This window comes from Ammospiza nelsoni, chromosome 4 (genome assembly GCF_027579445.1).
Source record: "Ammospiza nelsoni isolate bAmmNel1 chromosome 4, bAmmNel1.pri, whole genome shotgun sequence".
In the NCBI taxonomy this organism is placed as follows: domain Eukaryota; kingdom Metazoa; phylum Chordata; class Aves; order Passeriformes; family Passerellidae; genus Ammospiza; species Ammospiza nelsoni.
The window spans coordinates 17,008,745-17,496,844 of record NC_080636.1 but is presented as its reverse complement, the minus strand read 5'-3'; the positions used below and the strand labels follow the sequence as shown (position 1 = coordinate 17,496,844).

At 39.7% G+C, this 488,100-nt stretch overlaps 6 protein-coding genes and 1 long non-coding RNA gene across 8 annotated transcripts; 5 read left to right on the top strand and 2 right to left on the bottom strand.

The window, feature by feature from the left end:
• Window positions 1-959: 959 nt before the first annotated feature.
• C4H4orf50 (chromosome 4 C4orf50 homolog) lies at window positions 960-84,721 on the top strand. The gene is made up of 13 exons (XM_059470992.1): window positions 960-1,165; window positions 3,852-4,003; window positions 5,290-5,428; window positions 6,912-7,598; window positions 11,336-11,432; window positions 12,166-12,290; window positions 12,661-14,874; window positions 15,653-15,754; window positions 17,523-17,669; window positions 22,049-22,225; window positions 24,777-24,959; window positions 33,438-33,680; window positions 80,409-84,721. The coding sequence occupies exons 1-12, from the start codon at window positions 1,088-1,090 to the stop codon at window positions 33,645-33,647; spliced, it is 4,311 nt and encodes a 1,436-aa protein (XP_059326975.1). The 5' UTR covers window positions 960-1,087; the 3' UTR covers window positions 33,648-33,680; window positions 80,409-84,721.
• Window positions 84,722-88,911: 4,190 nt separating this feature from the next.
• CRMP1 (collapsin response mediator protein 1) lies at window positions 88,912-138,801 on the top strand. Of its 2 annotated transcripts, none has more exons than XM_059470833.1 (14): window positions 88,912-89,476; window positions 105,758-105,846; window positions 110,951-111,135; window positions 112,616-112,780; window positions 117,740-117,801; window positions 119,397-119,477; window positions 122,756-122,824; window positions 124,734-124,854; window positions 125,908-126,064; window positions 130,271-130,412; window positions 132,031-132,201; window positions 133,441-133,620; window positions 136,068-136,233; window positions 137,757-138,801. In XM_059470833.1, the coding sequence occupies exons 1-14, from the start codon at window positions 89,105-89,107 to the stop codon at window positions 137,846-137,848; spliced, it is 2,052 nt and encodes a 683-aa protein (XP_059326816.1). In that variant the 5' UTR covers window positions 88,912-89,104; the 3' UTR covers window positions 137,849-138,801. The 2 variants fall into 2 exon arrangements, with proteins under 2 accessions (XP_059326816.1, XP_059326818.1); XM_059470835.1 differs by lacking the exon at window positions 88,912-89,476 and adding an exon at window positions 91,836-92,134.
• A 5,386-nt stretch (window positions 138,802-144,187) lies between these two features.
• On the bottom strand, window positions 144,188-193,190 carry EVC (EvC ciliary complex subunit 1). Its single transcript, XM_059470164.1, has 21 exons — window positions 193,137-193,190; window positions 190,490-190,600; window positions 188,063-188,146; window positions 187,313-187,545; window positions 186,309-186,393; window positions 184,038-184,136; window positions 181,765-181,902; window positions 179,699-179,857; window positions 177,898-178,114; window positions 174,196-174,344; window positions 171,300-171,398; window positions 162,983-163,195; window positions 155,858-155,967; window positions 155,048-155,258; window positions 151,796-152,002; window positions 150,884-151,028; window positions 149,893-149,995; window positions 147,784-147,910; window positions 147,439-147,532; window positions 146,171-146,282; window positions 144,188-145,140 (listed from the first exon to the last, which is right to left on the bottom strand). The coding sequence occupies exons 1-21, from the start codon at window positions 193,188-193,190 to the stop codon at window positions 145,059-145,061; spliced, it is 2,832 nt and encodes a 943-aa protein (XP_059326147.1). The 3' UTR covers window positions 144,188-145,058.
• Window positions 193,191-193,994: 804 nt separating this feature from the next.
• On the top strand, window positions 193,995-254,715 carry EVC2 (EvC ciliary complex subunit 2). The gene is made up of 22 exons (XM_059471268.1): window positions 193,995-194,114; window positions 195,993-196,047; window positions 203,221-203,378; window positions 203,913-203,978; window positions 207,470-207,656; window positions 209,299-209,405; window positions 210,488-210,550; window positions 214,415-214,549; window positions 215,988-216,139; window positions 225,463-225,787; window positions 228,311-228,550; window positions 230,006-230,181; window positions 236,310-236,469; window positions 236,951-237,411; window positions 240,324-240,528; window positions 241,814-241,936; window positions 244,707-244,934; window positions 246,653-246,861; window positions 248,286-248,373; window positions 250,627-250,820; window positions 251,699-251,800; window positions 252,281-254,715. The coding sequence occupies exons 1-22, from the start codon at window positions 193,995-193,997 to the stop codon at window positions 252,624-252,626; spliced, it is 3,900 nt and encodes a 1,299-aa protein (XP_059327251.1). The 3' UTR covers window positions 252,627-254,715.
• A 17,233-nt stretch (window positions 254,716-271,948) lies between these two features.
• On the top strand, window positions 271,949-305,337 carry LOC132072579 (uncharacterized). Its single transcript, XR_009418350.1, has 4 exons — window positions 271,949-272,080; window positions 291,633-291,801; window positions 300,911-300,950; window positions 304,483-305,337. It is a non-coding gene; the product is annotated as an uncharacterized LOC132072579 (long non-coding RNA).
• STK32B (serine/threonine kinase 32B) lies at window positions 284,808-442,292 on the bottom strand. The gene is made up of 12 exons (XM_059470995.1): window positions 442,225-442,292; window positions 413,638-413,693; window positions 405,734-405,885; window positions 357,445-357,618; window positions 335,285-335,322; window positions 328,017-328,106; window positions 316,014-316,117; window positions 311,415-311,531; window positions 310,167-310,292; window positions 305,497-305,628; window positions 304,666-304,730; window positions 284,808-286,127 (listed from the first exon to the last, which is right to left on the bottom strand). Exons 1-12 carry the CDS (start codon window positions 442,274-442,276, stop codon window positions 285,989-285,991), a joined length of 1,245 nt encoding a protein of 414 aa, XP_059326978.1. The 5' UTR covers window positions 442,277-442,292; the 3' UTR covers window positions 284,808-285,988.
• Window positions 442,293-468,952: 26,660 nt separating this feature from the next.
• Window positions 468,953-471,702, top strand: CYTL1 (cytokine like 1). The gene is made up of 4 exons (XM_059470719.1): window positions 468,953-469,187; window positions 469,294-469,338; window positions 470,691-470,819; window positions 471,035-471,702. Exons 1-4 carry the CDS (start codon window positions 468,972-468,974, stop codon window positions 471,116-471,118), a joined length of 474 nt encoding a protein of 157 aa, XP_059326702.1. The 5' UTR covers window positions 468,953-468,971; the 3' UTR covers window positions 471,119-471,702.
• Window positions 471,703-488,100: the final 16,398 nt, after the last annotated feature.

Sequence of the window (488,100 nt, the reverse complement as noted above, 5' to 3'; positions counted from 1 at the left end):
GGAAATCATGGCATCCTCTCAGGTAAAATGAAAAAACATCATCATTAGCAAAAATGGCACAACCTCTACCAGCAGAGGTAGATAAACAGTCATTGACCACCTGAACTGCAAGAAAAATTTGGGGTGAAGCACACGCTGGAAAAAAAAGGAAGTTGCAAAGACCTTTTAAGAGAATGGTTAGAAAATGAAAAAATATTACTCTTTCAAAGAAGGAAAAGCAAATAAATGCTTCAGAACTGTAAAGGCAATATGAATAAATAGATAATTTTAATTATTTCTGAAGTGTTGAGGCAAGATGCAAACATTAAGAGCACAATATTAGAAGATAACTTTCTCCTCCATCACGTTTTCTTGAAAATCATATTTGTGAAACAAATCTACTCCCATAGACACACTGAACTCCAACATGAAGTAGCTGGTTACAATATAAAAAAATAAAAAAATAAAAAATAACACATCACATGAAGTGGAAATTATGATTGAGAAAGATAACATAAGGCAATGAACAACTATGAAGGACAGAGGAAACTGTTGAAGGTTCTGGAATCAGCCTCAGAAGCAGCCTGTTTTCTCAGATAATTATCAGGCTCTGAAGAGAAGTACTTTGCACAGAGAATCACTGGACAAGAGCATTTACCTACAGAAGGAGCTGAGACACTCCACAAGATTAATTCAGTCACATGCAGCAAATTGTGGCTGACGTCAGGGTTGGAATAACCCTGGTAGAAAGCACAATTTACCTTGGAAACAAGGATCATGCATAAGTCTGGAATCTCAGTCCCCAAAAGAATGTGTTGCTCACAATATATTGTTCAAAAGGAACAAGCATTTAGGGAATCTGTTTTCAAATAGAAATTTTTCATGTTTTAGTTATGGTTTTTAGCAGTGTGATGACAGAATGTGGGAAAATAAGGCCTTCACTGCAAGAGAGAGTCCTGGCATGACTCAAAAGCAAAGGACCACAACAGAGCTTAGATAATCAAACCTGGTGCCAGTGAAGGAACAAGGATTTTCTTGGCAAAGCAACACTTCTCATAGACACAGATTTGCTCATCTCTGTTTTGAATAAGGAACTGCAAGCACAAAGATGGGATGGTCAGAGCCCATGGCTGCCACGATAAGCGCGCTGCACGGACAGGAGAGGGTGTTCTTAAAGGCAGAGAAGGTATGAGCAGTTTCATTTCCTTACTTTGGTATGTGTTTTGTCATTACATTGTCATTTACATGTGACAGTTTTCTCAAGAAAACTGGCTGATTGAAAATTGACATTTTCCATTGCATTTATGATGTTTTTTTTCTGCATGGAACTAGCAGGATTTGTACTTTGGGAAAACAGATCATTACAGTCTTACTATCTGTTGTATATTGGTATTTACTGTAGAGCTGAGAATGGGTACAGTGTGTTAACAGGATGTTCAGGCTTTGGAGTAGGCTATCCAGGGAGGTATCACCATCCCTGGAAATGTTCAAAGGTGTGGCTGTGGCACTTGGGGACATGCTTTAATGCTGGACTTGGCACTGCTGTGTTGGTGGTTGGTCTTGGTGCTGTTAGAGATCTTTTCCAATCTTAGTGATTCTATTATTTGTGATTCAGTTCCATACAAGATGGACTGAATCACAGAATTTGGGCCTGATTTTCCCTTTTTGTGACACAGCTTTCAAATCATCTGTCCCAACTGTATAAGTGAAGAAGGAAACGGTAACTTTCTCATTGCTTGTGTCACTTGTAACAGCTTTTCTGGTTTCATGCTAGAGTTGCAAATGATATTTATTTGGCTTCCACTGTAAATTATTAATGAGAAAAGTAACAATGTTCAGTGTTATTATATGTGCCTTTTGCAGTGCTGTTCAGATATAACCATTGTCACAGAACAGGGTGTCTATTCAATTTACAAATAACAAGTAAAAACAAAATACTGATTTCTCAAGGAAGTCTAAATTGAAGACACTGTTCCATTTGGGAAATGATACCATCCAGGGGAGAGCCATAATTATGTTAACATGTCTCAGGGGTGCATGGTCTCTGGGAAGTGATGGGACTTGGTATCACAAAAAGTGTGAACTTTGTTGTCCACATGGATTTATTCTTTGATGTCTATCCATACTTGAAGCTTTTCAATATCATGTCTTCTTAAGAGGCTGAGGGGTGCCTGAGTTGTTTCAGTTCTACGTCCTTTTACAGCTGACACAAGGCCAGTGAGTTCATACAATTGACCAAAGTTACTCTATGTAACTTTGTTGACTGAACCTGTGAATAGCACATAACAAAACATCAAAACATGAGCTGATAAGAGAACTGGGTTTTTTATTCTTTTGAACTGATTTTGTGCCATTTTCTATTCATCAATATTAAAAGTTACTTTTATGTTCTTATTTGCACTGTAGATTCAGCATTTGTCCGCCAAAAAAAAAAATCCAAAAAAACCCAACAGTAATTGCATTATTTCCTTATAATAAATCCAAAATCTGGTTGAATTCCAGTAACAGATCCAATTCCATAGCAACACAAATGTAGCAAAATCATTTAATCATTTCACAGGCATTTCACAGGTGGCAGCTGGTTGAGGTTTAACCCAGCTGACAGCCAGCACCATGCAGCCTTGGTCCCTCCACACCCTCCCTCCACTGGTGGGGAGGAGAATCAGAAAGAAAAGGTAGATCTCTTGGGTTGAGAAACAATTTAATAACTGAGAAAAAATATTGCTATAATATTATGCTGATGCTAATAATTGTAATTATAAGGAGAAAGAGGAAGAATTTAACAGGACTCAAGCAAGTGTGCTTTGCATTACACCTGCTGACCAACAGCCTCCGAGTTCCTGGACAGCAATCCGTCCCTCCCTGGGTAATTCCCTTCAGTTTGTATAATGAAGCTCTGTGGTGTGGAATATCCCTTTGGACAGTTTGGACCAGCTGTCCCAGCTGTGCTCCCCCCAGCTCCTGGTGCAGCTCCTCACTGGCAGACAGGAGCCACTGAAGAGTCCTTGACACAGGGTGAGCACTGCTGAGCAGCAGCCAAAACATCAGAGTGTGATCAGCATTATTCTCATCCCAAATCCAAAACACAGCGCTGTGCCAGCTTCTAAGGAGAAAATTATCTCTGTCCCAGCAGAAACCAGGACACAGTTCTAAGACTAAACTTACTGAAGTGAGTTTCTGAAGAATTTTTAGACCTATGACTGAAAGAGGCAGAAGAAAAGAACCAACCTTAGTTTGCCTTCTCAAGCCCAAATTTGAAAGTTTCTTTCAGCTATGGTTTCATTACCTGTCAGAAGTGAAGTAGATACAAATAAAATACTGCATGCAGAATTCCAAAATACCAATTAAATAAACAGAATGTTTTCTCTGAAATAGTTATGGAATGCCTTTTGAATAGGAAATATTTTTTTTTAGTCTGCTGTCTTAAAACAATAATAATGTAATATATTTATCCAAAGTAAACACACTCAGTTTATGAACTCCCATGTTTAGTAGAAAATTATTCTCTTTTCAAAACTTTGATGACTAATTCCTTTATTAATTAGTCTAACTGAATCTTTTATGGGGATCTTGGGTTGTGAATGGCAACTCCCTTCACACATGCTAATAAGGCTAATGAAATGAGACTTTCTCATAAATAATAAATGTATTCAGAATCAAGAAGCACAGTTCATTTGATCATCAGAGGCTTAGACTCTGTTACTGCAGGCTTAGACTGTAGAACACTGAGAACCTAATTTGGGCTCTTTTTCATCATGAATCCTTCATCTGGAAGAGAACCAGAATTTTGTTACTGTATTAGAATGCCCAGTAATGAAGAATTTGCTATCCTGAATTTCAGTGTTAAAATTGCTACTCCCTTGGTTTTGCAGGAATTAGAAGAAGCAGGCACACCTGATGAAAAAGTAAACAGTGCTGGAGAAGAGAATTTGACTCTCAGAATAAAAGAGCTGGAAAAGTCAAGGGAAAAACTGAAAGGTGTTCTGGAGGACTGCGTGGAGTCAAATTCCATCCTGAGAAATAGGTAAATGGAAGAGGGGGGTTGCATTAAAATTTATTGTTATGTGACAAATGTACTCTTCACTTTGCCCTGTGTACTGGTTGTCAAATGATACATGCAGAACCAGCAGAAAGAAAGTCTTTCTCTGGTTTTAGTGTGTTGGAGAAGATTAATGTATATTTTGTATATCTGTCAGAATAGAAATGCAATAATAATTTTTTAAGAATTATTATTTAAGTAAGATTTACAGCATGGTCTAGCATATTTTTGCAAATAACCAGGCAGATTTCTCAGGATGTTTCATTCTTAAATATTTGTATGATGCAAATTCTGTTTGTCAAGTATATTTCTTTCCTTTTAAAATAAGATTTAATTTGGAATTTTGTGTTGTAAAAAAAGTCCCTTTTTTTAGAAAGCTTCATCTAATTAAGTGTGTCAATTATAAAACCATTACAGTAGATGAAGGTGCCATTATGCATTAGTTATACATTTGACTAGAATAATAAGGTTTTGATAGTCAGCACTGTTCTAAAGAATATAAAGGTTAAAAAGAATAGGAAATATAAATGACATTAAAACATTTATTTGTATAATTTTTAATTGCTTTGACTTCATCAAGGAACTCTGTCAGAAATATTTTAATAATGGGACTTTTTCCAAAATAATAATCTTTTAAAAAAGATTTTTATATCACACTTCATACCATTTGGCTAGCAACAGGCAAAGCAAACCTGTATTTTGTCAAAATCCATCTTTGTGGACAAAGACAATTATGCACTGTAGGGTTTGGTACCCACTGAAGGCATGTTACAAGTAAGATATTTTCACTTCAGCCCCCAAAACAGAGGTACTTGTAGGTTGCCTGTAATGTTAGCTTTGATGGGAAACATTTACTGGCATAAAAATTGAATTTCACTGACTGTGAACCTGCCAAAATCCTATGATCAGGTACATGCAGAGACTGAAGTGTTGTGGTTGTCTTTATGGTGAGTTGTTACTTCATATAGCATGGTAAACTCCATTGAACAAAAATCTTGTAAATCTTGTGTTTTCTTATGGTATTCTTATTAAGTCAGCAGAAAGGTACTCTTCAACAATTTTGACACTCTCCAGCCTAATGTGCAAACCCCAGTAGACGTGTTAAGAATTAAGTATTTGTTATATTAGTGATCAAAAATTTGTTACTATTTTATTTTTGTGAGAAAAATACAAAAAAAAAGATAAATTGATGCATTGCTTGTGACTGCTTATCCATCTGGAACCGTGCTGTGGTATTTACTTAGCAAAAATGTTCATTCTCACTATCACAGGATGAGAGAGCTGGAGCTGTCACACCAAACACTTCTTGTGAGGATTGATCAACTTTGTGTGAAGCTGGGCCAGGTTGAAAATGCCAATCTGCGCGTTAAAGGGAAACTGCAAAGCATTCAGGAGGACCTGATCCACTTGGTGAGGGGATGTTGTTTCAAATGACCTTGTTTATTTCCTCTTTGTGATAGTAATTTGTAAGTCAAGCTCATCTCCAATGACCTCTGTTTTAAAGAAATAAATGGTCTCAGCTCTTCTCTTTTGCTACAACCAAAGAGAAATCAGAAGAATTTTTGGATTTTTTTTTTTTTTTTGCCTCCCAGCCTTTTATTTCTCTGTTGTTTTTGACAGCGCTGCTGTTACTTCTCTAATTCAGGCCCTTGATCAAATTTATGCTCCCCCTTCTCACTTTCTCCCTAGGACCTGCTCAGTGTATTCCTTAGGTCAGACTTTATCTTCCTAGCCCCATACAACAGGCATTTTTACCTAGTTTGCTCATTCGATGGATTCATGAAAGTGGAGAATGAGTGAAAGGTTTTCAGGAACAGGCTTCAGTAAAACAATGTCTTTCAATTCTGTTTGTCATAAGATATCCTTTCATTTTATCAGCATTTTAGGTCAAAGATGAGTACTCTAACAGGACACCAGTATTATGTGGCAAGATTCACAAGAATGAGGAATAGTCTCTGCTTTTGTAATTAAAAGTGAAATGTATTTTTCAAGACTTGAGAAGCTTAGACATATATTCCCATCAAGAGTTAACAAACCAAAATATTAGTCCACATCTACCTGACTTTTCCTTCTGACCAGTGCTAGGAAAGTACTGATGATCAAAATGACTGATCTAAAGAAGTCCTTAAAAAAAACAAAGTCATTCCTTCATGTCTCTGTGCCTTCAGTCTTGCTTCAAAGTTGCTGCTGTGTCCCTGTGATTCTGGTGGCTCTTACTCTGCTCAAAGCTGGGGCAGTACTGGACTCATGAAAGCCTCTCCTGCCTTTAACTGGCATCTTTCACCTCCAAGTCTGTGTTCAAACACACTGCAGTGCAAAGGAAAATACCAAAGCCTTTCTCAATGTGTTTCAAAAGGCATCTATTCCTTTCTCCTTTTTCAGCAGTCTCATAAGCAGGAGCTGACAGGTGACAGGTACAGTGAAGAGCAGTGGGAAAATTCCTGGGCTCTGGAAAGTGTGTGTCCTGTTTTCTATAACAGAACCACAGCTCTACTCCCTGTAACACCCCAGTGCTACAGTACTGTCAGTGTTAAGGATCTGTTACTGTATAAATCAGAGCTGGATATATGAATTACAGTTCAAAGGTTTATTTTGGTTTAATATGTACTTTAGAACATTCAAAAATGTGTTTAAAAGGTTCTTGTATGTCATGTAATAGCAGATGTGGATGAGTTTGTTTTATTTGGTTCCTACTGAGATGTTTTGGTGATGGCTGAAATGACAAAGCAGGTTATTTTTGCTCTAAATCCAGCATTTTACTTCCTTGAAAAAATTCTACTTGTGTTATTCCTGAGCTTTCAGAAAACAAAGGCAGAATTATCACTAAATTAAGAAAAATTATAAGTAAACAGTTATTAACAGTTGTTAACTGTATATCTCACTGAAATGATAGGTTGAAAACCAAAAGAAGTCAGAGAAGAAGAACAAGGAAAAGTTGCGTTGGCTTCAGGAGCAGCTGAAGACAAAAGAGGATGAAATAAAAAGCCAGTCAGAATATTTTGAGCACTACAAACAAAGGCAGAGACAACAGATAGCAGTACTGAGGAAAAGGGACTGTTACCTTCAGGGTGAAGTATTTAGGCTGGAAAAGCAAGTCTTGGATCTTAATGCCCATATTGCTCTTTTGACATCCAAGTTAGGAGAGGGAATGGTGCAGCACCTCCAGCAGTCAGTGTTCAGTGGGACTCAGGGCTGTAAACACCCTGGCAGGGAAGAAATGGAATGGAAGGCTTGTATTGAAAATGTGGAGCATGATGTGAAAAGCTACCTTAAGGCATTTCAGCAAAACCTGAAGTTCTTGAGGGAAAAAGAAGAGAACACTAGCAGAGAACAGGCACACCTGCTGACTGAACTGCAGTGCTCTCAGAACACTGAAGACTTTCTCAGAACAAAATTGGAAGAATCTCACCATCAGATCTATAGCTTAAAATTATCTGAAATCAAACTACAGGAAAAAGTAGAAGAGCTTTTAGATGAAAACAGAACTTTAAAAGATCGAAGTACTATGAAGTTGAAAAAGAAGAAAGAAAAATACTCAGAACTTACAAGATTGGTGGATGGGGACAGCAGTGTTTACCTGGTAAGTCAACTGGTAAGTAAAAATAATGCAAAATGTAATTAGTTTTTATCTTTGTATCACCCTGGATTATACCTGTCATTAGAGGTACAGTCATGATGCAAGTGTGAGGCTTTATCCTGCCTGATTTTTTTTCTTCTTATTGTTTATCCATTAGTACTTCCCAGTGTCTCTTTCACACCCAGGAGAATCAGTAGCTGGAGCTTCATTGCATCTGAGCTTTTGCTAGGTGCTCATTGAGGACACTCAACAAACCTTTTTTTCTTAACCTTTGAAGTGCTGTGCTCACAGCAAAAGGTCTCAGTGTGAATGAGATTGGCACTAAAAGTCGAACCCAGAACTTCTGAGACTTGCCTTGTGGACACCCCTCAGTGGAGGAGGACACAAATGGTTGGATGAGTTTTTGCATGTTATTCATTATTGCCCAAATGCTGGAGCAAAAAGCACTCTTGACAATAAATGTTGTCTCTGAGATTTTCTGGATAATTATAAACAAGGGAAGATGGAAGCAGCGTTCATGACAAATGAGCTGAGCCCGTCAGTGGTTTGTGGCTCTGCAGCATTGTGATATGCCCTGAATACACTGAATGGGACTTGTTTGCTTTGAGCACTTTGCCCCAGCCCTGCATGGGAAAGCTCTGCTCGTGCTGTAATATGGCATTCAGCTTCTGCCAATTCATTTTGCTGACAAGGAACAATTATTTTCACAGCGTGGACTCAAACAAAGTTTTATTCTTCATGCACTGAGATGCAGGGTATTTTTATTGAGACTTTATTTAAAGTGAAATCAGCTATGCCTCACACTCATTCAGATTGTGACCTGATATTCCAGGACCTCTCCTGATTTTAACTGCAGCTAACTAGGAGGCAATGGGCATGAGCAAAACCATTTCATCTTGAAGGTCAGTCAGACTGTGAGTGCTTCCAGAACTGGGAGAAGCTAGAAAGGATCTTGTATCCATAAAGCTAGAGGAAATATGGACTTTTTTTTTTAACCTGTTAGTGACATGCACTTTTGCAGGCCTGGTGACTTTATCCCATCAGTGATTCTAGATCCCAAAGCAGTGAGCTCCAGGAGGTCTCTGTGAGAGAGTGGTGAGATCATCCTGCAGTAACCAGCAGCACGTCGTGTTGAGCTCAGGAGCTGCAGCATACCCCACATGTCTGTGGAGCTGCCCCAAGGTGGCAGAAAAACCAGCTGCTTACCATGACCCATTGCTATGATCGCTTTAACTGGTGTATTCACTTTTCCTTGGGAATGAAGAATACAGTTTAAAAATATTTTAAGATACTTTTTGAGGGACTTGCACTGAGTCATAAGCAGGTATAACAAACAAATGTACAATGAGGGTACTGCACAGCTAAAGTCAAGAAGAGTGAGGGCTTTCAGAGCCAGAGAAGAAGTAGTGAAGTATTACTATTGGTTTGATGAAATTGAGAAAAGGAGGAAAAAAATGAGTTATTTAAAGATGAGAAAGTGAGATACACAAAAGACTAATTGCCTGAGACCAATCCAGAAGTCTTCAAGAAACAGGATTCTTTCTATTTTGTACTCTAATAAAAACCTATTCTTTTTTCTTTACAGGAAGCTTTCTAATCATTTAGTTTTGAAATATTAATTTACATTTTTGGTGTCATAGGAGACTAGAGTCTCAGTTATCCAGTCTTTGGTATAAATGAAAAGGCCATAATTTGTGTTTACTTTACTCTGCTGCAGAGTGGATAGTGTTCTTTAAATACTGTGTATAGAATCAGCAGCATCAAATCCTGTGCCTTCTGCATTTCTGATTGTCTCTTCCTCCTCTTTTGGTACTACAAGTACACTTGCATTTTTCTAGTAGAAAATTACTTGACATAGCAAGGAAAAAAAAATCAGTATCTATGATAAAAGGAGGAGGGAGACATCTGGTGTTTTTCCTGTAAAACTGAAAAGGGTTTTCCCCCTTATCTGGAGTTTTACCAGCATATATTAAAATAGAATTTCTCAGTCTCAGCACCTCCATCTTGTAGTATTTAAGCCAAAATAGTTACAAGAAAAATCCTATTTGATCTCATCATACTCCATCAACAGTTATAAAAATGAGAAATTGTGTGCCATACAAGATCCAAGTAGACTGAGGACTGAGAGGTAAACTGCATCTCATGGTGGAGTGTAGTCTCCAGGTAAATCTTGTAGAAAAATTGAATTTCCAAACTTAGCATCCTATCTGCAGTATTCCAGTTGCAGTACCTGCCTGAATGAGAAATGATAAATGAACATGCACCAAAAAAAGCAGCTTGTTACCTGTGGCTGTGTGTTCACTTATCAGTTTCTACCTGTGAGCATTAGGGGGGTCTGTTGAAGGTGAGGGAAAAGTATGAAAAAACCAAGCAATGCATCTTTCTGCAGCTTCCACGTGGCAGCTGAGGTCTTGATTTCTCAGTGTGATGTTCTGCCACCTGAGCCTTGTGTCTTATTCATCATTTTGTGTAACCTCTTTTGACAGTATAAATCAAGTGTTGATATCTGTAAAGAAATAAACAAAAAGGTGCAGGAAAGGAATGATTGTGTTTCAGGGAATTGGCATTAGTTTCAAATGGGTTGCCCAGAGAGTTTTTAGATGCCCTGCCCCTGGGGGTGTTCAAGACCAAGCTGGATGGGGCCTGAGCAACCTGGTCTGGTGGAAGGTGTCCCTGTTCATGGCAGGGGGGTTGAAACTGGATGACCTTTTAGGTACCTTTCCACCCAAACCTTTCTATCAGTTGATATTACTAAGAAAATAAGGGAAGATATCTTGGAAGTGTTGTGGTTTCCACTTTAGTTGTGCCTCCCAGTCAAGATTTTTTGATAGAGCACAACAATGAGGCACCTGACTCGGGTTGAAATAAAAATGATTCTCACTGGTGGTCCTGTGGAAAATCAGCAGCCTTTTCTGACTCACTAGGAACTGAAGACTTGGAAGTCATTACCTTTCCCATCCATATGTAATTTTAAAATTGTAGCTCAGTGCAAAGGGCTCAGATTTATTTTCTGCTGGTGTTTGATGCAGGGTACTGCAGGAAGACAAAAGGGCCTGTGTTGGCGTGCTTTCTGTGGTGCAGCTGTTTTGGTTACTGTCTCAATGCTGTGTTTTGTTGAGACAGTCAAATCTGATTCTTCTGTTCACTGAAAATGAGCACAGTGCATGTGAAATGTGACCTGCTGTAATCAAGCAATAGGGGTATCTGCTTTGCATCAGGAAGCGTCAAAATTTTCAAATTCAGTCATAGACTCAACATAAATGTCAAGAACAGAATATGAAAGATGCAATTAAATTATCAATGGAAAAACAAAATTTTGTTCAGAATGGTTATTCCACTTGGATTCTTCCAACCTAGGAACAATTGTCTTTGTAGCTGGGCACTGAACTATTAGTCTTATTCCCTTCTTGATTGGACTTTCTTTTATCTTTGTTGATGACCATATAATTTAGTCACTGTTCCACCTGTGACCTGACATATTACATGCTTGTGCCTCAGATTTCCTTCCTTAATGCTTTGTAAAGTATGAAGGGAAAACTAAAGTAAAGTCTACAATTACAGCATTTACTGGAAAATGTTGAAATAAGAAAATCGTATGAAATAATAGCGGTTCTAAGGAAATAATTTGTCTTTTGAATGTAAAATAGCAAAGGAAATTTATTTGCCTATTTTTCATATCACAAACACCTGTATATGTATATAACCTGTGAGTTTTTTTCCTTCTCCCCCCCTTTTCCCAGGATGAAGTTCAGCATCTGAAATGGAGGGCAGTCTTGGATTCACTCAAAAGCAGAGCTACTCAAACTCCAGTTGTGCTGCTACATGATAAAGAGTCTGGTATGCAAAGAAATCTGACTTTTTGCTTTCATTTCTGTGCCATTTAAGTGAAAATTATTTCATTCATGGGGTGCGTATGACTTAAAAGGTGTAAACCCTTTAAAATCCTCCTAATCTGTAAACTGCATTTGGGGAAGGTGAAATGATAACTGTTTGCCACTATTTGGATATGAGCTTTCACAAGAAATCCTAGAACTTTCAAGAAACTACAGAGGTGAGGAGGTACTTTGTATGTCCTGGATGAAGTATAGTATTTGGGAATGCCATGCAGCAGACAGATTTGCTCTTCAGACCAAACAACATGAAAGCTCTTTTGTTGGCAGATTATATCAGGTAAATTCTACCAACATAAATTAATGGGAATTTTATAGCAAATTTTAGTGTATGTAAATCCACACCTGCACTGAGTAATTTTAACCTGTAAATTTAATCCCTAAGTTTTTACCTGCCCACTGTAATGAAATGTATTTTCTGTTCCTAAATGCTTTGGGAACTGGGAACTCTGAACCCTAAATACACCTTGGTTTAGACCTCAATATTTATGGGGTTTTTCTGAAGCTCATTTTCGTGTCTAACTTCGTGCTTCGTGCTCAGTGGTGATGAATGCTGCTGATAGAAAAGGTAATTTTGAGGATACTCACTAAAATATTTTTCTATTCAGAACATCTGCTCTGATGGTTTTGGGTAACTATCTGGGAGTGACATTATATTTACCTGTGCTTCACCATAACAGAAACACCAGCCTGTAATTGTGAGGGACTAAAGCAGATGGAGGAGCTTCCAGAAGACCTTGTACTAGTTTTGGAATGCAGTTCCAGTGCCTTTGTGAAAGTTGCTGGTGTAGCCGAGACTGAGCAGGTGAGAAGAAAAGTTACTGCTGTTCTTGCTATCTTTGTGCACTGGGAGCATGTGAAATTGGAGAGAAAATGAAGAGTTGGTGTATTTAAAGGTGAATATAAAAGTAGCTTTAGATTATAGCAACTACAGATGCTTTACAAGGTGAATACAGATGTGCACTAAGACAATGGTTGATTTACTCATACCTAATTTGTAACATTACACTCGTTGCAAGTCTTTAAATCATTTGAAAACCCTTTGTATGGAAATATTTTTTCTCATCAATCTGTAACCAAGTACTTTGTGGATCAAGGGAAAAACAAATTATGATTAGTAACAGACTGTAGCATATATTTTTCAACTTGAAACATTTCTCATTTGCTGTCATCAGGTCACCCTTGGACCACAGAGGGCAAATACTCTAAAGGACAGTTTGAGGTGTACCCCAAGTCATCATGCAGCAGGACTGCTTCCCCCTTGTTCTGAGAAGTTACCCAGTGATGAGACAAGTAAGGAAACCAAAGATGAAGAAACTTTTTTTCTCTTGAAGGAACACACCATAACTCCATCAGTGAAGGCATTCCCTGCTTCTGTGGTTGAAATCTTAATGAGGAAGAAGCTCCAACTGACTTTGTTTGAGCCTGGAAGATGTCACATAACAGCCTTCACTGCTGAAAAGAAAGTGAGGAATTTGAGTTTCTGTGAGACAAATACTAATCTTTGGTCTGATGGACTTTGCATTGTTGCAAAAGGAGGATTTTATGACAGAGCTACTGAATTTCTTCATGGGACATTGCCTTCCACTGTGGCTGAAATTTTCACAACATCTCTAGAAGAATGCAACGTGGAAAAACATTGGGGAAACAAGCAAATTCTGCCAGGAAGTGTGAGTGAGAAAAAATGTCTGGATAAAGATGTGGATGATGAAAAGTATCACCAAAAAGTCTTTACAGGGAGAGCTGAAAGAGAGGAAATACAGAATGATGAAGCCAAACATGAACAGGTGACCTGTGATCTTGAGCAAAGTTCTAAAGTTTCCTACAGAAATGAATTATTCAGTCCTGGGAAGCAAGGAGTGGAAGCCAGAGAGAGTCTACATAGCACACAGGGTGCCCAGAGTTTACCTATTGATTTCAAAGTCTTTCAAAAGTGTTTTGAAGGGAGTCCTGAACGAATGGAGAAAGAAGAAAATATTTCAGAAAACTGCATCCCTGATGTGAATAGTGAACATAATGGAGAAGACATGATTGAAATGGAAGAGAAAGGAAAGCAGGCTCAGAAACCAACTCACCAAACAAGCCCCTCCAGCAATATTGGCCTGAAAAAAAGGAAAGACCAGACCTTGAAACTCCATGAACCAGATAAGGATTTCTCATGTCAAAAAATAGCTGCTAAAAATGTGCAGCATGAATACTCTCACTTTTTTTTTTTATCAGATGAAGAGAGATATCTGCTAAACTTGCTGTTTCCTCTGCAAGAGAGGCCTGTGTGCTTAAGCAAACTATTCCAGCCAGGAAACAGTTTTTATAGGTGTTTCTGTCCTCTATCAACCTGGAAAGCTGGAAATGAATGTGATGTGAGAATGTCTGTACTGGAAAAAGCAGTGGCTGCGTGTTCTCAGAGGATATTTCTGCTGATGCAAGAGAATGAGAATTATGCCAAAAAAGTCAGTATGTTACAACAGGAGAAAGAAAGATATGCCCAGATGATGTGTGCCCTGGAAGAGGAGATGGATGCATATTTTCAATATGTTTTAGCAACAGATGAAGCTAACATCGTTTCATTCCAAAACTTACTTAATGAGAAAGAAATTGCTGGTGGATGTTATGATAACTTTACAGAAGAAAGCACCATGACCCCAGGAACATCTTCAGTTGCAACTTTTTCTAAGAATCTCTCGTATGCTGAAGAGAAAAACAGGAATTCTGAAAAAGACTCATGGACATTTGCTTCAAATAAACTTCATGGGAGTGTTCTATCCCTGAATGGAAGGAAAATGAGATACTTCCAGCTGCTTTCTTACCTGAAAGAAGAAAGAAGCAGGTGCTTCAAAGAAATGGCTAAATTATTACAAGACAAGGAGAGCTGTGTAGCAAAATATAATGAATTACTGCAAGAGAGAAAGAGAAATTTACAAAGAATAGCTCTTTCAGAAGGTGAAAAAGAAACTTTGTTGGCACAATTGTCAGAGATAAAGCGTGAGGAAGACAAATACAGGGCTTTAGTTTCAGAGCTCCGAGACTGCAAAACTAACTGTTATCAAACCATTTCTGACTTACAGGAGGAAAAATGTGTGCTGGAAAGAGAGATTGACAGAATCAAGCAAAAAACTTCAGAACAGCTCGGTGAACTTCAGAAAGCAAATGAGAACTTTATTTTAGAAAATAAAAATTTAAAAGAGTTAATGTCTTCTTTGGGTTTCACCTATGAAGAGCTGAGAAAAGAGAAAAGTATAGGAACAAACAAAAATATAGTAAAACTAAAAGAAGAAAGTCAACAAGCTGGTCTTAAGCCAAAGAAAGTTGAAACAGCATGTAGTGTGACACAAACCGAAGAACAGGGAGTTCTGGCTAAAGATGCTTCAGATTATTCCCCTGGCAAAAAGGTAAATAATAACAGTTAATAAGTAAGGTAAATAATAACAGTTAAATAAGAAATGTTATTGATCAGGATCTTCTGAAGAAAGGGAGATACAAATGTCATTTGGAGGGCAAAGCTGAGTGATGGAGGAAACTGTAACCTGTCACATGAGCTGAGGTGCTAAAGTTAACTTCGAAATAGAAGGCAAAATGCCAGAGAGGGTTTTTTTTTTTTGGAATGTTGTATTAGAGAAGGTTAAAGTGATACAGCAAGCTAGAAAGTTAAAATAATACTTAAAAGACTGCACTGTTCAGGCTTTTAAAAAATTATTTATGCCATTGCAAGAGTAAAAGCTTTTACAATAAGCTTTTATTCTACTACAAGTTCTAACAGAAGGTAACTTTTTATAATGGTGAAAATATCATGTTTTGGTGAAAATTTGCACATGATCATGTACTAATTTAATTTTTAATTTGGTCTAATTTTTTTTATTGTTTTGATGTATATGAAGCATATCTCTAAAGACAGGATCTTTACTTGTGGTAGATTTCTTATCGTTGTTTTTCCTCTGTAACCATGTATCTTACACCACAGTGAATTTCTGTGGAGATTATTATGTACTTATAAAGGCAGAATTACTACTTCACTTGAGAATAGTCAAGAGGAAAATATTTATATGCAATACCTTGATTTTATGCAATTTTTTGGTAGTAGTTTAAGAGGAAACCATCTATTGTTCTATGAAAGACTGAGTGCCATTTGGTACAGGTGAGAGGAGTCATCCTGTCTTTTTGTCTACCCAGGGCAGCATGTTTGAAAACTACAATATGATGAAAGAACAAGTCAGAAAGGTGGAAGAGCAACTAAAAATACAGCAAAAGGAATTAGAAAAATCAAAAAAAGAGGTAACCTACTCTGATGTACTTCTGAGGACCAAATTTGGTTTTTCTTGTGTTTACTTACATGGCTTTTTGCCAGGCTCTAACACTTTCACAAAACACGGAAGTCTCTGATCTAGAGAACCTAAATGTTCCTCTAATCTTTGAGTGATGAATGTCACAGTCACCCTCGGTTGGCCAGAACATCAGGTGAAGCTGCGTTCCTGCAGCACGCCGTGCCACAGGCTGGGTGCCCTGATAGAGGCACACACAACAACCTGCCCACTCTGGCACCTCTGGGCAGCTGCTGCCCTCCACATCACTGGGAATGAGGAGAAGGAGAAGGTAGAGGAAGCACTGAGGGTTACTGCAAACCTGAACTGAAAGCAGTTTTTGAGTGAGAAGCCAGATCACTGTCAGGGGTTTGCTGATCCAGAGGCATTGCCAGGTGTGCTGCCCCTTCTCCCACAGCTGTGTAGCCAACACCAAGTCCAGCAACACCTTCTTGGAGACTTCCAAATGTGGAAGGCTAGTTCTCTGTCTGTGCGAAGCAAATCTGCACTTTTGACACCATCCAAGGAAGCTTTCAGTGTTGTGCCTTTCCAAATGCACCAGATAGTCACATTTCTGTTTTTTATTAGTCAATCTCCACTCCATGCACATCTAAGCAGAATGTTTTGGTTTTGTGGCAGGAATACATTTATGGGGTTGTAACAGGCATCACTCACATGCCCTGTGGACAAACCATTGGCAGCAGCAGGTGTGTTGAGCGTGTAAAAGAAAAATAGCAATGAGGTTTTTGTGGTGGTTATATGAATTTATTGTCCTTTGAAAGCAGCTTTATAAGATTCCCAGCTTTCAAGTGAGGCAAGTAGAATGAAGGGATGGATTTAGATGACTGTTGGATGGTTAGACAAAGACTTCTGACCTTATATTTTGAACATAAAGAGACAGTTTTATTTTTATTTCTTTTGTAAAATCTGATTAACTTGGGTCATTCTAATCCTTTTGTGTGTTATAAGGAAGTTGTGTGTTAAAATACTTTCCTCAATTTACTTAAAATAATGTGAAACCTTTGCTTCCAGAAGGGAGAAAAAATGATATATCATACAAAGGAAAGAGCTTGCTGTCAGGCAACCAGCTGAGCTATTGAGGGGCTTTTTGGTGGTTTTTGGTTTAGGTTTACTTTTGTTTTCAAAACTACAGTTAATGTGTGTAAGTGGAATGAAGGCAGCCTAGAAAAAAATTAAAAGTTGAGTTTATGGAGGGCTTTTCTTTCCCCTTCTTTGCATTCTTCATTTTTGATATTTTTGTTTTGATTCTTATACTGAATTATTGTGCCAGCTACTAAGGAGAAAATTAACTCTGTCCCAGTTGAAACCAGGGCACATTCCTCAAGAAAACCTTTTCCCCCTGCCCAGCTAATAAAAAACTTGTTTTTACTTTGCTCTGAGGACTTTCAAAGATATAGTCTCTGAAATCATGTGTGCATACACCACAGCTTTTTTTAAACTTTATTCAGAATATTCATGGTAGCTTCATGTTTAGAAACAAATTTAAATAATATTTTTGACACAGCTCTAGTGAGATATTCTATAGGGCATACTTCTAGAGCTCCATTAATGTCTTATGATAAGATTGTAGTGTATTGTGTAAGTTCATTTATTTTAATGAATTTATAACAATTCAAAAGTTATGATGTAGAGAGCAGCCTCACATCCATGGTTTTAAGCTGGTATTGAGAAAGGATCCCATTGCTGGAATTATACTCAGGAATTTTTGTTCTTCCTGTTAGGCTCAGAAGTGGTACAGAGAGCTTGGTTTTGCTGAAACAAGGCATGAAGAAACCAAAACTCGTTTGAGGCAGGCTCTCTCAGAATTAGACCGCCTTAAACAAGAAGCTGGGGACAAAATGCAGGGAAAGCAGCACTGCAAATTAATGGTATGTATGTAAATGGCATGGAGGAAAGCATGGGCCTTGGGAGGAGGGTTCTGGCTGCAGAAATACCCATTTTTGGTGTTGGGAATAGATTTAAAGAGCCTCTCCAGGCACTGAAAACTTAAAAGAGAGCAGATGTTGTGCAAGGTAGACCATCTGTCTGCAGAGTAGCCCAGGTTCGGGGCTCTGCATGGGCAATGTGAACACCTCACTGTTTTGTCTAGGAGGGCTCTTGTTCTGCTCTCTTTAGCCAAAGTCATTTTCAGATGGCCTAAATGAAAGGTCTTGCAGGAGTCTGCAGTATTTTGCAGTATTTGGCCTTTCTGCCCTGATTTCAGGCCTTGTAGCCCTGATTGCTGGATTTGGGCAGGCAAAATGACACTCTGGACAGATGGTGTGGATTAAAGTCAGAGTCTTTAATGGAGGCATGTGGCCCAGATATGTGTCTCCAAAATCCAGGCAATCTTTCTATCTCACTGGAATGTGTTTATATCACAGAAATTCTGGGTTTACTGTAAATTAAACTTTTTTTAATTTTCAGGTGGTTCTCTGTCTTCATAGAGGTTTATGTTTTCCACCAAAATAAATTGTTTTACAGAAACATTGTTAATTACTGAATAATCTTCTGGAAGCAGCTTTTATAAAGACTTTTCAGCTAACCCTGTAATTATTTTTGCCCTCCTTAACTGGTGAGCTGCAAAGAGGAAATATTTCATTTCTACTAGGTGGAAAAGCACATTTGTAGCAATCTACAGACATTTGCAGATTTGTTTTGAACAGGTTGGATAGATATGGCTTTAGAAGAAAATAGAAACATTCTGGAAAGCATAAGGATTCTGAGATCAATTCAGTTGCCTAAATGTCACTGTTTATCCCAGTTAAAAGCCTTAGGGCATCCTGGCTGAAGGTGTAGGTAGCCAGGAAATCTTAGGCAGTTATTTCATGTTAGCTTGTACACCCTACATGGTACTATGGGCCGGTGTTTAGACAGCTGAATTCAGACTTTTAGATGAAAAATTTAAAATATTTTTCATGTCATTCTGATGTGTTGGCATGTAGCATCCTAATACAACAGAATCTATTTCAGGCAAGAAGAAATGCCCAAATTGTTTGAAAATAAAAAGAAATGTGTAACATGTTTTGTTTAAGCCAGCAGATAAGATTTTGGGTGCATTTTTGGGAAATGAAGCTTTAATCCTTTTTTTAGGGACCGTCTGGGGCAATTAGTGTTTATTATGTTGGTCAGTGAAGTAAGATGTTAATTATGACTCACATGGAAATAAAATTCATGGGCCTTGACAGAATATTTTTACACTGGAAAAAGAGCAGGTCAGCCTTGCACTATAGAACCCTGCTACTTTTAAATCCCTCCAACAACTTATGTTTTCAAATTAGCGTATATTGGTCAGTAGGATAGATTTATGCAATACTGTGATGCTGTTTAGGTCTGACTTCTTGTTGGCTGTCATGGTTTAGTGCCAAATTTTGTAATACAGGTGTCTCATTCCAGGGTCAAAGATGCAGTTCATGCACTCCACAGAACTGGGTATATCCTTCAGTTTTTGATGGCAGAACTAATTCTCTGCATAACTCAAGTCCATTATGTTTTAACCAAATAATATTTATTTTGTTGGCACAATTTAGCAAGTAGTCGAATAGAAAATAGACTAGTATATCTTAAGAAAGGTCAACTTTATTTCAATAATTCACCTTTAAAATAAACTTCTTAATATACACCAAGCTGTTGGTAGAGGGTTTGTGTGAGACCTTAAAATATAAGTTTGTCTCGATTAAAAAAAAAGACACTTTGTCAGAGAAAAGATCATTATCTACTTTTCTAGCATCATGTTCCTTCCTGAAGGCAGTTTTGTTGACTGGTGATCCAGTTTTTGTTTTCAGTTACTTTTCATCCTTGACCAAAACTCTTTTTCATTACTCAAAGTTACTAATAATCCGTTATACAGTAAATCACAGTAATTTATGCTTTTTCCTGTTCTAAACTTTATTTTTCTGGAACACCTCTTGCTGCAATGCCTGAAAGAGTGAAGATGTGAGCACTCTGAGCCTAGAACCCAAAGTGTTTGAAATATGCTGTGTTTTGAGTGTGTCTTGTAGAGCTTTTTGCATTTCTTATGTTCTCCAGCCCCTGCTGCCCAGGGATCCTACTTGTCACCTGAGATTCCATAAGGCTGTCATGGTATTATTCATTGCAAGTAAAAGAGAGATAAGATCATATCTTTGAAGCTTACTGCTAGGACTCTATTTCAGTGAAGTTGCTAACAGGTGAAATACATTTTAGCCTAGAAGCATTTGGGTGAGTTTTTCTGAGATGTTGAGGTGGTGCTGTGGTTGAATTTAAGAGAAATATGAGGGTGAGCAGGAAGGGGGCAGGGTAATGTTTACAGCTTTAAAAATTAATAGAAGAATTTTGCATGAAATGCAGACAATAAATAAGGCACAAGGCTTCCCCAGTGAACTCCTGATGACTGTCTGCAAAAAAGGCCTGTAGCAAAAAAGGTCATATTCCTTCTCATTTTCTCACTGAGTTTTCAGAAAAGCACAATTCACATAAGAAGAGGAAGATACTGGTTTTATTTTTAATGTTTAGGTACCAACTTCAAAAAGTAGTGATCTTGCCACGTTTTACAAGAATAAATGCTGTGTTTTAGGCTTAGTTATCCTTTGGTTGATTTCCAGTCCCAGCTGCCGCGTCCTTCATCCTTCTGGAGCTTGACTACATAACCCATGGTCACTGCAAATTGGGACATCTGACAGAGGGCTCATCATAAATCTTGTATGCCTCATTTGTGTGTGGGAACTACAGAAAACTGCTGGTGGTTCAGCCAAATGCAAAAGGAAAGAGGGAACTTCTCTCTGTCTCTAACCTCCACACAGTTGTTTTATTTCCCCACCTTTTTTTCCATAAAGCATCTTCAGTTAGGGAGCGTTTCCCTTTTGGCTTTAACATACTTTTAATGAGGGAGAGAAGATAAGGGAAATACCATGTCATGGACTCATCCTCAGGCTTTTGTCCCTTTTTAGCCCTGGTCTAATCCATGGTGATGTGTCCAGCTGTTCCTATTGTTCTCTTGACACAAGAGGGAGCCAAAAAGTTTGGTACAAGGCATCCAACCTGCTCCAGTGCTGTGCACAGAGGACTGGCTTCAGGAGGAGGAGCCCTGTGACAGTGACGTATTTCTGGTTTAATCTGTGTTGCACTGATGGGCTGCAATGGGATCTGCCAGCTCAGTTTGCTGTTCCCTGTGGAATGGTGCCTTCAGTGTGTTGTAGTCAGGGGTGCCAAAGCCATAAAGGCTGGGAAAATTTTACTGTGGTGTTGTGCATCAGGGCTGAGTACGAACTTCTCTCTCAGTTGTATCAATGTTTGTAACCATTAAAATCAAACCATCATTCTGTTTTGCCAGAAAGTGATACAGTTTTGCCACAGTATATCATGGGTCAGACTATCATTTTTAGCTTAATCTTTTAGACTTGCTTATATACTGATACTTACATTGTCAGAAATCTTGACCAGCTGTGTATCAACTCAGTATTTTCTTTTATTATATTTTAATAAATACATATAATAGCATAAGTGTTTTTCAGGATATTTCCTTCTCCTTCAGATTTGCCTCATTCTAAATCTATATGTTTCATCAGGCAGCGTCACTTGTAGGAGCTGACCTTATGATGCTGACCCTCAATCTAAAGCTCTCACTAATCCTTTCAATCTAAGTGCATGAAATCGGGGAGAAAAGAAATTTAAGGGTGGGGGAGGAGGAGTTAAATTCAGAAGCTTCTCTTTCCACTTGCTCTGTATCATGATTATTACATTTAATGTAACAAATTTTATTTTTAGAAATTTTTACTTAAGATCTAATTAGTTTATTAATGATCTTCCACAACAAATAAATATTTGGGAGAGGGGAATTATCTCTCTGAGATAAATATACATAGAAAAACAAGGGACATATTACTTCTTGTTGAAGCAGGAGACTGGGAACATCTGAGTTTTTTCCTTACTCGCTATGTGACCACAGATTGGTCACTTCATCTGTCTTTGCCCAGTTTCCCCATTTATTAAATCATTACAATACATATATTTACCTTGAAGAAATGTTGTAGAAGTCCATTTCTATACCTCTTCTCACAGGGCTCAAGTACTCTTTACATATAAAGAGTTTAAGATTAGTGCAAGAATATAAGTGTTAATATGTTCATGAAGTTTTGAGATTATGCATTTTTTAACAGCTTGCTTCTTTTTGATGTACAAGGTAAGTAGTTATATTGATTGGGAATTTTTGCGGTGGTATAAGACATGATTAAGAATATTTTTGTTGTTTTATACACCTAAATTGAAAAGCTGTGTATTTTCTCTCTAGCCTGTGCACACATTGAAGGATGCCCAGGAAAAAGAGGTGAATAAAATAGCCAGTAAGAGATTAGAGCAGCAAGTGTTGACTTTGAAAGCCCAGCTCAGGGACCAGGCTGCTTTACAAAATCAGTTTCATGACTTGCAGAATGAAGTGGAACTCCTTCAGGCTCAGCTACGTGAAAAGGTATAAAATTGTTCTCTTTGTGCTTAAATGTGAGCTTAGATGTCAGATTCTACATCTCTCTTTTCAAAGGGGAGAAACAAAATAGTCTTCTTTCCTGGGAATGAATCTGAGGATAGTTAAATGGTTTCCAGGCATATACAAGTACTCCTAACTTCAGAGAAATAGGGAAAAGATGTAAACTACCTAAGTGATCCATGTTATGGAAAAATGATAGATGATCATGAAAATTCAGTCTCTGCTCTGATTAATTCCCAGAGTGTAATGCAAGCACAATGATGCTGAAATTCTTTATAGAGCCACCTCCTTGGCTTAAATTGTCAGGATTTTTTAACATTCACAACTCTCTTTTTCCACTATATCAGATTATGAAACTCCAAGCTAATAGTAGAATTTTGATAGAGTTTTCCTAACTGTTATGGTTCATCTGCTGGGGTTGCACATAAAGAGTTTCAGTATTTTCAGAAAGGTGTGTGGTTTGGATTTTTGTCATAGTTATTCTGATGAGAAGCCCCATGTATTCACAAATGCACTGAGACAAGCAGTTTCTACATTTGTGCATTATTTTTCACCTGGCAAACCAGAGCAGGTACATTAAGATTTGCAAAGCTGCTGCCTTACAGTGTTACAGCAAAGCTGCTGCTGTAAGTGTGACTACAGCTACTGAACTCTTGGGTGGAAACAAATTCCTCCTAGGACTTCTTTCCCTTAGATTTTGTTTCTTATTGGGAACTATATTTTGGAATAGGATAATAGTTACAGTGTGAGCCAAATTGGAATTGCCCACCAGGCTCTGAAACAGCCACTAAATGGCATGTTCTCAATAGTGCTCTTTGTTCTTCATAGCCTGACACAACGAGTAGAACATGCTTCTACTCTGCAATACAAGAGATTATTGTCTTCTCCCTACTGGGAACAGGTTTCATTCTACTTTCTCCACAGTAAACCCATCTTTCTACAACTTTTGTTTCTGTTTTGTTGTTTTTTGTCTGTTTGTTTGGTGGTGGTAGCTCTGTTTTGTTTTTCCTAGCCTCATCCTGTGCTGTGGTTTGCTCTAAACCAGTCCTGTGAAGAGGGTTAGTGGCTTGTCCAGGCATGGGTTGGGGGAGGCCTCTTAGAAGAGCAGTGCTGGTAAAATGAAACTGTTGTGTAGTGTCACATCAGGTGGTAGGTGAGTAAAGGGTGAGATGTGCTTTCCATATAAATGGACAAATCTTAATTGTTCTCTTGCATCAGCAAGATGTGTTGCTGCCTGCCTCATCAAGAGTTTCCCCTGTCCTGCCTGCTCTGATTCCTCCCAAGCCCACAACTTATTAGCTGAGGACAATGTGACCTTTTTCAGCATAATTGATTTCTCATAAAGGAGGGTTTTTTAATGATGAATATAATATGCTTACTGTAAACTTTATAGAAATATAAATTGTCAGGCAAGATAAATGCAAAGGAGTCTGTACTTTATTGTCAAAAGTACTGTATTTATTCATAATGGTAATGGATTTTTTGTGGCAAGATACTGTGTTTTTTCTGCATAATCAGAAAGGAGGGTTACCATCAATAGATTTTAATCATAAGGTACAGACTAAGTAATCTGGCCCACCCTGCTTCACCTCCTAATAGAGACACGTATCATCTGTGTCAGAGTAAAAGGCTGTTGATGTTTCCTTCCAGAGTAGAATATACATGCAGAAAATCCTTCCTCTTTTCTCTAAGTTATAATATTGATAAGGAAAAGGAAAATTTTTCCCCAACGAATATTTTGGAAGATTCACAGAGTAAATATGAACCTGAGTGCATAATGAAGGATACCAAGTCTACTGTGATGCTGCTTTGATTAAATAACCTCACTGATCTAAGGCTCCATCTAAGAACATCCAAAAGCCTTTGATAATTTTTAGACTAATGCTAATGTAGGGCAGTGTTTGTATGCTGGAGCCTATTTGTGTGCAGCCAGTGCCTTGCACTGATTCATCCTGTTTGTGATACAGGGTCACACAGGTGTGCAAAGTGTACACCTCAGAGTCAGGTTAAAACACATATCAAAAAACCACTAGAGTATTTCAAAGTAATTTTTTAATAAATTGATGCAGGATATAATTCAACCTTTCAGGAGAAAGAGCTGCAGAAGAGCAAGTCTGAAGTGAAGTTGACATTAGCTCCTCTGAAGGTACTGTGTTTCCCTGAAGCCTGATTCAGGACCTGCACAGGGGAATCCCTTTGCTTACAGGCTCTGTGCCTTCTTCTACAACTGTCCCTGTTTTTCTGGGTGCTGCTGCCTTTTCCTTAGTGAGCAAGGGCTCACTGACATCATTGCAAGGTGACTTTCAGCCTCTCAAAAGGGGGACCTTGCACATGGAAAGGGAACATCTCTTTCCAGTTTATCTGTGCATATATATTGAAGCTGTGGAGGCATCTAATAATGTAGAGACATAGAAATATAGTCTGTAGCTTTGGGTCAAAATGTTAATTACAGATTAGACACAAAATGTAATCTTGCAGTCTCAGAAGGGAGTGAAATGACAGAGCCATGGGATGTTTGTGTGTTCATGCCACACAGGCTAAGCTGGCTTGCCTCACCCAAAAGTGCCAGGAAAGGAACAGCTTCATTAGGAGGATGCATGATGAATTCCACAGGCAAGGATTTATTAACTCTGCATTGGATGAAGAGATGAAGAGCCTGGTGAATGACATGACCCTGGCAGAGTACATGGTTGCTTTTACACCAATGTGTAATCAAGTGGTAAGTGCTCCTACTTCCTTGCAGTATCCTCATGTGTACACTATTGAATTAAGTGGTGGTTTTCAAAGTGTTTAGGGAGACTTAATGTGCAATTGTAAAACATATTTAATTGCTTAATGTAAGTATTGCTTCAGACAAATCATGGAGTTGGCCATTTTACTGTTGCTGTTGGCAGGGTCTAAATTTCAGGAGCTTAAAGCAAAGTGCATCAGTGTTCCATGCAAGAAACACTCCCCTGGTATTTTGACTAAGTATCTGATGGATAATGCAGCATGTATTACCCAATTACATTTTAAATATAAATTTTGCATTTCTTTTCTGCATAATGCATTGTTTCAGATTTCTGAAGAAGTCTGGGAAAAAAAGGTCAACTGTGAATATTTAAAGACTTAACTCAGTGAACATTTGTATTCAAAAGGGAGTTGGTCACTTGTGTTTCTCTGGCAAAGCAAAAGTGGGAAAGGAAGTTTCACACCTGGTTATATTCAATATTGTTATTAATATCTTGGATACTGGGAATAAACTTCCTAATTTTGGAGTTACACCTACTTGAGGACTTTCTTAAGGACAGGAATCTCAATCTGGCAACCTGAAAAAACAGGAATTCCCTTGCAGTACTTCAGTGCCCATCAAGAAGTTCTTTTTCCTTTTGATGTCTGTTTCGTGTTTTTTTTTTTAAAGCCTGTAAAAGTACCCAGACAATATTTGATAATGTTTGTGTCAAGTACACTTGAGTAGAATCTTTTTGGTTAAAAGTGGGATATGGGAAAGGAGTACTGTGTACTACACATTTGTATAATTTTGTGTGCTTGTCAAAACAACACACAGAATATTGGTTCATACTATATATTGTACTTCAGCTGACACAATGCACTGCAAAATGAATACATAAAAAGAATTTATCTTAATGACACTTGACATTTTCACCAGCAGAAGATGATCAAAATTGGCATATAGTATAGTAAATCCACAGGCTTATTTTTGTGATGATTTTGCACTTTTACACACCGAGTGGCATTCTGTATCGTGTTGATAGTGCTTATTCTTACAGTGTTACTATGTCTTGCAAGCTATCACTCAGTCCTGCTTGTTTTTGTAGCAAAAAGCAATTTAACTGCATGTTAAGGAGAAGGTGGATTGATTCCTGGCTGCAGGATGGGACAGGACTCTGAGTCTGGCTGTGTCTCCTTGAATATCTCAAGTGTGGGTCCAGCAGTGCCTCACCCAAGCTATGGCACTCATCTGTCAGAAGGGAGATAGTACTCCCCTGCCTTCAGGCTTTTCTCAGACACTGCTGTGATAGATAAGCATTAATAAAGCTTGCCAACGCAATAAATATCAAAATACTGTTCACACTCACACTGTCTCCCTAAATGTTCAATTACCACAAAACTTAGCAGGTTCAACTTCTAGGTTCAGCAAGAGAGAATTAGATTAAATATTTATTCTGATAGCCAGTGAACTTATCTGCAGCATAGAGCCCCACATTAAATCCCCTGCTTTGACAAATATTTAGCTGTCCATATTAAGTGGAGCACAAGCCCCTTCCATGGTGTCTAGCACTGCAGTGGCCCCTTAGGCTCAGGCCCAAATAGGATTCAAGCCTGGGGCTTTTGTCATGCGAGGAACAGACTGGCTCTTGCTGGGTGTGCTCACACTGACCTGAAGGCTCCTCTGGTCTGTGATAAATCCTTCCACATATGACAGGGGGAAACTTTCCTATCAAGGAAGAGTTGCGTGTTCTCATGAAAAATGTCTATTCTATCAGGTTTCCAATGGAAGACACTTTCAATGAAAAAATGTCCAAGTTTCACCACTACTAATTTAATGATGATTACAATAAAAATTAAAAAAAAAAAAAAGGAGAGAGACTGTTTCATATTCATGTGACACATTCCTTTGGTTTAAAAGATCTTGTACTGAATTCTGTGGACATATGTTTAAGTGAACTAACTTTTCATCTTGGAAATTTTATTTCTTGCTTTCAATTCTTATTCTCCCTGGACTTCACATCTAATATTCCAGAGCTATACCAAACACGCACTTACATAAAATTCCTTTGAAAGCTCATTCCTTCCTTCCCCTCAGTTTTTCACTCCTACAGCATTCATAATATTAGAATTCTACTATACAAAACCTGCTGGATTGCTGTTTTTTGGGGAGGTTTTTGTTTTATTTTCCTTCTTAAATTAAAGATTTGCAATTGTCTTTATTCATTACTGGACCCAGTAACAAGTGGAGCCCTGTCACACATTGGCAGCAAACCTCTGTGCCTTGACTTACTGATGAATTTCAGCTCAAAGTTTGCCCTGATGAATGAAGAACTGATCCAGAGCCTTTTGAAGGGAAAGAGGACTCTGTACTCAATTCAGGGCCTGACCTTTTGTACTTCAGTAAAAATCTTTGAGTCATGTTCTCAGAGAAAAAATTATTGGTTCATAGTTCTATCAAGAACTCTTTTTTTTTTTTTTTTTTTTTTGGTCTGTACATGAAATTGCAAGTGGAGGGGATAGAGCTGCTTCAGCTGGGTGCTGGGATGCCCCAGCTTTGGTGGGGCACTTATGGGCACAGTTACTCCTGCTCACAGACCAAGGTAAAATCCAGTTCTTTGCTCATTCAGGACATGATGGATGGTTAGTCATTTCCTTCTGTTTGCCAGAAGTATTTTCTCCCAAATTTTAATCCCAATTAAAATACTAAACCACAAAGATGGTATTATGCAAAGCCCACTGTCTTTGGAGCTTCTCTTCAGACTTTCAAGGCTCTGCTCTCAGACATGATAAATCCCTGTTGTCCCTGTGACTTTATTTTGCTGACTAACTCAAGACTTCCATCAGTTCAGTTCAACAGAGCTGCATAAATTTGAGGCTTGTCATTCTTAATTATTTTCACAGCTCAGTGTTACATTCAAATGTTTGTTAGTGAAAAATAAAATTTGCTTGAATCATGTAGTATCTCGTAATTTTGTTTGAGCGGTGCACTCTTCATTGAGGTCAGATACATGCTAGAGTATTATGTTCACACAAGACAGTTTTCCTTATCTTAATAAGTCACTGTAAAGAGGACTAGGTTTTGAATTACTTTCCCTCATGATAAAACTGTACACCATGAAGCTATTTATTTGTAATTTAGCTTAATTAAGCAATTTAGTATAATTTAATTTAATTTTAGTTGTTTTTTATCATCATAAACATATATGATTGCAAGGAAGGGGTTTTATTTCAATTCTTTTTCATCCAGCATCTATGTCACTTTGGTGAAAGCAAAAATTCTGCGTGGGATGGTGAATAAATGCTGACTCTCAGCTTTGAAAAAGATCATCTTTTGGGCAGGCATGGAAATGACAATGTATGTCTAATATGAACTTGAAATTTTTGGAGGCATGAAGAAGGTAATTTCTAAGGCTTTGTAATATATTCTCTCTTTAAAAGACTTGAAAAACCATTGCAGCCCATTGGAGTGGAGCGATAATAAATTTTGGCAATAGGAATATTTTAAAACCTTGTCTTGTTTTGTGTCTGGAAAACAAAAAGCATGTGGCTGAAGAGGACACATTGCTGGGACAAGGGCTGCCTCCAGCAGGTACATGGGGCACTGGGCACAGTGCCCTGGCTGGGAGTCACATCCCCAATGTCAGACACAAAATGTGTGTCCACGTTTGGCCTTTTGTCATGTCCCATTTTAATCACCTCCTTTTCAATGCTGATTTTTTTTTAATTGGAAGAACCTTGGCCTCATCTCTTTTTTCTTGCCTTTGTAGAATTAATTTGTGGACATTATTAACAGTTATTGTTTTTCTGCCTCTCCCAGTGAAGAGAGCACAGGATAGCATTCATCAACTGATCTTGGACATTCATGTTCACAAAACATCTAACAATAAAAGACTTGGCTTTGCTACAGCTGCTTTACTTGGGATGGTAAAAGTAGGAAGCAAGAGGAGATGTTCCAGATGAGTAATAGGACATGTGAAAGAGGAGGCTTGATTTTTTTCCTGAGTTTAGGTGTCTTCTTGCAGTTTAAGGGCCAGGATTTACCCGGTCTGGCTGGTTTGAACAGGAGGCAGTGTCCATGCTGCTTTTGGTGGATCAGAGAGCCACGCAGAGGAGCAAGTGAGCTTGGCTCCCCTTTCATGTGGACTCAGCCCAGCCACTACTGTTGTGCAATATTTAGGGCCTTTTCTCTCTCTTTTGGGCTAGGTGAGAAGAAAAAAGAGTATGTTTAATTCTTTCCTTCAAATGATTGAGCAAACTGCCTCTGTCTGGATGTCTGTAATGGAAAATGCTGCTCATCCAATTTCTCTTGTGCTGGAGCACTTTGACCTGATGATATATATTTTATATTTTCTTTCCATAGTGGATCTGAAACTATTGTGGCTGTTTGCCCTCATTTCTTGGGGCTGAAAGGGAATTTGTGCAAGGGATGTAGGGATAAATGGTAGTGCTTTTTAATGCTTTTCATGCAGTCATCTTAAACGTTATGGATGGAAAGCTCCAGGCAAGGAATGTGTCCAGTGCAGTGAATTGTTTTACAGAATAGGGATTAAATGCTCAGAACAGCATAGCTTAATTCTTCTTTCTGTCAAGGGATTTCTTCTGAGATATGTTTTGATAGAACAATGCTTTTTGTTTGTTTATTGGTTTGTATTTCTACTCATTATTTTGCAAGTTTTCAGTGAACTGTATTTGAAGATAATAGGCCTGAAATAAATTCTCTGATGTTTTCCTTAAAATGGTTTGTGTGTGGCTGTGAAGGCCAGAGGCTTTTCTGTCACTGAGGGTGAGATACATTTCCTATATGATGTCTGTACTTCTGACAGTCATCTGTGGTAGTTTATCTATTTATTTTCATAGTTAAACCAGAGAAAAACATCCTGCCAAGGAATTATGCTGCCCATTTTATGTACCTGCTTTAGATAAGTGCAGATGACTGAGCACTGACAGGCTGCCCAGAGAGGGAGTGGAGTCTCCCTCACTGGAGATCTTCAAGAACCATCTGGACACAATTCTGTGCCATGTGCTCTGGGATGGCCCTGCTTGAGCTGGGAGGGTGGGGCAGATGACCCCGTGTGGTCCCTTCCAGCCTGACCCATGCTGGGATTCTGGGATAAGGTCGGAAGAGCTGTGGAAGTTGGGCTCCAGTGGTGGTCAAGAGGGCCAGGGGGAGATAGACTTTGGTTTGATAAATACCACCCTCAGAAGGGAGAAAGAATTTAACTTTGGGCTTTCAGCCTTTTTGGGACAAGGCTGATCAAGAGCAAGGAATCTTTCAAGACCAAGTTTTCTTTGCAGAAAGGTTTTTTTTTTTACCTGACGTTACAAAAAACATGCCTTGAATCATTGGAATTGCAAGTGGATGAAGGAGTGGAATTAGTTATTTAGTAATTTTTTTTTAAAGAAGGGTGAACTCCATTGCTGAGAGATATGTTATTTTTGACTTTTAGAGAAATTATTACAAATACTGAGAGACATGAAATACAGGTTTAAAAAAGTTAGGGGCAGCCTGGCCTTTGCAATAAAATACCTGATAAAGCTGTTAAATAATTACATAAGTGGTTGTTTGGATAGAGAGGATGTCAAGAATTTGTGCTGGCTGAGGAGAAGGTTCTTACTCAAGGTTAGTGCCCTTTGAAAGTAAAATTTGGTTTAGCTGATAAGATTTAGATCTATTTCCTGACTGCATAATACAGATATTTTAGCAATTTTTTTTTGCTGCAGTTCATGGACAACAGCATGTGTTTCTCTAGAGCAGCACATGCCAGTACAGGAATAGCCATGACTAAAAAAAAAAAGCTTTAAAAACTAACCTTCCTTTATTTTCTGATAAATTATAGAATTTAGGTTATCATAAAATGTACAATTAAAAATATACAGATAAATTAAAAGATTTTCATCTTCTCTCTGACACCACTGTTTTATTTTTTTTTTTGTAGTGTTGGGGTAAGCTGATGTTTTTTGGTTTCAATAGTAATCCTTCCTAGAACTTGTCATTATGCAAGTTTACACTCTTCTCAGTTTGGTCAAATATCACAATATTTTCATTTCTTCCTAGGTAGGATATTTTGTGGAAAATTGAAAGGAAAGCAAAAAAAATATAGGAAAATAGAATAAATATAGTAAAAAAACAATAATAAAAAAGAAGCAACTGAAAAAGGACAAGTTAATGTCTGAGCATTGAGACAAAACACAGAACTTTTGCTTAGCTGCATCCTTAGTGCTATAGGAGATGTAAGCTTTAGTGCCAGTGTTATGACACAGCAGAGATGAGTCTTTTGAGAATCATACCAATTTTCCAATATAGTGCAGACTATACTGTGAAATCTTCATTAAGGGAGTAGCATCTTCACTCACTGGGGTTGCATTAACCCTGCTTTCTGCTGAGTGTCACTACTTTGGCAGCAGAAGAATTTGCTAATTCAAGAGGCAAAATGTTTGTGGGTTAAAGAGTTGAAGGAATGACCCTGCAAGGAGGTTATTTTTCTAGAAATGACTTGTGCCAGTGTCACAGCTTTCATTTGGTGTTGTGTTTTTTTCTGGCAGCTTTACCAACTCCCCTGCCTATGAGCAGATCAGTGATTTGCCTTTTCATGGGTCATTGAGCTCCAGAACTTGTTCTGCTCCTGCTCACTCTCATCTATCACCACAAATGCCTCTAACTGTGCTTCCTGTAGTGAGGAAATTCTCATCAAATATTTTTAGATCTGATATCTTCATGCCTCAAAACATTTCAGGGCTGACCTTTCATTGCTTTAAGCCAGCTGGCATTTTTTTGAGTGATGGGGAGAGATACTGCACTTGTAACCTTGGTTAGAAACCAAGGACTTCTGGAGCTGCCTTGGGCTCCTGTGTCTAGAGGGGAACGTCCAAATGTAAAGCTTTCATTTTCCAGCTGATCTATGCCTGCAAAGCTAGGACATGTTTGGGTATTCATGCCACCTTGCCTAAATAAATGCAATATCCAGATGGCATCACAGTCCCCCTCTGTAATCAGCATAGAGAAAACAAACATTTTAGGGAAGAGCAGCAATCTAAATTCTGTGCCCCAAACTGACCAATGTGAGTGTTCCTTCCATTCCTGATGTGCCTGCCTTGTTCCCTGGCCTGTTGTTCAGCCTGAAATCAAGGATCCAGGTGGGAGCTGCTGCTGGGCAGTGTCTCAGCTGGCCATATGTGCTTGTGTTGGGCACTTTAAGGGGACCAGTGGCCACAATTCATCAGAACTGGTTCCCTCTGCTCATGGTGGGGAGCCAAGAACAGGAGTGAAATGGCAACAACAAAAACACCATGTGTTCTTCTTTATGTCATAATAGAACTATATTTAGATGCAGAAACTTGTCAATATATGCTCATCTTTCTGTTGGGTCATTTCAGAGCAATCTTACACTGCTATTGCATTTCAGAGTCCTTTGATTTTTTTGGTTTTTTAATGGACACAAGTGATGTAGCTAAGACTCAGTAAAGATGCACAAAGCAAAACAATATATTATTTTAAGTAAAAATTGTATATTATTTTAAGTAAAAATGGTTTTTCTTTTAAGTAATTCTTCCTGACCTGGCATATATATGTATTGCATTTCTGGAGCTTTTGCAGGAGGCCTAATGGCAATGAGATGTTAATGCATAATGAGGTAAAATAATTTTAGAAAGAAATAAATAAATCTTCAAAAACTGAAAGGCTGAAATGACAAGGCTTGCAATCTCAAGAAACAATGCAACAGTGATATGGTAGGTATAATAAATTTGGCTTTGAATGATAAAATGTACTGCATTGTAGTAGTCATTGGTATTCAGGGAGATTTGCTTGCAACTGTTATGAAAATGTGCATAATTAAACTGCCATTTCTCTCTTAAATTTGTCTGCAGCTCAGTGACAATATTCTAAAAGGATAGTTTGCTCTGGTGTTAAAGTTGATTTGGATGTGAAATAATCAACTGAATTAATTATTTTATTTTTTGTTTTGAATAGTAGGGTCTGGATAAGAGTTCATGCAGTCAACTTCTAGAGACTGTTCAGCTTTACTTTTTTGAACATTCATAGGTAGACAAACCTAAATTAGTTGTGCAGTGTGGAGTGAAAAAATATGTTTGTAAAAGAATCCTGTTAGAAATTTTTAAATCCTTCAGGAGAACTGAGATAATTTTTAAAACTAGGTATTTTTTTCTAGTTTTAATCTATGTTTTCTTAATGGCCCAAGGCAAATTTTCAGCTGTAGCTAAAGCTTAGAGATCTTTTTTGTTTTGTTTTGAGGATGACTTGTTGAATATAGGATTCTTTATTTGAGAGGTGCAGGAATGCTCAACATCTGAAATAATTAGTATGTTATCTTTTCCCTTATTTTGCTGAATGTAGTTTATTTACAGGTAATTTCTGTGAATACTTCTTTTACTGAACTCATCCAAATGGCTTTCACTAATCCAAAACGAGCAGCATTGGAAAACTTAATCAGTCTTGAATTTGTTAAAATGCTATTTTCTCTTGCAGATGCTGCCTTCCTCCACAGATGTTTCACAGGCTAAGGGACAGCCAGAGGGTCGTGTGGCAGGTGCCAAAGGGAACAGGAGGATTGGGTCAGCATCTGGTGACTCTCAGCCAGGGATGGGTGGCCCCCACAGCTCTCCCCTCACCCCAAACCTGTGTGCTGGTTCTTCTGTCACAGTAGCAAGCCCAGAGAGGATCACAGCCTTGCACTGAGAGCTGAGAGAAAACCACCCCAAAAACTGCCAGGTCAGTAAAAGTTTTTTCACTGGTTTTAGTTCAGTGAAATCTCTTATTCTTGGCAGAAGATACAGATGTTTGAATGATTCCTTCCAGAGATGAACAGTTGATTGTTAGTTTAGACAAGCTGACAGTTTCATGTTTTTCATTATGCATTTCTTTCCCATTGTTTAAGAGGGGCACGGGGCTTACAAAAATAAAAGATTTTGATTTCATCATGGTGTATCTTACTCTATGTTATGATAATCTTTGCAAATTGTTGGATGTTTTAAAAAAAAGTTGTTATGTTGATCTTGTCCTACCTTTTTTCCCCTCCAATTCTTTTTTTTTTTTTTTTTTTTTTTTTAGTGATCCAAATATTCCTATGCCCTGAAGCTCTTTATAGTAATTTCCATTAACTGCAGGAATCCTGTTAAGAACAGAGCTGATCAATTGCAATTGCATTTGTGACAGTCTGCTGCTAAACTAAACACGCAAGAGATTTCAGCCTCTCCAAGACAACATAACCTCTCCATGCTTGTATGGGAACAAAAGTCAAATATGCAATTACTGCAGCCAGTTAGGTAGAGTAGTTAAAAATATTATTCCAGTGAATTTCCTTTATGATCTTGGATTAAAATAAATGCCATGAAACAATTAAAAGCATAGTTTTTGCTTTTGGCATTAATGAAAAGAACATGGAAGATACTGAGATTTTCTTTTAGTTAAGTAATTTATTATGCAATGAAATGGTGACTCAGAATTCTGATAATATGTTATCCTGATATAACAGAGGATATATGTAACAGTTCAAATCAAGTTTCCTGGTCCTTTTCTCTCTCCCACTCACACAGAAAAAAGACCAATGAAAATATGGCCACGAAAGAAAACTATTATGAACAGCAAAATGCAAGTAGCTCTTTGATTGATCTTCGTGAACTCAGAGGTTATTTTTTTTATATAAATCATATGAGCTTTAATTAAATCCCAATGAAAGAGGATATGGGCCTCTTGTACAATTATCTGGGAGGCCACAGTTGAAATCAGCCTCAGTGCATAGAGCATCCTGTTTCCATAAAAACATACAGCAGCACACTGGGACATGCAGAGTTCCTGTTCTCCTTCCCTCCTCAGATACCTCCAGCTGTCCCCTCCAGCTCAGACCCATGGGCTGTTCCCAGCCTGCCCTGATCCCTGGGGCAGCCCCTGGGCTCTGCTGCCAGGGATGAAGGATGCTGTGGTGCCCCTGGACCGTGCTGTGCTCTGGGCTGCGGAGGGGCGGGATCGGAACCCGATGATAAATTCTGGGCTTAGATAATGGGAAACCAGCCTGCAGGTGCGATTGCCCAGGGAGTGAAACACAAAAATGCCATTATGAATAAGGCATGGCTCTCTGGAGAAAAAACAGATGGCTCAACCTCAGCTACCACAGCAGAAAGCTATTTGCCAGACATGTTGTCAGCAAGTAATAAAGGTCGATATCCTATGGGGAGAAATCAGCTGCATGGGAAAGAATAAAACCTGCAGAAATAAAATAAGGTAAACATCTTAGCAATGGCATTTTCCCCATTGATACAAAAGTACAATTTTTTTTTTAAAATCACAGATATTTTACTAGTTAGCACGGCCTAGCAAGTAGTTTGAGATGACTGGAAAATATATGGAAAAGAGCTGTGATAGGTTTTATGATCAAAATTTCATAGAACATTTGAGATCACTGAAATACATGGATTTTTAATTAGCCAGGCCACCTCCTAATTTTCTTTTTACCTTTTGTTGGTGATTTGATTTTCTTTTAACCCAAACTGTGAAACAAATCTATTAAATCACTTTTACTTTTATGTATAACCTATTTCTTCAGTGTGCAGTGGCAAGTTCTAAAAGAATATCTCCCTTGTGTGACTGTTTCCTTTGGAATTTCAGGAAATGTAGTGTCATAGACTTCCTAGAAATTAATTTTACAAAAATTAGGGGGTAGATTTGCTGTGTTTCTTTACTACTGGGATATTTTTAAAAAAATTTCCTTTTTCTTTTTATAGGCCCAACTAGAGCAGGACATTCAGTGTACTGCTGTAGGAGCTAGTATCTGTAAAATAGCATCCTTCAATTGCTGCTTTTAAGTAAAAACTTGTAGCTTAGCTTGAGTAGCTTTACTGGTCGTGTCCACAGCCAGTTTCTTTAGGGCACTGTATGGGCATTGTGGGCACAGAAATATCTGAGTTTAGAGGATGGAGGATGCAGGCTGCACCCTGTGCTGCCAGACCCCTGCCACAGGGAGAAGTGTGTGGAGTGCCAGGCCAGCAGTGCTGGCGCTGCCAGGACAGCACTTCCTCACAGTGGCTCAGAATAGTTGTGGTCTGGGCTGCAGGAGCCTTGGGTGCATCCTGGCTGTGAAAAGGAGGAGGGAGCAGTGTGTCTGTGCAGGTGCAGGAGTGCACTGATGCTGGCTGGCTCTGGGAACTTTAACTGAGCATGATTGTAAATTCTGCAAAATACTGATTTATATTGCGATCTCCAGAGTTAACACGTTTGGAAAACATCCATTATTCCTACATCTTTTTCATTATTTTGTATTTTGCGTCACTTTTATTAGGAAAGGGCATTCACACACTGTAGTGCTTGTCACAGTTGCTGTGCTTTTCCTCTGCCTCCATTGATTACCCCAGCTGGTTCATAGTGTGTTACTACTTGTTTTTCAGGAGCCAGAAATAAAATGCCTTGTTTTGATGAAATATTAATGCCCACACTCACACTTTATTGTGGAAAGCTGCCTTCAGTTGCTCAGTAAGGTAGCAGTACAGCAGGAACTGAATTGCACTTCATCCAACCCAGCTTTAGAAAGCACACCCCAGATGCCAAAGGAAATAGTCCCTGCAAGTGATGCTGTTGAGTGCTGCCCAAGCAGGAGGTTCCAGTGAGATTCCAAAATGTGGGCTTTGCTTTTGTGTGTCTTTCACTTCTTCCTGATGCCTGGCCAGAACTTCTGAAGACAGATATACCTGCTATCCAGCCATCAGCTGCCTTGTCAAGTATTAAGATATTTTGATATGCAAAACCTCTTGTAAATATTGAACATGGTAACTGTTACATTGATAAAAGGATGCTTTAAGAATTAGCCACTGTGAGAACTTCTTGGAGCTTTATCTTGCTGACAGTGAAATACAGGGCCTGCCAGTTCAGTCTGAGGTCAGATCATAATGCATGAAGGGTGCTAATAATAAGGATATTAATAATAATATTCTGTGATACTATGATAATAAGTCTTTGTTACCCTAGTGAAGCAATCTACTTTGTTTGGGGCTATGGTGACTTTCCATGAAATTAAGCCTTTGTCAGTCCAATCTCTTTCTATCACAGATAAGTGTGGTTTATTTTAAGTGTTCAAGCTTCACTTTAAGCTAATTAGGTTATTTGGCCCCATTCTTCCTCCTGCTGGAACTAATAATTTCCTAAACAAGGGCTGCAGACACAGAGAAGAACAGACATTTGCAAGGATATTACCTGCATTGAAGCACAGTAATTCAAAATGGACTCAAGCAATTCATCCAGCAAATGGATTCTGTGCTGGCACTTTGCTGCTTTGCTTCACAAGTCACAGATTTCAGTTAAAATCCTGTAGCCCCTTGTGGTTTTAATTTTTTAAGACATCCATTCTTCCTACTACAAAGCATTGTTTAAAGATGTGCAGATACCACAGTTACCATTTGGCCAGCTGTTTCATCTGCTTTTCATTTCACTTAATTAAAAATGCAGAAGTTTGGACACTACATTGCAGGAATGGCAATAATTTAGCAGCAATCAGTTTGGAGAGCTGCATGCAGCAGCACTGGAAAAGGTGAGTCAGCTAAAGGTTTCCTCTTTTAAACCTCTGTCTTACTCAGTTTTTCCCACTACTGAATGGACAAATGAGAAGTGATGGTAAGATCATACCAAATAATTATGCACTATTTGATTTACAAGAAGATGAGAGGGTACATTGCACCATCAAACAAGGAACTTCGAATTATTTAAACATGGTCATTTATAGGAACCCGACCCAAAATGTGCAGTGTCAGAGCAGATGGTTCCTTTATTGGTGTCCTGCTGAGCTGAGGTCCTGTGGGAGTCTCAGCTTGCTCAGTGAGTTATACAGGATAATTAATTTTGGCCCTTATTCTGTGAACTATTTGCTGGGTTTTTTCTATATTGAGGGGGATCAGTAGCCATGTGCTTGCAGAGCAAATCTGAATTGGCCTGTGTTGAGCCACCTGTGCTCTGCTGTTTGCCATCCATGGACCTGCATGAGTGGAATGGCATTATCTGCACTGGGCTGGATGAGGAAGATACTTGGATGGAAGATGGATGACAGAATGCTGCCTATTGACTGGTGCTCACTGAGCCTGCTCCCCATTCAGACTCTTCCTTTCCCAAAGATATTGTTTGAAACAGTACAGGAAACAATTTTCTGGGATCAATAGTTAGTGTCAAATGAATGTTTATTAATATATACAGGCAATATTTGCCCATTTCTTTTTTCTAGATCTGAGTTACCTAATACTGAAATCTAAATATCTCTTTTAGCAACAAAGTTATATCTTTTGTCTCTAGTTTCAACAGAAGTATTATTTAGAAATAGAATTACATAGAAGTAGCAACCTGAAATAGTGCATGGTACTTTCTAAAGGCTGTGTGAGAGATAAACATAAAAAGGAAACTCATTGTGTAGCTGAGACTAAAAATCCACTGTGGTGTAGCCTGTACCCACATGGGGGAGGAATTGGAATCTGAGGATCAAAAACCACTGGAAAGAATAGCCTTTCTCCTGTAAGAGGTGAAAAAATCTCCATCACTTTCTTCCAACTCTGAATGAGCATTTTCCTGAAATTAAAGAAAACTAATAATCCTCCTGCAGTTGGCTTTAGCTGTTTTGCTCTTCACTGGTAGGTGAAGTCATAAACAGGGAATGTAATGCCAGTTTTTTATGTTCAAATGCAAAGAACACCTGGAATGACAGGTCATGCATATTTTAAAGAGTTCTCTTTAGTCAGTGCAATTCCTGTGTTAGACTACTTCTCTGATTTTTCAGGAAAATAGCATTCATGGTATTTTTTTTTAAATGGTAAGTTGCCCTGTATTTTGTCTGCACTCAGCTGTGCATGCAGTCTCACTTAACTAGAAAGAATTCATCCTGCAAGTTAAAAAGGTAAAGTTGCCCATTGCATTTTACAAATGTGTACAACAGAAATGGTTTGATCAGAATCAGTGGAAGGAACATGTTCTCCGTTCCTCTGTGAGAGCTGATATGCTGGAGAAGGCTGGGAAGTAGGGAAGATGACAAAACTCAATTTCTTTCAGGTGCCAGGATCCTAGGTTGTTCTGTATATTTAATTTTTGCAGAAGGGCTGCTCATGAAGCCTGCCACTCCCCATGTATTGCTTGCCTTGTGCTATGGGAAGCTTTCATTCCCATGGGAAATTTGGGAATCAGGTCTTATGTTCAGTCTGTGGTCACTCAGCTTCATCCTCAGGACTGGTATTTGTAGGAGTGAGAACAGAACCAAGTTGCCTATGATTAAATCCCTAAGAATCCCTCTTTATATTTTTTTTTCAGTAGCAATTCTGATTTGTGAGAGCACTATCTGGTACCTTCTCAGTAACAGCCTTTTCACTGAGCCTGTAAGCTGATGGATATTAAAGCCCCTAATTAAAACCAGATAATGCATGAAAGATTTCTACAGTGCAAACCTTTCTCTTAAGGCCTGACTAAACAAAAAGACCTCACATATCTCTTTGCCCAAAAGTATTCTCATCAGGTCAGGCACCTGGAAGCACTGACTTAGGTCCATCCTTCTCACAATGCCTGTTCTTGGGAATGAGGAGAACAACAAAGGCTGGGACAGAAAATCAGATATTTCAGAAAGAAGGGCCTATTACATTTAGCTAGGAATAGAGACTGTCAGCAGTCTATCTGGGTCTGATCATCCTATCAGTCAGGGTAATGGTGAACCATAGAACAATGTGTTGATTTACATATAAATGTGCATAAAATATTTATGTGCATATATATACACATATATATGTGTATAATTGCATGCAGTTTGGCATAAATAAATATGGTTTAAAATAATAGGGAGAAGTGATTTTCTGCAGATCATTTTTTTTTTTGGTGCTTTGTTTTCTCCTCTGTCTTGGGATTTGCAAGTATAAGTGTACAAGTAAGGACAAGGGTAGAGACTGATTTCTTTAATTCTTATTTTAAAGACTGAATTTAAACCTTAAATTTAAGGTTTAAATTCAGTCTTTAAAATAAGAATTAGCAGCTAGTAAGTGATTGAGTTTAAAAACACTTTGTTTTAAGAGAGAACTAAGACTATGCAGTGGCATTTCTTGTTGTACCTTGACTACACTGCAGATTAAAAATCCAGGTATGTATCAATCTGTCTTCCCAAATAAACTAGATTCCATGGGAAGGACACTCACTTTTGTGCTCCACATGCCAGCCTTAATGCAGCTGACATTGGGACCAGGCCAGCAGAGGACACTTTGTCTTACATCAGTTCAGCTCCCTGTTGTCTCTTTTGCTGAAAGAGAGGGAAAAAATAAGTGGTTGCATAAAATATTGTTAGCACAGTTTTGCTTTTATCTGCATAAACCATTGAGCCTTTCCTGGAGTGGGAGTGAGGCACCCCTAGGGAAAGTGTCACACTCCTGTGGTGAGAGCCAGACTGACTTGCACCCTTGTTAAAGGGCTCTTGGACTGTGGCCACTGTCATATTTAATGTAATGGAAACTATCTGCCGTTGGAAATCTTAATGTAGTATGGAACGTTCTTGAGAGAAAAAGCTATGACTTGAGAAGGAAGCAGGTCTTTAAAAAAAGAGAGAAAAAAGCAAAAGAAAGGAAAAAGAGCCAGAGGATCCTGTTACAGATGGTGGGTCAGGTTCAGCTGGGTGCAGGAGCAGCTCAGTTTCAGCCTGGTGGGCCAGAGCAGCTGTGAGCCTGGTTCCCAGGCACTGACACCGTGTGTTCAAGCCATTAGTGAGCCAGGTCAAATATCTAAGGCTGGAGAGTTCTTTTTTTCATGGGTTTCTCGGAGTATTTAATCAGTGATTACTCAGAAATTAAGATGCTACCTGTTCTGCCTAGCCTCTGGTTTTTGATTATGGTGTGAGAACATGGAGCAAAAGGGCATTTCAGTAAAGTATTGCTGGGAGTTTGTTTGTGTTGGACTTGTATTAATTGCAGTTGGGAAATTTGGAATTGGAAGTGCTGTGGCTTGTCAGTGGATGGCTGGCTGGCTGGCAAAGCCTCCTTGAAGGGGAAGCACCTGGAGCACATTGCTGGTTTTTATAATGTGGCTGCAAGGCTGAAAATTGAGAGTGACTCTTTCTCACCCTTACTGAAAGCTGCAGCTAAAAACGGGGGATGTGGCTGTCCCTTGCCCCCACCATCTGCTGAGTGCTGCCTCCCTGCTTTCCCTCTGTGGGCTGGGGACTGTCTCTCAGCAGTCACATCTCCATTTCCAGCTGGCTACAGACAGTCCCTTCTGGTAAATGGGCTTTAAAATCTCAGGGTGAGGTTGCCTAGCTGAAAGGTATTGATAATTTGTGACTGTTTGCACAGAGAGCTTTGCTTGGGGACACAATGCAGTTCTTGTCTCTCAGAGGAGCTGATTTGTAGGAGAAAGTGTACTCCATAATTTAGGTACTCCGTAGATAGCAAAGGACTGGGCCCTGCTTATCCCTGCCACCCTTACAATTTTATTTGCCTTTCCTGTGCTGGTTATAATCACCAATATGATGTGGGTCCTGAATTAACAGTTAATTAGACACCTTTTGTGGATGGTAGATCTTTTGCAAATGACTGTTTATGAATGAGCAGACAGGCTCATTTAAAGCACCAGAGCTTGGCAGAAATAAATAATAACTCTATATAGCTCCAGATGATCTGATGCCTCATCATTTTGCAAGGCAGAAGTATAATGTCTGTATCCTATGAGCATACATATCCTGGTGAGCACAACCAGAAACCAATTCTGTCACAATGAGCAGATGAGGAGCCACAGAAGGAGCTGTGCAGTAATTCTGGAGAGTTAGTGGTGGGTAGCAGGTGGCTGGCCCTGAGTGAGTGTTGGAGAGCATGTTGAAGGCCATGACCTCTTCAGGGTTTTGAAACCTAAGAAAGCAAGCTGCAGCTGGTGTGGACAGGAATCATGGTCTGTTACATGGACTGAATCAGGCTCATTCAGAAAGTACCTTGTGTGATGGTGCTCAGGAGAGCCAGAAAAAAGCACTACCTGCTAAGAAATAATGCGGATATCATTGTAGGACTCTGCTATAGGCTGCCTAGCCAGGCCAATGACACTGATAAATTGTTCTTTGAGCAACAAAGAGGTTCCTCTAAATCATAAGAAAGGCAACTAAGAAAGATGTTCTCCTTGATTTGCTGTTTGTTAACAGAAGGTCTTGAGTGAGGTGGAGGTTGGTGGCTGTCTTGGCCACAGCAGCCATTAAGGAGTTGAGTATAAAATCACTTGTTTTAAGCAGCAGGAATAGTGCAGCAAAACTTCAGTCCTGGACATAAGGAGAGCAGACTCCTGACTGCTCAGGGAACTAGTAAGGTTCCCTGAGAAAAAGCTTTTTCAGATGCTGGAGTCCATCTGTGCCTATCAGTTTTTAAGCAGCACCTCCTAAGGGCACAGGAGCATGCCATTCCTAAATGTCTCCAGTCTATCAGATGAGGCAGAAGGCTGTCTTGGGTGAGCAGGGATTTTCCTTTGGAGATAAAGCAAACAAAGGAGGATGTATGAGCAGTGGAAGCAAGATCAGGTGACATCCTCTGTACAGCTTTGGGCATCACAATATTAGAAAGAAATAAAGCAATTAGAGTGTCCAAAGGAGGGCAGTGGAGATGATGAAGGGCCTTGAGGGGAAGCTGTGCGAGGGGAGCAGCTGAGGTCTCTTGTTCTGTTGTTCTGTTCAGCCTGTAGGAGACTGAGCTTCTCTGTCAGGGGAAGAGGAGGGGCAGGCACGGATGTCTTTGTGGTGACAGTGACAGGAGCCAAGGGAATGGCCTGAAGTTGTGTCAGAGGAGGGTTAGGACTGCATGTCAGGAAAGGGTTTGTTATCCAGAATGGTTGGGCACTGGAACAGCTCCCCAGGGAAGGGGTCACAGCACCAGCCTGACAGAGCTCGAGGTACCTGGACAGTGCTCTCAGACATGTGGTGTGATTCTTGGAACTGTTCTGTGCTGGGCCAGGAGTTGGACTTCTGTGATCCTGCTGGGTCCCTTCCAATTCAAAATGTTGTGTAATTATGTGATTCTGTTATATCTGACATCTGCATCTTTCCCAGAACAACATTTCCTGTTGTCCCCTTAGAGATGACTCTGAGACTGCCATCTGCACTGACTTTTTATGTGGACAGACAATTGATTCAACCTTTCCTGGTCTTCTTTGGTGACAAGATTTCTTTATTAGGCTACAGAATTTAGCTCTTTATTGCTTACAGCTCAGCCAACACTGCAGACCCCCGAGCAGTGGTTGTCAGGTGTCTCTCTCCCTGGCAAGGATTTTGTTACCTACCATGTGTTTAAGAGCTAAACTGAAGTCATGCTCCAAGGAGTGGGATTCCTTGGGACATGTATAAGTCTAAGTTAGTCTCCTGGTGTCCCTGCCACCATGAAGAGAAATCATCTCTTGATCTACAGGATGGGATTCATCTCATCCTAATGTAGGTCTAAAATAGGCAAGATGATCTGCACTCTACAGGTGCCTTTTCAACTCACTGACTATAAAGATGAGTGGAATGGAGCTACCTCAGGTGTCAAAACTGCACTGCAGGAAAAAAGGGAGGTGATTCCCACCCAAGGTACTTCAGCAGTGAAGTGACCAAGGTCTCGTGGTGGTGACCTGGTTGTGCTTAGCAGGACAAAGACTTGCAGTCTTCCTCCTGAGTTCAAGGTGACTGCTCTGAACACCAGAGTAGTCTTCACAGAAAAGAAAAGGGACATTAATACTTGGGAACCTCTCTTTTGTGTTGTTCTATCTGTTCTGGTTTTGTTGTTTGGGGGTTATTTTATGTTCTGCCTGAGGACTTTTCCTCTGTACTTATGGCTTGGATTAGCTGTATAGTTTTGTCTTAATTTATAGTCCCAAACTCTGGATTCCCTGTAAAATGTTTAGGTACCAGTTTATGAATAGATTAAACAGGAAATGAAATGAGCATGTATACCTGAAGCCTTGTTGACCTGACAGATTCTCTCATGGCCCCAGGAGATCAGAAGCAGCATCCATCAAGTGAGGTATTGAGCATGTGCCAGGTGTAGTGCTGATGCTCAGGAGCTTTTGTATGGTAATAAGCCAGATTCATTGTTCTTTATATGTGAACAGTGCACTCCTCTGCACTTGTGCATGCTTCCTCTTGAGTAGTTTAAAAGAGGACAATGCAGAACAGACACAGCAGCTTATAAAACAATGTATTCAAGCATGGATTCAGCCTGAGCTGGGGGCAGTTCTCTGCAGTGGATTAGTGGCTGCAGCACTGCCATTCTCCTGGGAAATCAGCTAAGCACAAGTGTTTCCTACAGAGGGCTTCTGACCTCCTTTGTGTTGTTCTTCTTAATTTCTGTGTCCTAAGTAAGGTGATATTAAAGCTGTTCCTTGTTGGAATGCTTCCTTGGGAGCTTTGCAGAGCGAAGGAGGGAAGTGGTTTCTGCTGCTCCTGAATGAAAAGTGATTTCTCAGAGTCCTGCAGGTCCAGGGAAGATGACATGTCAGCTAAGAGGGAGTGCTGCTCTCTGCACTGGCAGACTGGATACTGGGGAAAGAATAATGCTATTGTCAAGACACATCTTTCACTTTAATAAACCATTTTGAAAAAAAGGCTTTGCTTCGATTTAATAGTGGTCCTTGGGGGGAAAAAAATCTAAACTCTAGCATGAAAGCAAACACTCCTTGTCTGTTTTGAAATAAACATACTGTCTTACTGTCTTCTGCAGTACTGGGCTGCCCTGTAAATTTTATAGATAAATAGGTTATGAGTAAGACAATTGCCTTAGCAGTATTATTAGAGCAATAACTTCTGTTGTGGATAAATCTGACCCTTTTAAAATGTAAAAACATTCCTATTTTATTATTCCAGCCTAGCTTTCCCCTTAGAAGAGGTTGTCCTGTCTGTAAGTTTTATTAGAGATGTCATGATATACAGCTTATTATGAATTACTACTTTTGAGCTCTCAGTTGAACAGAGGGTGTAGCAATACATTGTTATGCATGTCTCAGCTGCATACTCTGGAAGCTTAATACTGGGGGCTTCTTCCCACTTCAGAATGACTGTTTTGGGACTAATTTCCAAGTCACAGAATTGTACAAAATATCTGACACTGCTTGTTGAATTCCTCCTTGATTATCAGTACTCATGGAGCTGTGGGATCCTTTGTGCTTTTGGATTGCTGCACCTGAACCCAGTGCTATCTGTTAGTGACCACACCACTAAAAAATCAACTTCTAATTTATTGCCTAATTTATAGGCCCACTTGATTGATCTATGACACTGTTGAACTCGTGTTCAATGATTAATGTGAAATAAAAGGTAGTGTTACATGGCCCAGTTAGATTAGATTCTCTTGATCTGGTCCTGTCAGTCAGCCACAGCTGTTAAACATTTCATGTCCTCATATAAAACTGTACTTGTGCTGCTGTCGGTTTTCTGGCTAAAAGATCATATTATAATTAAATAACTACAGCTTATATAAGAGAATAGGGTAATTATCCATATATATAATCATAAATTAATGGGAGGACATGCACATAAAATGCTACAGATATTTTTCAAAGTCATAATAAAAAAATTAGGAGTTCAGATTTCATTGCCTTTCTTTGAGGTGGTAACAAATGCCGCTTTTGTCCTTGAAAATGCCCCCTAAAATATTGAATTTGATTATACATGCCCTACATAATCACTTAGGGTCAAAGATGAGTATTCTTTGTGATTTCTAAATTTAGACTTTATTCGGTGCAAATTTACAATTGAAGTATTTACCCTTTGGACAGTATAAGTGAAGGTAGCAGAAGAACCTCACTGTGGTTTCACTGGGACTTGGTGGCGTTCCCCTTTTTAAAACCTGGCAAGTGACAGGGCTGCTGAAGGGGCATTTCATCACCCTGGGCATCAGAAAGTGGCTTCAGATCCAACTGCTGCCAGGACAGTGTGGGTTTAATGGGAATTAAAAGATTCCACAGATCTTAAAGGAATGTTCTCATTAGGAAGGACACTTTTCTTCTCACCCTTCTTGTGTGTCAAGATCAATATCTCATCAGGGAAACCTTCAATACAGAGTATTTTGAACAAGCATACGATAAATAATACTCTTTTTACTATATTTGGGCTGCAGGAAAAATAATTTTCCTGGTGTAATGAGTGGTAAGTAGAACAAAGATCATTTGGGAATAAAATGTAGTTGTTTGATCCATTTGATAATTTCCATCTGGATGGCATTTGCTTCCCTTATAAGGGGAATGGGAGCTGCCTATTTCTAGGCAATCTGTTGAGTTTCTTTCACAGAAAAGGACAGTTTAGCTTTTCCTTCCATATGGACATATATTATTGCATTTACAAACATGTTGTTCATCTTTCTTTTTTTTTTTAGATCCTCTAAGAAGCCTTAATTCTTAGGTGGGCTGGGATGTGGGTCAAATATTCTTGGTTTCGTTTTTATTTTTCCCCAGAAATCAGTAAGAGAGGGGAAAGATTCCCATTATTCTGTATAGACAGGTACTAATTAATTTACTAAGCCAAAAGAAACCTTGCTAGTTGGAGCAGAAAGCAAGTTAGCTGTAATGGGGCTGGAATTATCATTGTTCCTCTGGGCCTGACCATGCTGGAGGAATGGAAGTCTGCAAACGTGACTCCAGGTTATTGTAGGATCCAAGTGATGAAATCTTGGTCATAAATTTAGCAAGTTCCACCTCAGGATTCTCCCTCTGGAACAGTGAAGTACCCTAAACATTGAGAGGATCATTATAATCATAATGTCATCTTGGCTAAGCAAAGAGAAACAGTTTTCTTAGTACAATGAGGTGACAAATGGTTAATGCTGTGGTTTTGCCACTGCCCTGGGACTACTGGATCTTGTGCATTTGTATAATTTTTTACTAGATTCGATAAGACTCATATATCAGAGGCAAAACTTCAGAGCTGCTTCTCTTCAGCACCCTGGGCAGGCAGACAGGTCTGTGCCTGCTGCCCTGGCTGAGCAAAATAATTCCAGCAGGAATTCCTCCCTCCCAAAATGTCCTGAGATACCCAAGTGCTGTAAGTACACAGGCATTGGTGCTTTTTCCTTGGAATATTTTTATTTGAAAATTGACTCTGTTCTCTGGATCATATTTTGTTTCGGACACATTAAGCATTTTCAACCTTTGGAAAAGTGTGGAAATCCCTTTCCAATATCCCTGCACATAAAAGCATGAAGGAACATTTGTAGTTTAAAAGGAAAACCCCATTTTCTTCATGAAAAGCCAATGTGAAGGGTTTTTTCCCTTTGCCAAACTCATGTGATGGAATCCTGCAGAAATGGGATATTGTGTGTGCCTGGAGCCAAGGAAAGGTGCAAAACTTAGGAAAAGGGTATGAATCAGTGCCTGGTGGTTTAGGCACTTCCTTCATCCTCTTCTTACTAGTAGGCCATGGATACTGTTTATTCTCTCTTTTTTGGTCTGCTGTGGCTGTGCCCAGACTGCTTGATTGCAGATTCATCCACAGAACAGTTCAGAGTTAAAACAGCCTTTTTTTGCTGCCACTGATAATCATATGCCACTATCAGCAAAATTGCCACCTGTAATCAGATCTGTAAGAGCACAGATGTCTTCCAAATGCACTGATTCAGTAGCAGAGCTGTGATTTTAGCAGCAATTGCTTCTTAGCATTTTGCACCTGGAATTTTAACTAATTTTCATATTTATTAAACAGCTGTAAATTGAGACTTCCAGCTTGCAGGTACTTGTGATCTAAGAAGTATGAGGATGATTACACTCCCATTTCAACAGAGGCTTCCCCTGATTCAGTTGAAGTTCAGTTAGGAGTTAGGGTCTGGTCCTCAGAGGATTTCAGTGCCTTGTCAGTCACATATTTAATTAGTGAGTTATGGCTTTTGGATTCCAATGCTTGCCTTTTTTTTTTTCCTTAATTTCCCTTGTCCTGTCTGGTTGTTGGTGACCTGAAAGAGAGCAAGCTCTGCCTGCTTATATGGTGAACTTGAAGTGGGTCCAGGCCATAACACTCATGTTTGGGATATGCAATCCAAAACACAGCTCCTAACTTCCAGAAAATTGGATTTTTTTCCATGTTCTGACCTTTAGCAATCTGCACCAGTGAGCAGAGCCATGTTCCAGGCAGCTGGTGGGAAGGCTCCTGCCTCTTTCACAGTCTGCATCTGATGTCTGAAGGGGGATCCTGCCAGGCCTCACCCACCAGTGTCCCAAAAACAAGGTTTTCCCACTGAGGCGATACAAATCTTCTCTCTGCTGAGAAGTTTAGAAATTTCTTGTGGTTGGAAACAAAGGATTAAGCTGGAAGGAAAGGATTCCATGCTGGCTTGGCTGTCTGTCTCCTTCAAGGGTGTTCATAACTGTTGTGTGCCAGGAGGTGATGGCAGAGAGTGTTGGTCAGGTTTGTGGTGACAGAGAGCCTCATTATTCATGGAGTCCACAAACCACAGTGAAATGATTAAGGATTTAAGGTTAGTGGGCTGGCTTGGGTAGAGGTTTCTTTCCTACTCATTTTAAAGGAGGTGAGGAGGGAGAGGAAAAAGATTTAAGAGAGGAAACAATGGTAACAAGAGTCTGTCCAGGAACAGAAGCGGAAGCTGGTGGAAAAAGAGATGAAGTTGTGTTGAGGCAGAAGCACTGAGAGATAAACAGGCAATGTGTCTTAGGAAGGACAAAATTTACATGTGAATCCTTATTTCTCAATTCTGATGGTTATGCTTTATAAATCATATAAATACCTAATTCCATAATTACACATTTAATTCTTCAATAAAGCATAGTTAAACCCAGAAACATTATGATTTCTGATGAGAATATGAACAGCTTCTTTCAGGGGTGGAAAGCTTTATATACTGCTAAATGACCTATATCAGAAAAAAGATAGGTACTGTCATTGCTTGTCTTTCTCCAAACTGGTGTTTGCATTAAGCATTTTCAAAAAAATAAGTGAAATAATATTCAGGGTGAATCCTAGTTCTGGATCGGATTCAGGGTGAATCCTAGTCCTGTTATATGTTGCTCATAGAATAATTAAAGGGAGAAAACCAAGTTTTTATTAGATTTCTTAGAGAGGCATTTGAGGAATAAAATGTCATGTGATGCATTAGGCTATTCTTCAAAATGGGGAGAACAGGAGGAAGAGTGGAGCCTCCTTCTGTTGCCCAGAGTTTCAAGAATTGATGGCTGATACAATAAATAGTAGACAGTAAATATTTTCATATGAAGTTCAGTCTCGCCATGCTGGAGGCATTTGTCCCTCCACAGCAAACGGCCAGAATTGGAAATCCTCAGGTGGGTTGGCTCAGATGGGAAAGCACGTGTGCCTGGCTGAGCCCAGGTGCTGAAGGACTTCTTGGGGGAGGGAGAGAGTGGGTCAGGATGAAGAAACAGATGTTGTCTAGGCTGGAATTCCCATTCATTTTGTTTGGTCACCTATGGAAACCCTATGACAATGTGTTTGCAGCTGAGAGCCTTGTCATTAGATCAGCTGTGACAAATGCAACTCCTGGTTTCCCATAGAGAGAGCTGATGGTGGTTACTTCCGTGTCATTTTCAGTTGCAGTTGTGGATTTCCTTTCTTTTTTTTTTTTCTGAAAGTGTCTTTAAATGAGGCAGAAGTAGTGTCTGGTTAGCTAACACAAGTTTAACAGCCAGCTGAAATTTCCTTCCTTTGCCAGAGCACTTTGAGCTCTCTTTGTGCACTCTAAGATTTTATCCAGACAGATCATGGCTTTTTCAGTCTCCTGCTGATGTGTGAGAGTTGGATCTGGCTAATACCTCCATCCTTAATGAGTTATTAAAGTGGGCATCATCATTAAAATTTATTTTAGCCCTATTCCAGACCTTTTAGTTATGAGACAGCAGTGGCTGCTGCTGCCAAAAGTGGTTTTGCTGTTGCTGAGTTGTGGCAGGACAGGGCTTGTGCCTATTGTGCCTGTGTGGTACCCCCACACCTGCTGGCACTGTGGCATGGACATCCTGTGAGCAAATAAGGACAGCATTCAAATTACTGTAGGGCATTATGTCCTAAAAACTGACTTCATTCTTACTTGCAAAGTTACCTCCTCATGGGTTTCATAGGCATACAGTAGAGCACAACTAGTGAAGTCAAATAGCCAGATTGTTGTGTTATTTCTTATGCTTAGAGAAAGGAAACTTGTTTGTGGATAGGATAGAAATATGTTTATTGTCAGAAAAGGAAGATCCATAAAAAATGAGCCAGCAGCTGAGAGTAGATACCTTGGGGAAGAGATGGGGGCAGACTGGTTCTCTCCAGGGCTTTCATCATTTTCTGCTCAAGAATTTCCTGGAGCAGAGTTGGTTTCTGTTTGTTCAGCAAACCTGAACAACTTAAAAATGGATTTTAAGTTGTCTCTTGAACCCATATAAACTTTTTCTCTTAGCAGTATTCCATGGAAAGGAGTCCCACCACTTAGTTACGTGTTAAAAACCACTTTGGTAGAAACTTGTTACCAGTCAGTGCATCCAGATCTTGTCATTCCTGGTTTCCTTCTCCACTTAGGTATAGTCTTACCCAAGAATCCATCTTCACTATAAAGTTTGCACAAGAATCTATCTAGCAAACAACATCTTAGCTCTCTCTTATCTTTTGGAATCAAATTTCCAAAGCCATTTCATGTCATATATAAGGTAAACATTTTTGAAAAGTCCTAAAACCTCTCTCTTCCAGAATTACAGTCTTTATTTTAAATGGAGCTTACTACTTTTTCTTTTTTTTTAAGGGAGAGTACTCACTGGGCCAATTCCAGACCACAGGAAAATTTTGGAGATATAACTAATACTGTAACCTGTGTTTCCTGTGATAGGAATGTAGAAGTCTGGGGTTGCTGAACTAAATTACAAAATAAACACTTTTTTCTTTTTTTTCTTTTTTTTCTTTTTTAATTCCATTTGATGTACTTGGCATTTCTCATGTTCTGTGTCCTGTACAGCTGCAAAATATTTTGCACTCTGGAAATCCTCAGTATCACATATTTTCTGTTACTACAGTCCAGGGCAAAGTAAACAGGAAAAAACAGAATGAGTCTTTTCTTGTCAACCCTTTTCAGCTGTGTATGCACAATAAACACCTCCAGACTTCCTCTTGCCTTTTCAGTTGCTACACATCCTGATAGAAGGATTTTAAAGACTTTTAAAACCAAATTCTTAATGTCATTAAGTCACATTTCTACCCCAAATTTTCACTTGTTCTACTGTTGAATATTAAGGAAGACAGCTTTTTCTGCTTGAGGTGTTGTGTTTCTCACATTCCTGCCTTGTGAATTTAGCTACTATTAATTTCATATATTGTCTTTTTAATTCCATCCTATTCTATTACACCTGCTTCTTTTAATTCACTATTTTGTCTGTTTAGTCCTCTTTTATTAAAGTAATTGTACCACCACATATTTTAATGCAAATTTTATGCAGACTGCCTAGCTAATGCTAAGGATAGGGACTGAGACGAGTAATGTTTTCCTAATCTCCAAAATTTATTGGAATTAATAAATTATTAATAGGGAATTAATTAATTAATAGGGAAAAATCACAGTGTTGATCAGGAGTGGTTGATACTAGAAAGCTGTGTCCCTGTTGAACCAAAGCATTTAAAGCATTTTCTGAAACTGCATTGTAACTGGAATGCTGTATTGGCCAGGGGGGTAACAATTGACTTAATAGCACCAGCTCAGATGAAATATTGTGCTGAACTGGGGACACTGTTAAATTGACTTTCCTCACTGAAACAAAAGCTCCAGAGCCTACTTTTACACTGTGTGAGTGATTGAAAAAGCTAATGGGAATACTCTTCTTGATGTATGATTTTTGTTTTCTCTCCAGAGATGTGTTTACCACTTGATTCCGTCTGTATTATTTAACAGTTTAGAGAGGCATCCTGATGTTCAATTCAGAGATGAGGATGAACTAGGATGTTGCAGTAACTTACAATGCAGAATGCCAGGTAGGCTCAACAAAAATGAACATTTAAAGTTCAATCTCAACAGCAAATAAGTTTTATTTAAATTTCATGCTTTTTTTTTTTTACATCGAGAAAACCCTCTATGCTAATTTTTAGGAGTGTTAAATTTCAAATAAGCACATTGATCTTGAAACACTCAATAAAGTCAATAGAACCATTTTTGGTGACAAAGGCACATCTGTCATTTTTTGCACAATGGTTACTGACATATAATCTATTGTGTTGCCTTACCAAAAAAAATAAAAAAAAATAAGGCCAGCAAACTAAGTAGAAATATATATCATAATAGTTTTAAAATAAACTATTTTAAATTGGTCTTAATGAAATTATTATATTTTTAGCTGAAATACCATGTTTATTTCCATATTTCCTATTCATTTTAGAAGTCTGTGTTTCTTGCTCTCACTGGTTCTGGTCCCTCACTTGGACTTGGCCAGGACTTGGGTTGTGCAATGTTGCTGAGTCAGCCAGTTTGTATAAACCATTTACCTGCCTCTCTGAGCTGTGTAAGGCTTGCTTTGATTGCATTCAAGATCCACACAGTCTTAACCTAACACACTTCACCATGCCCTTGAAATACAGCAGCTTTATCCTTTACTGAGGCACAGAGAGATTAAATCCAAAGCCATGCACAGTCTGTAGCAAAACAGGGTATCAAAATCTGGTCTAAATCCAAGGGCAGTGCACTAAGCAATGGATCCTTTTACATCAAGAAGGAAGAGCTGACACATTTTTACCCAAGACAAATAAATGTATGAAAATCTGAGATGTAATTTTAATGGGAGATTAATTTATGTATTAACTAAATACAGAAGAATTTCTGTCTGGAGAAAGGCGACTTGAGGGGATCTTGTCACTCTCTACACCTGCCTGAAAGGAGGTTGTAGCCAGGTGGGGGATGGCCTCTCCTCCTGGGTAACAAGTGACAAGAGAAAGGGAATGGCCTCAAAGTTGCACCAGAGGAGGTTTAGATTGGATATTAGGAAAAATTTCTACACGGAAAGGGTTGTCAAGGACATGCTGCTCTGGGAAGTGGTGGAGTAAGAAAGTATTTTAAAAATGTGTGGATGTGACACTTAGAAGCGTGGTTTGTTTGCTGGTGGACTTGGCAGTGCTGGGTTAAGAGTTGAACTTCATGATCCTAAAGGTCTTTTCCAACCTAAATGATTCTGTGATTCTGAATAGATACAGTGCTTGTGAATGGTGCTATGCTGATTCCCTGGGACATGCAGAAGTCCTATATTCATTAACAGACACAATAATTTGCATTGATCCAGCTACTGAAAGCTTGTGTGGGCTCAAAAGAGATACTTTTCTACAAAAATGAGAGTTCACAGTCTGTATTTTGATCCTTTGGTTGCCTGAACGCTTATATCACTGTTCATGGAGGAAATGTTACTGGATTCCTCATGAGATTCCAGACACTTACCTGCTGTTCCATCTTCCCCTTCCACAAATCAGAGTTTCCTCTCTTTCAGGGTTTCCTTTGCCTGCTCCATTATGCCCCTTCCACATTTCACTCCCTCTGGAGACCTGCAATGCTGTTAACCATTTTTCACAGCTCCTGCCAACTGGCAGGACAGGAGGCAATGGTTGCTGCAGCTCACTTGGCTCTCAGTATGTCCTCATTTTAACCACACATACAGGCAGACAAAGGATCACTTGACTCTCTTTTTGTTATGAAAATTTAAATTACTTTCCTATTTATTGTTGAAAATGCATTCTAATATCAATATAGAAATTTAATACATTCTCTCCTCTTTATACTATTTTGGTATAGATGCAGTATTAAGGGTACACAGGGTGTTTGGCTGCTGTTATCTCTAGTTTAAAATTATGTACTCTTTGCAATTCTTCAACATCTTCCTGTGCAATTAATTTTAAATATGTGTCTTTGCTGCCCTTGCCATTACTCTAAACACAGTCCACATGAGTGTAACATCACTACTCCTAGTCATCCTCTCATTTGGATTTATGCCAGTGTTATCTGAAAGGACTTGGAAACTTTCAAAGGGATGTTCTTTCCATCTTCTTATCAAGGCCTTGGTCCTGTGTCATTAATTATAATAGTAGTCCTATTTTCTTTATTGTTATACAATTATATGTGGTATTCATACAATAATTTCTGGGTTAAGATGTCAGTATAGATGTGCATTTAGGAACAGATCTTTAGGCTGTTTAAATTGTTTTTGTTCCAACAGACTAAGAGAGTAATTGAAGAATTTTTTTACTCACAGTTGCTATATGTTTGTATCTAATTTTTTGGTCAATGTTTATACTGTCAGTTAATGTCAGTTAAATTTCAGTTTCATGGCTGAAGCCCTTGCTCAGCACCAACTAAGAGTAGATTCTTTGAGCAGTCCTTTTGAAATCCACTGCTTCTTGATGATTAAGTTGCACTTTGCCATGCAAAGCTGAAATTAAATCCAAATTATCCAAATTAGCTGTATGGACTGAAGATGTCCACACCAACTTGAAAGAGAATTTGGATATATCTGCACAGTCCCAAGCAGGGGGGAGCTGGCATGAATTTGTGCAACTTCATTTATGCAGTGAACACTGGGTCAAGTTGGAGAGATTCCTTTGGCTTTCTGTAGCACAGGTACAGGCAGACCAAGCTAGTAGCTTCCTGTGAAAGCCTGGAAACATATCTTTTGTTTGAATTAGCCTGAGAATTACCTGAATGCTAAAGATGTTTAATTATTTAAAGATGCTTAAGCAAGTCAGTTACCTAAATATGTATGGGGGGAGGAGGGGAAGAAGAATAAAGACTTTAGGATTTGGCCTAATATACCTAGCCTGGCTTTTTCAATTTTTACATATATATTACTGCCTTTGTTTACATATATATTACTTACTTCATAGCCTTCCTGCAGTAATTGGTGGATGTGAATCAGAGGATAAGCTAGAAACCAGATATTAGAAAGCTTTAATAGGACCATTTCTAGTCAGCCATGTGAATACCACAGCTGTGCTAGGGTCAGAGGGACTGCTATGTTTGTCTCCAAGTCTGACAGAAGATATACTTGCCCTCGAGTCCATCTAATCAAATCATAATAAAGTAAGTGCTATGAAACATAGATCAACCTTTAATAACCAGCTACAGCTTCATGACTACCAAAGGTAGCAATCTCTCCTATATTAAATCATATAAACATGTGCTTTTCACATCCCCTTTTTAACTGTTTTTGTTTTCTGCTATGGTTGTACCAAGATGAGGAACTGAGGAAGTCTGCCATGAGTTCAGCAAGTGCTAATGTAACCCAAGTCTTTGCTGAAAGACATTATTTATTCTATTAATGTTTAATCTGGAGCAACCACTGACATGCATAATTTGCTAGAGATGGGTAAGCTGCTCCCTGAACACCTCTAATGCTCTCATGCTTTCTTCATTTTATAGAAGGAGTGTAAATAAATAAATGCCAAATACTGAACTGTGGAAAAAAGGTGAAACAAGCCAAGAGTACTTGGTATTGCACATAAATGTTCCTGTCTGTTTTTCTGAAATTCCTCTGGGTGCTCATCAGTGTCTCTGAGCTGGCTGGCTGCTCAGGGACTCTCCTGGCACACTGAGGTGGATTCCAGCACACAGAATGTGATGTGCTTTCTCAGACACACATTTTCTTCTGCTGGGATTTGTGGTTCCCTCCCCAGTGAGCCCCTGCAGACACCAAGTTACTCATCCTGAGCAGTGGGATGAGGCTCAGTGGGGTTGCCCTTGGTGGTATTGCTTCTGCTCAGCCCTATCCATCTTTTGTGGGCTCTGAATGCTGGGGCAGCTTCTGAGTCTGTTACAGCAGCTCTTTAAGAGCGCATCTGCAGTTATTACTCTAAGTATTTGAAGATTAGGTTAATTTCTCTGAGCTAGAGTTAACTCTGAATATTATTTGAAACAAATTCTTTGAAACAAAATATCTGTGCTGCTTTGCCTGTGTGTCCTTTATCCCAGATGTCTTAATCATCTGGAATTATTTGATTCAGTTTGTGATCTAAAAATGCTCATTTGACCCTTTGTTTCTCATGTCACCACCCTGCATCTGTCCTTGGAAATTCAGTACCTTCTTCCACTGCAGAGACTGGTTCCTTTCTCTGTCAGCTGTATGTGGGGGTGATACAAGTATGAGAAAAAGTAGGAAAAACTGTGTGGCTGTGTGACAAATGGGTTTATCTTGTCCCTTTGCCCCCAGTCCATCTGATCTCTGCTGCAGGGGTGTCTTCCAACACCCCACACCAGTGACCTAGGAGCTGCCAATAAAAATTACAACAGGCAAGATCATTTCTTTCTGTGCCATGTGAAATTCTCACAGATACTGATTGCTCCCCTGCAGGTGGTGTGAGGGGAGTAGGATTGTCTCAGGGGCTGTTAAATACAAGCATTTTTATGTCAAGGATATTATAGTGTTCTCTCCCACAGGAAAGAGAGAACTTTTTTCAATGCCATTAACACTTAGTTCCCTAAAAGATTGAAATCATAGACTTGAAACCATGATAATGTTTAGCATGAAATAACTAATTTAGTTTATAAACAATTTATTGACTTTTAGTGAGTTCTTTAGCAGAAGTCCAGATGTCAAAGCATAGTGCAGTGAAGTACTTTGCCAAAAATATATTCCAAAAAATTCTAAAGAAGATAATGAAATCTTTAAGTGGTAAAGAGTTAAGCAAAGCTGAATTACTTACAAGTGTTCTGACACTCTTTTGTTGCAGATTAAAAGAAAACTCAGTGCAATTCCTTTCTCATTTCATATACCACATATGACATACATACATACATATATATATATATATATATTATATATATGCGCTATGTAGCACACAAAGTACTGCAATCTCTGCTGCTGCAATCAAGTAAAACTCCTTTCAGGGTAAAGGATCAGTGCTCACTTACTAGCTTGGTCTAGCATTGTATCAGAAAAATTTTTGCAGTGAGTAGTATTGCTAAAAAGGCTGTACAAAACTAATTTATTTTGCCATTAACATTTCTTCTTTTTTCCAGGCTGCCTTAGAAAGCTCAGTCTCTGTGTCCGTTGCAAATCAGTGTTCAGACTGCTGGTGTTTCTGCCTTGCTGTCTGAGCAGACAAATGTCCAGTGCAGTTGTAGGAGAGCAGCCCCATGATTTGAAGTTGTTTTGCTCTGAAAAGCACCAGCCTGTCACCAGCTCCTGTAAGGCAGCAGTTTTGCTCTTCATGGGAAAGTTAATGCTAGTGTTTAACCCCACAACATCTCTGTGCTGAGCCCATGCTATTGTCTTTGTGTCAAAAACCTCTAATTTAAATATAGGCACATTCTAATACAGAGACACTTTTATGCCAGAGAACCCATAAAGGGTCAGTATTACATTAATTAATTGGTTATTCAGCAGAAATGCACAAATTATTTTACTGCCTTTTTTTTTTAACTGAAGCATCTATTTGTGATTGCTGAGTAGATATCATGTATCAGAGAAGAACAGAGTTTCATTTCCTCATTAAAGCCAAATTCCAAGTGACAGCAGATGGAGTAGGAGCTGGGATTAATTGTTAAGGAAAGTGAGAGCTGAGGGTGTTTTGTTTCAGTTTTAAGAATCAAACTTCCTGCCCTAGTTAACTCTGAGATACTTGGATTTGATACAGATTGATAAAGAGATTACTGTAGCTGAGATAAAGAGCAACCTCAGATCACCTGTTTAGGACCTGATTTTATTCACTGTAATATGAAAAAAATGTTAGTAAGAACACAGTGAAAGAGTACTCAGCTATGGCAAAGTTTGCTTGGAATTCAAAGTTTGGAGGATCTTCTGAAGCTTGGTTAAGAAAGTTAAAATTTCTCTTACTGAAGAAAGTAAGAGGCAGACTTATCTTGGTGAAGAGTGAAGAAAAATGCTGGCCTGGTAGAGAGAGTCTCTGATAAAAAAATTTAAATTAGATTTTCTATGGTAATCCATATGCAGGATTTAAAGGCAGGTTCCTGCACTGCATGAAGGAAAAGAGTTTCTCACCAAAACTGTGTTCTGCAAGGTGTGACAGCTGAGTTTGGGTTTGGTTGGGTGAGGCATGAGACAGTGCTGGCTGCCCAGAGGTTTCCCTGACATGAGCAGTTCTGTGCTGTACACATCCTAGAATGCAAGTGGAAATTATAAATTCCTGCTGTTTTGGGCCCCTGCATGCCCAGGCTGACCTCAGTAAGAAATTATAGTTGTTTAAATGCTGTTACTGGTTCAGCTTTAGACATGTTTTGTAGTGGTTTTAACAAACCACCAAGGCGGCCCTTCAGCACTGGAGCTGTGGCAGATCCTTCATCTTAAAATAATAAATATGATATTATAACACAAGTACTTAGGTCTAAAAGTGGCTTTTTAACCCAGATCAGAGTGACAAATGTTCATGTGTGAACATGCTTGGTGATGTTCCCTTTTTGCTGTTCTGTCAGTCCATTTCCCCAGGATATCCCTCCCACATCAGGTGTCCCTGCACAGTACATGTCCAAGGGAGGGCAGAGGCTGTGCTGTCCATTGCCACAAAAATGCAGTCACTCAGCCTCTTGGATGACAAAGACAACACAAATTTACTCATTTGAGATAAAACTTTGTTTGATTTGGGATTTTTTTTACATTTGAAATAAAAATTGGAAAATCTTGATTTCACACAATTTCTGGAAGAATTAGTCTTGATGACAGATATGAAAAAAGTAAAAGGAAATAATCTTGATCTAGACAAATGAGAGTATCTTCCTTGCTTATGCTGTATTTTAGTCAACGCAAAATAATTTTACTCTTTTAAATGACAAAGAAGTGATTCTTATGTGTTTATTGCCATACAGTAGATTCTGAATGTTTGCTGGTTTATTTTTAATTAATGCATGTAAAACTTAAATTGAAATTTTTCACACAAAATCTTTAGTCTCTGATTATATTCGATATCTTATTCAACAGATGGAAATTTAATATTCTTAAAACATCTTTAATTAAATTTAACAACCTACCTATTCTGACAGAGGTGTCTTTTGATCTACCTCTGGTAAAATGGAAAACTGCCTTGGAAATACCATAATGTAGTCATAGAAGACAAAGCTAGTGATGAAGAAAACTATAGTTGTCTTGGATAAAATCAAAAATTCTGTAACTGCTGATGGACACTACTTCCTTTTTTTTTTAATGAGAAGTATTTGACTCACATTCTAATCCTTAAATTGCACTCAGATTGCATGTGTTGGCCTGAGTGTTTACTTTACACTTTTGAAATTAATCCCCTGCTCATTCCCTCTGCTGCAGTATAGATAAAATAGTGCAGTAGCAAAACTAATTTCTTCTAAGTGACTCTGTACTGAAAAATGCTTTCCAGGTGCTGATGGTTTTCAGTTCATCAGACCAGACTAAAACTATTCCAAAATCAAGCCCCGAAACTTGTCCAGTGTGTCTACTGAGTCCTTTATCCCAGCTTTCTCTTCTCTGTGCTCCTATTGCATTTCATTAATTCCTAAGTTAGACAAAGAACAACATATTAATGGTAATTTTACATTTTTACTATGCTTTGGCTGTTTTTGTAGTCACTAAAGGTAACTTCAAACACCTCAGTAGGTCAGGCTATATGACAACAATCTTGTTTTCAATGCTCTATACCAAAATATTTTAAAATTGCCAAAGGAGAAAATTTCCTTTCTCCCAAATGTTTTTCACAAAACAGGAAAGAACTTTAAAAGCAGACATTTGCTAAGAAAAGAAAAACAACCAGAATTTCATAATCAGATACTTTTTATACAGTTGCAAACATATGGTCCTTGATGATCTTTGTGATAATAACACAATCTTGAAAAAGCTGTTGTAACTTAAATAAGTTTAAATAAAACTTATTTATAAGACAAATAAGTTTGTGTGCTTTTAGTAGCACAGAATAGCTCCTGTTCAAGTCAATAGTGAAATGCAGTTCAGTTAGGCAGGATCAAACCTGAAGGAATACACAATTTCCTTCTTACTTGTGATATTCTTCATAAAACATTCAATTTTCACCCTTTGTGCATAAGTAGAGGCTCCTGAGAGAGATCTTTGTTCCAGCATCAGGAGCACACTACACTGTCTCTGGTTCCTTTAATCTGGAGGTGACAAACAGGAGAAATTAATGGCTTCAATTTGGGCACACAGAGCCACATGGATTCTTTAACAAAGGCAGAACATGATTGCCTGGGATTTAAGAAAGAAAATATTGTCTTGATTCATGAGTATAAAATATACATTATTTTATAACTTCAGATATTTTTAACATCTCCACAGAGATGGGAATGCTCTGTACACTACAGTGCCTTATCAGCAAAACTGCTTAAGTGTAGGTTTAGGGAAATCTCATGAACTTCAATAGCAGAAGACAGTTCACTAAAGGTGTAGATAAATTGAGGGGTTGGGCAGGTGTTTAAACATTGGAGCAGTTGTTACATCATTGTTTATACAAGACAGTCAAGACATGGCCTGAGTGATTCCTCCAACCGTTTCCTAGAAGTCTGGGGGTAAGAAAACACCTGAACCAAATTTTCTTGTGCTTTTAATGCCAGATTAGACTCAAGAGTGACCTACAAAATCACCCTAAAATGTAGATGATGTCAACGTTGGTATTTGTTGGTGCTGATCCTGGTAGAAGGGAAAAAAATCCAGTTTTTGTACCACGAGGGGCTTTTACTAAGCATCTTTTTAGATGGATGTTTTGGATAAGATAGTTTAGGCCAGTTTTATCGGAAAGTTTTGAAACAAAAATACATTTAAAAATTTTCAGTCATGCCTTTGATATATCTATGTATATTTTTCCTTGTTTTTGTGTTGTTTTTCAAGACTACTTGACCCTTTTCTGCAAAAGATGAGAAAGACAGGCTAGGATTTTAAGGGAGGTTGCAGAAATGATGTTGATAGATTTTAATTGCTAGCCAGTGTGCTGTCCTCTTTGATAAAACCTTTTCTTAAGTCAATTAAAATAAAAGGCTTAGCACACAGGAGGGTGCAAAGAGGTGAGAAGAAATGATGTATGGTCATATTAGCTGGAGAGGTGTAATATTCATTTGCAAATACACAAGGGAATGCAATGATGATGGGACAAAAAATCTCCTCTCCTCTGTTATGCTGGGGGGATAGGAAGATTTTTCCTTGGTGGTTGGAAAATGCAGTTAAGACTTTTTGAAGATTAACTTGTGACGTGTGAGACTGAAACCATGAAACATTAGGTACCATTCAGGCCTCTGGGAAGGTGTGACACACTCAGCACTTTTATAAAACCAGGCCATTTAATTATAGCCGGGAGGTTAGGGAAGGTGAGTTTTAAAAATCTTAGCCAAAAGCCTTAAAATATCAAAGGGAAGTAAATGTAAAAGTTAGAAGTGTGAAGTTGACATATGGTGCAATGATTCTTGGGTTGGTGTCAATTATGCAGGTTGATTGGAATGAAATAGAACTCTAACAATACTGGGAAAGCAGGTGGATGGCCCCACTGTAATCAGCTTCTTCCCTCTGCAGCCTCAGCTGGATGTCTTTGAAATAAGTGTTTCTGTTGGAAAATGGCTGTGGACTGAAAAATTTTTACTGGATTTGTGAGGGCCTATCTTTCCTATTCTGTTTACAGACTGCAATTGAAACAATGAGAAAGAAAAGGCCAAATCCAGGAGACACAAAAGCTAAATCATCAACAGTAAGAAATCAAAGCTGGAAAACCCACAAAGCAACAAAAAAAAAAACCCCAAATGCAACTGACCATGTGATGATAGAGCTTTCCAGTCCCAGAATCCCTTAAACTTTCTGCCATGTGACACTCCAAGGCCATAACAGATTCTGCATTTTGTGTCAAGACTGCAGTGATGGAATATTCTTACCGTGGATTTAGTTCATCCCCACAGTTCTTCCACTGATGCTGGTGGAGGTTTTTATAGTGCATGGCTTTGGGGCACTGTACTTTGAAGCTCTGTTCCCCTCCTTCCTGAAAATAGAATAGTAATCCTGCTGCCTTTGGGAGAAGAAGTTGGCTCAGAGAAGAATTATATTAGCATGCAATATTAAAAAATATAAAAATAAAGAAGAAACTTGCTTGAGAGAGAACAGTGAACACTCCTTTGCTGTCTCATGGAGACATTTTGTGACTCTGTGGAAGATCACCACATGACTTGGATGCTGCTGAAGTCTCCCTTGAGGGCCACTGTTTTGTCTCTTTTGCTTGAATGATTACTTAGAATGAGAATTCTTTGCCTGTCCTGCACCTGAAGCAATTAAAACTGGATAGAACTACTCATGTTTTTCTGATCTGTGATCATGTGTGCCCTCTCAGGCAGTTTGTGCAGCATTAATGGATGAAACATTAAGAGTAAAACTTTATTTTTTGGCTGAAATTCTTACAGGAGCTAATCCTGTATTTTAATGAGAAACCAGAAAAAGAAAATAATTACCTCAGTTCCCCAGTACCTCCCTCCATGCCTAACCTTCATGTCACCATCCTGGTTGTGGGAGCAACTTTCATCCAGCCTTGGATTCAGGAGCAATGTCTTCTCTTGTCTACAGAAGAGCTCTCAAGGAGGCATCTAAATGTGTGTTGATCTCTTATAAACTTGTGGCAGACTGCTAGCAAGCAGATCCCTAGTTGAATGAAAGTCATTGACTTCAAAATAACCTATTAAATGCAGGAAAATAAAAAGCAAATTGAAGATTTCTCTGTGTTTAGTGTTGCATTAGCTGGATAACTTGTTCTGAATGTTCTTCTTTTTGAAATATTGTGGAGCTCTAATTCATCTACAAATCTGGTCAAGAACTCTAGTTTCTCCAAGATGCTAATAAATTGGCCAACCATAGTACAAAATATACATTAGTCTTAGGACCTCATGAAGAAGATTAATTGTGCACTAAACTGAAAACAGAAAATAAACAGCAAGTTTAAATAGTGTTGTCACAATATATTACATGGCATACTCTAGTATTTAGAGATAAGTGTTTGTGGAAAAGGAGAGGAAATAGGATAAATGTAACATCATGTGTAGAGTACATATGAATTTCATAGACTATTAATCTTTATTCTTTAGACTTCTATTTAAGCCTACAAATACATTAATCCAGGCATCAGCTCTTTGCTATCTTGATCATGCAGGTCACAGATGTTGCTATAGTAACCTTGCATTACCAATGCAAAGACAGTGAAGGATCTGGCTATCTAGATAAATAAAATTATTGAGGGATGCTTGCAACAGCATTCTGCTTAATGTAATGCTTAGCTCCATTGAATGAGCACTTGGTCCTGCATGGATTAGGGCCTTGCCTTGAGGAGTATGAGAAAGGCTGGCTCTTGAAGGCAATTTCCTGTGAAACAGGTCAGTAATTAGAGAGATGCTCTTCCCTGGGAAGGCCCAGGATTTGTGTCACAGCTGATGTTCATTTGTTCCAGTTGTCAGTCACATTGTCAGAAGCAGACTGCCATGGATCCTCGGTGTGGAACCTGCTCCCTGGATGCAGATGTTGTTTAGATGTTTTGAAAACCAAGAAAAGGTGTTTTCTGTGAAGCTGAAGTAAGTCCATGTTGTTGAATGCAGTTGTTGAAGACACAGCCCAGTGCTAGTGAGGACCAGACACTTTGTCTCTTACAGGAGAAACAACCTGATGACAGAGTGGTTTGTTACAGGCATCCTTAAATGCTAGTGCTGGTCTGTCATGGAGACTGTCTTGATGACAAAGGAATGAAGATTTTCAACTGAGAAGCAACAAAACTCTGAATCAGATTTGCCTCTGAATTGAATCTTTCTGATAGTTACTCTGTGGGCTTGAGCCCCCAAAGAAGCTTTGCAGTATTTTGGTACGTAGAGGACCCATGTGAGCTCTAAGGGGAGGAAAATCCTAACTTGTGTTCTTTCCTTGTAGAGTGAGGAAGCTCCCTGTGAGAGTTGTTTGCTTTTACCTTGCCTCTGAGTTTTCAGAGAGCACTTCCTTCTTGTAAGAAATTCTTGTAGGAAGTTTGAGACTGTTTTTGGGTTTTAGTTAAGTATGGCCACTGGGTTCAAAAGTAATGCAAGAATGTGGATAAATAGAGGCAATAGTGAGTGTAGACATGATGGAGTAATAATGATTACTCCATTTTCATTGGAAACCAAGCCTAAAAATACTCCTGTAGCCACAGCTCATCTGTGCTACCAATGGAATTTGCTGGCTAAGCCTGTAAAATACCACTTGAGCCTAAACCAGTGAAATAAGGGAAGAGTTAAAATTCTGGTCTCCTGTGAGCCTTTGTTCAGCCTTCAGTCCTACAAAGGAAACCTCTCATTGCTTTAGAGGGGTCCCAACTCTTTTCCTTTTTGTGTGGCCCTGAAAAGGCAGATCAGTTTTGCTGCTGGCTTTATTGAGACTGTCAGCCCGCTCCTGCCGAGAGGCTGCTGCTGGCCAGGCAGCTTTCTGCAGGGGAACAAGGGAAAGAAAGATTCTGCATCAGAAATTCCACTTGTGCTGCTCTCCTTGCCTCCTTCCCAGCACAAAGGTGCTTTTGTTTGTGCTCAAGAACGAACTAAAAAAGTTTGGCCGTGAAATGAGCTCTCCTCTGGAGAAAGGGGAAGGGGTGGAACATGTGGCATGCAGCCTGAGACACAAACTTGAGCCCACTCTCTCCTCCAGTCATGGGCTAGAGATGGCTGTTGTATTAGCTGGTTGTTGTGTTACTGCACACAGCTGCAGGGCAGCTCATGAGACAGCAGTTGCTGTTTTGAATCCTTGAAGAAGTAATTTAATAAGCTCAAATATTTTATTCTTATTCTACAATATAATTAGATAGGAGAAAACTTGACCAAAAAAAGCACTTCCTCCTTGTTGGTGGGACACAGGGAATATTTGGGTATTTTTAATTTGCTCACATGGGTATTTTTTTCAGTTCAGAGTATTTGCTGCTGCCAAAAGTGTGAGAGAAGAAAAGCACTTCCCCTGACACTCACTTAGGCTTCTCAAGGTGGGCATTACTTCAGTAGAATAATGTTAGACTCCTGGAAATAAAAATTCTCCCAGCAGTTCCCACTGGTGTACACCCCAGTGTACACTCTTACAGTGTATAGTGTATCAATCTCTGCTGATAAAATAGGTTCTGCCCCTGAAAAGATCTTTTCCATGTTGCTTGTGTAACCAAGGATTTGCAGGATTAGGGAAGTATCCACATTGTTTTTCCTCCTGTCAGAGACTAGGGAGTTTTTTGTGTATTAGTCTTACATAAATGCAGCCTTGCACCAAGCACTGCTGAGCACATTTCAGGGTTTAGGCTCCAGAGAGAAGAGGATAGATATGGCCCCTACATCCAAGGTATTTGGGCACTAAATCAGATGGGTAACTGAGTGTCTGACTCTGTGCCTAAATCCCTTAGCAATGATTGAGGAAGCTTGAAGGAATTTGTTTATTTCCTTTTCCTTCTGCAGAAGTGGGTGGTTTTACATATTTTGAAGTGAAGACAGAATGTGTAACCCTCCATAAGAAATGTTGGTGAAGTAAGGGTTCCTAGAAGTTGTCCACTGTCATTCTTTATGGGCTTGGTGCCCTTTCTCAGTCTCAGGTCTATGGAATTTACAGGATAATCAGCCACATAATCCCAATGACTTGGTATGTTCAAGCAAAGGTGTGGGATACAGAATGTCTGCATAATTAGCTGGGACAATTTACTTCTGGCTTTTTGGCTAAAAATGGCTCCGAGAGCTGACATTTGAACATGGTGTCCAATACTGCAAGTTAAATACTGGCTTGGGGATGACTGGAGAGAAATCACAGTCGTTTTGTTCCTCATTGTGCACAGATGTGAGAAACAGAAGGAGCTGTGGTCTGGGGAGCTGCTTTCCATCAGAGGAACATACCAGTTGGACTAGTTCATCCCAGGGCTGCTGCTGAATCTTCAAAAGACATCACATAAAAATCTATTTATAGTGGAGTGAGGAAGGGTGGGAAGAAATAAAGTGTGAACAAACCATTTATTTAAAAATTTGTTCATGCTTTCAGCGAAGTTCTGGTTTTCCCTGTGAGCTTGCCAGCATCCCTTAATTCATATTACTTAGAATAAAATGACTTCTGGGTGTAAGAAAGGTTTGAATTGTCTTTTCTGATCACTAAATAATGATTGCTTGGGGAGATAGGAAATGTAAATTGAAAATGAATGAGGTATAGCTGGTAATATGTTAGATGCATTATCTCCAACCTGAGACCTTCAGTAAAAAGAGAAGGTCATCTGTAATCATTAAAGAGCACTGCAGCAGGTACTTAACTTTTCCTCTTTTTTGAGTTGAATTTTCTCCTCATAACTACTGCAACACTCTTCTGTGGAAGCATGTGCCATGACTTCTTAGATTGCCTAAATTACATTCTTTTGTTGTAGTTTATGAGACAGACGATGCAGGGGATCTGTACTTTGCCAAATGACTGAACTTCAGTAGTTTTCTGGAAATGTGAGATTTTTCCCTTTGCTTTGTTTTTCTGAAAAATCTCACTATCTACAATTTGTATCTGAACAATTCAAACCATGAAAATATTATGCCTCATTTTTAAGTTCCTGGATTAGAACTGATTTTTACTTTTTTTCTAGATGTGTCTTTACAACTCCCCTTAAATTACACTGAGTCAGGCAGCAGGGTAGAAGGGGTACTAACTGGTCCCATAAAGTACCCCTTGTGCTTTGCTGAATGGCAGAGGATGTGTGTCTTAAACCTGAGCCTCATTTTTAACGTTTAGAAAACAGGGCAGGTATTACTGATGGTAACAGTGAATAATGTGGTGAATTCTGCTCATCTGGGGCAAGATTTACTGGACAAATGTGCTGGATGGAGAGGAGTATGGTCTGCCTCAAATTCCCCTCCAAATATTCCCAATGAGAGCAGCAAACCGAAAGCAGATGGAGACTTCTCTGTCCTGCTGAGGGGAAGTGGGAGTCATTCTAGTGGGTGTCCTTGTAAACCTCCTGGTCTGTCTTCCCATGGAGCAGGAGGGAATCTTTGAAGCCTTGTGTCTCCTGGGGCTGCAGCAGATTGGCACTTCTGAAGTTAGTGGCATTAACCATCCACCAGTGAAGTGCATAAGCAGCAGTGAGGTTTGCTATTTAATTGAACTCTGCTTTTCTAGCTGTTAATTATACTCCTTGTATGGTTTTTCATGTTTAGCTGTATCATTACGCTTAACAGAATGTTTGTTGTTACCTGCTGTGATCTTGAATAATTCACAGTATTAACATGCAATTAGGGACCATCATAAGTTCTCTCTGGAGAAAACCAAAAGTTGCTTTCCTAGTTTTGTGTATTTGAAGGTGAGGGGAAGGCAGGTTCTGGCTTCTGTGGTCCTTCATCAGAAAGAAAATTTTGAATCAGCCAATAAAACTAAAGTATGTATCTCAAGAGTATAGTATGCACAGTATATTTGAAATAGTTTTATGAAATTACTTGCCAAGCTGGAAATAACCCAAGTAAATCAGCCCTGGACCTCTGTAAACAGCAGTGGGTTGTACTTACAGTTAATTGTTTCCACAGATGTAGTCAATGACAACATTGTGTTTATCCTATGTGTTACTGCAGCTCTCATTTCATTTTGTTTCCTTTTCTTGATGGATGAGTTTCCGAATCTAAAAATAAAATCTTATTTTCCCATCATGGCAGGGATTTTCTTACATGGGTTTTGTGAGTTGCCCTAGAAACAAGAAAACACTGAAGTTAGGTCAGAAAAATAAGTGTCACGCCAGCCATTGTTGTTTTGGTTTCTTTGGTTCCATCATAATATTGGACAAATTATGTGGCTGAGAAGTCCAGCTGACAGTTGATGCTGGCAGGTGGCTTCTGAACAAAGATAGGTGTGGCATATTTCTTTTGATGAGAAGAAGGTCAGTGGGAATATTAGATGGTGAAAAGTGTTCCTCAGGCTGGCATGTGTTCTGGAGTCACTGCTCCCTGCCAATGTCTGTACTTCATTGCTGTCCCAAGTTTGCATTGACTTCATGTGGTCTGTATCAGCCAAGAACTTTCACAGTGCAAGGATAAATCTTTTTGGCTGTCTCCACAGGTAGCTATGAGATATTTTCTCATTTTTCCAAATGATGAAAACCCTGGTCCTCTGAAAGTGAAGCAGACCTGTTTAATGTTAATACAAAGGCCATTGCCAAAGGTTAACTGCCTTCTAAGTACCCAGATTGTTCCCTCTACTCACTACAAGTTCACAATCTGCTTAATATATGCACAGTCAGGGAGAAGCTGTAAATATAATGCTAAAAGCAGACGCTTGGAACTATTGCTCTTGCTTCTCTTCAGCTTATGCAACTGTTTGCAGGAGCTTGTTGCCAACACAACTGTTGTGTCCCAGTACTTTGGGCTTCATCTTCTAAGTCTCCTGAATATGCTGTTCCCATTACAATACTTTGAACAGATCCATGTGAGGAGGTTTTGCAAGGCCAAGTCATTAACTGAAAGCCACAAATACATCACCACCTGCTTAATTCATCAGTCTAGAACTGAGCTAGCTCATGAAGTTGTGCCAGCTGGAGTCCTGGCTAAAAAAAACCAAAACCCTGGTAACCAAACATTTTGACCCTCAGAAGCATAGACCTCAAACCCAGATAGGTCATTCCACCCTCTCCCCTTGCAAATGACTGAAGTTCATTCTTTCAGAGGTTTTCCAATGAGTCTTCCTGACCTTTCAACTGTACCTTTATGTCCACTGATAGCTGTTCTCATCTGTCTCTTCCATCTGCAACCACAGGCATCTCTCCCTGCAGACAGACCCAGAAAGTCTCTGACAATAAATAACATTCTTGCTCCACAAGCATTTAAGTCGATTGAAGGTGATGAGGTGATCTAGGAAATTGCTGCTCTCATAAATTCCAGTGTCTGTGCTCGAGGCATAGTGTAATCTCTGGTACTTGTCTGCCATTGTTGATCTCCAAGAACCCCTTATAAAATTATAGCCTAATGCTTTAACAAAGTGTAGGTGGGAAGGATACATTTTATGTAAATTTAGTCAGGAAGTCTTTGAAACTAATTGCTTAAAGTGAGTGGGGAAAGCTGATGGAGTGTGATAGACACACAGAATTTTTTTTCTGCTTTTAGAATAGACAGCGTTGATTAACTGGGCTCAGTATAGCACTGCATATATTAACTAAGCATCCAAGTGCTCATGGATGAGCCTGCTCTGTGCATGAACTAAACAGGCCATGCTCTGGATATTAATACAGAGGTGGATTTAGGGAGTTTTGGTGTTACACTTCTGCAGAGAAAACCATTGGTTTTGGTGAACTAGGTATTGAATTATTGACCTGGCCTAGTGCCAATTTTTTATTTGTAAAAATGGAATTAGACAAAAAACAAACAAAAAATCCAAACAAGCAAACAAAAAAAACAAGTATGAAGTAATATCTGCATAATACACTATTTCTTCTGAAAAGTCTCAGACTTGGGAGTAATGGGAGGGGAATTCTTCTTCACATATGCTCCTCAGCATCAGTACCCCTGAGAGGTGTCAAAGGCTTGTCTGTCAGTCAGCCTGCTGGTTTATGTGCCAAGTCCTATTTGTTCTTTCTGGTTTGTCCTTGTTAGATGTGCTGACTTGTCTGTGAGAACAGCCTCTGATCTTTCTTTAGGGTCATTCTGGACACATCCACCATTCTGCAGGAGATGGCTGCACTCCCTGTTCCTGGTAGATCACCTTTCATTGTAACCATATTTGCATCCTTATAGAAAGTCAGTGATTTCATTTCCACACTAGCTGGAGGCTAGAATTACAAGTTAGAGTTATGTGCTTGATCTAGATCTGGGATATGCATAGATGTCTACGTGTATTTGATAGCTGAATAAAGCACATCACTGTGCCTGCTGCAGCAGGGCAAAATTGCTGTTCTCAGGTATGTATGTATGTATGTATGAGTGTGTCATGGATCTGTGCATGCTTCCTCTCAGCATGAGAGCTGGGCACTTGCTGTTCCCTTGTGTATCTATCCCTGCAAGATACCTTGACCTAGTTTTAATGGAGAGAAGATTTTTACAACATCTGAGAGTGGATGGACTGTTCCATGCTGTGCTCTCTGGACATACATGTATGAATCCCTGACCACTTCCATGAACATTTCATTGGGGTGACTGGTGGATGTGTGACAAAATGGAAAAGGTCTAAGGAAAATGCAGAGCAAGAAGCAGCTGCAAGAATATTTGCTGGAGTGAACTCACAAGATAACAACTAAGTTTAAAAGATTATATTAAAATACAACTAATATGAATTAAATCAAAATACCTTATTTCCAGAAACAAAACTAACTTGAATAGATGAGCACTAGTGAATTAAAAAAAAATTTTAAAGCTTTATGAAAATGATCCAGTGTGTCTGTTTGGAAGCACTCTGTGGAGAACATGTAATGATTAGAGGTCTTTGGAAAAGCTGATCTTTGGACAAATGTGGTTTCTGTGGGTCTCCCTTAACAGGAAAAAAAAAAGATGGATGTGAGCCTTTGATGAGCAGTGCACAAGGTTAGGTAGCAGTCACAGCATATTCTGCCTTACTTATGTGGGACAGAGAGCCAGATGCATCATTGTTACATAAGCCTGCTGACCTGCATATAGAGCTTTGTGGTAATAGGAGTTTCAGAAAAATAAATCCTATCCAATTTAGTTTACACAAAGATAGAAAATCCAGGCATATTTACAATGGGAAACTCCACAAAACATGTTATTCCCTAAGGGGCTTGGTTTTTAAATTTAAATTGGGAGGGCTCAAATACTTGGGACAAAGAGGATAGGAGAGGACACAGTGAATATGATGCAAGATCAGTCTGCTGACTAATGCTACAGTCTGGATTTTTGGAGAATGGGACCACAAGTTGTGTTGTACACCAGCCATAACAGCCTATTATTCAAGTGGTGCAGCATGAAAAAAGTTAATGCCAATTTGCAGAGGATTTTGATGGATTTGTTTAATTTGATTGTATTCTGATTTGAAATGAAAATTAGTGGGTTTTTTCCATTCTTAGTGAATAAAATAGATTTTTTTTCTGTTGGAGGGGACCTATGACAATCACCTAGTCTGAAGGTACTGATATCTAGAACTAGAGACATGAGGCTCTGCGATCCCCAGCTTGAGGAATTCTGTCTGGATCCTCTGGCTGCCTAGGGTGCCAAGGAGTTACACATTTCCAGGGCTTCCAGGCTCTCTTCTTTCTGCCTGGTGAGCTAACAGAGAGCTGGCAGCCTTGGAGTTGATGGGCAGAGATACTCTGCTCTGAGTTTCTTGGCATCCTGCCTAATGAGATCTGTAGGGGAGCCAGCAGCTTAGGAACTCTGCAATCTCTGAGATAATCCTGGAGCAATAACTTCTTTCTAACTCCCACTCTCTGTCAACTTGTCAGGAATACACTTGAAGAGGACCTGGCAGGAAATTGAGTGTGATTTCTGCAGTGTCATCAAAGTCAAATGCACCATTAAAAATGTTTCTGACCACTTTTAGTAATCCAACACAGAAATCCTAATATGTCACCTGATTCTGGAGGTCCTGCAGCCCTTTGCTGTTGATATTGTGGTACAAAGCTCAGTGAGGCAGAATAGAGGACAAAGAAATAATTCCTTTATTCCAGTATCTTTGAAGTTGGGATGTGGGTCACCTGCAGCTCTTCACACAGCACCAGCCTGCCTGCAGTCAGATGGCCTACAAACCCCAGCTGTCCTGAAGGTATTGCAAGATGTGATTATTCCAGGAAGGCTCTTGACTGACATAGTGGCTAAAATGATGATGCTGGCAAAGTAGAAGAAATACATGTTGGTATCCTGTGTTTTTTCCTTTCTTCCCATGCTTGCTTTAGGATTGACCCAGAGGTTTGTGTCTGAGTAGAGATACTGGTCCAAACAGTGTGCACAGGAGAATTTTCTGGGCACACATGAGCCCCAAGCGTGTACTCAAAATTTAGTAGGTATTGCCAATGTGAGTTATAGCATCCTAAAGGTTGCTGTAATTTATATTTATAATCTGCAGCTACAGAGGGATGTTTCAGCAGCTGGGGAGCCCTGGAAGGTGAGCATCCTCTTGCTTTTCCTAGACATAGAGCTGGAGGATGATGGGCCCTGTGGCTCACTGTCATGACTGTGGCCCCTGCAGGGTGAATTAGTACTAATGATGCAATACAAAATTGCCCAAATGACAGAGAGAATCTGGGCCACTGTGTTCATCTTGTCTGATTTCCAAATTTTTCAGTGCTCAGGGGGACAGCATTATAACAAAGTTCGAATTCCTGCTATGTAGGTCATATGCTGCATGCTGAATCCTCCACCACAGGGATAAAGCTGGACCAGGGAAGCTTGATTTGCATCTGTAAATATCAATGGGAGTAGCAGATGTTTTTCTTTTACTGAATAATTTCCAGGAAGTTTAATTAGTGATAAAACCATCTAGGCTTTTGCTGTGGGTGATGCATTAAAATACGATGCAGTAACTGCAACTTAACTGCAATGTGTTGCAGTCATCAAACTCTGCAGTGTTTAGATTTCTGTGGCTGGGCTTGGTTCACTGATGGTCAGGAGGCTTTGGAAGTGACAAGTGGTGTGTCTGGCTCTGCCATGGAATGTTCAAAAGTACCATCACCCTCCTGATCCTGGAACCACAGCTGTGCATCCTCTGTGCCTGTCTGACAGGGCTGACACACGAATCTGCATGGGTTCATCTGGGAACAGAAAGGTTATGATTGCGCACAGACTTGTAATGATACTGCTTTGGTTATTATTTTAAAAAATTAAAATCTGACCTACTCTAGCAGTTATTCCGGCATTTTTCAGGACTTTATAAAGATCAGGGAAGGAAAACAAAGCAAAACAGTGAAGTTCAAATATTTGTGTCTTCCTATTTCGCTTTGGGGTGCAGAGCATCTAGAAATCCTCTTCTTCAGATGCTGCTTAATCTGCTCTGGATGCATATACATCATTATTCCCTGCATGGTTGGAGAGGCCAGGCTGTAAGATGAAAAATGCTTTGTTGAAATGTGAATTCACTTGCCTGTTTTTCTTAGGCTGATAGCAGCAAGGCAGACCTGCTGATCACTTCCTCCTATGACTGTGCATTTTAGGGGAAGATATATCTTTGTTACTGATGCAGCTCTGTTGTAGAAATTAAAAAAAAATGTGTCTAAGGAGGAGGCAATAACTCTGAAAGTGTCTTTGATGACTAAACATTATACTTTAAATATGCAGTGTTGCTGCTGATTTTTCCAGTCTCCTGTGAGTCATAAAATCTTGTCTCATATTGAGTGAGCTATTCTTAATGACCTTGACTTCAAAAAAAAAAAAGCCTGTGACTTCCCCTAAGTCAAATAATTTAAATTAATGGTTTTCTGTAGGATATTTGAAGTGCTTTTCAGATAATTAAAATTCCTGAAGGACAATGGGCAGGTCTGCATTTGCAGGCATCACTGGTGTCCCCAGGACAAAGCCCGTCTGGCCTAAAGGGTGCTGTGCCTTAGATGAATACAGCCCTCAGACTTGTGTGCAGTTTTACCATGCAGATGGAAGCAGAAGTGCCTGGGAGGCTCATCTAGGAAGGAGGCAGCATGTTCCAGAGACTGAAGGGCTCAAACAGCCTCCACTTCCAAGGGCCTTATTTTGTTCTGCTCACAATTTGTGCTCTTCAATCCCAGCAGGTTTTTCATATTACCATGGCTGTACTTAGAAGGTTCATGGCTGCTACCTATTGCAAATTTATCTGTTCCAGTGGTGTTCTACAGCTGCTCTGTGAGCATGACACTGCACACTGCCAGCAGATAGGAAAGGAGGCAGTTAATATGGTGCAAGATCAGTCTGCTGACTGATGCTACAGTCTGTATATTTGGGGAATGGGACCACAAGATGTGTTGTACACATCTTACCATGATGATTTCTATGTTAAGGGTGCCTCCCTGAGAAACTGAAAGGGGAAGAATGTGAAATTAACCAAGTTGAACACACTTTTATTGCATTTTTTTGCAGGGGAGGGAGGCTGTGGGACTTTTGTGGGTAAATCTGTCTCTTACATTTTCAGCACTGGAAGGAGCACTGTCTTTAACTGGGTGCATTACAGTACTAAAGCACACAGTGAATTATATTAAATTTGAAGTATTTGTTGTGGGTTGTTCCTGCTGTCTGTTATTGCAGGTAATTTCTTGATAATACTCACTTCTTTAACTTCAGCAAAACATGCACATGATGGAGGTTTTCTTAATTTTTAACTTGATAAGATAATCCTTCTGGAATTTGCTTTTTCATTGTACTGGGTTGCATTATTGTTGTGAGATGCTTTTCAAAAGCAATGTGCCTGATACACAGAAGGTACCACTCTGCCATCATATTTGGACATGTCACACTGTTACTGTCTCTGTAGTATGATGTTAGCTCATTTACATTAGCTTTTAAATCTGTTATGATTGTCTTAATGGGATAAATGTAAATAACATTAAGTTCATGTGCATAATTTACCACAAAAAACTCCTGCATTTAATAAATGCTCTTATGTTTACAAGGCTAATAAAGGCTTGGAGTTGTCTAAATGAGGCAGTGCCATTATAGGAAAATCAAATCAGCAAATGGAGTCCTGTGGAAGTTCCCTTGAATACAAAGGTGTTTTAATTGTTTCTTATTTTAAATTGGAATAAGGCCACTCTTTGATAAGGACTAGCAATTGATGAAGACTATCTTTAAAAAAAATCCAGATGGTTTTTCCTTTTTTATGTGTATGTTCCAACAATCTGTGATCAATCTTCAAGGTTTCCTAGTGTGTCATTTTAAATTGCTGAACTGCCTCATATCAGCACATTTCACCCTGAGCCTCTTGGCAGGCTAGCTATCCTTGGCTGCTTGTTGGGGATTTTGGGTTAGCAATTGATCTCAGAAGTGTGTGTATGTTACTGCTGTTACTGCCTGCAAAGTTGTGGAATATTTGATGAGTTGGAGGTTAGACATCAGGGATTTTCTGCAAGCATTTGTGTCTCAGAGCTGCAAAGGATTGCAGGGATATTGTTCTAGAATACATTTTTTGAAAGTGAATATATTATATATATATTGATAGGCCATTAACAGAAGATATTAACTCCCAGAATGACATTCAGCACAGCAGTGAGTTCAACTGTCCCTGCACATCTCTAAGATTCACATTTGCAGATCCTCTTCACTATGGTCACCCAACCTTAATTAAGACTCCTAAGTTGTTCTTCTCCAAGCAGTGTGAAAATGAGTCTGTGTGTGTTACATTTTTATTAAGAGCTCTGTAGCATTAAATAGCAGCACTGCTTGTATTGTTGTATATTGCCCATATTCTACTGTTGATGAAAATAATGCATTTTCCATAGAGTTGAGTAAGACAAGGCTCATTTATCATTCATGAATGCATTTTTCCAGAATTACACCATTAGTTTGATATGAAAGAAACTGACATAAAGCCAGAGAAATTACATTGAATGAGATCTATATATGTAACCTTTTCTAGTATTTTATACCTTTATTAAGCACAAGAATGTAGAAATACATAATACAATTTTCTAACAGAAGAGAACATAATTTATTTGGGGTTTTCAGTATTCATGGTTGGTTAGTTGGTTGTTGGGTTTTTTCCCCTTGGCTGCAATTCTTTTCCTCCGAGATATAGGCAAGCTCTGTTGGCCATTGGTTATGCTTGGGATCAATATGTCTTCATTGAGAGTTTAATGAGATTCACACCTCTTGAGCTGCAAAGTGAATCCATCAAATAGAAATGCATTTTAGAAGCAGCAATTTGTGAATGAGAAGACTGCACTGAATACTACTTGATCTTTTTTTTTTTTTATCAAGCACAGAAATCAAATGTTTTTGTAAAGACCATGCTCTTAGTTATATAGCATTTCTTTACCAAACAGCTGAGGCATCCCATGTGTATTATTGCAAAATGCAGCTTTCCAACCTTTCCTTTTTGTAATCACTTTCGTTTTTTATAGTTTTCCTATTTGCAAGTAATCAGTTTTTTTCTAAATGAAGATGTTTCTATTTTAAAGTAAGGTACCATAAAACACATATTAAACAATTTATGGTAGATAATTTCCTGTTAAAGTGTGTGCTTGCCACAGACACATTGATTTTCTGTAATTAATAGAAATTATAAAATGACTGGATTCTAATGATGATATAATTTAGATCAAGTAAAATATCTGTTCTTACATTATAATATATTAAAGAATAGCACAAGTCCTCTTGCCTGACATTTTCTTTCATTTTGCGACTATAGCTCCTACACAGTGATAGAAACCAGTGGTGCTTCAGTGGTTCTAAAGAAAGGATAATTTGTGACCCTTGCTAAGGGCAGAGGCACAGCACAGTACTTTTTTATATTTACAGCAGAAACTCTTTTTAGGTGTTGCATAGGATCCTCTTCAAATATTTTTTCACAAATAGCAAAAATATGGATTTCTTTGTTGGATAAAAAGAAAATTTATTATTTCCTCGAATTTTGCAGTTTATTTTACTTTAAATACCTCTAGTGCTGCAAACCAATGGAAATGTGGTGTTTCTGGCCCTGCACATCAGGGCTGAGGTATTGAGCAGCCACTGCTGATTTGAGATGTTTAATGCTGGGCTACACACTGGGGAAATGTCCCCAGTATGCATTGACTGATATTCTGAAGTCACACTTGGGCAGTTGGAAGTGCATGATGGTCCTCCACCCAAACGCAAACTTCAGATATCAGGCATTATTTGAACGTGTTTTTACAGTGGTATCACCATGTCTCATGTCTTCTTTCAGATGACCAAAATAAAATAACACCCTCCTTTTACTATTTCTGTCTTCTAAATGGAAGGAACTATTTAACTTCAAATTTTTTGTGTGCGTTCATTACAGGTGGGCTCAATGATCTGAAAAGTCTTTTCCAATCTAAATGAGCACAGACACTCTCTGAGATTTCAGGATTGTGTGTACAGTCCTGCAGCTCTTAGTGTTCTTCCTTCCAGATGTTGTTTGTATTTAAAGTCTCTATATTGGCTCGTTCATTTCTGACTTTGGTGCACACTCTGAAAGTTTTAGCAAAGCTTTTACTGCTGTACCTTCTTAATGGGAAGAAGATGACATCCATCCACCTTGTGCTCTGCAGAGGATGGAGACCATGGACCCTGGCAGGGGCACAGAGCTCTACTCTCCAGGCAGCTGAAGTGGAGGAGTCCAGCAGGATAGCTGTCTTTAGGAGATGGTCAGCACTAGTTTTCTTCCACCATCATGAGCTCTCTAAGATTCCTTAAAAATGATATTTTAGATACTTGAGGGAGCAGACTGCTTGTCCTGTGAGAAGAGACTAAGGGGTCTAGGCTGGTTCACCTGGGGAAGAGCCAGCTTTGAGAAACAGAATCACAGAGCAGAGAGAGCCAGACCCTTCACAGTGATGCATGGTGAGAGGGTGAGACACAGTGGGCACAAGATGAAACAAGAGAAGTTCAGACTGGACATAGGAAAAGCATTTCCCTCATGAGGACACCCCAGCAGTGGGACAGGCTGCCCAGGAAGGCTGTGCACTCCACCCCAGGAGTTATTCAACCTTTGATTAGGTAAACCCTGAGCAAACTGTTCTGACTTTGGAATGACTCTGCTCTGAGTAGGTTGATCTAAATCACCTTCTGAGGTTTGTCCTGTGGTCTTACAATTTCCTGACACTTAGCACAGGATGAACAAGTACAGATATGATGGATTGGGAGCAGCTAGAACAAAGAAATGCTGGTGCCTCCCAGAGGTGGTAAAAGGTTAGAGAACATCAAGTGAGTGCATGAATATGGATCACTGATCTTTGTTATGCTGGAAGTTATTTGGTCCTGGCTTAGAGAGTAGTGCACAGTCATCACTTTTATGTTTCAAGGTTTCCTTTGAGATTCCAGTGTCACAGAGGAATAAGTTTTGTTTAATGACCTTCTATATTAGCAGCTTTTTGTGTTGGTGACTAAAATTGATTTTGCTAGTGATGTGAAGGAGCACAAACCCAGCCTCTGCATCACTGCTCAACCGTGTGCTTTAGTCCTGCCAAAGAATAGGAGGCCAGCAAATTTCTGAGCATCAGAAATACCCATGCTAAAACTCTTAGGTACAGTATTGATAAATACTCAACTGGATTTTAATCTCTGTGATGCATGGTTAGAAACTGCACCTTTGTGCTTGAGCCCTGGAAATGCTTGGTCGATATTTTTCTTTGGTAAAGTAACATCATGAAGACCTTTCTTATTTTCCTCAAGCATTTCACAAGAGAGAATTTCTCCCTGACCAGAGTAATTACAAAACAATTCAGTAGTGGTTTATGTTCCACACTTCTTAGTTAGATAAGTGGTATGAAAAAAAAAGTATAAGAGAAGGGTGGAGGATAAATTTGTCAGAGAAATAAAACTGCAAGGAACAAAAGGTTTCATAAAGACTTCTTGTGGACAATGAAAGAAGGGGGTGGATAATTCACATAAGAAGGCACAAGGATAGACAAAGAGGATGAAAAGAACGAAAGAGAAAGTGAAGAGTCTGACAAAAGAGACTGAATAATTCGCAGCTAATGTTTTGAGGAAAATATAATAAAAATGGAAGGAAATATTATGCAAATAATGATTTTACATTTGTAAATTTTCTTAGTCTAGCACTGCATGTTTGACAAATATTCTTTGAACCCAGTTTTGGAAAATTAGAGAACTTAGTTCAAATTTAAATTGATGGATAACAAAAGTAATGATCACTAAAGTGCAAACAAATGTAAGTTCACTGAATTAATGAAGTTTGAAACAGATTTCCATTATTCTAGCCACACCAGTTTTCAGTGATAGTTTTTCAAGGATAGTTTTCCATTACAACTATCCCTGATACTTTAGGGACATTCTTCCTTTTGAACAATAAACTGACAACTGGTAACAGTGGGTAGCTCCTCTGCAACCAATTGAGGAACTAAAATTGCAACCTCTCTGTCTTCTAAAATAAAGTTAAATTTTAGGAGAATTTAGAGACTCACCCTCCTGATCCTCCCCAGAGCTTATGCACAGTGACAGGGTCACGGAAAAGAGACTTCATGTATGACTGGAAGAGACAGGGACGTGTTTCAGACTATCCCAAAATGCAAGGCCAGCTCTGCTGGTACTAAGTCATACTTCTCTTTGTAATGTTAGTTAGAAATTAAAAAGTACCTGATGTCCTGAAAAATCCTTGGAAGGTGTGGATAGCAAAGGCTGGAAGTGGGTTCTGTTGAGTGTTGTTTTGATTGCACTTAGGCTACAAAGACATTAATCAAAAAGAAGGTGATCTATGGAGACACTAGTAGTGTTCGCTTTCTTTGCCTGGAAATAAGAATGAACTGCAATGGATTTTCTTTGTTTGCAGTACAGCCTGGACTTTCCTAAATGATGCAAAGAGAAGGAATTCCAAACCAAATTTTGTTTGGATGCACCTACAGCAGAAGCAGAACTAATGTATGATGTCTTAGGAAGGCTGCAGAAACTTCTGGTGTTGTTTTGAATGAAAAGCAAGTCTGAATATTTACCAGTTTCTGATCCAGGATGGAGAGCTTAACTAGGGAGTATGCAAGGGCTCTAAATGCCTCTCATCACTCAGAATCATTGATGTCCTCCTGCCCAGCTGACACTCTCCTGGATCAGTGACTGACTCTTGCATATCTCACTGGTTTTATGTCCTACAATAATCAATCCAGCTGCTTCTCAAAAAATAATGTCTTCCCCTTTATTACTTTCCCTTGCTCCTCAGAATTTTTCTTCATTTCTGTTCTTCATGCTTGGAAAAATCTTTCCACCCTGAAGTATAAGCCATGAAGGCTCTTTTCTTTCCTGATTTTTAATTTTTCTCTTTTGAGGGGCATGTTGGTGACTGGGATGCATTTTAGTATTGACAGTTAATTACCAGCCATTTATTATAATAATAATTGCAATATAATATTTTTAACAAAATTTTCTATGCTATTATCATCTCCTGTACTCCTGATGTACTAATATGTGTGTTTCTACAGTACATATCAAATTTTAGCCAGAGTTAAGTTTGCAGGCAGTGCATCACTGGTGATGTTTAATAATGACAGCTTCACTGGAAATTGTAAAGCCTGAGAAAATGTTTTGTAGGCTTTGAAATTTAATATCTGAGGAAGGACACAAATGTTGATTATTTCTCTGAGAAGAGTCATAGAAACAGGACTTACTTGGAAAGTTGGATTTGTGATGGCTGTCATCCCATGAGTTGAACTTTATCCATGATACTTCTGTAGATTCCTGCCAAGTGGGTTATGGTTGGGAAGATGGCAGGGAATGTTTATTTCCATATTGATGAATGGAATTTTGTCTTGTGGACAAGAAGGACTAGCAAAACGGAAAGGCATGGAATGTGCTTTTCTCCTAATCAGTAAATCATGGGAGAATGTCTCAACATGTTTTGAACAGTTCAGTTTCTACAATATGCTGCCATTTTGCTGTATTTGTATGGAAGCACCTGGGCACACTGTTTCCCAAATGCTTTATTTTCACCTTGGATGAATAACACACACAATTCCCTAAATTGTGAAAATACAGATACTTACCTTATGTTTTTGTCTTTTTTTCCCTTCCTTTTCTATTTCTCCTCCTTCCTCTTGTCCAGGGAAGAATGTATCAGTCACACAGAAGAAGCAGTAGAGCTCTGAAGGATGCATAAAATGTGGTTTGTCCTGAAGGTGACTGCAGCTGCTCCGTTATGGGAAAAAGTGAGAAGTTGCCCTAAGTTGCCATCTGCACCATTTCAGCCACCTGCTGTAGTGGAAGCTGGCCATACACACCAGCCCAAAGTGTGGTTTGAATCTGAGTTTTGTTTTGTTTTCTTGGGATCTCAGCATTTGCATTTTAAAGCAATTACCAAGCACAATCTCCATCTTCATGGGTCTGCTTATGTGGATATGCAGTATCTTCAGCCTTGTGTGGCTTTGAGCATTCCTGAAAGAGCCTTTGATCTGAGTTGGGATGTTTAGTATATCTGAGAATGTGGTACTTGAGGGTACAAACTGTTTAGCAAATGAGACAGAATGGCATTTTTCACAAGGCTAAGTTGGAATTGGGAATGATCTTTGTGTGTGCTGAGAGGCACTTGGAACATCAAAGTGCTCTGTCCTGATACTCTGAGTATTTCAACCACATGAATAGACCACACTGAATTTAACTTTCAGATAAAACACTTGCAGGCACACATGCTTCTCCTGAAAGAGGCCCTTTTGTGCACTCTGGTTGGCAGCAGCACGTATGACACAAACACATTTTGCAGCCATGCTGCCCAATACAGATTACACACCACAACCCCCCACTCTTCACCTCTGGGAGCCCCTTGGGAAGGCAGGGAGATGTGAGTGCAGGCGCCAGACCTACACACCACAACCCCCACTATTCACCTCTGGGAGCCCTTTGGGAAGGCAGGGAGATGTGAGTGCAGGCACCAGAGCTGTGCCTGAGGAGTCCTGGGGATGCCTCCATCCGTTCTGTGACTAGAGGCACAGAGCACTATTGAGTCAGTGGCAATACTTGTGCTGACCTGAACGGCAGCAGCTGCTCTCAAACTCTTACATTGGGATGCACTTTCAGTTTTGAAAACTGTTTTATGTCTTGTATTTCTCTTTTGCTTTTTTAACATTGAGCTAGCTGCTAGGACGTGCTGTCTTTACAATGTGTAGTTGCCCAGTAATTACAGATATCCTCTGAAAAGAAGCAGAAGAATAAACCGTGGAATCCCAAATCATATTAATGTAATGTGCATTTCTAGATTACAATTAGTAACAAGATGATATGTTGTCATGGTAACATGTGAAGCTTAACTACAAGTTCCTAAAATAAAGCAATGACATATGTGTAGGTTTCTATCCATTTGCATACTATCCACATGAAAACATACATAATTTCTACAACACTCAGGCAATTAAACCCTACTTCTTTCTTCTGAATTAAGTGTTGAACTAAAATATCAGGCCTCTTTCCTAGTATTTATGCAAAATCTCCCACTGTCAATTATAAATGTTTATGATGAAGTCATCCATTTTGTAACATCTTAAGCTTTCTGCCTTTTGGTTTCATTTTAGAACAATTAGAGTAAGGAATGTAGAGCACTCTTCACTCTTTGTGGTTTGTACCACATTGCTCTTGAAATTCTACTGCCTCCTCATACAAAAATTGTCCAACCAATATAGGAAAAGTCTGCTTATTAATTACATTGATAGACCAGTGGATGTGTTTCATGTGGCCGAGGATTGGGAAGTAAAAGCCCAACTTTACCTCAAATCACTGGAAGAAAGCAGTAAACTTTTCATGTGAGATTGCTAGCTAAGACAGAAAGCCTAGATATTATTTTCTAGTTGCCTTACAGTGAGAAGTGTGTTGTCTACTTGTTAGTGAGTCTGAGTTTCTTTCACTAAGCAGAAGTTAACTTGTTTAACATGCTATCTATGGTAGAGTTACCAGGACATGCTTTACATGTATTGTCATTTCATGGTAAACCTTCAGAGAATGAAAAATTGGGCGCTTTTTTCTGATTGCTTTCTATGCACAACATTGTTTTGGCCAAATTCTTTAGTCAAAATTAAGATGCTGCTAAGTTCTATGAGTAAATGCAATCTCCTTCTGTCACCCTAATTAGACAAGATGGGCAATGTTACATGGAAAATATGGTTTCTTTGGCAGTTCACTTATTTATGTATACTTTACTGTACAGACCATTGGAGGATATTGAAAATAGAGATTACAGGTTGCTCCTTAAGTGACCTTTAAATCCCAAATTCTGTTCTTCACACCACTATGGTTGGCAAATGCTGCAAGTACAATGATTGACTCTGGCGTGATAATCACATTATATTCAGAATAATGCAGTTGCCGGGAAGTGTGTCACATACACAGCAGAGTTCCCAGGATAAGCTGCCTGCTAAAGCATGGCTGATGTTTGTCCTTGTGGCCTTTTGAGAAGTAGAAACTGATTTTTGTGTTTCATAAATCTACCTGTATTTCTCACTTGCAGATGAAGGTTTTTAATATTTGAATTTACTGTGGTTATGGGGTGGAGGGAGGGACATGTGCAGGCTGGGTTTTGCCACTAATCCTTTGGAAATCCTTTAGTGCCTTAAGGAGGCAGAGGGGTAACAGGCCCTAGGATTACAGAAACTTGTTCAAACCTCTTTCCTGCTTTAGAAGAATTCCTTTAAAATATATTGTGCCTTTGGCTCTAAATATATTTGCATTAGAAATCAGTAGCCATGGGATTATGGACAGGAATTTCTGCCCCTGTAGAAATGTTAGGAAAGAGAGTATACTATTTCTTGTATAGGATATAATCTAAAAATATAACTAACTTAAATTCTACAGTTGGGGTCCATACTAGGAAAGTTGCAAGTTGCAGTTAAAGGCAGGAAAAAAAAAGAGGGAAAAAAAAAAAAAAAGGAGAAAGTTTAAATATACTGGACTAAATGCTTGTGTCATTTACTGGCAAATTTCCACAGGGTTTCTTGGGACCAAGATTTCATGCTCGCTTCTCCTTGGCTTTAGAAATTCTCAGATGTGGTAGATATGTGGGTATCATGTTCTCTTTAATGTTGTAGGAGAGGAAAAGAGAGATTAGTAGTTTTGGACACCTGCCTTGATTTGGAGTTGCTGGGGTCTGTGGTATAAACTTCTGTTCACTATTGTTTCTCTGTAACGTGGACTCTTGCTTTGGGAATATGAATATGCAAATGTAAATTCCAATGTGAGAGGTTACTGTGCAGTGTGCCAACTGATGCCAAACAACTACATTTCTCTACTCTCTGAACTGTGGTCTTATTCAAAAAGAGGGAAAATGTAACTAACAGATGAAAGCCACTCCAGTGCCAAAAAAGCCTGCATGAGGCAATTCATGTACCACTCACTGATGGTCCTAAGCAGCTCTTAGGAAAAGCTGAATAAGCTTTTAACTCGTGAGTGAATTTTATCTTCTAGGAATTAAGAACAATTTATTGGTACAGAGCTAAATTAAAAAAAAAAAAGAAAAAAAAAAAAAGAAGGCCTGAAAATCAGACTGGTGGTGGTCTTCTGTTTTGCTCCCTGTGATGACAAGCAAGTTTAAAAGAATTTGTAAATAGTTAAAAGAAAATCATTATGTGGCTCACAGTATGTAAGACAAGGCCCAGCATGAAAAAGATTTTTATAGGTTATTTATAACTTTACACTTCTGTCTTTTGTTTGGAACTTGAAAAAGGAAACCATGTAAATTAAATAAGGAGTGAAGACTTACTGCACATATTTATTGACTGAAACAAAAGTATCTCCCCACCTCCTGAGGTATTTATGACTAATCTGGGATGAATAATGTACGGAGATCTTGCCTTTTGAGCTCTAGTGCTGTACAACTGTTTAACACTTTTGCACAGCCAACAGAGGAGTGGTAACCAGAAGTCATGAAGGGCAGTTGTTAGGGCCACAAATTTGGATTTGAAGAGGTACCAAAGAATGCACAAAAAAGCTGGGATTTATGTTGTGACACTTACTAAGCAGGTGTAGCAGTTAGACTGGGGAGGGAGGGGTGTTTGTAAATAAATGCAAAAAGTTTAAACTCTGACCCATGACCACCCTGTCACTGGGTGTCACATTAGTTCTGGCTATGTGAGAAGCTTCAATAGTATAAAAGAGGCCACTCATATTTTAACTGTTTCATTAAAGCCTTCTGGATAACTCTTCAGCAAAGATTTCCACTCTAAGACATTTGCCATTGATATCAACTGTACATATGTATTAATACTCAGTGTAACTAGGAGGATACAGAATTGTAATGAAGTCACAAAGTCTACTTGATGATCACAGATTTGTAACTCTCACAAATTATGTAAGATATGTTGACATTTTATCTTGTTAACAAGATGTATTTTTCTATGTTAGCTAAATGTATAATTTGTATAATTTTGTATATTAAATGTATGCATATTTTAAATTAAAAACATTATAATTTTATTATTTTAATTTTAAAATGGTGACAGAGCTTCTGAAATACAGTTTTATATACAACTGTATCCATGGGTAGCAACCCAGGAAGTCTCAGTTTTGAGGAAGGGGCCACCTGATCTTTTAACAGGGTAAGGAAATTGTTACACCCGAGCTCTTGCTCCTTTTGGTGGAGGAGCTGCCATTCAGCTTCTGCTGAGTTAGTGGAATTAATATGAGTTGGCAGAATACTATGGGCTGTATCACTGCTCATGGGTAACCTGAGCCATCCCCAGCTCGTAGCTGTGTTTTGGATTCAGTTCAAATCACCAATCCGTGGGATGGGGTTGTGTGGGGGGCGGAGGATCCTGCTGGCAGAGACACAGCAGTCCCACAGAGCACACAGGCTCTGTGACTTGGCAACTTCAGTCACTCCTCTGGAAGAAGGAGAACTCGTGTCTCTCACGTGCATTCCCTTTGGACTGTTTGTGCCTTTTTTGGTCCGATGATTCTGTTGTAAAATGCACAATAGCAAAAAATAGGTGCAAAATTGTGGTGGTGTTTGAGGGTCCCCAGGATTGAGGGAAGAGATGAGAATCTTGACTCCGTGTTTCAGAAGGCTGATTTATTATTTTATTATATATATTATATTAAAAGAAAATTATATACTAAAACTATACTAAAGAAAGAGAAAGGAGACATCAGAAGGCTAGCAAAGAACGAGTAATAAAATCTCATGACTGACTCAGAGAGTCTGACACAGCTGGCTGTGGTTGGCCATTCATTAAAAACAATTCACATGCTGGGTAAACAATTCTCCAAAGAGAAGCAAAACATGGAGAAGCTGATGCTTCCCAGCTTCTCAGGAGAAAAGATCCTGGCAAAGGGATTTTTCAGAAAATATGTCAGTGACACAAAATGTACATTTTACATTCTCTGAGGCCCTGCACCAGGGAAGTCCTGTTCTAGCTCATGATGTTCACGCTGTTGGAGGAAGAGCTCAGCTACAAACAAAGCCAAGGTATGTGACACCCTTCTTTTTGGGGTTTTATCCAGCAAGATGTTGTAGGATTTGCAGTGTGAAGCAGGTATGTCTCTAGGTTTGCTGCTATCACTCATCTAGTTTATTTGGAATAAAGGTCCCATAGAAGATGGTGCACTTTCAATCAAGTTCAGTCCTCTTTTCATCAAGCAATGTCAAAATAGGATGAGATGCACTGTCTGCAGAGAATATACCAAAGCAATATATTTCTGCAAAGCTGGATACTTGCTTTTAGGCAAACTCACTCAGGATGCCAGGGCATCAGGATGCATCTGAATCTGCTTCTGTAGCACCTTAAACTGCAATTTGATCTCTTACCTAACAAAGGAATGGCATGCATCTGGTGACTGAGAATAGTTTTTAGTAAACTAAGGGCTATGGTATGAAGAAAACACAAAACATTTAAAAGCAAAGACAGACTCTGGTGTTATTTTATGCTTATTTCTAGCTAGAAAGTTTAATGCTATTTTCTAAAGCATTGATCTGACATGTTCTCTGAGTCTTGTGATCTCCTTATGTATCAGAATTAATATGAATCTCCTGACTTAATACTTAAAAATAGCATTATTCTTTTTTTAATTATTATTATTTAAAAAATCTTGAGTGCTCTGGAAACCAGAACAGTGTTATCTAACTAGATCCCAAGTGTAAACAGAGTCCATCTTTCTTAGCTTTATAGATGATAAATAAAAATGCTCTTCTTTTAGCAGATGTATGCAATATGCAGCATATAAGACCTACTATGGGACCTTCAAAAGTTTTTATTCTGGAAAGTCAAATTAATCTCTTGATTACAAAGAAATAACTCATAAATTGAATATTTTTCCAATACTTGCAAAGACAGGCAAGTCACACATCACACTCCCTCCATGTACCACATTCCATATTTCACTAACTGACAGGGTTTGCTGTCCTGTGTAGGAAAAAATTGATTTTTTTTCCCCCAGCCTGATCAATAAATCTCAATGTTACCATCAGCTGCAAAAAAGCAATATTTGCCCATACAGGAGAAGACTTCAAGGAAGCAATGAAGCAATATCCTACAAGCTATAATTATTATTTTTCACATGCACCAGTGAAGCCTCTCTATGATATTAACGTGTTAATCTGGAAATTCGGTTTATAAAGTGAGCTGTAGAATCCTGGGTGATATATGCTCAGAAATGTCAGTTGACTAAAATCAGTGTGCTGATAAACAATAATAAAAGAAATGTTGACTATCTTACTAACCCCTCATGTGAACACCTATAGTGTTGAATGCACATGCAGCATTTAAAACAGCTGGTCCCACTGAATTATAAATGCAGAAAATACAGTTTTCCTTGGATGTATTTTGGCATTGCTCAGGTATGTCACATCACTGCTTTTTCACACAGTTTGCGTCCATGGGTTAATAAGAAAGATGATTATCTGGACTCATTTCTGATGAAATCCCAGGGACCTCTCTCTTTAACCTCCCACTTTTCCTGATTTGCAATTAGTTACTTGCAATTTTTCTCATGCTGGGACCACCAGGTATGCCCGGGGACCAAAGACAACAGTGCAGTGGGGCTGGGTTTGTATTCAAACATCACTTTGTACATGAGCAGTAAACAGGCCATGTGATTGATCCACTGCTTCAAACTTGCTTAGTCACATAATCAATCTCAGACCAGTTTGTTTCAATATATTATTTCAGAGCAACGGAAAATGTCCCTTATGTAACTACTGGCGTAGTCAAAGCCTGTGACAATTGCAGAGATTGTCAGCAGGTGCAGGAGAGGAGCGTCCAAGGACTTGGGAATTTGGTGGATGATCTCAGGCATCAAATCTCAGGATGTTTGTAAGGCAGGGCTGTAAGGACGGACTTCCTGAAGCGGGCTGTGCGGGGAGCTGAGGGGAGCACACTCTCCACTCCTCCTGCCCTTGCTTTTGGCAACTCGGATCCCTCCCAGTGAAACGAAGCCCTCCCTGGTTTGTCTCTTTCTGCCGAGGCCAAGTCAGGCAAGAACCATGCGGGCCCGGGAGCCTCCGGGGTGCTGAAGGGACAGCTCCGGGGGGCGAGCCGCGCTGCAGCCGCCCTGAGGGGGATCCGCGGGGACTCGCTCGGCTCCCCGCTTTCCTCGGGGCCCGGCGGACACTCAGGGGCCGCGGGCCGCACCCCCAGGCCCGCGGAGCCGGCTCCTCATGCCCGTGGCGGGGCCGGCGGCTCAGGCAGCGCTCGGCGCGATCACTTCCGTGTCAGGGCCGGCGGCGGCTGCCTGCAGCCCCCCGCCTGCAGCTCCTGCCTGTACCCCTGCCTGTAGCCTCCTGCCTACAGCCCCCTGCCTGTACCTCCGCCTGCAGCCCCGGCCCCCGCGGCGTGCGAAGGGGTCGGGCACCTCCGGGCCGCCGCAGCGGGGGAGCGGCAGCCGGGGGCGGCGGGGCGGAGCGGAGCCGCCACCACCCCCGCGGGCGCCAGCTGCTGCGGCAGGGACAGCGCCAGCCCCCTGCCCTGAGGCTGGTTCTGCTTCCCCTCAGTCTCCGGCCACCCCTCGCTCTTGTCCCCTGCGGCCGCAGACCGACCCCGAGCCGCGCCGGCCCGTCCCGGGGGCTGCTGCGGCCGCGCCCCCCGCCCCGCCCGGGCACCGCCGCAGCCTCTCCCGCGGAGGGGGGCGGGGGAATGTGAGCGAGCAAAGTGGGAGAAACTCCCTGCGGCTCGCCCGGGGGGGCTGGGGAGGTGCGGAGTTTTTCTCTTCTTTTTCTCTTTTTCTTTTCGCCTCCCTTTTATTCCACCCCGAAGCCGCGCAGCAGTGGTAACCGGCGCCCGCCCGCCCGCAGGGCAGGACCCCGTTGGCTCGGGCCGCGTGTGCATGCGGGCGGCGGGCTCCCTCCCTGCCTCCGCCCCCTGCCTCCCGCCCCCCGGATCATTCTATACCGGGGGAGCTGTGCACTGCGGTCCCTGCTCGGGAATCGCTGCTGCTCTTCCCATTCGTCAGGGGCTTTCCAATCACCTGCCTCTGCCACCCTCTCCGCTCCGCTCTTTGTACTTTATTTTCACGTGCTCTTTACTAACACGGCTATTTTTAAATCCCGCTCGGATTTATTTCTCTCTCTTTCTTTCTTTCTCTCTTATTTTCCTTTTTTTAATTTTTTCCTTTTTTAAATTTTTTTTCCGGGGGGGGGTGGGTGGGGGAGGGAGGTTAACGTTTGCAGGTCCCTAACGTTTGCAGAAGAGATCCCACCAGCCAACCCAGCTCCGCCACTGCTGCATCTATCCATTCATTTTTATGGTCTCTAACAGCCTATCCCGGTAGTGGAAGGTGCAAAGAAGTGGGAGGCAGGGAGAGAGAGAGAGAGAGATCCGGACAGCGAGAATGGCCGAGAGAAAGAGGAACTGGAATAAAGAAGATGACCTGCCTGTGTATCTAGCTAGGCCGGGCACGACAGCCCAGACACCGCGACAGAAATACGGGGGAATGTTCGCCTCCGTGGAGGGGGCCTATGAGAACAAAACCATCGACTTCGATGCCTACAGCGTGGGGAAGAAGGGGTCCCGGACCCCGCGGAGCGGCAGCCGGCACGACATGCTGGACGGAGGGGACAACTACAGCGAGACCGCCAGCGACATCAGCGAGATCTCCGGCTCCGTCATCAGCTCCCCGGGAGACCGGGAGGACAAGACCCCGGGCGTGGAGATCAAATACCCCACGGGGAAGGAGCTGCTGCAGGGCCAGGACAATGGACAGGTGAGCGGGGCCCGGGCTGGGGAGGTGGGAGCCGCCGCCCCCGCTCGCTGGGCGAGCCGAGCCGAGATTGCTGTGCCGAGCGGAGCCGAGCTGAGCCGTGCCGCAGAGCCCCGCTCGCCGGTGCAGGGGCTGGGGCCGCCTTCGCGGGGGAGTTTCGGCACGGCAGGTCGGGGAGACACGGCCCCCTCCTCCCGGGCACGCTGATGCTCTGGGAAGAGCCCGGCTGGTCCCCGAACTACCTCACTTGGCAGGGCTTAGCGGGGGCGGGAGAGAGCGACCCCAGAATCGTTTTCCTTTGTAAGCGATGGCGATGAGTTTTCTCCGTTTCCATTCCTGCCCGTGCCGGGGGCTGGAGGGCAGCTCGGGTCCCTCAGCGCCTCCGGCCGCCCCCGGAACAAAGCTGGGCCCGCTGCACTCCCGAACTCGCCGGGGAAACTCCGCGGAGCCTGTCCCAGGCACAGCTCCAGGATCTGCCCCGACCCCCCGCCCTGCCTCTGCCCCTGCTCCCCCCGGCTCCCTGTGCGCCTGCATTGTCTCTCCGGCAGGGAGCGCGGAAGGCGGGAGGATCGGCCCAAACCTCAGCCCTGGGCTCCCCTTCCCTGGCTCTGCAGCTGGACTCATATTGGTGGCTCAAGGAAGAAGTGAGCCGGGGGGCTGGCCGGCCCCTGACGGCTGTGCATCTCCATCTTAGCCCTGTCGGTGGCATGCAGGCTGGAGGCAGACCCGGGGGGATGGCTCTCATGGGATCCCGGGCTGTCATTGATTTCCCCTTAGAAAGAAATGCGGCCTTGCAGTGATGCTTCTGCATGGATACACCCTGTTCCTGAGTACCCAGCCTAGAGCCTCTGTGGCTTGTCCGCACTCTGCTCTTTCTACAGGCTGAACTGAGAGTTTCCATTCTCTTCACCCCTCTTCAATTTGAGCATGAATGGGGTGCTGGTTTGCTCTGGCCTAGAGATTGTGTGCAGGTGGCACATGGCCTCCCGTGCAGCCCAGGGGGTGTCTGCTGTGGTGGGACACTGCAGCGAGCAGGCAGGGCTTGGTGGGACACTGTGCCTGGGATGCTGCTGCTTTCTCTGCAACGACCCCAGGGTTGCCTTCAGAGGCTGCCAGCTGCAGTGCAGTCTTCTCTAGCTCACCTGAACTCCTGAGATTTTTGGTCAGGACCCTGGGGCAGTGGGAGGGCACAGCACACCTCATCTTCCAGCACATCCATGGTGCTGCACTCCCATTTTCCCTGCTCCCTAGTTCACCCTGGGACTCAGGATAGTGAGCACACACTGCACACTACCTCTCTGGATCCCACTGTGCTTGCAAAGTTGACCAAAGCGAGGTGAGGATGAGGCTTAGAGGTAAAGCAGGCAAGATTTGGCCACTGGCTTAGGAAGGTGTACTGTAAGCAGCAAATACATGTGACCCCTGTGCAGTGACACCCAGAGTTTTTTACAAATTTCAAACAATGATTTCTGGGCAGATGTGTTGGGGATGTGGCCTGGGTGCTCAGTGGCTTTTATCTATGTGTGTATCACAAGGATGGGTGTGCTAAGAGCCCCAGAGTTCCTGTCCTTGAGGGGATTAATTTGGGCACAGCTTTGCGGTGCCTTTTACCCTCAAGCACCATGGGTGTAGGGAGGCATTCTGTGAGACACAGAAAAGACAGAAGAATTTCAACTAACCATTTTACCTCTCCAGCAGCTGCTGATATAGCATCTGCCTGGCCTGCCTGGTTGTGTTATCCCCATGAGCTCCATGGGCACAGGACAGAGCAGGTGTGTGACAACTGGGCGGTGAGGAGGGCAGAGCATGACAGGGCTGTTGGGGTCAGAGATGCTGGTGAGCACAGAGCAGGCAGTGCCACCTGGGTCAGTGCCATCAGGGAGAGAGCAGGCAGGGTCATTGGGGCAGTGCGAGGCAATGCCATCAGGATCAGTGGTCTGGGGACAGCGCAGGGCAGTGCCATCAGGGTCAGTGCTATGGGGACAGCGCCGTGGGGACAGCGCAGAGCATTGCCATCAGACTTCACGCCGTGGGGACGGGCAGGCAGTGCCATTGCCATGTGCAGCACAGCAGGACCCACCGGCGGAGGTTTTATCCCCCGTCCCCACCCTGCGGCAGCCCACGCGTGGGATCCTGCCGGTGACCTCAGCGTGCGAGCGGGGCGGCGGCGGAGCTGGCGGGGCGGCGTTTCCCAGCGCCGGTGCGGAGGGAGGGAGGGAGCCTCCGGCTGGATTGATGGGCTGTGAAGGGGGGCCAGGCGGAGGGGTGGGGGACAGGAGGGAAGGAAACGCTTCCTGGGTTGCGCTGAGCGAATCCTGCTCCGACCTGCAGCCGGGAGGGCGCTGCTGCCGCCGGCAGAGGCAGCGCTCGCCGACCCCCCCCGGGAGCCGCGTCCCCGTTTGATTGCAGCCGGAAAAAAGGTGCCGGGTTTGCCGGGCTCCCCTTCCTCTGGGCGACGGAACTTCGCCCCCATTCCACCGCTGTGCCGGGTCGCCCCCGCCCCGCCCCATCACCCGACCGGGCTCCGCATTATTATTCGTCTCAGCACCGCCGGTGTTGTTCCGCTGGGCTCGGCTCGCTCCTCGGGTTCGTTGCGTGCTCCCGGCGCTAGGGAGAGCCGACATGTCTTACCAGGGCAAGAAGAGCATCCCGCACATTACGGTAAGCGGCCCCGGTAAGCGCTGCCCGCGCTCCTTTGTTCGCGGGGCGGGGAAGGGCGAGCGGCGGGAGCGCCGTGCCCGGGGCCGGGGCAGCCCCAGACTGCGGGGCCGGGGCTCCCCGGAGCGGCGGATGCGGGCGCCGCCGCCCGTCCTCCTCCCGCCGGAGCTCTGGGCGAGGACCGATTTCATTTGATTTTATTTTAGAATTTCATTATTACATTTTTATTTCATTTCTTTATTGTATTCTGCCTCCCCTTGCTCGCCCGCCGCCCAGCCGGGGCTCAGCGCTGTGTGCTCGCTCCAGCCCGGGGCGGGGAGGGAGGGAGGGCCGGCGGGGGGCTCGTCCCGGCGCTGCGGGGCCGGGGTCGGGGTACCGCCCTCCCGAGGAGCCGGGCCCGGGGAGGCTCGGCCGCCGGGCGAGGCAGAACAAAAGAGGGAGGGGACCACCGCAGCACAGCGTGCCCGTGCCACCGCCCCCCGCAGCGGGCAGGGGCAGCGCAGCCTCGACGGGGCACGGGCGGTGGGCAGGGGGAGGCTCGGGGTGCGGAGAAATGGGAGGTGGGCGAGCGTGGGCGTGGGGGGAAGCGTGGAAAATCAAAGAGCGCCATGATGCCAGCACCAACACCTCTGCGCGCTATTAATACACCAGGCGTGGTGGGAATCAGAAATCAAAGAGTTAATCATAACCGCCCTCTTCCTATCGGTGCCTGTCTCCCGCTAGATGCTTTTGTACCCGAGCAGCCAGAGCTACAATAGGGTGTGCTTTCCGTGCTAGAAAGAAAGGACTTGGGTTCTTTCATAGAGTATATGCTTTCCCTTAATATACACGATCGGGGGATATAGGGGCTGAGATGAAGAACAGGCAGAGCTGGCGGATAGGGGTGTGGTGGGCACAAGCACCCGGAGCTTGCTCACACGGCAGAGGTTTTCCCCAGCGCCGGTGTTGGTCTCCAGGTTGATGCTTTCCTCTTGGTGGACTGGATCAGTGGATGATGGGGTCACTGTTGCTGTGGCACCTGGGGCGGGGATGAGCGGGGAAGCTCCCAGGTTCCTTGGGTTCGTGGAGCTTTCCCTGGAAAGCTGGCACGGTGTGATGCGGGCAAGTTTCGGTGTCTGAAGGAGCGGTGCCGGTGGGTGTGGCACCTCCCCAGCAAACCCGGCGCTTATCGGCATTAGCGGAGCCAGTGTTACAAAGCTTGTAAGCTCCTCGCGGTTTTCTCCCTGTAATAAAACCAATAAAAGCATCCTTCCGTCAAAATATTTTCTCGGGAGAGAAGCAGCATCCTTCTAAAAGCTGAGTTTCATGATACCGAGGTGCCGCATTTATGCAGGTCTCAGCTATCAACAGGCTGCAGTGCCTGGTGGCCAGGGCTGAACCTGGGTGCTGCAGTGGCTTTTTGGGTGATGGCTCCTCTTGCCTCGTTCCTCAGTGCGTTGTGTGACTTACTCAGGGCATGGCTGGGTCGAGGGAGAAATCGGTTACCCTCTGGGTGAGTGTCAGGTGCTTTGTGTAGGGCTCAGTCTTCATTTGAAACTGGAGTGTAAAGGGTCACACCCATAGCTAGTTCTTTGCTCTCCATTTCGGAGTAGAATGAGAAACTGGAAGAATTATAAGTCTTTGCCTTAGAATCAACAGTTCCTTTTAATTTCATCACTTCTCACAGAATTTTTTTCTCTGTGCTGTGGAGAGGAATGCTGTGAAAAAGAAAGCCCAAACCTCAGCCTTTTCTCTTTGAAACTGGATGTGCTGAAGCTTCTATAAATGAATATTCATTAACATTACTGTTGAGTTTTGTGACCAAATCAAAGGCATAAATTAACATTAGTGAACTTGGCAGGCATCAGGGCTGGACTGTTTTTGGCTTTTTTACACTTCTGGCCGTTGTCCTCCAGCAAAGCAAGTCAGGCACTTTGTGTTAGACCTTGTACACACTGGCCGTCCCACAAGAACCCACAGGGTCTATCAGTGTGTCTCTTCTGAGGCCCCACTCCAGTGTGGTAAATTAGATGTTTCATCCGTCCACTAAGGAAATACATTGTAGCTTCAAGTCCTCTGGGCTCTAAGGAAATGTGACAGCTCTGTAGAAGTATGCAACAACAGTGATGATGAAATGTATAAAAATGTCATCTGTTACTGTTCTTAATATTTCCCCTACTCACATTTCTGCTCTTTGGAGCTACACTGGCTCCTGGGCTTATTGGAGAAGTGAGAAACTAATTTCTGATGGTGTCCTGGGTGCTGATACTTTGTGTGGATTTTCCAGTACCAAGTCTGTGTTGCTTGCATGGACCAGGAGCTGTCCTGAGCACACAACAGCAACACCCAGCAACAGCATCCAGCCACAGGCACTGCAGACAGCAGTTAGTACCTGGCCAAAACTTCCCTCTGGGATCAGGTCTGCAGCATCTGGAGCTGGGAAGGAGGAGGCAGCAGCTGGTTTCACCTCTGACTGGTGTGGAAGCAGATACCAATCTTGGGAAGACGACTCGGCGGTGTCCTGCCTGGGTTACTGCTCTTGGTGCACGTGGCCTTAACTTCCTCCTTGTGCTTGGTGTGACTGAGCCTTCTCTCCTGACTCCTTCCGACAGCAGGGCCTGGCTGGCAGCCCCTGCACCTCTTTCACCCAAAGCAGCTTTATTCCTGCTTGCCCTTCTGCCCCTGCTCATGGTACACTGTTGCACACAGCTCTCTTTGGCACTGGGCATCTCCCTGCTCTCATTTACCAATCTGCACTTTTTTTTTTTTTTTTTATTTCTGTCTTTTTTTTCCTTTCCATTTCAGCTTGTGAACATTCATGCTTCTTGCATTTTATCTAATTTGCGGCTGTCCTGCTGCCTGTTATGCATCCCGTGCAGCATCCAGGCTTGCTGTTAGTGGAGCAGCAGCACTGTGCCAGTGTAAGGTGCCATTCAGTTGTGAGTCAGACTGGAGAAACTGGGCCCTTTTGGGCAACTGCAGTGGGAGGGGAAGGACCTCTGTGTTTGAATCACCAGACCAGTCTGGGGATGTATAATAGAAATGCATTGAACCAGTAAGTGTAAGCACTTCAGTCATGTCTTCTGCACTGTGTTGAAGTCCTTGGCAGGTGGGTTTCAGACCCCTGGTTCAGGAGTGTTAGCTGGGATGGACCAGGGGATGGTGCATGATGTAAGGGTGGCCAAGAGTGCAGGAGCACTTTTCCCAGCCTTTATGGTATGGACAGCCACCACATCCATTGCTGAGGTGTTTTTCTGCATGAGGTGGCAATCTTTTGTGCTTTGGTTGTGCAGGATGTTCTCATGCACACCAGATTTTTCAGGATATACCCCCCAGCCCACTGCTTTTAACATCACTATGATACTTCTCTTGTGCAATTTATTACAGGGAATCAATGGAGATGATGACACAGAAATACCTATTACACATTATTTTGGCTTCTGTGTTTTGGTAGCAGTTGGCAATTTTCAAGCAAGGCCTGAGCTTAGATGAACTCAGAATTGTACCAGGGTTTAAAAAAGGCATGTGGCATGTTAAATGCCTGTGACAGGACGTGTTTGTTCCAGCAGCAACTGCACCCATTAAAACATAATCTGTGTGAGCTCAGTGAAGAGGAGGTGTGAACACAATTCCACTGAGCAAAGGCAGAATAGCTAGTCACCAAAGCAAATGCAAGGAGGCATTTGGGAGAGGAAAATGGTGCCCAAATCCCTTGGGAAAAAAAAAAAAGGGAATCATCTTTCTGGGTATGGTCCAAGGGCTGACATATGACTGGGGAAAACGCACTGCTGGTCCTGAGCTGACAGACTGTAAGGCACAGGGAGATAGAGAGCACAAAAATGTGGTGTTACAGAGGAAGGATCTCACTACTGAGCATAACAAGAAAAGAAAAGATCTGCCACTACATGAGGGAAAAAAAAAAACAGATGCAGAAAAATGGGGAGACAAGAAATTCAGAGGAGTGGGCAGAAAGAATAATTATAGTTGTTACATTTAGAATTGGTATGAAGAGAGATGAGAAGCAAGTAGGCTTCAGTTGAAGATGGCAGAATACTTTGAGAGAGAAAAAAATCCATTCATCAGGATTTCTGCTGTGTGACACACTGGTTCAGGATGGAAACTTTCTGTTTGGTCTGAACAAAGTGCTGGGATAATGTGTGGTGTTCTGATGTGAGACAGCAGCAGTGTGAGAGCTGCCAGCCAATTCATTTTGAACACCAGAGGGGACATACCCTACAGATGCAGGACATGGTGAGTACCTGGGATGGAGGACCAAAGTTCTTGTCTAGGTTTGGATCTATTCTGTATCTCCCCTGACTGTGGTTTTTTACCACTAACGTTTGTTTAACATAGCTGCATAAAAGCTACACTCAGATTGCTCTGTTACTTGCCAGAAGTGTTTGAAAAGCCTGCTGAGTGCTGGCCATGGGAACACTGCCTCATGTTAATATCTGCTCTTGGTGCAAGATTTTGGGTGATTTAGACAGCACTTTTTGTCCTGTTTTAAAACACCAAGGCCTGGGACTTCTGGATGCCTCCTTACTCTTGAACTCTTAATCCTCAAAATTACATGTTCCCATGTGTGTCTGTTTAACAGACTTGTCCCCTCTCAGTTTACTCATCTGTCAGTGAACATATAAGAATTCACATTGTGTAGTGGACTGGACTTCAGCCTGGCAGCTCTGGGGATGCTTTAGCTGCTTCACTGTAAGTTTTTGGACTTCGAACCACCATTTCCATGATTCTGTGACACATCTTTTCCTTTCTTTTTTTCTATAGGAGAAAAAGTGGCTACTTTTTCATATGTTAGTTCCATATGGTGACTTAAATTACATTCAGAGTAGGTCCTTCTGGGGACATTTCTATGGAGACTGAAACCTTTGGCACAGGGACAGAAGGAAGGGTTTGGGGCAGTGATTCCTTTAACTGCCACAGCAAGTTCATCAGTCAGTGCCCTCAGCATCATAGCTGGTGCCACCTCAGAGAACTGAGCTGTGCTTTGCTGGAAGCTGGGCAGGTTTGGAAAGGGGACAGTGGCTGTCTGGGAAGACATCTGATCCAGTGGGGTGCTTATCTGAGTCTTCTTGCAAGTGCTGAAGGCAACTGCTGCCAATGAACCACTTTTCTGATGAGAGATCAGGATCTGTTGTCTGCTTTGCTGCCATTTCTTTCAGAATCAAGAATTAGTTGAGTGGTAAAAGTGTGAAACTTCCATTTTCATTTGAAGGAGCCAGCAGAGACCACTGGCTTGTAAAGCACTTGGAAGTTAGTTGAGATAAACTTGGGGTTTGTACATATGAGTGAGATAAATGCTTTTGTATGTATGAGAAAGAGGGAATAGAGTTGAGGAGCAAAATAATTTGCAGGTTTCTAATCTTGCTACATGTGCAGATGTTGGCCTTGTCCCCTGAAGCAGAGATACTTTGGGATTATGTTTGCTTGTCAAAAGACAAAAGTTTTCATCTGTAGTGCATGTCCTAATGAGTTTTAAGATGTAAGGTATTGTTTATGAATAATAAATGTTCCTGCTGACTTCAGTGAAGTCTACACTCTGTAAAATCTCCTCTGTGTAATAGTGAGCACCCAGGTGGCTGGCTAGAGGAGGAGGCAGTGCTCAGAGGCTGTGGAAGGGAAATCAGGGCTGATAGCATGTGAGGTGAGGCAGCAAGCATCACACCTTGCTCTCACTGGCAGAAATAGTAGGTACACAACATGACAGCACAAAGTGTCTGAGTGCAAACAATAAACATGGCATCCACTGCATTTAGCTGATCATGAATTGTCATTGCTAACATCATCTTAAAGGCATTTTTTACTATTCTGTTTCCCTTGCATCCACCTGCTCTGTCAGAGAAGGGATTCCATATGGTCTTAGTTGCATTTTGACTGTGGTTGGTGCCAAGTCAGATATATCCCAGTAACCTGATGCAGGTTTCTGATTAGAATTAGATAAGACACATTTTCAGTTCATTTCTGCACATTTCTAGTGGCCTAGAGAAGTCAGCAATGATGTAAATGACTGTTATTTTCTTCCCAAGTTTAAGCTTTCCTATCAATGGCTTGCTGGGATTTTGAGATGCCCTTTAATTGACATAACCTGTGTGTAACCGAAGGGATGGGTATAGCAACATACAATGCAATGGTTTCAGCCCTCCAGCCCCTACTTAGATGAAACCCCTGCTGATGCCAATGAATATTGTCATCAATAAGATGTTTGTTGTGCTTCCCTTCTAAAAGCAAAGCAAAGATGACATTTTCAGTGAAGAAATCCCCATGGAGTTGGTAGCTGTAGGAGTAGCCCCTTTAGAGTGGGTGATTAAGCAATGAAACTGCTAGCTGAATAGGAAGCCAGGTCTCAAAAGGGGAAACAAAAGAACATCAGATCTCTTAAATGAATAAAGATGAATGAATACATTGGCTACAGACCAAAATACAGCACTATTACCATCAGCATAATCCTTCCTAAATTAATTGCCATATAGTAGAGTGCATCTGTTAAGAAAAGAACCTTAAAAGCAGGATTCTCCATTAGTGGCCTATCGGAAATGATGCCTCAAGGATGGAGTGTTTTACAAGGAATTCCCAAAGTTGATTCAGGGTTCACCCTAACTAAAAGCCACTTCCTATGGAGGGTAGTCTAGATGTGAATTTGAAAGGAGGGATACTGCTGATTAAAAGCAGATCTTTTATAAGCAGACAGTACTTCATGAAATCCCATTTACAGCTCTTTGATCCTTATGAAAGGATTTTAAGCAAACATTCCTCTAGGGAAAGATATCTTTCTTCTTTTGCCATTAAGTTTAAAAATGTTCCTTATTTGTAAGTACTTTGCCTAAAGTGAGGTAATTTAACTGTATTGTATCACAGCTGGGTCTGAATCTGAGCAGCTCTAACAAAAGACCACCAAATATATCCACACACACTCAAAAAAAAAAGTAAATCTCTTGTATATTGTGGGAAATAAATCTGCAAGAATGAATGCATGGAAGCACAGAGGAGCTCTGAGTGTCTCCTTCCACTGTTTGCCAGACGGGGTCTTCAGCCTTTGAGAAATGTATTCCATGCACATAGTCTTCTTGTGGAGATTTAGCTAATCATGGAGAGCACAAATATCAGCCTGTTTTTCTTGTACCTTTCCTCTGAACTGAATTCTGTGTCTTCTGTAACTCTCAGTGGACTCTTTAAAACCTTAGTAACAAGGAATTCTGCCTCTCAAATGCTAAAAAGTAATGTCTTGGCTGCAAGTGTGATAACATAGCTTAATGCCTTTTTATGTCTATTGCATTTGTTCTGATGTCTTTTAAACCACATGACATTATAGAGAACTAAAGTGCAGGTGGATTTAGAATTTAAACTGTTTTCAAATGGCTATTTAGCATAAAATCCTTAGTCATCTTCAGGGCTCTTGACTAATCTGGGTTTTAGAGAAAACAGCCATTGTTGCTCTGGAGATGTATAGACAATGTTATATTCTAGTAAGTCCTTACAATTACACAGAGGGTGAAATCACTGCTGAGTGTTTCCTCATCCTCTAAGTGTGGAAAATCTGCGTTTGAGTGTTTGCAAAGACTTTTTTGGTTGGCAAAAGCTGCAATGCAGCAATTGTAAAGGTCCAAACCAATGATTAAGCAGCACAGCACTTAGACCTGTATGCTGGATAAGTTATCTGAAGTTAATTGTATATAAATAGTAAAGCAAACTGTAAATAGTTAAAAATATATGGCTTACTTGATTTAGAGATGAAGATATAATAGGAAGATGTTCCATTTGTGGAAGAAAAGCAAAAATGTAATAGCATGTGTTGGAATTGCAGTCTGGAGAGATGCTGCTATTTGATGGAAACACTACTCTTGGAATTTGTTGGATTTTTCTTGTGTGGCTAGAATACATAATGGCTTTTTTTTTTAAACTCCATCTTGTATCACAGAAGTGTGGTTTTCTCTGAAAGGTTCCTGCAGATGCATTGCATAGGTATTGATGCTGTAGAGAAGTGTGTGGTTTCTATGACTTGTGCTGCATTGTATTTTGACACACTGCACCAATTTGAAATAATGTTTGGTAAATCTTATGGCAGTTTTATTTTTTCTGTTACTGTGTTTTAGAAGTCCCAAGAAGCAGATTTGAGAACTGCATGTCTAAAAGCTATTTGAATTTTGTTGTGTATTTTTAGATACCACTAGCTCTGAGGGGAGTGGGTGAATGGGAAAAGGCTAATTTTAAATTTCTTTGCAACTGTTCTTGCTCTAACATTTGGTTTGTAATTTCGAATAATCCACAGAAAAGCGATTTTCCACCCAAGGGAATTTGGTTTCATGTATATTTGCATGGAGCCATGGGGACCATGGCAGGGCTTAGGCTGGTGGTCTTGAAGCTTGGTCAGATGCTGCTCCTCTGTGCTGGCCTTTTGCCATCGGTGTGCATGAAAATGTGGACACGCTTCACAAGAGCTGAGCCAAGCTGATTCAAACCCCAGCAAAACAGGCAGTCAGTACAAAGTGTGCCAGTCACCAGCTTACAGATGTTTGGTGTTGCTCCTGCTCTAGTGGAAACAATGGTTGTGAGGGAGCGACAGCCGCCGCCTCCAGTCTGAGCAGGCAGCCCCTCCTCCTGCAGCAAGCGTTTGTGCCATCTCCTTCTGCCATGAAAATTGCTGTCATGTCACAGACTAAGCTCTGCAGCTTTGCTGCCAGGTTAAGCAGGAGAAGCTAGGCTGTGATTAGGAGGAGATCCCCGGGGAAGCAGCGTGCAGGGTTTGAGGGTGAAGGGCTGGGAGGAGCAGGAGTGGCTGTGTCACACTCAGCAGTGGGCTGAGCTGGCAGGTGCCAGAGCGCCTGTGAAATGGAGCTGCAGGGGACACAGCAGATGTGCATCGTGGCTCAGCTGGTGCTGTGTCATGGCCAGGCACACAACTCAGAGGCAAACAGCATTGCAGCAATGCAGTTGCATCATTGCAATAGTGATGGGTGGAGAAGAAACACCTTGGCTCCCACACCCAGCAGTGACTGCACAGCATGGTTTTATGGTGTGCTTTCTGCCCCTCCCTTGTCAATGAGAGCAGGGCTTTTTACCCCTTGCATCTTGGCATCCCATGAACTGTTCTAGGTAGTACTCCCTCTCTGTTTTGCCATGTTCCTGTTGTCTGTCCTTGGCAACCTGGAGGGAGGAGAGGGCCCCGGCAGCTTCTTTTGGCTTGCAGTGGGAAGAGGTGGGCTGGCAGCTTCTTGTGCCAGGCAGTGCACTGGAGACTTGGTGTGGAGCCCTTGGAGCTCAGCAGGCAGGGCACCAGTGCCTGAGGCACCTGTCAGCTGAACACAAAAGTGGCAGCCACCCTAGAAAGGCTGACAGTGCTGTCACCTCCTGAGCTGAGGGATGAGCCCATTGCTGTTTGCATTGTGAGAGCACCTGAGGCTCATTGACTGGCTGAGGGTACCTCTGGGAGCTGGGTGTTCTTCCTCATGGAGATTACAGCTGGGAAGGAGAAATACAGGCCAGCACTGCCAGGATTAGTTCAGGAACTTCAGGTCACTCCTCCCTTCCTTCGTTGCTTTCCTCAGGGCACTGCAGAGTGTGTCTCTCCTCCAGCCTGAAACAGGGAGAAGGGGACTCTGGTCCCTAGTTTACCTGGACATTTGTCACTTGGTAAGAAAATTGCGAGCAATCTGCCTGACAACATGCCCCTGGTAATTAATAAATAGCCCCTGGTCACACACAGCCTTCTGCATGCCCAAGAGGGCTAACCCACTTCACAGAGCCTGTGTGTGCCCAGATTTCTGTTCAGGATTTCCCTGCGGCAAGGACCAGTGACCTAAACCAGTGCAGGATCACCCAGGCTCCAGTGGCTGGCCCTGAAGCCTGTGCTTGGGCTGTAGCAGAGAATGAATACTGCAAGTGAACCAACCATTTGTATGAAATCTTGTTTCATGAAGAATACAACAAATTGCTTGTCAACATTAATCTGTATCTCCTTTCTAGTAATTTATTTTTGTGTAATTTTTCCAGCCTATTCATGGAAGTGCATCGCTGTGATCTGTGCATCCAGGCATTGGGTACTGCTGCTTTGGCTAAGGACGTGCCAGCCCTGATCTGGAGCAGGGTGTTTGAGGCAGCGCTGGTTTGCTTGGATACAGTGTGCTGCTGAGGTGTCCACAGGGCACAAAACCTCACCTGGGCTGCTGGTGCCCATCAACACCATCTGCCTCAAGGTGCTCTGCTTTGCAGCAGTCTGTAACGTGTCCTACACTTGGCAGATCAAGCTGGTTGGAGATGTTCCAACAGAACTCTTTTTCTTCTGAATTTGCTGCTATACTGGAATGGAAGCATGCTAGAGATGCTTCCACAGCTCTCAGATTCTGATGAGAGCTGGGCAAGGCTCCACAGCACTGTCCCCAATGGCTGCCTGGGGTTGTGTGGTTTTTGGCAGCCCAGTCTTGCATGACTTCCTATACCCAGCTAAGGGAACCTTAGCCTCAGGTGCAGGACTGCTCTTACAACAATTCTGAATTGTTTGTATTTTCTTCTGAGATGTAAAGAATCAAATTCTCCATGATGTGCAGGTTATTTATTCTCTACCAGAATTTCTTCCACCTTCCAAAATTCTGAACAAGGAGATGCTTTGTAGCTGAATTTTCAGTAATCCTTTATAGGATATGAGGCCTGATTTAATGGCTGACTCCATAATTGAGTTCTTTCTTAAGACTGAATTTGTATCTTTTTTAGATTAGCTTATTCTAATTCCTAATTTTGTTACTTACATATTTATAGCTATGTATAAAAACATTTAAAATCCTTATGTCTACAGTTATTTTTCTGGAGCTGCATTTCAGCTTTTAGTCTGTTTTATTTTCCTTGCCTGTTACATTTCTTTCTACTTATTATGCATCTTCTCCTGTTTTAAAAGAAATGAAATGTAGACTTTCTTGATGAGGGTGCAGATTTTTTCACTCCTTAGCCGTGACAGATGCAGTGCTCTGGGAAAACTGCCTGCCTCTATTAGTAAGCTTGTGCTTCTTGTAATTGGGCAGTATTAATGTTTAGGAAGGCAATTGAATGAGCTTAAAAAGAGCTCACAAGATGGTGGTCCCTGCAGGTCAGCAGGCAGCACAGTAAATCATCACAGTGAGGAGGTGCAACTGCCAGCACGTGGCAAAATAACTTATTATTATTCTGGCTGCTGATTCACAAGTCCTGCTGCAATTACAAGTGACAGTAGAGAGGCTGGGGAGAAAGCAGGGAGCCTGCTCTGGCAAATTCCAGATGGAGGACTTGCATTCATCTCCATTCTCTAATGAGAGGGTGACAAAGTCTGAGGCAGGTCCTGGGGACATATGTCATCATGGTTCTGTGCCTTGGTTACCCCCAACCCCCAAGGCTGCTGCTGCAGCACATGGAGAAGAGCTTCAGACCTGCTGTGTATGTACTCTTTTGTTGTGCACTGTATTTAAAATATCTTCCCCCACTTCTTCCTCTTTTAAAAGGAAGAAGTGGGGGAAGATATTCTTCTCCCTTTTTCCTTTTTCTAGAATGATACAGAGGGCTATAAAAGTTTTGAACCTGCAAAATTGTTCAAGTGCAAACTAAAAAGTAAATGTGCGCTGTGTAACGGAAATTACATTGTAACACCCCAACTCTGCCTTAGCGCTTTTTAATGAACAGTTTTTTTTAGAAATCTATTGGTTTTGTTGTCCTGGTTTTATAGATTAACAATATATCAACTTGTTTGCTTTCTAAAGTGGGAACTCAGGACATTCATAGTTTATATGCCTGAGTCATGCTGTAATTAAATCAGGAATTGAATCTGGACTGAGTAGTATAAAACATGGACAAACTGGAGATTCTGAGTTATTGTCTGGTGAGCCAAGGAAATAATTTATTTTAAATGGCTATTTTTATGTATGAATGGGAAAAAAAATGGTTCTGACTGCTTTAAGAGTTTTCCAGCATTCACAGTTGCTTGGCAAAATTCTTTCCAAAAGTGTTATGTACTTGTCATGGTTTAACCCTAGCTGGCAGCTCAGCCTCACACAACCAATTCTCCCCCACCCCACTGTGGGATAGGGGAGAGAACTGGAAGAGTAAAAGTGAAAAAACTCTTGGGTTGAGATGGAAACACTTTGATAATGGAAATAGAATAATCATAATAGTAATGATGATAATACAACTGGTAGGAAAATAAAAAAGATTAATAAAACCAAAGAAGGACAAGTGATGCACAATGCAATTGGTCACCAGCACCTATTGATGCCCAGCCAGTCCGGAGGCAGTGCTCCCCCAGTCATCCTCCCTCTCAATTTTTATTGCTGAGCATGATGGCATATGGTGTGGAACATCCCTTGGGTCACTTGGGGTCAGCTGTCCCAGCTATCCCCCCTCCCAATTCCTTGTGCTCACCCAGCCTCTTTCTTTCCTGGTGCTGAGCAGAGGAGACATTCACTCTCTAAACTCTGCACAGCAATAGCTAAAACATCCTTGTGCTGTCAGCACTGTTTCCAGCACAATTCCAAAGCAGCCCCATACAAGCTGCTGTGAGGAATATTAATTACCCCAGCTAAAGTCAGAGGAGCACTGGACTTGCCCTGTCTTTGGGTAGGTGGTAAGGGGCTGGCATTTCTAGTATGACCTCTTCAATGAGAGAGTTTAAGTACTGGTTCTCTGGAAAATGGTAAAATCTGTTTTCTATAAAATGTAGTTTTTGAGAACAGAATATAACCATTTGAATAGAGAAGAATATAAGCAGACAGTTGTTGTGAACAGTAACTCTTGCAGACTTGATATTTTGAACAGTCCTTCTTGGAAAAAAAAAGTCTTCTTCCTGGCACTTTAGAAAACACCAGGAGGTGGTGGGTCTTCGTGCTGTTTGTAGGATTTTTCAGGTGAACCAAACTTTGGGGGCTGCATTCTGTTCTCATGCATGGAGTGAGTGAGATATGACATGGGCAGTCTCAGCACAGAGTGCCCCAATTCATCAACAGCCTTTGCCCTGCAGAAATCACAAGTTGATTACAATGAATTCTTCATGCCCACTAGAAACTCTGTTCAGCTGTGTTCCACAGTACAGGAGCCACGAACTGCGGGCTGTGTCCCTTGGCTGCTGCTTGGGAGTTGCTCCTGCTGAGCTGGTGTTGAAGGAGCTTCCCTGGTGAGGAATTTCTAAGTGGAAGAGCTAAGCAGCCTCTTAGGACCTTGTGCCTCCCCATTCAATCAAAGCTTTGTTTCTTTTCCAGAGGTGCCAAGAGTGCCAAGTGAGCTCAGCTTGGCCATTGCAGTGTTGGGCAGTTTCTTCTGGGGGCTTCTCTTTCCCTTTTGGCCCTTGCGCAGTGAGGTGGTAAAAGGGGGTGTAGTGGCATTTCAGGTGTTTCTGTGTGCAGTGATTGCTGCTTTGAGCAAAATGAACTGTGATGATAATGTCTCATGTTCCAAAAGTCAGGAATAAACTGAAACCCTCCTGAAATAGGATGAAACTATCATGTCCACTGAAACTATCAATGAAACTATCCTGTCCACTGTCTGTGTATCCACAGGAACCCACCTTTATATAAGTAGTGTTTGATATTAATGGCTTTCTTTATAAATGAGCATATTTGTTATCATATATACGTTATTATGTTTATTTCTTTTGACAAACCTATATTTTCTATTTTTTTCCTCCAGAGTGACAGACTGCTCATTAAAGGTGGAAGAATTATCAATGATGACCACTCCTTCTATGCAGACCTGTACCTTGAAGATGGACTTATAAAGTTGGTTTTTATTAAATATTACTTTTTTTGCATGCATGTTAACATAGACTACTGTGATGTCTTGGTAGTGCTGACTTAAAATCTCTTGTGGGCAGGATCTCAGTGACCTCTAGATGTGAGACTGTAGTTGAGGAGTGTTTAATTATTAAATTCTATCATTTTATCTTTACTAAGATTAGATAAGTAGAAAATTTCTTTGCTGTAAATTGAAGATATTTGCTTTTCAAAAAGTTCAATCACATCACAGTTTCTTCTGAAACAGTTAAGGCAAGTAGGCACTCTCAAGAAATGAAGTAATGGTAAGGACAATGGAAACCTTTTGAGTCCATGAATGGCAGAAAGCTCTCAACAGCTTTTCTCCCTGTACCTAGTCAGTGCAAGTGCAGCCATGCTCTTCAGGATTGTAGGGCACAGAAATCTGAAATATGCCCCATGTTCCATGTGCAAATGAGGATCTGCTGTGTTTCAGTTGCCTGTTAATTAATGCTGAACCACAGTATGTTCTGTTCCTATAATGTTGTTATGCATTGTTACACAATTAGAAAGAAAGTCCTGATTTATCAGGCTATAAAATACAGGAACTGGGAAAGTAGTTGTTAGGTGAAAAACTTGAAATATGTGTTATTGATAGCCTGGGAAACTTTACCAGAGATGTCCATGTTCTCTGTAGGTCCTGCCTTGGCTTAGTGGAGATGAGGGTCTCTAAGGTTTGCAAAGTTATGTGGTGTATGAGCACTCTGATGTGCACAAGGATCAAAGCCTTTTTCATGGTTGCTAAACACTTTCACTAGTGACCTAAGAAACTTGGTCTCCAGTGGCTACAATTTGATGCACAGAAATATAATTATGGTTATCTGGTAAATAATTAATTGCCTACTTGTTTTCTTGTTTTCAGAGCTCCTTAAGAATGCAACATCAGATTAAAAGTCCAATTCTTTATATATCTGTGACTGCATATGTTATTATGATTCAGGTTATTAAAAGAGAAAAAAGTCTGAATACTTTCATCCGTGGACTGTGAAATTTTTTTTTTAATACTTTACCTTTCTATTTGTAGTGTTAATTGAAGTGGTAAAAGTGGAGAGGACACGAAATTTTGAACATGCATCTATTTTTAAAGCAACAGTTATCCAAGTTGTGCTCTCTTTGATGGGTGTTTTTGTTGAGGTTTTTCTGTGGTTTTGTTAGTTCAGATACAAATCTCCTATTAACACTTGTAAGCGTCAGAACTATTTAAATAACTAAATGCATGAGATGCTGAGAGCCTGAAACTGCTGAGTTTTTGGCTTTGATTCCAGAAATGCAATGGTAGTTAGTGGGCAGGTTAGCAATGCCAAGCTTTCACCTGCCCTTATTAAGTACATGGACTCCCTCTGAAATCCGAGTGTGGATCCCTACCTCCAGGAAGTATCTCAGCTGCCCAAGCTAATTAGGGTTAATGATGAATAGACAGGCAAGATCTTAATTTTTAAGAAGTATTTATCTTTGCCCAAGGAGGCAAGTTCTCTATTTAGCACCCTGAGTTATGCCTGATGCCCTAGATTTAGACAATCCAAGATTTTTCTTTGTAAAGTGTGCAAGAAGTCCTGCTCTGAAGTAATTTGTGAGGGCAGCCTGCTGTGAGATGGGGTTGGGTTCTTACTGTGTTCAGATGATAAATTTTGCAATCTAAGAAAGCTCTGGGTTTGTCTGATCTCCCAGCTTCTTCAGATGGAACTGCCCATTGTGTCTGAATATTTAACATCATTGTTAAATGTGGCTCAAGCTTGTTTGGAGCTGGACCTTAAAACTCAGTCATCTGCATTTCAGTTGATGCTACAACTTTCCAGCTGCAGATCCTGCTGATAACACAGAATTCTAACACAGAATGGAGCAGACACCAAACCACTCAGCCCAGAATAGGCAGTAGTGTCCTGGTTTTACCAGGCTATAAAAGATCTGGGTTATTTTTCTCACTCTGAAATGAAAAATGATTGGAAAAGAGAGGGTTGGGTTTCTCTTGCAGCCTACTGAAAAGATTTGGGTCTTTTAATGCAGATCATTCTGCATAGAGGAGAGCAGATGTAACCTTGAGTGTGTTTGAAGATCAGCTATAGTTTGGAGGATGGTCGATGTTTCTTCCTGCCAATCAATGCTCAAACTGGCTCCGTAGGTACAAGGAGCAGCAGTGCATGTGGATTTTTCCTACCTGAAACTTAAGCCCTGCACACTCAGATGGCAGCTGAGAGGCAGTTCTCCATTATCTAAATAGTATTTTAAATATTTGGTAATTTAAATTGACATATAAATAATGTATTTTGCCTACATCTTGCCTGCCTGGGTAATCACATGAGGAAGTGAGCCCTGTGCCAAGTGACAGGTCATGGTCTGGTGCTTGCTGCTCCATCCCTCCCAAGGGGAAGGGTTGGGTCCCTCTGGGCTGGAGGGACAAACAGTGGCAGGGTGGGGGACTGGGGGCATGGTCTCCAGAGCTGGGCAAGTGGTGAGTCAAGTTAGGGGGAACCTCAGATGCCTAAAAAAGGTCAGGGCTTGATAACTGCAGAAGCATCACCACAGAGTTCTGGGAGAGGTTTTCAGCTTCCTTGGATGAAGCTTAGGAAGAGCTGAAGCCTGCTGGTTTTTGTTGTGCTTTAATCAGCTCACGTACAACAGAATTTCCCAACTTGTTCGACTGAAAATGGCAGACAGCATCAGCTTCTTGTGGGTCTGAGTTTTCTGGTTGCTGACATATGAGGAAACCAGCTCAGTCATTTGTACAGTGTCTAGAATGCAGTTATCTGCCCAGTTGTATTTTTTCACCCACAAGTAATAGAACTCCATTCTTACTCACATGTCCTTTGCATTAATGAGTGAGCAATTCAGGAATCCTGTCACATTATCTCCTACTCTCTGTTCTACTTGGACAGAATAAAAATAACCTTGAGCAGTAGTGAAGATCAGACTTCTCCCAGCCTTAATCTTGATGCCAGGGCAATAGATGAGACAGGTTTCTGACAGAAGTGCAGCATCATCCACAAAGGCCGTTTGGTCCCATGTCACTTCAACATGGATGATTTCAGCTGAATAAGATGTTACTCAACCATACAATGAAAATAATGAGCATTGAGTCATCAAAAAACTTCAATATATAGGTAGCACACTTTCACTTTGTTAGGACATGTGTCTTCTTGAAGAGGAAATTGGTAGATACTGATTGTGGAAGAAAATAAAAATAAATTGCCTTTTCTGTGAAGGTTTTCACCTTCTTGGAAGGTGTGTTAGTACTTGAAGTGCAGTTGCTCCTTGGATGTACTCAAAGGAGATGGGTCATAGTTAATTTTTTTTTCCCAGTTCAATTTCTTAGCCACATAAATGCTCTACAAAGGTGGAGGGTTGTTCTGATTAAAATCCTGGGGATAGATTTGACTAACGAAATAGTGCAACACCATTGCTACACATGGATCTTCCTAATTTTATACAGGCATTGAATCTGCTCATGGGTGCAGTGCTTTATGGTATGCCTTTGTGAGGCACATTTTAAAACAGAGGAGCTGCTTGCAGCTGTTGTTTGTGCAATTGGATGTGCTGTGCAGCTGCTGGTGTTTGCATCCAGGTTGGTTCCCTGTTTGTCAGGGTGTTCTTCACACTGCACTGCACACAGGCTATGGCAGTGCTGCACATGTTGATGACTGTTAAGTGCCAGCTCTCATGAGTAAGCCCTCCTGGATTTGTTCAGTGCTGTGACCCCATCCTGGGATGCCCAAGAGGAGTTTGCCCGTGGAATGGCTGTGCTTCCCTCCAACCAGAGCCCAGGGCACTGCAGGAGATGAGTTGCTGGAGGTGACTTTTTTGCATAGCATATGAAACAAATTCTTGACCTCTTGGGGCTATTTATTAACTCTGCCAGTTTGGCCAGATTCCAATGTGAATAATTATCCTCCTTTTTTAATTTGTTCCCACTGGTTTTAATGAAGAGTTGTATTCACTTCTGGTTCTACCTTATCACAGTTGGCTGTTAATCAGTTGCTGTGTTTTGAACTGTAGGTGGGAGTTGCCTTTTAATATGAGGATACAGATTCAGCAGCTCAGATGTCTGAGGTATTTATTTAGCTGTGGATAAAAGCTATTTTATCCAGACAAAAGAAAATTAGGACCAAGGACTCTGTGTCTGTAATATAAGGTAAACTAAATGAACCTTAACTACCTTACAGTTATCTCTAAGCCCAAATATATTGTGGTGGAACAGTGCAGAGACATGGCTTCCACATAGACCCCTCTCCCTGTTTGGTGCCATGCAAAGTAGACAATAAATTCTAGTCTGGCTTTAAAAGTTAAAGTTTAATTTATTTGTAATTGAGTCCATGAATAATAAAAGTATTTTGATCATAAGTATCTGGAGTTTGATATTGGTATGGGGGACAGATTAATATTTTGAATAGTGAAAAAAAAATCCTGCTTTGAAGACCTGAAGGGAAAAATACAGCAGCAGCTAATTATAATTTTTCCACACAGTTATGCAGAATGTTTCACTGGCTTTTAACTTCAAGAGGAGGATGAAGAATATGGGACATGGTAGATTAAACATGTTTAGGTCTCTTAGATATGTATTTCTGTATCTTAGGTTATTTAGATTTCTTTTTAAGGATACATTTGCATTGCATGATGACAAAGTAATTATAAAATTTTCTGCCTTTTCCTTCTGCCATGTATTTTTACAATTCCAGCTTGCTCCTGTATTTGATCTATGTTTTCCTATTTTCATTTAAGAACCTAGTATACAAAACTGCAGCTCCCAAGAGAGCATTAAGTGTACATAATTTGAATTGTTTAAAGATAGAAATCATATAAAAATAATCAATTTTTAATGCTGGTGCATTACAGCTCCTTTATTGGCCACTAGAGCCATGCAAAGCAAACAGAGCTCATGGCTCAGTGAGTCAGCTCTCCTCTGCTTTGTTCTGCTGTGCTGGGCAGGGCAGAGGGAGCGTGTGCTTGAGCTTCACCTTGCCTTTGGGGACCCACCTCCTGCTGTATGGGCCCAGGCTCCCTCTCCCTACATGCCTCAAAGAGCTTGGTCCTCTGTGTTTGTTCCAGTAAAGTAATACTGGCTTTCCTTGCTGTGCAGGCAAATAGGAGAGAATCTGATTGTTCCTGGAGGAGTCAAGACCATAGAGGCTAATGGGCGCATGGTTATTCCTGGGGGAATAGATGTCAACACTTATCTACAGAAGCCCTACCAGGGGATGACTGCTGTTGATGACTTCTATCAAGGCACAAAAGCAGCACTAGCAGGGGGCACCACCATGATCAGTGAGTACCAGCAGAGCTGTCTCTGTGTGGGGATAGCTACCAGAGGCTTCATTCTAATTTTCTGAGATCTTCTGGAATGAATCTTCAAATTTCTGGGCACTGTGTTTGAGATCCATTCATCATTGTTAACCAGGGTTGGCCTGAAAATGAGCCTATCCTCAGAAAGAAATACAAGCATGTGGAATTGTCTCTTGGATTTTCCTCTGAAATACAGAACAAGCATTGAGGTATAATGCACGTAATCTTGGGATTTTTAGAAAGCAGTGTAGGTAGCGCTGTAAGTATATGGCACAGAAAATCTGCTGTTCCCACCTACTGCCATTTCAAGAGCTTTGGAAATAAGAAGATATGCTTATGTATGAACTTGGATTTGGCAGCAGGAATTCAGGAAGACCTTAACAGAGATGTCCCAGAAGAACATCTTTGTTGGTGAAAAGAAGAGGTGTTTCTAGTTGTTAAAGACCCTTCTTCTGTCTACAGATGGTGGGACAAGGTTTATCTCTTTCCTTCTGGCTGTGACTTGACTTTGGTTAGATGTTGTGAGGCAATTGTTCAGGTGCCATAAAGTGTCTTAGCTTCCTTGTGGAGTGGAGTTTCCCAGTGGAGTTTTATTCCCACTGAATTGGGATGTGGATTTTTTTTTATGGTGTTGCCTGTTACCCATATTCAGGCATCTGCTGAAAGACTCTTTGGCCATAGGCACAAAATGCACTGTTGTTCATTCCTTTAGTTATTAATTTTTTTCAGTCTGTGTTCTTCAGTTGAGTATTCCTGTGCAGAGTTAGGCTTGCAGATGGCATTGGTAAGCCCATCCTGGTTTGTTTTTGTACTAACTGGCCCTGCAGAGAGAAGTACCTATGCATAAATAGTCATGTCTTTGTGTCAGTGGGTGGTGTGGCACCATTAGAGGCAGAAAGGCTGAGGCAGGGGAGAGGCAGGGCATTCAATGGACTGCATAGTGTGACAGTGTTTGTGCTCAACGTCACCCCTGTTCAAACCTTTGGCTGTATTCCCAGTTTTGGCTGCTGAGAAAACATTGAACATCTGCACTGATGTGTTGATGGGGCAGAGTGGGCCAGTTCAGAGACTGTGAGGCACTGGTTAATTGTTGTGCTTACTGTGAAATACACAGAAATGGACATATCAGACAAGAGCTACACTGAAGGCCAGAACCTGGGGTCTCTTACAATACAGTAAGGGGAAAGACAAATGTTTCCTAAACTGTGAGGTGTTTGGGTCCCCCTTTGTGTGTCTATTGATGCTGCACCAAGCAGGTTGCCAGACTCATCTTTAGTATAGACTGTTCACAAAGTCTGCTGCACCTGGGGCAGCAGGACCTGGCTGACAGCCCAGAGTTACAGTCAGCACACAGACTGCCTCCAAGGCTGCTCCTCTGGCTGAGGTGCTGGAAGGCTGCTCACAGGGAAATCTGAACAGTGTGCCTACTGTCCTGCTAACACACACTCAATCTCTTTTTCAGTTGATCATGTGCTTCCAGAACCTGGAACTAGTTTACTGACCTCCTTTGAGAAGTGGCATGAGGCAGCTGATACCAAATCCTGTTGTGATTATGCTCTCCATGTGGACATCACCAGCTGGTATGATGGGATTCGAGAAGAGCTGGAAGTACTTGTGCAAGACAAAGGTTAGTGAGTGAAATGCAGTAATATTTTTTTGTTTTATCGAAATATCATATAAAGGTGAAATTTTGGAATATTTTAATGAATGCATAGGCACTAGCTGGCTAAGATTCTTCACTACCTTGAACTTGTATTTTCACTTGCTGCTGTGTAAAATAGACCTAAAACTTTGTGCATATATATGACTTTGTCCAGTACAGACATGGAACATTAAGATGCTTACATTGTCATAAAGAAATTTATCACTTTATCCTTGCTTGTATATGTGGAAATAGGCTCAGACATTGCATAGGTAGGGGGGTTTTTTTAAGGTTAAGACCAGTACTTAGGATAATCACCCCAGTCACCTTATATCCTCTATTTAATGAATAAGGAAAGTGAAACGTTTCAAAGCAGTGGTTCAGGTTTTAACTAGACTGAAAAATTTGATTCAGGTGCCTCCAATTAAATCCAAATATGAAGAGCACATGGGGCTGTGAAAATGTCACTACAGGCTAGATCTCATTTTGCAGCAGTGAATTGGAATAATTTACTTGCTGAGATTTGATTTTGTAAAATAAGACATGCCTGTATTTTTAGAAGATTCCAGTTAAAAAGAGATGCTAAAGTTAGGTATCTAATATTGAAAAAATGCCCTGATTTTCTCAAGTGCTTCTCTCTGCTGGCTTTCCCTGAAGTTACTAGTTACTAGAAGATGCCAAAATTTCAACGCTTGCAAAAAAAAAAAAAAAAAAGCTCACTTATTTAGGAATCTAAGACACTTCTATGGGTTTGACTGTGTTCAGTTAACAGGCCTACTATCCTGTGAGATGCTATAGGTTGCCTTACCTGGACTCCAGCTACCAATTCAGAATAGCACAGATGAGACCTCTCCTAAATGCATTTCCACACATGCAGGCTCAATGTGGCAGTCTCATATAAGGAGGGCACCTTTGTGGCACCAGATACCTCTGTGTGGGCAATGGAATCTAGCCTTCAGAAGATCCTAACTTAGATATTGTTCCTTGAAATTGTGCCTGACAGCTTGTATTTTCTTTTCAGAATCATATATTTTCACATATTTTTCATTTTCTACATTCCTTGAAAACATATGGATATTAATTGAAATATTTTCTGAAATAGAATGTGATTTCCATGGGCAAATCAGAATGACTCTTCTCTTGGGAAACCTAAGTGATGTGTATATGCAGCACCCTTTGCAATTTGTAGAGCTAGTGTTGACTTGGATGTGAAAAGTTCTCTTTATAGGGAAAGGTACTATCAAAGTAGAAAAAAAGCAAAATGCTATTTTTGAGTGTTGTTTGCTGAGATGCCGTGGAGGTGCAGTCACCTGGGGGAGTTTATTCCATGTCACAGGGTGCTAACAGTACATGTGTTGTATAACCAGATTTTAGGCAACAAAACACTTCCATCAGCAAAGCTGCACATAATTAGAGAAACTGCAGCTGGTCTTACATAGGTCTCTAGTATAGGGGATTTTTACAAGGTGATGACATCTGTCAACACAGGCTGTGCTAAATCTGTGCTGTTTCCCTGCTATCAGCATTAACATGAATCTGCTGCTGTGCTTTAGCTGACTGTGCTCTCAAGACAAGTATATTGTGCCTTGTTTCAAAGGTTGGATATTATTTTCCAGAGCTCCCTGACCACAGATGGCTCAGCACTCCCAAATTTGCCCAAGGGTTTACATTAAAAGCCTGGTGCAGACAGTTAGGTTAATAGTTTTCTCCAACTATTGAAATGTGAGTTTTCTATGTAAATCTGACCTGCCTTTGAGTCATCAGGGGAAACAGAAATCTGTTCATTGGTTCCTGAACTGAGATTTATGATGGAGCCTTGGTGGCCTCTTCGGTGGTGGGAGCATTAGGAGGTCACCTTTGTTCTCATGTATATCTCAGGCAGGCAGTGTGAGTTACATGTTGGAGACACAAGGTAAGGTTGAGTATGAACTCACAAGCACAATAGGAAATAATTCAGCATGGCAAGGCCTTTCAAATTAATGGGTAATATTTCCTGATAATTGGAAACATTTAAGCCAGCTGGTGCAAATAGACTTGATGTCAGTGGAGTGACCCTGGTTTTCATCAGCTGGAATCTGGATTGAATTGGTTCTTGGCTGATTGTGGGTGAGTGAGCTGAGTGACAGGGCTCAGCTCATTGTGTTTCAGAGCTGCATGTGCCTAATGCAATCAGCATGAGTAACAGGGGAGCTCAGAGAGTGGCTGTTGAGGTGCCTTGTCATGAGGTATAATTGAACAATTAATCAGTTTTAAATCAATACAATGCTAATTTAAGGAGACACAGCCTTTGGAAGTGCCTGAAGATTTTATAGAGCCAAATATTGATTATAAACACTCCAACTTGGATAATTTCAGCAGCTATTTTGGGATTGAGCTTCTTCAGTATATGCAAAGGAGCAGGAGCCTAAAATTGCTGACATGAGCCTCACTGGTTACTTTGACTTTGTCACTGTTCAGAAAGTTCAGGAGTACACTGTAGTCCTGCCTAAAATTTGGAGAGGATTCTGTTGAGTACTGGTGTGAGAGCAAATAGGACATTAACAAGAACGTAGTGTGTAACAGATGTGAAGTATTCAGGTCAATAGGCCACAGACCAGGGCTTTTGAAAAGCTGCATAATTCCAATGAGTAGGTCAAGGAGCCAGGCCAGGGCAAGGAGTCTAATCTTGGATACCTGTGTATGTAAATTTGTGTAATTTATCTTGGTATCTGGTGTAGGTGCTCTCTTTGCAAGGCAGGATTGTTCACACCCTCTCTCCTGTTAGCTGTAAAGGCAGCCCCTGAAATGCTCTCCTGCTGTGTGTGTGTCTGGTGGCAGCTGAGGGTGGGAATGTGTGTTTACATGGGAGAGCTCTGCTTCTGCCCTGTAGTAAGGAGCAGGCTCAAGATCCTATGGCAGGTTCCCTACTGGGCTCCCTTCTGCTTCCATTAATTTCAGGGAGAACATTAAACAGAGTGAGAGCAAAACTCAGTCATTTTATCAAGGTCAGAAGAGGGCCCAAGAAGATAGCAAGGCAATAAAAGAGAAAGGATGAGAATATATATTACTTGGGTCAGGGTATGTGTTTTCTCCCCCCAGCAGTCAGGGAAAGCTGCCTTACCTCCTGCAGGACTGTGATGCAATGAATGGTGGTGGATAAGGGAGAGCAATGGGTACCCCAGCCCTGGCTCCCAGAGAAATCCCTGTGAGGTGTCAGTCCTGTGCCATCACTGAGGCAGTCAGCTTGCCTTGGAGCAGGCCCAACATGTCCTCCTTGCTTTGTGTGGGCTCAGGCACCCCTGCAGGAAGGTGGCTCCTGGCTGCAGCTGACATCTGACACGTGGGGTGGGTTTTTGGGGAGAAAATTGAGCTTTGCTCTAAGGCAGGTGGGATGGGTGTGCTGGGCCTTGCTCCGGGCATGAGGCTGCAAGCATTGGCCCCAGGCAAGGCCCAGCCAAGCTTAGGTTTTAAAATAAGAATGTAATGAGTACTCTGAAATTGTAATGAGGAGTAGATGGAGGGATTACAGTTAGTAAAGGCTATATGTGTTTTCTGAACATGATAAATAGGAAATGGGAAAAAAGGATGGGTTTACAGGCTGACAGAGTTCCACCGTTCAGGCTGGATTTGCTCAGTGTGGAAGTCAGCAAGGAGGGGCCAGCTCCTGCTTTGTGTTTCTCTCTGAGCTGCCTGGACTTAGCAGGAGGACATAATGCCAGGCATCATTTCAGTGTTTTATCTTGCATGCATCCTGGGGTATTTTAGTCCTGTAATTGTAAATAAATGAATTCTGTGTGTGTGTGAGCAGTCATACCCTCTGCTTAAGGATGTATTTGTTAATTTTAGACTCAGGAAGAAGTTATATCTTCATCAGAGATATTTATTCATTTTATTCATTAATGTAGACAACATGAACAATAGGAATATTTTCTTCTTGCCCCAGGAAGCACAGTTTTCATCACAGCCATTTTGAAATGCAGCATACAGAGCTTAGGTAGCTTAGAATTTACTTTTTTTTTTAAGCTAGAAAACTATGATTCTGTTCCTTGGACCAAGCTGGGGATCTTGCCAGTAGACTAGAAAGTGATATGACACTTAATATGAATTCATATGTACAGAAATTATGAACAGAAGACATTTGTAAGTTGCATTCTTTAAGAATACAAAGCTGTGTAAATAACCAAATCTTTGAAATAAATAGCAACGCTTATGGGAATTTGAATACAGGAGGTTATTGACAACTGACACTCAACAGTAGCATTTCTTAGGGATTTCTGAAATTTGAAACTGTTGTCTTTCTTGGCTTTTTATGGCTGCCAGCATAAATCCTTCCTTCTTTGGAAGGCAGAAGAAGAGGTGTGGTGAGCTGCCTATAAAACTGGTTTCAGGCTTTGTTTCTACTCCTTCCCACTGTCTACCATCAGCTAAGCTAGGCACTTTGGAGTGTAAGGTCAAGAAAAAGCAAGCCTGTATGCCCATTCAGATACACATTTCCTACACCTTCTCAGCAGTTTGGGGGAACCTAACCAGAAGTTTTGTCTACCAAAAATCACAGTTTAGATCAAGCTGAAATATTTTCCTGAATAGCTAAGGAAACTGTAAAAGAAAAACACTGATTCACAGAACCTTACACAAGGTTTTTTAAACTTCACAAACTTTATATGCTTGCTTTAGCCACCATTGCTTGGCTACAAGCAATCCTCTTTGCAGTGGTGGCTGGGTTACTCCAGGGATGAACACAGGCTACCCACAGCATCCAAAAAATTCCCCCAGTGTAGAGGGCATCCAGGCTTCTAGTCCTAGCAGCTGTAATGCAGCTGTGAAGCCCTGCTTGATTTTTGGCAATCACTAGTGAAAAGCCTAGTCCAGACATACTCTATTACTTACTTTTCCTTAAGTTCTTGTTCAAATACAATGTAAGAATACGCTTACATGGCAACACCTTTGAATTTTGTCTTGGAACAGGTGTGAACTCTTTTCAAGTCTACATGGCCTACAAAGATCTCTACCAAATGTCCGACAGCCAGGTATTGCTCTGAATGCTTTTCTTTCCTGTGATCTGTCCTCTCTCTCCTCATCTCCCAACATTTGAGGAGTTGCTGAGGTTGAGTCCCAGAGAAACACTCTCACTGGCTTGATTGGCTCTGGGAGGAATGTGTAGAGGTGGTTTACTCTCTGGAGGGTCAGTTCTGAGCTATGCAGAACACCTGTATGTGTTTCCTCAAGTGTATGATATTCACCTTGTGTAGAGATCTTCTGGTGTCTCCCAACATTGCAGCCACTCAGCTCTGCTCAGGATTTCACTCATTTTATTTTGCAGTAACCTTTTGAGGACTCTAGGTCAGAGAGGGAGAAAAAGATGAAGCACTCAAGGCAGTGGCAGTTCTGAGGCTTCAAGAGTTTCTTGGTTGTGTAAGCAGCTAAATGGAGTTGCTCTTTGGGGGAGGTGGCCTTTCCTCATTAGGGCTGGAGATAACAATGAGCTTGTTTGTCCAGAGCTCATTACAGATTCCAGACTCTTCAGCTTTCCCATCCATACATATCAGGCCACTGTAAATGGACAATGGCATCTGTTAGTAATAATAATGTTTGCTTATTCAGTTGATAAAATGTTTCTTTCTTACTTATTCCCAGAGCTACTGCTCTTGGTCTCTTAAATAACTGTTGTTACACCTCCAATACATGTGGTTTTAATTGGAATTTTGGACATAATAATTTATAAATATTCTCTGACAGGCAGTGCCTATTAATTTCAACTCCCTGTTGGAATTGCCAAGAGGAATACATCAAAATGTTTAATGTGTGGCTGGACTAATGGCTGTTACCTTGTTTAAATGCCCATGTTGCAAGCTATAAATTGCAGGCCATTCAATGCTGCCTGAAGTGCCCTAGTGCAAAAGTAGACACTGAAGAACCTTTGTCCTCCATATTTAATCTGTGTTTGAAAACTGGGCTTCCAGTTACTGAAGTCTGGTTTAAAAAAGGGACATATAAGCTGAATAGCTTTTGGAAAGGAAACTGTCTCAGTAGATGTGTGCTCAGAAATTACCAGTAAAAGGATCAACTACTGCCCTTCTTTAGAGATGGCTGTTGAATCTTAGAAAGCAATTAAAACCAAGCATGCTCTAGAGAAAATGTTGCAACTTTTAATATCTGAATTAATGATGTTGCTGAAAGCTCAGCAATGATGGCTCTAAGAAGATGGTGCAAAATGCCTGCACTTCAGAAAAGAGATGTTTTAGCCTTACTAAAAGTGCCTATAGTACATGGCAATAATTCTATTTTACATTTGCTAAAGCTGCAGAACTACAGGGCTGCTAAACTTAGCCCTGCATGGGAGGGCAGGGGGAGGTGGCCCTGCAGTGCAGGGGCTGGGGCAAACTCTTGTCCCAGGGAAATCCAGCCCTGCTGTTAACCCTTTCTTGGTACAGCTGGTGTGTACAGGGGTGGGTACAGCACCAATCAGTGAAGCTCAGGTTCTGTGTAGAAAAGAGATAATTTGCTATTCACCAATATAATTACCAGCACAGAAGGTACAAAACTGAGGTGAAGAGAGAGGTCTGAGTGTTAAGTAATGTGTTTTCCTTATTCAGCAGTGTTTCCTTCTTTGTACTACTTGCAGCTTTATGAAGCCTTTACCTTTCTAAAGAGTCTTGGGGCTGTTATCCTGGTCCATGCTGAAAATGGAGACTTGATAGCTCAGGTGAGTGAACCATCGTTTTTGCTTCACTTTGTGAGATGATAGATATTAGAGAGGAGAAGTTAAATAGGCCAGTCAGAGAATGGGTAGGAAGAGGGGAACTTCCTGGAAAGAGCTTTAATTGAACCTGATGCCTTGCACACTGTTGGTATAAAGCTTGGGATAAGAGAATGGGAGTCCTTTTGCAATAATTGCCAGAGCATCCCTGAGATAGGGCAATGATCCAGGCAGCTCCTTGCCTTGGAGGAGCAAATGAGGACTAGATAAGGAGGGCAGAAGGAAGCAAGAAGATTTCTTCTGAATCCAGCAGATAGAAGTGAAGCAGAATAATGTAAAGCCTTGTTCAGAGATTTTGGGTACAAAAAGAGGATCTGAAAGAGTTATATTAAAGTCTTTTGCTGCAGCTATCAGCATAAGCAACACAGTGAGTTTGGAGCAGGTATTAAAGCTCACAGACCTATTTATTTTTGAGAATATTCTTATAAATCTCTGAAGTTTGAAAATAAGAACTACTGTGATCTTGTAGACATTTCAAAAATGTGTGTTTAAGTATAATCCATGCTCTTAGAAGATGCATCTCGGGATCAGGAAGCTGGGTTCAAGTTCAGAATGTTTCATTAGAGTGCCCTGCATCTCCAGTACAGTCCTTGCAGGTCGGTGCCGTGGGAGCTGCTGTCCTCCCACTGGGCTGTACCATGGCTCTGATCAGTGCCACAACACACTGAAACATGGAAAGAGGCAACCCAAGGACAGCAGCTGATGGTAGACCTCCCACTGGGCTTTCAGAGGCCAGGATCCCCCTCTGAAACAGAAGGGGCAGGTTTGGGTGGGTGTTGTTTTGATGCTGCATTGTGACAGATGAATCTTTGAAGGCTGTTGCAGAGATGTCTCACTGCCCTGATCTCCTACATGCGTCGAGCCCCTCTTAGGTCAGTGAGGCTCTGAGTGAGCCATCTTATTTATCTGCTGAGCTGCTTATCTGCTGGCTTATCTGCTAAGGACTGGGCTGCAGAGCTGACAAGGAAATTAGAGCAGCTAAAGCTGTCTTTGAGATCTGGACAAGGCAACCCACCTTGTCTCACATCTAAGGGAGAACGTCAAGGGAATGTTTGAGCTGTTGGGCAGTGTGTAAGAACTCTTGCCTTGGGTGTATTTTGTTTTTTCTTCTGGGGAAAAAGCACATCTCCATCTGCCTGATTAGAATTTACCCCCTTTGAGATCTGCCTTTCATTTTAACTTTGACCAGAATAACCACTGGGATCAAAAGTTACTAGTGAGGAGTCAGCAGGCACATACAGTGTGGTTGTGTCCTTCCCCCACTGAGACTAGGTGACAACCCTCATTTGAGTTAAAGAGAGGAAAAAGCTGATTTCTCATAGAGTTTAGCATGAATAAAAACTACTAAATACATAATTTATAGCTTTAATACAACATAAAATATCTAGTAGACTTAAAATGACTATTAATAAACATGATTAAGTCAATATTACTGTAGGAATGGCAAAATAAAACAAATCAAATGGCATCTCTGGTGTTTTGATACATTGCCCATTAAAATCAAGGCGCACTCATGGTATTGCATATTTCATAGAAATCTATTTCAGATTTCTATTTTTCTATTTCGTTTTTCTCTGATCAGCCTTAATATATGGCCATCAAATATGAACAACTAGGACAGAAAAATTACTAGGAAAAGAGGAAGTAGTAAATAAATGTAAGTTATGTTATACATCAATATATTTGTTCACCATTGCCATGTTTCATAAAATCAGTCTTTCTCTATGCTTTTATGTAGAAGAATTGTTTGGATAATGAAAACTTCCTGCACATAGGTTTTTAGGACTGTCCTGTGAAAATACAAATTTGATCTTGTGAAACAAATATTCTAGTGAATTATCTATATGATAGTTAATTAGCACTATCAAGTCCTCTTATAGGGGGTAATTTATCATATGATCTGATTTTATACTTCCTTCAAGATGCAAATCTGTCCTACTTTGGGTATCTATTCTGTGCCAATGTGCTATTTTTTCACATGGCTGTAACTTCATTTTATTGCTGTATTTTAATTATCTGAAGTCTTTAACTGGCACTGTTCAGAGTCAGTGCATTAATGATCCAGAGCAGCTGTTTTTAATAATACCTATGAAACCTTATGTTTTTCTAACCAAAATGTTCTTACACAGTCAGATTAATGCATTCCTGTTAATGCCTCTTCAGCCTTGATTGATTGCAGTGAAGGCTAAAGTATATATGAATGTTGACTTTTCCAGTTTTACCAGAGTATGTTGGTAATGTGTGAGCTTTTCACCTTCAGAGATCTGGGATCAGATATTTATTAGTTGACACATTCAAGTATGTTCAGTAACTTCATCCTGGTCTCTAGGGGACATTTCTCTGTGTCACAGAGCCATTACATCACTGAGCTGAGCTCATTAGAGCCCTGTGGGCAGGCCAGGTCAGGGCCAGAGGTCCAGTAGCAGCTCTGGTCCCACTTCTGCACCGCTGTCAGGCCTGGACCAACCTCAGATGAAAAGGGGTTGACAACCAGTTTTTGCAAAATGGGAAATAAATTCCAGTAACACTGCTTGGCCTTAATTTTATATTTAAAAAAATATTCTACTGCTATGAAGCAGGATAGTGCAGATTATGTTTTGACAAGCCCCCATTGATCCTGAGATGGGGTCTTTGATGAGAACACAGTGCCCTTGTAACTGGAGACCACTGTTCTGTTTCATAAAAGCATAATTTTAGTGATTCACTGTTAGGAAGAAAGTGTTACAGAAAATGAAAGTGTTGGCAATGCTGAAGGTTTAAGAAAGTGCTTTGTGCATTGCAACCACAGAGGAACTTGAGCAAGTAAATAGGGAATGGCAGGCTGTAAGTTCCCATAATTACCATTTAGTGTGTTGGTTGAAGCCCATTTCCTGGGCTGGTGTCGTGCTGTTAAGTAGGACTTCTGGGGGGCAGAGGAGGTTTCTGATGGTGCAGATCAATGGCTTGGGACACAAATATGCTCAATCACACAACAAAGAGCACTGCTGGCTGTGCTGGTGTGGCATGGGAGCAGTTCAGAGCCAGTGTTTTCAGTGTTCAGTGGGCTTTGCAGCTGCATTTACACTGCCACTGAAAGGGACAGTCAGACCATGTGGCTGCTCATCTCCCTGAGGATGAGGGGAGGAAAGGGACTGTCAGACCATGTGGCTGCTCATCTCCCTGAGGGTGCTGGGTGCACAGGTCTCATCCTGCAGCTGGGTCAGCATTTATCCCTTCCATTGCAGGAACAAAAGCGTATTCTGGAGATGGGAATCACTGGCCCTGAGGGACATGCCCTGAGCAGGCCAGAAGAGGTAAGGCCAGACATCTGCTTCTCCCTTTGCCTTTTCCAGAATTATTCAAAGTCTGAAAAGTCCAGGTCCTTTCAACTTGTTTATTTGCCTGAAAAGTACTTGCTGCAGCAGGTACATTCCATGAGTCCAGAGATGAGTGTGTACACTCCTTGTACACTCAGGAGTCTCACTCCTGCTGCCCTGGGCATGGATGTCCATGTATTTTTTTAAGTGTGACCTTTGTGTTTTGATTTGTGATGACAAAGAAAATGGGCTTATCAGGCTAAAAATCATCAGTGCTTGAGGGTTAATCCTCAAGAGTAACTGCATTTGTTAAAATGCTTTGGCTGAAAACCTCCTATGAGATGCATGTGCACATCTATACTGTGCATAGGCATACACCCACATATAGATCTGCTTTCATGCTGGCAGATATATTGGTGTCAGAAATGCAGGCTGTAGAGATGCAAATACATGAGAATGGAAAGTTGCTGTGAGGCAGCTTGTTTTAAGCAACCCCCTTATAATAAAATCTGAGCTCTGGTGTGGATCATCTCAGGCATCTGGAAAGGGTTTATTTAATGCCAAGGAAAATGTGGAGACATGAGAATGCCCCCTAAAGTACACAGCTCAGACTGTTAATGGGATGTGGAGGGCAGTAGTGGGAAGTGACTGCTTTCCTAGAAGACTAAAGAGACGATGTCCCTAGGGTTTGAGGCTGAACTTGAAGAGATTGTTGTGGTTTGCAGATCTTTATTTAACTTCTCCCCAAGGCAAAAGGAATCAGCTTAATTGGTCACATTCTTCTATTGAACTGTTTATGTACTTTTTCATTTTGCTGTTCAACTTCTACTAAAATTATTCTAAAATGACTGAGTTGTTTCCTTTTAATGAGAACAAGAGCCTAAGGAAAATCTGCATTTGCAGTTTCCAGAAAGGAATTTTGCTCAGCTCTAGTGCTGCAGTGCAGGGGCCATGCCTCCTTCCCTGCTCTCTAAAGGTGCATTTGGGGTTTCCAGAGCAAATGTTTTGATTCAAGTCCTAGGACAAGCTGAAGCAGTCTGATTTAAGTAAAAATATTTTACAAAACTGTAAAGGATTTTAAGCCATGTAGTTTTCGAAAGTCTAAGAAGCTCAACTTTTCTAGCAAAACTCTCACACAGAAATTTCTGTACCACCGAGTCACTATTTTCAGTTACAACAGAGTTTTTCGTATTAAAATGCCAATGCTGTGAGTCCATATGGGAAGGATCTGGTATAAAACTGATGGTTGGGGAAAGGAGTCTCCAGGGCTGCTGGGAAACACTGCTCCTCCATCTGAAGATGCTTTCTTTGTGTGCCTACGTCCCAGCTGGCTCCCTGGGAGGAGGTTGCTTTTATGCTTGCTGACAGAGGGGACTTACTGGGCACTGCTTCAAAGGCTTCTGTGGATTATGGGCTAAATTCAGTCCATAGTGCTGAAGTTGCTGTTTGAGAATTCTTTACGTTCACTGTCACCATTGTGTAAAGATTAGGGAAGGCTGCTGGGGGAGCTCAGAGGTTGTCTCCAAGCAGGAGCAAAGTTTTCTTGCTTTGTTCTCCTTTCAGCTGCAGGGTAGGAGTCTTAAACAGGAAGGTGGGAGGAAGGTAAGGAGGAGCTGCATCAGCTGCTTGGCCATGACCTTTTCTGGGGTGCAGGGAGCCAGGGAGCTGTGTTTGTGCTGGGGCAGCTGTACCCTGCTTATGAGTACAACCTGGCTGTGGTTACTGCTAGTGCCAAGTGTTTGGGGTTGGGTTAGCTCCCTCTTTCCTAGCACTGTCTCTATGGAAAAAGCAGAATCAACCCCTGAAGAGTTGTTGCTGAACAGTTAGAAATATGTCACAGTCCTTCAGCTGATTTTTTTCTTCAGACTGCATTTGCAGTTAACTTTTCCCTCCTTGTTTTGCTCAGCTTGAAGCAGAAGCAGTTTTCCGTGCCATCACAATTGCCAGTCGAATAAACTGCCCAGTGTACATCACCAAGGTGATGAGTAAGAGTGCAGCTGATATCATTGCACAGGCCAGGAAGAGAGGTAAGTGACTTCCTTTGCTTCCCTAAACTTTTTTTTTGTTGAATAGAAGCTCTGTGAAAAAACCTGTATGTCTTGACCCAAATGACAGGCTATAGGGAGAGATTATCAAAGAATGGCAGCACCATTCCAGACTAAATATTTGTGTCTGGGAAGGATGAGGGGAAATCTTTTTGTATTTTTAAGTTGAGACGCTCTTCCCACAAACTGCCCTCTCGATGACTGAATTGTAACTCTTCCCTATCCTGTTTTCCCTTTTACTTTTCCCTTAGACTGCTATATCTCTGTTGATGGGAAGGAGGTATTTTATTCCTAATGGCACATCCTCCATGCCAGTATTTCAGCTTTTCTGAGAGATGGCTTGGGCAGTGCCGCTGCTGTTAGAGATGCTTGGAGCTTGCTCCTGGCCTTGCTGCTGGGAGCTGAGCCCCCCTGATGGGTGCTGCAGGTCAGCCCTGCTTGCTGGGGCTGTGGTGGGATCCAGGTTACAAAGCACCCAAAAGGGCCTTGTGAGCTTGAAGGCAGCTGCTTCTGAAGCTGTGTTTGCAAGTCAGAACTGTTCTGCTGGTTGGGACTACAAAGCTTACTGAGCAATATGGAAAAGCCAAAGAGCAAATTATTGTCTTGATGTTTGTATTCTTGGAGACTTGGAGTGTGCTGCAGGGGACCATATGCTGCTGTCTGCTGGTGCTGTGCCCAACCTGGGAGTAGTAAAAAGGCATTTGCCTGCTGGAGTGATCCACCATCCAGTGCACTCCAAATTGGAACAACGTGCCTGTGATTAAAACAGTACAAATTAAAAGTGGGTCTGAACTGTCTCCTTCTGGATTAGAAAGAAAGATTTGTAAATAGGCTGATCAAAAGCATGTAGAGCTCAGAGAGACTCCTGGTTAATTTTTTATCATACAGACAAAGCCAGGGCTGTTTAATTTCTTGGGAGCTGTGCTAGCCATGTAGCAATGTGTGAATTATACATGGCTGCATGCAGCAAGCAGTGCCATGTGCTGAAGAGAGAGTGGTTGTACTGAGTTCCTGTCTATCCTTGCTTTCTCCAAGGTCCCCTTGTTTTTGGAGAGCCGATCACTGCCAGCTTGGGGACAGATGGGACACATTACTGGAGCAAAAACTGGGCCAAGGCTGCAGCTTTTGTGACCTCACCACCTCTGAGCCCTGACCCTACCACTCCAGATCACTTAAATTCGCTCTTAGCATGGTAAGACTTCCTTTTTTTTTTTTTTTAACAGGATGCTGGTGAGGCAAGTGCAAAAGCCATATGGCATGAAGCGTCTAGGGATCAGCCTGGTTTCCTTTAGAACAGTCTCACACATGCAACAGCAGAGAAAGGACATAGAAAACCTGGAATAGTTCTATCCTTTTGCTTAGGCTGCAGTCAAGTGAGCAGCCATGGACACTCCAGTTGCTGGTTGGCTTGATAGAGAGGCAATTGCTGGCTATTCAGGAGTTAATTATTTTTCTTTCTGCTTTTCAAGTGATTCCTAGCTGTAAAACTAGATTGTCAGGACTTCAAACTGACCTTCTCCCTAGTTTTCAGTTTTCTGTAGCTGAATTGTTTCTATATGATGGGATGGCATCCTAATTGTCCACCATAAGCAAAAGCCTGGTGGATACATCCCCATCTTTGAGACTGGACTCAGTTTTAAGCCCCAGTCATATTTGACAAGCACACCTCCAGAAATCAGGGCTGTTCCTGAATGCAGAGGTACCTAGAACCAAGAAAAATTTCTTAGGGCAATTTTTGTCAAAGCTGGTGCAGGGCTCTCAGCTGTGAGTTCTGAAAATTGGCTTGTCCTAACTAACTTGTGTGAGTGGCAGAGTTTGGGGAGTTTATCTCCTGCATATTAAAAAATTCTGACTTGGTAGTTTGCCTTCATCTGGGAAGGGACCAAAATAATAGAAATTTCTTTGTGTCCAGGCTTCTAATTTTAGCTTGCTTTGTGTCTTTATGGGCTCTGGGGTCCTCCAGCTGGAAGAAGGCAAAGATAAGTGGTACATGTAGAGCAGGAGTGTCAGGAGAAAGAGGCCAGAGTGAATTACAAAGAAGACTGGGGGGTTTGGGTGGAGACAGCTGGAGACTGAAGGCCATCTCTTGACAGGATAGGGATGTGAGCTGACTGCCTTCAGGTTGGCAGGGAGACTTTAATCACTAGGTAGGTGAAAGGAATGTGGACAGTAGAGGAAGAAGTGTCTTATATAGAAAAGAAGATAGCAATGCCTTGCCAGAAACCCAGACTGTAAAACCCATCTCTGAAAGTATTTCCTGCCTGTAGCCAACTGTGGGTCTTTAGCTTAAGCAAAAGACCATCTGCTCTGAAATGATATAGAAATTAACAGCTGAAGTCCCACCAGGACAGATTGCTAGGGCTGGAGTGAGGAACTCAACTCACCATTCACATCCTCATTTACCTTCATGTGGTGGCACCCAGCTAACCCAGCCTCCCTTTTCTGGGGTTTCCAATGCCCTAGACAGAGCAGTGAAATCTGAACCTTAAAAATGACCATCTTCAGAGCTGCCAGGGAGCTGGGTGGGCACACACATGTGACAGGAAGATGCCATCAGTCAGTGCCACGTCTCCCCTTGCACACGATGGGTCAGGCTCTGCTGCCCAGAGCCCACCCAGGCTTTAACTCAACTGCTCTAAAGATGCTGCAGTTGGCCTATGAGTAATGTGTGGCTCTGGTAAGAATTCACAGCAGTTCTCTTCTGACAGTCTGATGGCAAAAATGTTTTTTCCATAACTGAGATTCTTGTTCCAAAGAAAGACCCAGAAAAAAATTACTTTCGTGGTCTGATTCATCACTATCAGCACTGTAAAGGGTGAAGTTCAGTGTGTGTGGGTAAGGCTCTTAGCCAGCACGTGTAAATGTGTATCAAAATGTTTTACTCCTTACTCTGTTAGGGTGGCTATATATGCTTTCTAGGAGAGAGTCCCAAAATAAGAGTATGTGGGTCAAAGCAGATTAGCAAGAACATTTTTAGAATTGGAATACAATAATGACTTCTTAAAACTAACATCAGAAAGACAAACTGAGGACTTACAGAAGTTTTCATTATTCTGCATGCAAAAATGGCTTTTTTTTTTTTTTCCTAGTGGCTTAAAGTCCTAGATCTTAAATGACAGCAGCTTAGCCTGCTTTCAGTTTTAATACTTCAAATCCATACTGTGGAACTAAAAAGAAGTGTATACTGTATTGGTCTGCTCTGCATTCATGGGGAATTTTATGCAAGTATGATGGTAAAGACAGTATTTCATGTTTCTATTGCACTGTTGATTTGGATACCAATATTTTACATTCATTTTTAAATCCCTACAACATCCTTCCTTAACAACCATGCAGCATACTGCTTGTGCTCTTCTCCACAGAAAGCTGAATGATTTGATTTGTTGGTTTTCCACTGAAAAGCTGAATGTGTAAAACCCCATCATGTCTCATGGGATTTGCAGATTGAATTTCCCTCATGAGATTAGGTCCTTGTGTCATCTGTGGGCCATGCACTTGAGTTAGCTTTGATCTTGCATGGTGTGCTGCTGCATTACTGCAGCTGGGATGTGCCACCTCTTGTGAGCCAGAGATGTGAGATCTTGGTGCTACACAGATGATGTGACTTGCCATGAAAACCTTGTTTAAGGGGAAGAATTAGATGATCTGGCATTTATTTCATGATGACCCCTCCTGTCTCTCAGTTTTTTAGTTGCTGTAATGCTTATCCCCCATTTGACAGTAGAGTGTGTCCAGACAGTAACAGTGCTCATGGATTAACCAGGAATGGAAGGATCTCAAGTGACACACTTTAGTTTTGGAAGTCTTCTATTCATTTGACTGGGGAGTGCAGTTCATATCAATAATGTCTTTAAATGTCAGAGAAGAGGGAGTATGGAATTAAGAAAGCAAGCCCTTGTTATCTTTCAGGTGTAGGAATTTGTAGTGTGGTGTCAGAGGCACAGCGTGACCTCGGGGAAGTGGGCAGTGTCACAGGCCTGGCTGTGACAGTCAGGTTTTCATTGTTATATCAGTGTGTGGAAAGGAGAGATGCCACAGGAAGTTTTGCTGATTAGAGAAGCATCAGAAAGGAAGAAATGGCATTGCAACCTTCTGACTTTATTGTTGTGTTAAAATAAATGAATGTTTAACTGATGAAATTGGCTTAATCCTATGGCATAAAACCAGGCAGTCATTACAATCAGGAGCAGCTAAAGCACAGCAGCCTTTTCTGTACTGAATTCATGAGTTTGGCTTCTGCTAAAATCAGGATGGATGGCTTGTGAGTGTGGTGAAGAACTAGAAAAGAGGCCAAGGACTTTTCTCTCTGTCAGCAATCATTAGGGCTGGCAGCCTAGAAAATGGCATTAGAATTACTCACGTGTGATACTTTTTTCTTCTGTACTTGACTATTTGTTAGCTTGTTGGATCTAGATTTGTAGACCAGAATAATGCAGTTGTTTCAGAGCTGCAATTTACATTATCAGTTAAAGAAAAAGATGACGGGCTCTTGGGGACTTAAGGAGTGATAGAAGGGAAATCATAGTGAGTTCTAATGTGCTTGCCTCCTGTAAGTTTAATCAAGAGCTAAAAATAACACATTTCCTGTGGATATTGGAGAACCTTCTTTTTTGACTTTCTATTTTGGCAAGATTCTGCATATTGATTATGTTCTTCCTCCTTATTTCCAGGAGCAGCTGTGATCCACTTCTGCTCTCTGCCAAAAAAAAAAAAATTCTCTAGGCTGAAAAACCCAAGCTCTTAAATAAAAGCATTACAAATGGTAGCTCTTATTGCATTTTTCTCCATGCCTTTTTCTGTGTAAGACTCTTCAGTTAGATAAATCCAGCACATGTGTTTGACTTGACCTATGCCTTTTGTTGTTTAATTAGAAAACTACCTGATGAAAATATTTTTATTTTCTTGGTTCTGTTTTGGAATGTCAGATGAAAAGTATTCATGTAAGTTTTGCAAGAAAAATACACGTGTAGGAGAGAAATGCAGGGGAACACATTTGAAGCTCATGACTTTGTGCACTGTGAAATTTGCCATCATTTTTTAATGTGGTTTTGAATTAATTTATCTTGAGAGTGGCAGACATTTCATACAAGCTTCTGATCATTTCCTTAATCCTAGAGTAATCCTTTGTCCTGGTTAGAGGGCTTTTGCCTGATCTCTGTTGATAAGCAGCCTGGAGCTGGAGGGGGCTGTAATCCAGGAGTCCGGGGTGCTCCTGGGGGAAAGTGGAGATGTCCTGTGCCATTGTTGCTCTCAGTGATCTGTAGCCAGCACTGAAAGGCTGCTGGCATGATTTACAGCCTGTGCCTCTGGTGGCTTGAAAGGTCCATTGACAGCCTGCCCGAGACCAAGGTCACCTTGGTGATGCCTGGTCTAAACCTTCTGTGTGTTAACTCCGCAGTGGGGACCTGCAGGTGACGGGAAGTGGACATTGCCCCTATAGCACTGCCCAGAAAGCCATTGGAAAGGACAACTTCACTATGATTCCTGAAGGGGTCAATGGAATTGAGGAAAGGATGACTGTTGTCTGGGACAAGGCTGTAGTAAGTAATAACTCACTTTTATTGACTAAAAGGAAATTGAGTGTTGGCTGAATAATGAAAGCCAAGAGACTCTTGGCCATTGCTTAAGTGACTTTCTGCTATATTTCTGAGAATTCCCTGAGAGAATGCTACTGTGAGGTGAATTGCTTATTTCAAAAACCTCTTCCAGTTTTTTAAACTCAGGGCTATGTTTCACTTCTGACACTGCAATAGTTTTGTGTTTCATTAGACCTGAGGCTTCCCAGGCTCCATTGCTCTATTTTCCCTTAGTGTCAGAGCGGATGCTTCTGAGAGATGTGGTATCTGGAGCAATTTGAAGTGGACCTCATATAAATGTGATGAATGAATTGTTTGAATTCGGGAAGTGTCTCATCGTTTTTGAAAAATTACAAATGGATGGCAGCTGAGCCTGAGGCTAAATGATGAAATGCTTTGAAGGAGAGCATTGCACCTAATTCATACTGGCATACTTTGCAGGGGAGTGCCGGTATAAGTCAGGAATTTTTTGATGGTTCCATGGATTTCATGTATAATGATATTCTCCCTCTAGTGTCTGTCTCCATGTGCACACCCTGCATACTCACACACACTCACTGCATTGTGCTCAAATGCACATTGCGGGCTGGGAAGTGGCAGTATTTACAGTGCTGTGATGAGCACTTCTCCCAGACTCTATGTCATAACCACTTTATTCAGGGACAGCTGAATATAGTGACAGATACATTGGAAAAAATTGAGATTCCAAGCACAGAAGCAGCTTCAGATACCTGCCATGTAGGAGAAAAGTAGGGAAGCAAGCAAAGCACAGCCAGCTGCTGATATTTTCTTTTTTTACTCCCTCAGTGGGAAGGAACTGCAGGAAGGGCTGCAACATGGGATTTATAGGTGGTAGCATTCAATCCTGCACCACTACTTTACAAACCTTATATTTTACCAGGCAGGAAATAAGTGTTTATCTAATATTAAAAGGCTTGGCACTGTTGTTCTTCCTTAGAACATTGTTCTTGCTCATTGTCAGGGAAGACCCTAAAATACTCTACTGAGAAATCAAAATGCTGTTCTGTACAGTTGCAATTACCATCACTGACTGTATGCCAAGTTCTATTGGTGATGACATTTCTCCAGGCAAAGACTTTATAATTGGTTGTATTACTTAGATGTATAGATCTGATAATAATGGTAACAGAATGGACTTAATTTGCAAGAAGTGTTCCCAAAAGTGTTGGAATCTTGATCTTTTGTTATATCTCATAATACTCATATGAGTTTCTCTGATTTAAATTTGCTTAAATATTTAAATAGAAATTACTAGGACTAGCAACAAAACTCTTCAGCCTCAGTGTGTAGAGAAAGGGATCCCAGATAGCTGAGCACCTTGGTGGTATCATGTGCACTAAGGTTTCACTGGCTGTCCTTTGCGGTGCCTGGAGTAACACATGTATTTGAAACTTCAGTTAAAGAGCTGTACAGAAAGTCCTGTGTGATACAATCTCTGTTTCATGCAACATCACCACATCTATAAAGGGATGCCTTCCAATATCTCCCCAACCTTGCAGTACTCTGAATAGTAAATCCTTATTTCATAAGCATGTTTTGCTCAAATAATATTGTTTTTTAGGCCACAGGCAAGATGGATGAGAGCCAGTTTGTAGCTGTCACCAGCACCAATGCTGCCAAAATCTTTAATCTGTACCCAAGGAAAGGCCGGATTGCTGTAGGGTCCGATGCTGATGTTGTGATTTGGGACCCTGATAAGGTGAAGACTATAACAGCCAAAAGCCATAAATCGGTAAGGAGGAAATGAAAACCAGCAAGAAAAAAGAAATGTCACTGTTGTTTTTCAGCTGTTGACCTAAATCATGTGAACACCAATAGCACAGGATACACGGGGGGGGGGTAACTGCCTACTCATGTTCTGAAATGGGTAAATGTTTCAGGACATGAGAGTATTGAAGTCCTTTGTTGGAACCATTGTGATCAGGAAGGATTTATTTTCTCTCTGCATATACCCTTGCATGTTTATTTTTTGCATGCTTGTGGCAGACCTATAAACAGGTGTGAATCAGCAGCTCTGCAGCTGAGGTTAATAAGGGAGAATAAATTTAAAACCAGCTTAATTTTTTTTCTTACCTAAAAAGCACCTGAAATTATAAGTGGTATGATTAAATTAACAGTATTCTAAACTATGACAGATTATTAAATGTTTTGTTAGTACAGCTCTAATCAGCTTCAGGGATGGAATTTTCTGTTTAATGCCAGAGTTTTGCTGCATGTTTCTTTGCCCTCAGTGCAGAGAACCAGTGACTCACAGTTGCTTTCATTTTGACTCTGATAGGTTTTGTGTTGTGTATCCCAAAGTTGTTATCTTGCTGTTTGGTGCTTTGGCCCTTTGTATTGGGGAATTCTTCCAAAAGTTTTACTGAAAATCCAGTATTGCATTTTTATATTAAAAGACCAAAGCACATTAAAAGACCAAAGCATTTACAAACCCTTAAAAAGTAAATTTGGGTGATTCAGTTTCTGTCTCTCTGTCTTGGGATCTTTCTGTATTTTCAAGAAAATAATAACAACCTGCCCTGTCATTCCCATTTAGATTCAGACCTTCCTGGGCTTTTCTGGGCTTTTTCAGACAGAAACGTGTGCTGGCCTCTTTGAAATTTGCTTACACAGTAACAGGAGATGCACAGTGGGACCACGTCCTCTGGTTATCCAGCACCTGAATCACAATTTTCCTTCTTATTAGGGCAATCATTATTTTAAATGTTCTGGTTAGATAAAGCAAATTTTCCAAAACAGTGAAAATCCTTGCTGGAAAATGAAAAACTGGAAGGAAATGTCTCATCCAGGAAAGGTGGATCAGAAAGATCCTTTAAAATAATTTCATATCAAAATGCATTGCTTTTCCTTTATACAAAACAATTTTACACACTTTTAATGGCAGTTGTCTAAAACTATGACTACAAATGTACATATTCTAAGTTACTCATGGAAAGAGGACTTGGCAGTGAATATGTTGGTTGATCCTCAGGCCATCGAGTACAACATCTTTGAAGGAATGGAGTGCCATGGTGCCCCTCTTGTGGTCATAAGCCAAGGGAAGATTGTGTTTGAAGATGGAAATCTGCACGTCAATAAAGGCATGGGTCGCTTCATCCCTCGCAAACCTTTCCCTGAGTATCTGTACCAGCGCATCAAAATCAGGAATAAGGTAATGTCACATCCTATTGAACCCTCCTGGAAGCACTGTAGCATTTATTTTTAATATTGTAGTGCTATTATGAGTCCATATCAGGTGGACTGTATATGACTGGCTCAAAACTGGTTGCAATTGTGAACTTACCTAACTCAGTATTAACACTGTGAGCTTCAGCAGGTAGAAATATAATTACCAGCTGACAGAATTGCCTTATGTCCAGCAATGCCTTATTCCACCTCTTTGAAGAGAGGTGGAATAGTGATAGAATTACTTTCAGTTAAAAATTCAGGAAAAGAAAAAGATTTTTGTGAGGGAGGGTTAGGCAGAGTAAAAACGGAATTTTAAATTGCATACTGGACTGCTACACTGCAGAGAAGAAAAGCATGTCAGCCAGAGATTCTCATTATATTGGGCATTACTGAACTATTGTTAGTGCATTTGCTGAGCTGTGTATTAGCAGCATTAATGGCTCAGAAAACTTTCCTCTTTTGTTTAATAAAAAGTTTGGGAAATGACCAGGATTTCACCTCTGTGTCACCTCTGGTTTTGAATTATATCAATGCTTATCTGTTGAAAACCAATTGGCTGGACACCAGTTTGGAGTTTAGAAATTGCTCTTTGTCGCTGAGCAGGAAAGTCATTGTGTGAGCACAGGTAATGAGAAAAAATTGACTAAACCTTGTTTTTTCTTCAGCCAAGCATATACCACAGGCTGTGATACTGGCAGCTGAAATTAAGCCTACTAGCAGGTTGATAGCTTTGATCTTTCATCATTTATTATACAAATTATATCAAGCTGCAGAAGAAGGGTCTGCACTTCTTAGAAGAAAAGGCATTGTAAAAAGCAAATGCACCCACAAATTTTGCAAAATACCAATCAGTGTTGCATTTTTTTTACATTACCCATGCAGATGATACAGGTCTTCACATTCACTGCTTAAGGCTTCAGTGCCTGTGAGTGTGACATAAATTAGTGACAAAACCATCCAAAAAGTGAAACCAGCACTTCAGAAACAAATATCACAGATTAGTGTCTTGTAGCAGGAGTTTGAACAAAATTACCTGGGCTAGGTAACCTGTGTTTTGCCAGTGGGTCTAGATTTTGGGAGACCTTTGATCCTTGGGCAAGGTCCACAGACAAAGGGATTGATATTATTGCTCCTGCAGCTCCCTCTGCTGCCTGCCAAGAGGGAGAGCAGATTCATGCCCAAATTTCTTTTCCCACTAACAAATTTTATTCACTGGAAGTATTCAGAAGCACCCATTGATGGTTTTATCAGCTGCTGTATGAACATGTCCATGCACAACAGAGGAATATGGAAAAACTTTTCAAGCAAGGGACTGCAGAACTGAAGTGGCACAGGTTGGCAGTATAAACTTATCCCAGGAGCAGGGATAGCAGTATAAATTCATGCCTTTGTGGGTCCCTGGAAGATGGATTCATTGCTGTGATTGGCAGCTGCTCTCTTCTGGGCATTAGTCTGCAAGACAGTGGCTCTTCTGAGCCTGATGTCCCTGTCATCAAAAGCAAGGAAAATGCACTGATTGCTTTGAGAGCTGGATCAAACCCCTGTGAATAGTGTCTTTCTATACAGTATTTTAATTTCACTTTTAACCTGTTGGGGGAAATTCTGTGAAACTATAATCTTGTAAGACACAGAATTCTGATCTCTGATGAGCTTTGCATTCTGAATTCAGTGGCTTCAGGCTCTTTCTGAAAACTGGAACTGTTCTTATTAAAATATTATTTCCTAGGTTCCTATTATTTTAAGGCCAATGAAGTTTTTTTTGATTGTCTTTTCTAATATTCCTTGTAAGAAGCATACAGGGAAAAAATCTAGAGACCTCAAACTGAAATCAGAGCTCAAATAACAGATACTTTATTGGCAAATATTGTAAGCTACATCCCCTGCCACAGTCCACTGTACAATCGTTTTTCTAGTTGATGACAGGTAGCAGAAACTTTTGAAATTTAATTTAAAAATTGCCACTCCTTTTCAATGAGTTCTAATAAAGAGAATGAGATCTACAAAGGGGAGGAGCAGAGGAAATACAGGTAGGAGAGAAATTGCTGCAGTTATTGCTATAGTGGGTATCAGCTGTGCTACAACCCAAGTGTGACTTGGCAGCTGAATGGAGAGAGGTGATTGAGACTGATCTTATGTAAAATAAACAGGTCACACCTGTTCTTTTGAATCTCACTTCTCCCCTTTGATTTTGAAGGAAGCTTGGTAAGGAACTCTTTTGTCATTCATATATATAAATGGAGGGAGCAAGCTTTAAAATTTCCTTTATATATAAAGCAGACTGCACTTTGCTTTATATATAAAGTGTAGATGCATTGTAAATTCAGCCAGTGCAGAATATAGCTCTGTGCTCACTGCTCTCTTCCTACAGGATCAATAGGCAGCATCATCTGAGCATTCAGTGTCTGGATTTTTACTCTTCTCTTGTTTTAGGTGGGAGGACTGCAAGGAGTCTCCAGAGGAATGTATGATGGACCTGTGTATGAAATCCCAGCTACGCCAAAATATGCAACTCCTGCACCCTCAACTAAATCCTCCCCTGCCAAAAACCAGCCCCCACCAATCAGAAACCTCCATCAATCCAATTTCAGCTTATCAGGTAAGTCAGCCTGACTAATGGGAAACCATTTAAAGCTGTGAGTATGGATTACTGGTGATGAATTTCAATTACAATTACTTCTTTAGTCAAATGTAAAAGAACTGTATATAGTCATGTACATGCATATACTTACATATATATAAGTATATACATGTTTTTACTCATTCATTGCCTAGTGATATTTTACATATTGCCAAATATTCAAAATGTTTTCAATCTGAATTTTTTTCTGTGTCAGTCTTTCACTATTATTTGCCTGGCCCATTGCAATTAGATGAATTCTCTGGTGTGACTGAAGCCCCTTGGTGGTGTGCGCAGCTGATGGGACTTGGGTCTGATGCAACCTGTGAGTCTCAGACATCTCACAGGCTGCATCACCAGCAACTGCTAGACGTGGAAAACTCAACTGTTCTTGTCCATGGTCATAAACCACGTGCAGAAGTTGTTCATAAGCAGATTGGAGTATTTCTTATCCTCTGCTCTTGGTGCCCAAAACATTTTCCATGGTACATAGGAAACAGACTGGAAAATCATCCTTTGGGGTTGCTGGAAATAATTCTTGTTGTCTGAAGACAATTACAAGTATGTCAAATCCTTATTCTTCAAAAGTCTACAGCCCCAGTGGTGAATAATACATTCATATGATGTGAAAGTCACTGGATTTTCCCCTTGTGGGAGCTGATGGTAGAGTTTTCCTACTTTACAGATCCTCTCTTCAGAAACTAAATTAAACTTGTGTAAGAAAGTCCTAGGAGAGCAAATATTTTAAAAACCCTTCTAATGGGGTGAAGTATATTTTTGCCCATATACTTGGGGCCATGGTGAGCATATACAGATATCTATGAAGCTATACAATACAAAAACAAGTGCTTAGAAAGTTCACATCTTAGTAACAACCAATAATTGGGATTTTCATAAGCATCTGAAGCTGTGGTTTCACAGTGCAGTGCTGGATCTGGGTACTACCAAGGCATCTAGTGGTACAGATTTGATCGGGGTGATGCGAACAGAAAATTAAGCAGAAGTAGATTTTCATGATTTTTAAATGATCCCACACATTTATTGCATTGCCTTTAGGAAATGGAGTGTGATCAGGCAATATTTAGCCTGTCAGAAAGCTTGTTGTCCACTTAAGCTTAACCTTTCAGCATTTAAAATGCAGTATGACGTTTACATCAGCTCGGTGCCCGTTTCCTCTATGATTGCTAACATCAGATTTACTGAACTGTTGTCCCATGGACTCGGTAGTGACATATGTTCTAAGTCAGTGAGGCAGGTTTGAAAAGTCCCTTCAAGTCAGTGGAAAACAATTCTCCATGTAGGGTGAGCATTAGTCTGATCCTAAACATATAATTTCGTACTTCTCATTGAAGACAGAAATGTGCCTTGAAGATCTGTTCAGCACTTCAGGCTCAAGAGAAACTAGCTGATGGTGGTGTGAGGGAAGCACAGCCAGGTAAAACCTCACTACTGATGTTTTAATCCCTTTCATAGCTTTGTTTCCTCATTTTCTGTTGTTGCAGGAGCTCAGATTGATGACAACAACCCACGTCGTACCGGCCACCGCATCGTGGCACCTCCTGGTGGGCGCTCCAATATTACCAGTCTTGGCTGAGAAATGATGATGGACAGAAACACAAGGATGAAGGATCATGGGAATAATGTCCATTCCCTTCAGTATCTGTGTTATCGAGCCCACAGTTTTATTTGGTACTAACGGAAATAAAAAAACAAAATGTCTTTTTTTTTTTTTTTTCTTTTTTTTCTTTTTTTTTTTGTATAGAAAGAGGTGATAATAGTGTGGTGTGTTTGCTTGGAACTACTTGCCTCACAATTGTGCTTTCATGCCATAGTCACCTTAAAGCATGGTGCTTCCATTGCCCCTTTAGTGACTACAGGTTTTAGCTTTGTCTCGTAACTGAATGATGGTTCCTTTGCACCCTCTCGCTGTATTAGAGTAGTTAATGCATGTTACTGAGTTATTTATGCAAGTTGCATTCTGTGAGTGAGTCCCTTTAGAACACATTGCCAACAACTGACTAGACACAATGCCAAGATTAATGTCTGTATTTGAGAAACACCACCAAAAACACTAATGAAGGAAGAAAATGGCCATCTGGAAAGTAAGCAGTAGAGTAGTATAGGCAGCTTCTGTTTAATCTTTAATTTATTATAAACCCAAGAAGCACTTCTCTCAAGACACAGAAACTCACTGGGACACGTAATGACAAATGGTCTCTGTAGCACCTGTCTGTTCCCACTCGGTACATTCCAAGTCTGTGTCCTTCTTGTTTCCATTTCAGACAGAGCCATCAGTTTTACATACCAATGCCATTGCCACCCCTGCAGGGATTTCTCCACCTGGGCAGTAGTGCTCTCCTTCTGCATGAGATTTTTGGTACTTACAGATAATCCAAGTTGCTGTCGGATTTTTAAAGTTTTTTGTACAAATTTTTTCCTTTGTAATCACACGCATTTTTACTTACTCTACCGTATCAAGATCTACTAGTCGTGGTTCAATTTCTGAATTCAAAGCTTGTGAAATAAAGGAAATTAATTGATGGGTAAGCCTCTTGCTCTGTGCTGTGACTCAATGACTGAAAATTTGGAATGGAGGAACTCAAGAGAAATTGTCTTTCAGGTTGACATCATGCAAGAGAAGGAACCTCCTTAGATTACAAGGGTTGAGAAGTGTATAGGTCTGTATATGCATACTATAGCAAGATATAGTATGTCTTATTAAACAGGCTCACAGTAAAAATGTACTTATTAACAATTGCACTTACTATTGAGTAAAATGTACTTACTAACGGTTGGATTCAATCTTAGAGTGCTTTTCCAAGAGAAAGACTTAACGAGACTTAACAAGTCTTTTCACAGACTTAACAAGTCTGTGATTCTGTGACATTGCAGCTGCCTCAGTTTTACCAAAATGAGACACGAAATAACTTTCTGCCAAAGACCTTAGATCTACATTTTATTTGCCTAAAAAGGGGGCAATTCACTGCTATCATCTTCATCTTAGTACAGAACCAGTACCCAGTGCTGCACTTTGACCTAAGCTATATTTGACTTCATTGTGGTTTTCTCTGCTGACTGAGCTGTGTCCAGGCATGGCAGGAAAAGAACATGCTGCAGGTAAGGTGAGAGATGTGGACTTTAATTCTCTGAGAGTGAAGCAAATATTTCTCTTTGTCTTTCTGACTCTCTCACAAATTATGTAAAGAAACCTTGTTTTCTGTCACTTTGTGCTTGTGTGACAGTGTTACAGATGCTGTGGGAGGTGTGGGCTGCAGTGGAAGTGGGGTGCTGTAAGATTAGCAGGTCAACAAACCCCTCCCCTTGTGCTGCTTTGCCTTTAGCCACACTACAGAGCTGCACCAGGAGCACTCTTGCAGCCGTGGGGTGCCACTGGAGTGGTTTAACCAGCTGTGCTGCACCCACGGAGCACCCATCCATCCCAGCCATGCATCAGTCACTCGGGTTGGCACAGCTCCTGTGGGGCATGCCAACTGCACGTGAGCCATAGCAGTTTGGGAAGTAGCCCCCCTGAAGCCTGTCATTCTGAAACAGGTACACTGTCACCTCCAGCTTGCCTGGGAAAGGAACCACTACCCTGGAAAAATCTATTTCGTCAGCTTGGTCTGAAACCTGGCAGCAGAGCTGGTCTGAAGAGCCAGCTTTTCCTTTGGCTTTGAGCTGAACCAGTGCAGAAACATTGCAATTCAGTCTGCAGTGAACTGAATTGCTTGCTCCCAAAAAAAGGAAAATAAAGCTTTTCATGAACAATCCTTTCTGCAAAGAATTCAAATTCACATTTCATACTGCTTGGAGCATGCCCTCATCCTCAGGCTTTCTTGCTCATTTGGTGGTTCAGATATTTTACATTATATGAATTAAAATAAATTGCTCATTTGGTGGTTCAGGTTTTTTATAGGAAGTAAAATAACACTAGCAGAGAAGCCTGAGGACAGTGTACCTGGAATGACCTACAGCCTAGCAGGTAAGGCAGTCCTGAAATGCCAAGTCTCTATCTGCCTTGTCCTGTTCCAGCCCATTTGCTGTGAGTGTTGACAGCCAGCAACAGTTGTGTTGATGTAACCCTGACAGTGGAAATACAGCTGCTTTGTGAAGCTATGTGGCAAATCTGACAGTGTGAAAATTTCCAAACTGCTGTTACAATTTCCCTGTTGTATTTCATGCACGTTTTTGTGCAAGTAGCAATGGTTGCTCACCTCCAAATAAAAAATCCACTCAATGTATGAGGCTTGTCACACTTGAGGTAACAGAAATGATCATTGTGTAACTCATGTTTAGATTCCACTTTTCCTACCCACTTAACAGCATCTTAAACCAAAAGCCCTTTGCCTACAAGCTGGTCAAAGATTCACTGGTAACATGCATTTATTTTTTCACTGTGAAGTGTCTGTGAATAAATACGTGTGGGTGTTTTGAGAGGCATTTCATGGTTCGGTGCTCCTCTGTGAACAAGGCTGTGCCTGTCAGGTCAGTGTGCCTCTCCTGTGATGGCTCCAAGAAGAAGCAGCCTAATCCCTGCAGCCTGGCTGCTCCTGCCATGGCACTGCTGAGGGGCAGCCTGCAGGAAGCTGTGGATCCTGAGCTGCTCCTCAGCAGCTGAGGTGGAGGAGGCCTCACCTGGATGGTTCCTGTGATTCCACCAGAGAGATGGCACCTGCTGTTCCCCATGGATGGAAAACAAGGCAAGGGGTGCTTCTCTTACCTCCTGGAGTCTATCTCATAGCAATGTCTCTGCCCCTACATCACTCACGTGTCCTTAAGAAAATGAAACATGCATTAGCTGGTGCTCCTGAGTGCACGCTGCACAAGAAACTGCACTTGTGTTTGCTCCCTTGCAGGAACACCAGGCTGGGAGATGTGAACTTGGTGAGGAGCTGCTGTTATCTCAGCCACAGGTGGGAAGCAGTGCAGAGCTTTCAGGCTTTCTGAATAGTCAAACTTATAAAAATCTGCTGCAGGCTATGACCTTTCAATACCTGATACAGCTCTAACGATGTAAAGCTGCTCTTCCCTATTGCTTTTGCAATGGTCAGCTTAAAATTAGTCCCTATGACCAGCCTGGGAACTATCTTTGTTAAAAAAGTGATGTGGAAGGGAAGGCTGGATCCACAGATTGATTTCTGAGCATATGTTGGACCAGTTTGTCTTGTGCTACAGTTTGTCTGCTACCAGAGCAATGCAGTTACATGTTTAAATTCTAGTGTTCATAGCAAAGCCTGCTAATTATGATGCTAAGACTGTATGAAAACTGACAGCTGTCCCAGCCTTTGAGTGTTTCTCTTGGCAATATACTGGTCTTTGTCCTCAAGAACTAAGATCTCAGACTAGACCAGGTCAGATGACCATCTGCTCTGGGTCCCAGTAGCCAAAACCACAAGCTTGAAGGAGGTCAGAAGAGCAAGCATACAATGCTAATCCTCCTCTGAGTGCCTGCTTCATTTCCAGTGCTCTGTAAATTCTTGAGAAGCAGCAGCATCATGTACCTGTAGGTCTCAGTGAATTTGTCTGCCATGCATTTGCCAAGGTGTGTTTAAACCCATGTGAAATCCTGCCATTAATGCCTTCCTGGAGCCAGGAAATGCACAGCTTAATGCACAATGGCAGAGTGCTGATCTAGTCCTCTTGGCACCAGCTATTTCTTGCCATTTAGACCTAGCATGGTTCTCAAAGACCTCACATGGCAACAGCCTTACAGACCCAAGGGAAGAATTCACTAGTTTGCCGTGATTTCGTCTTCTTGACATAAACATTTGTCAAAGGAAAACTCTTTGGGGTAAGAAAAAATCTACAGACATATTCATCTATCAGTGTATCTAAATGTACAATGGCACTAATAGCACTGTAGGTGTTACATTTTTTAAAACTAAATATTAAAAATATCTCAAATCTGCATAATTAGAACATCATTCTGGAATAACAGTGATTTAATTCAAGTTGTATCTTAATCCTGCATAATTGTCAAGGAGCTCCACACTCAAAAAAAGAGTGTGTTTTTATTTCAGGCTCAATAGAACACTGGATTTTGCATTTTTTATATTTTGGGTCAGGAAGTGTCCATGAATACAGTGCTTACATCTGAGTTTTCACCTCCCTTAAAATATCAGGGATGTCTGAGTGCACCATGCTCTGTTCCTTATTACTTTCCCTCTGACTACTAAGCTACCAATCCTTGTTCATCTAGTCTTGGTAAAAAAAATAAATCTCACTCATCTAAACAAACCGACTTTAGGATCACGGTTGTGATGAACTTTCCACAAACTTTCCAGATAAATTTCAGTGATGGCAGTAAGGCTGTTGGGAGAGGGGTATATGGGAGATGGAATAATATTACCCTCCATGTTTAAAAATAGGAGGGAAAAGGCATGACATTTCCCCTAAATTTCTGCAGTGTTTTTGATATATACCTGTAAAGCATGATCAAACCTTCCAGAATAAAGAGAGGGTTCTCTATAGATTTACCCTATAAACTGACTGTTTTGAGCTGTGACTGGTGCCTAGGTATCCCATTTTCCCCTAGTCCGAGTCTATGATTCTCTAACTTAACATAAAAGTTCAACAATATTTACTACAAAGCGTCTGCTCTGAGTTTTGTTTGGCATTTTCTGCACTTGTTTCTTGGTCCAGTTAAACCCTTCTTGTCCAATATCTGCCTCACTGACAGACAGTGATGGCAAGTGTCACACTGTGCCCATCTGCACATAACATTGAACTTGGGGTATCCATGGGGAAACTCAAGGGGACTGAAGTCACTAACAGGGACAGGACCAGTGGGTGTTTTGACAGGAGATTGCCAATGTGACTGTGGAAGAGAAGAAAGGTCTGCAGAAACTCCCTCCCAGGAGAGCCAGACAGATGGAAGATTGGAAGGTGCCTGCACCCAGACCTGGAGGGACTGGCAGGGATGGCACCGAGCACAGGGACCCCCCTGGGGACTGGCAGGGATGGCACCGAGCACAGGGACCCCCCTGGGGACTGGCAGGGGTGGCACCGAGCACAGGGGACTGGCAGGGATGGCACCGAGCACAGAGACCCCCCTGGGGACTGGCAGGGGTGGCACCGAGCACAGGGGACTGGCAGGGATGGCACCGAGCACAGGGACCCCCCTGGGGACTGGCAGGGATGGCACCGAGCGCAGGGACATCCCTGGGGACTGGCAGGGATGGCACCGAGCGCAGGGGACTGGCAGGGATGGCACCGAGCGCAGGGACCCTCCCTGGTCCCTCCCGGAGCTCCCTGCCAGCCTGCTCCACCTGCGAGGGGCTGTGAGCACCGCGGGCTGCCCGGGAGAGGGCACTGCTGCCCCGCTTTTGGGACAATCCCGTCCCTAATTCAGAGAAAAAGCCGCTTCCAGCCGGGCTGGCCAAAGCACAGCACAGGGTAGATCCCACCTGGGTAACCAGGAACCCTCTCGAGTGATTCTGCTGCACCCTGAGTGTGGCAGGAGCTCTGCTGCCCTGAGGGGTTTGGAGCATCATCTGTACAGAGAGCACTCAGAGTGAAACATGTTCAAAAATCCTATGTGAATGCATTCATTCTGTTACCAAAGAAAACAAAACAAAACAAAAAACCCAAAAAAACCTCCCCCCACTCCAAAAAACCCCACCCAAAAAAATACCAACCAAAAAAGAACAAGCAGCAACTAAAATGTTAAAATCCAGACTGTGAGGGCAGAGAGATACCATAGAGCTGAAGTGCTGAAATACCAGAATCAAATGCTTGAAATGGTACAATTCACAAGTTTTTTTTACAGCTGAGATGAAAATGAACCATGTAACACACGTGTGTAACTGGCCTGGTGAACTCGTTTGTACAGCAGCACTTTTGTCTGAGGCAAACTGATGTAGGACTTTCCATCTTCCACCAAAGGACAACCTTTTCATTAGCAAAATATATGTTTATTTTTGAAAAGGCAGAATACTCCCACTTCGTGAAAGCTGTAGGATTGCTTAAATGGGGCAATTTATTACACAACACAGGTGCTCTGTACAGCCAGTAAGAATTCACTGCTTTGCATAACAAGAATTTCCCATAGGAAATGTAATGAGCATAACAAAGTACATTGGAAACAAAAGGGTGCACTTAAGGAAGAAGACTAGAAACTGAAGCATAAAAAGTAAAAGTTAACCAGCTTTCTCTCATTTCCTTTAAAAGTGACAATCTGAATTCTTAGACAAAGGCAGAGAAGTAGGTATATAAACATCTTTGTATAAATTTTAAAAAGCATACATAGGACTGGAAGCACAAAAATATAACAAAAGAGAGACCAAATGTCATCTTTTGATCTCTCAGTACCATCTGAAGCCTGTTTACATATTCTCTACATTTTATCTCCTTTCCTTAAGTCAAAGTAGCATTCACAAAAAAGAATGCTACTGTGTACCACATCTCAGGCTCAAAAGTAAACAGTGCATCACTCTTGTTATGAAACCTTACTGAGTCACACTGACCTGGGCCCAGTGTGCACCTGCTCTCCTACAGGTGCACGATCCTCAGGTTTATTCCAAGTCTAACACTCTCTCCCCAGCACATTACCCAAGCAGTCTCAAAGAGCTTGTATTAAAGACTTCCTTGTTCCCCCTTAGAAAAACCAAGAGGGAATGTTTTATTAACAGCTAAAGGAAGTTGGGATTGATTCTTGGTCTGCAGCTAAAAAAGATTTATGAGTTATTATTGATTTTCTTCATTGTTCCTCAGCAAAGCAGCTCAGTAAGTACCTAGAGCTGCTGAGATTCCCCAGAAGGATGCCTTGGTACACTGTGTTCAGACAGCTCAGACAAAAGCTTTTACTACCTGCTGCCTTTCTTTTTTAACATCTTTGAGTTTTTCCTTGGCTCAGTCTCCTCTTCATGTGAACTCTGTGGCATCTCTCTGAAAGAGTAAGTAAGAAAAAGAAAACAAAATTGCAGACAGTTTTTAAAACACTCTACTTTAAAACACTCTACTTCTCTCCTCAAGTAAATTAATTTTGGTAAAAGAAAGGCTCTTGCTATATAACTTCTGCAGTCACTGGTTTCAGTGCCTCTGCTGGGGCTGCCAAAGTTGCAAACCCATAAAGGTTCTTTTGTTGGCTCCCTGCTCCCTGCGCACGCATCCCTGGTCGGCTGTGGGAAAGGAGTGTGTGAAAAGGGCTGATGCCATCAGGGAAGGGAGCCATCTCCTGAAGTCAGTCCCAGGCTGAGGTCACTCAGGGGATAAATACTTTTCCCCAAAGGCCTGTGGCTCCTGAGAACCAACTGTTTGCTCTGCCTGTCAGCAGGATTTTCTCTGCTCAATATATCAAGCTGCAGCAACCAGCTGGCTGGTTTGATCTGCCTGTGCTAATCAGCTGGCACCTTTCAGGTTTGCAGCCACTTCTCCTCCAGTCAGCACCCCAGCACAAGCCAACTGAAACATCTATCAAGAAAATCATTGTTAGAGCTGCTACCCTCATCAGCCAAAGACTGGAGCTTGCCTTTGTTCCTGGAATAAAGGTGGAAGTTGAAAGCCTAAATACCACAGACCATATTTTGGTTGCTACATTTCAGCCTAGTTCCATTGAATTCACTTGTCTCTGCTGATTTATGCTGTCTGTGACTAAGGTTTAAATAAAACTAAATAAAGGAAATTTGGAAACAGTATTTCTCATTTCTCTACCTTTGATCAAAGCTATTTATAAAATACATAGCTGTACAGACAGGCAAATACAGATGAATTTCCGAAGTTTAAAAAAGATTATGAGGTAAAAAAGCTTAAGTACACGTGGAAAGTAAATATTAAGGAAAATCAGCCAATGCAGGCATTATGTTTTCAGTTTGATTGACATACCTCCTTAAAAAGTAGGTTTTGCAGTTTTTGTATTAAAAAAGGATTCTTTTATAAATAGCTTTTCACATACCATTATTTTTAGTCTGCAACATACCTGCATAAGCCAGAAGTTATTCCATAGGGTTCTTGAATATTTTCATGAGAATCATCTTTTTCTGCTGGTTCAGGTGACTGAAAGGTCTGTCTTTTGGAATTTGCTTTTACACCTGAATTGCCAAATGCAGTAGATTAAAAAAAAAAAAAAAAAAAAAAGACTCACAAATAGTAGAGCTTGTTAGGTTTTGATTAACCTGAAGCAAAAAGTTACACTAACTTTTCATCCATACCTATTATTATTCCAAGGAAATCAGTTCACTTTACATTAGCCCAGCATACAGCTTTTTTACCACTGGTTAGTTCTCACACAGCAGACTGTGAACTGCCAGATTTGCAGAACACTGAAGTGAGTTTCCATGTGGTGCAACAGTTGAAAGCCCTATCATATATTTTCTTAGCAAGTAACTGAAAATGGCTTTTTATTACCACCAAGTAGAAGAAAAGCCAGTTCATATTTTGAGTGATTTGAATCAGAACATGATGTTAAAAATTTGCCGCTTTGAGGGCCCTGACTGTTCAGTCACAGTGCCTACCAAGGCAAACAATTCTGCACACCTGAGAAACAACAGCTGGGGAGAAAGACTTCAAAAGTGTGCAGGGTGTGACCTGCTTTTCCCTTTCAGGCACCCATCCTGCCTTTCAGCATCCTTCAAATGCAACACCATATGTTTAGTTCTGATAATGACAGAAAGAGTGCACGGCTCAAAGGATGGCACTTGTACACTGAATCTGAAATGTGGACTAGGAAACATGACTGCTATTCTGAAAACTTGTCCCTAAGTATCTCTTGAAGAATGAATTAGTATCATTTGTCAAAACTACAGTAAATTCATAAAAATAGATCAAGCTTCCTGTTTTGAGTACATGTGTAGGAGGCAATTCTTCCATTCTTCCAGGACAATGAAATCTGGATGATTCAACTCTGCTGTTCTGCCATGGATTTAGCAATCGACTTGAACAGAGTTGTTTCTAAAGGACACGACAAAGACACGAAAAATGTTTTGGTTTCAGCAGGGCAAGGCCTCACCTGAGGGGACACAATGTAATCTACAGGTTAAAGGCTGCTCTGAAGTGAGGAAAGGTGACACTTGTTTGTGGCTGTGCTGCTGGAGAACTGGGTGACCTTGAAAGGTTCCATTACTTTTCTACATCCCAGTTAGGGAAATGGCACTGATGAAAAATCTCTCCTGAAACTCCAATGTGTTATACTGCAAAATTTGAGGAATTAAGTTGGGTTTTTTCTGAACAATTCAGGATAGTACCAACCTGCTGGCTTGCTCCTTTTGGAAGGCTTCTTCTTCACAGTCAGTGGAACTCGGGTCAGCACAGCCAACTCCCTCACAAAGTCCTGCTCTGCTTCCTGCATGCAAGGACAGAGCAGCAATCACTCAACACAACACAGCTCAGTTCTGTGTTATTTTATTACACGTGGCACTACAAAACAGGCACATCACTGCGGAAACACAGGAAACAATATGGGAAACTATCAGGGAAATGCTCCTACAAGACAGAGATGAATCTCAGCACTCATTCCAACTAGGGTAGCAAAGAGACCCCTACAATCTGTGCTGTGTTTCTCCATTGAATACTTAGATCCCTGAACCATTTTACCCTTAGCTGATTCTCCAGCTCAGCTCCCAGGTGGTGCAATCCCAGCAGCTTCTGTTTCAGACACTCCAGACGAATTTGCTGCTGCAGTTCAAACTGAGCCAAAATCTTGTTCTGCTGGAGCCCTATCCTGGTCAGAGAAATGTAAATGTAGAGATGTTGTTCAGTGCAAGGGAGGAATACAATCCTGTCTAAGTCTATTTAGAAGGTTTTGTAGAGAGAAAGGCTCATTAACAGTATTGGCCCAACCAACTTCTGCTGGGACAGGAAATTTTGGGGTAGATTTTTAGATTTACTTATTTTAGTAACCTGCCTTGGCTGTCTATAGAATACAAGGTCCTTCTGGAGGGTAGGAATTACAGGAGTTTGCAGTGTCCATGCCTGGATTTTGGGAACTGGAATTCAGCTCTAAAGTTGAAGCCTGCTTTCAAAACCACTGTATCTTTCTAGGATTAGTTTTACTGCCTGCTTCCCAAAGGGCCAAGGCAAACAATGTTCAAAGATCTGTTCAAAGATCAGGTGTGAGAACAAGGAATTAAGAATTAGGCATTTTATCCAGGCCTCTTCAGTACTGAGCCATCATCAGAACCAGACTGAGCCATCAACATGGTAATTGACAACTTGGGAATTAAAAGCATTAACTGCTGTATTCTTCACTTGTTTTACATTTCTGGTTAAAGATTATTATTATTATTACAGTACAACCTGAATGGCTGCAACTTTGCTGCATCTGTATATCTCCTGTTTTCTTGCCTGATCTACCTTAAAACAATGCTGCCAATCATCCATCAAATTCCTCAAGGAAGGAGGTGACACAAATCCTTTCTGACATTTACACTTAATGAAGTTGCTACTGTAATGCTCACTGCTTACAGAGGTTACCTTGCAACATTTGCTTTTTGAACTCACACTCCTAACCTCGCACCAAGGGCAAAAAGAAATAAAACAACAAAACAATGTCGAGTTTATAGGAATTGGACAAATTAATGTAAACTTTACATTTAATTTACAAAGCACTAGACCATAAAATAAATCATAATGGCAATAGGAAAATGGGTTTGATTACTGATTATTATGGTATCAGCTTAGATGCTGCATAGCTACATTCTTCAATTCCACATTTCTGCTTCTGGGAAGGCAAATTTTACTGTATTTTGTTTAAAGATACTAGAATAGATTACAGGAGAAAAAACAAATGAGAAAACAGCTGGAAAGTGAATTTGTATGTCACAATAAATGATAAATTTGATAATGAATAACTAACATCTTTTATGAAATCCTTTATTACATAAATCCATTTCTTTACTAACTCAAACAGGGATAAAAAAGTGGGCAATGATATCTTTCAGTTTAGAAGAAACAGAATGTCTGAAAAAAGATTTACCTCTTTACAATGCCTAAATTGAAGCTGTTGTATTTTGCTGAATAATAAACCAAGAGTAAAGACATAAAATGATTACAAAAATGTATAATGTACATGACAAGCCACAGACCTTTTTATGACAACTTATGCATTTTTATATGCAGTGCTTTTTGTCTGGACTTAATTTTCATTTAATCAGTAATTAATTAAATATTATTTTTATTTAACTAACATTTGAGAGATTCCACTCTAAATTTAGTGCAAGTAATCTTGATTTTCCAAGGCATTCACTGAAGCCTTCTTTCCACTTTGAGTATTTTTTGGGCTTCAAGCATTTTCTCCTCATTATGGTGTATGTTTTCTCCACAGCAAACTAACAAACACTTTTGATGTTCAAAGTAAAAAGTATGGAATGTAATGAATTACATTCAGCACTGGTTCCCATCCACATTTATGTTAAATTTCTTTTAAAATCTGGCATATGTTTTGGCATTGTATTTCATTCTCTCTTTTCAAACTGCCTAAGTATAGTTCTCCAATCTGTAACTAATGACCATCAAAAAGTTTATTTAATAAGAAAGTAATTCTCTGAGATCAAAGGGCAGACATCATTTGGCAATAGGTATTTCTTTTCCATCAAAGAGAAGTATAAAATGCAAACTCAAGACATTCATTCAGCTAGACATCCATGCAGATCTGCAATCACTCACAAAGTTTAAATGGACAGCAGTGCTGCTGCCTGGTCTAACCTTTGGTGGACCGTGGATGACACATTTAGGAGGCCTTTGGTGTGTTTTTCTTTCAATGCCAGTTCATTCTCTTTATTCTTCAGTCTGATCCTATCATTTCCTTCTGTTGAAATAGTTTTTGAAAAATTTTCTGCTCAAAATTAAAAACTGTGCATTGTGACAACCTTCATCACAAATTAATAATGATTCTAGGTAGCCTTTCCAAAGTTACTGCTCCTTAGGGATATCAAGTACTTCTTACACACTCTGCCACTGTGATCTGCTGCAAAGAGAATACTTTGTGCATCATTTAGCTGAGATAGGAATGTCATGGAATTCCTTTTTACTTACTTCTCCCACTAGGCTAACTGATTAACATGGAATTCGAAGCAGAAATTTTCTAAAAAGACCTTGATGCCTTAAGCAAGGACTGTATTACCTAAACAAAAAATGCATTATAGAGAAAACCCTCCACTCAGATGTGACTAATTCCTGGGTATGCCCAGCTTCACAAGATGTCCCCCAACTGACAGGAAACTACTCTGGTTACTTTTGCAAATGCTCACACTCTGTGACTGAGTGCTTATTTGCTGACCAGGCTCCTGACTCTGCCCCTGAACTGCCTGGCAGCAAGGCTTGGGCACATCTGACAGACAAGACCTTGAACTACCCTATTTAAATTAAACAGGAGGGAGATGGATGGGTTTGTAACAGATCAGGGTACAAAACCTTCATCTGGGGAGTGTCCAACCTTTTCTGAACACTGAGAGAGGCTGACAAGTACCTTTCCTTCCACCTGCACCATCAGGGAGCAGTTACTGAATGTACCCAGGGCTGGGCTGGCTGTGAGAGGGGAGGTACTCCCCACCTTTCCTCTTGTGACTCTGCCTGGCAGACTAAATTCAGATTTACTAGGCCAAGGGATGCCAGAAGAAGTAAAATCCTCTAACCTTACACTAAGCACAATTACTGGGAAGCAAAACTGTCTTAAAGTTGTCAGTACCATACAAACCTTGTAAGGATTTCAGATGTTGAAGCTTTTTTCCTTCATACTCTTCTGTGATTTTTCCTAATTGCTGGTAGTAGTTTTGCACCAGTCTACTGATATTATTGCTGGTCCCATATACACTTTCAACAGCAGATTCCACCAGTCTCTCCTGTATCACACAGTACAAGTCACAATTAATTTCCAAGCCCAAAAGTGTTTCGATCTGTTTAAAAAAAACCTTATACCTAATTTGGTATATGCACACAAAATTGTGAATTTAAAATGTGGCTTTAAAAATGGGGAAGACTGAGACACTGAAAACCATGCAACATTTCAACATGAAAAATTGCAGCAAAACCTTTCTAATCTCCATCTCCATCTGGGAAGTGGTCATTCCCCTATCCACTCAATCTCTACAGCCCATTTTAACAGTCAAGCCAATTGCCAGCAAAGCAAGCTAATCTATGTGTAGATCTGCTGTGAGCTTCCACTACAGAGAAAATCCAAATATTTACTTTGGAAAAAAATTATTGATCTATGATGTAAGTTTTAATTTTAATTTTATTTAATGATTTATCTTTGAATTAATATTAAGCTGGTAGAATGCAAACTATTAATTAGTCAAAAACCCTTTATCAATAGATAATCATCTCATTTTTTTCTTCTTTTTGTTATTCTCTGTCATTAAGAGTTGTGATAATTTTTTTCCTGTTCCAGTGTTTGACTTAAAACCTGTTTTGGCTGCTGTAGCAAATACTGTACTGCTACATAAACTAGCTTGCAAATACGTTGCAAATTATGCTCAGTTTAAACACAGCTCCTAAGGGTTTTCTGCTAATACTTCCAGGCATAGATTACTGCATACATTAAATTGCTTTCCATCTGTGCAAGGTAGCCCTTGTTTTGTTTGAAAATTGCTATTGACCATTTCCATACCTTGAAGTCCTGTTCATGATCTGAACTCTTTTTTCCAGCTTCCCCTCGGGCATACTGCAGCAGAGTCTGCCCAATCACCTGCTCCATGTGCTGCTGAAGAAACTGAAGAGCTTCCTGGATTTCTGTGACTAGCTGCTGGTGGAATTCTAAATTGATTTCTTGTGTTTCTTCCTCAAGCTTCTCCTCCTCTTCACGGATGTGGGACTCCTGGTAATCAGACAACAAGAGAGCACTGCCATTTAAATATGTTAACAATTGTAGTCAGCTTCACTTTGAAATAAAGTCCTGCACCCATTCAGAATGTTATAGTTTTAGTAATTATAATAACATAATTTACAGAGGAAGTTTGTACAGTCATTTAACACATTTGCCACTGATATGTACAGTTGTGGTATTTGCTGGGTCCCCAGGATGGAGGAGGAATTGAGAATCTGACTCTATGTTCTTAGAAGGCTAATTTATTATGATATATGATATGATACGATATGATATGATATGATACGATATGATATGATATAATGCTATACTAAAACCATACTAAAGAATAGAGAAAGGATCTTACAGAAGGCATAACAAGATATTAATTAAAAACTTGTGACTGACTCCTCTGAGTCTGGATGGTGATTGGTCATTAAGTAAAAACAATTCACATGTTGGCTAAATAATCTCCAAAGCACATTACAAAGCAGCAAACACAGGAGAAGCAAGGAGATAATATTGTTTTCATTTTTCTCGGAGGCTTCTCAGCTTCCCAAGAGAAAAATCCTGGGCAAAGTGATTTTTCAGCAAATATGACACTGACATTGAGTAAAACTGCATCCTGTCCTATTAGTCACTCCTAAGTGATGTATTCCCATGTATGTGAAACATCCTGAGTCCAGTAAGGGACAATAGTGGATGCCTTGACAAACTGCACAGGGGCAAGGCAAGGACAGTTATGCACCAGGAATGCATCCACAGCCTGCATGGTCTACCTGAGGAAAACTTGGTTTGCTGGTACTTAGGAGTACCAATACCCTTGGGAGTACCAATGGCCCTTGGGACAGGTCACAAAGGTGGGTAATAACACTTGAAAACCATTTGCACAACATCCTCTGCTGGTGAGTTCTAAAGTTTCTCCACATATTTCTTAATTTTGAACCTGCCATCTGGTAACTTTGCTAGGTGCTCTATTCTTTCATTAGAAATGTGAAAAATGGTTCTCTATTCACATATTTGATGCCAGTTTTAAAACCTATGATATTCCAGAAGACACCTATGTTTTAGGCTGAAGAGTTCAAGTCCTTTGAGGTCTTTGGACCATCCTTGCCTCCATTTTTGTGCATGAAAAGTGCCCACTTTTCATCTAAGCTCTCTTTAGTGAACAGTGGTATCTGCTTACCAGCATGGTCTGTTCTGTCATCCCTAAGTGTAGTACTCTGCCATAGATGGCCTAATATTCTGTTGCTGATGTCTTTCTTATATTTACACACTCAGTTAAGGCTAAATAACTTGAAAATATTCTGGAAGATGTGACAGTACCTATTTGATGCCTGCAAGTAGAAAAGGAACATTCATCTGTAGAAATATTCTTATTAATGCTTATTAATACTCTTATTAATGTTCTGACATGTTATACTTAGAGCTAAGACTTATATTTTTGAGGTTTCTGAGAAAGTTGGAATGTCATTAAAAACTGTTTCTCATTTTTTTAGAGACCTAATGTCCTGTGATTATGCCCAAGCTAGGATTCATTAGTCATTTTACATTCTACATGAAATCAATAGATAGACATGACATTGTCCACCAGTATAAAACTGGCCCAAGCAAAATTTAAGTTTGGGTAAAACAAAACAATATATCTAAGAATCTGGTTGAATGTCTGTAAATTAACCTCTTCCTGAGCTCCTTATAGACTGTTCCTGGTTTTGGAGGATGTTTGTAACATGTTTTTTCTCTCTTGACTTTTCCCAATTCCTATGCTCTACTTTTTCAGCAGCAAGAATCTAGCAAGTTTATTTTTAGACACTTCCTTGTGAGATGGGTTTTAGCTGGAATTTGAAAGAGGCTGTAATGGAGAGATGCCATAGGAACACTAATACCTGAGGACATTTCATTTTCATTAGGGAAGGTAGTGATTGCATCAATTAACATCTCCATGTGAGCTAAGTGAGAGGGAGTAACGGAAAGCAAGAGGAATGCAGTGATATACATTTGTATTTTATTATTTTATATTTTATTTCTTTTGAAAGTTAATGAGTTTCTCAGATTTTCAAACTTAAAAGAAACTGCTTCAATTGATATTTTTCAAATATGAAAACAGCAGGACACAGACTTTCCTTATTCTTCTTCCATGTGGAGATTGAGGGTTTGTATGATGCAAATTGAAATTAGAGGGGTACAGAATTTTACCTCTCAGCTAATTACACAGCAACAGCGTGGAGCACAGAGCTGCAAAGTGTTTGATGGGTTCAAGCCATATGTGCAGCAGCAGTGGGCTGGGCAGAGCTATCACTGACACCTGCTGGGAGGGTTGTCTGAAGTTGAAATATGAAATGTGGTATTGCTCTACATAAATATCCAATGCATGTAATTAAATAACCAACAACACTTAATAGATCAACACTAAAAACCAGTCACAAACAGATGTGAAAGTGACCTATGGGAACATCATGTCTAAAAATCTCTTAAACTTTCTTTTGTCTTCATGACCTACAGTAGCCAGATAATTTGGGAGGATTGGGAATGGATGCTGATCTTCTTATGGACAGAGAGAGAAAAAAATTATGAAAAATTATGACAGTATAGAAGAACTTGATTTGTGTGGTAGGAGTAAGAATTTCTCCTAATGCTCCAGTAAAAACTTCTCAAGTGCATATTACGATCCCCAGCAGAATTAGTAGGAGGCTCTCTTACCCTGAAGCAGTAGCTTTGCAGAAGTCCTTTATACATGCTGGCATCCTTGCCTTCATGCATTAGCATTTTCATATAAATAAATTGCCAAATAAGCTTGCTAGGACACTCAATAAAGTATAAGGGATTAAAATGTCTGCCCAAACTACAACAGGCATACTCAAAGACGTCCTATACCAGCAATGTGCACATTTTTGACAGAGAATACTTTTCTTTCTCATTGGAGCTTGAACTTTTTTTGTTGTTGCTTTTTTTTTTTTGGTTTTTTTTTGTAGTTTAGGTGTGCAGTGGCCACTTCTAATGCCAAATATCACAGCATGTGAGACCTCTGGAGATAACCCACCTGGACACTGTACCTACCACTGCCTTCTGCAGCTGCCACTGGTCCTCATCTTGGCACGGGGAGGATCCCTTCTGCAGGGTGTGCTGCTCTCTCAGCTCCTGAAGGGAGCTCTTCTTTCTGGCCAGCCGCATGCGCGCCAGGGCTGCCAGCCCAGCTCTCCGCAAGCTGAACCTGCTGAGCACTGAGCACAGCAGAAGTTGGTGCTTTTGCAAGATGTAGCTAACAGACCTGTAAAAAGGACCGTTAAAAATCCATCAGTGAAGCTGCTTGCACACCTGTGTTCAGCAAAGTCATTCCCTAAAGGTGGAAGAGTTATTCTTCACTCTGCGAAATGCCTTTTTGTACAAAGCATGCCTTGGAAAGCTGCTCAGGTGTAGAGAATGGGTACTGCTGTGTTACACTTCTAGTTCTGTCACACTGAAGTTAAATTAAAATGAAAACAGAAATAAAATAGCTAAATAACTATCTACATGTTACTGGAACAAACACTTAATATTGCAGCAAATGCAACTCCACCATGACGCAGAGAGTGCAGACAGAGGCTGGTTCAAGACTAGAAACCCCCCACAAACACAGCAGATACTCACAAAGCACACCAGTGACAAATCACATAAGACTATCTTTTCTAATTTCTAGGAGTCCTGATATGTCTACATTTTAAAATTTACTTTTGATACCCTGACAAAAAAACAAGACCAAATGGCTCTCTGTCTGAAGTGCTAATAATCCCTCAACACTGCTTTCCACAATGTAATGTACACAAGTTTTTATCTGGGCATGCAGCAGTGAAGTTTTACCCCACTGCTCATGGATGAAACTGTGCTTACTCATCACTGAGGCATCCTAGCCTGCTCACGACGCCTTGAATTATCTTCTCTTGTTTCTCAGACAGGTGCTTTTGCATCACAGCAGACAGAGCATATTCTCTTATCCAGAGCTAAAAGCAGAGAAAAGAATTACAAATATAAGATACTCTGATTTCAGCAGTCACTACATAAAGAAACAACTGTTTATTTTGCTAGAAAAATCATCCTTTGCTTTCAAAAACAAACTCATTCTGGATTAAAATCATTCTACTGTTTTTTTCCAATTATCAAAATCCTAAACAAAACTCACTGAAAATAAAAGCTTTGCACTGGTTTGGATCAGCCCTGAACTGTGTTTCCTACAGATTTTTTGGTTTCAGTTACAGAGGAACAAGAAAAAAATAACAATACAGCACAAAATACTGCATTGACTCTCATCAGCAGGTTTCAGCAGGCTTTTTATTTATTTTTTCTTTTCTCTAGTAGAGAATATAGTTTTTATTTTCACTGAAAAAAAATACAGGTATCATCTTCCATCACACTTCTGTCACAGTAAACAGTGCTAATAATTGGAAATGGAGATTAAGTGATTAGACAAGTATATGGACTGCAAGTTTACAGCTCCTTCACAGTGATATTTAGATTGAAGAATTTAATCTTCAAATGAATTTTGATGGATTTGCCATTAGACTGTAAACTTCCGGAGACATGGAGTTAAGATTTAGTTTAGTATGTTGCTGGTATTTAAGTCATAAACTGAAATATTTGCAAGGCTCCAACTCTTACTGTAAGATGAAGAGTGTAATTTACGCTACTGACAGATGAATAAAAGTACGTTACCTGATGATGTATTCAGAGACCCAAATTAAATATAATACCAAGGATGTCTGACAATTTCACTTTGTGTTCCAGCATCATTCAGAACACGAGGGACTAAATTTTCAATTATGGCAGACAGGCAGGTTTCACTAGATCAGTATGTCCAGCAAAGGATTAGATGTTGTCCTGGCTGCAGGAGGGGGTGAAGCTTAGTGCAGTGTGGGCACATCCAAGTTGTGATTCTATCCCACCCACATCATACACGTGGGAGTGGTTTTGGGGTGAAAATGAGCACACTCTTCAGAAGTGGGCACCATTTTGCCTCTCTCTAGAGAAGGAAGGTGTCAGCATCAGCCCCTGCAGATCCAGCCCCCACTGCACTCCTGCTCCCCCCTCCTGTTTTCTCCAGAATGCAGCTCCAGCACTTGGTGCTGAAAGGACAGCGGCACCAGTGCTCATAACTACTGGATATATACCTGAGTATTACACAAAACATCAGCAAATTGTACAACTGATACATCTGGAACAGCTATTTCTGTAAATTTTTTTTAACAGAGAGAGAGAGAGGCCAGCGGATCCTGACAATATTTTGTGTGTTTTCTGCATCTAAATATAACAACCATTTTACCTAGAAGTTCTGAGAGGTACTATTCAGTATAACAGCAAATAGCAGGGCTGAACTGACAGAGCCTGTGCAGAGGCTGCCATGGGGGAAGGACTGGTGGGACTGAACCCTAGTCCAGTTGAGAGGAGACCCATTGATAACAGCTGAGCTGAGGCTGGGCCAGCTGAGCTGAGCTGAGCTGAGCTGAAAGGAGGTGGCAGAATGGTTGGAAAATGGCAGTGACCTGCAGGACCAGCACAGCGGGAGAAACAGCAGCTCAGACACCTGTGCAGAAGGGAGCCCAGCAGAGCAGCAGCACAGCTGACTCAGGGGATTTATCTGTCACTGGTTTCCAGGCTGGGGGGTGTGGGAAATGTTAGCCATGGGAGTTCCCTTGCCATCCTGCCTTTGTTCCTGCTGACCATGTAGGTAGCGAGTGGGAATGGTCTCCATATCACCTTTGTCTGGGAAACCAAGTGGACACAACCTATAGGGAGCATCTGCCATCTGTTTTTTCCCAGTGGTGAACTCCTTTTTGCTGGGTAAAACCCCTTCTCTTTTTGTACACCTTTGCTATTAATATTGCTGTTGTTATTGTGAATTTCTTACTCCATGGCTTTGTGCTTTCAGTAAAGTGTTATCTCAACCCATACTTTCTGCTTTTGCCATTCCCTTAGTGAAACAGGCAGGGGAAGGGGAGTGGTTCATTTGCAGTTTAGTTTCCATCTGGTGCTAAAGCCAGCACAAATGTATAATTGCACAATTGTTAGTGTTAGAAATTAGGAGTGCTACTGGGCATCTCTGCTGGATATGAGTTTTTTCATTGAGAAGCAATGATCTGTGCAGGAGAGAGGCTTTCTCTGTGAGCACAGAATGAACTCCCCTGGGAAGTGCAGAGAACATCAGAAACTTTGTTTTGGCTTCAAAATAAAAATGTATTTCTTTCATGGCTAGTGCCTTCCCTGTGGAATACACAGTGACACAGCTAACTGACCTCTCTTCATGTAGAAAACCTTACCAAAACACATGTTCCTGAGCAGGATGCCTGACAAGGATGGGAGGGCAGGTAGTCAACAAGTGACAGATGGGAAGAGTGCAGCTGAGCATGAGTAGCACAGCCCCAAAGACTGCATGGCACTGGAGACCCACCAGGCTGCTCTTGGCAAGAGCCTCAGATGTACCTGTGTAGCCAGATCTCAACTGATCTGAGGCTAGGTGAGTCTGATAATCACAGAGCACAGCTGAGCACACTGTCTTCTCTGACTGCATGCTGCAAGCATCAAATTAAGGTCTATCAGGTCTTCAGGTATCATCATGACAGATGGCAAAGATGTGCTTGAAGTAATAATTGTTATCAGCATTTCCCTTTAGCAACTCTATAGATTTAGCTCCTAGGGTTTCACACCTCTCTGTACACACCTTGTAGATCCATTGTGTACTTTAATGTCTCTTTCAGCAGTTCAAAGAAAGTCTGAAAATGACCTTTTACTTTCCAGAAGTAATTTTATTTCCAATGAGAGGCTGGCTGTGGTTCAGCTGTGGGTTTCCATCATTTTTGGAGACCTGATTATTTACTGAGAAGTTGCTCTTGAAGGGCAAGTAAAACAGCATGAGGGTACATATCACCAAGAGACAGAATGCCTTCAGGAACTGATACTTGAATTGCAGTTGGAATGGTAAATGATATAATATTGCAGCCAAGAACTCAAAATATAGCAGCTCATTTGCTATCAAAATATATCCTATCCAAAAGTAAATCCTATCACTGTCAGTGATAACAATGCCAGTGCTTCTTGCAGTTGTTCTCTATTTCTGTTTACGAAGAAACAGCCTAGTTCTGTAGTAGTGAGGAGTTCCTTATAAAGAATAAGTCACCTTTTCCATTAAGACTGCATTTGAGGTAGTCCATATGTAGAATTTATAAAATGATTCTGCACCTCCCTGAGACCAATGGGAAACTGAGAATACAGCAGAAATTCCTCCAGCACACAGTTATTAAGCTGAACACTATAAGTACCTCAGTCATGTAAGTAGTAAGAGAACAAGAGGAAAGGAAGGGGAATCATTAGACATTTATGATGAGAGGATTAACAAGGAAGACTGAGAATTAGATAAATACTAAACCAGTGTTTTGTCTCAAAAAGACCATTAGGAAGATGATTAAGATAGAAAGGATCAGCTGGGATAAACAGGACATTGTATGTTTAATCGGAAACAACACCTAGGCAGCTCACAGGGATGGGGCTAGCAGAGCTGGGTATTTTCCACCTCCAAAATACAGGAACACCTCACACAGAGGCAGAAATGTGACAGCAAAGATTCTCTGGGAATGTTGAGGCAGCTGGCATATGGCTGAAAACCAGCAAAAGAGAAACTTTTTCAAAACTTCTTCAGGTCAGGTGTCACGGTCAGGCTTTGTGCTTGCACCCATACTCCACTGTTGGATCAAGTCAGCAGGCACATCTCCAAGCTTCCTGTTCTTGGGAACAGCCTCACTTTGCTCAGAGATAGGTTGGATGGAGGGGAAAAATCCATGCTGCTGCACAAACTTAGTGGCTCAGGCTCTCTGATCCCTGTATTCAACCAGAAAAAACAGTGACAAAAGTATGGTAATTGAGGGAGTAAAGCTTTAAGGAATGTCTGGCTTCTTGAAGTGTTATTCCAGTAGCTATGAAAAAATTAACCAGAGAAGTGATAAAATGCCCACCCTGTCAAAACTGGCAATCAGGGGACAGTTCAACTTTCTGGGTAACAAGCAAGGATTTGGGAATGGATGGAAATCTCATCCCATTTTTATTCTGTAGGCTTCCAAATATTTTGCTTCTCAGTCATAGGTGCATTACAAGATCTTCTGAAGCGCTGCTGAAGTTAAGTATTACTCTCTGGCAATAAAGGTGAGGAATATGCCTCTCCTTTCTGTTTTGACACCTTTAGCACAGATTATTCAGGGAATGAAAGGAAAGTGATTTCCCTGTCTCGGCCTGTAGATGGGGTGCGATGCACACTGACTGCCAAGTGAGTCAGCCTGGCGCAGGAGGCTGCTCCCTGGAACTGCTCTCTACAGAAATCATGAATTAGGGACTATGCGGGAAAATGCTTAAAATTTATTTTCACTAGTCATTTACTCCCATTTGCCTCACTCATATCCTCAAGCCTAGAAGGCAAAGCTGTATATGAAACTGATTTTTTTTCTTATCAGTTGTAAAGGTATTTCTTTTCACCCAAAGGACATCATATTCCAGACACGTATAAATGCTAGGAAAGATAATTTAAAAAAAGTGGTTCGAGTAAAAGGGAAAAATGTCTTTTAGAGCCACTTTGGAAAGCACACATAAATTTCCTAGTGAAAAGTTTTCTGGTGTTAAGACTGCCTGTAAAGCAGGTAACTGTAACTCCCAGCACAGCACATTTATCAAGAGGCAAATGAAAGACATATCTTCTGCTGCAAAATGCCTGACAACTTAAAAGGCCTAACAATATGACTGTGGATTTATGGATCTTTTGTCAAACCCAGAACTCTAACATCTATGGGCTCTCCCAAATGACATAATCATCTGGCACAAGTGTCCAATATCTCTTCTTAAGGTAGAAACCAAGTGTTCCTTTTTGTAGGATGCAAATGTCAGCTTATTGCTAAAATGTTCATGCTGCTGTTTTATAGTAGGAAAGGGACAAGAAATGCACATTGCATTTGAACACAATATAATGCATTATTATGTTTTTCAGACTCATGAAAATTTGCCAGCCTAGCTTTGGTGGAATAGTTATCTCCCTGCATGCTCTCTTTGGAGATAAAGCAGATTTTTTTCCAGTTCAAATCCCTTCCAAAAAGCCACAAGCATTAAGTTAAAAAAGGCACTTAGGCTCCTGCACAGAATATTGTCTCGCGGAATCCTAAGACGAATTTCTCACTATAAGAAACTCTTATCTCTTCTTGGAATTTATCCTGCAAATCACTTGTTCTTAGGACAGCTCTGTCTGTCACTTTTTGTATTGAATTTTTGTATTGAATAAAGCCCAGCTGCAGTGCTGATGACTCAGAGACCAATGGGAGAGCTCTGTCACTGCTAAGTTAATTCCTCTATAGCTCTATATCTCAGTAATTACTGTTAATGATGTCAGCAAACCCTTTATTATTTTAATTTTTTTTTCCCAGCTAGGAAGTCATCTCCTTTACATTATGCATGCTAGGGTACACAAAGTGAGGGAAAGTCAATTTAATAATTTAAACAAGCTGTGCTTGGGCATGACCAGAACACCTGAATTCACATACAATGAATCCACCACACAGTGCTGCCCAGAGACCTATTATCTAGCAGCTGAGTGCTGGAGTTGAACTAAAAAAATTGAGGTCAGGCATTGTTTCATTAATCACCGAAGCTACAGGTATGCCAAAATCAAACAGTAAATGCCAACCAACAGTTTTGGCACACCTGTACATATCAATGTAACTGAGCATGTGAGCAGACTCACTGCCATCAGTGGTTGCTCCCAAGCACAATTTAGTTTAGTTTGTTATATAGCCCTGTGACACCAAACCAGAAAAACAGAATTGTTTTTCAAAGTAGGTCAGTTAGAATAATGGAAATATTAAAAGATCAGCAAGGTGCATGTTGCATAACTCCAGATTAAGTAAAATATAGAAGAAAAAAAGAAAATGTCTCAATGTTTTCAATGAAAAATTTTACTTTTGTATCACCAAGGGTGTTTTTAAACCTACTGGTTAGAAACAACCCTACCAGATTTAGTAGGGAGCCCACAGTTTCCTGAATCACAGTGTTTTACAGCAGAATCCTAAATGTGAGTGGGTGAAAATGTTGAACACCTTAATGCAGTTTGCAATAATTAGGGCCTTGCTCAGTACCTCATTAACAATGTACTGGATTGTCTAGACGCTTTGCAGAATGAGGGCAAGGGAAAGTATGATTCTGCCAGTGTTAAAGAAAACTGCCAACCTTTTATTTAAGAACATCCAATTACTCTGTACGTTGCAGCACACACTTAACATTTAGGAAAGGACACACTTTTGAATAGAGGAGGTCTTTCTTTGACAAAGCTGTGTTAGAAGCAGTGTTAACAGTGACACAGGACTGCATGAATAACCTGAAGGCATATTTGAGCCCCAGTCTGATGCTAAAGACACCTGTCTCACCCTACCCTTGTTTTCTCCTCTGGTGTCAATGCCCCGTATGGTGGGCACACACACAGAGCAGGAAAGCTGAATGTGTGTTTTTCCACCTTTGCAGAGAGAGTAAGTTTATAAAAGGACATGTCATATGTTTCCAGTTATTACAGTATTAATACATAAAAATAAGTAAGAAATCTTTATAATTGCAAGGCTTTCTTGCCTGTAAACTGTATTTATATGTACCCTCTCCAAACAGACCCGGTGAAGCTTTTTTTGAAGTGTTTCTGTAGATGCCAAGAGCTGAGGACATCAGAGAGCAGGCTTGCCAGAAAGTGTTTATGTGCTGACAAAGCTGTCAAACACTGTGGACAGATGTTCAGTAATTACTCTCTGACTCCTCTATGCAAGCCTACATGCACAGCATACATATTCACTCCATGCTACAGATAAGACTGCTCCTCCTCAGCCTAGAGTTGTGTCTGGACCAGGCTATATAATTATACACTAAACACTTCCACAGATAAGTATCTTGATCATTTTTTCCTGTATCCCATTTTCAAGACACTGAGATCTCAAAGCATAACATGGATCTTACTTCTTTTTCTTGCAGTAGCTGCTCCTGGAAAAGCTTCCAGTGTCTCTGGCGGTGATTCTCCCATTTCTCCAGCTGAGGGACCAAATTCTCCTGCCATTCCTCCTTCAGAAGCTCACATTCTTTTACAGAGAGGCTGGTCACCACAGGAAGGGTCTGAAGAAATAGCTCTGTCACCAACTCTGTTAAAGCATGGGAAGCCTTAGAGTACAGCTCCTAAGAGAGGCACAGAGAGGACAGAGAGAAACAGGTGACAAAGTGAACCCTCAGCCCTTTGGAGCTGTTCCCCTGCATGTTCCACAATTGATGCCAGTGAGGGAACCATGTGAATACACTGGGCTGGTGTCCAAATCCTAGAGCTAAAATCCAATGCCCCTAAGGCTTGAGTTAAAAGGACCAGATTTTGTAAATGGAACAACAAAATGTTTTGGTTCAAGCTGCACAAGGCATTTAAAATGCAACAGTGGCAAGAGCACATGAGTCCCTGTGCCCTAATTGTTGCTCACATATGACTGCAGTAGAAAAGAATATCTTGTTTTACTATTGAGATGTGTTATAAAAACACCTATTTTGCAAGTGGCTGTGGAAACAATCTGGTGTAGCACAACACCTCGTAGGCACATTTTCTCAGGTGCTAATATGAAATGAATGAAGAAAGAGGGAAGAGTTAAAAAGGATGGTATGGATTTAGCTAGACAAAAGTGACATTAGCCATGTCAGTAGTTGGTACTTCAATGTATGACACTCTTTAATGCTTGAAGAATAGAATTAGTCAAATTCATCCTGATGCAGAATAGTTTCAAGCCTAGGAAAACTAACATCTTCTGGAGGTTTTAATGAAACCAGTCCCATATGAATAGTTTTAAGTTGCTGAGACTGTTTCACTCACAAGAAGTGTTGGGGTGATTTAGTCAGATGGCATCCAAGCTAAAAACTCAGCTCTAGTTTCACTGTCAAATGCACAGTGGTGACAGGAGCTGTGCTGGCAAACTAGGCCATTTGAGATCATTTCTGGGCAGGAGTGGGGACAGGTAGCTTTCCCAGCTGAAAAGGGAACAAAACCACACTGGAAAGTCACACAGGCACTGCAGTATTCCTGCAGGATGATGAGCTATTTCTATTTCATGTATATATGATGAGCAGTATTCCTGACCCTACCAGTCCAAGAAGCCTTACTGCCTAGCTGGGCTTGCTTTCATTGCAAACCAGTGTTAACCCTCTTGGAAACACAGATCTTTCTTTATTTTCTTTAAAATACTGATCATGTTTTTAAAACTCTCTGAAGGTTTCTTGTTAAAAGAACAAGTCAGGTCTTCTAGATGCTGCCTTCTTTTAAATACAGGTTGAATTACAGTTTCTTAGATGATCAAAATATAGAACCTCTCAACAGAAACGCAGAGATATTTATCTAGATGTGAAATATGCTTGTCTGCAGCTCACAGACAACAGAAGTTCTAGTGGAATTTTTTTCGGGGGAGGGCATATACTGCTATAATGTACTATTGTGTAAGAGCCCATTCCAACTGCTAGATATTGAATTATAAAATACAAAATACTAAAAAATAATAATAAAAAAGTGCAAGGACAAGAACTCAAGAAATAAAGACCAGAACTTAGGTTGAATATGAAATATAGTTCTGTGCCCCCATAATGATACATTTGGGGTTGATGTAATGTTTTCACAGCACCTTTATCTGTTCCATGTTTAGCTTTGTAAATATCCTTTGAACTGATTGATTTCTGAAAAATATTTTAATATTTCTAATTTATTGTAAAATATACAAGCTGTGCACTGAGTACTAAATTATTATTTTCCTCCTATGATCCCTCTAGGATGCTAATCATCATATTAATTAGCTCTTTCACAAACAATAAATAGCTTAACAGCTCCCTGCAGTAACCTCTTCTTATGGATAAAAGTGAGGCACAACACTAAAAAACATGCTCACTGCACCTTTGAAATGAGCTGTCTCAGCTCTTTCCACTCTCTTACCTGTTTAAAGAAGGAAGGATTTTCAGAATCCAGCTCCCACTGGCTTTCTTTAATCTCAAAGTATTCTAAATTCTTGCAAATTGGACTACAGCTTTTTGGAAATTATTGATGGATGTAAGTATGAGAATTACTAGTCAAAGACCCAACATAATATGTAACTTCTGATAATACTTTTCCCATTTCTAGTGATTGCTCACAATCTAGACATGACCACATCATTAGGGGAGCATTTGCTACACAGGTGTATCCTGTGCTGAAGGATTACTGCCCCTACTCCTTAATTATTATATTACAAGTTCCTATTACAACAAGAGGCATGATTTATACCATCTTAATAATCTGTGAAGTTGTAGGCCTGGCTTAATTTGCCAAAAGCAGTGCCAAATGATTTACTTGAATTCTCTCTTCTGCTGTTATTTTAAAATCCAAGACTCCAAGTTCTCAGGTTTAACATAAACTCAAAGATACTGCACTTCTAATCTAAATATCCCATACAACATTTAAAGAATAATGGCTCTATCTTTGTAATCTCTCCTCTGAGCTTTACCAGCCTTTCAGGACATATTAATTCTCCTGCCTTTACTGGGTGTTCAGTGATATAAGAATTTCTATTTGGTCTGAAACAGTTCAGAAGGAGTCTAGAGGAGTCTGTGGCATTTCTACTGCAGTAGATCAAAAGATCTCAGGCAGGGTGTTAAGGAATTCTATTCTCAAACAATGGCAGCTAAATCCCTTTTAAACATATTTTGCTGAGGAACTGAGCGTTTCCCTGGCACGCTCACAGCTCTGTGTTATTATTTGCTATGAAATATTTTGCACAGAACAAAAATATGGTATTTTGTTCCTTGTTGTCAATGACATTTTGTTCTGCCTGTACCCCTTGCACCTTCAAATTATACTGTAGGCTCACCTTTGGCACTACCACAGTGGGGACAGGGACTGAAGAAAAATGTGGTTAGGTCATGTTCCAACAGAATTACTTATCTATATCACCTCATTAATGACAAGCACATGGACATCAGAGCCCAGGCAGCCCTTTGCACGCCAGACCTAAGAGGACAGCATGCTGCACCCAGAGGCCACACCACAGGGACAACACAGTGGCCATGCTGTTTAATGCAGCACTTAAAAAATGTGGCAAAATGGCCTTTAAAAATTTGGGAGAGGAAATACTAAGTCTACATTTAGGAAAGATTGCAAATGTGATTGAATTCTACCCAGCGACTCAAGCTAACAAAATAGTTCAAAACTGTTTGTACTCTAAGGAATGTACTTGATTTCAAACTGCATGAAGTCTGTCTGTGAGCAGGGATGGCACACTATGTATTGCAAAAGTTATTTTCCACAGGAAAGAAAAGGAAAATCAGTACTGCTTCCAGGATCTTATTTTGGACTAGAGCCTCTACAAATATTTTTACAAGCTTCCTGATATGCCATCTCATGTTTTTAGAGTTTTGACTTGGTGAAATTTATTCAAATTGATTCTATTAATAGAATAGCTGATTGCAGTATTGAATGAACCTGTTTGTAGTACCTGGCAGTCAATCTCAAAGCTTTTCAAAAAATCCCCAGAGAAATACATCAAGCATAAAGAAATACCATGGGGTACACATAGAAATAAAATGGGCTTAGATTAGAATGCTGAGTGCATCTGTATTTTAAATAAGGCATTGAATATATAATTTTTTCAAAAACCAGGGGAAATAAATAGCTTATCAGATTTCACTCAAAGAACAATATTAATTCTCCCCCTTAAACCTAAAAGATTAAAAGGTTCCTACATATAGATGAGTAAATAGTGAAATTGTGAAGCAGGAAAATGTATTTAGAAAGGTTGGTTGTAGTTTCTTTTACATGCCAGCCACTGAAAACTATATATTATCTCAAAGAGGCAACTGCACAACTACTTGTTAACTTGTGATAGAACATTTTATTGAAGGAATCAAGTATCTGGTCAAAGCTGTGGACCACTGCTGCATGTGCCCCCAGAAGCTCAGGGGCTAGGACACTTGGTTAGGAGGTAAAAGATTCATCTCCCAAACCATATTGTGTCTTACAAGGGACAGAGATTTGTTACTCGGATCATACATCCCATAAATACATCAAAAATTCTGGGACACTGGACACACACACCACTGGCCACTAGAAGATACTTCACATCACTCAGAAGATACTGAGACTCAGTACAGTCTCAGAAGATACACCACTCAAAACAGGGAAAAGCTGATGCATGTACTTCTCTCTTCCTTGTGAAGAATTCTGAAAAGTCAATTGGACAATGAAAACTCTACCTGCTTTTAAGCATCCTAACATCAAAAAAGCACAGTGACATTGAGGTCATCCTTTGCACAAGTTAATAAAAAAGATCCACTGCTTGATTTCCACACATTTAAAATGGAGGTCTATTGAAATTTCAGTCTTGCCCCCTCACTGGTCTTTGATTTATTCAGGAGGCAGTTTCAATCTTCTCTTTTGGTACTCCTTTTTTAGAAATATGCCTTTGTGGGTAAGGTTATGTCCCTCATGAGATCTAACTATTAGCCAATTGTGAATCTGTATAGTGGTAGAATCCATTTTCTTATGCAGTAAGGCAAGAGGAAGACTTCAGAATGAAGGCTACCCCTATCAGATGCCTTGTATCAGCTTTGACTGAAGCAAACAAAACAAAACTAATAGTGCCCAAACCCAGTATCAGAATGGGCTCCCATGGTATGAGCTCAGAGATTTAATCTATCAGATGATCCTGTATTTTTGGAGTAAGTTACAGGGCAAAAATTTCAAAAGTGAGCTTTTGAGGTGGAGGTCTCTTGATAGGGATTTCCACCTGAGACAAACTGACTGATTCCCTCTAAAAAGATGCCAGCTCTTGGTACCCAAAAATGCAGTCCAGCATCCCCAACCATATCTCATATTAACAAAATTACATAAGGAAACTATTGAAAGAGTAAGTCTCTGAGAATCTCCGCTTTTTATCTTGTCAAAAATATTTTTTCTCCCTTTTATTAACAGCAGACAAAATCAAACCCTTTTCCTCAAAGTCACATTTATGTCTACTTATACAAAAAATATCTACTGCCTTGCTCATTGATAACACTCATGACTCAATAGCTTTTGGTCTAAATTTTTATGCATTTTATTCCCAAGCCAAATTAAATAACATTCTGGTGAATGGCTATCAGCAAAGGGGAATTATAAATGACAATAAATAGTGCTTTTATGGTTTTGAAATTAAGGCAGAAGAAAAAGACCTATCTTACCATGTACTATGTAATGGTTAATTACTAATACATTACTAGCTGTAAATTGATTTCCTTTGTGCAATCTGCATGTCTATTTTCTTAATAGTAGTGTTATCCCCCAACCTCTTCACTTCTCTTTTCCCTACTGAAATACACAGGTCGTTCACACAAAAACAACAACAACAGCCAAAAGAAAAAAGAGGGAAAATATTAAATGTTGGTGATTATCTGATATGTTAAACTTGAGACTGGATTGACATAGGGGGCAGGGAGTGGGGTGGGTGGTGTGTTATTGCTAACATGTAATGGAAAATTATGGTTAAAACAGCACAAAATCTCTTGCATACAGGATAACTGTGCAGATCCTGTTCATGAAAATATTAAACTGATCCATTCAATTATCTTTGCACAATTTTTCCTTCAGTTATGATATACTGCGATAATCAAAATCATTTCCCCTCATTCTTCAACACACATTTCAAAAACTAGTTATGGAACCTGTGTCTCGACACTGACTATTCACCTACAGCACACTCTTTTAATCCACTAGTGTGGCTGAAAAGTCCTACACTATCCTCCAAATGTAACTCATTCATTCACTCAGGCATCAACAGATTCCACTGACCTTGGTTAAATCATTTTAATTGATTTATTCATGCATACACAAAACAAACCTACTCAATTATTCTATGCAAACACACTCAGCTTCCAGATCATTGAATTTTTACATATTTATTCACCAATTTGGATAATTCTTCCATGTACTGTAGCACTACAGACTTCCCTAGTGCTAGGGGGTTATATAAATCTATCTTGATCTGTTTAAAGGGCGAAAAATGAAAAAATGGAAAAGGCATAGAAATTTGATAAGGGCTTAGAAGAGCACTGTGAGAACAAGCTAAGGATCTTCCACAAGGGAGTGGCACTTAGAGGTTAGTAGCGACTTTTCTTCTGTCCTGAGAGTATTCACTGGCTCCCCAGCCACATGGTGACCTCTTTCTTATATTTTAACATCACCTTTTTCATTGAGATCATGTTTCAGCTTCTCCATTTGCAAGGCAAATGACTGTCAGTTAAGCTTCAGGGAGTGCAGATCCAGTGGAAAGGCAACATCAGGCTTTGCAGTGTTTACACAAATGCCCAAACTAGCTGGTTCTACACAGGACTATGGTGCAAACCCAGTGGGGACATAGGTGTGTAGCACAGAGCTGACTGCTGCCATGTGAGGCTGGCTGGTACCCAAGCAATGAGAATTAGTTAATGCCTACTTATTCAACTCTACTTGAGCTGCAGCCACACAACTGCACTGGGGAGGATCCCAAATCCCTCTCATCTTCCCATCGCTGCCTTGCCTCTCCCAACAGCAGCAGCAGCTTCTTCCTATAACAAACCTGGAGCAAATAAGTGAAGAGGCAAAGTTCTGCTGCCCAGGGAAAGATTTGTGCTTGTACATGCTGCACTTCCTAAAACAGCAAGCCCACTTTTGCTTTTATGCCCCTGGTTATGGAAAACATGCAACCACTGCAATGCCCTTAGCTGCAGAAGTCAGCACAGCCCCATTTAACTTCAGTGGGGCTATGCCCATTTGTATTATCTCTTCTTCCTAGCTTATTAGGTATATTCAAATGCAGCCTCCTCTCTTAAAACAGTTCATAGGATCTGTATTTGGGGTTAAGGGGAGAAAGTGTAGTTACTCATTATATGAAATATCACAGTAAAAATGTTTTATTGCAGAAAAAAGAAAGTGGAATAAAGATTTGTGGATGCTCATTTAACAGATGCCAGTTGGATCACAGTATCTGCAGTTTTTCATGTCTGGCAGTGTTTGGGTCCAGTCATAGGAGAGCAGCTGTAATATGGAATATAATGGCCTAGAGCTCGGTGAACTGGCAGAGTTCAAGTTTGTGCAGTTCTCCTGGCAACCTGGCAATTCTAGAAAAACTTATTTTATCCAAACCTATTTTTCTTTAGTGGGAAAGAAAACTTAGCTTATTATTGAAAGAAATAAGATTTTCAGTCCTGTCTTAGTGTAACTAAAGTAGAGTACAAAATAAAGGAAAGCAATATAATTTCACAAATGAGGAGGAACTCTGTAAGATAAAACAAAAAAAATTGTTTAGTCTACAGACTTCACATGAATTGAGGAAGGGGATGGAGAAGTTAGTAACTATGGATCATGAACTGAGTACAGTAATATCAGCAAACATGTTGATTTTTCTTATATTACACAGCTTTGTACATTTATCTCCTCTGATTCACTGGCTTTATTTTTTTATCAAATGAATTTGAAAAAGTGCATGTGGACTACTGCTAACTGAGATTGTATGGTTATATTAGCTGTATGTGATAGGGACCACAAGTTTCCAGAATATCCCTATCTGGTCATAATTAATCATGACAAGGATCCTGTTGAGCTGAAAGTGATTAGTTCCAGCCTAATTAAGGGTCACTACTGACCATGGTTTTGAGCTTCACCAGACAGGTCATATTATCATATTTATTCTGCATAGACAGAAAATAATTAAAGATGATGCAAAAGCATGAAGCACCTGGAATTTTCCAAATCAGTAAGAAAAAGAAGCATAAAAATATTACTTACACCAAATATCTGAACCTATTTCAGGGAACTAACTAGAATTAAAAAAAAATTTCTGTGAGAAATGAATGAAAAGATTGTGTTTGGAGATGTAGTGAAGTTCACTTAGAACAGTATCATCCAGCAACAGTGCAGAAAAGATAATTATGACACATAAATGAAATCTCCCTCCCGTAGTAATGACATTGTATGCTCTCAACCCTACTGCAGCCTTGTCAGCCACCTGGGCAGCATGTTTTGGCAGACCATGCAGACATTTTCTGACTAATAAGAAGTTAGGAAACAGTGTTTTGGGAAGATAATGGAAAAGGTAAGCTAATATGGAAGACTGTCCTGACTCCATCTTCTGCTTTGTCAGCCTAGCCTTCTGGAGCTGTAATTCCTGGAGGTGATCCTTCCTGCAATTCCCCAATCTTACCCCAAGGCCTTTAGTGGGGTTAGGTAATCTTCAAAATTAATTTAGCAAATGACATTTATCATTAGAAGTGGCACCTTGTAGACATTAGCAACAGCCTCTGTGCTCTCACAGTCATCCTCCTCCTCCAGATTCCACAGTGCTTGCCTGTGTTTCTCCAGCAGCCCATGGTAAGCCTAAAAAGAAACACAGTAGGTGTATTTAAATAGCTGAAAAGATCTTAATAGTTTCCTTGTGATCCTTCCCTTTTCCTCCTTGATGTTCTTCCCACGTATCACTACAACAGTAATTGTTTACCTGGAACCGCAGCTCAGAGGGAAATGGAACTTGCCTTACCACCTTAATTTGAGCTTTTCCAGTCTTGAGTATAAAATTTCTTAGCCTCAGCAATATGGGGTTAAATAGTATGTAAATACTACTACAAAATATGTGAAATGATCTGACTTGAAACCTGCTTTCCAGTGTATGAATATCACTACATCATAGCCATTACTACAAGGTGCAGAACAGCCATCTGACGTCATCCTGAGACACCTGAGTGGCAGCTGTATCACACTGTGCAGGAATTTTGCACTGGGGTTGGTCACCATGTCCCATGGTGGTTCCTAAAAGGCTGATCTATGATTTGGCCCTGACTTAGTCCTTGGTCAGAGTTTTAAGAGAGAAGCAATTTTTTTCTTCATGTAAGGACGGTGACCGTGTTGGCAGGCTCATGGAAAATTATATTTCACAGACAGAGACTGCCTCAATCTATAGACTAATAAATAGCATTATACATAAATATTCCATATTTTGATTTAATCTGCCAAGTGCTCCCTATAACTCCCATGGTAAATATGTCTTTTTTCATTAGGTATGTCAATAGAGCTCTTCTAAAGAGGACCAAAGTGCCCATAAATGCTTCAGCATTCTTGTAGAGATAGACTTGAAAGTTCACACATTTCATGGAGTCACACTTTATGAAAGAAGTTGACCAATTAACTGCTATAACTTGTATTTCCACCATGGGTAGGCAGAGCCATTACTGATTACTGTAACTGACGCTTTATGGTTTGTGTTCTTCATTGATCATTCCTGTATTCTCTGCAGTAAAAGACAAAATTAAACTCCTTTTCCAACAGAAACATAGATGGAGAAAGAATGATATAGGAACTCTAACTTTTACTATATATCTCATTCTGTCATAAAAAAATCAGATTTGCAGCAACTCAATTGTTACCACCCTACTTGTGTTCAGAGCAATCTGATGTGAATGAAGCTTATTGCAAAATCCACCATCATAATCGGCAACCACTTAAAATTCAGCAGAAAGGTCAGTTAGTGGCAAGGCTGCTACCATGGTGGTGTGAGCCCTTGATGAGGTGAAGGGGGAGAGGAAAGAAGTGTTTTTGAGCTCTGGGCTCATGGTGAGGCTTTGCAACCAATTCCTTCACTGTTGGGATGGCTGTGAAATTATGAAACAAACTTAAAATAGCTCCTCAGAGCCAAATGGATTGTTCTCACAAAATAATTACTGGACTATTTAAGTTATTTTTAACTATTTAAGTCAAATCATGGGAGCTGCAGGTACAAATTTTTCTTTTTCTTTGAAGAGTTTCTGCACTTAAGACCCCATCTGTTCTGGGACAAAAGACTCTCCCACTGTGTAGCAGAAAGAATTACATTTCTGACTTTCTTAATTTGTACATAGGCATTTCATAATCCTAAAACTTAGCTGTGTTCTGTCCTGGAGCATGAAGTGCAAGCTGCCCCTCCCTGCTCAGCCTATCAGAAAGCTGTTGAGCATGCTTAGTTAAACTCTAGACTAATGATCTGCCCATCAGGTGTACAGAACAGAGCATCTCTTACAGAAAGCTGTGTGGCTCTACCTTTGTAGGGAAGAGGTCTTACAGCAAAATTTTTAAGCTTTGTTCAATGAATCTTGGATGTGTGCAAGAGTGTCCAATGATGTCTAAAAGGAAAATACATTCACAAGTGCACACTGGCTACAAAAATGTGTGACAGAATTATTTGTCTCAAGTTTGGTTTTATGTAAAGTCAAAGGTGTAAAAAATGCTCTACTTGTTTTGGAGTGGGGTGGTGCCAGGCAGGAGTGCATACAGAAATAGTAACTGCTTTATCCAAGTCATACAATATAATTAAAGAATATGGCCCCATGGTGCAAAATTGCAATGTTAAGACCAATAAATTCTGATAGATTGCTGCAGTTGGAATCTGGGTCTTCTCATACAATAATTTTATCTAAGTTATTAGATTTCATCAAAAGTTTAATGCTGCTGGATGTAACCACTTTCACCTTAAATTATTTATTTTCATGAAAATTGAGTATTGATTTTTTTTTTAATTCTTAATAACCTGGGTTTGCAATTCTCAGCAGTTACTTGAATTCTGCAGCTCTCAGCATTTACAGCTAAGAACTCTGATTTTGTATATTCATTTGGAACAATAACAACAAATCTCTATAGAAAATATGAGCACGAAAACATTACACTGGCCATTGTGTACCATATTAAATTATCAGCTGCAAACCTTCTCTAAGGCATCCTGCCAGAGATCATAATTAGTTTTTCCTCTACTTCCCTGAAATTTGGTAAATCTTTTGAGCCTCAGTAACCTCACTCATAGAAAAGCAATGAGATCAGTGCAGACTGTTTTCTTCTGTAATGCAGGCTAGGTACTTTCCTCCAGGTATTTCCTATCTTGAAGCAAACACACAGTAGAGCAAAGCAAAACATGTTTTCCAGGAAACATATAATTTTGCATTAACCCCATTGGCATTCTCTTCCAAAGCAACACCACCAACACTGCAGGAACAGCCATGGCAACAGGGGCTCTGACCCTGTTCACCTATGCTACCACACAGGATTCTCACAAGGACACAAAATTCCCAATTTTACAGAACTGGGAGAAATCTGCAATACATTTGGCTTTAAAAACTAACAGAACAGGGAAAATAAGCTTTTACTTGTTCACCTTGAGAAAATGATGAACATCTTCAGTAAGAAAAGTTTTGCTAAGGAGACTCCTTTGTTCAGCTTCCTGTCTGCGTTTGAACTCTTCCTTCTTCTTGGCACGGCACTCCAGGCGTTTCCAGATCAGCTCTTTACTTTGCTGCATGCACTCTGGAACATCAACCACAAACAATTAGGCACCACAACTCCACAGGGAGAAAGCAGCATCTGCTGCTGTCACACAACATAAGCTCGTGGAGATCTGTTAGTGAGTGAAATAGGCAAGTAATCACCATGCAAGATTTGAAATTTGCTTCTTACTCCGATAGCCTTTTTAGATGTGAACTTCTAAATTGTTACATGGCACTTAAATCTATCAGGTTTTTGGACTGCTACCATCCTGCACCCTCCCTTTCACTGGTGCTGCTGTTTATGCAAAGGCAGTGTGTTAGTCCAAGAAACAGATTGCCTCATGCAGCACCCCAAACCTCCCCCTCCTGCTTCAGGAAGGTCAGTAAGTGTCTCATTACCTAATTGAAGATATGCAAATGCTGCTGCAAGGACAGGGGCAGTAACATATGGTGGGGAGAAAAGGTCTAAAGCAGTGCTAGTTCAGATTAGTTTGAACTGGCATGCAGCCCATAAACACCAGACTTCTAAAGTGACTCATCCAAGAACCTGCAGTAAAAGTTGTCAAGGTCCCTCCAATTTTGTGCTACTAATGGGACCTATTTGGGACCAAATTCCTCCCCACTTCATTCCCCCTGTAGCTCCAAGTGATACATATATTAACAAGGCTATTTGCATCCTGGGTTGCTGAGTGCCATCACTGCTTTAAATGTTCTGCCACTTCATGTCTCATTGCCCGTCCACCTAAGAAAAATTTTACTAATTTCCCTCAGTTACCTTGCCCCAGAGCAGTACTTCACTCCTGACACAAGCAGCTAAAAGGGGATGCAAATGAACCTGTTACCTGTGGCTGCTGTGCTGCCACTACACCAAGCTGCTTTAACTACAAGAAATTATTTTGTAGAGAAACAAAAGGAGCACAGTACTGCAGCACCAGGAATGTTATTTATTCTCCATGCTAATTTATTGTGTTTATCCACAGGCTGATGATGCACTGACAGAACACTTGAAGGTGCACCAAAAGCCTGTAATGAAAATATCACTTAAATAAATGTAGCAGTGTTTTACTTTTAAACACTATTGATTCTTTAATACTTCCTTATTTTGCACCCTAGGAGCACAGTCTTGCTGGCTTTGTACTCTGTGAATTATAGGTACAGTTTAAATTTTGTATTTAGAAGCTCATAAGAAAGGTCAACATAAGGCTCTATTGGAATAAATGCTGCACTCCAGATAATTTTTTTTAAAGCACATTTCATTTCTATCTAAAACCAGGAGGTTGATAATGTTCTTCTGCACAGGCCATACCAGCTGTAATATGTAGCTATATATAACTATAAAAACCTACTTTGCATAAATTAAAGACCTTGACAGAGGTATTTTTGCTTAGGAAAAAGGGAAAATTGACAAAAAGAAGGAAAAAAATCATCCAGAGACAACCATTTATGCTTAAAGAATGTTGGTGGCTGAACCTATGTGAAAACTATGAACTAGGCACAGACAGTTTTAGAAACAAGTATCCATGAAAGAAACTATATCACAATATGCATGTATTTGTGAATATCAGCAAACTGTTCACACAGCTAGATGCTCTGAAAGAGGATCAAGTCTGCAGCACTTTCTGTGATTAAATAATTGGCTCAGTAGATGACAGGAGAGTGGTAGATATTGGCTACCCTGACTTCAGGCAGGTTTTCAATGCAGTCTCCTGACAGATCCTCACAGAGAAGAGGATGGATGAGCAGGAAGATGGACTGAAAACTTGCTCAAAGTCCACCTGGAAGCCAGCACTTACAGGGCTCAATACTGAATGCAATTCTGCTCAGTAGGTTCATTAATAACCTGGATGATGGAGCAGAGTGCAAATTTAGCAAGTCTGCAGAGGTCACAAAAAATGGGAGGAGTGGCTGATACACCACACATGCTTATACCTCCATCCACAGGGCACTTGTCAAGCTGGAGAAGTGGGCAGATGCAAATCTCCTGCAGTTTAACAATGGGAAATGAAAAGTGCTGCCCTTGGGGAGGAAAAACCCCAGGCACAAGCACATGATGGGGACTGTCCAGATGGAAAGCAGCTTGGCAGGAAAGGACCTGGGGTTCTGGTGGACACCAGGTTGAACATAAACCAGCAGCTAAAGGGAGGGGATCCTTTCCCTCCATTCAGCTCTGGCTAGGCCACACCTGGAGGGCTGTGTTGAGTTCTGCGCTCCACAGCCAAGTACAAGGGAGACATGGAGATCCTGAAGAGAATTCAACAAAGGGCCACAAGGGTGAATGGACTGGAGCATGTCCCCTATGAGACAAAGCTCAGAGAGCTGGGGCTGCTCAGCCTGGAGAAGAGAAGGCTCAGGGGGCATCTCAGCATATTAAGTATATAAACCTGAGTATAGAAACACCTGGAGAGTGGGTACAAAGAAGACAGAGCCATTCTTTTCTGTTGTGCCCAACAAAAGGACCAAAGACAGCTGCCAGAAACTGAAACTCAGGAGGTTCCTTTTACCATGAGGATGACTGAGCACTGGGACAGGTGGCCCAGGTGGAGTCTCCATTCTTGGAGAGAGAAACTGTCTGAACATGATCCTGGGCAACCAACAGCAGCTCAACCTGCTTAAGCAGACAGGGTGGACCATACAACCCACAGAAGTTCTTTCAACCTTAACCATTTTGGGATTCTGTGAATTTATAACCGTGAGATAAGGCACAAATTATCACCACTGGGCCCAAAGTGAGTGAACAGCACTGCAGCAAGAATGTACTGCAACAAGACTGCATTCATTCTGACTATTCAGTTCACTGAACTCTAAACCTAATGCCATTTTGCTATGACAATTTTCTTTAAATGCGTTCAAAAATAGCAGAAATGGTTCTGGAAATTGTGTTGGTTTTCATTATTTTCCTTCTGACTAAATGTTTACCATTATTTGCTGTGAGTGCTGAAGGGAGGCACTGAGCCCTGAAACAGCACCTATCAGAGAAGATAGGACTATATTTTTCAACACTGGGCGTTAGGTAACATACAAAATGGCACAGGGAGAACCTTAAATCAGTGGGTCAGTCAGCTGAGACTTTAATATGACTGTATACTTTTCAGATAGGCAATATGAAGAGGTGTGAAAGGAAGAGGAAATACTTCATTTTGGAAGTATTATAGTCTGATAAGAAAAGAGAGATTTATAGGAAGATCTTAAGCTTTAACACTATCTTTTCAGAAAAGTGATAGCACAACTGCTTTGTATATAGCACAACTGCTTCTGGCTTTACATGCTACCAAGGAATCCTAAGACAGTGTCTTATGTCATCCAGTATGACCAGCAATGCCAAGTGAATAGTAAATGGAGAAATATCACAAATTAATGGAATTAGATTATGTGAACTATGGAGTAAGTACCTAGTAATACCTGGAACAAGACATAAAAGGCCTGAAGTCAAAGTTCCCATTCCAAACATTCACCCTCCAGATAAAACTGATCCTGGTCAATTCATTAGTATCTTTGTAAAATAGAGAGGTATATACAGCTGAAGTTGCCCTTTTTTTTTACTCTTTAAAACATGAGAATTCATGTAAGTCACGAGCTCCAGTCTAGGTACTCACCATTACTGTAATGTGCCAGCTGTTCCCAGAAGGCCTTGTGCAGGTCTGTTAGAAGCTCTTCCTTTTGTCGGACTGAAAGATTGTTCTTTACAGTTAAGTGGTCCAGAATGTTTGACACAGTATTTAATCTGCCCTTACACTCTTCTGGTATAGAGGACTTCAGTGAATCAATCATTTTCACCATAAGCTCCCAGCTGAATAACCTTTCCTGAATGTCCTAAACCAAACATAAAGTCTTGCTTAGAAACCAAGATTGTATCTTTGGTTGTGCTTTCCTTTCATTGAACTATTGATTCCCAAATCACAAAGAAAACCACTGAGGCTTCTCAAAACCATGTGAATAACCATCTTCATGTACTTAAATACTTCTGAAAGTCTTGATCAGTGCAGGCTAGCAGTAGGTTTATTGCATGTGCAGTTGCAAGAGCTAATCTAAAATTATTGGTGCTTTTCATTACTTGCAGCTGTCAAGAAGACATTAAGTCTGGAAAAGATAATAACAGCTTTGCAGAAAAAAGTTAAATACTCAAGGAGGATAGATGGACAGAAGACAATATGGAAGTCCTGGACCTCTTTTCAAGATACTATATGGCACACCAGTAAAGGTTCTCATTTTGAAATGAGGACACATACCTGATTCAGATAATGCTGTGATTCCTTCAAATACACAGTCAGACAGAGTTCAATACATATACTAAAAATTACTATAATTGCCTACTGCCCAGCAGCTTTCATTGCACTATTAAAGAAGTAGCCCTAGATCACAGTAAGGAAAGATTTCCTGGGTGAAAGTGCAGCTGTTTTAAGCAATGCTGCAAGGTTAGAAAGAGTTTGACAATGCTGTACTAAGTTAACAGCTGGACTCGATCTCAGGGCTCTTTTCCAAACCAAATGATTCTATGATTCTCTGACTTACTGTAATTAATAGAGATGTACCTACAATGACCTCTGCAATGAGATTTGAGCATCATCAGTAGTGACTTCAGGCAGGAATATCTCCTGTATCTGTATCCAGATTATCTTATCTGCAGTTTTCCCATCTGAGGAACTTACTGTGCAGCAGCCCAGTTTGGGTCATGTGTGACAACCAGCAAAGGCTTTTTCATACCTGGCCAGCTCAGTCTACTGAGCTGCTCCAATGCAAAACAAACAAGCTAATAATTACTGCATCTGTTTATACACCAAATTACTAATAAATGCAGTGATTCCAATTGTATGTTAATCTATAAATTACATATAACTCTTTCAGCACATCCTGTGCAATAAACAAGGAAGGATCTGTTAAGATTTAACACAACATAAAGCACAGTGTGGGTGCATTTATGAACGCAGTTTTCCCTCTTCAGACCATATTCCTAAGAGCTGATAAGAATTTTCAATTCAAACTGAAGTCACTGAACACACAGAATCACCCTCAAATTTAAATTAGGATTTGTCAGTCAAAGTGAAATACATATTTTTAAAGAAAATGAAATTTTGTAATGCCCACAGCAACAATTCTCCATCCATTGGATCTTAAGCTCTCACTCCTGATTCACCATCTGCATTAATAATACTTTGTCCTTATGACTACCTAAATGGTATTCTGAGAGTTAGAACTCAAATACAGAGAGGTCACCCTCCTATGAATCTTCCTAAAGTGCAATGGAAGTTGAGCTCTCAGCAATAAAGCTCAAAGAGACAACTGGATTAAGCAGTCTACATCACTTCTGAGGCAGGACTGACAGACTCTGCACTGACATAATTCTTTCTGCTCATATTGACTAAATCTGTTTCAACTTTTATTTCTTTTTTACTTTACCATCGCCTGCAAGTCTTGAGATTCACTTAACAAGCTTTCTACTGCAATCATCTTCTCAGTCAGATCCATCATTATCTTTGTGGCTTTGGCACTTGAGCATTTTGATTGGTCCAAAAAATCCTGCTGGGCTTTGTCAGTCTGCTTCCAGAAGGCTTCCATCTGTGGAATATGAATCAAAAAACAACCCATGTTCCCTCATTAATCATCTGGTATTTCATTCCAGAAAGAGGCATACATATGAGTCTACTGAAAGACAAGTCACAGACAGCTCTCAGTATTAGTTATATTGAACAATTTGCAAAGATAAAGAGACTAATAGGTATTTTATATATATTAAAAATATACATAATATATTGGTGGTGGCACCTAACCCTTAGGTCAAACCTGACTATTTAAAATAACTGTAGTAATTCTTTTTAACTAGCTAAGAATTTGTTAATTCTCTACATATTGCATCTATAAGAGCCTATAATGTTCTTAGTATTGATGGTAAAAACCTAGAAGACAAACTGCATCCCTTTCATTCTGGGAAGTTTATTTAGCTGTAGGAACAGGTATTCTAGTCAAACAACATTTTTATTAAAAAAAAGAAAAACTGAAAATTATTACTGTTTTACACCATCAAAGCCTTTCACAGCTAGATGCTACATAAGCACTTTGCTGAATTAAATACTTTATGTCAGCACAGTGTATGTGCCAATTCTAATAGATTATTATATGGACAATCCCTAGTTTTAGGTTCTGATTCAATAAACATGACTGTGCACACTGTCAATATTCTGTGCTCTGTGGGATTACTCGTACACATGAAGGTAAAAAATGCATCCATCACCACAATTTCTATTAAGTACCCATGAATTCTGGGGGGAAAAACGTGATTATGGCATCTGTGAGTATGGCAAAAATCCCTTTATATTCTCAGAGGAAGACTGGATTAGTTCAAGGTACTGAGCTATACAAATCTGCATAGAGGGAAACTATTTTCAGTACAACGAAAAGCATCTGCAGACACAAGAGTGACAGAGCCACTGAAGGATGATCACTGCTGGTGAATAAATGCCTCATGTTCCTCAGCAAGGTTGCCAGCAATTATTTTTACATGACTAACGCTGGAAAACTCTAAACAAGCATTTTTCCTCTGAGCAAAGTTAAAGTACAAAAGAAAGTTGACACAGATGTTCCAATGTTACCAGGATTTCCACTATAAAGTGAAGGGCTCAGGGAAAGCAGAGAAAATTCCCAGTGAAGCACTTAAGCACCAGGCATTAAAAAATGTTAACTCCTGTATGAAATGGGCCCAAGGCTGAGGTGATGGGCTGTTTGGTCCAGGGCTGAAGTGCCACAGTCAATCAGCACAGGCAGCTCACAGAGCTGTCACTCTCTCATTTTCATCAGCAGTCAATTTGCTCAAACTTCAAAAACAGGAATGGGAAGAATATTACTCAGTTTACTGGAGAATAGGACATAGAATGTTCTTAACCTCCAGTTTTCTAGCCTGAATCTAGACTGACACAGTGAACCTACTTTAGAGAAAAAAAAAAACATATGCCTGCTATCAAATGGTATTTTCACATCAAAAAATGTAAATATATTCTCATGTGGAAAGCTGCTAAAAAAAAAGGCTTTGCTTTAGCAAATGCACAAAACATACTAAAACATTGCCCAGCAACTACAGTTTTAGTACTTCTTTCTGCTGGAAAAATATTGTAGGCTCTTATTACTCCCTTACTCAGTTACAGGGATTGACAAAAGCAAGGGGAGAGGATAACATTCCTAAAAGTCAGGCTATATATAGGCTTGAAATAAATGTTATCCTCAGACAAGCTCCAGAGGTTTCTCAGCTGATAAAACAGTAGTGTTTTACAAAAAGCATAAAAATGTTTTATTTATAAAAACATACTGACACCCAAAGGGAGCTGGAAATATTTTGCTGGGGCAAAGTAAAAATATTTTCAGGACACATATAAAATACTAACTGGGGACTACTCAACAAAACCATTGCACTAAAGAACTCCCCACAAAAGAATAACATTAAAATAAAATTTTAGAAAAAATTAGATAGTTACATTATCTATTACATGCTCGGAATATTCCCTTTCCCTCCTTTCCAGGTCTTCCAGAGTCTGGAACTCTGAGTTACGGGCTCCTGACATTTCAGTATTCTGGAGTCTAGAGTCAAGTTGTTTCTGTAATTCTTCAAAATCCTGGGGGAAAAAAAATTCAAGTGATTTCTTAAGCAGAAAAACAGACATAACTTCTAAATTTGGGAGTGAATCTGTATGGCAGTTCTGGCTCATGGCTAAGAAGCTGAACAGGAGTGTTCAGAAAGTTCTGTTCATGGTAATGCACGCTCTGTAGCAAGCAAGGATATCTCCAGATATATGGCAGCTCTGAAATAAACTTAATACAAATACATACATTTCCACTAGGATGGAAGTACAGTCAAGACCATAATCCATCTCTGCTGAATTCATTAGTAAACACTGCTTCAAGAGCTTTTATACTAATAATCCCTATAATCTATCTAGCAATATTTTTATTTTAATGCATGTGCCCCATCTTAAATGGCAGCTATGAGTGTACAGGCTGTGTTTAAAAGCTCAGGTAAGTATCCAGGTGATAATCAGATAGTGATTCCTGCAGAGTGCTGGATGAACACACATGGATGAACACACCTGTAATGCTCATAAGGGACAAATTATACATAATTACATGAGGATGCACATTTTTTCAGTCCTTTAGAAACCAGGGTGATTTGTTAAGAAAGCTGATGTTGCTGACTAGTCTGCTGCCATTGCCTAGTAAGCTGATAGTGAAAAGGGTGACTCTTGCTTCACTGCAACGTGCCTTACATAGCAAGCACTGACTTCTAACACCATCCACTTTTGGCTATCAATGCATTAGCTTGATACCTTTATGCCTTAAATAAATGTAAGTAGAGTTTGACAAGCTTCACTAACAATTTCATCAAAATCCCATGAATTTTTATGATGCAGAATTAAAAGTGGAAAAGGCTGTCTGCAATAAAACTTGCAACATCTCTTTTACATGGTGGTCATAACCAGCCTTTTTCCTTGCATGATATCTCCCCTCTAAGACTGTCAGGTTTACAAGATCTTCCTCTCCATCATATAGGACACAGAAAACCCATACTGGCCCTTAAACAACTGGACTTCTCTGGCAATTATTGCATCTAATTATTTGGATTTAGTCCTTGTCTTGCAGCATCTTAGGAGCATGAGGACACTGATGCCATCAAACTTCACTGAGGATTAGGTTCTATCAGGAAACATGCCTATTCTAGATCAGCTCTGTTTATAATTTGAAATCATTACCAGAAGACCACCAGTAAAAGGATTTTGCTCATCTAATCTCACTTTTCATCCAGTAAATACAATAAGCTTTAATACTAAACCTGAGGATTTAAGGCAGAAGAGTGCTTTAAGGCAAAATACCTTCTGATATAAATCACAGGGTACAACTACAGAAATTCTTATAGTAATTCACAGATTGTGAGACTGCACAACAACTAAAGCTTATGAGCTGATACACAAATGCCCAGATGGGAAATTCCATCTACATGTAAGAAAAGCATAATTGCTGCTTGATTAGGCTGCTCTCAGTTCAAACATTCAAGACTTGGACTGGCAGGGCACTGGATAACCTTACCTAAGACAAAGCTTCCTACAGAAGGCTGGGCCAATCTCAAGATAGGCTTCTCAATCCAGATTTTTCTGTGACTCTAAACTGGAAAGTAGAACCAATAGCTCTCCTATTTTCTATAGATTTGTAAAGCTTTTTGCTCCTTCTAATAACCTTGACAATAGTCCTGTGACTCTACCTGAAACACATTGACTGTCAATATATATCTTCCAGTTCAGAAGTGGCATACAGACTATGATCCAAGTACATGAAAGAAAAAAGCATGATGAGGAAAATAAGTATATTTTTCCCTGATGAAAGCCTTGAGCGTCATACTGCTACTTTATTTCCTGCTATTTTATTATCAGCAAGATACCTGGGACCAAACAAAGCCCCTGGTAATTAGAAATTATTAAATCTGAGTGAATAGGGTTCAAAATGTTCTGTTTAAATGGATTCAACTACAAAATAGTTTATCTTTAGCAGATTACGTAGATCACTTCATACAGCAACAAGGAGGAAAAGCATACAAGCTAATGTAGAAAATCAACTAACAAGGGAGTTTCTTTGCATTTTCTTCAGAAATTGATTACAATGACATGGCTGTTAAAAAGGAGTAGGTGAAATGGCCTGCTGTAGTAATAAAATTAACTCTTATTTTGTATGGTCTTAAGTACTAACCAACAAACCCACTTACATTTTCCTGATTTAAAAGGATCTTCTTCAACAAACCATCAGTAATCTTCTTTTTACGATGGAAGTCTGTGAGGTATATCTTGAAAATCTGAATAAACATCTGTTTAAAAGGAAGAAAACAACACCCAGGTTAAGTGTCTGTTCATCATTGTAAGGACATCTTTGTGATAACTTTTGCTGATTTAAATCAATCAGGGAGATTATAGCGAATCATAAGTGAAACAACAGATAAATTAACAGATTTATCACCAGCAATTCTCCAGTACTTCCACTGTAAAAATTCTCTGGTTTTGGCTCCAGTGGGATACTGGAAGATGGTGTTACACATAATCTCATATATCCTTGTAACCAGACAGACACATTTTAAACTATCCTTGACTGGATAAAATGCAGATCACTTGAAAATACAAAGCCCATTTTTCTAAAGTTTAATGAACCCCTAAACTGGAAGATATTAACTATTCAAAAGATACTAAAGACTCATTAATCTGACTTACACTGTAGTCAGCCACATAATACATCAAACATTTTTATATACGACACAAAAGAAACTATCTCAAGTTCTATCTAGCTTCTCTTGCAAGAAAATAACTTATTTTCCATTTGTGTGCCTTTTTTTAAACTGTAATACTAGTGTCTTCAAAAAGACATTTTAGATTTTTTAACACTGGGAAAACTTTTGCTTAACCTTTTCCCCTCTTCCCTCAATTAGAGTTTCAGTGTAAGGTTAATTCACTTCATTAGTAACTGCTGCAGCATTTTGCAGTGTGGAAATCAAAATACATGAAATTTAACAGCCACCTGCCTGTTCATTATAATCTTGAAAACAAGATGATGCAGAACTTCCCTGTGTAAAACATATAAAAACATAAATGCATACATATTTACATATAGAAACAGTTATTGAGGCTCATGTCAGGTGGGAAATCTGGGAAATATAATTAGAGCCCAATAGAAGAGGAAAACATATGGCAGTCATGTTTTGGATCTCACTTGCAAATGTTTTGGACCAAGATATCATATACAGTAAAAAGAAAAAAGAGGGTTCGGGAGAAGACTGATAGAAAAAGATGTATTTCCTTAGACTTCATGCCAAGAAAAACTGAAATCAGAGAAAGCAGAATGGGAAAGAAAGCAATTATTCTCAGACTGATTTATTTTTTCCCTGCTTTAGCCTCTGACAAAAATATAAAGCTATTTACATATTCAGCTAAAGGTCTAAGTCCTTTGTGGGTATTTCTAGCGGGCCACAAAGTATGTTAAGTGCTCATTTTCTCTGTGTTTCTGTGATTACATCACTATGTTGCTACTGACCTTCCTTAGAAATTGATTATTAACCTTGATATCAAATTCAACCTTCTATAATCAAGCTAAATTTCCTTCTGGAATCTGATCACAAGTTCCCTTTCTCATCTAACTAGATATGGATAATCCATCAGATGAGAAACTGCTTCCCAGGGTTACTTTCCTGTTTCCTCCTTTGGGTTGTGTAGAAATTTCTTCAGAAAATCCCACCCTTTGAAATATTCTCAGTGGATTTATTAAATTCTAACAGAAATTACCAATTTTGTTTAAACAAAGCTCAAGAAAAGAGTGGGGGAAAAAGTTATAGACTTTATGTCCAGATTTGTAGTTACCAGATTTGTAGCTAAACCTCAGTAGCAGTAATGGTGCTGATCATGGCTAGGCACCACAAACAATCATTACTGAATATCCCATAATATCCCAAAACCTTAATTGTATTTTATTTTTCTTTTCTTTTCCTTGTCAGTTTTGGATGCTGTGACTTGATGCAGGTAGTTACCTATGGTTTAAATGGTGCCTTAATCCTACAATTATAAAAATTCAGAACTATTGTACTTACCACAATGGTACTGATGGAGATGAACTGAATTTTCCATTTTATTCCAAAAGCTTTAAGTCTTTAGAGTCACAACACACAAACAAGCAAGTTTGTCCTTAAGACAAACTCACCTACTAAATAATTTATTACCTCTTCTTATGAGCCTCAAGTGCTGTATGTTAATCTCTGGAGTAATGTTTAAAACCAATTTTTTGTATTTGCTATATTGGTATTTCCCAGACCAGTATACTTCATCATATTTCACTTCCTTAGGAAGCTCATATATATGCAGAGTAGGAGGAAAGAAAAGTCAATAATGTGGAAAAGCAACTCAGCTGCACTATAGCCAGCTGTTTATGTTATTTCCTAAGCTAATATTCAACTAAGATGTTCAAAACAATGAGCTATAAATGAGATATCAGTACCTACCACATTTTTTTCTTTTCTGAGTTCAGTATCAAGAAGCATGAGATCTTGTAAAGTAAGACTGCAAAGGCAGAGCTTAACATCGAAACTAAAACAAAGATTAAAAATGCATTTATAGCAATCTAAATGACAGTTACACAAAAAGACAACATAATATGTTTCATTTAACCACTAGATCCTCCTAAAAAACACTTCCCCAAAAGAGAAGTAAAGTTACTTTATTTCTACATTGCCTCCTTTTTAAGAAAATATTTCTGTATGTAAAAGTAAACAAACATAGAGCTTTCAATAAAGTTGGCGCTGCAGTTTCCTCTAGAAAAAGACAAGGTGAACACAGGCATGAGTGGATTCAACCAGGGAAAGCAGGGCTCTAAATTGAAACAGCCATAGCAAGAGTGGATATTTTGTAAACATTCTTCATTGCTGGTATCTTTCCCAGTTCCTGGGACACAAACATGATTTTGTTACTCTTGCTAATGAGAGTGCAGACACATGTATTCGTCTAGGAGTACCTTGCCCTGGTGCAGCTGAAAGGAAATCAGAGCGTACAGTCCATTTCAATTAACTCTACCTGCTCATCAGCAGTGTCAGAGAGGAACTGTTCTCCCAGAGTAAGACATGAGTAGTTCCCATTAAAACAGAGAGAACAGAACACTGAGTGTTCTCAAGGCACCTGCAGTGTGAGATGTCATTGTACAGGGCACAGACCTCCATCCCCAGCACACGTGAAAGAGCATACGAGACATAACAAAGACATCTCCTTATCCTAACAGTGACACACCTTTTATGAGACAGCTTTTGGCCAGCTCCGACTCCCAAAATTTCACAAAGAACAGGATGACTTCCAACAACTTAATGTATTAATCTCCCAACAACGTTTTTAGAATTATAAGCAGATAATCCTGTCCTGATGTGGTGACTGTGTGCATTCATACCCAGCCTTTCACCTTTAGTGACTGTCCTAAAAACACAGGAATTGACCAAGCAAGGGCAGGTTTACTGCTTACCTCTCACATGTCAGCACTTCAGGGAAGCTGGCCACCTTTAGAAAGGCTCGGGCCTGAAACCTGTCATCACTTGTTGTGGAATGGATTGTTGTGGAGGAGCTGCAGTCCTCTTTGTCTCCCTGGCTCAGGGATCCCAGGCTGCCTGACATAGATGTTTCCACCACTTGATTAGGCAGAACTGCTTGTTTTGGATTCTCATGCAAAGATGGATTGGATGAGCCATCTGCCAGAGGCTACAAGTCAAAGGAAATTCACAAGGTCAATTAATATAACACAATAAGGAAATAAACATCACATCAATTTTCAGTGTTTACTTTTAGGGGAAAAATTAAACAGTATACACAGCAAAAGTGTTTCCATGTACATGAGAGGCTTTTGCATTGCCCAGGAAAGCATTCTTCTGTTGTAGTTAGCTGCTTGGTGCATGCTTTCTCTTTCCGATCCTTGTGGTGTTTTTCTTATGGCTCCTTAGACAGATCCAACTCCCATTAATGTTAAGGGGAAGACAAGCTCCCTTAAATACAGTGAAAATTGACTGGACCATGTAAAGATTGCAGGTTCCAGCAATGAAGGGTAGCTGAAAGCAGCTGACACTTTACAGAATAAGCCCTGAGTCAATGGACTATAAAAAAAGGAAAGGTCCCTATTAAGCAGATTGGCAGTAAATTTTCTTCCATTACTTGACTCTGCAATTTACTCTGACACAGAATGATTGCCATTAATTTTTACAAGTAGAATCTACAACCTTACCCTAAATTTCTGGTTGATGGGATAGATCACTTTTGCCTTTAATGCAAATGCTGCAATGTTACTGTTCAGAGGAGACTCACCTTCCTGTATGGAAAAGAACAGAAAATCATTTGAGAACAGCAGCAGATCTGGCAATTATTCACTTTAAGTATTGTGTGCTCCTTTTTGTTACACAACTTAAATGCTCCTATTAATAACTGTTTATTGATTGTCCCTGCTTTGGTGCAAGAAGTCTTCTCATAAGGCTCATTCCAAGCAGGAAAACTTAAAAAGGGAACTCTTGTCATTATCACTGCTACAAAATATTTCTAATTCTCCAGGAGAAAATAGGTAGTATCTGGTATTTGCAAGGTATTTTCATTTCGTGTCTTGTCACTACCTCCACACCATTAGCAACAGCTAAAGATTTTACAAATGAGACTAATAATAAAAACTACTGAAGGATAATAAACTCCACAGATATCATCATGGCCATAAATTCTGTCTTTCAATTTAAATAAAGAAACAATAAATTAAAAAAACATAGTCATTATTTTTTCCCAGGAAAAACTTCTATAATACAACCCTTACCCAAAATCTAGAGAAAATAACAACGTTTTTCCAAATAACTTTTAATAGATATTGAATTCTTTTCACACAATTTTCTGTATCACAATCTGACTTTCTGCTACTGCCTTTTTCTATATGCTGGAACAATGAGATCATAATTTTTTTGAGAGGTTAGGTATGGCATAATAAAAGTTTGGCTATAAATAGCAGATAATGTGTGTAAATCCAAGCACTAGGACTTCCTATTTTATCTCCTTTGGTTTTGTCATATGATAGACTGATTTGTCAAAACACAGGGTTTTTCATAAAGCTTTTTCTAGGAAATATCAAAGCACTAATAGAGTCTAAAAATGGAAATGGAAAGAGAAGAGCAAACTATGCAATTCACTGAACTTTTACCATTGCACTTTTTCATCTCCATTTATTTTCATTTTTTTGGGTTTACTGATAAAGTTTTCTGATAAAGTTGCCCTGGTGAGCAGTTCCAGCAGGGACAGGAGTGGACAGAGCTACTGCTCTGCAGTGACTGGAGGCAAAGCTGCAAAGCTGTATTGCAGAGTGCTAGAACTAACACATCCTGCTTCTCAGCAGGCATAAGTAACACACAATTATTATTAATACAGTAATTATGGTTTTATTGTAATGTTAAAAGTCTCAGAATGAAAATACCTGTTTTTCTGAAGTGCTCTAACCTAATTAAAAGCATTTTCCATTTATGCTTCTTCATAAAATGTCAATTTGATGCTAGTAACAGCAAAAGCCTCTGGAAATCAGAATAAATTAGTAGAAAAAAATACATATAATTTCAGTAGTTAGACAGACAGATGGGAGAAAGTCCCCTCAAATAACAAGGTTACCTCTTAATGTCTTATAAATGAGCCATGTTATGGAAATGGATAGAGTTGTGAATTATCACCTTTAAAAGACTGTGATCCCATTTCAAAAACACTGGCAACAAGCATGAAGATGCAAAATTGTGTAAGCTCTCCCACAACATTTACACTTCAAAAAATAACCTAATCCATGCTCTCTTTTAATATTCTACTTTAACTCAAGCCATGTGACCAAGCATGTTGTGTCACCACTCCTGATCACAAAGGTGAAATGAAGATTCATTACCTGTCAGGATTTAAACCAACAATTTCAATATTAACAATAACATTTTCTTGAAACCAGCTCTTGTTACAAGCTAAGCACTAGACTGGCTGGTTCTGACTGACATTTTACCCATGTATTTAATTTATGTATAATAGACTGAATGAGTCAGCTGAACTGCACGTATTTAAACGAGCAGGCTTAAATCACAATCTTTAGCTCCAGCAAGACCAGTCAAATCAGCTTTGGGTGAAAGATAGTGACTACACAGTAGGACTGATTCTCCATTTATTTTGGGATTATTAAAAAAAAAGTTAAGTTACTTGATGTTTCCATGGAGAGTGGGTTGTTAGTTTTATATTTCTACTTTTTTTCACAAATTCTCTAATTGTCTTTGAATCCCAGCTCACCACAGTGGTCTTTCAGCACTTACAAACTTTTTCTTATGTTAATAGTGTTAATTTATCCCATCAGCCTTTTGAAACTAAGGAAAACATAGAGATGAAAGCAAAGAAGTCTCTGTCCAAAAAGAACTCGGGATCTTGATTAAAATATCCAAAGAGTGCCCCGGGAGAAATGGAATTCATAAGGGGAATAAGTGCTCGAAATGGTTGCATTCATAAGCAGCAACCAACTCCCACTCTCCATCTTACACTTTTTCTGAACACTTTTAAAAGTCTCTCTCCAAATCCACTAAAATTGAGACAATTTGGAGCAGGCCCTGAACATGCTTACTGCTACATGCAGCAAAATGGAGATCCACCTGTAAGAGCAGAGCTTTACCTCCAGCACCATCTCCTCTTTTGCTGTATAGGGTTCTGCTTTACTTTTCGTGAGCGTGTGCTCTTTTTCATCAGCATTGAAGCTTTCCAGAAGTCTCTGAGAATCATCTTTCTGAAATTCCAAGAGAAAACATAAAATGTAACACTTGAGATCAGGCAGGTTAACTGGAAACATCTTCCATGGCAGCCTGGATACATTCATGTCTCCATCATGAGAATTATTCCAGTATTAGTTGAAAATTTTGGAAAAATACACTCTAAAAATGGATGAAAATGTTACATATTCAGAAAGGAATAATTAAAATTAATGAACTTTTAAATTTGCCATTCCAGGAGTAGAATTTTAATCTAAAAATGTTTTAAGAGGCCGTGAACCTGTCAAATCAATCCATCTGCTCTCAAAATGTCATACTACAGACTTGGTAGTCAACCTCATGGTCTGAGCTCAAACATCTCAATTACAGCAAGTTAAGTAAAATTGTCTATAATAACCAGCAATAAAGAGAATGCCAAGTATTATTTATCCCTGGCCACAAGACAAATTTCCTAAATGAAGCTTTATGTGTGTGGAAGTTCCTGCCAGGGAGAAGTAACTATCAGAAAATGTTCATCACCTTCCTTCCCCAAAAGCAGCCCATCACTTCACAAACACAAAAAGCCACAGGTAGGGACACAGATACTGTGGCAATGAAACCCCCTGCTACACATGATCTGCCCTACACACTACAGAGATCAGAAAACAACACTAATGTGCCTCCCTCCAAAGACAGCATTGCAAAGTTTGTTTTTTTTTTTAGTGAAGCAAAAGATAGCAGCCACACTACATGGATGACTTTTAAAATTCTTTTTCAGGTTTTCAATCCACTGACTACTTCTGGATGTAGACTAATGATACAGCTGCAGTGACTATGCATGTTGCCCTCTTATGGAAAGGTTCACCATAAATGATTTGGCCATTTGGTAGGTAAAGCAGTCCATTTGCCCAGAACACAGAGAACAGCCCAGCTTTGGAACACACTCAGTCCTGTATGACTTGCCTCTGACACCTCTCTGCATCTTAGATGGTGCAATAATTCAGATTATATTTTTGGGTTAGCCTTTTAGATGTGCTGAAGTGCAGACGCTGGTTCCTCAAAATCTACTGATGAGAAAAGAACAGCAAAAAATCTCCCTCAGCAATCTTGTAATTTACTTGTTACCACAGTAAAGAGCTCTTCTTAAAACTATCCCAGCGTATCCTATGTACAAACCAACAAATAAGAGAGTTATGCATCCTCCATGCATCCAAGTCCCACAGATTCAGGCTGTGATCTATAAAATAGTTGTAATTATTATAACTTAGGCTATAATTCGGGCTGAATGAGATTTACTGGGGCTGAGTGACAAATGTATTGGCTTACAGTGTGCTTAAAGATGCTTCAGGCTCCAGGTACTTGCCCTGCTAACACACTAAGGATAATTTAGCTGCGTGGGATGGAACATATACTCAGGAAAGCTATCCCTGCTTTTACTTTGGATACAGAAGGCTGCAATATGTGCAGTTCAGCACCTGCTTGCTCCATAGCATTGCTGGGGCAGATAGTGGGAAGGAGGAACAGCCTAAAGTTGTCCTGTTCAATTGGGGAAATCAGACCCACAGGATGCAACCTTCCCACCCTGCAATGTGCTCTGTATGCACCAGCAAGCAGTTTATTTTTCCTTCAAAAGAAATAACCCTTTTAGGGCAGCAGCATTATTTTTTTAGCATTTAAACATCTAAATGCATCTGAAGATCCAGACCAGGGAGAACTGACAGCTTCTATTCCCTATTGACATATATGGCATAAAGGATAAAAAGGAAAAAATTGCACATGACTACATTTGAGTTGGTAGTGGCAGTACAATAAAGATATACCCATTAAGGCATGGAAAATGAGGATTTGAATCAGAAGGGCTTGTACTTGCACAGGATGCATTGATCCAGCATTTGAAGTGCCTCCATTACTACACTAATGTCTGGCTTCAAACAGAACTTCAATCCTCCAACTTAAAAGCAGTTGGGAACTAGAGAGTTTGTCTCCTATGTCATGTTTAATGATGATCAACACCAGCAGATACACACATGCAGCAGAGCTGTTATAGCTGAGAAAAGGTATGGTAATAAACCAAGCTGGACCAGACCCTGCACCTGCAGGCTGGCAGAACTCTGCAGAACTCCAAATCCCACTGCTGTGCCAACACCAACCACTGCTACATCCTGTCAGTCCAGCATGGCCTGGGCCTAAGTGGGATGGGAGAATAAAGCATAAATCAATAACAATTCTCAGAAAATATATCTGCCTGGTAGATGGGTGCCTGCCTGGTTCAGTGAGTGCATGCTACACCTTCTACAATCTTTGAGTCCAAAGAAACATTATGAAATAGATAGGAACCACAGTACTTAAAAGAGAATAGCAAGTATGTTATTAACAAAATCGCACACTTTAGAAAACCATGTTAGTTTGGCATCAAGCAAACCATCAGCAGTGCTCATGGTCCTTTATTTCTTCAGGTATCTATGTGCATACTCTCAGTGCAAAGGTATTGCAGTGGGTTAGTACTAATACTCAGTGCTGTGTTGTAACATGAACTTTGGTAAAGTCTGTAAAATACTCTGGAAATAAAATTACTCGTTTATTTTCAATTATCTCACACAGCTTCTGCAAACTAGGTATATCTTCCATTATCCTCAAAAGCAACACTGCCTCGTACACGAAGCGACGGTTGCAAGAGGCAACTTGCAGGTCACAAATGTTAGAGATACAGGCAGGGGGACAACACTCAGAACACTTCAACACTTTCACCGGCCTCCTTTTAGAGTTAGTCCACTTCTTTCAGCAACTTTTAAAAGGAAGTAGTGAAATCTTTTCCAGCAGAGGCGTGGCAGGAATTACGGGGCTCTGCACCCACGCCCGCTGCAGCGCGCACCGCGCCGCGCCGCTCGCCCCGAGGCAGCCGCGGCTGTCCCGTGCAGCGGGCAAAGCCGTTCCCGGCTGTCCCGTGCAGCGGGCAAAGCCGGCAGGCGACTCCTCCCGGGCCCTCAAACCTCGGCAAACCCCTCCTGCTCCCCCGAGCCGTTCTCCCGCGCCCCGTCCCCGCCGGTCCCGCGTACCTCTCCGCCCCGGCGCGGCCCGAGCGCGCAGCGGCAGAGCAGGGCGGCGGCGGCGGCGCCCAGCAGCAGCCCCAGCAGCGCGGCGGGAGCCAGCAGCGCGGGCAGGGCCTGCAGCGAGTCCGCCCAGAACTGCAGCCCCACGGCCCGCAGGCAGCCCTCCACCGCCGCCATCGTACGGGCCCAGCCCGCGGCGAGGAGAGGGCCGGGCATGAGGGGAGGTCCCGCTGCTCGGGGGCCCTCTCCCCTCCGCCCTCGCCGCGGTGGGAGGAGACCGATGGCGGGTGGATGCAGCGGCTGAGGCCCGGCCTGATTCGGGGCAACGCCTGGAGAAATCTCCGCGGCGCCGTCCGCACCCCCGGAGGGTCCGCCCGCTGCCATGGGGTGGCCGCTGGCCGGGCTGCTGCTGGCGCTGCTCCCCTCCGCGCCCGCTCAGCCCCTCGCAGCGGGCACCGGGCGGGGCCCGGCCCGGCAGCCCTGCGCTCGGACGGCGGCTGGGGTAAGCGCGGTGCCCGCGGTGCGCGGCTGTGAGCGGCCCCCGGCGCGGCGGGACGGTGCCGGGCTCCGGGCAGGCCGCGGGACGGTGCCGCAGCCCCCGCGGCCGGGCCGTGCTCGGGAGCGGGACCCGGCCCGGCAGCGGCCGCTTCCCCGGCACTGCGGCTGGGAGAACGGCCCGGGAAGCTGCCGGGCACCGGCGTGGTGAGACAGACGACAGGTTCTGGACAGGGTCCTCAGTACGCTGGAGAGGGTCCAGCAGAGGGCCACGGAAGCGATGAGGGGTGTGGGACATCTCCGTTACGAGAAGCGATTAGCGGAGCTGGGCCTGCTTATTCTATAGAAGAGAAAACTGAGAGGGGATCTCGTTAATACATAGAAATATTTCAAAGGTGGGCGTCAAGAGGATGGTGCCAGACTCTTTTCAGTGATAGCCGGGGACAAGACAAGGAGCAGTGCCCATAAAGTAAAACACAAGGAGTTTCACCTCAACATGAAGAACTTCTTTTCATTGACGGTGGCAGAGCATTGGGACAGCTGCCCAAAGAGGTCTTGGAGTCTCCCTCTCTGGACACATTGCAGACCCACCTGGAGGTGTCCCTGTCACCTGCCTTGGCAGGGGATTGGGCTGGATGATCTCCAGAGTTCCCTTCCAACCCTAATGATGCTGTGTCTGTGCTTTGCTGTGCTTCTGAGCGGAGCCCCTTGGTGTTTATCTAGTCACAGCACCTCGGCTCTGTAGTGTCAGTCTCCAGTGAGGAGTGCAGTAGCTTTTAGGATGGAGCTTTTATGTTCATTCTTTCTCCTTATCTAGGTTTGTGTCTGTCAAGCCATCTCAAAATGTGTTGACATTGTTATCTTTTGCCCTTACTGTACAGTGGGGATTAGAGTGAGTTACAAGTGTAGTTTGTTGGTAGGATTACAGAAAGACTAATAAACAGGAAATAGTATTGCAGGAAAACAAACAAACAAAACCCTCCCAAACCCAGGACCTTCCCCAAAACCAACAAACAGCACACCAAATTACTTTACCAGAAGAACGCAATGAAGAAAATTGCCCCTAACATGCTGTGCTGTAACCGTGGTGTTGACATAAGTCAGTATTTAACATTACTCACATGCAGTGCTTGGTAGCAAACAGAAACAGTGAATGTGGCTGATGTCATGAGGCTGAGTTAGATCCCTGTTGATTACCCACATCCCTACCTCTCTATTAGCTCCTGCAAGGAAGAATCTTTGATAAACAAGAACTTGCTTGTATGACTACTACATCTTGATCAAAACACTGGGCAACAAAACTCCTTAAAAACATTGGTTTCTTCCACTGATGTTTTGAGCAGTGATTTCTATCGCAGTGTCTAGGCACAGGCAGGAGGCTGTCACAGATTGCCTTGCAAGCTGCAATTTTAGCATGTGGCCCCTTTGAAAGGCTCTGTGGAGTTCTCTGGAGGAAAAATGAGTGTAATGTCATTGGGCTTGATATCTCATATTGACACATTCCTGCTGCCTCCTAGTGATCAGATTTTCCTGTGTCCTCAAATAGGCCTGTGAAAAGGGCAAAGAAAGATTATTTAATGAAAGTAAACTAATAGCCAGCCCAGCTCCACTATTGTGCAGGGACTCATCCTGATAATATGGAGTGTAAGTAAAATTTGAGCCCCAAGTGTGCATATCCACACTGGGCAGCAGAGCCTCATACTGCTTATCAAGCTGTGGGAGAACTCTAGAGCCAAGCTGTGTCTCTTATAGTTAATTTTGGAGACACTCGAGGCTTTGTAGGATAGGCTTCTGTGTAATTGTGTAATTGAAGTATAAATTCAGCATAAAAGTTCAATAATAGATATTTATGAAAAGTGCTTTTATAATAATTGCTCTCTTCCAGGTTTTTGAACATAATCTGTGGCTTCAGAAAGAGATGGGATGCCTAGGAATGGCAGGTATGCAACTGTTTCCTCTCTCTTTTCAGCATTGTAGGGTCCCAGGACTCACAGGGCATGTGTGTGAAGGTGACTGGGGGCCTGGAACTGCACCCTGGTGGCCTGCTGACACCAGTGAGACTGTCAGTCTTGAGCTACAGGAGAGTGTTTGCACAGAAGTTAGGAACAAGGGTGCTTTAGGTTCCCTAAATGGCTCATCTAGAATGAAGCCCTTGTGAAGACGCTTCATTTCATACCCTGCTCTGAATCATTTTCAGGAGGAGCCCTTTTTCAGTATTAAACATAGTGCTATGGGGGAGCACCCTCTGATGTCCAGAGTTCCCAGGTTTGTGAAAAACCCAAACTACTTAAAGCTGATCAAGATGTTCAGAAGCTAGCTTAACCCTTGTGCATTTACCAGCAGTGTTGCAGTGCCTGTTCTTGAAGCTATTTTTATAGACCTCTGGAACTGCAATGGCTGGACCACTTTGTCCTGGACCAAAGACTGATTGTTAAAGACTGTTAGATGTTGTTGGTTAGAGACTGATAGATGTAGTGGGTTTAGAGGTACTGCTGGGATGCTGGTAAATCTTCACAGCAGATAACAAGTATTCTTGTCAGTGATCTCAGGTGTGGTCAGTGTCTCCAGTGGTAGTTGCCTAATCTAATTAAAACTTAGAGTAAGTCACTTTGAGCTTGGTGTAGCTGCATCTGAGGGCTGACTGCCACAGGCTCTTTATGTAAATTTGAGAAAAACACTGTTTCTCTGAGTCTCTTCTTTAATTTCTATGTATGTATTATAAATAGTGTTCTACTTCACCTGAGCATGGTAGAGATGAGTATATCCTGTAAGGTTAGGATGTCCTCATATAGCACATTAACAGGGTAACACTGGGTTAAATAAACATCTCCATCACTATGGTTCCCCAAGAGATTATTTCATGACATGTGTTTGCCTTGAAATTACATGCTTTGAAGCAGTTATCAAGTGAGATACCTCTAATTTCTCTGCCCTGTGCCATGGCTAATTCACAAATGAGTTTATTAATTTAAATATGAAAGCAAGTAATTCAGATTTGCTGAGCTTGTTTTTTCCCAGTGTTTATTCAATGTCATCTTTACTGTGTGCATCCTGCTTTGTGATGGATTGCAAATTATTCATGTAGCATCCACCAAGAGAGGAAATGAGTATGGTTTTATACTTAAGAAAAACCTTCTAGCCCTAAAAAAAAGGAGGATTTTGATATGCAGTATCATTTTGTTAATAGTTAAAACAGTGTGGCCAGCAGGATGAAGGAACTGGTATCCCTTTGAACTGGACACTGGGGAGGCTGCACCTCAAATCTTGTCTTCAGCCAGCAAGAAAGACATTAAAATACTGGTGTGTGTCTAGAGGAAGGCAACAAAGTTGGTGAAGGCTCTGGAGAATGAGTCTTAAGGGGAGCAGCTGGGGAAGCTGGGCTTGATGAACCTGGAGAGGAGCCTCGGGGGGGACCCTCTCACTTTCTGTGCTACCTGAAAGGGGGTTGTAGTGAAGTGGGGATCGGCCTCTTCTCTCAGGTAACAGGTGACAGGATGACACAAAACGGCCTCAGGTTGTGCCAGAGGAGATTTAGTTTGGATATTAGGAGAAATGCCTTCATGGGAAGGGTTACCAGGCATTGGAAAAGGCTGCCCAAGGAAGTGGTTGGGTCGCTGTGCCATACCTGGAGGCATTTAAAAGATGTGTGCTTTGAGACATGGTCTACTGGTGAACTTCACAGTGCTAGGTTTGCAATTGGACTTAATCTCAAGAGTAATTTCCAAACTCAATTATTGTGATTCTGTGAAATTCTGGCATTTTGTTAGTAGGTAAATATATATGTTAAGTGAGTGCTACATGCACTGAATTATATGCTTGATTTTATAACTGAAAACTGTCCCATTCTAGTAAATATAAATTTTTCATATATTTAAGACTTAAGATTTTAGTGATTTGCCTAATCAGAGTATTACACTCTTTAGGTTTTACTGAAGAAGTACTTGATGAAAGCTAAGAGATGCATAAAACCTTTGTCATTGAGACTGGCAGTGTGCTGAAGTGTGAAATGGTTTGTGATGGCACACTGATCTCAGTGTTTCTTTTGGAAGCTTTTTTGAGTTGTTTCTGCATAAGATGAGAAAAGACAACCCCAGAATATTCCTGTGACTGAGGAACACAGTGGATTTTTCAGAGCTATATTTTGAGTCTGCTCTGATTTATTCAAAACAGACCTGGAAAGTAGATTTGTTTTTTCTTGTTGATGCCCGTAGTTTCTTTGACATTGTAACAAGAAAAGCTAATGGCAACATTCAAAACTGAATACCATAAATTGCTACCTTTGCCTGTTCATTGTTGTGTGTAATTGAAAGGACTTCAAATTGGATCTTGTATCCTGGATGGTTTTCAAGACAGGGAGTAATTTAGAACAACAACAACAAAAATATAGCAAGTGAGTATATTTAACTCCTGTCTTACCCACTGAAATAAAGCAAAATTGTTCAAAGCTTTGCTGATAAATTTGTGGTGGGTAAGCAAGTGAGACTCTGGAATCTGAATTGAAATATTTAGCCCTTGAGAACCATAAATTAGAATTAATGTCTTAGTTAAATTGTTGGGCTTTTTTTCTCATTTTTAATTCTGAACTTGAAATTTCACAAACTTGTCAGTGTCTTTGCTTTCCTCCTGTAATTTGGCATTCTACTGCTTAGAATGGGCTGTAAAGGTATAGAAGCCTTAAGGACATACTGGAGTTTTTGATGTAAATATATTGTAGGATGATTTTGATTTTCTCTTATCCTATCTAATTGCTGTAGCCAGGAGTAACCTTCAGCTTAACTTCTGTCGTGATGTTGTGTGTGCAGTTCTAAAGGTGGGTGGTCGATGCCACTGACAAGTTCAGGACTCAGCCCCCTGAGTCCAGTGGTCAAGGCTTCTGCTGTGCCAGGTCCATGTCCTTACACAGAACTAATTTCAGAGTAAAGGACAGTGTGCTGTCCACAATCAGGGGAAAAAACCTTTTCTTACAACACCCATCCTTCTACCCCCAGCCTGTATGAACACAGATCCACTTTCATCACATTCTCTACACTGCAGGTGCCTTTTGTACAAGGTTGGATCCTCAGTATTTGCACTCCCTGAGCATCAAGTGAGTGCAGTGAGGGCTGGCAGTGGGTGCTCTCCTTCCTAAGTGTAGTGCCTGTGCCTTGAGTGGCAGCTGGAAGCCCCGAAGAGCCATATTGCCCAGAAGGCAATAGTGTACAGAGCTGGAGTGGCAAGTAGCAACCTAGGGAGAACAGCAAAGAAAATTGAACATTAAGTAGCAGAGGATGCTCTGATCAACTGTGCATTTGTTATTTCATATGGTGGTGGAATGCTCACGTGGGGAACTGAGTGAATCCTGTGGGAATGTGAGAGGTAAAATGTTACACCAGCATTCCAGCTGTTGCAGCTATATTAATATGTTTTTTGTGTTTTCATTTTGAAATTCAATTCAAGGTCTACCTAAGACAGGGTTCTGATCTATCCACTTATATTGGATTTATGTAGAATTAAATAATGGGAAAACGTTTTATTAATGTGCTAATTAAAAGTAAGATAAAATATTTAACAGCTTGATGATGCCTTGTAAAACAGGGGAATTTTTAATTAAAAAAAAAAAAAACAAAAAATTGTTCTTAAAGATTGTGATATTGTCTCACAGCTCAAAAGAAAGTGAAATTTCTGTCTTTCTTTGATGAACTGTTTGATTTGGCATCTTTGGAGATGTTTACAGGAAAGCCCCAGTTGAAGCCCCATGCTCTGGTAGTTTGCTTGCTGGGAAATGTTTTTGCCTGAGGCCCTGTAGTCAGGGAGTGCCTGGTGGCAGCCTGGCCAGCCCAGCTGAGAGGGGCTGCTTGGGGCAAAGCTGAAACTGTTCCCCCGCGTTGCAGAGATTTTCTTCCAAAAAGGGGTGGGAATAGTTGCCATTTAGAAACCAATGAAAATTATGACCTTGCAGCCTGATAATGGCTTTTCCGAAAACAGCCAGAAAATTATGAAGATTGAAGCTGTAGGAAGAAAAGAGTGGAAGGAACAAAGAGACCTCAGAGTCACTGTCAGCACTGGGATGCATCTCTGAAAGGGCAGTGTTGATGGCACCGTGGAAACAAATTGCACCTCTGAGCAGCTTCCAAAAGAAAGCCCAGTGCTTTTCAGTGAAAGGGTTCAGCAGTCAAATGTTAGTATTTTCCCAAGTCTGATTAATCTATTTGTTAAAAAAAAAACAACAAACGTTTCAGAACAGAAATCTAGAATGTATGTGAAGAAGACAGAATGTATTATGCCTGTACCACCATCCTTTCTCACATATTTAGAGTCTAGCTTTTCAAGCATCCAGCAGACATCTACAATCCTACATCTACAATAGGAACTTACCTGAAAAGAGACAGAAGGTGAATTGATAAATACAATTATGTTGGCTGATGTTGAATATGCAGCAAGTTATGTGGCAAAGCAGTTAAATTCTTGTAGATTAGCTGTTGCAGTGACAGTTAAATATCTGTGGATCAGAAAAAACTTATTTAATTGGCAGTCAATACTTGAAACAAGAATGCCACAGAAAAGTGCAGCTTTACTGACAGTGGATCTAGAGTATTGTAGAACAGACTATAATGTTAAAAATTAATAGGCAGGATGAGAAAAATTCTAGAGAAAAGCAGTGGCACAAGTTGCTGTATGGACATGCATCATACTGGGTGAATCTGTTTAAGCAAAACCTTCCACTGGGAATATACAAGTGGATTTGCAGAAACATCCCTGTCATCATCATCAATGTTGAGCTGCTTAACATAAAAAGTTCAACTACTTCAGCTACTGATGATGGAGCAGCTAAATAACATGCTGGAGACTTCTGCTGGGGATGGGGAACATTATCTTGGGATTGTAAGTGGTGGCAAAGCACGACTTGAAAACAGACTCATCTGTGTAATTAGTAATACAGAGATTCATTCCCAGTCAGGGAACATGATCAGTTAATTAAATTGCTTACTGTGGATTTGATACTCTTTAGAGGGAGAGTGTCAGGCTTTGCTGTCACATGTAGAGTGCAGCTGGGTGTGCTCATGGAAATGTTATACTACACAGGACACAAGGTCAAAAGATACCCTATGAAGCAATAGCACGCTTCTTATTGGCTGACGACCCTTATCCCAAATTCAGAAGTAAATGAACTGCAAAACAAGAAGCACCTTAAAGGTAGTAGCTGCTCAACAGAATTAATACATTTTTGTCACTTTGACTTACAAAGCCCTACAAAGAAGCTCATTCAGGGTTTCTGTTTATGGTAAAGGAAAGTTCCTGTAGTCAAGAAAACAAAAGGAGAATTGCTGCCCTCCTTCATAGGAATGGGGTGACAGTTGCATTAATATATGAGAGACACAGCATATATAAAATTAATCTTTTTCGGTGTGTGAATATATTTTTATGAAACTGCAAAGAGGCTTGATTCAGTAGTCAGAAACAGGTTTAAAACCACTGGAGGTGAGATACAATGTATTTGGATCTGCTGGGGAGTGTCATGGCTAGGTGAGCTCAAATTCATATCAAGCAGATTTGTACTGCACTGAAAATTCAGCACCGGTTTCATTCTGAGTGATTTGCAGCATTGCTTAGTCTTGAAATTGAAATAAGCCATGCATGACTGTCTTGAAAAAATTCCAACCCCAAAGATATGTGGACATTTGTTATAATTCTACATGTTCCTGTTCTCACCAAGTTTGCCATGTTGTTTTTAAAGTCCCCAAATTAGTCCAAATCTGTCACATTGTTTAACAGTGGTTTAAATACTTAAGTAAAACTTAGAGAAGTGAATTAAAACTGGTCATAAAATATAGACACCAACTTTCCCTGGCCAATATATTCACAATTTTGTTGAGTATACTCCCTTCCAAACAAACATTGGGAAGACAGGAAAACTTCCCAAGTGCTTGTCCACCTGGGTTTTGTAAGCAACAGGATTGCATCTCATTCATTCTGTTAACAGAATTATTTTTAGTGATTCGTGTGCATTGATGCTTTAAGGCTCCTTTTAAGGGTCCAGTTCTGAATGCTCTGTCCATGCTTTTCTATTTGCAACTAATTGTATTTCCCTATATTGTTCTTCTTATAGAGCAGTGGCTTTTCAGAAAAACTGCTGCTACTCATATTGGTGAGATTTTAGTGTCTTCAGCTTTTCATATTTTATTAATATGTAATAGGCTTTTTCATAGAAAAGTAATTTCAAAAAATTACTTGCCTTTTTAATGGGAGTTTTTGTTCATTTTAATGTATATTGCTGAAAATTAATTTAAAAATAAGTAATAAATGAGAATAATATTAAGCAAAAAATGAAAAAAATAACTTATTTGAACATAGGCAACCAGCTATCTTTTTAAATTTTCATAACATATTTCTCTTAATTCAGCAGCTTTACCTTTTGGCAATTTAACATATTAAATTATTTACTTTTAGTATAAGCTTATTTTATTAATGTCATATGTGCTTTACTCTCTTAGATCAAAGTGATATGATTTCAAAACTATGCCTGTTACTTTGTGTAATATCACTGACTAATCTTTCATAAAAATTTAAGAGTATAAGCTAGCATTTATATTGCTTATTACTAAATTTATGAGCATTTGATTTGATGGCACTTCAACTGAAATGTAACTGAGACCCATCTTCAGCTGAGAAGTATTTCAGTTCTGAATGTGTATTGGCAAGGTCAATGCTTAATTGGAAGACTGCATTTTTAAAGCAGAACACCTTTAGCACTGATGCCCCTCACACTGTGGATTATTTGAATTCTTTATGCTTTGCTGAAAGTTTGTGTTGAAAACATTAACAGTTGATTTATGGCTTAAACCTTTTAATTCATGCATTAAATACTTTACATTTAAAGGGCAGGAAGTTTTCTGTTGGGTATATGGGAGGAAAGAGTTTTCTTCTGACTCCTGCTGGGTTTTGCAGGACAAATCCCATCTCTGTTTCCTGGCTGGCCTCAGTCTCTGTTGCTTGTCGTGATTTTGAGTGCCTTGGGAGAGGCGCACGGAGCACTGGTGCCTGAGCCCTCTCCCTGGCTGGCCTCTGCACCAAGTGGCTGCCATGCAGGACCCAGCCTGAGCTCTGATGCTGGATGTTGCCTTGGTTTTCAGCAGTGCCCTTGCCTGAGGCCATTCAGGCCAGCAGAGCCCCTGCCCAGGTGCTGAGCTCGGCAGCCCCGGACAGCCCCTGGAGCCATTCGCTGTTCGCCCTGATCCCCTCCTGGACCAAGAAGGTGCTGTTCAAACGGGAGTCTGACCTCAGCCGCCTCCCGGTCAGTAGCAGATGCTTTGCCAGTTTCAGTGTTTGTCAGGGTTGTAGCAACTCTGTAAAACTGAATGTTGGGAATTTACTATCCAGTTAGTACATTTCTAGTTCTGTCTCAGATGATTGTGTTCATTTGACCTGACTTCAGCAGCATCAGATAGTTTTGGGATTTCCAAAGAATTCCTGTGACAGGTACAGCTGTGTGATTGCTGTGTAAATTCTGATGGAAACTTAGTAGTGAAAAGAAGCTGTATAGTCTGATGAACTTTGTGCATAGTGTGTTTTTTTTGTGAATCATGATAGTCAAAAGATGAATATATCAATAAGATTCTAATCTAATACTTGTGGGAATAAGTAGTTTTTACACATTTAGACTAGGAAAAAGATTAAACTGTTGGGATAACAAAACTCCTAAATTGGAAGCCAATTGGTACCTCTATATTTTTTTTTATTATTTATTTATTTACATAATTTAACTTGTTGCTGAAGTTTGTGAATTGTGTTTTCATACACTATGTAGATTTTTCCCCTTCTTCCTTAGCCTGAAGATGTGTCCAATATGTCAGTGTCTTCTGAATTTGGAATAACCCTTCAGAAATGTGGCATGGTAAGTTTTCTTACATTTCTCTTGTTGGTAGGAAGTTTGTGTCCAAATGATCTTTCAAAAGTGGGAACCTGATTGTGCCCATGCTGAGTTTTTGGCCATATGTGCATTTTGATGTTACAATGGTCCCACTCTCTGAGAGGCATTGTTTTTGCAATGTTGATTCAAAACAGAAGTCAGTGAAATCTCAGGCTTCAGGGCATTTTGGATTGTGGTAAAATGAAGTAAAAACCTGACTGTCAATTTCTAAAACTGCAAATGAGCAAACCCCAATAACTCCAGAGTAATCAGCCAAGAGACTGGGTAGAGATAGACAAATTTTACAAGATGAGATAAACCTTCTGAGATATTCCCCTAGCCCAGCCATTGGTGCCCTACCTGGGTCAAGTGTGGACTTTGAAGGATGAAGCCCTGACCCCTCTGTGGCCCATTGTGTGTTTGGGCATCCTAACACACAGTCATAACAAAGCTATTGTGTCATGTCTGAGTATTCAGTGGCACTCACCTGCAGCACAGTACTTCATGGAAAAAGGTTTCATTTGACTTGTGTAAATGCTTGTAAGGAGCAAAGATAAGGAAATTTTTTTTAACTTTCCATTTCATTTTTTTTCCCCTTTTTTATTTTCTCTTTCTTTGCACTTGATGAAGCAGGTATGAATTTTTATAATTACAGTCAGTTCATCTTAGCTGTCTCCTGGAGAGAGAGAGAGAACACATCCAACTTTAGGACCAATCTGAATTCAGCCCCTGAAATGGTGCCTGAGGGTAGAGGATTCAGTAACCAGTACAGAGGAGGTGACATTATAACCTTCACCAGATCAGCTGTGTAGAGAAGACTGAATATGCATCACATCTCATGGTGCTAATTACCTCTGATGTTGTTATTGAAATGGCAGCATATCATGATTAATGAGGCTGAGAAGTAAGCATTTCAGACATAGAAGTAGTAACAAAGAATCTTCTGCTTTTCTGTCTGTGCATCTCCAGTTTTTATGGCAAAGCCTCTCAGGAACAGGCCTTGAAACAGTCCCATCTCTTTTTTTCTGCTGTTTACAACAGCCTCACACAGGCTCATTAAAAGCTGCAAAATAACTGCTGTAGGAGATTAAAGGTAATGTGTTATAGATGCTGTCTTTATCAGAAAATACTTTTGTGGTGCTATTAGTTGTAAATTACTGAAAACTGTACAATTATATGTGATTGTCTTCCACCTGCAAATGCAGTTCACATTTAATTTTCCTTGGCTTACATTGTCTTCTGCTTCAGTCCTATTTTGAGTGAACAAATGCTTTCATGCTAAGAGACAGACTGGCCATATGGTGCTCTTCAGCTGTTTAAAATAGAGAAAAGTGCATTTTGCACATTTTCCTCCTCCTGCAATGAATCGCTCCTCAGAGCATGGAGGTGTCTCATGTTTGCTTCTTGGAATCAGAATCTTTCCAACATCTTGATGTAGAAATAGCCTTATTGAAACTGAAGTGTTTAAGTTTTACCAGTGCTTCCAGCACCCATTGTCTTCCTTCTTTCCAGAAATGTGTTTCTTCAAGAGCTTCATTCCATGGTATGATGTGAACTTTTCTGTAACAGTACTACACAGTGACAATAATCTTTAACAGAGCTGAAATAAATCTTTAAATTTAATTGATTGTCTTCTAACACTTTTACCTGGCTTGTTTCTTAATCTCCTAAGTCTTCGTGCATTGGAAGGCCTAATCTTTTTTCTCCTTTCTTTCCTGTTTCTAGTTGTTCTAACTTACTCCTAACAAGGATCCTCCATTCCTTTCAATTTCTGTGTCAGTTCCTTCCTCCTCTCTTTTCTCTTGTCGTGTCCATGCTCTTGCTGTGGTCTTTCATACCACTCTCCCAGGTACCTGAAGTGAACTGCCAAACCATACCTGTTGCTTGATTCTCATCTGCTGATTTCAGGGGAAAAAATCCAAATTTTTTCAACCCCTTTGCAATTGAGCTGAGGTCTGATTACCAGTCAAAAATAAGGAATGAAAAACATGGATTTAATATTAATGAGAAATGGGGTTTTGAGACTTTTTTCTTGTTTCATTTTGATTTTGCTTTTTAAAGCAGGTATCTAGACTTTGTGATTGCACATGAAATGTTGAAAGGCATCTTGGCTGCATCATGCCAGTTCAGAAACCAGGAGAGAGAAAATCTGACCAAAGCATATTTTTAATACTTGTTGATGTTAACTCTCAGAAGCTGGGGTGTAACTCATGATATACAAGCATATGATATCGGCAATGGTTTCCTCAGGAAGATAACTAATAATATATAATAATAATTTTTACACATACATTAATATATACATTTTTATACATTGCTTACAGCTTCTAGTACAATAAATAGTTGGGAATTTCATCCCTTAATTCCTAAAACTGTCATCTGGTTCTATGCTGAATTAGTAAGAAATGCAGAGATCAGTGCACAGTGAGACCATACCTGCATGTATTGAACCCTATGGATACCATGGACTCTGGATACCATGAAGTCTTTCACAATTCTTATTTTTAGAACTAATTTTTCATGAGGACTGCTTTATTATTTTATATTTGCGGGTGTCCGTATACAGTGTAGATGTTTCCTTCAAAGGAAGATCTAAAAAGAGAAAAGTTCGGCCTGAATCATAATTCTGTCAGTTAAAGGACTATTAATTTAGTGTCATTATTTAAACCTCATAAATCATCATGAATATACTATAGATCACCATAGTATTATAGATCCTATAAAGATTTAGACAATTCTAATTTAATATGAGTTACAGAGGAAGGCAGTTTGGGAGGTGAGAGGTCAATAAGCAACTCTGAATAATTTCATTTAGAGGGTATAATTTGCTCAATGAGACTTAAGGGCTTAGTGGAATAAATAAATCACATGAGTGCATGTTGCTAGAGATTGGTAATTAGTGTATGACCATCACTGCTAACTGGAAGCAGAGCCATGGACTCCCAAGTTCACTGGGGCTCCATCTGTCCTCATGTGAGAAGGGCAAGTCAAGACAGCCAGTGTCCTTCAGAGAATGGGGTTGCTGTGAAAGAAAGGAAAATAGAACCCAAAACTGCATGGAGAGAATTACTTTGCAGTGAAGAAGCTTGCAAAAAAACATCCTTGTGGTACAAAGGTAAAAATTTAAGAATTTTCCAAACTCTAGTTATAAAGTTGTGATCCAGTTTTGTGTTGTATGCAGTATCATGGGGATATTCAGAATTTGATTATGCTTCTGGTCCTGTATGAGCTGAGTTTCCACCTTCTGGCTTTCTGCCGCTGTCTCAAGCAACAGCTTGACATACCAAAGATTAAAATCTCACTGGGAATGTGAGATCAAACTGAGTGTAGTTTCATTTGCAGATCACTCAGAATACCTTCAAAAAATAAGTCTGCACAAATAATGAAGTTTTATTTGTAATCAAGGCTATGAATTTTACTGTTAAGATGTCCATACAGCTATCTTGCACCATTAATACTAATATTTCTAATTTCAGGTGGATGTTGAACATGACCCTCAAACTGCATACATTACACTTGTGATTAATAACACCAACACATTGCTCTCAACAAACATCACAGATCTTATCATCATGGACAACATCACTGGTCTACATGTTCAAAAAAACAGTGGGAATAAGACCACAAATGGCATACAGATTTACAGGAAAAGTTTCTTGCAAGGTAACAAAATCTGCAGTAAAATACCCCTCATAAAATATGTCAGAGTGCATCTGTTAAAATCACAGTATTTCTTTATGTATTTATTTATTTAATGAATTAATTACAGTGGTGTAAATTGTTTGATTATGAGTTAATACAGGTGAAAAAGTCTGGGAAAGGTTTTAGGCTGCAGTTTCCAATTCTGTCAGCTCACTGTTAGCTATTTTGACTCCCACCTTTGAACTGCTTCCAGTCTTCCAGGCACAGAACTGAGCCTCCTTTACTTTTTAAAAGTTGCCATCAAAAATGAAAGAGAGTCTTTCACAATTGTATGTGTTAATTTTGGGTATTTTTAAAAATTTCTGCAAAAGGCATTTTAATCATATTTTTGAGGCATTTTTAGACAAGTGTAGCAGCTCAACTTGCTCAGGTATTGAGGTGCATTGGAATTGTAAAAGGCCATACAAACTGGGAAGATGATTCACCAGAAATAAGGCAGCTCTTCTCAGTATGGGTTCTCTCCAAACTGAACAAATTATGAAGTCAAAGCAAGTAATAGAGAAATAAACCTCTTCCAGTTGTGAAGTCAGATTGTTCCTTTTCTAATTGGTAGCAGTTCAATCAGTGCACATGCATTAAATTTTCTCTTTCTTGATCTCTTCATCTCCATTTTCCTAATCACAAGCATGTTGAAAATTAGCAGCTTTCTTTAGGGAGTCACAGCATTTCTCCAGTTGCTTCAGAAGTGTTCACTGATTTCTCTTTATGATGGAAGTATCTCTGGTTATGATAGTTTTATGGTGAAAGATTTCCACGTAGAAAAGGAAAATAAATAGACCTGAGGCTGCTGTCTGGTTGCAATTGGATAGCCAGACTCCATTCCTGTTAACAGCAGTTTGAGCAGAGGTTGTAGGACTGGTCTTTTTGGAAATGGGAAGAAATTGATGGCTTTCTACAGAGATTTCCTGGAAACTATATATTATCCCTGAAAAAGAATAGAAAAATGGCTTTCATATCTGATAAGCCAAATTGGAGCTGCTAAATAATTTATTTATAATTACTGAATCTGGAGTTGAAACTAGATTTTCCAGACAAATCAGTGTGAAAAATACTGAAGTGGAAAAAACCCCAGCAGACTAGATTTCTGCATAGTTTGAAGTTTCGTCATGACTATATTAATGCTGAAGTCAGCCCATACCTTGCGTGTGTACCTTGTCATGCTCAATTTTGGCCATAATAATTTTTCCATACTTCAGTGCATTGTGAATGAAAATTCAGCTGAATTCTGTCATATTTCTCTTTGGTTTCAATAAGGAGAGAATCAACAAGTTAGTAGTTAAAATTTAGGCAGTCCATTTTGTAATAAAAATATTTTAAAATAACCTCATGTGACTTTTGGTATCAAAAATTAATGGTTTTGGGTAGGTCAGGGCATCATTTAATGCAGTTTCCAGATCCTGGGCTGAATTTGCTTGAATTCTTAAGAGGCAGCAGATATGAAGGATGTTGGTGAGCTCAGGTGGCCGTGAACTGTCTACTTTGGATGTGTGGCATCTGCTGTGACATAAAGGAGAAGCTCCAGTGCTGTTCCAAGCCTTCCCTAGGGATCTTTGAGAAATCTTCATGGAAGAAAGCAAATCTCTCCATATCCCTGTTTTAATAGGTGGAGAACACTTTGCAATCAACTACTCTGCACTTCTTGATTCAGAAGAAATGTGGCACGGCAGGGTCCTGACACTGCCTGCGAAGCTAACTTTCAGTTCATCACAGGTATTTTATTCACAATTTTATTCTGCTCCTCACAAGTTTTGTAAAAAAACTAGTCTCCAAGGTGGTTCTAGACTCCCTAAACAATGAAGCCATCATGTAATGAAATGAAACTCTTGGGCTCTCTGATTGTTTACTACGAATTTATAAATGCATTAATTATTCTTCATAGCTTAAGAAGTCCTAGATCTCCTTAAGTAAAGTATTTTTGTGTGTTGTCTTGTAGCCTTTCTTTATACTTTTCATATTTCTCTGCAGATTATTAATTTGCCCTGGAAATAAATGTCCCACAGACTTACATGTATATTGCTGAAGTCTCAGAGAGATTGAAAGTTTTGCCATATTTTTATAATAACTGAAAAAAAAAGTTGCAGCCATGGAAAAATCTCATTGGTCATAAGACACCTTTTAAAGAGTTTTCTGTGTCTGAAAGATTTTTCAGAGAAGCTGACAAATCTCCATCCTTGCTGACTTTGGAGAATTCTGTTGCATCAGGTTCTGAAACAACTGGTTCTAATGCTGGAATTAGCCTGGCTTTGAGTAGGAGACAGGACAAGTGGTTTCTGCCAAAGTAAAAATTTTCAGTTCTTAAATATGACTTGATGGTTTTTCTGTAGTTTTCATAATTACATGTAATTATAAACTGCAGTTATATTTTCATTTCAATTGCCTTTCTCCTTGGTTTTGGAGGAAAAGGTGTTCTGCGTGAATGGGAGTGGTGCTAGAGCGGTAGAGAGGAAAACTTTAAAAAACAGGGCATGGCATGGTAAAAGTAGAGATTTATGGAGACTGTGGCTCCTGTTCTGTACATTCTCAGCCAGCCCAGATGTTATAGGCAAAGAAAAATGTAATACTTTGTGCATTGGGATATGGGGGAGTGAATTCCACAGAGCAGCTGCTTCATGTCTTTTAGTGTTACCCCTAAGTACACTGCGTTTTCCTATCAGATTTATTTCAGCTTTAAGCTTAATGAGAAGTATAGCTAACCTTCTAAGGAGAAGCTTTTCTAGAGACTCTAGGCTGTTTGCCAGTGGATTCTGCTGCTTTTTTTTTTAATACAGGTAATTTTTTTGTATCTCTCTCAGAATAAAACACATCTTGTATCATTGACAGCATCACTTACCATAACAGAAGAAGAAAAGACCAAGGTAAATTCTATGATTTGATATTAGATTGACTCTCCTGCTGATACTTCTGCACAATCTAAAGTAAATCCTAGGAGCTAAGGATGTACATGTGTACTTGTGTCTCATCACTCAGCTATTGGCTAGTAATTACACACAGGTTCTGCCTTCTCAGATTTTGAGAAGAAAACAGGACTAAACATAAGGGGTCTTTTTTATTGTCTTAAACCAGCAATATTTAGTACAGAAAATCTAAAAATCCCATTATGCCATTATGCTTCTTGCCATGTTCTTTCATTTGAAGAATTGTCCAGGCATCGGAAACTGTGATGGGGATTATGCTCACCTGCTGCTGTGCCTAACCACCATGAGAAAACGGGTTTTTTTACAAAAGATTAAAAGTGTCCTCCACTTGTTGAGGAAAGGTTTCTGTATGATGCTGATACTCAAGCCTGACAAATAAAACTGTGGAAAGAGTGGCATAGTTTATGCTTACTTTCATTTTTTAACTAGTCATTCTTCCAATATGACTTTCTGTTCTTGGCTTTTGAAGTATTTCTGAAACATAGGTTTTAACAGGCCAAATAAACCTTCAAAATTACATTGATTGCAGCACTATTATTCTTTGAGATAGTTTTTTTATTAAAAAACTCTCTACTTCATCCATCAGTTTTATTGCTAGAGTAATCCCTTCCCCGAACTTGTTTCTCTCCCCCAGCCTCTCATTAATTTGACAGGCTGCTGTTGCAAGGGGTTGTTTTTAAAGAAGCTGTGGCTTGGTTGGCAAGAGTATTGGGATTATTTGTGTTCAGGCAGAAGCAAACAGTTTGTTTCACCACAGAACATTTTGCTGTAGCTGTGCATGTGGATAGGGCTTGCCTGAATAGGTCCTGAAGACTAGAGCACTCATTCCTTCCATGGACCTGTCCCATGAGTTTCTCTCTGCCTTTAGAATAAGCAATCTTTTGGGAGATTGGGCACAGGGGCCTCTTGTTCCAGTATTCTCTTCTGCTGGGATCTCTGCCTTCTCAGCTTTTATTATTGTAATAGATAACGTGTCCAGACCTGGCTTTCTTGTAACTGAAGATCAAGTGCCCATTCTGTTAAAATGAAAGCCATGATTAAACATGGTAGGAACTAAAACTATACATAAGCTAGAGAACTCATAGTCCCTGGGTAAAGATCTAGTAATATTTAAAAGGATTGGACATTTGTATAGCTAAGAATTACAAATGGACTTGCCATAAATCTATTTTTTGGAAACTCTTAGAGGTGTAAACCATGAGGCAGCTGACTGGGTTAGAAAAATAACCTCATGAATTTGTAAAATTCATGTAAAATTTGCTATGAATTGATTTGCAGCAGTTGCTAATGTCTAAAGCCAAGGCTGTAAGCTACATTGATCTCAACTGACCATGAAAATTTCTGCAAACTGTTATTATAATAAAGCCTTTTTACTGTGCTTGTTATTTTTTCCAATTTGAACTTGATATTGGACCTCAAAAAGTTCTTGTGAACTTTTCTGTAGGTCGGTAAAATTAGCTCAGCTGCATTTGAACTTAGTAAATCAACAGGCTTTGTAACTAAAACGTGTGGTAAAAGTGTGTGGAAAATACCATAAATTTTTAAAAAATAAAGCTTAGGAATTATTTAAAACATGATGTTTCACATGCATAATATTTGACTTTGGGCTGTGGCCAAGCATGAGGTGTTTTGGAATGAAACCAGTTTGTGCAAGAAAATTAGGATTAGCTGGAGAAGGTGTGATATATTTTATTTCATTCATATTGTCAGCTGTCATAAATGCTCTCCATCTCAGATTTATTTATTAAAAGTAATTATTTAAGCCTGTTCATGGATATGTTAAAGCCAAGGCACATATGTGACTAAGTGGGCAGTATTTGGGAATGACAAGTGAAGAATTAATTACATGGTCATGACAGTGTCATGCTACATTGGTCCCATCAGCTTTCACATGATTTGTTTGAACACTTAGATACTATGCTGTTCTTTAAAGTTTTACAAACCCTTTCTCTTCTGTGCCACTGGAAGAAAGTGCTTGCTTGCCTGGAACAAGGTAATTTTGTGGGTTATGAAAAAAATATGAGTATTGCTCATCTGAGTGTCCGTGCCACAGTGCTTCAGGGCCTGTCAGTACTTTGTGCCTCTGCCCTTGGCTGGGGGACTTTGATGCTGAATGGGACACTGGTGAAAAGGGAAGCTCTCCCATCTAAGCCTGTGGCATGGGAGAGATGATGGTAATTCCTTTACACTGATTTTCATGAGGCTTGCTTCTCTCAGCACCATGCAAAGCAGTGGGATCATATCAGTTCTTGGGCCTGTAATGCCTCTTCCCACTGCTGGGATGGCTTTAGAGGCTGGCTTCAGGAATGGCTTTTCAGGCCTGCTGATGTGTCTGTGGTTTGAAGGTCATTCTGCAGGGCCAACACTGGGCTTGACTTGAGCCAGGGCTCTGGCACCTCCCCTGCACCATCTGCTGTGGTGCTTTCAGATGGCATTAAAGCACCTGCTGTGTTCTGCTTGGACTGACAGCCCCCCAATGACATGGACTGTCCTTCCAGAGCCCATTTTCTTCAAATATGAAAGCACAGACCAAACTGCCTTCCCTCATGCAAACTGACTGTCCCACCATGGGTCTCACCTCTTAGGAAGCACAGTCATTCCAGAGCCAGTGCTTTTTCTTCACCAAAAGAAAAGCAGCTTCTTTCCAGCTTCACAAATCCATAGCCTCACCAGATCCTTGCTTTCTCCAGAAGCCTCAAGAGATCCTTAAATTTCACAGAGTGCATGGAAATTAGACAAATGCAAGTGGGTTCAGACAAAATGATGGAGTTTCAAAGCAGCTTTTTTTTCCTAAGTATTATCTGTGGCATCTCCTGTTCCCTGAAAGTGGAGGGATCTCAGTCAGAGTCCTGATGTGACAGAGGTGTCAAATTACAATAAATTATTTTCAAATTGTGGGCCATGTTTGAATATCATTTCCTATGCAGAATTACCATTGACTCTGTGGAATGCTGTCAGGTTTCTGTTCCAAGAAAAAAACAAACCCAGCTTACAAGCAGCATGTTAATTATTTACAGTTCCTAGCCCCAGCAGAATGATCAGTGGTGAAACATTATACCAATAGCTGTGCTATGTTTTTCATTGGAAGATCTCATAGAACTAAACAAACACTGAATTAACTTTTGCTATGTAGAGCATGAAGTAAAAATTAATTTTTAATGCAATTCAGTTTAAAGATTAAGTTAAGAGCTAAAGTGAAAGGTCTAAAAAGTTGTTTGTGGCTTATGGTTATGCCAGCTTTTTCTGACTCAGGCTAATGCAGAAGCTGCAAGGTTGCACACTGATTGGGTGGGTGTCAGTTGCATGTTTATTCTGAACTCATATTGGTACTTTCTCCCTATGGTTTTTCTCAGTTTCATTGAATCAATAAATGGCCATTAATTAAAGTAGCCAACATCTGACTGACTTTCCAGAGCCTGTGAGCAACATCAAATGCCAGAAATTTCAATGAGACTTCTTAGGAAAGTGGCAGCTTTGGAAAATAAGCTATTAAGTACAGGGCACCCAAAAGTCAAAGCAAAAAAATTTAGTCTGTGGGGTTCTCTTGCTTGAAATTCACAGGAATTTGGACAAGGTGAACATAGCAAACTGTGCTGACTTGGAAACCTATTGAAAATACACACTTCTTTGAAAATATTCATCAAAATGTAGTAAGAGCATAGAGCTGAGAATTCCTGAAGTTGTGTGAAGCCATTTAAAAATCATTTACAGTTTGCTTACAGTTACAGTGTTTGAATTACAGTTATGATCTGACCTTTTTACATATTAAAGATAGCATTTTAATAAATGATCTTTTAATTTCAGATTTTATACAGCCATGCCATCAGTGCTTCAGCATTCTTCATTGCTTTTTTCATTTCCCTTGTGTTGACATGTGCTGTCTTTTTCATCATTTACCGAACCCAAATATTAAAATGGAGTTTCTGTTGTAAAAACCAGGTGAGTTGTACTGTCTGTCAGGGTAGGTTATTTAATTTTTTTCACTGATCATATGTGATGATTTAACTTGCTAAGATTGTCTGAAGAGTTTTTGAAGATGAATAAGAAGCCACCAAGTGATGAATTTGGCTCACAGATAATGTAATCTCTACATCCTCTAAACTTCAGTGCAGTCAGGTTTAGAGGTGAGTGTAAGAATGATACCCAGATGAAAAAAAAACTGCTGTCAGTACCTGGATATTGGCTCTAGATCAGAGGGGGATTACCCTATGCCTTTTCATGTCTTTCCATATTTCTCTCTTCCTCCCCTCCATCCCTCAGAATAAGAAGCAGGATGTCTATGGGTTATAAGAAGTTGCCAAGGGAGTAGACAACTTAATTTGAACACAACAACTTTGGTGCAATTTTTTTCTGATTATCAGGAATAGGGATTTGAGTTTTGGTCTTAGTTTCTTCAATGTGCAATAATATATATCTTCAGTGATTAAGCAAAGCAGATAGGATTAAGAATGAAGTATTTTCATTGCTCTGTTCCATTTTTAAGTATTTCAGTATATATTGCACCAGAGAAAGAAAATACAGAATCCGATAGATATTAATCAAGTTGGTGCAATTCCAGCCATTCTTACTGTTATTTTTGTGTTTATGTAAAGTATAACAACTTCATTGGGAGGGAGCTAGAGACCTTAGTGAGACTATTGCAGTGATTGGAGCAGTCCTAAGAGAGGTGTGCTGAGAGCTTTGAACCCCTCATTTGCCAAAAGGGTGGTGATCTCTCATCCCTCTGGACTGACCAGAGTAGCTCACAAATCACTTACAGCCTTTCTGCTGTTGAAAATCACACCATCAGTAACTTTTATTTATTTTAGGTTTGAAAAATAAATCTCTTTAAATTAAAAGGATACAAAAGAAATAGTGATAATGAATTAGTAAAAAAGGTCCATCTTGGTCTAGCAGCAGATATTTATAGTGGGGTTTTTACACAATAGTGTTAGCCCTCAATCTGAAGTCTCTGTGAACTAAATCACTTCCATCATGGATAGGATTCATTTTTCCATCTTGTTCACCTAATAATACTGTAATGTTGCCATATGTAATTTGTATAGTGTGGCAATTTTTTTAATTACCTAGAAAGTTTGAAGTGGAAGACAACTTCCTAGATGACTTTCACAAGTGTTCTGTGTTCTTCATTTCTTAATCTGTATTCCAGATCAGATGTATACTAACAAAGATCAGTCTGAGACAAAAGTAGTATATTTGATTTCAGATACATATCTGATTGCACCTCTTTCTACTCTTTGCAGCTTTACAGTTTGATGATAAATAGAAACCTTCTCACCCAGAGGTAAACTGCAATAAAATTAGATCAGACACTCATTATACATTCTTTTATAATCTAAAGTTTGCTACTTTTTCTCCCTTTTTTTCTCTTTTGTAGGAGACACAGCCTGATCTAAGCCAAAATCACAAACTGGAGCCTTCTCAATTTAATTCAGGTGATCTCTTTAGTGAAGATATAATTATGAATGACCAAATCATTGATATTCTGTCCTTTGAAGAACCTGGGAACATGCATCAGGCTTTAGAAGAGTAAGAATTCACTGCCATTACATCACATTTATTATTTTATCATCAGCCAAACCTTTGAATATGTTTTGAGTATCTCCTCTTTATTGTTTTTTTTTATGGTGTTTGTTTACACATATTACTGAGCTACCTTAGGTTTTTGAACTATTTTAGACAATGATCTATGTGAAGGGAGAGCCATTATGTTTCATATTGATCCACTTGTAGAAGTCACACCATCTAGGCCTTAGACATGCAAGTTTTCCAATGCAAATGAACACCCTGCTTTGTCTCTCTGTGGTTCACTATGTGAAAGGAAACTTCTTGGTGTGCAAGAAAATACTGAAACCCAGTACTCTACTATTGCTTAACACATTCTGCTTTCAAAAGGGTGGCTTTTGTCCTAGAAAAGAGAGCCCCTGCTGAGTGCCAGCATTACTGTTCAGCAGTGTATTTTGAAAACAGCTGGATCAGAGTCTAAGGTGTGACAGTTTGTAGTGCTGCCAGAAAGATACCATGTACCTGTGATTGCTGGGACCACTTGCTAGAGCAAAGAAACACTCCTGCTACTGTTGAAAGGCTTTTTGACAGAAACATGCCACTGCTAAAGGTCATCTGTTCTTCAGCTGAGTTTTATAAAAAGGTCTTATGAGAGGATGAGCAAATGTTGTTTATGCAGTCTTATCATTACCTCCTGGTAAGGGAGGCTAAAGGCAGTAATATACAACTATAAAGTCCGTAGAAGCCAAAAAGTTACAGAACCATGGATGGAATTTTCTTTCTTGAAGGGTAACTAACAGCATTATTATTTTCTGCCTTTCCCTGTTAATTGGGAACTTATCTCTATAAATTGCACATAGGTGCTTGCTTTTATAACTGTATAGCAACTCAGGCTTTGAGAAGGCTTATCCTGAAAATAATTTTGTGACTGTTAAGAAGAACAGGATCAAAGATTTTTTTAAGCTCACTTCAGCATTAATTTATTTCAGGGATAGTTAGTATCTAGCTAGGTTGAAAAAATTGGCTGGACTATTTTCAGATACATTATGGATTAAAAAGGTAAATATTCTTGCAGACCTTTCTAAAGGTTTATTTTTATAATATTATTTATTTCTAAACCTATAAAACAGGTTTATTTCTAAACCTATAAAACAGGATTTGTCATCTTGTTTGAATATGTGTCTGGGGCTGAAGCTTTTTAATGTTTTTATAAAGTTAGTGCATATGTCTCTTGCTTCCTTTTCTTTCCTCAGTTTCTATTTTGTTTACCTCTAAAGAGGTAGAGCATTGCAGTGAATAAAGTAGATGCCCATTAGTCAACACTCACTAACCTGCTTTACCTTCTAAGCTATATTTTCCTTTTCCAGGGTGAGGATAGTAGATAGACCACAAAGGTGTCCACAGTCAGAGTGATTCCTGCTAATGAAAGATGATGGAAAGGGTGTTAGGTATTTTCAGCCAACCAACATCATCTTGCTTGTATGCTAGCTTGGTAATCCCTTCTGTGTGTTCTGGTGCAGGTATGTTTCATTTTTGTCTATGTGACACACATACAAGCTTGCCAGCATAATTGATAGCATCCTTTTCATTGTGCTCTCATGGTTGGAATTATTCTAGTCTTTCAGATACAAATGAGAAAAATACTCTGAAAAGTAAGAGCCACATGTTGTTTTATTCTTTGCAACATAAAGGTGTTCTGTCTTCTAAGAAGTGACAGTGCCAAATTGTTTAGGAGATACATCAGGAACATGTGTTCAGTATTTATGAACAGGGACAGCTTTGGAGTGTAGACAGTTTGCAGTGTCAGGAGGATTGGCTAGAGAACAAAACATACTTTTAATGTTTCATAAGGAAGCTTCTTGGTTACTCATTTTGTGAATTTTGTCTTAATAAGTCATATCCTTGATGTACATTATGCAGCAAAATAGCTTGGCTTTTATTCTCAGTAGGTTCCTTGCTGTGTGTGTTACTGAATATTGGTTTCTGGGCAGTGAGTACTAATGAGGGGAAGCTATATGACTTGGATATTTGACTGGCATACTAGAAGATCATGCTCAAAAATTTTGTGAGTCTCTTTTTCTGTATGACTTCAGGAGAATGTGAAGAAAGCTGAGCAATTTGGGTTTGTGTCCAGTGTGATGGAGCTTGACCATTCTCATAGTCTCAAAAGATACAAATGTGTTAAAGAGAACTTAATTTCTTTAAATGGCTTTTCACTACTACACCTTTTCTTTTAAATCTTCATTTTGTAAGCTGTGCTTCCTTGAGCTTGTCAAAGCTTTAGCTGAATATGTACCTGTTTGCTGGTACACACTACATACTGCCAATTGTTTTAGTAAATTAGTAAGTAATATGTGTATATTGTAGCTGATTTTTTCCTGTGGTAGAGGACACTGAGCCCAATGTACTAGAGAATAGGATCAAACTGTCTCCAAAAAGCCTTGATAGAAAAATAAAACCAATTTACCATGATCTTAGAAGTTCACTTTTTCTTTTAAAATCTAATTTTCTTGCTGAACACACCAGTTTGATTTGCTATGGAACAAATGTTCTATTTTTTTAAACCTTGAATTTAAATAGAAAGTAAGAATTAAGAATATTAAGGGATTGGAAGTGACCTTAGAGATCCTCTAGTCCCAGCCCCCCACCATAAGCAAGGACAACTCCCACCAGACCAGGTTGCTCAAGGGCTTATCCAGCCTGGCTTGGAACACTGCCAGGGATGGGGAATAAATTATCATAGCACCTAGACTTGACTATTCCTACACTGAAAATGGTGAGAAATAGTTGCATGGTTAGTACAAAAAAAATATGAGGAGCTAAATTTCTGGTTTTCATAACTTGGAAAGAATATAATTAAAAGTTTTAGAATTTTTGAAGGGAGAGCATATTCAGTATTCTCTTTTTGTGAAATGTGTACAATGCAGGAATAGAACTAAATAGTGATCATGTTGATATAAGATGCAGTGAATGCTCACGGTATGAACTCCAAACCCTGCATTTGTGGTTCTGTGTTATGAATGCTGCTAGAAACTTCACAAGTGTGTAAACCATACTTTTTTTTTTATCAGAAATCAACTGCTTAATATATTATTGGAGCCTGTAAGACTAGGGAGCTGAAGAAAACAAGTAATTTAAAATTGATGAATGCATATCTTTCTTCATCTTAAAAATGCCACTTTTCTTTGATGTTGGCTAACTATGAAGTGTTTAGAATTATGTGGGTCATTTCTGCTGTCTACCTGGAACAATTTATCTCATCCAGAAGAGAGTCTTAGAGTTATGCTATTCCTAATGCTTTATTCCATATTATTTTTAATAAAGATTGATATGTCCTACCATTTCTGTCATCTGAATACTCACCCTGTGTGGATAGATCAGAAGAATCTGAGGAAATCATAGCAGAGCTGGAAGCTCCTCAGGCATTCATGCATAATGCATATAGCAATAATATTTATTTATTATTTTTTTAGTATCCAGGCTGAAGTTGGTGTTTGTGAAATCAGTGGTGAAATGTGTGAATGACTTCAGCAGAAGCAGAATTGGAATCTTTCATACACTCTTTTTGTATAGTATCTTTTCTGAGCAAAAGAGTGAAATAACCATTTTCTGAACTGTGTTGCAGCAGCACTATTTATAGGTAGATGTATTTTTTAAATTGATTTTCTGAAGATCGCCAATTTGTCATATTTCTTATTTTCTGCAAGCAATGCAGAGGTTCTCAGTCTCTTAAATGCTGTATTTTAAAAATGTTTTCTAAACAGATAATTGTAAGAATTGAAATACTCTCTTTATATTGATGTGAAGAATTAAAGGAATTTGGTAGGTGAAACTGGTGCCAGAGCTAATTCTTAGACTTTCTATCAGGTTTTCATTAACCTTTGTTTTCTGAAGAGCTTCTGGTCTCTCAGCTCAATTTTTCATCTTTTTCTGTTTTTTATTTAGTTATTATTTCTTGGCTGTATATCAGGAACCCTGGTTTTGTTTTTGTCAGCATTCTGACCTCTGGAAAGCTAAACTTAACCTGTGACTCACCCATGTGAAATCATCCTTAGATAGTGCTCATGTACCTTTCTTAGCAATTTCATTTACTGCTCTGATGTTTGTGTTCTCTGTTAGGCTGCTGCAGGGGCTGTGCTGAGTTCACACTTGGCTGTGTAAGTGCTGCAGGACTGATGGATGAACTCCCCCAGTTCAGAGCTGGCAGCAGGCCAGTTCAGCTTCTGGTGTATGACAGAATATTCTTCAGACCTGTACTAACACAGCCTGGCAGCAGGCAGGGACCAGGGAAATGCAGCACATCCCACTGTGGCCCAGGAGTGCCAGAAGAATTTGGGTTTGGGCAGTCAGTAGCTGTGGGTGGGTGTTCAGACCTCATGCCATTGCCTCTGCTTCTACTTTAGTGCAGTTTGAGTCTCCTGCAGAGGTTTGTGCCCTGTTGTGCTGCAGCTCTGTAAATCCCAGCCCTAAATTGTTTACAGCCTCTGTTGAGCCTGGAGCCAGCAGAAGAACATGGAATGCAAAGGAAGGAAAAAGAAGGGAGGTGTTGAAGGGAGGAAGGTATGGGACTGCACAGAGGGGTCACATTGACATTCTTTAAAAAGCCACCAAGAAAACACAACAACAGACTAAAAACCAAAAGACAGCCCAGCTTACTGATACTGTATTACTAATCCCTCAATAAATGGATAATTTGTGAAACAGCACATCAACAGCTTTTGAAGACCACTAATGCCCATTACGCTCAAATTGGCTTTCTTTATTTACTGTGACTAAAGCCAGCACTGCAGGAACTGGTTTCTTTGTGATTCTTCTTGTCTGACTCTTTCTCCATCTTCACTCCTCTGAAGTGTGACAAGGCAACATAGCCCATAATGTCTGGATATTGTCCTCCCATTTCTTTCCTCATTGCAGCTGTCTCATCGTCACCCACTGTGCCCACGGGTACAGGACATGTGCTGCTCTGGCTGTAAGAGTGGATGCCACAGTGCTGGGGTGCTTGTCTGTCTGTCTGTCTGTCCTTCCCTCTTTCCTTTCTCCTCTCCATCCCGAGTTGGTCCAGCTGCTGTGCCTTAGGGCTCTGAGTCACTGCTGAAGTGGAAACAGTGGAGACAAAGTGTCCACAAATGTCTCTAAATTACTTAATTACATGCTTTTCAGGAGCCTTGTGTATTTGAAGCAGTACTTTTACAGAAACAGCTTCAACAGAGCTCCACTCTGCTCTGGATACTTTTGTAATACGTGTGCTACTAATTAGCTTCCATTGGCAGAGGAGAGATGAGCATTCTGAGAATGACGGGCTTTTCTGTTTTCATGAGAAAATGTCATCGAAGGGAAATTTGTTTAATGCTTCTCTTCCTTTTAGACTTCAGAAAGTTGCATTACAGTAGCTTCTTAACTTTATAAATTCAGAATTAGTTTTTAAAATGTGTTTGAAAGCCATTAATTATTTTTAGGGCTGTTAAATTCAGCAGCTGTAAGTTCTCCTATTCAAAAATTCTCTCTGTGATTTGAATAATAAGTAATTTGAATAATAAGACTTAAAGCCACAAATACATGGTCATTAATGAGAGGTTTCAATTTTTTGTAGTGTGTTGTGTTTTGGTCTGTCTTTTTTTGAATTAACTATATTTGGTTTCCTGACCTCAGCTGCTTTCCTGTATTCTTTCATTAGGTCTGTGGAGGACATCACTTTCTCAGGAATTCTCTCTACTTCTCTGTGTTTGGCGTCTGGGATTCTCCCCTTCCAGATCCCTCTAATAGATTTTTAAAACCTCTTTCTCTTCAAGTGAGTGAAAAAGCTTTGCACTTGCTGTTTGAAGTTTCATTTTCTATGTGTCAGTCCAGCTTTCCCTTCCCTGCCCTTTTGTGTTACCTGCTTTCTTACTGTTCTCATCCTTTCTCTGCATGCTTTGTCCAACAAAAGCTTTCAACTTTTTCATCAATAGGTTGCCATCAGCTACCCGTACTTCATTAGCTTTCATGTTTCTATGATGCTGAATATGCTCAGGAAGTGAGGCAAGACCTTTTAAACATGAATTACTGTAGCAAGCAGAGTGCAGAGCATTTAAAGCAAATTATTAAATGTACCTTGGCTGGAGGAGACCAAGTGTCAGCCTGGAATTTTTTTCCCTATGTGCGTGAAACGTTTAATCTGGTTGATTGTAAATATTGTTCTTCTGAGGGACTTGAATGAAACCAAATGAAAGCATTCAGTTTATTATATGTACAGGATTCCTGCTTTACTGACCATTGGTGTGAAGCAGCATGAAAGGGGTGCCCTCAGCCTCTCTGTTTTGAGTAAAGACCTTGAAGAAGGGTTTCTGATCTGTGTGATGAGCTTGCCTCATTTCTGCTGGCTGCTGTATGAAGCCCACAGACCAGAAGCAGGGCACATCAGATGAAGGGAGCCAGCCACAACCTTTCTTCAGCTGCCACTGCCAAAAGGTGATAGTGTGGGTGCTGTCTTCAAAGATGTGACCTGGGAGAGCTATGGCTTGTAATGATTTTTCTCTCTGCTGATACCCTTGGTTTGGTGGAACAGTTCGTAAATTTCCCTTCCATTGCCTTCTTCACCAGTGTGCTGTCAGGAAAATGAAGAGTGTGAGTTGCAGGTTAAATACACCTGAGATCCCCAGAGCCTCATTATTCACTTGCTGAGACAGCAGCAGCAGGTGATTATTACCATTGCTCCTCCTGCATTTTGCATCATGTGGAGTTACTGGGGTACTGTAGTTCTTGAGGGTGAAAAGGAGCATGGGAATCTTGCTGGAAATGGAATCAGGTTGAGTCTGTAATGACTTGCAGCAAGTAGGAAGAAGTGCTGTGGGAAGACTGAGGGAAAGAACAGGAAATGTTCTGATGGTGCTTCATTTTGGTTTTCGTTCTTGGTGTCACTGATGAAGAACAGTGGAAAAATAACAGGGAAGTGGGTGAGGAACAGCCTTAATCTTCTTTGAGGCATGTTTTAAAAAACTCCTGTATTTGTGATGAGGAATAAATGATGTGTTATGAACTATGTAACAATGTGGTAGAGCTGTGAAGTGTTACTTTCCAAGGAGATGTGAAGAATTCAGTCTTTCACATCTCAGTAAGAAAGGGTTAGAGGGTGCTGGGGCAGCCATCTATCATTGTATGCTTGAAGAACAGAAAAACAATGACTAAGCAACTTGTTGTTCCAGCAAACAAAGAGAGTTGAAAGTTGTAACTAATAAAATTCTGAGGATGAGGCATTCTTTGGAGAAATTACCTAGTGGAACAATTGATTAAAATGTTTAGTTCTTTGTTAGGGGATGCTTGAAAGCCAGGATGTTTCTCACAGAAGACAAATATGCTTCAATTAAATTAGAGCTGCTGAACTTAAAGCAGGAAGTAAAAAAGAAAAATAAATCTGGTGGCTTGGATTTTGCAGGCTAGTAATGAATTTGTGAATCTATGAAGGAAAGCCTCCTACAACTGCCTTACAGTCATTAGAGAAATAATATAGCAAAAAGCTCCCATTCTCTGATGCCTTGTTTTTGTTCAAGTGCATTTACACAACTGTTTTTTTCAAGTTGTCAAAAACAGCTTGATAATTGCTGGCTGCGTCAGCAGAAGTCCTGAGACTGTAAGCGAAATTACTTAAGAGAAAACACACATCCTGTTACCTTGATCCTGCCATCACTTGCCCTCTTTCCTGGAGCAAGAAGGACTCTGCCCAGGGATCAGTGCCCTGAGATACTTTACCGTGAGTGTAGATGAACGTTCCCCAAGAAAGCCATGTGCCTCCAGCTGCAGTGTCCATCTGTAGACAGGACAGAGAAGCTGGATGCTTGTGTTGCCCTGGGGATATTATAGCAAATATTAGCTCTTAGAGGATCTTCAGGTTACTGTGAGAAATGTTTCAGGCTCATGGTACTTCAATTGCAGGAATTTCTGTTCCTGTATATGAGGAAGGGGGGGTAAAATAGAGGAGGTTTAGCAGCTGCAGCCAACCAGCCAGCCTTGCAGCAGATTGCCATGATGAGGACAGCCATCACCAGTGTGTTTCTGTGGTGTGGAGGAAATTGCAACAGAAAATCAGTCTGTGGTAGATGATTACATTTCAAAGCCAGTCTCCCAAATACTCTTCAAGTATTTGAGTCATTGTAAGAAAACAATTCCACCCCATCAATTTCAGGATGGGGAGAATACATCTCTTGTGCTGTCAGGGAGGCAGTGATGGTATGTCAGTTGTTTACTTTTAATTAAACTTTACTTGCTTTCATAAAGAAAGGAAAGTTTGACCAAAATTCACAGTATTTCTAGATTTTCATATCTTCATTTATACAATTCTGAATGTAGTATCATTCCACTCTCTTGCAAGTCTTTCCAAGATCTTTGCTATGGATTTGAAATTTATTCTGAGATTTTTCTGCAGAAAAATTAGGCCAATAATTTAGTGTAAGCAAAAAAAATGAATGAGTTTAAGCCCCTAAAAGTATGTTTTTAGGTCACAAAGAAATTTGTGTATACGTGGTCCACACACAGAAGTATACAGTGTTGTGTATTCATGTAATTTGACATGCAGGAGCATCCACTGAATTTTCCAGTGTGAAATTGAGTTCAGGTGTAGAATTTAGAGTAGTTACATTGTATATGAAATTAGAATAATTATAATTCCAATTTAACTCTATAGATAAATGAGAATGTATTTATATGCAACATGATGTATTGCATTTTCTAAAAGTTCTTGTATTTCTATATGATTTTAATCTCTTTTCTAGAGCTCTATTAATGTTCATGAGAGACAGATACCAGCTATTTTATTTGTATTAGCATAAAATTGAAACTGTCCCTTCTTCCCTGCAGAGAAGGGAGTACACCAGCCAAGAATATGAAACAGTGATGTATCAATCTAGATGGGTCAGTGAGTTTAGAACTATTTTACAGTCAGTAAAATTTATAGTCTATTCAGGTGCCCATTTGATCTGCTTCCCAACAGAGATAGCAGGTTGGTTTTGTTCCTTTATTTTTTTTGGCGGGGAGGGTGTCAGACATTTCTATTGGCTTTTATCTGAGGGAATGTTTTGAGTATTAGTAAAGAAAAGGTTTTTCTTTTTCTGTCTGAAATGGAAGTGTGGACATACTTAATTAAAGTTGCTGTAGTAGAAGTTGACTCACCCTGTTGTTGAATGAATAATTACTATCATGATTAATAAACTCATATACTATGATATTCCTGCACATCTCTGACTGCCATTTCACTACCCAATATTGAATGAATCTAGATGCAATCTGGAGATTGAATGCTCTAGATACCAAGATCTTGTTTTCTGACAGAAATTTCCCATAATCTGTGGTTTCTAACAGTCCTGATTACTTTGCAGTTTGGAGGTTGCCAGCCTGACACGGGCAGATGCCGATCTGGAGGCCGGTCGAACACAGATCTGTAAGGAGGTGATTGCTATGATGTTGAAGAACATGGTCTTAAATCACAGCCTCTTTCCTCATGTGGAGAAGAAGATAAGTTCAGTTTTCAAAAAGCAGTTTCTTGCAATGGAGGAAGAGATTCAAGAGGAGTATGAAAGGAAGATGGTGGCTTTAACAGCTGAATGTAATCTGGAAACTAGGAAGACAATGGAGGCTCAATGCCAGAAAGCACGAGCTGCAAGTGAAGAGGCTGAGGAGTTAATGAAGAAAATTAATGAAAAGGTAAATCTGGTTTTAAGCCAAGATATTTTGCATCATAGGTAGTTTTATGGAGATGTTTTCTCTTTTAGGCTAGAACAGCTTAGTTGTCCTCCTAGAAGAGTAAAGATCTACAATTAAATGGGTTCAGAAATTCAGATATCATAATCAGGGTAGTTATTGAAAGAAATTGTGTTTAATTCACCAGAAAATGATTTTTTCTCAAGACAATCTATGACATCTGCAGACAAAGGGTTGTCATTACCCTTTTTGTTTTGGGGTTTTTTTATAATTACTTATATTATTGTAAAGTGGTGTACTTTTATTTACTGTATTTTATTGCAGCACTTTCTGAGATTTCAGACACTGAGGTAAATTTTGTGCATTCAGAGCAGAACAAACTCCATCATAAGCCTTACAGTCTAGGTAAAACGCTTCCAATATTTATGTTCTGTTTTTGAAGAAAATTAGAATATAAGCACAACCAAGGGCTGATTTCCCTCTGAAATGAGTGAAGGCAAGCAGAACAATCTGTATTATAGAGCGAGGAGTGGACTTTTCTTGGAAATAGCCTTTTTGTAATAAATAAATAACTGAAGTCAGAGTAAGATTCCTTATAATGCTCGTCTCCCATGTCTTTTTTTGAGTATATTGGATGTTTACAATAAAACTGATTTTTCCCCACCCTTTATTATTATTTTTAACAACTTCCTGTGGCTTGGAAGGATTCTGGTAAGTTTTGAATATTTCATCTCTGTAAGCTTAAAATGCCAAAATGCCCCAAGTTGTTGTTTCATATTTGTTAAGAGGGTGACTTGGTGGGAACAAATAGTACAGTTTGTTACTGGTGGGGCTTTGCTTCTGGATCACAAGTGGTATGTGCATATCACATACCCATAATTGTTTAGGTCATTTATGACAATTCATGATTAAAGTTTTGACATAAGAAGTTTTTTTTGCAGAGTGTGACCCATTAAATGTACTCCAGTATGCTGAGGCTCTCAGGAAGTACTTTGCTTTATCAGGCTGTGGCATAGATAAAATTATTGGCACAAGGCTAGTGAGCCAGTAGAATTTCTCTGAAATCCAATTTCAGGTGGATTTTAAATTGTGACTCTGTGGAACTTTCCATGCCTGTCCTGACCTAGCACCTAGAGGCGCTAGAAACACAAAAGGTGGGAAGGAAGAGATACTTGTGGGCACCTTCTTAAGGATGAGTTGAACTGTACTCTGCTGGAGGCTTTCTCCTTCAGTTGGACATAGAAGGAGCCTGCACCTCACTGAGATAAGTCCTGCCTTTGCAGAGAGAGGGCCCTGACTGAAACTCAGTGTATGAACTCACAGTAAATATACTTTCACAAAGTGGCTTTGATTTGTATGAAATGTATTGGTGTTGGGGCTGTCTGATTAGTACTGAAAATCCTGAATAGTAGGAATCAAGCAAGCAATTAAGGCTAGTCCAGTATCTGTCCTGATGCATTCACCATATCCTATCATTGCTGTTGACTTTTCTGTCTACAGAAGGACCTGGTTTTATATGTGCCCCAGTGCAGAAGGACATTCTGAGTGTGAGGGTTGCCTCAGCCCATTCTCCTGGGCAGCAGGTGTACTGACACCCAAGGGATGGCAGTGGGAAACAACTAGAGGATGAACCTCCTCCCCTTCTCAGCCAAGACATAGAATTTCCATTCCTTTTTGATTAATTATTTGCTGCCTGCAGTGTGTCTCTTGGGAAAGAGAAATGAAGTGCAGAGGGCAGTTCTCCTCAAGATAACTGGTATGAAATTTAGAACAAGACTGACATTGTGACTTTTAGGTAGCTCTGTTGGCATAAGAAGCATTCTTTGCTCTGTGGGACATGTATGTTTTGATTCTATAATGACTTTATGCCATCTGAGATTAAAACTATGAATATGTAAGTCTTACTAGAGAACTAAGAGGAAATATTTCTGGCAAGGAAGCTTTGAAAGTAATTGACATTTAATACTACTCCATGGTTTGTAAATGTAAATCTAAAGCAATGCACTTGGATTAATTTGTAGAAACTGATGGTTAAAGTAGGTCACCAATAATAAAAAACTTCTCGGGATTTTTAGTAGAACAGGGGTTTTTTTCTAATTTATGTTGTTTTTAAAATTATGCTTATTATTATTTAACTGGTATGTGTTATGAGTCTGAGTCTGTTTAATTTTAATAGGATTTCAGGATTGGTGAAACCTAAAAATTAATTTAATATATTATCTTTGTGTTGAATTTCATGGCATTTTATATAATTTATGTTTTATAAGACTTGTGAATTTTAAAAGGACTTTATTATGCCTTGGAAGTGATATCTGGATTAGAAACTGGCAGCTGTACAGCCCTGCCATCCAAACAGGTGAAAACTATACAAAGCGTACACTGATTCAATATTAGCCTTCACATAAACCTGAAATGACAGTGACTAAAGTATTTATAAAATTTATATGAGCTAGTAGCACTGATATTTTAAAATATGTTGAATTCTGAAAATCACTTCTGATGCATTTATTTCTTTCTTTTCTGCAGCCTGCTATAGAATGCAGAAGCCTTCTGGACAAACTTCACAGGCTGGAGCAGGACTGCCTGAAGAGGTTCCTTTTCGTAAAGCAAGAGGAATATTTTGCAAAGGCTTATAGAGAGCTGGCTGTTACCCAAAGAAAGGAGCTCCATACCATCTTTTTTACACAAATAATAAATGCCACTTCAAAGGGAGAACTGAAGGTGGAAGCAGCTAAAACATTAGTTGAAGGTTACTCTAAAGTACAGGTAATAGGATGATATCTATACTCCTAACCTAAAGACAGAATATAAACCTGCAGTAACTTTCGAGAATTGTTTCAGGATTAATGTTATCACTTTCATAACAAGCTTTTGTAGAAAGTATTTTAAAAAATTATAATGCATTCATTATGCACATCTAGACATCTACACAACTGTAATCTTGAGGTATATTCACATGTTCAAAATCCCCTAGGCACCAAGTGGTCTTATATACTTCAGAAGATGTACTGAGCTGCCCAGTCTAAATATGTACATTATTGAAATTGTGGTGTGTCTGAAGTACCATGATTATGTACTTAGAGAGGTTGAGTATCTCCAGGTTCTGTTATCAAGGGGTGCTGATGGAGAGTATGTTCAGGACTTAAGTTTTGCTTTCGTCTACATTTTAAACCTCTTGCAATAGAGTAGCTGAAGTTATTTCCTCATGGTTTGCTTTTTTTTGTTTTGTTGTTTTTACTCCATTTGTATTGAAAGTTAGTGCTCTGGATTACAAAAGTTCTGGGCATTTTTCTTCTGGCTGCTTCTTGAGGAAGAGTGTGATTGTTGTGGTCCTGTAGGTTGAGGGAGGAGGTTAAAAAACAGTATCTGAAAAGTAGGTGTCAGAGCATGTAGGCCCACTCCTAAAACCTGATGCACAACCTTGTATACAGGAGCTGCACATGGCCCACTGTCAGAGGGAGATGCAGCAAGCACTTTGTGCAGAAGATAGTTAAGCATCTAGATCAAAGAGGTAGAGCAAGTGAAAAAAGGTTTGACGGTTTTGGCTGCTCAGACATGGCTCAGGTAACGTGCAGACCTTGGCCATTTATGCTGGCAGAATGTCTGCTGTAAAGCACTGTGTGTCTAACTCTGGTCTCTGCCCACACCCATCTGTAGGTATTTAAACCCTTTCTGTTTGCCACTGTTGGAAGGGGGAACTTCTAAGCCAGCCTGTGTGCAGTGGGCTTGGCTTTCCCTATGCTGTACTCTACATACATGGAAGAGTTGGCTTTGAAGCCAACTTATAGACATTATCTTTGAAAATGTGACCCTTTATGTAATTATACAGTTCATTGTAAAGAACAGTTCTGCTAACACTGGCAGGGTTGCATGTGTATGTAATAGTATGTAGTAGTGAATATCTGATCAAATGGCCTGTTAACTCAGGGCACTTAGGACATGCACCAACTGTTCATGAAAGTACACACAGTATTGTAGTTATCAGGCCAAAAGCTTTGAACTTTTCTTTTTTTTTTTTTTTTTTGTTGTTGTTGAAATAACCATAGTAATTTGATGTGATCATTAGAGTTTAGTTGATACAAGCTTATTATTTTACACTTGTAGGAGTTTTTAAACTTTGCCCTATTAATGAACAAATCTGCTCTGACACTCACAGGTGTTAGCCAAAATTAGCGTTACATCTAATTAAATGTTCACATTTGTTCATATTCTTTCCTGTAGGGTGACATTGAAGAGCTAATGGATTTTTTGCAAGCTTGCAAGAAATATCATCTGAGTAAAAGGTTTTCTTACAGAGAATATCTTATAAGTAAGATACAGTCAAGGGATTCTCGTGTCTCTGCTCTTATAAATGCCACAGCAGCCCAGATACGGAGCCTCATTAACAAAACAGAAAGGTAAAGAACTCAGCTGTTTCCTTGTCAGCCATTTGACTACGTTATCTTACAGACAACAGACTCTTCAAAAGTCTTTTTTCTGTGTTACCTAGCAGGAAAGATGCATAAAATGTTATCTTTTAGTTAATTCTAAGGAAATATTTTGTAACTGATTGCCTTTGTTAGTTAAATCCCAGCAGGTGCTAAGGTGACATTTTGTTGTCTGTGTCCACTTTGTACAGCACAGAGAGGAATTGCTGGAAACATATGTAGTACCTGGTTGTAATTCTGAGTTCAGTGGGAACCAAACTCATCTAAGATTCTCAATGTCTTTATACATCCATTATTTGTGTAAATACTTGTCAGTCATGTGAAAACTCATGCCAGAGTCCATTGCAACATGTACTGGTGAAGACCATTTGTCTGCATGCTTTATACACAAATATCTGGATTTAATGGCAAAGAACAGTTTTGATTCACTTGTGATTGAATGTGTTTGAGGAGCTGGACATATAGTTTCTCCTTTTGAGCTGAAATTCTTGAATATTTTCTAAAGAAAATAGATGAAGTTTATAAATAATTTGGAGGATTTTGACTAGCAGAGAATACACCTGTTGCAGAAAATTAAGAGGTAGATGTCAGGGAAGTAAAAAGTAGACCTGGAAATGTACTGTTGTAATACACACATTTAATTTATTTGGGATATCATACCAGACCCAGGCAGACTGAGTACTCTGTGATGGGATACTCAGAATCAAGGTACAGAGGTAGAAATGGTGACCCAGCAGACACACAGAGATGTAGTTATTTAGAATTGTGTGGCTGTAAGGAGCACTGAGGGAGATATTGTGCTGCAACCCAGGGAACGGTGTTAGTTTGGCATATGGAGAGATTAGTGAGGAGCCTGCCAGGGCAGTAAAATATGTCAGTGTAATGATAAACAACCTAACACTGCTGCTGTTGGTCCTGTGCATGCAGCTTTATTTGTATATTTGAGATGTCTGTATTGATGTCAGTCACTGACAATATGTGAAATGTGCATTAAGAGAACTAGATGAACACTGGTCTTTCAGGTGTGTTTTTTTTCTTCCATAATGTCAATTTAATTTAAAAGTAATATAGTATTAGGAAGCAGGAAGTCTGTTCAAAGCTATCAAAGATTGCATCTGTTGATGTGACAAAATAATTTATCAGGGTGTTTAGGTATCTTTTCCTTGCTTTTCTTTTTGGTTGTCCTGTGTTCTGCCTCATTGGAATCATAAAATGCTAAGTTTATCTTGAATCACCCTGAGTTTAGCCCCCAGATTCATTGAGCAGAGAGCTTCTTCCAGTAGTCTTGCACTGTTTTGCTAAGGTCTGCAGCTGTGTGGCTCAAAGACAAAATGTCCTGGAATCAGAAATATAGATCAGACATGTCTTTCACAGAGAGTTCCCTTCCATCAGTTCATGCCTCTCTTTGGAATTGTATTATAAGGTCTGAGATGTTTTCTCTGGTGATTTGGTTATGTCAAAAGCCTTTGTGAGAACCTCACTATGTGACCATTGCAGTGAACAAATGGGACTTTTTGAGCTGGAAAAATCAGTTTCACCCATTGTTTAATGCCTGTTATTGCATTTACCAGTCACAAAACATCAGCTATTAAGCAGAAAGGAAAGGCATAGTGTTAGTTAATTATGGATCTCATCCCCAAAAATGAATTAAATGTATTAAATGTATTAAAAAACTTTCCAAAACCCCCCAAACTTCCAAAAGCAGCAAGTATTATTACCAAGATGAAAAATTAATTTTTCTAGCACTCTCCTATAAAACTTGCAGAGTATGTATTTGTTGGTTGTCTGTGGAGAAAGGACATGTGCCAATAGTTGGAGATATCATTTGGAGGGCAGCAATCCCATGTGGCTTTCTGGGCTTAGAACTAGTTATTTTCCTGTAACTTCCCACACCTGCTGCTGCAGTAATTCCTCTCAGACAAATGTTGGCTAAACTCTTATAATTCATTCTTTATCTGGTGTGATTATAAAACTCCAGAATGTAGTATCTCAGTTTATTTGCTACTGTTTTGTTGTCTACAGGTAAACTGGAATAGCCTAGTATAACTCACGAGAAATTCATAATTACATAAGATAGGCTTTTATTTCAGTTTCTAACTAGAAGGTGATTTTGAAAATGTTTACAAGTTGGAGCACTAAAATTTGAGCAGCAAGAGCAGTCAGGTCTAAACAGTACTTTAAATTTGTAACCATAGTATCCTTTTATTTTTCACTTTATGATTGAATCTGCTTGCTAAATATAGATACAGCTCTGTCTCAATCTATTTTGTCCAGCTTTATAACAGAGTACCTTAAACTTAGTGTTATAAATGGAATTCTAAAATAAAAAACTTAAATGGAGAAGAGAGAAAAGATATAGATTAGATATACCACAGATAGATGCAGTGATAAACCAGCAGGTAGATATTGAGGGGAGAAGTCTTTTTAAAATGAAGCTTGATTGGTATGTTTAAAATTTATCAAATAGCAAGGCAATTTCAAATTATTGTGAAAAGGATTCTGTGTGGCTAGAAATGAATGTTATAAAAAGAAAAATAAATCCAAACCTGTTCTAGGGAGGGCTGTGAAGATTTTAAATGAAATACAGCAGCCAGAGTTTTCATGTTGTATTTAAATAAAGTGTCCCATTTGTCTGGACTAGTATTTCAGTACTCAGTGTCATTTGAAAGTCAAGTGTCTGGACTGCAGTGCCAAAAAGCAGGAAAGGAGAATTTAAAATATAATCTGTAATTATCACCTATGTAGCCATCCCTCATGGATTTGAGGGATGGCTACATAGGCTCTTTATGTTTTTTCTTAAAGTGTAATGGGCAAAAGGGCAATACTTGAGGCAGTGTTTATCTTGGGTTGTTCTTGCTATCAACAGAGGTGCAAGGTTCTTGATGGTTTTAAACTATAATATTGGTAAAACACTGTGTTATTCTTTTGCCAGTATCTTCTTGTTCACAAGAAATGTCTTTTTTCTTCAGTCTCTTAAAAATTGAATTCAGTTCTTCTGACTCATTAGATACAAATGGTTGCAAACTTGTTCGTAAATTTCTCCCCAAAACTTAAATTTTTTAAGACCTCAAGGATTTCTTGTGTACTGTGTTTCTAAAATGGTCAAAAGATTAAAGCAAGCACCTTATGCTGGTCTCGTTCTTCTTAATAATCACTATTTATATGGACCTTGTCCATAGAAAGTAGTTTTCCAGCAATGTCTTGACTGGACATTTGTGGAAGTCAGCAGTAATCCATCAGTGTGAAGTTTTCTAATAATCTCTTAAAGCCTTTTCTGCTTGTAGCACTCTGCTATATAGGGGAGGCATTTATTGCCCTAAATTTTTAACATGAATTGTGTTCTGGACAACAGCAAGATGCCAATTCAGCAGGTGAAATCCTGATGTAGCTGGAGTAGCATGGGCAGAGCCATGCAGGCTGTCTCTCTGTGGTTTCTGTATGGTGATGTGACTCAGCCTCCATGTACATTCAGGCCTGTGCAGCTTTTCTGCTTCGTATCGATCTCGCTTTTGCTTTAGTGATGCTCCTGTTCCTCTTCTAGCTTTCATGAAACAATTTTCCTTTGCTGGGGTCCAGCATCCCAGAACATTGATTCCCTGTAACATCAAATACAAAGTCCTGCTTTTTACTTCAGTACTCTCTGTATTTGCTCCTTAATTTGTTGACTTTCATTCAATACAGAGGAGTCAAGGTCTCTCTCTGATTGACCTGTGATGCTGCTGCTGTCGGCTCCACACTTCACCTCTGTACTTTAAACATCCTTGGTATTATCACAGTATTCTCCTTCATTAAAATTCTCTTTGTTCAAAGATATGTACCTGCACATTTCTTCAGTGATTAAATTTCCACTATGCTGAGACCAGGCAGTTTTATCATACAGTCTATACTATCTCATTACCTTTCTTCACTCCTTTTGTTTTGCATTTCTATTTGGATTCCTTTGAGACATCTTTTATTCCTAATACTGTAATTGTTTTATATTGTATTTTTATGAAACCAGAAATGAAGGTGTCTTGCCAGGACTGAGCCTTTTAGGAGTTACCATAGCACCAATTAATATGAGTTGGCACATAAACAGACATAGAGCTTCTGTGATGGGATACTGCATCACCTGCAATTTTAGCTATGGACATACTGGATCTCTAAATAAACCAACTGAAACACTGTAGACCTTTTTTTTTAAATCCTAAAAATAGGTAGCTATATATCATCTTCCTATCATTCTGTGTTGCATGACTTTTCTTAAACTTTCATTTGCTGTGTGGTTCCAGCACATCTATCTTTTTCTTTTGCACACTCTTCAGTGCTCTGCACAGGGATTTTAATTGGCTGTAGCAAGCCTGGGTTTATTTCCTCAGTACAAAAAAAGATGAAGGTGTTAAAAATAATATCTTGGTTATTATCTTTCTGCACTTTCTCACCATAATTAATTACCTTTATTCACATATCTTTTGCCTTGGATTCAGTCAAAAAGGAGGTGGAGGACTTAGAGTTAGCAAAAAAACCTTGGTGCTTTTAGTGAGATTTTGACATAACACTCAATTTTAAGATTGATTAGTTTCAAGGCAGAAATTACCTGGCCAAGAATGATGCTTGGTGGATTACCCAAAAAATACTGAAAGGTATTTTAATCCTCTTTGCAGATTAAAGAAATGCAATAGATAGACTTTGAAAAAGCTCTGCAAAAGGAGGATCTGTTTTGTTGCCATAACTGTGATAAAGCACATCTGAGTTTCTATCCAGCATCTAAGTTATAGAGTGATGTTTCATGGCTTGCTCAGATAGTTGTGCATGCTTGAGCAGAAGATGGGGAGGTGTGAATTATGGGTTCTGGCAACCCTGGTTACAGTGCAGTGGGTGCAAATAAGCTAATTTGTTAATCTGCTTTATTTTGGCACTTATTTTGAGGATTTTGGTTGGAATTGAGTTGTCACAGTAGCAATAAATCCTAATAAACCAAAATAAGGTTCTCCTTTCTGGAGAAGGGCTTGCTTACCACATTTAGATACAACCTTAATTCAGGAATTGGGCCAGGTATTACACTGGAATGAAACCTTGAAAGCCTTGGATTCATCTGAGTCCTGACTGTAATCTTTGAGAAATGGGGACTGGATAGGTAAATTAGAAGGTATCTGTATAACATCCAATTTCAGGTCAGGAATTGGTGCTTTCAATTCAAAGTTTTGTGTTAACCTTACAACACCACATTTTGTAAGTCCACTGTGCTTAATAGAAATTATAACTCACAAATATCTAACAGCCTGGTCAGAATTAAGATGTTCTTTTACTCTTCTGTTGAATAAGAAAGATTTGGGGAACTTGCAGTGTAAGTGTAATAGCAGGTAAGTCCTGAAATTCAATTTGAGTTTGTGGAGGTGGAGATTTTTTTTAACTGTTGCAGCCACTGTTGAGATCTTGTTTTCTCTTTGACATTAAATACTGTAGCAACTGGAGGTAGACCATAGTGTTGAACTTCCACTTGAAAGCACTGTGGGCTTATGACTGACAATTTGCTGTTTCAGATAAGTGAATTTTGCTCTTATTTTGATTTTTTTATAATTCTTCTGATGTAAAATTAGTAGAAAGTGTGACTATAACTATTTTGTGGATATGATTGCTTTGTCTATTAAAAATAAGGTTTTTTTACTTGATTACATACTTTAAAGAGAGTTTTGTTTTAATAAGGAGAAGGAATTATAAAAAACATAAAATGGCATTTCAGGGGCATTAAATGAAAAAAATTAAATATGAATAATATATAAGGTTTAAAATTTGAATATCACATTACAAACTGATGTGTAATTGATTTTGCACTTGCCTGTCCTTCCCATCTGTCATTTCTGTCTATCCTTCCTGTCTATCCATCCTTCTTCTTGTTTCTTTTTATACATCTTCACAAACTGCCTCAATTCTGTGCTCATCTCTGAGATTGTCCTCTGATTATCCACTTCCTTGTTTGATTCTCCTGGGTATCACTGCTAAAGAAACAAAGATCATTCTTTGTGTCTATTTTGCTGAGCCTTTTATGGTGCTAATTGCCTCATATATCCTTTTGCTCTTAAGAATTTGGGATAACAGCCTTCAAACACTTATTACAGAGCGGGTCATCTACCTGAAAGTCATTTGGGAATCCTGCTGGACCGAGCTGAGGCTGAAATTAATTTTGTTAAACAGAAATTTGATCATGATTTAAAACAAGAAAAGCAGAAGCTTTGCCAGAAACTCATTACCAAGCGAAGGCAGGAAATGCTGCAAAAGGTAATTATTTTCCATGTTTTTATTTTCATAGGGCTTCTCATTAATTAGACACTGAATGACTTGAAAATAAGATGTAGTTCTTATAGCAGAGGTCAGCACTGCCAGGAGCATGGTTTAAAATAAGTGCCAGTTGGTTTTAACTGTGTACCATCATATTCTGTATTAGTCATGCAGATATTCATAGCTGTGAAACCACATGATGATGCATTTATTTAGATGTTAGCTCTTTTATCTAGCAACAGTCCATATTATCACAGCCTTTGTATCTAACAATAGTCAGAGTTATCACAGACCTCCTAGGTGCTCACAAAGCTGATCTGTTGAGGGCTAGGTGATCCTCTGGACACTGAAAAGCAGTTTCGAGAACATGAAAAAGAAAAAATATGAAATTTTGCATTGCTATGAAATTCATACTTGAGGAGCTAGAATTCAAAATGTTCTTTTTTCATAACTTTGTTCCTCCTTTTGGTAAATGAATCAGCAGAAAGAGCATCAGAAGGAGCAGCTGTCACTTGGAGACCCCTTCAAAACTACTGATGAGATCTCTCACTACCTGAGACACTGGAAAAATCTTCTGAGTGATCACACCATTGAATTTGAAGAACTTACTGAAAAGCTTGACAATGAGGCCAACGAAGAGCTGAAGGAGCTTCTATTTAGCCTAGCAGAGAAAGCCATTGAGGAGCTTAAACGTGTTCAGTGTGGAGTGGTTGTGCCAGAGCTGGTCAAGCTCAATGTGCCAAAGTTGTTCCTACTAGAAGTTGTGGAGGAGCACAAAAAAGAGATGGTGGTTAAACATGCACAGCTTGAAAGGGAAGAACATGACAAGAGCATGGCTGCTGAAGAGCTGCTTCAGCTCACCAGGCAGAAGCTAAGCCAAGAGCTGGAAACAGGCATCTCAGAACAAAAGAAAATAAGGAGCTGGGAACAGTCAATATTCATGCAAGTATCTCTCTGCACTCTTTTCTTAGTTACTATGGCAAGTAGAATAGAACTGTGAGTTTTCACACCTGTTCACTTGTTATTCCTAATGATAGTTCTCTGTTGGGCACTTAAGAATTGATTTTAAGTGCTCAGCCCATGCAGTACCAGTGGGTGAACGCTGCAGTGGAAATCCTAGGAAGCAGCAGTCTTGAAGCTAAAAATGTGAAATAAAGGTTTTATACTTCCATTCATTCCATGGGAGGTATCATTTAGACATCTTTCATTGTTATTCTCAGTCTGTTCTTTGAGTTCCCACACTTTGGAAATGCCAATTAGCATGTCAGACCTAATTGGCCCCAAGTCTAAGTTGAATATATTTCTTCTAGCCACAAGTCAAGCCTTACTCATCAGGTTTGGTTTAAGCTTTGGCACAAAGTACACAGTGCAGTATCTGCCTGTCCTGCTCATGGCTCCATGTGTCAGACTGGGCTGCTGTGGCCTGGGGACAGTGTGTCCCGGACAGGCGTCATGGCCCAGGCAGAGCTGCAGAGAGGAGTTCTGGCCCCTTGTTAGAAAGTGTTAGGGCCATTGCTGCCTGCTACAATGTGACCCTGGGGAGGTGGGAAAGCAGGGGGTGGCCTTGCCACAGCTGGGAGACCTTGCACAGGGAGAGCCCATGGCTGTGGCCAGGAGTGGTTGTGCCTCTCACAGTGGGCAGAAAGGTCCCTGAGAGATCAGGGGATGTTGGTGAGCATTTCTTGTTAGCTTTCAAGTACATTTATGTCTGGTTGTTTGATTGCCTGAATATTTCCAGTACTACATTTCCTATACAATGTCTATTTAATAAGAGACATTGTTAGAGACATGGGAACATGAAAAAATAAAATTGCAGCTTTAGGGGAAGCAGCTGGAACAGGCAAACCTATAATAAGGTGTGTGGCTCTGAAGAAAATGTACCAGGCATAAGAGATTGAACAGGGAGGGAGAAAAAAAAAAGAAAAAAAAAAGGCACTGGTACAAGTTTCTCCTTCATACCTCTTCTTTAAAGCAAAATAGATTTGTATGAGCAGTTTTATCCAGACAGAATAAGTTTTCCTGCCACATATTGTAAAACCATATAACAGGAGTATAAAAAGAAACTTTACCCATTGCATTTGCTTTGCTGAAGAAGAAAATTCCATTTTTTCCCATTGTTTTGGTTCTAATTTCAAGGGCTTTGTATTTTATTCAGCATTTTAAATACTTTTCTGTGAGTCATTTGTATGCATTTTCGAGCTTGTCTTAACTATCTCTCACTTACATTGCCAAGAGCAGACCTGCAGGAATATGGAGGTAGGTATGACCCAGCAGGACTTTACTGTTTCTATCTTAGTATTCCATAATAACTCCATTCCAACCTGCAGTGTGCCTGTCATATTTGTTAGATGCTATCATTATTTGTAGCAGCAGTAATCTGTTTGGGTTTTTTTTTCAGTAAAATGCAGGAAAATATATACAGAAAATGCAGCAAAAACTTTCCTACCAACAGCCCCTTAGAATCTGTCATGGTCATTTTGCAGTCCAGTGTCTGTCAGTTATGGTATTTTGATGACAGATGCCAGCTCTCATGTTTATGTTCTCATCTACTGTCTAGTTTGCAAAAAGCATTATTTTGAACGATACTTTTCATTTTTGTTGCTTATTAAAGAGACCATGGATTAGTCCAAAATATTTGTGAAGATTTTTAGTGCTTATAGTCCTTTTTAAATATAGACATATAGCAAAACTCTATTTGCTGTATTTAATTTCCTATCTTTCTCTATATATCTATGTATGCGGATTTATGGCATGGTTTTTCTTCCATGAGTCTAAGACAAGATGACAAATGGCTAAGTATGCTACAAATTATCTGGACTAGTTAGGAGTAGTCTTGTCTTAAAGTAAACAACTTTTTGAAAGGAAAAACCTCATGCATTAGAAGTTTTTAACTGTTCTTTGCTGATTCAGTAGAAAGAAAAAAGGATTTCTAAACTCAGATATTTTAGTGAATACCAGGCAGTATAGGCCTGGTATACATTAAATAAAAGTATCAGTACTAATGAAACATGCAGCATAATACTGTTTTCAATGAAAAGTCCTTTTTGAAAAACATGCTGTTCATATTTTTAATACAAACATTTTTGTGGAATAAAAGAGATTGCCAAACAAATAAAAGTATGTTATTTTTTGTGAAATATCCTTAAGGAAATAAGATACACAAGGTGAGAAAATGAGTGTAGTCTATGGTTAATGAAAACTTTGCATGCTTTATTTTTAAGTCAACTTCAGCTTGACCCAATGATCAGTTCCTTAGAGATCTGTGTTGAGAACCTTAATTCTGCAAAATGAGAACTTTGAGTAAATCAAATTATGCTTAAAATATATTGTGTTTTTCAAACTGCAAAGTGGCTTTTTACAATTGACAGCTGTAACCATTGTTATAAGTTGATCAAAGCAATGGCATATGCATTTATAATAGAGATTTTATTTTTTCTTTCTCAGTAGCTGTGGATGCTAAGTAGTGGGAAACAGCTCAGGTAGGCTTTATGGGAAGCTTTTATCTTGATTTCAGCTGATGCTCAGTGTATTGTCTGAAGAGGTGGAAGGATTCTATGCATAGGAAATGTACTAAAAATATTATTTATTTTTAAAATATTCAAAAGCTGTTTTCCTTTGAAAATGAAGTTTTACAGTCCAGGAAGCTCTTCTGTATGCAGAATTTAAGGTAACCTCAGGAGTATTTTTTACATGGTGAGCAGTTCATTGCTGTGTGTGGAATCACTAACTGATATATGAAATAGATCAAAAAAGGATTATTGCTCTGTGTAAAGTGTTTGCGTGCATGTCTCTTACATTTTATGCAATATTGCCTAAATCACTAAACAGCAAATGGCTCTTGTGTTTTTTAACAGGAAGCTTCTATGTTTACCTCTCTCACTCTCAGAAGAGGAGTTGCTTAGAATGAGGCAAGAGTTGCACTGCTGCTTCTCCCAGGTGGACAGCAGCTTGGCTTGGCCCAAGATAAGAGCAAGAACCTTGCTTCAGGCTTTTGAAGTGGAGCAGAGGGACACTGAGGTGCTGAAAGTTGAGCAGAATTTAGCAGTGACCAATGAACAGGTGAGAACAGTGTGGGATCAGCGTGGGGATGTGGAAGGGGATCCTGGGGTACCTGTGGCTGCTGGCATTGGCTGCAGATCTGGATCTGTAGCTTCTTCACAGGTACAACAGCAGTGTACACTTCTCCTGTCTGCATGGACCTGTGGGCTTGAAGATAATTGTTTGGGCAGCCGTTGGATAAATAGATGCTTTTCACATACACCTATGTATTTCTGTTGCTTTCATGAAAATTATGGGAATTTCTGAATAAGACCCTTCTACATTGTTTTGTCTGTTTACAAAATTAAAGTTCCTGAGTTAGATGGCCTTTCTTGGCAAGAAATTTGGAATGATTTATGTTTTCTGTTTGCAAAATATTTAAGTGTATGCAGACAGTTTGGTGTTATTTTCCAAAATCTAAATATGTGGAAGATGAGGCTTACTCAAAGTTAGAGAAATATTTCCAACAAGAAGTCTATCTGCCTATTGAATCTAGCCCTTTATAAAGAACCATGTGAGGGGTGTTTAATTCCTTCAGTAAAGTGTAAAAGCTCTGGAATTATAAATTGTTTTCAGTTCTTATAAAATATGGGAGCCAAAAATATTTCCTGTATTAGTTGTGTCTGATGCCATCGTAAAAAGGAGGACTTGCCCTTGCTTTGTTTTGGTTCAATTATGTTTTCTAAACATGTAAACTATGCTGGGTTAATTGAGCTAGGAATTAACCTAGTTCAAAGCCTTAATAGTTTCTAAAGTACTAAAGGAGAGAAATGACTTTGCAAAACCTTACAGTTGAACAGATGTTATCATTTCCCCAGGAGTGCATATACTTAGTTGGTATTCTTGTAAAGAAATAGAAAGGTCAAGAGTAATTTGATTACATGGAACGGTGCTTCTTAATATTATCATGGTTCATTTGTGATTCACAGACTGTGTGTTGAAAACAATGTAGATCTTAAATTAATATTCCTTGTTCATTTTTAACTGAGCTGAGGAGACAATGTATCAGTTAAAATCTTCTCTTATTATCACTGCTAAAGCTTGTTTAAAATCAAATTTATATGCTATGAGTTTTCATGGGAAGGATGAATATATAATTCTACTTAAAAGAATTTTTTTTTTAAATTCTAACTTTGTCTGAATGTCCAAAATGAATGTTCTGAATGAATAGGCAGCACCTTAATTTCAGATGTACTTTCTCAGTGAAAGTCATATTTTCCAAGTTTTTGATTATAAGTAATAATTTTAACATTAATATCTTCATATACCTCTTACAAATAAAGCATTTTTGCTCATCTTGTTACAGCAGCATTCTAAAATGGGAAAAACAGGATCCAGGAATAAACATAAGTTAGATATTCTGAAGAAATCTTTACAGGACAAAATTTTAATTTATGAAGACTCAGTGAAAGGTGAAAATTTGAATAGGGTAAGTACAATCTTTTCTGGACTGAAGCTGAAACCTAGATCTTTAGTAATTAAAGATTGACAGCATTCTATCAATGTGAATAAGAGCCAGAGAAAAAAGGTGTAAGGTATAGTGGCATGATGCATCTCCCTACTATTGCCTGCCTTTATCAAGGTGTTGCATTTCACACATAATAGTTTTTGCTTTGTTTTAATTTTTGCGTCTTAGTTACAGAACTCGTTTCATGTCTCACCCCTTTTTCTTCCAATGTTTCTGGGGCTTGGTGTGTGCAAGATTGCAAGGCTCCCCTAGATCCTGTGGTTTTCTAGGAAGGCTTTCAAAACATGGAAGGTGCTTCAATGCATGCTTCAGCTGAGCAGCATTTAGTTCCTGGACATCTGCTAATGCTGCTGGAAATACAGAAGTGGATTCCTAGATCCAGAAGCTTTTTGGATGGGGTCTGAGTTTATTTGTACAGAACTAATTGAAAGGAAGTCCTGATTCTGGTGGGTACCTTTTAAAAACACACAGCCCCAGTCTAAAGTTAATCCTTGAGAAATGAGTGGGGCCAATCTTAATATGGGATTTTGAAGGCTTTTTACTTCCCTGCTAGTAGACGTTCCAAGAGATCTTTCACATGTATATGATATGGATAATATTGGGCTTGCATGTCAGGAGGACATTGCAAGGACATTAAGTTTGTTAAACAAAGGTGGTACACAGCTGTAGAAACTATGCATGACAAGCAGCTGTCATTGGTAATTAAAATTAGTAGATAAAAAAATAGTTTCAAAAGTGATTGCAAGATCATTTTTTGTACCAACTGGGACAAAAAGCTGTTTTTATACCTATTTCTTAGCTTTTTATACCTCTGTCCTGAAAAATGAAAAATACTGGGTCAATGTGTTAATTCAGAAATAATTTCACTTTTATGTGAGACCAACACATCAAACACATTGTTTGATTTGGTTGCAGATGATAAAAGTGAATTTTTTATCTAGTCTAGCACCCAATCTTTGAAAGTGAGAGCAGGTGCTTGGGGAAGACTGCAACAAGAAGGCAAGTATGTTCTAGCACTGTTCACGAGTTTAATAACTGTGGTCTGAGAATGTTCTAATCCTTTAATAGAGGCATTAAAATTTTGACTTCAATACCTAATGCCCTGATATTCAAAATTTCGGTGGTTTTAGTACTCTTCCTTGCATGTACATCAGATTATGGGCTAAGCTTTAGAGGCAAAAAAGTACTGAATAGTTTAGTAAATATAAGGCAGCAAATGCTGTCTTACATTTTTATTAGAATCTTAATTTTAAAATTGGAAATTTAGCTTCTCTAAACCTCCTTGCTCCAGTTTTATATGCACCATCTGGCATAGCTGTTGTCATTCTAATTGTATGGCTGGTTTCAGAGCTGGCAAGAGTCAGAAAGAAACTGTGTGGCTGGGAGTAGATAGCAATACCAATTGAGTGATGCAGCATTTTGTTTGTTTAAGAGGAGTTCATTTGCTGTATAATGTTGAAGATGTCTCACCACCCTCATTGTAAAATACTGTGAATTATTTCTTCCTATTTTAAAATATTTATATTAATTGTATACTAATTTAAAGGATGCATTATGTTTAAAAGATTAAATATTTCTAACTATTCTAAAACACCAAGTAGTGGAGTTGGAGCTGTCAGGGTCGCATGTGCTTTCTCTATCTGTGTTTTTTCTCTCTTACAATCCAGCTCTCTGGGCCCAAGTGAATAGTGCAGGGGTAGAGAAAACAAACTAACTGGTAATTGTTTACTGTAGTCTTTTGAAGATTCAGCTACCTAAATGTTAGATACGCAGTGGAGCCATCAGTGTCTAACCTAGACATCCACGGTACATGTCAGTGGAAATCCATATTTTAGGATAGGAAACCTACTGAGAAGCGTGTTTTCTTTGAGTATGAAGGGAGCTTAGAGTGACAAGCTGAGATGGAAGCACCTGAAGAAGGTAATGGCAGCTGGCTGCTCTGGACATTGTCCCACAGGAGAACAGTCACAGTGCAGTGTCCTTGGCTCTCAGTGGCACAGCATGGAGAGCTCATCACTCACACACATTGGATCGTGTGCCTGCACATGCTGCACTTGCCTTTCACCCCTCAATAGTTCCTAGGGATGTTCCATCAAATGTGTGGCAGCAACACAGCTATTGAGTTAAATCACTTTGATTTTATGCTGTTTGATGTTGATCCAATCCAGTTCTAATCTTATTTGAAGTCTATTGCCAATAGACTTTTGATTTACAGTTTAACTCTGTTTTATATAAGAAGGTTTTTCATTATTTGCTCAAAGAATAGTTGAATGTCATCAGTCAGCATTAACTGACACTTGCCAATTTGAAACTAAATACAGTCTTTCTATAAGTTCCATGTTTTTTCCAAGCAAAAGGACATATTTTATCTTTCCATTTAACCATAGATTTATTTGTGTTTCTAGCTTTTAATTTTATTATAATAAAAATTATATTGATCCTCTGTTTTAGGTTAGTGTTTAATATTTCAGTTTTGACTACCTGAAAAGAAAGCCTGATCTCTTTAAAGTATTTGACTGTACTGTAATTTTTAATTTGGATTACAGTAAAAACTTGGAATTGAAGGTTAAAAGCAATTCTTGAAACAGTATATTGCATTATAAGATAACAGCACTGATGTCTTTGCTGTCATAATACTGCTTAATTACAGAGTACTAAAATCATAAGTGTGCATGTAAGAGTTTCTGTTAATCTATCTTTTGTGGTTTTGTTTTGTTTTGTTTTTTTTTAGATTAAGTATGAGTTGCAGCTTGAGAAAGAATGTCACCTGCGCAATCTGGAAAATAAACTTGGAGAGTACAGTGCTTCTTTAGCCTTTCAAAAGACTGTTAAAAAATCCAAAATGCTGGAGCTGTATACTGCTATCATAAATGTGCAAGCTTTTCTCTTTGAACAACTGAACACATCAAAAACCCTGTCAAAGCTGGAATGTATTCAAATTTTAGAAGCACATAATCCTGTAAGTAATGTAGTTGTTAAAATAAAAAATCCTGTTAGGAAACAGCCACTATTAGAGTATCTTTGATTAGCTGCTGTTTTGCAGCTTCTGGTTGTCCAGACTTTAATTTCTGTGAGTATGTGCACTTCACTGCATTCAGTAAAAGACATAAAGAGAAGGAGAACCAAGGAAGATTGTGTGTTATTATTTTTTATTTTGTTACAGTTGCATGCAGGCAGAAAGGGCAGTATTTCGGTGGCTACTTAGTATTTATTGATTGAAAGAAAGACAGTTTAGAAGTGATTTGGACTCATGACAGAAGAGTAAATTGTTGTGTCTGTCTTACAGAATTACTCCTGTTATAATGCTGTCCGTATGCTAAATCCATAACCACATGATATGCTTCAGTTGCCAAGTTTTTAGAGATTGCCTATACAGCCTCCTGCCTGTCTCACTCCAGGCACACTCATGCAGCTTAAATAGCAGAAAATCTAGGAAAAACCTCTTCCCTTCACCATATTTATTACATATTTGATATCTGCCAATTTTCTAATCCTTTTTTAATACTTCAGTGCTCCGTTTTCACAAGGACTTTTTTTTCTGCATCTGCTATTTGAAACCATCCAAGTGAGGCTTGGGGAGAGCACTGGAGTAGAACAAGCAAAATGGGTTTTTGAGAAAAACCTCTTTGCTAGAGGGCATCATTAGACAACTACTGCTGTGAAAATTCCTTGTTTAATTTTAATGTGGTCATCTCTAAAGAGTTTTTCAGAGAGTGACAGTTAGAATGCTTATATGCCTCCAGTTTTTCTTGAATTTGTATTAGAGCTGTAGGAAATAGTGAAAGTTGAATGTAGGAAGTGTATTTTTTGCCTTTTGTGCCTTAAGTGTGAGGGGGCTTTTCAGAGAAGTTGCTTTTACCTTCTCTGTTCTTGAGCAGGTGAAGAAAAAGATTGAAGAAGGGGCAGAATTTAGACCTAGAATAGCTAACACTGGGTTAAATACAGCTGGTGAGGCAGAGGGATGGATTAAAATTCAGCATTTTCTCCAAGGTACAGGTTAGGAAGTGGGGCTTTGAGATAGTAAGCAATGTAAAAGTTGAGGTAAGACAACAGTGACATTGGAAATAGGAATATGGAGCCTTCCTTCTGGTGTCTAGTTTGACTTTTTGATCAAAGTGAGATTTTTAGCATGGAGGATCCAGTCCCCTGAAGACTTTGGATTTTAACCTTTTGATTTTCTGAGCATTTTATTTTAACCCTGACTTTATCAGACTAATTATGAATTACTGTCTTTTAACTTAAATCCCTTTGATATTAGCTGTAAATTTGGTATAAATAAAATTAGTTAGTCTGAGTTTCTCAAGCTGTTTCAGTGGATTTATGCAGCTTACAAATGAATTTGAATGGTTCCTTAGTTTTGATCTCAGCCATGCTAACAGTCTAGTTGCTGGAGGTCCTCTCCAGTGGAAGGTTTCAGAGAGCATTGACTTTTAACACAATGAAAATTGAGTCATAGCTTTCCTCATTGTTCTGATATTCATAACGTGCCAGTCATGTTTACTGAAGCTGTGCAATGAATTGAAAAGTGTAATGACTGCAAGTGGCTGGGTAGAATAAGAAATGAATAAAGTAATATCAGAAAATCTGATACCATCATCTTTTTTCTTCACTCCAAATGAAATTCTTTCTTTCAAGTTAAATTATAACTTCTTATCATCATGCATTTTCAACCTCTAGGAGATTGAAGAACTTGAAAAGAAGCTGGAGTATGAGATGTTGCATAAGGAGTCAGTGCAGCAGCATCTAATGAGTAGGCAGAGGTGGATTCTGGATGGTTTGGGACTCTCAAATGAAGTTGTGGACACGAATGCAGAAAGACATGTGACAGTTCTGTTAAGACAGGCCATGAATAAATGTAAACAATTTATAAACCTGTACCAGCAATGGTAAGTTCTTTGGTCTCAGGTTTTACTATGTTACTGCAGTTCTTATGGACTCTGGAGAAGTAGCAGGAGGAATATTCTGCTCTACTGGAGAGGGACCATACATCTGTATTTGATCTCTGCCTTCTTGTACTGTGGCCCAGAGCACAACTGAGAAGTTGGGAATATTGAAATGAGAAACATGAAATAATAATAACTTAGTAGCATATAAATAGTGCTGTGTGTTGCATGGCAGTCACCATTTTTTTGACAGGGATAGTGGAAAAATAATGATACTCCTTAGCATTAAGGAGGAAAATCATTTTATTCCTATTGCTTTGTCTCCCAGGAAGATAGGGGGGGACTTCAGTGCAGCATGATCTGCTGGGGTCAGAGGAAATAGCTGAGACAATTTAAATTGAATTTCCATCTCCATTGTCATACTGTAGACTGAATTCCCTGGCACACAATTATTTTTGATGAGATGTATAAACTCCTCTTCAATTTCAATTTTCCCTGGCCAGTTTTTAAGTAAAAATATCAGCGACAAATAAAATGCCTCTTGGGAGGTATATAGAAATATCTGTCTTGTCATAATGGCTGCCTAGCAAAAATGGGTGATAATTTGCAAAATTGCAGCCTATTGTATTACTATTATTAGGGTTACAGGAGGTAGAAATGACATTTCCATGTGTATTGCACAGTATTAAAAGCCTAGCACATTTCAAGCTTCATGTAATGTCCTCAAAGTGTGCTTACCATTAGAAAGTGGTTTTCCATAAAAACCACTGATATATTAAAAATGGCTGTGATAGTGGTAAGTCTGTTTTAATTCTGAAAAAGCTAGAGCATTGCTCAGTTTAGATGAACATCTTTCCTGTTGCAGAAGTGAGGAGTCAGTAGAGGATCAGATAAATCTCTGCACCAGTATCCACAAGCTGGTAACCTATCAGAAAAACCTTCAAAGAAACTGCAGCTAGGCTTTACTTGAAAAATTACTGGAAGGAACAAGTTTTGTACTTTTGTACATTGCAGGATTTGTACATGATGTCATCATGTTTTAGTCTAGAAAAAAAAATAATCACCAGCAATGAGGAAGTTTACTGTTTAATGTCATATTTCAGCTGCAAAAAGACCCACAGCTTGCCTTAAAGTGTGATGAAATTTAAAAAAGAGGGAAGAAGATGGAGACTGTTTGAATCACATTGCTTTGGAGTGATTCCAGATTTGAATTGTGTGCAAGAGCATAGCCTTAGATTCTGGTGTTTGCCTGGGGGTTCAGGGAAGCAGGGAAGAGAATTTGGCATGTTTTAGCAGTTAGGCTGCTCACAGCAGATTTGCTGACAGACAGATATGCTTCCTGAATGGGTGACCTTCCAGTTTTGTTTCCTATAATGCAGTCATTGCACCTGGGAAGATTTCAATGTTAATTCTGTCTTTCACTTCAGCTTGAGAGATGAGCAATGGAATTGTGTGGTGCTTGAAGATCTCCTGGAAAATATAGAAACGAATGTGTTTTTGGCAATTTATAGTCAGGTAAGCATGAAATTGAACAAAGTTCCAAGTTTAAATTACAGCTGTATCTGGATATCAGCTTTTCTTCTTTTTTGGGAACCATTAGATGTATTTAGAGTTACTCTCTGTTAGTAGTTGCTATCAGTTTGCAGCCTATATTATCAGTCACTTCAGTTAATTCTGGGCTACTTTCAGCCTTTTGAATTTTACTGAGTTATACTTCTATTTATTCATTTACAAATCCTTTCAGGGTTTGTCCTGTTGCATTTCATTCTATAGAGAGCTGAAGTGCCTGTTTTACTGGTTAACAGACAGATTTACAGTTGAATCTTCATGTAATGAAAAAAGGATCTTGTTTAGATTTTGATGAGTGTTAAGAATGATTTGCATTTAATATGTTTCAAAATTAAATGATAGCAGGACTGCTAGTTAAATTTTCTAGTATCATTACTCCTACTTGTTTTCAAAACTGGTTTAAAGATCCTGAGAACATTTAGCCAAAGAGAGCAGAATAGGTCTCAGAGATCTGTCATGTTTATTCTCATTTAATGTTGCATTTTGTAAGTTCAGAGCAGTGTTTAAAGACCAGAAGTACATGACAGTACTATAGAAATTAGACTTAGGTGTCTGTATTAAGACTTATGCTCTTATTTGCATTCCTCTCCAAAGAAGAATCAAATAATTTCTTTCACTAAGTAGCCTGAGCAAACATCTCTTTGGTGTTCAACTTTGGTGCCCAGTCATTATGAAAATATTTTAAGAACTGTACGAATTTACTAATCTCTCATCAGTCTTAGAATTTTGTCTTTTTAATTCTGTGTGATCTCAGTGATTTCCATGTAAAATCTATAACAACACTGAAGAGGCCAGAAAACTTTGAAAAGTGTTTTCTTACCTTTCAGAGAGAATTCTCTGCTTGAAGGACAATTAAGGGGGAAGGAGGTTGATTGATTTCTTTATTTTGTGTGGCTGTCTAAATTTGGCTTAAGACTGCTTTGCTGGTGATGTTTTGTTTCTTTCAAAGAGGATTCAGGTAATTCAGGAATCTCCTAGGCGAATTTACTCCTCTGAAAAGTTGTCATACAGAAAAGAAGGCAAACATTTGCTGTGACTTTTTGAAACTACTGTGGACAAAGAACCTGGCTGTCTTCCTGGGATCTTGTGGGGTTTTATGTGACATGGGCTTTGTAGTCATCTCCTCCATCAGCACTTACAAGAGGGTCTGCAGAGTGCTGATAACTCAGCTGTCATGAGGCATTGCATTTGGCATGTCTTACCTAACTTCAGCTACCTGAGTTACATGTATGGCTTGAATAGACAACAGCAGCTTTTATCTGGCATTCTTTGAGACCTTTAACTTGTTTTCACTTGCCTTACTCTTTCCTTTCCACATACTCCTTAATATTTTGTAGACTTTTTATATTTGATACACACAAGAGAGCTGCAGAAATACCCTAGGGACAGTGTATTTATGACAACAGAGCAGAAAATAGCAATGGAAATTTGGTGTTTGGAGTGGGGCAGGAGATGGGGCTGGCTGAGTGTCTATGGAAAAACTAAATTTGAATTCAGTCTACTTGAACATTATATGAACGTGCTTTACCATTGACCTTTGGGCAAAAAATAGGCAGGATGTTTGGAAATAAAAAAATACTACCAAAAGAAAAGCAGTTCTTCACTTCACCCCTTAACAAGTGTTACAAGCTGTTCTCTGAGCTTATCGCAGAAACTTGTGTTAAGAGAAGCTGAACAATGATGTGATCAACCATGACAACGTGTAAAATTTTTCAAGGCTATTTTTCCCTCCATAATTTTACAGACCAAGGAATGCCACATTGCTTCCTTGCTATCTTGAATTTATTTCCTTATAGTAGAAGAATCCATAAATTAGTTAAGCCTTACATATTAGAATGTAATTGTCTTGTGATTTTTCAAACCAAAGGGCATCAAGTACATGCCCTGAGCAGATATGCCAAGATCAACTGATTATTTAGCATTTACATTGCCAAAATCCCAAATGAAATGGACAGCCATGATATACATGGGCCACTGTGGGTAGAAACAGCAGACATGGAAGTGTGAGCACTTGATGCCAAAATTGTCACTACTAAAATAATCTTCAGTAATATTTTTTGCTTCCATAATGACTATTTATTTAAAACATTAACTAAGATTGGCTAACATAATGACTATTTATTTAAAACATTAACTAAGATTGGCTAACATTTATTTTCAGTGCTGAATTTATCTTTCTTTTACTCATTTATCCTCTAGGAGCTCCGTCTGGCAGGTTATTTAGCTAAACTGACGAGGGTGCCAGTGGGGGTGTTGCACAGGGTCCTGAACTTGCTGCTGCCATCCAGCTCACAAAGTGAGGTTCTTTCTGTCCTTGATTCCATCAGTAAATATTCAGATGGTGCTGTTGAAAGTGAAAGTAATGCAGATGAGTCTGGCAGCTGTAAGAAAAGGTAGGTGTGGTGTTTTCTGGTAGACCACTGCAAGACAAGATTGTTGTTTTATGTGTATGTCTGTTTGCTGGACAATGAGATTGAGAGCTATAGAAAAAAATCACAGGTGCCTAAATTTCCTTTTGAGCTATTTTTCTGGGGTAAAAGTACTTTAAAACTACTACCTTATTTTGTGAAATGTTTTAACTATAATAAATTTATTGATAAAAACTTAAAGTAATTTTATAAGTTCATTAATTAAACAGTTATTTCATAGATTTATAAATCCTGTTCTGATCATTTTCTTTCTGTTGCCTGAATTGGAGTTTGTTAAAATATTTTCCTTCCACTTTTTTTTTTAATAATGTTCATGACACACTGTGTTTTAGGTGTCTATAGCTCTTAAAGAGGTAAAGGAGATTGTCCTTCCTAATAGTGAAAGTTGCAGCCTTGCAGATGTCTGTCCCTTTGTAGTTAATTACTGAAGTTGGAGGTGGGCACTGAGTTTCCCTTTTCTCACAGACACGGGTAGAATCTCAGGGCCTTTGTCACTCCCTTTAGCCCCATTAACATGAGCTGAAATCTGTGCAGTAACACCAAGGGATGCTCAGGATCTGCTCTCCCAACTCCCTGCCCTGACCTGGGCAGGAGACAAAAGCAGATGTTGTGGCACTGAGCCCAGTCCTTGGCAGCTGTGCGTTCTCAAGGAGCAGATAAGAGTCCTTGGTACCATGCCCTGAGGTCTGATCTTAACTGATTTAAATGATTTTTGGCAGGGCAGCAAGAGTTCTTGAACACTCTGACTGCGTTTGTGCTGTTGCTGTCATGGGTTTGTTAGCTAAAGTCAGAGAAGGAACAAAAATGTGTATATTTGGGGATTTTTTTTCCTTCTCCTTCAGGAAGAGCCAAGAGTTGTGGCAAGCGCTGGAGAGCAAAATAAGGCAAGATCTGATAAACAGAAGTTTAGAAAAGATCCCTTCTCTAAACAAGAGAAAAGGCAGGTAAGGAAAAAACCAGAATAATCATACTGGGTGTTTTGTTTTTTTCTTTATAGTTTATTTAATGGGCCAAGATTGTTCTTACAGCTTTTAGAATTAGTTCATAATATGCATTTTTTAACACTTCTCTATCTAGTGCCTATGGTTCCTACAACATATTTACACATAATAAGCAAGATAGTAAATACCTAAAAAGATTTTTCTGTACCTACACACAAAATTCTCACATTTTTCACATACATTGCTCATCTTCCCTATGTTTATTTATTATGAGGTTGCCTTTCCTTTTGCAATTTTATATCTCAGAAAATGACACGTGAATTATTGGGAATTAGAATGAAAACTACAATTCTCTCTGTTGAAATATGATTTTCTTTAGCTTCCAAGTAGCTTCACCACTTCTGTGGCTAGGTGTGGTATAGGACGTTGTGCATTTTTTGCCTCAGTTTTCACTTTTCACCTCAATTTTTCTCATTAATGTAGTTTGATAAAGAAGAAGCAACTTGCTGTCTTGGAAAAAGCAGTGTTCATTCATCTGGGATGTTCAGCTGCACACCCTCCTGCGGAACAGCCTGATCCAAATGATCCACCAGCTTCTCTGAGCTCTGCAGCTGCTGAAGCCATAGAGCTCTTTGACACAGGGGAGAAGATACTTCTGTTCCGTGAACCAAGTGATCCAAAACTTGCTTTGCATAGTTTTCCAAGGAAAAAGAAGAAGAACTTTCTTAATTCTAAAAAGGCTGCTCGTGCAAACGTGGATTCACAAGAGCAATTTCCATTTAGAGTATCACTTAGGGAAGAGGAAGTTATTTCAAATTCAGTAAAATGATGAAGAATGAAGTGTACAGTTCAAATAACATATGGGTTGTTTTAATCTGATTTGTCTGATATTGGAAATAGATGTAATTTTAGAATGGCACAGTTGGTGGTGTGCATCTTGCATTTTTTAATTCCTGTCAGTGCTTTGTTGTACTAGGTAAATATGGGTTTTCCATGATGCACATTCTAGCAGGCAGGACTCTGTGTTCCTTCACTACATTTTGGTCATTTTTGCACTGATTTTACCATAGTTGTATTTTCATAATTTATACAGAAAGGTTATTTATTGTATATAGTAGGTACTGATTTACTATTTTTGTATTTATATTTTTGTGGTAAGCTGCAGTATAGCAGATGACGTGAAGAGATGTGGTAGAAGAACCACATGTCCTCTGTTCTCTGATTTTATATTATTCTAGTTAATTTACTGTTTAACACTGTGTTCCTAATAGGCTTTGCATGTTACTTCTGCAGTCTGTGTTCTGCAATGACAGCTGGTAGTCCAGATCTTTAGCATATACTGTGTACTGAGCCTTTCATCCTGGAGTAACTTCAGCGTTTCTCTGTTTCTAAACTTGCTTCTGTTGAACTGTGACTGTGGCTACATTTCATGTAAATATGTAACATGTACAATGTTACATATTTACAACCTGTTGCAGTCTTTTCCTTGGTGAAGCAGTGTCATCACATTTGCTCAGTAGAAAAGTGAAAAATGTAAATGGGCATGTAATGCCTTCAGGAGCTCTTTTGATTGCAGTGCTGCCAATTTTTGCAATTTTAGATATTTTTGAAGTTTTTATTCCTGAATTTCTCTAAGTTGATAAAAATATAATTTTATACTTCAGAAAGAGTTAATTTTTAAACCTGTCTGGTTGACTTGAAGAGTCCAATAAACATGAATCCCAAAAAGAGGAACAGGAAAAGCTAATTAAAATAACCACATGCAATTATTAATATCTTATATTATTCAAGCCTGTTTTGAAGGTGTTGTAACTGTATTTGAATGCTGTGCTCTGAGGCCACTGTGATCACATCTTTTCTGTTTTTTCTTGTACAGATCTTCAGTGCCTTTTTATTAATAGGGTGCCATATTATTTGAAAATTAAAATGTTATACATGTATCTACAGTTGGCTTTTTTTTCCCCACTTCTCTGACAAGTTTAAATATTCGCTCCACAGAAGACAATTAGTGTTTCCTATCACTACTAGCATTAGAAATTGTATGCAGTAATTAGAATGACAGTCCTAATTATTATTTGATTGCATTCTTCAGTCTTTTCATGGAAGTATTTGCTGTCACAGGAAGAGGAGTCTGTCAGGGTTGTGGGAGTTCAAAGCTGCTGTTTTAACTGGGTCTGGTATTTCATCCCCAAGGCATGAGTGGGTAAAGAGAAGGGTCTGTCCTGCCTTGGAAGTGGGCCAGAGCTGTACAGGAGGAGCCTCAGGTGTTTCAGAAAAGGCAAGAAAGCAATTAAGCAATTGGAAAATTTGGACAGCTCATGGCTGCAAGGAGCACTTGAAAGCTGAAGTACCTTCTTGAATGTCAGTCCCTTCAGGATGTCTTTGCAAGCCCAGGCTCCTCACTGTTACAGTATAAGAGGGAAATGACATTAACTCATCATAGATATGACATGGGGCCCAATAGCTGTACTAGGTTACAATAATAAAATGCAACATCTGAATATTGATTACAATATCAATTTATTATCCTTAATAAATAATCTCACTGTCTAGCAATAGAAACCTGATTTGTAACTCTCTCACACCTCATTACAAATTTGAAGCAGTTCAGTGACCATAACTTTGTAGCAGGGAAAGTCACTCCCTGCTATGAGTCACTCTCATATCATGCAGTACATATCCAAAGAAACATCCAGATCTTGACATCTCTTGTGCCTTGTGAAAGAAGTACTAACTAGGAAATAGCCCACTTCAGTGAAGAGTTGGCTTGCATTCAGCTTTGAGTCACGCCAGAGGACAGAGGGCCAGCTGTTGATTGTGCAGCTTTGTGTGTGTGCCACAGGTATTGCCATCCTTGTTTCACAGCTGAAGTCTCCCAAAGAATGTGTGTGCTGGACAAGCCATTCAAATTCATCCCATTTGGTTTCACAGTCATCAATACAAGAAGTAATAGAAGGCCAACTTCTTCAGTGTTTGAAACATTATCCAAATCAGTTGTGTTCCCCTGGAAGTTCATTGCTTCTCCTGTTGCCCTTGACAGTTCCCTGTGTACTCCCATATCCATTGCACTGTTGTCCTCCCTCAACATGAAGCCATTGCACAAGGAGCCAAAGCATACAAAGAACAAGCAAATGTAACTGTCCTTGGTCAATGATTTAATCCATACAGTAAATAACAACTTACTGGCCATGGTAAATTTTATTGAAGAAATTATTCTCCATGCTAGACAAATAAACTGTAGCTTTGTTACGATTTTTTCAACATGTGCTTCAGTAATGTCAGCTTGCAGCAAACAGCTCTTGTGCCCAGGGTTCAGGATTTTCAGGAGGCTTAGTTATGCCCAGGCTCTTCAGCATTAACAACAACCCACTTTCTGCTCACCTTGCTGTATTTTTGGTTTGGGATACCTGGATACTGGATTAGCATGCAATACATTTTCCCCACGCTGTCAAGTTTTTATTTAAAAGAATACATTTTGAAGATTGGTGGTTTTTTTAATAAAAAGGATCCCACATGATGAAAAATATTTCAGGAAAGATGTACTAAAAATGTCCTGCAGTGATTGAGGTGAAAATGCTTCTGTGAAACAAGTGGGTTGAGATTTCTTATCATAAATTTATATTAAATTTCTTTAACCTTGGTGTTGCGTATTAATTTATTATGAAGTCGAATACACATGCTAGGCCTAACGAAGAATAATTCATACCAAGAGTGAATAACTGGATGTTCTGGAAGAGACTATCTGTGTCAAAGTCAATCTGTTGTAAACAAAAGTGGGAATACCTATATGGACCTGGCACTTCACTACAAAAAAATGTAAATGGAAGTAAAAGGATTGACACTTTAGCAGTAATAATTGTTATATTTTATAGGTAACTTTTATCTTCGCTGATTACTGTAACTGTTTCAGGTTTAGATGAATTTTTAAACAGATAATGTCTCTTTAATAAGGTCAGTTCTACAAAGTACTTGTCTGCCTTTTTTGAACCTGGGGAACTCATGCTGCTTTCTTTCATTATGTGGTATTTACCCAGCTGCTATTTTAACACCTTCATTTCTTCTGGGGAATGTTAAGTTTTTATGCTGTTACCTTTGTACAACCCAGTTCCAATAATTACACTGCCTTTTGTCAACAGCTCCAGCTTCCCAAGAGACTGACAGTGGGATTTGCAAAGCATCAAATGCCAGGTTCACTCATCTGTTGCCCCATGCTGTGCTTGTGTAGCTGGTGCAGCCTCAGGTGTAGCAGCATACAGCTTGTTTTCCTTGCTGAGCTGTGAAGCTGTGCTGTCACAGGCTGTTGAGAGCTGTGTGAGTTCACATGAATAGCAATGCTGTGCAAGTGAGGAACATTGTCCTTCTAGCTGAGTGTTCCAGGAAGGATCTAGCCTTTTCCACAGTCTGCTTCTCCACTCAAGGTCTCTTGTAAAAATGACTGAAAAAGGCCACCAGCTCAGGTCTTTAGTACTGTCTTCCTATTTGTTCTTTTGTTATTCACAGGGAGCAGGGCAGGGAAAGTCAGTACTCCACCCTTGTGGAAGAGTATACAGCATGCTCACTGTTTGCCTTTGTGTGCAGACAAACTGTGACCTATATTTAATGTTAATCTCATTAATATGTTCCATGACAACTGGTAATGTCCACCTCTGTATTTGAGCAGTCTTGTTATCTAAAACCACTAGTTACTTTTCTCACCTCAGCTGTCAAGTGACCAAAAGCAATTTGCTTTCTCCAAGGTTCAGAGATTCCTCTGGAGAGCAGAATACAGATACTTGCAGGGAACTGAATTTTGAAGAAGTCAACATTGTTGGAGCATCTTCTTCAATTATGCCAGAGAAATTATCTCACAAAAGAGGCTGTGTATTTTCGACCACTTTTGTTTGAAAAAACATGACCAAATAAGAAAATAATTAAAACCTGGAAGTGGCACGTATCATTCCAAGCCATAGTAGCACTCAGAACTTGGCAGATTTGAGCATTGCTGATTGAATTTGGTTCTTAATACTGTGTAGTTGAGAATGACATCTGGTTACAATGTGTAATGGTTTTATAGTTACTCAGCTGCGCAAAGATATCCCTATATAGTGATCCAAAAGAAATAAAATATTTCTGTGCAGCAGCCAGTGAAGTCTGTAGCTTTCAAGAAACCCTTGTGTGTTCCCAGTTGAAGAAGGTAATCCTTGGGGATGTGTTTGGTTTTGCTTTTTGTTTTTTTTTTTTTTAATGAGTTCTAGGAGACAATATATAAATGTAGATTTACTTTGCAATCTCTGAAAATAGTCCAAGCTTTGTCAGTGCTAAGAATCTGCTTATACACACTGGGTTTTATCTTTGGTGTCTGCAAACCCAAAGAGTCATTCTGTGTCATCTCTGCTCAGAAAGCACCCAGGACGAAGTGGTTCCCTACAGATCAGCTCCTACCTTGCCCTCTAGAGTCTCTGACATTTTGGCTGGAGTTATGACAATTTGTCACACGTACTGGAATACAAAAACTTAAGAAAAGCTCTGGGATTTTTTGTCAACTCCTTTCATTCAGTTTTAGTTTTCTGTCATGAGAGGGTTAAACAAGAAGCCTGTGTGAATCCCAGTGGTGGATGAATAAAGATCTGGGAACTGAGGCCCTGATGCACTTCATTTCACTTGTAAATAGAACAACCAGTGAAAAATCCTACCGGTAGTGGAATAAGGCAGTTTGCAGCCAGCTGTTGAATATGCAGCATGGCCCTTCATGGAAATTCACTCCCAAACAGCAGTGCAGTGGTGGAAAGGGGATTTGTGAGCTCTCTTCTCTGAAGCAGGCATAGAAAAGCTGTGGGGTCAGCAGATTTCCTCTGAGGTTTTGATGCAAAGCAGTAAGTTGTAGCACTAATGGTGCATGTGCTGAAAAAGATCTTTGAATGCATCTTGTATGTGTCTTTTAAGAGAAAAGTTAATTTCTTATACCAAGCCCAGACTGAGGAAGGAATACAATGAGGTTATGAAATTACTTTTTTTCTGAGAGTAACTGCATTTCTGCCCTTTTGTCTGTGTTTGAGAGGTTTTCTTCCTAATTGAAGTGTATGAAGAGAGCACTCATTTGGAAGTAATATTTGCCAAGAACATGCGATAAGAAAATTATTATATGAAAAACCCTATAGATTTGGGGGAGAAAAAAATCTCTGCAGAAATGACTGGGCATCTTCCTGGCTCCTCCAATTTTTATGTGTATGAATAGTTCCTTAAATGTGGTCCTATTTACATAAATAAGGATGTCAGGGTTTGGTTAATGCAGCCCCTGCAGACAGTGATTCAGTGTCATGTACCTCTAGAAAGTAATTCAGAGTGGCACAAAATCCTGCTAGCGTGTTCTGTCTGTCAGAGCTCTGGGCACAGGGTACATGCTGCAATTTGTTTTGCTACATTTTGACCATCTAAATGTGTCTAATCAAAGCAAAATGTTGGGGCTTTCCTCATAACTGAAAGACAGGTACAGGCGCCACCCTGGAATGGTTTCTCCTTCTCTTGGACCTTTTTGCTGCGTATGGCTTCTGCAAGGCAGAGGAGCATTTTCATTGTGCACCTCAGAACCTCTTTGTAGAAGAGACACTAAGTTCCAGACATCATGGTTAGGAGAAAGAACAACTATGTTTTATTAGACTAACAAATACATTTGGGCAAAGCAGAGCAGCTTTACTGCTATTGTTTTTCAAAGAAAACCAGAACTTTTCCGCTCTTGGCAGTTGCTGTGGGAACAATTTCAAACAAAAATGGTATTAGAACTGGTCAATGTTTATAATGAAGGAATGTCTTTCATTTAAAAACAAAACTCATTTAGCACACAGTAAACAAAATGAAATAAAAATATTTAGGCTGGTTTGTTTCCACTTTCCTTTTCCCTCTTATACTCAATTCTTTTAAATAACTGAATATCTTTTTCCCTTTCCCCTGATTTTATTTAAATAGGACTTGTTTTGGTCTTTTTATTAGAAGCAAAACATATTACAAAATGCTTGGATAAAAGAGTTGTTCATTTTAAACCAGTTCTTCATGGCTAAATCCACAATCATGTGACCTTGTATTAGTACTAATAGTAGGAGATGTATTTAGGGATCCAACATCCAAAATATGATCTTCAATGAATTCTCTAAAGACACCTACATTTCAGAAGCCTTGAACTGTTATTTTCCCAGTTACCTAAATGTTAATTAGCAGTTATGTGCCAGTGGTCCCAAAGTATTCCAGTCTCAGTGGAACTACATAACTTAGTGTCTGATTGATCCTGAAGTATCTTTGTCATCTGGAAATTAGGTGAGGCTGGCTCAGTGGAGGCTCTCCAGCTGTGTGCTGCTCCCAGAGCAGCATTTCCTGTGTGAGCATTTGAGGGGCTGGGATGGCCAAGGGGTGGCTGACTGGCTGGCACAGATCACACTTGCTAGAGAAATCATAGATGTACATGTATTTTCTTAGTTAAGAGTTAGGTTTTTACTTTCTAATTCCTTCCTAATGAGTCATTGGGGCTTTACAAGGTGAGTGTTTTTAACAAGCTATTTTAATGTTTCATCCTCCAGAAACAGTCAGATATATTAAAAACAGTCCTAGAAATCATGTAAAGATGCAATTTGATAGCCCTTTCCTGCCTATATGAATGGAGGCACTCACTGTAAGCTTGAAAGCAGAGGTGTTCCTACCCACCAGAGAGGAGTTATGTTATGTTATTGCCAGAGAGGTAGCCTTTAAAATGTAAATTATCCAAAATCCTTACTGTAGTTGTATGAAATCTGAAAATCCAGTAATTCAAGTGCCTTAATTTCAGTGGGTGGAGAAAGTGAGGCAGCAGAGTCATCTGGGGTTTGGTCTGGATCCTTGGAGCAGTCAGTCTGAAGGGAAGCTGAGTAACCCCTGTGCTCTATACCTGCTGGTGTTAAGTAACACTTTAGCCTATCACTTTATAACCATTACGACAAGATTTTTGGGTGAATGAAAGATTTCTGGCAAACAGTTGAATTTTGGCATTGTCACACTGAGAAATACATATTTTATGAATGCATTTAGCTGATTGCTGCCAGTTGTCATGCCCAACAGCTCTTGCTCCTTTTCCAGCTACTCTGAGTGAGGACTGGGGCTGAGCCCTGGGGGAGTCAGGTTTGGGTTTTTGTGGTTGAGATAACCTCTGAGGTATTAGAAAGTCTTTTTTCTCAGTCTTGTGACTGAAGAAGAAGTCGAGATTCATCAGTTCTGCTTTTCAAGGTTGTTTATTTTTTCTTATTTATGACATTCTTTGACCTGCTGAGATCAGTCCAGCAGGTTGGGTTGTGGCACAGTGACCACCCTTGGGGTGGTGTTAACTTTTAGTACTATGAACTACGTGTACTTTATTTACAATAATTTTCCAATATTTATCACCTATGTTAGACAGTTTGTCTCTACTCTAAACTAATCAAAAGTTTAGAGTAGAAGATGGAGGACAAGAAGAAGGAGAAGGACAGAGCATGCTTAGATTCTTCTATTTTTCTTCCCGAACCTCCATTCTAAAACCCCAAAATTTTACTTTTTCACCCTGTGACAAATTAGGTATCATTCTTCTCAAACTCTTGTGGCTTGTAAAGCTTTGCACAAAGTTGGTAGTTTTTTCTATGGACTAAAATTGAAGGTACAGGTGTTTTTGACTCTGTGCCAGGGTCTCTGAGCCCCCTGCCAGGGTCTCAAATCACCCAGGGCAACCAGAGGAATGTCCTGGGTCCCAACAGTCAGGTACAGACACTTTACTAGAGATTGAAGGATATTATGAGGCCAATATGCTCAGGACGCTGCCATGCTCAGCTGTAACTCACCATGCTGGGAGAGTGTCACTGCCATATTTTCTGGAAAAATCCCTTCACTCAGGATTTTGCTCCTGGGAAGTTGAGAAGCCTCAGAGAAAAAGGAAACAATAATTATCTGGTTTGGTTCCCCTGTGTTTTGCTGCTTTGGAATGTGTTTGGAGATTGTTTACCAATGGATGGTTGTTTCATTGGTTTAATGTGAATTGTTTTGACTTAATGGCCAATCACGGCCAAGCTGTGTTGGGACTCTGGAAGGAGTCACGAGTTTTCATTATTATCTTTTAGCTTTCTGTAACTATCCTTTCTCTATACTTTAGTATAGTTTAGTATAGTAATTAGTAGTGTAGTATAGTAAAAAATATTCTTTAATATATTCTAGTATCATAAAATAATAAATTAACCTTCTAAGAACATGGAGTCAGATGCATCATTCCTCCCTTCATCTGGGAACCTCGTAAATACAAGAGGAGATATTCCTGGTTTTATTGCTAGAGATTGTGTTAATTAAAATGAATACCAACAAATTTTTAGACTCATGACAATTAATATCTACAGAGCCTGCAAAGCTATTTTGGAGATAGATTTGGCTGGGAGAATGCATGGCTCTGTAGCTGAAAAGACACAAGAAATCTGCTCCCTCTGGTTGAGGATGATGCCATTGTGTGCAGGAACTGCCATGAGCTGAAATGCAAATAGTTACCCATGTGCCATGCAATTGCATGACAAATTAAGAGTTGATCATATCTTTCCATCAGTCCCAAGAGGAAATTTTATGTTTTGTTTTTTTCCTTAGTGCTTCCTGGTGCTTGAATTAAAAACCAGCAAGCTAAGAATGTGGATGTGCTTGGTGAAACACTGGCGTTTAATTACACGTCTGTGAAAGTTTCACTTGGAGCCAGATCTCGAGCACAGATCTACCAATGTCAACAGATGTCTCCTGATTGGTACCCCTTGAAGTTCTTTTGTTGATTCATACATTTCTGCTGCATTGTTGGTTTTTTAAAAAAATCTATTTCTGCTTTAGCCTAAACATATAAATACAAGCAATAAATACATCTGTGCATACTTTCTGCATTTTAACTGGAAACAAATCCCTAAATCTGAAGTCCATGTCTGCCCTATTCATCTTTGCATGCCCTCCCAGTGACTAGGGAATTTTCATTCCATTTGATTCCCACCACAGCTAAAATGCATAATTCTAACTGCTTTGTGTTCAGCCTGTCTGGTAACACTGAGCAGCCTTGCAGGTGTACAGAATTTCAGGTGGAATGACAACTCCCAGATGACAACCACAGCCTAGTGCTGCACACTGTGGGCAAGTACATCAAAACATAATTTCCATCTCTTCCTTTTACTCACTTTCAGTGATTGCTATTCTTTTATAAAACAACTGTTTGTGTTTTAGCAATACAAACTTCTAATATTTCCATTCCTCCAGCATTTGTTTTGATTATAAATAGTAAGGAAATTACTACCACTACTCTCATTTCACCGAGGGGGAAATGAAGCACAGAATAACTAGATTTAAGGAGAGTGGTCTTTCCAGCAGATGCTGCCACGTGGCATTTATTCCATGAACTTTTGTTAGGAGTAAATGATGCCATTGCTTCCCAGCGAGGGGTAAAAAACAGCTGATGCTATTTCACAAGTGCCCTGAACACAAAGGGCTGGGAGAACAATTGAGGGGAAAAAGCAGCAGCATGTATTTCTTGAGCTTGCAACAGTTTAAATGAGGGACTAAAAGTCTTTCACTTCAAATAACACAGAGTTGTCATTTTAAAAAATTCCTTTATTACTGAGGTTTTTAGTTATTTCTTGAGAATAATTTTCATTTCAAAAGTGGTTTATTTTCGATTCTATTGTGGAAGTAATCACTTTAAAAAAGAATATGATTGCAAAGTAGTTAGTGTGGACTTAAGGACTATCCATCCAATTCTACCACTACTATTTCAGCGAAATAGTGTGGAGAAAGAGCTGGGGATGAGATTCCAGTTTCTTTTCAGTGAATAGAAACCTATTCACGTTGCCATGAGGTTAATGGAATATAATGTCAGATCTAAAATTCAGGAGCATGGATAGACTCATCAGGAAGGGTTTCAATCAGCATACAGAGAGTATAACAGCTTGAAAAATATGTGTGTGGATACAGCCCTCCTGGAGCTCTCTTTCACACAGCAGCTCCTGAATACCAATGAAAGTCTTGGCCTGGCAGGAGTAGTCCTGAGGCAGGAGCAGGGAATGGGTTCAGAGTTACTGCCTACAGAGGTTTGGATTAGTCACTTCATGTTTTCTCTGAACATAATTGTTGGCTGTGGCTGATAGTGGGAAAATAGCTATTCTGGTTGCCTTTTCTTGAATCAAGTTTTGATTAGTTTCCAGAAAGATCACAAAAGTAGCGTTTGATCAAATTGCAAGTGCTTTTATTAAAAATAGGTCTACTTGCAGCCCTGGGGCTGTTCCTCAGGGCTGCAGTCATTGTCCTGTGCTCTGTGCAGGGCTCACTGACTTGGCAACAGCGAAAAGCAATCTCTCTCTCTAAATCCTACCTTTTGCAGCTTTCCCAAAGCCCTCTAATTTTAAGGATTCCCTCACTTTAGCATTTGCATTGCATTTCACTGCTGGGCTGTGCATATCACCAAAGTGAGACAAAAGAATTTTATGGGAAGATAAGACATAGAGAGACTTAAAACCCAAGCTGTCCAAAATGTGATTCCTTTTTCTATAAATGTTTTTGCAAGCAGTATAAACTTCTGAACCTGTCAGAAAAAAAACCCAAAAGGTTACTGCTCCAGCTATGATCAAAAGTTACCTGGAAGACAACATGAAAAAATAATCAAGCTTTGATTCATGCTCAACTGACAGAAAAATTGAGAAAATATATTGTTCCCTGTCTCAGTTCCTTCCCTTGGTCCATAATCTTTCAGGTGGTGTGAAGAAGGCAGGTGGGCTGGCAGTAGCAAGCCCATCTCTGGGACATATTTGGTGATCACCACTGTGAAACATCTCCACACCTTCGTTTTGCTCCTCAGCAGTGACTGAAACAGGCAGGGTGTGTTTGAGGCTGTGTGTGCCATCACCTGCACCCTGGCCCCAGCCCTGGAACTCTGCTTACCTGGATCATCCCTGTTTCATATACTGTCCCTTCCCTGCTTGCAGCATCCACCTCTCTTTGGTTTCTTTTAGGAAAGAGGGTTGGGGGAAGGAAGTGTCGGAAGGAAGTGTTGGAAGGAAGTGTCGGAAGGAAGGAAGTGTTGGAAGGAAGGAAGTGTCGGAAGGAAGGAAGGAAGTGTCGGAAGGAAGTGTCGGAAGGAAGTGTCGGAAGGAAGGAAGGAAGTGTCGGAAGGAAGTGTCGGAAGGAAGTGTCGGAAGGAAGTGTCGGAAGGAAGGAAGGAAGGAAGGAAGGAAGGAAGGAAGGAAGGAAGGAAGGAAGGAAGGAAGGAAGGAAGTGTCGGAAGGAAGTGTCGGAAGGAAGTGTCGGAAGGAAGTGTCGGAAGGAAGTGTCGGAAGGAAGGAAGGAAGGAAGGAAGGAAGGAAGGAAGGAAGGAAGTGTCGGAAGGAAGGAAGGAAGTGTCGGAAGGAAGGAAGTGTCGGAAGGAAGTGTCGGAAGGAAGTGTCGGAAGGAAGGAAGTGTCGGAAGGAAGTGTCGGAAGGAAGTGTCGGAAGGAAGGAAGTGTCGGAAGGAAGTGTTGGAAGGAAGTGTCGGAAGGAAGGAAGGAAGGAAGTGTCGGAAGGAAGGAAGTGTCGGAAGGAAGGAAGGAAGGAAGGAAGGAAGGAAGGAAGGAAGGAAGGAAGTGTCGGAAGGAAGGAAGTGTCGGAAGGAAGGAAGTGTCGGAAGGAAGTGTCGGAAGGAAGGAAGGAAGGAAGGAAGGAAGGAAGGAAGGAAGGAAGGAAGGAAGGAAGGAAGGAAGGAAGTGTCGGAAGGAAGTGTCGGAAGGAAGTGTCGGAAGGAAGTGTCGGAAGGAAGTGTCGGAAGGAAGTGTCGGAAGGAAGTGTCGGAAGGAAGGAAGGAAGGAAGTGTCGGAAGGAAGTGTCGGAAGGAAGGAAGGAAGGAAGGAAGGAAGGAAGGAAGGAAGGAAGGAAGGAAGGAAGGAAGTGTCGGAAGGAAGTGTCGGAAGGAAGTGTCGGAAGGAAGGAAGTGTCGGAAGGAAGTGTCGGAAGGAAGGAAGGAAGGAAGGAAGGAAGGAAGGAAGGAAGGAAGGAAGGAAGGAAGGAAGGAAGGAAGGAAGGAAAAAGGCCAGGTATTTAGCAGCTGTACACCAGAGAGGCAGCAAAACCAGGTCTCCCTGCAGTGCTCCCCTAGTCTGAGATTTATCAGGTCTGGACAAGCACTGAGCATCTCTGTTAGTCTTTTGTCTGCTCCCATTTTGTCCTTTAGGAAACAAAAGCAGCCTCAAAGAGCAGTGACAATTCTAATTCCTCTCTTTTTGCAGAAGAGACAGCTAAATGCTTTAATGCCCTTGAAAAGAGTGGCAAATAAATGTATTTTTCATTCAATAGGATTCTTTGTACAGGTCAAAGGAAAGTGGTAAGTGGCATTGTAAAATTTAATTTCACTTTGGCTTTTACCTTTCAAATGCTTTAAGAGTTTTCTTCTTCTCCTTTATATCTTTAAGAGAGTGTTAAAAAGATTTCCTGGAGGCTGTTGCTATGGTGCTCATATCAAGGTATCTGCATTCATTCCTCTGAACCTTGGTTAGTTCTTGTACATGTTTACATCTTTGTCTGTCTGGATCTATTTGCTCTATCAAAATTAACACAGTGCACCCCAGCTGGTAAAGAATGTGTGCTTGGTTTTGCCTTGAGAAGATGCAGAATAAATGCAAAGTGAAAGGTCTGCAGGCCTTTTTATAACACTTCTCAAGTCTTCTGTAAACTCAAAATATGCATGTGCAGAGCGACATGAGAGATGCTTTACTTGGCAATGTTTGCAAATCGGGACAAATTAGGTTATTTTAATAATTAATTAATTTTAATAGCATTTGAAACTTTCAACTGAAATCACAGCATAAGATGGATATGTTTCCAAACACACCATCAGGCCAGGGCTCAAATTAGCATTAATGAACTGCAGAGGAATTAAAAGGTGCTGCTGTTTTCTACAGGATGTGTTGAGCTACACCAATATACGAGTGAATGCCACAAACTCCAAGAACTTGTGTTTTTGACAGCTGTACCTCTATATATTTTACATAGTTCTCTACTCTTCCTCCATTTGTGAGCTGATGGCAGTGTGATTTGATTAGTTGATACCAGTGGATTTATCTTGTATATTTGTCGTCCTCTCTCCTGAGGTAAATCTGGAGAAATACAACTCAAGAGGGGTTCTGTGATATGTGCATTTGTTCTGATGTGACCTGGCAGCATTTTTGTCTGTGACATGGATATTTTCATCACTGGCTAATCATACCTGTTCTAAAATACAGGCTGTTTCCTATTGATTGCTTTAAAAAATGTGTCCCCATTTCAAAGAAGAGGGTGGCATCATAAATGGGGGCTTCTGTATTAGAGGAGAAAGAGCAGAACATCATCAGTGGGGATGGAGGTCTCTTGGCCTGGGTGGTGCAGCCTAAGCTCATCACCACTAATGTTCTCCTTGAGGGGTTTGGGTCTTGGCAACAAGAAAGTGTGTTTGTGTCCTTGGAAGTTTATTCTGAAATGCCTCAAGAAAGGCTTTAAGTGGTCCAGTTGAAAGTCTTTTGAAGTCAGTGTTGTGTCCCCAGCTTTGGTGCTAAGGGAAAACCAAGAACAGGGTCAGCAGGTCTCACCCTTTCCCACTTTGCAGCTAGTTTAAGTATCTGACAGTGTGATGTGTTTTCCGTGTTTTCAGTGAGTTTCTCTTTCATCTGTTTCTCCACCCTTGTACCCATGTAATGTTGAGACTTATAGCACCCTTTGGCAATGAGATCCACAGGTGTACTTCCTAAGTACAGCAAAATTTGTCTATTTTCTATAAACAGTGGTTTACCTAGGATATAAATAAGCGTGCCAAGTTGCTTCAAAATTAGTTTTTTCTGTAGTCTGTCCACCTTTGTCTCCTACTCTGGCCAGTGTAGAGGGGGTAGAACATAAGTAAATAAAGGTAGAATAGAAAATAATCTTAAGCCCTAAAGAGTTGCAGCTGGGTTAATTATTAAAGATTAGGAGCAGGCCTGATTTTAACAGGCCACAGCTGTAGCCAATAAGAAGAGTGTTATAAAAGAGTGGGTTGGTTAGTTGAAGAGGAACTGGAGTCATTTGGGTGCTGTGAGGACAAGGAAGAGTCAGTGCTTAGAGGAGCTGGCTATGAGAAACATCAAGGAGGTACAAATCTCTACCAATATGAAACCTTTGCAATGCAATGGCAATAGAACTCTTCTAATGCAGTGACAACAGGCCAGAGCTGTTCTCCTGGAGTCACATTCCTCCTCAGCACACGTGTGCCAAACGAAAGGTCTGAATGGGAGCACCGTGTGACATCACTCAGGGTTTACACATTGACTTGTGCCTGTTTACTTTCTAAGCTGGCTGTGTTTACTGTTCTTACTGTGCAACTGTTGTATGGTTGAAGAGAAAAGTAAAAATTTCCTATTTTTAGAGAAAATAATATGAAAATGTCTCTTTCAAAAACACCTCCTCACAGTTTGGTGACTGACAGTACAAGTTTTATCTCGCTACAGTTTGGTTTTGTACAGTGCTTATCACCACGGCATCTAAACCTTTCACAATGCATCCTCACAACCACTTTCTAGAGAAGGATCATTCTCCTGCTTTGGAGGGAGAGCTGAGACATTTGAGGTCTGGTTTAGCACCTGAGAAAGCTGGTGGCAAACCTGTTTGCTAAAGGTCAGAGCAGGAGTCTGGTAGAGCTGAGAACAGAATAACAGCTCAGTACTTTCACCTCTGGACCATTTCTCTCCCTCTTTTTCAATATCTCTGCAGTTTTTTGGAGTGTTCTCACTTGTCAGAATTCACTCATACACCTACATCTCTAAGATGATGTATTATTGAAATATTTTGGCACTTGGTATGTATGTTCTGCTTAATATTTGCAATCAGATAGAAAGTGCAGTTTCCAAAAGGAGATATCAGTGGGTGAAGAAGCAGTGATTAATTTTCTGTGGGAATATAAAGTATTGTATATCAATATAAAGAATATAATATCAGACTGTTACTTTCTTTTCTTGAAGTAGATCAGGTAGGGTAGGCTGCTGTATTTGGCTCTGCTCATATATCCTAAGTTTGTTACAGGTTTTCTCCATTGATAAATAATCCTCAAACCATTTGCTTTGTGTGACAACAAGCCCTGTAAAATTGAGGCTTATATGTGATCAAGAAATGTCTTAGAATAGTTGTCCGCTTGTTCTTATTCTAACTCTTATTTTGGATGGAGCTTTTAGCAACTTGATCAAGCTAAAGATGATCTTGCTCATTGCAGGGGTCTTGGGCAGATGAACTTAAAAGGCCCCTTCAAGCCTGAACTATTCCATTGTTCTATGATTTTGGTTTTTCAAACAGAGAAAGTTATATTTCCAAAGTTCTTATTGTGGCTTATTTTCTTTGCAGGGTAATCAGTTTATTTTTTCTGGGATACTGCATGAGATGTCACTTTTAAAATTTCATTAACTTCCCCCAAAAATATTCCACAAGGTTACTGTGAATTTAGTTATTTTATCCTTTTTTCTTCCTGATTCAATTAAATAATCCATTACTACATTTATATTCAGTGAAAAAAAATTTTAGTAGCATAGATATATTCCTGAATTCCTTTTAAAAACTGGATGCAGTTTCAGAGAAGCAGAAACAATGAGGAATATGAGCAAGAGTGATGGATTCCTGGGTGAATTTTGCTGAAGCAGTCATAGGAAACACTCAGAACTTGCTAGGAATAATAGCAATCATGGACAGAGGGATCACGACTCTCAGCAGAGCAGCTATTGCTGTTAAATGGCACTGTGGGTTTAAATGACAGAGCCCATGTATTTTCAAATGACTGTGAGAGTAGGACAGAACTAATTTAACCCAAACTACATTTATGCCAGTTAGCTGTGCTAAAATCTAGGCAGAGTGAATCCTGAACAAAAATAGTCGTAATGAAACAAAATCAGTGTTTACCAAGAATTACTGTCTTCTGAAATGTGATGGGAAACAGACATTGCCTGAAATGTAATAGTGAAACAAAGACCCTGATTCAAAATTTCCTAATGGCATTGGGAGGTTCTCCATGCAGTTCAGAGAATTTGGGTTCTGATCTTTTGGAGGCTCAGTTTGTCAGCCAGTCTGAAGGGCCTGGCACGGAGGAGTGTTCTAACTGCTGCCACTGCTCCTGGAGAGATGCTGGGCCCTGTGTTTATGTAACTCAGCCACTGCCAACAACTGAAACACAATGTTTTTCTGTCCTTCTTGGTCTCATAGTAAATTAGCACTGAATTCTTCGGCTATTAAATCATGCAAACCACTAGAGACATTTAGTGTTAAACTGAAAAATTATTCACTAATCAATCAATTGCATAAAAACCTCAAACAGAGCAAATAAATTGCTCAGCTGAAGCTATTATAAAATCTAGTACAGCAGGAAATTAATTTCAGTTCTTCAATTAATTTAGTTAAGTGACCTAATTCAATTAGTTTAGGCTTATTTTAAAACCCTGATCTGAGGACTGAATCTCCAGGTCCATATATTTTATTTCTGTCATTCTCTATTTCTTCCAGGTCCCAAATTCCAAAGTTGTGTAAGTAGTAATTTCATTAAACTTTGACACAGGCTACTCAGTGTAAGTCTTGCATCTCTCATTTTTCTATTTATCCCATATAGACTTATGTTCCTGGGCTGAACAATCAAGATTTTTTTCTGATTTTCTCAGTAACTAAAAGTTAATTTTTTTCTTTCTTTTTTTCCCAAGGTCCCCATAAAATATGGCGAAATGGCTGAAACCAAGTGTCACTTAACAGCAATTGGAGGATCCAAAAGGAACACTGACAAACTTCCAGATTAATATGTCCCTAAAGAAAAATGTTGACATTCTGAATTTTTCCCCGTTAGCACTAAATATGTTGATAACAAGAACTGTGTTCTCTCCCAAGGCCAGCTTGGGCTGAGGCTGCATTCACCTAAGCAAGGTCAGCAGTGCAGCAGATTTGGGTGGCATCTCTGGAGGAGACTACATGATACAGAACAGAATACAAAACCAAGTTTTGGAGATATTTCTAACCTTCCTTTCATTACTTTCTAATGGGAGAGGTATTTTGCAGTTGAAAAAAAAAAAGAATGTGTGTCTTAAATACCCAAGGGACTGTTCAGCTGCTGTCCTGCACACTCTGTAAATTGTTCAGCTGATGACTCAGTCTGATACCAGACCTTTTCCCCATGTTTGCTGTAGGGTTTGCGTAACACAGCCCCTGAAATTGTACCACAATATTGGCTATTATTGTCATCAGCTGGCTGAGACAGAGCCATTTGAAGGAGTGAAATACAGAAAATGAACCTCTTTTTTCAGAAGTATAGGTGTGTGAAGGTCTTCACAGGGGTCCTAGGATGAGGGAAGAGATGAGAATGTTGACTCTATGTTTCAGAAGGCTTCATTTATTATTTTATTAAATATATTATATTAAATCTATACTAAAAGAATAGAAGAAAGGATTTCATCAGAAGGCTAGCTAAGGATAGAATAGGAAAGAATGATAACAACAGCTTGTGTCTTGGACTCTTTGTCCGAGCCAGCTGACTGTGATTGGCCATTAATTAGAAACAACCACATGAGACCAATCACAGATGCACCTGTTGCATTCCACAGCAGCAGATAACCATTGTTTACATTTTGTTCCTGAGGCCTCTCAGATTCTCAGGAGAAAAAATCCTAAGGAAAGGATTTTTCATAAAATGTGTCTGTGACATAGGTGCTTATGGAACCTGTGGACCATTGTTAAGCAACAGTTAAATCTCAGCATGCTAAATGTGTAAAATGATTTTAAAAGAGTTGGAGTTTTGTAACTATTGAGATTATACAGTGAAATTAGGTAGAAAAATTTCTAACCATAGTTTACATCTTATGGGAGATTCTTCTACTTCAATAACTTTTTGGTTTTAATTTTGAAAAACGCTGCAAAAAAACCAGTTAAAATTGCCTAGGTTTGATTTTCCTTATTCCCAAAAGACAGAAGATAGGGTTTTTTTCTTTACTAAATAGAATAAAGAATCATGAAAATTAAGTATAAATGAACTTTTTTCTGAGAAATTTTGATTTTTGAATCTGCCAGTGTTCTTCTGTGAATTTTCTGAGCCATAATGTACTTGGAATTTTTACTGAAATGCAGAGATTTAGTTCAGAATCATTATATTTGCCATAGGCTGCCACACATTCTGTAACTGGTTTTCACCCCCACCTTTTCATCTCCATTTATAGTGAAAAAATTGTGAATTTTATTACTAGGAAATAAAATATTAATGCAGAATTGGTTCCAATGAAGCCTAAGGATGAATATTATTAGAATATGGCACATTTATTTAAATTTCAAGAACAATTTTGATAACTAGACATCTATTCCAAGAATTCGTTAGAGAAGATGCAATTAAAAAAATTATGATATTGTCTCATAGAATCCACTCCCAGAACAAACTAGCCCAGTGATGACTCTTGGCTCTGCATGGGTTTCATGCTCAATATAACCTGACTCATCTGAATTTTTGCCATCTACCACATAACTCTTATGGAGCGTAAACTAAATGTCTAGATAAGACTATCTAGATAAGATTCCTATAGGAGACACGTTATAGTTGATAAAACTAAAAATCTCTATCTCTCTATCCCATAGGAAATGGGCAATTTCAAATTACATGCAATTGGATTTCACAAGTGGTGCTTGAACTGGATTTTCACAGAGTGAAATGGAGATGCTGCTGTAGTCTCTCTGTGTAGGTGACCTGTTTCTCTTTGACCACAGTGCCTGGACCTGAAGCAACAAAGGGCTTTCTGTTCCTAATACTGAGCTCTAAAAGGGCTCTGGCTCCTTATGTGTCTGATCTCCAGGTGACCCTTTTGTCCTTAGCTGCTCCCAGTCTCTAGCAGTGCTGCAGTTCACTCTCTCCCAGGGAATGCTGGAGCATCTCAGGGCTCTCAAACTTCAGGGAGGAGGTTACTAGGACAGAACACAGTTTCTAGGGTGTCGTGGGGTGACAGCCTTTATCCCAATATCATGTGCTGTGTCTGGCAGCTGTGCCTTTTCTCTCTTCCCCCCCCGGCCGTCGGGGAGGAGTGAGTGTGACCAGACACTTTCACTTTTGGGCTTTTGGGCTGCTTGGCTGGGCTTGCCGCTGCTTGCTTGCTTGCTTGCCCGCTTGCTTGCTCCTACCTCGGCCCCTAGCTGATAGCTTTTTTTTTTTTTTTCTGCTTTCTGCGCTGTTTTTTCCTTTTCTTTTGTTCCCTCTTTCTTACCCTCCCCTGAAGATACTGGACCAGCTCCGGACCTGACCTGGCACGTCCAGAACCCCCGGAGTCTGCGAGAGAAGGTCAGCGCCCTCCACAACACTGCCTGGTTTCTTTTCTTTTCTTGTGTTGGGGAGTGTTCTTTTTTTACTTGTCAATAAATAGGTCTTGTTTTCCACTTTGCTCCTCTGAGGAGTTCCTTCCCAAACCCGGTATTGGAGGAGGGGTGGTTGGAGGTTTGTATTTTTTTGGGGGGCTCCCTTTTGGAGATTTCCCCTAATTTGTCCTAAACCAGGACATAGGGAGAGTGAAATCCTGCTTCCATGGGAATCAGTGGTAAAACTTTAATGGATTTCAAAACGATTACAACTTTCTCTACAGCTTTATGTTGACTTCTTTCGATGTAAATACCAAAAGATCTTCAATGACAGCTGAATTTTAATTCCATTTAAAGAGAGCAGTTCCAGTAGAATGTATTAGGCTCCTGCGACCCTAATAAGCTAGGAGGAAAAGTCAACAGCAACATAGCTGTATTGTTTGGAAGGAAGACACATAACAAAAATGGTAATATGAAAAGGGTAGGATTTTAAAAGGAAGAATCAAAAATAGTAAAGACAATGTCTTGACATTAACAGTACAGGGGAATAAAATAGTCATTGCTTTAATCTTCCATTTATGCACTTTACAAGAAATCCAAAGACTAGAAATACTATTTGATCTAGGCAAGTATGAAAGTCTTTCGAGTACGTGGAAGGACTTGAGAGTTGTGTCCTAGAAACCTACACATCTGAGAGTTCAAAACTCCATCTGTTCCCTTTGCTGACATTAGCAGGCACGTGTGATTCTGACAAAATATCCTCTGCTATCCTAAATTATGACCCCAGGAAAATATTAAAAATAGAAAACTACTTCTCAGTCATTAACCTTTTCCTAGGAGCTTAAAGATTCCTTTGTAGCTGAATTTCCAAGTATAACTGAACACAGGACAAGAATGAATTCTTGCAAACTCAGGAAATCAGAGCAATTAATTAGCGGGCACACAGGTAAGAAAGTAATAATAATATTGGCTTAAAGTGACAGTGTAATGTCAGAATAAATAATATAATATATAATGTCAGAATAAAACATTAGTGATTAGCTGTTCCTTATTTTTTGCACCTCTAAATGTTTATGAGCAGGATCTGCTGCGCAGCACTGCACATGTATTTGTGTGTTTGCTGGGGGGCTCCTGTTACAAGTGACCAATTCTGTTCACAAACAAGGACCTCCCATGCTTGCTCCTGAATCCCAACTGAGACATTAAAATTATCTGGTCATGCAATTGTCCACTTCAGCTTCCACTGGGACACTGGCAGTGCCCAGGAGTGTTTCTTCCTTGTGGGCTACTTTCCATGTGAACATCTTGCCTTTGATAAAACTGTGTAATAAAGCAAGATTAAAAGGTGGGATATCTTTTCAGAAATTGAATCAAAATTAGAGGAAGACAAGTGCTGAATACTTGTATAAAATATAGTTAATCTTAGCATGGATATACTTAAAAGACTATCAAAACTTACACATTAAACCTTATGAAATCACCTTGAAGGAAGATTAGGAAATTGGGATTTCTTTCACTTCCCATCCTGCTGAATCCAGACATTGATTAGAACAGTATGAGAATGAAAAATCCTGTACTCCTGCTTTTCTCGGGGTCTGATGGCATCAGCCAGCACAGTGCTCATTTCCTGGTGCACCAGAGCTGGGTGCTGATCCCTTCTGGAGCCACTTCTCCCTGAGCAGAGGCACAGCAGCAGCCTCTCCCTATGGTGAAGTGATTGGTGATTACTCAGGAGAAAATTGCTCCAAATCACTGTCCATCAACTGCTTGTTTTCACAAGACACAGGGCCCTCACACCTCATTGTGCACTAGGTCTGTGGGATTCTTCGAGTGTAGTTTTCTTGTCCCATCTGCTGCCTTGGGAGGGATGCAGGGCTCTGCTGTTGCTTGCAGTTTCTTTTTCCCATCAGTATACATTAATGAAGTGGAATGTTGCTCTATTGCAGAGTCCCAAGTCCCATAGCATTTACAGTCTGGGAATTGTTGGTTTTTACAAATGGTTTCTGTTGGGTTTTTTGAGACCGGGTGTCTCTTCCTGGCCAAACTCTGCCAGCAGTTCCAGGCTCCACATCTCTTGGAGTGTCTCAGCCTTAACCTCCAGCCCAATCTCCTCGTGTAATCTCAGACTTTTGCCTCATTCCTTGCTTTTCTCTTCCTCTTTTCAGCTTTTCAGCCCAGGTATTTTCTGTTCTGCTTCACCACCACCACTTTTGCTACTTCTCCAGGTACTGCTCCAGCTCTTTCAGTTCACAAACACACCACAGCAGCATTCAGTGAACCACAAAACAAAGAATGTTTGGATAGACTTCTGGGTTTACGTTTCCTAGGGTTTTACTGAATTTGATGCTAAATGCCAGTGGGAGAGGATCAGGCAGGATTCTGTGACCTGTGTGCTTCTGCCCAGGTAGCTTGTGGCAGCTTGTTTGCAATTGGGTGCAGAAATGTCACAGGAATTGGATAAACTGGGATCCTGAGAGCTGCTTGTGGATGAGGCTGTGGAGCACTTGGCCTGGATTTTACAGAAATCTTTAGACTATAAACTTGGGGTTGTGCTCATGCGCCATGTGTGTTGGACTGGGTCTTTGCAAAAAAGCCCAAACTGGGCTGATGATTCCTTTACATCAATTTGCAGCGTTGGGGAGAGCAGGTGAGAAAGTTGTTAGAGTGAAACTACATTCCTTAAAAGAGAAGTATAGCAAAATACAATTCTGTATCTTCCTTCTCAGTAAGGGGAGAATGGAGAAAGTTGTATCTCAAAAATAAGTCAGCTGCAGTCATATACCAGACTTGGACAGAACATAAATCACTGAGTGGTTAAAATATGAAGTAGTAGGCAAGAGACCAAAACTATTTCCAATATAAGTGATGTTTTTCTATGCATTTGTTCATGTCCAATTTGTCTATACACCTGTTCATGCTTAGCAGAAAGTAAAAGACTTGAATTTTTCATTACTGGCCATCTTTCTTCAGAGGGACTGTGGGAAGGGACTCTTCACTTTTGTAGCAGACACTGATGGCTACTTAATGAGGTTAATATCAGTCAGGAAAATTGCCATCAACATGTCAGGAGAAAAGATTTTGATAGATTTCCATTCAGCAGCTTTTACCATTTACCTTGAAAGTAGAAGAAAATGCTTCAGCTGACACTTGTTTTTATGTTGTTGCTTTGATCTTCCAATGGAAATGGATGTATAATGGCACCAGTGACTTCCCTTGTGTCCTTTACAGTGGAGAGACCTTTTCAGTAACATGATTTCTTGATAAAAGGAAAAGCACATAGTGCTCCTTATTTTGGGTCACTGCACATTCCTCTTGTTCCTCTAAATTTTGTGGATGGACTACTTCACAGCCTGGTTGAATGGTGTTTACTTGTCAATTCGTTTTTGCAGCAAATGAAATGAATTTTCTTGGCCTTATGCACCCCATCTTAGCTCTGATACACACTTCTGTTCTTTTTGCAAAACAAAATTCTGCATGAATGTTAATGAAGGATCTTGCCAATTGCATTTTTTGTTAAAAACGCCTATTTTCAAACTTACTCCATTCACTATGCCATATTCTTCAGCCAAGAAAAGGGGTCATTCAATGTGGTTGTGTTTTGAATAATATAAATTCAAAACCAAGCCTCCTTTCAGGATATGTTTTAAATGTGCTTTCATAAAATGGTTTAAAAAAATTGTTTGCCATCTAAGAAAATGTTTGTCATCTAATGAAAGACCAAACCAAGAACATACAGACATTAAGATTTGTTGAAGCAAATAATTTTCTCCTAACTGATGTGGAAAAAAAGCCTGAAATACATCAAAGCTACCACTGAAATTGAATTCATTCTCATTTTAAAAAGATGGAACTGAGAAGCGTTCCAGTCTCTCAGGATTCTGAGTTACAGTTTGAACACTTTCATATGAATACTGATTAGAGACCAGCAACTTTTTGTCCTGTAGTTGATCTTGAGAGCAAGTAATATAGATGTGATACTTGAACAGAATGATTGAAGAGAGATTTTTCCTTAATTTTGTGTTGTGTACAGCACTCGTTGTGCTCTTCTGCACAGTTCTCTATATAAGGACATTGTGTTTTCTTTCATAGCATTTCCCCCCTGAATTGAAGATTTGTGAAATAATCTGGGATTCCTCAGAGACTGGGAAAAAAACAACAACAAAACAAGTTATTTATTTCTACTTTGTGGCCCCCTGTCCTGAAAGGACATATTTTAAATTCCCTGAGCTTTGGAAAGTTTCAAACTGGAGGTTTTGAATTTTCTGGATTCATTTTCTCGGTGTGCAGCTGTCAAGGTAGTTGCTGGTGTAGGAGTGCATTATCCAGGACAGCTGCAGGGCTGAGCTGGATGGAGACCTCACTCCCCAGGAAAGGCAGGAATTCCAGACTCGTCCCAGAGCCCTGGACATGGTGCTGGTGAGCTCTGCATGCCTGACACAGCTGCAGGGCTGTGAGGTCTCCATCTGAACTAAAAGAAAAGGGCAGGCTCTAAGCTCATGGTCCTGGATTTCCCTGTGTTCTGAGCCTCAGGCATCTACATTTATGGCACTTGAATATTTCAGCCACTCAAATCCCTCATTAGAGAAGGACCCAGCAAAGCCTTTTTCTAGGAGGGGCTGCCAAAGATGATCTCACATCCCCACAGCAGAAATGGCATCCAGCATGGTTAATGAAGACCTTTCTTTGTAGTACAAAATATTACTGTCATTAAATTATTTTACTTGAAGATAAGACATGGTGGGAAGCAGAGATGTGCAGATCAGAGTGGAAATTCTTGAGAGGAGTAGGGTCTTTAGCACTTGGGCATTGAAAGTGGGCAGAAATGGAGAGGTGCAGAAGGGAAGTTTAAAAAAACTTTGTTAAATTCTGACATAAACAGACAGAAATTTATCTGATAGCATGAGAGAAAGCTCATCATGTGCAAGCTTTTTGCAAAAAACCTTTTGCTATTAATACAGTATCTCTAGGTAACAATAAGCTATGGCTGGAGCAACACAAATGTATTTAAATTATTTTTCTATGTCTAGTCTTGCTGGTTTATGTTAAGCAAAACACCCTTATTTGGGAAGACATGACTTAACAAGAAAACATTGTCAGCTTCCAAATATTGGGCCAGTGCATTTTTTCTGTCTCCTAGAAGCACTGCCTTCTCTCCAGCCCACTCTAAAAAAAATTCTATCTTTTCTGGCAGGAAATCTGCAGCTCTCAAATCCCTGGAGAGAAAGCAAGATTTTATTTTTTAACACACTTGTAGATGTGTCTGCATTACGTCTCATTATACTTCAGCACATTATTTAGCTTGGAAGATTGAGGCTTCTGCCATCCATGGACAGGAAAAATCTGTTATCTATGTTATAACTGTTATCATGTGTATGTTTTCATGTAGGTGTGGCTTACGACTTGTAAAGGGTTATGTATTCCAAATCTGTTGATGAACATGGGGAAAATGAACTACAGCCACCCCTTTTAATTATAGATTAATATGTATATGCCTACATAATGAGCATATCATAGATAAAGATCAGAAGGATGGCTGCTTTATTTAAATGGACAGGGTTTTGGAATAAATGTCTTCAAGATAAACAGAAGCATATTTTCAGCACCTTTTAAATCTCATAGCATTCATTTAGGAAGAGATTTAAACAGTTGATAGGAAGTGAGAAAATTATTTTTGAAGTGTACTAAATGGAAAATATTTAATTTGGTCTTCTCAGCTAGTACAAATAAATATTCCTTCCTCAAAGAGAAAAATAGAGTCAAATAATTGGTTCATACATATGTATGCTCTTCAAAAACAGCAGGGCTGTGTCCCTGCTATACATACTGACTCAGTAAACCAATAATCTTGGTCCTACCAAGAAGAGTGGCAGCACTATGGAGTGGAAGGTGAAAATCAGTATTGACACACTCAAGGTGGGAAGGAGCAGGCTCAGGGAGTTAAACACATTGCTGTAGTACAAACATGCTGAAGCTATGCAATAAAATGCCCAGAGTTTTGCTGCACGTTCAGCTGCTGTGCATACCCACACTTAAAAACAAAACAAAACAAAAAGCTTTAAGTCCCTTTTCTCCAAGACCCTACAGTATTATGGAACATGATAGTGTGAAGTATTAGCAACTTCATGCATCTTAAATATGATAATGCAGCCTCATATCAATAACTTCCAGTTTACAGGGCAATTGCAAACTGTCAGCATGATTCACACAGAAGATTTTCCCAGAAAGGGACAGCACAATGTCTGAGAGACACAGAAATCTTCATTTGTGTGGGAAAACTGAAAATACTGTGAGGGGAAAACACAGAAATATGTTTGTGGTGTGTGTTGCCAGGGGAATATTTGTTTTTATAGAGGGGACAAATTACAGTGAGGGTAATATGAAGCAATGAAGGATCCAGAAAAGGCTTATTGTCTGCACCTATTAGTCTTCCAAATAAAAACAAAAAGTGGAATAAAAGACTGTTAATATGATATGGTATTATTTTTAAAATACAGTTCCCACAATTTGACCTGTAGGGTTCAATATTGCTGCTACAAGCTTTAGCAGATACTTTATCTTGAAGAAAATAATGAGAAGAAAGTAAGGAAAGTTAGTGCTGTGGTCAGAGTACACTGTCAGTCACATACATTTTCTCTGATTTCTTTGCCCACACTGTGCGCTTATGCCTCCCATTTGCAAAAAAGAAAGAAGCTATGACACTTACTTAAATAGCTGTGCCTATAAGATGGGGAAAACATTTCAGAAATCTCTTTAAAATATATGTTGAAACACAAGACAAGGAGCCTTACCTTACTTTTATTTTACTGGCTGTTCAGTATTAATGTGTACCTCTGAAAAATGTAACATTAAGCTCAACATTGAAGAAAGAGGAGTTGAAGAAAGAGGAGTTCTGGCCACAGGAAACACTTTGAAACACTCTGGTGGACTTGATGGGGCATCAGAAGACTCTAAGCATTTCCAAGACCTTTAATTCCTGGAGTTTGTGACTCAGCAGTAGCAGAGTAGGTGGGAGGCAAGGTGTTTTGGATGACAGGCATGGCTGAGGTGGGGATGTGTCTGGGGGTGTAGTTTGGCTGGGCTTTGGAAGGGCAGGAATTGTGTGTGTCAGTCAGAATGCTGTTGAGCAGGGATGGATTTCTGTGCGGCAGTGCTCACATGCAGGGGTTTGTTTGTCTGCACAAACATGCAGGGGTTTGTTTCTCTCACTAACATGCAGGGGTTTGTTTCTCTGCACAAACATGCAGAGGTTTGTTTCTCTCACAAACATGCAGGGGTCTGTTTCTGTACACTAACATGCAGGGGGTGTTTCTGTGCACAAACATGCAGAGGTTTTCACCCCACACCTGGAGCAGTGACAGACCCTGGGGATGACAGGATTTAGGGGTCTTTTAGATTTGGAACCACACGAGGTCTTGACAAGGGGGTGCAGAAGCAGCAAGCCATCTCTGTTGCAGCTCTCATCATGTTTACATACTTCATTTCAGCTCTCCACATCTGCCTTCAGCTGGATTCTGCAGATGCAGTGATCTGCTCAGCAGAAGGAGCCTGGTGTGCTCCTGCTGCCCTGAGGATGAGGCACAGGTTGCAGCTGCTGGTGTCACTGCAGCAGGCTCTGCGAGCCCTTGTACTCTCCAAGATTATAATGCCTGAGGGTTTGGATATAAATGGGAAATTTATGGCACTAAAGGAGATATTGAACGCAACTAAATGTAGAAAATAATCCATAAGTCTGCATTATATGAGTGCCTGTTACATTTGTTAAGCTGATTTCATTGTTGCCTGCTGCCCTGAACACTTTTTCTAGTTTATCTCTGGTTTCAAGGTATATCTCACAAAGCTGGTTCCAATTGTAAATTCATTGCAGTAGTGTCTTGTGATGGTGTTTGCAGGGGTCTTAGTATGAGGGAAGAGACGAGGATCTGACTCCATGTTTCAGAAGGCTTGATTTATTATTTTATGATATTTATATATTATATTGAAACTATATATTATATTAAAACTATACTAAAAGAATAGAAGAAAGGAGTTCCTCAGAAGGCTAGCTAAGAATAGCAAAAAAAAGAATGATAACAATGGCTCTGTCTCAGACAGAGAGTCCGAGCCAGCTCACTGTGATTGGCCATTAATTACAAACATTCAACATGGGCCAACCACAGATGCACCTGTTGCATTCCACAGCAGCAGATAATCATTGTTTACATTTTGTTCCTGAGGCCTCTCAGCTTCTCAGGAGGAAGAATTCTAAGGAAAGGATTTTTTATAAAAGATGGCTGTGACAGTGTCTGACTTACCTTAATGTGTGGATAAACTATTTATTATTGTAGGACTCAGGACTTGGAGCAGACTTAGAGTATTCTCTCATTACTAATTAACACAACAAAATTGCCTCAATACCTTTGCACAGAGGGTGGAGAATATTATAGTCACGACAAAACACGACTTTTCTGTGTAGAAAAGTCATAATTAAATTGTATAGTACTCTTCCAAGAGGGATTTTTCAAGTACAAAATTATCACTGTGAGAAAATTCCAGGGCTGTATTATAGCACACATCAAAACAATGGATAGTAAGAAACAAAAAATTCTCAAGAGCACTAGTTCCAACATAGTTTTGCCCGTGAAAGTGTCTGTGGCTAAATCTAATTCCATTTAAAGGACACTGGTTTTACATAACTGTGTGTTCTTGGCATACATTTTAGAAGGACTTGCATTTTATGATTGTTCTTAGTTGTGTTTCCTTTAATGGATATAGAAAGTTACAGTAGTTTATTTATGCCTGCTTTGTTGTTTTTAATAGACTTAAAGAAACTCACAAACATGGAACAGCAAAGCTCTCTGCCCTATATTACAATTTTGATTCTTTGGAATGACTCACAAGGACAGTTGGGCAATATTGTACAAAAAATTGTTTAATTGATTAGATACATTGCTCCTTTCCAATTAAAAAGGACAAAAAAGGGAGGTTGTGACTCTGAGCCAATTTCATTGATGTATGGAGCATAGCTAATATCTGTCATTACTGAGGTCCTGATTGTAGCATGTGTTTTCTCACAAACAAGATTATAGGAAGCTCATTTGCATCACTAAATGAAGGCTAAAAATACCAAAACATTTTTCCCTGCTGGCCAGAGCATAGCTGATTCAATCACTAAAATACAGATAAACAGAAGTAGCTACTCTGATGAAGGCTGAGATGATGAAGCACAGTGTGCATGAGAAATCAGTCATTGAGCTGGTAGCATGCTCTCCAGGAGAAGAACCACAAAGCTCCTCTTTAAAAATCACATCAGTCTATCATGGAAGTTCTTGTGTGGCAGCAGAAGGATCTCTAAAAGCTTTACATTATCCCTCATTCAAAATTCATCACTGACATGTTGGTAGCATGTGCTAAGGGACTGAACTGCAATGGATGTGTAAGAGAAAGCAATTCCTGCTGTCCCCAGCAGGACTGATAGCAGCTGCAGCAAGCGGCATAAATTGTTGTTTGTCCCTTTTGCTGCACTGGAAGGGAGAATCTGAGCAGCCCAACATTGCTGACAGGGGAGTTTTTCCTTCCGTTGCTTCTTATTTAGAGTCTGCATAGATGGACTCACTTCTTCATGGATGAAATCTGGGTCAAATAAGGAAATAATGGAGATCACTTGCAGGGCAGTGGTTTGTTCCAGGTCTCCTCTTGGGGCCAGTGCCAGAGCAGTGAAGCTACCAGAGACAGCCTATTAAATCTGTAGCTTTTTTTATTAATGCACTTTCAGTATATCCTTGCTTCCCAGCTCCCACCAAAACTGTAAATGTTCCTGTTCAAAACCTCTAAGCTTCTCCTTCGCTGGCATCCACATTTTTAGTAGCAGAAGTATTGGCACACCTATCCATGTGGAAAACAGAAGAATGCTTTGGGTCTAATTCAGCCTCGTTCAGCTTCCCAGTACACCCCATTACAGCATTATTTAGCTTTAGTTTGAACAGTCAGAAATAAGTTTGAAATTGTGATCACATGTTCCTACAAGCAGAAAACATCTCAATGACTGGAATGGATGGATCAGTGCCTATTATTTCCTCTGTAATGTACTTAGCTGTCACTTTAATATTGTGCCAAGACCTACAACTAACCCTCCTATTCACCCAGATTTACAGGAAAATCTTCTGGAAATATTACAGTAATCATTTTTGTCAAGACTACAGATGAAAGGAGCCATTTGTACTTTATGACAGTTGGTAATTAAGCATTTACAGTACTGTGCCAATATTTAATACACAAGATAGAAGGAGCAAATGGAACAGAAGGTAAATCTGGCAGAGTTTAAACGTGGAGTGATGCTGTGGCAATGTGCATGTGGGATCAGAACTGCAACACCACAGAGCAAGAGGCACTGCAATAAACTGTGGCAGCAGCAAACTGCTTTTCCAGCTGTGTTAGACTTCTTTATCTCTTCCCTGGAGCAGAAAGGAGAAAAATATTTTTATCTTTTAAATTACTTAGAGAAACCAGGTGAGATTTTGGGAGTCAAGATCACTGTCCACTTTTGCAAGGCAAGAAAGTTGTATAGAATAAATGAGTCCCAAAGAGTTTCTTCTGGATTTATGCCTGCCCTGCTTTCCTTTTGTCCTCCATATTGCTGAGTTTATTGTAAAAATCTTCTATGTCTTATTTAGGACTTCCCTGTTTTCATTTCTGGTGGAACACCAGATGAGAGTATGTTTGTGTATTTTCTAGTCACTCTAATACCACTTCTGCACTTAAAGATGAAAACTGTTTAATGTCTCTTACTCCCATTGAATAGATCAGAAATTATCCCATTTTTTCATAAGGATTAGACTGCAGCTTGACAAATTGCCTGTGTCATCACAAACCAGATTCATCTGACTAAATGTCAGTGCACAATGTGCATGTCCACATCTGAGCTGTGTGCACTCATGTTTACTCCATGGAGGCAGAGCTACAGGGAGAACCATCTGCTAAAACAGACAATCAAGACAGGGAAAGTGCATCACATCCTAAAGGCTTTTTTTTTACCTTTTTCATCTCTACTTTTGAGCCTGGATCTGGATAATTCATTTTTCTTTTGTCTAAAGTAGGAGAAACAAGTCTAAACCAAGCATTTCTCTCCGGCATGTTCCCGGGCTTTGTGACTTTCCTTGTTGCATGTGTTCTGTCCCCACAAATAATATTCTATTAAAAATAACCTCTCAGTTATCTTCTACACCATTATCAGAGCTTCCCATGGCAAGACAGATCCTTATAGCTAGGCTGGTTGAAAGGAAAGATGAAATAAGAGTGTGGGTGTTCCAGAGAGATGGGGGTCCATCCCTAGAAGCATCAGGGGCATATTGGATGGGGCTCTGAGCACCTGATCTAGGTGAAGGTGTCCCTGCTCATGGCAGGGGAGTTGGACTGGGTGACCTTTAAATGTCTCTTCCAACCCCAACCATTCCCCAATTCTTTGATTCAATATTGGGTCTCCATGGTATAACTGAGGGCATTCACTGATCTGTGTAATAAGTTGACACAGATAATTATATGCAGCATAAGGTAGAGCTTCAGTCAGTGGAAGTGCCATGGACTATGGATAAAGCTGATTGGTGCCATGATTTCATTTTTTTGCAAGCAGTACAGTTTGGGAAATGATTGTGTGGCAACAAGCGTGAAATTAAAGTGTCTGAGTGAGCTTGCATTCATGCACAATGCTCTGTGCAAATATATTTAAGTAGATGCAATCTATTGAATAGCCAATCTCCTCTCAAAACCAGCTCAGTAAAGCACTGGCAAATACACCCAACAAGAGAGAGATCAGGCTGCAAATATTTGGTAGAATCATGCTGCTAATTAAATTCTATCTGCAATAAACTCCTCCGATTTTTAATGCAGTCACTGATGATCTTGCACTACGTAGCTCTTTCATTTCACCACTTCCCATCCTATAAATCCAGGCTTCTTGGGGGCTATGTGTGCATTGGCTGACAGTGCAGCTGGACAGGAGAGGCTCTGCTGACCTGACATCCACATGAGAAACATCTGGGGAAGTTCCATCTCAGATTTTCCCTCACCTGTTCCAGTGGTCTACAGGCTCAACACTGGAAAGATAGCAATAAGTGCTCTCATGGAACACATCTTCTGGTGTTGTATCATCCAAAAAGCATCTGATTTGGGTGCTAAAATGTGTACCAAAATGCAGTAAGGGTGTAAGGTTAGGGCATTTACTTCAAAAATGCCCTCCCAGCCTCAGTTAAGGTGCTAGCACTGTGGCATCATATGTGGTTGATGTATAAAATCACCCAGAGCAGCTCTTCTTGCTCAAAATAAAGATTTTCTTTCAGATCCAGATCAAGGTCCAAGATCACCATGCATTTTGATTGTAACAGAACAATAGGTGTTTCCAGAAATAATCTGAAATCTTATCTAATTTGGTCCTTCCCAAGGGAAACGAATATCAAGTAAAAAAAAAAAAAAAAAAAAAAAAAAGAAAGGATGGGAAAGGATGGATGGGAAATAGTTTATTCTGGGTGATGAAATTTATCCTCTTATGACCAGAAAAATTTTGGTCCTTTGTTTGATTGTATGATTATTTCAGTCTGTGACCAAATTAAGAAAGAAGACCAACACCATACTTGTGACAGACATAAAATCTTTACCTTTGTACATTTGTAAACTGTTTGTTGTTGATGATATGGAACACTGTATCATTTCATGGAGTGATAAAAATCTGTATTTGTGAAAAAGTTGTGACCAAAATTACATATAACATAAACCAAAATTTACAATAGATTCAATTACAAAGAACTTTTTTTTTTTTAAAGAATGAAAATGATGCTGTAAAAATAGATTATTTCAAATAAAATGTTTCTCACTTCCAAAAACCTAACGTAATTGTTTTAAAAAGTTGAAATGAAATTTGCTTACAGGTGGTAACCTTTCAAAACAAAAGCACAATGGGACAGAATAAACATGCATTTATTATCAAAATGTGGATGTACAAGTTGTAAAATATCATAAATGTTTGGAATTTTGGGTGTTGTTTAAAATAAAAGGATTTCATGTCAGCAATATTTTGACTAAAATAGGTTTCTTTCTATTCAAGATAGTTTCATCCAGAATAGATCAATGAAAACAGAGACACATGTAACTTTTTAACATTTTATAACACCTAGCTATGGATCTGAGCAAATTCTTAAGGTTTTTAGCTCTCCTTACTAAGCTGCCTTTCAGCTCTGGCTCGGTCAGCCTATTGTTACAAATAAAAAGGTGTTTCTGGTCCTGCATCCACTAAAGTCACTAGCAAAACTTTGACTTGGCCAGGGTCACACCTGTTATTACAAAGCAGAACACAGGATGTTAAAGAACAATGTGAATACACTTACACTGCAACTTTCTCAATGAGTTTCAGGTATTTAAATGAAATTATTCAGTGTTTGGCCTATTTGACACTACATTAATGTATTTACATCATGTACATCTGTTATAAACTCAACAGCAGATGCTTAGAGACAGCTGTGTCCAGCAGTTTCACAAAATTTCAAACTGGACCATTTTAATTAACAGAGAGATTGGGGTAATATTAAAGCCTTCAAGATAAAGCTGGCTCCAGTTGTCTCTTGCAAATATCCAGGAATGTGGCAATCTTTGAGAGGCTGCCCAATTAATTGCTTCAAGTTTTCTTCCAGGATTTTGAAAACAAAAGTCACACTTACTTAAAAAACTGTATTTTGCTGCTGATGGTCATTTTTCCAGTGGCAGAGTCAAGAGCAGAGTTGTAGGTGGAGAACCTCAGCCTGTGTGCTGTGCGGGTTTGTCCTTGGCCAGGGATGCTGTTTTGGGTGGGCCAGGATGGATGCAGGGATGCAGAGGAAGGGGTGCAGGGCGGATCCCCCCTCCCTGCCTGTGTGGGAGCAGGCTGGGCTCACTAGCTGCTGCAGCCCCTGGTGCAGCCCTGCCCCAGCAAATTGTTGTTCCTCCCGTCTTGGAGCTTCTCGTGGCTCTGGAGAGATGCTCGGCTGTCAATGCTGGAAGTCTGCCCACTTTGATCCTGCTGTCTTCTTAACCTGCCAGAGGTTAAAAACACAGACAGAGCTGTCATGTGCAGGTAGCTGTACTGCAAGGACAGCTGCTGCCTGCCCTGTGGACAGCCACATCCTCCTGGTACTAAGCATTCCTGCATCATTTCACCCGTATTCAATGCTTGAGCTTTACAGCTGCCATTTCCTCTAAACACTGATGATTGCTTCCCCTTAAATACGTGCAATTAGGTCTTGGACAAATCCTGCTGCCCTTAATGCCTGCCATAAAGAGCCAGCAGAGAATTGTGCTGGCTTTAGCACCTCTGCTCAGGCTGCAGCTTGGTAAAACCTCCAGCTAGCTGGAGGCTGATGGAAGCTGCTGACTGGGCACACAACAGCTGCTCCCCTCTGTTGTCCTACAAAATGATCAGTAACCTTCATCAGTAAAGGAGAAAAAAAGCATGAGATAAAAGTATTTTCAGTATTCCTCTTGTTATTACTTCATGTTATCCAAACCTCATGACTGGCGTCGAGGAACATCAGCAACAAAATCCTATGCTCCAAGACTGCAAAGTTCTCCTCTTTTTACTTAATTTTCTGGAGAACAGCAACAGTCCTAGAATCACCTGCAGTCCCCACGAACTGTGTTATCAAAGAACTTCTCAGCATTTCTGCTCAACAGCAATCTCTGTGATTTTACTATGATTCATGTCATATTCAATATTTTCTTCCAAACACTGTGTAAAGATGTAACTTTCAGAAATGATGTAAAGATTCATGGGAAAGCTATGCTATGCGATGGAAAACTTTTTTTTTTTTTGAAACAGGAACAGCTACTTTTTTGAAGGATTTTTTTCTCTGTTTTTTTTTTTTTTTTTTTTTTTTTTTTTTTTTTTCCTCAAAATGGGAAATAGTATTCCTCAAAAAGACACCAAGACTTGGCACCAGAGACATTATGGAAGAGCTCTTTGCTACAGCAATTATAAAAGGTATATATGCTATACCCCAAAAAAATCCCAACTTTGCAAATAATATAGAATACCTAGGAAATAGTCATTAGTGGAAAAGCGTGCAAAAATCAAATTTAAAGGGTCAATTTCAAAGCCTTAAATACTTCCAGGTGGCATAAACAATATGGAGACACCATACTGAACACTCAGAAGAGAATGTGATGGGACATGAAAATACTGTAATTAAACACATGAATAGGGGAGGCTATTAAAGCAAAAAAAAAAAAAAAAAAGGGAACACTGTGTAAAAGGGCAGACACATTAAATGAAAAGCTTCAAGGCAGATTGAAAACAACAAATTAGAGGAACAAATTGCCAAAAGTATTTTTGGTGCAGTTTTCTAAGTGCAGAAGAAATTCAATGGATACCATTGAATCTGTAGGTCAGTGTATGAGTGAATTATTAGAGAACATCACAGAAAATATGAGTCCCCAGCTGAAAAGCCAATTAATTATCTTCACCAATGTTCATGACAAACGAGCTGAGGGAGATTCCTTTCCTTAAGAGAAATTTGTCCATTGTCTCCAGTTAAAATTTCAGTGAAACAGCTTTAAAACCAGTTGCTTAAATTAATGTTGACAAAGCATCAAGACAATGGATTTTCACCCTAAGCACTTTAAGAAAATTGCAATTTTTGCACAGCTGAATGGAGAGTGTAGCTCTTCAAAGTGTCTTAGCATCCATGGAAGACAGCATATGTGATGATGTTGGTCGTTAGCTGGTTTGGGGTGTTTTTTGTTTGCTTGTTTGTTTGGGGTTTTTTTAACAAGATCTTCAAAAAAGATCCAAGAGACTACCAGGAGAGCAATAGACTTCAACTTGAGACTTGAAACATCTCAGGATCTGAGCTACTGGCACAAGAATAATGGCTTGTAGGCATCAAGAGAAAAGACTGCAGTGCTTGGAAACTCATGTTGCAAAGTGTGGGTGGCAAACCTTGCAAACTGCTGAACAGTGCAGTGAGAAAAACTTTGGGTCCATAGAGATCTGAGGAATCACTGCATTGGGCTAAGACATATAAGTGCTTTCTTCCTGGAATTGTCTATTTCCTTTGTTTGTAAAATGCTGAAAAAGAAGGCATTTACTGCACTGCTCAATTTAAAAGGAAAATAAGAATTCTCTCAACATGAAGCAAGAAAACACCAATTTAATTTTTTTTTTGAGAACCACTCGAACTGGCACAAAGGCAGGATGCATGTAAGGAGGACAGTGGAAAAAGGAGAGAAATAAAGCCCATGCTGAGTTCAAAGGATACCTCTGGCCAGCTTCAATTTTTTCACTCTCTACAGAGGTGGTTAACAACACTGATTCATTTCCATTATTTTCTTTTATCCTGGTCCTACTCCCAGGTCTACTATTGAAACAGAATATGAGGATTTGTAAGTCTTAAAGAAATATATTGTTTTAGCAATGCTTCACTATAGTCTCTTTTCAGACACTTTTTCTGTAGCTAGATTCACTATGCATATTTCAAACTATCAAAGTAAGCAATGGGTTATTAACCTGATGATGAGGTAAAAAATAACTGCTATTTAACTCTTTGATAATTTATTAATGACTGTATATAGTTATTAAAATTACATTAAGGATTTCACTCTAGGGGTTTATTTATTACAGGCATACCAGAACCTGCTCACCAGTGTACCCTTGGGGCTGGGAAACTGGACTAAGAACCAGGAGATGCTGATTCTGTTTCCATGTCTGTCACCCTTTGCACAAACTGCAGCACATTTCTGTGTCTCAGCTTCTCTCATCAGAGGCCAAGCAGCTGCTGTCAAGAATGATGGAAGCTGAGAACTCTGTGTCTCTAAGTGCTGCTCTGTGTCTCACAGGCCTGAGTGAAACAAGGAATTACAGTCTGGTGTCTGTGATAATTAGAAAAGAAGGTGGCATGTATAAGCAACCAAAATGTAATTATGTGGCATATATAATTATGCCTGTATGCATTATTGAATATGTAAAAATACAAAAGTAAAGAGAACAGACTGGCTAAAAGCTAGCATGGAAAATAAAATATTGAACAGAAAAAGACTGCAACAACTATGGCAGGACAAAAAGAAAATCACAAACATTTAATGAAAGACAGAGAAAACTTGGGACCAGCAGGGAATTGCTTGCAGCTCAGCTTTGTTCTCTAGATGAAGAAGAATTTTGAAGTTTGTCTTTAGACTGCGTAGTAGGATAAGTTCAATGACAAAGAATGAAAAAGTTGCAGATTCAACATAACTGTCAAAAGTGCAGATTTGCTAAGAATAAGCCCTCCTCCCAACAGCACAGCAGTTTCAGAAAAAATAAAATAAAGCAATTGGTTTGTATTTCTCTTTACCTCAAAACTGCAGACTCAGGTCAAGACACAAAGAAATATGTGTGCACAGTCTCTTCAGTCAAAATATTGGACTGTTACAGAAGTGAAATTTCTCTCTTTTTGGTGCATTCTTGGTTCCTCGATGTCAAACCCAGAGCACTTTTCTGTCAGATGTTCTAAGGTCTTAAAAAATGTGAGTACCTTGACATGTTTCCTGTAATCATGGCAAAATAAATGCAGTCTGGGCCATTCTGTTCAAAAATGACACTAGTGCAATAAATCATTTGTAGGAAGCTGCTCTCCAGTGAATGACTTATCTTGCCTTTAAGCTGGTGCAGCTACAGCCTGTGGTAACTTTATAAGGGCCCAGGGAGAATGGATGGATTGATGTGGTGGATCTGAAGCAGGTACCTGTTCCTGTGCTGAATACTGTTGGCTAAGAATAAATAATAAAATGGCCAGCTATGGATGAAAAAGTGAACAAGTGGTTCTAGTGGATATAGTCATATGGAATAAAAAAAAAAATCCTGCAGGGAAAAGAGGATGAAAATGAATTTGAACAGTGTCTGTTGCATTTATTTCATGACAGTTCTGTACAAATACATAAGGAGTCTCAGAGGCAATTATGCTGGGAACTAAGAGTGGTTCTGCTGAACCAACAAAGAGTTTTCCTTCTCTTCACTATTGATCCATGCAGTATTGACAGTGTGTGACACTGAGCATTGCAGACTCCTCTCCAGCAGTGAGGAGGAAAGAGGCTGTTCCAGCCACTACAGGAATGCATCAACAACAGTAACTGAACCTCCAGTCAAATCTTGGTTTTGTCAGTATTTCTGACAGAGAGAAAGAGCTGTGTGAGCCATAACTTGGTTTGCAAGGTTCTTATTTTCTCAATACTCTGATACTATAATAGCATTCCTGCAGCATTGATTTCTGATACTGGATCTTGAATCTGATATCAGTCAGTGGAAGGGAATTCAGTGGAGAGGGGGAAATACTGGGTCCAAACCCATTACAGCAGTAGAGAGCATTGGCATCAGGCTTTGCAAAATGTACTTGCTGTGTTTGAGAGCCATGTGGAGAATGTTACACTGCCTGGAGTGTGGTACCACCTTTGGGCAGCTGATGCATTCCTCAGGGGGTCCTGCCAGGCTGCACCTTTCAGGGTGAAACTGAAGCCTCAGAAATGCCAGGAGTTGTTTCAAACTGTGGGCCTGCTCTCTGCAGCCATGAGAGTACAAAAGAAACTTTCTACTGACAAAAGAGAACTCAAGCCAGCAGAGCTGCCCCTCCCCTGAGACTCCCACACTCATCACCTCCTAAAGGAAACTCTTTTTATTATGAAAAATCTGCAAGTGAGTTTGCCAAAGTTGCAAATCAAGTGTCCCGAGTGTGGAGGAAACTGAACAGTCTGAGTGGGCAGTGGATTTGCTTTGCTATTTCTAGATTTAGCATTTTACCTTGGCTTCTTGATATTTCACTTTGCTGGAGAAAACAGATGCTTTTGCTTTTGGTTTGGGGAAAAGAAGAGCTTAGTAAAATGAATTATAGAAACTAGTTTTATTGTAGGAAACAAAAGCCTATTAATGAAAACTTTTACATCCCTTGGGATAAGTCCCAATAAATAAATAAATCTGTGGAATATTTATCCCAGTTATTTTTCTCAAGGGATGGGGACTGAGATTTGAATAGATGAGGCATGTCTATGTTGGCTTTTTGAAATTCATGAGTCCTGACAGTTTGCTAAATAATCAGAAACCCATTTCAGCTGTATGATTTAGCAGCTACACAGAAGTAATGCTGGTGGCTTGTGCAGATGGCCTTGCTGTAAAGCTAATTCTGAACATGTCAGAATCAGAGGAAAAAAAATGACTGATCAGGCATGGGGATGACTGTTCTCAGGAAAGAACTACATGTCTCTGACCATGCCATGTGTTTTGGCTACTGGACCAGAGATGCAAAGTCACAAGGGGATTTTTAAAAAGGAGTAAATTTCCTAATGGCCATTTTGGGATTAGCTGGCAACTAACACAGCACTAGAAACTTTTCATTCTCAATATAAAAATCTAGCAATGACATTTTGTGAAGGACTTAGAAGAAGCTGGAAAGGGACAGAGATAGGCACTATTTTTTATATCCCAGCCATAAAAAATAGAAACCTTGAAGTTATGCCATATAGCTAAAATTGCTGGATATTGTCATGCTGAAAAACTTGCATACAAATAATTTTTACAGAGTGGTGTAATTCTGTAGAGGGACTCCACAAAGTAAGAAGATCCCCACAGCAGCAACGTCTCACAGGGATCCTGCCAGAGCTGGGACACCCAGCATGTCCAGCCAAGATGGGAGCAAGTTGCTAAGATAGCCAAGGATGGAGTGAGAGATTTCTTGGCACTGAGGGCAGGTAAGTTTGGTAACCACTGCCCTTTCCCACTGTTTGTTTCCAATTTTAATTTTTATTCCGTGTGGTATTGATTCATCCAAATTTGTGTACAAACAGAACCAAGAAAATGCCTGGATGAATAAATCACAACTGGTCAACACAATTTCTTCATCAAGCTGGTGACTCTTTACTATTCCCACACCACCACTGCCTGTCCCTGAACACAACTAATTTGTTTGACTGATAACTAAGCACTTTTACCAAATGGTCCAGAAATTGCTTCCTAAGGAAATAAAAGTTGTTAGCAGCTGGTTATTGAAACTGGCTTCAAGGCTTAGTTCCACACAAAAGAAAGATGAAATGCTTAGCCCAAGTAGTTTGTAACATTTGTGGCAGTCTGGAGCTCCACAAACTATATCCCCATCCATCTCCATTATTTCCAGTCAAAAGGTATAAAAAGGAAAACTTAATGGAACTTTGGAGTCTAACTGTGGCAATAAGATTTCCTTATTGTGGAACAAGTTCAGACTATATCTCTGTGTTAGTCACATTTTTAAGTGGCTTTATGCAGAGAAACATGTTCTAGAAAGAACAGAAATATTTGGACTGTAAGGATTCAAAAGGATTCACATTGAGTGTGATAAAAATTATAACAAAGCTGCTGGGTGGTTTGAACTGTACATGTTGGTATATCTCTCATGAAAAGGGATAAGTTTTGGTTTACATCTCAGTCCTAAATAATAAGTATTCAGAGGTAAGTGGGTGGTTGACAGGTGGAAATTAATGATGTTGGTCATACCGGCTCATTTTCTGCATCAGCTCACCCAGCAGCCCCAAAAGACTCTTCCCTTGGCTTGGCACCGAGGATAAATGTTCACAGCACCCACAATCTCTCATGTTTTAGCCAGAAGAGTCACTTCCCCAAAATCATACAAAACCTGATCATTTATAAAACCCCTGTCTAACCTTTATAGCACTTCATGCACTTCTGTAAAGCAGACACTGCAAAAACAGGGCAAATAAAATGTAGGCCCTGCAGTGCACAATGTCTTTTCAAAAATAATGGGCTGTGTGCACGTGCATCTCACACTCCACTTTGAAAACTTCACCCATTATTTCTCTGCCATCATTTTAATATCGACTACAGGCAATGATTGTGGAAATACTGATAAAGGAGCATGGCTTCTGGGACAATGAGCAGCTTGGCTTGTCATCTGCTTTCCTCTGTCAAGAATAAGAATGGACTTTGATACACAGTCACTTCATAATTTTCTGCCTGCATGTTTTAAGGTTTCCCTTAAAAATTGGTCCTTGCTGTGTTCTATTTTTGGGAAAATGGAAGAAGCTGGCAGTATTTTACAATTGTAAATGAGTGCCACTCTTTCTCTTATATCTCCTTTATTCTGCTCACTAGTTCTCTTGTGCCAGGTTTTCATTCAGCTATAGCTTTCAGTGAAAAGGTGAAATAAAGAAGGAAGAAGTGAGCAAGGAGTTCCAATCAAGTTATTTTTTAAATGAATAAGTATCTTGGAAAGAGTATTTTTACTTTTCGAAACAAAATAGCCATAAAATTTGTCATAAAGCACTGAAAATTCCTAGATTAAAAAAAAAAGTTAGCAAAAATGAGCCTATGAGTTGATCAGAAATTCAGACAAGTTGCTTAATTTACACTTTCATTCATAAAGAAGAAAATAGTTACTTTGCTCAGTGTAAATCTTAAGGAACAGAGACAAGTTTGTCCAAATACAATGAAATCCTCCAGTTTGAAAAGATGTGCTTTAATTTCATATAGCAGAAATAATTGTTAATCCTGAACATCTGACAAATTATTCATGCATTTCCTATTCCCCAGTGGGATCTGGGAGGGCTCTCATGACAGGCAGCAAACAGAGCACTGCATGGAAAAGCAATTCCTGCATTTAGGTAGGGATCAATGCCTGGGAGCTGAGTGAGTGGCACAGACTGCCTCCCATCCTTCTGGCTGATCTCTAATCTGCAAACCAGAGCTGCTGTATTCCAGCTGCTTGTTGGGCAGCCTTTGGTCTAGGATAACCCCTGAAACATGAAGGGATTTGCTTCAGAGAGTCATTTTGGCCTGGGAAAAATTTATGCCAGGGACCACGTTAACAATGAAGCAGTATGGAAGACTGCCTCTGAAAAATAGGTAGAAAACAGCAGTGAAGGTGGAAAATGCAGGGGAAGAAAAAGGAGTAGAAATGAAGGAAGGAGAGTTAAACACTTTTTAAATTATGAAGGATTCAAAAGAATCCCAACCATGTAGATCTAATTAATTAAAATAAATAATTATATAGCTAATTAAAACTATCTCAAAAGACAGCTGTATAAAGATAATTTCTTTTTTGGTTTGTTTATTAAAAATCCCACTTTACACCGAGCAGAGGAACAGAAAGCATGGGAGAGTTAATAGTGGGCTTTTCTTTTCTTCAGTCTCTGCACAGAGTGATCTCAGAAGTCTTTTCAGGAAAACAGAAATCACTAAAAGTGTATGAATTTTCTAAGCATTTCTGAGTAAACAAGGAAGGCACAATCCTCCTCTGTGCCAGAGGAAGCCTGAGGCAGACCAGGACAGAATCAAGGAGCTGCTGGAGCAGAGACAGCACTCATCAGTCAGCAACATCAGAGCTGAGTCACACAGCTCCAAAGTGAAAATCAGTCTGTAAATGTAGATAATTTCCCCTTGATCTGGAGTTGGTGTAGAGAACCAATGTGTGCAGAGCAGCTTTAAATGGAACACAATCCTCCATCCTCCCCACCACCTGTGTTATAGAAGGTGAGTGTTTTGGGAAACCTGGGTCCAAGCAGTAACTCCATCTCACCAGTAGCCAAGAGTGGATGTCATGAATCTTTGGCACTTCCTTGAAAATGTTTCCACCCATGGCTTGCTTGTTCTTGGTCTCCTGCCCCCATGGCTGTGGGCATACAATCCCAATATACAGCCAAATGCAGCTGCCTCCCAAGTGATGCTTTGTGCTGCATGAGATGCCCCTGACTACCTGACACAGAGAGGGGGTCAGACCACAGAGCACCTGCGCCTGCAGAACCGACACTTAGAAATTATCTGAGTGCACAAATATGGGATGGATTTTATGCCAGCTAACTGCAGACAACTGAAAGATTAGTTCAGGCTCTCTCTACAGGGTAAATAGAGTCACCAACCTAGATTAATTTCTTCAGGTCTAAGCTACCCAATATATGTGTCACAGATCAGTCTTGAGAGAATCATGTCTCTCCTCACTGAGTACTAAAGGAGCTTAAACTAAAGAAATTATTTTTAGATATATTAATTTAAAGGGATGCAGTCTTGTTGCATCTCTAGGAAAACTTATACGCCTTCCCTCTTTGAGAAACAGATTCAAGGCCCTTCCTGTTTAGTGGCCCTCCAAGCTCTGCACAGACTGAACTGCTTAGCAGAGCCAATTTACTGCTGTATTAAAGCTCATTTGTGCCCACACAGTTCAGGTGAGCAGGAATGGAATGGTCCCATCAGTCTGTAACCCAGCACAAGGTGATGAGCTCTGCCAAGAGCTGGACAATGAAATCACCAACAAGAACAGGGCTGCCATTGCCTGTTCATCCATGCAGATGTGCCTGTAGCATATTCAGGCTCTGGCTCTGCCAGAAGTGGCTCTTCTGCAGGACTTGGTCTATATCTTGAAAAATACTTGGCCATCTACTTCCCATTTAATTCAGATATCTCTGTAAAACCTAGTGTATAGGAGTTGTTCTCTGTCCAACCATTATTTCGCTCAGGCTGTCTTTGGCCCCAGACATGCTCTCCTGGTACTGAGTGATTTGATAGAAACAGCCAAAATCTCAGGTCTGTTTTCCTAACACACTGTGATGTATGTGTTTGGATAGCTCAGAAGACTACCAACTAATTATTCAAATAATTATATTTTAACTCCATTTAAATTTAAATTAATGATTTTCAGATGAAAAGTTATGCTTCATTACAGCTTAATGTGAAAAGTAAAATTTTGGGGGCAGTATTCGCATGTAACACATATGTCTTCTTTTACCACTGACATTCATGGCATTTACTCCCACTCTTTCCAAAAATCCTTGGGGAAACATTCTTAGAGTTTGGATAATTGATTCAGGTTGATGGTTCCTGCTGAGTAATTACACTCAGTAAATGGCTGTGAATATAATTTTCTATCAGCCAGCAATTTATAATCAAACCTAGCAGGCTCAGGTGCACACAGTGTGAGTGACATGTGAAATACTGTCACTATGCAGAAGGCAAGTGAAAAACTGTGCTGTGTCCTATGGTATACTGACCTGTACTGTATGGAGATCTGAGGTTTATCCTGGGATTTGATAAAGCAAAATAAGTAGACATGAAATAAATAAATGAAGCCTTCAAATTATGTGCAGTCATTTAAGAAATCGTGACTAAACCAAGTGATTAACTCTAACATTAAAGCCAAGTTCAGATTGGTAAAATAGGTGTTTCTTAGAAGTGGGCTATTGTCTCTTCAAGACCAGGTGCATCCTAACCAATGCTTGTCTTGTTCAGGCACATTTTAAAATGTGCACAAAATTTCTAGTTTAAAGTGTTTACAGATCCACATCTACAAGGAACAGGAGAGAGGCTATGAAATTTCCCGATAACTTACTGTGTTTCAGACCTTTTGGGATGACAGGGGAAAAATTTTCTTTCTAGTTAGTCAAAACCCAGTTTTAAGACTATAGTCACCTGTCCATAAATGAGGATATTTCTCAGCAGTGTGGACCAACCATCATTTTTTTAAAATACATTAATTTCCTAGCCTGTCTTTGGTGTGTATCCTGCAGGGTGTTGTTGGAATCCATAAAATTAGAGGGTTTTTGGGAAATGGTTAAAATGGTTAAAAAAGTATAGGCCTCAGACTGAAGTTCTGTTAGCATTGCAGATACAGCAGAAAAGTTTCCCAAGCAAGCAGAAAAGTTTCCCAAGCAGTAGAGCATAGGTGACAAATAACAATAGGCCTCTGTAGAATTGGCTTTAGGATGGCAACAAGGTTATTTAATGTATATCTTTAGAAGGTTAGCATGAATAGAGCTCTGTTCTTTGTCTCTTATGAACCAGTCTTTGTTTTAACTACCATTATGTGTGTTTTATAAGATTGGATAGAATGCTTGTCAATAGGTGTTTTTCTATGTATGATTGGCTGAAATCTAGACTGAGATGGTTTTATGTCTTTCTGTATTACCCCACCCTCTTGGGACATTTTTGGTGGATCAGCGAGCTGTTAACATCCTGTCTCCATTGTAACAATGTTCTGAGACTGATGTGCCAACAATAAAAAAAGGCTCTTCACTGGTCTGATTTGTCCAGTGTTGTCCATATTTGGAAGTAACTGCCACGGCAAGTGGGTTCCTTTTTTAAGACGTGGGTTCCTGACACAATTGGACCTCTATCTACCCTTCAACCCCATAGGTGTAGGCTCACCCTTTTGTTCAGGTACCTGCAGATGGATAGATCACAGGGAAGTCAAGGGACCCACTCTGTAGCAGTTCATGAAGAAATGCAGTCTGTATGAGGAAACCCATATCTGAGCAGGGGAAGAGTGTGAGGAGGAAGCAGCAGCAGAGACAACATGCAGTGAACTGGCTGCATTCCCCATCCCATGTGCCCCTGGCATGGAGGAGGCAGAGGTTTTGGGACCAGGAGAAGGGAGGGGTAGAGGGATGGTGGGTTTAAGATTTGGAGTTTACTTATTACTGTCCTGGTCTTTTAGTTATTGGCAATAAATTAAATTAACCTTCCCCAAGCCGAGCCTGTTTTACCCATGACAGTAACTGGTGAGTGATGTAACATAACATAACATAACATAACATAACATAACATAACATAACATAAACATAACATAACATAACAGGTGAGTGATCTCTCCCTCCCTGTCCTTTCCTCACTCCATGACCCTTTTGTGATAATTTCTTTCCCCTGCCCAGCTGACGAGGGCCATGACTGAGTGACTTTGGTGGGCACCTGGCACTCAGACAGAGCCAACACACCTCTAAAGTCAGTCTGGCTCTGCCTAATTATTTGACAAGATTTCACTCCACTGAACACCACATCCCCCAGGTCAGTCAGTGAGGTGTACCCACAACAGGAGCATGGACTGAGCACCAGGAGGGACACAGGAAAATTGCCTGCAAATGTGAGGTCTTCCCAAAGGATGGGGGATGTGTCCTGGAACATAGCAATGGACAGTTTGAATCTTACCTAAATCTCTTACTGACCTAAGTCTGCATTTATTTTCCTATTTCCAAAAGGTTAGATATATGTATAACACATACACATACACACACACACACACACACACACACACACACACACACATATATATACACACACACATTTATATAAATACATGCATACTTGCATATATACAATATATCCATACTTGTATGCATAAATATGTATATTTTATTGTTCAACCTTTGTGCCGTTGTGAAGACTATATGAAAATGGAAATCTTGGAAGCTGTGAGAAGCCATAAATGCACGTGCCCAGCAATTCCAGCTAACAAAGACTCCCCTTTCTCATAGTGGCCCATTTCAGACACCAGGGCATGCTGTTGACAAATAAGCTGAGTGGAGATAAATGTCTGCTGTGGTTTATTCCCCTCACTTTTGACATTTCCATATTTCCTGAACCAATGACTGCATCAGAAGCCTCACATCTCAAACATCTTGATGGATTTTTTCTCATGAATTTCTCTAATTCTCTTATGAATCTTTTTCTATGTTTAACATCCAAATCACCACTGAGCAACATGCTGCATTTCACAAAAAAGCATGGTTGATTTTCTTATTACCCTGCTGCCTGATAACTTTGTGACCTTGGGTAACTACAAAGAGTGAATAATCATTGCTTAGTCATCTTCTCAATAAGTTTCAGACCATGTTATTATTTATCCTGTTTCTGTCTTTTCAGTTGCCTCTTCTCTGAGTTTAAATAAGTTCAAGTTTATTAAACCCTTCAACATGACCCATGTCACCCCCCTGGCCAATTCAGTTTTTCTTAAAAACTTTCTAAGTCTTTTTTAACCTTTTTGAGATGAGGAAGCAGAGCAGCACACAGAATGGAACATGCAGGTGTATGTATTGAACATACATTTATCTGTGGCTGGTTTTTGCAGGAACATTTCAATATCTTTCAGTCTTACACTAAGCATTGTGCTATCCACAGTATTTTCAAACTCTCCCTCCTTCATAACTGAAGCTAATTTTGATATAAAATTTGGATTTTCTTCTTCTGACTGTATTTGCATTTATCAGCACTGAATTTGAGCTGTCATTTTCTCACCCATTTGAGCTGCCATTTTCTGTAACTCAGAACCATGGCTATCATTATCTACTGCAGTTCTTTTCACTCAGATTTAGCTGTGACTGGTCTGGTATCATAAGTGAACTTTGTGACCTCAGCATTCACCTTCCTTTCCAACTCATCTATGAATGTGTTCCACAGACACATGGACATCAGAGTGACTGGCAGTAATAATGTTATCTCATTACTGGCTTGTTTCTGCATTGCTTCAGCAATTGGACACACATTTCTGCCTTAAAACAGGACAAGGAGTTCAGTCTTCATGACTCAGTTTATGGAGACTCATAATAAGGGAAAATTTATGTTACAAGACTGGAAGACTTTTAAAATGAGGTTCCAGATAGTGACTATCCTTTGTAGTTTTTGTTTTTTTTTTTTCCCTCCATGAAACTGTGAAGGGAACACATTATTGAAACTGGCATTTTTATGACCACTCCTTTCTCCAAAAAAAGTGAATATGAAGGTATGCCTATAGAAAAATTACCAGTTTGGGATTGCTATGTTCAAACTTTTAGGTAGCTTGGCTCACTAAGAAGACAGTGACATTTGGATTGGTAATTCTAAACCAGTAATAACAGGCAGGAATCAGAGGCAGAAGTGAAAGGGGTCCTGTGGGCAAGCAACAGTTATTACTGCCCAAACACAAACCAGGTTCAATCATCACATTCAGAAAAGCATCTTTCCAATTGCAAGAGCAATCTCCAAAAACAGATAGATCCATTACAAAAGGGAGAAGAAAGGTTCAGTGAAGAGCAGTGTAACCACTAGAAACACTCAGAAAGAAATGGATTTGAACTGAATTAAGGTCAGCAGAAGGGGCAAGAAAAGGACTGCAGCATCATCCAAAAAGCATTCAGATATTTGAAGGATTATGATAAATATCTCCAGAGACACTCAGAGACATAAAATACATATTAAGAAAAATACATTCAATGAGTTACACTGCAAATCATTATGAATATTCAATTTCAATCAAATTGAAATGAGAGTACTCAGAGACTCTGAATTTGAATCTTAAAAGACAATTAAAAGGAAAGAAAAAGAACAAAAATGAGAGAGATAATAAATTTGATCTTATAAAAAATGCAGAGAATATTAAGTAAGCTTTTAATCTATAATATGGAAAAAATCAGACAAGAGGATTTTATGCATCTTAATATGCTTTAAATATGCTCCCTCAAGTTTTGGTGTTTATTCTGGGAACAGAGAGCTGTCTGTTCACCTCGAGCTGTTCAGGATCATTTATAAGAGAACGAGATATGCTCAAATGGAAAGAATGATAGCAGGAAAAGACAGAATAATGTGCTTCAATTTATGGCACATTTTTTAGTGTGCTAGCATTGAACAAATACTGAGCAGAGGAATAAGGTGTATCAGTACTTAGGGCAGAGACAAATCTGTTCAGATCAGCGGGGACAAGACAGGTGAATATCATAACAATGCTATTGCAGCATATTAGTATTAAGTTAAAAATCTCCAAATTCAAAATCACTAGCAATGATTTGAAAGTTCTTGCTGGAATTATTAAAAACATGGATATTTTTCTAATCTGTTCATTGCATTTGTTAAAATAGTTTTGCAGAATTCTAACCCATTTTCTTGTACATTGGATATATGAAATATATATTCTACTCAGTAAAATGTGGATGTTTGATTTTGCTTTCTTTAGCAGGCTGATTATTTTGATTAAGTTTGTGAAGCATCTAACTGAAGGATTATTCTGCTTGATAAGTAAATATTTCTTGTGTTTTCTTCTCTCTTCTTTGAATTCTCACATCTTCAATCTAAAAGGCATCTTTCAGGGAGAAGAAGAGACTCAGGACCTTAAAGGGTAAGAAATATGATTTCATCACATGCAAATATTGGGTCTTTTTCTTAATTTCTGGTCATTCCATATTTTAGATATTCTTGAAGAGATGTAGTTGTATGTGAAGATCTGTTTAGTGATAACAGTACAAAAATAGCAAAATAATCTCTGCTCAGCTTTTTAATAAAACTACAAGCAAACAGTGTGGCTTTATCTGTACAATCTCCCCCACCACAGACACACACACAAAATTCAAAAAAGAAAACTTGAAAATGTAGCCTACAGCTTCTAAATTATATCAAATTCTGGAAAAATTGCTGGCAATTCTATGGGAATACACATTAAGATGCTGCAAAATGTTTGGTTTCTGGATATAAAAAAAAAAAATAAAAAATACAGAAATTAAATTTAAAAACTAATTATTTTGCCACAAAAAGGAGACAAACAGATCCTTGAAAACTACTTTAGATACTATTTTCAAGCTAATCAGTATGTAGATCATTTGTATATCAGAGTTTATTTAGTTTATGTGTTCAAAACTAAGAGGCTACACTGACACTTTTAACAATAGAAAACAAATCCTGCAAAAGGATTTTCCTATGTTATTTTACTTTGGATCAGGGCAGCGTGTGCCCCTCTCTTGTAGGTACTGGAAGATAATGTCACTGTGGACAGATGCCATACCCCCATGTCACATCAAAACACACACACTGTGTGTGTTTTACAAATAACTGTGTATGTTAAAATAACACACACAGTTATTTTAATTTGTAGCTCACATCCACTGAAATATTCAACAGAAGATGCCCTCTAATCAGGATTATGTAAGGGATACAAATCTAACTTTTTACCCACTGCTGACTATCACTAACTTCATGTCTTTGTCCATGAAACCCTTGCTTAAAACATCCCTACAAATATCAGTTTTCCATTACTTAAATACAGAAAGCAACAGAATAAATGTGCACATTCTGTCTTTGTCTGCATTAACCAAAATTTTTAACATACTCCAGTCCCTTTCACTGTGTTTAAATTCTTTTTAGCATAGTGGGCCTTTTCTCTACCTCCCCTGCTCCTCTTGCCTACAATCAAAGAGTTTCTGATAATCTCCTGAGCTCCTTGAGAAGAAAGCCAGTATGACACATTGCAAGATTTGCAGTGTCTGTTGAAGCATGAAAGACACACAGTGGAACAGAGGCACAGTGTAGAACTACCAGCAAGGCATTCAAAAATACCAGATTTTGCTTTTCACAGCAGATATTTTGCAAGTATTGGATTGCAGGATGTTGTGTAACTGTGATGGCTAACACCACAAAATTAACTATGTATTAACAACTGACTTTATGTTGCTCAGTTAGAAGTATCTGAATTTTTTTCTTGCATCCTTGTAGTTTGGGGAGTCTCTTTTCTTCCCTTGAAAGACATGCTATTTTTTTTCCCATCCTTTATTAGTATTTATGTAGTTTTCTGTGACACGGAAGTAAACTGAGCAGAAGGCTTAAGTGACAATAAAATGTAGATTTTTTGCTGCTGAATTTAATGAAGATCTAAGGAAATAAGCAGATACTTTCAACAGTTTCTATATAGAGGAACATGGAAGAATATCAGAATGTCTGGCTGCATTAATCTGAGAGTGATTTAAAGGCCTGTTTGGGATTGACACCTCACCTAATAATACAATCACATTTTAATATGTATTATATTTGTAGAAAGAAATAGTTCACATCTTTCAGCATTTTCAGTTGTTCCTAGAAACTTGTTGGCCATGTGGCTTTGGAAACACATGTAAGCACAGCCTCAGCTTGTTCATCCAGTCCTGAGGGCACAGAAGGTCTGAGGAAACCCACCCTGAGTTCCTCTGGTGTATGCTGTGTAGCTTCTGGTTTGATGGCAGCTGTGCCTGCCACTGCTCCTGTTTTGTTCTCATTAACTTGAATTCACTTTGCACTTCAAACATTCGACTCCTGCTTCCCCCTTCTTAACATTTTTTTCCTTGAAAAATATTACAGGAATCTCTCCATGTCTTTCTTAAGCTATGATGCAATTGAAAAGAGAAATGGTTGTGATCTGGTGCAGGATCTGTTATAGGTCAAAACTAAATATTCTTCCTTTACCTTGTCAAAGCCAATCAAGCAATGACCAAAACACATGCTTTTCTGGTTGAAGTGCATGTGGTTTATCTTTTGCTTCCATTTTACTTGTACTCCATTTCTCTTGATTTCAGAGTTCTTTATAGATTGTGTTGTTATTGTGCAATATGGAACAAATGAAAAAATTTTCTATGCATAAAAAGATTTAAGAATAACGCAGTAAAATCATGACAAGAAACTTTGTTCAAGGTAGTGAACGCACCAATGAGATTTTGAGTGTCTTACAAAATCTGGTGTTCTGGCTTCCAAAAATTGCTGCATATTGGATATGCCTCATATATGACTCTAGGGTAAGTGGGAGACTCACACCTGGAAATGAATTACTTGTATGAACAGCTTCTAGGAAACTCATTAAATTGATTAACCAATGTCATATTTTTCTAATCTTGTTACTATGATCTTAATAATTTTTAATTTTGTGGGTTAAACTACAAAGTTCAAACATTCACTAGTTCAACTGATTCAAGGAACCCAACCCACCAAGATGCTTCTTGAAACTTTCTATGGGCTGACTTGGTCTGGGTTCTCTTCTTTATGGCTTTTACAGAAACCAATGGCTTCCTTGTACTATAGATCATGCAAAATAACGTGAAGAATCTGCTGGACCTTCCTTTTCTTTCTAAGACCTTGTATTTTTCTGTGAGGAGGCTGTATCAGTCAGAAATGTGCCATGGATTGTAACAGGAAGAAAGGTAGATCGTGGCATAATTTCCTGTGTGCTATTGTGTGAACTGTGCAAAGCTGACAGTTCCTTTTCAGTTTTAATTACAGAGACAGTAATTACCTGCACTGTATGCATTAAATAAAATAGTCACAACTTTTAAATTACTTTTTAACATCTCACAACTCTATTAGAAAGGCTTGCATGTATAATTAGATCAAATAAAAACATGGAATTCACTTGAATGAAATGCAATAATTTGACCAAAAACACAAACAAATCCATTGTTATGACTTGCATCTGCTAATACAAATAGGTCCACAATGACTCAGGGGCAGTAATTACAAGAAAGGTAGTGCATTAATTGAAGCAGGAAGTTTATTGATATCCTTGGGAATCAGTCTTGTGCTTCTGGCAACCCTGGCTGACCCTTAGATTAGAAGTTCTTGCTTCATGTTTGGTAGAGGTGTAATACTTAGCTTTGTTGAAATAGTTCATGTTGGAATACACTTTTTTTTTAATAGTGGGTAAGTATGAACAGCTTTTCCAAGTCAGAACAGTGCTGTCCATAGCATTAAAATTTCATGAGTTTTGACTTCCCTTGGTTTTGTTTGAGTTGTGAAAAAGCAGTACCTTTTATTGCATTCCTCTGCTTAATTACTGACAGTTTCTCTGGGGAGTTCCAGTAACATTTACCTCACATTTCTAACATACTTTCATCACAAGGTCTTCTGCTTGCTTTCAGAGATGCAAGAACTACAAAACCATCACACCAGAGACTATAAGAGGAAGAAATCAATGGAAATCCAGTCTTTTAGGCTCTGCTGCTGTGATCATTAATCACCTTCCCTTACACTGTGAGAAAAAAAATAGTTCTCAATTTAATTTTAGTACTGAATGCTAAAGAGGCATTAAGAAATGCACTTACTTCTCTCTGTTGAATATGATGAATTCTTTCCTAACGGTTTCCAAGCACTGCTGCAGGTGTACGTTCTTTAAAAAACAGCATGAATAGGTTGATTAAAAAAGATGAGGAATCATAGACAAAAATCACAACAACACAAACAACACTGAACAAAATGCTTATGAATGAATGCTATCAAGAGGCATTTCAAAGACTCATTAAATTGGGCTGTGATAGCACAATCAATCCCATTCTTTTGGAAGAAGTTCCTCACAAAGAGTTCCTGAGGATTTTTACATCTGATAGCTCTAGGAAGAACAGCTTTTATGAACATTCAAAATCATTAGGAGTAGCAGCATAATTTATAAAACCTCACTGGGATGATAATTCAAGTCTGGAAATTATTATTAATCTTCTTGGTACTCTTGACTGTTCATATAATGCATCTTTCTACGTGGCACACATTAGTCAAGAGTGGAAGAGACAGCTTTAACATATTTATAAATAACAAGCCTTTTCAGTTTTGGGTAGTAGTAGCAAATAAATACTCTTTGTAACTATCTGTGCATGTGTGGGAAGTGTTTTTCGCAACTGGTACAGTTTTTTATACTTTAAATGAGCATCTGTGATAATCTTAAAAATTATTCTAGCTTAAAGATATGTTACTATTTGACTGAAATAAATGGTTGCTTTTCATCTTGCTTTGGAGGTGATTTATGCAATGTATAAAATGACAGAGAGGTTGAGTATATTTTCAGAGGTGATAAAGCTGAACATAACTGAGTTTACAATTATTATTACACTATTAGAGTGTAAGCAAAATGCCACTGACCGCAGTCACAGTCCCCATCTTACCAGTGGGCAGGTTTCCTTAGCTCCATCTTTGGATTTGTTTTTGGCAAGTCGCTTTTTCTTTTTATGGAGAGGCTTGGACTCTAAAATCATTTCTTCAAGTTCAAATGTGGGATCACAGTTCAGTCTTCCTTTCTGGTAAAAAAGGATTCAAAGTTAATCTTTGAAGCATTGTTGTGTTTTTTTAATTTGCTTGGCAAGTGTTAACAGCAGTAATAATGAACCAGCTCCTAAATCACATCTGTAAAATGAAAACTGTCTTTTTAGGTCTGAAGTGATGCTCAAAGTTTAAATAAGGGAGAGAAAATAAAAATCATATTATAAAGCAATTATAAAGAGTTAGATTCTCTTCCTGGTTATAAACAGATAGATTCCTACAGTGACAAAAGTTATGTTACCCAGGGAGAGATTAATCTGGCCCAGGGTCTTCATCAGAATATCAGTTAGTGCTGAAGAGTAATAGTGACACCAGCACTAGTGCAGAAGAGCTGGGGAGTACCTCTAAGACCTTGCTGAAATCTGATTTGCTGAAGTGTTGCAGTGGATTCATTTACTTAGATGCTGTCCATGAGAACAAAGGAAGGAGCAGGCCTGTTTAGGTTAGCAGCATTCATATAAAAAAGAGTTCAGAGCCTTATAGAATCCCAGGTTGGAAAGGGTGTCAAGGATCATCTGACCCAACTTTTCTGGGCAAAACCACAGTCCCCAGTCTGGACAAGATAGCCCAGCAACCTGTCCAGCTGAATCTTCAGAGTCCAGTTTTAGAGACTCCACTGTTTTTGTGGACAGATTCTTGAAATGGCTGATTGTTGTTACAAAAGATTTTGCTCTTGTGTCCAACTGGAATCTTCCCAGGAGTTACTTGTACCCAATGCCCCTTGTCTTTTCCATGTGACCCCCTGTAAAAGGGAGCTTCCATCTTGGTAGCTAACCTTTAGATAGTGGGGCATGGTGATAAGGTCTCCCTTAATCCTTCTTTTCTCAAGGCTCTACAAGCCCTGTTCTCTCAGCCTTTCCTCTTATGGCCTATTTCTCACTCCTCTGATCATCTCTGTGGCCCTTCTCTTGACCCTCTCCAGCCTGTCCACATCTTCTTTGTGTAGTGGGGACCAAAACTGAGCACAGTATTTCAGGTGTGGCCTGGCAAGTGCTGAGTAGATTGGGTCAATGACTTCTTTGTCTCTGTTGGTGATGCACTTGTTGATGCAAATCAACATCCCCTTGGCTTTCTTTGCCATGGCAGCACCCTGGTCCCCCACACTGAGCTTGCTGTTCACCTAGACCTCCAGAGCTGCTGGAGCTGTTCCTCAGCTGGACAGATCCCACCCTGGACTATATTTTCCCAGGTTTAAGACCTTATACTTGCTGAAGTTCATAAGGTTCTTGTTAGCCCACTCCTAAACGGCCTTCCTGCAGGGTAGTTCTCCCAAGGTGTCCACTTTCTCACTCAGTTTGGTATCATCAGTGTCTTCCTCAGGGTACACTTGATCCCTTGATCCACATCATTTGTTAGGGTTTTAAGCAGTGTTGGACCCAATATTGATCCCTGGGACCCCACTTGTGACAGGCTCCCAGTTTGAGGAGCAGCTTTTTCCAACTCCCCCAGGTGCAGCCCCATCACCAGTTCCCCACCCATTAAATGGATCACTTTTCTATACCATAACACATAAATATCTCACAAAGGAGGCAGTGGGAAACTGTTTCAAAAGCCTTAGAGAAATCCAGGTAAACAATGAGAACCACTTGCCCCATATCAGCTGAGCAGGTTACTTGTCATGATAAAGTTTGGAAAATCCCATTTGTCCTTGGTGAATCATTGCTGGCTTTTCCCAATCAGGTGCTTCATTCTAATCTATTATTCTTTTTCTATTCTATCCGCTTTATTGAGGTTTTCCTTATCCATTACACATATTACTTAAATATTTTGGATTCTTTATTTAAAAAATGCCATGCTAATTTCTGATGCTTGACTCAAATTTTAAGATTCTTTGTTATACCAGAAAGTCCTTCACAAAAACTTTGCAAACAATTTGAATTGTGCAGTGGAAGATGTTAACCTATTTTCCTCTGGGACTTCTGAGATTTCAATCACATCATTGTCACTGTCAAGGTGGAAGTACTAAAATAAGTCATACATAAATAACAGATATTTATAGTAAGCAAAGACACTAAGCAGCAAAATCACATCAGAAACTACTTGTATAATTTGTGGTGTCCTACAATGAAACATTTGGTTTACAGATCACTCCATCATTTTTGTTCCTAGCAAACTCTCTATAGTCAGAGCATGATATTTAGATATCTGATGCCTTTTCCTGCATATTATCCAGTCAGCTTTAGTAGAACATAGATTTTAGATTTGATTCAGTACTTAAAAATTATATCACTTTAATTCCAAAGCTTTAAAAATAAAAGCAAATTGTATTTTAAGAAACCCTACAACAATTTATGACTCTAAGCTGAAAATGAAGAAACTAACTAAGCCATAAAGAAACACATGTGCTAGTTAAGTAAGAGCTATGTTTATGGAATCAAATTAAGCTGTTAGAAATTAAGCTATGCGCCTCCTGTGTGCCCTCCTAGCTGTAGAGGACAGACAAGCTCCTGACAGTCCAGGTAAGCTGTCAAAATTTATAAAACCCTCTGGTTTCAAAACACATGTCACAGAGGCCTCAGTTCACCTTCTCATCAAAGGCTGAAAAACAAGAAATATTCTGTTGTGTGGCCTCAATTAATCAGTGAACGTTTTGCAGATGCTACAAATAAAAAGTTCCTGGAAAATGTGTGACCAAGCTTGGTCTCATGAAACAGCAAAATTTCTATGAAAAGAAATGTTGGGCTGGAAAAGACACTTTGGTTCTCACCTCACTGCTCTTCCTGACGCACTTGATCGACCAGGTGGAACAAGCCCTGCAGTATCAGACTCTCCATGGAAGAGTCTGGTTGAGCTTGTAATGGGACTTTCAGATAATTCTGGATAGATAAATGAAACACTTTATTTCCTTTTAAGTGTAGAATATTATTTTGCTTCACATATTATGGATTTCTCCTTCAGTTTTATAGATGCTGCCAAAACACAAATAAAGTGAATCCAAATGTGAAAAGAAAAGCTGTCTTTGCAGAGTCTGAGACTCCTGGAACCCCACCTACATTGCATCTCTGGGTATTGGGAACTGGATCTCCCTTATGAAATACTATGTTGTGAAGTTTTCTGTATGCTGACACTTCTGGATTAAACATTTAGCTGGGAGTAGGAAGTAAATAATTGGTTGAGTTTTGCCTGAGGAGCAAGTCCACACCTCGGATGTCTCTAAAAGCAGCTCTAACTTGAAAAAAGGAAGAAAGTCAGTCTCCACTCATCTTGTAGATCCACACACCAGGAGAATGGAGGATAAGAAGGGGATTTGTTCTGCATTGCTTTGCTTAGGACAGTGACCTGAGAGGGTGTAGAGGAGGATCCTGGCCTGGCACAGCAATTATTCCAGGTGCATGGGCATCAAGTAAGAGTGAAAGAGTCATGGCCTGGTAGATATGACATTCACCTCTCCAGCTTCTCTCTTGCACTAGGATTGAGCAAGTGAAAGGAAGGAATTTCCCCACAAATGAACATTGCTCTGGAGTGCCTGTAAGAGGGGCCTGCCTTTCCTTTCTCCTGTGTGCTTGTTACCTGCTGTGTTCCTGGTCTTTCTCCCGTTCCCTGAGGGAGACCCTGCCTGCCCACCCACAGCTCTCTTCTCCTGCAGGATGTTGTTTCCAGAGAGGCTCTGGTCAGGTGCCAAGGAGCCCAGCAATCACAGAGAACAGTGTCTTGGCAACACACCTGGCTACCTTTGCTCCATTAGGCAATGCTCTCTCACCTTCAGCTTCTGAAGGGCTGGATCCTGTCCCCATCACGTTTGTCATGAACTCTGATGCACGCCTGGATAAGACAGGGTCCACCTATTCCACTTTCCTCATCTTTACTTACATGATATAAAAATATATGCATAATATAAAAACCCAGAAACAAACCTTGGTATGCTACAAATATGTTGTTTGGACAACAATTATAGTGCAACATGGCTGAAAAAAGTGAAGCAGCATATTAACACTACAGTCATTGCTTTTTATTCACGGCCTTCAAATACATTTAACTTGAAAATGAGCAAAAAGGAAATATCCAGAAAATACTGACAAAATGGGACCACAGTAAAAAAGAAACCACCAGATTCCCTCACAGAATCTGAATGTTTTATTTGTAAGAAATTGCCACAAAGAAAAGAGGTCAGACTTTTGGAATACTATTTTTTAAGTGAAAAACTAACAGCATACTGGGATGTTAAAAAGTTTTCCAAATGTTATTCAAATGTCTAACTTTCACAGCCACAAAGTCTTCTTGGTATTCTTTGTCTCAGAGTTAACTCTGACAATCATTTACTATAACAGCTGAAATGCAAAGTCTGGAAAAGGTTTTCTTTTATTTGAAAAGGAACGAAAAGTGAACCAAGGTTAACTAGTTTTTGTTGTGATCTATTGGAATGGGACAAATTTTCCCTTAGCTGTGACTGAGTAAATGAAAGCAGAAACCAAAGTAAATCACTGAAGAGCAATAAATACAAGCATAAACAAGTAAAACATCAGTGATAATTAAAGTCAGAATTTACAAACACTGTTCACCTGGAATATTGACTTACGTTAGGAACGAAGCCTGGGGTAACAGCTTTCTCTAGAACAGCATCCCAGTTGACATCAGCCAGGTATGGAGAGTTCTGGATGTCTGCAAGGCTTGAAAGGCGACACTCTGGGTCCTTAATGAGAAGCTGTGATCAAGCACAAGGCATTTTCTAAGGAACTGCGTGTCATATAGAACAGCAAATGTATCACACACATGAATTTTATGATACATATTTATAAGTAAGAAAATGGCTAGGGAATCTTCTAACAGATGCTAGAAGTCCCAGCTTTGAAAAAAATTAAAAGTAATAAGTCACAGGATATGAGTACAGTTTAATTGCCACCAGATGGCTGTTGCAGGCATGAAGTGTATAAATGTATCAGCAACAAAAGTCTGCTTACAAATACACAAGAGTCCTCATGAAATGAAACATCACAGATCAATGCCACCCAACAATTTGTATTCTCTCTTTAATTTTTTGGAAAACACAGTTACACTGAGAATCCTGACAGCAATTAAAATTATCCACCTCAGTGCTCTATCTATTCAAGACTACATTGATAATTGCTGCTAAAGACATATTTTTTATTACTCTATTCAGACATTCACAAATATTTCCTGTTCAATAATCAGTATTGATGATTTGAAATACCTAAAAGAGAGAGATTATCTTTGTGGTGTAGTCAGGCAATTAAAGCAAACAAAAAACTTGGATTTTAGGAAGAAAACAATTTTTAGGTTCAGATGCATTCAGAAAGAGCCCTGCCTTGTGGTTTAGTGATGTTTACAGCAAAGAGGCTCGACTTTTGTTATTGCAACTATAGCAACATGGGACAGTAAGAGATACAGCCATTCTAATTTCTAATCTCCCTGTCTGGAAACTGCAGCAGAAATTCAGAGGGCAGAGTGGTCCTTCCTTCCCTGTCCCACTTGTATATTCATAGCTGGGGGGGTAATGAGGCCAGGGCACAAAGAGGAATTACTGATCCCCAAACTTTTACTATCTCTAGTGAATCAGCTTTAAAATAAAAGAAATTTTAAATTTTTACTTTGAAGCCATGAAAAGCCTGATTCTAAGCCTAAGAACACTGCACCTTCTGAAAATACCACACCGCTCACATTCAGAGCAGCTAGAAATAAGCTCTGCTCTCTTATCCTTGAGATGTTGGCTTCCTAATGTGTGTGCTTGTCTGATGCCTTTTCAAGAGCTGGAGAGGCTTCAGGAAGAGGAGAGAACAGAGGACAGAAGGTATTTGTGCTTTCTTACCCTTTTCAGTAGTGCTATCATGCCCTTGCACCATGTGGATGAGTAGTGAACTCTTTCAATCTTGAACATGTTGAGTATCTCATCGATGGGGGTGGCTGAATGGATTTCATAGGGCCTCTGGGATAAAATAAAATCAACATCAAGTCAAAAAGAATGGATAAAAGAGTGCAGACTAGTCACATTTTCCTGAGCTCAGTATTGTGTGTCTTGAAAATATCAAAACCACAAAAATATTGTATAACAATTTTAAGTCTAATCTTTTGTGTGTGTGCTCTTCTTTGGTTGCAATGAATATAATTACTCATAGATGCATTTCCTCTGCAAATTTTTCTCTCATGAAAGGAAGTATCAGTTCAAATGAGATGAATAAATAATTTTGTTCCTTGGGCGTTCCATGTGAAATGTGGATTGTTTACTACTTTTTGCTTGTAATCCTACTGATCAGTTCTTGCAACCTAAACCAACAAAGCTGATGACAAAAGGAGCTTTGTCATCCTTATTTTACTCTGCTATAGTAGAGAAAGAAACTAAAAAATGCTTACAAAAGTCTGTGTCAGAATCACAGTAAAAAAAGAGGACTCCAAATCCCAATTTTTCTTGTTTGATTTTTTTAAAATCCAAAATTAACACACTACATGGATCTGCTGTCATGTGTTTGCAGTGCCTAATTTCTTCTATAGATGAAGAAAAGCTCTGATCTTTGCAGTGCTTTGTTCATTAAGTTTTCTCTGATTTATCTTTTATTACATGCAGAATTTGGAAATAAAATACTACATATAATTTTATATTCTTGTTATTTTCTGTGCACACACTTGTGTATTTGAAGCAAGTTGTTATAATTATACTTAATGTATTTTTGTAAACAAGTGCAGAGAGTGGATTGTTAGTGAATTAAGTTTTAGCCAGCAGGTGATAAATATGTGATATGAGATCTGCAGCTAAATGCCATCCTAGCAGCAGTGTGCAAATTAATGCATCATAATTCATAATCAACATAGAGTTACCTATTAATCCAATATCCTGAACAGCAAAGGGCAGACACTCATTACCTTGACTAAGAAATGAATCATCCCTTGACTTTTGCTAGTATGTACTGGTAGAAGATTATAATTTAAGAATATTTCTAGGCATTAGTTATCTAATCTGTTTAGGAATTGGAGTAACTCCTCATAAATACCCAGGACATGTTCTTATTCTGGGACAATTCATGCATATATTTAACTTTCATATGCATGAAACCAAGTGCATTCCAAGGTACTCAGGTGCTCTAAAAATACATTCAAGGAGTGTCTAAATCTTTTTGCTTTGATTCACATTCAGTTAGCCCATTATCATTTAGCTATACCATGTCCATATAAATTCAACAGAACTTAAACATCACTTTAAATGCATAATTTTCCTGAACTGGGTTCAAAATTTTCAGTAGAAATAGTCTGTTATATGCTTTCCTCTACATGTGGTAATGTTGCCATGAAACAGTTATTAAAAATGAGACTTTTGCATGTTTTCTGTCACCAAAAAGCAATGTACTGCTGAGTTAACTTGATCTAACAACATGATCAATAGGATCATTGAGTCAGAATGTACATCAATTGTTGAAAATGGCAATTAACTCAAAAATTGGCAATTATAAGGAATTACAAATCATCAAAAGTTTTTCTGTTAAGGATATTTCTGCCCATGCATTTTTCCTGACACAAAAATCCCTAAAATTTGCCTTATTTTCAAGATTATTGGCATTTTAAAATCTTGAATTTTTGAGATTTGCAGACATTTAAAATGTTTTTATTAGTTAATTCAAACTATAAATGGCCATTATAAGTTTAGTCTTTTGAGGCCCTTCATACCTCTATCTCCCCCGTTTTTCAATCCACTCAAGGATTCCTTCAGTTATATTTTGCAGAAAAAGGAAAGAAATCTGGTTTGCTTTTGTTGAGGATTTTTTGTCAAGGTTTGTTGTTAGTTGTTCACACTGCAGTGAAAGTCAGAATCTGGGAATCCTACCTACTACTCATTCCTTCACTTTGTCTCTACTGAATTCATGGTATATACATTTATTGTAGCATTTTATCAGTTGTCTATAGCTCAAGAACAGACTGGCACACGGCATGGTTTGCATCATACAGTTTAATTATAGTTTAATTTCTTGTACTTTGTGAGAAGATCGATATTTGATGCAAAGCTGTATGAATTTGTATTTTTCTTGCTAGCTTTTTTACCAGCAGCTGGATAAGGAGAAAAATGTACCTATAACTTATTAAGAAATGTTAGTTATACTATAGATAACTAAAAAATGGTGCAGAAAGATCTGTACTGGACATGCTTCTATATCTGCAGGCTCATTTTAAGCAGAACATGGTTTTGGCTGCCCAGCAGTGGGAAACCAGAAATGAGAATGGCTGGAATGCCTTGATCACCCTGAGGAGCAGATGCAAATAAAACCAAAAATTCAACTCAATGAAAAACAACTAATTTTTACTCATTTTTCTTTTCCTTATCACCTCTTGAATTCAGGCGGTCAGCATCATACGCTACGCACAGCTCCGAGGTGGAAAATCAAATTTGCGATGTTTCTTATTTCTAACGCTCTGTCCTTCTTTGGCTCCTGCCTTTCCCATGCAGCAGCACGAAGCAGGCTCCAGCTGCAGAAAGCCCTGTGTCCTGTGGCTCTGCCCCGTGCCACAGCTCCTCCTTGCCCAGGGCTGCTGCTGCGGGCGCGGGTGGGCTGCTCCGAGAGCCTGCCCGTGTTCAGGGGGCATGGGGCTGTTCCCTCTGGCTGTTCCTCTGCTGGACAGAGCTGTGGGAGCCTGGAGGAGCAGGACTGCATGCCTGCAGGTTTAGCTCTCAGCCTTGTGTGCAAACTGTGCCTCCAGAGCCATCTGCTGCTGTGGCAGATGGGGCTCCGGAGCTCGCAGTTGTTGAGACGGCAACGTGCCTCGGGTTAAGCACATCTCCTCAACCCACTGCTACTCCTCTTGTCATCACTCGGGTCAGTTTGGGCCTTGTTTAGACTACAAAAATTTGGAAAATACACACCTTTTCCTTGTCCATACAGTGATGTGAGCTGCCAAGCCATCCTCTGGCTGGCTCAGTAGCCAAGGGCTGCTCGTCAGGAGAAAACAAGCAGCTGGCTTGGGTAGCTTGAGCAGGTTCAGATGGCAACATTTTCATTTTATAAAAAACCTAACAAGAAATTGATTCAGTCTCAACTGTGCTTTGTTTGTAGCCAGACTGGCTTATTCAGGAAAGACTGTATGGGTCTCGGCAAATGGATATCATATATAATTTTTTATTTTTTAATTGAATTGTCACATCAAAGTGATCATTTGTGATTAGTCTTGGGAGTTCAGCTTTCATTAGCAATCTATCATTGCTCTCCTTTCTTGGAGACAGTCACTGGTGAAAGGGTTGATATAAAACCATCAGAAATGTTATCTTAATTTACTGTAAGTGCAGCTAGAACTACTGTCTGTACTAGGACTGAGGATGTATTATGCTTATCATTGCCAGACTTTAACTCCTCCATTCCAGAAATAATGTCAGTCTAAAAACTCCCTAAGGTTTGAGAATTATGGTAGAGAAAAATTGATAATAATTGTCAGTTTGTTGTTTTTGTTAAGAAAGGTTTTAATACTCTTCTATTTTGAGGGATGAAACAGTCTTTGCATGGGAGAGATCTTTGTCTCAGGAGCATGACTTTTGTTATTCCTATGGAAATACAAAATAGATTGGCCAAATTTTAGGCCTTTGGAAAAAGTCGCTTCTGAAGTAACAATATGCAGACACTCTGAAATTAAATTTTCCATTTAAAAGTAAGAATAATAATTATTTCTTATTTCTATTTTCCTTTATCTGTTCTCCTACATGAAACTGTGAGATCTTTGTGGGATGAATTGTCTAGCAAGACAAGGTAGCCAAACTCTATTAGTGTCATAATATAAAAATACATACTGCAATGCAATAACATCCACTTTCCAAAACAGGCATGAAAAATAATTTTAAAAACCCCAAACAGCTGCTTTAGCTACGTCATCATCCTGAAATAGTATCTAAATTACTGTTTTCTGTGGGGAATAGTAAATATTTAAGCAACTGACTGAAATCCTTTGAACCAAAATGGAAAAGAGTTTTCCATTATCTTCTGTGATATTCAACCATGCTCAGGAAGATTTTTCATTAAGCTTATTCACATAATTGATTAGATAAGAAACAAATGCACTGGCACTAAGCATTTCCTGTAGTTGGGCCAAGCATCTTAGGAAATTAGATTAGATCTCTTACGGTATTAGCCAAGAGAATCAAAGAGAAAATAGAGTGTGAAGTAACACAACTTCTATTTGAAAAAAAATACCATTGTTTGCAATTCAGCATTATAAAGAAGCTGTTAAACATTAGGCCTTTCCTTTGCCAAACTGAGGCAAGTTTCCATAATTTGAGTATGGGGTGAAACTTTCCCAAGAGTGTTTTCAGCTGGGAAAGAACCAGGGCAGCATTCCTGACCTGGGCCTTGCACACTCAAATTTTATCCTGAAGAGTGCACTCAGGGCCACTGCAAACTTGAGATTTTTGTTAGATAACAACAAATTCCATCATTCTTACCCAGCCCCTCAGCAATTCATATGCTGTAATTCCTAGGGACCACCAGTCTACTGGGTACGAGTATCCTGGACCTCCATCCATAAAAGCCTGGAACACTTCTGGAGCTGAAATAGTAAATCAAATTGAACAAAAAAGCATTTAATTAAGGTTAGACTATGGGTAATATTTCACAGCTGAAAAATGAATAAGGACTCAACAAACTGGAATTAAATAGATTAAGAAGCACAGCATCTTCAGGGTGAAGTTTCAGTGCCTTGTTTTACTCATAACAAGCAACGTTTGCCAGGCAGGGTATTTCAAAAGTCAGTAATTTCATATGTTAATTCTTACTTGGTTCATTTAAGTTTTAAGTTATGTGAATAAAAATAAGTAATAGGAGGAGAATTCTAGGTCTGAAGTGTGACTTAGTGCACTTAGGATAATGTAAAGATTTTATGGGAGAAATATCTGCAAGTGAGGTGATTCTTCGTGATTGATGAAGGTGTTGAATATGGTAAATCTCATCCTTATTCTACATTTGGATAGAACTAATCAGACAGGTTTTAAAGGTATTCAACACAGAAAAATGGTAGATAGAGAAATCCTGACACTGATTTTATGATGTGAGAAACTGTCACAACTGGAAGCAAACACTCTGTCAATGAAGTAATGACTTCCATAAACTTCTGTGGATGAAAAGAAAAGGTATTTTCAATACAAGGATCCACTTTATCTTACTTTTATGAAAAAAACCTATACTGTATGTAATGTTACGGTAATTTCTTCAAAAAACCAGATATAAATAAGAGTGCATGTGAAATGAAATGAAATGAAATGAAATGAAATGAAATGAAATGATCGAAAAGAGAACTTGGTCATGCTTTTACAATGATTTAACAGCAGAATCTCAGTACACTTTGGTAAAGCAACATTTTCACTGGAGATTTTCTAAACAGCACTGTCCCCAGCAGTAACATCATGCTAGATTACAATCACCATGTGAGCCTCTCCTGACCATGAATGATACTGAGGCTAATTTACCACATCACCACTTATTTCCACAGCCTCACTTTGTGGTGTGCACACTGCAGTGAATGCTGCAGTCTGGTCACACTTCTGACTGGCAGCTTGGGATTTGACTATTTATGGCATTTAGAGAAGCTCCTTTAATAAATGGAAAGGCATTCCTCTTAGAGGAGTTTTGGCAGTCCTTGCATTATGGATGGCAACCTAATAATTTACAGCTCCAGACCTGACTTCAGAAAGTCTTCAAGTGCCAAATATAATAGAAGGTTTCAGCATCCATTCATTAGTTATGGCAAAACTCTGATCTGTAGAATAAAAACAGTGAATATATGAAAGTGTTCTTATACTCTTTGACCAGCAGGATCATGTCTAAACATGTTTGGTATGAGATCTGTAGGCACGCAAATAAACTTTTTTTCTGGAATACATGTGTTTGGAGAATAGGTGACCATGGATCTCTGGCAGAGGAAGACTAGTGCTGTGATCCAGTATGACATAAAACCATAAAACAGAAATGCCATGAGTCATTACACTGACTGTCGTGGGTTGACAGCCTTTATCCCAATATCGTGTGTTGTGTCTGGCAGCTGTGCCTTTTCTCTTCCCCCCCCCCCCCCCCGCAGCCGTCTTGCCGCGGCGGGGCGGGGAAGAGAGGAGGGAGGGTTTGACCAGGCCTCTTTGGCTTTTTGTTTTGCTGCTTGGCTTGGCTAGCCGCTTTGCTTGCTTGCTTTCTGCTTTTTGCGCTGTTTTTTTTCTTTTCTCTTGTTCCCTCTTTCTTACCCTCCCCTGAAGATACTGGACCAGCTCCGGACCTGACCTGAGAGCTCCAGGACACCCGAAGCTTGCAAAGAAGAGCGGCGCCCTCTCAACACAGTCTGTTTTTTGTTTTCTTTTCTTTTCTTGTGTTGGGGAGTGTTCTTTTGTTACTTGTAAATAAATAGGTTTTGTTTTCCACTTTGCTCCTCCGAGAAATTCCTTCCCGAACCCGGTATTGGGGGAGGGGTGGTTGGAGGTTTGTTTTGTTTTGGGGGGCTCCCTTTTGGAGATTTCCCCTAATTTGTCCTAAACCAGGACACTGACTTAACTCTTTCTCACCTCTAGATGACACAGCTTCCCCGGGCATGCTATATCTTCATGTGTATTTTAGCTCTTATTTGTGTGCTGCTGGTGTGCAGGCACATCCTACAGGTGTGCATTGTATCACATAGGTGGTGAGAGCATAAGAAGGATTCTTTTTGTTACTTTAGTGGATCAATGCACCTAAATTGCACATCAGGCACCAAACTTACATTTTGAATATCACCACAGGAACCTTGTAGTGAAGGTTTGCTTGACTTAGCCCCATTTGTTATGGTTTTTGCCCACTGTGCCTAGATGATGTACAATATCTCATTACAGAAAATAGCCTTTTGGCATTTTTACTGAACTATGCAGGTATAATGCTGGTTTCACTATTTCTTTTATAGCTTTAACATTTTATTAATGAGACACATCACTATCTGATTTCTGTGAGATAGAGGTGAAAGTACTTTATTGATGTAACCTATGACATTGACAGAATGGTGCAGCTGTTTTGCTAATTTAGTGACAGAGCTATTGACTTTTATTTTATTTTATTGTTCTAAAATTCTCAAGGTCATCTCATCCTACATTATGCAGATCTGCAGCAAGTACTTTATTTTGCCCTGGAGTTTTAAAGCTGTTTTCTCACCTTAAGCTGTTGGCATTCTGAGGACAGAATCTGAGCAGTTAAGGTCCTGATTTTTAAAGCCTCTTTTTGCCCACTTCAACAGCATTATTTTCAGTCCAGCTGGAATGCCTCTCTGCATTCCATTAGCTCCAGTGAAATGGTTGTAAACACTCTCTTTCCATGGTGGGGGCACTGGCAGAGGGTGCAATATGATTTGCAGTATCCTACACTCAGGTTTTTTCTCAGGGTGAAATCTCAACCATGTTGAAGCCAAAAGACCTTTCTCTAGTTTGACAAGGCTGTTGAATACCCATTTCACACTTAGCTTGTGCTTAATGTGTCTAAAAGTCATTTTGAACTGAGACATTAGGTGCGAACAGAGGGTTCCAGGCTGTGTGCAGACTGCTGGAGTTTGCCTGCTCATTCAGAAACAGAGCATGATCTTACAGATAGACAGCAGACCCTCCAAGTCATGGAATTAACCAAGCTCTGAAGAACTAGAGCCATGAAATACAGGACATAATATTAGATTTTTCTGTAAGAAATAACTATGCCTGGGGAACCAATTCAGAGTGCAAACTGGTTAGGATAAAAGCAAATAAAAACTCTATAAGGAAAGATTAAATTCTGCATTGATTTTCTTTTACACCGTTGCTTTAATATCTGTAATCTTTTAAAATTTGAACTTGATTCCAGGATCAGCTTGGACAGCCATCCTGTAGCCTGCTCTGGGTAGATTCTTCCAGAGGATGATCAAATTTGAGTTTGCCAGCTTGGAGCAAAGGCAACAGCTCTGCTATATATGCCTGTTGTGAACATATCCTCTATTGATAACAGATATAGGATGAGAAGAATACTTCATCTTTTATCCCATAGGCAGAAGTATTCTGCCTTCAAGAGTTTGTGTGAACAAGTGTGAGAGTACCTGCAAGAACAAGAGTTTCATATCTTTTCCTCTAGAAGTTTCCACTAAGCAAAGGCTTTTCAGGAAAATAAATGGGTTTAATATTGGGTGTGATCCTGCAGTTTGTTGTGGCCAAGAGCTGTAGTTGCAATCACACACACTTGGGGGAAAGGCAGCTGATGTTTGCATGGCAGGAGCTCAACTGTTAAACAGTGAGGGTAAGTCAAGTAATAGCAAAGTGTGATCTGACACCTTTCATGCAACTTTTTGAAAATGACAAAGAAGCACCATTTAAATATCAATGCCATTCCAAGATGGGACATCTGGACTAAGTTTAACAGAGCAAAGAAAATCAGGAATGTCTCTGTCTTATATAATAACAAGTAATTGCACATATTAACTTTGGCAACTAGCCAAGCTAGAAGTCCTTCTATTGTTTCTTTGCCACATCTATGTTTTTCTGTTAATAATACACTTTCATTATTTTACTGTTTACCTGCTTTGCTTTCTTGAAAAGTTATATAAATAATCCACATTTGTAATGTATTGTGTGCTTCAGTGCATTTCTTGGTTGTTCCCAATAAAAATTTCCAGTCAATACTTTTTTCCAATTAATAAATTGAAATAAATCCTCTTCAGACATGTATCTTCTGATGCTTTTGCACTGTATCTTTTTAATAATGCCATACTACTGCAGAGTGTAGGAAGTAAATAAATGGTTATTTCTCTCTAAAACGAAACCATACTAGAGGACAACCTATGAAACCTATGAACAAATTGAATGTGAGAGCAAATCTAGTGGGTCTGCATCCATCTCAGAAGCAATGGCATACTGAGATATCCTCACTCCTGTTCTGTAGTTTTGTGCAAAAGGGAGTAATTTCTGACAAATCCATTCATGTATTTAATTATCCACTGGAATTTTCATACCAGTCATATGATCTGCAATGTGAATTATGTAGATGATGCATCTCATATTGCATACATATTTTCCTAGGGATCTGCAATAAAAATAAAGTTATAAAAAAGGAAATTTTATGTAGCTGGTTGGTAATTATCTACCTTTATTTGTGGAAAGATATTAGTATCTAATAATGTGATTCACGAGCTTGAAATACATTAGAATATCAATGTAAATGCAAATAATGCTAAAAAAAAATTTCACTCTTTATTCCTATTGTAAAAGTCCATTTTGTACAAAGATTAAAATGTTTTAAGTAGGGTTTCTGAAAATCTGCTGAGTATTCATTGGTATCACAACTTCATAAATTGAAAGTGGTCTAGGTCTGTGAAATTCAGACTATTTTTAATTTGATGCTCAAAGGTGAGTTTGAAAATGCTGTCCATGATAGAATGATCAATTTGAGGTCTATCTCTTGGTTGGCCAAAAGAAAAGCTGCTGTTATTTCTGATGGAGCATCTACAGACTAACAAATCAGTCTCTTTAAGCCATAACTTGTAAGTCGGTCTTGCAAGAGGTATTACTGTAAGGAGCTGACTGTCACTGAAAAGCTAAATATTGCCAATGACTTCTGGTCATCACTTCCTGCACAATGCCCTGTGCCAGTTATGTAATCAATATGAGAAACTGAAAATGAAACAAACAAACAGAAAGTGTTTTTGTTTTTTGTTTGTTTGTTTGTTTGTTTTAAGTGATCCTGTTCAGGTGGATATGTCCAAAACATTTCTTAAGAATGAAATCCCTGACACTGCTCATCCAGTTGTTGAGCTACAGCTCTCTGATGTCTATTTCCAGATCAGCAGAGACTCTGCATGTCAGTGAGGGGAATCAGAGGTTTGTGGCTTACTGGGGGTGTTGCAAAGCAACACACTCTGGTGTAGCCATTGCAAAAAACCATATTTCAGTGGTGTGGGTCTTACTGCAGTGCCTGAGATTTCAGATTATGAAAACATTCCAGAGTCATTAACTGAGATTCAGAGTAATATCACACTGCCAGTTATCACTCTCCTTCCACATCTTAGTCCCTGATCTTGGGGAAAAAATTGTGTGTATTGATGTATGTCCATTGATATATGCCCATTGATATATGCCCAAATTGATATGTGCCCATGTATACAATACACACAGCATAAGCAATATTTTGATTGACTAGCACAGGACAAGCTGTTAAAAGGTTGGATGTTTACATCTAACAAACTTGTGAATGATGATGTATAGAACACATTTATAGTTTCACCTTGTTGAATCAGGCTTAAGGCATGACAGATTGAGCTGAATAAAAAATGAACTTGATTTTTGGAATAATATTCCAAGAACCTTGAACTGAGATGTTTCAGTGAAATATTAATTGCTTTCACAGCACTGTGATGATAATGTAATTTTCACTTTCCCCTGAGAAGTAAATTCAGGGGTCAGTAATTTTTCTGGATCATGGTTTAAATGAAAAACAGAAATCAAACTACAATAATAACCAGTGATCTTCTATCCAGAGTAGAAGCTGTTTCAAGAGCAAAATGGAAGAAAACAATTTCCCTCTCCCTGAATAGAAATGTGGATTTGGTAAACTATCAATTTAGCTCCTAGTGTTTACTTCTTATGTGCTAAAAAGGTCTAAATTATAGTGGTCAGCCTTCTGACTCAGAGCTTTAGACTAGCCAGCTGCTAACTTCTATTTTATAAGGCAAAATGCTGCTTAAAGCCTGGGCATGCTGGGATGGCAATTTTCTAGCATGAGATTTTTACTTGTTACAGCCATGTAACTGATTTTGCAACATTATTCACATTATACACCTCAATAGTTTTAATACTCATACTTAATGAAATTATTCAATCAAAGTAAATAATTTAGATACCATTACCTGAAAACAGACATGGCATTTAGAATGCCTTATTAGTTTTCCATATGGCTATATAACCTCTCCTGCCCTTATTCAGCCTCTATCCTCATACAACCCCCTGCTTTACTCAACCACTGAACAGAGCTCACTTCTTGACCTTGCACAGAGAAGCCCTTGGTGGCTGAACATCTGGATCAGCCCCAGAGAAACAACCTTGAGCTGCTGCCCCTGCTGAAAGAAAGCCCAGCAGCAAAGAGCAAGTCATGTTCTCCCATTATTGAACATGAAATTGTACACAAGCACCTTTGTTACTCCATACAAAAAGCTCACAGTGGCTGCAGGGCCAGTTTTTCTAGCAATTTTTAGAAGGGGTTTTGTCCAAAAGTATCCATTTGGTGTTTGGAAGATTGTTTCAGAGTATAGCCAGCAGCTGTTCTGCCCAGTACTGAAATTAGTGGGTCTGCGTAATGGGATTTTCAGGACAGACTGTACCTGACACACCAGAAGGGCTGTTCCATGCTCCTGCATCACATTCTCCCAGCAGGTTAGAAAATATCTTTGCACCAGTTTTTGCATGCAAAAACCTGGGGGTTAACCAGGAGTTAAACAGGGGGCAGAAGGGCCCTGCTGGGCATTTTCCACCTCTGCTCCGCTCAGATCTGCCTGCAGAGCTCCACAGCACACCAGGCCCTTTTAGGCTGGCAATGAATAAACAAACAAACAAATTAACAAAAAAAAAAACCCAAACCAAAACTACCTCTTGAACTCTGAATGAGGTAATTATTAACTGAAATAGTAAAAAAATTATTATATTAGTAGTTCTGTGGGAAGATCTTAAAGGATCATAGCAGGTCAGAGAACACAAGGAGGTGAAGAGCAGCTGGAGGTAATAGGTAATAACTTCTTTCCTCCTGGGGTTCCTCATCTGCTTATGTTCCTACTCATTAGTGTCAGAGTGGAACCAAAACCTGACTATGTTTAATCACACATGTTTACATGTGTGTAAACATCACAGGGTTTAAGGGATTAAATGTTGATGTGTGTTTAATCCCCTCAGCCACATAGCTCCTAGCACGAGCTGAAAATCCCATCAGTGTGGGGAATATTTATTTCAGCACCTCAGAGTCTCACACAGCCACTCTTAGTTCTTGCTACTCAGAACAAAGAGAAGCCTCCCTTGTCATACTGACATCATGAGATCTCCCTGGGATCAAAAGGTCAGGTAATGATCTCACCAGAGAAACTCTGCAGACAGGCAGTCAAACCCCCTGTAGGATAAAAGTAGGATTTTTAAAAACCTAAACACTGCCTTAACTGCATTCAAAATGCAATGCGCTGAAAAACAGTATTTAATTTCAGAGCACTGTTTATTATGAGTTCAAGAAAGACCAAAGAATGATGACTTTTGAAAACTCAACTCAAAATTTTCCCTGCTATATTTTAAGCATCCGAGAAACAAATTTAGTTCAATGGGATAATTTTTTCCATGTGAAAGGTTTATACCAGGACATCCACTGGCTTTCCTCTGAGTACAATTGTACACCTACAGAGGATTAATTAATAAATATGGATGACTCAGACATTTTAGAAGTTCAGTGAACCAGTGTAAATCCACAATACTTTGGTAATCTCAGGCATACAGTCATTCTTCACCATGACAGCAGCCTATGAAAGGAGCTGTGAAAACCTGAGATAACAGGCCTGTGAGATAGGAATGGGGTAGCTGAAACCTTTCACATAATTTATGACTGATTTTATTGACTTTGGATTTTTGTCAGGTGTATTTGTGTAATAAAATGTATTTTATTGGTTCAATTTCAGGTTAAGTCACAGTGCATCATTTGAATATCCTCAGTCTCTGGCTGTGAAAAACATCAAAGGCTCTACCTAGTCCCCCCCAAACCCTCCTACCACTAAATCAAAAGTTCCCCCCCCCAAAAAAAAAAAAGAAAACAAAAAAAACCCCAAAAACAAAAACAAAAAAAAAAGCAACAACAGCAACAAAACCATACAAAACCCACACATTTTAAAAAAACCCAAAACAAAGAACCTTAAGCCCCTCCAAAATATAACTTGTGAATGGAAAGGTTTTGCAACACAGAAATCATACACAGATCTATAGAAATTGAGCATTCCAAAATATTTCAATAAGGAAAAAGCATATGCTGTAAGACTCAAACACACATAAATTTGCCAGAGTGAGGAATAAAAGAAAGGTGGCATCTGTCATGTTTTCTAGATGTGTTTTACTGTTTAACTTTTGGGTTCTGAGCACTCTATTGCAGGATAGAGGGCCATCACTGCAGATGGGTGCCCAGCACAGAGCATATTTGAGACACACAGATATTTCTTGCACCCTTGTTCACAAGGGAGAAATTGAAGAAATTTCCTTTTATTTGGTTTTTGGGGGTTTTTTTCACTCGTAAAGATGGAACAGTGTTGAAAGTAGCAAGGCCTTACAGAGGTGCTTCCAGCCAGCAAACACATAATTCCCTTTCTCACAGAGGCCAGAGTAAAATCCCTCTGCAGGCAGAAGGAGTCCCAGCTGCACAGAGCAGCCCGTGCAGCAGGGACCACGTCCTGCCTGCCCTGGCTCTCCTGCCCCACATCCCCTGCACAATGGAGGGATCCTCCACAGTGCTTGAGGTGCTTTGCTGGCAGCAGCTGTGCCTGCCTAAAGCCAGCCTGGTCCCAAAGGACATTTTGCATTGCTTGCCAGGGCAGGATGACAGCCTGAAACTCTACAAGTTTACAAAAAGCTCTTCCTACAACAAAGCTCTTCCTATAGCAAAGGGTGTGACAACACCCTCAGTCACAGGCATTGTAAAAGGTTTGAGCCGTGAATTTGAGAAGGTAAAATCAGGCACAGGTGGCACAGAGGTTTCCCAAATCAGCAGAGGGCACACATTGCCTTCCACAGTCCCAACCACCTGAAAACACAAGACAAACTCGGAGGACCCCCAAACTCTAAGAAGTTGAACTCATTTCAGCTTTTCAGGTCACTGGCTTTGAGAGGAATATCACTGGCCGGGACTGCTTGGAACATGCCTTGAGCTGTTTTATTTTCCAGCATCAGTCTCATTACATGGTTATGACAATGGGAAGATGCTATCAGCTCACATCCCAGGCAGCAGACCAAGAACTTTATGTTACAACTTACTTTATAAGCTGTTTAACCAATCACACAAAGCAAAAGCACATTGACAGTAGGTCTATCCAACCACTATAAGCACATACCTTTGGTTAAAATAATGCCTGCTTATTTTGAATACAGTATCTGCTTCTAAGCTTTAAAACACAATGGACAAAGCTCCATTATTAAGTTTAAAACTTCCTAATATCTTGCTAGATAAACTTTTCCGTAGCTTGGAGAGTTATTCTAGACAAGCATTAATACAGAGACCATTGTTCTATTTGTCCTTGCTTTTCTACTTTTTAAATAATTTTTCTGCTGACCTATCTCATGGCTGCTGCTTAGCTCTAATCCCAGTTCTGCTGTCTCTGAGGTCTGCCTTTTGCAACTTTCCCAAAACTTTCTGATATTATGGATTCCCACAAGGCAAGGCTGCAGAAGCAGTAGAAGCAGCTGGAAATGCCCTGCATTTTCTTGTCCTGCACTGCCTTGTCCTGCACTGCCTTGTCCTGCATTGCCTTGTCCTGCATTTTCTTGCCCTGCACTGCCTTGTTCTGCATTGCCAGCCTGGTGGCCTTGCTCCTTTCACACATACTGCTGTCCCAGTCTTTGTTCCTATGTGGGGTGGGCATTTCACTTGTCTGAATGAATGGGCTGGGAAGGGGTAACATGGAAACTGACAGTTTCTAGAGAAACACTCTGGTTCAGGTACAGTGCATTCTGCATAAACTTTTAATAAGTAGGGAAATAGGCAAGGAACATTTCAGGCTGAAATATTTGGGGCTAATGTGAAGTGGGATTAAGCAAAGAGTTTGGGGCTAAAAGGTTGATGTGAAGTGAGATTAAGCAAAGGCTGCAGGAGCTGACTCACACCATGCTTAGCATTACAAGATAGTCATCTTAATCAGAACAGCTAGGGCATTTTTATAACACAATATCAATTCACTCAGTTTTTTTCCTGGAAACCATTTTTATTTTGTCATGCTGCATGTGAACAAATCTCTCCCTAGCAATTCCTCAGCCTATTTCAATCAGATTTCAAAGAAAAATGGAGGCTTTAGAGATAAAGTTTTTCTGTTTATTTCCTTAAATTTCCCATAGCAAGAAGTGAGAAATTCTGTGAGTGCCTCTGCTAAGGGAAAGGCTGGAGAGTCCCCTCATATCTGATTAAACACAACAGGCTCCGCATGAAAGTAAGACTTTATAAAACTTCAAGAGGGGGAAATAGCTTTCATCACATCTCATACTGTCATCATTGTGAAAATCAGCATAGCATAAGGCATGTCTTATAGAAACTGCTAAGTTTCCTTGGTTCTGGTGCTCAGCAGGTACCATGCTTGAAGTTACTTTGTCTTGTTACACCAAGGTTAAATTGTGGTTTGAATTCCTGGTAATAGAAGCTTGCCAGCAACCATAAAGCCAACTTCCCTAATACAGTTTTGTTTTTTTCTATTTGTCTCATAGTCTAAACATCTCAGGAGAAGCCACACGGAAAGTGGTACTGCCTTACAATCAGAAGTCACTGCAAACTGAAAATTCCTTGTAGAATTGCACTGAAGTTAGAATTCCTCACAAAGTAAAAGATATAAACTAAAGGAGGAAAGCAGCACCAATGAATGTCTGACCATATCTGTCACACACTTAATATTTGGTTTGTTGAAGCTTTGGTGTCCAAACTGTGCAACAGAGAATCCTTACCCATCACTTTTCATCTGAAACAGAGGATTTTTACAGCTCTTAAAGCTTTTCTGTCTTCTTACAGCTCCAAATAAATGCAAGGGTGACTCTTTTGGCTCTTTCTGAATGGTAAAGACTGCAACTGGGGCTTTTGCAGCATCTTTACATTTCCAGGAGGTGAGGAAGGTGCAATGAAGAGAAAGTAAGTTGGTGGATGGTGTGATAGCCTTCATAAAGGAAAGGAGAGAATATTTTGGTACTGTTTCTTCTTGTGAGGTTGATGGATATGGTGGAGATCTGATGAGTGGGGTGGAGGCTTCAGGAGTGAAACAACTACGTGAGCTGAGGTGAGTTTAGACCAGATCCATCAGTGTGAAAAGGTAAAATCTTTTCCATCTCCCATCTTTCCCTTGACCTCCTAATGCTCTGTATGTCATGCACATTTCACCTAAGCAGATATACCATATATTCTTGTGGTGCAAATATATCATATATTCTTGTCTCAAGGTGTGGGGATTTACAGAAAGTAATACACAAATTCTCCTGAATTTGAATTCACAAAACCTAACAGAAACTGACTAGAAGAGTGTAGAGATCAAGCTCCTGTATAAAAGAACATCCAAACAACATCCTTCATCTCTGAAGATTTTCACTGTTGACGCACATATATACTGTCAAAAAAAGAAGTTGATCACATCTATTTTATGCTTTTACAACTTGAAATCCTTTTTCTATATCATTAGTAAGACTTAATATGCAACTTTTCTTACATTTTTAAATGTATTGAGAACTTACCCATGTAGGGTTTTGTGCCAGCCATAGAAGAAGCTTTTTCTGAGCCTTTCACTATGGTTGCTACATTAAAGTCAGTGATATGAACGTGTCCTACAATTACCAAAGTAAAAACAGAAGTTAAAATAGCACATCATACAAATATTCCTCACTTTATCAAACATTTAAGGAATAATGGAAAAAACCATGATTTGAAAGATATGTTACATTAATAGAAACTTAATATTGAATGTTATTCTGAACTAGGAAAAACAATTTGGAAGCACAGTGATGGAATAGTTTTCTTGTCACCCACTCCCTGTCTGTGCTCCTGAACTGTTTTTGCTGATCACCCCTGAATCTTCTCATGCAATGAATAAAGATAAGAAATGGCCCACAAGAACCCATTGAAGCTGGGTTTAGCAAGTTTAACTTGAAGTTTAGCAAGTCCAAGTGTAGGGTACTGGATGGGGGCAATCTCAGACCTGAGCACACATTGGGAGGTATGGTAACTCATTGAGGGCAGCCCTGGGGGGAAGAACTGGGGGTTTCTGGTGGATGAAAACCTGGAAATGCCCCAGCAGTGTGCATTTGCAGAAGGCTGACCCTCTCCTGGACTGCATCAAAGGAGGCACAGCTGTAAAAGCGAAGGGAGACGACCCATCCTTTGATCAGCATCAAACTTCCATTTATTGATCCAACATGCACATTTTATAACCGTGTTAATTAAGTTCATACATATTGCAAAACCCGAGTTCATCATTGGTTACAGATTACACACCAACCCCTCCTTTTATTTTCAATACCTGTGGTTTGTTATTGAGACCAAGGCTTGTTTTTCTCATCCTGTTATGAACAGTTCTCAAGGCCTCTATGTTTGTCACTCTGCTTTCCCATAACTATCCAAGAACAAGATATTTACTTGTTATTAAAAAACAAGGCCTGAGAATTCTGCTGTTTACAGAAACATGCCTGAGAATTTTGTTGTTTACAGGAACAGGCTTGAGAATTTGCTGCTTACAGCTGCCTTTTACTTTTCAATCAGCCGTATATGATTATGGCATGTCTGAACAAAACTCTATAAGCCATGTCTGAGCAAAATTCTCCAACACACAGCCAGCAGGCTGAGGGAGGTGATTTCTCTCTCTCTGCCCTTGAGAGACCCCTCTGGAGGGTGGTGAGACACTGGCCCAGGTTGCCCAGGGGGTTGTGGATGCCCATCCCTGGCAGTGTTCAGGCCAGGCTGGACTGGGCTCTGAGCCCTGGTATGATTGAAGGTGCTCCTGTCCACAGCAGGAGGGTTGGAACATGATGATCTTGAAGGTCCCTTCCAACCAGAACTATTCTGTTATTCTGTAATTCTCCCTGTCTTCTCAGAAGTAACATGCAGAGGCAGATGTGAAGCTGGGTGTGAAATTTGCCTCATCCCCAGCTACAGTCACCCCTCACATCTCAGGTACTTGTGACACTGCCTGCAATTGCATCCACTACAGGTCACCATCAGCCTTTTTTGAGTCTTCTCAGGGAAAAGAGGGAGAGGAGAAAACAAATGGCATTTTTATCACACAATAAGTATAATATTAGATCCACAGTAACAGAAGATGTGCATATAACAGGAGCAGATCCCAAATCATCACTTATTTGACAGCAGGTTGCAAGATGAACAGTAAGTGGCAGAAGTCAGCCTGAGAATGTGCTGCCTGACCAGCCAGACATGATTCAAATTGCACTAATGAGGCTGAATGGCCCAAACCTTCTATTACTCCTTTCCTGGGATAGTTTATGATAAGCATGGGTTCAATAGCTCCACCACTGTGAAGTAATAGCTGTTAATCCTGGTTTGTTATATGCAGGTAAACTGAATAGAAATCCAGCTTGAAAATATGTAAAGCTTTAATTTGACAAGTCTTCTGTTAGGTTTTGCATCTTTGCTCAAGGACTGGTGTTGTGGAGTGATGCAGATGCCATCCTTGCTGTGATTACATCTGACAGTGCCATGGAGGACATGGAACTCCCTTCCCCATCTTAGCTCTGCACTCAGATCAGGATTAATATATCATGTGTTGAGATACACTTCTGAGTGACAAATTTGTGTGGGGTTTTTTTTATCAAGGTCTCAGTCTCATTCACAGAGTGGATCAGGCTTTGGGCATGTTAAGCAAGGGAGGTTTTTAATCATGTTTGCTGCCAGAGATGAGAAGAGTGTAACAATTGACTGATGGATTTTACCCTGGTGCCTGACGGAGGAAGAGCAGTCTCAACAAAATGTCATGCTGCTCCAACAATCTAACCCAGATCCTGCTCAAAGACCACAGGAAAGGTATCAGCCAACCTCTAACTGTGCAGCTGTGCATGTGTGAACTGAAATTCTCAGAGGACCCTAATTTGGTTAGATCTGAGCTGATTTTGAAGGGGGAAATACTTCAGAAGGTACTTCCCACTGCTAAACTTTAAGCTGTTTCTCCAAATGAGAGACACAGTAGAACTCTTCAATGAAATGGTTTGCCCACTTCTCCACAATTTTTTTGAAAATCTTGCCTGGATTTTATTAACACTTTTTTCCTAAGATGCCCAGGCCAGGAAGCCCTCTACACATGGCAGAGAAAAAGTACGAGCCAAGGAAAGGCATCTCTTTATTCAAGGTGGGAAGTGTTAGGCTGCCATGACAAGAATCAGTGCTCACAGCCCAGCTTGACAAAGCAATTCCAAGGTGGTATCCTACTCCCTGCTGGCTGGAGTGTAGCATATTTGCAGTTTATTTCTGCCATCATAAAACACTGTGGCTGAAGGCTTCTTGAAAAATCATAACTGAAAAATAAATAAATCCACCTCATGGCAGTAGTTTAAAGCAATTCTATGTACACTTTAGAATGAAAGGTTGCAAGGATCTTGGTAGCCTAATATTATCTCTCTTTTTTTGACAGATAATAGAAATAGAAATATATATGAAGTTCTGCCACTTAAATGACAGCATTGCAAGTGTTTGCAAGTGATGCTCCATTGGAGTGCCAGTGTCACTGTCCATTGCAAAACATCTACTGCATCACATCCATTCAGACTGATCCAAACAGGTGATTTGCAATGAAAATTGCCTCTCCTGCAGTGCATTATTTTCTCCCCCTTTAATTAGATTTCGTGTAGCAAAATCAAAATAGCACACATGAAATGTTGTATTCATTTTGGGTTTTTTTGTTTAAAATGCCTTTTTGGAAGGTAAAGTATGGATCATGAAGGTAGATTCTGAACACCTCCTCTGCATCCTGCTACCCGTAGAGCAACAGGCAGCTCCTGTGCATGAGGCAGGGCAGAGTTTACTGCTGGAAAAGCTGCCCCTTTGCTTTTCCCCATCACTGAGCTGCTCCACCTACGGCAAGAGAGAGACAGAGAAAACATCTCCCCAGTAGGGAGACACTGAAAAAGCTGAGGGTCTTCTGCTGACAGGAGGGTGCTGAAGGAGTCTTTGAATATCTTCAGTCTGGTGATTGCAAGTTATTATTCATCAAATCCTAGAATTCTAGATGTTTGGGGTTTTTTGTTTTTGTTTTGGGTTTTTGGTTTTGGTTTTTTTTTTTGTTTTTTGTTTTGGTTTTTTTTTAAGAATCTTTTAAAACATATTAAAGAAAACATTTTCTTTCTTAAAGGATGGTAAACTTCTACAATTTGTTGCTCCAGGGGATTGTAAAGGCCAATATCAGCTGCAGCTTCAAGAAGGCAGCTAACTCAGTAACAAGACTTTCTTCACATTCTAAATGGAATATGCAAAGATGCTCTAAAATTCTACCACAAAAAAATTGTGGGTGATAGGCAACACTGATGGCAAAGTGGCAAAAATCATGTTCCAGAAATGTTTCCTCTTGTCACCAGTTGCAACAAAATGCTGGCCAAGGTCTTGGATCTGACCTAGCAGGGAGTCCTTGCTCAGTAAACCAAGCATGGATTTTGCTGAACGAAACCATGTTGGGGAAAGCCTGCCTGAGAGGTGTTCAAACCCTTACAGGCTCTTTGTAAACAGATTGTATTGATGGTGTGGTCACTTAGCAAAAGGCTAAGCCTGGATGCAAAAGTAGAGCCTGTAATTTCTGCAGAACCACCAGCAATGTTAATTTCAACGGTGCTACCAAAGAGCTGTAGGAATAATGTTATCATCTCTTGAAAAAGTCAGTTTATTACTCTGTTTACCACTGCTTGTTTTACTGCATTTAAGAAATTCTATGTCTCTTTGACATCATAGTTAATATATCATGCAAACTTTTAAAGATATTTTTAATTTCTTTGATATTTAGACAAAAATACAACATGGACCAAACTTAGATTCCAGATCTAAGTGCTGTCACTTCAGTTATATTGTTCTAAAGCATTAAAATGAAAGGAATAGAAGAGGAACCAGAATTCTATCACTCAGAGAATTCTAAAATGCTTTTTTCTGTACAATACAGTTGTAATAGCTCCCATGAAACACGAGCCAGTCCCTTCAGCTGTCACTGGAATAATTCTATTTTAGATATATGTTAGCAGAACAGAGAATTACTACTAATATTAGAGATTAGTGTTAGTCATAAGAGGAAGAGCTTTCTGGTAAAGCTGAGAAAAAAACATTAAAAAGGAGCTTTATTGATTGAATTAATTTCCTTAGAGGGTCTGATTCTGGTTCAGAGAATGAACCCTTAAACCATCCCTACTTTCTCTCTCAGAGATTGGATGTGAATTCTCTCCAGGAGACCATGCAATCATCCCCTCACAGGGGCTGAACACCACTTTTAATGGCTGGTTATCCCATTCTCACATACCATTTTGCTTTTCAGGATCATCAAACATTTATTTCCACTGATGCATCAGAACATGTGATCAGCAGTGCTGAGATTTGGCTTTGATGAAAAGGATAGGGAAAAATTCAGGATTCATCTGCCAGAATGATTTTGAATAGGTTGTATATGTTTTTGTGTGATGGGTTTTTATTTTTTTTTCTTTTTAATTTGTAAATTAGATTGATTACTTTTAAGAAAAATCTTTTGTTTTCATTACTTGTGTACTCCTGAGGTATGTCCCCTAAGCCCTACAGATAAATTGCAGTGAACCTAGTTTTACTGAGCACAAATATCTATAATATGTATTCTTGGTATATGCTATGAAAGTTAGTCAATTTGACTGCTTGGAGATGTAAAGTAATGTGAATGGTGTAACCCTAAATTTTTACTTCAGCCAGAATAGGTTTCTTCAGTGAGGCCAAAGAAATCTGAGTCACTGAGACAAAGTCTCAGTCAGAAATGTTGTGCATATCCAATTACTTGATACTTTGTGTAAGCATAATTTGTTTAATGAACTGTAAGAAAGGCCTAGGGGTAAAGTCAAGCACATAGGAAACTGTTGCCATCTTAGAGGCCACAGGCTAAAATAAAGTTCCTTCCTGTACACCTGGTTAGGCTCATGTTAGGTGAATTTGTTACGCTTACTCTGCAGCCAAATATATTTGTGGTGCATAAATTCAGCATATTTTTCCATTGAGTGAAATCTGATGATTTTGTTAAAATGACATTGCTACGTTGCAGCTTAATCAGAGCTGTTAAAGACTTCAAGAATAGCTTTCTTCTTGCAGAAGAGCTTCACTTCTGTAAGGTAAGCCCGAGGTAATTAGCATGGAACAGACACTGTCCACATTAGTGAGTTGAAGTGTATAGACCCTTTACAGGCTTAAGGGAATTCCTTCCCCAAATGTGTGAGAGCTCTTTGAACCTGTTTGAACCCATGAATTGATAAATTCTGCTGACCAAGACTGGTGCGCTTGTCTGGAGAGGTCTGTTCTTTCACCCCTTGTCTGCAGGTGTGCAATGAGGGAGCAGCACTCTGCTGCTCTGCAGAAGAGAGGCCATCCCCCCCAAAATTTCCAAGCTGCCTGCGGATAACTTTGTTGCTGAATAGTTTGTAATCACAAAAAATCCCCTTCATTTTGCATCAAGTGCTCACTCTGGTGTAGGTTCTTCTTTGTGATGCCTGAGTTCCCATAGGAAAGCTCTCACAAGAGAGTTTGTTTTTTAGCCACAAGAGGCTGGTTTGGTGCACTAATTGACCTTGATGAGGGGCAGGGAGAGATAAAGGTGACTGTGCTTCCAAGGCTGTCAATCAGAGATTTAACATACTCATACTCATTTTGTTTTGCTGTTGACATCTTTAATTTACCAGGACTTAAAGGCAAGATATTTCTATTTCATGCTTGTTTGCTGATACCAGAGTCTTGGGAACATTAGCACTTATGGGTCTGAAGCATTAAATTGCTGAAGTTCTAGATGGTTTAAAACTCCAGTATCACTTAGCTTTATTAGCTTTTGTGTTCCCAGGAACAAACATCATCTATGCTGAATGTTACTTTAATCAACTTTTACTTGTGTACCCAGCAGCTCTACAACAGATTTTGAAACATAATGCCATCATTGGCATAATTTCAATATTATATTTTCTCAGAGGTTTTCTGCTTTTAATCAGTTTTGGAAGTAAACTTTCCCACAGTAGCAAGCACACATCTCCTTTTTCTAGCTAGGCTTTTTCCTCTATGTATTTCTGTTCTAACTGATACAAGATCAGTGCCCTCTTTACCTACATTTCTCATGTTTTCCCTATAAACTGTTGCAAGAAGATATATGACATTTTAACTAAATACTTCTTGGAGAGAGTATATGTTTAAAATTTAAGTTTAAAAGAATCAGCTGCTTTTCTTTCATACCATATCTTTTATTTTTACGAACCTGGAATTAGTAGTAAAAGTTCAAAGCTATTTATTCTTGTCTATTCCTTTTCATGCTATTTAAGCCAGAGCTATATGTGTGGAGAGAAACTTTGCAGTCAAATTTCCAAAATCCCTATCTAGATTCTAGAAAGATAATTTTAGAAATCCACATGAGAAATAATTTGCTATGTAGAATTTCTTAGCCCTTCAGAAGTTCTAAAAGAGAAGATAAAGTACTTGGTACTGTTCTATTGGCAAGCACCTTAAAAGGGGTTATGATGATCCACATAATCCTGTTAATAAAATACAAATTTCTTTTTACTAAATGTCCCTGCTTATCTCAATTCGTATTGAATTCCTTTGAATTCAGACCTTGAAAATTTCTGATCTGCATGTTTCTTTGGCAATGGGAGGGAAAACTACAAAATCTACAAGGTGGTCTGGGGGAGTTTTTTGAGAAAGCCCAGATTTAGGTAGGAATTCAACATTGGAGGTTGATTTACGAAGTGTGTCATGAGCATGCCACTGAGATCTCAGGAATTAGAGATTTTGAGGGAAAGCAATACTCACTTACCATGTTCATCCAGCAGTATATTGTCAGGTTTGATGTCCCTGGAAAATAAGGAAAGGAAAACATTACATTTTGTACCCAAAGAAAATCTGCAATTTTAAAGTTTTCCCCATTTGGGTGTGAGGACTAAATCACTTAAATCATTACAAACCCAATGAAAACCATATAATACATAAAGGCAAATGATTTTTATCTACATATTTTTGCTTCCCTGAGAAAACATGCATACTAAAGAGTCTCTCTGGGTTTCCATTTATTGTAGTTTTGTTTTCATATGTTTAGCATTGACATGGGTCTGGTTTTTAAGACTGTGTGCTTTGTTCTTTATAGCAGCAGTAAAATGAGAAGGCAGACTTGCATCTAGAAGGTGCCCGATTGCTTCAGGGACTCCACATTTGACAGAAATAATTTAATTGGAAGCATAGGTGGTTTACCCCGTCTGCCAGACCCTGCTAATCTGCCATGCATCCTCACTCACACACAGCAGAGCCCTGTGATCTGTCTTGTGCTAATTGAGTATGTCCAGCAGCCCTGCTGTCACTCCCAGATCCCCACTTGGCTGTCTGTGACCAAATACCATGCTGGGGAAAGGAGCAGGGATAAGGGAAAGTGGAGATTATGACAGGCTAAAGCATCAGCTCAACTCTGCCATTCTTGGCACAAGAGAACAATATGCCCTAGAGAGTTGCACTTTCACGATTATTTTCTGTTCACCCAAATTCATGCTGCTGTGAGGAGGGATGGAAACAACTTTTCCCCACCACTTTCAGGCATTCCCTTTCTCTTTCCTTGGCCCAGAATTACTGCCACTGGTGTGGAGCTGCTCAGGGAAAATTCATGTCTTGGCTTTGTTGGCCAGAATGGCCCTGGTGAGGCTCAGCTGGGGCTGGGTGAGCCTGATGGGACAGTGCTGGGTGGCACTGCCTCGTCACTGGCACTTGGGGTGAGCCTGATGGGACAGTGCTGGGTGGCACTGCCTCGTCACTGGCACTTGGGGTGAGCCTGATGGACAGTGCTGGGTGGCACTGCCTCGTCACTGGCACTTGGGGTGAGCCCGATGGGACAGTGCTGGGTGGCACTGCCTCGTCACTGGCACTTGGGGTGAGCCTGATGGGACAGTGCTGGGTGGCACTGCCTCGTCACTGGCACTTGGGGTGAGCCCGATGGGACAGTGCTGGGTGGCACTGCCTCGTCACTGGCAGCCAGCACTTCATGCAGGTTTGAAACCCTTTGTTCTCAGTGAAGCATTGCCAGAGTGGCACAGCAACAGCTGAGCAACTTGAGCAACATTTTTGGCCCTTGGGCTGAACTTTCCACTTAACCTCAAAAGGCAAGGAACCGTAAATTGGCAAAATAAGCTGTTGAATGTCTGCAAATGGACTGCAAACACTCCCACCTCTGTAATCTCTTTTAGATAAGAGATGGCTTGATTATTCCAATTTAAACATTTCTTAGGAAAGTTTTTTCCCCAATGTGCCCATAAATGAAATAATCAAAAAAGTGAAGTGTCACAAAAGGAAAATGTGTTGCACCATATTTTTTTTTTCTAAATATAAAGTAGAAGGACTTCTAAAATCAACATTACACAGGAATAAGATAGCAAAAGCAATTACAATATATTTATTGATTGCATGATATGAACTCAGACATCATCTAAGTTTCACATCTTTATTGACAGAAGAAGGAAACCTACAGTTTCCTTAGCATTCTGGATTCCATGCTTTCTAGCCCTTGCTGAGATTCATATGAAATCATGAAGTATTGTAAAATTATTTTTATAATTTGTGTAGTGGAAGCTGAGGAAACGGTATGAATAAGAAATTAGTTTGAATATTCTCTGCATATTTGTAAATAATGTAGAATGCATATATATATGCATATATAAGTCTGTGTAAGAACAGGATCTCATTATGAAGAACTATCTGGCATGGAAATTTAAAGTTATACCAATATTTCAGTGTGAAATACTGGCTACATATAATTGTCTGATTCAGCAGCAGTTCTGGCTATTTGTGTAATAAAAAGAACATCAGTCCTAGAGCCTATTTCACCCAAAATCTTCCAGACTCTGAGTTCTCTTTCCTTTCCCCTGTAATCACTTGGCATATCATTTGCAAGACTATAATCTTTCCTTCCCTGATTTCATATGGGTGAAGTTGTGAGAAAAACTGTAGGGATAAATATATTTGTTTATATTATGAAACATGTCTGTGTTTTGTTTAAAATTGGAATTTTGTATTTTGTTGAATTTGGTTAAATTAGCATAGGAGGTCCTATGCAATTCTAGATGTAATGTTTTATCTAATCTCTCAAGTGATGAGAGGGTTTTTGAAGGAGTTACTGCTCAGATGCTTTCTATATTTTCCAGTGGCAATTTTGTCTTTGGTTTCTGATAACAGTTTTGTGATAAGAGCTGGAATTGTGATTTCCTGTTGAATAGTCTTTGTGGTTGATTCATGACTTGAAAATACAGCAATAACTTTCCATGGAAGTAAGTAAGTAAGTAAGTAAGTAATAGTTTTGACAGCTGAATTGAATATTTTAAACTTTGCCTTCCCAAATTTTAGCAAGCACAAACTGACTCTGCACTTCTCATGTGGGTAAAAAGATTGGAGTCATACACATGTACATTTGGGTCTTCTTGTGGCTTCCTGAAATCAGTGATACATTCAACAGCACTTCAAACTCTTTTCCCCAGTTTAAGAAAATGAAGAATTAGAATTGTACAGTGATTAGCATTTCACAGAATCACAGAATCACAGAAGTTCAAGACTGGAAGAGACCTATAAGATCATCAAGTCCAGTCCACCAAGAACAAAACTGATCAAAAGGATAAATTCATCTTTATGAGCTACTGCCATGTGTATGACAATACAGCACCCAAAGATTGCTCATTACAGGACAGTGCCTTTTTTGTCATTTTTTTTAAAGAAGATCAGTTCAAACAATATGAATATCTGCTATGGTATTTCATCATTAAACAGTCTATACATTTTTATAGCCATCAGAAAAGACATTGACAAATCCACTTGACAACTGTATGTATCATCAAATATATTCTTCATTCAGTTGGTGTCCGTAATGTTCAGAAAGTTCAGTGGTAAAATTAGATCCGTGCTTACCCTTCCATGACTAATTCAGGCAGAGGCTGATACTTGATACAGATGTGCACAAACCACAAAGCCTTTCCCACCTGAGGGATGTTCCTCACTGTTGGCTTTGCTCATTTTGCTCAGGGGCAGGCTGTAACTGGGGGCAGGCACCACAGGGCGTATGGCCTTGCACACAGCAGCACAACCCCTCACTCCCTGAGGCAACCTGCTGGACTCACAGCCCTGCCTCAGACCTCAAACAGGGTATTTTAAACTGGTCTAACAGCGAGTGAAAGTCCTGGGCTATTTTAAGCCAGAAGGTAAACAAGTTTATTAAGTCAGACACTGCTGCTCTGGGGTCACGCTGGGAGATGCGTGAGGTGCGCCGATTCACGAGGCGGGTGAGGACAAGCACAGGGTCACTGTGCACACAGAGTGTCACCATGCACACACGGAGTGTCACTGCGCACACAGAGTGAGTGTCACCGTGCACACAGAGTGTCACCATGTACACAGTGTCACGGTGCACACACAGAGTGTCACTGTGCACACAGAGTGTCACTGCGCACACAGAGTGTCACCATGTACACAGTGTCACCCTGCACACACAGTGTCACGGTGCACACACAGTGTCACCATGCACACAGAGTGCCACCATGCACACAGAGTGCTACCATGCACACAGGGTCACCATGCACACAGAGTGTCACCATGCACACACAGTGTCACTATGCACACAGTGTCACCATGCACACACAGGGTGTCACCCTGCACACAAAGTGTGCCTTCCAGCAGCTCCCTGCTGCATGATTGGCCCCAGTTTGCAGCGAGCACCAAAAGCTCTGCTCTCCAGAGGCAGCTTGTTGAGAGCTCTAAAGAGTGCAGAGGAGCAGGGGCACTGCTCTGCCCTTGCACTGAGCACTGCGAGCTGGGAGCAGGGCACAGAAGGTTCAGTGGGGTCCAGGGAAAGACTTGGCAGGCCAGGTGCATCACAAGTTACTGGATGTATTCAGGACTGAGGTCTTCTGGACTCTGTTATATTTAATTTCTCTAGATAAATACTCTAATTAAATTCACTAAACCACTGTTTTAGTGAATTTAAAAGATAAATCCTCTTTAGTTAAGCAGTTTAAATTCAAACATACTGTGTAAGTGAAATTTTGGTTTGATTACACATCAATTTTCCTGAAAAAAATTCCCATTAGCAAGATGTTTAAACAGCAGGATGCGAAATGCAGCACCTTCACTTTAGGATTTCCCTGTTACACATATCCCTAGTTAAGAGAATTAATTGAAACACTCATTTCATAATCCAAGTACTTTGAACCAGCTCATAGGAGAAATTGAAGGACTTTTGCAAGGATCACATTCACCATAGCTTGGATTCAGACATGCCCTGGGCTTCTCTCTCACCATTCATCAAACAATGACCAGCAGAGCTATGGAAGCATCCTTGACACTGATCTCAAAAATACAACTTTGTCTGTCTGTATCACTACTACTCCAACTCCTTTTGTATGGAGAAATATCAGAGCCACATAGAAATGAGAGTGGAGAAACCTTCAAAGTGTTTTGCTCAGTGACAGGACAAGGCATAAGTAACATCAAAACTGGCTCAAGAAACTCAAAGGTGCGAACAATATAGAAAAAAAGATAAAAATCCCACCATTTAATTGCCATTTCTTGATATTGCCCATGAAAGCGTTTCTAGATTTCTTCAATTGCCTTAGCTACAAATAGCAAAATAAAACTGCCTGAAGGATGGAAGTTGAGTTAGAAGATGCTGCATATAATTTCCAAGTAGGAAAGAATGATTAATAATCTACTTGTATCTTTTATAACATCTAGACTCTGTGTGCATCCCATGTGCTTGATGATTTTCTCTCTGCATGGAGTAAAACCATGCACATGGCTCAATTCATGTTCACTGAATCTGCTAGTCAGAATATCCTCCCTGGAAAGGCTCACAACGGTTATAAAGGACTTGGGTTCAAGAATCTGCAGTCTTAATTACCTTTTCCATCAGTTTCCTTTTGATGTTATGAAGTAGAAGTGGGTTTCTAAGTCAAGAGGTGGAGAAGTCATGCAGACTTCATCCTTGTTGGTTTTCAAGACCTGACTGGATAAATCCCAAATAACCTGTTCTGATCTGAAGGCTGACCCTGCTTTGGGAAAATCATTATGCCAGAGGTGTCTGGAGGTCTCTTCCACTCTGAATTAGTCTGAGTCTATGAAAAATAATGTATCCAAGTTCAAAGACTGTCTTACTTCTCCTCCTTTTGACTACTAGGAAGTTCATGAAAAATTGAAGAAAGCGGTGAGAAAACTGCATATGGGGAATTTAGTGAGTCTTTGATATAGTCCATAACAGCTGGCAGCTAGTGAGAGCTTTCACCTCTTAAATTCTATCATGGGGCTTGAATGCTCATGAAGAAAATGGTAGGAATAAATAGCCTATCTTCATCCTGAAATGAGGTTAAAATTGAAATGCCCGGCAGTTCATCACTGGAGAGGTGTAACACAGTATTTATTATCTATGTAAGTGGTAAAAGAATGAGGATTATATCACCTAAAGACGATTCTGAGAAATCTCAGTAGGAATGACTAAATCTAGATGACTGCATTGTTAGTGTCAGATAAAATGACGGGAATTATATATATATATATATATATATATATATATATATATATATATATATATATATACATCAAAAGAAGAATCTGAATTGCTCATTTGAATTAATGACCATAAATAACCTTCCAGAGGTCACACTTTCGTGTTCCTTATTAGATTAAATAATTATAATAAAAAGACTGAAAAACATGGGATGATGCCACTTGCTCTAAAGCTTGAAATTCAATACAATCTCAAAAAAAGTTTCATGTGATGTGATCAGTCAGGGCTTCATAACTTTTTGTCTCTGTTTTTACTGACTGGACTTGAAATATCCATCTACAAAAGAAAGGAGTACCTCTGGTGAATTCAACCATTATTTGCCCATTTTTCTCAAGAAAACATTGACGGCTGGTTCAGTGGCTACCACCTCACATTGAAAACAACTAACTTTGGGTAGGTTACAGAAAATTATTTTTAAAAGGTACTATGCAGTAATTTTAAATAACATCAGTCCTTCTGGTTATACAATTTCTTAGGATCTGTAAGAAAACAGACAAAAAAGAAAAGATCTAAGGCTAAACAAAAAAATTCCTTGTGAATAAAGAACAAATAGGTTTGATTTCTTAGTCAGCAGCAGAGACCTGTAAGGTGCGATGAGACAAATAATAGTATCTACATGGTCAAAAAAACTTCTCTATTTGCTTTTGGAACATGAATGTGATTCATATTCCATAAAACCAAGGTAAGATAAACAAACATTGTTTTATTTTTACAATAGAGAATTAAACTCAAGTTGATTACTACAAGACATAATTTCATAAAATTCTTCTGATGTGAATAACAGAACTACCAGCTAGAGATATTTCAGCTAAGATTAATCTAATTGATTGAGGAAAGCACTTCTACACCAAATGCAGACACGTCTACCTCCTCCTCCAGGGCAATGGTGATGCCTCGAGCCCATGGACAGCCAAACTCCATGGGTCACAAGACATGTTTGTCTCAGTCTGGGTGTAGTGACCCAAAATTCACGTGTGAATCACTGAAAATTCATTGGCTGGCAGTGAAGGCAACCCATGTCCTTGCAGAACACTAAGGGTTTATTTTCTCAAAGATAGCTTCAACACATCACAGAGAAATCAAATTAGATGGATTTTGCATTCTCATAAGGATGCAAAAGAAGGATTAGGATTCAAACAAAGGGTAAGGATTCAGACAAAGGCCCTTGAGGTCAGTGGAAGGATTACACTGGCTTCAGCCAACATTGTTTCCACTCTATACAAGATTTTCTAGTACATTTTTCTCTTTAGTGCTAACAACTGAACTGTTGTGTAGGATAAACCTTAAAGTATTGAGTTAAAGGTTTTCTCTTTATCATGCAGTTTGTGTCCGATGATAACATTTTTTTCCTTAAATAGAAATAGGCATTAAGATTAATACTAGGTGCATAGCAGTTCTCAACAGCCATAAAAAGGGCAATGAGTTGGGAAATATAAGCTTCAGCTATGGATTATTTGAGTTCACATGAGACATCTCGATCAGAGCATGAAGTGAACCATATAATGTGTGATAAAGGGTTTTCTCCTAGTTATGGAAAGAAATGTAAACAAATTCTGATTTTCACAGAGAGGCACCTTATTTCCTTCCTATTTTTTTATTACACTCACAAATAATACCAATATCCAAGGCATACAGCTCATAAAAGAAGTGACTGCATAGATATTGAGGTTTTCTGTAGCTGAATTTATTGACACTTTGGAGAAAGGAAAATTCAATATATAGTAGCTACTGTACACCCAGAGATTAATTTTTCCTAACATGTTTTGCTTCAGTGAGGGTAGCCCAGAACTGAGGTATCTTCCAGAGCTGAACTGTGCAGGGCACCTACCAGGAGGACTTGCTCAAGAAAAAGCCTTAATGAAATGAGATGAATCTTTTATTCCCTTTGTCAACACCTCATCACTCATTTATCTTTTTATTTTTCTGTCCTGACCAACATTGTTCCTAGTTTCCAGAACTGCTCAATGGTTTTAAAAAAAGATCATAGTAAGAATCTCTGAATTCTTTACTGTTATTTACAATTAGATGAATGGGAATGAAAGACTTTGACAGCTCCAGGCCTCTGATTGCCTGTTCACAAACCACTCACTTAGATTTCAGCGGTAATTGCTGCCACTTACGGTCCTTTCATAAAAAGATCTTCAGAGTCTTCTGTTCCTGCTCAAATGAATGTTGTGACAGTATATGACCCTGTGCATCACTGTAATTTTGAAATTTAAACAATTCAGTAAAACCGAAAATAAGCTGAGAAGATGAGGTATTAGAGTATTCTGTTTTTCTCTGCAATTTCCCTTCCTGGTCTTTAATGCAGAAATAAAAAAAAAATCCATAACTACTTCCAACTACTTGTCTGGTAGCAAGCATTTACATATTTATAATCAAACTCCCACCATCCAGTCCATTATCACATTTTGGAGCCTTTTCCTTCTGTGGGACAACCTGTGTGCAAGACCATTGTCTAGCCTGTATGAAACATAACTGCTGTAGTAATTTTCACAAGTGAAAAAGCTCTCACCCATGACTGGAGGCCCTACCTCTCCCCAAGTGCATTTAAAGAATGTCTGAACACCTGGCTCAAGGCTTGGGATTGTAGTGCAATTATATAGAAACAAGTTACTGTGGTGCTGAGTTGTGTGGTTCCTTTCTAGTTTAGTACTATTTTTTACCAGGTGTCCATGACAATGCTGGATTTACTTAACACTTGTTCTAGCCAATTTTATATATCTCTGAAAATAAAACTGTCAAAGAAGATATCAAAACACGTTCACTTACAAATGCCTGAACTCGAACAAGCTTGTTATTTTCCAATTTTATCCCCATGTGGAAATATACAAATATGAAAACATCAATTCCTTCCTTGTAGCAATAGGTGGCAGTAATGATATCTATATTTGTCTGGATGGCCAGTGGGCTTTGGAAACACTGTATTTGTCAGTTTTAGCTTGGATAAATAGTTGTAATATATGTTGTTATCCCAGGTTGAAGGAAATTACCTTTTTACAATAAAGGAATCCTATAGCTAACCTTTCAAATATCTGGATATATATAGCCAGATAATAGTCTTCTTTAGCTATGTTCAACTTCTGAATTTGCACAAATGTCAAATTAAAATAAAAATATTAAACAGAGTGTTTCATCATATTGTTCTTATTGAATAACCCAAAATTACTTTACCATAGAGGTAATTATATACTGCAGTAGCAAGAAAAATAGACAAAGATTCTTAAATGTTATAAAAGCTAGAAAGATTTGCCCAAAGGAGTCTGTGAATTTGTACTTTGTCTCCTGTGTGCTGATATCTCAGAGAATGGGACTGGAAAGTACCACTGCAGCCTTATAAACTGAGCTTTTATATCTTCCTGACACAATGGTTCTTTTTCTCCTAAACATTAAAAGCACAAGCAACTTGCAGGCAATCTAATGCTTAGTTTTCATTTTGCCTGAAGGACTTAAAGTAATGACAAATGTTACAAATCCTTTGCTGGGGCTGTTTTCTAGAGTTAATGTTACACAGGTACAGGTCTTGGAATTCCACGCAGTGCTGAAGGGACCCTGGGACAGCTGTCAACACTGATGATGCCAAGCATCGCTGCATTGCAAATAAAAAGCTTCTTCAGCCAAATCCTTCTTCAGAGCACGTGGAGGAGTCATGAAAAATCACCACAGGGCAGTAATTTTTGATAATCTCACAGCTGATGACTTCAACATTTTCTGTGTTATAGAGTCAAGTATTACTGGGACCTTCTGTGTGTACATGTCCAAGGGTCAAACCACTCTGAGTGAATCAGCTTTTAAGAGCAGGTGACACCTCTGATAACCATGGGAAGGGCACGACTCATTAGGCATTAACTGGAGCGTGGCACTGGGAGGGAATTGTCTGGTACAGCAGGAAAGTGTCTGCATTGCAATGGTGCTGCTTTCTTCCATGGCCCTGTGTAGAGAGCTTCTGACTAGAAATAAGGGAGAATGTACTTGGTGTGTACTCTGCCAGCAATTGCAAGACTATCAGACTCCTTCCAGTAGAAGGCATAGGCTGTCTTCCAATTTTCACAGGCAGAAGTCCATGTGTGAAACTAAATGACAGAAGAAATTGATGACATTTGCCCTCTGCCTAAAGACAAATCAGGAGAACATTGTTACTGATAGGCACATTTGGCTTCATCTGTTGTAAAAAGCCAGCATCGTAAGTGTGGTGTTTTGTAATGACTGAAATTCATATAGCTGCTCCTTTGTTTTTCTCTGCATGAAATATGGAATAGATCCATTCAGATGTATTGCATCCCCAAGAGTATGCTCAGCTTATCAGGCAAATTCAAAAAGAAAATTTACAAAATTCCAAGCACACAGGTGTGATTTTCAGCCACTGTTCTTAAGTGCGTAATTACTGTATAATATCCCTAATATTTACCTTAAACACTCTACCAGCTTCTATACCTAAAAGTTCATGTGACACCTGTTAGAACAACAGTGCCCACAGTAATATTATCACATTATTTAACAGCTGTTTCCTTCATCCATACCACAGTACAACCAGTTATGGTCAACAGGGCTGGCAACTAAAGTGTGTCTCAGCATGGTGCTCTTCATGTGCAGGGCAAACAAAGAAACAGCAACTTCTGAAGGTTCCAGGCTTTCACAAAGTGCCTGGGCTCAATACAGAGGTGAAAATTCCCAATAGGCACATTTTCTGCTGATCTGAGTTTCAGCAGCAGTTTCAGCAGCAAGAGAAGGGCCATGTGAGTCTGGGTGGTTCACTCTGATCTGAAGCCCCAAATCACCCTCACCACTGACAGCATCTCCTGCTGGCTTGTGCCTCTGACATGGGTATGGGGATTTGGACCTTTATTCCTCAAACTGACCACCTGGCATCCCACAATATACACAACCAGAACATATCACCAAGAGGATATTGAATGTTTTCCACAGACAAGTGAACTTTGATGTCCTGCATATTCTTCCCCTTCTGGGTAATTTTATGGATTTAATGTATGCAGAAGTTTGCTGCGGTACACCAGGAAGGGAGGTGCAGTCTATTCCAGAAAAGAAAAGTGAATTTCATAAATGGTTAAAAAACTGACCTGCTACTACCTGAAACATCAGTAGCATGTCCCATGACACCTTTCTATGTTGAGCTTCACGTATCTTAGTAATAAGCTATTTGTAAGGATAGTTTTGTATGCTTTTAAGAAGGAACATTTGCAAACAAACCCACACAGCAATAAATATGTGTATTAATGCATGTTGCTGTTTAGAGTACATGAGACATGGCAGGCCACATTTGACCCAAACCCAACTCCTAGTTCAGCACACCACCCTTCTAAGAAATTTCCCTATTCTAGGAGATGTCAACAACATATTGCTTGTTGCCTGAAATCAAGCAGCCACGTATTCTAACTCCCCTTGAAGAATCTGGATGAGGAATCAGGAATTGGCAATACTGTTAGAGCCCACAGTGCCTGGTTAACTGGATTAGCTAGGCAAGAATGCAGCAGGGTTTAAGGTGAGTTTAGGCTCTGTGCAGAGAAACTGCTGCTACGGTAACTACTTGCACTGAAATGATTATGAGGATTATTCTTGCTATTTATTCAAGTGAAAACAGATATGGGATTCTGATCTCAGGTTAAAACACTTGGATTAGGTTCTGTTGTGAATTAGGCATCTATATACCCATTTATTGCCTTCAGATGTATAAACATCACAGTCTTTGGAGTGCAGAAGCCATTCATATGACTGTCTATTTTTAGATGAACTGAAAACTTTATAGATTATTTTAGCTTTATAGATGTTTTTGGCTTGGTTGGCTTCTTTGAACAGACAATTAAAAAGTACAGACTCCCTCATTTAAGTCTTGGTGAGCTGTGGACTAAGTTTTTTAAGACATAAGAAAAATCTTGCATGCTGTGTGAAATTATGAAAACAACTGGGGATGTTCTCAAGTCAAATTATTGTAAGGTGTTATCACAGAAGTGCAGGCAGGTGTTTAAGCCTCTTGCAGGAGTCACACTCCGAGCTCTCATTGTCTTGTTTGACGTCATCTCACACCATGAACAACGCAATCCCTCATACATGGTTAATTGTGCTGTATTTAAAACACCTTGCACACTTCAGAATTTTTTTAGTTGCTGCCTTAAAAAAACCCCATACTTCTCATCAGCAGCATGAACCTTCTGAAGTTCTGTATTGTCTTCCATCTGTGTGAGGCTTGGAGGGAGATGTCTGTGGAAGAAGCCCGGGGGTTCCTTGCTTCCCTCCAAGGCAGGTGGACTTCACAAGCTCAGCTGTTTGTGGCATGCAGGGAACCTGGAAATACCACACAGTGGTACAACTTTTTATTGTTTGTGTACAACTGAAGCCACACCTCTGCTTGGGGAGTTAAGATCTTGTCTCATGTAAGGAAACTTGTGACCAAGTGTTTCATAGGAGGGAACAACAACAGGAATTACTGACCCCATTAACTGAAGAGTTACAGTGATCTGATGTATAGGTTCAAAAATCTAGACAACTAAAGCCTAATAATTCCATTTCTCAGCTGCAGATCTCATATGCTATTTCTTTTTGACACTGTCTCTTCCAAAAGCAAATATTAAACAATAATGACAGGATAAAAGACTGTTTGCTGGAAATGTACTTCCTTAAATACATACTCATAGTTCTTAGTTTCAGCAGCAGAGGTACTCTGGGACTCAGGGAAATAAGCTGGTACTTTAATTAGTGTTAACTCTCTTTACATATGTCAGTGCATGTGTTTGCATTGGGGTGCATCTGTAAAACATTTCTGTGGCTTAGGAGATTTGCAGAAGACAGTTGAAGGAGCACCACCAGGGAAAAATTCTGCAGCATCTGAAATTAAGAGGCAAGCTGTGACTCTCTGTGGGTTTTAAAGGCAGAACTCTAGATAACTAATACATTTAATTAGCATAAAAGCTGAGAAATGCAGCATCCTGGCAATAGCTTTTCCACTCAGCAAGTCTTGTTAAGTGACTATATTAGTAATTGTTACTGATTATTGAAAATACATCCATTATTTTTTATTGGATTTCATTCAAAATAGATGTCTGACAGTCATTGAGTAGTCCTGTTGGCCTGAGATTTTAATGAAGATCATATCTTAATTGTTGTAGCAACCTGGGGGAGAAACATAGGAAATGTAAAACTGCATTTCCCCACATCATCATCTTTTCTAGAAATACACAGACAGATTGATCTTTATGTCTGTGTATTAATTTTTATCTGCAGAGTTCTGAGCAGAGGTTTTCACAGCTGGTAAATAAAGCTGTTTGACCCCTACAATGACAAAGAAAGACATACTCAAAACCACTGAGCCTTCAGTAAATCTTATCCCACTGACTGGGAATTCACACAAGCCACCAAGCCCCTATTTCCTCTGTTACTGCACCCCTGTGTTCACTCTCTCTGCTCACTCCTAACTTTGGCTTTTTGGGTCTGACTCTTTCCACAGCAGTTTTCTCTTGCCCATTCCTACACCACACTCTGCACTCCCTGGTCTTTCCCCCAGCCATCCTGGTTCCCCTCTGGACGTCTCTGCCCCACTTGATGCAGGTAGATGATGTCCTTGCTTTGGTGCCCTCAAATTAATCTATTTTACCTCCAATTTCTCTTTATTGCTACTGTCTGTCCAAAGAGTAATGTCCAAAATATTTGCAATCTAAACTCAGCCTGATAGTACAGTAAAGACAGTATCTGAGTATAGAAAGGGGGCCTACAGGTTTATCATAAAACCCTCACATTTATCTTCTAATGTATCTGTGTCCATAACTAAAACTCCAAACCTTAAAAATTGTGACATGTGCACTAAGAATATCACTGAAATAAAATTTGAGACTCTAATGGGATTAGACACAGAATAGTCACTCTGAAAGGCAAAAAAAGAGAAATGCTCTGCTTTTGTATTGTGTTTTTCTTGGGCTAGAAAGGAACTCCTCTGCATTCAGAACACTACAAAAGTTTCACATTTATAACAAAATGAAGAGCTAAATGCCTGAATTAAAATGGGTAGCCACTGGATAGAGGCTATTTCTCATTATTATTAGTCAGACTGTGGAGATGATTTTGATCATCACTAAAAAGAATGACCCAATTAATCTGAACTCAATTTAATAAATTTTGGTTTATTGAAAATGCACTGCCTACCAAGTGCTGTTCCCACCTTACAAGGTCCCAGTTTGACCTAGTGTTTTAATGTCTTTCCCCACTGACAGTATTTCTTCATGTGCAAGAGCACCACAGCTGCTGAATTGCAGGTTTGCCTTGTCTCCTCTGCTGCAGGAAAGCACGATTATCCACCCTGCATTATCCTGGGAAATTCCCCTGGGATAAATGTAAGCTGTGTGTGCACATGTTGGGAGAAGCAGAGGCTCATCAGTAGCACTGTCTGTCATACAACATCAAAGCTTTGAGCTGCTGTGCTTTCCCCTCTCTAAAACCCATCCAGGGGAGTTGGGACAGGATTTAACAGAGAATATAGAAATGGTTGAAAATAACCTTGAGGGAGTGTCATGAGGAGCATTCAAGGAGAGGTAGAGGGAAGAAATGCAAGGGAAAAAATTGAAAAGGCAACTTCAGCATAACAAAGCTGATGGCAATTTGTGTCTTAATTGCAGTCCCTGCTAATAAGATAATTTATTTTTAAAGAAGAAACTGTCAGATGATCACAATTACAACTCTCACTCTTTCTCATCTCTCAGTATATCTGTGGAATCAAAAGTTGTGCAAAGGAGACCGCATCTCACCCAAAATATCAAAGCCATACTGAAAGCTTCTGAATGCATTTCCAAGGCATGAAGGAAGCTCAAATTGCAATATCCATTAATGAAATATCTTTTGCCATACAATGAACAGTTCACTCAACAGCGGAGATACAGAAGACTACTGCAAGCATGGAGAAATCAAGTAAAAGTGCACTTTTTTCTTAAGTCTTTTTTATTTTGCCATATATTGGAAAAACTTGCATTGTAAGGAAATCTCCAAGGGAATGATAGAATACTTTATGTACGTGTTACTCATCCAAATTGAAAAATATGTTGCCACCACTGAAGCAGAAACAGGAGAAGGAAACAATTGTCCATATGTTGCTCTTGGTTCATACTTTGCTTAGCATTAAATTTACAGTCTTTTTCCATATTCCATTTTCCATCTACGTACTTTAATCAAAAATTTTAGATTTCTTCACTTACTGCAAACAGAAAAGATTCAAGCACACTGCCTGCAAATCTGCCATTTCAGTGGAGAGAATATGCCTGCTCAGAGTCATGGTGGTGCGAAATTTCCAAGATACAAAGATACAAATATCAGAATATTTACAATGCTAACACTAAAGCTTTGGGGAAAAAGGGATTACTGTTGTATCACATATGGTTAGCTCTGTTCTCTCCTCTGTTAGTTAGGACTTCACATCATTGCTCATTTGATCTCTCTGGATCAGCCTTTCATCCACTTTCAGATGCATGGAGGGGTTGGGGTAGGAGGTGGAAGGCCAAAAACCAGGGTAAGCCAGGCAGTGCCATATGAGACAGTGGATACTGTTATGCCTCTGTAGAAAGAGTGCCTAATCATTTTAGTTATTAATAAAAATTATTTGCATATATTTATTCATACTCTTGATTATTATATTTAGCATAACAGTATCAACATGCTATTAATGTGGTGGGTTTTGCTGGCATAAATCAGCTTGGAGCAGACACCCATACTAAAATCGCTTGAAGCTTTAAAGCAAAACCAACAATTTTAATGGACTTGTGTGAAAAAAGGTATCTCTTATAATTGGTCACAAAGAAACTAGCAATATGCTAAAGCAGAAAACTGGCATTAACCAGATCAGATTGGTGGGTGGAGATCTGAGATAATCTTGAATATAAAACTCTGCTTTAATTCTTTCAGCATCTTCTGCTTCAGTGTCTGAATGTCTAAAAATGATTCATGATTGAAATTTCAATACTGAGAAGTGGGGGGAGGAAGGAAGGAAACAAAGCATTAAATTTTATTATCCATCAATAGGATGCTAAATTATGGAGATGAGGGATATGTAGCATTTTAATACATATCATGAGCCTTAGAGCCTGCTTTTCCTAAAAGTTCATGTAAAGGGATTATTGAAGAAAACCAGGAAGGGAAAAGCAGGAATAAAGGCAGGTGATGGAAGCTGCTTTACATGGGGGTGCAACCAATGTTTGTGTTTGTGATGTACACAGCACATTAGATGATTTTCTTATTGATTGCTTCTCTGTTTAAAAACAGAGACCCAGACAAGTGTAGATATAATCTAGACACAAAGAAGTGTATGACAAATCTAGAAGAAAGAGTTATTGATTCTTCTAGAAATTTCTTCTAGAAATTTCAAACAATGTTGTCTAAATCATAATTTTTTTACACTGATTTCAAGGTTTCCCTGAATCCTCCCCCACTTCATTGTCATTTAGCTTCAACCAGCAGAAAACCCATTAGAAATCTCTAAAATCACAATGCCATCACTAGGGTATTGAGGACTTCTACATGTCTAGATCATATCTACCCTTGCCTGGCTGTCTGATTTCAGACAGAGATGCAATCAATAAGAAAGCCAGTTATTGTGCTGTGCATGTCACAAACACACACTTAAGATGGCCTTGATTTAGGTTATCTTTAGCCACTAGTTTTGTTACCTAATGCAAGATGGTCAGCCAAGCTCAGTCTATAAGTCACATGGTCCATCTCCCACTATTGACCAGACATGTAAACTCTAAATTATTTAGGGTTTGTGAGATGAGTTTTCTTTGGCTAAACAAAAGATTTCATATAAGCACGTTCCTATTATTATTCCTAATAATGAGAGAGGGAAGATGAAATTAGGGACAAGTGGTGACTTAATCTACTCACTTGAAAACTGTAAGGAAAGAGCAATTCCCTGCTGGCTTCAGTGAAGGCGTCTCAGCCATGGGGAATTGAAAGATCGATGGGCACCTTGTGGTATTTCACCTCAGTAAGGAAGGGAGAACATATCAGGCCCACAATAAAAGATTATATCTGTGCCAGTGGGAGGAACTGGAGCACCTGATGGGACATCCTGCATCTCAGAGTGTTCCCTGTGTCTCCATCCCAATACAGCCTGCATTACTTTATTTGTAGTTTATATACTCTGTGTGTGGAATTCTCTGTATTTCCAAACTAGCTTCATTTATTAGCAGTATCTTATCTGGTATATCAAATAACTTTTTCTGTAGCTAAACAGAAGTAAAATTAATTTGTTCTTGTAGGGAGAGAACTCTGTTCAGAAGTCAAAAGGCTTGTTCTCTGTGTATTTGTGTCTTGTGGTATCTAATTCTTTGTTAAATGCATGACTGAAATTTAAATACCTTTTGTGCCTAGAATTTATGAATCACTTTCTTTATTCATCTTTGCTGGCACATAAGCATTCAGCAGGTGCTATGGCTTGCATGGTGCTTATTTTTTGACTGGTTTTGATATGTTTTCTGATTTACTTCTCTTACGCAGCTCATTGCTCAGTTCCTGCAATTTTTCCTTGGAATAATGTGGGCTAGCACTTGTTTAAAGGACATGATACAATGCCATGGAAGAGACATGGGAACACAAACTAAGAAAATTCAGTGGATGAGCCTCTTGATCTGCTGTGATCTTTGATAGTCCTTATAAACTGTAGCTGTATTATGGTTATTTTTTCCCTAGGTCATCTACTTCAGACCCTACTACATTTTTTCTCCATCTACACACACTTGCCAGAAAGTAAAAGACTATTAGTATGAGCAGAAATCTGTAAGGAACTGTGTTTCATTTAGTATATCCAGCTAAATCTCAGGTTGGCACTATTCTGCCTGTGAAACCTGTGAAAATCTAGGGGCAAATTTTCCATCTCCAAGTAATTTTCAAAACTATTTACTGCTTACATGATAAATGGAAAATGCATGAAGGGCACTGTTTTAAATTGAGTCTGTTCTTTTGCTGTATGTTGTCACAAGTGAGACAGGGAAGGCCCATTTTTAAAGTGTCTAATCATTTAGATGTAGCATCTTCTTTCACCAGACTGTCAAACAACTTGGCAGGCTCAATGATAATGAGCAGTTCTGAACACAGAGTAACTCTTGTCTAGTTGGTGGCAGCAAGACAGCCTTAGCCTGCAGTGGATCATCTGGCAGAGGAAACTGCAATGCTCAATTTGCCACCATTTTCCATTAGCTTTGGCCCACCCTGCTCTGCTATTGAGTTATTGAGTTTGGCCCACCCTGCACTGCTATTCAGAGCTGGAATAACTCCTGGTGCTGTTCTCCGTTGGAAGCAGCACTTGGAGAAATGGAAAACAGACTGGTGATCACACAGCACAGACCTGCCAAGCCAGGCTGATTCCAGTCATATTGTGCTCAAAAAAATTTTATATGTGTACTTACATATGTACACACACACACACAAACAGTTTTGCATTAAATAAACCCCACTAAAATAAAAGTGTCCTGGGCACACTGATCAAAGAGCTAGTCCAGTATCCTCAAATTGTGCTGGAAGGTTACTGCAATTTCCATTCCAGACATCTGCCACATCCAGCCTCCTCTCTAAGCAGATGAAAACCAGTGGAGCCAGACGATGATGAAAAGTTGTGAGGGCAATGCAGTTAACACTTGTCCCTTAGAAAGAGAAAAATGTGATTTTTTTTCAGCATGAGCATGTTACCAGGGCAGCAGCCACAGCACTGCAGGGCCAGCACTGCTCTGAGCCAAGGCTGTAGCTGCAAGAGCATCCTGGAAGAGACAACACTGGAGCTACTGCAGGAAGAAGTCTCTGAACGGAAACAGGCAGCCTGCTTTGGTGAGGGGGCAGGTGGTTTTATTGAAATGTATGAACAGCAACATTTGTGAAAGGAGAAAGTTGAGTTACTCATGGCTGAAATAAATTTATTCAGCCTTTGATGAGAAAACTTTTGTCCAATACATTATTCACTGGCATTATACAAGTTCTGGAAGGAATGTGTTTAGTCATACCATCTTGAAATGGCAGAATTCCGGATTTGATCCAAAATTTGACAATGTTTGAGATGATGTATACTGTAAGAAGCCTTTCTGGGTGTACTGGGATCCAAGGGTCTATAAGAAATGCCACCCATCTAGCTTTAAAATAGTAATTTTTTCATGTGAGAAATGTGGATAAAGTATAATTACAGCAAGGCTGTGAGAAAATAAGGGGTTTTGGTGTAACTCTTGTCTGTGACCAGCAATCTCAATATTAAGTTAGCTGTTGTATAAGTGAAAAATTTACTCAGAATAGCCTTCTAATAATAGCTGGAAACTTAGATATTTTCTTTTTAAAGTTTTTATAATTCTGGGTGAACATCCATGCAAATGCAAACATTTACAATAGAGCTGCAAGACACAGAGCAGCATTCATTATTGTACCATAATAAATAAATCCACTATAGCAGAATTATGCATGACAAATACGGATTTTATACACATGGATGTGATTAATAAAAATTGCAAGTTTCATAAATACACCAGAACAGTTTTATTCTATTTATAGCTAAATTTTTCCCTGCAGTAACAATAGTCCTATTGCTGAAATGATTGCCACATTCAAAGTACACGCCACTAACCACATCAACAAACACAGAGGCACTGCAAGGCATCCCCAAGGGGAATGGGCACAGTACTGATCTCTGCACTCCCGCATCCATTGTCACATGCTGGGAATTCCTGTCCCCTTCAGTACCATCTCCTTTTCTAGCAAACTTCTGGGGCCACAGGCTAACCTAGAAGAACCGATTTTGTCATGGTGCTGGATGCAATAGTAATGGAAATCTCAACATATTTCATACAAATATGGTATATTAGGGGGAATTAAACTCCTAATTCACACCCCATATATTCAGTTCTTTGTGATGCTGCAGTTTGAAAATCCACCAACTCGGTCTGATAAGTCCTTTTACTATTCTTTCTTTGTAGCCAAGACAACATCTAGGATATGTTGTCTCTCAGAGGCTCTCTCAATGACTCTCTGACTTACTAACATTTTTTCCTTTTTGCTGCTAACACATTCATTTTAAAATGAAAGATCTTATATAGGTTAGCATGTGAATGCTGACTGGAAACACAATGATATTGCTGAGGCCTGCTACCACAAGGTATAAACACCAAGCAGATCACTGGTTTCATCTCCAAATGAGATGGCGTGTTTGCAGTGATAAAGGAATGACTAGATGTGCCCTCACCATGCATCACTGCTGGCTCTGATCCTGCACCAAATTGAGTCAGCATTGCACTCTTGATGCCGGATATGCTACAGAGATTTAAGGCAGCTGAAGACCCATCCCACAGACTGCAGCTCCAGGTGGTGGTGAGACAGAAGGCAGAGTACTCTGGGTCTCACCTGGCTAAATAACATGACCATGGACAAGTGGATCATTTGGGATTTTGCTGTAACTTGTGAGAAGATGAGAGGCAAAAGACTCCTCATGCCACAGTTGTATCATTTGGGCAGTGAGCAGTGAAGTGGGACAGACACGCGCAGCTCTCAGGACTGCAAGCTTCAAAATAAACATCTCTTCCATAACACAGGAGGGTCCTGAAGCAGATCCCTAGACAACAATCCTAGCCAACCAGTCAGTGACACTCTGCAGCCTGAGAGAAAGCTATTTTGTCCAATCTTTCTGTCAAAACTTTTGATGCAGAGTGAAAGCCAAATCCAAATCCCAGAACTTGCTCCCAAACGGAGCCAACAACCAGCTCTGGATGGCCATGCCTTCCCCCACCTCAGTGCGAATCAGCAAGTGTTGAACCACTATGACTCAAAAAAAGAAAAAAAAGAAAAAAAAAAAATCGAGTGTTCACTTGATTAAGTAATACAAAAGAGATCGAAGTGTCAAGCCAGTTTCATAGTGGGACCATGACAAGGCAGACATTGTCACAAAAAGCCATGAACAAGCACAATGACTTCAATCCAGTCCTTCATTCTTTCAAGACATCTGTCACCTTTCTCAGGCTTTTCTGTGATACATTTTTAAGCTACAGACTTCTAGCAAAATACAAGTTTTGGCTGCAAACTGGATTATCTGAGGAATATTTTGCCAGCCTATTTGCATAAAAGATCTCACCAATCTGTTTTCCACCAAGAGCATTCCTTAAGGGATTAGAAACAAAGGTCAGCTATAATTCTGAGCTCCACTTTTAAAATACTCACTGAGAAAATAAAACTTCTGCAAAATTCATGGAAATATACTAAAATTGTAACAGTGTACTAAAGAATTCTCTTGCAATATTTGCAAGTTTTATTATATTTGAAGTTCTAACTGCAAGCAAAGCAAGTGTTGCAATGTTTACTGGAATTTTGCACAGTTTCAGTAACATGAAATACCCACCTACCACTGCATCTCTGCTCAGATAGATTTCATGCTGGCCATTCCTCCTCTGAAAGTCTGACCATATTTTTTATTGTATCTTTATTACAAAATCAGGGGGCAGCTCTGGCAAGTGGATGGGGTGAAAACTCTCCATTAATGTATTTGAAGGAATTTGTTCATACTGGACTTTGGGAGATCTATGGCACAGCTTAGTTTAGTTTGATCTCTGAAAGCCACATCCAGATTTTGTATATACAAAACTGTATTTTTGCATTCATACCACTCAAATCAGAAAAGAGAGCCCTGAATTTAGCCTAAAAAAGAGTTAAGAAAAGGTTCAAGCCATAATTTTATAATTTCATAGTTACTGTGTTGACATAGAAATAGAAGTTATCCCTGATACTTCAGTTAAATGCCAAAATGTTTAAGGGAAACAGACCCTGATTCCTGACACATTTTTTGAAATGAATACTATCTTTGCTACTGTATGGCAGAAAACCTAACAGATTGCTGTGATATAAAAAGTACAAAAAGGATGCAGCATCTATCATTGTTCCAATTGATTTGTACTATTATTCCTACTTCCCCACCTCTCTTCCTCCTGACCTTCATGCAGATGCTGCCAGTAAATGAATTATTCTCAGCTTTAGGTTCTATAACTGCTCCCTGATCTTGTTGTGGGAAGCTCTGGTACTGGATTACAACAACATTTTTGTGTTCAGTAACATTGGGGCACTGGAGAATTAAAACTAAATTGAAAGCAATCAGGCTGCTATTATGGGTTGTATTTAGTGTTTGAAGACCATAGTGAAAAATGTAGATCATAGTAAGAGATCAGGGGAAAAGGGCAGTATGAGAAGGATACAAGGCTACTGAATGGCTGTGGACTGAAAGAAAGCACTTAAAAAGAAAACGTTCCAGACCCAAATTTCACCCTTGAATAAGCAATGGGAACTTTACAGGGGTTTTGAATAAACAGAACTATAAAGTCAGATATATGATAAAGTTCCTCTGCTTTGCCAAAAGCAAGCAGCCCACTCCTCAAATGAAATGCACTTACCTGTGAATGATGTGGTATCTCTGCAAATAATCCAGGGAAAGGGCCAGCTCACAAATGTAGAGTTTTACAGTTCCTTCATTGAAGTGCACGTTCTGCTGCAGATGGTAGCGCAGGTCCCCTCCGAGTAAGAGATCCACCACCATGAACATGTCCTCTTCATCTTGAAAGGAATACCTGCAGGAAAGAGTTACAGCTGAGATCTCAGGGCAGATGGTGCAGTCACAGCCATGCCTTGGGCTGGCTCTCATTAATGAGATCCTGGTATGTCCCTGATTTGCTCAAAAGGCACGCAGAGAGGCATTTTCACTGCTGAGGTCAGTCCTGCAAACAGTCTTGGATTGTGGTGGGACTCCGAATGTTTAAATGTTGTGCTTTAACCCCAGTGACAGCTAAGTACCATGCAGATGCTCTCTCACTCCTTTTTCCCCCAGTGAGCTGGGGAGGAGAACCAGAAAAAAGTAAAAACTTGTGGGTTGAGATAAGAACAGTTTAGTAATTGAAAAAAAGGAAAGTATAATAACAGTACTAAGGATAAAACCAGTAATAATTGTAATGAAAAGGAGAGAAAGAAAGAAAACCTGAGAAGAACAAGTGATGGACAACACCAGTGCTCACGATTCCCTGAATGTCAAGCCTGTCCCCCAGGGGCTATCAGCCCTTCCCTTCTGAATCCCCCAGTTTATATGAGCATGATACTTGATGGTGTGGAATATCCCTTTGGACAGTTTGGACCAGCTGTCCCAGCTGTGCTCCCCCCAGCTCCTGGTGCAGCTCCTCACTGGCAGACAGGAGCCACTGAAGAGTCCTTGACACAGGGTGAGCACTGCTGAGCAGCAGCCAAAACATCAGAGTGTGATCAGCATTATTCTCATCCCAAATCCAAAACACAGCACTCTTCTAGCAAGAACAAAACTAATTTTATCCCAGCTGAAACCAGAACATGAAGGCAAGCAGAGCTTGAGCTACTGCCATACTACTGTCTTATTTGAAACATGAATTAACACCTGAATGTTGATAAAACATAATTTAAAATACCTTTAAGATTTTAATATTCTTAAATAACCATATACTCATTTAGGTGACAAAATACCTTACAAAGTAGTACCAATAAAATGGAAGGCCTTGAAACACACTTAGTATTTACACACATACAACTCTAGTTCAGTGCTTATGGAAAGTATCCTGGTAGCATTGAGAGCTGCTGTCTCAGGAGTATTTTCCATATTCAATAAAAATACACAATATTCTATTAGCTGAGTATTTTTTACAGCTTGCAGTGTAGGTCCAAATTCAATAAGGAATAAAACTGCAATTTTACTGCCTAACAATACTTTTTCTTTTCAGTCAGCAACCTATATCTTGTAAAATGACAGAGTCTTCATGGTTACTGACTGAATTCTTCTGGACCCTTTCCCAGAACTGCCTGCTGAACACTCTGAGGAGCAAATTTTGATGTGATTTAAATCCTGTAAATCCGAAGGTATAGCCAGTCAATGTAGAGTATATATATACACATATATAGTGTTTGGGCAAGCAGGAATTTCCATGTGTTTCTACTTACCTTGGCTATGCTGCCATTGCTCTGGGCTTTTGTGCTCCGAGTGAAGTGACAGAAACCTCTGGATTTAGTTTCTAAATGCAACTGTATAAGATTCCCCAAATGGGGTATGGTAAATACCTTATTTCTGATGTGAAATCACTCTTTTCTTATAAATTGTTTTAGAATTGATTTTGATGTGAAGTTATATTATAGCAGATATATATGGAGTACTGAGAGGTGATCCACAATGATAGTGCCTCTTCCAGCACCTTTGCTCCCATGAGGTGTGTAATGTATGTTGGCTGCAGATGTGATTCTGTTCTCCTGAACTTTAAAATTTATGCCAAGAAAATGGAAAAGAGAGGGTTTGCAGAAAATCTGTGCACACCCTCCCCCCAGAGGCAGAAAAGTCTATATTAGATTATTTTAATTGACAGTTATGTACGGTTTCACTTTCATTCCCAGGCTTGCACTTACTGAAATGAAGCACTGCTCAGGGGTTGTCACAGATGGTTCATTTTGAATTTAATGCTTGTTATTCTTTCTGAACACACTTCTGAGAAGTGACTTTCTTTCATACTCTGCTCTTGCATTTCCGTGTGACTGCCAAATGCCAGGAGGGGAAAGTCATTTTATTTGCATGAAGCTTACTTCTCAATAAGTGAAACCTCTGAAGCAAAATGGCAAAGTAGGTGGCACATGGTGTCTGCTCACCTCTAGAGAGCCAGAATTTTGTAACACACAAACATATAAACAGGATAACAAAACAGAAGGCTTCAAGTATATTCAAATTCTTCCAAGCATTGTGCATTACTGAGCCTGGAGCAATTGCAGAAGCGAAGCTTAAAAGTGTAGTTACATTTAAGATTTTTTTTTTATTTTTTGACACTTGTTGTTTTAGGTGAAGAAATTGTAGCAATTAGCAGTGGTAAAATCATCATCATAGAATGGCTTTGGTTGGAAGGGGTCTTAAAAATAATCTGCTTCCAAGCCCCCTGCCATGTGTGGGCACATCTTGCACACATTGGACCAGGCTGCTCAAAGTCCATCCAGCCTGGCCTTGAACACTTCCAAGGACAGGGCAGCCACAGCTGCTCTGGGCAACCTGTTCCAGTGCCTCACAATCCTCTGAAAAATGTTAATTTTTTTCTTCAGTTACCACTTAAGTAAGGCACAGATTTTCTTTCTTTCTTTTTTATATTATTAAAATAATTTTTGGAAAAAAAATGCAGATTGAAAACTCTACTTCAATAGTAAGTGAAATATTGTGTTTTGTCTGGGACTAAAGAGTACCCTTGGTGTCTAAAGTCATATGATGACATGTCAGTAGAATGGTAGTGATGCACCTCTAGGTTTGAGATATAAATGTCCTTAGTCTTTTTTTTGGGCAGAGTGTGAAAGCAGGGTAAAGAGTGACTGCTGTGAACTTTAAATCCAATGATTATTCCCTTTTTTTTTTTTTTTTTTTAATTATGAGTATGTTTTAAGGTGAATGTCCAGTCTAGACAAAAGACCCATGAGAATCATCTATGGAATGTGCAGTCCTTTTCACATCCAGATAAATGCTAACACTTTGTGGAACACGATTTTCACTCCAAACGTTTTTAGGCTGATGTACTCTGGCTTTCTGTGCTTGTGAGCGGGGAATGATGGTTTTCTGTCACCTGCCAGGGAAGCTTTTGTGCATTTGTAATTATTAATGATTTTAGAAAGATATCAAACAAAGCTTTCCTACTGGCCTCAACCAACCTGCACCCATTCACTGCCTTGGGACCCTCAGGGAATTTCTGGGAATCCAGGCTGGGATGACAACAGATGACAACAGATCTGCTAGTGAATCAATCTCCTGCTACTGTGCCTTGCCTCTCAGGTAAGGACATGAAGTGCAATTCCTAAGGACAGAGCTACAAGGCATTCCAGAATAACTGTACCTCTAGAACAAAATACTTTAAACCCAATCACAAAATCCAAACAAAGAAAACCCTCAACAAAACCAAAAATACCCCCAACAACACCAAAACTAAACTGGGAGACATTCAGAAGTACAGCTAATGTTTGCACTAGGCAGCCTTCCCACATAGAACACTTCTCAGATTTGTCTGGGCCATCTTGACTAGATCTTGATTTGCTAAGAAAGATTGAAGCAGATGATCCTTGACACCCTCCTACCCTTTTATTCTATGGTTCTGTGATCTTTCATGACCTGTGGAGGGAGCACAAGTCAGTTTTATATAGATGCTGAAGGTAGAATGATGTACACCAAGACACAGAGGTTGTGAAGCTCCCAAATCCTCTCTGATGTTCTGCTCTTGCACTCAGCGTTATTCTTTTTGTTTTGTATTAATATGTGTCTCTGATAACTGCTAACTGCCAGTTCTGAATACAGTTCAGTATACTGGCTCAGTTAAGACAAAAGCTGTAAAGGCACAGTTTGAAGGAATGTACATGTTCAGCATGGTATCACCAGGTTTTTCCACCCCCTCTAAATTCTCTCACACCTGACACCCGTCACTGTGCTACTCTTACACCTCTTCTCATGGGCAGCGGTGTCTTCCCCACGCAGTTGATCCAGCTGGGTCAAACCTTCATGGGTGTGGTTCCCTGTCTGGATCAGACCACAGAGTGATTAGGAACACTCCAAGACATTTCCTGGAAGGTAAAGAAATTCACCCTAGTGAGACTGTGTGTCTTTGACCTGGAGGACAGCTTGGGCATGGCAAACAGGGGAAGATCTCTGGAGTTGTCAGGCACTCCGCTAAGCAGATCTTGCAGCTACCAATTTCTAAGCTACTGAATGCAGAGCAGGAGTTTCTCCAGGTCCTGCTGTGCAGCTGGGTAACAAATGGTGTTATTTTCCTCCTACCCAGCTTTAAGGACTAACAGGACTTTGTGTACCAGCTTAGACAAATTTGGTTTGTCATGGTCACAAGCAATCTAGTCCTATGCCTCTCTCCCTCCCACAAATCCAGTATTCTGCCTTTACATAAGAAATGAAATATTACCTTTATCTTTTTTATTCTATTGCAGTATTTTAAGAAAAAGGAGGTTTTTATATATTGATCTAAGAATTGAAATAGACAAGTGAAATACTTGCTATGGGAGAAAGGAATCTTTGAAAATATTGGTGCTGGTTGGGGAGGGGCTGGTGGCAAATCAGAGCAGTGGAGATTAGTTTTCAAGCAAACACTGTAATTTTACTTTTGTAAGCTTCTTATCTGTTCAAAGGGAAATGGCACAGAAAAGGGTTGATTGGTTTTTGGAATGAATTCAGGGGTTGTTTGGGATTTTTATGTTAACCAGGTAGCTGAGAAATACCTTCCAAATGAATTGTAACATTGTGACTTATGTTGAATATTAATCAATTGATACTGAATACCAATAATACATTATTAGTTATACTAAAGACAATGTTCTAATCCTCCTTGAAATGAAAGAGTAAATTACTTGAAATAATTGTTCTTGTTTTTTTCCTAAGTAGTGTCATTCTCCAATTATAGGAAAACAGTTCTAAATACAGATCCAGCCTCTGCTTTCACTTGGTTGGAGAAAAGTTTGAATGCATTATAATCATCTTTCTCCAAATTAAGATAAAATTATATAATTCCCATAGCAAACAGGGAATTGAATTTTTGATTATCTTCAGACTGGAAGATAAACTATTATTGAACATAGTCCTTGATGGAAACACATTTAAATAAAGTAGTCTGAATAAGTTGTATCTGTTTCCACATTTATATCTGTATATTTGTTTTAATAATATCTAATTTTTAGTATTTATATCATATATTTATTTATTATTTGTAACTCTGTCTTCATAAAAACAATTACAGATGAATTATTAAGATAATTTTTCCTCCTTTCATTCCTTCTTTTTAGTTAACCAGGGTAATTTTTCATTTAAATCCTTCCAGTTGAGGCACCCAGTATTAATATATCTTGTTTCATATGAATTACCTGGGGAAAATGACATAGTGATGGATATTTTATATACTACTTAAATTAAAGATTAGAAGCAGATTAGAAAAATTTCATCATTAAGACTAAACCTAACTTCATAATCTTGAGCTAATCAGTTAAAGCAAGGTATGCACAGTTCATATATTCAGATAACACTTCTGCTTTCCCCTGAATATGACAAATGATTGATCCTTGGTGTCTCCTAACTATGAAATTAAAGAGGGATTCTTTTCCAGCTTTCCTGGTAACATCAAAGGGACATGGGAATTTTTTCAATGACAGAAACCCCCCACTAGTAACTGCAGATTTTCCCAGTGTAGATGGCATTTCATGATGTGGTTACCTTGCTTTTTTTTTCTTACCAGTCCAATTTGTGCAATTATGTTACAGAATACTCCTCACCCACTGTAAAGCAGCAACAGGTTAACCAAGATTTACTGCATTGAAAAAGAACGGGTCACTTAAAGGCCTGAATAATTTGACATTTGCCAAAGAACAGAGTGGAAAAATAACAGTCCAGGGCTCTCTTGTATGGTAGAATAAAATATAGCTGTAATATAAGGTGCCATAAGTATAGGATATAATATAGGTGTCAAAAATAGCAACTTTCATCAGTCAAACATCAAATCATTTCAAACTGCCCTAGGCTGAAAAGGTGTGCTGAAAACTGTTACACCCACTGAGACTGCAAATAGCAAATACTTACCTTTGAATTACATTTTTCATAAAATGAAGTGTCCAAGCCAACCAAATTAATGTTTTTGTTGAAGTTTGTGTGTTCTGCCAGCCAAGGACAAGCCTCAAGAGACAAAGCCTCAAGATTTATTAACTTTGTAAATACAAATATGCAAGTATTTTGAAGGAATGTTGGAAATGTTCCTTCATAATGTCAGTTTTGTTTACATTTCTATAGATTTCTTTGTTATTTTGGAAAATGGATAAACATTACTGGAATTTGGAATTTATTGGAATTTGAGATTTGTGCTTGCAAAGTCTTTAATAGAAGTCCATTGTTGGAAAAAAAAAAGGAAATACGCTGTTTCCAAACTCAGAGGGACAAGAGTCATTTCTACAAATGTTGTTAAGAACAAAGGACAATTACTTCCTTTATTCTTCCTATATTTCTTTATAAAGTTATGAAAATATCTTTTAATATTCTCTAAGAAAACTCCTGAGAATGGGGAATTTCTTCTATAAGGAATTTGGATGTTCATGCTTATACCTTCTCAAAGTCTATTTAGTGATGAAGTAACCAAATAAAACTGGTAAGAAAAATGCCTAAATAAAAAGTAGCCTGAAATTAGGTTGAAAGATTACTAGAATTTTTTTCAACAAAGATAGCAAGAGACTTATTAGCATAGTAAATATTTACCATTAGCTCCAATGCAGGCAAATATTATTAATTAGAGACAGCTTAGTATTTATCCTCACAAGGAAGAAAATTTTCTCTCTCCAGGAGGTTGAGAAGACCACAAATCCTCTTTGATCTGGGAAAGAACTGTTCATTGTCTGGACATGAGCTGGCCATGTGCACTGCCAGCCCAGAGAGCCAAAGCTGTCCTGGGCTGCATCCAAGGCAGAGTGGGCAGCAGGGCAGGGAGTGGATTCTGCCCCTCTGCTCTGCTCTGCTGAGACCCCACCTGCAGGGCTCATCCAGCTCTGGGGCCTCCAGCACAGGGGGGACAGGGACCTGATGCAGCAAGCCCAGAGGAGGCCACCAAGGTGATCAGAGGGATGGAGCCCCTCTTCTGTGAGGAAATGCTGAGAGAATTGGGATTGTTCAGCCTGGAAAACAAAAGGCTTTGGGGTGACCTAACTGGGGCCTTCTAATACCTGAAGGGAGCCTACAAGAAACAAAGCATGTAGGGACAAGACAAGAAATAGCTTTAAACTGAAGACAAGTTTAGATTAGATATTAGGAAGAAATTCTTTACTGTGAGGGTGCTGAGGCCCTGGAACAGGTTTCCCAGAAAAGTTGTGGATGCCCCTACCCAGAAAGTGTTCAAGGCCAGGTCTGGTGAGGTTCTGATCAACCTGGTCTAGTGAAAGGCATCCATGTCCAGGGCAGCTGGAACTAGATGAAACTTGAGGTAAGTCCCTTGCAACCCATGCCTCTCTGTGATTTTGTGATCATTTCCATATGCACTGTCAACATTTGGATCAGTTGAGATACCCAAGTCACACAACCACACCATGGGCTGGCAGCAAGTGATAATGAGCTAAACAGGAAAAAGCAAAATGCAAAATACTTGTCGCTTGCTCTATTACTATGCACTTTGCTTTCAGCTGATGAAATAAACCTCATTTCTATATTTTTGCATTCACAAAATACAGTTATTGATCGATGCTCTTTGGAAGTGTTTCAGTTCTTTCTGAGTCCTGATTATTTGAGATGGTTTGTTTTAGAACACATTTTCTTTCACTCCTTCACCTGGTTCTAATCAACGAATGTTTTGCTCCACCTAAAAGAAGCTTCTTTATTTCTGCCTCTGATTTTCCAAATGCTAGGGGAGTAAGAGGTCATTTGAGATGTGGGTTATGGTAATAATTGTAGATTGTGAAAAAGGGCAGGCTAATATTTGACGTTAGGAAGAACTTCTTTACTCAGAGGCACTGGAACATGTTGCCCAGAGAAGCTGAGCATGACCCATTCATGGAAATGTTCAAGGCCAGGTTGTATGGGGCTTTGAGCAGCCTGATCTAGTGGGAGGTGTCCCTGCCCATTGGAAGTAGATGATCCTTAAAGTCTTTCCCAACCCTGACCTTTCATATTCTATGAAAACATGGTATTTTGTTTGTCTTTCATCATGGTGATATGGTAGAGAAACCATGAGACAAACCATATGATTAAATGTAGGTGATCATCTACTACATGAGAAAGAGTTCTTACAATTTTCTGTTCCTTTTAGGCTGGGACTAAAGAGCTTAGATGCAGGGTTTGCATATGACCCATGGTCATGTGAGATCTCTTACACTGTGATTAAACAGTGTTCACTGAACATTAGAAGAGACACACAGAATAATTTTGGATGGAAAATCCCTTCAGATGTCAGGAATTCCAAATTCCAACCTCCTCAAAGCAGGGCTAATTTCAAATTAAGTCAGATTTCCTGGAACCTGACCCAGGGCAGTTTTGAAAGTCTCCAGGGATCAGAATTCCACAGCCTCTCAGGGAAGCACGTTCCAGCCTCATTTAGTCTTGAAGAGGCATTTTGCTTTTATCTAGTTAGGATTCCTCTTGCTGACCTATGTCACTTGTGTCACTCATGCTTTCAGTGTACATGAGTTTTTCTCCATCTTCATGTCATCACCACCACACCTTTGGGTAATGGCCATAATTAGTTCCCTCCCTCAGCTCAGCAGTGTCATGTCCCTGCTTTCCTCTCCAACCCAAGAACAATGATGCTTCCTCAGATCTTGTAGAAAAGGGCTGGATGAACTTATTCCAAGGAAGACCACTGCCGTAGGTAAACTTTGAGAAAATAAGTGGCATTAGTTGAACTTTTCATGAATACTTGTTTAAAGCCTAGAAAGTTTCAGACAAATAGGATGAATTTTTGGTACATTATGAACAATGAATCGGAGGAAAAAAATCACACTGCTATCAATTATTGTGACTCTGGAAACATTTTTATTTCCACATATTAAGAGCTCTGTTTTTGCAAAAGGCTGGTCTCTAAAAGTGTTTTCTCATAATTTGTTTTTCAGGAGAAAATTAATTACTTTTCTGGCTCATTTGCTCATATTCTTGTAGACTTAATGACACAGTCTCATGATAAAGTCTGTGTTTTCTCAAATATTATTAGACCAATGATAAAGTAAGACTTGCAAATGAATGCAAAATAAGCTCATTTCTCAGTCTATTTGTTGGGATTTTTAGCAGACTTGGATGCAATATCCTCAAAGCTCATTTTAATTGTTCTGCTCTCATGAAAAGCATGGCAGCTTTCACCAAGCTCACTCAGTTTTACTCCCTGCGACCAAAGTCTGCTTCATTCTTCATCAATTGTTTTCCAAGTGTTTTATCTTTCATCTATCTTTTGTTGAGTAGAATAAAGAAAAGTCTCCACTATCTTCTGTTCTATTTATAGTCTTTAAAATAGATACATCACAATTATACATGAGACCTCAATTTTGTTTGAGTGAATTAGAACATATATATATAGAAGGCACTTGGGATTTGTTGATACTCTCATCTGAATGCAGCCTCTGAACTCCATTCAGCTGTGTTGGAGATTTGCAGTGGCTTGGCCAATGTTCACCGAGTTCTTCATTATCACTTTGTGTTATTATCACTGCCAATTTATAGCACTTCATGTGCACGTGGCACTACAGCAGTAGCAATTATGTCTGCAGTGCCAACGAGTCTCTCTTGTCTCTGGCTCGTCTCAAACACTTCCAATTAAAGCAGGCAACAGACAGCTTGTGTGACGAACTCAGGGAAACTGCTCACACAAACAAGGGCCCCACTACCAATACAGGAAACTGCTCACCTAGGAAAATAGGTGCCTGAGAAATTTGTGGGTGAGGAAAAACTCATGGGGAATAATGGACTGAAAACTTGTACCCCATTTGAGATGCAGGTGAAGATCTCAGTCTGTAACTTGCAGAGATTGATATATACATAAATTATGGAATAACAGAATCCTTTAGGTTGGAAAAGACCTGCAAGATCAAGTCCCACCATTAACCCAGGACTGTTAAGCCTACTACTAAACCATGTCCTTAAGATCCACACAGTGTAACCTTAGACACTGCACTGATTGTGTAGGTGTATCTCTGTGTGTTTGGCACCCTGCACGGGTTGAGAGGCTTAAAATAGTGCTTTTCTTTTTCATTTATTTAGGCATGAACGAGATTTTCCTCTGAGCTACACAAAGCCCTTAATTTTCCTAGTATGGAAGCTAGAAAAGGCAGATCAGTCTTTCCTTGCATGCATAAAACCTTCTGTGGTTAATTTACTCACTCCAATTGGACAAATTTCCTATTATCCCTTCCCTCTTCCTGACTTCACTATAAAGGAAAATTTCTCACTGCTAATGAAATAAATGTTCATCTTGTTTTGGTTTTGTTAAAAATATACAAACACTCTTCAATCAGCTTCCAGAGAATCTCCTCCACTCCAGTATAATCCTGGTGAATAAAGCCAGCTACTCAAAAGGTTTCACTCAAACAGTTTCTCTTAATATTTGTCAATAAAATAGTTAATTTAAAACTGTGGTGCCAATGTATGATGCTTCCAATCATGTGTAGATGCCTACAAACATTTTCAGACATTCCTCTTCGTATGATGTACCTTATTTCTTAATTGTGGATATTTCTAAAATGTTAAGATAAATTAAACATGATGGACCAAAACACATCTCACTCTGTCAAATCTTCACTAGCTCATTTCAGACTTACCCTCTTAATTGGCATGCAAGTTATTTTGCTAGCTTTCCAAACCCAAAAGATGAAGCAAAAATCTGAATAGTAATGTGAAGAATGTAGTGCAAAACAAATTAGGCTTATTGTTTCTCTGTCATTTTAAGCAAGGACAGAAAGCTGTTTTCAGTTTAAATTGAAAGACGATTTCTTTCATACAAAAATTTCCTTACAAAATTCAATTTCCATGTAAAACCCAATTCTTCTGGAAGGAATGTAAAATTACAGTGTGATTCAAATGATCCTTCAAGCAGCATGAGCATGCATGAAATAACCTTTTCTTTTTATTGTTGTTTCTCACCCATACACCAAACCTAGGAGAAACCTTAAAAATCCAAATGGGCACGTGCTCAACAGCTTACTAGAACTGAGTTTCTTCGACCCAGTTTTGTCCAGACTACCTTTGGGTACATGATTAATGTACTTTGGGTTAGAAAAGTGGTTTCTCTACGGTCCCTGTGCAGTAAGTAGGACAACTGTGGTCCTACTCACAGCTGTGGTAACTGCCCTATGGAATTTCTCTTTTTCCCACTGATTACAGAGGCAGACCAAGGTGATGAGGCTGATGTTTGAAGTGAGCTAGGAAGAATTCAAGTTCTCTAGAGCTTGTTTTTTCTTGTTTTGGGAAGTGCCTAATATGCTCAGCACATCACAGTCACATGTACATTTTCACTGGTACAGAAAGGTTGATAATTATGACTGTCAGAGAAATTATGACTGGTTTTTGTTTGATCAGCAGAGAAAAGTATAAGACAGATTTTCTGAATTATGCTGGTCTTAAAAAATTCTGAGTTCCTTCCATAACTGTGGTACATACCTTGCTTCTGATCACTTAATTGATTTTACATTTAACTCCAGGAAGATAAACCTTCATCTATTCAGGTTAAAAAGACAGGAAAGTCATTAACTTGCAAACACAACATTATGATGCATAGGCCAGGAAAAAAGGCAAATAATGAAAATTTCCCTAATTTTCTATCTATGTTGCTCAACCTCATCTTAAGAAGCTTTTTGTTAATGTTCAATTCCACGTAAAGGGCACCTTGTTCTTTAATAAGAACAAGATTTAGTAAAATGTTACATTTAAAAAAAGAGAAACACTGAAGGCTTGACAGCGTGAAGCGTATGGAAAGCGTAAGGAGCCCTTCAGGTTAGGGATCCTGAATTAAGGAGATTCTTTTCGGCAGTTATAGGAATAAGTAAATTAAATAAACATAGGCAATTCTTCTGTGCTTTTTAAAATTTTTTTTTATATTGCTATCTCTACATTAACGCCAGCATATCAGTGAAACTCAAAGGAAGAAAAGCTGCTCAAAAATCTCTTCTGTTTAATACATCTTACTCCCACATAATGATAAGCAATTGATTTTTTCCAGATTCAGCAGTGATCAGTGACACAGCTGGTCCCAAAGTGACCTGCACAGGCCCACAGCAGTGTGAGGATCCAGACCAGCACATCTCTGTGGTTATTTCTCAGCCAGCAGCACCTTGTGCTCATTAATTTGAGCATGAGCACTCAGATAATCAACGCCCATGATTGTTGGTGTCCTGTTTCATGGCAGCTCTTTGCCATGCTCATGCCATGGTTACTGCCACAGGAGGCAATGAGGCTCCCATTTATATTTTGTGTGTGTGCCACATCTTCCTGTCCCCTCCTTTTCCCAGCATGAGGAGTGGGACATCTTCCCTTGGTAGACCTCTTGGGTCTTCTTATTTTCTGAAATGTGAGTACTGTTAGGAACATTCTTTGGTGCTCCCAGCAGATAGAGAAGTTGTTTAACACAGTTCTTAGATCATGGTTAGAACTATAGCTCTAAAGAAATAAAAGGGAGGAAACCCTTTTACTGCTTTATTTTATCCATGAATTAGCAAATCTCTGAGCACAAATATATTTTTCAGAGAGGATGTGCTGAATGGGAATTTATGATCTCATCAAGTGGAAAAAAAACCCAAACCCAAACTCTAGTTCTGCCTGTATTCTCTTTGTTTAAATTTTCTGGGAATGGATCTCGATTCACTTTATTCATTGTAACTGCTGCCAAAAAGAAATATCTTTGTCATTGCAGAAATTTATTTCAGAATATGAATAATCAAACCTTACTGCCACCTTTAGATTCAGCATCTTGTTTTTTCAATTCCAGTTATAACTGAGATAACTCTTGCCTTTCTAATTTATAGTTGAGTTTATCAAGTTGATTCAGAGCAATCAAAAAGAAGCAACTTCATATGTCAACTTCTGTCATTCTATCTCACCCCAGACATTTAAATTATTCTGCAAAATTGTCTGTCAAGCCTTCAGTGCTTCCTCATTTTTTAAATTTAACATGTCAGAGTCATGTTATTTGTGGAAACATTGCTTAGGTTAGTAGAGGTGCAGAGAGGAGGAGCATGTCAAACTCTCAGGAGCAAGGGAGAGACCCCAATGGACGCAAACATCACCTTCAAAAAGCACCATTGCACTGAGGAGGGATCATGAGCTAAATCCTCATTTAGGTGCACAGAGGGCCTTTGCCATCAGACACCTTTTTTTCCAGATGCAAACAGAAACAGACATGAAGGAGCAATACTAAAAGCTGCCTCATAGGCATTACTTCCCAGCTTCCACATACAGGGCGTCTTGAACCACAATTTCTGCGTTAAGAATGGAACAAAACGCAGCAGTTATTAATTAAATACAGTAGATTTAAATGGCCTTAATGGTGTCTATCAGGAGGACTCCCCTGACTGGATGTTCTGCACTACTGCCGGCCACCTGCCAGAGACAGGCTGTGCTATTGGCTACAGATGAGAAAAGGAGTAAACTGGATGCAATGGCTGTGGATGGCCAAATGTACAGCTGAAGAGCTACAGCCCATTCTCTGTATTGATGAGCAAATGGCTGGGCAGATGCTGTTTCCAGGGACTCCAGACAGGATGGGATGTTGCTTCCCCTCCTGACCTGTCCTGCCTCTGCACGACTATGTCCTGATCTTACCTTGAATCTCTCTTAGCCTGTTTCCTATAAAGAAAATAAAGGAAATTTAAGCAACTGTGCTTCAAAATTAGTTTCACTGATACTTATAAATGTCCATAGAAATATCAGATTTTTACTTTCATTTTTAACGTGTGCCCAAACAATACAAAAGCTGGGAAAGGCACCAGCCTGGTGACATGACAACTTCAGAGCAGGGCAGTCCAGAAACTGAAGTGGGTGTAGATCTTCTGGCTCAGGTAATCCAGCAGCCTGCATATGGGAGAAGAAGGCAGAAATCCAACCTGGGAGCTCTTTCTTCTTCACAACCCACTAGCAAGGGAGTCAAGAGTCTGGCTCCAGGCAAGACATGTAGGTGGCAAGTTTCCAACAAATTTTTTTCTTAATTGACATGTCTTCTGAACATTTGATTCGCTTTAATTGAGGTTCTTCTCATTTTTCTGTAAAAGTCTCAGCCAGATTCAAACAAATGGCAAATTTATCTTACTCCACATGAAGAGAAAATTATTATAAGTTGTGCCCCCAAGTAGTATTTGTCTTAATTTGAAGCAATAATTGAACTGGATCTGTCTCTCAGTGCAAAGGCTGGCAGCTATAACTAAATTGAATGGGACAATGGAAAAAATATATTCCTTTAATAAGCTCTATGAGTCTGAAAAACGTTTGCATTTGGGACTGGGACCAAGAGAGAAACATCACTTTGTTGAACACATTAACCAAGCTTCTAGCAGAGGCTGATAGCAATTTACACACAATAGCAGAAAGTGGCAAGATACTTTTAGCATTCAAATATGTAGACTGAAGATGTAAATTTATCCTCTGACAGAAGGAGGCAAATAGCTGCAGAAAAAGGATGTTTCCTTTTGAATTGATGTATTAACTACAATCTCGAGTACAGGCATGGTAATGCAGTGGAAGCAGTCAAGAAAACTGAAATTCTGAGAATGAAGTTGGGTAAGAGCCTAAAACCAAAACTAGCAGGGACCTTTTTTTTTTTTTCTTGGTCTCATATTCTTCTGAATTCTTAGGCCACATCTTTAAATAGGCAGGAAAGAAGCAGGAAATTGTTTGTATCTATAAGTTCATCTGTGTGCAAATATGGAATCACCTGTACACACCCCTGAGCACTACACCAGTGTGATAAATCTGTCATCTCTCTTTTCTAGTTTTCAATATTCAGCACCCTCGCAACTTGTCCTTAGGAGGAAATGAGTGCAGAGCATCCTGCACATCCTACTGAGGCTGCTGCCCCACTGTTCTGGTTTGTGGTTCTGCCCCAGGAAAGGAAATTGTATTGCAAGATGTAGGACTGGTTGCTCTGCAAAGAAATGAAAAGAAAGGAAGGTTTTTAACAATGGGCAAGGCACACACTGCCTTCTGTCACTGCCCTGCATTTTGTCAACAGCATCCCACTTTAACAGGAGCACAGATCTTTGTTGTTCCTGGCCAGATTCCCAGGTCAGAGGTTTTTCACTCTGACTTCCCAGTGCAGGAACAACCAGACAGCCCTGGTTGGAGATGAAACAGTCTGTTTCAATGGATACTTATGAGAAAACCAATATGAAATTTCTTTGTCCTTACACAGCAGCTTATTACGTAGAAGGGACAGAACAAATGCCCCATGGACCAATGTCATTATCCCTGGTTATCCCTGTTTCACTCCTGGTAAAGGATTCCATTTGCCAGCAGGGAGGAGGGGAGTCTGGGCTGTGACACTGCTGGATGTGTTCATTCACACCCAGCCTGTGGACTACACATTCTCCTTTTGTTTCCCTGCTGCCCTCAACTTGGGTCCCAAGATCTCCACCCCAGGTCATTGCTTGTAGAGATTTACATTGTACTAAAGAATCTCCCTTCCATTTTGGCTCTGCACCAAATCACTTCCACACAAATTGTTTTCCAGTGAAGCACCTCTGACTTAATTACTGAGCAGTGATTTAGTTCAGTCATTAAGTGCATATAGTTCATGTACAAAAGCAGATCCAGAACCTTTAAGCAATCCTTCTCACCTGCTGGGAGGCAGGGCATTCAAAAAGAAGCCCACTGGTTTTTGCATAGAAGTGACTGCCACTTTCTTACTTATGAAATGAGGAAAGAAAAACACTATTTAATCAGAAAAGCTCAAAAGTGGTCTCATCTGTAACATAACATTTATAGTGAGGTGGATGTGATGATGGTCTGTGCTCAGAAAGATAAGACCAGAGTATGAGATAAAAAATCACCTCAAATGAATAACAAGAGAATAATATTAAAAATTAAAAAGGGCTAATACAATCATTTTCCCAAATGCCAGACTGAAAATCACCTTATCTGACAGCCTCAAGTCCTCTCTCACAATGTGGCAGAAAAATATTTAATAACAAAAATATGCATTCACACTCACCACACAAAACCCCAAAGAACTGAATAAAAGCAAACAAAGCAATTACTACAGAAGTAAAAAAATGTACATTTAAAAGGCTCATTTAGATATCTACAAGGGAGGATAAACAATTTGTTTGTTCCTTTGCTACCATTACAACTTGCTACTTTTGTTTTTGGCAGAAAGTGCATCATCTGCTGATGCACAGAACTGGTGACAATTCTCAGAAGCATGATCTAGTGGGAACTGGAAAGAGAACAGAAGAACATCAGCATTTAGTGGAATGTTAATAGGGTGAAAACTGTAAAATCAGCTGATGGCAGCATGAGGCCATCAAGGTACCAGCAGAATTGAAGTTTGGTCTCCATGACAATGTCATAAATTGTGTATGAAATTAATATTTAAAAGGCAGGAAGGAAGTCCTCTGAAGCACCAGGGTTTCATCAGAGAGCACACAAAAAGGGCAGTAGACACCTTGAACTAAATATTTCCAGAAAAACAGCTCAACAGCTGGGAAAGCCATTCAGTACTTTCTCCAGGTCCTCAGCCATTTTCCACATCAGGGTTATAACTAAATTCTCTGTAGCAAAACCTTTGTAGGATTGATGCAGTTCATACATTTATCAGATCTGTTGACATGTAGGTTTGAATTTTACAAATATTCTGAAATATGCGCTTTCTTCCCACCTAAAGCAAATTGAATTTTTATAGCTATCAAGAGCTAAGATTTGGGACGCAATTAAAAAGTGGTTTAGATGGTTAATAATTTTACCTCTAACAGGTGGATTGGCCTTGCTTTTTGGTGTTTAATTGCACTGTGCAACAAAAAAATTACTGAAATGCTTTTAAACAATTGGTGAATATCCACTTTGGCATTTTATAACTTTTCTTATATATAATTACAGAATACTGGGTATTTATTCATTTGCTTACTAACAGAAATTTGTGTGTATTTGACCAGTAATTCACAAGAAGACATTGATTGGTTTTGTTTCATTTTTGCTCTCTCAGCTTCTGCATTTTAAGATAATGGGTCAAACCCTGAATTTTTTTAATTTTGGGGAATTCTGAATGGTAAAACTCTCTAGGACCTTCTACTTCTTCCTTTTTTCACAGTCATATCAATTACTATCCTACAAGTGTCAAAATGAAGCATAGTAAGAAGCAGAGGAAAGAGAGATAATGTTAACTGAGAGTTTATTTCCTGAAGTCAAATTAGTAAGAAATACCATTTGCAAAGTGCCATGTTAAGTTCACAATAAACTGCTTTTACTACATCAGTACACCAGTGACTTTTACATTGGTTCCAAACTTTAAAAGACATGAATTCAAGCAATTTCAAACCCATCTCATTTTCCAACCTCTCCTGCTCCAAATGAGAACACCCAGTTTCAGGGACTGTGCCAGCACAGAGAATCAATCCCTTCATTAAAAGGAAACTGAAGTGTTCACAACTCATTAGCACTGATCTTGTCTATTAAATCATCATAATTGTCACCTCTCCCAGAACAGACCCATTTCTTGTCAAGGGTTCTCATCTCTTACCAGCTCTTCCCCACACTTATCTGTGTGGTTCCAAATACTAATTTTTCATCTTTAGTAATATCCTTCTTTTCCCTTGCTCTTCAAGTTCCCCTGTTCAAGGTCAGCTAACCACAGTATGCCCTTAGGATGAGACACATGGGCAGCCTGCTCTATCTGCTCTTTCCTCTCTCCACATCCCACCCTACCCACAGAGGCAACCTGTGTCAGTTTTAGGAGCAGTTTGTTCATATAGAATCATCAGGGTTGCTGTTTTTTCCAGGGCAGGAGTTGATGCCATCAGCAGAAAATCTGATGTGTAAATCCACTCCTTGCTTAACCCTCTATTTCCATGTCCAGGGTTTAGCTCCTGTACCTCAGGAGTCATGAGATACAGCACAAATACACAGAGATTCTTAAAATTAAATGTATGAAGCAAGTCTCCTCCCAGCAATCATCTTTATGCAGGAAAGGGAGAAATCTTCAAAGCCTTTAAAGAGGAGTATCACATTGATATGAATTAAAGAATTAATAGGCCTCAAGTACAATACTGATTAGTGACTTTTAATGGGTTTCACAGCATCCCTGTGAATTACATGGGTAACACTCATGTCTCCATTCTACTAATACATTTGCAATAATAAGATAACCTAAAGCTGCTGAGAACTGTTCATCTTGTAAGTGGAATCCAATATTGAAAGAATTTCTCAATTCCTCTATTTGTGGGAGCATGGCCAGAAGAGATCAGGTCAGCTCTAACATCAAATGCAATGAAACGATGTTCAGTGTCTTGGTGTGTATCTTTCAATTATATTTAATACTCAGTAACTGTAATTGCCTTTATTTCTAATGGTTGGTTTAATTAGGCAGCAGCTCATTAGTATGGCACAGCTCTTCTTTAAATAATCTGGTAGCAAATATCTTTATTGGTATTTCAGGTGTTTCAAAAGAAAAAGAGGGAAATTTCATGATGAAAACTTCAGATTTTGGCAATTATTGCAGAAAGATGATCTGATTCTATGCTGTAATGCTGTGGTTTTTAGTGTTCATATTATATCAAATTTCTAAAAGACTGATGTGATATAAGAGTCAGGACATTTGTAATTCACTGGTGAAAGAGGTGATGTGGCCAACAAATGAGTTTGAAAGTCTAATGGAGATTTTTTAGATTTAATAATCCAAAAAAGGTGTTGCTGTTTTCAATGAGTGTTGGATTTTAATCAGCAGAGTCAATAATTACCAGCTACTGCTTATAGAAATATGAATGTTGCTCTGACAGAATAGTTTCTGGGCTATTGCATCTGCAAATGTGATTCTCTACAGTTGTTGGGATGTTCATTTTGAATCATGACTGGTCAACCTTGGCACATCCCTTTAGCTGAACAAACACTTTGTGCTACTTCTTACCTCTCAACTGACCTGTAAGCGATTTTATAGCATGGGAAACAGAGTCAATGTTGTCAAAATAGAAGTTTATTCAGGAAAATTATTCCAAGCCAGTACAAAAAATAAATTAAGATGGATATCCATCATTATGATGACATATACATCATGTTTCACATAATTTAGAGAGAGCGTACCTGGAAGCTTAATGTAAAAATTTCAAAAAATGTAGAACTTTTGGGTAAAGTGTATGAATCTGTCAAAGAAACAAAACATCAGTCCACCTGTAGGCCATTAACTAAGATATTCAAGTGATCTAAATCACCCATTTATACAAAAAAGCCTAATATTTTCAGGCCACCAAAGACAAAAGTAGGTATTTTGATTGTGAGGAATCAATTAGGTGAGCTTCCCTGCAGCATAAATGATTGCAAGGTCCCATTTTCACATTTGAGAAGGGATGGTTGATGGTACCACGTTCACTTTTTACTCACACTTGTTCTGTCTCAGAACTAAGCTGTTTGAAGCTGCCCAAAGAATTTAACTATTGGAATAAAATTTAGTAAGAAAAAATTCCAGGGTTAATTTCATTAATTGATCAGCAGTATTTTTCCTCTGTAGGCAGTAGGGAATACTGACAATATTGATAAAACCAGAGACACTTATGCTTTTGAGCCATTATATTTGTAGAAAAACATTGTGATCTTAAAAACAAAGAAATCTTTTCAGACTTCTCGTTTTTGAAGCTTTTAATTAGTATATTTGAGCTCTTCACCACTACATGATAGTCACACATTAAGTGATGTGCTTCAGATGTGAGTCAATTTTCCACAGCTCCTCAACTGCAGGTTTTTATAAATAAATAAAAACAATGCATGGAAAAAAAATCTTTCATATTTTATGAATACTTTATCAGGGTTCATGCTCCCTTTTTCCACAATATTTAATTTCTTCTCCTATAAGCACTTGGATAGTTTAGAAAAGCTGAGTGACACATGTCACTCAACTTTTTGTTCCCCCTGGTGAAAATGTATTTTGTCCAAAACACAGTTTAGTCAATAAATGTCTCTTGGCTCTATTGTTTTACTTAAAAAACACCAGAAATATCCCTGAACTATATTTGATTTAAGTGGTTGCTGCTTTTACAGATGCAGTTTTTGCAGTCAATATGTCTAATTTGCCAGTCACCAACCCCTGAAACTTGATTTCCACTTGCCAAGGAAAATGTACGATGAAGTACTGCATATTCTGACTTTGATCTGAACATCTAAGCCTCCATTTGGAGGACAAACATACATGAATCAAAGAAAAGTATAAAACTCTGGGGTATATCCTCATTTCAGAGCAGCAGTTGCACTATTAGTTCTGAACTTTCTACTTGACTATTCACTTAATGGAATGAAATAGAATTGTAGCAGGAGGCAGAATGTGATTCAAGCTCAAATCTGGCTTTTGAATTACAAATGGCTGTATTATCCTTGCACCAAGAGAAAGGCAAAGTAGTAGCTCATAATCTGCAACAGAATCAACATACACAAGAGAAGAGAAGATAATTTGCATGCTTTTCAATTTTTATGGAAGACTGAAAAACAAAATCTAGCAAGCAAGATTAATTTATATGTTAGAAGAATATTTTGAAGAGAAAAGCACATGAAAATACATAAAGGGAGGGCAGTGAGGGAGAAAAATCTCTCAGCAGGGAATTCTTCGGTTATTTGTCAAAGCTAGGCAGATAGTGATGTATGAAACAAGTCAACAATTTCCTAACAACTGGAAGACGTTCCCAAACAAAGACCAGAGCACAAGGAGAACACTTTTGCAAGAACAGCACCACAACAAGTCATTTTGTATGCATTTAAATGAACTTCAGATCTCTCAGTTTATAAATAAGATAACAGCTGGAGATGCCACTGGTAGCCACAGAATATGTGAGCTGATCTTCAGCAAACCATGCTTGCATCCCACATCATAGGCAGTGAAGCCTGAGATGACAGACACTGCAGATACATACAGTATGTATTACCTCCAGTCGGGAAAATTGCTTCTGGGTTTGGGGTTTTTTTTTTAATTGCTTTCAGACCTGCTTAATGTGCTAAATTCATAGATTATCTAAAAGAGAAGAGATGAAGATTCCTCTCTTGGAAGAAGGTTCTCATAGTAGACTTGTCAGTGCTTAAAAAAGGAAAACCCCTCCCCACAAAACAAACAAACGGTTACAAAAATAAAGCCTACAAACTAACAAAAAAAAGGCAAGCCAAAAGCAGCTCTTCATGCACTGTCTGTTGATGTTGTCACTTTGATATTTGACCTTCCTGTGAGATCTGACATACAGAGAAAGGGCAATTTGTGAGGTTCTGGTCCATTGAGTAAAAGGAGCATTTAATTTCCAAATGTAGGCAGCTGTGTACATTGGGTAGACAGCATCTGTTTTGCATTAATAGTCAGGAGAGCAGGTGCTGACTCTTTCTGTAGAATAGAAATCAGCCTGCACTGTGCTGCCATGCCTAAAGACCTTTCCTGTGCTTGTGCCTTATAGAGCAGGAGGATTCATCCACATTCTACCCATGTACGAATGATTTTCCATCAATCCCCTTGGCATGCTGCATGATCCTGGCATCCCCTCCATGCCCAGCCATTCTGAATGGAGTCAGCACAAAGTGACACACTTTTAAAGTGATCCTGGGGCTGAAACATCACTGATGGCCCACATGTGAAGCAGGATTCAAGCTGTATTTATTTAGGCTTGAACTAATATTCAGTAGAAAACCCAAACCTTTTCTCACAAGTTCATCCAACTGATAAGGTAGCCATGAAATTCTGTGGAGTGATCTCCACACGTATGGAGCCAAAGGAGTCCAGTGGAGCAACAGGACAGGGGAGAACTGAACTGTCCCTTCACCTGGCTTCTCCCAGATCTACAGCACAGGAAATACAATCACTGATGGACCACCCAAGTCTGAGCCCCATTTCCAAAGGGATCCACACTGTGTATGCACATTTCCATGTATGTTACCTCCCAGTAGGAGGCTGTCATCCTGGATAAGGCCCCTGGTGGTGCTTGTGTGTTCTGCCTGTGCCAGTCCTGTGCTTGGCACAAGTATGTGTGTGATGCAGGGTTTGTTTACATGTGCCTGGTGGGAAAACGTGCTCAGCCTTACTCCTGGTGACACCCACAAGCACAGAGCTCTGCTGGATGGCTAAACTTTGCAACCCATGTCAGAAACAGTGATATTTCACCTTCAGAGAAGTGAAATTGCACCAGCAACAGTAAGATTTTGCAATAGACTTCCTTTATAATGGGAATAATTTTAAATCCCTACTTATCTGCATCTTACAGATCTGATTTTAACAAACCCATTTGATGATGTTATCTCAGTGGCAAAATCTAGGTAAGACAAGACATTGTGTCATTTCACTGTTACTTTCCAGACTTTAACACACATAATTATGCTTATGGGTGTTCTGCTAGCAGGGATGGTGACATTTGAGTAGCCCTTTTAATTAATTTTGACCTTTTGTTGTCAATAAATAATTTCCAAATACATTTTGTCCTTGTTCATTGCAATTTTTTGCTCTAGATTGGATGGAGTGTTGTGTTCTCAGAGTAATTGGTAAACAATGCTGGTGATCACTAAGCAGGATTCCTCTGTAAAGAGCAGTGGTACTGGAACAATAGAACCACATCAGACTCAGAGACACAGATTGAGACCCAGTCAGAGGTGCTGGAAATTTACTAGAAATTCTTAAATTCCCTAAATAATTTAATGGTGAGAAAAATCCAGGGCTTCCTGGCTGAAAAGCTTTGCAGGGCTAATTCTTCTGTCTCAGAGGAGGATGTGTACTGCGCCTGCAGCCAGTGCTGACTGTACCTGTCATGGTAACTCCAGCTGGCAGCTCAGCCACTCACTGCCCCCACAGCACGGTGGGGAGCGAACCAGAATGGGAAAAATGGGTTGAGATAAGTTATTTTAACAGGAAAAGAAAAAGGCACATGCCCAAGCATAGCAAAAGAAGGAATTTATTCACCATGGGCAGGCAGGTGTTCAGCCACCCCCAGGAAAGCAGGGCTCCATCACACATCACAGTGACTAGGGAAGGCAAACACCATCACTCCAAATGTAATCCCCTTCCTTCTCCTTCCCCAGCTGCATGTGCTGAGTATGGCTCCAGCCATGAAGCCATGAGATCTGGAGCATCCCTGGGCTCAGCTGTCGTGGCTGTGTCCCTGCCCAGCCTCCTCACTGGTGGGATGGATGGTGAGGAGCAGAAAGGTGTGAGCACTGCCCAGCGCCAGCTCAACCCCTGGGTCACCAGCTCTGTTTCCAGCCCAAATCCCAGCACAGCCCTGTGTCTGTACTGTGCAGGCAATTAACCCTGCCACAGCCAAAACCAGCGCAGGATCCTACACCCACAGCTGCCCAGGGCACAGACACATTTGCTACTTTTCTATTGCTGCGCCCTTCTGCAACATTTGCAAGTATCAAACAAGGCAGAGTGGGCAATGATTGCTTTCTATCGCTGTGCTGTGATGTGCATTTAAAGCAGAATGGAAATTCTAGTTTTTCATGTTTGCAGGCTAGATTCAAGTCCTGCTTGCTGCATCATGTTTGTTGGAGTATTTTAAATTTTGTGAGCAAGACATTAAGACATTTCAATTTGTCTCCAAGACAAAGTATTTCCCTACATCCTAAAGTCCCCAATCAATAAAAATGGATAGGTTTTCTATACAGAAAAATTATCATAATGTCTGGGGGATTGAATCTCAGAATTCAATTAATTCTGATTTTGATCAATCACTTCCCAACTTCTTTGCAATTTAAGGAGCTGCACAAGGGGAAAACAGAATATCCTAGATGCCCAGCTTCTTACTCTTGCCATTATAGTTGCCATAATTCATTATATGTGTCCTATTTTCTTTGTGGACTGTGAATGTATCTTGGATTTAGAAATAACCAGTGGGTTGTTTCCACTCGCCCACTGCTCAACATAATTCTGAAGCACTTTACTCAAGCTTTCATTTACTGAGAGTAATAATCAGTATTTGACTATATATTTGACTATATAAATTAAAGTCACTTAAACAAATTGAGTTCACACATTAGCTGGTATTCACAAAACACAGAAAATTTTCATGTGTGTGCAAACAGGCTTAAAATGATTAAAAGCTGAGGTCTTGCAAGAAATTTAAGGTAGTTGCCCAATGATTAAAACCATCTTATGTTTTTTTTCTTTAAAATCCCTCTCTTAGAATATCAGTGACATTAGATTTTTGCTACAAGATGTGATAACTAAACACATAGGAGTTTATTCTGACCTAAAAATGCTCATACCCTATTTTACTACAACACAGACCTATTACAAGTAAATATGAAAACTAATCAAGATAATCTAAGACCAAAAGGGGCAAACCAATGCTTATTTTTGTCATTCTGGATGCAATAAAGAAACCAGAAAATTTAATTTTTAATACATTATTCTCTCTCTAGCTGGACTTTGTATATTTGAAGATCTCAAGAAAACCATGCTACCATAGTTTATATTATGCAACACTTTGTGATCAATATGCATTTTTTTAAAAAGAAGATAAAAATTAAAGATCATTTCAGCCCAATTGGTCAATCCTGAAGTTAGGTATGTATGGCAAAAAACATCAATAAAATTTTCTGACTAAAGTTAACTTTTTTTTCCAATTCCTACTGAAACTGCTTCCCATCAGAAAATTTAGACCAATCTGACCAAAGCAAAGTGCTAAAATCAGATATCCTAAACTTATAAGTGAGTAACTAATATGAAACATTCAGAAAATAGTAACTTTCACAGCAATAAAAAGTGCCCACATTAGGCAATGTAACTGTATGTTTTTGTATGCTAAAGGCCCAAACTATGTAAGTCAAAATGATCAACCCCTCAGCTTTTGAAGTCTATACAGACATTGTTGGACTTTTCTGTCAGATTTCACTTCACCCTCCTCTTCCTGCTGCTGATCCAAAGGACACACACTTGAGAAAAAAGAATTGAAAAGATTGAAATAACAGTAACAGTAGGAGTTAGTAACACATACACCTGATTTTTGTGTTCAACATCAGAGTGAAATCTCTCAGCTCTTACAGAAGTGTTTGCTAAGCAAAGGGAGTGTCAGGAATAGACAAGGACAACTTTCCAACCACTTCCACAGCCACTGGCCTCTAGGGGAGAGGGCTGGTCTGTGGGGCACTCACTCATACAGTGAGAATATGACATTCTCAGTTTTTCTGAAAAATATTTACTGAAACACCTTTGTGCCCTGCATGGCAATAACTGATTTCCAGACAAACATTGCCTGAGATGTGACAGAACATTAATTAAGGGTCGGCTCAGTTACAATGACTTCCACTGATAACCAAACACACACACACACGCGCGTTCTGTGCTGAGGCTTTGACAGCAAATATTACATTTGGGAGACTGATAAACATCTCCACCAGCAAGACACTAAACAAGCTCCTCCATTTCTGATTACTTTTGTAAGGAAACATGTGCAAAGTGAGTAAAACCATTTAATTTATTCATTATGTGGGTCATTAGATTTTCATTAATTAAAAGCAAACTTGTCACAGTACTGAGCTAGGATTATGATTAAAATTCATATGAAGTCACTTTTGCTCCTGTTTCCTTTATGTTTGTATTTGAATGGCAAGAAAACAAACAAAAGCTCCAAGCAGAAGCCCTGATTACCTTATCCTTGCAGGTTAGCTTAGAGCCATGTCTTGCATCAGAATGGTTTTTGAGACAGGCTGGGGGGTTTTCTGGGGGAAAACAAACTTTGAAATTGCTGGTGCCAGGATACAGTTATAAAGACAGAAGAAATAAGCATGGTCTGAGGAACAAGTGAGTACTATTACTTTTGGAAAATCGGCTTTCCATTTAATATGCAATCTTAAGTTGTTAAAAGTTTTTTTCTTATTTGGGATTCTGGGATTGTGAATTCTGTGAGATGTTTTGAGAAGAAACTAATATGAATCATTTTGACTGGTAGCACAATATATTAAAATTATTGGATTTCTTTACAACCTGCATATATTGTAAACTAGGAAAAATCTGACAAAATATCCATATTTAATTTTCATTGTTTCTCACTAATATTTTTTTCTTTTGACAAAGAAATATATCTATCACGAAGAAATATATTTAAGTTTTCCAGTAAAAAACTGAGGAACATAAAATTATGATTCTGTCTGGTAAAAAGAGAATATATTTTTATATGAAATGGCAACCATTATCATTGCTAATGCTCTGCTTTTTATTCTACCACATTTTTTCATTTATATGGTACTCTGTGCTTTCTTTTCATAGAAGGGTAGAGGGGGTCTGGGTGTTTGATTATATTTTATATTCTACTGATGGCCTGAGAGGTTTTTTTGAAAGAAGGTTTAACAAACAGCTTCTAATGGCAGTTTATCCATTTTTCAAGATGCAAAATTACAGGGAAAATAAAATAAGAGGATCCATATCAGTAATTTGTTTCCCAGTGAGACATAAATACTGTTCTTATACTCTTACTAAAAAAAGATCTGTTGCACTAGGAAAAAAGGCTTTTGATTTACAGTTTCTTAAAGCTAAAAGATTTTTACAGAATAGTGACCCTTTCCTGAAAGGAACCAGAAAATGAGCTGCCTTGAAGAATGACTCCCTCTCTCAATGAAGGGGCCGTGCACCACATGGTCAATACTTGACTGAATGCCAAAGAGATTCTGGCTCAGGGATAGATCACACACCAAAATACCACGAATGCAAACAACTCGACCCCAATAATTCTTTTGAGCAGTTACTCCAGAACATGAATTTGGAAAGGATTAACACGTTTGGCCATTGTGACTTTGCCAGCATCATGGATATTTGTCAGCAGCACAAAACCCTTTAGGGCAGACTTCACAAGAACAGAAAAAGCAATTATGACACTAGCTTTCCTCTGGCATTCCTGAAACAAACAGAATACTTGGGCAGTGGAATTAAAGCAGTATTGTCCCATTCCTATCTTTATTTTCACTATATATTTACAGAGTTATTCAAAAATTAACTTGACTCACCGAGTTCTACTCAGGTATTTATTGTGATGTTATATATTAAACAATTTTTCAATATATAAACATTTTCTTCACTGAATATGAAATATTTCAAAATATTAGATGTTGTTATAGAGAACTGTGTGATATAGACTGTTAGATGATGTGCTATTATGTATTTAAATACATAAGAATAACAATGACTATTTATTAAAGTGATACTGTTTTCCATCTTCCAGTGGAGTTGAAGACACCTACAGTAATATTTGCTAAATAAATATCAAAATTACTAAAAAATACAAAAATAAGAAAACAGTAGTATGACAAAATCTTCAAAAATCAGGGATTTGAGCATACAATAATTGCGAGTGTCCCAAAATCAGTATGGCCTTACTAGAAAACAAAGAAGAGTATCATTGCTGTAGCCCTCAGGAAAAAGAAATTTAATATGTCATAAGAGAGCACCATTGACACTTTGGAGCTGACTCAGAGTTATTAAACTGCTCTTATGCAGCACTGTGTTCTTTGTGCAGTGTTAATGCAAGGAAATAATGATGTCTCAATGAAGGAAATTAAAATAAACTGTGACCTAACATTTTGTTATTGGAAGTGTTGTCAATGCATTCCTCTTGTAAAAAGATTCAGTGCCAACTAGTCACTGATCTGAAAATTTTAGAGAGCATCTGGCTATAGAATGGCATATACATAATGACAAAGATGTACCAGTTTTAAAATCCAAGTTTGTGTAGAGTCTGCTGGAAGCAAACCATTTAGGCACTTCAAAAACTTGCATGCATTTATCATAATCTATGTTACAGACAACATCAGACAAAAGACCAAATTTTATTCCCAGAAACATTTCTACAGCCTTAAAGCCTTCATGCTTACAGTGGAATATTGCTAAATATCACAGTTAATTTGATCAATTGTTTATTTTATTCAACCAAGTTTTTCAGATGTCATTTTCCATTTAAGTAGCAGTGAATCACTCTATGTTCCTCTTACAGGACACATTTTTCTTATACTCATGAGAAAATACACTCCTCCTGTTTGGTCTGTTATGATCACTTACACATTGCTGAGACAGTCCCAGCACTAGCCTAAATGAGGAAAAAAAACTCTTCAGAATGTTTTAGCCAAAATAAAACTGAACAAATTAAAAAAGAAATAATACCTGCTAAACTGAGTTTTTAATACTGACCTTTGCTGAAGCATTGAATATTCCTACAGACAAGCTTTAAGGCTGTAAATTAGCTGGAAACGGGCAGAGGAAGGCAGAGTTGTGCAGCTAGAGGCAAAGAAAGGGGCAGAGAAAGGCAGAGGAAGGAGCAGAGAAAGGCAGAGAAAGAGGCAGAGGAAGGGGCAGAGGAAGGGGCAGAGAAAGGCAGAGGAAGGGGCAGAGAAAGGCAGAGAAAGAGGCAGAGGAAGGGGCAGAGGAAGGCAGAGTTGTGCAGCTCTCAGAGGCCACGTGCTGCCTGCAAGGCAAGGACAGTCAGAAACAACAGTCCATCCATGTACACGGTACCTGTGAGTCAACCACAGCAACACCAGGCTGAAACCAGCAGCAAGAACAGGGATGGATCCTTAAAAATTTATATAATGATCTCTCAGGTATTGAAGTGTCTTTCTTGTAACAACATCTGGCAAGTTCTTTGCTAGCAACAGAGCTGATTATTGACTACCTACAACAATTTTAGTCACCTATATAATAGGAAATATGCATAACAGGATGATGGATGAGTGGTAAGACATTTGCAGCTTTGGGAAAGGGAGATTATACTTCCTTTATTCTGAAAAGTATTGCATTAATAATACAAATAGATGTTCATTAATAAGGCAGGGAGAGGAAATAAAATGGGTGACAAGAAGGCAGAACATTGTCAGGTCTAGAGAACGAACCAGTTGCCCTTGGATCAGCTGAGGCTCCTCTGATAACTGGTCCAGATACTGGCACACAAGAGAAATTGTGCCTTCCACAGCTTTCAATTTCATAAATTCCCAGCCAAAAAGTCTCAAAACCTATTGAAAATGGAGAAGAGCTCTGTGGTGACAGGAACTGATGTCATTCTGAGTCAAACCTTTGCTTCCACAGCAAGAAATTTTAATTGCTTTGTGAGCAACATCACAACAAGAGATGTTGAAGAAGAAAACTGTAAGAACAGATTTTCAACACATAGAAACACTGTCTCTGTGAGAAGCTATACTTTCAGATATTCATCTCAAGGAAAGAGAGATTAGAATAAGTATTCTGGGCTAAGAGCAAAATTACAGTGGCCTTATTAACTCAGAAAATTACACTGGTATAAAACTGGTGATACAATTCAGACTTAATGCAAATCTTCTCATCCATATATCCAGAACAAAACCAAACGCCAAAAATATATAACAGCTATGTCTGGTAATTTCTTGCCTTTAACCTGCTGTAAGCCTTTCCCTTATGAAGTGATGAATGTTGCTAATTGCAATAAAAATGCTGTCACGAATGAATGAAATAATTTCACACTCATTCTCTATGGGAATTTATATAAAGCTTGAAACAGCAGAGACTTCTGCAAAAACAGAAAAAGTCTGTCATATTTAAATTAATTCTTGCTGCTCACAACTTTAGGTGGAAGACAAAAATTACAATTTTTAAACTGTTAGTAGTAAATTCAGTGGATCTCAAGAGCCCCTCCCTGAAGTGGAAGAAATTTTCATCTTTATTCCATATATATGTGTCCTTCAGTGTTATAGAAACTGAGTGAAATAACTCCTGGGCTATGTTTTCCTTGCAGTACTCTTCAGAAGGTTTAGGAGGAGTGTGGTGCTCCCAGCAAAGAGCACACACCCAGAGGAAAGGCAAATGCCAGTGATGCACTGCCAGTGCGTGTGACAGCACTCAGCTGCAGACTCCTGACACTCAAGAAGTTCAAAGAGGAAGATGAAGGGTAAATAATGATTCTGCTCTCCACAGCCAGCTCTTGATCTTTTATCTACAGCAGGGATAAATAATTTTGGCATTACAGATGTATCCTTTTTTCTTTTATGGCTGAGAACTTCATCTGAAAAGAGAGTTCATGCAGCTTCATCAGAGAGACACATGCTTCACTGAAGGATGGACAGGTACCAGCTCCTTCTCAGCTATTTATTCCTCTGAAACTAACTTTGCTCCAGTAACCTGGCTGCTTCCTGTTTAAGCAGAAGCAGATCTGGCTGTTGAAAGTGCTCCACAAAAGCATCTTTCATTTCCTCCCTTTCAGCAGCTGTTTATGACTCACCATTAGCAATTTTAATTATAAAAGCCTCCAGTTATCATTTTTGTATTCTCCCATTATTGCTTATCACTACACACTTAATCTAATTACTATGAGGTAATTACTGCTGTTGAATTATGACAGTCCTCTATCTTTGATTTAAACTAGTAAAATCAATGGTTCTGCCTCCAAAGAAGCTACCACCATAAAATATTGATCACATAACTTTACAGTGTTGGAAGCAGTATAATATGGATATTTAAGACCAGCAATTAGCAGGAGACTTTGCTGAACACAATGACATTTAAATCAGTAGTGGATGTCCGAAATGCCAGAGAGGGTTATCTACAAAATGAAAGGGTTCTTACTGCTTAATGAGGGTTAAAGATTTTCACTGCTCTCAACCTGGGCCTTGAATACCAATTCCAAAACAGTATTTGTTGCATGGTGGTTAAATTACTGTGATACTGAGGAAGGACCTTTCGTTGGCAAGCATCCTGCCTGCCCTTCCTGTGCACCCAAAGGCACTGGGCAGGGCTCTGCCTGAAGGGAAACCATCCCATGTGCCTTTGCCTGATTCTTCAACACAGAGTTTGTGGAGTGCCCTCATAGCTTTATCTCTTCATATTCCCCTTGAAGATTCCAACTTTACAGCCCTGGAAATAACAAGAAAAAACCAGTGACAGGGAGTTTGAGAGAGTGCCAATGTCCAACACCACGGTCCCAGTCCCCAAACCCAGACTGAAGCCAAACATCCTGAAATGGGTAGATCATTGGTCTTCAAACATCAGCAACCACTGCTCCTCTCCAGAAATCCATTCCTGGAGGGCAAGCACTGTGCTGCCCAGACACAGCCTAAAGAACTAAATAAAACACAGTCAGACCTTCCAGCCACCACTCTGCTGCTGATGGTTGGTTGCAACAATTTCTCATCTTTCTCCAAGAAGGACAAACATGTAAATTCATTTACCACTTCATGAACATTTTTATTTTCTGTAATAAGAAAAATACATCCCAGCTTGGGTTATCACAGTTCATTTTCCACTGAAATAGATCTGAACCAAAGAGCCAACAGGTTCTAGAAGACCAACTGAGCTACAGGAAACCAAAACCTTGAATCTTTGGGTCTGTACTAAAAATATGATGTTCCAGTAGTTTCAAACACTGGATATTTTTTTCCCTTTCACATTTTTTTAGGCAAAAGAACTAGCTCAGTTGACATCTTGGTTTAGAAAAAGCTCATCTGATAAACAACTTGCTGCAACTTAAATGGTAAGACAGCTACAAAATCAAAAGACAAGAAAGAGCTCTAACTACTTTTCTTGAAGCCATGAAACAAAAAATTGATTGAGTATAGAAGGATATGTGGATAGAAAATATTGTCTTCCAAAAGGCAGAATATAAAACACTTACTAGGCTAAGAATTCAGAAAAGTGGAAGGAAGAGTTACTGCATCTTTTGCTTTACAACAATACCCTTAAAAACAAACAAGGAAACAAACAATCTTATAATAAAAATAAAAAAAAACCCAGGGAAAACCCCACCTACAAAAGGAGTCCTCCCTGTATTTTACCCAAACTGACCCCACTTTCAACTGTGTAAGGTGTTGCTCCTCTGTGAGTTACTGAGATGCTGTGATAAGTAGACCTTGTATGGGAAATAAAAGTCAGGACTGTCAACATACCTTGGAAAAAAAAAGATATAGAAAAAAGCTGCTTTAAAAAATAAAATATTTCATCCTGTAGCCATTTTTTTGGCACAGAATCCTTAGTTTTCTCTCCATATTTGGATTTCAGCTCCACCTGCTCCCTCAGTCATACAGCCAAAGTCAAGAGGCTGACTGGACTTTGTTCCTCCAGAAAAGTTCTTCCCTCAGCGCTCCTCCTGCCTGCCCCACCACAGAGGGTGGGTTACAGGAGCCCTCCTTGCCAACAGCCTCTTCAAGCACTAGGAGCTGCTGAAGTGGCAGGCATGGGCACACACCACACAGCATCTTGTGTTGTCTTTTCTTCTCCCCTCTCTCTGGCAGAGAAAAAACAGTCTTTAAGAGACATTTAGATTGGCTTGTGTCAGAGGCAAAAGCAGCATCACTGCAGGGAAGATACCATTTACAAGAATTATGATTGTTCCTGTCCCCAAATGACTGTAATATTTGGGCTCTTTCAAGGGCAAAGGGCTTAAGTATCTGCTGCTTCCCAGATGTTTGGGAACACTTCTTTCCTTCTGCAGCATAATTACTCATAGTAAATATGCTCCTGGTTAACTTGTGAGCCATTCCCATTTTTCTAAGCCCCTGCAACACTGCTCTGCTATGCCTCATACAACATAAAAGTTTCTAGAATTGCATTTACTTCTTTAAAAGGCTCTATTCCATTTTATTTTCTGCCTCTGAGGCTTGTGCTCTCTGTGGGGATTTCATAGATGAACCACACTACCACATCCTCTACAGATGAGTCTCATGAGTACAGCAAAAGAGGATTCCAGACACTCTTTTCACATCCCCTTGCAGGCCAAACGTTACTCCAGCCTTCATCTCCAAGAGTTATTCCAGTAGATTATCATAGCAAGGTTTTGGTAGCAGGTTGCTGCAGGTGTGGCTTCTGTGAGCTTTAAGGTAATTTCTCCAGGCTGAGTCTGTTTTGCCTGTGATGGTCACCAGTGAATGATCTCCCCTATCCTTATCTTAACCCATGAGCCTTTTATTCTATTTTCTCTCCCCCATCCAGCTGAGGTGGGCAGTGACAGAGTGGCACCTGCAGTGCAGCCAGAGTCAACCCAATACATTTACCTTTTCCAGAAACCCCCGTTTCCATTCTCACTGTCATTATTTATACTTTTAATTTATCTGTACTCAAATTATATCAGCAGCACTTAGAGGGAGAGGCAGATTTATTCCAAAATAAAATGAGCCAAAGGAGAGTTTTGAGTATTCCCACAAGCACTGAACCATCTCAAACCCTCCCCTGTAATTCCTTCTCTTTGAAGGCAGGCTGTCACCACTGTAATCAGATTCCATTCAACTCAGTCATTTTTGTAATGACCTAATTCTCCAATGCATCCTCTACCAGGAGGTTCCATTTGGGGTTTCATTTGTGATCCTTTTCACTCTCACCACATCTTTACACATCAAACCACTTTCAGAGCTTTCTTTTTACAGAGCTACCTGCCATCCTTGGGCTTTACAAATGAATTGTTTTCTCCAACAGCCAAGCTTTGCATTTCTAAAATGTTACCAGAAGTAACAGGTGTGCCAAAGCAAACTTTTCTCCTACAAAGCAGACCTTGCAATTGTCAAAGGCAGAATTTATAGAAATAATTTTTCCTTAAAGGCAAGTAATAACAGAAACCACTTTCTCCAGTCCACTGTTACTTACTCAATAAGGTTTATAATGTCCATCCTGATAACCTTTTTTAGAGACCATTTGTCTCATAAATCCTTTGCATAGTTTGTCTTCTCTTCCATTGCAGCTATTTCCAATATTTGTTTTCCTTTAAAAAGTCCAGATTAAACAAGCAACTCCTCCTTCCACTACTCAAGTTCCCTCCAGGGTGTCCATCTTTGAGCTGTTTGGTCCTTTAGTATTTTAACTTGTGCAGTTTTCTACCATTTGTGATGCAATATTTCCTTATCTGCAGAAAGTGATGCAAGGTACAAAATCTGATTTCTCATGCCTAGCTCATTACCCCTTTGGAGGAGCAGGGTGGGGATGTATCTTGCACTCTATAAATAGTGCAGTCAGTTGGTTGGGCCTTCAGAGACATCCCTAAGATGACATCTAGAAGGACCCAGGGTGAGGCTGAGGGTGTTTGGGGAGGGAGCACGGCACACAATTTTCATAATCTAATAATTTACATACCATTAAGAACTGGGTCTGATGAAGTCACATTCCCTTCAGCCAGCTGTCCCCAGCTGCTAACAAGTTTATTTCCACTGAACATGTTGAGTAGTTGAATTGGGCACTTTGCTCACCTTGTCATAAAATGTGACAACTGCCCCACAGGTGTCTGACCCCAGCTTTTGTATTTAGAAGTTTCTGCTGCTTGAAATTTCTCTTAGATAAAGTGGAAACGTCTCTGGCTTGTGCCAATGAAATACAGATGCAACATTTGGGACTGTCCTCAGACCCTGATGCCCCAGAAAGACAGCTGAAAAAAGACGAATTATTGTATGTGTGTGTTTCAGTGCTTTCCATCACACACAAAAGAAGGAGCATTTTAAGGTGGGAAACACTGTTCACCAAAGTCAACTGACTGATTCATTATGTAGACCCATATCAGATCAATTTGACAGAAAGAATATTAAAATCAAAATTCTTGTCTATCAGGACTTAAGAAAATTTACAATGACTTCATAGTTCCACTCTTAGCAGTTCTCCATGGGGAAATCTGCAGCTATTTTAAATACCTGTGCTACAGGTTAATATTGATGATTAAGAACATGAATAGATATCATATATTTCCAGAATTTTTTTCCTAAGCACTTTTTACAGCAAGATACAAACGTTTTTTTAAAAAATACCTAAGTCAATGTGTGCAGATTAGATTGCTGTGTGTGCCTAAACTCCTCTCATCTTTGTCTCTAGATTGAAACAGTAAGAAAATGCAGCAGACTAAAATTTGCAGTAGAACTGATGCCAACATTGGAGAATCTAGATGTTTCTGGAGTTCAGGGGTTTTTTTCTAGTAGAAGACAGACATTTAGAATAAGAAAAAAAAGTAGATTTTAGTTGGAATGTCATTTTCTGTTAAAACTATTTTAAGGCATCTCTATGCACGATTTTCATATAGCTATGTAGTTAGCCTACAGCATAACAACTCCTACCCTGGTTTTATTACTCCTTATTACTGCATTAGTTAGGATAAAATCCCTTATTGTATTTGAATAGCCTATTCTGCAAATAGCAGAGAGTCAAAATTGCAGATCAGCATCTCATAATAGTTTACATTTTTACAGAAGACTGCTGTAAATACACAGCAGTATAATATGTGACCAAACACCAAGACAATCTAATTATTCAAATGTACATTGCATTTTTAGGACTACTGACCAGAATGCAAATTATCAGTTTTAACTACTGGCTTTGACTGATTTCTCTCTCTCTGCTGTCATGGAAACCTGCATTAACAGCAAAGAAACAATGGAACCTAATTAATGTCTCCTCATTCTTCTGTACAGAAGATGTATTGGGCAATACTTGGTTCCATTATGACAGCACATAAACATGATGTTCAAATGCATAGTTAAAGGATTTCTGCCAAAACAAACGTTTTGCTATAAAAAATATTTCAAAAGAGAAATAAGTCAGAAGTATAATATAGATAAAGGAGAGTCTGTCCCACCACTCTTCCCCCAGATACATTTTGAGAGTAAATTTAGAGGAGGAAACATCACTTTGAAATGTTCTTGCATTCAGACCCTTTATCTGTGTAAGATAAAGGATCACCTTGGGTTGGAAGCAAGAGCCTGTCAGGCTGCCATGAGAGATGTCAGGGTGTGGGTGCTGGCAGGGGGAGGCAGCATCAAGATGGTGGCAAGAGAGTGTTAAAGCAATAACTGAGAAAGAAGAATCTCTCTTCTTTGTCACCTGCCAGGTTTCAGTCTTCTGTGTACTGTGGTACCCCTGTACTTCACTTCCAGATCTCATTTTTTCCCCAAAGATTCTGTATTTAAAGTGGTACAAACCACCACATCTTGTTGTTCCAGTCTTGTCCTTTGCAGAAGGCTCTGCAAACACGATGGTGCACATGATGCTTTCATTCCCTGCTGCAGCTTCATGTTACAAATTCAATATTCACAGAGAATATGGGAGAGGATAGCATGGGTGGAAGTCCTGTAAGCTTAATTGGAACTTTTTATTTATTACATAATGAAGTTCTGCAAGTAGGTTAGACAGGAGATTAAGAATAATGATTTTTTCCCCCAGATTAAACAATGGATAGTTAGAGAATTTTTTCTTTACCACAATTCTAGACTGCAACAAAACCCATCATGTCTCAGGGAAGGAGATGCTTGTTGGACATTGTAATTTAATTTCATTATAACTATCCATCCTCTTCTTCTGAGAGTTATGAATGAATAAAACAAAGACTTTGCCCAATGTTAAACTGAATCACTTCACACACAAGTGATTAAACAGGGAAAAAAGTGTTTGAGCATATTGATTTCTGCTGATGTGCACCAAGCTGTCTGTCAGTGGCAGTGACAGGAGCCTGGTTCCAGCTGCCTCATGCTGTCAGCCTGGCTGGGAGGCTCAGCCATGACTCCTGGTCCCTCCTGTGCTCAGCACTGCTCCCCAGCCTCGTCGTGCCTGACAGCCCCACCACTCCAAAGCCACTGACAGCATCCTTAGCTTCTTGTGATCTATGGTTTGTTACAAAGTCATGCTTGCAAGGCTCTAGAGGCATTGTGCAGCCAGGATTTCCTACTTAGACAAAAGCTGGACAACAATCTGGAGAGTCTTGTTTTTCTCTTGTCCCTGGGAAAGAGCACAGACATACAAGGAGACCACCAGACCCTCGGTGACAAAAAAATTTCAGTTGCCTCACAAGTAGAGCAGGTACAGAAAAATGAATATAGGATGCCATTAAAGCAGGCTGCACTTGTCAAAGGTTGTGATAATAATAATTAAAAATAAATTTCTTCTGAATTGGGAGTATCAACCATTGCCACTAGTTATGCAGATACTGTGCATGGGGCATCAATTGTACTAAATAGACAACTAAAGAAAGAACCACAGACAGCTCTATATTTATTGATGGGCCATCCTGAAGCTGGCAAATCAAACGCTATTAAAAGGTCATAATATTTTCTTGCATTATCTACAGAAAAGAAAACAGAAGGAGAGAGGTATTAAAAAATATGTGGTTCCTCCAGCCACGGAATAAACCCAGGGATACCTCTGAGCAAGTGTTTCTCTGTATGTCACAAGTGAGTGACAGACCTAGCCAAGCAGGAAAATGCCTATCATGATTGATTAGGAACAGACAGACACTGTGTGGTGTTCTTTTAAGAGCTCAAAGGAAATTTAAATACAAGCTGGCTGAAAATGCAGTGCCAACAGAAAAGTGAAAACTCTTCTTTAGCACTGAACTTTGTTAGAGAGTCATAAGAGTATTATTTTTTTCCCTGTTAGTCTAAATGGATCCTGTTGTGCTGTTTAGCTGCCTCAGGCTGCTGAGGTCAAACAGACTTTTATTTTCTGTGTGGAGGAAAGGCTGTTCATTTCTTGGTAGCACTCATGCATGAGGCATTCACCTCATGCATGAGGCCAGTAATAAAGACACCCTCTGCTCTGGCATTCCAGATACTCACAGTGATATTTTTTCATGTGTCACTGCTTTTTAAAAGACTGCCTTATAATTCTTATATCTTTGTGTGCTAATTGCTAGTGTCAATTTTTCATTCAACTATAATTCCACTTTCCACTTGAACAAATGCTGGAAAACTCTATGCTTCATTAGTGCCATTCTGCAATTTAGTGATCCCAAATATGGATCACAATCAGAGTTTTGCCATTATTATTTCATAGGGACTTTGTTATGCACCATATTCAACCAACTTTTAGGGGAGAGAAAGGACCCCTGCAGGTATCTTGGTCCAAACCATAATTTGCTACAGACTGCAGAAATGCAGGCAACTCCACCATGGCTGAAGATGGATGGAAGGTGTTGCTGCATCAGACTTCCCAGACCCAGCAAAAACAGGCAGGTGCTCACCCCATGAACCTGGATCATCAGTAAAGCTGGTACAAGAAATGGAAATTGTCCCACCTGTCAGTTCCACAGAGCTGGTTTGTAGTGACTGGAAGGAAGCCATGCTTATCCTTCCCTTAGGAATGCAGCACTGTCAAGGCTACAGATGTCACCATTTACTGAGCAATGAACAATAATGAAAAGGATAATACTTGAGACCAGCATAACATATTTTATTCTTCTTTGATGTCGATATCTTCACTTCTAATTATATCTCTACATTTTTTAGTGTCTTACGAAGCTTAACTCCTAAAATTCCTTTTAAATGGGAAAGTTCCTGTTCCTTTTTATCATATCATTTGATCATTTATCAATTAGCACATTTTCTCTATGAAGGAATATCTAGGTTTTGAATATTTTCTTCAAATAAAGAACATTTTCCTCAAGACAGAATTTCAAGTGCTCTAGTTTAAGATGAACAAATATTATAACACACTTGGTTATTTTTAAAAAAGGTTTCAGAGTTTTCCACTTCCACAAAAAGAACAACCTGCGCAGAAATCTATAGTTCATCTCTCTTTGGAGAGACAAGAAACAATACCTGATTTTCTCGTCTGCTTTCTTTTCAAATATCAGTAAAGGAAGTCCCTATCTTGAAGAATCTGTTTTATGATATTGGTTACACTTTCTAATTAGGTTAGATTTTGTACCACTGAAAATGCCTTCTCCTTTCAGCCTACAGTTTACATTCTCACCAGGCTCATTGCCATTTTTTTTTGCACCTGTATTTTCTCTTGTCCTCCCAGCTCATCTCTTGATGAGACTCTGAAAGCTATGGTCAAGAAGAAGAATTTTCTCTGTTAGGTCTATTTCACTTACTCATTTGTCAACAAGGTTCAATCCCACCATCTCAGCAAGAAAGAATTTGCTCTCTGCACCCTGGATAAATTCTGGTTCAGGTAGTTAGAGAGAATTCGATGGGCAGAAGTAATTTTCCTACTGGCCATATCCATTTTGCAGAGGAATTTAAATAGTCATCTTCATAACCTTTCTTTGTTCTGCATGTTAATTTGTAAAGTGTACATCAACACAGAAAAGGAACCTTAAATCCTCCCTTATGTGTCATGTACTTATGAAACATGAGAGTGATCTTCTTCTCATTAGAACTTTACACTGCACAACTGCCATTAATCTTGAAACAGGATGCCATTAATAATTTTCTGAAGTCTTAGTATCAGGTTCTCACTGCACTTTACAAGTACAATAAATATAATTTTTGTTCAATAAAATGAAATTAAAAGTGCACTTATGCTGTAAAAATTTGTAGTTGACTTTTAAATTAATAAAAGCTTTGATAAATTTTAATGCGTTAAAGCAAAGGTTCTCCTAAGCAGGCAAAATTAATGCATTACAGAAATTCCTGATTTGGTTTAATTGCACTATTTTCCATTTTAAATTCACTCTGATACAATTCTAACAATGGACATTTTAAATTGCCTTGCACTCAGGATTTATTATTATTATTATTTAATAATGTATTTACATCTTTTTTACCCTTATGTGCAAGGTTTTGGCTTCTGTTCTGTCCTTCAGAACAGCTGGCAAAAATCATCCCCAACTTTTAATACTTGGAACTTGAAAAATATCCTTGATATCCTTGCAGAACAAAAAGGAAATATTACTTGGAGAGATAACATATCACCTGAAGCACATAGATATTCAATTACCCTTATTTTGATACTTCTTGCTAGTTCCATTGGGGCTTTGGTTTTGTTTTTAGTATCACTACTCTGACTTTTACTTCAGCCTGTTATAAATAAAAAGGAATTCCCCTATGTGTTTTGTCTGGTTTGAATGAAAAAGCATCATCACTAAAACCAAAAATATACGGAAAAGCAAACCAGGACAAGTTTCTATAAATATTACAGTTGTAACATTTTTGGACTAGTTGTGTATCTTTAGGATCTGTTCAGTACCAAAGTTTTGCAGTGCAAGTGTTAAGGACTTATTCCTATTCTGCAATGACCACCTACTTCAGATGATTTTACAGGTGCATCCGAGACAGCTTTACCCTCTGAAGGCCATTCCACTGTGGTTGGGCTTTGTTAACACAGCACTGAGCTGCATCTTGTGCAATCTACATTTAGCAGAGCCTTTACTATAGGCTAACTGCAGTCCCAGTTTCCACAGCATAGGTAAGAGTTGATCCTGACTGAAAACTGTAGATTTACATGATGTACTCATTACTCTGTCAAAAAAACCACTTTACCTACAGGACCTTGGTTATCAGTCTAATTGCACACTCTAGCTATTGTGTTTGGCATTCATAACCTTTAAAGTATAGAATGGAAAAAATAAAGAAAAATAAAAAAAAGCACTACTTGCTAAAAGTGGCAATTGAGGAGTCTGAAGCAATATCTAAGTGCTTTTCTGCTTTATTTCACATTGCATTAAATTGACAGCACCAAAACCCTGCTCTCATGCTCTCTTGAGAATACCCCTGCCACAGCACTGGAGCTCTGCATCTGCCTAAAAGGAATAACACTCATTCCTGCCACTCATTCCACATAAATGTGCACAGGATTTCTGCCTCTGTCTATACCACAAATGTGAGACATGGCCAAAACTCCCTCCAAGCTCAAGAGGGTCTGCTTTGGGTAGCAGCTGCCCCACTGGAAAGGACAAACAAGGTAGGAATTGCAAATTCATAAGAGGAACACGGCTGGAAATGAAAATTTTTAGAACAGGAGGGATTATTTTTCCCAGCAGTTCAATATTTATCAATATTTATAGTAAGATTCCTCTTGCAAAGAAAGCTTTCTGTGAGAAAAGTTTATTAGGGTCAGCAAATAAAGCGTGTGTGTCAGTAAGAGTGATGCAGAAGACACAATCCTAAGAAGGGTCCCAGGATGCAGAGAGACACACAGGAGATGAAATATCTCGTGCAGCAGTTTCTAATGCAAAAAAGATCAAAACTTAAACTGTGCCAAAGGCCAATTCTCACTTTTAAGAGGAATGTATTAAAGTTGAGCCCAAAGATATATTATTTCAAGGTGACAGCAATTTCTCACAGGAAACAATTAGTCACCAGAATAAAACTTATCCAGACAGTGTCCCAATACTGTCAATTGTTATCTTAGGTTATTAAAATCAGCACAAAAAATAAATAACTGCTGGATCATGCTTTCATCAGTTGGTGGTGATGTTACAGCTAACATTCATTTAGCAAAAACACCCAGAGGTCACCAGCTGGCAGTGTTGAGTCCAATGTAATTTCCACAGCTAGAAATAATATCCTGAACATTTACAACTCAAGTCAAATCTATTCTAAACTCTTTTCTTCCAATTATCTTACCCTTCCTGCTGCCTCATCACCTTTCTCTGCCCTTTTTCCTCCATCATTATCTCTTCTAAGTCTCTGGAGAACATAAATTTTTTTCAGTCTTTTTCAATATCTTCACCTATTTCAGATTTACATTAATGCAGTGATGAATTAATCTAGCTATTTGAGAAATCCACTCACCCTTTGCTTCATCTCTAGCAAAAATAATTCACCCATCTAAGATCTGTGCAAGATGCTAAATATATCTTCCCCCCTTGATTTACAATCTTTTCTTGGCTGGAAAAGAAACTTAGACACTGTCAAATATCTGGAAAGGACCAGGATTACAAGCCTGGCATTCATGACCTCAGCTAAATTCACAAAAGAAACACAATTGCATCAATAAACACAGCAGTGGCTGTTGCCCAAATGCACTGAGACCAAGCAGAACAGAAAATTCTGTTCCTGGTCAGCTCCCAAACCCAGGCACAGGGTGTGCAGGTTTCCTTCCTGCTGGGAACAGCCTGGCTGCACCTGGGCTCCTCTGGGATGGTGCTGATGCCCCATCCACAGCGAGGCTGGGAGTGAGCCTAGAAACACTTTGTAATGTGAAATATTGGGTTTGAGAGCCCAGAGAGGACGCCTAGTTTTAAGTTACTGGTATAGACATAGCCAATGAGGATGACACTGAAGTCTTTGCTCTCTGGTTGTACCCAGCTGCTCCAAGTCATAAACCAGAGAGCAAAGATCATTAAGCACCTTCATTACTCTCCAGGAAAACTGAAAATGTGAGTCAGGAATTTTTTGAATCCAACACATACTATGAAGACAGATGTTGAGTTTGCGAGGTCCCCAGGATGAGGTGAGAGATGAGTGAATCTCCATGTTCTCAGAAAGCTGATCTATTCTATTCTATTCTATTCTATTCTATTCTATTCTATTCTACCAAAACTATACTAAAGAAAGATAAATGATACATCAGAAGGCTTAATAAGAATGATCATAAGAAACTTGTGCTTGACTCCTCAGAGTCCGACACAGCTGATGGTGATTGGTCATTAAGTAAAAACAATTCCCATTAAACCAATCAAACATGCACCTGTTGGTAAACAATCCCCAGCCACATTCCAAAGCAGCAAAACAGGGAGAAGCAAATGAGATAATATTGATTTTTCCCTGAGGCTTCTCATCTTCCCCGGAGAAGAAATCCTGGCAAAGGGATTTTTCAGAAAATATGACAGGGACAGATGGACATCAGTACAGTTTACCTTTCCTTTTCATCAGAACTTCTTACTGCCCACAGGGCTGTCAGGCCAATTGCAAACACCCAGCCTGGTCTAGCCCGAAGAACACAACTCTTCTCTTCCAAAAACAGTGCAATTATTCTCTTTAGTCACAACCATTATTGTAGTGTCTCATGAAGTCAGAAAACCAGTCACAACACACGTCAGAAAAGAAATTTTCAATCCCCTCGTAGAGTCTTTAGACCACCTATATCAAGGCAAGTTAAGCAGCCGCAAGACCACAGCCACTAAACAAGGTCACCTGAGATGGACCTAAACCACCTTCTCTCATTGCCTTGGTCTCTGATAGGTAATTGGTGTTCCTTGGTTGGTCATCTTCATCTTCATTTCCACCCAGCACATTTGGTGAGGTGTTCTTGCTTCCCTAAGTTTGTAGATTTATGCACATTTTGATACCAGCCTGAGGAGCAAAGCCATGCCATGGGGCAGTCCAAGGTGACCTTGCTCCCAAAATACTCTAGAAAGAGCAGCTTTCACAGGGAAGTGCTAATTTCCAGTTGTGTGTCTGTATATATGTGTACATTGAGCAACCCACCCAACACTTGAGACGGAACAAAGAATTTCTTGACTCCAGAATCCTTTTTTTTTTACTTCCTCTTTCTTTTGAAGATATATTGGGGTATTAGATGAACTGAGAAGTGCATGAACGTTTTTACTGCAATGTGTGTTCTTCAGTTTTCACTGGATTTGAGATTTAGTCTTACTGTAGCTGCAACAGTAATGTACTTCTGTCATGGAACACATGCAGTTCCATAGACTGATAAGTGAACAGAAAAATACATCACAGTGTATAGCCACTCAGAGAATGCAGCTAAAACTTCTTCACGGCTTGTTAAATAAATCAAACATACTATTTTGTCTATACCAGGAAAATTACCTATAAGCTGAAAAAAGAAAATGGTTATCCTTCTCCCTCCATTGCTTTAGAAAATGTTCTGGCAGGTTAAAAAAATTTTGCAAGGCTATTAAAAATAAGATCAATGTTTCAAAACTTTTGAGAAAGGGTTCAATTTTTTTTTTTCACGTTTTTCAGGTCCTCATCAGCTTAGAAACCCCTTTGATACATGATTTTTTTGAGAAAAAAAAAATCTGTCTTTTGTGGTAAGCCATGTTGTTTTCAGAGCAGCCAGGGGATGCTTCAAATATCTCTCCATGATTGAGGACAAGCCACATAATGCCAAATCTGCCTGCACTGGTACCTGGCAAGTAACCCTGCTCCTGGCTCAGTCTTAATGCATGTTGTAAGAAATGTATTTAAAAAATGAATACGTTCAGAAACATCACTCATCTTGGCCAGGGGACACTCAGATATCTGGGGAAGGATGAACATGGAGAAAGTGCTAAATATTAGAGAGGAACAGACTCAAGGTGGGACCAAGTTGGCAGCTGACATTTCTGCAGCCCATTCATCTTCTCTGTTATCAGAAATGCCTCTAATGGTGATAAAAGTGGCTTTAAGCATTTATTCAATTTCATTTCTAAAATGAAGATTATAAATCAACCCAAAACCCTTCCTGAAAAACACTGTTATCCTCCAAGCTTTTATGAGCATTTACAAACGAATGATGCCTTCTGTGTCAGATGTTTTGAAAGACAGCTCATACTTCAAATAATGTAATTTATAAGTTGAGATTGTGAAGTCAAATTTAATAAAGCTCAGAGAAGATGCATGAGCCTCAAAAGGTTTAATAGAGATCTTTCAGAGTTGAGATGCTACCCTTGTTTTATATGAGCTTCTCTGTATTCTTGTGTAGGCTGTGGTCAGTGATAGATGCAGCAGAACCACCCACCACAGAACATTTACCTTCTTTCCTCTTCTTTTTATCTCCACTAGAATTTAACTGATGAAGGGTTGTATACACACATCTCATTACTTTCTTCAGTCATCATGAAAAATGAAGGGACTTTCCAGTATTCATGTTTGTTTCTTAAACTGCCAGCTTTTATTTTTGGTGATGTAATTTCTCAAAGAAAGATTAATATGTTCAAGGAGTTGTTAGGATATTTATTACTATTTTAATTTTATTTTGAAATCCAGATGATAAACTATGGCAAATCAGCTGCTCAGATCAGGGAAAGTACCACAAACTCATGGAAAGCTTGTCATGATGGAATTTCCTCCAAATATAATTTTCAATATTGATTTAGGATTTGACATTTTAAATTGAAAGATGTAGGGTTTAATTTCAATTCATCACTGCAGAAACACCACAATGAAAAAAATAGGACACTGAAATTTTTTTTTTACAGAAAATGATACTTCATGAAAAATAAAAATATTTTAATTTCAGGATTTTAGTCACCAAAACCGTACCTTAGACAGGATTTCTAAAAACTGATATGAACCCTAAGAAAGTGTGATAAAGCCTGGAAAGAGAGACCAGGCCAAAAGAACTTTGGCATTTAAACAAGCTGAAGTTGTCATATTCCCCATACACCATGACAATACTGCTCCTTCTTAGATTGATATTCCACTTTCTGAAACAATCTAGGCTTAGTCATTCCTGTTACAGTCCCTGTTACATTTACAGTGCAATCAACAAAACAGCAAAATCCAACTCTGAAAAATGAAACTAATTTAGCTGCAACTACTACAGAAGAAATGCAGATTCAACTGTTTCCTTCCATTAGTGCGTCAGGAATTGACTCTTAGAAGGAAAACTCATAGATTCATGCCAATCATCTAATATAACTTGTAAATATAATGTAATTTGATGTAAATCATTATTGTATCTAAACTGCAAGTAGAAATACATTAAACAGATTTCTAGTTCACCAACAATCAATGAAAATGTTATTTTAAGAAATTATTTCTGGGAAAAACATATTTAACGACTATTCCATTCATACTTGCAGTGTTCCTTTTCCCATGGTAGAAATAAAAATTTAGTTTCAAATATTAAATAAATGAAATATAATTAATATGTTTAAAAGCTTCATACGGCTTGAACAGATGTGACCATTATTCATGGATCATTTATGATTTTTGTTCTTTGTCTTTGTTGCAGCTCAATAACTAAAGTCATTATTTGAAGATAATGTGTAGAATATCCTGAAATTCAGCTGAAATTTGAGACAGAGAAGTCAGAGGTCTGGAAAATTCTACTGTAGCCTGCAAGTGTAGACACTCCAAAAGTACATCACAAGTTAATTTAAATTAATTTAGGATTGTTCAAGGGTAATTTTTTATAGAAACATATTTTAAGCCTGATACAAGGAAAGAGTTATTCAGGGTAGACTAGATTAATTTGGGAAGGTTCGGGCTCAAGATTTCCCTTTGCTGTCCCAGGGTGAAATACAGATTCTCCAGCAGTTCAGTAGCTCACTCTGGAGTCCGATCTTTGAATCACCAGACATTTGAATATGAAGTGTTTGAGGTGAGCACTTCAGGTCAAAATAATAAGGGTCAATGAAAGTATTTTTTTAAAATTTCTACAATTCAAATTGTATCAAGTTCCTAAATGTCAGTAGAGCCTCATACAAAATCACAGAACCACTGAACACCCTGAGTTGGAAGGGGTCAACAGGGATCAATGAGTCCAACTCCAGGCCCTACACAGGACACCCCAAGAGTCACACCATGTGCCTGAGAGCATTGTCCAAATGCTTCTTGAGCTCTGTCAGGCTGGAGCTGTGACCCCTTCCCTGGGGAGCTGTTCCAGTGCCCAACCTTTCTCTGGGTGAGGAACCTTTTCCTGATACCCAACCTCAACCTTCTCTACCTCAACTTCATGACATTTCCTCAGTCCAGTCCCCAGTCAGGAGAGTGAAGAGATCAGAGCTTGTAGATGGATTGGTCAACTGCAACCATTGCTAGTGACATCAAATATAAAACATTGTTTTATATATTTCACTGAAGCATCTTGAATAGTGTCCTGTTTGCCTGAAATGTTTTGTAACTCTAGAGTACTATATTTCTCTTTCATTTTCTGCATTTCTCATACACACATATAATATAACATCTGAGTCTTGATATCCTGTGATGGTATTTTAGAAGTGTAGGAAGGATAAAAGGCATCATAATGCCCAGTGCATTTTAAGGTATTGCTTATTTCAAGTTTAATCTTCGGCATGGAAAAAGAAAAGGAAAAAGAATATATATCATCTGAGTATTACTCAGTAATGGGAATCTAGCATTCTTTTTGTTTCACAATAAATATTTGATCTTCAGTCTTTCAGCACTGCTATGTTTATCTCTCAGATCACATTAACCTATGACTGTTTCTGTGCAGTGTCTAGTTACACAGTGGAAACTTCCACAGCTCCTGATGAAGAATAAAACTTTGTGGGATTTCAAAAAAGGTAGATAAATACATAACAGAGAACTCCACAGCCTCCTAAGCACAGATATATATATATATATACACACACATATATATATATACACACACCATATCTTTGGTAAAGAGATCCCAAGACTACAGCTTGCTGGAACCTTGGAAAATATACTGGGAAAGTTTTGTATTGCAGTAACAATGATGTATTTTTTAAAGCCTTCAACAAGGAATTAGATTAGCTCAGATCATTCATATAAAGTGAAGAGCACATATGTATTTATATAATTAGCTCCTTTTGGACCTAATCTGGAATCAATTTTGGGTTTAAATGCTTTCTATCAGAGTGCAATTATACTAAAGCTGTTTTCGCTCAAGACAGAACACAATTTGGCTTTTAATTTGTGAAAGGTGCTAACCTGGCACCAGGAGTGAGCTAAGGGATGGGCAGAACACTGTAGTTGGGCAGTGACCTCAAGTAAGACAGCTAAAACTCACAAAACACAAGATCAATGTGCACTCTAACCATCTGCAGCCAATCAAGCTATTCACGGACTGAATAATTTTCATATTGTAATGGTTTATGTCCCCTCCACCTTTTCATTTTCTGAATGATGCAGGTCATTAGATAAGGAGCAAAACCCTGCATCCCATTACTACTATCACTACAGAAGGCAGCAGGTATTATCACACTGCATAAGAGCCAGCAAATATTTTAAGCTGCTGGTGTAGTCAAAGCCAGTCAATTTTTGACCAGCATTTTCTCACAATCATGTGTGGCCAAAAGATTCAGTGTCTAGAATGGAGAAGATAAGGGAAATTCCAGGTGACAAAAAGGCACTTTTCTGTTGTCCTGTGGCAGTAATTTTTAGAAAGTAATTGAGTTTTGAATTTTCTCTGAATCGACTTAAAAAAGAAATGGTTGTATTTGCTATTCCACAGCTTTATTAGAGAGATTTAGTCCAGGTATTGTCAAAAACAAATGGGACAGGACAACACATTTCAACACAGTATTGTAAAAATTTGGAGAGAAACCAAAGCACAAATTAACAGATGAATATGATATTTTAATATTTCAATTAAAAAAGACACCTTAAAAATATTAATGAAAAATAAAACTCCCTGTGAAACCTAATACCTTTAACAAAGGAAGTCACCAAAAATCTTTTGTTGTTTTCAGCTTTCCAGCCTTCCATATTCTGAACTGATTCAGCAACAAGGAGAAAATGAGAGCTCTATGAAAGCATTTTAATGATTTTCTTACCACAGATTGACCAGGAAGGGATGTTCCAGGCCTTGCATTATCTGCAGCTCCCGGAAAACATTGCGGACTTCATCTCTCTCAATGCATTTCTGTTTATTCATGTACTTCATGGCATACATTTTCTTGGTGTCTCTCTTCTGTACAATGCACACCTAATTGGCAGCAAAGTAAAAGAAAAATTTTGACACCTTGAGAAAGTGTATTCAATTGTGACTTTGGAAAAAAGAGGTCTTTAATGATATTTCAATAATTCAGATCTGGATATTACAACTAACACATTCAGTAAGTTCACTTCACAGCTCTGCAGGATTCTTTGTAATAGATTCTAATTAAAAATTAACAAAAACCCAACCCAACCCTGTATAAGAGGAAATGGGGACCCAGAAAAATATCATAACTTTCAGAACTTACATGGTAAAGCTGAGAGTAATATGCTGCAATGGCTGAAATCACAGGCTATTTAATTATTCAGAGAAATTACTGCCTCCTGCCTAGGAAAATGCTCAGTCATTGTCCTCATTCCCACAAGTCAATACTCACATCTTGATTATTGCATCATAAACCTTGCCTGTGTTCCCAAGGCTCAATATTTCATCTAAATATCAGAATTATGCTCCCTTAATTACTGTTGAAAGGAAAAGAATTTTTATACAGGTATTCATCATAATATTTCTGAATTCACAAGAGACCATTACAATGATTTAGTCTCTGGCAGTAAATGTCTATGCTTTTACTTTCTCTTTTTTTTCACCAATGCCAAATAATGCAAATGCATGAAGAAAATCTTAGTCAAGAGAACTTCCATAGGAATTCTGGATTTCTTTTTGTCATGGTATTTTACCTTGAGAATGGAGCTGGAGACTGGCACAAGCACCACAACCAAGTATCATGTTAAGTACAATTTTTGGCAGCAGAGAAATACACAATTGTTCTGAATGTACTGGAAACATCTGGTTTAGGTACCCCGGGTCTGCAGTGTCTAAGTTCAAAGGTTTCACTTGGTCTGGGCATTATTTTTTTATTTGTATATTTAAATACATACACATACATGCTCCCATATTTTACACACAAAAAATTATACTATGCCCTCATAAATTCATGTTAAGGTATCAGATTACAACACAGTGGCAGCCAAAAAGAAATCCTTTGTGACTGACAAAAGTTTAAGAAATTTATGCACCCAATATTTAGGAACAATCAGGAGTAACTAAGGCAACTTCCCACAGCTGAAACTGGGAGGAACAAGGCCAGTGAAGTCAAACCATGTTTATTTCTCTGAAACTCTATTTTCCTAAAGTGTGTCCTTGAGCACAAATCTACTCCAAATAGAGGAGTTAATAGATTACCTTTAACCTATAATGATAAGGCATGATTAAGCAGTGTTTCTAATTACCTTTCCTAGTATCAGGAAATGTTCTGCTATTAGGGAAATCAGGGATAGTGACATTTTGTTTTGAGCCCATTAATTGTTGCACAATGCTGAGTACAGAAGTTTTGTTTCATTTTTCACCTTGGACTGTTACGAAAGATCTGAAAATTGTTGATGCTCTTAAGATAACTAAAGGTTCACATTTATATGGAAAGAAGCCTGGCTGTGGAACAATGGGGAATTATGTTTGGCCTTTTGGGGGAAGAAAAAGCAGCAAATGGGATTGAGCTGAAACTGAGTGGGAAAAGTAGGGATGAAAACGAATTTTCCAAGCTCCCACAGGTCCTTCAAAAGCATAAGAAGAATTTTCAGGGGCAAATCCTGACATCCTGTCTTAGAATATGTGGAGAGTCCAATTTAGCAAGTCACATTATAAAGTGCAACATTTGGGGATTTTAGCTCAGAACCTAAGTCCATAAATTAAGCCATGTACATTAGTTTGCACCATGATTTTCACGTACAACTTGGCCAAGAGTTAGGTGTTTGCAGAAACCTCCTAGTCCGTTACATTAAAAGCCTCCCTATTGAAGGATTGATGTGAGAGACTGCTGAGAGAATGGGTTTGAGAATTACAGCTTTGACCAATGTGGCAAATCAAGATCATATGCAGCACCAAAATATGCAATGTAAACCAGTTTTGCAATGCTGCTGGGACTCCAGAAGGCACTCAGCTCTCTTACCTGGCAGTAAAGACAAGGGTGTTCAGCACAGCTGAAACAGACCTTCTGTTGTTGGTAGAAGCTTGCCTAACACACAGCTTCAGAGCAGAATGATAGTAAACATTTTCTAGCAATGTGTACCTACACAAATCCTTTAACATGGTTACAAAATCAATAGGGTTTTAATGAATGTAATGAAGCTACTTCCTACTAAAAATCAAGAAACACAATCTGCATCCGTGTTGATGTTATTGTGAAAAATGCCTGACATTGCTATGACAGCGCTGGATGGTATTGGAGATCCTCCCTGGCACTTCTACCTGCTGGCTGTCAGCTCTTCTCCTGAGCAGGACAGCAATGGATTGAAACTTTCCACTAAAGCAAGAAAGAAAGGAAAAGCCCTTGAGCCTTGTCATATGTACAGTCTGAATGGGAAATGTTTAAGCTGGGGGGTTTTTTGTTCCAAAGGAGCAATTTAAAATAGGGATAAACAGGTGCTCTGGAACCTCAACAAAAAAATTCTGTGATGACTCATTATGATGAAATTCTGTGCAGAAATGCCTTATTTACATGTATCAGTATGGAAGCCTGTGACACTCACACTCTTTCCATTTTTCTGTGAATATCATTTACCAAAGGCCAGACAGTGTGATGATTCAGAGCAAATATGTGTTCTGAACTCAACTATTCTGCTTCATAGTCAGTAGAGAAGGACAGGCAGCCACCTCCATAAGGTGTGGATCTAAAGAGGCACAGGGGACTATCTCTGTACCTGGAATGGTTTCCCTCTAATGTCCCCTAAAGAGGTTGTAGATTACCAGTTTGGATATAGGCATCTGTGTGGTACATATTTAAAGGCAGGCATTATGAACCCCACTAATTTTCTCTGGAATGGTAGAGTGCTATTTTTAAAAATCTCACTTCCCTTTCTAAAGTTTTTTTTTTTTTAATGTAACTTAGTTGTTATCACAGGGTGGTGTCTTTTGTTATTCCTGGTAGAAGGTAACAGTGAGTTGCCTTAAAACCTATCAGGTTAGAAGAAATTTGACCAGACAGTGACTTGGGGCCACTTTCCCTCAGAATCTGGGGAAGGAAACCAATAGATTATGGCTGCAGGGCTAAGCTTCATTTTTCCAGAGCAACATGTGCTGTGGCCCACTTCTAAACTACCTTCTTGGATTTCCTCTGATTTCACATGCAGAAAACAGAGAAGCTTGCTGAAGGAAGCTGCATCATGCTTGGCAGAGAGCAACCATGGGTAGCTTCAACAAAGTTCTTCCCAGAGAAAAGATAGAGACGGCTGAAATATCAGACTTGCTGCAAAACACAGATTTTTCCTGTTTCCCACTAGAAGAGACTTACAGCTGCTGTGTGCATGGTGTGGAAAGAACAAGGTGCACTTAGTGTGAATTCTGGTCTAAATTTGGCACAGGAGTACTTAGACCTCTCAGACTGCCACAAGATGCGGTTTCACAACAGGTGATGAAAGAGGAGGGAGGCAAACCCACAGCCAGAAGAACGTTTGCATGAGGCCACTGCTGGGTGGAGAGCTGGCAGCTGGGGTGCTCCCTCACCCATGCTGCTGTACGGTATTTTACATCTCACACCATGGATGAGATGGGGCGGCTTTGGCTGCCATGAGGAGCCCCAGCCCAGCAGAGGGGCTGTGGCACTCACCCAACACAGAGGGCTACAAGACAGAAATCAGGTGCACTCCAGATGGGAATTGATGAACCTGCTGTGGAGCATCTGCCTGAAATATTGCTCCCTCGTATGTCCTACCCATGTGCTCTGAAAAATTGGTTCTCATAGTCTTAGCCTGCAAGAAGAGCTGGCAAGATTTACTCAAAGAGGCTGGAGAATGGATGTCTTTAGGCTGCCAGGGGGTTTCCTTTAAAGAGGGAGATTCATTCCCAGATTCCCCTGAGCAAAGCATGACATCTGGAGCAGCCAAAGCATCTGCTTAGTATCCTTTCATATTAACTCAAGCTAAAAAACAGGTCATAATACTGTCAAACAATATTAATATTCTGCAGTGGTGTGTTATGTTGCTTTTAGGGTAGAAGCATATTTTTTTCTGAAGTATTTTGCATACTATTTACTAAAGTACCCTCAATCAGTGCTGACATGATTCTGGGCTCCCATCTGGTTTACACCACTGTAATTTCAATTTTACTTCATCACAGGAAGTCACTGTTTTATTCAACCAAATTCATCAGAACTTAGTCTTGTGTCTCAGCATCTTAGACAAACAGGAGAGAGTTTGTACCTTGAAATTATAATTTGAATTCAATTTAAGGATGTTAGTTTAACATAACTGCTCCAACGAACAGAGAAGTCAGAGAAAATTGGTACTATAATATCTCTGAGAACTAGTTGTTGCACCTGAATACAAATTATTGTGCAGCAGTAACCCTACAATTATGTGGTTATTGTTGCAGTAAAGGACAATGAGAATTCTTGTATTTCAATCCTTATTGGCTTTGTACTTATTGGATGATCTTCAAATATATAATTTTTTGCAATATTTTGTTTGAGAAGAGTGATAGCTCTACAGATAACAATATTGAAAAAAAAATAGCCAGATTAAGCAGGAGACAGCACTTCTAACATATCATATATCCCTGTTTCTACTGTCTCTGCCCTTGCAAAAGAGTCCTCAGCCTTTCACATCATGCAGGAAAATAAAACAAGCCTGTTTTATGAAGGCTCGGTTGGTTTTAATCCACTCTTCTCCATGGCACTCAGGAAACTGGTGAATGTTTCTATGATATTTCTAGAAATATCTAGTTTTTTACAGGTTTACATGAGTATGGTTCTTGTTTATAAGGTTCAGGTTTATATGAGTATGGTTCCCTGCTTTGGGGAATCTGTATTGGTGAAAATGGAGTTGTATGAGAGAGAAAATGTTTAAAGTATGAGTTCCCTCCAAACTTAAATCCTTTTTTACAGTTGTCAAATGCAACAGGAAAGTCTCTTGGTGTAACAGGTTTCTTTTTCCCAAATGAGTACAGGCTTCTGACAAATCACGTTGTTTTTCCTTCCATGGGCAAGGGAAAGAAAGAAGCCCATTTTAAAATGACCTATTAAAACATAGCCAAAAGCACAACATGGTAAATCAGTCACCATTTCAAATGTCTGTCTCTGTGAGTCAGTCCTGCCTTTATTGTTCATTTAGAAGCCTCGTTGCTGGCAACTTTTCCTATTATTGTCCTTCTGGAAGTACCTGGCAGCAGAAAATGTCCAAAAAGGATGCAAGGCTGTTAATCTCTATTGCAGGGTGTTTACTGCTCAGGGTCTGCTGTGCTTTAGCACCTTGCAGTGTATAACACCACGTTCAGTGCCACGCTTTCCTAAACTGCCTGCTTCCTTTATGGCTCCTCTGTGGCCTTTTCTGTTTTCTGAGAGAAATAGGATGTTTTAAGACATACTCTATTTTTTTATTTTATTGCTCTTGGTACAATATCCCTGTGTCTCTCTCTCTCAATATTTCTTAAATTACTCTGGTTGCTGCGGCAACCTGAGCAGGGTATTGCTGCAGGAGGATTCTGGTATGGCAGAGCCCCTGTGCTGCTCAGCTCACTCGTGTGCACAGAGCTCAAGGTGATGCTCAGCACCTCAGCTCCTCCATGGCTTCCTCATCACCTGGGATCTGTCCCCACAGCTGGTGTCAGAAATCAGCTCCCTGCCTTGCCTTTGGCCTTTTCAATCCACAGTCACAACATTTTCCGTCACAGGAACTCCTAGGCCATTTGGTACCAAATATTTTGTATCTCAAGTTCTTGTCTTTTCTACGTGGCCACCTGCTTTCAGCTGCTGCCTCTGTACCCAATCCTTCTTAGGGACGTCTTAACAGCAGGTACTGTCTCCTAGACACTGTTGAATATTTTTCAGGAAAAGATACACCACAGCAGTATTGAGGAGGGTAGGAAATGCTTGTGGAGAGAAGAGAAACCACCAGCATGCTCCTTTTTCTGGAAACAAAGAGCACCTTTGGTCATTCCAAAGGTGTCCTTCGAGAGCTCAGGTTCCCCTTTTTAGGGGCAGATGAAGGAGGTGAGGTCTGAGCCTGCCAGGACCATCTCAGCCACAGCTTCTGTGTGAGCTGGCTGTTCTTTTGTTCAAGCCAATTGATGGGCCGGCTGTGGCAGAATGTGTGTGGCCAGTCATGGAGCACATGGAGTTCCCACACTCCTGGGCACATGCAGACCTGCCTGGAGCATTACCTGTGCAGACACACCTGGCACAGAGCTGGTGCACTGTCTGCTGCACTCCCAAAGAGGCACACACAGGGCACGGATCAGTGGTACCCGAGTGACGTGCAGGGCACTAGTCTGAAAGGAGCCCTTCTGGCTTCAGTGACCTTGCTTTGCCAAGCAGGTAAAGGCAGCTCTTTGCTTATGCTTTGGTCTTCATAAATACCAGGAAATTGCTTGTTTGTTTGTTTGTTTGATTGATTGATTTTTTATTTATTGTTGGTTTGTTTGTTTGTGGAAGAACTTTACACTAGTTATGCTTAGCATATTCCAGTTACTAGTGATTCCATGTACATTGGAAGAAGCCAAGTTAGAAATTTTGATGAAACAAGTTTTATTTGAATATTAAAAATTTGCCAAGTGAATTCAGAAGTAGGCAATTTGAAACCAAAAATGCTGAACTCTGATCTAACTAGCTTTTCCTTTGTGAGGGTCAACATGATTTGGACATGTCTTTAACTTTTTTTCCTGTACATAACTTGCACTCTTGACCTTCATTTAGTTTGACTTAGTATTCCACCTCTGTACTGTGATAATAAACAATCACAGATCTCTGCTGCCCTGATTTTAAGGGGTTTATAAGCACTTTTTTGCCCGAGCAGGATATACTCCTATTGACCTCAAAGACAGTTTCTGCTGAAAACTACTGAATTGAAAAAGGACTGTGCCATGAGGGACCATGCTGTTCTGCAAGTATATCTGGCCTCTCTAAAATTAAAGTCATTGTTCTGCACGGAGGCCAAGAACCAGCAAAATCCTTTGTGTGTTCTTAATGCATGGCTACAGAAGTGCCTCACGAGCACTGAGCTGGCATTTACTCAGGAATCATTGAAATCAAGATTTAGACAGCTGTTGTTCCATCAGTCACCTGATCAACTACCAGTTATATTTCACCCTCAGATCTATTCCTGTGAGAAATGGTTTCTAATAGTTTTTTAAATAGTATTTTCTCTGACTTTGTGGCCTTGTATTTGTATTATATGTGGCTATGTGGCTTTGTATTATAAATGTAAAACCTTGTTATAATCACTATTTATAGGAAAGAAATGTTGTCTACTCAAGTGTAAACAAACCATTAATCTTTCTGTTTCAGAAAAATCCTGTTGAATTGAACAAACATTTACTCGGTGCTCATAATTATATTGTATGTCAGTTTACACAGTGCCAAGAGGATTTATTCTATGTAAAATACCTTTAAAATACTGCAATTATTTTAAAGACACAAGCTCAGGGAATTAAGAACAAGATCACTTTGGTGGACTGTCTAAAGAAGTAGTCTGCTCCTACCTTTTTGTTGATTTTTGATTCCAGGAGAGATTTCTAAATTCTGTTAATGTCCATTTGGGATAATTAATTATTATAATAACTTTTGCTTAAATTATTTTAGCAAATAGATTATAACAGAAATAATTTAATGAAGAGACAGTTCATACTGGTGGTCAGATGTCCTTAAGAAGGAAAAGGCTACAAAACCTATGTTCTTTTACCATAATCAAGCCAGCAAAACACAAAGGTATTCCCTATTAGACATTTAACTGCTAAAAATAGGTTGATTCTTACCTTTCCAAAACTCCCTTTCCCAATAGCCCGCAATATTTGAAAGTGGTCAAAGTTAACTGCAAAATAAAGGAGAGAAGAAAAGGAAAATAGTTTGTAGTGTGCTAAGTCAGAATCAGACATCAGATAGGAAAAGAAATTACAGTGTGTCCAACTAATGTCTTTTTACAATGTGGTATTCCATTTTTCCTCTTTAAACACCAAACATACTTAATAGCTAGCAAAGAAGAAGTTTGCTTTAAAATATGTTGCATTCATTTTGTTCCCCAATTCAACTTGGACCAATGTCTTCAGTGCCCAGTATATCCAAACAGAAATATATCTCTGTCCTAACCAAGTAACAAGGCAAAAGTTAGCATTTTGCAGCCAGTAGCAATAACTGCTCAGCATTTTCCAGAAATATTGAGATCTATTAAAAGGACACTGAGTAATTCAAGTAAGTAACACCCTCTACCTACAGATATGTAATGACATATGGTTAGTATTTTTATATTATCACTGTTCAGGATAATTCCTATATTTTGTTACAGTGATGGAAGTTTGTCCCATGATGAGGTAGTATGATCACCAAAGTTTCCCACCTTAATGCAATACATAATGCTAACATTGTAAGACTATTTCATAATTTTAGCATAAGTTTGTTTTGAGAGATTGCATTTTAGGTTGGAAGTGGAATGGATTTACTTGCACTTCGGGAAAATCTGACAGCACAGCCTGCTCCAGACACTGAAGTGCTTTGGTGGTAGGGTGAATGAGATTTCACTTCTCAGAAATGCCATTTTTATTAGTGTTACATGAGTTTAAACACAGCATGACCTTCAAATCTTCATTGTTATATCCGGTGTTTTTAAAAAAATTCTAACATCCTGAACAAAATTGATGCAAAGTCACTGAAATACAAACACAACAATGTGTGATACAGTTTTTACAGTCTCTTCTCAAAAAAAGTCACACTTAGAGCTAAATTCAGTGAACCAGAGAAGACAAGGTTCAGACAAGGTTCAGTGCAACATAAGAGGATTTTTTTTAAATTAAAATTTATGCTCCTGGCTTTGGCCATGGACCTTCATTTATGCACCTGTCATAGATGTAACAGTAACTAGCAAAATTGTGGAGACAGACTATCACTGGAAAAATCACAGAACCATACAATGGTTTGGGTTGGAAGGGACCTTAAAGATTATCTCATTCCAACCCCCCTGCCATGGGCAGGGCCACTTTTCCTGGAGCAGTTTCAGAAAGCCTCATCCCACCTGGCCTTGAGCTCTCCAGGGATGGGGCAGCCACAGCCTCACTGGGCAACCTGGGCCATGTCCACCCAAAAATGTGGTAACAAGAACAAACACAGCAAAAAATGTGATACATCAAGATGAAGGAGAAAATTCTATAAAACTCATAATATAATTATTTATGGAAAAGAGTTATCCATCTCAAGCTAAGCTCTGCATAGAAAGTTGAAAGGTTGATAGCTATCAAGCCTCTAAAATGGGTTAATAGCTTACTTGCTCTGTTGCAATAATATCTCATTTACACTATTAACACCACAAAGAATTTGTTTATTTATGCTTGCTTATATTGCCTTCAAGGAAACATGGTTGCTCCTTTCATTAGTGCAGCATAGCAACCACCTTCCTGGTAATTGCTGGAGACAAATCAAGCCCAGAGCTGACAGGGCTGAGAGCAGCAGACTCTGTTCTGCAGGAAACAAAGATGGTGAGTAAAGCAGCTTTAGAATTCGGATACTGAAATAAAAACATATAACCTTGCAAAGGATTTATAACCTGCTTGGAAAGTGGAAATTTGGAATAAAATTTTGAGCTGAATCCTGAGAGAGTTGGGGCTGCCCAGATGTTTGAGAAGCAGAATTGCTGCCAGCAACCTGCAGCTGGGGTCTCTGCTGAGAGACTTTACAGTGTAAAATCCCTTGTAGTTCTTGCTGGCCAGTACAGGTCAGATGAACAAGATAGTCAGTTTAGCAAAACCACCTTCCACACAAACTTACATCCATTTAAATCCTGTGCCTACCACTCATCCCTCCCAAATGCATGACTGGGCTGTCTAAGACGACCTTTAATTTAGGTAGGAATTCAACACAGTGTAGAAAATATCCTAAACAACATGTTAATCTCATTAATTTCTTTGATGGGAAAAAAATAATCCTAAAAGTTCAGCACAGCATGCTGGGGGTTTTTGTGTCACTCCTCTGTTTTCAAACTTTCTCATGTTTCTGCTTATTTTGCTAAAGACTTAACATGAATCTTCCTTAAAAAAACTTATTTTGAATTTGTTCTTTACCTTGCAGTCATTCAGCTGTCCAGTTGCCAAAACAAGTGAGAAATTGTAGAATCATTCTCTAATTATCTCAATTTGAGTCAAGTCACATTTCAGTAATACTTGACTATATTATATTCTGAAATCTGACATGTTTTGAAATACATCAGTTTGAAGAATGATTTTGTTTTTGTAAAACTAAGATTAAGCATTTATCTGTAGCTATGTAAAAATATTTTTTATTGTCCACATAACTTCTATTTCTCTACACTTCATCTTCCCTGTGTTTATTGCTCTGAATGACTAGAACAACCTCAATTTTTTAATTAGATTATTTGTAAATTTGACTTCCATACAAATGATATTATCAAATGAAGCACTGGAACATGGAGTTGAAGATGGATTACTAGTAAACTAAATAAGTGGTTAAAAATCATACATGCAACAATTGATCAAATTTTCTTAATTTCTATGTTTAACTTGAATAGAAATTGAGATGTTACATTTTCACATCTTCATTAAAAAAAACCCAATTTTTTTCTATAACTAACAGTCCCATGAGCCTTATTTAAATTAAGGTACAATTATTGTAATGCATTTTTTGCAAGAGAAAATAAAACAAATTTTAAATTACTGAGGAAATATGTAAACATGCCTGAGCCTGCATCTAAATGAGCAAGGCTTGCAGCCACTGTGGCTCTCTGGAAAGGGATAATTCACTGAAGAGAGACAATTCAGTCTCTTTTGATCATTCAAACATACTCCCAACACTGCAGATTCACAAACTGAGGAAGTTCTTCCTTTGGAATATTAGGACAGAATAAAAAATGGGCTACTTTGCAGCTGAGACTAATACCAAATTTGCTGAGTAAAACTAAAGTGCTTCAAGCAGCATTCCCATCTAGGACAGAGCAGCACCTCCCTGATAACAGTGAAAGGCTGAGCTGAGTTCACTGCCACCTTGGTACTACATTAGCCATACACCCCAGCTGTTTTCCTCAGAGGTTCTTAATCTCACACTCTCAAAATTAGGGGCTAATTTTGTTCATCTCAATTTTTTTTTCATGTTCTGTATGTGCTTTTTGTGTCTTTTCTGGTGAAAATTCAATGCCAAAATATCACCACTTACTCTGAGAAGAATTACACCTCATTATGACCTCTGTCATTTTCCAATGTTGAAAATATTAAGTTCAAACACTGCCATTTCCTCTGTGCAACAAGGACATCAGGAGTATTAAATTCTTGTCCTCCAAAACATGGCATGTCTTTTTCTTGTGGTGCCTGGTGCTGTAGCTAATGACATTTTTCTAGTGCAAAGCCCCACTGAGATAATGGTATGGCTGGCAGAAGGACATTTTCTTCAGTGTCAGTAATATGACTATTACTCTTTTGAAAATAGCTTCCTTTACTCAAGAGAAAATACTTCAATTCTCAAGAGAATACTTTCTTTTACAGAGGAAAAAAAATATTTTCCAACTCTTTGAGCACTTCTTTCATTTTATTATCATACTTTGGTAATATAATTGTCTCAGAATTTGAGTATAGGAATATGAACTATTTTCAGAAAACAAAATTTGTTTGTATTGTCCTCAGGTAATTTTTCATGCAAGTAAACCCATGGTTAAACTTATGAACAGCACCACGAGAGAGTTTCTTTCCAGTTTCTTTGATTTCCCTCAGTTTGGAAAAATCAAGTATTATAATTTGCCCTCCCTCATCTCCCACCTTCATCCCTTAAAACGTCACCATTGATTCAAAACTAAGAGGGAATATGGAATAAACCAGACATTTTGCTAACTAAGAGAGAAAACAAATCAGCATTTATGACACCTCTTTCATGTTATGGTATTACAGCAATGGATGCCTGTTAATTTCAGCAATGTGTTGTATATATACATATAAATATTGTTTCTTTCCATTTAGTCATACTCAAATAAACCTTCAATTCATTCCTTTGCGCAGATTCAACTGTCTATTAATAACTATTAATGCAAGTATACTTTACTTGGATTAGAATATTAGATATTTTCAAATTAGCCCCACGCAGAGCATTTTCCTGTAGTTTGATCTTGTACACATAAGAGCCAGATGATGGCAACAGGATTCACAACTGAATTAAAGGTTTCATCCTGCTTGCCATGAAAAGCAAAAAAATGTGGTCCTAACCATTTTAGATAGTTGGTCAAATATATTAGTGTACTCAAAAACTCTCAGGAATATCTAGAAGCATGGTGCTGTGGTTTGTGACTGAGTTATACACAAGAGCATCTCTGCTGCCACAGTCTTCTCACGTGACCTTAGGTGAGTGCTCCAAAATCTTCTGCTGCTGTCTGTAGAAAAATGAATTATTACATCTCCAGGCAGCTGTAAAATTAGGTATGGAAAGCACCTTAGAGCTCAGACACACAAGTAATTGGGAGAGCAGTGAAAGCCAATTCAGGTGATAGTGCTTCATAAAAGCACCATGGACACTGAAAGCCATTTTTAAAATGTAGGTGTCTACACCACCATGGAAGTAGAGGTAGAGATTGATTCAAACCCCACCCATGAGGTTGTGGCAGAGCTGAGAACAGAACCCACATTCCACTCCACACCTTCTCACGCATGTCCTCCAAACTGCACAAGCCCTGGTGGTGTAGGTATTTGGTATCAAACTTTCTAGTGAAAGATAAAATACTTATTTCTTTCTCCACTGCTTCCTGAGGATAAAGTATAATTTGGAGAAAATATTCACATCACAGACTTGTTTTTTTATAACCACACTGCAAAAACACTGCATAGTTTTAGTGGAAATGCCTATTCTTTTTTTTAATCAGCACTATATACATAATGATATATACATAATAAAACAATGAAGTGTATGCATTCACCTCTGCTGCATTATTCACAAATACTATATTTTCTGGAACAAAAAAAATCCCAAAGAATTTACATCAGCAACACACCATTATATATTATGTGTTTGATTTATGATCTTACAAAGGAATATAAGATTTTGACCCTTTCACTTGCAGTTTTACTGTTCAAAATATTCTCATGTTGTACAATATTTGTTCAAGTGTAAATTACATTTAGCTAAAGAGGCAATATGAATATTGGGTGGATTCTAGGTAGAGCTGATATCTGTTTTCTCACTGCACCTGAGGACAATTTATTGTATGTATATGTGATTAGTCCAAATACACAATAACCATTACCTGAAAGAACTTTGTTTCCCCTAGAGAAAATATCCAACTGAATGTGGCCAAAACACTGGCATGCACATGCTTTGCAGAATGAAAAATGAAGTAGGGGCCTTTCTGGAAGTACTTGATAAGCTAAATTCACACTCTCCTTCCCTGGTTGAGTCCTACTGATTTATTTGGACTGTCTGGGAGTAGCCAAAACCAGACATGAGCACTAGGCATTAGGAGGTGTACAGTAAAGCCATGTTTTTAACACAATGAGCTTTTCAACACATTGAGATTCATTCTCACTGATCTCAAGAGAAAATAGAAACAAGGAGATATGATGTGGCCATTAGCCAAGAAAATAGATTTTTATTTAAGTCTGACCCCTGTCTTGCAAGTCTGTTTTGGGGTGGATTAATGCTTCCTGTTCTGTGAATCAGGAAAACAGAATAATAACTAAACCAAATGTCCTGCTAGATTTGGCCTGTATGGTTTGACCTGAGACTCACTGGATAACTCTGCTGATAGGATCTCAAACTAGTTCTGCAGTCCTCTTTCCATGTCTGTCTGCTTTTCAGATGCTCCAGCCTTTTCCAGGGAGAGCCAGAGGCTGTGCTGACAGAACCTCAGTAGATCCTAGCAGCTATCAGATCTTGTTAAAATTGTTGCTGTCCTTCCACACAAAACACATAGGAGGAGTAACCAAGTATATGCAGACATACATATTCAATACTGCTAATAAAATCCCCTGCTTGAATGAACATAGATAGGAGAAACATGAACAGAGACTAAAAATTAAATTCAGGATGATAAAATGGTTCGGGCAGTCATGAGGAGTCACATCCCATCATGCTCTGTTCATGATAAGTGCATTAGTGAAGAAAGACTCTGCTTAAATAAAGGAAGAAATGAATTTCTGCTGACAGAATGATAAAGCCAGGCATGCCTTTGAAGTGAATAAAGAGTACAAATCTGCATAGCTCCACAGGTTTCTGAGTAAAATAGAACATTGCTATACATTATTTGACTGGGAAACTTACTAGTTAGATAGAGATACATAACCAAAAAGAAGTTTCAGAGTGGGTTTTATCTCACTAATGATGAATCATGATGTTTCCAATCATATTTAGGGCCTTTGTATTTAAATTGCATAACAATGTCTCAATTCTTCATGATTAATAAGTGTTTTAGTCTCAATATAAACTAATTATGTTAATATGCTTTTATAATTATTCAGAATTTATTTGCAATTAGAAAGAATTTTAGATCTTTGTATGCAAAACAAATTTTACTTAGAATTCAGCTAATTTTGTTTTGAACTGTACAATGCATTTCAGTCTGATCATGTTTGCATACTTCGCTTTCTTCAGTGGAAGTGAAACATTTCTGTATGTCAAAAGACTTTGGATCAGCCAAGAGCTCTGAAATGAAAGTGGCTTTTTCACAACAGTTCATTTCTGTATTTTGCTTCCTTGTGAAGGCACCTGCAGGCTGGGGTGTGTGGCTGGACTGCCTGTCCCTGTCAGAGCTGTCCTGGGCCTGGCCTGGGTTTGCTGCCCTGGGCTGGCGGCGCTGGGCTCTGGAGCTGTCAACAGGGGCTGGGTCTGCACAAGGGATACAAGGATCAGATCCCAACGCCTTTGAAGAGGTGTCACACCACAGAAATGTAGTCCAGCTTTGAACTGGGACAGAAGGAGATCTGAAAAGGTAAACTTGAATTCCATTCAAGCTTTCAAAACCGGTTTTATTTTCCCAACATAAGGCTTAATTTTTTTCTGGGAAAGTAACAGCATTTTAATTTGGCAACAAGTTCAATTATCCATTAAAATTGTTTTCAGAGGAAAAGTCAGATTCAAAGGAAAAAAGAAAACAGGATGACAGTGTTCTTATCTTCCATCTATGTCACATTTCAAACAAGACATAGGAGAAGTAACCTTTTCCCTTATTAAAATGGGGGGAAAATCTCAGTACCAGGGCGCTGGAAAAGCAGCAATGTGATTCTATTTATACCTCTCTTATTTCTATATTCTATAAATAAATAGCTGATACCATAGATAAAAGAGTGGGCTAAAGAACATCTGCTGTGATGCATTACAGACATTCTGATTTCCTTATGTCAATCCTCCTACAAGGCAGTACTTCACATGCAATTTAGTACACATTTGATAAAATTCACAGAATATTTAGACCATGCATGTTTTGTTCATCCAAAGCAGTGCCAGCATCATGGGGTTCTACACTGTAATTAGTGAAATCCACCTCACATCACATCATTAAAATGAGTGGGGTTTTCCCTAAATGGCTGGGAAATTTTCTGAATGTGTTAGTTAAAATGAATACTGGAAAGAACTAAAAGAGCCTTCCATTTTTCAAAATGCTATAAAACAGACTGGAAGAATTTGGTGAATCAGCTAATAATTTACACTGTTACAGAACAGGCATGTGTTGCCACAACCAGAAGTAAAATTACAATTCTAAAGAAAATTAGCATTTGAAAGTAACCAAGCTGCTAAGTAAAAAAGATCTAAGTACTGATTCTCAAAACTCTTCTTCCTTTTTAACTCTGTAAAAGAACATAATTGTATTTCTAATGCTATTCTATAAAAGCTAAAAAAAAAAAAAAAAAGATAAGATGAGATTTTGCATTCACAAGGAAACTGTGAGTCTTTGGTAAACAAGAATCTGTTTGAACCTAGGATCGAATGAAAATGTCTTTCCAGAGCTGCTTATTAAATAAGCCAATAAGCCAAATTAAAATGATACTGCCATTAAATACATCTATACTGAAAAATGTCTAAGGCAGCTACCTGAAGCCTGTAAAACAAAGTTTGCTCCTTGGACAAAGTAGAACAGACTGCAAATTGTTACAGCTTTTCTCTGAAGTATGTTGAAACTGAAACTCCTGAGTGCTGTCCCACAATCTCCAGACCTTGAGTAGGAAACTGGAGGTCTATCACCAAACCAATAATCAAGAAAGGACATCTGCTGCTTTCAGGGACGTGGCTGTCAACCTCTGTGAGCCACTGGGAGGGATTTGTCTGTCCAGCCACTGGAGTCAGGACAGAGCCTTACAGCTCTAAACTGCAGTAGGATTTTGTGGTTTCACATTCTCTGAACAGAGAGAGACCTAATTCTCTCTCCCAGGATTTTTCCTGGGGAAGGCAGCACAGAGGGAGAAGAGAAAACAATTCTTATCTCCGCTTGCTGCTGCTTTTGTTTGGCACATGTGGAATGTGTTATGGGGATTGTTTACTGAAGGTGAGCCTTGTTTGGATTCACTGCCCAGTTGGGCCAGAGCTGGGTCGTGGCTGTCCCCAGACAGTCACGGGGTTTTGTCTAGGATCTCTTTAGTACAGTTCTGGTATAGTATTAGTCTAATATAATATATCTAATAAAGCATTTCTTCAGCCTTCTGAAACCATGGAGTCAGAGCACATTATTCACCATGATGGGATCATCCTGCCTTGATGGGTTTTGGTCTAAGAACACAATAATCAGTTTTTGCCTAAAATCTACTGACAGGTTGCCCCATGGTAGCCCAGAAAAGGCTTCACCAGCAGCACCAATGACTCCAGGGGCTGCTGTTATCATTATCCTGTGGAAAAACCAAAGTTTCTTGTTCTGTGGAAGGTGTGGGGATGTTTAGCTGCTGCTTTGCTCCACAAGAATTTTAGCACAAATTGGATGAAATTAGCTGCTCTTTCTGAAGGATTGAGCACAAATAGGTGTTTACTGGCAAAGATTAGTTGCACTGATCAGAAGAGCTCTTGTGTCTGCATCTCTCTCCCATGGTGTTTCTTGGGAGCAATAGATTAAAAAATAAAGTTATTTTTTTTTTTATCTTTATGCCTCTTTAAAACTAGACCAAATTTTTACCCTAACAATTCCTCATTGGAGATTTTAGTGCGCTGCCTCCATCTTCAGACAGGTTACTCTGTTTCAGAGGCATACAGCAGCATTCTCAGGTGGCTGGGGGGGAAATAGAGAAAATGAAAAGCCAATTCTTGTGATGGTTTGTGTGAGCAAATCCAGGAGGAGGTGAGGGAAAAAAACTATTATTATAAATAAATAATCTCAGTCTGAAGGACACAAAGCAATATGAAAGTTCTGTCCCTATGAGTGACTTCAGCTCCAATGAAAGCAAACAGAAAGTTACCCAGTTTTGGAGTCTTTCTCATAATTTTGCTTTGTGCCTTGTTTCCATTTTCATCTTTTTTTATTGGAGAAGGAATAGAAAGAACTACAAAATCAAATGGTCTTCACTGATCTCAGCTGAAATGAAAAATTTCTGAGTATTGACTCATGATGATTTCTCCTTCACTATTACTGCTGTGTCCATTTAGACTGAGTGCATTTTTGATCTTTTTTTTTTTCTAAAATGAGAACATTTGAAGAAATTCTCCTTTTCTATTTGCTTTTGGCTTTTCACAGGAAAGATTTCTATTTTCATACAGCCTGAAATGAGGAAAAGTAGAAAATATTTATATTTCCCACCATCAGAAACATATGCTTTGGGCCCTACACCACACCAAAGATCTCTCACAGTCCACTTCACCCACTGTATTTTAACCCTTTTTATGAACCTTTTCATGTGATGCTATGATGAGAGCACACAATCATCCAGGAAAAGACTTGTTCTTTGAAAAACTGAGAAGAAAATGAGGCAGTCAGAGAGACACCATGTCTGGCGTGCTGCAGCAGCAGGAACAGAGCAGAGCACAAGCACATCCCTTTTGATGGCAGGATGGGTGTTTGGACTAGATTAAGCTGATTGTGACACCCTGTGACACACATGTGATGCTGCTTTGGTTACAAGTCCGGCTGCAAGGGCAGTGAAATGAAAGGTCATCTCCACAGGGAAGTTATAATGCCTATCAGTACAGAATTTGTGTATTTTACTTTAACAGGAATTGCTTTATATCAAAGTAGAGATCAAACTCTGATCCCTGCCATGTTAATACACCCTGACACCAATTCTCCCTCACACATAAGTGAGCACAGGCAATAAAGACAAGTTTAAAACTATCTGCTGAGCATGTCTTTTGACTTTGATGGCAATTCCAGGAAGCCAACCAATTAGTTTTATGAAAATAATTAAAAATGGTAGTAAACATCCTATGAGAGAAAAATTTAAGCTAATATGAAGTTCAATTGCTATTATTTGATGGCAAAGTTAATAATTAATGAATTTTAAATTGTTTCTTATTAATAAACAACAACAAAAAGGAGGTCAAATATTGCTGTCAGAGCTTGGCAGAAGACATCAGGAACATGAAATATTTATTATCATGGCAAAAAGTAATCTGGACAGTCTAGTAGGACTCAAGCTTAAATTCATAGCATGTCCTCATTGGCAGTGCAGTACAAAACAGGGAAGAATGACTGTCTGTGTAGCGTCACCACTGATGATGTCAGCTGCAAAAAATTTAGCACAAGCAATGATGTGTTTTAGTTGTCTTTTTTTTTGAGATAATGAAGGATCTTCAGAAATCCTGATGATGACTAATGGTGCAGGCAATTACCAAGGTGAAGCTCCCTTGACAAATACTTCAGATTTAAACCAGCAGCAGCTGAGATGGCTTTAAAAGGAAAAAGAGACAAAATACAACAGTGGCAAGCATGAATGGAGGATAACACTGCAAAAAGTCAATTAAATTTATAATAATTCCTGTCCCAGGACGTCATCAATTGAAAGGCAAGTTCAGAAAGGGATAGAACTAGCACATAACGAAGGCACAAAGTGGGAAAGACTCAGACTGTGACTAAGAAGAGAGATCTGTGCAGAACTGACCCTGTGCAGGGCAACCACTAATAACACTCTTTTAATATTACTTCCATGCCCGTGGAGGTGGAGGGTCGCTGATCTGATCAGTCTGACAATGTGATATCATGGAGAATGAGAATTTGAATGTTTGTGATAGGCTGTCAGCCCAGATGATCTTGATTGTGTGGGTCAGTTTGCTGTAATCCTTCAGAAACGTAATTTTAAAGCAGACCTTTTCAACATCTCATTATCTTCTGCTATGATGTCTGGTTAAACACCCATAAATTGAGCTAAAAAATACCCAAAACAATTGGACTTCAAACACATTGGCTTTTACTATTAGATTTAACAGGAAAGCAAAAGGAATTTGGAGTACCAAATCTATTACTCTTTTTCAACAAAGAGCAAATAGCACTAGATTGTTGTGAAAAGCCTGTAGCAGCTGATCAGGGATTTTACGTATTGGTGTATAACTCAGGGCTATGAAAAATATCATGAGAGGTCAGATGTTCCTCTGGATGGACTGAAATAAGGTAACAATCCTCACCTTTGCTAAATAACTGATATTGATTGAGCCTAGTTAACACTTTTCAGAAGTCAGAAAAGATTTGGTAGCAGTTGAAAGCAGCACACAGCATGGCAGATGTGTTCACTTCTTGTGCACAGGACTCAGTGTCACTGGTCACTGGAGCTGGCCAGTGAAAATGGCCACACCATTCTATGATTCTATGAAAGAACATGATTCTCTCTCTATTTAGGCTGGCACTGAAGCTAAGTGACATGAATAACTGGAATTATTATGTTATAATAAGGTTTGATGCATTGGCTAACAGAGTCCATAGCCCTGACCTCACTGTCGCACAGAAACAAACAGGATTTACTCAGGCAGTGTCAAATCTTCAGTATAACTACAGGTTAATTTGTCATAACAGAGATGTTTTGGCTGCTTCTGTGTTCTGTTAGCATATAGCATTCAGGTAATCTATTTTCCAGTAGAAAGGTTTCTTTTCATTGACTCATTTGGTTCAGTGGAAAGTAATTGGAACTTCTCATCCATATATCCTACTATAGCCAGCAATCTACAAAATTTTACTATTATAAACCCACAAGTCAGCGAATTATTTTTTAGATCAGTGAAAGTGTGAATTAAAGATCCCTTTTTGCTGCCATCAAAACAGTTCTGGTTTGTGACAGGACAGAGATTTGGTGCAGAAAAGCTGTTAACTTAGCAGCACCACTGGAAACATCAGAAGTCATCAAGGACCAGCTGGATTGATGTCCTGGCCCTTATCACAGCCACTGAATAGCAGGGAAGCCTCTGAGAGTCTCCATGCTTTCAAAAAGACATTGACACTAAGGAGAAAAGTTTCAGGAGCTGCTCCAACATAAAATGTGAGACCTCTGTTAAGTGATAAAACACAGCACCCTTTTGTTGAGAAAAGAGAGATTCTGATCGACCGTGTTGCTCTCTTATGGATGAGCTGACAAAAACAATCTCTGAAATCATTGCAAGGAGAAACAGGTTGACAGCTATAAGCAGCAGAAAAGATACTCCTTGAGAAAATGTATTGCTACAATATAGAAAATCTAAATTTCACTTTACTGTAATAGACTTCCCTGTGAGATCAGGATACACATAATGGACTATGAAGCATCTTTTTCAGCTGGAAAGTGGGAATATTCACCTCCCTCAGAGTTTCTATGAAAATAACCTCATTAATAACTGAACTGGAAGGCTCTCTGAGGGAAGTTGCTATGGGAATAAAATGTCAAATATCAGTGTACCAAACTGTTTTCTCCTGCAATAAAATTTATCAGAGTGATCCCCAGGTGAAGGAAAATTCTTTAAATTAAGTTAACAACAAAATCCTCAGTGAGACATCCATCAATTTTATCCATGCAAAGGTCTCTGTAATTCCAAGCATGCCAGAGGAAGTGAATAAACCTCTTTGCTCTCAGCTCCTCTGGGCAGTGCCTCTGAAGGAATTGTTCTTGCAGATAAAATGAGTCTTGGTGCTATGTTAATGGGAGGCTGGGGACCCATGTGAAGAAGATTTTACTCAAACACCTAGAGACAGTATGAGCTGTTCTCTTTCTCCTATGAATTCAGAACCTAAGACATGAGGAGTCTCTCTCCAGAGCTGAATATTGAAAAAATATCTCTTCTATTTTTAACCACAGCTACAAATTAAACACTTGGGGTGGGAAAGGACACTAAAGATCAGAATTATTCCCATTTCAATTGGAATTGCTTCCGATTTGGTGAGTTTAAACCAAACCCATCACCATGGGCTTCAAATAAATGACACCAGTTCTAGCTGGCAGCAGAAGTGTGTCTGGGGTGTCCCTGCCTGCTCCACTGCTGCGGCGCATCCCAGCCACAGCCTGGGGACCCAGCTGCAGGCAGCAGGGTCACACAGCGTTAGATGGGGGTACAATGGGGATTGTGAACAGGAAAACTGCTCCTCATCATGGAAAAAAGCAGTATTTCATTAAATACACAGCACACCTAGTGAGTACATTGAAGGGCCAGGTCTCCAGTAGAGGAGAATTAAAGAAAATTTCAAGTATTCCATTACTGGCTGACCACAAAGTAGCACCTCAGAGTCCAGCAGATACTAGACACCTCTTAAACTGGCCAGATTTCTATTGACTGTTTAAATAAAAGACACAGCACACTTTTAAGAGGGCTGACCTCCTCCATCAATTCTATCTGTTAGCCTACACATAGTTATCCATCCTCTGCAGTTAAATGACTTTCACTGTGTACTTCAGTGCCCAAGTTGCATTTTATTCGTAGGTGTTCCAAGTGTTTCAAGCCAGGTTATATTTCTTAGAAAAATAAAATCCATTTTAGAGATGGAACCTCAAATCCCAGCCTCTGAGGTTGTAAAGGCACTGACCTGAACTCATCTTGGCAGTTCTGATTTTTAGAGTTATCTGGAGCCAGGAAGAGGCTTCTTTTTGATTCTAGCTAGGGTTCATAATATTTCTCTGTGTGAATCATCTACTTGCATAAGAATCACTCCACCTTCTCTGCCATTTTGGAAGAAAGCAGGTCTCACAAAAGGTTTTTTTTTTTTTTACCTACATACTCCAGACTAAATTATTGTTGATCAAATATGATCAATTTTTTCCAGCTTCAGATGAAGCGATATCCTGCCCTATTAATAATCATTAACACCTTTGTATACATCACTTTTTTGTGGTTGTTTCTATCCAGGGTGGTATAGAAAGGGTAGGGGGAAAAACCGATTATAACAGCTATATTTAATTCATAAAAACTTCCATCATTTCAGTGCAAGACATAGTTCTTCATCTCAGTGTTTACAGATGAATATTTGATGATGGAATGGGTAATTTTTCTATGGAGACTGAAAAAAATGGGCTGACGACATAAAATGACCATCTAACTGTAGAAGGTTTTATACTTGGTGCTGATGATTTATTTTCTCATCATTGTGCTTTTTACCTCTGGGAAATCCTTGTATATTTATTTTACAAGTTATTTATAAATATGCTTACTTACAGTCCACAAGCAATTACACCAAAGCTGATAGGACTGTTCACTGCAGAAAAGAGTAAAAAGAGTAAATATGAATAAAGAAAGCAGGCACTTTATCTTATCTACCCACTGCTAAGATTAGGAGTTGTCCTTGTTTCAGCTGGAATGGAGTTAATTTTCTTCTTTGTATCTATTATAGTGTTGTTTATTATTATTGCTATAATCATTATTATAATTTACTTTATTTCAATTATATTCTTATCTCAACCCATGCGTTTTACCTTATTCTGATTCTCCTCTCTATCCAGCTGGGAAGGGGGGCAGAGTGAGCAAGGAGGTGTGTGGTATTTTGTTGCCATCTGAGATTAAAACCACAACTGAAGTGAAATATTAAAGACTTCAAGCAAAGCAAACATAGATACACTTGGGAAACAAACCAAATCCCCCTCAGGTCAGCTGGTACAGAGGTGACTGAGGAGAGGAGGAGGACTTCAGACCAGCCACAATATCCAGGTTATGGCTGGGTGTTGGCATTAACAGCAGGTCATTAGACTCTAAGCTACAACTTAGATTTACCTCATATCATCTCACAACAGGCAAAAATAAAACTATTCACTTGGCAAGCAGGTTGGGGAGCTGATAGATATTAATGCAGAGAGCACAAGTTCTAATTTTAACTACAGAAGTTATTAGGTGCAAAGCACAAACAAATAGTGAGCTGCAGAGGATAAAATTGCTCAATGTAGCAGAAGGCTTAGTGCCTAAAACATTCAGTGGCACTAAATGTGCCATACCAGTTCTGTATAATCACAGAAATAGAACCTCAAATGAGTTTAATTATAGATGTTAGATGAAAATAATGAATATTGGTGACTCAGTTCTAGAGTTCCCTACTGCATACACTGGGTTTGTTTTGATGAGAGTAAAGTATATAAAAAAACCTCTGTGTATATATAGAGAAAAAGAGGGAGAGAGAGAGATAGCCTCTAAAATATATGTGTGTTTATATTATATTTTCTTAACTAGAATAAAATGGCAAATCATATATCAGAGCTTCTTCTGGTTATCTATGAAAATAACATTAAACAACCTTGGCTTCTTCACAGTACAGAATGGAAAACTTACAACATGGCAAAAAAATATATATCACGGCTTTTTTTTTTTATTTACAGGTTGTGAAAAGGACTGGAAATCATATCATTAAAGACTAGAAGAAACATTTTGTATACAACAGTTGCCAGCAATATTTTTTGGGTGATCTGCTGGGGTGTATTCTTCTTTTCCAAATTGGAATGCAGTGCTTCAGGAAGATTTTTACAAAATCCAGGACATCCTGTCATTCAAAAATCCAGGATGTCATTGATCCACATATGTCTGTGGATCACAGGATGTGTATGCACTATCAGCAGAGGAAGGTTAGAGGGCTGAGAGCAGCCTGCAGTGACTCTCAAGTATTTGTATGCTCAGGGAAGCACTTAAAATTCTCTGCATCTCACAAGTGAGAAACCTGAATGCCACAATCTTTTCTCTGAAATGGACAGCTACAACAGTGAAAGGGCTGCCTTCTGCTATGGCAGTTTAGAATCCAGGACTGTGCTTCATCCGACACCGCTGGGACAGACCGACGGCTCCTGGCTCGGGAGCATCAAGGAGCTGAAGTCAAGGCAGCACTCAGCCTAAGTGCTTGAAACCACTGAAAACAAGGTGTCTCTGCACTGCCACACACTACTCAATCCTTTCTAAACAGCAGACAGAACCTCTCCTCACTCTCAGAAAAGCCTTGTGGAAGCCATTCAGAGAGCAGATGTTATCCCAGCAACAGCTGGAATTTGCCTCTACCTGGATGTGCTGCCTCCCACAGCCACAGCCAGCACCTGTGAACTTGATGCCCAGTCCTTTTCCAAAACTATGATTTAAAATAAAAAAGGAAAAAAAGGACAAAATAGACTGGATGATTGTAAATAAGTTTGTTTTGCTATTTTGAAGCTGCCCAGGCAACTTTACTGTAGCTGCTCTCTTCCCCTGTTATCAACAGAGAGCTCACTAAATCCAAAAGAAAAAGAAAAATTATTGCCCTGCTGAACATTTGGATTGACAGCAAGTGTTAACTACACTATGACTCTTTTCCAGCAAAATTGCACAGCACTTAATGCTGACAATTTTGTTCAATAAAGGTCAATAAATCCTTCCAGAAAGTCTTTCAATACTGAGATTTTTATGGAGAATTTCACACTAAAAATATATTTCTCCTTCTAAAGTACTTTTCATCTGCTATTATTATTTGCACCATACAAAAAACCTCTAGTTTAATAACTTAGCTCAAAAACTTGAGCAAGAGATCTCAAAGGCATCTCACTGGGCAGGAAAAGATGTGGCAATAAGGGCATAATTGGCATGCAGTTACTGAAAAATCACATGAAAAGGCTGGGCAGAGAAGAATCTCATGAATCTGCATAAAACTTCTGGCAAATCTGTCCCTTGTGTTATGTCCAAACCAATCTCAATAAAAGCTAACTTGGTTTTACAGCAATTCCCCACACATAAGATTGTATTTCTGTAGTTTTCACATGCTAAAACAGTCTAATATGATCTGGGCTTCAGAGAATGACTTTTCCTACTTCTCAAAGTGATCTTTTGATGATCTCTTGTTGTTTGACTTCAAGCTCTGCGTAGCAGTTCACAGTCCTTAAGATGTGGTATTGCCCCAAAAGCATTTGCAGGCTTTACAGCTTGGAAAGAGATTTATCTAAACCTCACCCCAAAAGGCACAAAATCAATCTTCCTAACATAATGTGAAAGCAGTCCAGGGGAAGTGGAAGATAGTTTCAGAAAGGTGTGAAGGACACTCAGGAGGCTGACAGTGATTTTGTGATTATATTGCATCTTTGTTTTAACAAGGGAGCTAAGAACAGTTCTCATTGCTCAGCAAGGGAGGTGGAACAATCTCAAAAGGAAATTATAATTACTGGAAGGATTAACTCAGTTTGCATTTTTATATCTTAAATAAGGAACAGAAGGCGTTCCCTTATCGCTGTAAAAATAGGAAAAAGAAGGAAAGTATTTTTTGTCCACTGCAGCAGGTTGCCTTGTACTGTATTTACCTTACTAAATACAACTTAGTCCTTCTTACACAGAACAGTGTTAACAGTAGAATGATGAAATCACTGCTCTTTTTTATTCAGGATCATACCAAGCAAAAAAATGACAGGACAGAAAAATACATCAGGTGTAGAACTTATCTAAATGTTTCTAAATTTCAAAAAACTAGAATTGATATTTATTTCTTAAAGAACAAGAAAAGAAAATAAAGAAAATGAGAAAGAAAGTGGGAATAACACAAAATCAATAAAATATTACCAGATAGAAGTTAAAAGCATTGATTTATTCATATTTTGAGTCAGATAAACAAACTGTAGGGTAGATTTCATTAATATATCTAAACAAGCTTTTTTCACAATAGAAAAAGTTTAATGAAGTATAGAACAGGAACTTTCATACTATGTTGTGATATTATAAAGAAAATATTTATGGGAATATAAAATTTGGGAAATAAATTTCAGATTCATCAACCATGTTCAGTTATCACTAGAGCCTCAAAAACCTGTTTAAATAAGCTTCCACCAACCCTGGTAAAGCTTTCTAAGACTCATCCTTCAATTTAAAAGGAAAATATCTCTGTCTTAATTACAGGAAGAATGAAACTTAGGTGTCTACATTGTACTGAATATCCATATTAGAAAATACAATGCAACATTTCTAAGAACAAAAGCATTGCAGTGTTTGATACTTTTGTGTCAAGACCTGTGACAGCAATCATAGAAAAGGGTGTGGGAGAGAAATTGATTATAAAGAATCTTCCATTAGGTATAGCAGAAATAAATCATATGCAAAACAGCAAGAACCTTGAGGTACTGACTACCAGTAAAATAAACTGAAACCAAAGAATCATACAATGTTTTTTATGTTGGAAAAGGCATTTAAGATCTTTAAGCCCAACCATAAACCTAACGCTGCCAAGTCCACCACTAAACCATGTCCATAAGGCCCCAATCTCCTGTAAGCTTTCCTTGCCAGGTTGGAAAATACATAAAGCTGATAGTCTTTAGAAGGGAGGTGATGAACTAAGAAGATTTTTACAAACACCTTTTTGCAGAGTTCCAATTTCCAGTGATTAAAACCAGACCTGTCCAGTGACTTCACAAATCCTAGCCTTTCCATTCAGACTGTTTCATTTCCTTATTAAAATACAGGTTGATGAGAGTCAAAGTGGGAATTAAGGAGTTAAAGATGAGGTCAAATTGAGCATATGAGAGCTGCATGTAAATAAGTCTTCTAATTATTGGAGTGGAAAATAACTTATTTAGGAGCAAAAGGAAAGAAGGCCTCATTTCTGTGATACAAAGTACAACCCTCCTCATCCCCTTGTTGATGGATATTTGAGGTGAATGCTGACTGCCTAAGGGAACAGACCAATGTATAACATTCAGGTTTTCTTGAGGACAAGCTGAACACACGTCCCAGGCAGTGCTTTCATTCTATTTGCCAGATTTTAGTAAGTGAGGAATCTGAAAGGGAAAGCCTGGTAGTACTCACAATGAACAGATGCCTTCTTTCTCTCCTCTTTCCTCCAGAAATGTGTGTTTTATAAAGGTACAGTACTATATTGTAGCATATAAATAGTCTATTTTGGCCTAACTATAAAACTGTACTGTATACATGTACTGTAAAATTTAAACAGTATAATGTTAATTTCTAAGGCTCTAAAATGAAATACAAGGATATTCCAGCAAATACTGCATTAAGAGAATCAGTTCTAAGTCCTGATGAACATATTTATGCTCAACATCCTCTTGCACTGAGAAGGTGGAGGCATCTTGGGCCCCACCAGTGCTCATCTGCAGATACAGTGTGGTTTGAACACACATTTCTGATAAAGAAAATAGTTTCCTGGGATCAAGCGCAGCCAAATAAAAACCAGTGTTATTCTTCAAAACATTCAGTGTATTAGACACTGGACCCTAGAAAGCAAACCAACTTTGTTCTTCTTTAACCACAGGGGAAAAAAAAAGACATTTGCCTGTTAGTTTTTTCTAAGACCCTGTATTTGCTACTCATGCTGGATTTTGATTGAGTCCAAGGAAACTCAGAATATGATTTAGTTAAGGAAATAACTTTTATTGATCTGTTCAGTTTTTCATGTTTATATAATAATAATCTTTTTCCTGTTGCAGGGAAGCTTACATACACAGTGTTCAAAAGTACAACAGCAAATTAGGCAACAGCTCAGCATAGGCCTACATTAGGCAGTAAGTAATGTCATTCAAGGCAATCAATTTAACTAGCTCATGAAACTAAGTGGAACTGTGCTCAAGAGAGATATAACACCCTTGATGTGCACACTGCTTACTGCTGCTGCTCTTCCCCCTCCAAAAAGTCCAGGCTTTTCCTGCTGAGTTTGGTGGGTGTCCTGTACCTCTTGCTCCTTCCCCTCACATGTTTTACCCTGACAGGATGCTGTGGAGCTCCTCTACCAGACTGAACTGGAAGTTTTCCTTTTTAATTGAATACTGTCTAAGAATTTTTACTTTGTATTGATTGATCTCAGTAGCAACCTTTTCTCTTCCACACCTTTCCCATCAGCTCACTCTGGCTAAGTCAAAATGTTGTGAAACCACCAAAATAACTTGACATTCTTTCCTCTATCTCACCCTTCAGTGTTTAGTCACAGGTGTCACTGCCCACCAGGTTTTGCTTCAGGATGATTTCAACTTCTGCCTTCTCAAACTTGCTTTTTAAATGAGAAATGCAGAAAAGAGTGAGTCTTGTGCTTGGCCAACAAAACCCTGCCTTCTTTGGATTGATGCACACGTTCAGAAAGTACTGTACAAAGACAGTTCTGGTGAGGCAGTTCTCTGAGGATCTATGAACAAGACCATAATTCCTTACCATGTTTATTTCCCAAAGATTTTCTAATTCAGTCAGGTACAACATTTGATTCTAGGCTGAACTTCATTCATTGGACAGTGTGGTACCCCAGTTCACAAAAAGCCCCCTAGTAGGTACTGCGGGCCTTGTAACCCACATTCACACATCCACATCAAGGAACTCCTTCACTTTCATGTCCAGGGCTCAGTGTCTGTCCCACTGCTGCCAGGTGGGGTGAGGTAGATCTGTTCCCCCTTTTCTATGGGAAGCTGTCTGATCTTTTGAACTCCACTGAAAGTGAAACCAGTATTGAGCAGTAGAGTCAGTTTAATATCTCTGTGCATTTGAAAACCATTTGTCCTGGGATACAACCAATAATTTACTTCTCTGATTGATACCTCTTCCACCATTCAGCTTTTCCAGTCCTTCAGAGCCCAGCTCTCTGAAAGTCTGCTCTTTGGCACAGAAAACAACAACAGCACACCTGAGGGAGCAAAGCCTTTTCACTTTAAGCAACAGCTGTGGGCAGGGATGGGAGACAATGGCTGAATTTGTGAAGGAGGGATTGTAAAAGCAATGGTGTTGAGATTGAGACAATAATCTTGTTTTCTGAGTTTATTTCACAAATTTTTCCTTGATCTTGAATAGAAGTCTCTAAGTTTACCTTGCTCAATGCTTGATTAACTTTGAATTATTTATACTTACTTACTCACAAAAAGCCTATCTTGATATCCAGGCACACCACATAACACATATTGCAACAAGGGTAAATGTTACCTCTCCTGAGCACTTCCTCAATAACAAGTCAACAAGAAATTCCTTCACACTCTTAGAGTTATGTGTCATGCCGACCACTTCTGCAAATTTTGGAAGTCTACAAATGCAGCAGCAATGATTTCCGTGGTGCCTTTGTTTAAGATGGAGGTCCTGACAAGGAAGTTTCCACTGAAGAACTAAATCTTGGAAATGTAATAAATATTATTAGGAAGGATCTTGAAAATTTATCTGGACCATCTCTAAGATATTGCTGGCAGAGATTTTGTTGAATGTGGATGATGTAAAGTTGACTACAATTACAAATACTTTAGCTGTCCCTGGAAAGGATCTTTGCTCTAATCCTGACAGTGTGATGTAAATCTGATATTGCACAACCTTTTTAGGATATTCAAATGGAATAGAGATGCAGCTCATTTGAGACAGCAAGAAGCTAAGATGAAAGTGCCAGATTCATCTTTAGGGCTCCCTGTAAAAGAGGTAAACTGATATAGTATTAAACTTCACCTCCAATTATCATTTAGTGTCTGAAGAGGTGCACATTTTATTTGTGTTCATTGTACCAAAGCCCAGGCTGGGAAGATAAGGGCTGATGGTGATTGCAATATCACAATATTCCTTCTGAACCTCCTTGGACACAGACCATGTAAACGGTGAACAACAGTTTGGCATTTAGTACCACTGTGGCTACCTGAGATGATCATATTGCTCTGTGCTCTCCTTTTTGTCTATATTCTCCCACTGTCTCATATTATGCTGTAAGTGTATTATGCTGTAAGTGTAAGCTCAACACTGATCTATTTTGCTCTGTGATTGTACAGACACTGGTATTAGGGTTTCTGAAGTGTTTTTCACTTCACATAATGATGAATTCCTGTCTAAAGTTCAATAAATGCAAACTAAAATTGTATAAAATTCAACACGGTCATAAAACAAAGTATTTAAAAAATCCAGTGGTCTGTATCTAATCTATCCAAAATATTGATATTCAGCATAAAATAATGCCTTTGACAGCTGTAGTTTTAACAGAAAAGCCTTTGAGCAGTTTTTAAACCACATTTTGGTATTCTTATCCAATTCAGTACTAAAGGGAACTGGAATATTCATCTTTGCAAGGAAAAAAATAAAATGCAACGTAACACACCACAGAACTTTCATGAACAAATAAAAATCCAGCAGAAATATTGATCCCACATGATGTTTGCTGCTCTCTCTAACAGAAGGTATTTAGGTTCCAACCCGTTATTTTTACTGTTCTTTAGGGCTTTATCTTGTGAAACAAGTAGTTAGAAAAGAGTGTGTTATTATCCTCATGATCTGAGTGTTGTGCAGCAGCTCTGTGGCTGCATCAGGCACTGTCCATCACAGCTGTGTGCCAGCAGGATGATGAGCACCATCAGATCACTGACAATAACTGGACACTGAATGCTCTGTTCTCAATCTGACTCACTTTGACATCTAACCATTGCTTTAAATTGGTTCTAAGTAAAACTCTTGTTTGTCATTTTTCCCTATGTCACTTTATGGTTCTTCCGCTTTCACTGCACTTATACATAAACTCAGCCATTATGTTCAGAATTTAGCTACCTGAATCCATACCAATTTCAGGCATTTTTCTTAGGCTCTTTATCTGGGTTTTAGGCTTTTAGTACAAGTCTTTGCAGCAGCTGGCCATTTAATAATGATGTTTTCTGACACTCACCAACAATTTTAAATCATTCATTTAAGCTGAAGGCTTTTCTGCAGAGGAGAGGTAGAAATCAATTTTAAATTACAACTTCAAATTGGAAGTTTAACTCCAGAGGATGGATGCTATATTCTCTAGTACATAAGATTTCCATTGAGCTCTGCAGCTCTGGCACTGCAGCAGAACAAAGCCTGGTGGCTCAGGCAGGGAAGTGGGACTTGAGCACTTCCCTGAAGTAGATAAAAAAGCACTGCAGAGAATCAGGCTCTGGCCATGGGGAATAAGCCAAGGCTGTGCCTCATTCCCCACAGACAGGACCACACTGCTGAGGGACAGCTGTCACAGTGACCTCCACAGAGGGGTGCTCCAGCTCTGCACCTTCAGGATGCTCACTGGAAATACATATTTACCTTAAATGTAAAGTCATGTACACCAAAAGCAAAAACAAGCTCTTTAAAAGTTCAGAATACTTATTTCTAAAAGTAACTGTAGCAAAGTTGATTTTTTTAAGCCCCAAATAATCAAATACAACTGCCATATCACTTGGCAGGACCAGCTTCTAGCTTCTAACGCTTTATTTCTTATCCTTTCCTCTGTATCTTCCACCACAATGTAGGCAAATACATTATTCCTGTTTGATAGTAGTAATATCTCTCCTGAGTCAGCTCTTTTCTAAATTATTCTTTTTGACTATTTAATTTTCACACTTTGAATACGATTGAAATTTTAACTGAACACAGTCAAGCAAATCCAGCATGAAAGACACTCTTTACAGTCACTAGGTTATTGCTAATATATTCATTACTTGTGATATTTACTGAGAATTTGCAAGGAGAATTTACCAATGGTGAATATTAGCCTTACACTTCTATTGCCATTCTTGTGAGAATATTGCTGGTTTTGAAGAGTTGAACATGAGGAAAAATTTACTTCTTTGCTCTCCTGATAGTAGCACTGGATATCCATATGCAGGAGAGGGTAGTTGTTATGGGAATAGGAAATATTCAAGGTGGAGAGAGTCAAGTTCCTTTGCTTCAGTGGTATTAACCAAAGTAAAACTGTTTTCCTTTTACCTGAATTGACTACATAATTTGTGTAGAATCTTGCTTAAAGCTCCTTTTAAATGTCTGAAAAAATTTTATAATTACACACCATATAAGGGTCTTGCTTTGGTAAGGGGTAGTGATGCTGAACAACACCAGATGTAGTTCTCTATGCAACCTATACAGCAATAAAAATCAAGAAATGAAGCATATTTTTCTATATCTTTAGGCAGAGTACAAGGTCTAGGCAAACAAAGGGCTCTGTTCCCTGGATTATTCCTAGCTGTTCTTGTGCCTTATCCTAGTCTAAGAAGAGAAAATTAGATAAATACAACATGGTTTTACCAGAAGTTTTTTTGCACATGAGTAACCAGATATTTTTCCTTGATGACAAACTTATTTTGTAGATGGTAGAGTTGGCTTAAATTTAATTTTTCTCAGTTTCTGTGGAATGACACGTAAGAAGGTATAAGCAAAGCTGAATAAGGTCAGGATAAACTGACAAAAGGCAAGGTGGGGAGCTGTGCTGGTTTTGGCTGGAATAAAGTTAATTTTCTCAGAGCACCAAGTGTGGGGCTGTGCTTGGGATTCATGCTGGAAACAGAGCTCAGGGATATTTTAGCTATTGCTGAGCAGCCCTTCCACAGAGCCAAGGCCTTTCCTGTCCATCATCCCACCCCAGCAGAGAGGAGGCTGGGGGGGCACAAGGGGCTGGGAGGGGACACAGCCAGGACAGCTGAGCCAGGGATATCCCACATCCCACACCTCATCCCTATGGCTTCATGCTCAGTATGCAAAGTTGGATGATGAAGAAGGGGGAAACATTCAGTGTGATGCCATTTGTCTTCCCAAGTCACCATCACACGTTATTGGCCCGGCTCTCCTGGTTATGGCTGAGCACTGCCTGCCCCTGGGAAGCAGTGAATAAATTCCTTGTTTTGCACTGTTTGGGTGCACAGCTTTTGCTTTCCCTATTAAACTGTCTTTATATCAACCCATGTAACTTTTGTTCCTCTGATCCTCTCCCTCATCCCACCTGGGGAGTGAGCAAGTGGCTGTGTGGGGCTGAGTGAGGTCCTGCTTGGGTTAAACCACGGCAGTAACAAAGGAAAAAATATTATTTAGAAAAGGGAAATATGAGGCTGGCAGGGGTTAAAAGCAAAGAAGATTAAGTCTGGATATGATCCAGATGAATACTCACACAAAGTGTTCAGTGGTCTTGATAATTGACATGAACAGTGTGGTCATAATTTAAAACATTGTATTAAAAAGAATCAGAGTGTTGCAAGGAAAGAAGTAAGTGATCATCTTTGAGACTATGAATAACAGAAGTGGACCAAAATTCAGTCCTGCAAAAGGCCATGTACATAGAAGCACCAAATCTTCTAATGTGGATTGGAGTTCATCAGTGGAAGTTACTGAGAGGGCACTGACCCCAGGGTGATGGAACTATTCACACGGTATGTCCATGGAAAGGGCACATGGAATTATACACTGTGCTAGAACTTACTTCCAGTAGAGAACAGGATGTATTCTTTCCAACACATGGTCCTGGGGAAAACTCAGCTACAATTCTGTGTATAATTTGGGTTATCTGTGTGAAACCAAGACAGGTTCAAATGCAAACAGATGCAGGACACAGGAAATGAGAAAGCAGTAGAAATAATAGAAAATTAGAAAAGGTTTCCCTGCAAATCAAAGTGTGAGAGGGGACATTTTTGCTGTCTATCAAAGCCCCAGAATAATCCTGGAGGGGGAGAGCATTTTAAACCAACAAAACTTGAATTCAACACAAATCTTGTACGTAGGTGAAGAAACCTAGTCACGAAAACAGATACTTCTGACCATTCAAAGAGTGAAGTTCTGGAAGATCTTTCTAATAAAAATGGAACACAGAGAACTAATGTAGCTGGTAAAAATGGTATGCATCACTGCCTTTAAAAAGATTAGTGTATGATAATGATGTGTTGTACTGGCTCTAATAACTGGGAACTAACAGCATGAAGTTCAGGCTTCTGGTTCTCCAGAATATTTTTTCTATTATTCTGAGCATGGAGGGGAGTCTACATTCAGCTTACAGGTTTTAGATCTGCTCAGGGGCTCAATAACTGTTCTCATCAGAAAGCAGGAGGTAACTCTGGAACAGAAACCCCATAAGCTTGTCAGGCAGCGTCTGGGTGCTCTGCATACACTATTTTCATATATTTATTTATTAACTAATACACTGAGTAAGTAACTTTTTTCTATGATTTCCAGAGTGATGATAAATGGCTTTAAACCTCTACTTCCAAAATTCATGTTTTATTCTACGCTCATCATAAACATGCATGGATATAAAATGGCAATACTTTTTTACTGTTAATTTTTATAATTTTAAGAGGCAGCTGTGACATTATACACAATACACTAAATAGATTAGTTTATAATATTCCTACATCTTCCTATTCATACACAACTTACTTATTCAGTTCTCTATGAATTGATTATTCTTCTTGAGCAATTACACCATTTCAAGAAACAAATCCACTTTTTCTTGTTATACTTTTCATTAGCTTTTTTTTATTATTATTATATGTTGAGTCCAATATTGTGGGAAATGGTGACTTTTATAGCTACTAGTGGGAATAAGAAAAAACAGCTTCATTTTGCATTAAATCCTGTTAGATACAGTTTCAAACAGGAGATATTTCCTCATATTGTTTAGGTACTTGGGAAAATGCCATCCTGAATGTAAGTACTTTTGTAAGTACTATTGGAAATTGGTTATTGTTTCAAGAGCAATGGACTCTTCTGAACTAGATGGTTGTGTCAAGCAAAATATATTAAGAGGACTAAAAGATTATGTTAGCAACATTCATAATGGGGAAAACCACCTCAGAACAAAACAAAACCATGCAAAGAATAAATAATGGCCTAATTGAAATCCATAAATATTTCATGTGCTCTTTTTTTTTATTAGCTGTTAATAATGGCTGCATTGCAGAAATGCTTTCTGGATAGAAAGAGAAAGTGCCTTGAAGTCTTTTCTGCAATAATTTGCTATTGAACTTTGTTGATTTTGTTCAAAAACTGACCACAGTTTTGTAGCATGGGGAAAAAAATTAACATGGTAATAGTTCATGGAAACTGCTAACTCAGAGAGTCCAATTAGAAGTCTTCAAAGGCAGGACTGTGGGTATCTTTTTACCTTAGGGTGTCTGGACAAGATTAACTTTTCATGCTTTCACTCTGGAGTATTTCTCAGCGAGTTTCCTCAAGGTTTGCAGCCCCACCTGAGCATGGTTGAGACTTTGCCTGGGGGGAGGTGAGGGGGGCTCTTTCCCACTTGTATGTTTGCGCAGCTTGACCTATGGTAAAGGTCTGAAATTTTCTATCAGTACAAGGAAATGGCAGCTATGGCTCCACAACACACAAATTGTACATGATCTGTCCCATTCCCCACACAAACAATGGAATGCTGTAAACCACACCTCACCACGCTTTGCCGAGGAATAGGAAATGGCAATCTCATCTTAAATGCAAGATGCAGTCACCCTTTCAAGCACTTTACCTGCATTTAAGACATTTCCCCCCTACTAGGAAAACAATACGAGTATCTCCATGTGCCCTGAACATACAGGGCAGAACATATGTGTTTTTACTTGTTATAAAACCCAGAAAACCAATGTGAGTCTATTAGGGCACAATCACTTCCTAATAAAATATATTGGGAACTTCCAGGGAAGTTCCTCAAAATTAAGCACCCATTGCCTAGATAGGCAGCAACATCCATCCCATAAGTAACATTAAAAACATTTCTACATTAATGTACAAATATCTGCTCACTGAGAGTGCTGTGTTCTCTCTGCTTTGAGAACCAAAATTATTTTAACTGAAATGCATTCACATAATTCTAATTAAATACAGTCTACATTGGAAAATTACACTGAAATGCATAAAGAGCAAAGAAACACCACATTTTAGGCAAACTTTTCCATTGCCTTCCACAAACTTTACAAGATATACTTTCTTATGACACATTATCTAAGTAGGGACTAGAACCTCGTAGTAATAGAACATGCTAAAAAAAAGTTTCAGAAAGTAAAGGTGATGGAATAAGTATAGAGTACGAGAGACATCACCATTTAAAACAGGCAGGTGGGCAAAGCGACAACTATAAACAAAGCCAAAAGCGTGGGCATCCATCTCACACGCGATGCCCATTCATAAACGCGGGTTCGAAGCTACCTGCCATGTGCTTAAAGCCCGGCTGGCGATGTGCTAGACGCGAGCCTCCCGCTCTGCCGGTGCGGACGGCAGGACAAAGGCGGGCAGCGCACCCGCACCCGCACCCGCAGCCCGGGGGAGGCTCCGCGCCCGCGGCTCCCGCACGGAGCGGGGCCGGAGCCGCCCGGGGCCGCCGCGGCGCCCGGAGAGGCGCGGCTCGGTACCGCGGACAGCTCCGCACTCACCGTCCTCATTCTCGTCGAAGACGGGCGCCCTGTGGGAGTGGCCGCCCCCCATGTTATTCCGCGGCCGGCTCCGCATCCCCCGCCGCCAGCATCCCCCCGAGCGGGGCACTGCCCGCCCGCCGCCTGCCCGCCCGGCCCGGCCCGGCCCGGCCGGGGGAGCTCCGCAGGGCTAGCAGTCACCCTGCGACATGGAAGCGATCCGTCTGCCCCTGGCAGAGACCGCTGCTGCCTGGCAGAGACCGACTTGGCCCTTCTCTCATCGCGGAGGGGCAGGGGAGGGAGGGAGGGACGGAGTTAGGGGAGGAGGGAGGGATGGAGAGGGAGGGAGGGAGGAGGAGGCGGAGGTCCTGCTGCCGGTGGCTTTTGGTAAGCGGTAAAAGCTGGATCTACCTGGATCCTCGCGGATCCTCCCTCCTCCGCTTTCCCTCCTCCCAGACCTGCACTGGGGAGCGCGGAGTGCCCGCTCCTGCCCCGGCCCCGCGCCCTGCCCGGCCCTGCCCGGCCCCCGGCGGCGGTGTCTGACGGGCAGTGTGTGCAGAGCCGCTCCTGCCGCCCGGCCGCGCTGGCACCACGGGGGCCATCGCTCCCGAGGCGCGGCAGAGGCGGGAGGGCGAGCACTGCCCGGGCTCCAGATGGTTTTGTTTTGCCTCCCGACTGCGAGGGGGCGTTCATCGCCGGCAACCCGGAGGGACGCGGCCGGCCGACCGAAGTTCGCTGAGTTTACGAAGCGGCAAAAAGAACCAAAGGGAGCTGCTCCTTTCCCTCCCGCTCCCTCCCGTTCCCCCGTTCCCCGGGCGGGGCGGCCCCGGGAGCGCGCCCCGGGAGCGCGGCCCCGCAGCGCCACCTGCCGGCCGCGCCGGGCAGCCCCGAGCCGGGGCGGCTGCGGGCACCGGGAGGGCGGCGGCTCCTGCGGGGCGGGGGGGAAGGCAGAGGGACAGGTGAATGTGTGTGTGTGTGAGTGTGTGGAGAGGGACAGGTGAGTGTGTGTGTGTGTGTGTGGAGAGGGACAGGTGAATGTGTGTGAGTGTGAGTGTGTGGAGAGGGACAGGTGAGTGTGTGTGAGTGTGAGTGTGTGGAGAGGGACAGGTGAATGTGTGTGAGTGTGTGTGTGTGTGGAGAGGGACAGGTGAATGTGTGTGAGTGTGAGTGTGTGGAGAGGGACAGGTGAGTGTGTGTGAGTGTGTGGAGAGGGACAGGTGAATGTGTGTGAGTGTGAGTGTGTGGAGAGGGACAGGTGAATGTGTGTGAGTGTGTGTGTGTGTGGAGAGGGACAGGTGAATGTGTGTGAGTGTGTGTGTGTGGAGAGGGACAGGTAAATGTGTGTGAGTGTGTGTGTGTGTGTGGAGAGGGACAGGTGAATGTGTGTGAGTGTGTGTGTGTGCGTGCAGAGAGGGACAGGTGAGTGTGTGTGAGTGTGTGTGTGTGTGGAGAGGGACAGGTGAATGTGTGTGAGTGTGTGCGTGTGCGGAGAGGGACAGGTGAGTGTGTGTGCGTGTGCGTGTGTGTGTGTGTGTGTGGAGAGGGACAGGTGAGTGTGTGTGAGTGTGTGTGTGTATGGAGAGGGACAGGTGAATGTGTGTGAGTGTGTGAGTGTGAGTGTGTGTGTGGAGATGGACAGGTGAATGTGTGTGAGTGTGTGAGTGTGTGTGTGTGCGGAGAGGGACAGGTGAATGTGTGTGAGTGTGTGTGTGTGTGTGTGGAGATGGAGATGGACACAGGTAAACAGGTGTGCATGCATACACATGTGTGTGAGATGGAGGTGGACATGGGTAAATATGTGTCCATGTAAATGCATACACGTGTGTGTCTGGAAATCTCTCCCCTCTAAAAGTGCATTAGCTAAAACTGCCAGCACTGGAAAGGGATTACACGGATCACCTGCCATGTAGCAAACAATGAGAGCTTTCTAGGCTTGCTGTTGATATTTATAGACTGAAATAGCTGTATCGCTCCCTTACGAAAATTCTACCGTTAGCAACCTCTGAGTGAAGTAGAAACAATTGTGTTCAGCGCTTCCTCCAAAGGGAAACAGGTAAAAAAATTAAATATCTATATTAATACTGTATCCAGGTCAAAGCCTTTGCAGTTGCTCCAGAGGAAACCTGCAGACAGAAAAAAAAATCAAATGAAAGTTGCATTTTTGCTTCTTCACTGTTACATGGGGAGAAGAGGGAGAAGGAATAGAAGGCAGAAACAGGGTATATGTATTTCCATATAGAGGCAGAAAGGCTTTACCATTCTCCTATAATATTTATCACCCTTCTTTCAGTATAGCTGTTTAGAAAAGCCCAGGAGCAAATACTACAAAGCAGAAGAACTTTCAGTCTCTTTGTATATGACTTTAACCTGCCATAGTTACTCTCATGACCTGTCTTTGAACCCTATGTAATGCTGCTGTAACCTCTCTGGGAAAGGCTGATTAGACTTAAATGAAGTGAGTAAGATCCTGAGCTGTGTGGCTGAGAACTCAGAGCTTACAGCCTCTACAAACCCAGAAAATGGATAAATTCAGACATGGTGATATTTTTTCCATAAGTGGACATGGACAGATTGTATCACCTGCTGACGTCCTTTACCTAAATTATTTGGGTTATCATTACTTCCATGTGAAAACGTTTGCAAAATAAGGAAGCTTTCAAAACTTTGACCAGTGATTATTCTTCTAAAATGGAGTCTGGAAAGCATGACATACTCTTCGTCATTCTTTTGTTTATTACTCACCCATTCAAAGATTTAGTCATCCAATCAGGAGCAGAAATAACGTCATGTTACTGAGTTTGTGTTTCTTCAGCCAGAAGACAGCAATAATACTCAGAAATCACAGAGCTTCAGTTCTCTTTTGGGTTACCTAACCAATGTGGTGCTTGATGTTAATCCATTTTCTTTAGCAGGAATAAGGAGGAGTGCACTTAGGTTTCAGCTGACAAGAGTTACCTTCTGCCTGAGCTAAGGGCTTACATCCAGTCAATCTAACTGCTTCAATTCACGTGGAAGTGTTTCAAAGTGGCCTTCCAAGTAACGTGAGAAACTGGTTTGCCCCCAGGCTGATCATTTTACACAGGAGAAGCTCATCCATAGAACATAGACATGAGGGATGAGCAGGAGCAGTTTGGTATCCCACTGCATGCAGAAAATACAAATTCATTGAAAACTACTCAAAACTGCCTCCAAGAGTTGTTCCACTTCTTTTTTGTGCCTGACTTCCTTCACATAGACCATAAGTCTAACAAGTTTCCTGAGATTACTTTCTTGATTTCTTATGACAAGACCCATCATGAACCAAAGCAGTTCTAACAATGAGTTGTATCTATCCATTAATTAGTCACTCCAAATAGGCTGGTGGGTCATTTTGGCTCCTTTTTGACAGCTTTGCAATAAATCTGCCCTTGATTTGTGCAAAATTCAGGTTTATGTTTAAACCTCAGCATAGCTAGGAGGTTAAGACAAATGGCATTCTGTGTTCATATGAAATGTGAAAAATTAACATTTAGTAATAAAGTATTGATGAGACATTATTTTTAATTGATAACATTATATTCCTCTATAATGCTTGTACTTGAGTAGTGGCAGACATTATCCTTCACAGTAATTTTCTGTTGAAACAGACAAAAAAAAAAAGATGGTCTGACAAGAATTGTTGGGTTTGCTGTTCTGAAAGCAATGTAACGTATTCTTTGCATCAGTGTCTGTGCTCTGAACTAAGATGTGTTTGTATGATACTCATCATCTTCCTGGGAGCGTCAGTGTTTCTGCAAGTAAATCAGAAGTTGTTTATAATGGTGTCCAATGGTGCTAAGCTTGGATGTGTGCTCAGAGCCCAGCCAAGCCTCAAGGAAACCAGTGGCAGTTTCCAGTGCCTTTGACATGAGTAATGTCCAGCCTTGGACACATGGGCTGCTTATTCACATGGTCCTGGGCTCCCCTTTGTCCTTTGCAACCCTGAATGCATGCTAAATTCTGAACAGAGGTATAACTCCAGCATCTTTTTTCTTAAAAATACTCAGAACAATCTGAATTCCATTGTGTCTGCTTCAAATTTAGCAACAACTCTTCAAGAGCAATTACTCATATGTTTTTCCAATTGCTTTTGTAAACCAGAAATAAGTCTGAAATTCTTTATCATAACATCATGCATATCAGTACAGCTCTCTGAAGCCTGAGAATTCTCAGAACAATTAAATGTTTACTCTTCTGGGACAGAGATTTCTAAGCTAAAAGCAGTTTCTAAGTCTTGCAAGACCAAAACCAAATCAAACTTCTCATGCTTATCCTTTCCCTGAAAAGACAGTCAGGTTTTGCTTGAGATAAACAAAGTTCTAAACTTAAAAACACATTTTATTTTTAGCAGGTATCTGCTGCATAGCCTATGCAGAAAACACAGCAAGGAAAAAGGACAGTCAAATAGAGATCCTTTCTTCCCTCTCTTTTCTTTCCCCCTTCCTCCTGCAATCAGCATGAACATCATTTTGAGATATTGTTTTACATTTTCATTTAAGTCCTATGTTGTCTGGCTTAGATTAACAGTGATTTTTTCAGATCTCCCTGCAGCGTTAGCTATAAAGAAAATCAAATATGATTACAATCCTTTGCATTATAAAACTTCCCTCAGGGAATTCAGTGATTTAAAGCCAGTAATTCTATGATTACAGCTTTTGTATTAAAATGCTTCTGATGAGACTTACGGGGTGAGGGTGACCTTACAATTCTTGATTTCACAGCACACCTTGTTGATATGCTAATATTTTTTAATTGCAGACTGTTTACGCTGACATTTTTGTGTTTGAATACTATCCTGGAATTAACAATGAAGATATTAAAATAGCATCTTTTGACTTTATGATTATGACTACTTTAAAAGGAAAGATGATGGGTTATAAAGTCCCCTTTTTGGAAACCAGTAGGGTCACCTATTCTATTGTATTCTATTCTATTTTATTCTATTCTATTCTATTCTATTCTATTCTATTCTATTCTATTCTATTCTATTCTAAACTTTGCACAGGACTGCAGTAAGCTCACTTTGGCTGTTCACTATGTCAGCTGAAGCAGTGGTAAATCTGCTCAAACCCTGTTTCCAAAGCACATATACTCTCCTCTGACCCCTTTCAGATCAGTAGGATGTGCTAAAAGGCAGAACATGCTGAAATCAGAAGAAAAACTTTATCTTTCCATGGTTTGCTCTCAGAGCATGGCCTCTGCTCATATTTATTTTTGTTTTAGAGAACTTATGCATTGGGAGTGTTTGCTAAAGAACCAAGCAAGAACCTGAAGTACAGTCTGACAGTCTTCTATTCCCTCTTCAGGCACAAGTGCTTGCTGTTCCTAACAAAGGCCAGAGACTCTGCAAATTGACTGACTCCTATTTCATTCCTTTTAGATTTTAGAGAAAACTGTTTCTCCTAAGACTCTATCAAAATAGTGCTAAACCCCTGGAGTTTTATTGAGATTTACTGTGAAAAGCAGTGAGTCTAACTGGTATTGTCTGGGATATCCATGTGAGAGACAGAGTATAAGTTGAAGCATAGATCAGATCAAAGTGTCCAACAAAGGATCCAAGCACAGACCAAAGTTTCCTTTACTTTTCCAAGATTAAGACAATGCTGGGAAAGAGTGGCTTAGTTTGGCTTCACAACCTGCTCTCCTAACTGCTCCTTCCCCAGCAGTCCCATCTCTATTCCCCAAACAGTCCCACCAGTTTAAAGCATAACAGACTTTTGGACTAATGCCAGTATGGGTGACCAGGCATGGATTTGTGTGAGGCTACAAGCACCTATTGCCAAGATAATGGATTATGGAATAAATTCATGGACAAGTCCTGCACAACCAAATCTCATGGTTAGAATGTGAGTGTTGCTTTTCCCACCATCCATTTTACAGGAAGGCTGACAGATTTCACTAAGGGTTATTTATAAAAGGCTGTCAGCCAGATCCTGCATTTTCATTGCATCAGTGTGAACACAACACCACAACAGTGACCATTTACTCAGACCTGCTGTATCTTCAGCCTTCTTTCAGGAGAAAAAGAAAATGATTAGTCACAGGTAAGCTTAGGAAACCATAGGAAAAATTTACCACCTTTAAAAGGACATAAAGGACAAGAAGAACAAGGACACCTGAATAAGCTATATATTAGAGCAAAACTGGAAAAATTTGTTTGTACAGATCCTAAACAGGTTAAGAGGGGGAAGTCAGTTCTGTACTATATCAAATGCACTGGGGTCTTAATAACAGTAGGTTTAGGGCTGGGCATCTAGTTAAGTTCTAGTCTTATTTGTCATATATACTTTATCTGTACAATAGTGGGATACCAGCCAAGTATTCAAATAAGATTAAATTGCCTGCTTGCGCAGCAAACACCATTCCAGCCCTGGCTCTCTTAAAAGAGTCTCCAACCCACTGGAGTCCATCAGAAGCTGATTGTCTAAAGTAAGAAAGTCAGCTTCCTGTGCCTCTTCAAGGAGTGAAAAGAAAATGGTTACCAGAATCTAAGATCAAAAATAATTACAGGTCCAGAATTGCTGGCCCCAGTTTGGACATATCACTATTGAGCTGTGGTTTTGCAATTGGCTTCAGTCACAGCCTGATCAGGTCCATTATGCCCATCTTGTGATTTGACACTCTTACACTGAATCTCAGATTGATAAATCCTAAGCAATTTTCACTGCAGTATATAGCAGAAATCACTTTAAAATAGAGAGCATTTTGTTCCTTTGCAGCTTTTACCTGTTTTCTCTAGAATTCAATGTGGTATGCACTATTTATTTCCCTCAGAAAGACCATGGAAAACTTGTGAGAGATTTTCCTTGATATGGCTGAAGTTTTGGAGTCCAGAGTGTGAGAAAGCAAACCCCAATGGTACAGCTGGAAGGTGAGAAACTTGGTGTCATCTCTCTGCAGGATTGTGTGTGGTTGTCCTCTTAAGATCCCTGGTAATACTCTGGTCTGAAACAGCTGTGGTGGAACAGAGTCAAGTGATGTAAGATCAAAAAAAAGTATAACAAAAAAGTCAAGAGATTGGTCTTTATTCCATGCAGGAACATGAGCAGGAAGCATGGACAAAATATCTTCTGCCTGTACAAGTTTTGGTCACAGCCTTTGGTTTTGTGTTTGGGATGTTAAAAAGGAATTTTTCTATGCCTTCTGAAGTTGTCCAAACAGGTGTAGGACAAAAGACTTGGGACACCACAGGACATTGCTCTGATCTACTTACTGCAACACCATGTACTTCAGCATATTCAGCTTGGGCATGAAACTGTGACTTGGGATCCCCCTGTTCCAGTGCTCATGCTCTGTGACTGCTGCACTCTTCTTTGTCTTTTCACAAGGTGTTTTCATGTGCACGGTATATTTTTTGAAGTAGGCTTTTTGCAACCTAGGGAAGGGGCAAATGAAAACCTCTGGAGCTCCTTTCCTTGCTTTAGAGAGACAAACTGGTTCCAGCACCTAACACAGCTCCTGCCCCTCCCCACAGCTGGGTATTCCAAAGGAGGTCACACTGGATCTGTGCTTTCCAGGTGTCCTGGTTTAGGGCAAATTTGTTAAAGAATCTGCAAAGGGGGGCCCCTCCAGAAAGCAAAACCCACGCTGCCCCTCCCCCCAACAGGTTCGGGAAAAAATTCCTTGGAGAGAGGTGGAAAGAACCTGTTTATTTCAGGCACAGCACCCCCCAGCACACAAAATGAACAATACCCGATGACACCGCTCTGAGAAAGATGACAAAATCAGAAAGTCTCTTTCGGGGGTGGGTGCTCTGTTCCCAGTCCCTCCGGCGCTGGGGCAGCTGCTGCAGCCACACGGTGCAAACTCTCGATGTTCCCGGGTCCCAGTCCGGAGCAGGTTCGAGATGGTCACAGAAACAGGAGAGGAGAAACAGTCCAGGAAGGAATGTGGACTGTTTAGCTAGAACTAGCTAATAAGCAGAGGCCAAAGCAGAGCAGAAGCGAGAGCAAAAAAGAGAGCAAGCAAAGCAGCAAGCTGAAAGCAAGAAGCCAAAACAGCCCTATGTACTGCCCGTCTCTGTGTCCCTGATAAGAGAAACCCAAACAAAGCTTGCACTCTTCAGAGCCGGTCTTAAAGGCACAGAACAGATGAATGGGGATACAAGCATCATAACGTCACCCCAGGAGGCCAGGGCAGCCTGCTCTGCTGTTCTGCTGCTCAGCAGTGCTGCCATTGCCCTGTAACAGCTCAGCCCTTCTCCCTCACAGCCTGCACCAGCCCTGTGTGCTTTATGCTCCCCTCAGTCTCAGCTGTTTAATAAGCTTTATTGCTTAACGATTTCTCCCTTCCTCTCTTCGTGTAATGTAGCTGTATCAGGAGCACTGGGGATTCTCCATTAATAACTTGTCCTATTGTGTCTTGTCAACGTCCTTTCTTGTGACTAGTAATTTATCAGCGGCATTGATTGATGGAAAATTATAGACTTCCCAATCTTTCCTAGCCTGCACTGTGTCTTTCAAGAACTCATAAAGTAGCTCAAGTGATGAAGAGCCCCTACTTAGAAGAATAGTTGAGGTGCTGCTCTTTTAGAGCTATTACATTTGGGCTATTAAAGCAAAACACTTAAATAGGCGAGCCAGGATGACTTACACCTCTTGTTTCTTTTCTTCTCAGGAGTGTAGCTACACCTTCTCATTTAGGTTTTGTGTTGCTTTGTTTTTTAATTTGGACATAAAAATCCAAAGCTGCTCAAGATGTGTATTCTCATCTCAGAGATAAGAAAATAAAAGATTGCTATTTGAAAACTGAAGTCCCCTGCTGAATTCACAAGATAAAACCATGCAAGTTGAGGAACCATGATGGTTTTGAACACAGGTAGCTGAGAAATGAAAAAGAAAAATCAACTGTTCACAAAAGTGGCACCTGGATGAACTGTTATCAACAATAATTGGATGTATAAAATAAAGGAAAACATTAGTTGCTGAACAACCCATTCCATTTGCTAAAATGTGTCAGAGTAAAGCCTAGATAGATGCATTCATGAATTGTTCAAGTTTGCAGCAGGGAGGGGAAAATTCGCATTATAATTTACAGAGCAAGTGAACAAAATTTAAAGGTTTTCACATGTCTGCTGAAAAAATAAATGAGAATCTAAGATTTTATAAGTGTTCTTGCAATTAGCAATTTTATTATTTTGCACTACTTTAATTGCTTAGAGGGTAGAAAATAAATACTTGCTGATAATTTTCAGGACAAAAAGCTGAAGAACAACACAGTAGTCCTAAGAAAGATATCTATATTTTCCTCTGATTTGTTTGCTTTACTCTGCTTCAGATTTAATCAAATCTCTCTTTTCCCTTGTCTCATAAAGAGATTTGCTGCATGTACATTCAGTACATGCATACAAGACTCTAATCTGTGCAATAGGATTGTGGAAGAGGCAAAGTAGGAGGGATAGGCTTAAGTGTGCTGTGCAAGTGAGGCTCAGTGGTGCTTGAGAACTACATGGGTTTGGAAAGTTAGAGCTATGCAATTGCACCTTATAAATAATAGCAGGAATTATGTATCTGACACCTTTTAATTTACCTTTGGTCACACATAAGCATGGGAAAGCATTTTGCTGCTCATTGCTATTACATTTACTGGAATAATATCCAATTAACACAAGAGCCCAGCTCTCTGTCAGAACCTTGTTACAGAGGCAAAGTCATCTCCAATCCCTCTAAAATATACTTCCATGAACCCACTAAGCTCCTTTACCCCGCAGTCATGCACTAGTTCAATGAAAATAATGAGACTAATAAAGTTTTCATGGAATGTATGTTTGTCTTCTCAGCCCTAGTATGTCCCTCAGGTGAAACTGCTGCAGATGTCCTGGACAAACATGTCCCTAGGACTGTGACCACATGCATTTTTATCCCTCAGCACTGGCTGCATTGACATTGCTGGTTTGGTTTGACACAGGAGTGCAAACCTCACAGCTGAGTCAGTCCAAGCCTAGATTCCTCTGGGGGGCACCAGACCCAGAAGGTGCCTTGCAGGAGTGCAGCCTGTGCAGCCTGATGGTACTGGGCACCACAAGGGAGGTCATCCAAGTGAACCCCAAAACACACGCACAGTATGGATATTACAGCCTCAGCACCAACCTTTCCCACTCCAGATCTGCTCCAACAGCACTGATCTGTCTGCTAATATAGATAGAGAAGACAGTTCCAGGCCTCTAAATGTTATAGCCCCTGTTTCATTACTTTTTTGCCTCCCTGGGCCCTTCCAAACCCTTACTCCCAATGTTTCTGTCATTATCATGAACATGAAGCAATACATCAGACCAATTGCAGAGTTTATCTATTCTTTCTTTCTTCATTCTTTCTCTAAAAAAAGGAAAAGAATGTGAAAATGCATCTTATGGAAAATAGTGGTGAATAAAGCTCTTTTGCTATGTACAGTCACAACAGCATTTAGTTCCATGTTGCACTCCAGTTTATCTCAATTTACATTCAAACAAGGATTGAAGGAGAAAAATGTGCAAAAGTACCAGGAGAGGCAGCCTATTTAGAGCCCTCAGAACCGTGCATGGGTGCAGGGGATGAGCAGACCACAGGCAGACACATCAGCTGTCCCTGGGAGCCAGTCAGCTGTGAGAAATGAGTTGGGCTCCCGGGGGAATCCTGCAGGATAACACACATTCACAGCAACAATTTTTTTCTTGTTAAAGTAGAATTGGACACCCGGTTTGGTTCAGTCACGCTTGGTTAGGAAGGGGAAGGAGCTCTTTCTACACAGAGTAGTCAGGGCAGAAGGGGAAAATTTGCTCTGCTCATGCTCTCTGGGGTCTTCTAGGATTCCAAGTATATGCAGCTCTGTAGATGCCATTGATTTGATGCAGTTGTGAGTCCTTATAGTGTGAAGAAGTTCCTTATTATTCTGCATGTCTATTTTATTCAGATATTATAGCACTGTTTTCCTCTGAAAAAAATCTGTGTGATGGCATAGTTAAATTCAGGAAAGAAACTTCTGTCAAAGGTTAAATTTACAGTAAAATTATGCTTTTAAAATAGCTTAATTTTAGCCTTTTTATGCCTTAAAAATAATTTTATAATTAAAAATTAATTAAACTTTTCAATAGGTATAGGTCTATTAGTGTCATTTTATATGTCTGATGTTTTTCTGACTTTTCTGGACACCATCACTCAGGAAAGAAGAGAAAAAAGACAACCAACACTGAATGGAGATCCAATTTCTCCTGTCCTGATACAGAAATGAGATTTATGACAACTTGGTCTAGACTTTAAGGCCTTTCAGACCTACTGTAACCTTCAGCGCTCTTCACCCTTCAAGCCTGTTTATTTTATATCTTTCCTGAATTCTTTTTTATCTTCCTGGACTCTTTCATGAAAGGGAATAGAGAGAGGAAATAGTACAGTAACAAATACACAAAATTTTCTACAACTGGTGACACAATATGTGGTTCTTATATGAGTTTTATGATTTTTACCTCCCTTTAAGGATGTTTTAAAATAGCTTTAGAGTACATTTGTGGGAATTGTGACATTTATAGACAATTATAATTCCTGTTAGAACCTTAAAAATGGATCTAGCTTCCAGAAGGATCCTTTTTTTATGTGCATATAAAGGTGTTTGTCTCTTCTGCTTCTGAACAAACATTTGTGAGCAGAGTTACAAACGTCGATGCTCAGCAGTGACTGCCACCTGCCCCATCCATCCTTCTGCCTTTGTGTGTATTTTCCATAACGAAAACCCCACTGCATCTTCAAGATGGAAAATGAGACTAAAGTAGTGATGCAAATGGTGAACTGATAATTCACCATTATCTGAAGCTGAAGAAAACATGGCTACTGCTTCCATTACTCTGCAGCCAAAATCTGATTAGTGTCACTGAAGGCAGCTTGTGAAAATTGTTTCATTTGGTAACACAGTTCCCAAAAGCAGGAGTCACCTCATGTCTCCTGAAAAGCATGAGAACTTTTCAGGTCAAAGAAGTGTGATGCTCACCCTGCAAAGGGCTTTACCCCTCAGCCTGGAGAGGAGAAACTGCAGCAAGACCATAGGAAGGAACAGAAGCTTCTGCAGGTAGGCAAAGTGCAAATAGTTGGGTTCTTTTCTCTGCAGAAGGAAAATGTTTTATCTTGCTTATGTGTTTTGTTTCAACTCTGTTTGTAGCCTTTGTCTTGCTGGGCTGGGAGAGGGTGATTTGTGATTTGGAGCACATTTGTGTGCCTGAATGAAGTCAGAGTGTGCTTGCTTGGAGGGAAATGTGTTACTGTTTCTTGCTGCGACGCTGCTGCTATTGATTGAAAGGATCCTGCTGTGCCTTATTGCTAAAATTACAGGAATCTTCAATAGACCAACCAACAGCCCTTGGAGGGGGATAAAAAACACAGAAAGGAAAATGTTGATGTAAAATTATGTTGGTGGTGAAGTTTGTTGTTATTAACTGTTCCTGCTATGAGCCCAAAAGTGACCTTTTCTCACACAGGGTGCTGGAGCTTGTTCCAGGAGAAAGTATTTGAGAGTGTGCTCGCTAATGAGGATTTTCCAGAAATCCAGGCAGTTTCTTGTGAGTCATCTCCCAAGAATGGGATGAGAGTGCTAGGGGCCAAACACCCCAGCTCATGCTCATCTGCTGTGGCCCGTGGTCATGGCAGCAATGTGGGAGTAAATATGTGCTCTTGCTCGTTTCAAAGCAATTTGGTTTCAGTTGATCACTGAAAATTAATAGACCAGAAAACATCTCATTTTCTTAAGAATTACAGGACTGTTTAGAAGATAGTATGTGCAGAGGAGTCAGACTACACCTCCTATACAGCACTGACCAAGGGAAAAATGAGTCTCCAGCAATATCTATTCTAGTGTGTGGACTCTATGTGTGTGTAGTTACTCAAGCATTCAGTAACCCAATTTTTAAACGTTCTTTAAAAGCTGCTTTTGAAATTAAATATTACACAGGAAAGAAAAGGAGGAAAAATTGTAAAAGTTGGAGTGAAATATGGTGAAACAATTGTGAATTTATTTCTTGGTTTTGATTTACATGCTACCTGTACCTAAAGAGGTGTGGTATGTTCAGCTAGTGAATAGACACATTCCAAGCCAGTGGCATTGTATATCCTTGAAATTCATCTGAATGTGTGTTTTCTTCCTATATTTTGTGAAAACATTTACTTTCTTGCCAAAAAGACCAGAAATTATTTTTAGGCAGCATTGAACACACAGCTCATGCTTGCTTGAACACACAACTTGTGTTTACTCTCTTGCTTTATTCAGTGCAGAACTCGCTGGTCATTTACCATCATGATTGCTTGTCCATGGTTCATTCTGTGCTCTCCCACTTCCCATGCCCTCAGGGTTTTCATCCTCACTCCCAGGCAGACACCAGCTCACAGTATTTCATTTTCAGCCCTCAGCATCACCAAGATTGAAGCCACCATAGAGAAGCAAACAACTCTCAAGCACATGGCACACACAGCCCAGTGGCTGGCACTGGACTCCTCTGTCCAGTGCCAAATGAGCCTCCATTAGAGAACTATAGATATTAAAATGACAGGAATTGAGCTGAGGCTTTCTGAAGCTGAATACACAAGCTGGAGCAGGATAGCCAAGTTTTTGGTGCTGTGAAAGCTCTCTGCTCTGTGATGCGCTAGCACAAAGGAAGAGTTTGCTTTTTGGGTTTAAACCCAAACAGAAGAAACTATTTACAAAGACTGACATAGTCAATGTGCTATTCATCCCAAATATTGTCAGGTGAAATAAACTCCAAAAGCAACATTTCTTCTTCTAGGGAGAACTGTTGGAGGAGGAGCTGGCCAGTCTGAAAATCCCATGTACACAAAACCCCCAAATCAGTTACAGACTTTTTCAGGTGGATGTGTGTGCTCTTGGAAGGGAGAGAAATTGGAGAACCTTCTCAGTGTGCTACCTCAAGAGGGAATGATTCATTGATGCCAGTAGACACAACAGTGAGAAATCCACCATATTAACACAGACATTTTTCATGTATTGATTTCATGAAACAAATGCTAAGCAGGCATGCAATTGCCAGACAAGAAAATACATCGTTACTAATGGACTGTAGGGAAACAACCTGTGGAGAAAAACGGCAGTAGGTTAAACAGAGAAGTGTGCAGAGGTTACAGCAAAGTTCTGTGACCCAGGGATCATCTTTTCACCACATGTTTACACAGCTTCTAGCTCAGTGGGAGTCTTGATCTATGGCTTTGCCCCCTAAGCTGTAATCCAGCAGTGCTAACAGCATATGTCATCTGGAAATTGGTCTCCAACCCTCAGCAGTGTAGTAGATAATGACATGTAGTGTCTTCTTATTCTGTGCTTCAGATATTCTCTAGTTACACTAACAGCAGATTTCGTTCTCTCACTGGAGGCTGTGAGCCAACAGGCAAAAGGAATTTTTTTAAAAAGCATGCATAAACAAAAAAAAAAAAAAAAGTGAGAAATCATTATAGTCCCTAAGGCATCTATGCTTCAGAAGGACCAATGTCCACATGATTTATTAAAGAAGATTCTGCATTATGCATTAAAAGCTCCAGCACAGAGTCCACCTAAGCATTCCTCACTTGAGTAGGTAGTTGTACACAAGTCTTTGTCCATAACTTCTTCTGGGTCTTTTTTATGCTCTTGGCACACACATGCACACAGTTTTAAGTCAGAGGGTGCCCTTACTGAATTCACCAGCAGGCTGTGAACCTTGAGCTGTGCCCCAAAAAGAACACCATCATCTTTTAATCAGTACTTTCTTTGAAACAAAGGTCAGCATCTGATGCTGGTCTCTAACACAGCTGAAGGTCTTTCAGGGATTGCACTGGGAATTAAAGTAATTTATACACCAATTCTGTGCCAAGAATCTCTAAAGATCAGCAGCCTAACCCAAAATTATTTTGTATTTCTTCTAAGAATATAGTTCTCACATCTACTGTTTAATGTTAGCTTAAGCACCAGAATAATTTGAAAGGGAAAGAAACACCCTCATTTACTTTAGTCTTATCCTAACTTTTAAGTTTAGTCTTATCCTAACTTTTAAGTATCTGCTTTCTAATTACTTATAGAATTCTAATAAACTTATTTGCTAATAAATGATGGTGTGTTCAACACTGCCCAAAATACTTATAAAAACTTTATGCCTATCTAGCAGTGATTTTTAGTAAAAGAAGCTGCAACATCCATTCCAGAGCTTGTGACATTTTCACCATGAGTGGAGAATTTTTTCTGTATCATTGCAGCATCTGGCATCTCTTAGCCTTTGTTCACCTAAGACAGGACCATGCAGCTTCTGACTCTTCCTCTGCTGCACTTGGGGAAGCTGTAATGGAGGGAGCCCCAGGAGAGAGAGTCCTTGAACTCAGTGCCATGAGGGGCTGTGGTCCTCTGGGACTTTGCCTGGGTCTGGCAGGACAAGCATACCTCATGGTTTGTCCTCATGTTTGGTCATCTGAACCATATAGAAGCAGCCCACAAATCCCTGGTGATTTTAGTTCCTGTGATCAGAATCTACCCAAAAAAAAAAAAAAAGTTAAATAATAAAAATCTTGACAAATAAGATTCAATTAATAGCACGTGAGAGAGAGTGTTAAATAAACCAAAAATTAAAGCCCTAGAATATAATAGAATTTCAGAGAGGCTCTGGCCTAATAGCTGCTCTGTTTCAGGGCTGAAGCCAAGTCCTAAGTGAGGGTGAGACCCTGATAGTTTTAATCAAGTTACTGTATCAGTTGTCCAGTTCCTGACACCAGCTGCCAAGGTGGATGCCAGCATCTGGCTCCACTCAAGAATAAAATGGAACTTGATTTTCCTCATAGCTCTGCCTTGGGTGAGTGAAAAGAGAAGAATGCATGAAAGAGTAATCATACATACATATATGACTTCTCTTACCTCCTGGCTTGAATGATTTTCCTCCAGAACCACATACTGTGCAGCCAACTCTTGACTCATGACAACAATCACCACTCTCCCTGTCTGTCTCACACATGGCAGAAACATGTTAGTGCTGGATATGCAAATATTTTTTTCCATGTTGTTTTTTTTTCTTTTTCCCACTCTGACATGACCAGAGGATATAGGGCTGTCCTTGGACAGTGCTACCTGTGTTCAGAAAATGCCTATGTTGGTCCACATCCCAGCTGGTAAAAACAAAGAATGTGAAAACACAATTCAACATGAGCTGAAGTTCAGATTCCAGACCCAGGACTGGTTTGTTTTCTCTTCAAGCTTTGAATTCTTCTAATAGAGGGCCTGTGTGTGTGTGTGTGTGTGTGTGTGTGTGTGTGTGTGGTTTGGCTTCAATATTTCCTGGAGGAATGTGTCCACACAGCTAAACAAAATACCTCCCTGGGGGCAGCTTGGGCTTCACGGTTGCTGCAGCACAGAGAGAAAATTTGATTTTACAAAGACAGAAATGGAGTACATCCTGCCAGGGTATAAGAAAATGTCATGCTTGACATCATTAATGGTCAAATGATAACATCGAAAAAATAGTATATTCCTTCAGTGCATTTAGATCTGGTGCCTTGAAACCTTGTCTATGTCTTTGGGAAAATAATGGGAGATAGCTATATAAAAATAATCAATATTTTCCAGCTATAAAAGGACTATGGTCAGACACCTTTTCCAAAATGCTCTTATATGCCTTGTAAGTTTGGCTTTTTCTTTTTTTTTTTCCCTGAGGCTTGGTCTGCTAACAAAGAGGTGTATTAAATACAGATGAACAAAAAATCTGCTCAGAGCTTTTCCTTGTGCTTGCAAATGCTGATTTGTCTATAGGGCTACTCAGGCCTGACACCAGGTCTCCCTCAATGAAGGTTCAGCTTCCTCAAAGAACAACAAATACATTTAGCCTTTTCCTAGCAAGTTCAACATTTGATGGAAAGGCTTAGAAAATGCTGCTCACTGAAGAGTTTTTTTGTTCCTACTCCTATCAAAGCATAAAGCTAAACAGAGCTAGTTTATTGGCATCAAGAACGGACAGAGTGTGTTTGGAAATGTAACACTTCTTTGAAAAGTGTGTGTAAAGCAGAATCAAAGAGTCTGCTTTGATCACTTTGATACTTTCCTGAATGTGTTTGGTTTCTTTGACTCCATTTGCTTCATTTCTCTTTGGTGTCAGAGAGACAATGGTGTGGACAATGCTATCATTCTCTGCCCGTTGCATTATTACAGAAGCTCATGTACCTAAATTATGCAGTAGGGAGAATTGGAACTGTATCTTTTTGATGTGAACAAAGTTGATGCCAATCTTTTTTGTTAGCCTATATTTAATGAGTAAAACGGGTTGATGTTGTGTGTGTAGCAGCTGCTTTGCTGCCTGTACATGTGCTTTTCATGTTCCCCAGGAGCAGAACCAGCCTTTCTGAGAGCACCCTGTAGCTGCACAGCGCTGCTGGCACAGCACTGAAAACGCTCCATTCGGAGCAGGTGGGACGACTGTCCTCCTCTGGCCAGGGCATTGTCACGTCCTTCTCTGGGCTGGACTCCAAGGCCTCCAGCTTCTATTTCAGGCAGCTGTGAGCTCTCTCCTAGAAAGCCATGGACCATTGTGCCTCTGCAGCTTCAATTCTCACCTCAGACAAAGTGAGAGTTACTGGTCAGCCACCAAGGCACAGAAGCAGAGCTCCAGCTTTGCCTGGGCTCTACAGCCTCAGTGTGCCTCACCTTGGGAGGCTGGGATGTATGTGCATAGTGGGCTGCAGGAACACCTCCCTTTCCATCCCCTACTACAGAATTCCCAGCAGCAGCCATGGCAAAATGGATTGTGAGCAAGGCAGGCTCTGATGGGCATGGAGTGCTCAGAGCTGGCCTTGGCAGGAGAGCAGGGCAAGGACCCAGCTGATGGAAGAGTAACTGGGGTGACAAGGAAAGAGAGGTAGAAGGGAAATATGGATGTGTTGTCCCAACTTTCCCATACACTGAATGTTCTCACTGTTTCTTTCTGCACCCCACACAATCTGAATTCCTCCTCCACAGCTATGGGTGGCCAAAAGTGGCCAACATGCCAGATGAGCAGATCCCTGCATTTATACTGACACCAGTATCTCCTTGTCCCTGCTGGCTGTAACTCCTCTGAAACATCCTAAGATTAAATTCACCTATTTCATGGCAATTCTAACGAGTGGCTAGCATTTATCCCATGATTAATGAGCAAGTATGTAGTAATTAACTTGGCACCTTTTTTTTTACATCCTCCATAGTCAACATATAATGAGTTCTTGCACTACAGTAGAAATTTTATGTGAAATCTCATAGACAAACACATAGTGTTATTGGATTTGATTCTTTCCATTAATCCAGTCTCTAGCTATCTGCTTTTTATTTCTGATCATTTATGTTGATACAGACTCCTAAATGTTGACATTAGGTCAGTGGAAGGGTGTATGGTTACACTTGCCACAAAGATAGATTGTGAGTAATACAAATTAAAACTTCAGCTGTGTGTCTTTGTATTACCAGGAAGTCATTATTTCACACAAGCTGCTTGGTTATAAGGTGATGAGTACAGTAAGTCTGGATAATTTAAGACAAACAGACATGGTTTTCCTTTAGTATTTCCTCAGGATTACTGGGGAATTGGGAATGCTCTTTCCCTCTTGTGCACTCACTCCTGCTTTTACCTTTTTTGGGCTATTTATCTGAGAAACAAAGAACATTTAAATTTTCCCTGCAGACTTTAGCGTGACTTCACTCTTGTGTGCTCTATATATATGTATATCAGAAGGACACTTTACATTTCAAAAGCAACAGTTCTCAGTTTTTTGAAGACAGCTGCTTATTTCAAGAGGGCTTCTCATTTGCAAGGGTAGCCTCAGCTCTCAGCAAGAAAGATCACTGCAATGATATAACTAACTCTCATTGCTGATAAGATTGCTTTTAGCCCAAATGCAGTTTGCCTAGTTTTCAGCTTGGGAAACTTCTCTAAATTCTCCAGTGACTTTGCCAGCTAGACAACGACAGCATCAGAGTGTGAATCACACCATTTCAATGGGCTGATTGTGAAATAAATATGAACAGGAACAGCAGGGGGTAGCTTTTCTTTAGCAGTCACAATTTCCTTTTCACTATATGCCCTTAAAATGCCCAGGCAGACCATTAGCAGAGGGAAAGATTGATAGAATTGCATTTACATCTTAAATCAGGCCAAGTTCTCTCTTCCCTAGCCACAACCCTTCCAAAACATCAAACAAACAAACAAAACAAAACAAGAAAAGCTGCAGCCAAATAGAAAGGAGGAAAATAAATGTTAATTTGATTAGCCTTCCAATGGAAATTAGCTTAATGGTCCAAAATTAAAGGTGTAGATGTTCAAGACTTTGGCTGGTTCTACTCATGAAAGATATGTCTCTCCAACTAGAGTGATTCTTCATTCAAAATATTTCTCTTTGTGCCATCCCTCAGTGCTTTCCTCACTACATTACCCAGCTGTAATGTTGTCTAACTCTTGTGTCACTACTTCTTGTTTCTTTTGGGAATAATTATAAACCAAAAGTTTATAAAACTGTGAGAGTAAGTAACCACTTCTGCTGAGGAAGGCCCCTGAGGCAGCCTTGGCTTGGCCACCACCCAGCTGGCGACCATGGGCACACATCCCTGGCCTGGCACCTGCTGCCCTGGGCTCCCCACGGCACTGCCCATCCCAGGGCTGGCTTAACCCAGAGCTGGGCTCTCTCTGGGAAGCTGCCTGAGAACAGCCCTGCAGTCAGGAGGGGCCTGTCCAGCGCCTCATCCCTGCAAATGTTCTCAAAACTACCTGTGAGGATGACAGGGTGTTGAAGATTGTAATGCAAGATGTTTTCGATTACCATCTGTACGGCAGATTACCTTTGTCAAGTGGGCAGTTTGCCTTATCTCTCTCTTTGAGTGACCACAATCACTCCTCCCTCAGGAGGGGACATCTGATAACAGAATATTGAATGTCACTGCATGACTTATAAGATCTAACATCCCATTGTGAGATGCTCCGCCCAGAGGGAGGAGCCAAGCATTCCTAACTGGATATAATCCAGAGGTTTTTGAAACATCCACACTGGCTTTTCTCCACTGGATTCCCCAGAGGAATAGTAGTTGTCTCTTCTTCCACGGGATCTTCAGAGGAAGAATACGTCCTTCTCTACAGATCCCCCTTGCTCCAACAGAACCACACCTGGCACTTCAGGAGGACTGCAGTCACATTTCCAATTGGACTGCCACCAACACCCTGACCCACAGGGTGTCAGGTTGGGTTCTGACTCTGTCAGTGCTGTTCTAGTGTACTGCATTGTTTTATTTTATCCTTTATTTTTTTTCTTTTCCCTATTAAAGAACAGTTATTTTCTGCTCTCATATTTTTTGCCTGAGAGCCCCTTAATTTAAAATTTATAGCAACGTGGAGGGGTGTGGAGGGTTTACATTCTCCATTTCAGGGGAGACTCCTGCCTTCCTTAGCAGACTCCTGTCTTTCCAAACCAAGACACAGGGCAATCTCTGGGTGTACCCACCACAATCTCCAGCAAGACCCACCACAAGCTGCAGTCTTATTCTCATAGCAAACTATCAGCTGTACCATGTATGTATGCAGCTACATTCCTTGTACCCTCAACTCATTCTCTCCTTAGTCATCCCACTTCAACAAAACCAAACTAAAACCATACTTGTAGGGACACTTAGCCAATATGTGATTCAGAAGCAAAAGAGATCCTTTTTCTGTTTTATTTTTATCAAAAGAATTTAAAACAGAAATGCTGTTCAGGTTTAGGTGGCAATTGCATCTGAAACACAGTCTGTTGTTAACACCAGTTTCTGACACTGTCTGGTATTTATTTTTCATTTGTTTCAAGGCAAGCTGGCAGAACAAAAATACAATTACTAAGTTTATGCATTTCTTTTTTAATAAAATGAACCTCCATTCATTTTCATCACTTCTGGATATTAGCAAGTAGAATAGATCCTCAGCTATCCCCCTCTATTTTATACATTCATATTCCTTAGAAGAGTATTTTAGCTGTACAAGGTATTTGTCACATCATTTGGTTTCAAGGGACTGACAAAGCTCTGAATCTGTGTTGTGTCACCAACTCACAGGACTCCAAAGGTTTCTCTGTGAGAAACAAGAAAAATTGTGACTGATTTACTCTTACTTCGGCTTCAGGGCTTTTGTGCTGCTAAGGCCAACTGAACTGAACAAGTTTTAATCTAAAGTGAGAATGTGGATCCACAGGAGTCTATGACTTGTGTTACTGATTTCAGAAATGGCAGGATTTCTTCCACTATGCTTAGTTATAAAACCTGAAAGCCGTGTTCAGGAAGAAAGCAGAACTAGGAAACCTGATGTATTGTGTGGACTTGTACTTTGCCTTCTCAGCTAGCTGAGACGAGAATTTATGTTACCTTGCAATTGCTGGGAGTACTGTTTGTATCCAGAAACAGTACACACAACAATATAAGATATGACATTTGCAGTTTTCTAGGCAAGAAAAAGTAGAAAACTCTGCCTGCTAGCATGCTAAGCAGCTACTAAAAAGCTCTTGTGTAGGCAGTGGTTCAGCAAAGTCTCTTTGCATTCTTGTTTGGCTTGGATTGGATTGTTATACAGAGCTGCACTTTCAGTCTCATCAATTATTTCCTTCAGTGACATAATTGTTCTGAAAGGTGCTGCAACACCAGTCCTAAAAATTATAGTCCCTCATCTCCTTGCATATTAACCACAGTGCAGACAAGAGCTCCTTGGAGGGACAGCAGAGAGCTTAGACCCTGCATTTTTCAACATCTGAATTCCCCAGGGGGCTCGTATCAGGGACAAATTTGGTAGATGAATACATTTCTTTCTATCACCTCCAGTACACTCCTTGGTGGCTGACATAATTTTTCATCAGGAGGGTAATCAGGGAGGGTGGGAAGCTGACCAGCAATGATAAGACCGGGAGCTATCTGCCACATTTGCTTGTGAGAGAGAGAGAGGAGGATGGAAAGCAAGGCACAGCAGGAAAGTGCGAATAACTTGAAATACTGCTGCTGTAAACATGAGCAAGGCTCCCTCCTTGAAACCCTGCTATTGTAACCCTGACTGCAGTGTTAACAAAGAATGGTGTTAGCTTGGGGTAACTCACACAGGAGTGGTCCCAAAGCCCAGGCAGGGTCCCGACAAGGCACTTGTGTGTTCCTAGACAAGGCAGCTCTGCCATGGCCAGGGAGAGAGGCAGGCTGAAAGCACCACTGTTATTTCACTGGAGAGGTCTGCAAGTTACTCCAACCTAAAATTGACTTTTCTTAGCGAGGTGGTGAAGGCTTAAGCCTCTAAATCCTGCATTACTTGAATCAATAGGCCTTGCAGTCACTGAAAAGAGTATCCCTGACAAGGCTAAACCACATAATCTCCGTCTCCCTGGTGCTGATGGCCGAGTTCCCACAGTGTCTCTGGGAAATACCATTATCCCATCATGGAGACAGCAGCCAGCACAGAGACAAGCCAGGCAATGCCTGCACTGCAGTGACAGACACTGGTGTGGACATCTCTGTGCTGTCCTGGGCTCTGCCATCCTCCAGAGCACCCTGTGCCCTCTGGGTGCTGCTGCTGCCCAAGCCCCTGCTCTGTTGCAAATGTGGGCTGGGCACTGCCTGCAGAGAGGGCTGGTCAGCACAGACTGTGCAAATGTAACCGGTCTGAGGCAGCACAGGGAAGTGATTCCTGTTCTCAGCTCTGCTAGGCTGTCCTGTCTCTGCCCTGGCCCACAGGACTCCCCATTTCCTTACTCAGTGATGTTTTCCTTCAGGGAATGTACCCAGTGCAAGGTTTGTGCTAGCAAGACCAACAGATTTCAGGACACCTACTTTCTTTTTCTAACCCAGATGGCTTTACCTGCTTCTATAACTATTTTGTGTAAGAAAAGGCTATTGGGCAGTAGCATTAGTTTCCTCAATATATATGTAAATTTTTTAAAATAACAATAACAGGAAAGAAAAAAGAAGCCTCTGTCACTGAGTAAGGAAAAAGACTTTTGCTTAATTATCATGGAGAAAGGGCATTGCAGCACCAGCCCAGAGACAGCTCTGAGACCCTGCCTGCCTTGCCCACTGCTCACAGCTTGGCCACACCACACAGATCACCAGCAGAATCTTACTGCTGTCAAGGAAGAGAAAACAAAACAATGGATGGGGTGAACCCCAGCTTCAAATGCAGGCTCACAGTGCTGCCACACCAGGCTTCCCTCTGTGCCAGGAAAATGCCAGTGCTGTGCACCAGCACCCGCAGATTCAGGAAAATGTGAGGTTGCACAAACTCTGCACTGAATTCCAGCTGATGTTTATGGAAAGCCTCAGCAAAGTGCGCTGTTGTACAGCAAGGGAAAACATGACAAACAGATGAGACCTTACCAAAAGGCCAAGTTTTCCAAAAAGTCTTGTCCTGAGCTGGAAGCTTGCAGAGCAGTTAATCCCTGCTCTGAAGCAAGAAGTGACACCTTCACCACAGCAAACAGCTGAGTCACTTTGGGCTTTGAGGTGCTGCTTAAATACACGGGGATTTCTCTGTTTTACTCTTTTTATGTTCTACCTTTCCTATTTTTCAATATAATCAGAAATTCATTTCATGAGGTGTCTCATGACAGCCTCCAACAATCTTAAAATCAACATTTTCATTAAGCAGTTGGATTTTGGTATTAAGAAATCAGCAACTTGCAAGGGCTTCTAACAAAAGTTGGCGGACACCCTGGTAGACTGCTCAAACATGGGAGGAATTTCTGGCTGCATAGTGAGTCCCTAGACTTTTAGAATAATATTATTGGTTGAGTTTTCAGTAAATTGGAAGCAAAAAGACAACATAGTCAAATTTTTCTTTTAATAAAAATATGTCATTTTTAATAAAAATGATAGTTATGTCATTGTAGGCTTCTAAGTTTCTTCTCAGCCCACGTGTCTGCTTTTGCTATGGAATATTCCTGATATAAGAGTAAATAAGTGCGCTGTGAAGAGCACTCAGAGATGTGGTGACACCATCAGCCTCAAGGGTTAAGGCAAAACTGTGAGAGTGGTCCCGAGCCCTTGAAGCCCCATGCTCACTGAAAGAAGAGCATGATAAAGATGTGTCTGTGCTGGAGATATCCCCAGAGTGATGGTTGTAACAAATATGGAGACACTGACTGATTCCTGCTGTGCTCCCCGCTAAAGCCAGCCTGAGCATTGTCCCATGGACTGGAAGGGCTGTAAACAGCAGCTTCTCCATAGAGGCAATCCTTAGGCAAATTTTGACTATAATATATTTTCCCCCTTCCCCCCCGTAGCTCTAAATTCCATTTCCATGTCCGTTTTGAATATTGCCTGTAAGAGGCTATTAGCCTTTGTGAAGAACAGCTTGTGTTTCCCTGTTAAAGACCTTCTCTGCCCAAGGCGGGGAATGCACCAGAATTAATAAGTGGCTTTGCATAAGTGACTGGATAAAAACAGTCACTGAAAAGATTCTGGAGGGCTTTGGTAGCTGTGTATCTGGCTCACAGATGTGCCAGGTGCCCCAGACTGAAAGGACTCCCAGTGCCTGGTGTCACTTACAAGTTCTCCTGAAGACACCTCTGAACTTCTTAGAGAAAGAAGAAATTATTTACTCATACCTGGACCATAAATGGAATGCACTCAGAGATCAAGGATAATCTTGCTGATGAGCTACAAATAGAAATAACTGAGAAGAAAGTATTTGTTTAACTGAGTTGCAGATTCTGCACGCTGAGACAGGCAGTAGTGCTGATGAGATACTGGATATTGGATAATACTCATTTGGGTCAGAGTCAGCTATGCAAGTAAATCTGGCCCAGGGAAAAGATGTGGGTGAGGAAATTAAATTCCAGTACTTTGTGTTTTTTCAGGGGAAAAAAAAAACCCTACTGTTTCTGAGGGTAGCTGAGCAAAACTCTCACAGCAAATTGTCTCAGCAATTTTTCCCCTTAACAAAATAGCTATTTGGGGTAGGGTTTTGTTGTGGGGTGAGGTTTTTTTGTGTTTTTGTTTGGTTTTGGTTTTTGTTTGCTTGATTTGGGTTTTTTTTTTGTTTTTTTGTTTGCTTGTTTTGTTGGTGCTTTTGGTTTGGTTGGGTTTTGGGCAGGGGGGGTTTGGTGGTTTTTTTGGTGTTTTTTTTTGTTGTTGCTGTTGGTTGGTTGGTTGGTATTTTTTATTTTTTAAATTTGATTAAGTGTTTTGGTGAAGCCTGGATCCAGTCTTTGCTTTCCTAAGTCATCCTTGGCAGCAGCTGGGTTGCTGACTAGTAGTACTGGGAGACCATTTATGCTGTTCAGAAAACTGCTGTTCTGGCAGAGCAGAACATTTTAGCAGCTTGCCAAACATGACTGTGATAGAAGGATAATATTTCACTCCTACCTTCAGCTATTCTTTACAATCACAGCAATGAGATGGTGATTAAGAGTCTGTTTCTTCCCCTGCAAGGCTCCCAGGCAGTAGGATCCTTTCCTTGGACTTGTTTACATTGATGATCTGGCTGCTTGGGACCCTCTCAAAAGCCTACCTGTCTCCCTCTGGCCTCTTCACTGACTTGTCCAGACAACTCTTCCCAAAAATAGGATCCAGCACTCCTAAAATTCCCACAGCCAGGACTCCCAACTTTTCTTTCCTCTCCAAGGATCTACCACTTTAACATTCAGGAGCACATGTTGTTACTAAACCAGCTGGTTTTTATGAAGGCAAAGAAGTGCATAACAAGACAGTAATATACAGCCCTGTTCTCCTGCTTCCCCCAGGTGTTTTGATGCATTTAACTCAGAGTTCTCTGTAACATATAGAGTATGTCTTTTCTCCAAAACTAGTTTTACCACCTTAAAATGAATCTTCCTGGTGTACTACAGTGTCAGGGGACTGCAGTACTTCATCAGATACTTTTTTGTTTTAGTTAATACCTTATTAAAATCTGAATTTAAAAATTTGGGGGTGGCATAACTTTCAAAATAACCAATTCTTCATTCAAGGGTACCTCCATTTTACGGGACAATTAACATATAAAACAACATATGTTCAGCTTCAGGCTTGTATCCCAGTATCTGGATTTCTCAGCTCCGTCTGGAATCTAATAAAAGAACAAAGCCTCATAAATTCAAGCCAGAAAGCAAAATAACTTTTATACTTTTATCAAAGCCATATAGAGAAGTATTCACTTTGCTTGAGACTACAAATATATATGTACATGGGTCTTCCAAAGCAGCCATCACAAGCACTACTGTTTGATTGACAAATTGGGAATAATAGAATCATAGAATGGCTTGTTTTGGAAGCAACTTTAAAAATCATCTTGTTCCAACCACACTGTCACAAATGGGGACACCTTTCACCAGACCAGGTTGCTTGCTCAGAATGCAACCCAACCCAGCCTTCAACAATTCTGCAGATGGGGCATCCACAAATTCTAGAGGTAACCTGTTCCAGTGTCTTACCAACCTCACAGGAAAGAATTTCTTCCCAATATCTAGCCTAAACCTACTCATTTTCAGTTTGAAGCCATTCCTTGTTGTGTCACTCCCGATCCTTGTAAAAAGTTCCTCTCTATATTTCTTCTAGGCTTCCTTCAAGTACTGGAAGGCTGTAATTAGGTCACCCTGATGTTTTCTCTTCTCTGGAAAGAAAAGAGCCAGTGGTGTTTGTTTTGGTTACCCTCATTCCCTCTTTCCCTGCTCTGGGCAGGAGAGCTCTTGCAGCTCTGCCTCACAGGCTGGCAGGAAATTCAAGACGGCAGTGAGCCGCTGCTCGGACCACCCCCAGGCTTTTCTTCCTGTTGATGCAGGAGACTATTTAATTGAGGGCTGATTTGTCCAACTTACTCATTGATGCTCAGCAGTACCTACCTAACCAGTGGGAGTGATTTTTTCCCTCCTTCCCTTCCTCCTCTTTTGGACAAGCTGCCCACCATGAAGATGCTGCTGCTGCTGGTTGCTCTGCTCTCCGCTGCCAGCGCAGCCCCTCCGACCTGCTACTCCAGGGTGCTGTCTCTGAGCAAGGAAATCACTGAGTCCTTCAAGCAGCTGCAGACCTCCACAACTGTGGTGAGCCCACCTCAAAACTGCTCCTGCACAGACGCTGCAGGTTGCCACTTTTGAGAGCGACTTCTCTCCAAACAAAATCTCAGTGAGCTTTTCCTCCTTCCCGCAGGACTCGTGCGTGGGGACGCTGCCCAGGCTGTACTTGGACATACACGTAAGTCTGCACACTTTTCTTACTGTTGTGCAGGAAAAGCCGTCAATAAAAAGTGAGAATAACTCTTAATATTATACCTCAGAGGAGTGATTTAAAAGGATGTTTAAAAGTTTAATTAACTAGGTAGATGAGTAACAAAAAAAAAAGTTATTTTGAATCTTATTATTGTCCCAATGGACTTTCTGAGATTTTACTTGATTAAAAATTTTAAAATTAGGAAATTAATGTTTTTTAAGTTATTACCATATGCACACAATTAATTTACTGTGACAGAGCCTTTTCAGAAGTTAAGTAAGTGCAAACAAAACTTTGAATAATAGTGTAAAAGAAGAAATTTAGAATTAACTTTCTTCACTCAATAAATCTACATCATTTTATATCCTGAGTGATTTTTGGCAGATAGTTTTAATAAAAAGCAATGCAGGAATACCTTGCTGGCTTTTTCTCTTTTAAAGAACTACTTGTTAAATACAGAAAGAAAAAGTGTGCCTGAGGATATGGAAGTGTGATACTGAGGGAAAAAACAAACCAGTAGTTGTCTCCCAGCTAAGAAAAAATAGATACTGCACACACAGTTAGTATCCTAGTGTTCTGCAGTGGGGTATTTGATACACTTTGCTTCTTTTTCCAGTGTTCAACAGAGTAGATAAAAAATAGAAAATATCAGACAAAACAAATTTCTGACACTTTTTTTCATAAGCAACTACACCAAGTCTCGTAATTCAGGACTCTCTAGATCCCAATTCCAGAGCTGCTAGTGTCTCACATCATGGCAAAGACCAAGGAATGTGATTCCAGTGCCTCAGTTTCCCTGGCTTTAAAGCAAAACTGGAATATTTATTTGCCTGCTTCACAAGGACATTGTGAAATTCATGTTGTCTGTGTTTTAGTTTGATAACACAAAGTCTGAGGTAAAAATTGCTTCGAAAAAATCAGGATTGGTCACAGTTCCTCCTATTGTACAGGAACAGAGGAATCAGTCTGTGAGACCTTGATAATCTCTTCATCTCCTAAATCAGGTGCTCTCTAAAAAGTGAGAGAGTGCACCTATTCTGTAGAATACTCCACCTACTATGGGAGCAGATTTGATTGCCTTGGAGCTGCTGCATGTGAGAAATTAGCTGGCAGACTAAGACTGTATACATGCAATTTTCCAAGCACTTATTTGGACCAAACATCTTTGTTATAAAATACTAATGATTAATTTGCCTGACTAAAGGTTGCACAGATTACATGTACATAGAGGTAGGAATTCAAGGTTCCCACACAGCAGTAAGAAATTTGGAAGTGGTGGGCTTAACATAAATCTGTGTTGTGCAGGGTTACACAGACCTCTTTTGCGTGCTTTGCAGAATTACTGTGTGCTGGCAAAGCTCCGTGACTTTGTGGCCTACCCTGGCTGTGACAGAGTGCCTGAGGTGAATGAGCTGAAGGAAAAAGCCCGGAGCCTGTACACCATCCTGATCTCCTACTGCAGAAGGGTAGGTTAAGATGCACCAACAGGGACAGAGTCCCTGCTTTTAGCCCTGCCTGTCTCCACACCGTCCCCTGATCACCAAAACTCAGGCCCTGGCTTCTCACTGTGCTGTCTTCTGCCTTCCTCCTTATAAATCTTACTCTTCTTTTTTTTTCTTTTTTTTTTTTTTTTTTTTTTTTTTGTTTTTTGTTTTTTGTTTTTTGTTTTTTGTTTCTTCAGGACCTGGTGTTCCTCACTGATGACTGCAATGCTCTGGAAATTCCTATTTCACCTCCCATTGAACACTCCATCACTGAGAGCTAAAAGACACTTAACCTAAAAGTTTTACCTGGGAAAGTTTCAAGGAGACCAAAAGTATCAAAATATGTATATGCAGTCTGTAGCATTAACAACTAAGATATTTTTCAAGCACACTAGCAATATAATCTCAGACCTACCCATTTTTCTCTGCCTTGGCAGGAAATGAATTGCATGCCTTGCATACCTACTGAGCTGCTAGGGAACCTACCATTAGGGAGCAGTTTTTCGTTTGGCAAGGTACAATATTGCAGCTCAGCCAAATGTATAAAGTATGTTTTGTTTAAACATCAGAAACTAGATTTTTTTTTATTTTTACTCTTTTATGAATAACTAGACTCATATATATATATATATTCTCTCTTGACTTAGCTGTTTTTCTTGTATTAGATGGGCATGGAAGGGACCATATTTGTTTTTCTTAGAATGTTTGATAGAAGGAGAGTAATGCTGTACTGACAGATTTCTCTGCCTGTATAACTCATATGTATATATATATCTTGATAGTTTTTGATGTCAGATTTGTAAGAATAGAGGTGAAAGAAACATGTCTCTGTGGAAAACTAAATAAAAACAATCTTCTAATCCAAGATGCCTGTGTTGCAATATGTCTTTCAAGATCAAGCTGAAAGTGTCACTCTTATAAACTTACTTTTCACAGTCACTTGCAAGTTGTTTTTCCCAGCATAACCTTTTTTTCCATAGCAATGCAAACTTTGTTGTGTCTGCATGCTTTGACACAACAAGTAGTAAGTTTCTACTAGTAGAATTTTTCTATAATAGAAACAATTTGTTTGATGAAATTAGTGCTTTGTTTTTAATAGTATTTCTGGGTTGTGAGATAAATTCTGAGCCAGAGGCTCAGAAAGCCTATTAAAATTTTAGATAGTTTTTTGAGACATAACCCATATAGTTGAGCCAGCAGGATTAATAAAATTTCCAGACAGTAACTCCAAAGTCATGGGTGTCTTCAGCATGTGCAGCGCATGAGACCTTCACAACCAACAGGTCTTTGGCATCAAGAATAGAAAATATCTTCCCCATATTCTTGGAAGTAGCTGTTGTTACCTCAGAGAATCCCTTCCTTTCCCCAGTGCAAGTAATTCCTCTCTCTCCAGAATAGTATTTGTTAACCATTTAAATACAGCACCGCCAGCCCTGGTGGCTTAGTCAGTGGTCTCACCACGTTTCATAAAAACCTCATCTTCCATAACTGGGTGTTTGCACAACAATCACAGCTCCTCTACTTGACATCCTGATGGTACAAATCAACATGTTTGACAACTGTTATGTAAATAAGTGAATAACAAGATTAATTCAAAGCAAAAAGAGTGCTGGGGAGGGCAGGAAAGGGTTTTTCTTCATTATGGAATCACCTTGTTTTGTTGAAACTACTAGTCTGATTTTAGCAATAGAAACTTTGACTGTGCCTTTGAATAGAATAAGGATGGGAAAATCTTCTTCCCCCTGTACCAGGAGAGGTACATGGGGGAAAAGTAAACAAGGACTTTTCTTTCCAGTTCATTTCAATTTTAAGTGTACATTCAAGGAAAATGCCTATCAGACTTCGTAATTCCCTCTTGAAGATTAAGTCATCACATGCTAACGCTACTAATCCTTTAGATGAGCCATTCTGCCTGCAGTGGTTTCACTCCAGTGTCTCTGCAAGCATCTGGTAAGAGACAGTAGCAACTCAGCAAATCTGATCTAGTACCAGGCTGAACTCAAAAACTTACACAGCTCAGACAGCCCTACTATCAGGAAAATCATTGCTTGGTTTGCCTTTCAGAACCCTTCTCTCCAAGCCAACAGCCTCTGTACAACACCCAACACACTCTAGAGATACCAATACCTGTTTTTCTGCATGACCTGGACATGCCCAAGGCAAATTCCTTCCACAACAGCCACATTCTGCAATAAGGACACCTCATATTGGCAGGTAGCCTGGTACCCACAGAAGGAGTGTGTAAGCACTGGCAGGTCCCTGGATCAAGGTAGAGTTGAACCATTTGCTGTCAGACTCCACGTTCAGATTTTTGCTCCCTCTAACCAGGGAGTGAGATTCCTCCTGGGGAAGCAAGCAGTGCTGGAATAACATGAAGTTCTATCCATTTCCACAAAAGTACCAAAACCACATCACAGCCTCTGTTTTTCATATCTTTGTACAAAGCCAGCCAGAGATGAACCCTACAAGAAAGTGTGGTGCAGTCACCACAGGCCGTGGTGCTTACAAAGCTCACCCAGGGACTGCACAGTACACATGCCTGAAACTGGCTGCAGAAGCTGTTAATTCTGGGCTGTTTTTTCCACCCCCGGATGTCACAGGCTTTAAACACTGGCCTGTTGTAAAGCTTGTGTTGTCACTTGGCAAGCAAACTGCAGAGGAGGATGTGTTTCCTCTCCTGCAGAAGCTCATATCATAGTGCCTAGAACCAGACCCTGGGTGAACGTGTAGGTAACTGTGGCACTTCTGCCCCTGCCGCTTTCCTGTCCCAGGGACACACACTCTCTGAAATTGAGTATTTGACGGGGATTTTCTCATGGACCTTCTCAAAACTCCTCTTTTTCTTTATCGAGGCTAATAAGCCTTCCCTAGACATTTTGATGAAACATGTGAGCATAACTCCAGATTTCTCCCATGATGTTCCCATTCCTACAACCATCTTCCAAATATGTTTTCACCTGTTTCAGGCTGATTATTTCTGTGAAGAAAATGTAACCTAATTTATTTAGTACTAAATATCTTGCAAGAAATCTTTGGAATTGGAAACAGAACAGAAATCATTGTTTTATTTGCACTGTTTAGCTTTTTCATGACTGACAGGGACAGACTCTGCAGTGCACTCAGCCTGGCTGCTTACCAACAGTTCTGCTCGGCACTGGTACATCCGCGTTCTGCAGAAGCTGCAAAAAGCAAGTTGGTGCTTTGGGGACTGTATATATTTGAACGGATTTTAAAAGCCTATCCCTGTTTGCAGGTGTTGTATATTTTATTCCCAGAATCAGGTTTTTCTGGTCGTTGGTGGGCCTTGATAAGTATATTCCCTATGGCTTATGCTGTGACTCTCTCTACATCTCATATGACATTTTTAATGGAAAGTGTGCTGAGAGCAAAGCCCTGCTCTTTCAGTTCACAGTAACCTCCTGTCATTCAGACTGTCTTAATAAGATTTGTGATTAGATGAAGCCTTTTTATGAACAATGTATTTTGTTTTCACAGTCCAGCGACAAAAAAATCCCCACTGATAAAGGGATATAATACACTTGTAATTTGGCAAGAAAACATCCACCCCTCCCTTTCAGTACAACATAAGTTTATCAACTTTTTAAGTCACCAGGTATATAAGGAGCATTGGAGCCATTCATGCAGCTGAGCATTTATTCCTGCAACACAGCAGTCCAGACTCATTAGGGCTCTGGCCAACAAGGGAGACTGTGGAGGGATTAAGAAGGACATATTTGTTGTAATGTGCCAACTGGCAGCTTGCCTAGTTATTGCAGAATTTTACTATAAGCACATCATTAAGAAAGTGCACTCAGTTTGTACAGTGATTAGGGAAGAACTGTAGAAAGACAAAGCATCTGTTCTGTTTTCTTGCCTGCTGAAGGAAGTTTTTTGGAAGGAGCAGTCAATCCTAGGAATAGGTTTTCTTTTGGAGACTTCTCTGGCTCTGCAAGAAGCCTCACTGAAGACCTGCCCTAGGACTGCTAAACTCTCCCTTATATTATATGGAATCCCAAGATCCTGGGTACTCTCTTTGCAAAGCTATTAAAAATATCCATTTCCAATTTTGCAAAAAACCCACAGATCAATTTTACTGGAACCAGCTCCTTTCCCTTCTCTTTTTTCCTAGTCAAATTTGCTTTCCTTAAGTGGGCACTCTGATCACTTAACTCCTCATACACTGGGTTTTGTGAAATCAGGAAGGATGGTAGACTTCAAACAAATAATTAAGTCATTCAGGGTGATGAAGTTCCATGATGATGATGATAGAATGTTATTTGCTAGTAATTAAAGTGGTACAAATACTATGGGGTTTTTGTTTGGTTTTGTTTTGTTTGTTTGTTGAGGTTTTTTTTGTTTCTTTTTTTTTTTTTTTTTTTTTTGTTATGAGAAGGGAAAGCATTAATGCAGCATTGGAGAGGAATCTGATCTTTTAGGCTGTACACTTTGAGAAGAGCATTGCTTTGTCCAAACACCACATTTGGAAGTGCCCATTTTTCCATTGCACCATTTCCAATGCTTGAGGTGTTTGCAGGTTGCCTTAAGAAAATTTTGACATAGATTTTCCAAAAATTTGCTACAATGTTAAATTCTGGTAAATAGTATTACCTTAAAAACATTTATCCACTGTACTTGGACCAGTACTTTTATCCTCATTAAAATCTTCTCATTTTTTGAGCGTATGGCACTGCAAGTGAAAATTACAATGGGCAAGCTCCAGCAACTTTATTTGTGCAATCTTTTGGGTTCACAATTTTCTTTTGCTATGGCCAGGAACCCTGTGCCATCCAGAGTAAATAAACCTGTCTGCAAGGGAGCTCTTGGTAACTAAGTCGAAATTCAGAGACAACATCCAGAGAAGAGTCATGGTCTTATTATCAAGGGATTTTTAATAGTCTAAGTTTCCTCAGCATAGGGCAAATGGATATCCTGAGATGAATAATATAGCAATGAGCAGAAAACCTATAAAAATATTTATTTTTCTAATATAAAAAATTATATAGATATATAGCCTGAAATCTTGTGTCATATTTGCAGATCTGTAAAGAGGATGTGTTCAGACAGATAAGAGGATCTTGAAGACAAACTGATTTGGGGGGGGAAAGAAATTTCTCCAAAGTTGTTTTGCAATAGATTGGAATCACTTCATTAGTGATGATCACTTCATTGGCATCACTTCATTAATACTCAAACCTTACAGAAGGAAAAAGCAAAGTCATAGAACAAGAAAGAAACTCAAGATTCTCCTACTGCATCCCTTAAGCCCAAGACTAACCTGACTATCACAGGTCTTTTCTGGTAGCAGCTGGGATGAAAGACTTTATGAAACAGTTGATCTAGAATGCCCACAGAAGTTCAAATCAATCCATTCTAGACCCTTCTTTTGTTACTAAGTTTTACCTGGAACCCAATTTACCCTCTAAAAATTTAAACCCTTTGCTTTCAGATTTATTTATCACAGAAATGGGGATTGTATTGTTATTTCTTGTCTTTACAACAGATGTTAGTTGAAAGACTTCCATCTCTCTCTCCCTATTCTCCCTATTACCTATACAAATAAGATTCTTTCAATCTTTCTTCATTGATCAGAGGTCTAGAAAATACTGCTTGTTGCCTTTCTTTTATCTCTATTCACTTGTTTCCCATCTTTTTAGGGCACAGTGCCTGACATTAAATATAGATATCCAGCTGAGGCTTTATCAATGTCAAGTAGTGTAGAAAGAAAGATTTATTGGTATTGCCATGAAAACAGTATATTACAAAGGAAAAATTAACTCCAAGTATTAGGAGACCATTTTTCACGTTTTAATTTAAATTTTAAAATGAGTATAAAAAGTTAGAGTACAAGTTGTCCTCACTGCTCCATAAAAAAGAAAATGCATGGGGGGAAACAGACAAACAAAAGCAATGGATAATGAAATACCGTGGCTGCTCCTTTTGCTGTCCTGTCCTAACTAGTAAACACTTGCCTTCCTAACCAGAGTGGCTGCAGTCAGGCTGCTCCTTGGCAATGGTCTCTGGTCCATGCTATCCCCTAGAACACATCCAAAACTTGTTTGGAGCAGTGACATCTGTCCCAGGTCAAAACTGTGCCCAGAACTGCTATAACAATTTCCAAGTAGCCAAGCATGCTTCAGTACCTGGAATGCTCCTGACACTGAGCAAATAAATAACTGATTTTGGAGCACAGTGTTACAGTTGTTCTCCTGGGAACAGCTGTGCTTTTCAAATGGTTAATGCATTTCATATTGTTATTGAGTTCAAACACAAACCCTGAAATAGTGAAGGGAACAGACCCCAGATCTTCCCAGTCTCCTGATGACTTTGCCATTGGATAAGTACCAGATAAATGAGTTAGAAAGATGTTACTCCTACCGAGAGATAAAGGCAAGCAAGAATGTCATTTTTAGCAAACCAAGGTCAGACAGAACACTAACGACTTAGAAAGGAAAAAAAAAAAAAGTTATTTGAACATCACAACCTATTTTGTTTGTTTGTTTTTCACTGTTTAATACAGAGGGATCTTTTCCTGCCATTGCAGAATTAAAACTTTTTTTTCCCACTGTGTTCTCTGAGGTTCATAAGTGCTTGGCTGTTCCTGTCTTCTTATGACAGCTAGACAGTCAGAAGATGTGGGTTTGGAAAGTATGTTGTTTATCAAAAATTTTTCCTTGATCAGGACACAGAGGCCAGGTCAAGGAAGAAAAGACATACACTCAGGCTGTTCTATAGCCTCCCTCTTCTAGTGAAGAGGTCACTAGCCATACATCCAGGAATTTTTTACATTTGATGCCCTGAAGCAGAACAATCTGTCTCTTAGTTGCTGTGAAATACACTGCTTGCCTTAGTGTCCTCCTCTGAAATCTTAATAACCAGCCCTAACTGATTTTTAAGTAATTTTTTGCAAACTCAGTCCTTGACTAAAACATGTCCTGGGTACCTTTTGTTCAGCCTTTACCCTCATCTGATTGTACAGCCTGGGCCTGACCCACATCCAGCTGGTGCAGTTCAGAGCTGGGGAAGCCATAACATTCTTCATTTCCTTCTTTCATTCCCTTCAACCACTACTGTCTCATTTGCATTAAGTATCTGAATGTGTCATGATGAACTCCTAGGAGTCCATCCTAGCCCTGGAGCACCTAGCGGTGTGTTCTGAGCTTTCCCAGGCTTGTACAGATATCAGGAGAAAGTCTGTGGCCAAATTACTTGGAGCATGGGGTGCATATGTCATCCCTGAAATCTTCTGCATTAAAGGTAAAAGATGCCATGAGGTGAGACAAGAGAAAGAAAGAATGATATAGGATCAGTGTTTGCAGGAGGATGGCTGGGCAAGCTTCCACCATGGCCACAAGGAGCACACAGAAGGTCAGAGCCACATCTTCCCCCTCTCCCACACCCCACTCACTGCTCAGCACTTGTGGGGACAAATGGGCTGATCCAGCTGCCTGAAACAAACTTGACATAAACCTTGTTATTTTGCCATGACCTGCAGAGTCAAAAATTTTCACGTGATCCTAAAGGTCATTTTGTCATTTTGGCTGAACAGAGAGCAGACAGTGGGGATGGGAATGAAGAAAAACTAGGAAATAATATCCTGCCTCCTTGGTTTTTTCAAAGAAAGATACTTAAATTTCCACAAAACTGTTTTCTTCAATCAATGCAAATTCATCAGTCTTGCTCCAGTCTCCTGTAATAGCATTTTATCACTTATGTCCTCATAAAGCAGGCTGATGCAGAAGAGAAATTATGCAAATAAAATCATTTCTAATCATCACTGTCTTCAAAGGAGGACAACAAAAAGTTGCTTTCAAAAAAATCTATTGATAAGGATAATTATACTATTAGGCTTTCTCAGTTATCTCTTCATTCACACAGTAATTGCTTTCAACTTAGAATTTTTTATCAGCATGGCATAAAAATCTGGATAGAAGTGTAGACAGGTGAAGAAAAGATCATGAAGTGTTTTATTTACATTAATTACATTTCATAATACCTCTCACAGCTCAGAAAAAGATTATTAAGTTGAGGCATTGAGGCTTTTAAACAGACAGCTTATTTTGTTATTTAAATGTGGGTTTGAGGATGTGTGCATGAACACTGTAGCACAAACAGCTAGCCTAGAATCAGACAGCAAATTGATGACAGTGACAAAAATTAAACAGATGCCTTTTGAGCTTTCTCCTCCAGCACTCTGAGCAGTAACTCCAGCATATCCTCACACCATCTGGGTGTGGCTCACAACCAGTATTTTACATGGCAATCAAACAAATTGCTATTTTATTGTTCTTGGCAAGCTTTTGATCAAAGCTAGGTTTGTGGTCCAAATTTAAAATGTATTATTATATGTGCCAGAACCAGTCTGAAGAAAAATTTCGTCCTTGTTAAAACTATTTTCAAGCCAAAGAAAGGTCAGCCTATTCTCTGTAATACTCTCACAGGGACTTGCATGGGACTCATGCTACTGAAAAACAAAGACCTGATGGTCACAGCAAAATGTACTTTACAAATTGCCTTTTGCAAAGAACAAAGTCCAGAATTCAGCAGCAAACAACAATCTCAGAACAGCCTTGGATTCCTTAAAAAATGTTGAAATCCTGAAGAACAATAACAAACTGTTTAAGCTAGATCACTAAAAGCACAGTAATTCATTATTAATGCCTTCAAAAGCCAATTCCGCAGCCCCCACCACTGAAACCATATAATGTGTCTCCATACACGTGGCACGTTTGGAGTCAGACACCAAGAGAGCCCCACACCTCTTCTCTCTTTTACCTGGGCAATCAAATGCAATTTCATACAATGCCACTGTACAGCGGGTGAAAGTCAGGAGTCCAGTCAGGATCAGGGTTGACAAATCCTCTTAAAAAATGAGGGAAAGGAATCAACACATACAAGAGGTGTTAACTATGTTACTGTAAGTTAGCACTAATATTTTAAGTGTGATTTGTAGTGACTGTAATGATATGTTATTGGGAATTTAGGGTAGAGATCAGATCAAGTACTGGATCCCAGTAAACAGGAAGCTCTAGCAGGCAGTAATATATCCTTTTATGAACTGTGCAGAGCAATCAATACCAGGATCTTACACAAATATGCAGTGTAGTTAAAGGGATGTTCTGCCATACTGCAGCTGCTGTGGGACCTAAAAGAAGACCCCCAGGAGGGGATGTACCCACAAACATCAAGAAGACCCCCAGGAGGGGATGTACCCACAAACATCCTGTTCTTTCTCCATCACACAAACCCTTCATGAGCTGGCACTATGCTAAAACTTAAGCAAGGAGCACAAAGGGTCTGCAATGGTCAAAGATTTGTTAAAAAAATCTTTATAGCTTTCTACTACTGCTACTTGAAGTCAGTCAATATGTTGAATTGTAAGTAACCTTTGTTCATTGCCTGTTCAGTCTGGAAAATGGATGCCGTGTCTCAGCATCTGAGTCATTGAGCTGGACTCAAAAGAAAAAAGCACAGCAGAAACACTCCTACCAACTCTTGAAACTGAGTGCTGCATAAGTTTTAACATCACATTTGCAGTGAAAACAGTGAGGTTAGCAATAATAACTCACACCTTTCAACTCTGTTTTTTTTCCTTAGCTTGAGCTCACCCTTAAAAACCAGTATGCTGGTCAGTTCAAACAGGTTTTACAATCAGGATTTTGGCATTTCACCATTTTTGCTTTTCATTTGTTAATTTATGACTCAATTCACCAAGTCAGATTGCAAAGTCAGATAGCTGCTTACATGGGCTGTTTTTGCCTTCTTCACTCCACTTAGCATCATTGATTTTGAAATCTGCCTCTCTACAGCTGACTCAGGGTTTATTATTAACAATAGCCAGACAGATTCTGATGCTACTTGATGCTGAAGATAGCTTTGGACAAATTGGAGGAAGATTGTTGTAATAAAAGAAAGCATGAGGATCGGGTTTGTCTCTGTAAGTCTGGAGCATGGAAAGTTTATTGCCATATTTCATTTCTCTTTGCTGGAAGACACATGAACTCCAAGAGATAAATTTGTCCCAAATGTGCAGAAAACAGAGCATCTCATAAAAGCTGAGTTCATTTATCCTTTCAGTCAATTCCCATAAATAAAATCCCAAAAATGTGATTTATTAGTATCCTATTATGTAATGGAAGTTGCAGACTGTAAATCTATTCCCCTTGAAATTACATTCCCTGTGCTCCACACTTTTCAAAGAGGGGATCTTCATCCATGTTAAAGCAAGAGCACCTAAAGGCCTGCATGGGTGACCACGAAGACCCTGTCAAAACTCAAACATAAAAATAAAGCTCACATGAGGTGACATTGGGGTCAGAAGACTGAGGAGGAATATAGAGGCACTGTCTGAGCAGTCAGAGACAGGGCTGGGCAAGACAAAGCTCGTCCTGAATCTGGCAAGGGATTGTAAGGGTCCCTACAGTCCATGGAGCTACATTCTACAGCAGCATGGGGTCACTGCAGGAACAGCAGGAGGCAAAGCTGGAGCAAAGGTGCTCACTGCCTTTTTCATCTTCTCTGGTAAGATCAGACTTCAGAAATGTCAGGCCCCAGAGACCATTAGGAACATCCTAAGCAAAGAAGACTTACTCTGGGGATACAGGAGTTATGTGGGGAACATTTAGATGATCTGGACCGACCTAAGTCTGTGCAGCGTGATGGGTTGCACTTGTGAGTGCTGAGGGTTAGTGTCATTGCAAGGCCACTCTCAGTTATCTTTGTAAAGTAATGGTGTTTGTGGGAGGTCTCCAAGGACCAGAAGAAAGCAAAAATTGTATCTTTTAATAGGCAAAAAGAATTTGTGGAATTACAGGTTGGTCAACAGTCAACATAACCTCCATCCCTGAGCAAGTGCTCATGAAAACTATTTCCAAACATGTAATGGGAAAGTAGGTGATATGGTTGGTTGGGATTAATGAAGGGGAAAATCAAGTTTAACCAGCCTGACAGACTTCTACAACCAGCTGATGAGAACAGTGGGTGAGATGAAAACAGAGGATTCTGTTTACCTCAACCTCAAAAAGGCTTTCCCCTAATATCATCAAAAACAAGCTGGCATACAGCCTAGAAAAATAAACAATAAGATAGATTGAAAAGTGGATAAATTGTCAGGTTCAAAGGGCTGTTATTGGCAGAATGAAGTCCTGCTAGAGGCTGGCCACTAGTGACATACCTCAAGGGTTGATGCTGGGGCCAACAGTTTTGGTCTGTTGTACAAGGTCCACACCTGGAGAGAAGCAACCCCAGGCACATGAGCAGAGACCAAGAGTCTAGAAAGAAGCTTTGTAGAAGAGGACATGGAAATGCTGCTGGACACCAGATTAAATACACACACCAACAATTCCCAGCTGTGGCTGCAATGGAAGGAGTGCTGCCAACAGCCTGATGAAAGCGACCCTTCCCCTCTGCTTCCCCCACTCGCTCCTACTGAGGGTGGCCAGACACTGGGACAGGCTGACCAGAGAGACTGAAGAGTTTCTGTCTCTGTGGATATTTGAAGTGTAACTGGGCAGGGCCCTCAGAAACCTCTTCTAGCTGATTCTACTTTGAGCATGTGGGGTGAATTAGACTTTCCCCAAATCTGCACCTTTCTGTGATTCAGCAATGACATCCATGTGTTTTTGCAGGCCCATGCTCCTGATGAACGTCTCTGAGGAATATGGGTTAGTGCAGCTTTACCAAAACTATCTGAAAGGTTTATTCTGTTCTCAGCAGAGAAAGGACTCCATTAAAAGGTAGTTTATATAATAGACTCCACCAGTGCAGCTTTTCTTCTTAGAACCTTTTCCTTCAAACTATTAGTTTCTCTGACAGAAGAACTAAATATAGACTTGGTCAGAAGAACAGTTGCAGCAGTCTAATCTATTTAAACAGCTCATGTGGGATTTTCCATTTACAAGAACTCTTTGCTAATTTTTACACTTGCAAATACCTTTCTGTTAAGTCCAGCTTGGAATAGCAGAAACAGTTGCTTCTGTCATAGAAGAGAAGAGGGTGGGGAGACCTGAATGATGTCTTTGTTTGGAGGACAGAAATCTTCCTTGAGAATGGAAAAACAAACTGAAAAAACCCACAATTACTCTTCAAGAGCAGAGAGGTGAGTAGCACTTGATAGGGCTCCTTCCATGAGTTGCTGCCTTGCCATGCTCCATCACTTCCCTTTCCCTTCTTTTCTCTGACCATATACTCAGTGTTAGAAATATTCCTCTAGGGAGGACACACTATTTCCTTTTCTCTCCCTTTTTAATTAAATTCCTAATCAAGTCTTGACAAAGAAGAGATTTAAGATATCAAAGGCAGAGCCATCACCACCTCTTGACAGCATAGGATGATGTGAAGAGATGTGAAAAACCTTCTGATGGCCCTAAAGCTCACACTGTATCTTTCCCTCAATAAAAGGAACAGTGTGTTGAAGTGGTTCCATAGTGAGCACAAGGGCTGGATGGCCCACCAAAAACACTTGCCACCAATTCTCACCTTGGTGACAAGTTACTACCTTGTTTAAGGACTGTGGGCTCAGCACAACAAATTAGATAGACAGTTATTAATTAAACCTATACTTAAATGTTCTGCTTATTTGGAATGGATTTTAAAACACAGCATAGAATGAACTTCTAACTGGATATTACTGGAAGAGTTTTGTAGGAAAATGTGTTCTCAGGCAATGCATCAAAATAAGGTGGGCCTATTTTACATAATCTTCTTATTAAAACTAATGCTTTATGCTGTTCCAGTAAGAGAATAACAATAGCAAGGTTACATAACATATTCTCCTGAATGATATGAATCCTTTTGTATCTAGGGAAATCAAAGTCTCTTTTCTCCAAGTACATAAATGTTGAGATCATCCAGGGAGCTATTAATAAGTCAACATTTATGAATTCTAGAAGTACCTTGTAGACCAATAAATTAGAGGAATCATGCAACTGAACATACTTTGCAGATATATGGGCATGAAAAACGTCTTTTTAGCAATCCCTTTGAATTCAAGAGATTATTCTGAAAAGTTACCCAGTACCCCAACACTAAACTTTCCAAAGGTTAAACACACAAATACCTTGAGCAAGATTGGTACAAGCATCTCAAGAGTTGTATCACAGTAATAGAAGCTGTCAGGAAAGTGTGGATAGAATTGATACCCACTGTAAAAGAATAGAAAAAGCTTTAAAAGATTTAGACACTATTATGTCTCCTACCATTGAGGCAAAAAAGTGTAGGCAAGAAATAAGGTGTTTGCACAACTGTTACTAAATAAAACAGTTTCTGCAATCACCAACAGAGATGAGTCCTGCTGTGCCTATGAAATTTACTTGTGGTCTAAATAACATATCTAGAAAAAAAGCTAAAAGATATATTTGCTTCAATTTCAGAAATTTCTGAGACAGCTTTGATTTCTGAAAAGTAGAAATTCTAGCTTTGTGTGGTCACATCCAGAAGAACAGGGTAATTCAATGCTGTTAAAGAACAAGGGTAACAGTTTTTGCTCCCTCTTCAACCTTCCCCCATTCTAGAAACTTGTTTCAGTTAATTGATGCTGATAAATGCCCAACTTTTGCAAGGAACACATTGCATACTTACATATATGTACATTTTAATTTTTTTTTCCTCCAAAACCTGCCGTTTGTTACTTTAACCATAAACATAACATCAAATCATCTCAATGAGCCAGGATTCATACAGGTTTTTTTTTTTCCTGTGGTAGACACCACAGAGGAAAATAAAGCCTTATCACAGCAGAGAAAACGGAAAAGAAATGTGTTTTATTCAGCATCACAGGAGGCAAGACCTGCACAGGCCAATGAAAAGTCACAGCCAGGGGGCAACTCCACCTTGTTTAGTTCATTTCAGAGCTGTCCTCCTGTGGCCATCATGTTTATACCCACAAAACTTGGAGTGCTCCTGTTTGCTTTGAGTCTGGTGTTCAATGTTGAAAGCTCCACAGTAAGACCAGGTCAAAGTCTAAATGAGCCTGGCAATATCATGGCTTAGATGGAGAGAATTAGAAGCTCCATTAAAACAAAGCAAATCAAAACAAAGTAAAATGAAGCAAAACAAAGCAAGCAAACTGCAACAAAAACAAAAAAAAAAAAAAGGAAAGAAAAAATATTTGACCTATAATCCAACAAATTGACCCATGTAACACTAAGTAACTTGAAGTTCTGTCAAATCTAATTATTAAGGATAAACTCTGCAAAATTTAAGTTGCAACAACTGAAGTGAGAACAGTTCACAGAATCCTGTGAACCACACAGGCCCCCTGTTAAACTATTACTCTTGCCTCCACTAATTGGTTTTGGCTTGAGATAAAGATGAGATTAATTCTGCTTTGGAGGCAGCACATTAGTGACAAGATAGAAAATCCTACTCTAGGAAAGAGAGTGATTATTGAATTACTGTAGTTCTGCCTCTTAAAGCTTCCTTTTCATTCTTATACCAAAGTGTGATTTGAACTATCCCATTCCAATTACTGATCTTGTGAAATCAGACACTCATTAAGGACTTCACTTGCTGCATTTGTGAAACTTTTTGACATACACTGATCTGACAGAAAAAGGAAAATACCCATAATTTATGGGTAGCTCAGAGTGACGAATGCTGGACAAAGCAAAGCAGAGCAGGTTGTGTTAGAAATACCCTTGTGCTAAGCAATGGATGATAGAGATAAAACTTGAGATTGAGAAGAGGGAAGGCTTTTCTAAAAATAAAAATTAGGAGAGATGGGAACCAATTCCAACAATCATCTGTCCAACATGACAGGCTTAAACTCAGAAAATGGACAGGCCTGCATGGAATGGGTCTGCAAATCTTCTCTGCCTGGTGTGTGGAGAAAGCAGAAGATGCTCTTAGTGGCATTTATGGGCTCTATGGACCAGCATTGGCCTCCTCCTGTGGCACTGACTCAGGCCAGCAAGATCTGAGGAGAAACTCTTGTGGATATGAGTCAAATCCTGAATAGCCTTTGAGGACTCAGTCCTGCTCAAACTGGGCAAAAGTGTCCTTCTACCTCCAAATGCCACGCCATTCCCCTTCCATATCTCTTCATAGACCATATCAGCTTTGCTCCCTGTTGCTGTAAAGCCTTAAAATTCTTCTTCCTTACCTCAAGCACCTCCCATGGATGTAGGCAAAACCACATTTTTTACAGTAATTGATGCAAAAAATTCTGTTCTTTAATCACTTAGAATGTGATGACTCCACTTCCATGGTCCCATAAAGCATTGTCTTTTGCCTCATGTTTTATGAATGAAATCTTTAAAAAACCCATTCATATAAAAAATGCAACTCTCAACAGTATTTCCCTTCCAGGCTTGCTTGGAGCTAATTTTAGATCCAGCCACAAATTCCTGCTAGTTCACAGCCACCAGGGATGGTGGGGAGAAATCCTCCATCTGTTCCCTGACTTTCTAGTCATCCCTTTTCTGCCGAGGGAATCGCTACTGATAGAGAGAACCAAAACTTCCCACTACCCCTGCAGAGAGGAGAGGCAGGACACACATGTTTGTAAGTGTTTGGCATGCTCAGCTGTCACTCAGGTCTTGTAGGGCTTGAAGCTATTTTATCTCTCCTTCCAAAGATGGAGGGAAGAGCATCCTGTGCAAGTGTCCTGCACCTCCCCATCCCAGCCCCACATTTCTCCTCTTTGCTGCACAACCCATGCAGGCTCTGCAGGAGAAACCATGCTCCAGGGACAATAATAACAAATACAGAGGCACTATCCAGCTCTCCAGGAATGCCAGAAGGAGAACTTCTGTATGCTGATATTTAGTAGTAATGGAACTGATGCATTTTTTTTATCAGTCGGTGTCAGTCCCAAGGGAGAGAATTTGTGCTTGTGATGGATTTTAATCACATGCATCCAACTGATTTTGGTGGGATTTCCCACCAACCACATTTCTGTACATGTACAAATGCCCACCAGATCCAGAGCAAACACAAACAACCCTGACACATCTGCATTCCCACTTCCACCAGCTGCTGAAGGCAGTCAAGGAGCAGCTCTGGATGTAATACAAGTTGGCAGAGTTTGAGGGTGGAAAGAGTAAAACCACATGGTCGCTTTGTTCTGTTGTGACAACACCAGCAGTAGATAGGCAGGAAGGATGTTGAACAGATCTCCCTACACCTACCTGCCTATTCAGCATGTGAGTTGGCAAGATTTCCCCGTCATGATTTATATATATTGTCATAGTTCATATATATTGTCATGATTTAACCCCAACTGGCAACAAAGCCCCACACAGCCACTCGCTCACTTCCCCCCTCTGGGATGGAGGAGAGATCCAACAGAGGGAGAAAACTGGTGGGTTGAGGTAAAAGCAGTTTAATAGGAAAGCAAAAGCTTTGCATGCAAGGAAAGCAAAACAATGAGTCCATCCTCTGATCCCAAGGGCAGGCTGGTGTTCATGAATGGGAAAGAAGGGCTCCATCACACATAACAATGACTTAGGAAGACAAAAGCCATCACCCCAAATGTTGGAATTCAGGACATCCCTCTGGCTGTCCTGAGCAGCCAAGACCCCTGCCAGGGGGCTCTGAAGCCCTGGCACAGAGCCCAAAATGCCTGTGGTTTTGATTATGACCCATGGAGCAAATTACCAACCTTAGACGAAGATCTGCAAGCCATGACAGTTTAAGCAGAATGATAGTGAAGTTGTCACAGGGTGAAAAAATAGATTTTGCAGTTGTTTAGAATGGGGGTTCAGGAGGCAAGATGGAGGAATCTGGGTGTGTGCAGCCTTTCTTCTTCTTCTTCTCAGCCTCCATCTTCTGCTGTGATGTTGGCAATTACAGATTGGTTTAGAGTAGAAGATCACTGTCAAACATAGGTGATAGGTATTGGAAAGTAATTGTAAACATTGTATATGTAGTTTTTAGTATAAAAAATAAAACTGCCCCAGGGACAGGCAGAGTGCCTCTGACTGTCTTGCTGAGCAGACCTCAGCAGGTCAGGAGACAAAAATTTATAGATAAGATAAACAACCTTGAGATCAAGAAATGAAGAGCTCAGACTCCTTCTTCAACTGCCAGGCTGGGAAAAGAGACTTTTTAAAATATCCCAGGGTCACTCTGACCAGCTAGAGACCCCGAGACGCAAACATCCCCCTTCCCACTTCACCCCCCAGTTTATTGCTGACCATATGGTCTGGAATATCCCTGTGGTCAGTTGGGGTCAGCTGCCCTGGCTGTGTCCCCTCCCAGCCCCCTGTGCGCCCCCAGCTCCTCATGGGGGGCGGGAAAGGCCTTGGCTCTGTGTAAGCACTGCCCA

Excerpts from the sequence above, each read along its gene's own strand:
- C4H4orf50 (XM_059470992.1), top strand. The coding sequence starts at position 1,088 with ATGGGATGGTCAGAGCCCATGGCTGCCACGATAAGCGCGCTGCACGGA. Across the intron at positions 4,004-5,289 it reads AATTCCATCCTGAGAAATAG|GATGAGAGAGCTGGAGCTGT; the intron begins GTAAATGGAAGA and ends TCACTATCACAG. Across the intron at positions 7,599-11,335 it reads GGGACAGCAGTGTTTACCTG|GATGAAGTTCAGCATCTGAA; the intron begins GTAAGTCAACTG and ends CCCTTTTCCCAG.
- CRMP1 (XM_059470833.1), top strand. The coding sequence starts at position 89,105 with ATGGCCGAGAGAAAGAGGAACTGGAATAAAGAAGATGACCTGCCTGTG. Across the intron at positions 89,477-105,757 it reads AGGGCCAGGACAATGGACAG|AGTGACAGACTGCTCATTAA; the intron begins GTGAGCGGGGCC and ends TTTTTCCTCCAG. Across the intron at positions 111,136-112,615 it reads AGGGGGCACCACCATGATCA|TTGATCATGTGCTTCCAGAA; the intron begins GTGAGTACCAGC and ends TCTCTTTTTCAG.
- EVC (XM_059470164.1), bottom strand. The coding sequence starts at position 193,190 with ATGGAAGATATACCTAGTTTGCAGAAGCTGTGTGAGATAATTGAAAAT. Across the intron at positions 184,137-186,308 it reads TCAGAAAAGAAAAAAATGTG|ATGTTTATTCAGATTTTCAA; the intron begins GTAGGTACTGAT and ends CCTTTTAAACAG. Across the intron at positions 174,345-177,897 it reads GCTGGCACATTACAGTAATG|AGTGCATGCAGCAAAGTAAA; the intron begins GTGAGTACCTAG and ends TTGATGTTCCAG.
- EVC2 (XM_059471268.1), top strand. The coding sequence starts at position 193,995 with ATGGGGTGGCCGCTGGCCGGGCTGCTGCTGGCGCTGCTCCCCTCCGCG. Across the intron at positions 230,182-236,309 it reads CTCATTAACAAAACAGAAAG|AGCGGGTCATCTACCTGAAA; the intron begins GTAAAGAACTCA and ends CACTTATTACAG. Across the intron at positions 237,412-240,323 it reads TGGGAACAGTCAATATTCAT|GAAGCTTCTATGTTTACCTC; the intron begins GCAAGTATCTCT and ends GTTTTTTAACAG.
- STK32B (XM_059470995.1), bottom strand. The coding sequence starts at position 442,276 with ATGGGGGGCGGCCACTCCCACAGGGCGCCCGTCTTCGACGAGAATGAG. Across the intron at positions 405,886-413,637 it reads GGAAAGGGAGTTTTGGAAAG|GTGTGCATTGTACAGAAGAG; the intron begins GTAAGAATCAAC and ends GCTGCCAATTAG. Across the intron at positions 311,532-316,013 it reads ATGAATTGCTGAGGGGCTGG|AGGCCCTATGAAATCCATTC; the intron begins GTAAGAATGATG and ends ATTTTATCCCAG.
- CYTL1 (XM_059470719.1), top strand. The coding sequence starts at position 468,972 with ATGCTCAGCAGTACCTACCTAACCAGTGGGAGTGATTTTTTCCCTCCT. Across the intron at positions 469,188-469,293 it reads TGCAGACCTCCACAACTGTG|GACTCGTGCGTGGGGACGCT; the intron begins GTGAGCCCACCT and ends TCCTTCCCGCAG. Across the intron at positions 470,820-471,034 it reads TGATCTCCTACTGCAGAAGG|GACCTGGTGTTCCTCACTGA; the intron begins GTAGGTTAAGAT and ends TTGTTTCTTCAG.